The following is a 429,890-nucleotide window of genomic DNA, read 5'->3' as shown; positions in this document are numbered from 1 at the left end:
AAGTCATTTCTAGAACTCTGGACTCACTTGTTGGGAATGACTACATAATTATCCTGGAGTCTTGTGTTTCTGCTTTTGGCCACCATATTCTCTGTGCCCTGAGTTCCACTGTGCTTTCTTGTCCATCGATTATTTTCTGTGTCTTATAATGAAAACACAGTGAAGACAAATGTGCTATTTATAATTTTCTTCCTGGAGCCATTTCAATTAAAAGTTAATTGTCTTCACATCATAATTTTTTTTTTTTTTAAGATTTTTTATTTATTTATTTGACAGAGAAAGACACAGTGAGAGAGGGAACACAAACGGGGAGTGGGAGAGGGAGAAGCAGGCCTCCCGCCGAACAGGGAGCCCGATGCGGGACTCGATCCAGGGACTCGAGGATCATGACCTGAGCTGAAGGCAGTCGCTTAACCAACTGAGCCACCCAGGCGCCCTGTCTTCACATCATAATTTTAAAGTATTCTTTCAGTAATAGAGAGACAGTGTGACAGCTGTAAGAATCCCCAAGTCTAAAATAAACTTATGCAAATAACTTTTCAAAATGCCACCGTATGTGTAGACTGCATTACTTAAACATGATTAGTACTTTCATGTCTTTATTAATTTTATTAATTAAAGTATTAAAAGAGTGAGCCTATGATTAGGGGTATTCAGTTAAGGCATTCTTGAAGTGTTGGATTATAGCATGGGAGTGGGCTGCTGACCCTTCTGTATCTATCTTTTCTTTAGAGCCATGGTTCTCACATTCTTGTGGCTATAGGGAAACACCTAAAGAACTAATAAAGAACACAAAGCCCTGGGCTCATTGGAGTAGGGCCTGGGCTTTTTATATTTTTATTAAGTTTTCCGTATGTTTCTGATACCCACCGAAGTGTGAGAGCCACTGCTTAGAGTATTAAGCTGCTTTAGTAGCTTCAGGTTGATTCTGGACATGATAAACTAGGAGGCAAATCTATTGTGCACTGCTTTAGGTGTGATACTTTACTTCCTGCATTCCATGGCTGTGATTAAAATCAGCAGGGGCCTCAAAAACTTCATGCCTAGGAACACCTCATGTACCCTTTCCTTTGAAGTTAACTTACGGAATCCTGGAGTTCCATTAATAAGACTGCAAATGTGTGGATTTGCAGGCTATATATTGGCTTGTGCCAAAGCAATTCTCTCATTTCCCTGCCAAATGTATTTCCGGCTGTGGCAGGTCCCAAGTCTGTTTTTCTTTTTCTTTTTTTTTAAAGATTTTATTTATTTGACAGAGAGAGACACAGCAAGAAAGGGAACACAAGCAGGGGGAGTGGGAGAGGGAGAAGCAGGTTTCCCGCCGAGCAGGGAGCCTGATGCGGGGCTCGATCCCAGGACCCTGGGATCATGACCTGAGCCGAAGGCAGACGCTTAACGACTGAGCCACCCAGGCGCCCCCCCAAGTCTGTTTTTCTGTCAAGGACCAGTGGTGGCTGTAGGTGGGAGGACCTGTGTAGACCAACTAGGGATGGAGTCTTCTCAAACCAAAGGCAGCTAGCGTTGTTAATCTCTATAGTCAGGAAGGATGGGGTTTCTGCAGGGTTTGAGACTTTTAGGTCCACATCTTATTTCTACTGTGGGAGAGAAAGATACTCTTGGTTTTCCCAGTAATAGTAACTAGTAATGAGTGCTAAGCACTGTTTTAAGTGCTTTATATGTAGTAATTAAGCCTCATAAATCCTACTGAGAGTTTATTATCCTCATATTACAGAAAGGGAAATGGAGATACAGAGAACTTGTCCATGGCCACCCCAGCTACTTGTGGGGACTAAGATTCAACCCAGATTGTCTGGCTGCAGAGTTTATCATTTTAGCTATTATGCTGTGCTGTCTCCTAATCTATTGGGATTTATGCTTCCACCCTTCTATTATGCTGGCCTAGGAATCATAAATGGGGGTGACACAGAGATAAGATACTTCAGAGGAAGCCCTGAATAGAATTGAGGAGTCTAGTGGCAGGCAAAACAACAGGGATCTCCTAGGAGACTTTCCTCACCTGACGAACCAGGGCTGGGGGCAGATGGGGTGGTGGTGGGGGTATGCAGGGTGGCATGCAATGGAAAGGCTGAAATTTCTCCTTTCAGGCAGCATCCATTCTGACTGGGCAGTGCCATGGCATACCTGTCATTGAGTGTTTTAAATATTGCTCCTGGATGTATATACCTCCCCTGGAGAGCTATAGCTGCCTTGGTGACAGGCCCCTGAATGATCATGGACCATCTTCTTAGGCCAGGAGAAGGAGAGAGCCAATTGTTTAATGAGGCTGTTCAGTTGCTGCTGACAAGTAGCAAACTGTAGGCCACTGGGAAGCCCCTGGATTACCAGGAGGGAATGGGCAGAAGGCAGGGGAGGTATAGTGATTAGGATAGAAACCATGATCCAGGGCAGGATTTCTAAAACTTGAATAACATAAGAATTTCTTTTCAGGGAAAAATATTACAGTTTATTTCTAGTGTTAAGTGAAATTAAACATAGTATGGTATTACTTATATATGTTTAAACAGAAAACTAGTTATGTATTACTCACATTTTTAGTTGTACAGCTATAAAACCTAAACAGTTTGGTAAAACCAAGTAGAAACAAAATTACAGTAACAATAATATTCCAGTTAGTGGCACTGATTTAATGTGATAGATGCTGTTTTGCTGAAACAACCACAACTTATTGCATGTATGTGGCATTGACACTACAGGTTTTTTTGGACATTGTGACCTCTTCTTCATGTGTCAGTTATCCATCATCCTGCCATGTATGTCTAGGGGAACAACCAGCAGGCCTTTGTTTGTATAGGGGCCTTGATGTCCTTTGGCCTCCACTGGGTGCAAAAATGTTGGTCTGTGCACAACTCCCTGGTGTTAAAGTGATCACAAAACCAAGCTTGGGTACCAACGTTGTGTGGCACTTCTTGGTGATAAAGGGATTTATTATACAGATGTTAAAATATATATTTATTTTGATTTTTTGATTGATATTGATTTCTCATTGCTTTCTAGGGGAATGAGAGCAGAGGGTTTGTTTTGTACTGTGCTGTATTCTTGGTGCTAAGCATTGTGCCAAGAATGGCTCTGTCCAATAGAAATACAATATAACCCACAAATATGAGCCACATATGTAATTTAATATTTCTGGTACCCACATTTTAAAAAAAACTGAAAATGAACAGGTGAAACTAACTTTAATAATATATTTTATTTGACCCAATATATTCAAAATATTTCAACATGTAATCAACATAAAAATTATTAATGTGAGATTTTACACTTTTCTTTTTGTGCTATGTCTTCTGGGTGTATTTTACATTTAAACACATCTCAATTCAGACTAGCCTCATTTCAAATGCTCAATAGTCACATGTAGTTAGTGGCTACTGTGTTGGGCAGTGTGGGTATAGAAAATAATAGGCACTCAATAAACATGTTTTAGAAAGAAGATTGCTGGATGACTTAAAGAGCTTTTAAACCATCAGGATACTGTTTGGGGGGAAGCAGCAGCAGAAGAGGATCTAAGCTGCTCACCTCTCACTTGAATGAATATAGCATCTTCCTACCTGGTCTCCCTGTGTCCAACCTTGCTCCTGTAATTATTCGCGCTAGGACAGCGTAGAGTGCTTTTTCCTAAAATGCAGAGCGAATCAAGTCATCCCCTTACTTAAAAATCGCTCTGGTAGCTCCTCTTCAGCATTAAAAAAGAGTCCAAGTTCCTTGGCATGGATTATAGGCCCTTGGCCCTAGCCTTTCCCTTCAGGGTATTCTCTCCCACTGTCCTTGAACTCTCTGCCCTAGCCACATTGGGCTTGTTTTTATCCTTCCACATAGCGATCTGCCTTTGCATTTGTATCTTTGCACAGGCCACTTCCTATGACTGTAACAGTCCTTTCTCCACTCTCCATCCCCTCCTCATTTCCTGGCTCCTACATATCCATCCACTTCCTTAAGGAAGCTCTCCCTTGAACCCCCTGCACCGTTTGGCTGTCTGATTCCTTTTTGCTGTGCACTGCTCTTGTTGAATATTTTTTACTCTCATCTCTCATGCCAGGTCCCCCTTTTCAGGAGCTATGCCCCTTGCCTTTTGAGACCTAGGACAACTTATGGAAGAAAAAGACCAATTTAGATCACAGAAGCTTGGGAGATTTTATCGTCACAAAGTGTGGCCAAGAGTCTTAGGAGAAAAGGAACAGACATTTCGTACCTGATCTTAAAATGTGTATTATGGACAAGGCTTAAATAAATTGCAGAAATCCTATACCTCATGGCAACATCTGATAATCCCTTTCCATCACTTCCATCAAGGACCCTTCTATCAGGGATCAGGGGATTATTCTAGTTGGGGTCAGATAGCCACTGTGTCCTTTCCTCAATTGGGAGATGTTGGTTATTGGAAAACTTGTGACTTGTCTGTCCTTGAATACTGAGAGTTTTTCCCAGGCCCTTCCCCTCTTCAATTAAAATGACTCACATAGTAATTATATTTAGTGTATATATCAATTAGAGCAGTGGTTCTGAACCAGAGGAGCATCTCAGAATCATTGGGGAGTTTTCCTAAAGTACACTTGTCCAATATCCATCCTCCCCCAATTCACCTACAGACCTATGAATCAGAATCTCTTGGGATGGGGCCATTGGGTATTGTGAACAAGCTTCTCAGCCAACTCTGATATTTCATCTGTGGTGAAGAATCACTGGGCTAGGATAAGGGAAAGGCAAAATAATCTAAAACCAAAGCAGTTTATGATGGGTGCTTCTTTAATGAGGCACTGCAGGGTGACTTAGGGTGTTGATATTTCTGACTCCCAGAGCACAATCTGGAAGAACTACTAACCAGGGCAGAAATGGGCAGCCAGTATGAAAGGCAAGAGAATTTTAAATCTGAATGATCAGGCTTTATTTGTTCCTGTGCAGCTCATAATCATAACTTTTTATTATTACACAGCTGCCAGTTTGATTTTACAATGCAAATAAAAGTCTGATATGTTATGACACTTTGCATTTATTGTTCACCGTATCTATTAAGAAATGGAACAGTTTATTAAAAATTGTTCTTAAACCACATTTAAATGCCTGTTGAATAGCAAGTTGACATAGTAAAATCTGATATTTTATCTTTCATTGGCCATGGGGCTGTAGAGCTGAGGATAAAAAGTAATGTCTGTATATTTGGGGGCAGGGGTTGGGGGAGACACACAGTGCTGGCTATTAGAGTATTTTATATTCATTCAATAGGTACTTATTGAGGGTCAGTGATGTGCCAGGTCCCATTTCTAGCACTGAAAAAAAAAAAATGAACCCCTGCCCTATGGAGTGTACATTTTAGTGGAAGAGACAAAAATAAGCAAAATAAATAGTTACATAAATTATATAGTACCATAGATGTTGTAATTGCTATGGGGAAAAATAAAGCATTATTGTGTTGGGAGTGGTGATGGGCAGGGGTGGTAGGGACATTTGAGCACAGACCTGAAGGGAAAAAAGGGATGAACCATTCAGGTATCTGAGAGCAAAGTGTTCCATATTAAACAGTAAGTGTAAAGGCCCAGAGGCAGGCAGGAACACATTTGAAGTGTCTGCAGAATCACCAACCAGTGAGGGTAGCATGGAGAGAAGGAAAGCATGGTAGAATGAGGTCAGGGCGGTAACAAGGGGCCTGAGAGAGCATGAGCGGTCACAGCAAGGAGTTTGCTTTTTCCTCTGAGTGAGACAAGAATTGTTGACTTTTGAGCTGAGGTATAGGAGACACAACTTAATTTCAAGAAGATCATCTTGGTGGTAAATGGAAGCTACACTCCCCAGGAACAAAAGTGAACCAAGGAGACCCTTAGGAGGCTGTTGCAGTATTCCAAGTGAGTGATAGAAGTGGCTTGGATCAGGGTGGCAGAAGCAGAGGTTGTAAGAAGGGATCAGGTTCTTTTTTTTTTTTTTTTTTTAAAGATTTTATTTATTTATTTGAGAGAGAATGAGAGACAGAGAGCATGAGAGGGAGGAGGGTCAGAGAGAGAAGCAGACTCCCTGCCGAGCAGGGAGCCAGATGTGGGACTCGATCCCGGGACTCCAAGATCATGACCTGACCCGAAGGCAGTCGCTTAACCAACTGAGCCACCCAGGCACCCAAGGGATCAGGTTCTTAAAATATTTTAGAGGTAGAGTAAACAAGGTTTGCCAAGTATGGGGTATCTGAGGGAAAGAGAAGAGCCAAGGATAAGGCAAGTTTCTGACCTGAGCTACTGGAGAGAGAGAATGGCAGTTAACTGGGATGGGGAAGATCTTGAGGGAAGCAGGGCGGTGCCAGAAGTGCAGGAATTTGGTTTAGATCAGTTTATAAAAGCACATTTTGGTTCCATTGCAGCACTGATATTGCTACTGCACAGGGTTGCTGATTCTAAAGTCTTAATGCTTCTTGTCACCTCACCAGCTTAGGTCACATGACAGCCTTTGTTGGTCATCTTTCTGTGGGAAAATAGTTAAGATTCTCCAAAATTTTATTTCATGATCTACTCTTATTCCTTAAAAAGAAAACTCCTGTTTGTAACATTTTCCCTAAACCTTGTGTGATTAATTTCTTAGCCCCTAATTTAGCACTTTTCTTTGTGTCTAATTAAATAATGCATCTTCCTTTTCAAAATTTCTGCTTCCAAGGAAGTGAAGTAAATTCTCTCTTAAGGCATTGCTATTTAGAGTGGTCCTACATGGCTTCCTAAGTTGCAAGAAACAGATCTACTCCTACTTACACTTAGTGATGAGAACTTCATTGTAAGGATTTTGTAGGATCACCTCTGGGGAGAGGGATTGGGGTGGGATTTTTTTTAACACTCTACTTACTTCTATATTTTTGCATATGTATATCATAAAAAGAATGACCATCAGACTGCGGTTCAATAAATACACAAAATATAAACAAATCTATGGGCTCACAGTGACACTAAAAATGAAATAAAAAAATAGAACTCATTGGTCACCATGGAAGGTTCCTAGGGCACCAACTCATTCTGAAAACAATAAAATGATAAGGAAAAGGACTCAAATATTTATTCTGCCTTCCTTATATACACTGTATTTGAAATTAACCACATGTTAAGGATGGATAGTTCCTTATAGAAGAATTTCAGCTAAAATGAAGAAGGAATTATATAATCACAAATAGATGGATCTAGGCCATGTGTATCAATGTGTGGTAAAAACAATGACTGAAAGGCAGGTGTAGAGCTTCATGATGTATAGATCAGGCTGACAAGACCTGAACCCACTGATTAGTCCATCTGAGCATTGCTCAAGGTCTAATGCTAGGTGATAGGTGGTAGTGGTGGGGAGGTTCAGTGTATTTTTATGATGTTTGACACTTCTCATAATATGTTTTTATTTTTTTAAAGATGCTTTTAAAAGACAAAAATGTTTACAAATACACAAATATATACATATTTTTATTATTTAAAGATTTTTATTTGTTTGACAGAGAGCACAAGTAGGCAGAATGGCAGGCAGAGGGAGAGGGAGAAGCAGGCTCTCCGCCGAGCAGGGAGCTGGACGTGGGGCTCGATCCCAGGACCCCAGGATCATGACCTGAGCTGAAGGCAGCCACTTAACTGACTGAGCCACCCAGGTGCCCCAACAAAAATATTTTATTTTTAACTGCAAATAGGCGTATACTCTAAATACTGCTCTGCATTTTACTTTTATACATTGAATTGATTTTTGTGGGTTCAGTATTGCTTGACTTACTGGCTTCTAGACTTTCATAAAGGTGGCTTTGCTGAAGGTTTTTATTTATCAAGACTGGCAGTGAGTATAGGAGATCAAAAGATCAGGGACAGACAAGCACATTTCTTACCAGATAGGCTTGCAAAGTATACTCCAGCAAGGACCTCTTGAGTCCTAAGAGGTAAAAAGGAACCTTGAGCAGTGTCAGGGGAACAAAAATATTTGAAGTTTTTTCTTTAGCAGAGAAGGGATTCACAGACTGTTCATGATGCCATTTGGTCCATGTAACCTTGGGAGCAGCTGGACAAAGGAGGGCTGCTCCCTAGCTTTGGGTCTGAAGCCCTCTCCTCCTTAACTCTAGCTGTGCTGGAAGCCAATCAGTTTAAACCCGTTTTCCTTGGATTCCATCTCCATCCTTACCAGCTCTTCCCAGAGAGTTTGAATCTTTAGGTCTGGAGTCTGACATCCCAGAGGTTATCAATGTGGCCAGATACAAGAGGCGAGGGCAGTAGATGGAAATCTAAAGAAGCAGCTCTGTTGGAAGATGTCCTGACAGATAAATGGGGAGAGCAGACTGTTATGTGTGGGAAGACCGTGAACTTCGGAGTCAGGCCTGGGTTTGAAGCTTTGTGTGTCTGTGGGCAAATCGTTTAATCACTCTGTGCTTCTGTTTTCCTCTTCTGTAAAATACTGACAAAAAACCCCCTCCTTCCTATGGCTGTGGTAGGACTCCATAATGCCGTATAAACAAAAGTCCATGACATTGCCTAGTTGCAATGGACAGGGCTGCTAGGTGTATCAGAAACCACGCTACATGAGATTGGAGCTGAAGGGATGAAAGTCAAGGATAATGGTTTGGTTACTGAGTGATTGGACTATGTGGACTGAAATCTGGTTTCCAAAAGACACTTGATCCAGAGCAAGGCTTCTCAGAGCTGAGGATGCTATTTCAGGGAAGTTCAGCATTTACCAGCATTTGCTGTATTGCTAGCTTAGTTGTGTCCAGCTGTCATAGCCAGGAAGCTCCAAAAAGGTAGGGGCCTGGGTATCTCTTACTCGCATGGTACCCACAGGGACTTAATACTTATCTGTACATGAGTGAATTAGTTTTCATGGTAGAAATTCTAGCAAATACAAATTTCAAAAAAGAAAAATCATCCCTAACCTTATCACCTATCCTTTCAGTCCTTTCTGTATGTTAAATGATAAAGTACACTTATAATTTATAAAACTGTGATCATTTTGTTTTAAAATCTGCTTTGTGAAAATATATTGTGAACATTTTTCCAAGTTGTATGTTTTCCTATAAAATCTTTTTAGTGGCTGCATAGTATTTTTTGTATACACATGCCATAGTTTTTTTATAATGAACTAATAATCCCTTGCCTTTAGACATTTAAATAGTTTGTGCAGTATTTTGATGATATAAGCAGCATTGTGAGGAACTTCCTTGTAGCTAAATCCTTGATCAAATAACTGATCAGCCTTCTCTATTTGAATACCAATTTTCTTTTCCTCTTTTTTTTTTTTGAGATAATTTTTTTGGTAGATTTGCATGCAGTTGTAAGAAATAATAAAGGGAGATCCCTCATACCCTTCAGCAGTATCCCTCAATGGTCAGATAACATAGTGCATCCCTGTGGGACAATGTCATAATCTGGAAATTGACATTGATACAACCCCTCAATGCCTATTTTTAGTTTTTTAGTTTGCTTTGGCCAGACAGATGTTGTAGACATGCTACTGGGAAGGTCTAGTTTTGCATTTTCAAGCACATTTCTCTCTTTGATCAACACCCTCCTCTGCTTTTCCTTTTCCTCAGCTGAGCTGGGTCTCCTAGTTAGCCTGCCTGGTTGGCAGTATTCCAGTTGTCTTTGCACAGGTGTGTGAGTTCTAGATTCTCAGAATTCTAAGCACTGATGTTCTTCGGAGTCCCTGTGAGATAAGGTCAGAGAGTGTTTCTTCTGCTATGAAATTGTAGCCATCTGTTGGTTTCTACTCTTTAATACCAATGCAGATAACACCCAGGGTATCAGAGCCAGCAGGCATAATAGATAAAGGCTGCTGCTGATCAGATTCACTAACTAAAGCTGTGAGACAGACGGTAAGGTTACATTTCCTTTGTTCTTCAGTTTGTATAGTCATATTTTATGTGCATATGAAAGTGTGTCTATGAAATATTAACAAAATTTCACCTTATGCACAAATGAAAAAATGCAAATATTTCAAAGAAAAATATAAGAATTGTGTAATTTCAAAGCAGCTTGAGTGAAATGGTAGCTGTGTTTAACTTGCTTCACAGGGGCCCCATTTACTTCTGCCCTGTAAATGCACAAACCCACCATGGTTTGTCAGAAAAGGAACTTCTACAGGTGATGTCGGTTGCTGGTGTGCCTTTATTTAAATATTCACTATTAGTATAATTGAGTCTTTTTTTTTTTGTAATCATGAAATAATGTCATACATGTTTTCATTAAGGGTGGTACTGGTGTTGGTGCTAGTTCTAAAAATATGCCTGAAAATCAGTAACTGGAAAGGAAGATAGATGTGATAAAATACCGTTAAGACAAACACATGCTTAAATACACTGTGCTCTTAATGTCAGAGGGAGTACTTTATGAAATGGTATAGACAGTGCTAAGGAAATACAAGACTGCTTTACAGCAAAATATTGCTACAGTGATTGTAGATTAATGTGCCAGCATCCTTATACTTTGTATTTATTCCAATAGGAAAATTGGTTGTGAATTATGCAACTTTTCATTTATGCAAGGTCTTCAGTAATTTATCCCTTACATAAAATACATCCCCCTGTACTGGATTTACTTTGTACTTTGCCCATGATTCAAGTTGTGTGCACATTTAAGATGCACATTTAGGATGGAAGTTTAAAACCTAGTCCTAATGAAATTTCTTTTTTATTTTTAAAGAATACATTTCTCAAAGGAATAGTTAATAAGAGGAACTCATATTTGTTGATTACTTACTATATATGTGTCAGTGCTTTACATATTAGTTTTATTTTAATTTAGTCCTTTCAACAACTCTGGGGTCTGTAGAAGAGATTTGTAGAAGAGACTTCCCAGAATCAGAGACGCGAAGTCCAAGACCCTATGCCAAAGATGGGAGAGCCAAGATTTAGATATATGTCTGTTTCCAAAACCTGTGTTTCGTCTGGGAGCTCATGGACTCCTGGGAAGTTAAGAGATGGGCTTGGGTTCACCATCCCTAAAATTATAGGCAGAGTTTTATTGGCCTGTGTATTCATTGTTATGAGCAGAACGTCCATGGCTTTCATCTAACATTCAAGGGGCTTGTTGATCCTTCCTATTGTTATATGCCAAAACCACACAGAAATCCCTTCTACATGGCCCACACAGCCCTACTAAATCCTAACCACATATCAACCATAGCAGTCAGCTAAGTTAGGTGTTATTAAGCATTGATGTCTATGTGAAAACATTTGACAGCATGCAGCACCTTTGGAAATAGGGTTTCTTTCTGTCCTACACTTCCTCTCAGCAAGTTGAAGGGTAGGGTAAAATCCATTAGCTACAGATTGAAACTCATGATGTCCCTTGCAGCTGTTTTGCTCCTTGGGTTTCTAAGGAATCTCAGACATTGTGCTCGCCTCAACATTGTGCTGGGCATCCATTTAAATGTGTAAGACTACTCAAACAAAAATCCATCTGATTTCTTGGAGCACCTGGGTGGCTCAGTTGATTAGGCGTCTGTCTTCAGCTCAGGTCATGATCCCAGGGTCCTGGGATCGAGTCCTGCATCAGGCTCCCTGCACAGGGAGCCTGCTTGTCCCTCTGCTTCTGCCTCTCTGTCTCTGTCTCTCATGAATAAATAAATAAAATCTTGAAAAAAATCCATCTGATTTCCTATAACTCTTCATTTGTTTCTCTTCTGTGGCATTTTTTCACATGCCATGTTGCCTTGAAATGATTATGTTCATGCCTCATCTCCCCATTCAAATTAGAGGGATTCTGAAAGCAGGGGCCATGTTTTGTTTATCTTAGGGTTTCCCGAATGCCCAGGATCATGCGTGACAGGGAGAAAAAAACAAAACAAAACACTGAAGTATCAGATTCAGTCTTTCTCGCCAGGTCCTACTTAATGTGGACTCCTCTTTGCTTGCTGCTGTGGCTCCTGGCCTTTGTGGTGTAGATGTGGTAATGGGTAGGAGGTGCAGAATAGCAATGGTGGGATAGCAGATCAGCTTCAACCACCTGTGGAAAAAGGGAGACAACTAGGGACCTGGAAGAAAGGGGCAGGGCAAGAAGAAATGTAGCAGTGAGTCAGTGCAGCGGGAGGTTTGAAAGGAGAGTGTGGAGATGGGAGGTTCTCTGACAAGTGGGCTCTGGGGAAAGAGATAGCAAAGAGACTTGTACATCCTCCCATCTCCCACTCCCATGCTTCTGTCCAACTTTCAGAATTTCATTGATTTTCAAGGCTTTTGGGACTAGGTTTCCTATTACATTTAAATGTGTAGCTAGGCTCATTATGATGGGGGACATGAAGATTTAAGTTAATTACACATAATTTAATAGACTAAATATTGAATGAGCATATTAATTGGGTTGGATTTTAGTGTGTTTGTATTTTTTTAATTTAAAATTCTTAGTTATAGAACATGGTATTTTCATACAATTTAAGCAGTGATGAGTATGTAAAATAAAAAGTAAAACTTTTTCTTCCTATTCCAGATAACTTCTACAAAAAATGGGGATTTTTCTCATCAAGCCTCTTTGTACAGCATTTGTCTTTCTATGGACAAAGCCCTACAGAGTTTGGAGAAGAAAAAAAAAATCTGTTCTTGGGGAGTATGAAGTCTGAATAGTGACAGCCATAGAATTTCTTCACCCAGTTTGACCAGAAAATATAATTGCTTCTTCTGTCACACTTGAAAGACCACTTGTATCTCACTTGCAGGAAATCATCTGTGTGAGTAGGTCTGGAGTTTGGAGGATGTGAACTCAGAGCATCGTATAAGGAAATCCCTTAAGTCTTTGTTGCCCTCTCCTGACCACACAGAAATTGCTTTTCCCCACTGTCATTCATTTGGTTAAGCTACAGCTGCTCTTTTGGCCGTTTTTTCTTTCTTCCTTTTTTTTTTGTTTGACAGTGTCCTCTCAGTCAAAACGTCTTAGCAAATGCTTTCTTTGCTAAACTCCCAAGGCCGTGTCAAATAGAGCATCAGGAACATCTGGAAAAAAAAAAAAAACAGCATCCGTCACGGTGTTGATGCTGGCTGTAAATCAGCGCATTGGCGAGGTTTACAAACCATGGCTGACACTTGTCAGGGGCTGCCCACATACTAGGGTGCAGACTTCTTTATGCTGATTCTGTACATTTTATAGATTCCTAGCACTGTTCCTGAGGCCTTTATGGAAGCTCATGTTTGGCTTATCTGTGCTCTTGTCTTCTTTCAACTCATTGCCTACATCCTTGTGGGGTCTTATGGTGGGGTCTGTGTTCTTGCCTTAGGTCCTTTGAACCCGCTGTGTCTTCGCTGGAATGCTTTTATCCTGCTCTCCTTATCCCCTACTTGCATGCCCTTTTACAGGGCCCAGCTTAATGTAATTTCCTCAGGTTCCCCAAATCCTGAGGTTAGCTGCATTTCTTGCTCCTCCTCCCCTTATAGTATTTTGTACTTCATCTAACACTCTTCACACTTGGAGTTTCTTGGTCAATGTCTCTTTTCCTTGTTAGGTGGCAACCTTCATAAGGGTAGGGATGGTGTCTATATCCGTCTGCTATGTCCCCACCATCTTTCCTAAAACTTGGCACAGAGGATATGCTTAATAAATAATTTGTCAACTAATGGAATGAAGTGAGAAGAGAGTTTCCCAAACTTGCTTAATCAGAATCACCTTGAGAAGCTTGGTTGAAATATAAACGTTGGGCTCCTGCACCCTGGAGATTCTGATAGCAAGTCTCAGAAATGTGTTTTTTTAATAAGAACTTGTTCTAATCTTTGTGGTCAAACTAACTTTAGAGACTACTGGGAGACCCTTGAGAAGGAGCAGAGAGAGCAGAAGGAGCATTGGCCTGGGTGTCTGAATATCTGCTACTCACTGTCTTTGTTTGCTCTGGGCCTTGCAACAATCAACTTTCTCAGCCTTCCATCTCCTCATACGTAAACAGTGATGTGGATTGAATAACCTTTGAAGTTCTTTCCAGCTCTGACAGTCCCCATTTCTAAAACCTCTGATGGACCTTCCATAAACATGTATGTAAATATGTCTTCTCCAACTCCTACCCTCCTTTCCTTTGGGTCAAAGCAATGGGTATATAAATGTGAGGTGGGACTTAAAGATACGAGGCACCTAATAGCTTACATTATTCACTAGGTTGTGGTATGATCATTGTTCTGGGAGAAAGGAGCATGATAATGACTTACAGTGGTCTATTACAGACAAATATTAAGTTGACCCTCATGATCTCTGCTTCTTGGTGTTCATGCCCTTGTATAATCGTCTCTTTGTAAATATGGCTTGCTTCTAACCAACAGACTATGCAAAGACGATGGGATGTCACTCCTGTGATGAGGTTACATTAAAATACTTAAATGGCTATTTATTTATTTATAATAGGCTCCATATCCACAACCCTGAGATTGAGACCTGAGCTGAGATCAAGAGTCAGATGCTTAACTGACTGAGCCACCCAGGTGCCTCTAAAATACTTAATTGGCTTTTAAACCATTTGTTGTAAGATTACATCTTGTTAGCCGACTTGCTCTAGAGTCTTTTTCTTCCTGTTGCTAGCTTTGGAAAAGTAATCTACAATGAATCCTATAGCCATAACAATATAAATTCTGGGAATGAGCTGAGGGAGTTTGGAAATAGCTCTGATGAGAACCCAGCCTTGTTTGACACCTTAATTACAGCCTTGTAGGACTCTAAGCTAAGAACCCATCTAAGTCATGTTTAAATTTCTGATCCACAGAAACTGAAATAATAAATATGTTTTGTTTTAGGCACTAACTTTATAATAACTTCTTACGCAGCATAGTCAGCAATTGAAACAGAGCACAGAGCCCAGCTCAGGGTTTGATCTCATGACCCTGAGATCATGACTCTGAGCCAAAACCAAGAGTCAGATGCTTAACCTACCACATCACCCAGGCACCCCTTGACCTGGATAATTCTTAAAAGCTAATGAAGCCAACTAACAATTTTTAAGTAAGTTGTGAAGTCTTTTAGACAAAGAATAATAGAATATTCAGTGGTGGGTATGGCATGAAAGTTCAGCTATCCAAATCCCATTATTTTTTGGCAAGAACCAGGGCCTTTGGCCAGATCATGAAAGTCCTGGATGGTCATATTCAGAAGTTTAGATTCTAATCTGAGGGCAGTGGGGAGTCACTGTGGTTTTAAGAGGAGATCAGCGTGATCAAATGAGCGTTCTGGATAGATCTAAATGGATGTGCAGCAGTGATCTGTGAGAAGCTGTTGTTCTGCTCAGAAGTCCTGTTGGCTTAGACAAGAGGTAATGGTGGTGGGAAATGAGAGGAGATGATAGATTCTAGAGATAATCAAACATTAGAGCTTGGTGACTTTTGGATAGGGATGTGAAGTCCCTGCCTGCTTGAGGTGTTTTGGGCTCTATTTAAAAATAAGAAGCCCAGTCCAGAAATGAGATAATAAAACTAAAGCTTTGCCTGGTACATAGTAAGCACTAAACAAATGTGCTATTTTAATGATAATGTAATATACCTTTATTACTAAATTATATACTTTTCAGTACTTGGCACATAAAAATGCTTCATACAGAGTTATTGAGTAAAGAGCCAAAGGCTGAGGGGAGAAGAGAAAGAGGAAGGAGGAATAGATACTCTTATAACCGGCCCATTTTAGAGCTGGTGGTTTATTGCTTCCACAGATGCTATAAATCTCAGGGCAGCCAAATTCAAGGATACAAGAGACAACTCCTTTCCTCTCATTTTCTGATGATTAACAGTCACAAAGACAGAAGAGTTTGCATCTTAAGGACACTTTCTATTTATTTAAAGCCTACCAAGTTCTATGTATTTCACATACAAATACGTCATTCAGTCTTCATGAATGCCCTGGAAGGTAGATATTTTTATTACCATTTCACTGGAGTTTATGTAACCTGCCCACGCCACCTCTCTTCATAAGTAATGACGGATTTGAACTTGGGACTTTCTGACTCCACTTACAATGTTCCCTCTGGTCTTGAACTTAGATGGGCTCCCAGAGAGTATGTGCTTTAGATGTGCAAGGGATCAGACCGCAGAGAACATGGCTGGGGTGTCCCACATCTCAGGTTCTTTCCTTTATTTGTAAATTTATCAGATATGTCGGAGTGTGTGCTGGGGGAAGAACTGGGAACTTGTACCCTGAAGCAGCTATGTAAGAATCTCTGTGTCCTGTGATATGAACTCCTCTAATGGCTCCAGGCAAACACAATACAAGAAAAACAACATGGTATATATTGGAGGCAATGTTCTAATTCTGCTGTGGCTTGTGCAGCTATGCAAAAGAGCTCTGTAGTCTTGAGTCATCTCAGATTCAAAGCAAATTCCATGAACAATTTAGAAATAGAGATGAATACTGTATATAGTTTGTACTTCTGATCTTCAAGTTTCCTTCACAATTGGATTTATAAAACACCTTCATAATTCTGGTGGTCTGATGAAAATACTGTTTGCCTACTCTCCAAAAAAATTGACTTCAAGAAAGGTTAATTCTGGGCTATAAAATGACTAAATCTTTTCTTTAACAAGCTTATTTCCTGCCTAACAAATATAATGAGCTAATTAATAAAGATGAACTCAATTTGGCCACTCTTCTGAAGCCAGGCAGAGTTTTACTTCTGAGAGTTACAAAAGGACAAGGAGAGCTTCATTACTAAGTGCTAAGTGGAGTCACCGTCCTTTGTGCCTGGTTCCTTGTAACTGTTTCTCTTATTTAAAGGCCAGAAGCTCAGATCTGACATCTGGGAAGTTGAGAACTTGGCGACAATACCGAAAGGAAAAACGGATACTTAATTACTTTTTTGCACCTATCAGTTCCACAAGGAAGGCAGGCCCCAAGATAATGACATCGACACCCTGAAAATGGTGTCTTTGTGCTTCTCTCTGATAGCTGTAAAATGCACTGACATGTTTCACTGCAAATTACTTCTTAAACCATTAACCATAACCTAATAAAGAGACATTTTGACAGAATAAAATGGGAGAGGTTATTTTTGTATAATGAAAAAACATTTATGAGTTGATATAAAAATACAGTTTAAGTGACATACTTTGTCTGCTTCAGCATCCAGCATATATATAAAGCAGGCTCCTCCTTAGAATGGATTCAGTATTTTCAAATCTTTTGTAACCTGACCTAGGATGAGCCATACATTTGTTTTAGCATAGGAGTTTTTTCAAAGACCCAAGTAGTAGGATGGCTCAAGATATAGGTACTGAGGTGATAATGGAAACTTCCCACTTCAGAGCTGCAAAGGACAGTAGGCCTTAAAAATTGGATCTTAGGATGAGTACATGACTCAGTAAGGCTCTCAGTGGGTGGACTTTATTTCAGAATGGTTGGGCCTTCTGGCCTCTGAAAGGCAGAGACATCAGATCAGCCACTTTTTTAAAAAAAGATTTATTTATTTATTTGAGAGAGCGAGAGAGCACAGTGGGGAGGGGCAAAGGGAGAGGGAGAGTCTTAAGCAGACTCCATGCTGAATGCAGAGCCAATGTGGGGCTTAATCTCATGACCCTGAGATCATGACCTGAGCCAAAACCAAGAGTCAGACACTTAACCAGCTGCGCCACCTAGGCACCCCCAGATCTACCACTTTGACAGCCATTCTGCAGAAAGTAGGGCCATGCCAGGATGTATGGAACCCTGGGCATAAATATTTTGCAGGGCCCTTACTATATAAACAAGTCTAGTTAAAGTGTCTTACAAAATTCATGGGCCCATGTGAGCTAAGTGACTTATCAATGAAGATTTAGATTAATGGGTAGGCATTATGGACTTAGGTATTGGTTTATTGTATAGTCTGTACCAGTGAAGACCCTTTGTGGTGTCCAGGCACCATCTCTTCCTGTTCACATCTGGAAACCATCTCTTTGTGTTCTTTATTGTTAAATGTACTCTTCCTGGCTAATTTCATATCTCCCACAGTCAGGAAAAGGTAGCAATGCTATTATTGTTCACACTGCCATGGCTCATCATAATCTGTCTATATCCTCTCAGTGGAAGGATAAGGGAAGGGCCTATGGGCAGAGTGAGAAGAGGGGCCCATGTGAGTAAGGAATATCCATTCCTCATCTGGCACAGCTTAGCATCAAGTCACTATGTCAGTGGGGTTAAGTAAGGACATGGATCAGAAGACCCCTGCTGCCACCCTGCCACTCGTGTGACATAGATGGGAGGTGGCACCCTGGTCAGAGCACAAGCAAGAACTGTAGCAGAGACCCACACTTACAGCTCAGGCTTACAGGATTGCTGTGACCCATCATAGGTGATGTGTCCAACATAAGTGAGGATCTCTCCAAATCAGTATGTTAGCACTTTTCATAGGCCAAACTTATGTTATCCCATGAAGAAACACTCCTCTGGCCACATCACTCCCTTGGAACTGGGAGCTTCTCCAAGACAACTGGAACTCTGGAGCTCTTTGAAGCGTGTGGGGGTTTCCACATGCAAGGGCTGGGATAAGTGATCCAAGAGTTCCTTGACGGGGAGGAATGGGAACTGGGCCCAGGTGGTCCTGGTTCAAATACAGAGAATGGTACAGCTGTCCCTGGCATGTCCCAGGTAGCAGAGGGATGCTTCTCCTGACTGGTATCCAAGTAGGACCCGGTCTAGACCAAGGGTGCTTCTCTGGAACATCACTGCCAAAAACATGGGGGAAGCCTGAGGCCCAGGTCTAAGATGTGGTTGTATAGGGAGCAAAGGGTACAAATGAACTTAGCAGCAAGGAGACTGAGCACTGGGTCTGTTGGTGAAGCCTGGGAAGGACAGGGCCAGGAATGGATGACATTTCAGTCTGGATCCTCTTTGATTCACAGGCTCCCTTGCCAAGCCCCAGGCCACTTTGATGCTTGCATTATTCCCCTCCAGGGTATCTTTGACTCTGTGCTCGTTTCTGTATATTTGCTTTTGGCTTTCTTCTTCAGTGGTAACTAAAAAGATTTGTTTTTGTTTCCCCCATTCACGTATTCTTATTCTCGTAATTGCATCTCCATTTTCCTTTAAGTAACTGATTGTCTCCTTCAACAATTGGTCCACATTGCTGGAGCAGGGTTCAGCAAACTTATTCTGTAAAGGGCCAGATAATAGTTTTGGCTTTGTGGGTTGTATGGTTTCTGTTGCAATACTCAACTCTGTCATCGGGTGGTAGAAGCAGCTATAGACAATACATAAACAAATGGCTGTGGCTGTCTTCCAATAATATTTATTTACAAAGACAGGTCAGATTTGCTCTTTCAACATAGTTTGCTGACTCTTGCCCTAGAATCTAATGAAATGGCTTTCAAATTATTTTGAACGTGACTCACAGAAAATACATACTTTACCTCACTAGCTAGTATACGCACATACATAATTGAAATAAAATTTTATGAAACTATCTTTCTCCTTTTGATAAACTCTAATCTAGTCTCTTCTGTTCCTTTTCCATTTAGTCCCATTCCATTCCATTCCATTCCATTCCATTCCATTCCATCCCATTCCATTCCATTCCATTCCATTCCATTCCATTCCATTCCATTCCATTCCATTCCATTCCCTCTCATATTTAAAACATGTAATCCTAGGGCTTTAACATTATGAATTTTGGGGGGACACAATTCAACCCATAAAAGAACTTAAACCAGCTTGTCTTTCTCCTGACCTGCCAAAATGGTGAAACATATCTCCATAACACTTAGAATAGTAACCCCAAGTAGGGCTGTGGTATTGGTTGCATGCCCAACAGTTACTTCCAATCCCCCTTTTCTTGCTCACTTCCCACTAGAGACTGGGAAAATCAGATATCCGAATTCCCTTGCAGTTATTGGTAACTGTGTGATCTAGTTCTGGCTAATGACATATAAGGGGATGTCAGTTGATGACTCTGGGAAAAGATTCTCTTCCCAGGTGAAAGGAGAGAGAGGCCAGTGGGGAGAGATTTTTTTTTTTTTTGCTCTTGGAATGTTGCTCTGTGAAACTGTGATGCTTGATGCTGCTCTAGTTTTCTGCCACCATGAGAGAAAGGTCAACAGAATCACAGAGCTTCACACCTAGCACTGTGACCTCCCTGAGCCCTTGGACCAAATAAGGAAAACCTTCCTCTGCACATCGTGATATATGAGCTTTTTAAATGTTTGTATTGTTTAAGACATTGTTGGTTAGGTATTGCCATTCATAGCCAACAGCATCCCAACTTCTATAGAAGTTATATAAAAAATGGTTAAATACAGGCGCCTGGGTGGCTCAGTCGTTAAGCGTCTGCCTTCGGCTCAGGTCATGATCCTAGGGTCCTGGGATCAAGCCCCGCATTGGGCTCCCTGCTCCGCGGGAAGCCTGCTTCTCCCTCTCCCACTCCCCCTGCTTGTGTTCCCTCTCTCTGTCAAATAAATAAATAAAATCTTTAAAAAAAATGGTTAAATAGATTGGGGAAATGTTGAATATTACCATTTCTCTTAAAGCATTATAGTTCATAAAAGCAACTCAGAGGCTTTAAAAAAGTTCTGTTAACCCCAGTGTTTCCTAAATTTTTTTTTTTTTTAGAGAAAGCGAGTAAGAGAGCGTCAGCAAGCATGGGGGGTGGGTAGAGGGCAGAGGGAGAGGGAAAGAGAGAATCTTAAGCAGGCTCCACATCCAACACAGAGCCTGATCTCATAACCCTGAGATCATGACCTGAGCTGAAACCAAGAGTCAGAGGCTAACCTGACTGAGCCACCCAGGTACCCCTCAAATATTTTTAACCATGAAGGCTTCTCTCTCTTCATCTCCTTCCTTCCCCCATCCCCATCACCTCCTATGGCATCTATGTCTTTTTTAGTATAACATCTCTTGGTGAAACTCATTTTGGAAAACATTAAAAGTATGGTATCAGAAATACTCAACTCTTTGCTGTGGCTAAAGTTTCTGACTTTTTTTTTTTTTTTTTAAGATTTTATTTATTCATTTGACAGAGAGCGCGAGAGAGCACAAGCAGGTAGAGGGAGAGGGAGAAGCAGGCTCCCCGCCAAGCAGGAAGCCTGATGCAGGGCTTGATCCCAGGACCCTGGGATCACGACCTGAGCCGAAGGCAGATGCTTAACCATCTGAGCCACCCAGGCGCCCCCAAAGTTTCTGACTTTTTACTGCCACCCAAACCACCCCTATAAATTACCACCTCCAGCACATCTTTCTTCCAAGAACAGGCACCTCACTGCCTTGCATGCCACTGTTCCTGCACACGTTGGCCCCTAACTTTGGGAAGATGGCTGACTCCACTGTGGGGCTCCTCGTGCCCCTTGAGTGATCTTCCTAGATGAAGCAGTGACCTCTCAACAACTCCTTTACCACCTCACTGTGCTTCTCTCAGAGACAAACAGAAAAATGTTGAGCCAGAGGCTTTGCTTAAACTGTCAGCTCCAGAAGAGCCATTGTCTCCCTGGAGCTAGCAGAGACTAAATTCAGGGAGAATGTATGTGCTCCCTCTCCGGGAGACAGAATGGAGCAGATGGCCTATTAGCCAGAAAGGAGTTTCATTAGCATCAGCTAAAACAACTACAAAGAAGCAGCTTTGGTAAAAACCACTTGCAGCTTCTAGGGGGACTTAGTTGCTTATGCACAACCCTCCCCCGCTCTAGCCCCCTGCAATTTCCTATCTTATGTTTTATCATTTCTGACCTGGCAAGATGGAGAGTGAAGCTAGCTTATGCTGCATTATATTTGTTTTACATTCCATGTATATGAAGTTATTTTCACCTGTTCCTCATGAGGAGTTCTCTTTGCTATTCCCTCATTATGAAGAGGAAAATTTATCTTTTTTCATCCCTTCAGCCCACCAAGATTAGAATTTGCATCTTGTGAGTTGCTTAGTTCATTGAAAGAGACACCTTTATAAAGCCATGTATCTCAACAACCTCAGAATGAAGTTTTCATTGAACACAATGAGACTAGACTGCATAATGGATAGTGATTCTCAATTTGGAATTAGACCAACCAGGCATGAATGCTGGGCCTCCAATATGTAGTTTTTAAATTTTATTTTAATTCTAGTATAGTAAACATAAAGTGTTATATTAGTTTCGGGTGTACAATATAGTAATTCAACAATTCTATACATTACTCAGTGCTCATCATGGTAAGTGTTCTCTTAATCCCCATCACATATTTCACCACCCCATACCCACCTCCCCTTTGGTAACCATCAATTTGTTCTCTGTAGTTAAGAGCTGGAGTGGAGGGGGGTGGGAGGGATGGGGTGGCTGGGTGATGGACATTGGGGAGGGTATGTGCTATGGTGAGCACTGTGAGTTGTGTAAGACTGAGGAATCACAGACCTGTATCCCTGAAACAAATAATACATTATATGTTAATAAAAAAATTAAAAAAAAATAAAAATAAAAAATTCTATTACCTTCCAAAAAAAAAAGTCTGTTTTTTGGTTTGTCTCTTTTTTCTTTGTTCATTTGTTTTGTTTTTTAAATTCCACATATGAGTGAAATCGTATTGTATTTGTCTTTCTCTGACTGACTTATTTTGCTTAGCATTATAGTGTCTAGATCCATGCACGTTGTTGCAAAAAGCAAGATTTCATTCATTTTCATGACTATATTCCACTGTGTGTGTGTGTGTGTGTGTGTATCTTTATCCATTCATTATCAGTGGACACTTGGGCTGCTTCCATAATCTGGCTATTGTAAATAATGCTACAATAACCATGGGGGTACATATATCTTTTCAAATTAGTGTTTTTGTATATTTTTTTTGGTAAATACCCAGTAGAAGAATTACTGAATCATGGTAATTCTATTTTTAACTTTTTGAGGAACCTCCATACTGCTTTTCTACAGCAGCTGCACCAGTTTGCATTCCCAACAATGGTACACAAGGATTTGGTTTTCTCCACATGCTCAGCACTTGTTTCTTGTGTTTTTTATTTTAGCTATTCTGACAGGGGTGAGGTGATATCTCATTGTGGTTTTGATTTGCATTTCCCTGATGATGAATGATGTTAAGCATCTTTTCATGTGACTGTTTGCCAGCTGTATAACTTCTTTGGAGAAATGTCTGTTCATGTCTTCTGCCCATTTTTCAGTTGGATTATTTGTTTTTTGGTGTTGAGTTGTATAAGTTCTTTGTATATTTTGGATAATAACCCTTTATTGGATATGTCATTTGCAAATATCTTTTCCTATTCAGTAGGTTGTCTTTTAGTTTTGTTGATTGTTTCCTTTTCTGTGCAGAAGATTTTTATTTTGGTATAGTCCCAATAGTTTATTTTTGCTTTTGTTTCCCTTGCCTCAGGAGACGTATTGAGAAAGTTTTGCTATGGTCAATGTCAGAGAAATTACGGCCTGTGCTCTCTTCTAGGATTTTTATGGTTTCAGGTCTCACAGTTAGATCTTTAATCCATTTTGAATTTATTTTTGTGTATGGTATAAGAAAGTGGTCCATTTTCATTCCTTTGCATGTAGCTGTCCAGTTTCCCCAACACCATTTGCTGAAGAGACTTTTTCCCATTGCATATTCATTCCTCCTTTGTTGAAGATTAATTGACCATGTAATTGTGGGTTTATCTCTGGGTTTACTATTCTGTTCTGTTGATTTATGTGTCAGTTTTTGTGCTAGTACCACACTGTTTTGATTATCACAACTTTGTAGTAAATCTTGAAATGTAGGATTGTGAACCTCCAGTTTTGCTCTTCTTTTTTAAGATTGCTTTTTTTTTTTTTTTGTGGCTATTCAGCAGTGAGAGTGGACATCCTTGTCTTGTTCCTGATCTTAGAGGAAAAGTTCTCAGTTTTTCCCCATTAAGTATGATGTTAGCTGTGGATTTTCCATATATGGCCTTTATTATGTTGAGGCATGGTCTCTCTAAACCTACTTTGTTGAGGGTTTTTTTCATGAATGGATATTGTGCTTTGTCAGATGCTTTTTCTGCATCTTTTGAAATGGTCGTATGGTTTTTATCCTTTCTCTTGTTGATGTGATATATCACGTTGATTGATTTGTAAATATTGAACCACCCTTGCATCCCAGGAATAAATCCCAATTGATTGTAGTGAATGACTTTTTTATTTTTATTTTTATTTTTTTTAATTTTTTAATTTTTTTTTTTTTATTCATGAAAGTCAGAGAGAGAGAGAGAGGCAGAGGCAGAGGGAGAGAAGCAGGCTCCCCGCCCAGCAGGGAGCCCGATGCGGGACTCGATCCCAGGACCCCGGGATCATGGCCTGAGCCGAAGGCAGACGCTTAACCATCTGAGCCACCCAGGCGCCCCGTGAATGACTTTTTTAAATGTATTCTTGGATTCAGTTTGCTAGTATTTTGTTAAAGATTTTTTATATCTATGTTCATCATAGATATTGGCCTGTAGTTCTGTTTTTTAGTGGTGTCTTTATCTGGTTTTGGTATCAGGGTAATGCTGGCCTCATAGAGTAAATTTGGAAGTTTTCCTTCCTCTTCTATTTTTTGGAAATGTTTGAGAAGAATAGGTATTATTAACTCTTCTTTAAATGTTTGGTAGAATTCACCTGTGAAACCATCTGGTCCTGGACTTCTGTTTGTTGGGAGTTTTTGATTACTGATTTAATTTTATTGCTGGTACTCAGTCTGTTCAAATTTTCTAATTCTTCTTGATTCAGTTTTGGGGTGTTATATGTTTCTAGGAATTTATCTATTTCTTCTAGGTTATCTAGCTTGTTGGCATATAGGTTTTCATAATATTCTCTTATAATTCTTTGTATTTCTGTGGTGTCGGTTGTAATTTCTCCTCTTTCATTTCTCATTTTGAGTTTTTTTCCACCCTCTCTGTCTTTTTTAATGCGTCTGGCTAAAAGTTTATCAACTTTGTTGATCTTTTAAAAAAAACTCAGCTCTTATTTTCATTGATCTGTTCTATTGTTTTTTCAGTTTCTATTTCATTTATTTCTGCTCTAATCTTTATTATTTCCTTCCTTCTCTTGGTTTGGGGTTTTGTTTGTTCTTCTTTCTCTAGTTCCTTGAGGTGTAAGGTAAGGTTATTTGAGATTTTTCTTGCTTCTTGAGGTAGGTCTGTAATGCTATAAACTTCCCTCTTAGAGTAGTTTTTGCTATATCCCAAAGATTTTGGACTGTTGTATTTTCATTTTCATTTGTCTCCATGTATTTCTTTTTTTTTTTTTTTTTAAGATTTTATTTATTTATTTGACAGAGAGAGACACAGTGAGAGAGGGAACACAAGCAGGGGGAGTGAGAGAGGGAGAAGCAGGCTTCCTGTGGAGCAGGGAGCCCGATGCGGGGCTCGATCCCAGGACCCTGGGATCATGACCTGAGCCAAAGGCAGACGCTTAATCGACTGAGCCACCCAGGCACCCCTCTATGTATTTCTTGATTACTTGTTTGATTTCTTTTCACTTTCATTTGCATGATAAATGCTTTTCCTTCCCTTCACTTTCAGTCTGCATGTGTCTCTAGTTCTGAAATGGTCTTTTATAGGCAGCAAATAGATGGGTCTTGCTTTTTTATCCATTTCCTCACCCTATGTCTTTTTTGTTTTCTCTATCTTTGTTAAGATCAGGGTCTCACCAAGGTCCTCCACTCTTTTTTCAAGTCCTGCGAGTATCTTTATGACTATTACTTTAAATTTTCTATCTGTCATGTTACTTACCTCTGTTTCATTTAGCTCTCTTGCTGTGATTTTGTCCTATTCTTTCATTTGGTACATATTCCTCTGTCTCCTTTTTTTGTCTAACTCTCTGTGTCTGTTTCTATGTATTAAGAAAGTCACTGATGTCTCCTGCTTTTGAAAGTAGTGGCCTTATGAAGAAGAGGTTCTGTAGTGTCCTGTAGTTATGGATGGGCTCTGGCCAAGGAAGGGCATATTGGAAGGAGAAGGTCTACATGAGAATGCGGGGATTGGGCTTGAGGTGTTAGCAAGGCTTGTGCAGTTCTTCTCTGGAAGGGGACCTGAAGTCACTTTAGAAAACTCCTGCTGCAGGGCTGGAGGGAGTGAGTCCATAGGAGAGTGCAAGGACATCACCTTTGGTATAAGTAAAATTTGGAGTTCTGCTGTGGGGGTAGACCTGGAGCTGAGGCCTGGCTCAAGGGGATATGTCTACAGGAGAATGCAGGGGGCAGGGCGTGCTGTTAGCAAGTTAAATGAAGAGTGTTGGCACTGCGCTGGTTCTTGCAGATATTTGTGTGTCTAGGCTAGGGAGCAGGGGAGGGAAATGGCACTTGCCAACTCCTTTGTCCCTGGAGAAGTTTCCTAAAGATCCCTGCCCCTCTAGCACACATTCTGAGATTAGTAAATAAATCTCCTTCCTGTTTACCCTGGGCATTTTTCTAACTACTGCTTCTATGTTGTTTCTCAGTGGGGCTGTTTGTTGTGCTGTCTCTTTAAGCTTGGGGACTCAGTTTCCTCTCACCCTCTAGGCTCTTCCAGAGGTGAGCCCACTGATCTTTAAAGTTCCAGGTGTTAAGCCTCACTGATTTTAAGAAATCTCAAAATTCAGCCCCTCTGATTTTCAAAGTCACATGTTACAGGGATTTGTCTTCCCCGTGCGGGTTCCCCGTGCCTGGGGTGCTTGATATGAGGGTTTGTTTCTCTCTATTCTTTGGGCCCAGGGCATCCCTTCCTCCCATGGACAGTCCCATTTTTTTTTTTTTTTTTTTTTTAGCTCCTGACTGGGTCTCTGTCCTTCCTACCCTCTTTGAGGTGGCTTCTTCTCAACATTTAGCTGTGCAGAGTCTATTCTGCCAGTCTTTGGGTCTTTTTCTGGATTATGTACACTGATGGGGGTGTTATCTAGTTGTATCTGTGAGATGAAGTGAACTTAGTATCTTCCTACTCTGCCATCTTTTCCAGAAGTTGGCTTACATGTGATTTTTAAGGTAGTGAGACTTGAGTTTTCTAAACCCTGGTATCTCATTTGTAAAGTGGGAATGATAATATCTGCCTTGACCACTCCATAGCATTGCTGTATGGATTCCATTGAGAAAGTTATCTTCAACATTTGGCTTGTTCCCTGTCATGTAAACAATATTCAATAAATGAATGTTGAATGAAAGAATGAATCAACAATTGAGGGTTACTGTTTCCCACCATGCTTGTAAATGTTATTCCTAACATGTATAGAAGTTTGCTGTTATAGATCTAGTTGTTTGGTTTGTGAAATTATTTAATATTTTGATTTGACATTTGCTTAACTATAAAATCACATGCAAATATAATATTATTTTTAACACAAATTATCTAGAATCTTGATAAAAATGGAAGTTAAAAGATTCTAGATTCCTCCTCCCATGTTTTAGTTAGGTGTTTGTCATAATACTAATTCATGACTTCTTCTCATATTGCACTCTCTGTTTTGTGTTTGCTATTCAATATATGAAAGTTACAGGGTATATAAAAGCTTCCCAATGTTAGATCTAGAAGATAGTAGGAATAACAGAGTAACTTTTAGGATACATTTGGGTAGTCATGGGAAGAAAGGAGTGGCAATATTTCTTATTGACATGAAGATGAAAGTTCTTGTTGTTTATATATTAAGAAATACACTGAGCACCTTCTATACTAGGTACTATGCTAGGTACTGGGATGATAAAGATGGATGACACAGACACTCTTGCCTCCCAAAGTATAGAATCTACTTCTGAACAGCAATTTAAAAAACTCTATGGAAATAGAACTCACTTTTTGCAAAAAAAACAAACCAAAACTGAAAACATAGAGTCTAGAGGGAGGATAAATATTAAACACATATTTGCACAAATAAGTGTATACATATAAATTATATGTATTATATGATATAGGCATTATATTATATCCAGTATACATATAGTACACATATGCTAGGAGGGAAATTTAAACAGTGAAATTAAACATTATAATGGAGGGGTGCCTGGGTGGCTAAAGTCTGTTAAGTGTCTGACTCTTGGTTTCAATTCAGATCATGATCTCTTGGGTCATACAATCAAGTCCTACGTTGGGAAGTCTGCTTAAAGGTTCTCTCCCCCTGCTCCTCCCCCACTCTCTCATTCTCAAATAAATAAATAAATAAATAAATCTTTAAAAAAACTATAATGGAAATAGATTTAGATTAGGGGACAGAGAGTGCTTGAGGACTTCTGTGAGAGAGTAGAATAAGCTCAGGCTTAAAGGATCAGTAGATTAGCTAGGTGAAAAGGAAGGATAAGAGCATTCCAGATAGAGGGAAACTGCAAAAGCCCCAAGGGGCCAAGAGACCTACAGCATGGAGAGCAGGTGTTAGGTGGTAGTCGTAAGTCTGGAGAAGTATGCAGGACCAGGTGATTCAGAGTATTGTAGGCAAAATAAAGGACTTAAGGTGTTTTTTAAACAAATTTCCCCAGCTTTATTGACATAAAATTGGCATATAACATTGTTTAAAGTCTACAAGATTATGATTTGATACATGGATACATTACAAAATTATTACTACAATAAGGTTAGCTAACATATCCATAATTATCTTTTGTGTGTGTATGCTGAGAACATTTAAAAATCTACTCTCTTAGCAACTTTTAAGTATATAATACAGTATTCTTAATTATAGTCCCAATGCTATACATTAGAGACCTAGAACTTATCTGTCTTATATCTGGAATTTTGTATACTTTGACCAACATCTCCCCATTTTCCCCATTCCCCAGAACCTGGTAACCACCATCCTACTCTCTGTTTCTGTGAGTTTGGCTTTTTTCGATTCTGTGTGTAAGTGAGATCTTAAAGTGTTTGTCTTTCTCTTTCTGACTTATTTCACTTAGTATACTGCCCTCATGGTCCATCCATGCTGTCACAAATGGCAGAACTTCCTTCTTTTTTTTATGTTTGAGTAGTATTCCATTGTATATATACATACCACATTTTCTTTATCCATTTATCTGTTGATGGACACAGGTTGTTTCCATGTCTTGGCTACTGTGAATAATGCTGCAGTGAACATGGGAGTGCAGAAATCTCTTTGAAATACTGATTTTATTTATTTTGGATATGTCAAGAAGTGGATTGATGGGTTGTATGATAGTTACATTTTTAAGTTTTTGAAGAACCTCCTTACTGTTTCCCATAGTGGCTGCACCAATTTACATTCCCACCAGCAGTGCTCAAGGGTTCCCTTTTCTTCATATCCTCACCAACACTTGTTATTTCTTGTCTTTTTGATAGTAGCCACTCTAACAGGCGTAAGGTGATCGTTTATTGTGACTTTACATTAACTGCAATTGAGAAGCTATTGAATAGCTTTCGACAGGGAGTAAAATTTACATTTTTCAAAGATTGTGTTGATCAATGTGTGGATAATGAATTGGCATCAAATAAGAGGAACCAATTAAGAGGCCATTGCTATAAATTAGACAAGAAATGATGGTGTTTTGGATGAGACAGGTGAGGGTAGGGAAAAATGAAGGAATTCAAAATGTATTTTGGAGGAAGTCTCTCTAAGACTGGTTGAGGTATTGGGCATTTGGGTATTGGAGGAGATGGTGTATCATGGAAAACTGCAGAATTTGGGCCTTAGAAATTGGTTGGATCCAGGATCTATTTACTGAAATGGAGACCATTGGAAGAGAAGCAATTTGATGGGAAGATTTAGAAATATGAACTCAGGATATTTTTTCTTTCTTTTATTTTTTTAACTAAGACTTTATTATTTTTAAGAGAAATTTTAGGTTTTCAGTAGAATTGAGGGGAAGGTATAGAGATTCTCATAGAACCTCGTCATCACACATACATAGCCTCCTCCATTCTCAACATTCCCCACCAAAGGGATACATTTTTTTGCAATTGGTGGATTTACATTGCCATATCATCATCACCCAGTGCATACTTTACATTAGTGTTCACTCTTGGTGTTATACATGCTATGGGTTTGGACAAATGTATAATGACATGCATCCATCATTAGCATACAGAGTATTTTTATTGCCCTAAAAATCCTCTGTATTCTACCTATTTATTCTTGTCCCTCATCTCCTATCAACCCTTGACAACCACTGATCTTTTTATTGTCTCCATAGTTTGTCTTAAGAATGTAATATAGTTGGAATCATACAGTATATAGCTTTTCAGATTTTTTTTCACTTAGTAATGTGCATTTAAGATTCCTCTGTGTTTTTTCATGAATTGATGGCTCTTTTTATTTATCTTAATTTTTATTTATTTATTTTATTTATTTTATTATGTTATGTTAATCACCATACATTACATCATTAGTTTTTGATGTATTGTTCCATGATTCATTGTTTGCGTATAACACCCAGTGCTCCATTCAGTATGTGCCCTCTTTAATACCCATCTTTTTAATTTTTAAAAAAGATTTGCTTATTTATTTTAGAGAGAGTGCAGTGCGGAGGGGCAGAGGGGGAGAGAGTCTTAAGCAGATTCTGCACTGAACATGGAGCCCGATGTGCGCCTCAATCTCACGATCCTGAGATCATGACCTGAGCCGAAACCAAGAGTTAGACCCTTAACTGACTACGCCACCGGGGCACCCCTTATTTCTCTTTAGCACTGAATAGTGTTCCATTGTCTATGTATCACTGTTTGTTTATACATTCATCTACTGAAGGATATCTTGGTTACCTCTAGGCTTTGACAATTATGAATGAAGCTGCTATAAACATTTGTGTGTAGTTTTTTTGTATAGACATGTTTTCAACTTCTTTGGATAAATACCAAGGAGCATGATTGCTGGATCATATGATAAAAGTATGTTTAATTTTGTAGGAAAGCACCAAACTGTCTTCCAAATTGGCTATAGCTTTTTATATTCCTACCAGCAATGAATGAGAGTTTCTGTTGCTCCCATGCTTGTCAGCATTTGGTGTTGTCAGTGTTGTAGATTTTTATCATTCCAATAGGTGTGTTATGGTCTCTCATTTTTTAATTTGCATTTCTCTGATGATATATGATGTGGAACATCCCTTTATATGCTTATTTGCCATCTGTATGTCTTCTTTGGAGAGGTGTCTTTTATAGTCTTTGACCAAATTTTTAATTAGGTAGTTTGTTTTCTTATTGTGGAGTTTTAAGAGTTCTTTGTGTATTTTGCATAACAGTCCTTTATGAGATAGGTATCTCACAAATATATTCTCCTGGTCTGTGGCCTGTCTTCTCATCATCTTGAAATTGTCATTTGCAGAAGTTTTTACTTTTAATGAAATACAGCTTATCAGTTATTTATTTCATGGATTTTATCTTTGTTGTTGTATCTAAAAAGTTTCAACACATTCAAGATCATCTAGGTTTTCTCCTTTTTTAAGGAGTTTTGTAGTTTTGCATTTTACATTTAGGCCTGTGATCCTTTTTGATTTGTGAAGGATATAAGGTCTATGTCTAGATTAATTTTTTTGCATGTGGATCTCTCACTGTTTCAGCACCATTTGTTTAAAAGACTGTCTTTGCTCCATTGTATTGTTTCTGCTCCTTTGTCAAAGATCTGTTGATTATATTTATGTTGATCTATATCTGGGCTCTCTATTCTGTTCCATTTTTCTATTTGTCTATTCTTTATAAATTCCACACTGTTGTGATTACTTTATAGTGAATCTTAAAGTCAGGTAGTGTCAGTCTTCTGTATTTGTTCTTCTCCTTCAATATTGTGTTGGCTATTTTGGATCTTTTGCTTCACCATGTAAACTTTAGAGTCAGTTTGTCAGTATTCACAAAATAACTTTCTGGGAGTTTGATTGGAATTGTATTGAATCTATAGATCAAGTTGGGAAGGAATGACAGCTTGACAATGTTGAGTCTTCCTATTTTTTGAGCAGAGAAGGATATCCTTTCTTTATTTTATTTTAAATTTTAAATTTTTAAAAAATTTTATTTTATTATGTTAGTCACCATACAATACATCATTAGTTTTTGATGTAGTGATCCACACTTCATTGTTTTTGTATAACACCCAGTGCTCTATGCAATACGTGCCCTCCTTAATACCGATCACCAGGCTAACCTATCCCCCCCGCAACACCCTCAGTTTGTTTCTCAGAGTCCATAGTCTCTCATGGTTCATCTCTCCCTCTGATTTTCCCCCCTTCATTTTTCCCTTCCTTCTCCTAATGTCCTCCATGCTATTCCTTATGTTCCACAAATAAGTGAAACCATATGATAATTGACTTTCTCTGCTTGACTTATTTCACTTAGCATAATCTCCTCCAGTCCCATCCATGTTGATGTAAAAGTTGGGTATTCATCCTTTCTGATAGCTGAGTAATATTCCATTGTATATATGGACCACATCTTCTTTATCCATTCATCTGTCGCAGGGCATCTCGGCTCTTTCCACAGTTTGGCTATTGCGGACATTGCTGCTATGAACGTTGGGGTGCATATGGCCCTTTTTTTCACTACATCTGTGTCTTTGGGGTAAATACGCAGTAGTGCAATTGCTGGGTCATAGGGTAGCTCTATTTTTAATTTTCTGAGGCACCTCCACACTGTTTTCCAAAGTGGCTGTACCAACTTGCATTCCCACCAATAGTGTAAGAGGGTTCCCCTTTCTCCACAACCTCTCCAACATTTGTTGTTTCTTGCCTTGTCAATTTTTGCCATTATAACTGGTGTAAAGTGGTATCTCAATGTGGTTTTGATTTGAATTTCCCTGATGGCTAATGATGATGAACATTTTTTCATGTGTCTGTTAGCCATTTGTATGTCTTCTTTGGAGAAGTGTCTGTTCATGTCTTCTGCCCATTTTTTGACTTGATTATTTGTTTTTTGGGTGTTGAGTTTGAGAAGTTCTTTATAGATCTTGGATACCAGCTCTTTATCTGTAGTGTCATTTGCAAATATCTTCTCCCATTCTGTGGGTTGCCTCTTTGTTTTGTTGACTGTTTCCTTTGCTGTGCAGAAGCTTTTCAGTGCTGTGCAGAAGCTCTTCAATGCCATCCCAATCAAAATTCCAATGACATTTTTCAAAGTGCTGGAACAAACAATCCTAAAATTTGTATGGAATCAGAAAAGACCCCAAATCGTCAAGGAAATGTTGAAAAAGAAAAACAAAGCTGGGGGCATCATGTTGCCCGATTTCAAGCTATATTACAAAGCTGTGATCACCAAGACAGCATGGTAGTGGCACAAAAACAGACATATAGACCAACGGAACAGAATAGAGAGCCGAGATATGGACCCTCAACTCTGTGGCCAAATAATCTTTGACAAAGCAGGAAAAAACATGCAATGGAAAAAAGACAGTCTCTTCAATAAATGGTGCTGGGAAAATTGGACAGCTGTATACAGAAGAATGAAACTCGACCATTCTCTTACACCATACACAAAGATAAACTCAAAATGGATGAAAGACCTCAATGTGAGACAGGAATCCATCAAAATCCTAGAGGAGAACATAGGCAATAACCTCTGACATCGGCCACAGCAACTTCTTTCAAGATTCATCTCCAAAGGCTAGTGAAACAAGAGCAAAAATGAACTTTTGGGACTTCATACTTTCTTTAATATTTAGAAATATATCTGGATTTTTTTTTAGATTCAACTTTCCATATTTTCAGAACAGCTGCAGAATATATTTATTGAGAAGGGAAATGAAATTTACATTTATAATCCTCACATTTTGCTTTTTAAAAACAAACTTGTCATTGGTGAAATTTCTTAGTACCTTTGATGCAGATCTTTAGGCAGATAGGAATATATTAATCACCACACATTCATTCTGTTGAGCTGTGTCAAGAGAAGTGGGAAATCAGTTACACTTCATAATGAGAGAAAGTCTGCTTGGTATTATATGACAGGGATGTTGGTTAGATTTCTCAGATTATAGGATATAAAGGTCAATTAAAGTGAAAATTTTTACTTAACTCTTCAGAATATAAGGAAGATTATTAAGAGTCAATCATATTGGGATATATTTCACAGTCAAAGGAAAGGTTGAAGGTATTTTAAGTGTTCAAACCTGCCAGTTTTTTTTTTTTTTTTAAGGTCTCTCTTGAGATTTCACCAGAATCTTTCCATACTTGGCAGCATTAGGCAAATGGCAATGGGTTCCATTCATATAAGGAACTATTCTTTAGCCTTGAAAGGGCTGTGAGCCCCTTTTACTTCCCACTAAAATGTTTACTTTGATGAATGGTTTATTTTTTTAAAGATTTATTTATTTGACAGAGAGAGACACAGCGAGAGAGGGAACACAAGCAGGGGGAGTGGGAGAGGGAGAAGCAGGCTTCCTGCTGAGCAGGGAGCCCGATGCGGTGCTCGATCCCAGGCCCCTGAGATCATGACCTGAGCCAAAGGCAGACACTTAATGACTGAGCCACCCAGGTGCCCCTACTTTAATTCTTAGGCTTATAGATCAGTGCTTATTTACATGGTAGAGATAAAATACATATTCTTACATTTCACATAAAAATTTAAAAGATTTTTCTTGAACAAAACCCATATTTACAGTTGTGGGCAAAGTGGTAGATTCAAAGGATATCTTAATAAGAATCATGTAACTTCATTTATTTGCTCTAACTGATAATCTGTATCAAATGACATTGAAACACATCTAGTCATACCCTGAAATGTCAGAATTGTATACAAATCACCAGAAATTCCAGTGTCAACATATTTTTGATCATTTAATATAGTCCAGGTTTCCTGTTTATGGATTATACATCAAAACACGTAGCTCAAAAATACCAAACTTAAGATCTACTCTCCACCTATTATTTATGTAATGTAAAAGTTAAATCATTGTTAAAAATATTACATTAACTTGGTATCCAGTTGAAAATGCCATGCACATTTAAAATGTCTTAAAGTATTTAACGTACGAAAATCCATCTGTATCACTGTTTATGTAAAAAAGCTTTTCCTAGTTCCTTGGCAGTGTTAAGCTTTATTTTCTATGTCAAAGCTTAATAATCACAAAATTTGGGGCATATACTCAATAAATTACTTCTTACTGAGTCCTCCTTGATCAACTAATTATCTTTGAAAACCTTCTTTAGAAATTTCAGATTTCTGAAAGGCCACTTAAGAAATAATAACGTTAGAACAGAGGGGAAGAGAGTGTAGTTGTAGGACATAAGCCGAGGTAAAAAATAATTTTGCAATTAATCAGTCCCTTATTGAGAGTAAGCAGAGGTGATTGTACTCAGAAATGATAGACAATATTTATTTTATTTATTATCGTTACCTGTATGTATTAGTTTCTTGGGGTTACTGTAACAAAGCACCAGAAACCTGCATCTCTTAAAACTATAGAAATTTATTCTTTCACAGTTTTGGAGGCCAGAAGTACTAAATCAAGTGTTGACAGGGTTGGTTCTTTCCTAAATACTCTAGGGGAGGATTTTTCCTTGCCTCTTCCACCTTCTGGTTGATTCAGGTGTTCCTTGGCTTGTGACAATGAAATTCAATCTCTTCCTCTGTATATGCTTTCTCCCTTGTTTCTCTTCATCTGCCTGTGTCATCTTTTTTTTTTTTTTTAAGATTTTATTTATTTAGTTGACAGAGAGAGGGAGAGAGAGCGAGAGAAAGCACAAGCAGTGGGAACAGCAGAGGGAGAGGGAGAAGCAGGCTCCCCAGCAGGGAGCCTTATGTGGGGCGGATCCTAGGACCCCAAGATCATGATCTGAGCCGAAGGTAGATGTTTAACTGATTGAGCCACCCAGGTGCCCCTCTGTGTTATCTTTTCTTGTAGAACACTTGTCATTGAATTTAGAGTCTACCTTGCTAATCTAAGATGATCTCATCTTGAGATCCTTAATTATAGCTGGAAAGACTACTTTAAAAAAAAATAAGGTTACATTCACATATGCTGAGGCTTCAGACTTGGAGATACCTTTTTGGGGCCACAACTTAACCCACTTCAGTTAAGAGCATTGTGTAAATGTTAATATTCTGGTTTTGATAGGTGTACTATGATTGTCTAAGATGTTAATATTAGGAAATCTGGGTGTATTATTTTCACTTTTCAGTAAGTCTAAAATTATTTAAAAATGAAAAGTAAAAAGGAAGAAGGAAGGAAGGAAGGAAGAAAAAGAAAGCTCTTTGAACCTCATTTCAGACTTGCTGAATCCAAATGTCCAGGGGAGGGGATGGGCAAATTTAATATTTATCAGGGCTCCAAAACTCCCTATGTAGAATCAGAAATTATAATTCCCCTTTTAGAGAAAAGAAATATAGCATAAAAGAAGTGTATTTTTTTTTTTGGTCCAGCATTAGTTATAGGAGAATTATAGGTCACAATTAACTATATGACTTTTACAGATAAAAGTGGATGATGCCCCACCAGTTTGTGTGGTGGCCCTGGATTTCAAGAGGCTGCTTAAGACTAAAATGTCAATGCTGCAACATATTTGAGATTAACTCCTTGTAAGTTTTTATTATTTTGACAGTGCTAGAATTTACTTCATAATCTCTCATACAAAGACTTACCTTTACTTATTTTATGTCATGTCCATTGACTGATTGCTTTTGAGGTAGAGTTTCAACCATTACAGAGAGAAGGGTAATTCTAACTTCAGTCCAGTTCCCAAATGATAAGTTTTTCGGCTTAAGTGCTTTGCATTGCAGCCTGTCTGGTACTTAGTTCTTTCATTAACCTGATATACTATATTTGTAATGACTGCCCTGCAAAGTTCCTATTGGAAAGTGAAAGAATTTAAAATTAAACTAGCTGTTTTGTGGACTTGACACCAACATGGTAGGTTAACTGAAGTTTTCATTTGAATAACTGAATTTCTTCAGTATTTGTTTTTTGTGACAATTGGCTGGTAGTTCTGATATCTACAAATTAAGCTTTAGCCTACTCCAAAGATGTGCACCATTTAAGTCCATTGCCTCTTTACAATTGCTTTAAGAAGACCTTGTCCAGAAGAACATGTAGCACATATTCATGGTCACTCAGTGAAGCCCTTCCCAAATCTGGGAGGAGCCTCTGCATCTGTATGAACTGATGTGGGAAAATTGACCAGAGAAAGTATATAAATATTAATATGCTTCCATTACCACATCAAGGGATAAAGTGAAAGGAGAGAATAAAGGAATTTTGCCTATGTAGGGATGTGTGGATGCATTTTCTTCTTGGAACATGAATTTAGTTCACAGCTCATCTTGTAAGTGGGGAGAATATGTGAAGTTAGAAGAGTAAAGATGAAAGGGGGTTTGGTATAAAGGAGATGGAGTAGAGAATTGAGGGTGAAAGAAAGCAAGGAGGAGATGAACCTTCTGAGTTGGCCTGAGTAGTCTTGCTGTGAGATAAATTCAAGATCTTCAGCTGTATAAATCTTTGAACCCTGCTTTTAAATTTCAGCCATAGGCTCATTACTTACCTATATATTTGATTTATTTCATCACTCCAATATCACAGCTTGATGTGTTAGTTGTTTTGAATCGCCAGATAACAAAGTTCAATCCTGTGCTTGAAGAAAATCAGTAGAAGGCTTTATAATTCTCCTTCTGGAACTTAAATTCTAATTATGAATTCTGCATCCAACACAGATTACAAGTAACAGAGTATTTTACTCATACATAATATGCTGATGTTGAGCACTTCTTCCCTCAGTGTTTATGAGCCCAGAGTTGGTGGTTGTCAAAGTCTTTTTCTACAACACACAGACTAGAATACTATTGGCAGGATTTATGGGGATATCTGTTGAAAAGTTAATTTTTTAGTGCCCATTATAAAGTGATGATGTGTACTAATGGTTGAAATTAAATTATGTTAACATGTTAACATTTTGGCTATGAATGTTGGCTCCTATAAAAATGATAACTTTCATATTTTGGATCACCCCACATTGAATGTAATTTTTTAATTTATCCATTACTATAGAACCTCTCCCCTCTTCTGTACCTGTGTCCATAACTTGGACATAGTAGGTGCTCAACAAATAAATGTTTACTTAAAAAAGTAATAATGGAGAAAACTTTTCAAAACTTTTACCTACTACCATAAGAGACTCTTAATCTCAGGAAACAAACTGAGGATTGCTGGAGTGGAGGGGGCTGGGAGGGATGGGGTGGTTGGGTGATGGACACTGGGGAGGGTATGTGCTATGGTGAGTGCTGTGAATTGTGTAAGACGGATGAATCACAGACCTGTACCCCTGAAACAAATAAGACATTATGTGTTAATAAAAAAAAAACAAAAAACTTTTACCTACTGCAAATATACAAGGCATATTTTTAGGGGAAAAGCCAGCAGTTTTCTTTTAGGTATTCATTGAACTAACATTTACTATAAATTTATTACATTACAGATATTCCTGGGAAATCAATGATGAATTGGACATGGGCCTTGAGTTTATAGTCAAGTTAGGGAGATAGATAGTTGGCTATCACCAACTATGATCCCTAGTTTGCTCAGTAAGTGCACTTTCTCCACTCCTTAGGATAAATATGGGTTTCCCCCATCACTGAGTGTTCAGGAACCCCTGCCCCTATGGATTTATGGATTTCCTGGAGTGTGGGGAGGTTTGATAGGATAAGAACCAAGTAATATCTGCTGGTGTGGGATGTATTGGCAGTTGAGAATGAGTATACTCAGAAGAGAGGTGAGGGAATGAGGGTAGGGAAAAGGGGCATCCTCTTTGGTACAGAAGAGGGATCAAATGGCATAGGCCCTGGGTGCAGAGGATGGGAGGCTCTCCATGAAGATGAAAGCTGAGCTGTCTGTGTGCAAGGACTCAGTTTCAACATGGCTTCCATTTGTTCTCAGGCCTCAGGAACCCTATCATTTTCCATCTCCTTCCCTGCACTCACTTCCCTTTTCCCTTAGTCCTCTTGAGTCCCATGTTTCCCTCTGTATTCTGCATAAATTTTCCTCCATTCTCTTCTCTCATAATAGAACTTTTTGGAAGGACATTTCCTAATGTTTCTGGAGGCCAGGAATAAAATCTTCTAATGTCTGCAGATAGTGAGGGGTTGTATTTCCTTTCATTCTATAATTGCAGCAAAAGAGGGGAAGAAAAAAACATTTCCACTTACATATTAAAACAGGTTAGCATATTAATATTTACACCCACATCAATAGCCTCATGAGCTTCAATAGAGGCATATAGAAAGTCTCTAAGATCAAAGAGGAGGGAGAAGGAGGTGAGTGCAGCTTTCTCTGAGGAAATGATGTTGGAACTGAGCCTTGGAAGATTTGTGGGATATCTGAGGGAGAATTTCAGGTGGAAAAAAGGAGTGCATGGAGCCACAGAGGTAAAAATTTGGGGCAGATTGGGGTAGATTTGGTAGGGGAATGCTGGTCACTATGTTAGGGAGGCTAGGAAGGAGCCAGATTGTGATCAGCTGTCTAAGATATGCTAACGAGTTAGGTCTTGACCTTCCCGGCAGTGGAAACTCACAAAGGCACCTCTTCCTATCCTTCCTCTAAATCAGTGTAGATGTTAATAGCATTCCTCAGCCTCACAATGAATATGGGGTCGTCCTGCCAACTTGGTCTCTCACCGAGAAGCTAGTGAGCAACTGTCATCTAGTAAATGAACCACATGTTTAAGCAGGAAAGGCTCTTCCTCCCATCGTGTCTAGTTAATCAATACTTGTATATCAACAGAGAGCTGAAAAAAAGAAAGGAAGATAAATGATAAGTTGTTCAGTAAGACAGAGCCTTCAGATTCATGGAGGCCTTCCAGGGAAAAGGAAGGTCTAATCCGCATTTCTTATCTTCCTGGCTTAGACTCAGGTGATGAATGAAAATGGATTGATGGACACAAGTGACAAAGCCTAATGCTCCCAGAGTGATGAACCCTTTCCATGTTTGTCCACTCACTTTCCTGGAAAATGAGGAGTTGCCTTCACTTTTTCCTTTGTTTTCTTCTTGCTGTCTGTCAAATAATAAAAAAAAAAATCATTAAAAAAAATGAAGTAAATAGTTACCACTTGTCATGCTGTGGTAGTCAAAAGAGTAAGTTTAAATCCAAAAGTGGTGTTAGGATTTAAGTAATCCATTTAGAAGTAAAGCCAAAAAGATTAAAATTTTTCAGGAAAGACATATAAACCTTCAAGTTTTACTCTTTTGGATATCACCTGGGGGCATATTTATCCTTTCAGGTCTCCACTTTATCTACAGTTTTTGTCTTGAAACTGTCCTGGAACCTCGCAGTGCTGACCTGGTATATTTACTCTCATGAAACTTCTGTAAATCTCTTCTGATGATAGGTACAGACAGCAATGGCCTGGGTGAATTATGTATGTGAGAGTGAAAATTAACTGCCTACTTGAAGGGCACAAATGTTGGAAGTTACCTGAGGACATTTTGAGAATGGCAAGTGTCTGTAACTGATTTCAAAAAGGACATCTCATCTAATTAAAAGCAGTAGGCATTACATTAAAGTTGCAAATCATATGCTTGGAGTTGCATTTAGAATTCTGCTTGAAATTTCATTTACCTGGACATTTGAATCAGGGTGAGGTGAGAGATGCCTCTGGACTCTATTTTTAAGGGCAGAAATCCATCCACTCCCATTGTATTAACTTCTAAACTTCTCCCCAGCCTACCCTCTCCTGCTGATTTCTTTTCTCAGTGACTAGAGGACTGATGCTATTACCCTTAGGATGCAGATAGACCGGTAATTGGCTAATTGCCATCATTGATGGTGGTGGTTGTGAAGTCTAGGGGTAAAGAAAGAGGTATTGCTATTTCTTTTTTCTTTTACTTCCCTTCCTTTCTCTTCCTTCTTTTTTCTGTCCTGCTTCACTTCAGGAATAATATTCATCAAACTGAGTAAACAGAGGCCTGATTTGTAATTCATGTAAATTAATGATGGTTTTGGGCTTGGGAAGCCAAGGTTCATAGACTGCATGGATTTATTCCTAAACAGGATAGGAAGTTGCCTATGGGTCATTGCAGGAACTGCACCTAGAGTCCTAGCATCTCACATGCCTGGACTCATACTTAAGATTTGGATTCAGTAATTTTGAGTGGGAAAGCCCAGAAATCTGATTTTTAAATACTCCAGGTGATTTTTAAAAATGAAATGTTATTTATTAAGAGAATTTTAAGTAGCCATAAAAATGGATAAAATTGAAGAATGAACTTCTGTGCACCCATCATCTAGTTCCATCAATTATCAATATTTTTCATTTCATCCATGTCTCCGTAAAAATTTTTTTCCTATATATTTTAAAGTAAATTCAGCCATCCGGTTATTTCATGAGTAAATATTTAAGTATGCATCTCCAATAACTTTTTTGTTTTTGCATACCTCTATGGCATGTCACACCCAAGAAAATTAATAATTCTACATATCAATTAATATTCAATTCATTGTTAAATTTCCCTGATTATATCAAAGATGCCTTCCTATGATTTGTTTGTTTAAATCTATTCAAACAAGGGTCATACACTGCAGTTGGATGCTCTCTGTTATAAATCTCTTTTTTTAAAAGATTTTATTTATTATTTTTTATTATTTATTTGACAGAGAGAGACACAGCAAGAGAGGGAACACAAGCAAAAGGAGTGGGAAAGGGAGAAGCAGGCTTCCCACTGAGCAGGGAGCCCGATGCGGGGCTTGATCCCAGGACTTTGGGATCATGACCTGAGCCAAAGGCAGACGCTTAATGACTGAGCCACCCAGGTGCCCATGTTATAAATCTCTTTATTCTGTACTGATCCCCATTTCCTTTAAGATACTGATTTGTAGGGGTGCCTGGGTGGCTCAGTTGGTTAAGCGACTGCCTTTGGCTCAGGTCATGATCCTGAAGTTCCGGGATTGAGTCCCACATCGGCTCCCTGCTTAGTAGGGAGTCTGCTTCTCCCTCTGACCCTACCTTCTCTTGTGCTCTCTCAGTCTCTCTCTCTCTCAATTAAATAAAATCTTAAAAAAAAAAGATACTGATTTGTAGAGAAGACCAGACTTTCTCTAACTTTTTTTTTTTTAAAGATTTTATTTATTTGAGAGAGAGAGAGTGAGAGAGAAAAAGCACGAGATGGGGGAGGGTTAGAGGGAAAAGCAGACTTCCCACTGAGCAGGGAGCCTGATGTGACTTGATCCTGGGACTCTGATCCTGGGACTCTGGGATCATTACCTGAGCTGAAGGCAGATGCTTAACCAACTGAGCCATCCAGGCGCCCTCTAACTTTAATGTACGTATGAATCACATTATATGAATCGGTTTTAGGGTATTTTCATCACCTCAAACAGAAACTCTGTACACTTTAGTTATTATCCCCTTATCTCCCTCTTTTCCCGGGACCCAGCAATCACTAAGCTTTCTGTTTCTGTAGATTTTCCTTGTTTTAGATATTTCATATGGCTGAAATTGTATAATATGTGGTCTTTTGTGTTGGCTTCTTTCACTTAGCATACTGTTTTCAAGATTTATCTGTTTTGTAGCATGTGTCAATACTTCATTCATTTCTATGGCTGCTTACTATTCCAATATAGCGCATTTATATAATGTATTTTGTTTTTCTATTCATCATCAGTTGATGGATATTTGGGTTTTCATCTTCTGGCTGTTATGAGTAACATTGCTAAAAACATTCTTGTGCAAGTTTTTTTGTGGATATATGTTTTCATTTATCTTAGGTATATATCTAAGAGTAGAATTCCTAGTAACTCATATGGTAACTCTATGTTTAATCATTTGAAGAATTGTCACACTATTTTCTAGAATGGCTGCACTATTTTTCATTCCCACCAGTAGTGTATGAGGATTCTGATTTCTCTACATCCTTGCCAAATTTTAATTTCCAGTAAATTTTTTTATTATAGCTATCTGAGTGGATGTGAAATGGTTTCTCATTGTGGTTTTTTCTTTTTTAAAAAAGCAATATTATTTATTATTGAAGTATCATTGATATACAGTGTTACATTAGTTTCATGTGTACAACATATTGATTTGACAATTCTATATTTTACTCAGTGCTCACCATAAGTATAGTCAAGATCTGTTACCATGTAACATTATTACAATATTATTGACTATATTCCCTATGCTGCTTTTCATCTCTGTGATTTATTTATTTTATGACTGGAAGTTCATACTTCTAAATCTCCTTTATCTATTTCACCCATCTTCCCACCCACTTCTTCCCTGGCAACCATCAGTTTGTTCTCTGTATTTAAGAGTATGTTTGTTTTTTTTATTTTTATTTTTTTAATTTAATTTAATTTTATTATGTTATGTTAGTCACCATACAATACATCATTAGTTTTTGATGTAGTGACACATGCTTCATTGTTTTCGTATAACACCCAGTGCTCCATGCAGTATGTGCCCTCCTTAATACCCATCACCTGGCTAACCCATCCCCCCACCGCCTCCCCTCTAAAACCCTCAGTTTGTTTCTCAGAGTACATAGTCTCTCACGGTTCATCTCTCCCTCTGATTCCCCCCCCCTTCATTTTTCCCAGTGTCCTCCATTCTATTCCTTATATTCCACAAATAAGTGAAACCATATGATAATTGACTTTCTCTGCCTGACTTATTTCACTTAGCATAATCTCCTCCGGTCCCATCCATGTTGATGTAAAAGTTGGGTGTTCATCCTTTCTGATGGCTGACTAATATTCCATTGTATATATGGACCACATCTTCTTTATCCATTCATCTGTTAAAGGGCATCTCAGCTCTTTCCCCAAAGAGTATGTTTATTTTTTGTTTATTTTTATTTTTTTTAGATTCCACATATAAGTGAAATCATATGGTATTTGTCTTTCTCTGTCTGACTTATTTCACATAGCATAATACCCACTAGGTCCATTCATGTTATTGCAAAGGCAAGATTTTTTTTTTTTAAAGATATTATTTGTTTATTTGACAGAGAGAGAAAGAGAGCTGCAGCAGAGGGAAAGGGAGAAGCAAGCTCCCCGCTGAGCAGGGAGCCCAATGTGGAACTCAATCCCAGGACCCCGGGATCATGACTTGAGCCAAAGACAGACACTTAATCAACTGAGCCACCCAGGCGTCCCTAGATCTTCTTCTTTTTTTATGGCTGTCTAAGTAATATTATAATGCACATACATACCACATGTTCTTTATCCATTCATTTATCAGTGAACAGTTGGGCTGCTTTCATATCATAGCTATTGTAAATAATGCTGCAGTAAACATAAGGGTGCATACTTTTTGAATTAATGTTCTCTCTTTTTTTTTTTTAAATTTTATTATGTTGTGTTAGTCACCAAACAGTACATCATTACTTTTTGATATGGTGATCCACGATCCATTGTTTTCGTATAACACGCAGTGCTCCATGCAGTACATGCCCTCCTTAATACCCATCACCGGGCTAACCAATCCCCCCTCCCCCCTCCCCTCTAAAACCTTGTTTGTTTCTCAGAGTCCATAGTCTCTCATGGTTCATCTCTCCCTCCGATTTCTGCCCCCTTCATTTTTCCCTTCCTTCTCCTAATGTCCTCCATGCTATTCCTTATGTTCCACAAATAAGTGAAACCATATGATAACTGACTTTCTCTGTTTGACTTATTTCACTTAGCATAATCTCCTCCAGTCTCATCCATGTTGATGTAAAAGTTGGGTATTCATCCTTTCTGATGGCTGAGAAATACTCCATTGTATATATGAACCACATCTTTTTTATCCATTCATCTGTTGCAGGGCATCTCGGCTCTTTCCACAGTTTGTCTTTTGCAGACATTGCTGCTATAAACGTTGGGGTGCATATGGCCCTTCTTTTCACTACATCTGTGTCTTTGGGGTAAATACCCAGGAGTGCAGTTGCTGGGTCATAGGGTAGCTCTATTTTTAAATTTTTGAGGCACCTCCACACTGTTTTCCAAAGTGGCTGTACCAACTTGCATTCCCACCAACAGTGTAAGAGGGTTCCCCTTTCTCCACAACTTCTCCAACATTTGTTGTTTCTTTCCCTGTCCATTTTTGCCATTCTAACTGGTGTAAGGTGGTATCTCAATGTGGTTTTGATTTGAATTTCCCTGATGGCTTATGATGATGAACTTCAAATCAAAACCACATTGAGTATTCTCTTTTTCTTTGGTTAAATACCCAGTAGTAGAATTACTGGATTATATGGTAGTTATATTTTTAACTTTTTGAGGAATCTCCATACTGTTTTCCACAGTGGCTGCACCAGTTTGTATTCCCACTAAGAGTGCACAAGGGTTCCCTTTTCTTTCCATCTTTCTTAACACTTGTTTCTTGTATTTTTTATTTTAGCCTTCTGACAGGTGTGAGGTGATAACTCACTGTGGTTTTGATTTGCATTTCCCTGATGATTAATGATGTTGCACCTCTTTTCATGTATCTATTGGTCATCTGTATGTCTTCTTTAGAAAATTATCTATTCATGTTTTCTGCCCATTTTTAAATAGGATTGTTTGTTTTTTTGGTGTCGAGTTTTAAAAGTTCTTTATATATTTTGGGTATTAACCCCTTATTGGATATATCATTTGCAAATATCTTCTCTCATTTAGTAGGTTGCCTTTTTGTTTTGTTGATGGTTTCCTTCCCTGTACAAAAGTGTTTTGTTTTGGCATAGTCCCAATAGTTTATTTTTGCTTTTGTTTTTCTTCCCTGAGGAGACACATCCATAAATATATCTAAGGCCTATATGTTACTATATGTTGATGTCCAAGAGATTACTGCCTATGTTTTCTAATTTTTTTTGTTTTCTTTTTTTTAAATACATAATGTATTATTTGTCTCAGGGATACAGGTCTGTGATTCATCAGTCTTACATAATTCACAGTGTTCACCGTAGCACATATCCTCCCCAATGTCCATCACCCAGCCACCCCATCCCTCTCACCCCCATCCACTCCAGCAACCCTCAGTTTGTTTCCTGAGATTGAGAGTCTCTTATGGTTTGTCACCCTTTCTGGTTTCATCTTGTTTCATTTTTCTCTCCCTTCCCCTATGATCCTCTGTCTTTTTTCTCAAGTTCCTCATAACAATGAGATCATATGATACGTGTCTTTCTCTGATTGACTTATTTTCCTTAGCATAATACACTCTAGTTACATCCACGTTGTCGCAAATGGTAAGATTTCGTTTTTTGATGGCTGCATAATATTCCATTGTGTGTGTGTGTGTGTGTGTGTGTGTGTGTGTGTGTATAAAACATCTTTATCCATTCACCTGTTGATGGACATCTAGGTTCTTTCCATAGTTTAGCTATTGTGGACATTGCTGCTATAAACATTGAGATGCACCTGCCCCTTCAGATCACTACATTTGTATCTTTGCGGTAGACACCCAGTAGTGCAATTGCTGGGTCATAGGCTAGCTCTGTTTTCAACTTTTTGAGGAACCTCTATACTCTTTTCCAGAGTGGCTGCACCAGCTTGCATTCCCACCAACAGTGTAGGAGGGTTCCTCTTTCTCCACATCGTCACCAACATCTGTCATTTCCTGACTTGTTAATTTTAGCCATTCTCACTGGTGTGAGGTGGTATCTCATTGAGGTTTTGATTTGGATTTTCTCTGATGCCAACTGATGTTGAGCACTTTTTCACGTGTCTGTTGGCCATTTGGATGTCTTCTTTGCAGAAATGTCTATTCATGTTTTCTGCCCATTGCTTGATTGGATTATTTGTTCTTCGGGTGTTGAGTTTGATAAGTTCTTTATAGATTTTGGATACTAGCCCTTTATCTGATATGTCATTTGCAGATATCTTCTGCCATTCTGTCGGTTGTCTTTTGGTTTTGTCCACTGTTTCCTTTGCTGGGCAAAAGCTTTTTATCTTGATGAAGTCCCAATAGTTCATTTTTGCCCTTACTTCCCTTGCCTTTGGCGATGTTTCTAGGAAGAAGTTGCTGCGGCTAAGGTCGAAGAGGCTTCTGCCTGTGTTCTCCTCAATGATTTTGATGGATTCCTGTCCATTTTCAGTTTATCTTTGTGTATGATGTAAGAAAATGGCCCAGTTTCATTCTTCTACATGTGACTGTCCAATTTTCCCAACAGCATTTGTTGAAGAGACTGTCTTTTTTTCCATTGGACATTCTTTCCTGCTTTGTCCATTTCTGGGCTCTCTACTCTGTTCCTTTGATGTATGTGTCTGTTTCTTTGCCAGTACCATACTGTCTTGATGATTACAGTTTTATAATAGAGCTTGAATTGTGATGCCACCAGCTTTGCTTTACTTTTTCAGTATTCCTCTGGCTGTTTGGGGTCTTTTCTGGTTCCATACAAATTTTAGGTTTATTTATTCCATTTCTTTGAAAAAAGTGGATGGTATTTTGATAGGGATTGCATTAAATGTGTAGATTGCTCTAGGTAGCATAGACATTTTCACAATATTTGTTCTTCTAATCCATGAGCATGGAACGTTTTTCCATTTCTTTGTGTCTTCCTCAATTTCTTTCATGACTATTCTATAGTTTTCTGAGTACAGATCCCTTGCCTCTTTGGTTAGATTTATTCCTAGGTATCTTATGGTTTTGGATGCAATTGTAAATGGGATTGACTCTTGATTTCTCTTTCTTCTGTCTTGTTGGTGTATAGAAATGCCACTGATTTCTGTGGATTTATTTTATATGCTGTCATTTTACTGAATTCCTGTATGAGTTCTAGCAGTTTTGGGGTGGATCTTTTGGGTTTTCCCCATAAAGTATATCATCTACAAAGAGTGAGAGTTTAAATTCTTCTTTGCTGATTCAGATGCCTTTTATTTCTTTTTGACTGCTGAGGCTAAGACTTCTAGTACTATGTTGAATAGCAGTGGTGATAGTGGACATCCCTGCCGTGTTCCTGACCTTAGGGGAAAAGCTCTCAGTTTTTCCCCATTGAGTGTGATATTATCTGTGGGTTTTTCATAGATGGCTTTTATGATATTGAGGTATGTACCCTCTATCCCTACACTCTGAAGAGTTTTAATCAAGAAAGGATGATGTACTTTGTCAAATGCTTTTTCTGCATCTATTGAGAGTATCATATGGTTCTTTTTCTTTGTTTTATCAATGTATTTTATCACATTGATTATTTGCAGATATTGAAGCAACCTTGCAGCCCAGGAATAAATCCCACTTGGTTGTGGTGAATGATCCTTTTAATGTACTGTTGGATCCTATTGGCTAGTATTTTTGTGAGAATTTTGCATCCATGTTCATCAGGAATATTGGTCTGTAATTCTCCTTTTTGATGGGGTCTTTGTCCGGTTTTGGGATCAAGGTAATGCTGGCCTCATAAAATGAGTTTGGAATCTTTCCTTCCATTTCTATTTTTTTGAACAGTTTCAGAAGAATAGGTATTAATTCTTCTTTAAATGTTTGGTAGAATTCCCCTGGGAAGCCATCTGGCCCTGGGTTTTTGTGTTTTTGTTTGTTGGGAGATTTTTGATGACTGCTTCAATTTCCTTAGTGGTTATAGGTCTGTTCAGGTTTTCTATTTCTTCCTGGTTCAGTTTTGGTAGTTTATACTTCTCTAGGAATGCATAGGGATTGCATTAAATGTGTAGATTGCTCTAGGTAGCATAGACATTTTCACATATTTTGTTCTTCCAATCCATGAGCATGGAACGTTTTTCCATTTCTTTGTGTCTTCCTCAATTTCTTTCATGACTATTCTATAGTTTTCTGAGTCCAATCTGATTCCCTATGTCTTTTGATTGGGGCATTTAGCCCATTTACATTCAGGGTAACTATTGAAAGATAGGAATTTAGTGCCATTGTATTGCCTGTAAGGTGACTGTTACTGTATATTGTCTCTATTCCTTTGTGGTGTATGTTGCTTTTGGGCTCTCTCTTTGCTTAGAGGACCCCTTTCAAGATTTCTTGTAGGGCTGGTTTTGTGTTTGCAAATTCCTTTAGTTTTTGCTTGTCCTGGAAGTTTTTTATCTCTCCTTCTATTTTCAATGACAGCCTAGCTGGATATAGTATTCTTGGCTGCATATTTTTCTCATTAATGCTCTGAATGTATCATGCCAGTCCTTTCTGGCCTGCCAGGTCTCTGTGGATAGAGAGACCTCTATCTCATGTTTGTACTATTGTAGGTTACAGACCTCTTGTCCCGAGCTGCTTTCAGGATTTTCTGTTTGTCTCTGAGATTTGTAAGTTTTACTATTAGATGTCGGGGTGTTGACCTATTTTTGTTGATTTTGAGGGGCATTCTCTGTGCCTCCTGGATTTTGATGCCTGTTTCCTTCCCCAAATTAGGGAAGTTCTTTGCTATAATTTGCCCCTATGTATCTTCTGCCCCTCTGTCTCTTCTTCTTCTGGGATCCCAATTATTCTAATATTGTTTCGTCTTATGGTATTACTTATCTCTCGATTTCTGCGTTTGTGATCCAGTAGTTGTTTATCTCTCTTTTTCCCAGCTTCTTTATTTTCCATCATTTGGTCTTGTATATCACGAATTCTCTCTTCCGCCTCATTTATCCTAGCAGTTAGAGCCTCCATTTTTGATTGCATCTCATAATAGCCTTTTTGATTTTGACTTGGTTAGATTTTAGTTCTTTTATTTCTCCAGGAAGAGATTCTCTAGTATCTTCCATCCTTCTTTCAAACCCAGCTAGTATCTTTAAAATTGTCATTTTGAACTCTAGTTCAGACATCTTTCTAGTGTCTGTATTAATTAGGTCCCTGGCAGTTGGTACTGTCTCTTGTTCTATTTTTTGAGGTGATTTTTTCCATCTTGTCATTTTGTCCAGAGGAGAATAGATGAATGAGAGAACAAAATGCTAACAGGGTAACGACTCCAGAAAAATAGACACTAAACAAATCAGAAGAGACCTGAAACCGGTGGGAAAAGAAAGTGAAAGAAAAAAAAGAAAGAAAAAAAAAGAATATGATTAAATATGATCAGACTGGTGAATAGATCAGTGCCACACACTAGATTTTGGGCATATTTTGGTCTGTTAGAAGAAACTACCTCCTAAAATTTTAAGGAAAGAAAAACTTATATATGTACAAAAATAAGGTTAAATAGATGAAGGGATGGAATATGAAGGGATTGTAAAATGAAAATTATAAAAGATTTTATAAAAGGAATTGATAAGATAAGTTGGTTGAATAAAAGAAGAGAAATTTAAAAATTACAAAAGAAAACGGGGGGGTGGAGAGAATGTGATCAGGCAGGCTACTAGAACAAAGCCATACACTAGAGACTTAGGGTATATTTTGGTCTGTTAGAAGAAACTGTATCCCAAAATTTTAAAGAGACAAAAACAGATGTATGCAAAAATAAAGTTAACTACAATGAAGGGATAGAATATGACTCTAAAAATTAAAAATAAGAAAGATTAAAAAAAAGAATTGATAAGATGTTGGTTAAACAATGGAAGAATAAAAATAAAAAAATAGAAAAAGTCAAAAATAAAGAAAATTAAAAAAATTAACTTTGAAAGACTAAAACATCATGGGGAAAAAAAGCCATGAATTGTATGTGCTGTTTTTCCCTAGCACTGGTATTTTGCTGTTGTCATTGATTGGTAAACTTGATCTTGGATGGATGTTCTTGCTGATCATCTGGGGGAGGTGCCTGTTGCAGTAATTCTCAAATGTCTTTGCCTGAGGTGGAATTGCCCCACCCTTGCCAGGGGCCAGGCTCAGTAATCTGCTCAGGTTTGCCCTCCATAGCTTTTGTTCTCTGAAATCTTTCTGTACAGCTTTGGAGGGCGAGAATGAAAATGGCAGCCTCCCCATCTGTGGTCCCAGAGGAGCCGAGAGCTGGGGCCCCACTCCTCAGTGAGCCCAATAGAAAAGCAGTCAATCACTCCTGTCTCTCTGGTCTCTGGCCACAGTCTGTGCTCACCTGGCCTGTGACCAAGTGTTTCCATCTCTGGCACATGACCCTGTTTGGAGTCTCCAAACCCAGCAGATTCCTGTGGTGCGCTCCCGTGCCTCTCCTCCTGGGGGAGGAAGGGGAGTCTCCTTGGATCTGCCCCTTGTTGGGTCCCTGCTTAAAGAGCAGTGGCCCAACCGTGTTGTGGATCAGTTTATGGCAACCCCGAGCTGAGAGTCTGCTCCTTGGCTCTGTCTTTGCAGCTGGCTTCCCCGCTCTGATACCTGGGAGTTCTGCCACACTCAGGAACCCCTGATCTTTCTGTGACCCCGAGGGTCCTGAGACCACACGGTCCCAGTGAGTTTTCCACCCCCTGCTTAGCCACTGGAGCGACGTTCCTAAGTGGAGCAGACTTCTAAAAGTTCTGATTTTTTGCTTTGCTGCTCTATCACTTGCCAGTAGTCGGCTGATGTAGGCTCCCTCCCCCACCATCTGTCTTCGGAAATATCACCCCGGATTTACTTCTCCACATGTCCTACCTTCCAGAAAGTGGTTGCTTTTCTGTTCATAGAATTGCTGCTATTCTTTTCTTCGACCTCCTCTTGAGTTCGTAGGTGTTCAGAATTGTTTGATACCTATCTACCTGAATTCCTGGGACTAGACAAAATTTAGGTCTCCTACTCCTCCACCATCTTGTTCCTCCCTCCTATATTTTCTTTTAGAAGTTTTATGGTTTCAGGTCTGACATTTAGGTCTTTAATCCATTTTGAGTTTATTTTTGTCTGTGGTGTTAAAAAGTGGTCCAGTTAGGCTGTCCAGTTAGAACTTCTAGTGCTATGTTGAATAAGGGGGTGAGAGTGGGCATCCTTGTCTTGTTCCTTAGATGAAAAGATTTCAGTTTTTTATCAATATGATTTTAGCTGTGGGTTTTTCATATATGGCTTTTTATTATGAGGTATGTTCCCTCTACGCCAACTTAGTTGACAATTTTTATCATGCATGGATGTTGTATTTTGTCAAATGGTTTTTCTGCATCTGTTGAGATGATCATATGGTTTTTATCCTTTCTCTTGTTAATGTGATATATCATATTGACTTATTTGTGAATATTGAACCACACTTGTGTTCCTGGAATAAACCCCACCTGATTGTGGTGAATGATCCTTTTAATGTATTTGTTGGATTTGGTTTGCTAATATTTGTTAGAGATTTTTGCATCTATGTTCATCAGAGATATTGGTATATAGTTTTCTTTTTTCTTTCTTTGTTTTTTTTTTTTTTTTGTAGTGTGTTTGGTTTTGTTTTCAGGGTAATGCTGGCCTTATAGAGTGAATTTAAAAGTTCTCCTTCCTTTTCTATTTTTTGGAACAGTTGGAGAAGAATTCTGTTTTAAATGTTTAGTAAAATTACCTGTGAATCCATCTGGTCCTGGACTTCGCTTTGTTGGGTGTTTTTTGATTACCCATTCAATTTTGTTACTAGTAATTTTTCAAATTTTCTATATCTTACTGATTCAGATTTGGAAGATTCTATGTTTCTAGGAATTTATCTATTTTTTCTAGGTTGTCTAATAATTTTTCATAATATTCTCTTATAATGCTTTGTATTTCTCTTGTGTTGTTATTTGTCCTGCTTCATTTCTGATTTTATTTATGTGAATCCTCTTTTTTTTTTCATGAGTCTTGCTAAAGGTTTAGGAATTTTGTTTATCTTTTCAAAGAACCAGGTCTTGGTTTCACTGATCTTTTCTTCTCTTTCTTGCTTGCTTGCTTGCTTGCTTGCTTGCTTGCTTGCTTGCTTTTTTTTTTGGTCTCTATTTCATATATTTCTACTGTAATCCTTATTATTTCCTTCCCTCTACTAGCTTTGGGTTTTGTTTATTCTTTTTCTATCTCCTTTAGGTGTAAAGTCAGTTTGTTTATTTGAGATTTTTCTTTTTTCTTGAGATGGGCCTGTATCACTATAAATTTGCCTCTTAGAACTCTTTTTGTTGTGTTCCAAAGATTTTGGACCGTTGTGTTTTCATTTTCATTTGTCTCCATGTATTTTTGATAATTTCCTTTTCATTTATTTATTGACCCATTGGATTTTTAGTAGCATGTTGTTTAGCCTGCATGTGTTTTGTTTTTTTCCAATTTTTTCCCTTGTAATTGATTTCTAATTTCATATCATTGTGGTTGGGAAAGATGATTGATGATTTCAGTCTTTTTAAATTCACTGACACTTGTTTTGTGGCCTAACGTGTTCTGACCTTGAGAATGTTCCGTTTTCACTAGAAAAGAATGTGTGTTCTGCTCTTTTTGGATGGAATGTTCTGTATATATCTCTTAGGTTCTTCTGGTCCAATGTGTCATTCAGAGTCACTGTTTCCTTGTTGACTTTCTGTTTGGATGATCTACCACTGATGTAAGTAGGGGTGCTACATTTCCCTACTATTATTGTTTTACTGTTGATTTCTTTCTTTATGTCTGTCAATATTTGCTTTACACATTTAGGTGCTCATGTGTTGGGTACTTAGATACTTAAAATTATTATCTCCCCTTGTTGGATTGATTCCTTTCTCATTAATGCCATTCTTTGTCTTGCTATGGTCTTTGGATTTTGATTAATATAAGTTTGCTACCCTGGCCTTTTTTTTCCTGCTTCCATTTGAATTCCATGTGCTTTTCCATCCCTTAACTTTCAGTCTATATGTGTCATTAGAGCTGAATTGAGTTTCTTTTTTTTTTTTTTTTTTAAGATTTTATTTATTTATTTGACAGAGAGAGACACAGCGAGAGAGGGAACACAAGCAGGGGGAGTGGGAGAGGGAGAAGCAGGCTTCCTGCTGAGCAGGGAGCCCGATGTGGGACTAGATCCCAGGACCCTGGGATCATGACCTGAGCCGAAGGCAGTCACTCAACCGACTGAGCCACCCAGGCGCCCTGAATTGAGTTTCTTGTAGGCAGCATATAGATGGGTCTTTTTTTTTTTTTTTAATCCATTCACTCACCCTGTGTCTTTTGGTTAGAGCATTTAGTTCATTTACATTTAATTATTGATAAGTGTGTACTTCTTGTTGTATGTTCATTGTTTTCAGGTTGTTTTGTATTTCTTCTTTGTTCCTTTCTTCTTTTCTTGTTCTCTTCCTTTGTGGTTTGATGGCTTTCTTTAGTATTGTACTTGTATTCCTTTTTCTTTATTTTTTGTGTATCTCTTATAGGTTTTTGATTTGTGGTTACTATTGTGTTCATATAGAACATCCTCTGTACAGCAGTCTATACTAAGGTGATGGTCACTTAAGTTTGAACACATCCTAAAAGCACTAAATTTTTACTCTCCCCTCCACATTTTATGTATATGATATTATATTTTACATGTTTTTATTTTGTGTATCCCTTGACTAATTTTTGTAGATATAATTGATTCTACTACTTTTGTGTGTTTAATCTCCACACTGGCTTTATAAGTGATTAACCTATTACCTTTGCTCTATATTTACTTTTACCTGTGAATTTTTTTCTTTTCAGAATTTTCTTACTTCTAGTTATGGCCTTTTCTTTCCACTTACAGAATTCCCTTTAATACTTTTAGTAAGACCAGTGTACCGGTGATGAACTTCCTTAACTTTTGTTTATCTGGGAAAGCCTTTATCTCTTTTCTCTTCTGAATGATAACCTTGCAGGGTAGAGTATTCTTGGTTGTAGGCTTTTTCCTTTCAGCATTTTGAATATACCATACTGCTGCCTTCTGGCCTGCAAAGTTCCTGCTGAACATCAGCTGATAGCCTTATGGGGTTTCCCTTGTATATAACTTTTTTTTTCCTCTTACTGCTTTTAAAATTCTCCCTTTGGCTTTACTTTTTTGTCATTTTATTTATTATGTCTTGGTGCAGACCTCTTTAGGTTCATTTTGTTAGGGCTCTCTGTACTTCCTGGACCTGAATATCTGTTTCCTTCCCCAGATTAAGGAAGTTTCAGCTATTATTTCTTTTCCTTCTTTTTTTTAAGCTATTACTTCTTCAGGTAAGTTTTTTGCCCTTTTCTCTTTCTTTTCTCATTCTGGGATCCCTGTAATGCAAATGTTATTAAACTTGATGATGTAGTTTAGTTCCCTTAACCTATTCTCATTTTTTATTATTCTTTATTCTTTCTGCTGTTCAGCTTGGCTGCTTTTCATTACCCTGTTTTCCAGATTGCTGATCCATTCTTCTACATTCTTTAATCTACTGTTGATTCCCTGTGGTGTATTTTTCATTTCAGTTACTGAACTCTTGAGCTCTCTTTCTTTTTTATGTTTTCCATTTCTTTTTTGGTGTTTCACTGAGTTCATCCACTCTTTTCTCAAGTCTAATAAGTATCTTTATGACCACTACTTTGAACTCTTTATCAGGCATATTGCTTATTTGTTTCATTTAGCTCTTCCTGTTGTTTTGTCTTGTTCTTTCATTTTGGACATATTTCTCTGTCTCCTCACTTTGTCTAACTTTTTCTGTTGTTTTTATGTATTAGATAGGTCACATATGTCTCCTGGTCTTCAAAGTGTTGGCCTTGTGTAGAAGAAGTCCTTTGGTGCCCTATAGTACCATCTCCCCAGGTCACCAGAACCAGGTACTCTGCGGATATCACCATTGTGGTCTCTAGAGGTCTTCTCCTATTGTGGCTGAGCTGCTGTTGCCTTGGGCACACTGGTGGGTTGGAATGGCCTTCAGCCCAACTGGCAACAATTACCCACTTTGCCTTCTGTGGTGCACTGGGCAGGGTTTGCTTTCATGCTGTTGAGAGGCTTAGTTGCAGCTCATGGGCTTGCTGGTAGGCGGGGTAGTACTCAGAGTGGCTGTCTGTAAGTAGCCTCTTTGCCTCAGCTGCAGACACACTGAAGGGCAGGACTTGCTCCATGTGCAGTCAGCTGAGAGGCCCAGCTGCGGTAACTGTGGTGCACTGGTGTGTGGGATTATGTCCCTTACTCCCAGAGCATTAGTCACTTTGGAATGGTGCCACTCCTGGCTGGGGTTGCTTGCCAGGTGTGATGGGGCAGAAGCTGCTTTGGCAGGGTGCTTGCTGAAGCCTTGGATTCAGTGTGGTAGGTCCAAAGGGGAATGTCTGGGTGGGGCATGCAGTGCTAGAAAGGTAGGTTGAAGAGTGTTAGAACTGGCTCCCTCAAGTGTCAGGCTATCTAGACTGGGGACGGGGAAGAAAAATGGCACCTGTCAGTACTTTTGTTCCTGGAGAAGTCTCCTGTAGATCACTGTCCCTCCAGCACATGTTCTAAGATTAATCAATAAATCTCCTTCACATATTCCCCATGTGCTTTTCAAACTGCTGCTTCTGTGCCATATCTTGGACCAAGTATTTAATATGCTGGCCCTTTAAGCACAGAGACTTGGATTTTTATGGCCCTCTAGCTCTTCTGGAATTAAGCCCTGCTGGTTTTCAAAGCCAGACGCTATAGGGACTCATCTTCTCAGCATGGGTCTCCAATGCTTGTAGGCAGCATATATATGGGTCTTTTTTTTTTTTTAATCCATTCACTCACCCTGTGTCTTTTGGTTGGAGCATTTAGTTCATTTACATTTAATTATTTTTAAGTGTGTACTTCTTGTTATATATTCATTGTTTTCAGGTTGTTTTGTATTTCTTCTTTGTTCCTTTCTTCTTTTCTTGTTCTCTTCCTTTGTGGTTTGATGGCTTTCTTTAGTATTGTACTTGTAGTACTTGTACTTGTATTATACCAGACCCCCTGGTATGGGGTCTGAGTCTCTTGCTTTTTGTGCTTGTGATGCCTGTCCCATTTATAGTTAGCTATGCCAAGGGTTTGGTTCCCAACTGCATCTATGGCCCTCCTGCCCTTTTATATGTGGCCTTCTCTCTATGACTAGCTGTGGATGATCTGTTCTGCCAGTCTTCAAATCAGTTTTCAGAGTTTGTTGCATAGATATAGCTGTTGCCTGGTATATTCATGGGATGAGGTGAGCTCAGGATCCTCCTACTCTTCCATTTTCCAGACTGTCATTGTGGTTTTGATTAGCATTTCCCTAATGACTAATGAGATCAGGTATATTTTCATATGCTTATTGGTCATTTCTATACCTTCCTTGTGGTTTTTTATTTTTAATATTTTGTTCTTCTTAAGCCTCATCTGTAAGAGGAGGTTATAATGCTGATTGATGATTCTGATTATTGTCATTACTCGCAACATCTTCTCTGAACCTTTGTTTCTTCATCTCCATTGTTCTGAAGTTCTGAGTTTTTTTTCGTACTATACCACAGTTACAAAAGTAATCACTAGTATTTAATATTAAATCATGTTCTGTGCTATATCCTGATGAATAGAATTATTTGATTCCTGCCAACTATGATCTTGATATCTGAGATTGACCCTTCCCAACCTGAAGCATTAATGAGAGTGAAATGGAGGATATCCTGTGAATTCATTTGGAGGCAGAGTGTGTAAACATCAGATTCCACTGGGTATAAGAATGGTGGTAAAGGCCTGTGACTGGTACGTCACACCAAGAAAGCTCAAGAGTTAAGTAGAACAAAATCCATAGTCATAGTTATGGATGAAAAAGCAGTGCCTAGCTCAGCTAACTCTTGTAATAATAAGAACAGTCACTTGCACAGCACTTACTATGTGCTGTGCCTTGTTATAAGCTTTCTGTACATATACTTATTTAATCTTCACACAAAATGTTTGTGGAATAAATGAAATGAACAAGTACTTGTTGAGTGTGTACCATGTTCCAGGTCCTGTGCTACATGCTGGCGAGCCAAGTGGTGAGCCAAAAGGGTAAAGTTTCTATCTTCAGGGCCTACAATGTAGAGAGGGAAGTGACATTACTCAAATAATCCCACCAATGAATGTAAATTACACTGAGATAGAATCCATGGGGGGATGGACATGGTGCCATACAAATGTATGCTGGAGGGGAATTGCTTTTCTGGGGAAGTAATAACTGAACTGAAAGGTGAAAGGAGTGCCTTGGTTGAGGTAGAGGAGTGAGTCAGAGGGATGAGCATGAGCCAATGTCCTGTGACAGGAGGAAGCAAGGGGGAGGTTGAGAAAGTGAAAGATCAGAGTGGCTGGAAGATAGCAAGGGGGGAATGCAGTGAGGTGGGCAAGAGCCCTATAAGTCTCAAAAAGGATTTTGGTCTTTATTTTGAGAGCAATAGAAAATTATTAAAAGATTATAATTATGGGGATAACATGGCCAGATTTTTGTTACTGTGGCTGCAGTTTGGGAAACAAAAGGGAAGGAGCCTGAAGGGATTGGGGGCACCAGTATAGACAAAGAATTAAGTGAGCAAGTTGGAGAGGTCTAAGTTAAGGTGGATGATTCTGCTGGCATGAGTCATTTTTGTAAGTCTTGGATATTTGTCTTCCCAGTCATTCTGCAGGCTGTCTTCCAGGTGCCAGCCAGCATCTGACAGGAAAAATCAATTTTCCAAACACATATTTGTTTGGAAATACTGAGCCCATCTTAGATGCTATTCTGTTATAAATCTTAGAATGCCTGAAATACAGCTCCTCTCTCAGTTCCATGTTAGTCCTAGGCATCCTGTAGGACCTAATGTTAAGTCTATCTCTTCCTTGATTTCTTTTCCTAGCACTTCTCTGAACTCCTCTTGGGTTTTGTAATCTCTTTCTAGTTTGGGCTTTGCAAGGTCAGAGTTTAGCATCTTTTTTTTTTTTTTATTCTTATGTTAATCCCCATACATTACATCATTAGTTTTAGATGAAGTGTTCCATGATTCATTGTTTGTGCATAACACCCAGTGCTCCATGCAGAATGTGCACTCCTCAATACCCACCACCAGGCTAACCCATCCTCCCACCCCCCTCCCCTCTAGAACCCTCAGTTTGTTTTTCAGAGTCCATCGTCTCTCATGGTTTGTCTACCTCTCCGATTTCTCCCGCTTCATTCTTCCCCTCCCGCTACCTTCTTCTTCTTCTTCTTCTTTTTAGAGTTTAGCATCTTTACTGTGGTTGGACCTTCTGCTGTCCCCAGATGAATATACCTTCTTATGATCTTATGTTTCCAACAGCTGGGTTCTCCACAGGGAAAGTTAACAGCAAAGGGTAGCAGCATCCATTTCCCCTAAATGATACCCAAGAACAACAGGCATTGGAATGACTTTTTTTTTTTTTAAAGATTTTATTTATTTATTTAACAGAGAGAGAGACAGAGAGAGCAGGAACACCAGCAGGGGGAGTGGGAGAGGGAGAAGCAGGCTTCCTGCTGAGCAGGGAGCCCGATGTGGGACTCGATCCCAGGACCCTGGGATCATGACCTGAGCCGAAGGCAGACGCTTAATGACTGAGCCACCCAGGCACCCCGGAATGACTTTTATTAGAATCACTGAACATATATATTAGCTTCTATGAATAATCATTGAATTTAAATAAGCAATTATCACTACCATTGAGATAGATGCTTTTTTTTTTGTCTGTTCTTAGTGCTATAATCCAAATACCTAGAAAGTACTTAACATACAGTAGTTGCTCAGTCGATGTTTATTGAATGATTAAATGGATGAATGGATGAATAAATGAATGGAAAACTTTCTACATGTCAATCACTGTTCTAGGTGCTTAACTTGGATAATTTCACTTAATCCTTACAGTAATCCTCGAAGTTATTATCTCTGTAAAGCAAGCACTGTCCAACAGAAATATAATATGAACCATGTATGAAATTTCAAATTTTATGGTAGTTACATTAAAAAAGGTAAAAAAAAAAACAGGTAAAATTAATTTTATAGTATATTTTATTTAACTTAATATATGTAAAATATTATAATTTTAACATATAATCAATATAAAATATTAGTAAGATATTTAACTTCTTTTGTACTAAATCTTTGAAACCCAGTGTGTATTTCATGTTTACAGAACATCTCCACTCAGAATAGCCACATTTCTACTGCTCAGTAGCCACATGTAGCTGTTGGCTACCGTATTCGCCAACAGAGCTCGTTCTAGAACTTAGAATGGCTAATATGCCCAGAGTCTTGAGTTAGCAAGTGGCAGACTTGGAATTTGAATCTGGGCCACTTAGTTCTAGAACTGTGGTCTTAATCACATGCATGCTGTCTTTTAATAAGGTACAATTTAGGGAATATTAAAGAAACACCTAGATATAATTAGGTAGCGTATTATCCTTAATTATTATGTTTTAGTCAATATAACCCTGTAATTCTCTGAGGCATGAATAGAAGATATTTTCTGCTGAATTTCTTCTTGGAGTCAGCCTCTTTGGGGCTTGCTGCATGATCCAGACTTCAGGCCAGCTTGTTGTTAAAGTCCTTCTAAGGGGATGCCTCAGGCATAGTTTCTTTCTGTGATAGGTACAAATGGTAAAAATGGTCTGTTCACGTTGCTTAGACTGTTAGAAGAAAAGGAAAACATGGCCTTCGTCCTGCCTGGTCCTGACCACTGGGTCCCTCCTGGGTTCTTCTTGGCTCCCTGGCTATTTCCTGTATATTATGATCAAACTGGAAAGAGAAGAAAACTACATAGTTGCCCCAATGAGTGCCTTTTCCATCAGAAAGAAGTCGTTTCCTATCACTTTGAATTTAGAGTTGTATCATTTCTCTATTTAAACTGAATAATTCTTTTTCAACTACTACAACCCTGGATACAATACTTTAGTTTTTGTAAAGGCTGCTTTTGAAAAGGGGGAATTTTATCTTTTTATTTATTTATTTTTGTCTGTTACAAATTAGTGATTATATTTGCAGATACAAGAAATATTTCACCGTTTCTACCATTTATAGCTTGGTCATTGTTCAGCTTTCTATTGCTGTGAAACAACACCAGACTTTAGAGGCTTAAAACATTGGTTTTATTTAGTTCATGATTTTGTGGGTATCATGGAATTTGGAAGGGCTTAAGTGGCCATTTCATCTCATGATTGGGGAAGATCTTCCAGGACAGCTTCTTCACCCACATGTCTAGTACTTCCTAGCTTCTTTTTCTTTCCACATGGCATCTCGTCCTCTAAGGTCTCTCCAGTATAGCTTAGGCTTCACAGAAGGGTGGTTTTGTGGTGATTGCTATTCTTAGATGGTGACTGACTTCTAAAAGGTAGGAAGCAGAAGATGCCAGGAAATTAAGGGTTATGCTTGGAACTGTCATAGTATTATTTCTGCCATATTCTTTGGTCAAAGTAGTCACCAGGCCCAACCAGATTTAAGGCTGTGGAGAAATATATTCCACCTCTTGATGAGGATATGTTAAGGTCATATTGTATAAGACCATGTGGGATGGGATATATTGTTACAGTTGTTTTAAAAAATACAGTCTACTACATATATGCCATTTTTGATAGTGTCCATTTGTCTCCTGTCTTTTCTGTCATTGAGAGTCTTATACATCTTCTTATACCCTCTTCTCTCTTGTTTTCTATAGAGGCCAACAACCCCATAATAAACACTTACTAATTAATGTTAATTTGCTGATAGAGCATTCCCAAATAAACTGATAGTTGCAATTTTAGGGAAAAAAATAAATACCTATTTACCTTAAATGGAAACTAGTTTTAGCCAAATGCTTTACTTAGTTGCCCAGATATGTTTTGTGTTTTGTCCTTACTGTGCCTGTTCTTCTCATTACTTCCCACCTTTCTTCAAGACTCCTATTATAGCCATCTCCTCCCTGAGATCTTCTTTAGTTAAGTTAGCCTGCTGTGTTCTATCCATTGTCTCTAGCCATTTGTGCTGATTATGAAGATATTTTCTCTCAGCTCCCCTTCTATATCCTGCTCTGTGATACTGAGGCTGGCCTCCTACAAACTAGATTTCTCTTTTATAGCTGATCTTCTTATCAGGTTAAACCAATAGGACACAATAGAGGGAGACAGGAAGATAAGAGTGGGATTGTATGGACTTGCTTCTTTCTGTTTGCTTGCTGTAACCTGCCTGGTCCTCAACAATGGTTGTTCACCCTGACAGCAGTGGCTAGTGCTAGTTTCCAGCTCAGGTACCTATACTGTGGCCCTTCAGAGGACCAGTTGCATTTGGACAGTGTCTTCTCCTTGGGAATCTGTATCCTAGCTCCCCCAGGCCATCCCTCTAAGTTCCTGTTACCAGTACTAGCAGATAGTGCCACCACCCCCTCCAGAGATCTGGGTCTCAGATCCATAGGTCCTCTCCTCCAAGTTTCTAGGTCTGATATCTGATATCCCAACTGCTTCCTTTTGTTCCCCAGTCCTAGGGATGGTAGCTGCTTCCTGCAGTTACTACCTCTGTGTTGCATCAGTGATCCCTTTTTGTTTTAAACCATCCTCCAACACCAATCTCTTATATTAAATTCTCTCTGTTGAAATACCTAGAGTGTTCTCTGTGTCTCTGACTGGTATACCATACATAATCCTGATTTGATAATTGTTTACTGTTTTGTGACATATTTTATTGCTGCCCTGAGCTGTTGCTTACATTTTTAAAAAAGATTTATTTTTTTATTTTAGAGACACAGAGAGAGCATGGGGGGAGGGGCAGAGGGAGAGGGAGAAGCAGACTCTCCACTGAGCATGGAGTCTGATGTGGCGCTTGATCCCAGGATCCTGAGATCATGACCTGAGTCAAAGGCAGACGTTTAACCCACTGAGCCACCCAGGTGCCCCTGTTGCTTACATTTTTAGTTATTATTTTCCAATATTATTCTTGCTTCTCCACTTTATATTTTAAACAAATTCAAGACAAGAGACCATGCTTCTTTATGTTTTACATGACATTTTATGTGGTGTTTTGTACTTATTGTTCTTGGAGTAATAGTTTATCAAATTTTATTGTGGATTTGGCGATCAAGGATAGCAGATATGGAATTCAAATCTTTCCTGAATGGTCAGGACAACAATTGATTGCTCATGGGAATAGAGATGTTTTCCTCCTGAGCTGTCATTAATTATGAGCTGATGGTGGATGGTACACAGTTATAGGATGCTTACCCCAGGGTTAGTTTGGGAGGTCACAATCTGTGTCAGCTGAAATCCTTTAAAGCAATATTTGAAAATTTGAAGTAATTTTCCCTTCAAGTTGAGGCAATTCTGGTTGATGGACTCCTTGGTACTGAAGTCCCATGTTTTATTTTTTCAGGTTAATTTTGAAAGTAGCTTGTTTTGAGCACACACCTTATTTAGGTTGTGAAATGTGAACTTTTTTAAGTAAATTAAGCTATTTAAAGGTGGACTACTAAAGTGGATGTGGAATGATTTTTATTTTGACATTTGTGACATTGTCCTTATATGAACTTAAAGATTTAGGGAAAAAACTCTTTACAGTTGTATTTAGTGGCCTTCTTTTAAGACAGCATGTGATTGTTTATGCTTCAGCATTTTATGGTAAAGTGGAAATTACTTTATTAAACTATGTGACTGGTTTCCATCTTTTCACCCAGGCAACTCAAAGCTTCCGTTTGGTCAGAGTTTATTTTCTCTATAATATTGCTTTCCTATGCTGAAGTTTCAAAGTCTGGTTTCTTCAGTTTCTCCTAGGCTCTCACGTATTTAATGGAGTTGCTGAACAGGTAAGTCTTACCTGATTCTTAGCTTTGTTCACCTGAATGTGAGTTCTGGTTAAAAAAAAATCAAGTATTTAGTCTCAGGTGTCAGTACATGGACAATGGAGATTTCCATGATATCTTTTACTTTCCTTTTGGTCAAACAAACATGTTGATTAATCTGACTTTTGGTTACAAGATAGAAGCCATGAGAATGAACTTCTCTCTCTTTTTTTCTTTTTTTTAATTCTTAATGGGTTCCTATCTGGACATATGTGTCATTTGGAGAAGGATTAATGACCATAGTAGCATCAACACTAATTGTAAGCCAGACACCTGATGAGGAGCTTCTCTTCTGAGTATCAGAATAAGCAGATAAAACTAAAAGGTATAAATGTAATCATCCCTTTCTTGGTATTATAATTACAAATTTAATCATCCATTTCTTTAATTTGGCGCTATTAAGGATCATGTTTTGTTTGTTTCATTTTGTTTTAATTACATTTTAACTGGAGGAACTATGTCCATGAAATGAAGTTGATTACCAATTGTCATTATCCAATTTTATTCAGTTGACTACAAACCATCCCAGCACCTCTTCTGTTTGCCTGGAAAACTGATTCATTTTTTTGTGTTCATAGATAATTTCTGTGCTTTAATAATGTTTGGTGCTTCTGGTTTTAGAGTGTGATTTAAAATCTAATTTTTTAAAAATTTAGGGTGCTTGCACAGTTGTTTGTGAATCAAGAATTAGTGTTTCCATGGAGGGATAAATCAAGGCATGGAAGGAAAGCCCATGGGCTATTTTAAAGTTAAGAAGAGATGCCTTTATAGCTTTCAAAACTGTTTGAAAATTAAATACTTGATTTATAAGGGCTATGTACACACAGGGCTCAAATTATTCATGTATCATTGGAAAATGTAAAATGCTTAATGTTCAGACCATTATGTGATAATTGCTATTCTAATATATAGTGTCTACTAAATCTTTTTGGGAGCCGGTGAGGGTGGCATTGATATACAGGAGCACATGCTTCATGTGCTAGTAAATCATTCTTCCATTGAATTAAGGCCAAGGAGGGAGCGTAGAGTAGAACTTAAAGTGATATTACAGTATCTGCTGCTGTTCTAATCAAGAAGTATGTAGCAGTGCTAGTGAAAAATGGTCAGAAACACACAAAAATCCACTAAAGAGAAAATGCAATCAGAAATTTATCAGTGATGCTTTCGGCAAAGTTTCCAAGAATCATGGTCATCACTAGGTAGAATTGCTTTTCAAGGTTGATGCCATCTTAATTCTATCTTTTGCATTGGTACTCCACTGAAAATATGCATTAGAATCTGCTCTTTGTGGGTGCTTATTAATTAATGAGTTATATCCCTCTGGTTCTGTTACTAGCCAGGTAGGTGAACTTAGACAAGGGGATTTACTCTCTAAGCTTCTGTTTCCATAATAGTCATAGCTACCTCATAGAATCAAGATCAGTAAATGAGATAATTCATGTGAAGCATCTGGCATGGGGCTTGGCATAAAGTAATCACTTGATATTGTTGCTATCACTATTCACCTTCTGCAGATACCTGCCCACAATTATTTTAACAAAAAGTGAAAAGATACATTGTAAAAGAGATTAGGGAAAGAATTATGGAGGGACTACAGAATTGGTGACTTTATCCTTATAATGCTGGTATATGCAAATGTAACTCTCCAAGTAAGCATGAGGATGTAAGAGGCCTAAACTGAATGTATGTAGGAACTTGTCAGCTAACTATAATTCTTCTTTCCAAGTTACAGACAGGAGCTCCAGGTGCACATTTTTTACTCTGGCCTATATCAGGGAACTCAATTTCTGCCCTTGACAGTTCAGAGCTCAGTACACAGGAGAAGGGGAGGTCCCCCTTAGCTATAATTACTCTCTTTTCTTTGTAAATCAGAAGTCAGGGAGTGAGGCAGTACATCCCAGTTGAGGAAAGTGATATATAGATATGTATTGGGGGGGTGCAGGGGTGAAGAGAAAGGGGACAAATTAGGCTAGGTACTTTATGTCAACATTAGGATGGTGAATTCATTAAACATCTTCAAGAGTCAACCCTATTGTTGCTGGTGGGAGGTGGGAGGGTTGGGGTGGCTGGGTGATAGACATTGGGGAGGGTATGTGCTATGGTGAGCACTGTGAATTGTGTAAGACTGATGAATCACAGACCTGTACCTCTGAAATAATTAATACATTATATGTTAAAAAAAAAAAAGAAGATAGTAGGAAGGGAAAAATGAAGCAGGGGAATTGGAGGGGGAGATGAACCATGAGAGACCATGAGAGACTATGGAATCTGAAGGTTTTAGAGGGGAGGGGGTGGGGGGATGGGTTAGCCTGCTGATGGGTATTAAGGAGGGCACGTATGGAATGGAGCACTGGGTGTTATATGCAAACAGTGAATCATGGAACGCTACATCAAAAACCAATGATGTAATGAATGGTGAATAACAAAACATAATAAAATAAAATTTAAAAAAACTGATATGAATAAACACAGCAATGAAAATTTAAAAAAAAAGAGTCAACCTTATGAAGAGAGTTTATCAATCACCAATATAGGAGAAAATATAAAGATAGGAAAAAATCATGGATCCCTTTTCTTGTGGATCTTACCACCTAATGGTTGGAGGTTTTCAGGGGTTCCAGAAGTGAGAACATCTCTCTCTCTCTCTTTCCTTTTCTCTTTCTCTCCCTCCCTCCCCCTGCTCCCACACACATACACACGCACATACAGATGAAATGACCTATCTATGTATGGGGAAGGTTGTGACACTATTCATATCCCCCTGGATTTCTTTGTGCTCCTTGCCCTTTCCTTGTGCTTTGGTATCAGGATTGTTGAAGCCCTGACTTGTTGGTCTAGGCTAGTGCTGGAGGGAGAGAGAGAGAGAGAGACCTCAGACTCCAGTGGAGCTAAGGTTAGTAGCAGATCTTCTGAAACAGTGGTTCTCAAACGTTTTATCCTTAGGACGCATTTACACTCTTAAAAATTATTGAGGGCCCCAAAGAGCTTTTGTTTATGTGTTGTATCTATTTAGATTTACCATCTTAGAAATTATTTATTAATTCACTTAAAATAACACAAATAAATTCATTACTTATTACATAAATAAATTTTTAACAAAAAATAATCACATTTTTCAAAACCAAATGAGAAGAGTAGCATTGTTCTACTTTTTTATTTTTCTTCAAATCTCTTTAATGTCTGGCTTAATAGAGGGCAGCTGGATTCTCAGATTGGCTTCTAAACTCCGATTGCAATCTCACATGTTAAGTTGGCTGTAGAAAGCTCTACTGTACACTTGTGAGAGAATGTGAGTACAAAAGACAAATAACATCTTAGTATTGATTTAAAAATAGTTTTGACCCTACAGACCCCTGTGATGAAGGCTGAAAACACACTCCTTAAGGTGATTTTAAAGGAAGGAATTTGGGGACCATCAGAAAGCTGGCAGGCAGTGTCAGGGACTGGAAGTAGGGCCATGGTTCTACAATTAGAGCCCTAATTCTACTACTTACTAGCTGTGCAACCTTGGAAAGGTTATTTATGCCTCAATTTTTCCATCTTTAAAATGGAGTTCTTAATAGGATCTGCCTCTAATGGCTGTTGTGAAGCTTAGTGAGATAATGCAAGCAAAGTGTTTAGCTAATAAGTGTTCAATATTAGCTTTGTTTCTTTGGTTTTTATTACTGTTAAACTGCCAATCCATTATGAACCTGTTTCCTCATCTGCCAAATGAGACCTATCTGGATGGTCTCTGAAGGTCTTATCCAGCTTTAACATTCTGTGATTTTGCTCCAAAGTCTTCTTTTCCTACATTAGAGATGGGTAGTAGGGGCAAAGGTATATATAATTTTAAGCACTTAATTTTCTGTTGTTTTTGGTAATTAACCACTCTCCCATCCCCACTTTATAAATCTATTAAAAACTTTCAAGGGCTTTAAGAATAAAACTTTGTGAAAAAATTGTTATTTCCTTGAGAAAAATTAAATTTAACCCTTTCAATTGGAGCCAGGAGAGATACCAGAGCAAAAAGAAATTTAAAAGTTTGTTTCCAGGTCCCATGGTGGTTTCAGGTCAAAGTCATAATAAGGTTTATCTCATGTCTAAATTTAATTGAAAGGTAAATGAAACTATGTTGAGAGATATTGCTGACTCCTCAGTTTACGAAATACACAGACTAGGTAATAGCCTTTTACATGGAAAAAGAAAGGAAGGATCCCAGATTCATAGAGCAGGGATAGAGGAGAAAAAACAGGGATGAAAAAGCATATTGAAAAGCAAACATTAGACTTGCAGTTTTTGATTGAGGACCCAGAGCAAAAGAAATCAATAAAAATGCTTTGGTTTATTTTTTTTCTCCATTTTCACTTAAGTAGTGGTCTCTAATACAATGAAAAGCAGGCACAAAGCATATTAGAAAGGAAATAAGACAAATGATCTCAGAAGTAATAGGAAGTGCAACATGTGTTGTGTGCTGCTTAGTTTAAATTTACTGGAGCCTGGTTATAAGAGTCCTGTGGGAAGGTATGAGGATTTGCATATAAGGACTGTATAGCAAGGGGATTCTTTGAGGAAATCTTGAGAACACCATAGCTAAAGCACTGTTGCTTGTCATGACTCTCAAGGAAGTACAATAGCAAGGCTTGACTTTGGTGTGAAAATGTGCTGGGATCCAGATCACAGAAACTTATACTGATAGCAAGAAGTAATATCATGATGACAAATATAATAGAATAATGCTAAAATCATATGCTTAGAAATGACTATCAGGATAGCAACTTTAGAGGTTATAGATAGAATCGGTAACCTGATATGAAATCCTATTGGTAATTTTGATACTACTGACATTACTAGAGTGGTGCTTAATGTGGACTTTTCCATCAAAATCCGTTTGATACCATAATGGAAAGCATGAGGTCTTGCAGGGTAGGGAATGAGCTCAGATTGAACGAGCAAACCACCTCTGACAAGGAGGGATGTGTTTGTGCTCAGAAGAAAAGGATGATAGATTAAGAACTCTTTTACTTGTAATCACTGAAAAAATGAATAATATTTTTCATCTTTTTAAAAAATATGTAAATATGAAGGAGCCAAATCTGATTTGTTGCCCTTTGCAACCTGCAATTATCTCTTGACCTTATCCTATATGGAACTAGAAGTCAGCCACTTGTAATTTGTTTCCTTAATCAAAGCTGTTATCTGCCTAAGTCTCTCATCTATCCCAGAAAGTATATGAAAAGAGTGCTGACATGGCAGAGGGTCACAGATGCGCCCTATGGGTCCTTCTTTTTGTGCTGAGCAAAGATGTTCCAAATTCTGGCCCCACATAGCTCTCCTGAACTGGAGACACTCAATTCTGGCTGATACTTTTCAAAGAACTGGGAAGTGGTTGTGTGGCTACATGATGCTATGGCGGGTATGTATACTGATAGCTGTGTCTGGGAGCAGGCATCCAGACAAGGGCCCATCAAAATGGCAAGGGGAAATGAATAGCAAGAGAAGCAGAAACACCTTTTCTCCCCAAAGGACTGGGTGAGTTGACCTGTGGGCAGACAGACCTCTATTGATGCAATTAGAAGGTGCCTGGCATCCTTTTGGGCACACTTTTGGTACTTGAGCATCCTTTTGGTGATGCTCAAGTTTGATTGAAGTCCTTAGACAGTACAACTGAGCGGGACACATACATGTAATATGTTTCTTTGATGATTAATTCAGAGAAAAGGCTTCAAACTGGTTTCTTTTCTCTATTTATACAGTAGGCAATCTGCTTCAGGAAGTATGACATTTAAATTCCAGTACTGTCTGTGCTTTGTGATAACTGGCACTTTAACAAAACTCTGCTGAACTAGGAAGGGTTGTAAGTGTGTTCATCTCCTTAAAACTGCTGGAGAGAATTTAGAGACGTGAGTTCCCAATATTGACTTTGGTATAGATTTGTGAAAATATTTTAACTTCTCTGTTACTCACTTCGCATCTTTCAAAATTAGATGCTTTCCTGTGGGAGATATTTTCCAATTCTCAGCTCACCCATATCTAGTTCTTTTCACCTTTTGGGTGTGTGAAAGGTTTCTATTTCCCAACTTGTTTTGCATTCAGTAGGGCCATGAGACCAATATTGGCCAATGAGTCATGGGTAGAAGTAATGTGTGTCATTTCCAATCAGAGCATTTCATTGCTAGTGGAAGACCTCCAGCATTCTTTTGCCTGTGTTCCTGCAACCAGAAATGTTCCAGATGGAGCTTCCATAAGCCTGAGTACTAGTGAGAAGCTATGGAGCAGAGCTCCCTCCCCACCTTCACCTGCATCACCATCATTGCCAGCTGGACTTATAATGTGAGCAAAGAATAAAGTTTTGTTTCAAGTTTCTAGGATATAAATGTCAGTTGTCACCACAGCGTAACTTATTCTGATTGATACATGCCCATTGCTTGATTCTTCAACTAAAAGATTATTTCGTTAGTTTTTAATCCTTTTTCAACACACAGGCCCTTCGTTCTCAGGCTTTAGAATGTATCAGAATCACATCCTGTTTGTTTGATTTACAGATTCCTGGGTCTTACTTCCAGAGGGTCAGACCTGGTATGTCTTCTGTGAATTCCAAGAACCTGCTTTTAAAACAAAACAAACAAAACAAAACAAAACACACCAAACAAAACACCAAACAAAAAAACATAGAGTTTTTTAAATGATTCTGATTCAGGAGGAAGGACCACACTTCAGGAAATGTTGTAAATTTGTATCATGCTATTAAGACTTTGGTATTATTTCTCAAGTTCTCTTAGTCAGATATGTTCAGATATTAGTAAAAGGTTAAAGGCATTTAGGGCAGGAGTAAGTGTAATGAATATAAAGTTCACCAGCTCTCTTTCAAGGTTGCATGAAGCAAAGATAAAGTGAAGACACAGAAGTAGTGATTAATAGACACAACCACTTTCTAAATGAGAATTCTAAAGATTGTAAATCATTTGAAAATTGAGGTGATGACCTGGAAAACAAGTCATAATTAAGAAATATCAAGTAAGAAATGGATTTGAAGAAGGGAAAGTAGAAAACGTTGAGATAATTCCCTTATAGTTGATTTGGGAGGGAGGTGGAGAGCAGGAGCCAGAGGGACGTTATACTTTATGTGAAAGGGCCAGAGGAGGAGGAACTTGTGTTTAACTCCACTTGTGGGGTTTGTTTTGTATCTAGAATTCTGAGGTTGATTCATGGTCTTGATATAGTACTGCCATTTACAAAGGGTGTGGTTTTCTGTGGATCTAAGGAAGTGTTTTTGGGCCCTCTGGAAGTGAGTTTTACAGAAGGAATTCTGTGAGTTCACAGAAGGAATTTGCCCCTCTAAATTTCAAAATAAAAGATATTTTTGATATCCACCCCCAGCTATCTATCATTTCCCATACCTACTATAGAGCTTGTTTGTAGATGTGTAAATTTTAGTAGCATTGCATCAATTCCATAAGTTCTGCTTTTGGTGGGATAGAATCATATAGGGATTCTTCCTTTTGCTATTTATCATGGATAGTGGGGGACTACATGTATGTAACTACTAAAAGCAGCAGTGAAGTCAGCAGCAGCATGGTGCCTTCAGGGGGTAAGTCCATTTGAACCTGTGTGGTCTACTTACTTCAGAAATACGTGTATAGAAAAGAACCAACCACCCACAGCAGAGCCATCCATAAGAAATGGAGAGGGAGGGGCATATTAGGGTTAGTGTAAAGGGAAGCAGGGGGCAATACCCATCTGGGGCTTTAAACCAAGGAGACGGCCTAGCAAAAATGGAGGTGGTTCTGCTAGCTAATATTTGAGGTGTTCCTGAAATCATGGTCTTATACATTGAGCTGTTAATTTTCCCATCCCTTGCTATCTTCAAGGCGCAAATCACATAAGGTTCTACCTGCACCCACCATTACTAATACGCTGCTTAGTCTGTCCTTGAGTGATTTCTTTTCCCCTGCAAGGTTGCCTTGCTGTCCCTTGTAAAGATACGTTATTTGTATAAACATCTGAGGAAAGGGAGCAGAAGCAGTGGGCTGCATGATTTTCTTGGGTTCCTTACTGAATGTTGGCCTGGCTCCTTCACTCTACGTCCCCTCTAACCTGAAGGAGTTCAGAGTATGTCAACCCAAAATATGCCATTCTGGCATAGGATTATTTTGAGCTGAAGGCAGTTGAGAAAAAGCCACCCAGGATGAACTCTCTGCCTTCCCCTGTCTGCCTTGAAGCAGAACATAAGTTCCCCCTGTGAAGGTGTCAGCCCCACCTCCACTTCCCATACCAGAAAGGGGATAATAGCCTTATCACTGGAGATGAGATGACATTAAAAAAAAAAAAATCAACATAAACCTTACTAACTGGCTCTTATCTTCCACCAGTTTCCCCATATATTTGCCTTTCCATACTTTGCTACTCCAGACGCTCAAAGTTTTCTTTGCCTTGTCACTTCTCTAAAAAATTATTTTCCTTTGCTAAGATGCTTTATAAGTCCAAGTTCTAACTACCCCTTTGAGTTACTCATCACTGAGTGCTCTTGTGTAAATGCACAGTGCACATGTTAATAGACTTTTGTTCCTTCTTGTTAATGTATCTTTTGCCAGTCTAACTTACAGGGCCCTAGCTGGAGAACCTAAGATGGGTTTTTTCCTTCCCCTGAAACCGTATGTCCTACTTTTCATGCCATAATTTTAATGATTTATTTATTTATTTATTTATTTGAGAGAGAGAGAGAGAGAGAGAGAGAGAGAGACTTCACACCAGCAGGAGGAGGGGCAGAGGGAGAAGCAGACTCCCCGTTGAGCAGGGAGCCTGATGAGGGACTCAGTCCCAGGACCCTGGGATCATGACCTGAGCCGAAGGCAGACACTTAACTGACTGAGCCACCCAGGTGCCCCTTTAATTTTAATGATTTTTAACTCATATACTTTAGAAAGAAAATTTTTATTGCAAGAGAGAGAAAGCTAAGTTGGCCTAACATATGCAGAAAAAAAAGTATGATTGCACAAATATGTTGTGTGTACATGTATGTCTAAATGTCATATACTTGAAAAGTCCAGGGATATCTGAGTTCAGGTATGACTAGAGTGACACACTCAAAACGGTGTTGAAGAATCTGTTTTCCTCAGTCCTGCTTTTTTCTCAGTTGTTTTTCTCCATTAGATTCTCCTTAAGAGATGGTAAATATTCTCTTAACTTGCATTCTTCTAGATTAGCAAAATCGGTGGGAGGAGAGTACCAATTTCTCTGGAATTTTAGCAGAAAGTCTTGGGCTGATGGCTGTTAGCTCTGACTGGCCTGTCTTGAGTCCTATTCCATCCTTGAATCAGTTACTGTGAACGTTCAGGTGGACTGTGCTAATTGGTCAGGTCTTGGCTATGTACCCACCCCTGAATATTGAAGTTAGGGTAAATTTCACCTGAACCATATGAAAAGAGATTAGGGAAGGGAGTAGTTCCCCAAAGGAAAATCAGAATATTCTTACCAGAAAAGGGAGAACTAGCTGCTAGAAGACAAAACTCCAAACTGTCCACAACAGAAGGTATATTAAAATCTCCTGTTTAAAAGTGAAATTTGAAGTTTTTAGGTTTTAATAAATAGCCAAGAGAGGATGAGAATTGGATTTACTTCTTTCTCATTCACTTTATCAACCAGTCAGTATAGGAAGTGAAAAAAATCCAGTTCTCAGGAGAAACATCCTTTATTTGACCTGATTTAGGAATCAGGAGAGAATTTGCATAATAGGATTAACATTGCTTCTTATTAGTGCCAGATAGGCTGAAGCTCTTCAGGATTTCTATTATAAACTTCTACTTTACTCTAATATCTATAGGGAAGAAAAACTTTTTTGCTTCCTCCCTGCTAGGTTCTTTGGTTGATCTAATAATTAAATTGACATGAGACAGATTAACAGGAGAAAATTTAATTTTGAATGTGTGAGAGTTCATAAAAATGAGATTCAAATAAGTGGCCAGGGAAAGAAACTTTTATACCTTTTAAAGAAACAATTATTTGTGAAGAATTGACAAAGAAATTTGGACTTGGAATAGCAAATTTATTAATAAAGAAGTAACAAGATTTGTTCATGCAGCCTTCTTGGCCCTGAATTCCCTATCTTTAGCAGTAAGGATGCCCTCTATCCTCCAGGTGCAGGGACAGTACCCTTCACATAGGGAATTTATTTCCTGCTTTTGGGAGGCAAAGGATGGCCAGAATGTCCTTCTTGCACCAGCTGTTTAAGTAATTTTAATTCAGAATGATCAGCGTGTCAAAGTGGCATATTTTGGGGTGGCATATTTTGCTTCTTCTTGTATCCAAACTTGTCATTTTTGTCAATGAGATCTATCTTGTCATATGCACAATTCATCATGTATTTCATTATTTTATGTCAGGAGCAAGAGTCTTCACTGCTTTTTATAATGAAAAGCAACTAGTTATTGTTTTTAAAGATGTGAAGCAAAGTTTACCTTTTATTAAGGAAATTTCACTGAAAATAAAAACTCTACAGAATTTTTCTGTAACAGAATCTTTTACATTCTTTTTTTTTTTTTTTAAAGATTTTTATTTGTTTAACTGACAGAGACACAGAGAGAGAGGGAACACAAGCAGGGGGAGCAACAGGCAGAGGGAGAAGCAGGCTCCCCACTGAGCAGGGAGTCCCATGCGGGGCTCGATCCCAGCACCCTGGGATCATGACCTGAGCCCAAGGCAGAGCTTAACCACTGAGCCACCCAGGAACCCCAGAATCTTTTACATTCTTAAGTGTGTATTAATGAAGTGGGCTCTGGTCAAACCCCAGCCCTGCACTGAATGAGCTGGGTGACTTGGGTAAGTTACTTTGCCTCAAGTGTAAAATGGTATAAGATGAGAAACTTTCTGCTAGTGTTGCATGAGGATTAAATAAGTGAATGCATGTAAAAACCTTGGAACAGTGACACATTGTTAGGATTCAATAGATATTAACTATTCTAACCTTTTAGATATAGATGACCTGAATTGTTAATTCCTTTCATACAGTTCTTTGTTTGATAATTTTATGTGCAGGAACTGCTGGTTTGAGATTTGCAGCCTAAATATTTCTTACCCCAGTCTTTATAAAAAATTCCACACTGGGATGAAGTTTTAAGTGAAGCAAATTCTAACTTCTAAATGGTTATAGTTACCACGAAAAAGAGAAAAATAAAGTAACCAGAAAAATTATTTTTAAAAAAGCAATCAGTTTTTTTTTTTTTATGGCTGAGTATATATATATATACCACCTCTTCTTTATCCATGGATCAAAAAAAAAAAAAAAGTGAAATCTTGCCATTTGCAGTGACATGGATGGAGATAGAGTGTATTATGCTAAGTGATGTGGAATTCAAGAAACAAAACAAATGAATATAGGGGAAAGAAAAAAAAATAGAGGGAGGCAAACCATAAGAGACTCTTAACTATAGAAAACAAACAGGGTTGATGGAGGGGGGTGGGTGGGGAATGGGCTAAAATGGGTGATGGTAATTAAGGAGGCACTTGTGATGAGCTCTGGGTGTTATATGTAAGTGATGAATCACTAAATTCTATTCCTGAAGCTAATATTACAATTATGTTAAATAACTAGAATTTAAATAAAAATTTGAAACATTAAAAAAAATAAAATAAAAAAGCAGTCAGTTCTTCATTATTGACAAAAATAAAAACCTAGGCATTTAAACACATAAGCAGTTGGAGAAACTGATTAATAAATGTACTTAAGATACAAAACATTCAGAAGTGCCTGGGTGGTACAGTTGGTACAGTGCCAGACTCTTAGTTTTGGGTGGGGTGGTGATTGCTGGATCCTGGGATCCAGCCTGCAAGCAAGAATAGATGACGATTGAAGCCCATTACATTAGATAGTTCTTTAACTATCCTGCATCGAGCTCCACACTCAGCTTGGGGTCTGCTTGAGTTTCTCTGTCCCTCTGCCCCCCAAACCTGTGTGTGCTCTCTCTCAAATGAATAAATAAGTCTTTTTTTTTTTTTTAAATATAAAACATTCAAAGGTATACATATTGTAAACTCATATAAATAATCACTCTCAAGGGGGAGGAGATGGAGGAGGAAAAAAGGGGAGGAGAGACTAGTATGCCAGTTTGGGGCCTGGTTAAATCTATGCTGCTTTCTTTTCTTCATCCCAGATTCTACTCTCTGATGTTTCTGATCCCAATTTTGTGATTTGACGACTTCTTCATATCTCCCTTTTTTAGCTTCATGATGCTGAACTGCTTCTGAGTCTGATTTACTCTCACATAACACCTCAGGCATGTACTCCAAAGTGGATGTTTCAATGTAGGATCCAGTCCTGGTGAAACAAGGGGCACATTTGGTGAGTTCAGAGGAGGAAAAAATTCTTTTCTAGTTGTTTAACTAAATTGAGCTTTCAATCTAAGAGAATGGTAGGCCTGATATTTCTTAGGAAATAATTTCAATAGACCAGTGAAGATATTGCAATTTAAAAATTCATCTGATAACAGCACAGCATCACAATTAATAAGACCATCCTTCAGTTGGTTAGTTTAGTCAAAACATCAATTGTACTGAGTGTTTAACTGAATTGGCCCAGGTGGTATTTGCTTTTATCTTTTTTCCTCTAAGGTTTTATGTTGAAATTTGTGGATTTTACCCAGAAGGAATATTTGATATCTTGGCATTAATGACCAAGTTACTACCAGATCTGTATAAAAATAGAGCACAACCCAAATAATTTGTTAAAATAAAACAAAATTATCAGTGGGTCTCTAATTTTTTATGTGGAAAAGTGACTCATTAATGTAGGGCAAAATTTAAAGAACTATCTAATGTAATGGGCTTCAATCGTCGTCTATTCTTGCTTACTTTACCCTGATTTCCCCAAATTGGCTTTAAAAAGAAAGCTTTTGAAATTCATTTTTAAGTTTTTTTTTTAATTATAAAAGTGATAAATGTGGAACACTATGAAGCTATTAGAAGCAACAGACAAGATTTGCACATACTATAGATAGATCTTAATGTACTTCTGAATGAAAAGCAGTAATCGTGAAAGAAATATCACAATACCATTTATGCAATTAAAAATACACATATCAAAGCAACAATACATTTTACTGCACAGGACCATGGTTTCCTATGGGAAAGGAATGGGAGTAAAAGATTAAAAAACAAGAGAGACAAGAGAGAGGTCTTGTAAGAACAAATAATGGCAATGTATATGCTCCTAAGACCAATAAAAAAAATTAAGTATAATAAATACTTACTATAAAAGGTAAATAAAAACATATTCATTAATTTGGTCCTACAAAATAATCACCATTGACATTTTTATCTATTCATTTACAGCCTTTTCCTTTTTCTTTTTTTTAGAGAAACATTTTTAAGGCTTTCTGTATGGTTTTCTGAGGACAAAAAGATATACAGTTGTTCATAGCAATTTGAAATTTGTGCTTCATTCTCTTACCTGTTTTCGGGTACACATACAAGCTGCTTTACTTTATTACCTGTTTTCCCCTTCCTAATTTACCATTTCCCCCCTTCTTTCTGTCTTCCTGCAGAAAATCTGAGTTGAAATGTTCAGGGGTGGTTGGAAATATGGTCCAGATCTCAAGGGAACAGCCTGGGTGATGATAATGATGTGAGTGGTATCAGCTTCTAAATGCCATTCATTTAAGTCAGACAGAGAAAGACAAATACCATATGACTTCACTCATGTGGAATTTAAGAAACAAAATAAAAGAAACCAAGGAAAACAAGACAAACAGAAAAAAAACCAAACCAGACTCTTAAATACAGATGATGGTTGCCAGAGGGGAGGTAGGTTGAGGGATGGATGAAATAGATAAAAGTGATTAAAAGGTACAGACTTTCAGTTATAAGATAAATAAGTCATGGAGATGGAAAGTACAGCATATGGAATATAGTCAATAAGATGATAATAATGTGTTTGGTGACAGATGGTGACTACACTTATCCTGGTGAACAATGGCTAATGTATAGAAAGATTTTTTTTTTTTTTTAGTATAGTTGACATTAGTTTCAGGTATATAACATAGCGATTGGACAAGTTTATACATTATGCTAAGTTCACTGTAAGTGTAGCTAGTATCTGTTACCATACATCGATATTACAGTATCACTGACTATATTCCTTATGCTGTGCTTTTTATTCCCATGAATTGTTCATTTCATAACTGGAAGCCTGTATATCCTACTCCTTCTCATCCATTTTGTGTGTGCACACACACACACACACAAACACACACACCACTTCTTCCTTATTCATTCATCTGTTGATGGACACTGACTTAGGTTGCTTTCGTATCTTGGCTATTGAAAAATAATGCTGCAGTAAACATAGGAGTGCATATTTCCTTTTGAATTAATGTCTTCATTTTCTTTGGGTAAATACCCAGTAGTGAAATTACTGGATCATATGGTAGTTCTATTTTTAATTTTTTGAGGAAACTCCATACTGTTTTTCACAGCAGCTGTGCCAATTTACATTGCCACCAACAGTGCATGAGGGTTCCTTTCTCTCCACATCCTCACCAAAACTTGTTATTTCTTGTGTTTTTTATTTTAGCCATCTGACAGGTGATATCTCATTGTGGTATTTTTGTTTTGTTTTTTGTTTTTTGGAATTGAGCCAGAGATTTTATTTTTTAAGTTTAAATTAGCCATATAGTACATCATTAGTTTCTGATGTAGTGTTCTGTGATTCATCAGTTGCATATAACATCCAGTGCTCATCACATCATGTGCCCTCCTTAATGCCCATCACCCAGTTACCCCATCCCCCCACTTACCTCCTCTTCCGCAATCCTCAGTTTATTTCCTGGAATCAAGAGTCTCTCATGTGATTTTTTTCCCCTTCAGTTTTCCCTTCCTTCCTCTATGATCCCCTGTGTTATTTCTTATATTCCACATATGAATGAAACCGTATGATAATTGTCTTTCTCTGATTGATTTATTTCACTTAGCATAATACTCTCCAGTTCCATCCATATCAATGTAAATGGTAGGTATTCATCCTTTCTGATGGCTGAGTAATATTCCATTGTATATATGAGCCACATATTCTTTATCCATCCGTTGAAGGACATCTCCACTCCTTCCACAGTTTGGCTATTGTGGACATTGCTGCTATGAACGTTGGGGTGCATGTGCCCCTTCTTTTCACTATATCCGTATCTTTGGGGTAAATACCCAGTAGTGCAATCGCTGGGTCATAGGGTAGCTCTATTTTTAACTTCTTGAGGAACCTCCATACTGTTTTCCACAGTGGCTGTACCAACTTGCATTCCCACCAACAGTGTAAAAGGGTTCCCCTTTCTCCACATCTTCACCATAATTTGTTGTTCCCTGTCTTGTTAATTTTAGCCATTCTAAGTGGTGTGTGATTTGTGTGATTTGTGTGATTTGTATTTCCCTGGTGGCAAGTGATGTGGAGCATTTTTTCATGTGTCTGTTGGCCATTTGTATGTTTTCTTTGGAGAAATATCTATTCATGTCTTCTGCCCATTTCTTGACTGGATTATTTGGTTTTTGGGTGTTGAGTTTGAGAAGTTCTTTATAGATTTTGGTTACTAGCCCTTTATCTGATAATGTCATTTGCAAATATCTTCTCACATTCTGTAGGTTTCCTTTTAGTTTTGTTGACTGTTTCCTTTGCTGTGCAGAAGCTTTCTATCTTGATGAAGTCCCAATAGTTCATTTTTGCCTTTGTTTCCCTTGCCTTTGGAGATGTGTCTAGCAAGAATTTGCTGCAGATGACGTCAAAGAGGTTGCTGTCTGTGTTCTCCTTTAGGATTTTGATGGATTCCTGTCTTACATTGAGGTCTTTCATCCATTTTCAATTTATCTTTGTGTATGATGTAAGAAAATGGCCCAGTTTTATTCCTCTACATGGGGCTGTCCAATTTTCCCAGCACCATTTATTGAAGAGACTGTCTTTTTTCCATTGGAGGTTTGTTCATGCTTTGTCGAAGATTAGTTGACCATAGAGTTGAGGGTCCATTTCTGGGCTCTCTCTTCTGTTCCATTGATCTATGTGTCTGTTTTTGTGCCAGTACCATGCTGTTTTGATCACAGCTTTGTGATATAGCTTGAAGTCAGGCATTATGATACCCTCAGCTTTGGTTTTCTTTTTCAACATTCCCCTGGCGATTTGGGGTCTTTTCTGGTTCCATACAAATTTTAGGATTGTTTGTTCCAGCTCTGTGAAAAATGTCAATGGTATTTTGATAGGGATTGCATTGAATGTGTAGATTGCTCTGGACTGCATAGACATTTTCACAATGTTTATTCTTCCAATCCATGAGCATGGAATGTTTTTCCATCTCTTTGTGTCTTCCTCAATTTCTTTCATAAGCGTTCTGTTGTTTATAGAGTACAGATCCTTTACCTCTTTGGTTAGGTTTATTTGTAGGTATCTTATGGTTTTTGGTGCAATTGTAGGTGGGATCGATTCCTTAATTTTTTTCCTTAGTCACATTGTTATATAGAAATGCAACTGATTTCTGTGCATTGGTTTTGTATCCTGCCACATTGCTGAATTACTGTATGAGTTCTAGCAATTTTGGGTTGGAGTCTTTTGGCTTTCCCACATAAAGTATCATGTCATTTGTGAAGAGTGAGAGTTTGACTTCTTTGAATTTGAATACATTTTATTTCTTTTTGTTGTCTGATTGCCGAGGCTAGGACTTCTAGTACTATGTTGACTAATAGTGGTGAGAGTGGGCATCCCTGTTGTGTTCCTGATCTTAAGAGAAAAGCTCTTAGTTTTCCCCATTGAGAATGATATTCGCTGTGGGTTTTTCATAGATGGCTTTTATGATATTGAGGTATGTTCCTTCTATCCCTATACTTTGAAGAGTTTTAATCAAGAAAGGATGCTGTATTTTGTCAGATGCTTTTTCTGTATCAATTGAGAGGATCACATGGATCTTGTCTTTTATTAATGTGACCTATCACGTTGATTGATTTGTGAATTTTGAGCCACCCTTGCATCCCAGGAATAAATCCCACTCAAAAACCTCCCAAAAAACAAGATTCCAGGGCCAGATGGCTTCCCAGGGGGATTCTACCAAACATTTAAAGAAGAAATAATACCTGGGCGCCTGGGTGGCTCAGTTGGTTAAGCGACTGCCTTCGGCTCAGGTCATGATCCTGGAGTCCCTGGATCGAGTCCCGCATCGGGCTCCCTGCTCGGCAGGGAGTCTGCTTCTCCCTCTGACCCTCCTCCCTCTCATGCTCTCTGTCTCTCATTTTCTCTGTCTCAAATAAATGAATAAAATCTTAAAAAAAAAAAAAAAAAAAGAAGAAATAATACCTATTCTCCTGAAGCTGTTTCAAAAAGTAGAAATGGAAGGAAAACTTCCAAACTTGTTCTATGAGGCCAGCATTACCTTAATCCCCAAACCAGACAAAGACTCCATCAAAAGAGAGAATTACAAACCAATATCCCTGATGGACATGGATGCCAAAATACTCACCAAGATACTAGCCAATAGGATCCAACAGTACATTAAAAGGATTATTAATTGTGGTTTTGATTTGCATTTCCCTGATGATGAGTGATGTTCAGCATCTTTTCATGTGTCTGTTGGCCATCTATATGTCTTCTTTGGAAAAATGTCTATTCAGGTCCTCTGCCCATTTTTATTTGGATTTTTTTTTATGTTGGGTTGTGTTAACCCCTTATTAGATATGTTATTTGCAAATATCTTCTCCTAGTCAGTAGATTACATTTCACATTTTTGTTTTGTTGATGGTTTCCTTCCCTGTGCAAAAGCTTTTCATTTTGGTGTAGCCCCAACAGTTTATTTTTGCTTTGGTTTCTCTTGCCTTAGGAGACATATCTAGAAAAATGTTGCTACAGCTGATGTCAGAGAGATTACTACCTGTGTTCTCTTGGAATTTTATCGTTTCTCTTCTCATATTTAAGTATTTAATCCATTTTTAGTTTATTTTTGTGTATGGTGTTAAAAAGTGGTCCAGTTTCATTCTTTTACATGTAGCTGTCCAATTATCCCAGCACCATTTATTGAAGAGACCATTCTTCCTCCATTGTATATTCTTATCTCCTTTGCCATAGATTAATTGACCATATAATTGTATTTCTGGGCTCTCTATTCTGTTCCATTGATTTATGTGTCTTTTTGTGCCTGTAATATACTGTTTTGAATTACTTCATTTTGTAGTTTATCTTGAAATCTGGGATTGTAATACCTCCAGTTTTCTTTCTCATGATTGCTTTGGCTATTTTTGGTCTTTTGTGGTCCCATACAAATTTTAGGATCATTTGTTGTAGTTTGGTGAAAAATGCTGTTGGTATTTTGATAGGGATTGCATTAAATCTGTAGATTGCTTTGGGTAATATGGACATTTTAACTATATTAACAATACTAATTCTTCCAGTCCATGAGCTGGAATATTTGTTTGTGTCATCTTCAGTTACTTCCATCAGTGTTCTGTAGTTGTCAGAGTACTGGTCTTTTACCTCTTTGGTTGAGTTTATTTCTAGGTACTTTATTCTTTTTGGTGCAACTTTAAGTGATGTTTTTAAATTATTCTGCTACTTCATTATTACTGTATAGTAATGCTACTGATTTCTGGCATAGTTTTTTATCCTTCCACTTTACTGAATTCATTTATTACTTCTGGTAGATTTTTGGTGGAGCTTTTAGTGTTTTTTATGTATATTATCATGCCATCTGCAATTAGTGACCGCTTAACTTCTTTATCAATATGGATGCCTCTTCTTTCTCTTGTCTGCTGTGGCTGGGACTTCTAATACTGTGTTGAATAAAAGTGGTGAGAGGGGAATCCCTTGTGTTGTTCTTGATCTTACAGGAAAAGCTCTGTTGAGTAAGACTTAGCCGGGTTTTTCATATATGGCCTTTATTATGTTAAGGTATGTTCCCTCAAACCCTAGTTTGTTGAGAGTTTTTATCATGAGTAGTTGCTGAATTTTGTCAAATGTTTTTTCTCCATATTGAGATATGATTTTTATTCTTACTTTTTGTTGATGTATGACGTTGTTTGATTTGCAAATATTGAACCATCCTTGCATTTCTGGAATGAATCCCACTTGATCATGGAGAAGGAAGGACCCTTTTAACATATTGTTGAATGTGGTTTGTTAATATTTTGTTGATGATTTTTACATCTGTGTTCATCAGGGATATTGGCCTGTAGTTTTCTTTTTTTGTGGTGTTTGAGTATGGTTTTGGCATTAGGGTAATGCTGGCCTCATAGAAGGTATTTGGAAGCTTTTCTTCTATTTTTTTGGAATAGTTTGAGGAGTATAGGTATTAACTCTTCTTTCAGTGTTTGGTAGAATTCACTTGTGAATTCATCTGGTCTTGGACTGTAATTTTTTGGTAGTTTTTTGATTACCACTTCAATTTTAATACTTGCAATCTGTTCAGATTTTCTATTTTTTCCTGATAAAGTTTTGGAAGATTGTATGTTTCTAGGAATTTATCCATTTCTCTTAGGTTGCCCAATTTGTTGGCATATAATTTTTCATCATGTTATTTTATAATCCTTTGTATTTCTGTGGTGTCAGTTGTTATTTCTCTCTCATTTCTGATTTTGAGTTTTTTCTTTTTTTTTTTTCTTGATGAGTAAGCTATAGATTTAGAAATTTAGCTTATCTTTTCAACGAATGAGCTCTTGGTGTCATTGATCTTTTTTTTTTTTGTCTTTATGTCATTTATTTCTTTTCTGGAACTAATTATTCCTTCTTTCTATTCATCTTGGGCTTTGTATGTTTTTCTTTTTCTAGTTCTTTTAGGTGTAAGTTTAGAGTGTTTATCTGAGCTTTTTATTGTTTCTTGGGGTAAGGCTGTATTGCTACATATTTCCCTCTAGAACTGCTTTTGCTGCATCCCAAGTATTGTGGACCATTGTGTTTTCATTTTCTTTTGTCTCTGTGTACTTTTTGATTTCTTTTTTGATTGCTTCATTGATTCAGTGGTTGTTTAGTATCATTTGTTTAGCCTCCACATGTTTGTGTTTTTTTCCAGTTTTTTTCTTGTGACTTATTTTTAGTTTTTTACCATTGTAATCAGAAAAGATGCATGGTAGATTTCAGTATTCTTAAATCTATTGAGGCTTGTTTTGTGACCTAATGTGATCTATTCTGGAGAATGTTCCATGTGTACTTGAAAAGAATATGTATCCTGTTGTTTTTGGATGGAGTATTCTATATATGTGTTAGATCTATCTGGTTTAGTGTGTCATTCAAAGACACAGTGTTCAAAGAGACTGTTGATTTTCTGCCTGGATGATCTATCCATTGATGTAAGTGGGATGTTAAAGTCCCCTACTATTACTTATTGCCATTTTGTTGTTTGTTTTCTAGTTGTCTTTGTAGTTCTTTTCTTTTCCTTTCTTCCTTGCTCTTTCTTTGTGATTGATGGGTTTCTGTTGTGTTATGTTTGACTTTCTTTCTCTTTATTTTTTTGTGTATCTATTACAGGTTTTGTGTTTGTAGTTACCATGAGGTACACATATAACATTCTAAATAAATAGTAGTCTATATTAATTTGATGGTCATTTAAGTTCAAACACATTCTAAAGAGAAAAAGAAAAATTAAAAATAAGTTATTTAAGTTATTCTTTTTTACTTCCTCCTCCATGTTTTATGTGTATGTTGTCATATTTTACATCTTTTTACTTCATAATTTTCTTATGTCTATTTGTGGCCATTTCTTTTCTACTTAAAGAAGTCCTTTAACAATATTTGTAAAGCTGGTTTGGTGGTGATAAATTCCTTTATCTTTTGTATTTCTGGGAAACTCTTTATCTCTCTTTCAAATCTGAGTAATAGCCTTGGTGAGTAGAATATTCTTGGTTCTATGTTTTTTCCTTTCAGCACTGTGAACATATCATGCCACTCTCTTCTGGCCTGCAAAGGTTCTGCTGAAAAATCAGCTCATAGCCTTATAGTTTTCTACTTGTGGTAACTTTTGCTTCTCTCTTGCTGCTCTTAAAATTATCTTTTTATATTTAACCTTTGACATTTTAATTATTATGTATATTTGTGTGGACCTCCTTGGGTTCATCTTTTTAGGAACTCTTTGTGCTTCTTGGACATGTATTTCTATCCCTCGGTTAGGGAAGTTTTCAGCTATTATTTCTTTAAATATGTTTTCTACCCCTTTCTTTCTTCTTCTTATGGGATCCCTATAATTCAAATGTTTGTTTGCTTGATATTGTCCAAGAGATCCCTTAATCTATTCTCATTTTTAAAATTCTTTTCTCTTTTTGCTGTTCAGCTTGGGTGATTTCCATTACCCTGTCTTCCAGATCATTGATTTGTTCTCTTGCATCCTCTGTTTTGTTGGTTTCCTCTAGTGTGTTATTTATTTCAGTTACTGTATTCTTTAATTTTTTTTTGTTCTTTTTTAATGTTTTCTATCTTTTTATTGAAGGTCTCACTGAGTTCTTTACTCTTCTCTCCAGCCTGGTGAATATCTCTATGATCATTGTTTTAAATTCTTTATCAGACATATTGCTTATCTCCATTTCAATTAATTCTTTTTTTCTGATGTTTTTTCATTTCTTTTGGAGTATATACCTCTGTCTCCCCATTTTGCTTGCCTTTCTGTGTTTGTATGGATTAGGCAGAACAGCTATTCCTTCTAACTTTGAAGGAATGGTCTTGTGTATGGTCGTTCCGTATGTAGACTAGGTAGTTGGTGACTTTTGGTGGCTGGCTGGAGCTGTGGCTGATGTGGGCTGGTGGTCCTGGGGCTTTCCATGTAGTGGTGCCTGTCAGTACAGCTAAAGCTGAAGTGGGTGCAGGCTCGGGTGTCCTGGGGTTCTATGTGCTGAGGGTACCCTTGCAGGACAGCTAAAGCTGAAATAGATGCAAATTGGAGTGTCCTAGGGCACTCTGTGCAAGGAGACCTTGATGGGGAAGCTGGAACTGATGTGTTGTGTGGGCTGGGAGGGCCCTGAGCTTTATATGCAGAGTGTATCCTGGCAGGTGGCTAAAACTAAAGTGTGTGTATGCCAGCAGATACTGGGGCTCTATACACAGAGACCACCTTGCCAGAATAGCTGAAGTTGAAGTGTATGTAAACCAGGGTATTTCAGGACTCTCCACATAGAGGTTGCCTTGAAGGGGCAGGTGTCATTGAGGTGGGATTCAGGATGGGAGGTCTTGGGGTGCTCTGGGTAGGAGGCTCCCTGGCAGGACAGCTGAAGCTGAAGTGGTTGTAAGCTGGGTTGTCCTGGGGTTCTCCACAGGGAGAACAGCTGGTGGAACAGCTGAAGCTGAATTGGATGCAAGCTGTGGTGTCCCAAGGTGTTCAGTACAGGGGGTTCCCTGGTTGGATGACTAGAGCCTAGGTTAGTGCTCATGGGAGTGTTCTGGAATGTTCCACACAGGTGGTGCCCTGCTGTTGTGTCTGAAACCGATGTAGGCATGGGTTTGGGGTTCTTGGTGTGCTCTACACAGGGGGCACCCTGGCAGGGTGGCTGGATCTGAAGTAGGGAGCCAAGAGGTTCTGGAGCACTTTGCACTGTAGGTGCCCTATCAAGCTGTCTGAAGCCAAAGTAGTGTGGTCCTGGAGTGTTCTGGGGTGCTTTGCACCTATGTCACCTTGGCATGAAGGCTGGGCTGTAGTGAGCACTGACTAGGGGTATCCTGGTATGCACCACCCTCTGGTGCCCTTGGTGTGGTGGCTGGGGCTGGTATGGGTTATGGGCCCAGGGCTCACTGCGGCAGCAGGCCAAATAAAGCACCCAGAATATAGATTGTTCTCTGCTTTCAAGGTCAAGGGGGAGTGTAGACAATGTCTGTCAGCCCCTACCACCCTGAGAGTGTTCCAACAGCTCCCCTTACTGTTTGGTGGGATTCTAGCGCTCTTTTATATGCTAGTTGCTCTTTTAAACTGTGGCTTTTTGAAGAAAAAAAGGAAAAGAAGAAAGAAAAAAATGAAAACAGAAAAGAAGGAAAAAAAAGAAAGGAAAAAGAAGAAGAGAGGAAAAACAGGAAGAAAGAAGAGAAAAGAAAAAAACTCTAAGGCTTATTTTCTGTGCCTTAGAGTGACTAGGGCAGGTATGGGCCTTGGGAACCTTGGGCTTGCTAAGACAGCAAGCTGGTTATAGGGACCCAGCCCTGCTCCCATCTGTGCTTTTAAGGTATAGAGAAAACCATGTCACTTTTTTTTTTTTAAGATTTATTTCTTTGAGAGAAAGAGAGAGAGAGATGGGGAGAGGGGCAGAAGGAGGGGGAGAGAGAGAATCTCAAGCAGATTCCCTGCTGAGCATGGAGCCAGATGTCGGGCTGGATCCCCTAACCCTAAAATCATGACATGAGCTGAAATTCAAGCATTGGATGCTTAACCGACTGAGCCACCCAGTGGCCCTGTCACTCTTTAATACCTCTGGCCCAAAGTGCATTCTTGTAGCTCTTTGGCCCTTTTAAACCCTGTCTTTCTGTACCTCAGTGCTGCCAGGGGTGGTGTGGGTCTGTGGACCCAGGGTTTGCTGAGGCATCAAGCCAGTTATGATGTCCAAACCCTGCTCCAGTCTGGGCTTTTAAGGTGTAGGGGGAATGTAAACTGGGCTCTCCAGTCCCTCTGACCTCAGAGGGTTCTGCTGTTCTTCCTGCTACTGTTGTTTGGTGGAATTCTAGTGTTGTCTCTTTTATATGCTAGTTGCTCTTTAAACTGTGATGAGGACAGAAGAATCTGTTTCTGGTCCCTTAGTACTGTCCTTCCCCACTGTAGTTTGCAGCACTGAGGGGTGGGAGTTCCCTTTGTTACCATGTCTTTGTCTCTCTTGCTGTTCTCTTATGCCAGTCTTTCTGTCTTTTGTTGTACAGGAGCTGTTCAGCCAGCCCTCAATTCTTCTTCAGGAGGAATTGTTCTATATATAGGTGTAATTTGGTATGTTCCATCAAGGGAGTTCAGGGTCTTTCTACATTACCACCTTGGACCAGAAACAAATGTATAGAATTGTTGAATCATGTTATACACCTGAAACTAATATAACAGTGTATGGTAATTATACTTTAATTAAAAAAAAAAAGATCTTTCCTAATTCCATATATGAAAAAAATAAAGGTCATTCATTTAGCACATAGTTATTAAGCACTGAATTTATTAATTGAAACAATTAATTCTGTATTTAGTTATTGAGAGCCAACTATGTGCCAAGCACTGACCTACTAGAGGGAATTAGGAGAGGATTAACAATCCTGTAATTGGTTAATTCTTTCTAAGTATTTACTGTGTGATTGCCAGGTGTATAGCCCCCTAACTTGCAATTTTTAAGGTAACTTGCAATTTTTAAAGATAAACTAAAAGTGTGTATGAGTAAGTGAATATGAAACAAGCCAGGTGGGAGTCTTTCCTGGTGGAGAAACTACCTTCTGAACTCTAAAACACTTCAGTCTACAGGTGGGCCATGAGAATTCCCTTAAGAAGACTATGTAGACTTTTAGCTTTGCTTAAATTATGAAGAAAGAATTAGATAAGAAAAAATTAACCTGTATGCAAGATTGTGAGGGAATGTTTAAAACTACTCAAGGCATTTTTGTGTGTCCTTTTATTATTATTTTTTACTGTGTGAAAATATACATAACATAAAAATTATCATTTTAACCATTTTCAGTGTACAGTTCAGTAGCATTAAGTACATTGTCATTGTTGACCATTCATGACCATCATGACCATCCTCCATCTCTAGAACTTTTTCATCTTCCCAAATAAATTTCATATTCATTAAACAAAATCTTCTCATTCCTCCCTTTCTCCAACCCCTGGCAATTATCATGCTACTTTTTGTTTTTATGAATTTGACTATCTTCATGCTATAGGCTGAAATTTTTGTCACCCCAAAGTTCATATATTGAAACCTAGTCCCCAGTGTGATGGTATTGGGAAGTAGGGCCTTTGGGAGGTGAATTAGATCAAGAAGGTGGAGCCCTCATGAGTGGGATTAGTGCCCTTATAAAAGAGACCCCAGAGAAGGAGCCCTGTGAAGACATGGTAAAAAGACAGCTGTCCATGAACCAGGAAGTGGGATCTCATCAGCTACCAGATCTGCTAGTATGTTGATCTTGGATTTTCCAGCTTTCACAGCTGTGAAAAATAAACATTTGTTTTTTATAGTCTATGGTATTTAAAAAAAAAATTTATTATGTTAGTCACCATACAGTACATCATTAGTTTTTTTTAAGATTTTATTTATTTATTTTAGAGAGAGAGAATGAGAGAGAGCACATGAGAGGGGAGAGGGTCAGAGGGAGAAGCAGACTCCCTGCCGAGCAGGGAGCCTGATGTGGGACTCGATCCAGGGACTCCAGGATCATGACCTGAGCCGAAGGCAGTCGCTTAACTAACTGAGTCACCCAGGCGCCCCATCATTAGTTTTTGATGTAGTGTTCCATGATTCATTATTTGCATATAACACCCAGTGCTCATTACAACACATGCCCTCCTTAATACCCATCACTGGGCTACCTCATCCCCCTGCCCCCTCCCCTCTGAAACCCTCAGATTGTTTCCCAGAGTCCATAGTCTCTCATGGTTCATCTCCCCCTCTGATTTCCCCCCGTTCAGTTTTCCCTTCCTTCCCCTAATGTCCTCCATGCCATTCCTTGTGTTCCACATATGAGTGAAACCATATGATAATTGTCTTTCTCTGCTTGACTTATTTCACTTAGCATAATCTCCTCCAGTTCCATCCATGTCGATGCAAATAGTGGGTATTCATCCTTTCTGATGGCTGAGTAATATTCCATTGTATATATGGACCACATCTTCTTAATCCATTCATCTGTTGAAGGGCATCTCGGCTCCTTCTACAGTTTGGCTATTGTGGACATTGCTGCTATGAACACTGGGGTGCATGTGCCTCTTCTTTTCACTATATCTGTATCTTTGGGGTAATATGGTATTTTGTTATAGTAGCCTGAACTGACTAAGATATCTAGGCACTTCATATAAATGGGATCATACAATATATGTCTTTTTGTGACTGGCTTATTTCACTTAGCATAATGTCTTCAAGGTTCATTCATGTTGTAGCATGTGTTAGAATTTCCTTTCTTTTTAGGGCTGGATAACATTTCATTGTATGTATATACATTTTATTTATGCATTTGACATTTAGTTGCTTCTACCTTTTGGCTATTGTGAATAATATTCATGTGAACATGGGTGTTCAAATACCTGTTTGGGGCCCTGCTTTCTGTTCTTTTGGGTAAATACCCAGAAGTGGAATTGCTGGATTGTATTGTAATTCTGTGTTTAATTTTTTGCGTAACCACCATACCGTTTTTCATAGCGTCTGTGTCATTTTACTTTCCCATCAGCAATGCACAAGGATTCTAACTTCTCCTTGCCAACATTTGTTATTATTTTTATTTATTTATTTATTTATTTATTTATTTATTTATTTATTTATTTATTTATTTTGCATTTTCTTTTTTTTAAATTAATATATAATGTATTATTTGTTTCAGGGGTACAGGTCTGTGATTCATCATTCTTACACAATTCACAGCGCTCACCATAGTACATACCCTCCCCAGTGTCCATCACCCAGCCACCCCATCCCTTCCACCTCCCTCCCCTCCAGCAACCCTCAGTTTGTTTCCTGAGATTAAGAGTCTCTTATGATTTGTCTCCCTCTCTGGTTTTGTCTTGCATTTTTCCCTCCCTTCCCCTATGGTCCTGTGTCTTGTTTCTCAAATTCCTCATATCAGTGAGATCATATGATACTTATCTTTCTGATTGACTTATTTCGCTTAGTTTAATACCCTCTAGTTCCATCCACGTTGTTGCAAATGGCAAGATTTCATTTTTTGATGGCTGCATATTCCTGTGTGTGCGTGTGTGTGTGTGTGTATACACACACCACATCTTCTTTATCCATTCATCTGTTCTGCAAAGAAGACATCCAAATGGCCAACAGACACATGAAAAAGTGCTCAACATTACTCTCCATCAGGGATATATTTTTTGTTATTTTTGATAATAGCCATTTTAATGTGTGTACAGTGGTGTCTTATTTTGGTTTTGATTTGTATTTTCCAAATGATTAGTGATATTGAACATCTTTTCATCTGCTTATTGGCCATTTGTATATTTTTTTTGCAGAAACTCTATTCAAGTCCTTTTTTCACTTTTAAATCAGGTTGTTTGGTTTTTTGTTATTGAGTTATAGAAGTGTTTTATTTATTCTAGATATGAATCCCTTATCAGATATGATTTAAAAATATTTTCTCCCATTCTGTGGGTTGCCATTTCATTTGCACATCTTTCAAGCATCTTTAATATGGCTTAGAAGCATGTATTTACATGGAAGTATCCAACATTCATTGAGGCACAGAGGCAGGAGAAAAGAAGCTTTGCCTTGCACATTCTCATAATCAAGTTGGGAGAGGAGACTAACAAACGTAATTAGAAAACAGTGTAATAGGGAACACCAAGGGCTAAAAGAGCACAAAGAACAATGATGCATTAAGTGTGAAGTGTTTATATCTATTCACTAAAGATGTTCCCGGAAAAACCTCCACTAGATTTCTCATTCAGGGTATCAACAAATGCCTGTATATGGATGACCTGTTAGGAAGGTGAGAACCCAGTTTCCATTTCTAGACTGAACATCTTTCCCTAGATGTCTTGCAGGTATGTCATAATCTTGTTCTGGCCAGTCTGTATATTTAAAAATAAAATGTGTGAATTTTATTTTATCAAAAAGTGTAATAATTCATCGAATTCTGATTGAATTTATTTTCTTTCTTTTTTTTTTTTAAAGATTTTATTTACTTATTTGACAGAGGGAGAGACAGTGAGAGAGGGAACACAAGCAGGGGGAGTGGGAGAGGGAGAAGCAGGCTTCCTGCGGAGGCTTGATTCCAGGACCCCGGGATCATGACCTGAGCCGAAGGCAGAAGGCAGACGCTTAACGACTGAGTCACCCAGGCGCCCCTGATTAAATTTATTTTTTTTAAAAAAATCACTGAACTTTCACTTGCAAGGTCATTTTTGTACTTAGATGATGCTTAGATAATACAGAATAAAGAAAGAAGTAATTTTGAGTTCATTATGTCACTGTCATATTTTTAAAGTTTGATTGAATATGAAACATTATTCATACATGATATTTAGAATTTCAGCAAAAAGGTTAGTATGAATTACCTACAACTTCGAGTGATCGCTTTTAATATTCTAGGAAGATTTTGATATCGAGTAAATATTTCACTATTTTAAAAGCTGGCAAGAGCTGTTGATTGTACAGAAAACAATATATGTTCTCCATCATTCTGAAGCTAGACTAAATTTTTAATCTTATCTTTAATTTATTTTAGTCATTGAACATTCATTTTGCTCATCCACTTAATAATTGATTTTGGATAGCATTATTCTTCCAAGGAGACCAAAACAGAGCAGGTAAGTCAGATTTTTCCAGTGCATAAGTGCTTTCCTATGAATATATTAGATGTTCGGAATCTATACAAATACCTTCTGTAAGGCTGCTTAGTATTCATAGATGATGATAAAAATGATGACTAACAGTTATGTTTTGTATAGTTTATAAAGCACTTTTGCATATATTATCTCATTTTATCCTCATAGAAGATTTGTGAAATGGGTGTTATTGTCATCATTTCTACATTATAAATGAGGAAATAAACACAGGGAGAGTTTAAGGAACTTGCTCAAGGTTACTGGGCAAGAGCTTGGCTCTAACCTAAGCCTGCTAACTAGAGATTGTGTTCCCTTTCCATCAACTGCCATATCTCCTCTCATCTCTTTTGGTACATGAGTTTACTTTTCTTCAAAGTTTTCTGGAGCCATTACTGATCTGAACAAAATCACTTGTGAGAGCCTTCAAAGGTGTCTCACATGAAGAAGTTGAGCCATGTGATTGACAGGACAAATTTGCTTATTATTGTAGAAGGAATGAATTCTTAATCTGTCAGACGAATTACTTAGTTTTGAGTTTGTAGTCCCATGTTGCCAAATGTTTTCAATGGGAAAGCTCAATAAATCAGGATAATATATTCCTTTATTTTCTCATTCAATTCAAGATTTTCTTACACCATCATCTTTCTTATGAAGGCTGCTTCTAAATTCCCAGAGACTTCCCAGAGACTTTTCAGGGTCGGGCATCTAGGGCAAGTGAGGGAAGCATTAGGTAGGTGGGTTTCGTTTGTCCAGGCTGGCATCTGCTGAACAGTGTATTGGCCCATCTGGTCCCTGAACATCATCTCTTTCTGCCAGCATCTGCTGAGATGTCTGAGCTCCCAGCTGGCTTCTGGTAATCAGCCTCCTTTGGCATCTGCTGTGGTGTCCTTGTTCTTACTATAAGGCTCTTCAGATCTGCTTGCCTTCGATGCCATACCTTCCTGGCTCTTGGCCACAAGGGGCACAGATCTCTAACTTCAGTTTTGCTCAGAAACTATGAACCCCTGGGTGCTCTCCGTAGACGTTGCTATGCTACTGTTCACCAGCCATGCAGTGCATGGGAGCTTCCAGGGCAGCTGGAAAAGGTGTTGCCTTACCTATTATTTCCTCCCCTCTCTCCACTATAGGCTGTGTCTGGGGGTGGGCAGTGTGCAAGGGTTTTTCTAAAGAACACTCACCACTGGCCATCTGTCTTGCTTCCCCAAGACTCTCTATTCAATTCTCCAGTCCAAGGATTTAATTTTTAATATATGATTTCCTTGAATATTTGACTCAATTTAATTGTTTCTTAAGTATTAATTACTAATTACTTATTTACTAAATTACTAATGGATAATTTTCTTTTATCCCCATGCCCTATTCCTTCTTTCTCCTCCTTATATATGGACAACCATTTCAACCTATTTAATGTATAAATTTTTGTTTGTATATCTTCTTAAAAATGCAGTTGTTTTAAGTGCATTCACTTAATTTACATGAATTACTGTTCTTTGTATAATAATACATAGTAATAACAATAACATTATAATTAATATTATTAAGATATTACCCTTTATCTATTTTGTCCTCATAGTAGGTAGGTACTGATCGGGAATTGGTACAAGAAGCAGACTGTTTCAATTCTTTTGTGAACATTGGAAAAGTTTTTGCTTATTTGGATAATTGACTCATCTTTAAACAGATGTTGAGGGCTTTGCATTAGCTGGACAATGGTGGAAAAACAAATGCACCCAACTTTCAGCAGTTTCTAGTCGTGAGAGTCATGTTGAACCTCTGAGAAAAGCTTCATGGCCTGCCTCAAATCTCATTTCCAGAGGTGAAAGAGAAGACAGGAAAGTGTTAGTTAGGTTGAGATGAGATGCATCACTGCAGTATCTGCAGAACTCTCACTGCAGAGCCCCTGTGAGTTAGTTGGTATCAGAGCTGCTGCTACTGCCAGGTAAGGAAACCAGCTAGTCCTGGAGTGACTTAATCCTGGCTTATGTGAAAGAAAAATATTCCAGGAATCAGCAAGAAATTAAAAAGGCATATTGTAGATCAAAATTTTTCATCACACTCAAGCTTTATTAATACTAAGCTCCGAACTTGAAATCCTTGCACTTCTGGGTTGAGTGTATTCTCTTTCTGCTGCTGTGAATGACACTCCAAGGCCAGAAGTGAGTGTGGGGCTATTTAAGTGTTATGATGATTAACCATTTTAGCCTAATTTTCTCTCTGCCAATACCATGGGGGTCAACATATGGCTTTTCTGTCTCTGTTAACGTTAACCTTCAGCACAAGGATGGCTAGGCCAGAGGGCCAGAGAGGAAAAATGCCTTTAAAATCCAAACATGTACATACTCACAGCCTCATAAGACAGAGAGATGGGATTGGAAGAGTGTCCATATGGGATCGGGTAATGAAGAGGTGGCGAAGAGAGGCAAGAATTGCTATTGCTTCATCTGAAGCCAGTCTAGCTTCAGTCCTCATATCTTGGAAGAAATGTTTTTTTCATTCTTTCTTATCCTTGCTTCCTGGGTACTCCCATGCCACCTGACCCTCTGTGCCCCTCCCAGAATTTTGTGTGCCTAAATTCAGAAAGCATTCAAAAACATGTGTAGACCATGCCTAATAAAAAATCGTATTATTCCTTCTCTCCTTCTAGGAGGTTTTACATTGTTATCTTAGGAAATGGGGATACAGAGGGCTTGGTCGGTGGTGATTTGATTTGCATAAAACTCAATCACTTAGACATTTCTGAGATAGTATGCTCTGGTAAAAAAATATAGTCTGGTTGGGAGTGCAGGGTGGTTCCTGTAATATGTTTCTGAATTTCTTTAGAAATTCAATTGCAAGGCCATCTGGTTCAGGGGTTTATGTCCTTGTCTTGAGATAATTGCATTATCTATACATCAGCAGTGATATCCTCCTTAGCTAACTGAGTCATCTCACAATTTCTGAAAATATTTTGATTTGATCTTTACTTTTGATTAAAAGACTAGAGCAATGGAACCCTATAAAAGGATGTTCACAAAAAAGATTGAATATAGTGGTTTTTTTTTTTTTTTTGCTTAACTTTTTAAAGTAGAGCTCAGGTGGGATTTCTTTTGTTTTTGTTGTTTCTTCCCTTCCCCAGTTAAATCCTGTAGAAAATTTTATTAGAACATAGCAGAAATGCGAACTGGTAAATATTGACTATAAATAAGATGCTAATTAAAGAAATTATGGATGAGGGATGCCTGGGTGGCTCAGTCGGGTAAGCATCTGCCTTCAGCTCAGGTCATGAGCCCAGGGTCCCAGGGTCCTGGGATCGAGTCCCACATTGGGCTCCTTGCTCAGTGGGAAGCCTGCTTCTCCCTCTGCCTCTGCTGCTCCCCCTGCTTGTGCTCTCTCTCTCTCACAAATAAATAAAATAAAATAAATTCTAGATGAATGTAGTGATAGGAAAAGGCTAGAAGAACGTAAGGGGGTTTGCAGCTCAGGCGTTCAATGAATTGTGACTAAAAGAAAGACTATGTATGCATGTATGCTGGGGTAACAGAATGAATCACAGTGGACAGACCTGGATAAAGGAGAAAAAGTAACAGACATAGGTGAATGAGGAAAAGACCATTAGGGAGCGGAGTGAAAATGAGGAGAGGTTAATATGAGAAGCTTGAGCCTAAAACATAAGGGAAAAACACCTTCAGATTATAATATAATGAAAATTTCAATTCAGTGTTTGTAATTAAAAACATTAATGTAACAAAAAGGGATGAAAAAGGAATGAATTTGAGAAGGAAATCAACTAGAATAAGTCATCATAGTGATAGGCCTAGTTATTATTTATTTTTTATTGGAAACATTGCTATGGGCCTAGTTGATGTGAAAACCAGTAACCCAGAGTCTAATGCCATTGTATCCAATTAGCAGTTTTTTAGTCATCTTAAAGAAAGAAAACCTGAAGTGCAAATGAACATGATCCAGAATAGGCTGGAACTATGAACTGAATTGGAAACCGAGAAATCTGAACGGTTGAAATGAAAAAGCGGGTTCCTCATCTGTTTTTCTCAAGAAGTTTCAAATTTGTCATGAGAAATGTGGGTAGTGTTTGGATAAGTTGTTTTTGTAATGTTTTTGAGTTCTGTTCTCCCATAGTTTCAGAGTTTTATTTCTCCTCCTCCGCTACCCATCCATTTTGACTTTTAAGTTTTGCAAACGTTTTCCATAAATATAAAATTTTTAGCAATTCCTTTTCTAGGATTTTATGTTACTGACAAATTAGCACATGTAGGCAAACATGTTTGTCTAACCTTGCAGCATTATCTGTAATAGGAAAAGAAAGAAACATGTAAATGTCCATCCATCTGAGTAAAAGGGTAATATTTAGAAAATTATTACTGTTTTTCTCTTTCTTCTTTTTGAACCCATGAGCATCTGCAGTTAGTTTGAGAAGCTCATCAGCCTGGGAAGGGAGAATAATCAGTTTCTGACATGCAAAGTAGGATCGTGCAGCAAGGTGATAGCCTGGAAAGTCAGGCAATTGTCTGAAGAGGATTTTGCAAATATCACTATTTCTCTCCTTTGACATAGGAAGCAACCAGAGATGATCCTCCTGCCTATGACAGCAAAGTGATAGGGCTTTTCCCCGTATCTTTAATGGTAGAGGAGCAAGGGAAATCAGAGAAAAGCCTGACCATTTTCTACCCTGGGAGATTTAGGGAAGAAGAGAGAGGGGAAGGAAGTCAGTGGAATAAAAGATACGTATTCCAGTGTTCCCCCTTCCTGATTTTTGCAGATGGGGAGTGGAACATTCTGTAAGGGAGTTTAACGCTGAGGTGAAAGGGTGCTCTGCTTCTGCATCCCAGGTAGGATCTAGAGAGACCTCCTGTGGGCCATGCCCTCATGCACCTGGGTGAGGCCACATTACTTTGATAGCACATCTTCAGATTCTACATGGTTCCAGCAAACAGGGCCAAAAGAATTGAAGTTTTGTTTTGTTTTTTAAAGAATCCTTTAGTGAAAGCAAACAGGGTTTGGTGCTGTTATTCTTATCTAAAAGCATTGTGCCCTGTGGCAATGAAGCTGAACTTGGGTAACTGAGCACTGATGTGAAATTTCAGAAAGAAACAGCAACTCTCCAATCCTTCTTAGTGACTGCCAAGGCCTTTTACTTATAATTAAAAGGATTATCAAAGAGATATAAATAAAGTACCTTCCTTTATCATTTGGGATGAGGTGGGGTGGGGTGTACAGTAGTGATTCCAAAACATTTGGACTGTTAATCCTTTTCTCAGCTTTGGTTTGTCCTGAAGACAGCTGCCCTTAGCTAGCACTCCTCCCCACTCCAGCAGGCTGCACTGACATTGTTCTATGTCAGGGGAATGAAGATAAGTCACCACTTAGAACATTCCAGCTATTTAGAGCATCACCATTCTGAGTAACTAAAAGGTTTACACTTAGAAATAAATGGTGGTTTATCTTCGTTTTTTTCTGCTGTGGGATGGTACCGGCACGCAGGCCCAACAGCAGCTGCTCTCCAAATGCATGTACCCAGGAGTCTTTGAGAGCTGGGCTCAGTGCCCAAAAAAGTACAAGCATGAAAAATGAAAATACACACTGAAGAACGTTGGGCAGAAAACAACCCTGGCTTGGAATTAATGAGCCCCAGAAAATCCCTTTCTTAACAGAAAAAATTCATGTCTACTGTGTCTAGAGGTCAATTTTGTTTTAAAATAAAATTCTGATTCATTTTAAGGAGGGCTTAGAGATATTTATGAAATGCATGATACTTCTCAGTCTGGTGGCAAATTCTGATTCCTTATTCCTTCTCTTTTTTTCTTATTTTTAATCAAGTTCTGGAAATAGAGGAAAAGCACCTCTCTCTCCTTTCACCCTGAGTTAAAATAGAAGTTTAAATGTATATACATACATATATATATGTAAAACATATATATATGTTTTGAAGTAAGCACTTCATTGACAAATAGATGGAGATTCTTTTGCAGATTTCCCATTATCTAGTTCTGTGACCTTGAGCAAGCCACTTAATCTCTATGGCCTTCAGTTGCCTCACCTGAGAAGTGGGCATGGGTTTCGATGAATTTACTCCAAGGTTCCTTCTAGCCCTAAGAACCTCTGGATCTGGGCACATGCCCCGCATCCCCTTTCTATGACCTTCTCCACCCTCTGAGGTGTCATCTTATCTTTCCAGACATTCAGTAATCTTAGGCTTGGAGCCTGCCCAGACTCCTACCTTTCTACTTCCATAGTTTTTTATGTTCCCTGTCCCCTCCTTTCCCACCTGATCTCTGAAGAAGCCAGAAAGCATCGTAGTGTGCAAGACTCCTGATAGCATTAACACAGAACTATTTCACTTTCCTCCATTGCAGATTTTGCCATGGTCACCAGCTATAATCCTCAGTTTTTGTGGCTATGTACTTGATTAATGCCTCCTTCCTTCATAGATAGTAAGCCTCATGTGGGCAGACAGCATGTGTCTTTAGCTTGCCCTGGCCCTGCATCCCTAGTGCCCAGCACAGTGTCTGGTACACAGTTGTTTTCCAGTATATATTTGTTTGAATAAATGAATGGGTCCTGTTCAGGCAGCACATCTTAAATCACATTTAGCAGGCAGCATAAGGGTGGACCTTATTGGAATCCTTGTTTGTTTATATAGGTCAATCCTGAACTGCTGTCTAAAGTAGCTACCAGCTTCTCTCCCTCCCATCCACCTCCATCAGCCTACCCTCCATCAACCTACCCAACCCACCAATGGACTTTTCCCCATTCTTTTATCCTACCTTATTTCATTTCCATCACTTAATACTACCTGAATTTATTTATTCCTGGCTTTATTATCTGTCTCTTCTACTATAATATAAGATTTGTAAGGGCCAGGAACCGTCTTCACCTTATTCAAGGTTGTATCTTTAACATCTTAAGAATAGCACCAGCACATAGTAGGCTTTTAAAAAATTTAATTTTTTTTTTTTTTTTTTTTGCTAAATGAATGAAAAATAACTTACTGTTTGTAGCTCATTCAAATGACATGGGCAGATTAGTTCACTATCCATTAGAAACCTCTGCCTTGCAGTGTCCCTGGCTGTTACCAGGTACTGTTCTTCTCCCTGCTGTCAAGAGCATATTGGCTTGTCATATTATTGCCATGTCCCCTACAAGGCCCAGAGCAGAAGCCATGTTCTTGCATGACAGTTCAGAATAGAGCATCTTAACTTGCTTTACCCTCTTTGCCTTTATTTTAAATTTTCCACAACTCTGAAAAGAAAGAGAACAAGAGTATACTAATTTGTGTACAAGAGTGTACTAACTTGAACAGAGTGTACTAACTCCTCAATCTAATAATGTTTCCTTCACTAGGCAGGCAGGCATGCATGGTACCCAGGTCTCTCTGGTGAATGAGAAACATCTGCTCTAACTAAGCCTGATGTCTTGCAAAACACTCAAGGCTTCTAGTGGGCTTTTAGCACAGTACCCAGGGTACCTTCCCTGCCTGCTGTTACTGCTGCCTATTTGGTGGTTGCTTTTTTCTTTCTTTGTGCCTTTGGGTGTGTTTTTTGTTGTTATCTACAGAACCTCTGAGCTTTATTGTAAAAGCCAAAAGAGGAATTGGAATAACAGATGTTTTTGTTTTGCTGTATAGAGGAGAATTAATGACTTCCTTGTTCAATAAAGGTCATTTTCATACTGTTAAATATCTTGCTTAATTATGTTTAAAATCGAAAGTGTATGTGTTGAGAGGAGGGCAGAGGCACTGGGGATGGGGCAGGGCCAGTGGAACATTTGAAATCTTTTCTAAAGGAAAGACTTCCTGGCTTCTAAAGGTATCATAAACACATTTCTTCATGCTTCTTATAAATTCTCATGTTTGTCTGTGTAGCAGGCACAAATGAATTTAAATTTAGCCCAAAGTGGCTAAGTAGTTGACCCATGCTGCTCCCTAAAGTTGGAAAAAAAGTCCTAAATGTTGGGCAAATAAGAGAATAGATTAGGAAAAAGAAAATGCTTATGTTGTAAACTGTTTCTCTACAAATTCTCTGATGAGTTTGATAGAATTAGAAGTCATGTAGCACTGACTGCTTTTCTTATTATGTTGGCTGTAGTGCTGGCTTTCTAGAGTTAAAGGAAGCTTTAGTTTGGAAAAACATTCCATTTATAAAGTACAGTTAATTTTTATGAATGCTTAACTTTTTAAAAAGTGGGTTATTTTTCTTAACAATAAAGTGAATATTGGAAACAGTTTCTCACTAATTTGATGTGGATTTCATGAAAAAGGCATTGTTTCTGTATACAATGTACTAACTCCTTAAAGAAAAAAAAATCTATTGTTTACATGTTTGCTCACTTGTGCTGTATTGGAATAATACCATATAAATTATTCCTACCAAAGATGTGCTGTTTTATATGACTTCATTGTTAACCTTCTCCTTCAGATTTCTTCTATAGCTAGTTTAGCAAAACTGCATTTAAATCAGTCCCCAATTTTTGCTTTTAATAGACACACTAGTCTTCCTACATGGTAAGATTTCATAAATGGCTTCTTATTCTTTTCTTGGGAGATAGCTATTATATATCACTCAGTGCATTTCTGGCCTTACCTTAGGGAATTTGCAGGGGTTGTCATTGCTTTGGCTTCAGCTGAAACACAAGATGTTTTAAATTAGATCTTGTATTTGTGTTCAGGATTGATAAAACTCTTCTTGTACATTTTAACAAGAGTTCTGTAAAGGTTATGTTGGCTAAGCTAATTTGAATAACCAAATATTACTTTAATATTTAGTTATTTGAAGGTTGCATTATCCCCACTCCCAGTAAGGAGACTACTGGCAGGATTATTTACATATTGGCATTGGGGCATAAAAGCTATGGGAAGCCATGAGTTGGTTATTATCCTGCTAGGTGAGAAGCTATGGTAGATTTTTAAACATTACACAGTGTAATTCATGTTTATATTAGAAATACAGATAATACAAATTAATAAAAATGAGAAAAAAGATCATTCATAATCGTTCCATCCAGAAATAACTACTGTTAAAATTTTGTGTATATGCTTTTTATGCTTTTTAAAAATGTTTGTCTTTTTTTTAAAACACAAAAATGGAATCCTCTGATTAGTTAGTAAAGGGTGCTCAATTAAAAATATCTATCCTTTATCTATTACTTAATAAATAACCCTTGCCTTGTGCCACATAACACATAGTGTTTACAAAGAGAAAATAATGTGGACACCACCCTAAGTCACTAGCTCCCCAAGTGACTGGTTTGAGATGGATTAGAAGAGCACATGGAAGCCCCACAGGGCCTTCAGAAAAGAGCAATATCACGTGAAAGCTGCCTCAGTGAAGCCTTTAGTTCAAATGAAAACAAAAAATCCCAATTATGCATGTTCAGTTAGTCACAAAACAGAACTGGAACATTTGCATGAAGACTCATACACAAAGTGGGGGAATAGACATTACATCTTGCCATTTGTCAGGAACTAGAAAGGGTCTGATATTTGATCCTATTTGCAAGCTAATAAGTTAGCCTACTGCAGCTTCATGGATGTTGCCAGAAGACACAGGTTGCCCAGATCAGAAGCAAAGGACTTTATTACTCATGGCACAACGAGAGAAGCATGAGCTTCATGTTCATGTCAGTTTCCCTTGTCCCTGCAGTCTCATGACATGACACAGAGAGGCCCAGGTGGGTGTCACCTATAAATATCAGGCACCTTTTTTGGTTTGTACACAGTGGTGTCTCATAAAATTATGCTTCAGTCCCTTTCTCTATACATCTTCACACACATGTTCCCTCCTAGTAGTATTATCCCTACCCTAATAAAATTTTCTGCATTAGTAGAGTTTTCCCTAAAAAAATGTTTTAAAATGCAGTTGCTACTTTTCAAAACAGCCACCAGTTTTGAAGGACAGCTTACCTAAACATCAGTGAAGGCAAACAAAACTGGGCAAGTTCTTTCCCTGTTAAAAAAGAATGTGCTATGTATCTGGGCCTCCTGCTGAGTTTAGGGGCCTATTTCAGGCCTCACTTGGGGGGAGAATCAGTGATTAGGTTACTACTTAACAGGATACCAGATCATTAAGTCTCAGAGGAGACCTGGGTATTTTACATTTTAGGCTAACTGCTCCTTTTATGACTTCAGATGACATCTAATTTGGAGAATAAACACCTTTGTAATTAGCTTAGAGACATGGAAAGGTATTTGAGGTTTGCACCTTTGTTATCAGGATTGGCTCTGCCAGCCACAATAAGTTTTAAAACCCTGAAGGTAAAGCCGGTATATATTTAGAAAACTCCATTTAGGGCATCCAGTAATTAGGATTAATTTCTATCTTGGTATTCAATTAATATAATTAATATGGTATATTGTGACTTGGTCTGAGGATATGAATTGAAGTGTTTCTCATTTCACAATATGAATTTGGGGGTTGAGGTGGGTTTGGGTACGGCTTGGGATGTATGATTTTAGGCCTGGGGATATCCATGAGTTTAAAGGGATTCCACTTGCCTCGTTGGTGAGGGAATCTTTAAGCTCCAGTCCTAACCTTATTTCTCAACCTTATTGTTCATTATTTCCAATGGAAGGATTTGCTCAGCCAGGTTGACTTCTCTCTGGCAACAGAGAGTTAGTCAGTCATTCCCACCTTGACAGCTTTGCCTGTAACTTCTTGTTCTCCTTCAGGGAGGTAATTCCTAATAAACCCCAGTGAAGTCCTGATACTTCATAAACCTTTCTCTATTCATGCTCCCTCCTCTTAGATCCAAAAGCATCTGCTGTCTTTACTACTTTATTCACTCATTCATTCATTCCACAAATATTTTGAATCTTCTGTATCCAGGGAACAAGACAGATGCTAGTTTTATTTCTGTTCTTATATTCTAGTGGGAAAGATGGACTCTAAAAAAATAATTACACAATTAATTATTTAATTATTATTGCCATAACTCTGAAAAGGAAAAAAACTGGACATAAGAAGATCCTACTCATTTGGCTTGTTTGATACTAACTTTAGGGAAAGAAGATAGGCACTAGGCACATATTATCTCATTCCAACCCTCCAACAGCCTTATGCATGAGATAATGTTACCATTTTTCAGAAGAGGAGCCAGGGGCTAGCCAAAGTAAAGGAATGTCATCTTGCTAATAAGTAGTGGAAATGAAATTCAACGATTGCCTTTCAGAGCCTATGTACCTATTTGTTATTCTTGTAGGTGAGATTCTTAACTCCCTCAGTTAGAGTGTATGAAGTTTGAAGATAGGAACTTCACCTTGTATCTTGCTTAACATGCTGCCTTACTAATAAGATCTCAGTGGCCAATTGGCTACCTGACTAAATTAAATTATTAAATGAAATAATAGTTGTATGGTAGCTTGAGGGATATAGGGGCCAATCTAGGAAAAAGATATGACCACAGAAGGAATTTAGGGGCTGATCTAGGAAAAGATAGGACACAAGCTTTATTGGTGCTTGGACAGTGTTGCAGGAGAAGGAAAGTCCTCATATCCAGAGGTTTATGGTGAGAGGAGGAGGGCATCTAGAAGGGGAGGAGGACAAGTGAATTCTCGGGGAGAGGGTAATTAGAAAGAGGGCTTGAACATCTATATGACGTCCGTAAGCAGCACAGTTCGGGGCATCTTTGGGTCTGAGAGCTTTTTAGACCAGAGAGCAGTTGTTTGTAGCCTAGCTACAAGGCCCTGTCCTATTACTAGGTAACATCTATTGGGTCACATTTTATGGGGTATGCAAAGCAGACAGGCTCTGAATGGCTAAAAATTTGCTCGTTTGGGCTAATTTTAAAATAATTGAAAGTGTTAAGATTTGAGTTTGGCACTGGTGGACTTTTGAGCTAATGGATCTCAGTCTGCAGGGAAGAAATAAACAACCTAGTAGCCAAAGCACAGAGACCATCTTAAGCTCATTTATATAACATAGTAAAATGTGGCCTACATATTCTCCTGAAACTCAGACTTAGGCTAATTTGGTGGATACTTTTGTGAGAGGAGTTACTCATTCCTGCTGTTGGTTGCCAACAGCACCAAAAATTGTATTTTTATAAACGTACTTACCTAAGGAAAGGCTTTGGCAGTTATGAGCTCGGCTGGTTCCTGGCCTTGCCATCTTTTATGATTATTCACTGGAGACTAAATGAAGGAGGAAGTGAAATAATTGTGGGCACTGAAGGAAACTCTTGAGGTATGAGTGGTAGAGTACTGGAAGATTTGGTTGTAAAAGATTAATCTTCAAGTTGTTATCTATTTTATTTCTTGGCTTCTGCACACTTTTCTCTGTTTCAGGACCTTTAGTAGGACAATGCACTTGGCTTTAAAACTATAACCTTCTACCCTTTCAAACTATTCTTTCTCAGTCTTCCTTCTAGAAGGTTAAGGTATTCTGGCTTTGATAACTGAGTGTTACTCCATCATGTTATTGATGTTGCATTAAGAAATCTTCCCAATCTTTATCTTGTGTTTCTTCTGAGAGACATTAGAACTCAAGAAAGACAATAGTGAAGCATTAATAGCTATCCCTCTGTGTTGAAATAGTCATTGGTTCTATAAACAAAAGCATTACCTGAGTGCTGATCATTTCAGTCTTCTTCCTCACTCCTCTAAGAATTCCTAAGGGTCCCTACCCACCCCTCAAAAAAAGTTAGATGGAAGAATTTAATTTGTATGAACTTGCTAAACTGCTGATAAACAAAGATTTCTTCATATTAAAGGCAGTGGACGTAATTGTATTGCTGAATGAAAACTACAGTGTTCATCATCTGGATGTTAGTTAATTCTTTATGTCATTAGTATTTAGAATACTCCATAGTCTTTACTTATGAGCATTTTCTAGTAAATAAAAATGGTATCTATTGGGCATCACTTAATACACTATTCATTTTGGAAATAGGACTAGACTAGTTCCTTGGAAAGGATTTGAGATGATGTGGTATGGCTTAGCCATGTGGCTTGAGTAGGCAAAGAGGTCTTTTCTCTCAAATTCATCATCTTATACTCATTAATTATGTTTCATTTTCTTCCTGTTCAGCCCAAAACTTTCTCTTCATTTTCCTTCTCCTCCCTTTCTCTCCTTTTCATATTAACTTCCTTCCTCCTAGTCATCTTCTGTGCTGAAATTCACATACCTAATCTCAAAGTTAGTGGTTCAACATCTAAAAGAAGAGAATGTCAGTCCTTATCCTTTTTTTTTTCTAAGATTTTATTTATTTATTTTTTGGCAGAGAGAGACAGTGAGAGAGGGAGCACAAGCAGGGGGAATGGGAGAGGGAGGAGCAGGCTTCCTGCTGAGCAGGGAGCCCAAGACCCTGGGATCATGACCTGAGCCGAAGGCAGGTGCTTAACGACAGAGCCACCCAGGCGCCCCAGTCCTTATCCTTTCAATATATTAAAGTGACAAGGGTGGTGGCTACTGGGGGATGGGAGTGAGGAATGGGAATGGAGGGCATGGGGAGGATTAAGAGCTACCTGTATTTTTCCTTTTCCAAACAAGGCCTATTGTGATAGATTATAGAAAAATCAAAATACCAGGGTTTCTTTTTCATTACATGACAAGTAGATTCTCATAGACTTCTACATGGGAGCAGGGTGAGATCACCAAGGACAAGAGTGAGATTGAGAAAGGAACAAAGCATAGTAGGCTGGACCTTTAAAGACTGCCAATAACTAACTGAGATAAGTAGAGCAGAGAGAGTCATAGAAGGAAACCTCGGAGATGCAGACCAGGAAAGCATGAGGTCATGGAAACAAGGGAAGGGAGTACTAGCAGGGGTCAACAAAGGGTCAAGGGCTGCTGAGCCATCAAGCATTCTAAGCTTAGAAATGCCTTCATTCCATTAGCTACATGGAAGTCCTTGGTGATTTTGCTGAGAAAGTTCAGAGATATAATGATCAGAAGACTGATTGGAGTGTTTTGAGACAGAGACAGCTGATGTGGTCATTTACACTCATTTCTTTCATTCTAAGATCCACTTTCCCCCCCTTCCTCTCCAACACTTAGATATTTCAGGAGATATCTTATAATGGCTCTCAAAGATGCCTGCCAGCATCCAGGGGGAGTAATGGGTTTGGAAAACTTGTTAAGGCCTTGGGCATGTGTAGATACAGCCTGGGCAGAACCTTTTCAACCATTTATGACCTCAGCTGAACTCTGGGATCTGATAGCACCACAGTCTACTGATTTTTGAGTTAAATTCCTATATTTAGTTGTGGATTAAAATGTCTTTGAAAAGGATGAGAGGATGAGAGGATGTGAGGCAGCATTGAATTCAAGCATTATTAGATACCAGAAGTTGCTTATGCTGACAGTGACATTGAAGGCTGTGGAAATGGTCAAATCCCCAATTTTAGGTTGCAGATTTTCAAAGCTAGGAGTTTGGAGAGATGATTTGTGCTCTTGAACACCTATCTGTTAAACACATCTGGCTAACTTTCAAGGGAAGCTATTTAGTACTACATTAAATATACTTTTTAAAATGAAATTAAAATAACATACCTTATTCATATAATGGCACTCTTATTTTGAGCCTAAGTTTTCCCATCTAGAGATTCTGAATTACTTTTAGCCATTTTCTAACAGTTTTAGCCTCAGGAAGACATGCTAATTTTTGTAAGCTAAGCCTAAGACTTTGATTTCTTCATCACATATAAGGTTTAGCATATAGTTTTTTCATAGAGTAGTCTTTTCTATACAACGATGAACTTTACAGGCTAATATTTGTTAAAGATTTTTAAAAATTTACTTTTTAATTTAGGTATAACTTACATATAGCAAAGGACACAAATCTTATATGTATAGCTGATAATTTATACATATGCATATACATGTGTAACCACACTCAGATCAAGATGTAGAACATTTTTAGCACCCCAGAAGTCTCCCTACAAAGTAATTGCTATTCTGATGTTTTACCACCATAGATTAATTGTGGCTATGTAAATTTAGGGATACTGTGGTTTCCGTTTTGCATGTAAGAAGCTTAGAAGTTGCTACTCCATCCTAACACTATATAAAAAGCTGAGCAGGCTGAAAAATAACAATTCTTGTAGGATCTGTAAGAGAAGTGAGGTCAGAGGGGCCAACTTTTGCCTTATGACTGGGGAAATGGACAGAGGAATACAAGAAATCATGGTTTATCAGAGCAGAGACTCATGAGTGGAGACTGCAGTGGGACTAGTGCTGGGGTAGAAAAACCTAAACTGTAAGGGACAAATTGTTGGACGCTCAGTGTGGACAATTCAGAGCTAAAAATCCCAGGGGACCAGATATAGGGGGCATTCACAATATTCTGAGTTTTATCTCCAGCTCCATTGGGTTCTTATTGTGAATATCAGAGAAAAATCCCTTTATGCTTCTAGCAAGGGAGGGGAAGAGGAACTATTTTGAAATATTTCAGAGCATCCTATTCTTTTTTTTTCTTAAAGATTTTATCTTTATTTGAGACAGACAGAGAGAGAGAGAGACAGAACACAGGCAGAGGGAGAAGCAGGCTCCTCACTGAGCAAGGAGCCCAATGTGGGACTTGATCCCAGGACCTCAGGATCATGACCCAAGCCAAAGTCAGACGCTTAACCGACTGAGCCACCCAGGTATCCCCAGAGCATCCTATTCTTAACAAGACCTGACCTTAAGAGAAACTGTTTTACTGGGGCCTAACCTTCTGGATAGTTATCAGAGCCTAAATGACCTGGGAGCAGGGAAATACTGAACTTTAGCCCATTATAGTTATCCTGTTCCACCTAAGGGGAACAAAGAAATCTGAACATTCGTGAAGTTCACAGTCCAGAGGTATAGGCTCCCTAAGAGACTGAGACCTAATCATACAGCTATAGAAAACTTCTCCCTTAACACCTCACCACCACATTACTAAAGTCTATTTATAGTGGTTCCTTTTGCCCAGTACATCTTGTCTGGCTATTAAGAAGAGAATTACAAGGCATACCAAAAGGCAAAAACACAATTTGAAGAGACAGAACAAGCATCAGAACCAGACATTGTAGGAATGTTGGGATTATCAGACCGGGAATTTAAAACAACTATGATTAATATGCTAGGGCTCTAATGGAACATATAAGAACAGACAGGCAATGTAAGCAGAGAGAAGGAAATCTTAGGAAAGAACCAAAAAGAAATGCTATAGATAAAAAACACTGTAACAGAAATGAAAAATACCTTTGATGGAATTATTAGCCAACTGGATACAGTTGAGAAAAAAATCTCTGAGCTTGAGGGTATATCAGAAGAAACCTCCAAAACTGAAAAACAAAAATAATAAGGACAGCAACAACAACAAAACAAACAAGCCAAAAAAAAAAAAAAAAAGAAAAAAAGAACTAGAACAGAATATTCAAGGACTGTGGGACAACTTCAAAAGGTATAACATATTGGGCGCCTGGGTGGCTCAGATGGTTTAGCGTCTGCCTTCGGATCAGGTCATGATCTCAGGGTCCTGGGATCGAGTCCCGCATCGGGCTCTCTGCTCCTTGGGAGCCTGCTTCTCCCTCTGCCTCTCTCTCTCTGTCTCTAATGAATAAATAAAATTAAAAAAAAAAAATTAAAAAAAAAAAGTATAACATATTAACACATGCATAATGGGAATATCAGAAGGAGAAGAAAGAGAAAAAGGAACAGAAGAAATATTTGAAACAATTATGACTGAGAATTTCTCCAAATAAATGTCAAACACCAAACCACAGATTCAGGAAGCTAAGAGAGCACCAAGCAGTATACTTTCCCCAAAAAACTATACCTAAGCATATCATTTTCAAACTACAGAAAATTAAAGATAAAAAATCCTGAAAGAAGCCAGAAGGGGGAAAAATCCCTTACCTATAGAGGAAAAAAGATAAGAATTATATCCAACTTCTCAGAAAACAGGTAAGCAAGAAGAGAATGAGTGAAATATTTAAAATGTTAAGAGAAAAAAAATCACCAATCTAGAACTCTGTGACACAAAAATTGAGATTTATTGCCACTAGATCTGCCTTGTAAGATATATTAAAAGAAATTCTTCAGAGGGGAGGAAAATGATAAAGGTTAGAAACTCTGATCTACATGAAGAAAAGAAAGAACATCGAAGAAGGAATAACTGAAGGTAAATTAAAAAAATTATTTTTCTTATTTTTTTTTAATTTTATTTTTTTCCATTATGTTAGTCATCATACATTACATCATTAGTTTTTGATGTAGTGTTCCATGATTCATTGTTTGCATATAACACCCAGTGCTCCATTCAATACGTGCGCTCCTTAATACCCATCACGGGGCTAACCCATCCCCTTATCCCCCTCCCCTCTAAAACCCTCAGTTTGTTTCTCAGGGACCATAGTCTCTCATGGTTCGTCTCCTGCTCTGATTTCCCCACCTTCATTTTTCCCTTCCTACTAGCTTCTATTTTTTTTGTCTTCATCTTTCTTTTTTTAATTTAATTTTATTATGTTATGTTAGTCACCATACAATACATCATTAGTTTTTGTTGTAGTGATCCATGATTAATTGTTTTCATGTAACAACCAGTGCTCCATGCAGTATGTGCCCTCCTTAATACCCATCACTGGCCTAATCCATCCCCATTCCCCCTTCCCCTCTAAAACCCTCAGTTTGTTTCCCAGAGTCCATAGTCTCTCATGGTTCATCTCTCCCTCCGATTTCCCCCCCTTCATTTTTCCCTTCTTTCTCCTAATGTCCTCCATGCTATTCCTTATGTTCCACAAATAAGTGAAACCATACAATTGACTTTCTCTGCTTGACGTACTTCACTAGCATTCCTCCAGTCCCATGCATGCTGATGTAAAAGTTGGGTATTCATCTTTTCTGATGGCTGAGAAATATTCCATTGTATATATGGACCACATCTTCTTTATCCATTCATCTGTTGCAGGGCATCTCAGCTCTTTCCACAGTTTGGCTATTGCGGACATTGCTGCTATGAACGTTGGGGTGCATATGGCCCTTCTTTTCACTACATCTGTGTCTTTGGGGTAAATACCCAGTAGTGCAATTGCTGGGTCATAGGGTAGCTCTATTTTTAAATTTTTGAGGAACCTCCACACTGTTTTCCAAAGTGGCTGTACCAACTTGCATTCCCACCAACAGTGTAAGAGGGTTCCCCTTTCTCCACAACTTCTCCAACATTTGTTGTTTCTTGCCTTGTCAGTTTTTTCCATTCTAACTGGTGTAATGTATCTCAATGTGGTTTTGATTGGAATTTTCCTGATGGCTAATGATGATGCACATTTTTTCATGTCTGTTAGCCATTTGTATGTCTTCTTTGGATAAGTGTCTGTTCATGTCTTCTGCCCATTTTTTGACTTGATTATTTGTTTTTTGGGTGAGTTTGAGAAGTTCTTTATAGATCTTGGATACCAGCCCTTTATCTGTAGTGTCATTTGCAAATATCTTCTCCCATTCTGTGGGTTGCCTCTTTGTTTTGTTGACTGTTTCGTTTGTTGTGCAGAAGCTTTTTTATCTTGATGAAGTCCCAAAAGTTCATTTTTGCTTTTGTTTCACTAGCTTTTGGAGATGTATCTTGAAAGAAGTTGATGTGGCTGATGTCAAAGAGGTTACTGCCTATGTTCTCCTATAGGATTTGGATGGATTCCTGTCTCACATTGAGGTCTTTCATACACTTTATCTTTGTAAATGGTGTTAGAGAATGGTCGTTTCATTCTTCTGCACGTGGCTGTCCAATTTTCCCAGCACTATTTATTGAAGAGACTTTTTTCTATTGCATATTTTTTCCTGCTTTGTCGAAGATTATTTGACCATAGAGTTGAGGGTCCATATCTCGGCTCTCTATTCTGTTCCATTGGTCTATATGTCTGCTTTTGTGCCAGTACCATGCTGTCTTGGTGGTCACTGCTTTGTAATATAGCTTGAAATCTGGCAACATGATGCCCCCAGCTTTGTTTTTTTCCACATTTCCTTGGCGATTCAGGGTCTTTTCTGGTTCCATACAAATTTTAGGATTGTTTGTTTCAGCACTTTGAAAAATGTCATTGGAATTTTGATCGGGATGGCATTGAAGGTATAGATTGCTCTGGGTAGCATAGACATTTTAACAATGTTTATTCTTCGGATCCATGAGCATGGAATGTTTTTCCGTCTTTCTGTGTCTTCTTCAATTTCTTTCATGAGTGTTCTGTCGTTCCTAGAGTATAGATCCTTTACTTCTTTGGTTAGGTTTATTCCAAGGTATCTTATGGTTTTTGGTGCTATTGTAAATGGAATCATCGCTCTAATTTCTCTTTCTACAGTTGAATTGTTAGTTATAAGAAAGCAACTGATTTCTGTGCATTGATTTTGTATCCTACCACATTACTGAATTGCTGTATGAGTTCTACTAATTTGGGGGTGGAGTCTTTTGGGTTTCCCACATAAAGTATCACGTCATCTGCCAAAACAGAGTTTGACTTCTTCTTTGCCAATCTGAATACCTTTTTTTTCTTTTTGTTGTCTGATTGCTGTTGCTAGGAATTCCAGTACTATGTTGAACAAAAGTGGTGAGGGTGGGCGTCCTTGACATGTTCCTGATCTCAAGGGAAAGGCTCTCAGCTTTTCCCCATTGAGGATGGTATTCGGTGTGGGTTTTTCATAGATGGATTTTATGAACTTGAGGATGTTCCCTTTATCCCTATACTCTGGAGAGTTTTAATCAGGAAAGGATGCTGTATTTTGTCAAATGCTTTTTCTGCATCAATTGAGAGGACCATATGGTTCTTCTCTCTCCTCTTATTAATGTGTTCTATCACATTGATTGATTTGCGAATGTTGAACCACGCTTGCATCCCGGGGATAAATTCCCCTTGGTCCTGGTGGATGATCCTTTTAATGTATTGTTGGATCCTATTAGCTAGGATTTTGTTGAGGATTTTGGAATCCATATTCATCAGGGATATTGGTCTGAAATTCTCCTTTTTGTTGGGGTCTTGCCTGCTTTGGGGATTAAGGCAATGCTGGCTTCATAGAATGAGTCTGGAAGCTTTCTTTCTATTTCTATTTTTTGAAAGAGCTTCAGGAGAATAGGTATTATTTCTTCTTTGAATGGTAGAATTCCCCAGGGAATCCATCAGGCTCTAGACTCTTGTTTTTTGGAAGATTTTTGATCACTGCTTCAATCTTGTTACTGGTTATTGGCCTATTCAGGTTGTCAGTTTCTTCCTGTTTCAGTCTTTGGAGTTTATAGGTTTCCAGGAAGGCCTCCATTTAATCCAGATTGCTCAGTTTATTGGCATATAGTTGTTGATAATAATTTCTAATACTTGTTTCTATTTCCTTGGTGTTAGTCGTGATCTCTCCCCTTTCATTCATATTTTTATTAATTTGGGTCCTTTCTCTTTTCTTTTGGATAATTCTGGCAGTAGTTTATTGATCTTATGAATTCTTTCAAAGAACCAACTTCTAGTTTTGTTGATTTGATCTACTGTGTTTCTAGTTTCTAATTCATTGATCTCTGCTCTAATCTTAATTATTTCTTTTCTAATGCGTGGCCTAAGTATCGTTTGTTGCTTTTTCTGTAGTTCTTTAAGGTGTAGAGTTAGTTGGTGAATTCGGGATTTTTCTATTTTTTTGAATGAGGCTTGGATGGCTATGTATTTCCCCCTTAGGATTGCCTTTGCAGTGTCCCATAGGTTTTGGACCGATGTGTTTTCGTTCTCATTGATTTCCATGAATTGTTTAAGTTCTTCTTTGATTTCCTGGTTGACCCAAACATTCTTGAGCAGAGTGGTCTTTAGCTTCCAAGTGTTTGAATTTCTGCCAAATTTTTTTCTTGTGATTGAGTTCCAGTTTTAAAGCATTATGATCTGAGAATATGCAGGGAATAATCTCAATCTTTTGGTATCGGTTGAGACCTGATTTGTGACCCAGTATGTTGTCTATTCTGGAGAAAGTTCCATGTGCGCTCGAGAAGAATGAGTATTCTGTTGTTTTAGGGTGGAATGTTCTGTATATATCTATGAGGTCCATCTGGTCCAGTGTATCATTCAGAGCTCTTATTTCTTTGTTGATTTGCTGCTTAGATGATCTGTCCATTACTGAGAGTATTGAGGTCTCCTACAATTAATGTATTGTTATCAATATGACTCTTTATTTTGGTTAACAGTTGGCTTATGTAGATGGCTACTCCCATGTCGGGGGCATAGATATTTACAACTGTTAGATCTTCTTGTTGGATAGACCCTTTAAGAATGATATAGTGTCCTTCTGTGTCTCTAACTACAGTCTTTAGTTTAAAATCTAATTTGTGTGATATAAGAATTGCTACCCCAGCTTTCTTTTGAGGTCCGCTGGCATGGAAGATGGATCTCCATCCCTTCATTTTCAGTCTGGATGTATCTTTAGGTTCAGAATGAGTCTCTTGTAGATCGCATATGGATGGGTCCTGTCTTTTTATCCAGTCTGCAACCCTGTGCCATTTTATGGGAGCATTTAGGCCATTCACGTTGAGAGTGATTATTGAAAGATATGAATTAAGTGTCATCATGTTGCCTGTGAAGACGTTGTTTTTATACATTGTCCCTGTAAATTTCTGTTGTAGATCACTCTTGGGGTCTTTCTCCTTTTATAGAACCCCCACCCCTTAATATTTCTTGCAGGGCCGGCTTAGTGGTCACATATTCTTTCAGTTTCTGATGGTCGTGGAAGACCTGCATCTCTCCATCCATTCTAAATGAAAGCTTTGCTGGATAAAGTATTCTTGGCTGCATGATCTTCTCATTTAGTACCCTGAATATGTCTTGCCAGGCCTTTCTGGCTTGCCAGGTCTCTGTGGATAGGTCTGACGTTATTCTGATGTTCCTCCCTCTGTACGTAAGGAATCTCTTCCCCCTAACTGCCCTTAAGATGGTTTCCTTGGTTCTAAGATTTGTGAATTTTACTATTACATGCCGGGGTGTTGGCCTGTTTTCCTTGATCTTGGGAGGGGTCCTCTCAGCCTCTAGGACACTAATGTTTGTTTCATTCCCCAGATTAGGGAAGTTCTCAGCTACAATTTGCTCAAATATATCTTCTAGTCCTCTCTCTCTCTCCTCCCTCTCAGGGATTCCCATAATTCTGACACTGGAACATTTCATGGTGTATCTTATTTCTCTGATTCTATTTTCATGGATTCTGAGTTGTTTTTCCCTGGCCTCCTCTTTTCCCTTTTTATCTATTAAATGGTCTTCCAGGTCACTAATTCGTTCTTCTGCCTCGCTTACCTTAGCTGTTAGATTATCTAGATTAGATTGGATCTCACTGATAGCAATTTTAGGTTCTGCCAATTCAGCTTTCATTTCTGCCCTTAGAGACTCTATGTTGCCATTAATTGATTTCTCCTTTCTAGCCATTGTCTTCACAATTGCAGCCTGAATTCCATCTCCGGCATCTTGGTGATATCTGAATCCATTTGTAAATCTGTGGCATAAGTCATAATCTCTGAGTCTTTCATATTTTGGGGTTCCTCCTCCTAGACATTCTGTTGTTGGGTGGTTGAGGGAATATATAGAGTCCAAATTATTGACCAGAACCCAAGCCAGATGCACCTGTTTTCTAGGGACCTTAGGGTTGCTGGCCTCTTGTTTTCCCAGCTTGTTTTCTGGGAGAGGGTCCTGCCGCATTGTTACTCAGGCAACTGTGTTTGGGCAGAGTTGCCCTGCCCCCTGTGGCAGGGGATGGGCTCAGTGAAAACCATTGTTTGGGGGATTTTGTTCTCTGTCAGCTTTCCCTGGTGGTTCTCCACGTCTCTTCCAAGAGAGCAGAAGAGACTGTTTGCAACCCTCTGCCTCAGAGCAGAGAGATCACAGTCTGTTCTTCAGTGAGCTCTCTAGGCCACAGTATCTCCGTTTCTGTCTGTGCTGCTATAAACTGCAGTGTCCTGGGTTGTGCGTCCCTCAGCAGCGCTCCCAGTCCTCACCTCCAGGTCGGGGCATGTCTCTGTCCTTTGTGCTTCTAAAACTGCCAGCCACCCCCAGTTCACATACACGGCCCTGCCGCTCCAGTTTCACTCTGGGGGGCTGCCGTAAAGTCCTTTCCCTGCTGCTACCGATCTGTGAGTCTGTGCCCCATCCCGAATGGGGGAGGCTATCACTCATCGGTGGTGTAGGTTCCTGACGGCTCCCTCCCACTGCCATTCATCCTCCGATATCTGCCCGCGGAATCACGGCTCCCTGATTCGTACATTGAAACCAACCGCCTGCAATATTCTGTTTGTAGAGATCCAGATCTGTCTTCTTACATCTCAGCCTCATTTCATGGGTGTTCAGAGTGGTCTGCTAGATATCCAGCTCAATTCTGGGGACCGGTTGGAATAGGGTCCCCTACTCCTCCACCATCTTTTTCTATCTCCTGTTTTTTTTTTTTCCCCTTAGCATACAATGTATTATTTGTTTCAGAGGTACAGGTCTGTGATTCATCAGTCTTAGACATTTCACAGTGCTCACCATAGCACATACCTTCCCCAGTGTTCATCACCAAGCCATCCCATCCCTCCCACCCACAACCACTCCAGCAACCCTCAGTTTGTTTCTTGAGATTAAGAATTCCTCATATCAATGAGATCATATGATACTTGTCTTTCTCTGATTGACTTATTTCGCTTAGCATAATACCCTCCAGTTCCATCCATGTTGTTGCAAATGGCAAGGTTTTGTTTTTTTTTTTGTTTTTTTTTTGATGGCGGCATAATATTCCATTGTATATATATACCACATCTTCTTTATCCATTCATCTGTTGATGGACATCTTGGCTATTTCCATAGTTTGGCTATTGTGGACATTGCTGCTATAAACATTGGGCTGCAGGTGCTCCTTCGGATCACTACATTTTGTATCTTTGGGGTATATACCCAGTAGTGCAATTGCTGGGTCGTAGGGTAGCTCTATTTTCAACTTTTTGAGGAACTTCCATACTGTTTTCCAGAGTGGCTGCACCAGCTATAATTCCCACCAACAGATTAGATTGGATCTCACTGAATTCCTTCTCCGGCATCTTTCCCCTTTCTCTGCATCCCCGCCAACATCTCTCATTTCCTGACTTGTTAATTTTAGCCATTCTGACTGGTGTGAGGTGGTATCTCATTGAAGTTTTGATTTGGGTTTCCTTCATGTTGAGTGAGGTTGAGCACTTTTTCATGTGTCTGTTGGCCATTTGGATGTAACTTTGGAAAAATGTCTGTTCATGTCTTCTGCCCATTTCTTGATTGGATCATTTGTTCTTTGGGTGTTGAGTTTGATAAGTTCTTTATAGTTTTTTGATACTAGCCCTTTATCTGATGTGTCATTTGCAAATATCTTCTCCCATTTTGTTGGTTGTCTTTTGGTTTTGTTGACTGCTTCCTTTGGTGTGCAAAAGCCTTTTTTCTTGATGAAGTCCCAATAGTTCATTTTTGCCCTTATTTCCCTTGCCTTTCGTGATGTTTCTAGGAAGAAGTTGTTGTGGCTGAGGTCGAAGAGGTTGCTGTCTGTGTCCTCCTCTAGGAATTTGAATGGATTTCTGTCTCACATTGAGGTCTTTCATACATTTTGAATCTATTTTTGTGTGTGGTGTAAGGAAGTGGTCCAGTTTCATTCTTCTGCATGTGGCTGTCCACAATTTTCCCAACATCCTTTGTTGAAGAGACTGTCTTTTTTCCATTAGACATTCTTTCCTGCTTTGTCGAAGATTAGTTGACCATAGAGTTGAGGGTCCATTTCTTGGCTCTCTATTCTGTTTCGTTGATCTATGTGTCTGTTTTTGTGCCAGTACCATACTGTCTTGATGATGACAGCTTTGTAATAGAGCTGGAAGTCCGGAATTGTGATGCCACCAGCTTTGCTTTTCTTTATCAACATTCCTCTGGCTATTCGGGGTCTTTTCTTGTTCCATACAAATTTTAGGATTATTTGCTCCATTTGTTTGAAAACAATGGATGGTATTTTGATAGGGATTGCATTAAATGTGTAGATTGCTCTAGGTAGCATTGACATCTTCACAATATTTGTTCTTCCAATCCATGAGCATGGAACGTTTTTCCATTTCTTTGTGTCTTCCTCAATTTCTTTCATGAGTGTTCTATAGTTTTCTGAATGCAGATTCTTTGCCTCTTTGCTTAGATTTATTCCTAGGTATCTTATGGTTTTGGGTGTAGTTGTAAATTCAATCAACTCCTTAATTTCTCTTTCTTCTGTTTTGTTGTTGGTGTATAGAAATGCCACTGATTTCTGTGGATTGATTTTATATCCTGCCACTTTACTGAATTCCTGAGTTCTAGCAGTTTTGGGGTGGGGTGATCATCTGGGGGAGGTGCCTGTTGCAGTAATTCTCAAATGTCTTTGTCTGAGGTGGAATTGCCCCACCCTTGCCAGGGGCCAGGCTCATTAATCTGCTCAGGTTTGCCCTCCATAGCTTTTGTTCTCTGAAATCTTTCTGTACAGCTTTGGAGGGCGAGAATGAAAATGGCAGCCTCCCCATCTGTGGTTCCAGAGGAGCCGAGACCTGGGGCCCCACTCCTCAGTGAGCCCTCATAGAAAAGCAGTCAATCACTCCTGTTTCCCTGGTCTCTGGCCGCAGTCTGTGCTCACCTGGCCTGTGACCGAGTGTTTCCATCTCTGGCACACGACCCTGTTTGGAGTCTCCAAACCCAGCAGATTCCTGTGGTGCGCTCCCGCGCCTCTCCTCCCCGGGGAGGAAGGGGAGTCTCCTTGGATCTGCCCCTTGTTGGGTCCCTGCTTAAAGAGCAGTGGCCCAACCGTGTCGTGGATCAGTTTATGGCAACCCCCAGCTGAGAGCCTGCTCCTTGGCTCTGTCTTTGCAGCTGGCTTCCCCGCTCTGATAGCTGGGAGCTCTGCCAAACTCAGGCACCCCCATCTTTTGGTGACCCCGAGGGTCCTGAGACCACACGGTTCTAGGGCATGTTCCACCCCCTGCTTAGGCATAGTGGAGTGACAACCCTCAGCAGAGCAGACTTCTAAAAGTTCCGATTTTGTGCTCCAGTGCTCTGTCATTTGCCGGTAGCCGGCTCCCTCCCCCATGGTTTGTCTTCCCAAATATCGTCTCAGATTCACTTCTCTGCACGTCCTACCTTCCAGAAAGTGGTCGCTTTTTTGTTCAGAGAGTTGCTGCTATTCTTTTTTTTTTATCCTCTGTTGAGTTTGTAGGTGTTCAGAATGGTTTGATACCTATCTAGCTGAATTCCTGGGACCAGAAGATTTAGGTCGCCTCCTCCTCCTCCTCCATCTTGCTCCTCCCTCTATTTTTCTTATTCTTAATTCATCTAACAGATAACAAGGTAACAGTTGGGAATAATAATAACAACAATCTATTTGATTATGTATTCTTATGTATATATCTTATTTATCTATAAATGCATATGTATGCTTATATGTAAGTTAAATGAATGACAGTGATGAAACCGAAAGGGAGGGAGGAATTAAGATTATTTTTTTATTATAGTGTATACTACTTGTGAAATGGTACAGTGTTACTTGTGCTTGGATTAGTTATAAATGTATATTGCAAACTCTAGGACAACTGCTAAAAAAATTAAAAGGGAAGTATACCTGATATTTTAAAAAAGGAGAGAAAATGAAATCATATAAAATTCTCAGAGAGACAAACCATAAGACACTCCTAACTATAGGGAACAAACTGGGAGTTGCTGGAGGTTCGGTGGGTGAAGGGATAGGGTAATTTGGTGATAGGCATTAAGGAAGGCACTTAATGTAATAAGCACTGGGTGTTATATGCAACTGATGAATCACTAAACTCTACCTCTGAAACTAAAAAAAGAAAATTCTCATTTGAAAAAATTTTAAAAACAACTAAGTACTGCAACTACTGAGAAATTAGCTCAGAAAAGAAATAATTCTTGTTTGTTCCTATATACAGAATGTCTCATTCCAAGGAAGGAAGAAAAAGGGTAGAGCACATATTTCTATATGGACATCAACCTCTAACCTGACCAGGAGCTGATAGCTTATGCCCTAATACCAGGGGAGCCCTTGGTAGCCTGGGCTTGATATCCCTCTCCAGAAAAAAAAACAACAAAAAAAAACAGAGCAGAGACACCAGCTACCAACTGAGTTATTTTCATAAGAACAAATAAATGGCACCCTCATGTTTGTGTTTTAAAAATAAAAATTAAATAAAACCACAAATAGCAGAAAAATAGTAGAAGACGAAAATAGAAACAAAGAGCAAAGGCAATCAATTGGAAAAAGTAACAAACATAGTAGATATCAATCCACCTATTCAATAGTCACTTTGAACGTCAGTGGTCTAAATGTACCAATTAAAAGAGATTGTCAGAGTGGATCAAAAAATGAGACTCAACTATATGTTGCCTACAAAACCCCACTTTAAATATAAGACACATATAGATTAAAAGTAAATGGATACATATACCATGCAAACTCTAATTTAAAGAAACCAGGAGTAGCTATATTAATGTCAGACAAAGCAGAGTTGAAAGCAAGGGAAGTTATTAGGAATAAAGATGGGCATTACATAATGATAAAGGAGTTGACTCACTGAAAAGACTAACAATCCTTACTGTGTATGCACCTAACAGCATCAAACTACATGAGGCAAAAACTGATAGTACTACAGGGAGAAATAGATAAATCCACAATTATAGTTGGAGACTTCAATACCCCTCTACTAGAAATGGAAAGATCCATCAGAACAGATCCAGATGATCAGTAAGGACATAGTTGAACTCAAGAGCACCATCAATCAACTGTATATATTTGACATCAATGGAGTACTTCATTCAGCAATGGCAGAATACAGAATCTTCTCAATTTCATATGGAACATTCACCAAGATAGACCACATTCTGGGCCATAAAACACATCTTAATACATTTAAAAGAACAGAAGTAATACAATGTCTGCTCTCAAACCACAATGGAATTATACTAGAAATCAATAACAGAAAGATAACTAGAAAATCCCCCACATAGGTGGAGATTAAACAACACATTTCTAAATAACACATGGGTCAGAGAAGAAATTTCAAGAAAAATTAAATAACATTTTGAACTAAATGAAAATGAAAATACAATTCATCAAAATGTGTGGGATGCAGCAAAAGCAGTGCTTAGAGGGAATTTTATAGCATTCAGTGCATATATTAGAAAAGTAGAAAGATCTAAAATCAATAATCTAAGTTTCGTTAGGAATTTTGGGAAAGTAGAAAAAGCAGAGTAAAATAAATCTAAAGTAAGTAAAAAACAGCAAAGGAAACAATCGACAAAACTAAAAAGCAACCTACAGAATGGGAGAAAAATATTTGCAAATGACATATCTGATAAGGGTTAGTATCCAAAATATATAAAGAACTTATCAAACTCAATACCCAAAAATCAAATAATCCAATTATAATGGGCAGAAGACATGAATAAACATTTTTGTTTCCAAAGAAGACATACACATGGCCAACAGACACGTGAAAAGATGCTCAACATCACTCATTATCAGGGAAATACAGATCAAAACTACAATGAGATACCATCTCACACCTGTCAGAATGGCTTAAATCAACAACACAAGAAACAATAGTTGTTGGCAGGGATGTAGAGAAAGGAGAACCTTCTTGCACCGTTGGTAGGAATGCAAACTGATGCAGCCTCTGTAGAAAACAGTATGAAGTTTCTTCAAAAAGTTAAAAATAGAACTACCTTATGATCCAGTAATTTCACTCCTAGGTATTTACCCAAAGAATACAAAAAAAATACTAAATCAAAGGGATACATGCTGCATAGATTCTACAACAGCCAAATTATGGAAACATTCCAAGTGTCCATTGACTGATGAATAGATAAAGAAGTAGTATAAATATACAATGGAATAAAACTCAGCCATAAAAAGAATGAAATCTTGCTATTTGCCACGATGTGTTTGGAGCTAGAGAATATTATGCTAAGCAAAATAAGTCAGTTAGAGAAAGACAAATACCGTATTATTTCACTTATGTGGAATTTAAGAAACAAAATAAACAAAGGGGGGAAAATAGGACAGAGGCGAACCAAGAAAGAGACTTTTATCTATAGAGAATAAACTGGTGGTCACCAGAGGGGAGGTGGGTGGGGTATAGGTTAAATAGGTGATGGAGATTAAGGAGCACAATTGGTGTGATGAGCGCTGGGTGTTGTATGGAAGTGCTGAATCACTGTATTGTACACCTGAAACTAATATTATACTGTATGTTAACTAAATGGAATTTAAATAAAAGTTAAAACAAAAAACAGAAAACAAAAAACCAAAGTAAGCAAAAGAAAAGAAATAAAGAAAGCTGAAACCAGTTGAATTGAAAACAGGAAATTAATACAGAAAAATCCACAAAACCAAAAACTGGTTCTTTGAAAAGAGTAATAAGCCTCTAGCCAGAGTAACAAAGGAAAAAGAGGACACAGATTTCTAGATTTAAGGATACCAAATAAAAAATAATACCAAAAAATACCAAGTTTCCGTGTATTCCTTGGTTGACTACTTCATAGTTTCACTTCTTTAAGATGTCCATGTTATAGCTTCTGTTTCCATCCCTACTTCCCCTGCTCACTCATCACTTCTAGCTGGAAGGCAAAGGCAGGAGGGGTTTATGTTTAGAGAGTCTAGGGGGTTGCTTCAGCAGTGGCGTTTGCCTCCCTTTAATTCTTTGATGCCTGATATCACTGCAATGAAGTGTCCTTTCAATTGAATGCGTTGTGGCTGGAGAGCAGCAGTATCAGGTTATTAGTATAAAGCAGGCTCTTCGGATTCTCTCTTGTAGAGCAGCCAGGTAACAGGCTTTGATAGGGAAGAAGTGAGGGAAAATTGGGTGTTTAGCAAGGGGAAGCAGACTCTCCCCGGGGCAGGGAGCCCAATGTGGGACTCGATCCCAGGACCCTGAGATCATGACCTGAGCTGAAGGCAGACATCTAACCAACTGCACCACCCAGGCACCCCATAGTAGTCTTATTCTAAAGAATCAGAATAGGAAGGGTTTAGACATGGACTATAGAGTCAAAGTAGGTAGGTAGGTAGGGCCTCCTCAGAATGCTAAGGTCTGAATAATGAAAAAGGGGCAGCTATGCACGGATACAGGGGGAGAGCATCCTAAATGGAAGACCATAGCAAGTGCAGAGGTTGTGAATGAGCACGTTATATTTGAGAAAGAAAAAAATATGGAGTGGAACTGGATCACAGTGAATGGGGGAGAGTAGATGGATAAGCAGGTGGAGACAGCTTGGATATGGCCTTGTAGGCTAGGTTAGGGAATTTGGATTTGGATTTTACTCTAAATGCAATAAAAATTTCCTGGAGAGTTTTAAGCAAGGAACAGTTGTAATTTGATTTGGGTGTTTTAAAAAAGATCACTCTGGCTACTGTATGGTAAATGGATTAGGGATGAATAAGATGAGAAGCAGGAAGACCAGTTAAAACCCATTGTAATAGTCTAAGATAAGAGAAGAGGGTGTCTTGGACCAGAGTGGTGAGGTGGGGATGGAGTGAAGTGGAACAGTTTGGATATATTTTGGATGTGGGTCCACAGGGTTGTTCATAGATTGAATGTGGGAGAATATAGAGAAGGAGGATCAATGAAAACTCTTAACATTTGGGCTTGAGCAACAACTGGGTGGGTGCTAGTTAAGATAGAGAAAACAAAATTTGGGGGGGAGAGGAGATTATAGGTACAGTGTATGGAAATAAAGAGTTCTGCTTTAGTAATAACTGTGTGACATTAGACATTAAACATCTATGTGGAAATGTCACATAGGCAGTTGGGTATAGGATTTGGGACTCAGCGAAGATATGATGATAGATATTTGGGAGTCATTGGTAGGCAGGTGGCATTTACAGCCTCAGGAATGGATGTGATCTTGCAGAAAGTGGGTATAGAGGAAGAAGAAAAGAGGGCTGAGATCTGAGCTCCAGCAATTTAGAGGTCAAGCAAAAGAGAAGAAAACTGAGAGCACTCAGCCAAAGAGGTAAATAAAGTACTTATTCCAGAGCTTGGCACATAGTAATGGTAGGTACTATTTCAACCACTACTATTTCCACTGTTTTTATAGAGCTAAAATATATAAAATCTTTAATTTCACTTTCCTTGTAGACATTATCTTTGATTATACAGTGCCAGCATTTCATGCATGTTCTTTAATTTTCTTATTTGCCTTCACAGTTGAAGACACAGACAACTGGCTTGAGTCCAGTGAGCTTCCAATTGAGTCTAAAGAGTCACTGTTTTCAGCACACCTAGTGATTTCCAAGTTTGTACCAATTATATTAAGTTTATGAGAATTATACTTCTATCACTAGTATCAGCACTTTCATTTCTACATTTTCCACTCATTTTATAAACCAAAAAAGACAAAATGCAATAAAATATTCGTGTAATTGCATGAATTGCTATATAAAGATGGTGACTGCCAAAATGAAAGTGGTTGCAAGCAGGCAGTGCCATAGTGTGATAGATTGAAATATTTACTACTCAGTTGAGGTATGAAAATATGCATATGAAGGCAGTTTTGTGGGGGCCTATATGTTATCCACAAATGCATTTTTCTTCCAGAAGTCACATATATAAAAGACAAGACACACTTGTATTTATTTGTTCACCACAAGGTGGACCAACTTTCTTTCATACACCTCATTAGCCCCTTTCTTCACAGAATACAAGGATCAAGAACTTTGGCTCCATATGTAGCACTGATGCTTGACTCAGTAATCAATAGCTCAAAATATCATTTGGTTGAATAGTCTTCTTGTTTAATAAGGAGTTAGAGATTGGCTAACAGAAGACATCACAGATGGTAAGCAACAGACTTAAAGGGAGCCATGCCAGCCACTAATTACTAAGACATACTTGGAGAGCATTGGTACTTGTCTTAACCCACAAGTGAGAACTTCTACTGCTTCAGACTTCCATTTCCGACAGTGTTTAAAACATGGTTTAAAGTCAAATGCTTTAGCAATTGGCTTGGCTTTCCAAATGTCAGGCCCATTTTAATTTTAAAAAAAGAATCTTATTCCACAAGAGATTAAAGAATTTTAATTTCTTTAAGAATAGTCCTCCCTCGCCCCCAACCCCGCAGTACATATCCCCAAGCAGTGGCTACTTACTGATTTTAATCAATGCATATTTTCTTTTGGACTCTTTACGTTGGTTAAAAAAAAAAAAAGCCCCCAACTTTACCTTTGTTACCCATTTCTGAAGGCTGATCTTTGATAAGGATTATCCCATTTTACAAAATTTGCTGGATATTGCAATATTTATTTACATCTGGAGTGAAGAGATATCTTAACACCTCAAAAACTCTTTTAAAAATATGTATCACATATGTACATTTAAAGCATAATAATAAAGTGAACATTCATAGACCCATTCCTGTTTAAGAAGGGGAACTTCACCAATGCTGTTGATGTTTCCACATACTCTTCCCCCTTTCCTTCTAGCTGTGTCACCTTTACATTGTCAGAGCATACAGCACTTTCATGCTATTTTTTTGCCCTATCATCATCTTTTTTTTCTAAAGATTTATTTATTTGATAGAGTGAGAGAGCGTGCATGCAGGTTGGGGGAGGGGCAGGGGAAGAGGGCGAGAGAATCCCAAGCAGACTTCCCACTGAGCAGGGAGCCTGATGCAGGGCTCAGTTTCATGATCCTGAGATCATGACCTGAGCCAAAACCAAGAGTTGGTCACTCAACCAGCTCAGCCACCCAGGCACCCCTGCCCTATCATCATCTTTTAACCTTAATTCTATAAATATGTTCAATGCTCAGTCCAGTTTTTATATGCTAAAGCTTACTCAATAATTTATTTGAAGCTCATTTTCTAGTAGAATACTCAGGAAAAACTTATGGAATCAATATCTCTGAGTACTTGCATGTTCATAATTGTTTGTTGAAGAATTCATTTTTAAAGATGGATATAAAATCCTTGGCTTATAGTTTCTTTCTCAGAATATCTCTTAAAATATTGTTCCATTGTTCTCACCAGAAAATTTTGCTTGTGAGAAGTCTGATGTCAGTTTTATTTTCTGCTCCTCATATGTAACCTGGTCTTTTGTTTGGATGTCCAAATAATTTTTTCCTTTTCTTTAAAGTCTAGTAGTTTTACTAGAATATATCTTGGTGTTAACTATTGTGGGATAATTTCTTTGGGTACATAGTATGTCTTTTTTTGAATAAAGATTTAAGTCTTTTTTATTTCAGGCATGTCTTCTTAAATTATTTGAAAATTTTTTTGTTTTATTTGCTTTAGTTTTCTTTTGGGGGACTCAAATTATATGCATATTTGAGCATTTTTTGCCCATCATTTCTTTCTCTTGGATCTTTGTTATTGCTTTCTGTATTTTCATCCATATTTTTATGTGATATTCCTTTTTATTATATATTTGGCTCCCCAAATTTCCATGGGGTTTTTCTGAGAAAAAGATTCATAATAGGCGTGTTTCAGTTTTGAAGAGGAAAGAAAACTTTATTATTATTATAGAAACCTAATAGAAACAGAAGAGGAAAGGAATCTACACATAGATGAAGGTAATAGTATGCAATAAAGGAGAATAAGGCAAAGTTACATCAAATTGGTATGGTGACTAACAACATAATAAAATAAAATTAAATTAAATTTTAAAAAATTTAAATTTAAAAAAAACATCCAACCTCATTAGCTGGAGAAGCCTCATGGAAACAGCCAGGCAGGAGTCCCAGTTGAGAGGCCTGGGCAGAGTGTCCTCCCCTCAGGTGAGACTTTCAATTGACCATCCCCATTAGGGCCATGTTTATAGGAAAAATAACAGGGTTTGAAATTAAACATTTGTTTGCTTATGTGCAGTTTGGAGCAAGCTGCATTTCTATGTTATCATGTTTTTATATTTTCAAAGAGCCTGGGCTACATGTGTCTGCCTCTCCTTCCAGATTCCATTTCAGGGGGCCTGGAGCCAGGAAGGGTGGGACATAAGATTTGTAGCTCTTGGCGTCCAGAACAGAAGGGCCAATTCTGACCTGGAGGCAGATAATGTATTTTAAATAACCAGGCTCCCAAGGTTATTTACATAGCATGAATTCACAGACAACATTTCCTAGCTTGCTTGTGTATATGCAAGTTCAGGGGGTCAATTATGCAGGACAAATCACAGAAACATCTATCCATATAGAACAGAGGTCTATCTCCTCTTGTGTTCCTTTTGATCATTTTTTTTCTATCTGATTTTTTTACATTCCTAATAATAAACACTCTTGAATTTTGTATTTCTTTTTATGTAATGTTATTGTCTTCAATAAAGAGAATTTGTCAATTGTACAACAAAATGTAATCTGATTTTTTGTTTTTTTGTAAGTATTTTTTCATGTAAGCTACAAATTAGGAAAAATTTTATTGGATCATCTATTCTGTTGGTAGGGTTGGTAGACAAGGCAAAGGTTAGATGACCAGTGGAAATTTAATTTTTACATCACCTTTTGTTAAGCTATGCTAGAGAGATTCTTCTTTTTCTTCTTCATTGTCTTCCTCTTCTTCTCCTCCTCCTTCTTCCATTTCTACCTTCCCTCCCCTCTCCTCCTTCTTCTTCATCTTCTTTTGTTTTGTTCCCTCTACCCCTAAGATCTTGGGTACAATATAGAATCCATAAAGAATCTGGGTAATTCAGCCAGGGAAATGTGACTTATGTCTATGAAACTGGATAAAATTTGCCAAACTATTTCTTTCCAAAGAGATAGATTAAAAAAAAAAAAAAAGCATAGGATATTCCTAACCTATTTTTTTTTTAACCTTTTGACCACCCCCTTCACGCATTATTTCTCCTGCTTCAACCCCTTGCCTATAACAACCACCATTCTTTTTCTGTATCTGTGAGCTTGGTTTTGAGATCTCTTTCTCTATGTGTGTATGTGTGTATATAAATATATACATACTTAGATACCACATATAAGAGATTATATGATTGTCTCTGTCTCACTTATTTCACTTAGCATAATGCCCTCAAGGTCCATCCATGTTGTCACAAATGCAAGATTTCATTCTTTTTTTAAAATTTTCATTCTTTTTTATGACTGAATAATATTCCATTGTATATGTGTACCAAAATTTTTTTTATCTCTTTGTCCACCAATGGACACTTGTTTCCATATCTTATCTCTGTAAATGTACTTTAAGGGGTGCAGTTATCTTTTTGAGTTAGTGTTTTTGTTTTTGGATAAACTCCCAGAAATGGAATTGCTGGATCATATGGTAGTTCTGTTTTTAATTTTTTGAGGAACCTCCATACTAGAGGTTTTCCATAGTGACGGAATGACTTTACATTCCTACCAGCAGTGTGTAGGGTTCCCTTCTCTCTACATCCTTGCCAACACTTATTTCTTATCTTTTTGATGCTAACCATTTTGACAGGTATGAGTTGATATTTCATTGTGGTTTTGATTAGCACTTTCCTGATGATTAATGATGTTGAGCATCTTTTCATGTACTGTTGGCCATCTGTATGTCTTCTGTGGAAAGATATCTATTCAGAGCTTCTGCCCATTTTTTAATGGGATTGTTTGTGTTTTTGCTATTGAGTTGTGAGTTCTTCATGTATTTTGGACAATAACTATCAGATTTATGATTTGCAAATATTTTCTCCCATGCAATAGGTTGCCTTTTCATTTTGTCAATGGTTTCTTTTGCTGTGTCGAAGCTTTTTAGTTTGTTATAGTTCCCCTTGTTTATTTTGCTTTTGTTGCTTTTACTCTTGCTGTTAGATTAAAAAAATCATTGGCAAGACCTATGTCAAGGAGCTCACCATCTACATCTTCTTCTAGGAATTTTATGGTTTCAGGTCTTCTGTTCAAATCTTTAATCCATTTTGAGTTGATACTTGCATATGATGTAAGATAGTGATCCAGTTTCATTCTTTAGTATGTGGCTGTCCAGTTTTACCAATACCGCTTACTAAAGAGACTATCGTTTTCCTATTGTGTATTCTTGCCTACTATGTCGTAAATTAATTGATCATATATGTATGGGTTTGTTCCTAGACTCTCTGTTCTGTTCCATTGATCTGTGTATCTGTTTTTCTGCCAATACCATACTGTTTTTTTTTAAGATTTTATTTATTTGACAGAGAGAGCGAGCAAGCTCAAGCAGGGGAGCGACAGGCAGAGGGAGAGGGAGAAGCAGGCTTCTGCTGAGCAGGAAGCCCGATGTGGGGCTCGATCCTAGGACCCCAGGATCATGACCTGAGCCGAAGGCAGCCGCTTAACTGACTGAGCTACCCACATGCCCCAACTGTTTTAATTACTGTACCTTTGTAATTGAGCTTCAAATCAGAGAATGTGATGCATCCAGCTTTATTCTTCTTTGTCAAGATTACTTTGGCTATTCGGTGTCTTTCGTGGTTCCATACAAATTTTAGGATTGCTGGTTGTACTTCTGTGAGAAATGCCATTGGAATTTTGATAGGGATTACATTCAATCTGTAGATTGCTTTGGATATTATGGATATTTTAATAATACTAATTCTTCCAATCCATGAGCACAGAATATCTTCCCATTTATTTTTGTATTCTTCAATTTTTTTCCTTAATGTCTTGTAGTTTTTAGCATATAGGTCTTTCACCTGCTTGGTTAAATTTATTCTTAGATATTTTATTATTTTTGATGAAATTGTTTTGTTTAGATTTTATTTATTTGAGAGAGTGTGTGTATGCAAGCAGGGTAGAAGAGCAGAGGGGGAGGGAAAAAGAGAGGGAGAGAATCTCCAGCAGACTCCATGCTGAGCTCAGAGCCCGACTTGGGGCTTGATCTCAAAACCCTGAGATCATGACCTTAGCTGAAACCAAGAGTCCGACGCTTAACTGACTGAACCACCCAGGTGCCCCTATTTTTGATGTAATTATAAATGGAAATGTTTTTCTTACTTTCTCTTTCTTTTTAAAAATATTTTACTTATTTGAGAGAGAGAGAGAAAAAAGCATGAGTGGGGGGAGGGGCAGAGGGACAAGCAGACTCCCTGCTGAATATGGGGCCTGATGCGGTGCTCAATCCCAGGACCCCCAAGATCATGACCTGAGCTGAAGTCAGATGCTCAACCTACTGAGCCACCCAGGCGCCCCTTAATTTCTCTTTCTGATAGTTTGTTATTAGTGTAGAAAAGCAGCAGATTTTTGTGTATTGGCTTTGTATCCTGCAACATTTCTGTTCTGATTTCTGATGATTTTCACATTTTATTCTCTTCTTTTCTAGCCATTTTATTTCTGATATGTGCTGTATTTTTAGAAACTATGTTTTCTTGATTTAGCTCATTTGGATGTATTAAGATTATGGTTTTCATCTGTTTGAGTCTACATTTTTCTGGTTTGTTGTTGTTGGGATATTTTATAGTTCATTTTTTTCTCTTTTTTTTTTTTTTTTGGGCAATCATTTAGTATGGAATTAGAGAGTATATTCCTTTCATATTTCAGTGAGATGAGTTTTCTTGGGCTACAAGGACAAGGTTTCAGAGTGATGTGGGAATTGTCCAAAGTAGCTTTCAGAACTTTATAGCTTAAAGGCTTTTCTATTCTATTGTTACTAGAAGAGACTTAAGTATGGCTTTTTCTGCACAGCTATTTCAGGACAGAATCTGGTTCAGGAAGGTTTTCTGCCCCTAGCCCTGTTTGTCCTAGAGCTTTAAAGACCTTGTCTTCAAAAGAAGTGTTCTTACCTTTAGATGTAGTATTTTTGCTGTTCACTATTACTTGAGTTCTGCTTCCTCTGGACTTCCTCAATATATTGTATTTAAAATTTCTTTCTCCATGGCCTTCAGGGTCCTGCCTTGCTCAACTTTTTTTTTTTTTTTTAATTTCCAACAATTTTTTTCTTAGGTGAGGCTCTTTCTAGAAGAGAATTTGCTATATAATACCTTTTGTCTTTAAATTCACTCTTTTTTAAAACTGATATTAATATAGCTACCCCAGCTTTCTCTTGGTTAGTATTTGCACGATATACCTTATTCTATACAGTATTCCTCCTTCTATTTTATTTATTTTTTTAACATTTATTTATTTATTTTAGAAAGAGTGGGGGAGAGAGTGTATTTATAGGTATAAGTGGGGTGAGGGGTAGAGAGAGAGAATCCTCAAGCAGACTCCCTGTTGAGCACAGAACCCCCTGCAGTGCTTGATACAGGGCTCCGTGTGGGGCTCAATCCCAAGACCCCTGAGGTCATGACCTGAGCTGAAACCAAGAGTTGGATGCTGAACTGACTGAGCCACCCAGGCACCCCCTATATGTGTATCCCTCCTTATCCACAAGGGATATATTCCAAAAATCCCACTGGATTCTTGAAACCATGGATAGACCTGAACCCTATCTGTATTATGTTTTTTCATGTATATATATTATATATAATATATATATGTATATTCCTAAATATATATATACCTATGATAAAGTTTAACTTATAAATTAAGCACAGTAAGATATTAACAACTAATAATAAAAACTATAACAATATATTGTGATAAAGTTTATGTGAAGGTAGTCTATTTTAGAATACCTTCTTGTATTGTATTTACCCTTCTTGTGATGACATGAGATGATAAAATGCCTCTGTGATGAGATGAAGCAAAGTGAATGACATAGGCATTGTGATATAACATTAGGCTACTATTGGCCCTCTGATGGTATATCAGGAGGCTCATCTGCATGTGGACCCTAGTTGACCAGGGGTAACTGAAACCTAAAAAGTGAAATGGGATAAGAGGAGGACTACTGTCCTTTTATTTCAACCTTTCTGTCGCCTTCTCTTTTATGTATCTTGTAAACAGGATGTAGTTTTTTTTTTTTTCCAATTAAACAACTTATTTTTGTAACTGCCAAATTAATTTTATTCACATTATTTTATTACTGATAATATCTGGAACTGTTTCAATCATCTTAGAGTTTATATATGTACCATTTTTACTTTGTCTATGCTGTTTGTCCCCTCCTGCCTCTTACTGATTTTCCTTTTACAAATTTTCCCCTTCGACAGGTTTGAATTTCTGTACTATGTTCTTTTAGTGGTTTTTCTTCTTTTTGTTGGAAATCTTACCTTACATACTTACCAGTCCAACAAAGTCTGAAGTTCCTTAGTATGTCAAGCCCCCTCCCAAAGGAAAAAAAAACACATATGCACAAAGATGGCCATCAGTTATGGGAATTCTCAACTATTATTTCTTTAAAAATTTATTTTACATTCTCTATATTCTCTTTCTTTGGGCCCACAATTAAACATATCTTATATAATCTGTCCATATGTCTGCTTTATATTTTTTACCATTGTATATTCAAGCTATATTCTGTACTGTCTACTGATCAATTATAATTCTTTCTCTTCAGCTGTATCTTATCTACTATATAACTCATGTATTGAGTTTTTAATTTCAAAGGTATATTATTTATTACTCAAAATTTTTGTTTTTGTATTTTTCAAATTTCCTTGGTCATTTTGGTAGTCTCCTATTCTGTGCTCACTTTTAATTCTGAATTTTAAAGCATTTCTATTCAGGTCTTTATTTTATATATGGTATCTAATAATTTCAACTTCAGATATTCTTGGAGGCCTGTTTTTTTCAGTCTCTTGACTCTTACTGATGAAGGCTTGTTTCCTTGTGTGTTTGGTTGGTTTTGATTGTAAACTCATATATTATTGAACTTATCCTGTGGAAATTTTGAGGGACTAAATTTTAGTTGTTTTTCTGTGGAAAAGATTTCCAGTTGCATCCACTGACGTCTAGGAGGTATTGCCAACTTGGAAAGCTTTAGCGCCTTTTAAGAGTCCTTGTTTAATGTGGGAGTTCAGGTTCAGCTCTTTCACACTGTGAAAGGCAAGATTCCCTGCTATCTTATAATCATTGGCTCTAGGAAAATCCTATGACTTTGCTTCTTCATCAGTGTTAACTGAGTGGCATTGTGCAAGATTCAGCTCTTCATTTTTCTTTCTTTCCTCTTGGTTCTTGAGGATATTTACTAAACCTCAAAATGCTTTATAAAATATATTTAAGTTAATCTATGCTTTTGTTTTATTTCTTCAGAGTATCAAGTTCTGGTCCATCATACTCCTGGAAGTGGATGTCAGGATCATTGGTCACTCACTTTTCTCCAAAGCAAATAATTTCTCTTGTATGTAGTACTTTAAGTATGTAAAACTTAGAGGGCAAAGATATGATCTTTTCTATTAATAAACCAAGACCTTTTTTATGTTAGGTCTTCCAAAGAAACCCCACAAAATCAGGTGATAACTTTATTTGTTTCTCTCTTCCAGCATTCCTCCAAGATGCTAATAATTATAATATATAAGTATATAAAAATACATAATTTTAAATTAACTATAATTTAAATTATAGCTTCTGTGTATTTATTAAGTAAGCTTTTTTCTTTTGGTGTTACATCTAGCCATGGTTCTATAAAAACATCTATTTTCTAAATTCTTTTTGAAAGTATATTTTTAAATTCATCAAAGCAATAAAACACAACAGAAAATTTGGGGGAAACCACTCCAGCTCTGCCTCCTTCACTGAGCTGAGACACCTAGAAAGCACAGGTAGAGATGATTCCCCTGATCACATATCAGTCTGCTGGGGCAAATGTATGAGAGAATCCATAAAGCCTGGCAGAAGACAGACCCAGAAGGGAGCAGAGAAAAATCTTTCTCTTGACCCATGGACGAAGAATGTCAGAATGTCCATTCTTTTTTTTTTTATTATTAGTTATGTTAATCACCAACATTACATCATTAGTTTTTGATGTAGTGTTCCATGATTCATTCTTTGTGTATAACACCCAGTGCTCCATGCAGAACGTGCCCTCCTTAATACCCATCATCAGGCTAACCCATCCCCCCACCCCTCCCCTCTAGAACCCTCAGTTTATTTTTCAGAATCCATAGTCTCTCATGGTTTGTCTCTCCCTCCGATTTACCCCCTTCATTCTTCCCCTCCTGCTATCTTCCTCTTCTTCTTCTTTTTTTTTTTTTTCTAGAATGTCCATTCTTGAATCCTGTCCAGACCCCACCAATCAGGTTATGACTTTTTGACAAACTCTTGGAGTGACAAGTTGCTTACAGTGAAGTTTTAGAATTGGCCTAAGGCTTCCCACTAATTTTTTAGCAAGAAGAAATTAGATGTTGACGTCAGACTCCTGAGTGCTCTTGGTGGTTCTAACTATCTGTGCTCAAATAAATATGGGGTAGACATTATATAGTTCTCATTTCAGATTATGGGTTTAGTCATCCTTAAAAACATTGCTTGATCCATTATTAAGTGTTATAATTTTCATATAACTGTCATTTTTAATTACAATATATTTTAACAAGGGAAATAAAAATTTTCCTTTGTTGTACATTTAAGCCATTTCCAACTTTTGGCTTTAATATATAATATTGTAATAAAACTTAGTGTGCATAGACTTTTTTAAAGCATTATTTCTTTGCACTTAGATACTTAGATTAGGAATTACTGGAAATAAAGACATTAACACACTTAAGACTTTTGGTGAGGATTGCCAAATTGCTTTCCAAAAGGTTATACCAATTCTAACTGCTGCCAGCTATGTAAGAATATATTTCAGGGCACTGTGGCCAGCTTTGGACATTATCATTTATCTATTAGGCAATTAGTGTTCTTATGATTTTTAATTTTTGGATGTTGGAGTCTACAGAGTCTATTTAATGAGTCTTCAGAAAGGGCTAGGCTGAGCAAATAGTGAAGAGATGTAGGGTAAAAGGACATCCCAGTTGTTTGGACATTCATTATAGAATCTAACCAGATCTGTTTCCTCTTGGTCTAGCAAAATTCAGGTTACTTCTCTTCTTTCAACCTCTGTTTTTTCATTCAGGAAATGAAGAAGTAGAGCCAGCTGCCCTCAGGATCCCATTTGGGTTCAAGATTCTGATCCACCTCTCAGTGTGGACTTCACATTTCAAATTTGTGCAGATTTCTCTGGTTGTCTTATCAATAGGTACAGGGATCTATCTGTCCACCATTGCATATTATTTTCTTTTCTTTGGTGTCTTCAGTAGAATGTATTTTAAATTTTGTTCCTCCTCTGCTTCCCCTTCTACTTTTGAAAATTCCAATTTAAAAAAAAGAATGCAAATATGGTATATAAATATTTAAAATGTGATTTGCATGTAACGAATTACACATGATCACATAATTCCCAATGTGATTTTGCATCAGGGAAGAAGTGAGAATATGTATTTTATATTAAATGAATAGCATTTAAATACTTTAATACAAACAAACTGCATTTGAATATTAATCTCTCCAAAAAAGACCTTGCCAGGCACATTAAATATTTAAAACTTCCTTGATACAAAGTTCTCAAACCCCTTGAACACTTTCATTTTTCTCCATTATTTGTATGCATTTATTGTCAATTTTGAATCTCTACTTGTGATGTTTTTACTCTACAAGGAAAAGGTGAATTAACAGGCCAAGAATCCTTCAGGGTAGAGAGTGTTTCCTATTATGCTAAATGTAGCAGTGAGGAGAGCTGAATATGTGGTAAGGGGAAGGAAATTGTCTGATAATAAGATGTTCTGCTTAAGAATGATAGAAACATTGATTCTTAATATCGGAAATGACCTCAGAAGTCATAGAGCTGAATCATCTACCTAATGATGAATCCAGGTACCACATCTCCAGGTGGTTTGTCAGCCAGTTACTTCTTGAATACCTTCAGTGTTTGGGAGCTCACCACCTCACAAGCCAGCCCTGTGACATTAGACAGTGTTTGGGAAAGTTCTTATTATTTTGAGTTTAATTTTACCTCTAAATGAGCCACTAATTTTAGTTTATTTTCTTGGAGCAATTACATGTGATTAGGTAATTCTCAAAGTGATTTTGTATAAAGTAATATTCTTTTTTTTTCTTTTTTCTTTCTTTATTTGAGAGAGAGAGAGTGAGAAACAACATGAGAGAGGAGAGGGTCAGAGGGAGAAGCAGGCTCCCCGCTGAACAGGGAGCCTGATGCGGGGCTCGATCCCACGACTCCGGGATCATGACCTGAGCTGAAGGCAGTCACTTAACCAGCCGAGCCACCCAGGTGCCCATGTATAAAATAATATTCTGCAGGCATGTTCAGTGTTCTCAATAATGATTAAAAATAAGTTTCACAAAAAGGAATATTTGTCAAGTATTCACTAAGGGACTTGAACTCAAGAACAAATTAGGTGATTTTTTTTTTTTTTTGATTTTACACCCAAAGCAAAGACAACAAAAGCTAAATTAACAAGTGGGACTACAATAAACTTAAAACCTTGTGAATAGCAAAGGAAACCCTCAACAAAATAAAAAGGCAACCTACTGAATGGGAGAAAATATTTGCAAATCATATATTATAAAAAAGACAAGTGTTAACAAGTGTTGGAAAGGAGGTGGAGAGGGAATCCTTATGCACTGCTGTTGGGAATGTGAATTCGTGCTGCGACCACTGTGGAAAACAATATGGAGCTTCCTCAAAGAATTAAATATATAACTACCATATGACCCAGCAATTCTACTTCTGGGTATATATCCAAAGGAAATGAAATTATATCTTGAAGAGTTATCTGTATTCCAATGTTCACATCAGCATTATTTACAATAGCCAAGACATGGGCACAACCTAAGTGTCCATCAGTGGATGAATGGATAAAGAAAATGTGGTATATATACACAATGGAATATTGTTCAGACTTACAAAGAAGGAAACCTTGACATTTACAACAACATGGATGGACATTGAGGGCATTATGCTAAGTGAAATAAGTCAGAGAAAGGCAAGTATTTTCTAATCTCATTTATATGTGGAATCTAAAAAACAGAACTCATAGAACAGATTTGTGGTTGTCAGAGGCAGAGGGGTGTAGGAGTATGGGGGAAATGGACAAAGGTGGTGGTCAAAAGATACAAACTTCCGATTATAAATAAATTTTAGGGATGTAATGGTGACTAGTTAGTAATAATGTGTTGTGTATATGAAAGTTGCTAAGAGAGTAGATCTTAAAAGTTTTCATTACAAGAAAAAATTTTATAACTGAGGTGATGGATATTAACTAAATTTATTATAATCATTTTACAATATAAGCAATATCTAATCACTGTGTTGTATGCTTTAAACTAATATAATGTTATATGTCAATTATATTTCAGTATCAGTGGAAAAAAAAGATCAGAAGTCAATAAAGAGACTTTAAATCAGTGATTGCAACATACTAATAACCACCAGTAGATTGTTAGCTGTTTATAAGCACAGTACTTTCTCATCAATAAATACTTAATTGGTTTAGTTTTTTTAAAAAACAACTAGTTAAGAGTTAATAATAATGACGATAACAACAACAACAACAAATATCTAGCATGTAGTGTTTCCTCTGTGCCAGGCAATGCTCTAAGTATTTTATATATACGGATTCATTTAATCTTTACAATCACCTATGAAGTATGTACTGTTACCCCATTTTATAGGGATAGAAGCTGAGACACAAGTTAAATTTCCCAAGTTATAAATGGCAGTGATTGGTTTTAACCACTTTGATTCAGAGTTTGTGTTCTTATCTATTATGCTATACTTAAGAGTGACTACATAATTTATCATTCAAACCAAGACACTTTTGAGAGTGGAAGAGGGCACTAATTATAAGTACTCCCAGACAGCACCACAGCTATACTGCTTCTCAAGTGACAGGCTAAGAACGTACTGAAAGCTCTCAATATCACCATGAGGGGCAGATCCACGTTTTCTGGGGCCTGGATGTTATGAATTTTGAGGGCCCTCCTTCAGAAAAAGAACATGGTAGCTATGAATACATTAAATATCAAAATGAATTTTTTTATGAGAAAGAGATCACAATAAATTAGTGGAATCTTAGGTATTCACATCTCTTTCTTCTGAGATCTATTTGGGAATATTACCATAAACCCTTGGTTGCAACTTGGCTTCCCTCCCTGCACTGAACATTCTACAACTTCCAGATTTCACAGGGGTGGTGCAAACCAGAGCTCTACATTAGTTTCATGGTAGGTCTGTTTCTGCTCACCATTTTCAGGTTACTTAGAAAATAAGTTGAGCACCTAGAATGTTTGTGGTGCTTACTACTTGATAAGATAACACAGCATTTTAAAATACATGTCCAAGGATGACCACAGACACTTCAGAGTGGCCACTTTATAGTTCCCTGAGCCCAGTAAGGCACCATTTATATCCTCTGGAACAGTTCCTGTCTAGGCAGATGGTGGGGGTGACTTTCTGTGAATGGGTTGAGCTACTGGTTTAAAGTTTTTCGTGTGGGTTCAGCACCAGCCAGTGTGTTATGTTGACATAACCCCCATCTCCCTCTCCTTGTTGACCTCTTTGACCCTCTCTCCTAGCTCAGAGATGACTTCATAATCTTGAATTTCCAGCCTTAGAATACCTGCTTTGTAAAAAAATATTAGTGATTCTGCAAGGTCCGATGCCCCTTACATTTAGGAATCTCATAGTGCCATATGCATTAGCAACATTAAATTATCCCTAATAAAGGATAAGAAAGGCAAGTGCTCACTTTTTTGTAGTCCTGTATAGATTTGAATGCTCTCAGAGATATAAATTAAATTCTTATTACTGTTCTCCTACTATGTGGTGTGGTGCCAACTCCATTCTCATTCTTTTCCTCTTCTCCTCCCTTACCTGTTTTCTCCCCACTACCCCTTAATCTTCTAAGATAGTGCAGGAATTTGGGTTAAGAAAGGGTGAAAACCTATTTTGTTTTTTTTTTCTTTTTTTGTGGTGAGGAGATGCATAACGGCTGTCCTGTCTTACATAAATTTTTTTGTGTGATCACCCCCATTGCTTCCTTGCAAAAACAAGTATTAGAAATAGGAATTAGAAAGGTTCCTTCTTACTGTCCTAGTAAAGGACAGGAAGCCTGAAATCTGAAGCTAGCTACTGTCTGTCAGGCTAAGTTGTTCATTATATTCTTGTTTGTCTTGTTTAGATTATACATCCCCTGGGGAAGAGGCTGGGTGGTTTTATTACAGTACCCATCGGTCTGTCAACACCATCGAAATTAAAGCAAACACTCTTCTCAAATGGCACTTTTTGATCATGTCTCCCTATGTCCAGACTGCTTAGGACTGAGAGCTTTGAGTTAGCCATGACACCATTAAAATGGCCTGAACCCAAAATGACTGGGATGTTCTTGAGAAAATTCATTTTCTCATCCTGACATGGACTGCAGAAGACACACTGAAGCTGCAAAACACAGCTTGGAAATGACTAGATTAATTTTAGAACCCGTTTACACAGCTGCTCCACTGAAAAGCTGAATTTCATTGTAATTCTTGCTCTGGAAGGGCTTGCCTTTTATTTAATTAAAAATGATCGGCAAGGCAGGCTTTTGCTATAGTAATGTCCATAGTAAAACTGCAAAGTGAGTGTGATTGCAGTAGCTCTCTGACATTCTGCTTTATTAGATGTCAGTTTATAATTAAAAGTTTGAGTGGCAGAACTCTGAGTACCCAGAAAAATGGTTTTGAGGATCTTAATTATTTCCAGCCATCTTCCTAGCAAATATATGAGACTGTGAGATTTGACATGGAGGGACACATTTGGCATTCCCCAAACATTCCCTTTGAAAAATGCAAAAATAGGAAATGTTCTAGGGTTTAGAACCCAGGAGAGGGAAATTCATGTTCCGAAATGCAATTGAAATCATCCCCTGCTAGGTGAAAAAGTTACATGTTTGAAGCCATAGATATTAGAAGCAAAACAAAGGGAGTCAAATACCCTAGGGAAAGACATCAGTCTTGGTTATGCAGTTAATTAGAAAAATAAAAGTGCTTTTCCCTTCTAGTTATGCGTGTTATTACTTATGCCATGATATTCATTTTATGGAATGCTTTTTAGAAATACCTAAATTTTATTGAAAAAATGTTTTGAGATTTTTTTCCATTTATGCAAACTAATAAAACAAACAATACACGAAACTTTGGGATTCATCAAATGCTCTTTTATTTTGTGACACCTAGGTGCCTAGAACTGAATTAATCACAATCATCAAATGCTTTTCTCCTAAGGGCTATTTATATATCTGAAACTTCACACTTTGAAAGTGAGCCAGTTAGGAATTTCTGGGGAACCAACCAACTTAATTGTTAATCTTATTAGCAAATTACATAATATAATAGTCACATGTACTTTATATTAATAGACTCAAGACCTAGTATTGTTTAATAAAGGGACTGATTAATTGATAAAGCAGAAGCAATGTAAAGAGAGATGTCCCAAATGACTGTAGATCTGTTTGATGGTGTGGAGTCTTTGCATCCTTATTTTCTAGAAGGAAATAGTAGCAAGCAAAGAGAAAATAGCCGTTTTCTTTCTTTCTTTTTTTTTTTTTAAGATTTTATTTATTTATTTGACAGAGAGAGAGACAGCGAGAGAGGGAACACAAGCAGGGGGAGTGGGAGAGGAAGAAGCAGCTTCCTGCGAAGCAGGGAGCCTGATGCGGGGCTCCATCCCAGGACCCTGGGACCATGACCTGAGCCGAAGACAGATGCCCAATGACTGAGCCACCCAGGCGCCGCCCAAAATAGCCGTTTTCTATTGCCATCACATTAACAAGTGGCTGAAATTTCTGCAAACTAAATTTTAAAGCTAAGTTCAGAAAATATTAAGCCATATTAGTTTCCAACAATCCCAAATTGGCAGATTTTTACAACTGTCTGCTAATTTAAATGTGAGAGGTGAATTACAGATTTAAATGAAGTACATGTGGTGTTTGGAGATGACTTTTTTAGCATGCACGTTCTCCACTAATTAGCTCCCAGGAGGTGAATGAGAGTTTTTGTTGTTCTTCTAGGTTCAGCTAACTTTGAACCAGCAAAGTTAGCTAGCCACAGGCATTCAAAGTATTGTTTAAAATACCACCCCCACCCCCTGCAAAAAGAGAGAATGTTATATGGGAGATAAACTAACTTTGGTTTACAAAATTTACTTTAAAAATATTGTGTTTATTATAGCATCTTCTTACCATCATCATGTCAGTTTCAGAATCATATTTTAAAAAGCCTGATGTGGCCTTTCAAAATACTTTCAGTTGGGGGTAAGTTCAAGTTGCACCATATTTTGGGAAAAAAGTTGTGTGAGTCTGAGGTGGAGGCATTATGAAAGCTGAAGAGGCTATTAAACATGTCGATAGAGAACCTCTTAGCTAGCTGTTGGAAAACAACGTCCCACATCAAGTCCTTATCCAAATTCTGTAATGTCCTAGCCAGTTTGGCTAAGTCCCTCTCCTCAGGTTAATTAGTAATGTTGGGAAAAATAAAGGACTATTGAAGAAATTATTTATCTTCTACAGTGTGTGTATGAAAGACCAGATTGGGCTTTAAAATTCTTAGCACATATCAATAACGTTCTGTGCAATCCCCCGCTCTTCCTTTATCATTTCTTTTCTTGATGCACAGTGTGTGTTTTAAAGTTTCCTTCAGTTCCATAAAAATAACACCCAAACCATATTGAGGTGAGTTAATAAACCTTTTCCTTCTTCTAATTTTAATGACTACATGTGTTAGTATATCCTTTCAAGTAGTTGGGCTATATATGGATGAGAATCATTGTAGTAGCATTGGTCTGTTAATGAATTCATTCAAGGACAGTTTATTAAGGTCCAACTGTGTGTTATGGATTGTTCAAGGTTCTGGAAGTAAGAGTGAATAATGCCTAGTCCCTGCCTTTTAAGGGAACAGAGAGTCTCAGGGCTAGACCTGCAGGTAGATGAAGATAATCCATTGTAGTAGTGCTACAGATGACAGACGATATAGGACATGTGTTATGCTGAAGGGACTCCTATAGACACTTACACGTATTAATGTTAATATAGTCCCCAGAGAAACAGTGAATTAGGTACTATTATTAACCCCATTTTATAGCTGAGGAAACTGAAGCAAAAGAGGTTAAGCAACTTTGTCCAATGTCACACAATCAGCAAGTAGCTGACCCAGGAAGGCTGACACATGAATTACTTTTTTCTGCTCGGGAGGACAATACCTCCATTTTGAACCCCATAATTTTTTCTGCCTCAACTCTCTCCCTACTCCCCATTCTTACATATGCAACAAGCCATTACTCTCCAAGGCCCACAGGACTGTGTAGTTCCTGTACTTTCATGACTTTCCTTGTCTGGCCTGGCTTTTGGATGACCCCATCCCTTTTTCCTTTCTCCTGATTTTGTACCACAAGAACTGGGTTGGCAGATTAGAAGTATGGACATCCACCTTCCTATACCTTCTCTATTGGACAAAGATAGACAATGCATGCCAGTAATATCACTTTGAGATACAGGTTTGAGCTTTCAAATGGTGTTGTTTTGGAAGAACTTGAGATCTGAGACAGTGCTTGAAATGATTTACGTTTCTGACATTCCCAAGAGTATATAAACTATCAACAGGGAAATAATATCGTTAAGCTGATTTAGGTGTGGCTTTAAATTTAAGGTCTCTTTAGGTCTAGAAAGATCCTTATATAAGCAAAGGAAGAATCCATTTATTCATTCAATATGCATTAATGAGGTACATATGTTGCTTTTCTTGGTTTTATTATCTCTTTTGGGGAAACAAGACATGTATACATTAATTCAGTAATAGAACAATTCCGTGGTACCTGGGTGGCTCATTCGGTTAAGTGTCTGACTCTTGATTGCAGCTCAGGTCGTGATCTCAGGGTTGTGAGCTTGATCCCCACATCGGGCTCTGTGCTGGGTGAGGAGCCTGTTTAGGATTCTCTCTCTCCCTGTCTTTCTGCCCCTCCCCATCTCTAAAAAAATAATAATAGAACAATTCCAAGAGTTATCTTAGCAACTAAATGGAATAGACAGTGTTTCAAAATTTGCCTTGATAGTGAAGGCCAGGTTTCTGATCATTGGCTTATAGTTAGAATGGGAAAAGATCCTAGAAATAATTTAACCTACCATTTCTCAATTCTATATAATTATCACCTATATATTATTTAGTTAATATTTTTGTCCTAAATCAATTTCCTGTTTTTATTTAAATAAATTACAGTATACTGTAGGTGAAACCAGTTTTATATGCCGTAAATAGAAAAATATATAATTTAATACAATAAAGATAAAACAACATTTTAATTCTAGCTAAAGACTTTGCCTTTGGAAGACTCTAAATTTAAGGTGTGCCCTCTGTTAAAAAAAGATTTGCTGGCATTAGGAAGGTGTCAAAGCTATACTAGCACCAAGCTGAGACTTCTCCTTGACCTTCTTAGAAAGTTTAAAAAGAGAATTGAAAAGGAAATAACTTTTTTACTTAGAGATTCAATATTATTTAATACTTTTAACCAACTCATCTGTTACTTCCACTAATATAGATCCCAAACTTTGGGACATATTAACTTAATTGCATCTCCTTAGTTTTCAAACTAGAAAACCTAGATTCACAAAGATAAATTATTGGGCAAGTCAGCATTGGAACCTGGGTCTCCTGATCTGCGATCTTTCCCTGCTCCCTCTCCCTGCAATTAAAAAAACACAGAAGTGGGATGCTATTTAGAGGTAACCTGTCAACTTAGGGTGTGGCCCATCCAAACTCTCTTGTAACTAGCTACGTTTAGTGCTTTTTTTTTTTTTTTTTTTAAGATTTTATTTATTTGACAGAGAGAGACACAGCAAGAGAGGGAACACAAGCATGGCAAGTGGGAGAGGGAGAAGCAGGCTTCCCATGGAGCAGGGAGCCCGATGTAGGGCTCGATCCCAGGACCCTGGGATCATGACCTGAGCCAAAGACAGATGCTTAACGACTGAGCCACCCAGCACCTATGTTTGGTGCTTTTAGTAATGAAGTGATCATTTCTTTCCTGCCTTCTTTAAACAGATTTACTATTCCCTTTACATATCTGCTTGCTTATTTGTATATACTTATTTATATTTAAATGCAGTATATGTGAAATTTGAATTTTGGAGTTTCTCAAAATTAAAAGACTGAATTAAATTCAATCTCAGCAAGATCTCATCCTCCCCTGGTACTCTACTACATTGCCTTTGATGAAGTTTTGCTATTACCCTGGGAACAGTTTATTTTGACCTTGTCACAGTCTACCTGTTCTCTATTCCTAGTATAGTACCTCTTCTGTTCAGAGAATTTGAAGCAAGTATTATGTTATGCTCTTTAAAATTGAAGCTAAAGTAGGGCTTAGGACTACACCAAAGCAATACAATTGGGGGTAGGGGTGATAAGGCACTTTTTTTTCTCTAAGACATATTTCATCACATTTTTCTTAATATATTTTACACTTTACACTTCACTGTGAAAGAAAATGAGCTACTAAGCTGTTCAAAGAGGGCAGATTTAAAATCACATAAATTTTTTTTTTCTCTGAAAATATTATGCTATTTGGGTCTTCTTGTTATTGTTACTTTTATTGTTCTTGGTTTGGGTTCACTTGTTTTATTGATGCTGCAACTAATTTTTAACAGCGTACATTTTGTTTCCTTCTTTTTTAGTGAATTTGAGGTTAATATCAAATAAATAGTAGCCTGTAGGCTTTTTAAACGTTTGGCCTTTGTATATTGGTATATTGCTGCTATTAAAAGTTACCACACTAGAACCCTCGTGGTAACTTTTAATAGCAACAATATACCAATATTCTGCATGGAGCACTGGGTGTTATATGCAAACAGTGAATCATGGAACACTACATCAAAAACTAATGATGTAATGTATGGTGATTAACATAATAATAATAAAAAAAAGTTACCACAATCTTAATGTGTTCAAACAACATAAATTTATTATCTTACATTTCTGGAGGCCAGAAGTCTGATACAGGTCTCACTGGCTAAAGTGAAGATGTCAGCAGAGCTGCATTTCTTTTTGAAGCTGTAGAGAAGAATCCATTTCCTTGTTTTTTATAGCTTCTAGAGACTGCCTGCATTCCTTGGCTCATAGACCTCCTTCTCCGTCTTCAAAGCCAGCTGTGGCTGACAGAGTCTTTCTCGAATTGTGTCGTGTTGACACTAATCCTTCTTCATCCATCTTCTACTTTAAGGGGCTTTGTGATTACATTGGACCCACTTGGATAATCCAGGAAACTCTCCATCTCTTAAGGTCAGTTGACTAGCAAATTTAATTTCATCTGAGCCTTAAATCCCCTTTGTCATTTAGTTACATTTTCAAGGATGTAGACATCTTTGGGGGACCATTCATTATTCTGCCTACTGCAGTCTTTTCTTCAAAGTTATCTCTTTATAATTTTTTTATATCTTAAAAAAAGATTTTATTGTATTTTATATCTTAAAAAAAGATTTTATTTTATTTTATATCTTAAAAAAAAGATTTTATTTTATTTATTTGAGAGAGAGAGAGAGAACCTGAGCACAAGAGTGAGGGTGGGTGGCGGGGAGGAGCAGAAGGAGAGGGAGAAGCAGACTCTCTGATGAGCAGGGAGCCTGACACAGGGCTCTGATCCCAGGACCCCAAGATCATGACCTGAGTCTAAGGCAGATGCTTAACTGACTGAGCCACCCAGAAGCCCATATCTTTAGACTTCTAAAAATAAAAATATATCGGGCAAAATATGAATCTATTATAAGGTGATTATCAATTAAATTCATTTTAAAATCAAATATACCTCATTATGTAGATTAACATTTCCTGGAGACATGTATTTTATTTTATTTATTTATTTATTTATTTAAAGATTTTATTTATTTATTTGGCCGAGAGAGACACAGCGAGCGAGGGAACACAGGCAGGGGGAGTGGGAGAGGGAGAAGCAGGCTCCCCGCCGGGAGCCCGATGCGGGGCTCGATCCCAGGATCCCGGGATCGTGACCTGAGCTGAAGGCAGACGCTTAATGACTGAGCCACCCAGGCGCCCCTGGAGACATGTATTTTAAATATTTAAATTCATTATTAAATCTTTTTTTTTTTTTTTTAAGTATTTTTGGTGGGGAGATGATCATTTGCCATGTTTTAATGGAGCGGGGCTCAGCAAACTTTCCTGGTAAGGGGTCGCATAGGAAATATTTCAAATTTTTCAGGCTATACAATCACAAAACTCTACAACTCTGTTGTGGTAGCATGAAAACAGCCATAGATGTTATGTAAACAAGTGATTGTGGCTGTGTACCAATAAAACTTTATTTACAAAAAAAAAATCTTTGTTTTTTTTTATAATTAGGATGGTATGATTAAAAGTCTTTCCCACTGACCATTCAGTCTTAATCTTTAAATGTTTTTGGTATTTGGATGTGAAGTTTACAGAGATATTAATCAACTCTTTGGTAGGTGGATTTTATGAAGTTTGGTTGTGATGTGCTTTTCAGTCCACTGATGTTCCCTTCTCTCCATATCATCCCTGTGTTTCCTCTACTCAAAGCTTTTCCTATAATTACTGATAAAAAATCAACCTCAGCACTTCCAATAGAGGCTTCAAATCCTCAGGTATAGAGAGAAGACTATATTCCATCATGGATTTACTTTTAATTTGTTCTGGCCTAATCTAAAAAAGATTCAAAGATTCTGAATTCATTCGTAACATCAACAGATATTATAATTTGGCACCTACAAAAGTGTGCAAAGTGCTTTCAAAAAAGTCAAAACATGTATGTTTCTGTTCTCAGAGTCTCAAGAATTTCTTCGCAAGAAGAAATTAAGCTAGTATAAGAATAATGTATTAATACAGATTGACAAGAAATGTCATAGGGAGCACATACATGATCAATGATTATTTGGCAAATCAGTGGAACAGGAAGTAAATATAATGAGTTCTGAGTAAGGATAATTATCTTTGTATTGTGTGTACTCCATGCCCATATATTACCCATTACCACTTAACTACATCAAGCATGCCTCAGAAGCCACAGTAATTCTCCATATCATCATTAACTTATCCTTGTAAAAAGAAAAGTCTTAAGTACTAGATGCAAGTAAAGTAGTAAAGCTCATACTCAGATGTGGAGAAATTATGACTATTTTCAGATAATCTTATTTGCGGGAGGTGTTCAGCATAAAGTACTCATGGTGAAGGCTCAGCAAATATTTATTAAAATATATTGATATGAATCGGCTCTTACTATTTTTTCATGTTGATAGACAGTTTCCTAAATTTTTGTTATGTATTATTTTAATCTTTTCATGACTTTCATTTAGTATTTACTGTGGGAGGATTTTTCAGTTGTTATGTGCATTACTCAATTAACAATCCATGGTGGATTTAATTTACACAGTGTTTTCTGGTCATTAATGAGTATTAGATACAATCCAGCCTAATATCATTTTAAGTAATATTTTCTGTCAAAGGACCACTTTCATTCATCTCAAACCTTGAGATATTATCCACGTTATATTTATCCATGTACTGATATTATTGCAGATAACTGTATGGTATGGGTTCATTTGACTTTACTTGTATAATTTTAGCCCTATCTTAAGAAATTCAAAGCTGCAGAAGACTATTTTTTAAAAAGGCATTTGCCTTGTTAATTCAAGACAAAAGTATAGAGTTTTCACACCATAGATTTTGTTCATTAGTGATTATTTACATACTGACTTATTCTCTGGTAATCATGATTTCCTCAGATGGGTATTACTTTTGGAAGTTTTAATTGGACTGTTTTTGGTATTGAAAAAGACTTTCTACAGAGTACTCCAATTCTACTGTATGACTCTAATTTCTTGCCTCCCTAACACTGATATTTTCATTCCATTACTTGTAATTGCATTTTATTAAAAAGAGAGAGAGGAAGAGAGGCATGACAAGGATGTGGATACAGAGAAAGGTGAAGTATTGGAGCCAGTAATTTAGTCTATCACAACTGCTATGGATTATACTACTAGATATAGCCCTGACAGGTGTGTATATCAACAGTGTGTCCAACTTAAACAATTAACTTCAATAAATTAATAGCATTATGTTCTAAATATCTACCCAGCGTACATTGAAAATACCTCTATCTAGTTATCTAATTGCATTTTATAACAACAATACCTAAATTTTATTCTTGCTTATATAATCTTCAAGTGATCCTCACAACAGTCCTACTGATGTGAGATGCTGGAGTAAGAAAATTCAGCTGGTTGCTGACTTACAGCTGGATCTTGTGAACCAGTGGAGGCAAATGAAGTGGGGTTATGATACGATTTTCTGTCTATGCAATCTTCCTTCCTCATCACAACATATCTCTCTGCTTGATCCTTCAATCCATTATAAGTATCTTTCTTTCTCTTGTATTCCCATCTCAGGAAGAATGTGTTTTAGCTGGCAGCAGATAACTAGGAATTCTTCTATCTCCTGTCTTATATTATTATTAGTGCCAACTATGACTAAGATAAAGACCACTTTATAGAGAGCATTATTTTCATGCATGCATATGCAAAGGAAGAAAGCACAGGGTTAGGAGGAAGGTGCCTTGGCCTGGTAGAGCCTAGCTAGCTGCTCACCAAATCCCTTGTCCTCATATTCCTGCTGGATTACATTTCCCATTCTCCTGTGTAGTAGGTGGTAATCAAGAGATTAAATGATAGTGAGTATGGCAAAAATGGACAGGGAAAGAAACAACAAATGTTGGAGAGGTTGTGGAGAAAGGGGAACCCTCTTATACTGTTGGTGGTAATGCAAGTTGGTACAGCCACTTTGGAAAACAGTGTGGAGGTGCCTCAAAAAGTTAAAAATAGAGCTACCCTATGACCCAGCAATTGCACTACTGGGTATTTACCCCAAAGACACAGATGTAGTGAAAAGAAGGGCCACATGCACCCCAATGTTCATAGCAGCAATGTCCGCAATAGCCAAACTGTGGAAAGAGCCGAGATGCCCTTCAACAGATGAATGGGTAAAGAAGATGTGGTCCATATATACAATGGAATATTACTCAGCCATCAGAAAGGATGAATACCCAACTTTTACATCAACATGGATGGGACCAGAGGAGATTATGCTAAGTGAAATAAGTCAAGCAGAGAAAGTCAATTATCATATGGTTTCACTTATTTGTGGAACATAAGGAATAGCATGGAGGACATTAGGAGAAGGAAGGGAAAAATGGGTGTAGGGAATTGGAGGGAGAGATGAACCATGAGAGACTATGGACTCTGAGAAACAAACAGGGTTTTAGAGGGGAGGGGGGAGGAGGGATTGGTTAGCCCAGTGATGGGTATTAAGGAGGGCACATACTGCATGGAGCACTGGGTATTATACGAAAACAATGGATCATGGATCACCACATCAAAAACCAATGATGTATTGTATGGTGACTAACATAACATAATAATAAAATTTAAAAAATAGAATAAAATGCTAGAAATAATAAAAAAAAATGATAGTGAGTGTGAGCAGAATTCATGTGTGCCACTTCCAGGCTTGGCCTGTTATAAACCTCTTATATGTGATCCTCCATAATCTCTCCCTATCAGACATTGGGATCTGACACTTGAATTGAGCCCAGAAGCCCTGTTTTGAAGATGACAAAGGTACAATATGAAAGGAGCCTGGGTCCCTGGAGGAGAGTACCTGCTACTCTGGGACACTGGTATTGTAAGCAAGGCATATACTTCTCGAGTTTGAGTTTATGTTTATTTTGTTACAGCAACTAAAATTAACTAAATTGATATACTTGGGTCTGCCAAAGTTATTTTTCAAGGCCTCAACTTCCTCTTTTATAAAATGAAGGTATTTGCTATACTGGCCTCCTTACTCTTCCGCAGACACACAGAATATTTGGGACTTCAGCACTTGCTGTTTCCTCTGCCTGAAAATTCTTCTCAGAAACTCACACTGCTTGCACTCTCAATCTTCAGTTCAGCCTAAATGTGACCTTATCAGTGAGGACCTCCCTGGCTACGCTAAGTATAATAACATTTCCCCTTCTCCATCACTCTTTTCTCCTCTTATCTTGCTCTAGTTTTCCTTATAATACAATCACCAAACAACTTATATATTTATTTATTTATTTATTTGGTACTCAGTAAAATATTTGTTGAAGAAATGTGTGAATGAAGTGCTCTTCAAGGTGCTAAGTAGCTATAAGAGATTATTTTTCTAAATTCAAGAATTTATAATCTTAGGGGAAAAATAAAACAGATTTAAAAATCAATTTTAAATACACAAAAGGCATATACACTTTGTCGACATTTCATTGCCAAATATATAAGGAAAGATGGAGATTCTAATAATTATTAGGTACTTATTAAGTATTATATACTAAAATTTTCAAAACATTATTTCATTTGATGACTAATGCAAAATTAGCATTATTTAACCATTTTATAGATGAGGAAACAGGTTAAGAGGGCTGGAATGGGAGCTTCGTAAGAGTAGGATCACATCTGTCATATTCTCTGGCATCTAGCAAAGCTTCCAACAGTTGGCAAGAAATAATTTTTTTAATAGAAAATGGGTTAAATAACTTGTCCATGGTGGGTCAGTTGAGATTAGAACACATATTTGCCTGAATACAAAGTCCATGTTTTTTTGTTTGTTTTTTTTTTTTTTAACACTCCTAGGATGGCAAATATGTTTCACTCTGATCTAATTCCTGACTGGGCTGTAGCTTTTTCTGTTTCCTCTCATGAAAGGCTGTTCCCTTAGTAACCACTTGTCTGAGTTGTTTCCATTTTGTCAGGCCTCAGCCCAGCAATCACCTCAGTGGAGAGGCTTTTCAGGCCCCACCCAGGCCTATTATACCAGAACTTGCATTGTAACAAGATCCCCAGTTGATTCCTGTGCATATCAAAGTATGAGAAACATGACTCTAGGAATATAGATAATATCAATGAGTTAGCCTTGGCAAATAAGAAGAACCCTCTTCACCATCTCTGTGTGCTTCTCTGTTATACTCATCTAGATTCAGAGCCCTAACTTTGGCATTATTATATATTATCTAGAGTGATTAGGACTGAGTGGAGTTAATTGGAAGTATTTTGAAAAGATGATCTTCAAGTGTTTAAAAACAAAAAAAGTATTTGGTTTGCTAAAAAGCAGGGAGAGATGAATTCTGGGTCAAAGGAAATTGAACAAGTGCATTTGGGCATATACATGGCAGTAGATGAATATTTTGTGCAGAGTTGGAAGGATACTTGGTCCAGAGCAGTACTTAACCTTTAACGAATGGATATAGAATGAAAGGAAGTTAAAGTAGTGGCAGAAGAAACAGATGAAAGTAGCATTAAAGGGGCACAAGGACAGAAAAAGGCTACATAGGGTGTAGGTGAAGAACGATCTTAAAATTTAAAAGCAGGAGGGGGAAAAATGCTGGGGGAATTAAATTTGGTAAGAAGAAAATTATGAGTGTTCCTAGAGAAAATAATTATACTAGGTAGTAAGGACACAGACTACAATGTGACAAGTTGCAAAATCAAAGGCTAACAAAAAAAGGCTGATGAAAAAATGAACCTTGCATATAGATCATTTATTCATGAACTTTACCATTAAAGGAATCACAGAAAGAAGACAGTTTAGATAGAAGGGCCATGGGTTCAAGAATTACCTTCTGAGATCTGGGTACCCAGGGTCCCTGTGCTGAGCCCTGCATCTTAGAGGCCTTGGCTTGTGTCCTTCTCTAGCCATGCCCTTTCCTATTAGCTCAAGGGTTAAGGAACCCAGGAACCTGCTCACCTGGAGTCTCTGGCCCCCATTTTAGAGCATGGTCTCATAAACTAGACTTCAGAAGTCCCTACCTAAATGACCCCAAAGTCATTTCCAGGACCCTTGAAGACATCTTTCTCTGGTCTAAAATCTTGAGGGCAGGTCTGCATAATTAGTGTGTACATATCTAAGCTCAAGGGGTGTGCAGTGGGGGTGTTCATGGCCATGGGTTGAGAGTGATCTGAACAGAGCTTGCACTTGTCTGGGTTTCCCCATTACATGCCTGTGAGGCCCCACATATTGCTTGATGGAGGTGGAGATGTGAAGAGAAAGGGGCTAGGCCAAGGAGGGGCGGGGGGTAGGTTCCAACTGCATTACTACCCCAGGCTGGTATTGGATTCGAGTGAGGTGGTCACTCAGTTCTATACTCCATGAATCCTTTTTTCCCTTTAGGAGAAAAGATGTCTTCATAATTTAGGAATTTAATTAATTTTGCTTGAATCATCAATTAAGGAAGTTGAATGATACACAGCTGAATGCAGTTATATTTACTGATTCTTCAGACATTCAGAAGGCATCAATATGCTATCTTAAATAAATATTTGTACTCAGTGCAGATGTGGGACTAATCAGAGTGCGATAGGGGGAAATATATAGATTAGACTCAGCCCCTATTTGTAATGTACTTCCACTTTTAGAAAAGATCTTTTATCATGAGAGCCATTCCTACTATACTAAAATTAACTACCATGTGATTGTAGCATTTACTGTAACATCATGCTTGTGTCTGGCATCTGTGTTTGTCTCCCTGTTAATTCCTCAACCTTTCCATTTATTTTTCGTGTTCACAAAGGTTAATTGACATCGACTACTGTCTATATCAGGAATTCCTTGGTGAGTCTTAGTGGTGGCCACTTTGTAAGGTTTCAGTTCAGTTGAGCAAGAATTTTGATAGTCAATCTACAAGGCTCTCTGGAAGCCTAGCACTTAATTGAAGTGCATTACCCCTGACTGGGCTGGATTTTTAGGCATGAGGGGTGGGAGTTTGATTTTCTTGTCTCTCTCTTTCTTATGGCTTAATCCTCCATACACTGACTCCCTCTTAGGGTTTTTATAGGCACTTTCTCCCTTTGCTAAGACATTATGTGGATAGAACAGTAGTGATTTACTAGTGATACTCTGACACCTTGGGCTGAAGTAGGGCAGTAATATCACAATACATTTGTATGCTATGTTTGGATTGATATACAAATTGGTATACATGTTGTTGTTTTCCATACATCACCACTATAAAGTGGTCCGGGCAGACATAATCCCTACCACACTGATGGGTGATCTGAGCCTAAGGTCACAGTGTTAGGTGATAGAGCAGCAACTGAGACCCTGGATCTTCTGACACCTGGTCCAGTGCTTGTTCCCTATACCACATGACACATGGGTCCATTTCCTTTGAAGTGAGGATCAATTGGGCTTATTGTGGAAGCACTTCATGCTCTGTACACTTTGAGAAACAGTGCATGGATGTCAATTCTTAATTGGAGTTGACAATTGACTCCTAGTCACTTGCTTTCCATACTTTGGATTTCTGTGGGTGGTGCTTGCACACTGTTCTCATTTTCTTCCATTGACTAGCCTTTCAGGGCTTGAAAGATTCTCACTTGCTGTTGTCACTTAAAGAATACAATATATTTGTTTTATAGCAAAATATATAACAATAAATATAGAATTGTGTGTGTGTGTATTATAGTCTCTTGTGATTTTATATCTACTATCACCAGATGGAATCAATGTAAAAAACTTGGTTGGGGTAATTTAGCCTAAACATTGTTGCTTTACCAGAGGGGGGCATCATATCAATTTTCCCTCAGGTAAATTAGTTTTTAGGGTTGAGATGTCTGTCTAGCATGGCAATGTCTATTTTCCTTCAAAAAAATCACTTCCTTATCCTTCGTCATTTAGATCCAGAGAAATAACACCCATAATGTCAGGGAAAAGGGGTTAATATCACCACCCCAGCTTCCTGTTCCAGGTCCACAGGCCCAGTAATGGCACCCAGCCAGCAACTTGTCTGACGCTTCCCACAGACCCATGGCTGTCTGCGTCTCAGTTGTCTGTGCAGGGCGCCATCTGTGGTTGCTGGCCCCATGGCAGTGCCATGCCTCTGGGATGGGTAGACACCAGAGGCTTCCAAACTTCCAGCCCTTCTGCCTGAGATGGTCTTCCAGCTCCTAACAAGTCTTCCACTAATGCTTCAATTTTGTAGTATCTGTGGACCCAAAATGGACATGGGTGCACTGTTGCCTGCACTGGTATGCGTATAGGCTTTCAGGTTCATGGAGGAAGCTGGGTGGTTTTGAAGCTCATTTTCTTTAGCTTCTGACTAGCTTGATGTGTGGGAATTATCAGGGATTTTCCAAGCAGTAGCATGAATTTACAAAAATAGAACTCATAGGTAAAATAATTTTGCCAGACTCTCATCTATGATACTGGGGCTTTGTTTTATTTTAAATTCCTTTACCTATGAGTATGAGTGGCATGGAATTGCAGTATCCCACATGGTCTCACTCTGCATTAGGGATATGGTAGACTTCTGCCAACCAGCACTTGCAGAAGTTGAATTCTTACCTAGTGCTGTTTGCATGGAGTCTTGTAGCCAAAGCCTTTTAAATCAAAGGAAATCAGGGAGAACAAAAGGTAATCTTCTGCCTTTAAGAGACAGGCCCTTATATTGTTCCATTAACTGTGTTTGCCTTAAATATCTGAATGGTTTAAGTAACTAGAGTGCATTTGTCTCCCTGACTCTGTGCGCATTAGGCAGGATGAGCATTAAACACACACGTGTGTGCATACATGCACATGTGTACACACATAAACCCTGTGGTCAGATTCTTATGATGGTACAGTCCATGTCGCTATTTATTACTCATCAAAATATATGAGATCTCTGTTACGAAATGTTCTGTCTCCAAAAACATATTTCTTCTCTTTTAGAAAAATATCTTTGGCTGGATCCCTGGTACTTTAATTAAAATCCTGGTTGCTCTTTAAAAAAATGTTATTGCATTTCAGACAGCTTGGATATAAAACAGTAAGTCCAAGAACCAGAACTTTTTTTTAAATTATGTTATGTTAATCACCATACATTACATCATTAGCTTTTGATGAAATAACATCAACTTTTTTCAAAGAAATGGAACAAATAATCCTAAAATTTGTATGGAACCAGAAAAGACCCTGAATAGCCAGAGGATGTTGAAAAAGAAAAGCAAAGCTGGTGGCATCACAATTCTGGACTTCAAGCTCTATTACAAAGCTGTAATCATTAAGACAGTATGGTATTGGCACAAAATACATGAAAGGAACAGAATAGAGCCCAGAAACGGACCCTCAAATCTATGGTCAACTAATCTTCGACAATGCTCAAAAAAACTTATGGAATGGGTATGGAGGCACATGGCATACTAGGTAGGAGGAATATGAAAATGACTAAAACATAGTCCCTGTCTTTACAGGGTAATGGTGTATTGAAGACAATTGGATACTTTTGATTATTAAAACATGAGTTACTATCTCTTAGGTAACTTATGATGCCTCAGGAACTTTACATATTTTAACTTTCAGAATAACTTGATAAGGAGGGTATTTTTTCTTTTATAGAGGAGGAAGCAGGTTGAGGGAATTTAAATGGCTTACTCAAAGACACAGAGCCCCTAGGTAGAGAATCCTGTCTTCAAATTCAGGTCTGTGTGTCTTTAATATCTCTGCAATGCTACCATCTTTGGAAATTTGTGCTTTTCCTTCTCTTAGTGCTTCAAGGTCAGGCTTTTCTGATTTTCTTAACTGAGAACTAGAGGAGATAGAAAACATTTATTTTTTTTAATAGAATTGCTGCATGAAGAGGTTTATATTTTAGTTGGTCACATGAGTTTTGTCTTAAAAATATCTGCTAAGGTTGGTTTCTTTTTGAGTGAATGAAGGTGGTGCTGAACACAGGACACAGCACAGAGGGAAGGAGGCTGAATGAGTCCTCTCTGAGCTATTTTTATTGTCACATTGGGTGGGCTTGTGGGACATAGAGTGAGCTGTGATGAAAGTCAAAGGGGGCAGGCAGACTGGCCTCTGAGGATGTCATGGCTATGTTCTCCTTATACCTCTGAGGAGTAGCATGGGATACTTCTCCACCGCCACAGATTAGAAGTAGAGCCTGGAGGAGCTGTTCTCATAAGCCCCCAAACCCACCTTCTTAGGCCCTCACACTTAGTTGAATGGGATTGGCCATAGGGGAAGGGGGTCAGGTGGTAGCCTGGTTTCTGGCTCTGTGACCATTCTGCTTGAAGGTTCCAGAATCTGTCATTCACCAGGGGGTCCTCCAGGCTGGAGCTGAGGCAGTTGCTGAAGCAAAGGGTGGAGTTGGCAGATAATATGCTTGTTTTCACGCTCTGAATTCCTCTGTCGTCCCCCTCCAATGGGAAAATGGAGAAGGAGAAGCCTATGGTGCTGGGGCCCTAGATTCTCAGGCTGAAGGTTCACCCTCATGAGATTTGATTTGCTGACTAGGTACATTAAGCAGTAAGATAGCAGAAGTCGGGAATTCTAAGTTTTAACCTCAGGTGTGCTCTTGTGTAAGTGTCAACGTGGCATAGAACTGTCTTTCTCAAAGAAGGTGCTCATACATTTTGGCAAAGAAATTATAGACTCAAAGCCAGTCCTAACCTCTCATTTTATAGATAAGGAAACAGGCCCAGAAAAGTTATATGAATGAACCAAAAGATTTGGACTCCCCCCGCCCCCCCGCCTGCCCCCATCAGCTTTGGCTTCCAAATCCATTTAGAACCTTGCAGACTCAGGCTCTGGGTCACATTAATTAAATATGGGCCTTCCCCATGGTAGAGAGATGAGCAAAGACACAGAAGTACAGGTCAGCTTGAGTAGTTGTGTAGTTTGAGTCTATATGCAGCAGTGGATGGGATACCCTTCCTCTCAGTTACTGGAGGGCTGATAATAATCATCTTAAATTGCTGTTAGTACTATGGAGTAGAGGAGGGGATTTAAATCAGAATCATCTGGGGAGATTTTCAGGACATGTGTACAAACTCTGCTTGCCTCATCCCACCAAAAATGAATCCAAAATAGAGGAGACAGAAGTGAGCATGGGTATTTGTAAGTAATTCCGATTTGCCTATCCCTTACTGGGACCTATTGTGGTACCATCTGACAATGGTAAGCTCCTTGAGGGATGATCTTGTCTTAAGTGTCTCTGTGTTCTCCACCAAGTGGAGTGTCTAATTCACTAGATATTTGCTGAGTAAATGGATGAAGCAGATGGCAGTGGAGAGATAAGAAAAAATATCCTAGACAAAAAAGACTGGGCATTGGAATGTGAGGAAGCCCAGAGGCTGCTCAGTCAATACATGTTTATTGAGCGTGATTAAAGGTGAGCCCAGCCATCTTCAGCCGTCTTGCCATCGACCTTCTATCAATAAACATAAACACTGTTTTGCCCTTGACCTCAACAGCTAAAATAATAAATACCTTAATTGGTCATTATTAATTCCACTTTGAATTTATTATAGATAAATGTGGCCTTGAAAAGAGAGTCACTCCTACATTCAGCCCATGCGTTTTATCCTCGAGCCTCCCAAAGGTGCATGTGTAGTAAAACAAATAAAATTGGCCTCCCACCTCCGCCCTCCCATCAATAGATAGCACATTTGCTATTGAGTCCAGGCAAATAGCCATTTGCAAGGTTGGATGAGTAGTTAAGCCACACAGGCACAATGTAATATGACAACATTCTTCATGGTAATATTGTCCTTCTCCTCATTACATTTGAATATAGATTGCTAGTGTGTGATATTTCCAACCTCACTCTCTATTCGTGAGCTGTGGAATTTTTCAGACAAGGTGAAGTCCGCATGTGCTCCCCAGACATTATTGACTTATTTGTAAGCCTAAACAAAATCACAGCTATTGTCTCTAAGAAGTTAATTTGCCAAAGCTCTTTTCTTCCTACCCTTAATTATGTATATATTTATAGACTTGAGCCACCTGCCTGCTCAATGCTCGTGTATAACCGTATCTCTTATGTACCACTTAATGGTTCAGGGCTCTTCCTTTATACCCTCTTTGCTTCAAACTCAACATTTAAATATCTGTACTCACCTTACCTTCTCAGTATTAAAACATTTTTTTCTTTACTTCCTTGAAAAGCTGCAAACAAGCCTTTTTTTTTTTTTTTTTTTTTTTTTTTTTTTTTTTTAGATTTTATTTATTTGAGAGCGAGAATGAGAGACAGCATGAGAGGGAGGAGGGTCAGAGGGAGAAGCAGACTCCCTGCCGAGCAGGGAGCCCGATGCGGGACTCGATCCCGGGACTCCAGGATCACGACCTGAGCCGGAGGCAGTCGCTTAACCAACTGAGCCACCCAGGCGCCCCAAACAAGCCTTTTAACATTTTATCTGGACCAAACAGTAGTGGTTTTACACAAGAAACGAGAACTCTGTAAGTAAATCTGTGTATTTATATGACTAAAGTGCATTATAAAAAGCAGTAAATCCAGTTTTCTACATAAAAGGAATTAGATTTTCCAGTTTACCTTTGCACTGGGATTAATAAAATGTGCAACAAATAGCTGATGGAATGATCCATTTGAAGTTTGTAAAGGCATCTTGGGAAGCTGGCTGGAGTAGCCTTTTTATTTTTTCAAAAAAGGATGCCTGCTAATTTTTTGATTCAGTCTTGTTCTTGAATGACTGTTTTAAAATGAGCTGAGAGACTGTTACCTGCCCATTTCTGCATGGCTGAGCAAATTCACCCGTAAATCCAAGTTTCTCTTCATTTCCATCACTATACGTCTCCAAATTACAGAGCATTCGTTCCTGAGCTGGAGAGGTGCCAGAAGTTTCTCATCTAGCTGTCTGTGGGCTGCCTTTTTCTTTCCCCTCTTTGAGGCTTTCTGATGCTTAGAGTGAGCTCAACTCAAAGGTTTCCAGCCTCACACTCGCCTTACATTCCCCCACAGTCACACCAAGCTCTGTGATTCTGAGGAAAACCGTGTGCCAGCATCCGATTCACAGTCTCCTTTTACCTGCAGGTGTTCCAGAAACTTCAAAATGCGTCTGGTAATGTATTTGCTTCTCTAAACATGCCACTTTGGCATGCATTATATGCAGCTGCTTATTATTTTTTTAAAAAATCTGTCTTTTGAATAACATGCATGCTAAGAAATGTCAAAGGGGGCTTGTAGAACTGTGTAAGCTTAATTAGTGGTCTAGGTGTTCATGTGTGTGTCCTTGTTAATGTAGGCATGTTTGCATAAATATGTATGATTTATGTACACATATGTCTGCACAGGCAGATTTCACTAAAGGAATCTTAATGGAAGCACTACTTTTTATGTACATGCAGGTTTTCTAATCAGATCTGTAAACATCTTACACAGCAGCAAGTAGAGGAAAAATACATTTTTCATCCCCTTGCAAATGGCATGTTTTTGGTACCTATTTGAAAAACCCTCCTTTCTTTCTTAAAAAAAAGGGGGGGTGATTGTGTGTGTGTATTTTGGGTGTGGGGGTGTTGGTTTTTGAGAATTTGGAGAGAAGAGTTATCTTCCTGCTGCATGAGAATGTCTACCTCATGTTACCTGCCTTCTTAAAACTCACTAATCACTGAGGAGAAGAGATGTGGTTCCGCTTAGAAGTAACCCCAGGGGACATTGAGCCGCAGTGTTCAGCAGGCATTTTAGGTATTCTAAATACTACTGCTTGAATAATAAGTAGATGGGGTAGATTTGCTATCGCCGAGTCCTGCTATGTTTCCTGGCTTGTAGAAATCACAATCACACGTACATTTAGGGTGTGCATGTGTTTTTTGAACTCTAGTAAAGCAGCATGAGAGTCTGGGCTCATATATCACATTATTTATTTGCCAGTGTTGGGTAGTAGATTCTAAAATTAAGAAATTACTTAGCAATTAATAATACATTCAGCATCCCTTATCTCATTGGGTGAGATTTACATCCTTGGGACTTGCTCTTCTAGTTATAGAGACGAATGATTTAAGGTTCAGACTTAATTGCTATTTCAAATCTTTAAGCTAGAAAGGTGCTTGGAATACTTTATTTAAACATCTTATTTTGAAAAATGTGTATGTATATTTCTAACTGTGGTGGTGAGCCAGTTACGACTATAATGTGCTATATGTTTAAGAAATACAACTTGATTATTATTCACTTGAATAATAGACATTTTCTTTCTTGTCTTCATATTATAATAATTCTTTCACTTTGTATGATGTTCATGCTTTTGAGAGATCAATAATTATTGTTGTAAAGATGAGACTAATGTAGCAACTCAGAATTCAAAGAAAAGTAGGTTGAAATAGCAGTTTTCTGAGAAATTAAATAATAATAGATTTTCCCAAGTAGGTTTTCTAAATGTACAGTGGGTTTGATATTTGAAAATGGAAACATCTTAAATGTAAACTTGTTAAGTGGAACAGACTGGGATAATATTAATGCCTTCTTGTTACTGTTCCTCACTACATTTAAAATGAGGTAGTACATTGGCTATTAATTGCCTTTGCTTCATGATAATTGATTATAAAACCAATGATTGTTTTTTTATTGGCTTTGAATTGGATCACTGTAAACTTTGGTAAAATAGTTTACTGAATTGTAACAATAAAAACACATGGTCTTAAAAATCAGTGTGAAAACTACTTTTTTTAGCATTCAAGATCTAATATTTTATCACTTATAGAGCTGTGTACTTACAGAAGATTGTGTATATTTCAAGAAAATTATCTAACTTTTAATGCTGATTTTGTCAACCATGTCTAATTCACAATTACTCAAACTAACACAGTAAAAATGCATTTCAATATGTATCAATGGTTCCTTGAAAGGGCATATTATATTAGGAGCCATTAAAAACCCATGTAAGCTATTAATGTTATACTCATGTATTGCTCTGTGTGTAAAGGATTTTTATTTTAGGTACCATTCATTTCCAGTATTTAAATACACCTACGATTGTGACCTATTTGATATAGGAACCTTGTCTTGATGAGGGTTTCAAATTGAATGTATAGGATGGTTGGAGATTTAGTAGCACTTTTTAAATATGTATTGCAATATGCATTAATGCATACATACAAATATTGGGCTATGTAAAAACATTCCTAGCTTTCAGCCAACCTTTGAAGTTGGTTATTTTGTTTGAAATCAGTTTCATAGGCATAAAAAGAGGTTTTATTTTTCTGAACCTGTATGGCACTGTGTAGTAGTAGGAAAACATCCAGTGCCATTTTGTAGGGAATATCGCAGGAACTATTTAGTGAGAGGAAAAATGCCTTGTTTCTGTTTCTAATTATGATTTCCTACTGCCTTTTAGATGTATGGTAGACCAGGTCTTTATTGTATAAAAGCAGATTTGTATTATCTACAATACCTGAAATGATTGTAAAATACTTCCTTCATACATTAGTTTTCCTGTTATATGACTGAGATTGCTTTATGAAACATTTCATTTTTTAAGGCTGACATATAGAAAGAGGATATAGAAATATAATTTGTAGACTGACCAATCACCAACAACTGAAAACATCCTTAAAGTAAGCATTTATTGAGCATAGCTTTGCCAAGCCATCTTCTATCCTTGGGCAAAAGAGTGGGTGGAGGAGGAGGGTTCTTACCTAAAGAGACAGGAGATGCTTTTCCTGCTATTTCATCATTAACAGTTATTTATGGAGGCACACACACCTTCAACATAGCCTGAGAATTATACATATATATATATATATATATATATATATATATATATATATATATATATGTGGTGTGTTTGTGTGTATATATAGTTTGTTCTTAGTTTCAAAATGATACCATTCTAAGGTTTGCCCATAGAGAGGAATGATCACAGTTGGGGTGGGTAGAGCAGGCAGGCTGGTGAAGGAAACTTTGGGGAAGGTGAGTTCTCAACCAAGTTTTGGAGGAGATTATTAGCAGGAACTGATGGAAAGGGCAGGAATAGGCATTTGGGTGAATGGGAAAGAAAGATGTTAACAGGAGACAACAAGGTAATAACATTGCATGGAGAAGAGGCACCATATTGGCAGTGATAAGAAGTGAAATTGAAAAAAAATCACAGGGTTGAGTTTGAAATATTTGAAGATAGAATAATTTGAAGATTAATCTTCATTAGCTCTATCATATCCTGTGGAAAATTTTGTGAAAGTAAACATTTCTTCTATTTTATCATAATCGATAACCTCTGTAAACAGCATTTCAAAGTCTATTCAGTAACATAACTTAACATTTCATGAGCATTTACTATGGGCCAGGCATGGTGCTAAATACTTTCAATGCATTATCTTGTATAGTCCTCACTTACTATTAAAATCCTTATACTACAAATGAAGAAACTGAGGTACTGAAAAGTCCTATAACTTGTCTAAGGTTGTATAAAGTCAGAAGTGGCTGAGCTGGGATTTGAACCCAGATTCTGGAGCCCAGACTTTGAACCTTTCTGATTCCCATATACCAGCCTCCTGTCACCCAATTCAAACTTTTAAGTCCCCTCTGAGTCCCCTCTTCCTCATCCCCCTCCCTTTAATCAGTCCTGAAATCCTATTCACACATCATATTTTCTTATATCTTTTTCTTTCTTTACACACCTGGCTCAAGATCTCATTTCCTCTTACCTGTAACAGCAAAACAGCCTTCCAGCTGATCTCCCTGACTCCTGACTGCTCTCCATTTGGTGCAGCCTCTACATCGTGACCATATTCACCTTCACACAAGACCATTTTGATTATGTCACTCCTCTGCTCCAAAACCTTCAGATGAAAACTTACACAGTCCACAGCTACATTCCTTTGATCAGTTCTCATTTACTTTTCCAGGCATATTTCTATTAACCTCCTATATATTTTCCAAATTCCATACAAACTGCCCATTCCCTCTAATCTCTCCCAAATTACTTCATTCTGCTTCCTTCACGTGGAATACCTTCTTCTCAACTCTACAAATTCCTGCCTATCCTTCAACTCCAAAATTAAATATAACTTATGCTACATATAAAAATAAGCACTTAGCTGTAGAATTAAAATTCCTCCACCCCTGGGTCCAGATTTTCATACCATCAGATCATGCAGGGTCTTTCTATGCCCATAGAAAGAAGCTTGGTATTTATTCTCTAGGATATAGGGAAAACAATGAAGAGTATTAAGCATTGAAATTATAAATCAGAGTTGCTTTTAACTCAGATGACGCTGTAGCAGTGGAGACTGAATTAGAAAGGAGCAAGATCCATTGGAAAGACCCATTAAGCAACTATTGCATCTGCCTGAGGGAAGACTGAAAGGGCTGTGTTAGGGGGAGGAAAATGATGAACAAAATTCTAAGTGTTTTGAATTTGAGATCCTGAGGATTAGGGTGAGGCAGGCAAAATACCTATGGTGCAAAATTAACTTCCCAAGTGCCCACTCAGCACTTAGGGCAGTGTGAATGCCTCCTTAAATTCTTCACCCTAGGTGCCTACCTTGCCTCACCTTGAGTTCTTATAGATTTTGTAGAGATATCGCCTTGGCACCTAAGGAGGTACACCACTCAGTTCTCCTTTCAAGAAAGAACTTGCCATTTAGCTGCAAAAATTGCAGTTAGCTGAGAGCCTCCAGTTGCAGAACATTCAGGATAGGATCTGTCTTAGCTTTTGAATCAGAGCCATACCCTTCCCAGGAACCCCTAGTCAGAGACTGGATAGGTTAGGGGTACTCAGCCTGTCAATTACTGTCCAAGGTGGGGCTACTTTAACAGGGAATCTTCCTTCTGAAGTTCACCATTGAGTTGGATGAGACTGAAGTCATATCTGAAGGCTTTCTCTGTCCAGTTCTGCTTCCTCCCCTTTTATCTTTATACCATCCCCCCAATAAACTACTTGCTCAATAATTCTCTCTCAGCATCTGTTCTCAGAGGACCTAAATGACACATATAATAAGCAACTGATCACATCAATCTGGACCTGGACCTAGAGATGAAGAGATAAACTTTAGTGATCTCATTTCCTCTTACCTATAATAAAAAAACAGCCTTCCAACTGATTTCCCTGACTCCTGACTGCTCTCCATTCAGTGCAGCCTCTATACTGCACTGCAGTGGTTCATCTGCAGACATCTCTTGGACTCTTGTTATCTTCCCTCAAAAGAGTCTCTTCCTGTCCCTTTCTGATTCCCACACACACGAGTCCAAAAGATGTCTGCAGATGAACCATCTCATTTATTTCTTCAAATGAACGACATACAGATCTTTCATTTTTTCTCTCACCTCAGGCACTGCCTATTCAACTCCTAGTTTTCCTGATTTTAACTCACTGTCCTAATCACTTGAACAAAATGTTAAGGCATAGAAGACAAAAATTGTGTTTATAGACACCAGCTATTCTGACAGAGCTTAGGTTCTTTTTTCTAAATTCAACTTTTTTTGGATCACACAATTTCTTACTGCCAGTTTGAGTAAATTGTTGTTGTTGTTGTTGTTGTTGTTGTTGTTATCATTATTACTATTAATAATTTTCAAGAAGATATTTTGCCATTTGCACACTCTGACCTTCAGAATAGGAAACTATCACAAGAAGATTAGAAATCTCCTTCCTAATCCCAGACCTATATATAGGACAGTATGTTTTCCTGATTGTATTAAAACAAAAGCAATAAGACACTGAAATATGAAAGCGAAGGGTCTTTGTGGACTTGGGTGATTCAGTGCTTCACCCTCAACCTTCAGGGATCTGATCTGTACTAGACAATATTTAATCTTCATGATAGACTAATGTTTTTGATACTATTGATTATTACTAATTTTACAGATGAGGAAACTGGCTAGAGAGGTTTAGTAACTTGCCCAAGGTCACACAGTAGATAAGTAGCAGAACAAATTTGAACCCAGAGCCTGAAAAACTCTCATATGTAGTTCTGGACACTGGGTGTAAGCAGAGCAGTAAGAGGGCTTTTCTAACTAGAAGCCTCTTGTGTGGTGCCCTCCTTCCTCTCACTGCTCTTATCTTCTTGCGTCCTAGCTCTTTTCTGTACACAATAAGGAAAAATTGTTGTAAACTCAGGAACCAGCACCAAAGCTGTTTTTTTGAAGGACTGATAATCATTTGCTTGCTGAGATTAAAAATATGTTGCTACCCTATTCTTGTGATGCGTATCTCTGCAGTGTGGGAGTGTACCTGCTCATCCTCACCCCACTATGTCACTCTTCTTAAAAGGGATTTGTTGATGCTTAGAATTAGGAGACTATAATTCTTCTTCAGTTTTGGTCACTTTGGACAATTTGAACTCACACTTTATGGTAGGGAGCAAATTGCCACTATATGCTACTATATAACCACATGCCTTTGAATAAAAGTACATAAACATTCTAACTTTATAGAACTCCGAAAAAGGAAGAATTAGGTATGATACAGCCCCTGGTAATCTCTGTTTGTTGACAGGGACAACTCCTGTTTTGCCTCCTTATACACCTCATTCTGAAGACTTGATTTCCTTAACTGTAAAATGGGTATTACGACAATTAGCTTCTCTAAAGAAGTATGGCACAGTAGAATAATTAGAAGCTTCAGAATTAGACATGCCTGCTTATTAATTCGCCCTCTGTCACTTTGGCAAGCCACTTTAATATCTGAGGAATAGGGATAATACATTGTTGTGAGGATAAGATGGTTCATGTGTTATTTCAGGCACAGAACAGGCATTTAATAAATATGTTTAGCACATCAGTAGGTGCACAGAGGCAGATAGATGTGTAAGTGGTTAAAAGCACCCAACTCCGGACTTAGACTTCTAAGGTTCAAATCTGAACTGTGTCACTTATCACCTGAGTGATGTTGAGAAATTTACTTAACTTCTTTGTGCTTAGTTTTCTTGTATGTAAAAATGGGGGAATGATAAAATTACCTTCCTTTTAGGATTGGCAGGGGGAATACATGACATAATGCAAGTAAAGCACTAGGAATAGTGCCTGGCACATGGTAAGCATGAGTGTTAAGCCCCTCTTTATGAGATTGAGTTCACTGTAATCTTGTTTCTTTTCAGAATGAGGAGCCTGATAATTCACAGTATACCTAAAGGCAGGAATTTACAGTTTCTTGGCATCCAGTGTCCACTGAATCATTAATGTTATATATACCTCAGCTAACAGTTTCTTGTACAGTCTGTACTATTGTTGGTGCAAGTCAGGCTCTTGTGTACCAATTGTAAGGAAAGAGTAAATTGGTACAACCACCTTTAAATGGCAGTTTGCAATATCTATCACCATTTTATCTTATTTTAGTATTTTTCAGTTTGCAATATCTATCACCATTTTATCTTATTTTAGTATTTTTAATTCCAATATAGTTAAAATACAGTGTTACATTAGTTTTAGGTGTACAATATAGTGATTCAACAATTCTGTATATTACTCAGTGCTCATCAAGATAAATGCATATTTATTTATTTATTTATTTATTTATTTATTTATTTATTTATTTATTTAAGAGAGAGAATGAGAGACAGAGAGCATGAGAGGGAGGAGGGTCAGAGGGAGAAGCAGACTCCCTGCTGAGCAGGGAGCCCGATGCGGGGCTCAATCCTGGGACTCGAGGATCATGACCTGAGCCGAAGGCAGTGGCTTAACCAATTGAGCCACCCAGGCACCCCAAGATAAATGCATTCTTAATCCTTTTCATCTATTTCACCCCCCACCCCCCACCCAACTCCCCTATGGCTTGTTCTCCATAGTTAAGAATCTGTCTTTCGATATTTCTTTTTTTCCTTTTGTTTGTTTAATTTCCCAAATTCCACATATAAGTGACATATCTAGAAAAATGTTGCTATGGCCAATGCATGTGCTCTCTTCTAGCATTTTTATGGTTTCAGGTTTCACATTTAGGTCCTTAATCCATTTTGAGTTTATTTTTGTATATGGTGAAAGAAAGTGGTCCAGTTTTATTCTTTTGCATGTTGCTCTCCAGTTTTCCAAGCACCATTTGTTGAAGAGACTTTTTCCCATTGCATATTCTCGCCTCCTTTGTTGAAGATTGACTATGTAATTGTGGATTTATATGTGGATTTTGTATTCTGTTCTGTTGATCTGTGTGTCTCTTTCTGTGCCAGTACCATACTGTTTTGATTACTATAGCTTTGTAGTATATCTTGAAATCTGGGTTTGTGATAATTCCAGCTTTGTTTTTCTTTTTCAAGATTACTTTGGCTATTTGGGATCTTTTGTGATTCCATATAAATTTTAGGATTGTTTGTTAAAGTTCTGTGAAAAATGCTGTTAGTATATCTGTCACCATTTTAAATGCACATCTCTTTTGACCAATCAATTTTACTTCTAAGAATTTTCCTAGAGATGTACTCACATGATTGAGTAAAAATGTGGTGGAGTTGTTGCTTGCAAAATTATTTATGATGTTAGAAATCTATTAACAACTAAATGTATATGCAGAGAAAAATATTTAAATAATTTATCTATATCCATGCAATAGAATACTACAGAGGAGATTTAAAAACTGTTAGAGCCATAGAAATAGATATGAAAAACTGTACAAATGTACTTTTAGGAGAAAAAAAAAAACCATTTTTTTAGAGCAGTCTCTATAGAATGAGTGATACTGTTTTTGTTAAAAAATAGATATATTTATATCCATTTGCTTAGTTAAGCATAGAAAAACTTTCAAAATATATATGAGAAACTGTCAGTAGTGTTTACTAAGGAGAAGTGGAAATGTGCATTGAGTGGACACTTTTACCTTCCCCTGTACATGTGCTATTTGAATTGTTTAAGATGGACATGTATTGCTTTTACAATTTAAAAAGTGGTCAAGAAAAATCCCTTTATATCCCCTACTCCCAGATATTAGTTTTTTAAAAAATTATTCCATCATGCAAGTATAATCCTAAGCCTTGGTGTAATATTTTTGAATTATTGAGCCAAGTGTTATCCTAAGTTAGAACAGAATGTGTAGCAACTCAGAGCCAAAGCTCTAATTTGCTCCCAGAGAGCAGAAACCAGAATGACTAAGGAGATTTCCTAACATCAAGTCACAGGAGAGTCTTAAGTCCTGTGGCAAAAATTCCTGTTGTTCAGAAGTTCATGCACTTAGAGAGGAAACATTAAGTCAAACAGCACCAATGGGGCAAGGTAACATATATTCAGTGACTTTTCCTCAGGACTTAATTGAGTGCTAAACACAGGAAAACATTACACATGGGATTTTTTTACATTGTTCCTCTGTATTTCTAAAGCCCCTCACTCAGTCCTTTGCAAAATGCTATATAAAAGTTACATTGCTTTGGGTTTTGAGGGCAGAAGTAATTTGCATGGAGAGGTTAATCAAGATTTTGCCCTTTGTACTTCTAAAAGTGCTTACACATACATTATTTCATTTGATACTCACAAATGAGGATTAAAAGAAGTATTATAAAGCTCATTTTCCACATAAGGACCTGAGGTTTGGAGAGGTTAAGTGACAAGCTTAAGCAAGTCCGTGTGGAGCTGAACACACAAGGACTCTTGGTTATCCTGATTATGTCTTGGCTGTCCTTGGCACTGGTAGCCAAGGGCATGGCTGTGTAGCAGAGTCATTTCTATGGTTGTAATGTTGATCTAATATTTTCTTGAAATCACTTTTATTCTGGTTTAGGAAGAGCCAGGCACGACCAATTGAACTTTCTCCCCAGTGTGAATTATAAACATACTCATTTAATGGTTAAGGGACAACTAATAAAATTGAGGTAGATCCAGGTTCTCATTTTGACTCTACTTACTAGCTATGTAATCTTGCGTAAATTGTTCTCTCATCTATAAAATGGGAATAAGGATAGCATTAATCTTCCTGGGATGCTTTTAAGAGTTTAAACAAAATAATGTATGAACAGTGCTTGATAGAATGTGTGGAACATAGAGCAAGGGTCAATAAACACCAGCTACAATAATAATTGTTAATAGTATTATAAATAAATAAGAGTCCAGGTGGGTACAATAGGCATGGCTCTAGTAGAGACCAGAGCGTTTGTGCACTTGGAGATGGCATCCAAGAGTTGCATCCCAGCGTGGACACCAATCAGTTTCTTTCTTTTTGGAGAAAGCTACCCTGGAACCAGAAAGCGCTAACTAAACAGGTAGAAAAGTTGCTTAAAACTTCACTGAGCCTCATTGCAGGAGTTTGGGAATCTTTGACTTAAGAGACCACCCCCAGCTAGAAATAGAGCTCACCAGTTTTCCAGTTTGTGATCAACAGTAAGATGAGGTAGGTAAGTCTCTTAAATTTTAACTTCTTAAATTAGATTTTGGGGGAAATCTGAGAAACGAGAGCTCAGAATCCATGTAATGAATAGTGAAGGGATTTATTTGCTATTTAGCTTCAAAGTAACCTTACTAATTCTTTTGAGCTTTTTAAAACTTAATTTTCTTTACTATATAATTAATTTTTACATACTGCCAAAAATACATAGACCCCAAACAGAAGAAATAAAAGTTTTTAGAAAGAAGCATCATTCGCATTTATTTTGGTATACATTTTTGATGCTTTTATGAATGAATATTTTTTAAAACAAAACTGTAAAGCACTCTGTATATAGTTTATGGCCTTTCAAATCCTAGCAATATATCATGCACATCTTTCCATGTCAATAAATGCTTTTTTAGAATTTCATTTTAATGATTGTATAGTATTCCTTTGGATGGGCATTTCCTAATTTAACAGTCTTCTAATGTTGAATGGTTAGGTTGTTTTCTTCCAGCAAGAAAAATTCTTCTTGAAAAATCATTGTACAATCACTTAATTCTTTTCTTTAAAATAAATTCCTAGAAGTGGAGTTCTAGGTCAAAATATAAATGTATTTTTAAGGATTTTGGTGTCAAATTGTCTTCCAGGTAAATTTTACCAATTTTATCCTAATTATTAATAGTGCACAAGTGTAACTAGATCATTGAATATTTAAGTAAACAAACTTGTGTTCATTTATTGTAAAAGGTGAATACTTTTATAATAGCCTGAATTGCTATGCCAAGAATAAAGAGTATTTCTTTTTAATGCCAACTTCTATTTTTGTTTTCGTACTCCAAACACAATATATCCATAAAATAGTGTGTTCATTTTTCTGGGGAGTTTGGTAATGATATCAATATAATATGATTAGCTTTTGATGAAATGTAACAAAATTTGGAAATAATTTGGAGGAAAAGTTGCTACAAGCACACTTCCACTGCAGCCCATTAATTCCACTCACATACCTTTTTAAGGTGTGAGAATAAAACAATCAAGGACATATAAACCTTCCACTATGGTTATCGTCACATCAATTTTATCTAGAGTTGAAAATAACCCTGCCTGATCCTTTCTGCACCACACTACGTTTCACAGTGGAAATGTTAAGATTGGAACCTTTTCAGTAGAAATTACTCTTGATGACACCAGCTTTGCTGTCAGAGTAACTCCTGCTGGAAAGAAAGTGTCTGAATTAAGGGTCTAATAAACTGAGTTAGTGTTTCATTTTGGCAAAGGATTAATTAGGGGAAAAGAAACTAACACTTATTTGGGCCCTTTATTATTACATGATTGCATTTAATACTCCCTATAAACCTATGAGGTAGGTATTACTGTGGGCATAATGAAGCAACTAAATAAATTGTCTTGCCTAAGGCCACACAGCTGGTGCGCTGCAAATGTGGGATTTGAACCTGGGTTCCCTGCTTCTGGAGGCTGTGCTCTTTATAATGCTCTTTCTTACCAGTTATACAGCAAATCTGACTGTTTTTCTTTTAGAATATTCATTTTAAGTATGAACACACTGTTAGCCAACTAAACTATAGGTTCTCTCGTAAAAATCAGCATGTCAGGCAGGCTTAGAGACTGGATCCACTTACAAATGCTGTTTCAGTTAGAATACTTTTGTGGGGCCCAAACAGAAAACCCACTATCTTGCTGAGCAAGATCTCCTGAGACAGAGGGGTTTTGGGTATTTGCAGAGGTTTGGTGATTTCATTAGGGACCTACTTTCTTTTCATCTTACTGCTCTGCTATGTTCCGTGCTGGCTCATATTTGCCTTTTATAGTTGTATGGTAATTTCAGGAGCTCTGAGTACATCTTTATAAAACAATGTTCAGAGACAGAAAAATGGAATGGTTCCTCCCCACCCCCCACCTTTTTCTAAGAGCAAGACAAACTGCTCAGTAGATTCTCTCTTGTGCCTCATAACCCAGAACTGTGTCATGGGCCCCTTCCTAAACCAAACGCTGGCATGGAGGATGGCTTAGGCCAATCAAATACACCCTCAGAGCTGGAAAGAGTGAACCCTGAAACTAGGGCCAGGTGGCAGGAAGAAGCAACTGAAAATGCTACCAACACTGTTTTGGGGAGGTTTGGGGATTTGTTTTTCCTAAATAATTGTGTATATACTTTGAGGTTCTTCAATGGGAGAAAAGTATATTGTTGCTTTTCTGGAGTTTTACTGCCGTCTGCAAATGAGCATGTCATTCTTTCCGTGTAGTCTGTCTACCAAAACCTTCCAATTACCATCACATTTCTCTAGCAGAGAACTAGGTAAAGGGTATGTAAGAGCTCTATGTATCATTTCTAACAAGTGCATGCAAATCTATAATTATCTAAAAATAAAAAGTAAAAAAAAATTGTGAGGAAAAAATGAGTATACCAGAGAATATTTGTTTAGAAATGTTGAGTTTGGGGAGCTAAAGAAGCCTAATAGCATGTTTCTAGGACAGTTCTAGAGTTTAAGGACAATGTTAGGGATGAGGAGAGTTAATAAATCTGGAGGTTGTTTGCATGAAAGTGGTTAGGGAAGTCTTTGGTGAGAGTTCCTGGGAGTGAGAATAAAGCCATAATAATAATAGGAGCTCATATAATTGATGCATTACTAAGTGCCAGATGTTGTGCAACTCCTTTAGATCCATAATGTACCTATTATTAATATATCCAATTCCAGATGAGGAAACTAAGGCTTAGAAGGGTTAAGTAACTTTGCCAGGGTCACACAGCTGGTAACCAGAGGAACTATCTGTGTGATTCCAGAGGTTACACTGCCTCCAGCAGTAGAGAAGAGCCCTGGGTAAAAGCATAAGGAGCATGATCACTGCAAGTCTTGGCAGGAAAAGAGAAGCTCATGAAAGTGACAGAGATGGTAACTCCATTTCACCCAGTTTTGTATCTTGAGCTTTAATGAGATTTTATTCTAGTACTGTCCTTCAGCTTTCAGAAAATCCCAGTGTGTTACCAAGGGGGAATGGATAAACTTTGTGTGCATGAGGTTGGTAAATAGGCAGGTTGGTTCTTATAAGCATGCGGTCCACAGAGCTGGTAGGTGGGGCTTCTACTGAGTCTCTTACTGGAGTCAGTGGATCAAGGACCAAGGGAGGGAAGTAAGAGCAGTAATCAGGAGACTTGGCCCACGCTGAAAACTGGGAAGCATGCAGTGGCTATATCATAATGGAGGGACTGGGAAGAAAGGAATGAGAGGAAGTAAAGGTCAGCTGTGAGGATACCAATGTGCAAGTGGATGAAATGAGATGGTTCTGGAGCTCTGTCCAGGGCTGCAGAGAGCCTGCAGTGACTTTCCTTTCTACAAGATCTGAGATAGTAAGGGCCCCTCCCTTGAAGAGGCAGACCTGGGTCCAATAGAACCCATTTGTCTGACTTAGTCTCAGGCTTCCTACCTTTTGTTTTCATTAAATTGGCCAATTGGAAAGAATCAGTCAGATTGATCATTTGTCTGGTTTCATGTGGGCATAACATAAAGCCTCACCAGCTTTTAGGAGAAAGAAATGTCTTTTATTTTTTCGTTTATTTTTTTAAAAATTTTTTTGTTACGTTAATCACCATACATTACATCATTAGTTTTTGATGTAGTGTTCCATGATTCATTGTTTGTGCATAACACCCAGTGCTCCATGCAGAACTTGCCCTCTTTAATACCCATCACCAGGCTTACCCATCCTCCAACCCCCCTCCCCTCTAGAACCCTCAGTTTGTTTTTCAGAGTTCATCGTTTCTCATGGTTCATCTCCCCCTCCAATTTCCCCCCCTTCATTCTTCCCCTCCTGCTATCTTCTTCTTTTTTTTTTTCTTAACATATATTGCATTGTTTCAGAGGTACAGATCTATGATTCAACAGTCTTGCACAATTCACAGTGCTCACCATAGCACATACCCTCCCCAATGTCTATCACCCAGCCACCCCATCCCTCCCACCCCCCACCACTCCAGCAACCCTCAGTTTGTTTCCTGAGATTAAGAATTCCTCATACCAGTGAGGTCATATGATTCATGTCTTTCTCTGATTGACTTATTTCACTCAGCATAATACCCTCCAGTTCCATCCACGGCATTGCAAATGGCAAGATCTCATTCCTTTTGATGGCTGCATAATATTCCATTGTATATATATACCACATCTTCTCGATCCATTCATCTGTCGATGGAGATCTTGGCTCTTTCCACAGTTTGGCTATTGTGGACATTGCTGCTATAAACATCAGGGTGCATGTACCCCTTCAGATCCCTACATTTGTATCTTTGGGGTAAATACCCAGTAGTGCAATTGCTGGATCGTATGGCAGCTCTATTTTCAACTTTTTGAGGAACCTTCATACTGTTTTCCAGAGTGGCTGCGCCAGCTATAATTCCCACCAACGGTGTAGGAGGGTTCTCCTTTCTCCACATCCCTGCCAACATCTGTCGTTTCCTGATGTGTTAATTTTAGCCATTCTGACTGGTGTGAGGTGGTATCTCATTGAGGTTTTGATTTGGATTTCCCTGATGCTGAGCGATATTGAGCACTTTTTCATGTGTCTGTTGGCCATTTGGATGTCTTCTTTGGAAAAATGTCTGTTCATGTCTTCTGCCCATTTCTTGATTGGATTCTATGTTCTTTGGGTGTTGAGTTTGATAAGTTCTTTATAGATTTTGGATACTAGCCCTTTATCTGATATGTCATTTGCAGATATCTTCTCCCATTCTGTCATTTGTCTTTTGGTTTTGTTGACTGTTTCTTTCACTGTGCAAAGCTTTTTATCTTGATGAGGTCCCAATAGTTCATTTTTGCCCTTGCTTCCCTTGCCTTTGGCGATGTTTCTAGGAAGAAGTTGCTTCGGCTGAGGTCCAAGAGGTTGCTGCCTGTGTTCTCCTTTAGGATTTTGATGGACTCCTATCTCACATTTAGGTCTTTGAACCATTTGGAGTCTTTTTTTGTGTGTGGTGTAAGGAAGTGGTCCAGTTTCATTCTTCTGCATGTGGCTGTCCACAATTTTCCCAACATCCTTTGTTGAAGAGACTGTCTTTTTTCCATTAGACATTCTTTCCTGCTTTGTCGAAGATTAGTTGACCATAGAGTTGAGGGTCCATTTCTGGGCTCTCTATTCTGTTCCATTGATCTATGTGTCTGTTTTTGTGCCAGTACCATACTGTTTTGATGATGACAGCTTTGTAATAGAGCTGGAAGTCCGGAATTGTGATGCCACCAGCTTTGCTTTTCTTTATCAACATTCCTCTGGCTATTCTGGGTCTTTTCTGGTTCCATACAGATTTTAGGATTATTTGTTCCATTTCTTTGAAAAAAGTGGATGGTATTTTGATGAGGATTGCATTGAAGGTGTAGATTGCTCTAGGTAGCATTGACATCTTCACAATTTGTTCTTCCAATCCATGAGCATGGAATGTTTTTCCATTTCTTTGTGTCTTCCTCAATTTCTTTCATGAGTATTTTATAGTTTTCTGAGTACAGATCCTTTGCCTCTTTGGTTAGACTTGTTCCTAGGTATCTTATGGTTTTGGGTGCAATTGTAAATGGGATCAACTCCTTAATTTCTTTTTCTTCTGTCTTGTTGTTGGTGTATAGGAATGCCACTGATTTTTGTGCATTGATTTTCTATCCTGCCACTTTACTGAATTCCTGTATGAGTTCTAGCAGTTTTGGGGTGGAGTCTTTTGGGTTTTCCACAGAAAGTATCATATCATCTGCAAAGAGTGAGAGGTTGACTTCTTCTTTGCCAATTTGGATGCCTTTTATTTCTTTTTGTTCTCTGACTGCTGAGGCTAGGACTTCTAATACCATGTTGAATAGCAGTGGTGATAGTGGACATCCCTGCCGTGTTTCTGACCTTAGGGGGAAAGCTTTCAGTTTTTCCCCATTGAGAATGGTATTCGCTGTGGGTTTTTCATAGGTTGCTTTTATGATATTGAGGTACGTACCCTCGATCCCTATACTCTGAAGAGTTTTGATCAAGAAAGGATGCTGTACTTTGTCAAATGCTTTTTCTGCATCTATTGAGAGGATCATATGATTCTTGTTCTTTCTTTTGTTTATGTATTGTATCACATTGATGGATTTGCGGATGTTGAACCAACCTTGCAGCCCAGGATAAATCCCACTTGGTCGTGGTGAATAATCCTTTTAATGTACTGTTGGATCCTATTGGCTAGTATTTTGGTGAGAATTTTTGCATCCATGTTCATCAGGGATATTGGTCTGTAATTCTCCTTTTTGATGGGGTCTTTGTCTGGTTTGGGCATCAAGGTAATGCTGGCCTCATAAAACGAATTTGGAAGTTTTCCTTCCATTTCTATTTTTTGGAACAGTTTCAGAAGAATAGGTATTAATTCTTCTTTAAAAGTTTGGTAGAATTCCCCTGGGAAGCCATCTGGCCCTGGGCTTTTGTTTGTTGGGAGATTTTTAATGACTGCTTCAATTTCCTTAGTGGTTATAGGTCTGTTCAGGTTTTCTATTTCTTCCTGTTCAGTTTTGGTAGTTGATACATCTCTAGGAATGCATCCATTTCTTCCAGATTATCTAATTTGCTGGCATAGAGTTGCTTATAATATGTTCTTATAATTGTTTGTATTTCTTTGGTGGTGTTTGTGATCTCTCCTCTTTCATTCATGATTTTATTTATTTGGGTCATTTTTCTTTTTGATAAGTCTGGCCAGGGGTTTATCAATCTTGTTAATTCTTTCAAAGAAGCAGCTCCTAGTTTTGTTGATCTGTTCTACTGTTCTTTTAGTTTCTATTTCATTTCTATTCATTGATTTCTGCTCTGATCTTTATTATTTCTCTTCTCCTGCTCGGTTTAGGCTTTCTTTGCTGATTGTGACCTAGGATGTGATCTATTCTGGAGAATGTTCCATGGGCACTAGAGAAGAATGTGTATTCTGTTGCTTTGGAATGGAATGTTCTGAATATGTCTGTGAAGTCCATTTGGTCCAGTGTGTCATTTAAGGTCTTTATTTCCTTGTTGATCTTTTGTTTAGATGATCTGTCCATTTCAGTGAGGGGGGTGTTAAAGTCCCCCACTATTATTGTATTGTTGTCGATGTGTTTCTTTGCCTTTGTTATTAATTGCCTTATATAATTGGGTGCTCCCATGTTAGGGGCATAGATATCTCTTGTTCTTTTTGTTGAGGTGATTTTTTCCGTCTTGTCTTTTTGTCCAGAGGAGAACAGATTAATGAGAGAACAAAATGCTAACAGGGTAACAATGTCCTCAGAAAATATACTCTAAGCAAATCAGAAAAGACCTGAAGCCGGGGGAAAAGAAAGGGAAAGAAAGAAAAAAGAAAAAGATAAAAAGAAACAAAAACAGAGCAAAACAAAAAAAAAAACAGAATATGATCAAATATCAGGCTGGTGCATGGATCAGTGCCACACACTAGATTTTGGGTGTATTTTGGTCTGTTAGAAGAAAGTGCCTCCCAAAATTTTAAAGAAAGAAAAACTTATATATGTACAAAAATAAGGCTTGATATGATGTAGGGATGGAATATGACTGTAAAGATGAAAATAATAAACAATTTTATAAAAGGAATTGATAAGAAGTTGGTTGAAAAAAGAAAGAAGAGGATTTAAAAAAAAAGAAAAAAAAAGGGAGAGAATGTGATCAGGCAGGACAGTAGAACAAAACCATACACTAGAGATTTAGGGTATATTTTGATCTGTTAGAAGAAACTATCTCAAAATTTTAAAGAGAGAACAACTTATATATACATGCCAAAAATAAGGGTAACTACTATGAAGGGATAGAATATGAGTCTAAAAATGAAAAATAAAAATGTTTTTTAAAAAAGGGATTGATAAGATGTTGGTTGAAAAAGGGAAAAAGAAAAATTAAGAAAAAAAGGCAATTAAAAAAGAATTAACTTTGAAAGACTAAAGAATCATGGTAAAAAACCCATGGATTCTATGTGCATTATTCCCCTAGCGCTGGAGTTCTGCCGTTCTCATTGATCGGTAAACTTGGTCTTGGCTGGCTGTTCTCGCTGATCTTCTGGGGGAGGGGCCTGTTGCCGTGGTTCCCAAATGTCTTTGCCGGAGGCGGAATTGCCCCGCCCTTGCTGGGTCAGGGCTAAGTAATCTGCTCGGGTTTGCTCTCAGGAGCTTTTGTTCCCTGCAAGCTTTCCATACAGCTTTGGAGGATGAGAGTGAAAATGGCGGCCTCCCAATCTCCACCCCGGAGGAGCCGAGAACTCGGGGCCGGCTCCTCAGTGCGCCCCCAGAGAAAAGCAGTCAGTCACTCCTGTCTCCCCGGTCTCTGGCCGCACTCTGTGCTCACCCGGCCTGTGACCGAGCATTTCTATCTCTGGCACCTGACTCGGTGTGGAGTCTCTAAACCCAGCAGATCCCTGCGGTGCACTCCCGCACTGCTCCTCCCGGGGGAGGAAGGTGAGTCTCCCCGGATCTGCCTCTTGTTGGGTCCCTGCTGGAGGAGGAGTGGCCCGACTGTGCCGCGGATCATGGTTTATGGCAACCCCGAGCTAAGAGCCCGCACCTCGGCTCCGTCTCTGCAGCCGCTTCCCCGCTCCGATACCTGGGAGCTCTGCTGCACTCAGGCACCCCCGGACTTTCTGTGACTCCGGGGATCCTGAGACCACACTGTCCCACGAGGGTTTCACCCCCCGCTTAGTCACTGGAGCGGCGTCCCTCAGCGGAGTAGACTTTTAAAAGTTCCGATTTTGTGCTAGGCAGCTTTATCACTTGGCGGAAGCGGCCGAGGAAGCCCCCTCCCCCGCTGTCTATCCTCCCGAATATCGCCTCGGATTCACTTCTCCGTATGTCCTACCTTCCAGAAAGGGGTCGCTTTTCTGTTCAGAGAGTTGTTGCTATTCTTTTCTTTTATCTCCTGTTGAGTTTGTAGGTGTTCAGAATGGTTTGATCCCTATCCAGCTGAATTCTTGAGACCAGACGAAATCCAGGTCTCCTACTCCTCTGCCATCTTGCTCCACCTTATTTTTTTAATTTAAATTTTATTTAGTTAACATACAGTACAATATTGGTTTCTGAAGTAGAATTCAGTGATTCATGACTTACATACAACACCCAGTGCTCATCACAACAGAGGTCGTCCTTAATACCCTTCACCCATCTAGCTTTTAGTTTCTTGAGTGCTGATTTCACCTGTTGATTTGTATCTTAATTTCTAAAGATGTAGCTAAAAAAACAAAATCCCTAGAGTATACTGAAAAGAACCAATTGGGAACTTTCAAAATTATATTAATAATTAATATTGACACACAGTAACCCTAATTTGATTTTTTCTTAGTGTATTTCTGAGCACTTCAGCACTGTTATTTTTATAGTTCATCAGTTTTTACTACAATAACATTGCTTAAATAGAATACCCTTAGGATAAATGGATGATTATAGGTGTAGAGCAGAGAAATACAGGTGAGTCTATAGTGCCAGAAATCAAGGCAGTTCTCTTCCTGATTTCAAACTGTATTACAAAGTTATAGTAATGAAAACAGTATGATTTTGGTGTAAAAACAGACATATAGATCAGTTGAACAGAATAGAGAACTCAGAAACAAACCCAGGCATTTAAGGTCAGTTAATTTTCAACAAAGACACCAAGAATTCACAATGGGGAAAGGATAATGTCTTCCATAAGTGGTGTTGGGAAACTAGATATGCACATGCAAAAGAATGAAATTGAACCCCTATCTTACAGTATTTGCAAAAATCTATTTAAAGTGCATTAAAGACTTAAATGTAAGAATTAAACCTATAAAACTCCTAGAAGAAAACAGTAAAAAGCTCCTTGACATTGGTCTTCGCAGTGTTTTTTTTTGGATTTGACACTGATACCAAAAACAAAGGTGAAAAAGCAAAAATAAGCACATGGGACTACATCAAACTAAATCTGCACAATAAAAGAAACAACAAAATGAAAAGGCTACTTGTGGATTGGGAGAAAATATTTGCAAACCATATATCCAACAAAGGGTTAATATTCATATAAAATTATGTTATTTAATAATATCATTATTCTATTCCATTCTACTTTATTCTATTATATATGTGGAACTCCTACAACTCGGTAGCAAAAATACCAAATAACTCAACTGAAAAATGGGCAAAAGACCCAAATAGAAATTTTTCCAAAGAAGACATATAAATGGCCAATAAGTATAAGTATATGAGAAATTGCTCAACATCACTAATAATCAGGGAAATGCAAATCAAAACCACAGTGAGATATCACTTCATGCCTGTTAGGATGTCTATTATCAAAAAGACGAGATAAACATAGGTGAGGGTATATGGAACAGGGAACCCTTGTATACTGTTGGTAGGAATGTAAATTGGTACAGTCATTATGAAAAACAGTATGGAAGTTCTTTAAAAAATTAAAAATAGAACTATAAATCCAGCAATCCCACTATTAGGTTTATGTCTAAAGGAAATAAAATCACTATCTCAAAGAGTTATCTGTACCTTCCATGTTTCAATCAGGATTATTCACAATAGTCAAGATATAGAAACAACCTAAGTGACTACTGATTGATGAATGGATAAAGGAAATGTGGTGTATATATATATATAATGGAATATTATTCTGTCTTTAAAGAGAAAGAAATTCTGCCCTTTATGACAATATGGATGAACCAATAAGATATGGTAAGCCAGACACAGGACAAATACAGTATGGTATCACTTATATGTGAAATCATAGAAATGAAGAACAGAATGGTGGTTGCCAGGGGCTGGGGGTGTGTGTGTGGGTGGATGGGGGGGAGGTAAAATGGAGAGAGATTGATCAAAGGGCACACATTTTTAGTTATAAGATGAATAAGTTCTGAGGAGCTAATGGACAGCATGGTTAGTATAATTAATAATACTGTATTATATATTTGAAATTTGCTAAGAGAGGAGATGTTAACATTCTTACCAAAAAAAAAAAAAAAAAAGTGTGTGAGGTGATGAATGTGTTAACTTGATTGTGGGAGTCATTTCACAATGTATGTATATATCAAATCAACAAGATATATTACAGTTTTGTTTGCCAATTATACTCAGTTAAGCTGGAAAAAAGAAATCAAGGAAGTTCTGAAAACCTCAAAGTGTCATTAAACACACACACACACACACACACACAAGATGACATGAAGGAGCTCCCTTTGGCAAATTTCAGGACAATTTGAACATCAAAATAATAATAACATTAAAGGATTATAACTCATTAAATAAAATTTTCAGAAGTCCATGAGTTGATAGTGATACTAAAAAGAAAGAGAAAGGATCAATGTAAGAAAAGCTGTTCTTCATAAAATGCCAGCTAATCAGTGAAGAAAAAATGATGGAATGAGACAACTACTATTTTCAAATTTCTAATAAAGTAGTCAAAGATTATCAGTGGATTTTGAAAGTCATTTTGAGGATTCAGGGCATTCTCATAATCTTAACATATCACCCCTCAGATGTTGTAAATTTTTACCAAGGGGGAAATGTGCTTTTGTAGTGGAGAGATTCAGAGGACACCACCTTACCCAAATTAGCATTGCTGAGAGTGGGACAAACTGATATTATCTATTTCCTCGTGTAGGAATATAGTATCACCTACATAGTACTCTTGATAAAAATGTTAAATCTGTATATAATCATAGAAATAATCTGACAAGTCCAGAATCCATTTTATTTTTTTTATTTTTTTTTAAGATTTTATTTATTTATTTGACAGAGACAGAGACAGCGAGAGCAGGAACACAAGCAGGAGGGAGAGGGAGAAGCAGGCCTCCCCCTGAGGAGGGAGCCCGATGTGGGACTCGATCCCAGGACCCTGGGATCATGACCTGAGCCGAAGGCAGACGCTCAATGACTGAGCCACTCAGGTGCCCCCAGAATCCATTTTATAAGACAAGTAGCTGGTATCATTTAAAAAAAATCCAGTATAGTTAACATACAGTGTTATATTAGTGTCAGGTATACAAAAAGTGATTCAATATTTCTGTACATTACTCAGTGCTCATCAAGATAAGTGTACTCTTAATCCCTTTCAACTATTTCACCACCCTGTCCCACCCACCTCTGCTCTGGTACCGATGTTTGTTCACATCGGTACCAGTGTTTGTTCACTATAGTTAAGAGTCTGTTTTTTGGTTTCTCTCTCTCTTTTTTTAATGTTTTGTTTCTAAAATTGCACATATGAGTGAAATCATATGGTATTCTTTCTCTGACTGACTTATTTTGCTTAGCATGATACTCTCTATGTCCATCTGTGTTGCTGTAAATGGTAAGATTTCATTATGTCTTATGACTGAGTAGAATTCCATTGTATATGTATACCACATCTTCTTTATCCATTCATCTATCTTTGGACACTTGGGCTGCTTCCATAATTTGGCTATTGTAAATAATGCTGCAGTAAACATAGAGGTGCATATATCCTTTCCAATAAGTGGTTTTTTTTTTTTTTTAATTCTTTGGGTAAATACCCAGTAGTGTGATAACTGGATCATATGGTAGTTCTTTTTTTAATTTTTGAGGAACCTCCATACTGTTTTCCATAGTAGCTGCACCAGTTTGCATTTCCACCAACAGCACATGAGGTTTCCTTTTTCTCCAATCCTCTCCAACACTTGTTGTTTCTTACGTTTTTGATTTTAGCCATTTTCACAGGTGTGAGGTGATATCTCATTGGGGTTTTGATTTGCATTTCCCTGATGGTCAGTGATGTTGAACATCTTTTCATATATCTGTTTGCCATCTGGATGTCTTCTTTGGAGAAATGTCTGTTCATGTCTTGTGCCCACTTTTTAATTGGATTATTTGGGGTTTTTTGGTGTTGAGTCATGTAAGTTCTTTATATATCTTGGATACTAATCCCTTATGAGATGTGTCATTTGCAAATATCTTCTATTCAGTAGGTTGTCTTTTAGTTTTATTGTTTCCTTTGCTGTGCAGGAGCCTTTTATTTTGATGTAGTTTCAATAGTTTATTTTTGCTTTTGTTTCCCTTGCCTCAGGACACATCTAGGAACATGTTACTACTATGAGTGATATTAGAGAAATTGCTAACTGTGCTCTCTTCTAGGATTTTTAGGGTTTCAGGTCTCACATTTAGGTCCTTAATCCATTTTGAGGTTATTTTTTTATGTATGATAAAAGAAAGTGGTCTAGTTTTATTCTTTTCATGTAGCTCTCCAGTTTTCTCAACACCATTTGTTGAAGAGACTTTTTCCCATTGCATATTCTTGCCTCCTTTGTCAAAGATTAATTGACTATGTAATTGTGAGTTTATATGTGGACTTTCTATTCTATTCTGTTGATATATGTGTCTATTTCTGTGCCAGTACCATGCTGTTTTGATTACTATAGCTTTGTAGTATATCTTGAAATCTGGGACTTTTATACCTCCAGTATGGTTCTTTTTCAAAATTGCTTTGGCTATTTGGAGTCTTTTGTGATTCCATACAAATTTAGGATTGTTTGTTTGAGTTCTGTGAAAAATGGTGCTGGTATTTTGATAGGGATTGCATTAAATCTTTAGATTGCTTTGGGTAGTGTAGGACATTTTAACAATATTTGTTCTTCCAGTGTATGAGCTGGAATCTTTTCCATTTGTGTCTTTCAGTTTCTTTCATCTGTGTTTTATAGTTTTTAGAGTACAGGTCTTTCACCTCCTTGGTTAAGTTTATTCCTAGATATTTTATTATTTTTGGTGCAATTTTCAATGGGATTATTTTCTTAATTTCTCTTTCTGCTACCTCATTATTAGTGTAGAGAAGTGCAATGGATTTCTGTTTATTGATTTTGTATTCTTCACCCTTTCTGAATTCATTTATCAGTTCCAGTAGTTTTTGGTGGAGTCTTTAGGGTTTTCTATATATATAGTATCATGTCATCTGCAAAAAGTGATAAAGTCTCACTTCTTCCTTACCAATTTGTATGCCATTTATTTCTTTTTTCTTGCCTGATTGCTGTGGCAGGTCTTTTAGTACCATGTTGAAAAAAGTGGTGAGAATGGACCTCCTTGTCTTGTTCCTGATCTTGGGGAAAAGCTCTCAGTTTTTCACCATTGAATCTGATGTTAGCTGTGGGTTTTTCATACATGGCCTTCATTATGTTGAGGAATGTTCCCTGTAAACTTACTTTGTTGAGGGTTTTTTTTTATCATGAATGAATATTGTACTTTGTCAAATGTGTTTTCTGCATCTATTGAAATGATTATATGGTTTTTATTCTTTCTTTTATTAATGTGATACATCACATTGATTAATATGTGAGTATTGAACCATTTTTTTTTTTAAAGATTTTTATTTATTTGAGATAGAGAGCATGAGAGGGGGGAGGGTCAGAGGGAGAAGCAGACTCCCTGCTGAGCAGGGAGCCCAATGCGGGATTCGATCCCAGGACTCCAGGATCATGACCTGAGCCGAAGGCAGTTGCTTAACCAACTGAGCCACCCAGGCGCCCGGGTATTGAACCATTCTTGCATTCCAGGAATAAATTTCACTTGATCATGGTGAATAATTTTTTAATGTATTGTTGGATTCAGCTTGCTAATATTTTGTTGAGGATTTTTACATTTATATTTGTCAGAGATATTGGTCTGTACTTCTCTCTTTTTGTAGTGTGTTTATCTGGTTTGGTATCTGGTTTGGTATCAGGGTAATGCTGGCCTCATAGAATAAATTTGGAAGCTTTCCTTCCTATTCTATTTTTTGGAATAGTTTGAGAAACCTCTTTAAATGTTTGGTCGGATTCACCTGTGAAGCCTTCTGGTCCTGGACTTTTGTTTGTTGGAAGTTTTTGATTATTGATTCAATTTCATTGCTGGTAATTGGTCTGTTCACATTTTCTGTTTTTTCCTGATTCAGTTATGGGAGGTTATGTTCCTAGGAATTTGTCCATTTCTTCTAGGTTGACCAATTGGCATATTTTTTTATAATATTCTCTTAAAATCCTTTGTATTTCTGTGGTGTCAGTTATTTCTTCTCTTTCATTTCTGATTTTCTTTATTTGAGTTCCCTATTTTTTTATGAGTCTGACTAAAAATTTATCAATTTTGTTGACTTTTTCAAATAACCAGCTCCTGTTTTGTTGATCTGTTCTATAGTGTTTTTTTTTTTTTTTCGGTTTCTATTTTATTTATTTCTGCTCTAATCTTTATTATTTCTGTCTACTGGTTTTGGGTTTTGTTTTTCTTTTTTCTAGCTCCACTAGGTGTAAGGTGAACTGTTCTGTTGTTTTTTTTCAGTTTCTATTTTATTTCTGCTCTAATCTTTATTGTTTCTGTCTACTGGTTTTGGGTTTTGTTTGTTTTATTTTTTTCTAGCTCCACTAGGTGTAAGGTGAGCTTCTTTATTTGAAACTTTTCTTACTTCTGAGATAGGCCTATATTGCTATAATCTTCCCTTGTAGAACAGCTTTGGTTCTATTCCAAAGATTTTGGACTGTTGTGCTTTCATTTTCATTTGCCTCCATGTAGTTATTTCTTCTTTGATTTCTTGCTTGATACCTTCATTGTTTGGTAGTTTGTTATTTACCCTCCATGCATTTGTGTTCTTTCCAGATTTTTTCTTGTGATTGATTTCTAGTTTTCATAGTGTTGGGTTGAACAAGGTTTGTGGCATGACTTCAGTCTTTTTAAATTTGTTCAGACTTATTTTGTGGCCTAATATGTGATCTATCTGGAGAATGTGTCATGTGTACTTTAAGAGAGTGTGTATGCCATTGTTTTAGTATGGAATGTTCTGAGTATATCTGTTAGATCCATCTGGTCCAATGTTTCATTCAAAGACATTGTTTTCTTGTTGATTTTCTGTTTGGACGATCTATTCATTGATGCCCCCTGTTCACCAGAACTTGGCACATCAGAGTCATTTTTCCTATGTGTGTTGTGTATGCCCTAATGTGGCTGAGCCACTTTTGCCTTCAGTCCAGTCATCTGCAATGGCTGTCTTTGCCTTCTGTGGACATGGTTTTCTTCCTGTGTTGTTAGTGGACCGGTTTGGGTCTACCTTGGGCTTAAGTTTTCAGACCAGGCATTTGCCAGAGATGAGGTAGCACCAAACTTCACGGCACTTTCCCTGTGTTTTCCCGAGAAGCGTTTGTTGGTGGGTGGGGCTGGCATTCAATCTAGATGTCTGCCTTCAGCCTACTACTGAGGCCACAGTTGAATGGGTGTGTGGGGATCTTCCTTCCTGCAGCAGGAGTTACTTTGGTATGGTACTGGCCCCTGTGTTCGCTACTTGCACATTGTCAGGCTTGTGGCACCACTTTAGATGGGCTCTAGCCAAGGGCATATTTGAGGGGACAGGTCTGCAGGAGAACATGGGGTGGGGTGTGCTGTGCCAACAAGGTCTGCACTGGTCTGCTGCAGGAGGGGACCTGTATCCAGTGTCGTCAGAGGCAGGCTGTGTTGGAAGGGGTGGATCTGCAGAAGTACATGGGGATAGGACAAGGTGTTCGCAAGGTTTGTGAGTGTCTGCAGTGGGAAGGAAATAAGGTCTGGCTGGAGTGGGTGTGTCAGCAGGAGAACAAGGGGGCGGGGTTTGCTGTTAGCAAGTTAGGTAGCATTGTTGGTGCTATGCTAGTTCCTGCAGGTGTCTGTGTGTCTAGGCTGGGGGGTGCAGGAGGGAAATTGCTCCACCAGCTTATTTGTTCCTGGAGAAGTCTCCCAAAGTTCCCTGCTTCTCCAGCACATACTCTGAGAGAGGTAAACAAATCTTCTTGTATACCCCAGGCTTTTTTCAGACTGCTGCTTCTATGCAGTATTTCCCACTCCCACTTTGTGCAAAGGCTGTAGATGACATTTTAGAGAAAATAAGGGAAATTTAAACAGGGACTGAATATAAGATAATATTGAATTAATGTAATTTTTCTTAGCTGGGATATTGTATTGAAGTCATGTAAGAGAATACTGTTAATCTTAGAAGAGATATGCTGAAATATTTAGGGATGAAGTATCATGATCTTTAATATCATATCATACCTAACAAGATCTACTTTCAAATAACTAAATTTTTTATGGACTTACAATCTGATGCAATTGGTTTAGATCTTTAATTTATTGGTTATTAATTTGGACTTTTCTCATTTCTCAAAGTTATAACAGTTCATTTAAAGTCCCTCTATGGTAGTTTGAACTCTGTCTCCTCTTTCATCAGCTTTTTGGTTTCTTTTCACCTTCATATTTTCTCAGCAATGATAAAGCAAATGCCTGGATTTGTATTAACCTCCTGTGTCCTTTAGAATCACATCTTGGTCAGTAGGTATACATTGGCATAATAAGCCTGCATGGTCCTTACCATTTTATTAGATTCCTACAAAAACTTTGCAAAAGGCATTTAGGTCTTTTCCTTGTTTCCAGCTAACCTTTGCTTGAAAATGAATATAACTCATTAGTTTCCTAGATAACAATCATTTAGAGAAAAGTCAGGTCTTTTATATTACCACTTCCAAAGCTTTTTGTTAACTAATTATTTGATAATAAAAGATATATATGAAAATTTTATATATTTTCAAACTCAAGATTTGCCTCCCCCATTTTCCATAAAATGGCAGCTACAGTTAACTGCATCACATACTGCCTTCCTTTTTTTTTTTTAATATTTTATTTATTTGAGAGAGAGAAAGAGAGCACAAGAGGGGGAGCGTCAGGCAGAGGGAGAAGCAGGCTCCCCGCTGAGCAGGGAGCCCAGTGCGGGACTCAATCCCAGGGCCCTGGGATCATCACCTGAGCTGAAGGCAGATGCTTAACTGACTGAGCCACCCAATGGACTTTCATTAGGCTGGAGGAACAGGGGCCACCCTCCTTCTTTTCATGACAGGGAGATAGAAGCTAGAAATGAGCTGTGCCACACAGGTAATTCATGGGTGAATGATAGGAACAGGGTCTGAGCCTCCTGGTACTCTAACTGAGGCTTCTTCTTTATACACTTCTCAGCAATTTCCTGATCCTGTGCTTCTAGCCATTCCTGCAATGGTATTTCCTTCAGTCACAATTGTTGACTGAGAATCTGCTGTATGTCCATGCCAAGACTGGACATCAGGGACAAAGACAAATACTTTATTGTCTCTGGCCTCAAAATGCTATTGTGTGTTGAAAAGAACTAGACATTAGCTATACCATATAGAAATCAGATGTTATATTAGATATAAATTAGGTATTGTAAAAAAGAGGGTGGAGAAGTTGCTTAAAGTCACCTACCTCTGTGGTCTTTAGGATCTTATTTTTGTAAGTCTCTGGAGTTTTCTAGAGAGAATCTACTGTTTCTTTGAACACTGGATGTTTCTGTTCATTATTGGGAATTGTGGCTAAACATGCATTTCTGATGATTCCTTTGATTCTAGAATCAAGCCCAGGCCTGGAGAAGTGTCAAAAGAACAGATTTCATACCACACCTCACACTATCACTTTCTTCACTGTTATCTTTCTTTGCACATCTATAAAATGGAGAGAGCCAAATGTGTCCCCACTGGATGGGTTCATGGAGGAGCAAAGAGTGACAGAGGAGCCTCTTTTGAACCGTTAGAATGAGAGGGTGAAATTAATGTTGTTAAAAGATATCTGATAGTTATCCAGTTCTAAGTTTCTGGAGTTGTGTTTTAGGAGATATGATTTGATCTTGGATGGATCAAATCATGAATGATACCTTAAAGACATTTTCCTTGTTTTCAACTGTTTGTTGATGTAAATCATTTTTATTATAACCAGGCTGGTATTTATCTAGTAAGCACCTGTACAGCAGGGCCAATATTGTTACAATATTGACATACTTCCAATCACTTGGTAATAACCATTGCTCTATATAACCATTTCTCTGTGAGATCCCTCATCTCTACTCTCCTAGCACGTTCTACCATCTCCACCTCCAAAATTCATCAACCAAAGAATGAATTCTTGACATAGCAAGGAAACTAGTTGGTATATATTTTGAATATCTTCCTTTTTCTACTAATTGTAGTTTCTAATTTCATGCCAATCAGTCATTCAATTCTTCCTCTAAAATATTTTCTCAGTTTAGAACTGGGAGAACTTTTTATTTTATTTGACAGAGGGAGAGATACAGCGAGAGAGGGAACACAAGCAGGGGGAGTAGGAGAAGGAGAAGCAGGCCCCCCACTGAGCAGGGAGCCCAATGTGGGGCTCGATCCCAAGACCCTGGGATTATGACTTGAGCTGAAGGCAGACGCTTGACGACTGAGCCACCCAGGCGTCCCTAGAACTGGGAGAACTTTTAAAACTATTTCAAAATCATGACATTAAGTGGAAAAGAGAAAACTCAGTAGTTTTCTAATTAAAATAGTAAAATTAAATATGTATAGATACTACTACTGAATGCTTGTTAGAGAAGATGTCTCTTTTTGAAGTATAGAGAACATTAGTCAAGAGGAAGATTAAGATGGAACCAAGCACAATGTACTTTGCATACTGGAGGTATTCCATGCACGTTGGTAGATCATCCTGTAGGGAATGAGGCTGTTCAGTGTGGAAGAGAGAACTGGTCAGTAGATATCAGCTATCTTATCAATGTGTTTTGCTTTAAAGGCAGCCTTCCCCAGTTATTGATTTTCTCTTTATTCCATCTTTGGCCACAGAACTCCTGATAGTGACCTCTAGGAGTTGGCTTTAGCTATCCCCCATGATGCTTTCTCTTGGACCATGGTCTTAAACCCATTTAATGTCTTCCAGACCTGGACTCTTTTTGTCTTGTGGTTTCACCAGACACAGCTCAAATCTTTCTGGGATCAACACGTTCCTAATGCCAGTACCTCTGTCCCTAGCTCGTGTTCACTTAAACATTTTTTTTTAAGATGTCAGAAAAGCTAAACTCATTAACTTATTTTATAGTTCAAGTGAAAATATTTCTATCCAAATCTCCATGAAAGTATGTTTCTGTATACAATTTCATTTATCTACTATTTATACATAGCAGCTGCACATACTTAGTTACTGGGATGTTAGATTGCTTTTCAGATTCAGAAAAAAGTAATCACAGCTGGCATGAGATCTGTAGAATGGCTATCTTTGACTATATTTTCCCTAGCTCTTTCTCTATGATGAATGTCATACTCATAGCCAGTTAAAATCATGTTTACCTGAAATGATTCTTTCCCAAACAAGAAACATGACTTTGAGTGCTGTACATCAGTTGCCAAGCTAATAAGATAATCCTCTTTTCATTTCAAAGTCTATGCTCTAATCTTAAAACAGAAGTCTTTTCTCTTTGCAACAGTCGCTGGATAAAGATTCTGTTATCGTAATCCTATTAAAATGTATTCACTTTTGCAATACACTTTGATAATAGTATTTATTCCTCTAAGCACCTTGGAAGAAGAGTGATAAGACAAATCTATTCAAAATTTCAGGGAAAAATAGTTGCAGAGGGAGGGCAGGTATGTTAAAAGCTTAAAAATGAATAATAACTAATATCCGTTGCAGGAAGAACAATCATTAATTTATGAATTAGCTTCTAGCCTCTAATTAGGAAAGATAGTAATTTTCCAGATGAAATGCCCTATACTGATCATATGTATCCACACAGGCAAATGTTAGATAAACTGAATTTCCTGAGTACTGAACTAGACACCAGTCCTCACCTGTGGCGGCTCTAATACCTCACCCTTTAATTGGCCCTGATGGCTTTAAAGTTGCTAACATTATTTCAAAAAATAAACAAATGATTAGCTTTGACAGGAGATGTGTAAACAATGCTATAATTAGTGAATTGGTTCTACTAAGACATTAGCTGGTACTGTCTCTTTAGTCGGTATAGATATTGTGCTTTCTTTTCTTGATTTTGTATGGGAGCACTTAAAATTCCTGGTGACTTCTGACATTTTGCTTTGAGTGAGGGGATCTCTCTCTCTCTCTTACTCTTTCTCTTTCTTTTTAAAGAAGAACCAATAGTAGTAAGGTTTAGTTCTCTATTCCTGATATGATCATCCTGTATCGATCCAACTTCATTTATGTAAAAACTGCATAAAATGATTTGCCATTTCCATAGGTTTTTCTCTAAATTTTTTGTTTCAAATCAAAGTGCATTTCTACACATCAGTGTACCTTATATCTAGCACTAGGCTTTTCATTTATTTTTATAGCAGAGTTTAGGCTATTTTGTATTAGTGGTATATTTCAGATATGTTTGTGGTTCAGATCACTGAGAAAATATCCACTTTTGTTCATAAAGTTTCTGTGTGAAAGTTACTCTTAAATCAGTATAAACTTAATGTTTAATATTATTAAATGTCTTCTCAGTTGCAAAATGTGTACATAATTATAAATTCGCAGAAAATGTCCATAATATATATATATATATATATTTAAATATATAAAGAGTTTATTTATTTATTTGAGAGAGAGAGAGAGAGCATGAGCAGGGGAGGGGGAAAAGCAGACTCTCTGCTGAGCAAGGAGCCCGATGTGGGACTCAATCCCAGGACTGAGATCATGACCTGAGCCGGAGGCAGTCGCTTAACAACTGAGCCACCCAGGCACCCTCCATTTTATATTTTTAAAACCTGGAGAAATACTTCTTTTCTTTTTAAGATTTCATTTATTTATTTGACAGAGAGAGATAGCACAAGTAGGCAGAACAGCAGGCAGAGGGAGAGGGAGAGATAGAGAGCACAAGTAGGCAGAGCAGCAGGCAGAGGGAGAGGGAGAAGCCCTGATGCGGGGCTCGATCCCAGGATCCTGGTATCATGACCTGAACCAAAAGCAGCTGTCCCACTGACTGAGCCACCCAGGCGACCCTGATAATTACTTCTTTTGTAGGTGTATTGACTTGACTTGTGCTTTCCACTGTTAGGCACTGACCTATGATTTAACAGACATTTATAAAGCTTCCTGAAATATGTCATGTTCTATTCTTGAGGTGTTTGGTGACTAAATTAAAGAAAAATGGAGTCATAATAGCTTATGGATTGATTTAAGGGTGTTTTAAGATCTACATTCTCCTCGACTAAGAAGCAAACACATAAAGCCACTATTATCAGACGTTAAGGAAGAAATTGACAGTAATACAATAATAGTAGGGGACTTTAACACCCCACTTACATCAATGGCTAGATAACCCAGACAGAAAATCAACAATTAAACAGTGGCTTTGAATGACACACTGGACAGGTGGACCTAACAGATACATTCAGAACATTCCATCACCAAAGAGCAGAATACACTGTCTTTTCAAGTGTACATGGAGATTGTACGATAGATCACGTTAGGACACAAAAAAAGTCTCAATAAATTTAAGTAGATTGAAATTATATCATGCATCTTTTCTAACCACAATGCTATGAAACTAGAAATCAATCACAAGAAAAAATCTGGAAAGAACACAAATACATGGAAGCTAACTAAATAACATGCTACTAAAAATTGAATTGGTCAACCAAGAAATCAAAGGAAATAAAAAAAATACATGGGACAAATGAGAATGAAAGCACAATGGTACAAAATCTTTGGGATACAGCAAAACTGTTCTAAGAGAGAAGATTATATCAGTACAGGTTTCCCTCAAGAAGAAAAATCTCAAACAACCTACACTTACACCTAAAGGAGCTAGAAAAGAAGAAAAAACAAAGCCCAAAATGAGGAGAAGAAAGGAAATAATAAAGATTAGAGCAGAAATAAATGAAATAAAGGCTAAAAAAAAAATCAGTACAACAGATTGTTGAAGACAGGAGCTGGTTCTTTGAAAAGATCAACAAAATTAATAAACCTTTAGTCAGACTCATCAAAAAAAGAAGGGAGAAGACTCAAAACTAGAAATGAAAGAGGAGAAATAACAACCTGTATCACAGAAATACAAAGAACTGTAAGAGAATATTATGAAAAATTATTTGCCAACAAATTGGACAACATAGAAGAAATGGATAAATTCCTAGAAACATATCACCTTCCAAAATTAATCAGGAAGATATAGAAAATTTGAACAGATCAATTACTAGCAAATAAATTCAATCAGTAATCAAAAAACTCCCAACAAACGAATGGCCAGGACCAGAAGTCTTCACAGGTGAATTCTACCAAACATTTAGAGAAGTTAATACCTATTCTTCTCAAACTATTCCAGAAAATAAATGGGGAAGGAAAGTTTCTAAATTCATTCTACAAGGCTAGCATTACCATGATACCAAAACCAGAAAAGACACTATGAAAAAAAAAAAAAAAGAACCACAGACTGGTAAGTCTGATTAACATAGAAACAAAAATCCTCAACAAAGTGTTAGCAAACGGAATCCAACAATACACTAAATACATTATTCACCATGATCGAGTGGGATGCAAGTCTCAGGAATATTTGCCAGTCAATCAACATGATACATCACATCAACAAGAGAAAGAATAAAAAGCATATGATCATTCCAATAGATGCAGAAAACACATTTGACAAAGTACAACATCCATTCATGATAAAAACTGTCAGCAAAGTAGGTTTAGAGTGAACATATCTTAATATAATAAAGGCCATATGTGGAAAACCCACAGCTAACATCATACTGAATAGTGAAAAACTGAGAACTTTTCCTCTAAGATCAGGAACAAGGCAAGGATGTCCACTCTCAGTGCTTTTATTCAACATAGTACTGGAAGGCCTACCCACAGCAATTAGACAAGATAAAAAAAAGGTATCGAAACTGACAAGGAAGAACTAAACCTTTCATTACTTGCAGATGATATGATACTTTATAAAGAAAACCCTAAAGACTGCATTTAAAAATTACCAGAACTGATAAATGAATTCAGTAAAGTGACTGAACACAAAATTAATATACCCTAATATACAGAATTACTATACACTAATAATGAGGTAGCAGAAAGAAAATTTAAGAAAACAATCCCATTGACAATTGCACCAAAAATAATAAAATATCTAGGAATAAACTTAACCAGGAGGGGACAAATCTGTATGCCCAAAACTATAAAACACTGATGAAAGAAAGATAACACAAATAAATGGAAAGATACTCCATGCTCATGGATTGGAAGAAACAATATTGTTAAAATGTTGATACAGCCCAAAGAATCTATGGATTTAATGCAATCCCTATTAATTACCAAAAACGTTTTTCCCAGAACTAAAACAAATAATCCTAAAATTTGTATGGAACCACAAAAAACCCTGTATAGCCAAAGCAATCTTCAGGAAAAAAAAAAAAAAAGCTGGAGGTTTCACAATGCCATGTTTCAACATATACTACAAAGCTGTAGTAATCAAAACAGTATGGCACTGGCAGAAAAATAAACACATAGATCAATAGAACAGAATAGAGAGTCCAGAAATAAATCCACACTTTTATGGTCAATTAATCTTCAAAAGGAAGGCAAGAATATGCAGTGGAGAAAACATAGTCTTTTCAACAAATGGCGTTGGGAAAATTGGACAGGTATATGCAAAGGAGTGAAACTGGACTACTTTCTTACACCATACACTAAAATAAACTCAAAAAGAATTAAAGACCTAAATGTAAAACCTGGAACCATAAAGCTCCTAGAAGGAAGCATAGGCAGTAATTTCTTTGACATCAGCCATAGAAACATTTTTCTAGATAGGTCTCCTGAGGCAAAATTGAACTATTGGGACTACACCAAAATAAGAAGCTCTTGTACAACAGAGGAAATCATCATTAACAACAAAAAGATAACTTACTGAATAGAAGAAGATATTTGCAAATAATATATTCGGTAAAGGGTTAATAACCAAAATTCATGAAGAACTTAAACTACTCTGCACCAAAAACCCAAACAACCCAATTAAAAAATGGGCAGAAGAAAAGACAGTCTCTTCAATAAATGGTGCTGGGAAAATTGGACAGCTATATACAGAAGAATGAAACTTGACCATTCTCTTACACCATACACAAAGATAAACTCAAAATGGATGAAAGACCTCAATGTGAGACAGGAATCCATCAAAATCCTAGAGGAGAACATAGGCAGTAACCTCTTCAACATCGGCCATGGCAACTTCTTTCAAGACACGTCTCCAAAGCAAGGGAAACAAAAGCAAAATGAACTTTTGGGACTTCATCAAGATAAAAAGCTTCTGCACAGCAAAGGAAACAGTCAACAAAACAAAGAGGCAACCGACAGAATGGGAGAAGATATTTGCAAATGACACTACAGACAAAGAGCTGATATCCAAGATCTATAAAGAACTTCTCAAACTCAACACCCAAGAAACAAATAAGTCAAAAAATGGGAAGAAGACATGAACAGACACTTCTCAAAAGAAGGTATACAAATGGCTAACAGACACATGAAAAAATGTTCAGCATCATTAGCCATAGGGAAATTCAAATCAAAACCACATTGAGATACCACTTTACACCAGTTAGAATGGCAAAAATGGACAAGGCAAGAAAACAAATGTTGGAGAGGTTGTGGAGAAAGGGGAACCCTCTTACACTGTTGGTGGGAATGCAAGTTGGTACAGCCACTTTGGAAAACAGTGTGGAGGTTCATTAAAAAATTAAAAATAGAGCCACCCTATGACCCAGCAATTGTAGTACTGGTTTATTTACCCCAAAGATACAGATGTAGTGAGAAGAAGGGCCACATGCACCCCAATGTTCATAGTAGCAATGTCCACAATAGCTAAACTGTGAAAAGAGCTGAGATGCCCTTCAACAGATGAATGGATAAAGAAGATGTGGTCCATATATACAATGGAATATTACTCAGCCATCAGAAAGGATGAATACCCAACTTTTGCATCAACATGGGTGGAACTGGAGGAGATTATGCTAAGTGAAATAAGTCCATTATCATATGGTTTCACTTATTTGTGGAACATAAGGAATAGCAGGGAGGACATTAGGAGAAGGAAGGGAAAAATGAAGGGGGGGAAATCGGAGGAGGAGATGAACCATGAGAGGTTATGGACTCTGAGAAAAAAACTGAGGGTTCTAGAGGGGAGGGGGGTGGGAGGATGGGTTAGCCTGGTGATGGGTATTAAAGAGGGAACTTATTGCATGGAGCACTGGGTGTTATACGCAAACAATGAATCATGGAACATACATCAAAAACTAATTATTGTATGGTGACTAACATAATAAAATGCGTGGAAGACATGAATAGATGTTTTTTCAAGGAAGACATACAGATGGCCAACAAACACTTGAAGAGATACTGTCATAGGGAAATGCAAATTAAAATAACAATGAGATATCACTATACACTTGTGATGATGGCTAAAATAAAAAACACAAGAAATAACAAGTGTTGGTGAAAATGTGGAAAAGAAGGAACCCTCATACATTGTTGGTGGGTGTACAAACTAGTATAGCCACTGTGGAAAACAGTATGGCGTTGCTTTAAAAAAATTAAAAATAGGATTGCCATATGATCCAGAAATTCTACTACTGGCTATTTATCCAAAGAAAATGAAAACACTAATCCCAAAAGCTATATGCACCCCTATATTTATTGCAACATTATTTACAAGAGTGAAATTATGGAAGCATCCCAAGTGTCCATAGATAGATGATGGATAAAGAAGATGTGGTACACACACACAAACACACACACACACACACACTCACACGGGAATATTACTCAACCATAAAAAAGAATGAAATCTTGCCATTTGCAACAACATGGATGGACCCAGAGGGTATAATGCAAGTGAAATATGTCATATGTGGAATTTAAGAAACAAAACAGATGAACATAAGCAAAAGAAAAAAAAAAGGGAGGCAAACCATAAAAGATCCTCTGAAACAAATAATACATTATATGTTATAAAAAAGAAGATAGTAGGAAGGGTAAAATGAAGGGGGGGGAAATCGGAGGGGGAGACGAACCATGAGAGACTATGGACTCTGAGAAACAAACTGAGGGTTCTAGAGGGGAGGGGGGTGGGGGGATGGGTTAGTCTGGTGATGGGTATTAAAGAGGGCACGTATTGAATGGAGCACTGGGTGTTATATGCAAACAATGAATCATGGAACCCTATGTCGAAAACTAATGATGTAATGTATGGTGATTAACATACCATAATAAAATTAAAAAAAAAAAGAAAGATAATTGAAGCTCAAAAAAAAAAAAAGAGGCTCTTAAGTATAAAGAACAAATTGAGGGTTGTTGGAGGGGATGTGAGCAGGGAGATGGGCTAAATGTAAATGGGTGATGGGTATTAAGGAGGGCATTTGTGATGAGCACCTGATGTTATATATAAGTGATGAATCACTAAATTCTACTCCTGAAACTAATATAACACTATATGTTCACTAACTAGAATTTAAATAGGAACTTGAAACAAGAGCAAAAATGTAAAATAAAAAAGAGAGGCAAAAAACCAGACTCTTAAATACAAAGAAAACACTGGTGGTTGCCAGAGGGGAAGTGGGTGAGGTGACGTGTGAAATAGGTAAAGGGTATTAAAAGTACACTTATCTTAACGAGCCCTGAGAAATGTGTAGAACTGGTGAATCATTATATTGTCCCCTGAAACTAATGTAACACTGTACATTTATTACACTTGAATAAAAAAATAAAAAGAAGAGCAAATATGTTTTATAGAGTAATTTGGGGCAAAAAGTCCAATCTAAAACTTGCAATTTTGAAATAAAATATTTATGAAACATGTTTTGTGTTTTCCTTTTTTTGGGCTAAATCTAAAATTCCATAATGCTGGTATTTCTTATAGAAGTTTGTGAAGGATCTTCCCAGAGTTGACATTTAATCACCCACTTGTCTGCAGTATTTTATATCTAAGTTGGTGATTTCCTGGGACAGATACATCCCTCATTTCTCTTTACACCAGACAGGGACACTTTAAATTCCTAGTAACTGCTGGGGCTGAAATGTGAAATAATTTTTTTTTTTGAGGAGGAATAATTCTGGGTAGTTTTAGTTTCCCATTTTTGTAATGGAAACCCTGCAGTGATTTAATTCCACATATATTAAATTTGCACACACCTATATGGGTTTCTTTGCTAATGAGACAGAGAGAACCTCTGTCCAGTCTCTGTGCTTCTTGGCCCGAGGCCTCAACAGGGCTAGTTAGTGGGGAGTTGACAGTTTAGAAATGAGCAAAGCAAATGTCTGTGATCTCAGGAGGATATCAAGCCACATAGGACCATTTGCTCTTCCCCAAATGTGCCTTAAGTGTTCTCTCCTTGGTCTCCTTGTGATCTAGTTTCTGGCCTTCTCCCACTACCCGCCTCCTTTTGTTCCTTCTCTTTGGACTTAGATTCAGAATTGAGTTAATCCCACTTTTCAGTTCATTGGACACTCATTAGCAGGTCATGCAAGGTCCCTTTCTTGTTTTATGAATTTATTTTCCTCTTAATCTCTGATCACCACACTCATTCTCCCTTTCCAAGACATTCACTCAAATGTGTTTGATGTGTGATTCCTTTTAAAATATGCAGTGTTGGTGTGTATTTAAATTCATGTAAGTGTTATTGTGTTATAGCTCTCCTTCTTTCTTACCTTTCCCTTAATACATTTTGCGTATCTATTCATGCGCATACAGCTAGTTCACTCCTTCTAATTCTGCATAGGTTTTTATGTTATACATTTACCATATTTTACTTATCTCTTCTCCTAGAGCTCCTGCTCACCGCAGTGGCCTCCCATCATTTCTCCATGTCCTGAAGTTTAGTCAGATTGACTTCTTTACATTCCTCTAAAGTAGCAGAAGTCTTTGCATTCCTGTTTGGCCGCCATGCTTACCACCTAGATAATACCTATTACTATACATTCTTTATGTTTCTCCTTAAATGTAATTTAATTCAAGAAATCTTTCCTGATCTCCTCTCCAGAGTATGCTTAAGCTCCCATTCCATGTTAATTGTATTTCCTTTATTGAAACAAAAATAGTACTTTATTATAATGCTGTACTAGCCAGTAAGCTCCCAAGGGGCTGGATCATGTCTGCTGTGCTCACTGTTGGATGGTTAACTTCTCAGTAACTAATTCAGTGTCTAGAACATATTAGATACTCTATAAAAATGTTGATTTAATGGACAAATGCATGATTGAAATTGAGACATGACCACTGAATCCAAGAACTCTTAATGTTCCTAATGACACAGCCAGTTAGTAATAGTATCCCCATTTTATTGGAAACTGAAGCTCCGGAAGATTAAATAAGTTGTTAAAGTTATATAGAGATGAATCATGGAGATGAGATTCAAACACATATATCTTTGTGTGTGGTAGTATTTTAGATTCAGAAGCTTTTGGGGGCTAGGCTAAGCCTTTTTATTACTGATGATATTGTTACAATGAATCATCTCCTAGCTGCAGATACCTAATCCATTCTTCTGGAGCTATAGGCTGAAGGGGAGGGTAGTAGATTAATTCATCAGGACATCTCTATTGAGCTCCTACTATATTCCAGTCACTGTCCTAGGAGCTGAGAATACAGTGGTAGAGTAACAAGCAAAATATCTATTGCATTCAAGTTTGTATTCTCATGAGAGAGACAATGAATAAGTAAACATATAGTTTCAGGTAGTATTAAGGGGCTTGAGAAAGACTTGTGGTGGTAGTAAATAATTAAAATTCATTGGTCAAGACCAATGGGAATTAATGGGAATGAGAAGAGTCTAGTCACAGAAAAATCCAGACCAAGAATGTTCCAGGCAGAAGGAAAAGGAGGTTTGAAAGCTGGGAGGGGAGAACAAACTTGGTGATTTGAGGAACAAGTAGGAGACCCCTGAGGCTGCAGCTTAGTGAACAAGTGGAGATGGTGTCTTAGTCCATTCAGGCTGCTATAACAAAATACCATAGACTGGGTGGTATATAAACAGCAGAAATTTGTTGCTCACAGTTGTGGATGCTGGAAATCAAGGTCAGGGTGCCAGCATTGTTGGGTTGTGGTAAGGACCCTCTTGGGTTGCCAACTGCCAACTTCTCATTTTATCCTCACATGAATAGGTGAAAGAATTTTTTTAGGCCTCTTTTTTTTTAATTAATTAATTAATTTTTTATTATGTTATGTTAATCACCATACATTACATCATTAGTTTTTGATGTAGTGTTCCATGATTCATTGTTTGCGTGTAACACCCAATGCTCCATGCAGTACATGCCCTCTTTAATACCCATCACCAGGCTAACCCATTCCCCCACCCCCCTCCCCTCTAGAACCTTCAGTTTGTTTCTCAGAGTCCATACTCTCTCATGGTAGGACCCTTTTATAAGGACACAAATTACATTCATGAAGGTAAAGCCCTCTTGACATAATCACCTCAAAGGTTTCATTTTTTAATATCATCATTTTAGGGGTTAGGATTTCACCATATTAGGTGGGGGAAGGACACAAACATTCAAACTATAGCAGATTTTTAGGCAGGTGATACTTCACAAGGTTTTATAGGCCATGATGGTGGGCATTGTGTCAGGAAGCCATTGTAAGATTTTAAGCCAGGGAATTATGTGATCTGACTTACATTTTAAAAAGATCACTTTGAGTGATTATAGGGGCAAAAAAAATGAAAGGTGAGGTACCAGTTAGGAGACTGCTACTGTAGTCCAAGGTTGTAGCTGTAGGAATGTTAAGTAGTGCTCAGATCTGAAATACATTTCAAAATATTGCAAATAAGATTTGATAATTCATTGAATGTGTGTATGGAAGAAGGGGCATGATTGGGTGATGGATATGAGGGAAATGAAGGAACCAAAGTGGGTTGACTATAGGGAATGATGTAGCCAGACTGAGTTGGGAAACACTTAAGATGGAGCAGACTTCAGGTGGAAAGCCAGGAGCTCTGTCTTAGACATGCTTGGTTTGATATATCTATTAGACATCTAGGGACCTTATCAAGTAGAGATACAGCCCAGAGCTTGGTGGAAAGTTTAGGCCTTGGGATACAAACGTGAAAGCTATCTATGTATAGATAGTTTTAAAGCCAGTCTCCGGGGAGTAAAGGAAGAAAAGAGGGTGAAGGATTGTAGCTGTAGAGTACCTCAACACTTGGAAGTCAGGATGAGGAGGAGTGCCCCGCAAAACAGACCGAGAAAGGGTAGCCATTGAGGTAGAAGGGAAGAGAGAGAGGGAAAGTGGAGAAAATGTTCAGGAAGGAGAATGGTCAGCTATATGATATGCAGTTGAAAAGACACTGGTCACTGGAATTGGCAAAAAGCAGACTCATGAATGACTTTCCCAAGGCCCACTTCCAGTAGTGTGGCTGAAAAGCTAATGTAGATCCTCTTTGTTTGTTGTTTATATTTTTATAAATCAAGTTTTGCTTTATAGGCACCAAAAAATCCTATTACCAAGATGACTTTATGGAAGGGAGTCTTTTTGTGAAGTTAGCTATTCTGTTATACTGCAAATTATCACCCCCCCCAATTTTTCTAATGTGATTCATGTAGAGATGTCTTTCTTTTTTTTTCTTAAAACTCTCATTACTTTACCTGATCTACCTAACTGCTTGAAATCCTTAAAGTCTTTATACTTATTTTCTGAAAAATGACCATCTACCAGCTAATGAAGCTTCTTTCCAGTTTATTTAAGGACAGTGCTGTTGAGTCCGATAGTAATATGAATAAGCTGATAAGTAATAATAGTAATATGTCTGAAAATAATATTAATAATAATTTATTAAGCATTTACCATATGCCAGGCATTATTCTAAGTGCTTTCTATTCATTTACTTTTTTAATTCTCACAACAATCTAAGTACTGTTATTACTTTCTTTTATGGAAAGAGAGCACAGAGAGGGTAAGCAAATTGCCAAAGGTCAGGCATTTAGTAAGTGGAGGTACTAAGTACCCAAAGCCTAAGCTTTCTAACCATCAAGACAGATTGTCTTCATGTATTCACTCTTTCATTGGGTGCTCTCTAGGTTTTGGGTACTCGTGACAGGGATAAAGGTATCTACACCCTAAGAACTCTCTGTCATCCTCAACTCCTGCTTACCCAGGTTGTCCCAAAATAGCTGTGTGAACTGAGCATGTGCATGTTACATCTGTGGTTTTTTAAAAAAAAATTTTAGAAAACAACTTTAATATTGTTTTATGGGTGTGAAAAGAACTTTAATATTGGGTTGGTGGGTGTGAAAAAAACTTTAATATTGGGTTGGTGAAGATGACAATAATCTCTAGTTCAAGTAAGTGAATTGAAAATTTGCATAATGTAAGTGCCTGCCAGGAGCCCTGAGAAGTTACCATTGTGATTGCTGTTTTATTTAGACATTATAAATATTGACAAATCGAGGTTAAATTTCCCATCTCCCCTTTTCTGTCAGCAGTAAGGACACTGAAGATCTGGTTAAAATTAATTACTTGATTTACATGCATTTTGTTAATCACTCATTGCCTACAAACCTGATACTTTCTCATCTTGTAGAATAAAATAAAAAAATTTTAAAGATGGCAACAAGACTAGAAGAGATAGAAACTTAATTTTATAATAATGTTTCCTGATTCAAAAGTAAAGGCAATTCTTTGGCCTCTTAGTTGTTTAATTTTTGGGGTCAGAGAGGAATGTGTTCTCCCTTACATAAAATAGGTGATGAAGAAAGATAACAACAAAGAGGGTTTTTTGGGGCGGGGGCAGATTTGTTTGCAAAAATACCTTATATTCTCTTTGCTTACTTACATTGAGTCTTTCCAAAAAAAAAGACTCTCAAACAGTGATATACATAGCTGTGAAACTGTTCTGCAATAATTTATTGGTGAATTTCATGCCCCAAAATGGGGCTCAGCAGTAAATCCCCATCATCTTGATACCTTCTCACACCTACCACTTAGGCACAGGAGCAACTATTTGAAGTCACAAAAGCATCAAACGATTATGTTATAAACTCCTTCTATTTTATTGCTTTTTTTTTGTCTTCAGATTTCTAAGAAACTACTATAATGAAAAATGGTGTTATTTGGAAGTCTCCACCAGACTGTAGAGAGAGAATGGAATTTGTATGGGAGTGGGGATGGGATCAACCTATATTGGATACCTCTTGGGTCCCAGGACTGCTAGACACTTTGAACACATTATCTAATTTAAACCTCCCAACAACCCTGTGAGGTGGGTATAATTGCTCTTGATTTGTCAATGATAAGCACTGAGCTCAACCAGAAGTCTTTATACGTGGGCATTTCTGCCTATCTCTAGTCTTAAGGCAGCCTTGAACTGGGTAGACACTGGGTAAAATGAATCTAGCACCTGGCATTTACTTAGTAGGTTGCTGGAAAATTGTTTTCATGCCTGCTGTTTTTGTTATGATTTTCCCTTTTTGTTGGGTAGAAGGGACTAGGTCCCCTACAAGGCCTTTCTCCAACTGTGGTAATTTAAATACATAAATCCACCCTTCTTGTCAGGCTCACTTGATGAGAACAGGACAGTTAAGGTTAACCCACAACTGTTAACTCTTGGTTTACTTAGGAGCCTATGTTAATGATATTTACTTACTCTCAACTATAGAGAAAACTGCACTTTAACTCTCAAATAGCCAAATTAAAAAAAAAAAAAACCAGCAAATACAGTTTCTTAAAGGCTGTGAGCACATAATACCATAGACTTTTTAATTATATTAGCCGAAAAACATGCCAGTTGTTATAATTTTGTGTTGTTTGCCAATTAAAAGCTCTACCTTTTCAGTAACAAATAATCATATTCCCTGTTATTTTACTGGTTTCTAGAGACAGCCTCAGGTTCTATATTTGGTGTGGCTGGTGTGTATCTGTGTTGATTTCCAAACATGGAATTGGGACATGTGGACTAATAAAGGATTTTGTCTAGTTTATGATTTATTTACACATGACTAACTTATGAAGATGTTCATCATATCCACTTAAGTATTAAAAATAAGAAGTAAACAAACAAAAATTCACCTTTCCTGAGAAGAACGATATTGGAAATTATATAACTAAGATCTCTAATACATTATAAACATTAATAATAGTTTGTATATGAAGCATCGCTCCTAACTTTTGCAACAACATTTGAGAGGGATTTACAATATTTTATGCTCATACATATAAATGCTGATAGAAATGTAATATTCTAGCAATCAGATATGGTTATTTTTTGTCGGCCTTCTAATTCGGGCTTTAGCAATATCAGACTATTTATAGCTTTCTGAACAGTAGAGCAGAGAGGTAGAAAATGTAGGCTGTGAAGACCTTGTGCCAGTTTTGACCTGAACTTTGCCCGTTATTAGCTGTAGGCTCTTTGGCAGATGAATCTCTCTAAGGCTCAAATTTTCATCAATAGAATGGAGCTAAATCTGTTATGACGATTAAATGAAATAGTGCACCTGAAGTGTTTAACATGGTGCCTGGTGCACAGAGCCACTCAGTGAAGGCTAGCTCTATGATTATCGTCATTGTCATCAGATTATACTGTTTTATCCTTATGTGCCTTTGCATCTGTGTTTCCTCTGCATCTTCTCCTATTTGTTCTTTCTTGTGAACTCCTTTTTATTTCTTCAAAGCCTGGCTAGAAAGTCATTTCTTCTAGGAACGCTTTCCTTACCTCCCGCCCAGGCACAATGATTTGTTCCTCTTCAGTGCCCCTTCCTCACCTTGTACTTGTTTCTCCTGTAACATTAGATGCCCTGCCATGATGGTTATTGACTGAGTCAATGTCCTCTCCTTGTGTAGATTGTGACCATTACAAGCAACTGTTCCCTCTTATTCATTGTGTATTACCAGGATCCAGTGTAGTACCTGGCAGACAATGGGCACCCCATGGATGATTCCTCAGTTGAATTTCTAACAGATTACAGGCTGTGCTGCAAGAGTTTAATGACTGTGAATCTGAGAAATAAGGGTGTTTAACAATAAATAGTCTTTCCACCTGTGGCATCAAGTTGAAATCTGTTTTCATACTCAATAGTATCCAATCTGAAATTGTGGTTAAAGAAATTATAGCGCAACATCGTACACAATGAAGCTTAAAAGAAAATGACATGCATAAGAAAATGACTAGGTCCTTTATGATAATAGAAGAAGCTTACAGCAAACCTTATTGATGTCGTTTTGCAAATCATAGTTTTAAATGCTTACCCTGGGCCTCACTGCTCTTGCTGTAGGCCTCTATACTGCCGGTATTCCTACCTTGTGGTTTAGCTTTACTAGGGATTTGTATGTAACTGCTGCATAGTTTTGATTTACATTTATGATTTTCATATTCCCAGTAAGCTGTAAGACAGACCTTTGTGAATATAGAGAGTGTCCTCTAATCTCTTGCTAGAAAATTGGTGAAGTGCATTCATGGTAGTGGATAGAGTTCAAGTATTAAATGATGTTCTAACTTGAAATTATATAAAACCATCTAATAAAAACTCTTCTGTCTTAATCACATCATACTGAAAATATTTCTCTTGAGCCAGCTTTCTAGTCTAGGATTTTAAGTGGAAAACAATGAAAAAATAACTTCAAATAATAAATTGATCAGTATCTTTCAGAGTAGTCCGAGACTATATTCTTGAGGCTACAGTGCATGTTCTATGACAATTTTTAAAATTAGAGCTTTTGTTTTGATAATAGTTTAAAAATGAGGCTAAGCATCTTCTGGACCATCCTGTAACTGAACACTGGGCTTGCATACATGCCAGTGTTGGTGCCAAATGATCCCAACTTCCTGTGGCTCGGGAAGAAGACCAGAAGCTGGCCAAATGACATCCCTTGTACACAGTGAAATGGGCCTGCTCAGCCCAAATGAACTTGTGCTTTAGCAGTCAGCACCAAGTGCATATTCCCAAAGGTGATTTGGTTTTAGCAAAAGCACATAAATTTGTCACGTTAAAATAATGCTTTTAATTGGGTTGTATTGGTTTTGTAGTTCTATTTGCATTTAATTTTCAAATTTGTTCTGGTTTGATAGTTGCTTAAAAGAACAATAAGCATAAGGGATTTAGTTTTACATTTATACATATTTAAATAACATTTTAATTTTTTAGTGTAATGCAATATTGTGTCTTGAGTTTTTTGTTCTTCGAGTTCTTTGAAGGCAAACCATATAATTAATCCATTTTGAGAAATGCTATAATGGGTCCTACTTATGTTGCTGATTTTTTGGGAAGAATTTGTCAGTACCCTAAGAGCCCCTTATTATATACTGCTGCCATAGGTGCTCAACAGTCCCTGATTACCTGAGGAGAGCCCTGGGTTCTTGCCCTCATTCTGCCACCTGCTTTGTGTGAGCAAGTTGCAGACTCGGTTTCCTTATCTAACTGAGTTGGTGCTTGGATTTAAGGATCTTTTAACTCTTTCCATCTCTAAAATTTGAGCCTACTCCACAGATTTCTTCCATTTGTTTACTTTTCCACCCCATCACCCAACCTGACCTATAAAATTGGATTTTTTTTCAACTTCTTAGACATCACTGACAATACTGACATGTTTGAGTTCATTCAATCAGTTTTCTTGAAATATGAACTCACCTTTCTTATTGGAAGTTATAAAGTCTTTTTTTTTTTTTACTTGAAAGAAAACAAATATAAAAGGAAAGTGCTTAACCCAGACCTTTGGACATATAGAACCAATATATCCCCTTTGAAAGACTTTAATATCTCTGACAAAGGCTGCTGGACAGAATGCTGGAGAATGTTAACTCTTCCTTCCCCTCCCTCTGATCCTGGGCCATCAGTTCTCTTAATTGGTGTGAAATATCTCCAGAACTATGATATACATGGAACCTGATCCATAGTCCTGCTCACTGTTATGTTGGGGCTATGAAGGAGCTAGAACAACTCAGCTATGGGCAGCACAGTTGTGGTGCTTTGGATAGACCTTGTGCTTAATGAACGGGTGAGCTTGTTTGAGCAGTCTTAATGCAGACCCAGATTATTAGCTTCTTTGGGGGTAGGACCTGCAGAGCTGGAGAGAAAATAAGGAGAAAGAGGAAGTGCTTTCCCAATGGAGTAGGTGGAGTAGAGTGGGCCCTCCTCCAAAAAGGTCACCTAGCCCCAGCTAGAGGTCTAAATCAACCTCAGAATTTCCTGAAGAAATGGCCCATTTAAGAAAATTCATCTCTAATATGTGATTAATTCCCGGTATTGTGTGTGGAGTGGCAGATTGGAATAGGGGAATGTAATCTTATAATAACTTTTTGGTTGATGGGCTGTAGGTGAAGTCAGGTTTGTTTTTTGAAGCAAAAAACCATGCCATGAAGAAAAATGTTTATAGTTGCCGTTTGGTTTAAGGAGACCTGGGGCTCCCATCTTTATTATGAAATATAGTCTTAGAACAAAAATACTTAGCAGCGCTTCTGTAAATTAAAATCTAGTTTCTCCTTAGGCTTATGATTTGAAGTCTAGTTTCTGACTGAAGTGAGATAATTAAAAGGAAAACAAAGAAAGAGGATGATAGATGTGGCCCACAGCCTTGGCATACAGAAATACCCCAGCTATTTTTCTTCAGCTCAGCGTAGACTGTAGATTTATCATGAGGACAGCAAACATATTCAAGGGAAGGAAAAGAAAGAGAAGTTACGTATAAGCTTTGTGACAGCATCTGTCACAAAGAAGCAAATGAATATTCTTATAGGGACATTCCATTTAAAGCATTGCTTTTTATTGTTCTCTGAGTTGCTCTATGTTCATTTAATAAGCAACACTGAGTTCAAAGATAGCTCTGCCCTTACAACACTGATGATATGAATATCCTTGGCACCTCGATACAGTAGGCTGAGATAGTAATTACATCATCGGTACCTGTCAGAAGCTGGGCACCCAAGTGGAGGCACTGGCTGGGGAAAGCACTTAGGGATGGAAGACCTGCAACTCTAATTAACTACTGCTTACTCCGTGATCTCTGACATATAAATTGTATAGACTCGGTGGAGCCTGAAGTAGTATATAAGATGGGTAGTGCCATAATAGGGGGGAAAGTCGAAAAACATGTTTTTTATACATTCAAAAATTATTAGACAGTGATAGCTTAAAAACAGATGTAAATATTTGGCAGCATAAGCTTGCTAGAGACAATAGAAAGTCAAATAACTGTTCTATTTGATTATTCCTTTCAGTCCGTACTTAGCTGCCGAGGGTAATTTTGTTATTATTTCCTTTCCTTCTCTCCACCCTAAAGAAAAAGAAGAAATTAGTCAGAGGTTTGTATACTTCAGATTGACACTTGTTAATTTGCTGGCCTCATTTTTATGAATTAGAGAGTGATTGAAACAGGCTCCAGGGAGCCTGGGTGGTTCAGTCAGTTAAGCATCTCCCTTCAGCTCAGGTCATGATCTCAGGGTCCTGGGATCGAATCCCACATTGGGCTCCCTGCTCAGTGGGGAGTCTGGTCCTCCTTCTCCCTCTTCCCCTCTCCCCCACCCCCGCACCACCCGCTCGTGCTCAAATAAATAAATAAATAAGTAAATAAGAAACAGGCTCCAAGTTTCCTGAGTGCATTTGGGTTTCTGGATAATCTTGCCATAGTAACAGTATACTGTATTTTCTGGGTTTCTTTGTTGTGTGAATAATTCTTTTATATTTCACACTTATCTGTAACAGAGGTTTAATTTCACACAAGACTTCTTGTTTCTATATGGTTTTAAGTAGTTTCTTTGGGTTAAATTCTGAGCTCCTTTGCGCCCTTAATCTAATGAAAGAGGACCTGGGATATGGGGCTTGGCCTCTGCTTGGCCCTTTCATGCATCTGCAGGTAGAAGCCAGAGATGTTAAGGCAGCTGCTGGTTTCTCAAGCTGCCTGAGAAACACTATCCCCTTTTCTTAGCTTTGCCATTTCCTCTCTTTTTTTTCCATCCTCCTGCTCTATTCCTACAGTTTAGATGAAGATGAAGAAATTTCACAACAGAATCAAACAAAGCTAAGTGGTCAGGTCTCCCAACCCCCTTCACCCAGTAGTAAGAGCCAATATATAAATGACCAATTCAAACCAATTCAAACCAATTCAAACCAAGAGATATATGTCACCTATAAGGATCTTTAGAATGTTCCATAGATTCTATATAGCATGATTGCTTTAAAAAATTAAGCAATGCCATCCTCTTTTTTTTTTTAAAGATTTTATTTATTTATTTGAGAGAGAGAATGAGAGAGAACACATGAGAGGGGATAGGATCAGAGGTCAAAGCAGACTCCCTGCCGAGCAGGGAGCCCGATACGGGACTCGATCCAGGGACTCCAGGATCATGACCTAAGCCGAAGGCAGTCACTTAACCAACTGAGCCACCCAGGCACCCCTGTCATCCTCTTTCTAATCAAAGTCTTGTGTAAAACCTCAATACTGAGACTTCTACTCTTTCGTTGATATAGCTTCATTTTTTCTGGGGTGGGGTTGAGAGGGATGGGGTTTGGGGTTTCCACCCTCATTAATCACAGCAGCGGTGCCATCACCCGTTTTCTCTAACAGCTTCACAAGGAAGTTCTCATTTGAAGAGTGAGTTTTGTGTCTTAAAAGTGCTTTAAAACTAGTTCTCTTGAACAATGACATTCATGATTTTTTAGAATTGTGCATCCCATTTAGTAAAAAACTTTCTTGAGCATACTTTCAATATATTTATATAGCACTTTACCGACATATCATGCACATTTAAAAATGGCCTCAAATTGGCTAATTAAAAAAGTAGTTGTAATATTTTTACCCTTTACCCCAGCAGATCATCCTGCATACTCCCTACAGTGCTTGCCCTCCACTTTGGAGACCGTTCCTAGAGTTATATTCATAGTAGGCTGACTTCTGTAACAGCAACCTCAAAATCTTAGTGACTTAACACAATCAATGTTTTCTTTGTGTGTGTCTCTGTCCAGCTTCTGCAAGTGCAGGGGTCTGCCCTCTGGGTCAGGGACCTAGGCCTCTTTGTTTGGCTCTCTCATTTTCCAGAGCTCTTCCTCCTGTATATTCCGTTGGAGTGTGGGAATAAAGCTAGCATGGTAAATAGCAAAGGAAGGTTTTAATGCATCAAATCCGCAAATGGCATACATTACTCCCTTCCCTGTTTCACTGGGCAGAATGCAGACGCATGGCCACATCTGGGGAAAGCTGTGAAATGTGCTCAGCTATGGGACCAAGAGGAAAACAGGATTTGGTGAACACCTGCAATGCCTCTGCTACCAGAATGAATGCTATCCTGAAGGTGAGATTTACTCTCTTCTGCCCATTCTCCCTGGACTTGAAGTCTCAATTTTACTTTTGGTTTGTTGAATGAGGCATTTAGAGAAGGGGGTATGTGCCTATTTTTCAGTTAGGGATTACGTTCTGCTGAGTGTAACAAAAACCCATCTACAGTGACTAACTAAAAAAGATTTTATTTTTCTTATGTCAGAAGAATTGCGGGGGTAAGCAGTCCAGAGCTGGTGGAGTTGCTTGAGGGAGTTGTCAAGTACCCAAGCTCTTTCCAGCTCCCTTTTCAGTGTTCTCATTTCTGGTTTTTATACTTGTCCCCAGATGGCTGGTCTTACTCCAGATATCTTGTTTGTTTTCTAACAAGATGAAGGATGGAGAGGGAAAAGAGCACAAGTGTGAATTGAGTTTGTCCTATTTAGCAAGTTCCCTACAGGCCCTTCTGGTAGACTTTGCTCATTTCTCCTTGGCCATAACTGTGTCCCAAGACCAGCATATCAAGCCATTGCTGCAAGGGAATGGAAACTGATTATTTTAAGCTGGGTATATTGCTAATCTGAACAAATTAGAGGTTCTGTTACTTAGAAAGAAGAGAAAAACTACTATCTACGGCCATTTGATAATTCGAAAATCTCAGTTTTTGCATAAGTCTATTGTGGTGAAAGGAGGCTGGTATGCTACCAAGCTGGACATACACCAAGGCATAATTTACGCTTTTACAGTTTTTTGTCTGGGTTCAATTTGGCTGCTGAGATCACTTATAAATGGCGTTATAAATTAAGCCATATTTTCTTTGAGGTTGAAATTCTTTACATGTGCATTTCCTTTTAGCTAACTATAATATAAACCTTTTGAAACACATTTTCTAGTTAACAGGAGCTCCAGCATTTAAAGCTCAGCATTGTATTGGTTACAAATGCTCCTGGGGCAACTGATGTGTGACAGAGAGCATCAGAGACAAACCAGTTCTCTATATTCTGGGTTCTATAATGTTGAGCCCTGCAACGATCCTGTTCTTCAGGAAGCATATGTTCGGCATTAGATTATTCTCCACAAACACGTCTTCTTGGTACACATTTAGATTATATGCAGGACATGCAATAATGAAATGAAGAAATATTTGTGGCCCTTAACATTGCTACATGGAGGCACTGTTTGATATGACTTTGGTGGCAGGGGAAGTGTGTCTCTTTTAAAGAACTGAGAATATGCTCCTTTCAAGCTCTGAGAGATATATAAGCCTCCTCAGTTTTTTTTTTTTTTTCTTTACCTTGGCTGCTAGGAAACTCAGAGCTAATTTAGTACTCATGAATAATGTCTTATTTCAGATTCCTGATAAAATTAGCCCATTTTTCTCTAAACAGCTTCTGATATCTTTTTCTTAACTCCACTTTTAGCTATCTGCTGTTGTGTATGGATTTTTATCATAAACTGCCTTTTGAAATATAGAGTAGAAGTGAAAACTAAAGTAAAAATAAATGAGGAAAATCCAGATTGTTTATTAATGTCTTATTCCATCAAAACCATTTCCTTTGGTAGGGAGTAATTTAGGCTGTCAGATTTGTCTTAAAGTCTTTGGAGTGTAGAATGGCACTTTCACTTTGGATATAAATAAATAAGCTACATTCTTCAATCTGTTCATCTTTCTGCATTTTAACTAGAGTTTAAATCTTGAGGGGGGTTGGCATGAATGGGTAATTACCACCAAGATGAATGGTTATGATGTTTATTATTATGATGGTTTTTCTTTTATTTGAACTTTCAGAGGGAAGCAGCATTTATTTCAGTCAGTCATTGAGTTTGGGACGGTAGGGGCATTAAATTTTCCATTATTTCAAGATAGTAAATTTTAAATGTGACAGGCAGTAAGTTATACTCAAAGCAATACAACAGTGTATTGATGTTAATGGGGTATGTAAAACAAGCACCAGGTGGGAGAAGAATTCACAGCGCCCACATGGAATGTATGTCCCTATTATAGACCTCACTGTAGATGTCCAGGACCCTGGACACTCCTGCCCAATTGGCTTCTGGAATCTGCATGGGGGTGGCCAAGGGACAGCTGCTTTTCCCAGGGGTTGCAATGGGTAATGGTTTAGAGCTTGAATGAGTGGGCTGGATTGTCCATAGACTTGCACTTGAGGTCCTTCATGGCACAGGGTAGGTTAGAGGGTGGAAACAAAGGGGCAGGCAGGCCAGGGACTGGGGACCAAGAGCTAAGGGCTGACTTTCCCCACATCTCTACATTCAAGTACCAAACTCCAGGGAGTCTGGGAAGTCTAAATTTTAACCTTCCAGCCTCAGGTTCTTTTAAAGAACCTAAAAGGGCAATGCTGTTAGGGGTAAGGGGTTAGGGACCCCTTGAGGGTAGAGGTTACCTGTTTTTGAGTTGTGAGGAAAAGTTTTAGAACATACGGAATTACGAACACCATCTAGACTCTTTCCCTGGGCCACGAAAATGTTAGGGGCAGGCCTGCCTAAAATATTTCTATCTTTCCTCTGTTCTAATATACAGTGTCCAGACTCCTTCAGGTGATTTTCAGGGTCCTTACTCCACCTGGCCCCCAATCTCTTTTACACCCTTGCATCATCCTTTCATGCACCCTATGTTTCATACCTGTCTTCTTTCAGTGTGTCACTTTCCTTAAATATCACTACCTGCCATCTAATTCCCCAAACAGAAAAGTAAAGTCATGCTTCATAGTTCTGACTCCCTCACTCTCATTGCTAGTCTGTGTCCCACTCTGGAGTCCTTCTGCTTCTCATTTCTTTGTAACCATTTGTCTGGTGTGAGTTATCATCATTATCACATGGATTACTCCAGAAGCTTGGCCTCCCCACATCTACTCTGATCTCATCCAATCCTGGCTCCACTCTGTGACTAGAGTAATCTCTTTGATATTTGATATCGAATCAGGTCACTCTTTGCTTCAAAATCCACAAAGGCTACTATGGATAAATACCCAAAGTGTGGTCCACAGGCTCCATCTGGTCTGGCTCTGCCTACCTGTCTAGCCTCCTATCATACTACTCTCCTCCTCCTTCTCTTTACCCTGCTCATACTGCTCTTCTCACAGTTGCTTCCTTAGTCATGTGTACCCCCACGGCTCCATCTTTCAGCTGCCTGCTCAACTGTCACTTCAGAGAAGAAATAAGTAGGTTCCCCTGGAATATGCCCTGATAGAACCACATGATTTTTTTCATCATTGTACTTCTCATTATTTGGAAGTATATATTCATTTGTGTGATTACTTCATTAATCTCTCTCTCTTGATAGATTGTACTATATTCTATAGGTAAGGGCTGTATTTGTTTTTGCTCATTGTAACCTTAGGGTTAGGACAGTGCCTGACATATAATAGATGCTCAAAACATGTTTATCAAATCGATGAATGAATAAATGTATGACTAACTATCTCAATGTGCTTTTCCACGGAAGCTGGTGTAAAAGGAAAATAACAATAGAGTTTTAATATTTGTGGTTTATTCAATGCCAGGGGCTGTTCTAAATGTTTTACATTTATTAACTCAATATACACAACATATCTACAAAATATGTTCTATTACTAGCTCAATATTATATCTGAGGAAACTGAGGCACAGAAAGGCAAAGGGCCTATTCTTTCAGTGTGGGCTGCATGTAGTGACTTTCTTCCAAAGACTACAGTATGGAGAAGGAGGAAAAAGAGTACTTTTACAGTGGAGAAGCCTGACAGACACTACCTCACCCAGGTGATCAAGCTCAATAGTCATCAACATCAATAAATCATATTGGTAATATGTTTCCTTGATATGATGTGATGAAAATGGTGCTTTACCTCTGTGATCTTCCTGTTCAAAACACAAAACTAATCATGAAAAAAACATCAGACAAATCCCAACTGAAGGACATTCTACAAAATACCTGATTAGTCCTCCTCAAATCTGTCCAGGTCATTAAAAACAAGAAAAGTCTGAGCAACTGGAACAGCTAAGAGGAGGCTAAGTAGACATAAAGACTAAATGTATTATGGCATGCTGGATAGGAACCTGGAACAGAAATAGAATATTAGTTAGAAACTAAGACAATCTGAATATGAATAAAATATGCACTTTGGTTAATAAGAATGTATCAATATGTTTATTAACTGCAACAAATGAGCCATATTATGTAAGATGTTAATAATAAGGATGGGGGGAATAAGGGAACTCTCTGTTATATCTTTGCTTTTTTTTTTTTTTTTTTTGCTAGACCTAAAACTATTCTAAAGGCTAAAGTTTATTTTTTAAAAACAAGCAGGGTCTGGGGTGCCTGGGTGGCTCAGTCAGTTAAGTGGCTGCCTTCGGCTCAGGTCATGATCCCAGGGTCCTGGGATTGAGCCCCACATCGGGCTCCCTGCTTGGTGGGAAGCCTGCATCTCCCTCTCCCGCTCCCCCTGCTTGTGTTCCTGCTCTCGCTATCTCTCTCTCTGTCAAATAAATAAATAAGATCTTTAAAAAAATAAAAATAAAAAATAAAAACAGGCAGGGTCATAAAGCTATTAATGGATGTAGCCAAAATTCAGTCCCCTGTTAACTGACCATATTCCCTGCTCTTAACCTCTCCATTCCAAATTCAGTGTTCAAATTTGGCCCACTCAGTACAAATCTGGATGTGATTTGTGGCAGTCTTGATACCCACAGGGTACCAGTCTGGGGGACTTCCAGTTGTAGCAGGGACATAAGTGTGCTACAGGGACAATATTTTAACCAGGTTAAAGCAGGATTGTAGGCAGTGATTTGGGGAGTGGAGATATTCCCTACACTCACACTAGGTTTGTGGCAGGCTGCAAGTAAGGTAATTTCCCCAGCAACTTACGCTGAGAGAAGAGATGGGCTCATTGCTGATGTCTTGATGGCACTTTCCTCAATCTCCTGTTGAAATCCTGAATATAATCTCCAATACCCCTGTCATCCATGAAGCTACTCTGATCCTCTCATAAAAAATTAATCCTGGCAGTTTGAAGTCAGCAGTGAAAGAGCATGAACTTTAGAATGGATGGGTGGGCATCCTGGCTCTGCTGGTCATGGTCATGTGACCCTAGGCCAGGTATTCAACTGTTTAGAGGCTCAATTTGTTTCTCTAAAAATAGGGATAGAAATTCTACTACTTAGGGTTATTGTGAAGAATAGAAGGAAGGGGGAATATGAAAGTACCTAGCTCAGTGCCTGGCATGTAATAAATTCTAGGTAGGAGTTAATTCCTTTATTTCCTTCCCATTGTCCTCTTCATGGGGTCATACCACAGTTCTGATGTCATTATTAAGCCCTGGTTTTAATCTCTCCTATTAGTTATAAATATGACTGTGTCACCACAAGACCACAAACTCCTTGAAGGGCAGAATCATGTTTAATTTTTTTTTATGTTTCAAGTTTTTGTTTAAATTCCAGTTAGTTAACATATAATGCAATACTAGTTTCAGTAGTAGAAGTTAGTGATTCGTCACTTATATATAACACACAGTGCTCATCACAAGTGCCCTCCTTAATCTCCATCACCCATTTAGCCCATCTCCCCCATCACTTCCCCTCTATCAACTCTCAGTTTGTTTTCTATACTTAAAGAGTTTCTTTTATGGTTTCCCTCCCTCTCCCTTTCTTTTTTCTTTCCCCTGTGTTCATCTGTTTTGTTTCATCCACATATGAGTGAAATCATATGATACTTGTTTTTCTCTGACTTATTTTGCTTAGAATAATACATTCTAGCTACATCCACGTCATTGCAAATGGCAAGATTTCATTCTTTTGGTGGCTGAGTAATATTCTATAATTGCTTTATCCATTCATCAGTCGATGGACATTTGGGCTCTTTCCATAATTTGGCTATTATTGATAATGCTGCTATAAACATTGGGGTGCATGTGCCCCTTTGAATCAGTATTTTTGTATCTTTTGGATAAATACCTAGTAGTGCAATTGCTGGGTCATAGGGTAGTTCTAGTTTTAGCTTTTTGAGGAACCTCCATTTCCAGAGTGGCTGTACCAGTTTGCATTCCCACCAGTGGTGAAAGAGGGTTCCCCTTTTTCCACATCCTTGCCAACTGTTTTTTGTTTCCTGTGTTGTTCATTTTAGCCATTCTGACAGGTATAAGGTGGTATCTCACTGTAGTTTTGATTTGTATTTCCCTGGTGCTAAGTGATGTTGAGCATCTTTTCATGTGTCTGTTGACCATCTGTATGTCTTCTTTGGAAAAATGTCTATTCATATCTTCTGGCCATTTCTTAACTGGATTATTTGTTTTTTGGGTGTTGAGTTTCATAAGTTCTTTATATATTTTGGATACTAATCCTTAAGAAGATTTGCAAATCTTCCATTCCAGACGTTGCCTTTCAGTTTTGTTGACTGTTTCCTCTGCTGTGCAGAAGCTTTTTATCTTGATGAAGTCCCAATAGTTCATTTTCGCTTTTGTTTCCCTTGCCTTCAGAGACATGTCTATTAAGAAGTTGCTATGGCCAATGTCAAAGAGGTTGCTGCCTGCGTTCTTCTCTAGGATTTTGATGGATTCCTGTCTCACATTGAGGTTTTTCATCCATTTTGATTTATTTTTGTGTATGGTGTAAAAAAAATGGTCTGTTTCATTCTTCTGCATGTTGCTGTCCAGTTTTCCCAGCACCATTTGTTGAAGAGACTATCTTTTTTTTCCATTGGATATTCTTTCCTGCTTTGTTGAAGATTAGTTGACCATAGAGTTATGGGTCCATTTCTGGGTTTTCTATTCTATTCCACTGATTATATGACTGTTTTTGTGCCAGTACCATACTGTCTTGATGATTACAGCTTTGTAATATAGCTTGAAGTCCCAGAATTGTGATGCCTCCAGCTTTGCTTTTCTTTTTCAAAATTCCTTTGGCTATTCGGGGTCTTTTGTGATTCCATACAAATTTTAGTATTGTTTGTTCTAGCTCTGTGAAAAACGCTGGTGGTATTTTGATGGGGGTTGTATTAAATGTATAGATTGCTTTGGGTAGTATAGACATTTTAACAATATTTATTCTACCAATCCATGAGCATGGAATGTTTTTCCATTTCTTTGTGTCTTCCTAAATTTCTTTCATAAGTGTTCTACAGTTTTCAGAGTACAAATCTTTCACCTCCTTGGTTAGGTTTATTCTTGGGTAACAGAGTTTTTGGTGAAATTGTAAATGGGATCAATTCCTTGATTTCACTTTCTGCTTCTTCATTGTTGGTGTATAGAAACGCAATACATTTCTGTACATTGATTTTGTATCCTGCAAATTTACTGAATTCATGTATTAGTTCTAGCAATTTTTTGGTGGAGTCTTTAAGTTTTCTACATAGAGTATCATGTCATCTGTGACTAGTGAAAGTTTGACTTCTTCCTTGCCAATTTGGATGCCTTTTATTTCTTTTTGTTGTCTGATTGCTGAGGCTAGGACTTCCAGTACTATGTTAAATAACAATGGTGAGAATGGACATCCCTGTCTTGTTCCTGACCATAGAGGAAAAGCTCTGTTTTTCCTCATTGAGGATGATACTAGCTGTGGGTCTTTCGTATATGGCCTTTATGATGTTGAAGTATGTTCCCTCTATCCCTACTTTCTTGAGGATTTTTATTAAGAATGAATGCTGTGCTTTGTCAAATGCTTTTTCTGCATCTACTGAGAGGATCATATGGTTCTTGTCCTTTCTTTTATTAATGTGGCATATCACATTGATTGATTTGCAAATATTGAACCACACTGGCATCCCAGGAATAAATCCCACTTGATCATGGTGAATGATTCTTTTAATGTACTCTTAGATTTGATTTGCTAGTATTTTGTTGAGAATGTTTGCATCCATGTTCATCAGGGATATTGGCCTGTAGTTCTCCTTTTCAGTGGGTTCTTTATCTGGTTTTGGGATCAAGGTAATGCTGGCCTCATACAATGAGATTGAAAGTTGTCCTTTTATTTCTATTTTTTGTTTGAAAATTGGTGTTAACTCTTCTTTAAATGTTTAGTAGAATTCCCCTGGGAAGACATCTGATCCTGCACTTCTGTTTGTTGGGAAATTTTTGATTAGTGATTAAATTTCTTTGTTGGCTATCAGTCTTCAAATTTTCTATTTCTTCCTATTTCAGTTTTGGTAGTTTATATGTTTCTAGTAATTTATCCATTTCTTCCAGATTACCCAATTAATTGACATTTTTCATAATATTCTCTCATAATTGTTTGTATTTCTGTGGTGTTGGCTATGATCTCTCCTGTCTCATTCATGATTTTATTTATTTGGGTCCTTTCTCTTTTCTTTTTGATAAGTCTGCGTGTAGGGGTTTATCAATTTTAGGAATTCTTTCTAAGAACCTGCTCCTAGTTTCATTGATCTGTTCTACTGTTTTGTTGTTGTTGTTATTGTTTCTATATCATTTCTTTCTACTCTAATCTTCATTATTTGCCTTCTCCTGGCTTTTGGCTTCATTTGTTGTTCTTTTTCTAGCTCCTTTAGGTGTAAGATTAGGTTGTGTACTTGAAACTTTTCTTGCTTCTTGAGAAAGGCCTGTTTGATATATACTTCCCTCCTCTGACTACTTTTGCTGTGTCCCAAATGTTTTGGGCCATCATGTTTTCATTTTCATTTGTTTCCATGTATTTTTAAAAATTTCTTCTTTAATTTCCTGGTTAACTCATTCATTGTCCAGTATGATGTTCTTTAACATCCATGTATTTGTGGTCTTTCCAAATTTTTTTTGTGGTTGACTTTAAGTTTATAGTATTGTGGTCTGAAAATATGCATGGTATGATCTCAATCTTTTTGTACTTGTTGAGGCCTGATTTGTGACTCAGTGTGTGATCTCTTCTGGAGAATGTCCCATGTGCACCCAAAAAGAATGTGTATTCTGCTGCTTTAGGATGAAATGCTCTGAATATATCTGTTAAGTCCATCTGGTCCAGTGTGTCCTTAAAAGCCATTGTTTCCTTGTTTGTTTTCTGTGTAAATGACCTGTCCATTGCTGTAAGTAGGGTGTTAAATTGCCCTATTATTATTGTTATATTATCAGTGAATTCCTTTATGTTTTATTAATTGTTTTATATATATATGTGTGTGTGTGTGTGCTCCCAAGTTGGGGGCATAAATATCTACAATTGTTAGATCTTCATGATAGATAGACCCCTTTATTATGATATAGTATCCTTCTTCATCTCTTGTTACACAATCTTTCATTTAAAATTTAGTTTGTCTGATGTACGTATGGCAACTCTGGCTTTCTTTTGATGCCCATTAACATGATAAATGGTTTTTTACTCCCTCACTTTCAATCTGCAGGTGTCTTTATGTCTAAACTGAGTCTCTTGTAGGCATCATAGAAATGGGTCTTGTTTTTTTGTCCATTCAGATACCCTATGTCTTTTGATTGGAGCATTTAGTCCATTTACATTCAGAGTAATTATTGAGTGATACGAACTCAGTGCCATTGTATTACCTGTAAAGTTGCTGTTGCTGTAGATTGTCTCTGTTCCTTTCTGGTCTTTGTTAATTTTGGTCTCTCTCTCTGCTCAAAGTGTCCCCTTTAATATTTCTTGCAGGGCTGGTTTAGTGTTCATGGAATCCTTTAGTTTTTGTTTGTCCTGGGAACTCTATCTCTCCTTCTATTCTGAGTGATAGCCTTGCTAGATAAAGTATTCTTGGCTGCATATTTTTTCCATTTAGCACATTGAATATATCACGTGAGTCCTTTCTGGCCTGCCAGGTTTCTGTGGAGAAATCTGCTGTGAACCTTATTTGTCTTACCTTGTAGGTTAAGGACTTTTTTTTACCTTGCTGCTTTCAGGATTCTTTCTTTATCTGTGTATTTTGTAAATTTTACTATGATATATCTTGGTGTTGGTTTTGATTTTGATGTGAGTTCTCTGTGCCTCCTGGATTTGGATGTCTGTTTCCTTCCCCAGATTAGGGAAGTTTTCAGGTATAATTTGTTCTGATAAACCTTCTGCCCCATTTTCCCTCTCTTCTTCTTCTGGGATTCCTATGATAGGAATGTATTATGCTTCATGGAGTCGCTGAGTTCCCTAAGTCTACATTCATGATCCTGTATTTTTCTTTCCCTCTTCTTTTCAGCTTCATTATTTTCCATAAAGTTATCTTTTATATCACCTTATATATCTTATATATTTGTTTCTCTGCTTCTTCCATCCTGTGGTCATTACATCCAGTCAGTTTTGCATCTCAGTTATAGCCTTTTTTATTTTGGCCTGACTAGTTTTCAGGTCTTTTATCTCTGCAATAAGGGACTCCTTGGTATCTTCTATGCTTTTCTCAAACCCAGCTAGTATCCTTATGATTGTTGTTTTAAATTCTGGATCAGACATATTACTTATATCTGTTTTGATTAGATCCCTGTCTGTGATCTTTTCTTGTTCTTTCTTTTGGGATGAATTTCTCCATCTTGGCATTTTGTCTAGTTCTCTGTCTTCTGTGTGTTAGGAAAGCCTACTATCTTTCCTGCTCCTGAGAGTAATAGCTTTATGAAGAGGTCATATACTGTCCAGGCCTTGTTCTTCAGGAGTTGTTTCTATTGTGCTGTGTGCACTCTGCTACTGTGTTTTGCTGCTCTTTCCCTCAGGTCAATCCTCTGCAGATTTTCTCCTTGCCTGCTGTGGAGAGTGTTTGGACCTTGTCCAGAAAGTGGTGAGTATTAACTAGGTGTGTTCTGGTCTGATTGTTAAAAGAAGCCTGATGCTATTTCCACTAGAGCTGAAACTTTGCAGCATTCTGTGGTCAATAGACTTGTCGTGTGTGGGGTGTTTGTGCTGGCTTTCTTGGGGAGGATCCCCTTCCTCTGGTTCTCAGGCACACTTGACCTAGTAGAGAAGCACCTGCAGAGTGCAGGGGGCAGGGCTTGGTGTAAGCTTCCCAGGCCTCCACTGTTGGCACTGTGCTGCTTACTAAAGTCAGTCTGGCTGATGGGCAGGGGGAAAAAAAATGATGCCAGCCCTCTCCCTTGTCCCCAGAGAGGGGAGTTCGTGTCTGCTGCTGTCTGGGAAGCCCTCACAGAAGAGCAAACAATCTCTCTCCTGTGTGCCCGGCATCCCTTAGATCCTTACCCTTCACCCGGTCTCGGTCTGGGCTTTCTGCTTGCCCAGCAGCACAGTGCATCTGTGTTTTATCTTAGATATGCCAGTTGAGTTTCAAAATTCCATACTTAAGACACCCAGTGTGGCATGGACCCATGTTGATCCTCTGGGGCATAGTCTCCTGTGCTGGGGCTGGTGCCAGTTTGTCCCAGAAGGGCAGGAGCTTGAGTCTAGAGTAAAGTGCAGCAAAAGCCTGGGTCCGGGTTAGCTGCCTTCAGCAGATGTCTGTGCCCCTATGCTTAAGTCACAGGGGAACTGTGATGGCACCTGCCAGCTCTTTTGTCCCCTGAGAGGCAATGCCACCTGTCCCAGAGGCACTCCAACAAGGGGGAACTGTCTCTCCCAGTGAGTCCCAGGGGATCCTTAGATCACCTATCCATTCCTGGGCCTCTGTCCTTTTCTCCACAGTAGCACTGCAGCACCTGTCAGGCTCAATACCAGCCACAATGCTTACTTCTAAAACTCCATTCTTTGAGCTCCACGGGTTGTAACAACTCACAATAATCAGCCCCTCTCATTTTCCCAGTCAGTGGTTTTGGGGAAGCATTTTCCTTGTGCAGTCCCCTGTGTGCTGCTCTCTCTCCTGCTTCCCCCCTTGCCTCTGTCTCCATGATCAGGGCCCCCTCCCCTCTGCAGCAACCATGATCCTCTTCACCCCCAAATCGTGTTTCTGCACCTCCCACTTTCCACAATATGGTCTCTTCTCTCCCTCTAGTTGTACAGTTTGTTCAGTCAGTCCTCAGATGGATTTCTTGGGTGTTCAGAATGATTTGATATTTATCTAGTTGGGAGGCAAGCATAGGGTCCTCCTACTACTCTGCTATCTTAACTCTCTGCCAGAATCATGTTTAATTTATATTTGTATTTCCAATGCCTGAAACAGAGCAGTATAAGTTCTGAACAAATGATCAATTTAACTAAACTGAATTGAATTGAATTAAGCTGATTGAAAAGTCTGGGTGTTTTTCAAGTGATTCTTACTGTTAGGGAATTAGATTATAGTTGACAAGCCCACCTGATCACCCCTGGGAGCTACCTAAGGCTTTCTTTCAACCTAGGTAGAGGTTGTCTTAGCCAACATACTGACATTTATTTTCATTGTTTGACAAAGGACTTTGATCATCAACTGTTAATAAAATTCTTCTAAGTTAACAGAAATGAGTTCGCCACTGCCTTAATGCACTTGTTTCAGCCTGGGCTGATCCTACTTGGCGGACAGAAAACTAAGGAAAGCCAGATACCAATGATTAACACATGAGGGTCAGCCAGTGGTTGACGACCCCTAACTGGAAGCCCTGGGCAGATTCACTTGGCCACTAGCCACTCTGGGCACTGGTGCTGTGTTTTTGGTTGCTGTATGGCACAGATTAGGGGGCACTGAGGTGAGGCAAATGGGCATGATGCTGACATGCTTCTGTTAATTTGGCAACAAGGAATTCCATGTAGTTAATAAGCATGTTTTGAGTGCCTGTTGTTGGCAGAACATCATCACAGACAAGTGAATGTGATATTATCCAAGCCATGGTTCATCTGGAACCAATTACTGTGTTCTTCATTTATATAATAAGTAGACAAAATTTCTACCCTACAGAAGGAGTTGGTGGGCTGTGGTAAGGGCACAGGCTTTTAGGATTTGTGTTCCACTGACCAGCTGTGGGAACTTGGACCAGGTAGCTAATCCCTCTGACTGTCTATGACTCTGTATATTATATTGATTTTTATTTACAGTGAGCCCTCATGACAATGGTTATACAGGCTCCTAGCACAGTGCCTGGTACAAAAGAAGCACTTAGGAAACGGTAGATGTTTTAAGTCTTGGCAATATGTATTCCTTTAATCATAAAGTAATCTGTGTTTCAAGATTGAACTTCCCAGTTGTATGTTATTCTCATAGTGAACATCAATTTCACATAGTTTGCATTTATTAAGGCTCTAGAAATGGAAAGACTGATTGTTCTTGGACACAGAAGGCATAATAAATCTAGTTGTGTTAGTTGAGAAGAGGGTGGCAATTAGAGAATTTTATCAAATCTATTATCAGTAATTACAAAATATAGCTTGAACTATTATTATCAAAACTTTAAAGGAAAGTCACATTATTGATAGCATGCTTATTAACTCAGTGGGAATGACACTTAATTAAAAACCAGTGGGGGGTTGCCTTTGGGTTTTCTGAACACTATGTACCAAAGATTTTGCTGCAATGCAGAAGTATAATAAATGCTTCTCATTTAATCTGGGAGTTCTCTGACTCCACAGTGCTTATTTATGTGATAAATGGTTATCATTGATCTCTCATAAGTTATTACTGCTGTCTATTTAAAAAGAGACCTCGGTCACTTTTATTATAGTGTATTTGAAAGGCTGTAGAGTGAAATATTGGAAATCATTGCTTCCAGGTTACCATCTCCATAAACTTGTAAAGCAACTCAGATTTTTTCTTCATTTCATTTTAGCTGAATAAACCATAGTCTAGTAAGATGGTTCTGTTTTATTATCAGGCAAAGGTACATGTTAAAATCCATGGGATAATAAGTTGAGATTACCAGAGAATACATTCATAAGAAAAAATTTGGAGGCTGTGAATTTGAAGTACATTCTAGGACTGAAAATTAGTAATAACTGAGATTAGAATTGGTTGTGGCTATATCTATATATGAGCCAGAGAAGTGGATAGAAATCTAGACATCAAGAATTAATTTCAGCGCGCCTGGGTGGCTCAGTTGGTTAAGTGACTGCCTTCGGCTCAGGTCATGATCCTGGAGTCCCTGGATCGAGTCCCACATCGGGCTCCCTGCTCGACAGGGAGTCTGCTTCTCCCTCTGACCCTCCCCCCTCTCATGTGCTCTCTCTCATTCTCTCTCTCTCAAATAAATAAATAAAATCTTTAAAAAAAAAGAATTAATTTCAGACTGCCTATGTCATTTCACCTAGAACAGACAAGAATATTCTTATCCATCTGATAATGGAATGGATGTTAGAAATATGTTTTTTTTCTCTTATTATCTGAGAATACACAGAGTTCACAAATATTTTTCTAGTAATTCCCATTGGAATTTCCCTTCCCAAGTGTGAGTTTCATCTGCACATCCCATGTTCTTTGCTGTGTTGGCATGTTGGTCCCTTGTTTCTAGACTTACCTCCCTCCTTGTTATGTCTTGCCTAGACTCTGGCAGGAGAGATCTTTCACTGCCTTTCTCATATTCCAGTCCACAAACATTTTAGTCCATTCTGTGTGGTCAAATTAGTTTCCCCAAAACTCCACTCTGAACATGTCGCTCTCTTTTCTCTCCAAATACACAGAACACTTCTTCCCACAATGCCTTAAGAATGGATTTCTTCCTCTTCATGATATAGACTGATTCACCGTTTTCTCCCTACCTCTCACACAAATCTTACATATTCCCCTGTGTTCTATCCAAATGGGGTTCACCTTGTTTCCTGAACATATGTGCCCTTTGCTTTCTTGCCTTTGTGCCTTTTTTTTCTTCTGGTCCATCAGTCCTGAAATTAGTGCCACCACCTTACTTATCCCTATCTTCATCTGCTTTTGTCCTATCCATTGGTAAAAATAACTGGAAGTGCCAACTCATGACATATTCAACAACAACACATTTTTTTACTTTAATTAGAAAAATCACTAAAACAACATTATGCTAATTTTGGAAAACAGAGAAGAAAAGATTACAATAAAGTCTATGATGTAATTATTAATATTTCCATTTTAAAATTTGAGGTAATAGATTCTCATGCAGTTCTAAAAAATAGTGAGATCCTATATATTCTTCCCACAGTTTCCCCCAATGGTAACGTCTCACATAGCTATAGTTCAATACTACAATCAGGAAATTGGTGTTGCTACAACCCACTGACCTTATTTGGGTTTTACATGCCCTCATTTGACTGTGTGTATCTGCATGCACATGTGTGCTTTGTGTGGGTGCACATGTGTGTATTTAGTTTTATGCAATGCTTTCACATGTGTAGATTAGTGTGACCACTGCAGCAGTCAAGACCCAGGAGAGTTCCATCATAAAGATCCCTGGTGTTGTCTTTCTATAGCCACAGCCACCTCCCTTCCCTACCCCTTGCTAACCTCTGGAAACCACTAACTTGGTTTTCAGCTCTGTAATTGTTATTTCAAGAGTGTTTTATAAGTGTAATCACATAGTAAACAGAAACCTTTGATAGGACTTTTTCAGTTGTTTGCTGGGAAGTTTTGTTATATAAGCACCTCCTCCATTTTCCTTCTGTCCTCTCCAGGACAGTCCGTGCTGCGCACTGTTGCCTTTACAGCTGAGGCCATGCAGAGACAGTATGTGGTGGAATGCCACTTCCTGGGAATTGGCAGAAGTTTTAGGGAGAGTTTTGAGTTTCAAAGACCACAGATTTGGTGGATCTTTGAGCCCCTCATACCTGGGTCTCTGAGGGGCCAGAAGGGCATAGATGGTATCGCATTAGGCAATATTTGACACGGAGTGCATTTTGGTCATAGAACTTGCTAGCTGTGTAAGATCAGCTTCCTCATTTGTAAAGTGGGGGTGATAATAATGTCAACCTCATAGGGTTGAGATGAGGATGAACTATATACATTGCATACCTTTTCTGGCACATAGGGTTTGAAACATAATAGTTCCTCGGGTTGTTATAGAATATCTGCTATATGCCAGGAAGTGCCAGGGTCAGATAAAATGGTGAGCAAGGCTAGATGGACCTTTATAGAATATCCACTTTTAGTTAACTGGAGTGTGTTTTCAGATGACATATGGAAGCAGGACTAGAGCATAATCTAGTCTGATCTACTTTTCTACAAAAGTAGAGGTTTTAAGTAGAATCATACTTATCTTGGTTAAGGTCTTTTTTATAAATTAAAAATATCCTTCCCTTGTTACCATTTAACAATCCCTTCCATGTTGTTAATTAACAAAGATTGCAATCCCTTGCTCGTAAGATGCTAGAGAATTAGAAATAGTTTTGTATCACACCTTTAGCATTATGTAGTCTACAGCTTTACTGGGTGATCTTTTTTTAGAAGGTATGCCATTCAAATAGCAGCACTCAGCTAGATGTTAATTCTTATCTTTGTTTATGAATTCTTAGGGAAAAATAAAATTTAGACTAGTGATGAAAGACATGCAAACTGAATAAGAATTATCATAACAAATACCTGTTAGTGCCTTTCTCAGTTTAAATTTCACATATTATCAGTCAGTGCTTACTCTTTTGTATTTTGCTAACTTATGTACCAGGAAGCCCCCACGCTCTATTGCTTATTCTCTTCTTCGATCAAAGACATTAATTATCACCTACTTTTTAGAAGAAGAGTGTTAATTGCTTCTTTGATCCTTAGCTCCTTCATCTGTAAAATATCATTAAAATCTAACTTTCTTACCCCTCAGGATTATTTTAGGGAACAGGTATGGTAAAATATGTAAAAGAATTGGTAAATAGCAAAGGGCTTGCAAATGTGAAGTGTCATGAGAGTAGCAAAAAGGAATGAGCACATACTTGGAACCAGACAGTTCTGTGTCCAAACCCCAGCACTGCCATCTTATGCTGGTTGTGTAACTTGGAACAAGTAACTTAACTGCTCTGAATCTCAGTTTCCTAACATGTCAAACAGGAATGCCATTACATATATATGTCTTATGGTTGTGTCTGGTTACTTTCCGTGCCCTCTTCCTCACTGCCCCAATCTTTTTTTCTGCTTTTCTCAATGCCCTGAGCATCTGATACCTGTAAATGAATCATGCAGGCTCACTTGTCAGTTGGCTGCCAGTTAAGGTTGGCTAGTGGGAGGCACTGGCAGATCAGATGGTGATAGGAAAGAGAGGCTGGGCAATTCTTTGCTCTCTTCAGGTTCAGTGCCTAGTCTCTGGCAAGGATTATATCCCTCCTTGGACTCAGCACCCTGGACAGCCCCTCCTCAACAGTTCCAGTTCTCTCTTTGCTCTAGGAACACTATCTTTTCCTGGGGGGTGGTGATGGCTTCCTAGTGTTAGTCTCTGGGTACCTTGACACTCATTATTGGTTCTATGAACCCCATCTGTATCCTTGTACCCTTCATTAAGGTCTGTTCCCTTGGATCAGCTGTGCTGATTATTATTCCTGTTGAAATCCCAACCTGTATATGTGGGAAGGTATTGAATTTAAGCATAAAAGAACATTATTTAGCCTTAGATCTAGCACATAATAATAAACATGGGTTCTTGGGCTCTCATTTGCTACATTGTTTTGCTTCATTTTTGTGCAGAGAGTAACTTCTTTTTTACTTCTCATGGCTTACATCAAATCTTTTTTACACTAAACACATAAAATAAAGTGAACCTAATTTTTCTTTTTTCTTTTTTTTAAAGATTTATTTGTTCGTTATTTGAGGGAGGCAGGGAGAGGCAGAGAGAGAGGGAGAGATAGAATCTCAAGTAGATACCTGCTGGGGGCCTGATCTCATGACCCTGAGATCATGACCTGAGCCGAAATCAAGAGTCAGACACTTAACCAACCACCCAGGCGCCCTGAAACTTGATTTTTCATATAGATTATGCTTTCATGCGTTCTCTTCTACCAGCCCTTCCTGTGAATTCCTAGACCCTCATCCCCATCCTAGTTAGTAAACTGTAATTTTTCTTGTACTAAGTGGTTAAGATCATGTGCTAGTTAACCTAGGTTCTTCTGGAGTTTTTATAGCTTGTATTTTGATTGAGAAAATTTTGTTGTTGTTGTTGCTTTAAAGATTTAGGCTCAGAATTGGAAGCTACCTGGGGGTCTTCTCCTTCAGCTTCCCTTCTAAACACAGTCTCAACAACACTCGTGGCAGATGGGTACCCAGTCCTTTCAAGCTCTAGGTAATTAAGGAATATGATATGGAGAAAAAATTCTTAAAAACTCTTATCACTTCCCCCATGATATCTAGGCATGGATTAAGATGATGCCATTTGAAGATTTCTGGTTAGATTTTTCTTCTTTCTCTAAATGATTAAGTGAGCACAATTAATTTTACAAATCTCTTTAAGTACTTGCAAGTGATTTTTTTTTTTAAATTATAGGATTTCTAGGATGAAAAAGATTCACAAATAATGAAGTTGCATGACAGAGACAAAGAATATGATTGCCAGTATTCAGGGTCTAATTCAAGTCTGTTTCCTGCCTTTGGATGCTTAGATTCCTGAGATTTTAGAGATGGAAGGAGGCTTACTGATCACGAGTCAGTTCCTCCTTCTTACAGAAAAGGCTACTGAGGTTTAAAGTTAGGAACTGACTTGATCATTTGGAAAGACATTGTTTCTAGTTTTTTAGGGATAGTGAATTCAAAAGTGTAATCTGAGTGTTCCTATTGACCTCAGGACCTTGAGGATGGAGTAATGTTCCCGTTTCCACTGACTCTTTTGGAAAGAAATGTGAGAATGCTGACACACTATGAAGAAGAAAATCCGGATGCACGTGTGTATGGTGTGTGTGTGCTTCTGTGTGCATGTTTGCTTTCTGTTTTTGTTTTTTCTCTAACAATCTCTAAGAACTATAATCTTTGGTTCCAATTTTTCTGGCATTTCTATGTATGCATTCTTTCATTACTTTCTTTTGATAGCATTGTTTTTGATGTACCCATGGCATTTGCTTGTGTGAAAATTTATAAATTTAATAAAAAAGAAAGTATGCAAGCAAAGCACTTTTAGTCATCATATATTACTGGCACAAAGTCCATGTCACGGTTCTCAGGGAACAATGAAACAGATTGAGGCCTGAACAAGAAATATTTGACTCTAAAATTCTTAAAGAACCCTTCAAAAATGAAAATAATAAATATTTAATTAAACATCTTCTAAAATAACATTGTCAACTTCATTAAGTGTTCAATTTAGTATGTATAAAAATTTCATTATATTGTAAAACATTTGAAGGTGAAATGTTCTTCTTTCACAGGTTCCCAAGTATGCATGATAATTGCCAATAAATCATTGACATGCTAAATTAAATGAGTTTTTGAGCTAAATAATTTTCAAGGTAAAATTGCAAATTAAAAATTTTCATGTTCATTTTCATTTTCCTACAGAGAAAATTATATTTAATGTGTGATTTGGGTGCATTATATTTATGTCATGTGGACTGTGGCCTCCAAGAGTATCAAGATACATGGGACCTTTAAGGGACTTAAAATGTGGCCAGGGGATAACAAGTGGGAGAAACATTTTATGGTTTGTTAGAATGGGATTCTCTAGCAGTGTCCTGCTAAGGCAACATTAACAGAGTAGAAGGGAGTTGTGGTCACTGTTTCTGTTAATAGACTGTGTTAGTTATCTCTTGCTGTGCAACAATAAATTGCCACACACTTAGCACCTTAAAACAACACATTAATTATCTCACAATTTTTGTGAGTCAAGACTCAAGGCATCACTTGAATGGGTCCCTCCTTAGGGTCTTGCGGGCAGTAGTCAAAATGTCAACCAGGTTATATTCTCATCTAGAGCCTTGACTGGGATAAAATCTGCTTCTGAGCTCATTCAGGTTGTTGGTAGAATTCATTTCCTTGTGGTTGGACAGGATGGAGGGCCCACCTTCTTGCTAGATGTCAGCTGGAGGCTGCCCACCATTCCTAGAGATTGCCTGCTGTTCCTTGCCATGCTGGTTTTCCCAACACAGCTGTTTACTTTATTAAAGTCAGCAAAGAGAGTCTCTAGAGTAAGTCCGATATGATAGCATGACAGTCTTATATACCATAATGTAATTATAAGAATGGCATCCCATTACCTTTGTCATTAGAAGCAAGTCATAATTCCCTTCTACACTCAAGGGGAGATGTTTATACAAAAGTGTGAACACCTTCTACAGGCTTCCAGTTATGGAATGAGTAAGTCACAGGGATTAAAGGTATAGCATAGGGAATATAGTCAGTGGAATTGTAATAGCACTGAATGGTGACAGATGGTAGCTACACTTGTGGTGAACATTGCATAATGTATAGAGCTGTTGATTCACTATGTTGTACACCTGAAACTAATGTAACATTGCATGTCAACTGTACTTCAATTAAAAAAAAAGTGTGAACACCAGGAGGTGGGGATCATGGGGCAGCCACCTTAAAGGCTATCCAACAAAGAATACTAAGAATCTATTCATTTGCATGAATTCATTCAGCCTTTTTGATTAGACATTTAGAACAGTTCTACTTGTGGAGAGAGAGTCATAGAACAAACTCAAGAGTGACCAGAACCACACTTCTACAAAAAGCTTATGCATCCCCCTTTCAGGTGTGGCCTTTTCCCTCCTTCCTGGAACCCTTGCAGAGGGCTTGCTACCCAGATGGTTTAACATTTCCCCCAAAAGTAGAATACCCAAACTTGCCTTTCTCAGCAGCAGTCCATGCAGAAGATGAGCCCCTCCCTCAGCAAAAATTACCCATACCTCGTTCCATTCCCTTAGGTCCCTATTAGCAACTGGGAAACTGCTCTTATAAAGCTACAAAACTCAAGTATTCAGAGTTGATAATGACCTTATTTGTTACCCAACAGAGATTGTGTTTTCATGCTAATAGGGGACAATACTGTATCAGTCCAGCGTTGTAAGAATTACAAGGATTTTAGTCACTGAGGCAAGCCCACCTGGGAAGATATTTGGGCACATTATGACAAATGTAGGCTTAGGAAATTACACTTCTAGGACAGTTGGCTTGTGCTCATGGAAACAGGAACTCTGAAAAAAAAAAGAAGAGGAGAGAGAAAAGAGAAAAGTGAAAAGGGAAGGGGTGGGAAAAGAGAAAAAAGAAAAGAGAAAAGGGGAGGGGAGGGGAGGGGAAGGGAGGACAGGAGAGATGACTGTCTTCTAAGGAATTATCTGAAACCAATTGGACCAGTGCTTGTTCTTATTCCTTCGGCAGTTTTGCTGACTACAGCCATCTTTCAGCTCATATTTTCTCTTAGATTTTTGTGATTATTCTTTGCATCTGACATTTCTTGCAAGTTTTATATGGTATCTGTTTCTACCTGTCTCCCTATAACTCTGTTTTCCTTTCTAGATGAGGTTTTTCTGTATCACCCATACTTGGCATCTGATCTCAGCCCAACCCCAGTTTTGACCCAGCCATCCCCTCTAGGCATTGAAAGTTATAATGACTTTACCCCAATATACAGCCCCATGCAGGAAATATTGGACTGTGTGATTAGGATGGCATTGCTAGCTCCTGAAACAAAATCTCAGGAGCATAATACAATAAGAATTTATTTCTTAGGGACACAACCAGATAATGCAGGCATTCCTGGTCAGGCAACTCTCCCACAGATACAATGATGCTGGGACCCAGGCTCCTTTCATCTTGTGGCTCTACCATCTTTAACACACCTTCCCCCATTACTATGTTTATCTGCATTAAGCCATGGAAAGGAAAGGATTATGGGAGGTTGTGCCTAGAAGAATTTCTGGGCCAAGATTGCAGTAGTGCTAATTACTTCTCACTTTCACTGGCTACACACAATGCAAGGGAGTCTGGGAAATGTGATCTTTGTGGCCAAGAAGAAGGGGATATTTAGCTAGCAGTTTCTGTCACATGGATTGTTTTGGCAGCCATGAACCTATGCCCATATGCATGTTGGGAAAACTTAGTGGGCAGCACCTTTGAGGAAAAGGATAGTAACCAATGGTTTATTTATGGAACATTTATGCAGAACTTAGTATGTTTCGCATACTGCTCTAAGTATTTTTTAAATAATAACTAATTTAATTCTTATACAACCCTATGAAGTAGGTCCTATTATTATCCTCATTAAATGGGGATGGGAAGACTAGGGCTAGAGTAGTCTGGTAGATTGCTCAAGGTAATAGCACCAATAAGTAGCAGGAATGAGGATTTGAACCCAAGTATCCTGGCTTCAGAGTCTATGTTTTACCATTATGCTACATGGACTCTCCAACTTCATCAGTACTATGACTTTCGTCAACAGCCCCCTGATGAAAGGCAGTATTATTCCCATTATATAGGTAATGCAGTGTAGTCCACAAAAATTGAGAAACCTCCCCAGATCTCACAGAAAGTAAATTACCATGTCTCTGTGGGAAGAATTCTACTTAGGTATTAAGGAGGGCACATGTTGGGATGAGCACTGGGTATTATACACAACTAATGAATCCGTTGATCACTACAACAAAAACTTATGATGTGCTATATGCTTGCTAACTGAACATAATAAAAATAAATAAATAAATTTGACATTTCTCATGGCCACATCTGGTTTTTGTTGATGCGACTTTTGAGAGTGCTCCCTTCAGAAAGCATTTTGGTGCTACTATTATAGGCAAAAATACAAATGTTTCACCTGAGGTAAAAGACTCACTTAATCCAAGAAGGGCAGGGCAAGGGCAGGAGTATGAATTAACTTCAGATGTTGCCACCTTCAAGCTGTCATGAGGTCTTCAGCATGATAGGAATTAACAGCACAAATATCAAGAATGTTTCTGTGTCAGGTGATGCCAGAAACCATGTATTAAGGACTTCAGTAAGCTTTAGAAAATCCTTTGCATGACTCAAGTTTACTTATTGTTGAAAAATAATGCATAGAGCTATTGATGTGATCTTCGTGCTTCTTTATGAGTGAAGGTTACGAAGAGTATTAAAGAATATTCCACAGCCAGTGATCTGACCTTTACACTTCATATAGCAGTCTATGAATAATATCTAAGGATTTGTCTTTTAAACATTTTTCCTTGAATTTTCAGATTTTTATCAAATTCACCATAGGAAAATAATGCCTTTAAAACATAAAACAAACAAACAAAAAGAAGATAGTAGGAAGGGAAAAATGAAGGGGGGGAATCAGAGGGGGAGACGAACCATGAGAAACTATAGACTCTGAGAAACAAACTGAGGGTTTTAGAGGAGAGAAGGGTGGGGGGATGGGTTAGCCCGGTGCTGGGTATTAAGCAGGACACGTATTGCATGGAGCACTGAGTGTTATATGCAAACAATGAATCATGGAACGCTACATCAAAAATTAATGATGTAATGTATGGTGACTAACATAACAATACAATTTAAAAAAATTGGGACAGTATCTCTAATTTGTCATTTTAAGTACATTTTTGAAATAATTCTATAATTTTAGCTGCTCTTTATTTTTGACTTACTGTCTTAGTCCATTCAGGCTTCTGTAATAAAATACTACAGCTTATCAACAATAGACATTTATTACTTACAAATCTGGGGGCTGGGAAATCCAAAATCATGGTGCTGGCAGATTCCATGTCTGGTGGTGATTTGATTCTTTATTGATGGCTATCTTTCTTCTGTGTCTTTCCATGGTGGAAGGGGCAAGGGAGCTCTCTCAGACCTCCTTCATAAGGGCACTAATCCGATTCATGAGCACTCTACCCTCATAAACTAATCACCTCCCAAAGACCCCACCTCTTAATACCATCATATTGGAGGTTAGGTTTCAAAATTTTGGATGGACACAACATTCAGACTTTTTTTTTTTTTAAGATTTTATCTATTTATTTGAGACAAAGAGAGAGAGAACACAAGCAGGAAGGAGGGTCAGAGGGAGAGGGAGAAGCAGACTCCTCACTGAGGAGGGAGCCCAATGCAGGGCTCGATTCCAGGACCCTGGGATCACGACCTGAGCCAAAGGCAGATGCTTAACTGACTGAGGCACCCAGGTGCCCCAACATTCAGACTTTTAAATTTTAAGTTTCAAGACCACATACCTGATCTCTTTGGATTAAGTTATGAGCTTATTAGTTGCCTGTTTTATAAATGACATGATTCTAACATCAATAACAAATGACTGCTTTAGGAAGTCTATTTTTTATCTCTAATGTTGTCAATATAAAAAGTATAATGAATCTCTTTAAAAAAACAAAGTTTTGTTAACCTTAACAATATTTTTAAAAGCAAACTTTAAAAACAAAACAGATGGGCATAGGATTTTTATCATTTCAACTTAACCCCTTATATTTTTATGGATCTCTCTTTTGTCTTTATACCAAAAATCACAATATTTTCAGAGTACTTTGAAGTTGGGAGATTAATTTTATAAAACCACTCATTCAATATAGTCATCACAGTTGGGGAAGTAAATATAATTATAGTCCTCAGTTTACACATAAAGAGACAGAGGCCTGAGATGCTGGGGACTTGTAGTGTTGCACAAACACAACAGGCAACTTGAGGCCCCGTTTCTTCACAAGGACTCAGGATCTGGATTTTCCTGCCTCCTTCTGTGGGCAGAGGATTAATGTGAGTATTTTCATGGAAATGCCAGTAGTTGGAGTCAAGCCAGGAGTTAAGGGCCTTCTGCGTGTTCCCAGAAATCTGCCAGGCATTCAGCCTTCCTCTTAAAGAAATTTCATCCTCATAATAGCGCTTTGGAGTCAATGTTACTGTTTTGTTTTGTTTTGTTTAAGATGAAAACCCCTAAAATATAGAAAATGTACTTGATTTATTCAAGTGTTCATGGTTAATAACAGCACAATCAGAATTCAAGCCTCTGTTTATCTGGATTGAAATATTCCGTGCTTTACCTGTATTTCTTCCAAAATAAGACTTTTGTTCTGATATTCTGTGTGTGCTTAGACTTACCTGTATTGAGTTTAGCAGCAAATTAGATAACAAGGCTCTGGTACTGGCTTGAGTCTAAACCAATACTTAATTGAGAAGTTGGTCATTAGCATAGGGGCCCTATGTCAGAGTTGTATGTGTGCATTATTTGATTATGTTATGTTCACATATATTCCTTCACACCTAGGATCTAAATTTACCTGGTGGGTGTGTTCCAGTGCTTTTAGATGAGACTATTCCCTTTTACGTTTGGGATTGATACTGTAGACCTTATATTTCATATTTGATTTTGTATCTATATTTATTGGTAGTGCTCTTTAATAAGAAGTAATTTGGGAATTTATTCATAAAACAGCTATTGATTCTTATATGAAAATCAGTTGTTTGCTTTCAAGAATGGTATCCTGAAAACAAGACCTAGGATCTGTTTTTCCCTTGGCCTAAAATCAAACAATTATCTTTTCTCCAATGCCTTGAAACAATGCCTTTCTTTCCTTAAGAAGCCAAACTAATATTTAAGTAAATCTATCCATTTGCATTCATATCTTAGAAAATGGGTTTTCCTGAATAAGGAAAGGATATGAAATCAAGGAACATTTTTTTTTCCTTGAGCTCTGCATAGTAAGCATGTTGGATTTTTATTTATATCTTTGCACTGGCATTGGCATATTGAAAAAGTGAGTCTTAATCTGTCAACACTTGGGCCCTGAAGTAACAAAATTAAAAAATAAATCAGTTAGCTATTTTTTGTGTTTATTTCCTTTTTATAGAACTATATTTGAAAATACTTTATTTGGAAAAATACATCTTATGTGATAGTATATTGTTAACCCTTTTATTGTGAGACTGTGACTTGGATACATCCCAAATTCTCACAACTGTGTCATGGAAAGTTTCTTTTTCCTGGTATTATTTACACATATCTTTACTGTCAGACTGATAAATGACCCCCTTCCATGAGGTCTGGTTCCACCATTCTTCCCTGAAGGCTGAAGTCTACTTACCAAAGTCCTGCTTGGTTGACTGACCCTGCTCAGTAGCTAGGGATAACAGATTGGCAACTGTTGAAGCAATTGCTATGGAGACCATCAGGGGAAATGCCTATGTACTTGCTAAGGAGCCCAGGAGCCCAGCAGCAGTGGGCAGGGACACTCACTAGGGGGCAACTCAACAGAAAGATCCTCCTCACACACTTACCTCCACTTGAAGCAACCGCTAATGAGGCAGGCCTTGAACAAATCTTTATGGAGAACTTACAGTCTCTATGTGGACTTGCACTCAGTGCTTTCCTGTAGCTGTATTGCAGATCATGTGAGGATTAGATTTAGGATGCCGTATTATGGCCATCTTACTAATGAAGTTATATCAATCATATATCATATCATATCCTAGACATGTTGCCTAAAGTTTCACATCCAGTGATGAGCAGGGCTAAGATACAAACCAAGGTCTTCTGATGAGCACCCAAAAGCCATGTTTTTTGAAAATGGTAGAATAAAATTAAACATTTTATAAATAAGCTTTAGGCAGTTTTAGGTTCATAACAAAATTGAACAGAGAGTATAGTTTCCTCTTCCTCTGTCTAAACACATACAGCCTCATCCTTTATGAACATCCCCCACCAGAGTGGTACTTTTGTTACAATTAATGAACCTACATTGACATATCATTATCACCCAGAGTACATGGTTTACATTAGAGTTCACACTTGGTGTTGTACATTCTATAGGTTTTGACAAATGTACTATGACATGCATCCCTTATTATTGTATAATACAGAATAGTTTCACAAATTTTTAAAAGGGCAACAAAAAATATATTCTGACTCCCATTCTAGTGACTTTCCCATTGACAAACAATCCCAGGAGTAGGAAGGGGAAGGCCTGGAGATGGACAGTTGTGGCTGGACTGCCATAGAGACTGTACAAAGGTCTGTGGGTTATATGCTGGGCTTGTTACAAATCTCTAGCATCTTTAGTTTTTGAGTAGTACTATACTTTTAAAATTTTGGCACATGTCCATAGTGCTGAATCATTAGATAGTTTCTATAGAGATGCCTAAAAGCAAAGCATGAAATGTGAAAGAAAGTTCAACACAGGGGCAGGAATATATAGGGGTTCCAAGTTCAGACTCTGGAATCAAAGTACTTGATCTTCTCTCTTGACTATGCCACACGCTAACTGTGAAACATTAGGCATGTTGTCTACTGCCCTGGGCCTCAGTTTTCTCATCTGTAAAGTGAGAATTATGGTGCCTATCTCTGTCAGTTCCCCAGGATTGCTATAACAAAATACTACAAACTAGGTGGCTTAAAACAACAGAAATTTATTACCTCACAGTTCTGGAGGCTACAAGTCTGAAATCAAGTTGTTGGTAGGACTGTGCTCCATTTCAAACTTGTAAGAGAGAATCCTTCCTTTCTCTTCCCAGTTTCTTGTGGTTTGCTCGCAGTTCTTGGCATTTCTCCCCTATGATAGACCCTGCTAGAAGTCCTTAAAGACATCCCATATACTCAGGCTTTAATTATATTAAATCATGAATGTATCTACTTTTATGGAATAAATTACTTATGATGACATATTAGAACATGTCCCATTGCCCTTTGATTACTTTGAGTGTGTACAATTTAATCAGTTCTAGTCGTACCTCTTTGTTATTGCTTAAAAAAATAAGGATTAGTGTCCTCCTTTAGAGTGTTTGTTCTTCAGTTGGTTTGAGTAACTTGAAGTACCGAGTAATCACTTACCTTGCATTTTGCAGAGTCCTTACTAGTCCTGCCTCTCTAGAATCTAACTACATTATTATTGTTTCCTCCATTTGAACAACTGGTTGTCACAGTTCCTTGAAATGGAGGATAAATATTTGATTCAATTTTGTTTTTTAATTTGTAGTCCAGTAAAAAGCCTATGACTTTCAATTGAACTGATCATGGTTCAGTCTATTTTCTAAAGGTTCCTAAGGATTGTTCAGAGGTGACAACTGCTTGTTGTTAGCACACCAAGAGATCTTGTGTTCTTCACAGTAGGTATCCAAGGCCCCAAGGGCAATCAGTGAGAAAGTTGTATTGTTTAGATATTGATGATGGTAAATGCTAAGCAGGAAGCTGTCACTGAGAGGCCATGCACTGAGGGGGCGGGACTTATATTTTGTTTTATTTTTGGAATGTAGTGCCAAATGATGGCCCCAAATCTGTGATACTGGCTTTCTCTCATCCCATTGAGTCTTTTTATAGTCTTAGTAATTTGATGATTACAACTGATTTCTTAAGGTTTAGGTACATAGCCTTAGGGGGTACTACAGTTGTTATATATAAGCCTTTGATATATATTTCTATAATTGATACATATAAAGTTTTGGTAGTTTAAGTGGCCATGTGTTTGTCATCATTTTGCCCAAAATGATTTCCATGAAAATACAAGATACAATCACCTTTGGACAACTGTTTTGGATATGTTATTGCATATTAACCATTAGACTTATGCAGCATACCCACACATCAGCTCTTGAGAAAGGAACTTTATGTTTTTGGAACAAAACACTGAAGTCACCATCTCAATGTCACATAGCCAATGGTGAGGTTTGAGAAGTCACTCATAGTATTTGGTATGCAATGCTTATAAAGCTGTGGCTCAGGTGGTCAAGAGCAGGGCTACATTTAAAGAATCAGGGCCTAAAAATGTTCTTTATTTGTATTTCTCCCATTTAAACACAGATTCTTAGTGTTATTTCTCCTATTCAGTAGCCTGAACCTTCTTTTTTTTTTATTCTTATGTTAATCCCCATACATTACATCATTAGTTTTAGATGAAGTGTTCCATGATTCATTGTTTGTGCATAACACCCAGTGCTCCATGCAGAATGTGCCCTCCTCAATACCCACCACCAGGCTAACCCATCCTCCCACCCCCCTCCCCTCTAGAACCCTCAGTTTGTTTTTCAGAGTCCATCGTCTCTCATGGTTCGTCTACCCCTCCGATTCCCCCCATTTCATTCTTCCCCTCCTGCTACCTTCTTCTTCTTCTTTTTTTTTTCTTAACATATATTGCATTATTTGTTTCAGAGGTAAAGATCTGAGATTCAACAGTCTTGCACAATTCACAGCGCTTACCTCTTATGTGTAAATAATTATCTCTAAAATAAGCAAGAAAAAGCATTTTCTTCAAAATTCTAACCAGTTCTTACTGTGCTCTTTAGGAAAAGTGGAGGCAGGAAGTATACTAGACATCAGGGAAGAAATTGATGCTGTCATAGGTGAGGTGGCCCACATAGTTTTGTGCATTTATTCACTTGCAGATCCAAGACTAGAATCCAAGCCTCTTGATAATTTACTTTTACTATGATTATGCAAACTAGTTGTCTGGAGTTTTCAATGATGTGCAAGCATTCTAGACTTGAAGGTTTTGTGTATGCAAATATAGAATAGCCAGCAAACCTTAGGCATGATTAAGGAATCATAAGGATCTCTGATACTGGTTATAGGTAGAACAGTGTTATGGTGGACAAATCCTTTCATGCACATTATCTCACCAGTCCTCACAACAACCCTATAAGCTGACTGATAGTATTAGTCTTATTCACTGATGAAACATTGGGGATCAGAGAGGTAAACGACTTCTTCCTGGTTACATTGCTGGGTAAGTGATTGAGCCACAACTAATTCCTAGATCTATTGACTTCTGGTCTATTTTCAGCCTTTCTGTTAAATTCTATGTATAGGGACACCTGGGTGTCTCAGTTTGTTGGGTGCCTGCCTTTGGGTCAGGTCATGATCCCAGGGTCCTGGAATTGAGTCCCAGATCTGCTTCTTGCTCAGTGGGAAACCTGCTTCTCCCTCAGCCTGCCACCCCCTGGCTTGTGCTCTCTCTCTTTCTGACAAATAAATAAATAAAATCTTTAAAATAAATAAATAAATTCTATGTATAGACACACACACACACACACACTTAAACACAGACACACACACACTTCCTGTTGTAAAATGGGTAGAACTTTGCAGGATTTTGGTATCTTCTTCAGGCAGAAAAGATAACCTTACTACCCATAAGAGGAAATACATCAACAACTCTTATCATTAAAAGAAATGTCTTTATCCTTAAGGAATTGGATATGAAGAAATGAATGGCCTCATATCAAATAAGGAAAATCTTCATCCTCTTTTAATTTTCTTAAATGGTTTCCACCTTTTCTTATAGCATTGCTCACAGATGATCAAAAGTCTCTGCAGAAGGAAATCTGAGTGATCATATTCTTTTTCTTCTTTCTTGATTTTTTTCTTCCTTACCCTCTCCAACCCTTCCTTACTCTCTCCCTCCTTCCCCCCTCCCCCTCCTTTCTCTCTTTCTCTCTTTCTTTCCAGCTGTCTTACTCTGAGCTTGAAGCAATTAGATCACCTTCTGGTTCCTTTCATTGGTGTTATTCAAGTTAGTAGAAAAGTCTGCCTCCTTCATCTGTCAAGATCTTCAGTCTTTTGCTTTCTTTGAAATCTGACCTCTGAACAAGGCTGTAACATCCAGAAAATAGTATCTGAATTGAATTATTTCTGATTGTTGCTCTGGTGATTCCCTACCAATATAGAAAGTGAAGAAAGGAAAAGAATGTGTTGAAGAGAGTGATGGAGAAGCTGGTCAGACTGAGGAAAAGGCATGCAGGGCTGAGGAGGGTATTTTTGGTTCATCTACTCATGGATAGAGTCATGTCTTCTGAGTTTACTGTTAATTCATCCACGTAATCACAAACAACCAATTTGCATTTGAGAAGCAGTGAAGTGTTTTTGTTACATGTGTAGGAAAAGGCATCATAAGTAACCTTAAAAGTCCCCAGATATTTTTTTTTTCTCTAGGAATAGGAATAGTGAATATACATTGTAAAAAATTTTTGTGACGGGAGACATTTTGATTCTTGAAATAGTTCTCAAGGTTATGCTTTATTAAAGAGTTTTTTGAAATGATAGGAGAAAGACTTATCTGGAGAAAAAGTAGATTAGTCAATCCATTTTTATGCATTTATTCATTCATTTCTCCAACTTTCCATTTTTCATTCAACAAATATCTATTTTTTTACCAGACTCCAGATATATTAATAAGTTCAATAAATATTAATAAATTCAACATATATTTATTAGGTATTAACTACACACAAGACAACATACAGGTTGATGTGGGATGCACAGATGGGTGAAGTCTGTCTTCAAAGTGATTATAAACTGGGATAGGGTAAATAGTTTAGACCCACAATCCTTGCAATGAAGAGTATAATCATCAGAGCCATTGAGCTTTTTCTGCCTCAAGGAAGGCTACATGAAGGAGATATTTGGGAGAAAAATAAGGACAAGAAGGATCTTGAAAGGTACATGGAGGTGGGATAAAGGGAAGAAGAATGTGAGGGAAATGTATACAATTGTGATTAAAAAGAGTTGATTAGGGGCGCCTGGGTGGCTCAGTCGTTAAGCGTCTGCCTTCGGCTCAGGTCGTGATCCCAGGGTCCTGGGATTGAGCCCCGCATCGGGCTCCCTGCTCAGCGGGGAGTCTGCTTCTCCCTCTCCCTCTCCCCCTGCTTGTGTTCCCTCTTTCGCTGTGTCTCTCTCTGTCAAATAAATAAATAAAAATCTTTAAAAAATAAAAAAAAGAGTTGATTACATTGGCCTCTTTCAGCCTTAGAGATTGATACCATTTGTAGAAATGCTCTTCACTTTTCACTTACATTATTGGCCTTTGGAAGGCAGGAGCTCAACTTAACATGGCTTGAAGATATGGCAAATTAGTATCTGGGTTTGGGTGTAGGTGATATTGGGAAGGCTTTGGAAATAAACGTTTGTAGCTGCTCAAAATCAGAGTGTAAAAAAAAAAAGGAGGGAGCGTAAATGCGATAGAATGTAATACCAAGCAGGGTACAGTCACTCCTTTTACACCCCAGACTCTTATTTTCTGGGCCTCCTGCCCTGTGGTGACTCTTGAAGGTTTAGATTTCAGTCATATGAAAGAATGAAGAGAGGTGAGTTCTACTCTTCATAATATAGCTTTCCTTTAACTCTGCTCCCACACAGGATTGGTGCCAAAGACAGTGAGGGGTGAGAGTCAAGAGTATGTTTTGAGCCTGGCTCTGATACCTACAACTGTGTTTAACATTGGACAAGTCATTTAACTTCCTGGGATTTCTCATATGTCAGGACAAAACAACCTCTCAGCCAAGTAGTTCATAAGAGCATAATATTAGAATCAGAAAGGGCTATAGTGGTTTAAAATACATTTTCAACCGTATAAATAAAAACCTCGGACATAAAGGAAATATATTCTTACTTCATTAATTCATAAACTGTGTAATTCTCCTAAGAACTTTGTGATTCCATCACATCTTTCAGCTAAGATTAAATAGTCAAGGGCTGTCAGGTGGGCTCAACTTCCTAAGACTTCATTATTATTAAAAATATACTTTGAAGAATTATCATAAATAATTAAAATAAATGTCAGTTATTAAGATAAATGAACAAAGACTGTATCCCTGTTTTTCACACAGAGTTTTTCAGCGTCTATGAACGCTGAAAATTCTATTCATTTTTCAAGTTTGTATAATTTCCCTTTAATATGTCAATGTAGAATTTATGCTGATTTTTACTGGAGTGAAAAAAAAAGACAAGCTCTGCTTGTCTAAGCTTTCCAGGTGATTCAGATATAAGCTACAGTTTGAGAACCACTAATTTATAGCATTCTACATATTCTGTATGTTCATTTGTTGAACTAAGTTGAGTAGCGTCTGACTTTGGGAAAGTTAGATTACTTGGCTATATTCTTCATTTACTGTTCTTTTCCCCCATGGGTTCTGTGACTTTTATAACTAATCTTAAAACTAGTATTTCCTCTTAAAACTAATGTTTCCTCGGGCGCCTCGGTGGCTCAGTCTGTTAAACATCTGCCTTCGGCTCAGGATGGACTCAGGTCATGATCCCAGAGCCTGGGATTGAGTCCTCCATTGGGCTCCCTGCTCAGCTGGGAACCTGCTTCTCCCTCACCCTCTTCCTCTGTGTATGTGCTCTCTCTCTCAAATAAATAAATAAAATCTTAAAAAAAATTAATGTTTCCTCTTAAAACTAATGTTTCCTCTTTACTTTTGGCTGCTAGGAAGTTCAGAGCCAAATTTGAGGCTTTGTACAAGATCTCATGGCCTCCTTCCTAGTTCTCTTTTTATTTTCTAACCCTATCGTCCCTTTGTCCCAATTTCCCCACACAATTATGTTATGTGTTGAAAATTTTGAAAGATGATGTATTAAATAAGCAAACTTGTTAGTTGACATGAATATTAAATGGATATACCTGATACAATTCCCTGGTGTCAGTTCTCAGTGTGTTTGTTTTATGTACAAACTAAAAACTTCATTTGGGATATTCTTGAGAGAATCTGTAAGACATAAGATTAAATACTCAGACTCATTTTATCTGATAGCTCCCACATACTGACATCTTTCTAGTACAAAGTGATCCATTAACTTAAATACATTGAAACTGAGAAGTCCCATTTACCTCTCAGAGGCACTGTCTTCCTAATGGTAGTGAAATTTTTCATCAAGGATTCCCTTGCCATCAAAGTCATTCTTTTTGACATTGCAAAATCACCTCTACCTAATGGCTTTATTAACACATTGAGAGCCAAAATTTGATTGTAAAAGAAGGATTTTTCTTATAAGTGCTTTTATTTAAGACGGGTAATGTCAAAGGTTTTGTAAAATGTCAACTTTTAGGGACATTCAAACACACAATACCCACTCCTTCGGATGTCTCTGACACATTTTGGCAGCAATGCTGTAATTAATAAAGTCAGAATAGAGCCTGATGTCAGCCATATGATCTGGGTCACCAAAGCCCTGTTTTATTTAACTTATGGATGACACCTCTAACAGTTCTTAATTGTGTTAGATCTGTGCAGCAAACAACAAATATTTAGGGGAAGATTCATCCTTCTGTATATTTTGTAATGAAGCTTGTGAACCCACTGAATAATTAAAATAAAACAAATGAAGACTAATTTGCTTACTTTTAATTTTTACCCATCCACATTAGTTAATAATTTACAAGGTAAAATGAATAGAAGATCAGAATGACTTCCCTTCCGGCTCCCATGTTGGTGTGATGGTGGAGAGATTCTGCCTTATTGACTGCCCATTTGTAATAGAATAACCCCAGAGAAAACAGTGTTCAGTGTGAACCAGGCTTTAATAAAAGGAGCAGCAGACTCTGGAGGTTTTTTTCTATTTCCATATAATCCCAGGATCATCTGTCTGGAGCTGTTTTTGAATTATTCATACCAACGGTAGCTCTTTCAGATATCGGATGTGAACAGTTTCTATGGTACAGTTTCACAGGCAGCGTCTTTTTTGCTGGAGTTTTAAAAATAGAACTTTTTTTTTCTATAGCAGATTGCTCTTGGGTGCTTCCGGGTGGGCTTATATTAGCAAAACATTAAACATTAAGAGGCGTTTGGGGCCTAATTCTAAGACTTCTCCAAGTAAAAGAGGAGAGAACAGAGAACTATAATGAGAATATGATATTCCTGAGAAAGTGGACTGGGCTTTTGAAAATCCTAGCACAGTCCTGTTGTAAATGTTGTTCAGGAGAGTAGAGTTAACATTTATTCTCATTCACTGCAATCTTAAGTAAATTGGATGGAAGGGATTTATTTTGCTGATCCTATTGTTCTTATGCCCCATTTGACACTAAGCTTTGAGTATGTGTTTGCAGCCTTGAGGAGAAAAGCAAGGCTCTTTATGGAGGCCTCACAGGGCAGGGAGATGGAGCTCCTCCTACTTCTCCTAAGTCACCTCTCCCCACCCTTCACTTAATACCCCAAAGTCCATCAAGTTCTCCACCCACCAAAAAGGTTCTTTTTGTCTCTTTTCTTTGCACTTGCTGTATTTGCCTAAAATGCCAGCATGTCTTACCCACTGACACCTCCATTCTCTCTACTGTTACCTATTTCCTCATCCTTTAAACTTAGGTTAGTGCTCATCTCCTCCTCAGAACTGCTTATTTATTGCCTGGAATAGAGAATTTCCCCAGAAATAAACTCGGAGCCAGCAGTTTGAGTGCAAGTAGTATTTTGGGAAGTGATTCCAAGAAGTACTGGTAGGGAAGTAGGTGAGAAGGAGTGAAGGAAGCCAATGGAAGGTATATTATAAGCAGTTTATGTGGGCAACTGAGGCTGGAATCTGCTGGGGCACTCTGGGAGCCAGTGCAGAATTAGGCTACACAGGAAGAAGCAAGCTGAATTACATCCTCTAGTTCCCATCTGTCATTGGCTGAGGACTGCTCCTGGAGGTGCTGAATCCTTGTCGATGCTGGTCTGCGCCAGGCTGTGAAAAGAAGGCTGGTGGAGAAGTGCAGGTGCATTCAGTAGAATGCATAGATAAGTACTGGAGCAGTGAGAACAAAGGCCATATGTATCCGGCACCAGAGCATCTACTGCATTGCCCCAGCTACACACACACACACACGCACACTCACCGGTGCTGTGCTTCTGTAATTTGTGCTTCTTATTCATCTCTGTGCCCTCCGTATCCTAGCATAGTGCCCAGCACACAGTAACTATGCAGTGAACATTGGTTGAAGCAGCCAGTGTGGAATGATTGAGTGGCCCTATTAGGCAGACCCACCCTGAGTTTTGATTTCTGATACCTCCCCATAAGCACACTCTACCAATCATTAAAGCACCTTCCTCTCCTTCCTTCCTTCTCATGGTTCAGAGAGAGTCACTCCATATGTCAGATGACTACCCTGGTGCTTTTATGTTTCTACTTTTAGAGGAATACTGTGGTCAGTTCCATCCTCTACTCTGAGATGTGCTCACTCTGTTAGGCCTTTTCAACTGAGGTAAAGCGGTAGGGGGCATGCTCTATGGGAAGGTGGTGGAGAGTGGAATTGGTGTCAGGGTTTTAGTTCCTGTGTTGCCTTCCACTTTCCTCCTCTAACACACCAAAATTTGGTGACAGACACTCCCAGAGCCCTGCTTTTTTTAAGGAGCAGAACTTCTCTTCCACCAGGAAGTCTGTTCAAATCCAGGGCAAAGAGCAGGGGCCCCTTTCCTGCAAACAATAATCTTAGCCTGGTGGTATGGGAAGCCCACACCCATCCTCTCTGTGTGTCCTCTTTGAATGCCAGTCTACCTTGTGTTTTGGGTTATTTAGATCCAGCCTACTCGGCCTACACCTTCTAGTTTGGTCTGACTGGCTTAACTCTGTCTGCAGAATTGCTGTAGCCACTCACTTGTGTTTTCTCAGAGCACTTTCTCCCACTGTGTTGTCCAGCCTATCTTTGTCTTCCCATCTTCCACCTGCTCTTCTGGCTGTTCCTCCACCTGCCTCCTTTCTCTATAGTCTGTCCTCTGTGGAGCTGCCTTTCTTGTGGTCATGGCCCTGAGTGAACTTGGTCCAGTCACTTACAAACAAATAAAACCAAAGGGGTCAGACTAAGTGATTTTTTAAAAAAGATTTTATTTATTTATTTGTGTGAGAGAGAGAGAGCAAGCACACAAGCAGGGGGAGCTGTAGGCAGACAGAGAACCTAGTCAGCTAGGAGCCTGACTCAGGACTCAATCCTAGGACCCCGGGATCATGACCTGAGCCAAAGGCCAATGCTTAATCAACTGAACCACCCAAGTGTCCCATGACTAAGTGACTTTTAAGACTCCTTCTAAGCCTCAGATTCAAATCCTATGACCTCAGATTTTTCCCACCACCTCGCCCTGCCACGGATGTATAATTTCTAGGTTAGCAATCTGTGCTCACTTTGGTGAGCTCTGAATGGTACAAAGCCCTCAGCTGGGTAGAGGGGTGAGTGAGGTGGACACAAAATGATTCCTGTCTCCAGGACCCACCATCTGGTTAGAGAAATGGTCACCAACTTGTCCCTCTGGCAAAGGAAAGTGAACTAATCCTGGAGGTTGTTCGGTCACGATGTCTGTGAAATCAGGTCACAATTGGCATTAGTGGGGCCTTGTGATAGGAACTAAGTGCTAAGCTGAAAAAGACTGTAAAATCTGACTACTTGAAGCCATGGTCCCCGCCTTCTCTGAAGATCCTAACCTCCACAGTTTGGTTCTCTTGGCTGACTGCTGTGGTATGAGCGAGGTTGTAGGTGGCTCTTTAGGACCTTCTAATGTATTTCTGTGTGTCTAGATGAGGGGAGACCACAGGTTATAAAGGCAGACAAAAAAAACTTTGGGTCAAATACTCTCTCAGCCATTGGCAAAATGGGTGATTCTCACCTCTTTGAACCTTGAATTCCTCACCTATAACATGGGGATAATACCTACTTTCCAGTATTATATAAGAACGGATTCTAGAAACAATTTTTGAGTACTTACTAAGACCCAATTATTGTGTTAAGCTTGGGGGGAGGAGTGCAAAGAAAAAATAGGCATAATCTTTTCCCCACCTCAATTTCTATTCTAGTAAGGAAGATTGAAATAGAAGCAAATAATTACATCATAGTCTGGTAAATCCAAAAATAGCTTCAGTGAATTAATAATTCGCTTGCAAACAGCATATGGAAATTTCAATAAGATTTCTTTATCTCCTACCTGGTAGAAAAGAATCTACTGCAAAGAGGTGAGATAAGGCAGTATGTTGCAGGTTACTCACTGTTGGAGAGTTGTGATGGCCATTTTGTGCAAAGGCACAAATGTAGGTAGTGAGGTAGAAGGAACAGCAAACTAGGAACACACAGGTCTGGGAGCTAGTTTTGGCTCTGCTAGTTTTTAGCTGTATAAGTATTGCAAGGCATTTGCACACAATGAGCCACATCAGTTGTAAAATAGGATGTGTATTCTTCCTTCTTCATAGGACTGTTGTGTAGGTCAGATACAATAATGATTTTATAGTTACTAAAATTATGTGGAATTGGATATAAACTTGAAGGAAAAGAAAATAAAAATCATACCTGCATCCTTACAATGCATACCTTAATGACAGTAAGAAAATTTTCTGTAGAATATCTCTTAACTTTTCTTTAATCAACTCCCCAAATAACTGAGACTCTCCACTCCCTCTATAAAATAATCTGACAGATGCCCACAGCACAGTGAAGGTTTAGCATATAATGACTATGCACGTCTGCTACAACCATTTGAGTTGTATGCTTGTCAGGAGTCCTGGTTACTATATCTGTTTATTCCAGTTCATTCTTTTATTCAACAAATATTTGTTGATTATCTGCTCCATGCTAGGTATTGCTTCAGGTACTAGGGATGTGGCAGTGACCAATGTCCATTGTATTCTAGTTGTATTTAGCATTATAATTATATAATTTAGTTAAAAATTTCACCAAGTAGTGAAAAATAAGTGTGAAAGAATTACTGATTTTTTTTGAAAATTAAGTTAAAAAGTTATAATGGGCATCTGTCCTACTACCCAAGATCTTTTAAATTCCTTCTGAAGTTTCCATTTCTCTTGTGACCTATGATGTTAAAGGATCAGATGCCCCTGTAATTAACGGACATGGGGTTGGGTATGAGGCATCTATTTTGTGTTGAGGTTACAGTGTCAGATGTGCTGACAGTTTCCTCAGATCAGTTCTGTAGTGTAATTCCTGAAAGTTTGGTTTGAGCCCACTTTGATTTTTTCCCCTTCCTCAAATTCTGTAGGTCTCCAAGTATTTCTTGATAGATTCCTTTTCTTAATGAACCAGTCATAATGAATCCTGTTGTTTGCAGCTAAGAACCCCAACCATTACAAATCCTTTGGAAAGACTTTTAACAATTAAGTTTCAACACACACACACACACACACACACTGTCAAGTTGTTTGTGGGCAAAACAATGTGCAACATTAAGGGGATGATAAAAATAATTAGAAAGATTTCATACTCAGATTGCTTCACAATTTTTTATTACTTTTGGTTATTAGTTTTACTTTAAAGAAACCTAAATTGGAAATCAGTGCTGTGGCATTGTGGGGCATGGTGCACATAGAGTGATGAGACACCAATCAGTGGACCCATGCTGAAAGAAAGGTCTTGACTCACCATCAAGAGGTAGAAGACAAATGTACATTGATAAGTTTTTATTTAAAATAAAATATTTAAATTATTCATGAATCACTTTTGATAATTTTCAGCTTTGATCACTTTGATCCACCAACCGTTTATCAACCTTGCCTTTTGTTAGGTACAGAGACTTCTATACAGTTTGAGGCATCTGAGCTTTGAAGTCATGTCCAAGGAGGAGCCTCCTCCTCACACCCCACCATTGGCTTCTTTCAGCCTCTGCCTCTCAGGCAGTTGTAAGGGCTTGGCCTATCTCTTTGAGCAAGACTTCCTTTCACTTCAAGATACCCCTTTAGGACTTATACCTCTGGTAGCTCCTTTGGTTGAAAATCTCTCTCTGAAGCTATTGTGAGTTCAGGTAATCTCTAGGCAGGGTGTCATTCAGCATTGTAGTCACAGCTGTCTGGTATCATAGCTGGAGCCAGTGGCCATGTTCAACATTTGCTGTCCTCTAATACATACGTAGATTTCTTATTTCCTCAGATCATTTCCTCCTATTGTTCTTTCCTTTCCTCTCTCTCCCCTCTCTCTTTTTCCTTTCTCTCTCTTTCATTTTACTTTCTCCTTCACATTTGTCTCCCTCACCCTCTTTTCAGCCTTTCCAGCCCTTCCCCTCCTTGTTTTCACACTTCCCTCTTCTAGGCCAGTGCAGCTGAAGTCCTGGTAAGAAATGTAGCAGAAATTCCCTTCATTGAACACAAAGGTGAAGTTTCTATGGTAATCTTTGCTAAATGATGTTTCTGACTGGTCTTCAATGAAGAACAGCAACTAATCTGTCTTTTCTTCTTGCCAAACACTTAGGTAACATAGATCCCACCTTCCAACCCCAAGAACTTTACAGAAGACCACATGTACTCCTAAAATATTAACACTGTCTTCATGTAGTTTTTATATGGTATTACAAAAGAAAAGATTTGAATACAGGCAATTTTTAAACAAGATAGTTTTTATCTCAACTTTTGACATGAGAAAATAAATATTCTTGATGAATTTCCAGTCCCTCGGGCTAATTTTAATGTGCTCATTTTAATTTGCCTTTATAAAGGATTATTGAAGAAACTGAATATCATAAGGCTTTAAAAATATACAAATCATTGGGGTGCCTGGGTGGCTCAGTCATTAAGCTTCTGCCTTTGGCTCAGGTCATGATCTCAAGGTCCTGGGATCGAGCCCCGCATTGGTCTCCCTGCTCAGCGGGAAGCTTGCTTCTTCCTCTCTCACTCCCCCTGCTTGTGTTCCCTCTCTCACTGTCTCTCTCTCTCTCTCTCTGTCAAATAAATAAGTAAAATCTTTTATATATATATATTTATATATATGTGTGCAAATCATTTAAAATTCTATAAAACAGCTAATATTTAGGTAAAATAAAATAATCACTAACTTATGGTTTTTTAAAGTAATATTATTACTCATTTAACCAAACTAACAACAGTACAGACACCAGACTGGTACCTAGTGAGCATCTACTAAGTGACTGTAGATCATCTCTGAGATAGTGAAATTTGGCTTTTCTGGCTAGTGTTAAAATTACCCAACCTATTTTGAAAATTGAACTGTAGCCATAACATCTCATTTCTAAATATACACATATTTAGCACGCTTTATGCATTTTAAGAGCCTCCTGATTTTATCTAATTCTCTACATGTTTTCATCAAATATTTCTTAAGCCCTGCTATGTGCTAGATCTTGGATTCTGTTTTAGAGGAGCTTCTAATTTTATTGGAAAGGTGGAATGTATTTATAAGAGATGATTAAAATGGCCAGTTCAAGTGAGTGTCCCCGAAGTGTAAAGAAGTAAGAGACAACTGGGAAGATTTCTTGAAAGAAGTGGGCATTGACCAGGGCCCTGGGCTGTGCTTAGAAGACATTGAAGGGTTCCAGTACTAAAGTAAAAGTGCAAAAACCAGTGCCACAGTCAGTGAGAAGACATTAAAGGATTTTGAGCCCATTTAGGGACTGGTAACTTATAAAGACTCACTGCCCAACCTGGCTACCAACTGGAAGCAAGCAAGTGGCTATTTTCCATTTTCCTAAGTCTAAACAATTTTTTTAAACTAATGGATAATTTTTACCAATGGACTAAGTGTTTCAAACTAGCAGATAATCCAAAAGTCAGTTAAAATATGGCTTTGTAATGTGCTGCCGGATCTTTGCAGGGGCAGATTTATCTTCCTAATTGTGTTTTGCTTAGTCCAGTGTTGAACTTAATTTGTATTCCCTGAGCACACAATGGCTGGACAGTTGGAGGGAGGGGAAGGAGATTGAGGAAAAGAAATGAAGGGAGGAGGGCTATTGTTCAGGGAAACTGGCTCAGGATTTGGAATTTGTCACGTATCATTCGCCCTGTGCACTGTCCTCTCACAGGTAATCACAATCAACTGTGGTCTGGTTAACTGACTGGAGTTGTTTTACAAGTTGCTGTATTCTACTCAAAATCAATGGGTTTATAAGTGGGTCCCTTCCAAATTCACAAGTACAAGTTGTACCTCTCTCGTCCCTGTCCTATATGCTTATTTCTGGTGATTGTCTTTATTTTTTTTTTTCAGTAAAAACAAACATTTAATAATGTTTCTGGTCAGAGAAAGCTTTAGGCAATATTGTTGTGTAAGCAGACATTTATCTTTATATAGTGTGAATAATGAAATCATTCCAGCCTATTGGTAGGTTTGAGGTAAAACCATGGAAGCATTCTCTGAAAGACTTTTTAAAATAGGTGTTACATCCATATAATCTTAGTTTAAATATATGTCTATGGGTATTTATATAGATGTAAATATGTATAAACGTAAAAGAGAACAATTCTGTCCTGTCCTTATCTACTAATCGTCATGATCCCTGTGGCCCCATATGCAGATAACCACTGTTACTAGGTTTTTGTGTATCCTTCTGATTCCAAACACTTAAAAGAAGTCTTGTGTGTTCAGAGTAGTGAAGCTTCCTAGTTATGTCATTAGTCTTTCCTTGGTGGTTGTCTATAAGGGAAGTTTTAGGAACTCTCAGAACCCAAATCTGACCTGAGTTTTATACTGATAATGAGTAAAAAAGACAGTATTTACAGGAGTTCTTACTTTAGGATCCACAGATCATAGAATTCAGGGTCTGTGAACTTAGATGGGAAATAGACATTTTTCTTTTTACTAACCTCTGTCTGAAATTAAACATTTTCTTTAATTGTGAATTTAGGCAAAACCATAGGAGAATTGACACCTGTGACTTTGTCACTGGAAGAAATCAGAGTTATATCCATGTCACATTATAGCCATTGCAAATATGCCAAAACATCATTTACACTCATCATTATATCAAAATGGTGAAGTTAATTAGATCCTCTGTTAGTGTTCTAAAATTTGTATCCAAGATTTATTTTAATTCAGTATGGTAAGACATGTGCACATAGAAATGGCTGTCATAAAGGAATATAGGAACTCACTAATCTCTAGAAATAGAAGGCATGCCACACCATGCAGGGCCACATGGGGAACACCTGGGTTGGTTGGGAGGCAGAAGGAAGAGAAGGAAGAGCATGGCCCAAAGCCTTTATTGGGGTTTTCAAGGGAAGGAATGGGTGAAGCAGGGGTAGATATGCTGAGTAAATTTAGGACTGGATAGTTTGAATAATTTTAGCAGGATCTGGGTTATAGTGGCAGTCTCTAGTTGTCTTGTACATGGCCTGGGGTGATTTGGGGTAGAGGAAATATTGGCTTGGTGTGTAATGGCTCCTTGATAAAGGAGATGGTTGAGGGTGTGGGCTTTGGATTGCTTGGTTTGTATATCAAAGGTGTGCTTTCAGGGGAGTCCTTTGTTATCTCTAGGAATTACCCAGCCCTGGAAGGGGCCATCTCTCCAGGATCAAGGCCCCAAATGCCAGAGCATTAAAAATACAGAAAATAATTATACTCAATACAGCTAGATATATATTATTTAATGTGTTAATAATGACACACAGGTACTACATAATCACAGTTGTACTTTTAAAAATATTTCAGTGATTATATTTCATTCTAATCAGCTCCCTTTGTAACTCTCTGTACTGTACTTTCTGTTTATGAACACTGTTCTGAGGAGACCATGGTCTTCACCAGATTGTCAAATGGTCCACAGCTCAAAGACATTAAGTTCCAAAGAGAGATTCAGTTTCTTACCTTACTAATTGTCCTGCTTGTTCCATTTTTCTTTCTTGTGGACTTAAGTTTATCTAAACTTAGGACTAGAACAAGTTATTACAAGAGATTCTGCCTTTGTCCCACCACCAACATCCATATCTTCATCTGTTTTAACCTTCCCTACCTGACCTTGTGCTAAATGGAGGAGATATTCATAATGTTGTGATTTATTGAATCCTTACCACATGTCCAACACAATTGTATACATTTTTTATGTATTATCTCATCTGCTTCTCATAGCCATTCTATGAACTAGATGTGGTTATCATTATCTTTTTACAGGTGAGGAAACCTGGGCATGGTGTGCATATAACCTGCCCAAAGTCACATATCAGTGACAGAGCCATATTGAAGTTGGGTACTTGGCTACAGTCCCCACATACTGAATACTACTACACTATGCTTCAGATACAAGCATGATTGGGATCCACACTCTGAATATGTGTACCAGAAAGAGAGCATTTTCTCTTACCAAGAATTCATAGTGATTAGTTGTCTGAACTTACACAAGCTTGGATACCAACCTGAGTGTAAATATGGGAGTAGTTAGTTGTTGGGTTCAGAAGGCTCTATGATAAATATTCGAGGTGATTTAGAAAAAGGAAATCTGGAAATGAATTCAAGGTGTGATTAAGCTATGTTTGTCACTGAATTAGTTGGCAAGTTAGATTCACCCTTTGAACCTCTTTGAAACTTACTCTATATTACTTATAAGGGCCCATAAAACTTCAAAGTAACTGAGTCACAGCAAAAACTTGTCCCAGATTGCTCTATCAGAGCCTTGATCACTACTGGCTTTTTTGCTACAATAAGAAAGAAGCCTCAGTCAGAGTTAGACTTCTTGCTTCCTCACTAACCTTGCCTTTTACAGTATTGGATTTGTATAAATCAGATTTTGTAAAGTAGAGAGTGTCTACTTATTCTTTGCTACTAAAGTTCAGAAACATCACTTTGTATTATTGTTTTGAAAGTATAAGGGGAAAGTATACTTATACCCTCTCAGTCAAGCTTTATCTTATTGTATCAGCCTACTATAATTAGGCTTAGCTTCAGCTGCATAAGACAGAAAACTCAAAATAATTGTGTGTTAAGCCCAATGGAGGCTTATTTTTCTCTAGTCATTCCAAAGAGGTTTGGGGATGTACACTGTGATTAGCTGTTTTCCAGATTTTGGTTCCACTATCCTTACATTTGGCCCTTGAACTTATGGTCTACTGTGGCTGCTAAAGCCCCAGGAGTGTCATCTTTCTTCCAGGGAGCTGGATGATGTAATGTATGGTGATTAACATAACATAATAAAATTTTTTAAAAAGAAGGAAAGAGAGCAACAAATGTCTGCCAGCAGTGTTTTAAATGAAGTCTATTGCCACAAAATACTGGTGCTTACATCTTTTGGGGCAAAATTAGGCTCAAGTTCACTTCTAGGCAAGGGAGACTGACAAATGTACCAAACAAAAAATAAAGTGTTCTACAGCTGTGGGAGAAGGGAAAAATGGATAGAGGCATGCAGTTAGCAGCCTTGTCATACATATTATTTGGATGCTTTCATTATAATTGAAGCTTCACTAGGACAGCATACCCTAAGCTCAGTAGCCTTATGAGGAAAATAAATCTTCTGGACATATATGTGCAAGCCCAAATATATAGTGTGACCATAGCACGTATCACAGGGTGTTAAGGTGTTATCCCTCCAGATAGCACATTGTGTTGACAGGGTCTTCTGAATATGAACTCTCAACTCAGAGACTGCCTTCAAGAGTGGTAACTCTAGGTTCTGTGTTTCAATGGGAGGTTTGGAGATGATAGGACTTCTTGGGTTATTTCTGTCTGAACATAAGCTGCTTCTGTATTTTCAGTTACAACAGCAACTATACTGAAACAACCTCATTTTTGGAAGAGTGGGCTATTGTTAAATTTTGTTAAAGTACATTTTGTAAAATATAACCTCTAGTTTTTTAAAAGTTAATGCATATGTGTCTTTGAAAGTCTTTGGAATCTTCCAAGTACTTCATGCATTCACTTAAGTCATTGGCTCATTTTCCCACTTTTCTGATTTGCAAAGAAATAATTTTATTGATGTTTTACTCCAGCAGGTGGAAATCATAACAGCATCATGCAATGCAGGAAGGCGTTGCTAAGCAACCATTTTCAGTATTTTAAAAAAATCCAAATAAACCTTCCTTTTAAATGTCTGCAACATGTGAAAAATTAGACAACTCTCTATCCAGCTTTAAATGAACTCACACCACTTCTAAAAATTACATCATCCTTTTCTGTTTCCTATGTTTGTAACTTTCATGAACAAAGCCACAATCTTCAAAGGTGCAGTTTTGGACCTGCGTCAAGCTAACCATGGAACATAGCAAATATTGTTAGAATTCCTCACTTATGGCTTTGCCGATCTGACATCCATCAGTACAAGGATTCTTGTAATCCATTTTTTATGTTCTTTGAGTTAAAATTATGTTAGCACAAGTCTTGGGTGCTTCTGAAAAGTGGATTCTTTGCTGGCACTGAATTGTAGTTAAACTTTAATGCTAGCTCCCTTACTTCCCAAAATAAATCAAGTGATCTGATATGAGAGAATTAGTTCAGGAATTTGGAAATACTACTTCTCTCAGCACCAAGTGCAACAACATAATTGCGGGCATTTATATATATTTATCAGTTCTGCTGCTGTGTGATGGCAGGTGGATGGTTTCTTAGGGTTCCAGGAACACATTATGCAAAGGGAGAGCTGAGTGACTCCATCTAACCAGTTTATGATTTTAAGACCTACAGAGGCCTAGAATTCTTCCTTGAGGAAAGATGGAAGAATATTTTGGTATTCAAGATGTACTCCGCTGGCATGGCTTTCTAGAGATCATTGGGAGTAACCTCTAGAAAGCTGGGGCAGATCCTGGTGCCAAGGAGCATGTGTCTACTACATTTGGAAATTATAGAAACTTACTCTTAACCATACCATATAATTAAATTCTGTAGGAGGCAACCAAGTATCTCCTAGTCACCAACTCTCCAAGTTGGTGGTCTTGCACATACAGGCTGCCTTTGATCAAACTGGGAAGTGGCAGAGTTTGTCTTTGACTCCTATTTATCTCCTCTGCTGTGCCAGGTGATAATTCTAGTTGCCTAAAATCTTAGTGCAGGTATCTCTTGCCATCTAAACATAAGAGTCCACTGGATTCAGCTAGTGAGAATTCTTGTATATCTATATATACAAGATATATATATAAAGATATATACAAGATATATATATAAAGACATATATATCTTTATAAAATGAGTTTTCACATTCCTTACATCATTTGCTTCCCACATCAATCCTATCAACAAGGCAAGGCAGGATACTTTCTTTACATTTTCCAATAAGGAAAATAGGTCATCTACTTGGTGGCTTGAATTGGAACCTAAAATTCCCCATGCTCAGTTTTGCCACAGAGCTGAATTCACAATTTTTCTATCTTGTGTCTCTTTCAGTGGGCTCTGCTAAGTGTTTGATTAATCAATACATTAAAATAAATACATTAGATTAATTAATACATTAAAGCTTATTTTTAAAATTGAGTTAAATTTTCATTGGGTTCTCTTAACTTAAAGCATTGTTCTTTACAGGGAACATTTGAGTCTCAATCTTGAATATAATGCCATGCTTTAAAAAAGCCAATAAAGGTGAGAATTTCAGGTGTCATGAATTCTTTAGAAGACAGAGGATGGTATTTTCAAGCAGAATTCTTGAACTAATTAATAAGTCAGTATTAACTAAGTTTCTACCATGTGAAAGGCCCTGGTATTACAATAGGAAACAAAACAAACATGATCCCTACTCTCATATATCTTATATCCCAGGCAGCTCATTTGTATTCACAAAATTAATATATTTTGTCTTTATCCAAAGCTACCTCTGATGTGAAGACCTGGGTAAGATTATCAGATCCTGATCATGACAGAGAAGAAGAGGAGAAAACATAAGAGATAAAACTTTATTGCACAGGGTTTCAAACTATTTGGGGGTCATTATTCTTTTCGGGGAAGTTTTGCATTACCTGGATAGGCTGGAGCAAACGGGAAGGATAAGGAAGACTAGTGGATGCTATCAATAAAATCCTTGGGCAGAGAAAATAGCCTTTTATTTTATTTTATTTTTTATTTTTTTCATTCTGGGAATGTGCATGGCCTTAGAGAGGAGGATGCAGTGCCCAAAGAAAGGATGTTGATGTTGTTGAAGGAACAGGCTGTGAGACCAACCAGTCCTGCTTGAGACCCATCTGTAGAAGAGGCCTCCTGTTTTGGATCCCTGCTTACTCATTTCCTTTCACTGTATACTGTGAGCTTGAGTGGGGAGACTTCAGAGAGGAAGACTAGAATGAGAAGGAACTTGAAGAATCTTCTTGAAGGAAGTCCTACTAAAACATGAACGAGCAAAGATCAGAGACTCCTACAGTATAGTCTCCTATATTATACATACTATGTAACTTGCAAGTGATTTACAAAATTAATAGTGATCAATGGTTTTAAAACCTTTGTTCATTATACTTGTAATGTAAATTTTTATAATAAAAACTCAGTGAAGTATAATTGTGGTTCCCCATCTACCACAATCATCAGTACAAAGTGATCTTAGAAATGATTTCATTGGTCATAGCTGCCTATACACTGGTTTTACAAAATCACCAAGTTTTGAGAAGACATATGAATGACTGACTTTTTCACAACCTCTAAGTGCATTTGTTATTTCATCACTGAGATTAGAAATAGAACACTCTGCACATCTACCTCTCATTGTTGCCTGAAACAGCTTATTTCTAATATTGAAGACAGGTACTGATTGAACTATTAGTTTGATTTGTCTTCATGGAATACTCCACAGGCTTTATTCCTGTTGGTTACTACCCTTAAAATATTTTGAAGCAATATGTTAAGAACAAATACCAAACACTTCTCCCCCCCGCCCCCCATTTAGTATAACAGAGTCAATGGATCCAAACAGCTGAAGTTACTCTTGCATGGGAATTGTTCTCAGTGCCAGGCTGGCCAAGCTCTCACAATGATACTGATGGTAATTATGATTTTCTTTAACACATACTTATATAACATATCTCAAGGACACTGTGGCACTGTACTGATCTCTTTTCATGCATTACTTTATTAAATCCTTACTTTGGCTCTATAGCAGAGATATGTTTGGTATCCTGTCTTATAGTTGAGGAACCCAGGCTCAGATGGCTAAAAAAACTTCTTGTTACTTGTCAAGGAACATAGCATATAAAAATAAATGTTGAACATGAGTGTAAATGGCCCTAAAGCCCATGTTCTTTATCATATCACAGCTCTAGCAAGTTGCCGGAATAAAGAGGAATTAAGAGAGGCATTGGGAGCTTTGGTTTTTTGTCCCATCCCCCTTCAGGGTCCTGACTCTAGCTTAGATTACTTGGGCCCAATTGTACTCCTTGAACTTGAGGGTAATTTGAGGGGGGGGGTTCAGATTTTGGGGGTATACAGAGGCAGTACTGAGAGAGGAGGGAATAGCCCCGAGGTGCTTAGCCATCTTCAAATGTCCTTCCTGAGTGGTTTAGGGAGGACGAGATGTGAAAATTCTGACCTGTTTGAGACCATCCAGTGTCAGGCCACCACATCTCAGCAGCTCACCATCTGGTTCAATACTTAAAAGTAGATTGTTTTCCACCATTTCTAGAACTGACCTCTTGAATATACTTTGGAGACTCAATTCTAGAAGGAAGTTTGCTTTATGGCAGCAAGTGGTTAACAGCCTTTCTTGGTGGCCAGATATCTTTGATCATCTGATACGTCCTGTGATCTCCCACCTAAGAAAAATATCTGTAACATGCTTAGACACAACTCATTACGATGTTAGGACATTCAGAGACTCTGTATAGCCTGTTCACACTTGCACTGAGAGGTCAAGGAACCCAAGTTAAGAAGAAATCTTCAGGTATATATGTTTAGTATCAAAGATGAATTTTTTTCAGTATATTTTTGAAGATTACTAGGTAAGTTAGAAAGAAAGGAAGAAAGAAAGGAAGGGACAGAGGAAGGGAGGATGGAAGCGGGGAGGAAGGAAGAAAGGAAAAGAGGGAGGGAAGGAAGGAAGGAAGGAAGGAAGGAAGGAAGGAAGGAAGGAAGGAAGGAAGGAAGGAAGGAAGGAAGGAAGGAAGGAAGGAAGGGGAGAACTCAAACAATATGATCCCTCTTTTTATTTATTTATTTTTTCTCCAGCTGGAGTGGTCATTTACGTAAATAACTTTGATGATTAGTCTAATTGGGGTGGTTCTAATGACCAGAAGGGACCATGAACAATTTTAGCCAGTTTGCTATTTTGAAATGAGACTATAGCCTGAACAATTTTAGCCAGTTTGCTATTTTGAAATGAGACTATAGACTATAGTGTTTTAATGGATTAAAAAAAATTTAATGAGTAACAGGAAGGTCTTCAGAAAATGAAAAGCCAGGCATCCTTCTTGATTCCTAGCCTAATGTTCTTTCACTCTTTCTTTCCTGTTTCTTCCCTTTCCCTTCCTGTTTTAACTTAAATGTCATGGTCTGAGTCAGAGATCATCCCAACTGGGATAAGGTGTTGTGACCCTTCTTGCCATCATGGACAAGAGAGGCAGTTAATTTGGATGTACTGTGCCTGGTGGTAGCTTGGCCCGAAAACCTTACCTCATCAGCCTTCTCTTAAAGCCCAAGTTTAAAAAAAAAGCAGTGACAGCATAGTCATCTGTCATTTTAGTATAATCTAATATTAGCTTTCCATTCTCAATTAATTAAGGTGCAATGTTTTCCTCATTCTCTTAGGCATGATTGTATTTAAATAACTTTTCTGATCTCTCCTTATGCTTATGGAAAGTTTTGCCTCCTTTTTCTTTATAAGCTAGTCATTTAGTAATCAGCTAATTTTTTTTTTTTTTAAGTAGGCCCTCCAGTGCAGGGCTTGAACTCATGATCCTGAGATCAAGATCTGAGCTGATATCTTAAGAGTTTTTCACTTAACCAACTGAGCCACCCAGGCACCCCAGTAATCAGCAATTCTTAAAAAAAAAAAGATTCTATAGATCAAAACATCCCAACTTCATATTTAAAGTCATTATTCTTAGGAATCAGTAGGTGAACAAATATGAACCATGATTAGTCTCACTAAAGAAATATGATAAAACCAGCAATGAGGTACCATTCAACATCTCCCACCACCATGAAATTAGCCAACACTAAATTTTTTTCAAGTTTTTAAAAAAAATTTTAATTGAAATTCAATTTAGTTAACATATAGCATATTATTAGTTTTAGGGGTAGAATTTAGTGCTTCATCAGTTGCATATAATACCCAGTGCTCATTACCTCAAGTGCCCTCCTTAATGCCCATCACCCAGTTACCCCATGCCCCCCCCCCCACGTCCTCTCCAGCAATCCTGTTTCTTTCCTAGAGTTCAGTCTCATGGTTTGCCTCCCTCTCTGTTTTTATCTTATTTTATTTTTCCCTCCTTTCCCCTACATTCATCTGTTTTGTTTCTTAAATTCCACATATGAGTGAAATCATTTGGTACTTATTTTTCTCTGACTGACTTATTTCACTTAGTATAATAACCTACTAGTTCTATCCCCGTCATTGCAAATGGCAAGATTTCATCCTTTTGATGGCTGTTTGGTATCCTGCACTGGGGTGCATGTTTCCCTTCGAATGACTATTTTTGTTTCCTTTGGATAAATACCTGGTAGTGCAATTGCTGGGTCATAGGATAGTTCTATTTTTAGCTTTTTGAGGAACCTCCATAATGTTTTCCAGAGTGGCTGTACCACTTTGCATTCCCACCAACAGTGTCAGAAGGTTCCCCTTTCTCTGCATCCTTGCCAACATCTGTTGTTCCCTGTCTTGTTAATTTTAGCCATTTTAACTGGTGTGAGGTGGTAACTCATTGTGGTTTTGATTTGTATTTCCCTGATGCCGAGTGACATTGAGCATTTTTTCATGGGTTTGTTGGCCATTTCTATGTCTTCTTTGGAGAAATGTCTGTTCATGTCTTCTGCCCATTTCTTGACTGGATTTTTTGTTTTTTAGGTGTTGAGTTTGAGAAGTTCTTTATAGATTTTGGATACCAGCCCTTTATCTGATAAGACATATGCAAATATCTTCTTCCATTCCAAAGGTTGCCCTTTAGTTTTGTTGATTTTGCTGTGCGAAAGCTTTTTGTCCTGATGAAGTTCCCAAAGTTCATTTTTGCTTTTGTTTCCCTTGCCTTTAGAGATGTGTCTAGCAAGAAGTTGCTGCGGCCAAGATCAAAGAGGTTGCTGCCTGTGTTCTTCTCTAGGATTTTGATGGATTCCTGTCTCACATTGAGGTCTTTCATTCATTTTGAGTTTATCTTTGTGTATGGTATAAGGAAATGGTCCAGTTTCATTCTTCTGCCTGTGACTGTCCAATTTTCCTAACACCATTTGTTGAAAAGACTTTTTTTGCATTGGATATTATTTCCTGATTTGTCAAAGATTAGTTGACCATGGAGTTGGGGGTCCATTTCTGGGTTCTCTATTCTGTTCCATTGATCTATATGTCTGTTTTTGTGCCAGTACCATACCATCTTGATGATTATAGCTTTGTAATACAGCTTGAAGTCCGGAATTGTGATGCCACCAGCTTTGGTTTTCGTTTTCAACATTCCTCTGGCTATTTGGGGTCTTTTCTGGTTCCATCCAAATTTTAGAATTGTTTTTTCCAGCTCTGTGAAAAATGCTGGTGTTATTTTTTTTTTTAAGATTTTATTTATTTATTTGAGAGAGAGAGACTGAGAGAGAGAGCACATGAGAGGGGGGAGGGTTGGGAGGGTCAGAGGGAGAAGCAGACTCCCTGCCGAGCAGGGAGCCCGATGCGGGACTCGATCCAGAGACTCCAGGATCATGACCTGAGCCGAAGGCAGTCACCTAACCAACTGAGCCACCCAGGCGCCCCAATGCTGGTGTTATTTTGATAGGGATTGTATTGAAAGTGTAGATTGCTCTGGGCAGCACAGACATTTTCACGATGTTTATTCTTCCAATCCATGAGCATGGGATGTTTTTCCATCTCTTTGCATCTTCCTCAATTTCTTTCATAAGTGTTCTGAAGTTTTCAGAGTACAGATCCTTTACCTCTTTCATTAGGTTTATTCCTAGGTATCTTATGGTTTTTGGTGCAATTGTGAATGGGATTGATTCCTTCTTCTGTCTCATGGTTAGTGTATAGAAATGCAACTGATTTCTGTGCATTGATTTTATATCCTGCAACTTTGCTGAATTCCTGTATGAGATCTAGCAATTTTTTGGTGGAGTCTTTGGGTTTTCTACATAAAGTATCATGTCATCTTCAAAGAGAGAGAGTTTGACTTCTTCTTTACTGATTTGGATGCCTTTTATTTCCTTTTCTTGTCTGATTGCTGAGGCTAGGACTTCCAGTACTATAGCAGTGGTGAGAGTGGACATCCTGTGTTGTTCCTGATCTTAGGGGAAAAGCTCTCCGTTTTTCCCCACTGAGGATGATATTTGCTGTGGGTCTTTCATATATGGCTTTTATGATGTTGAGGTATGTTTCCTCTATCCCTACATTGTGGAGGGTTTTTATCAGGAAAGGAGGCTATATTTTGTCAAATGCATTTTTTTGCATCATTTGAGAGGATCATATGGTTCTTGTCCTTTCTTTTATTAATGGTGTATCATGTTGATTGATTTGCACATATTGAACCTCCCTTGAAGCCCAAGAATAAATCTCACTTGGACAAGGTGAATAATCTTTTTAATGTGGTGTTGGATCCTATTAGCTAGTATCTTGTTGAGAATTTTTACATCCATGTTCATCAGGGAAATTGGCCTGTAATTCTCCTTTTTAGTGGGTTCTTTGTCTGTTTTGTTGATCAAGGTAATGCTGGCCTCATAGAATGAGTTTCAAAGTTGTCCTTCCATTTCTACTTTTTGGAACAGCTTCAGAGGAATAGGTATTAATTCTTCTTTAAATGTTTGGTAGAATTCCCCTGGGAAGCCATCTGGCCCTGTACTCCTGTTGGGAGATTTTTGATTACTGATTCAATTTCTTTACTGGTTATGGGTCTGTTCAGGTATTTTATTTCTTTCTGTTTTAGTTTTGGTAGTTTATATGTTTCTAGGAATTTATCCATTTCTTGGAGATTGCCTAATTTGTTGGCATATAATTGCTCATAATATTCTCTTATAATTTTTTGTATTTCTTCAGTGTTGGTTGTGATCTCTCCTCTTCCATTCATTATTTTATTTATTTGGGTTCTTTCTCTTTTTGATAATTTTCTTTTGATAAGTCTTTATCAATCTTGTTAATTCTTTCAAAGAACCAGCTCCTACTTTCATTGATCTGTTCTATTGGGTTTTTTAAAATTTCTATATCATTGATTTCTGCTCTAATCTTTATTATTTCTATTCTCCTGCTGGAGTTAGGCTTTATTTGCTGCTTTTTCTGGCTCCTTTAGGTGTAAGGTTAGTTTGTGTATTTGAGATTTTTCTTGCTTCTTGAGGAAGGCCTGTATTGCTATATACTTCCCTGTTAGGACCGCCTTTGCTGCATCCAAAGGTTCTTAACTGTTGTGTTTTCATTTTCATTTGCTTCCACACATTTTTAAATTATTCTTTAATTTCCTTTAGTAGAATATCCTTTAACCTCCATGTATTCGTGGTCCTTCCAAATTTTGTCTTGTCATTGACTTCAAGTTTCATAGCATTGTTGTCTGAAAATATGCATAGTATGATCTCAACCTTTTCATACTGGTTGAGTCCTGATTTATGACCCAGTATGTGATCTATTCTGGAGAATGTCCCATGTGCACTCAAAAAGAATGTGTATTCTGCTGCTTTAGGATGAAATGCTCTGAATATATCTGTTTAGTCCATCTGGTCCAGTATGTCATTCAAAGCCATTGTTTCCTTTTTGATCTTCTGCTTAGATGATGTGTCCATTGCTGTGAGTGAGGTGGTAAAGTCCTCTACTGTTATTTTATTATTATCAATGAGTTTCTTTTTAATTTTGTTATTAATTGATTTATATATTTGGCTGCTCCCAAGTTAGGGGCATAAATATTTACAATTGTTAAATCTTCTTGTTGGATAGACCCCTTTATTATGATATAGTGTCCTTCTTCATCTCTTATTACTGTGTGTGGTTTAAAAATCTAGTTTGTCTGATATAAGAATGGCTACTCTGATTCTTTTGGCATCCATTAGCATGACAAATGGTTCTCCACCCCATCACTTCCAATCTGCAGGTGTCTTTAGGTCTAAACTGAGTCTCTTGTAGGCAGAATATTGATGGGTCTTGTTTTTTTATCCATTTGGATACCTCATGTCTTTTCATTGGAGCATTTATTCCATTTACATTCAGAGTAATTATTGAAAGATATGAATTTAGTGCCATTGTGTTTCCTGTAAAGTTGCTGTTGCTGTAGATTGTCTCTGTTCCTTTCTGGTCTTTGTTAATTTTGGTCTCTCTCTCTGCTCAAAGGGTCCCCTTTAATATTTCTTGCAGGGCTGGTTTAGTGTTCATGGAATCCTTTAGTTTTTGTTTGTCCTGGGAACTCTATCTTTCCTTCTATTCTCAATGAGAGCCTTGCTGGATAAAATATTCTTGGCTGCATATTTTTTCCAACATTGAATATATCATGCAAGTCCTTTCTGGTCTGCCAGGTCTCTGTGAACATGTCTGCTCCAGCCTTTTGTGTCTACCCTTGTAGGTTAAGGACCTCTTCTCCCTAGTTGCTCTCAGAATTTTCCCTATCTTTGCAATTTGCGAGTTTCACTATAATGTGTCAGGGTGTTGACTTATTTTTGTTGATTCTGAGGCGAGTTCTTTGTACCTCTTGGACTTGAATGTCTGTTTCCTTTCCCAGATTATGGAAGTTCTCAGCTATAATTTGTTCAAATAAACAAATTATAAACAAATTTGTTCTGCCCCCCTTTCCCACTCTTCTTCTTCTGGGACTCCTATAATATGGATATTATTTCATTTTATGGAATCACTGAATTCCCTTAAGTCTACCTTTGCGATCTAAGAGTTTTCTTTCCAGGGCACCTGGGTGGCTCAGTTGTTAAGCATCTGTCTTCGGCTCAGGTCATGATCCCAGGGTTCTGGAATTGAGCCCTGCATCGGGCTCCCTGCTCAGCAGGAAGCCTGCTCCCCCCTCTCCCACTCCCCCTGCTTGTGTTCCCTCTCTCACTGTCTCTGTCTGTCAAATAAATAAATAAAATCTTTAAAAAAAAAAATAAGAGTTTTCTTTCCTTCTTCTTTTCAGATTCATTATTTTTCAAATTTTATCTTTTATATCACTGGTTTACTCTTCTGTTTCATTCATCCTTGTTTTTATGGCCTCCACATGGACACCATCTCAATTATATCATTTTTAATTTCAGCCTGGATAGATTTTAATTCTTTTATCTCTACAGTAAGGGATTCTCTAATGTCTTCTATGCTTTTGTCAAGTATAGCTAGTATCTTTATAACCATTGTTTTAAATTCTAGTTCAGACATCTTATTTATATCCATATTGTTTAAATCCTTGGTTGAGTCTACCTCCTGTTCTTTCTTTTGGATTGAATTTCTCCATCTCATCATTGTGTCCAGGAAAGAAAAGAAGAAAGAAAAAGAAAAAAGACAACAATAACAACAACTAAAACCACAGGAAGTATTTCTGGTGTATGCTGTGTACACTCTGCTGTTGCATTTTGGCTGCTCTTTCCCACTTGTTCATCCTCTACAGAGTTCTTCCTTGCTTGTAGTGAGGAGTGTTTGGACCTTTAACTAGGTGTGCTTTGATTTGTTTGTTAAGATAAGCCTGGAAAAGAAAAAAAAAAAAGCCTGATTCAAGACAAGAGAAAAGAAAAAGGAACAAAAATGCAAACACACAAACAAAAAAAAAACCTATAAGTCTGAGTCCAAAGAATAAGAAAGAAAGAAGGAAAAAAGAGTAAGGAAAGAAGAAAAGAAAAAAGATAAAAAGCCTGATCTGAAAAATAAGAGAAGGAAACAAACCAACAAACCAACAAATGAACAAAAGATTATAAGCCTGATACCAAACAAAACAAAACAAAAAAAAAGAGAATACACACACACATTACACATAACAAAATATATATATTATATTACATATATATTATATATATTATATATAACAAAAGAGAATATATATAATACAAGATAAATAAAAAATGGAAAAATTAAAAATTTTAAAAATTAAGAAAAAAAAAAAGAAGCAAGCCTGGTCCTATTTCCATCAGAAGCTGACATTTTGGAGCAGTCTTTAATCAGTAGACTTGGTACATGTTGAGGGTCTTTGTTGGTCTTCTGAGGGAGCGGCCTACTGGGCTAGCTCACAAACCAACTTGCCGGGTAAAGATGCCCTCGCCAGGTGCAGGAGGTTGGGTTTAGTGTAGGGGCCTCCAGTGTCCACTGGAGCCACTGTGTTTCTCTCTGAAGTCCGACTGTGCTGATGGGTGGAGGTAGGGAGGGGTGGTAGAGGAGGAAGAATATGGTGTCACTGCACCCTTGTGTACCTGGGGAGGGGAACTCCTGGTCACCACTGTTCAGGAGACCCTCTCAGAAAAGTGAACAATCTCCTGTGTCCTGGGCTTTCTTCAGTTCCCTGCCTTTAACCTGTCTCTTCTCTACCCCTTGGCACACGCAGTGCTACAGATGTGCTGTATTTTATCTCTGGCCCTTGGCTGGGATTCAAAACTCCAAATTTTGAAGGGCATGGCAAGGTGTGGACCCACTCCCCTCCTCTGGAGGAGAGGCCTGCAGTGCGCCCAGCATGGTCTTATCCCAGCAAAGCAGTTGCATAGTGTGCACAGGGATGCTGGAGTTTATTGTGATGCACAGCAAAAAGCTGCAACTAGATTATCTGCTGTTTGTGTGTGACTCAGTCCCCTACTCCATGCTGTCCCAGAAAAACAGTCACACAGAGGCTTGAATCTATTGTGGTAGAGAGCGAAAAGCAGTGGCCAGGTTATCTGCTGTCTGCCCGTGTCTGCTTTCTGCTCAGTTCTCTCCCAGAAAAGCAGCCACTTGGCGTACACAGGGTGGTTAAGTCTACTGTGGCTCACAGCAAAAAGCTGCCATAAGGTTATCTGCCCTCTGTGTACACCTCTGTCCCTGCTGGCCTTTTGTCCTTGGAAAGGCAAAATACACTCTTCCAAATATACTCCAGGAAGGGGAGCGATCTCTCCCAATGCGACCCAGGGGATCTCCTCACTGTGGCTTGTGTGATCCCTACCCACTGTGCTCTCTCCCTCTCGTTCCCTCTCCCTGACTTTGCTTCACAAAAAGGGTTCCCTCCCCTTCGAGGTCCGTGGCTTTCATCTCCCCCGTTTCATGGCTCCGAACCTCACATCTGCCATGTTCTCTCCCTCTAACTGTGCAGATTATTTTCTTAATCTTCAGATCATATTCCCAGTTGTTCAAAATAGTTGCATGTTAATCTAGCTGTGTTTGAGAGATGAGGAAAGCTATCTAGTTGTGTTTGAGGGATGAGGCAAGCTGGCAAGCTCAAGGTACCCCTATTACTACTCCATCTTAACTCCTCTCTCTGAAGTTTTTACTTAAATTCTAGTTAGTTAACATATAGTTAATATTGGTTTCAGGAATCTAGCCAACACTTCTATCTCTGTCTTAATCTCTGTGCATATCCTTGTATTTATATACTTTCTCGTTTGATTACATACACGAATGTACCTATATATGTGTGTATATGTATAAAAATGTGTATGTATATGTAATATACATATGTATATTTATATATCTCCAAGAGCAGGTGATTGATTTAATAAATTAATGGTACATCTTCATAATGGTATAGTCATTAAAAACAATAGTTGTGGAAAGTGGCAACATGGAAAAGTGTTGTGATTTAAATCCAAATAGAAAATGTATAAATGCTATGATTCCAGCCATGAACATATATTTGCACATGCACACATAGTTGTATAGGCATTTGTGCACCAGAGCCACTGGACACTTCTTTTCCAAACAGACCATTAGACAAGTGGTTCTTAAACTTTAACGTCTATTAGCATCACCTAGAGGGCTTATTAAACACAGACTCCTGGACCCCATCCCAAAGGATTCTGGGGTAGGGTCTGTTGATTTGTATGTATGTATGTATATATGTATGTATGTATATCAGACAAATAAATCAGAACTTCTGGGAATGTGTCCCAGGCTTCAGTAGGTTTTATAAGCTCCATAGGTGATTCTTACGTTCAGCTGAAGGTGAAGGCCAATGCTTTTAATCCAGTGATTCTCAGAGTTGGGTGTGCATCAGAGTTGCCTGGAGGGCTTTTTGAAGCAGATTGTTGGACCCCATTTCCAGAGTTTCTGATTCAGTATGTCTGTGGCTGGCCAGGGAACCTGCATTTCTAACAAATTCCCAGGTGATGCTCATGTTGCTAGTCCATGGACCATCCATTGAGAGACATTGCTTCAAAGTTTAGACCCTCATGATCTATGCTGGCCAACTGAACCATAACACTTCCACTAGTGTCACTGAAAATTACAGCATTTTTGGAAAGTATTGTAGCAATATGTATTAAGAATCAAACACCTTCATCCCTGTTGGTCTGGTAATTCCACTTTGGGGAAATCTATCCTAAGAAAATAGACTAGATATGGAAAATGGCTATAAGCTTGATGTTCACAGAACTGCTTTTTATAATATAATTTATAAAATATTATATAGCTAAAAATGTCCAAAAGTATATGGTATATTCCCATAATGGAATAGTCATTAAAAATGATAGGTGTGAAAGTTGGCAACATGGAAAAGTGTCATGATTTAAATCCCCATAAAAATGTATACATGCTTATGATTACAGCCATGAAAAAGTAAGATAGGAAGAAGGATATAAACCAAACAGTAGATGTCATGTCAAGATGATTGGATTTTTTTCTTTCCTTCATTTCCAAATTTTCTATGACTGTGTTTATCAATTTTATAACTATAGTTATAACTACATTATACATACATGCATTTTTATATTTGGCATCAAATTACTCATTACCACTTCATGATAACGTGGTTTTATCCTGGTTTGAAGTAAAATTTCTAAGAATTTCACATTTGCCTGCAGATCCTAATTGCAACTTTTCCTAAGTGATAGCACATGCTCTGTTTCCTACAGCTCCTGTTCAGATATTCTCTGAGTGATGTTAATTACCTCAGAGGTGACACAGAAAACTGAAATGTTCCTATTAGGCAGAGAGCAGCCAAAGAAAGAGGCAGGGGGCATGTTGATGTTTCCTTTTTATGATAATTAATAAGGCATTCAAATGAAACTCATCTCTATTCATTATGCCTGTAATATCTAAAGGATTTGTAAGAAACTCCAATTATGCTCTTTGGTACTATGCTGGTTCACCAGAGGAGTTGAGAGTTATTTTTCTAAGTCACCGTATAAGACAGTGTATAACATGTCAAATCTTATGACTGGGAATATAATTTCAGGAGATTGCTCACTATAATTAAGATAGGGCTCAGATGTACATGTCTTAGGGCAATCTTGCTTTGCAGATCTTATTAATACTAGATCACCAGCCATAAACACCCCTCCTATCTTTAGAACTAGACTATGGATAGCCCTTAGGATAGCACACAGAACTCAAATTGGCAAAAATTATTGTATTCCATGTTTGGTCTTTAAGTATTTCTTAATGCTAAGTTTTTCTTTTTAAATTATACTTGTTTTTTAATAGTTTCTTTTCTAAGCTATTGACATTAACAGTGTTCAGAAGTGAGGTATCCTTGGAACACAGGGTGATTTTTATATGTTTAACCCAAGGGTTTTCTGTATCCTTTTTTGGAAGGTACATTTTCTATTATATTATTATTTATAATAGAAACATATTTCAATCTGTAAACAAATTTTATCAACATTTTTGCTGATTGTTGTCCCTTTTATTTCACTCTGACATTCCAGGATAATTTCTCTTCTTGTTCAACTACATCCCTTCTTTCAGATATCTGTGTGTAATAATTCTTATACAGCTGAAAATATCAGTATTTCCAGTCTCAAATTAATTAGGGTAAGGAATTCTAAACTTTCCTACCATACTTTGGAGATACTCTCCATTGTCTTTTGCCTCTTTTGTTGCTGATGAACTCTCAGCAACCTGGGCAACCTTTCTTCTCTGTTCATAGCTCTTTTTCCTTGATATTTTTCCATTTTACTACAGTACATGTGGATGCGAATTTAAACTGTATCTATTCTGCTTGTGTATTATGTGATCTTTTCCATCTAACAACTCATGTTTTTCTGTAGTACTGGAAGATTCTTAGCAATTACCTCCTTCTGAAAATTCTATTAGACATACCTTAAAACTTCTCAGTGAATCCTCCACATCTCTTAATTCTCTTTCATAATTTTCATTCCTTTCATAAAATTTATCCCTTTCATAAATTTCAACCCCCAAGCTGCATTATCTGGGGTTTCCTCAGTTCTAACTTCCAATTCATTAAATCTCTTTGAACTGAATTTTTAATTTAATTTTATTTAATTTTATTTTTACTATTTTGGTTTTTATTGTTTATTTCATTTAAAAATTTTTTTCTTTAAAAATTTGGTATTGACATATACATTTTAGAAGAATACTGATATAGAATGAATGAGTTTTTAAAAGTTAATATTTAATTAGTAAATATCTAACTATCTTACAACACTTAATAATTGCATATATTTATTTAAAAGTAATGCTAGATATTGAAATGCCTTATGTTTGTTGAAAATGTGACTAAATTTTAACTCTCTTTAGCAATAGCAATAGTTCTGTATTCTATAGCAGTGTTGCCCAACAGAAATGTAAGGCAAGCCACATATGTAATTACATATGTAATTTAAATTTCCCAAGTAACTACATTAACAAATGAGAAGAAAAGGCGATCCACATATGAGTGAAACCATATGATAATTGTCTTTCTCTGTTTGACTTATTTCACTTAGCATAATCCCCTGCAGTTCCATCCATGTCGATGCAAATGGTAGGTATTCATTCTTTCTGATGGCTGAATAATATTCTATTGTATATATGAACCATATCTTTTTTATCCATTCGCCTGTTGAAGGACATCTCAGCTCCTTCCACAGTTTGGCTATTGTGGACATTGCTGCTATAAACATTGAGGTGCATGTACCCCTTATATTCACTACATCTGTATCTAGTAGTGCAATTGCTGGGTCATAAGGTAGATCTATTTTTAACTTATTGAGGAACCTCCATACTGTTTTCCAGAGTGGCTGTATTCTCACCAACAGTGTAAGAGGGTTTCCCTTTTCCCACATCCTTGCCAACATTTGTTGTTCCCGGTCTTGTTAATTTTTGCCATTCTAACTGGTGTAAGGTGGTATCTCAAGGTTTTGATTTGTATTTCCCTGGTGGCAAGTGATGTTGAGCATTTTTTCATGTGTCTGTTGGTCATTTCTCTGCTTCTTTTTTTTTTTTAAAGATTTTATTTATTTATTTGAGACAGAGAGAATGAGAGACAGAGAGCATGAGAGGGAGGAGGGTCAGAGGGAGAAGCAGACTCCCCGCCGAGCAGAGAGCCCGATGCGGGACTCGATCCCGGGACTCCAGGATCATGACCTGAGCCGAAGGCAGTCGCTTAACCAACTGAGCCACCCAGCACCCCCATTTCTCTGCTTCTTTGGAGAAATGTCTGTTCATGTCTTCTGCACATTTCTTGACTGGTTTTTGTTTGTTTGTTTGTTTTTTGGGTGTTGAGTTTGAGAAGTTCTTTATAGATTTTGGATACTAGCCGTTTATCTGATAAGACATATGCAAATATCTTCTCCCATTCCAAAGGTTGCCTTTAGTTTTGTTGATTGTTTTCTTTGCTGTGCGAAAGCTTTTTGTCCTGATGAAGTCCCGGGAGTTCATTTTTGCTTTTGTTTCTCTTGCCTTTGGAGATGTGTCTAGCAAGAAGTTGCTGCGGCTGAGGTCAAAGAGGATGCCGCCTGTGTTCTTCTCTAGGATTTTGATGGATTTCTGTCTCACATTGAGGTCTTTCATCCATTTTGAGTTTATCTTTGTGTATGGTATAAAGAGATGGTCCAGTTTCATTCTTTTGCATATGGCTGTCTAATTTTCCCAACACCATTGTTGAAGAGACTTTTTTCCATTTGATATTTTTTCCTGCTTTGTCCAAGATTAGTTGGCCATGAAGTTGAAGGTTCATTTCTGGGCTCTCTGTTCTGTTCCATTGATCTATGTGTCTGTTTTTATGTCAGTACCATACGGTCTTGATGATTACAGCTTTTTTTTTTTTTTTAGATTTTATTTATTATTTATTTGAGAGAGAGAGACTGAGAGAGAGAGCACATGAGAAGGGGGAGGGTCAGAGGGAGAAGCAGACTCCCCGCTGAGCAGGGAGCCCGATGCGGGACTCGATCCAGGGACTCCAGGATCATGACCTGAGCCAAAGGCAGTTGCTTAACCAACTGAGCCACCCAGGCGCCCTACAGCTTTGTAATATAGCTTTAAGTCTGGAATTATGATGCCACCAGCCTTGGTTTTCTTTTTCAACATTCCTCTGGCTCTTTGGGGCCTTTTCTGGTTCCATACAAATTTTAGAATTATTTGTTTCAGCACTGTTAAAAACATCGATGTTATTTTGATAGGGAGTGTACTGAATGTATAGATTGCTCTGGGTAGCATTGACATTTTAACAATATTTATTCTTCCAATCCATGAGCATGGAATATTTTTCCATCTCTTTGCATCTTCCTCAATTTCTTTCTTTTTTTTTTTTTTAAGATTTTATTTATTTATTTGACAGAGAGAGAGACAACGAGAGAGAGAACAAAAGCAGTGGGAGTGGGAGAGGGAGAAGCAGGCTTCCTGCAGAGCAGGGAGCCCAATGTGGGACTCGATCCCAGGACTGTGGGATCATGACCTGAGCCGAAGGCAGACGCTTAACGACTGAGCCACCCAGGTGCCCCCCTCAATTTCTTTCATAAGTGTTCTGTAGTTTTCAGAATACATATCCTTTACCTCTTTGGTTAGGTTTTATTCCTAGGTATCTTAATGGTTTTTGGTGTAATTGTGAATGGGATTGATTCCTTAATTTCTCTTTCTTCTGTCTCATTGTTAGTGTATAGAAATGCAACTGACTTCTGTGCACTGATTTTATATACTGCAACTTTCCTAATTTTCCTATATGAGATCTAGCAATTTTTTGGTGGAGTCTTTTCAGTTTTCCACATAAGTATCATGTCATCTTCAAAGAGAGAGAGTTTGACTTTTTCTTTGCCAATTTGGATGCCTTTTGTTTCTTTTTGTTGTCTGATTGCTGAGACTAGAACTTCTAGTACTATGTTGAACAACAGTGGTGAGAGTGGACATCCCTGTCTTGTTCCTGACCTTAGGAGAAAAGTTCTCAGTTTTTCCCCATTGAGAATGATATTTGCTGTGGGCTTTTTGTATATGGCTTTTATGATATTGAGTTAAGTTCCCTCTATCCCTACACTGTGGAGAGTTTTAATCAGGAAAGGATGCTATATTTTGTCAGATGCTTTTTCTGCATCTACTGAGAGGATCATATGGTTCTTGTCCTTACTTTTATTAATGTGGTGTATCATGTTGATTGATTTGTGGATATTGAACCACCCTTGCAGCCCAGGAATGAATCCCACTTGATCCTGGTGAATAACCCTTTTAATGTACTGTTGGATGCTATTGGTTAGTTTCTTGTTGAGAATTTTTGCATCCATGTTCGTCGGGGATGTTGGTTTGTAATTGTCCTTTTTGGAGATCTTTTGTTTTGGGTTCAAGTAGAGCGCTTTAATTTTTTTAAATCCTCAAAACCGTGCTATATGGTAAATAAAGGTGATATTATTATTTCAGTTGTAGGAAGAAACAGGAGTATAGAGGGGTTGTAAGTTGTCCAAGTTGCCCAACAAGAATGGGATAGAATCAATTCTCAGTTTTGAATCTTCTGATCCCTAGTCCAGTGCACTTTCACCTCTATCATGATACCTTGTTACTAATTGTGCTGACTTTTGGTCTAAGTAGCTATGAATGGTGACATAATTTTGTTTCATTTTAAATTATATTCCTGAGTACAGTATACAGATCCCACATGCCCAAATCATCTCGAGCAAAATGCCCATGAATATGAGTTATACAGAACCAGTGTTAAATGAAGGAATATGTCTATTTCCTTCTTTGATCCAAATACTATATAACAATTTCCTTTGTGTCACTTGATTTGTTAATATACAGTTCAGATGGAATAGGACATAGAACCAAGGGCCACCCAGGTGGCCCCCTCAATTTCTTTCATAAGTGATCTGCATTTAAGTGGCTGTGTTGGGTGGAGGGGCAGAGAAAGAGAGAATCTTAAGCAGAGTCCACACTGAGTGCAGAGCTGATGCAGTGCTTGATCCCCCCATTCTGAGATCATGACCTGAGATGAAACCAAGGGTCAGACACAACCAACTGCACCACCCAGGCACCCCTGAACTGTTTTTACACGGTCTGAGTTTCCTACATAAGTCTCTACTTCCAACAGCTGTGACCCTAGAAGTTTTATGTCCACTCAGATTTTTCCTGCTTTCAAACACCTTTCAAAGAATCTATCAAGCTGGTAACTAGTTGGTAGGCTTGTACAAATACTGATTTTAACCAATGTAAGTGATAGTTACCATGATGCAGTTATTTGAGGGAAAACGGAAAGGCTCTTGTAGGCCTGAACTATCATGTCACTGGAATATATACCTGTTGTTAAAATTCTCACATTTTTTCTTCTTGGCTTAAAGTACCTGCTGTAGGTGTGGAGGAAAAAATGTAAGATATTCGGCCAGTGTCATCTACTAATAAGTTAGTATTTATTAAGCAAGTATTTAGTTTATACTTCTATGAAAAGAGACTATGAAATTGCTATAAAAATAGCTACCCCTTATTAATTATTTAATAAAGATGAACCTTTAATTCATTATTTCCTTTACTTCCACAACAACCTTATGAGGAAATTTTGAATGAGGGACCGAGACTTAGAGATTAAATAATATGTTTAACTAAAAAATGGTAGAGCCAGAATTCCAATCCAGATTTACCTTTGCTGTGATTTTGTGGGCAAGACACAGCCCTTGTACTCAAGTAGATTCAAATGTATAAGGGATCCTCATAAAAGATAAGCAAGTGGAGAAATAATAGTTCATGGCAGATATGATGGGATCTGTAGGAGGACAATGAGCAAATATGTCTTGAGATTTGACAAGAGGCATAACTCTTACCTAGGCTAAAAACAGAAGAGGCTTCATGGAGGATGTGGAATCAGAGGTGGGCTTGGAAGGAAAGTTAAGACTATTGCGGCATATAGGGATGTTTATCTGTAGACTGTAAATATGCTTAAATAGAAATGTTGATTCTGCATTATCAGCAGAGAACAAAACATGAAAATTCTGGCTCCTGAAGTTTGATTGGAATCCTTTATTCACCCATGGGTCAAAACTGAAAGCTAGCACTCTCACATATGCTCTCTCTCTGTCTCTCTCTCTCTGTCTCTCTGTCAAACACACACACACACATGCATGCATGCATGCACTCACAGATAATCCTAGTGATTGTGTGCCTACATATACACATAGTATAATTAGTATGATTTAAAAAATTATCCTCTTCAAAATGTCCTTGTTCTCAGGAGGAGTACTTAAAGGCAAAGGAACATGGTGTCTGCCACTTAAAAATGATCTAATAAAAAAGAGTGTGTATATGTATATATAACATATATACATATATATAACATGTATATATGTTATATATGGACCATTCTTAAGAAAGAATAAAGTAGAGTGTATGGATGTATGTATGAATGGATAGTTAGAAAAATGGATAGAGGGGGGCGACTGGGTGGCTCAGTCATTAAGTGTCTGCCTTCGGCTCAGGTCATGATCCCGGGGTCCTAGGATCGACTCCTGCATCGGGCTCCCTGCTCTGTGGGAAGTCTGCTTCTCCCTCTCCCACTCCCTCTGCTTGTGTTCCCTCTCTCGCTGTCTCTCTCTCTGTCAAATAAATAAATAAAACCTTAAAAAAAAGAGAAAAAGAAAAATGGTGGGGGGACAGAAGGAAGGAGAGAGAGAGGGAGAGAGACAGAGACAGATATAGAAAGACAGAGAAAGAGAATAACATGTGAAACATATTAACAGTTAGTACATATGGGTTCCAAGTGAAGCATATGTGAGTGTTCCTTATTCTATAACTCTTCTTTCATATTTTCCATTAAAATTTGTGAGAAAACATGGACGATATAAAAATGGCAAAAGAGGTAAATAAAAACCACCCATAAGCCCCCAGTCTGATATAGCCACACTAACATATTATAACATTTGAATGAATTCTCTTCCAGTCTTTTTTTCTAGATATGTGGATCCTTTTGCCTAATTTTGTCATAAAATTGTATGTACATCTTTATAACATGCTGTTTTTCATTTAGCATTGTACCCCAAGCATTTTGTCACATCAGTACAATTCCTAAGTCCAGTCCATTCCTAAGAGGAAGGGAATTAGGTTCTACCTTTGAAGAGAAAAGTAACATAGAATTTGTGGACATATATAAAAACCACCACAGTTACCTTTACCCATCAAAGGTTCAGAGAGCAAGGGGATTGTCAGGATGGGAATTCATTCTGTAGTAAATGTTGATACAAAATAGATCTGAGGAATCTAGGTCAGCCTAAGTAATTACATATCTCTAGCCCCTTGCACCATGTAAACACTACAATACATGGTAAACGCTATGTATGTTGAATGGTAAGGATGGAAAGATTGATTGAATCTGGGTAGATAATGGCTGGATGAATAGATGTCAACTTTTAGGATCCCAAACCGTAATTAAACTAATCCTTCAAATATGGTGATTCAGTGACCAATCTGGTTGTATTTGGTTCTGAATTACTTCTTTAACAATAAGACAACTCATTTCAAAACAGTTCACAAAACTCAAACATTGTGGAAAGCCAGGTTGAAACTCTCATGTATATGCTGTTCAGGATTTGTAACCAGCAAGTAGAACCTTTAGTCAGGAGCAAGTCAAAGGCCTACATGCTCTAGATATTATTAGGAGACAGCCTTTGCTTTTGAGCAGCAGAAAATGTTCTCACCCTCCAGGCTCAGCAAATTCATATGGGAGGAAAGGTGACTGTTACTGTTATATCTTCCTTTCCTTTTTCACCAGCTTGAATCACTTGCTATTTTTGAAAAGTACTTCCTGTCTAGCAAGATGCAGTTAATGGCAGAGCAGCAAATTTCTCACTCATCAATCTGAACTAGCAGGTCTAAACCAGCATAGCACTTTTGAGAGAGCTGGTGAGAATGTCATCAGATTGGACGTCTTTGAAAGTTTTTTTTTTTTTTTTGCAGCACATGGCTAGTTTTCTGAAGAGTGAAAAACAAGCCTTGGGGTGACAGCATTCTGTTGCTTGGGTGAAGAGTTCTGAGAAATCCATTGAGCTTCCCTTTAATGGGGATATTGAGCAAGTCTTGGAACTTGCCTCAAAGTTTCTGTTCTGAAGACACTGGATTAGACAGGCTGTTAGAATATATTTTTAATCTAAAGAAATTATTCCACAGTTAAATAAAGGCAATTTTCAGCAATTTATTTTATTTATCATATATTTAAGGCACTCTTACTAGACACTTGCTGGTGTGCTAAGCCCTAGGGATACAGGGTGAATAAGAGAGAAATAGCGTCTGCCTCCATAGACATTAAGGTCCAGGTTTTTATTCCTGACTGAAAACTCAGTATCAAACTCAAAAAAAGGCCTTTCCTTTTGAGCTTTTCTTGGTCTTGCCCAGAAATGGAGGAGAACTTGATTGTGATGGATTTTTTGCTACACTTGATCTGAGGGAAATTAGCTATCATGTTATAAGGAAAATTCAAGGAGCTCTATGGAGAAGCCCACATGGTTAGGAACCTCCAGCTAGACTCAAACTCAGCAAAAACTATAAAGTTGAGACTAAGTATACCCCTTCAGATGAACTTGGCTCTGCCACAGGCCCAGTGACTTCAGCATAAAGGAACTTCTAGAGAGAAGGGGTGTACCCTTTTCTGCTTAGTCAGGTGGCCGCCGTGTTAACACTGTGAACTGTATACAGCCATAAATTTAGATAGAATTTTTCATATTGCAAAAGGTAGAAGCCCAAACATTGTGTTGTCCTTAGGAGCAGTCATAGGGAAGCTCAAATAATGGCACCAGGCCAAGTTTCTCAGCTTTGCTTCCTTTGGATATGAGCTATCTCATAGCATCCCTTGGTTTCATTCTCTTCATGGTAACGAGATAGCTGCATCCTCAGCAGCATCATATTCTCACACCCTGATCCAGAGGAAGAGTAGAAGCTTTTCTTTCCAAAAGCCTCAGCAAGCAGCTCCTGGAATCCTACTGCTCTGATTGGTTTACATGCCTATTTTTGAACCAGTCATGGTGGGTGGGATATGCTAACTGGTTTAAAACCAGTCAGAACTCTTCACTGAAGCTGGATGGGACCAATCCCACCCAAGCTACCCACTGAGGTTAAGGGACAGGTGATTTTTTAAAGGAAATTCAGGCACTAAGAGGAAAAGGAAAGACTATGCATGCCTTTGCTGCGGTGTTTGTTGTGTTTGGCGTTCTCAGCCTTCTTTTAATTTCTTTTTTAAAATAGATTTTATATTTTTAGAACAGTTTTAGACATACAGAAAAATTGTAAGCTGGCACAGAGGGTTCCCAATATACTGTACACCCAGTTTCCCTTATTATTAGCATTTTACATTAGATGGTAATAAACCAATATTTGATACCTTATTATTAAGTAAGGTCCATAATTCATTCAGATTTTCTTATTTTTCATCTAATGTCCTTCTTCTATTCCTAAATCCCATTCTGGATATAGCATTGTAGTTAGCTATCATGTCTTCTTAGGCTCCTCTTGGCTGTGCAGTTTCTCAGACTTCCCTTGGTATCCTACTCCTTCACCTTGTAACTTAAATCAAGTGTTACCTTTATCAGATCAATGTGTCCAGCTCATAGTAGGAATTGAAGAAATTACTTGTTGGATAGTTGAATTAAGAAAAGCTGACTTTTATAGTCCCAGGTCCTTTTATGGCTTTAGAATTTTCCCTCTAGGGGGATTTGCATCTTAAACTGGAATTTAATTTAAATCCGAGTAGATGATGCTATAAGCATGAAATTACAGGTTCAGTTGGGGGAGGTGGTGGTGATGGGATTGGAGAAGGAATGTTTTTTAGCCATTGGGGATTTCATGGCACATTTGAATTCATACTATAGAGACAGGCTTATGTAAAGTCTCATGTCGTGGGTAAAACTTTGACATAATAGAAGATAGTATTCAGAATATAGCAACTGTGTGGGATTTGGGGAGGGAAAATTATTAAAGAAATAACAGCTACTACAGGTAACTTGCCTTATCCTATCTAAGAAAAGGTAAATTTGGAGAGGAACTGGGGCTCTTGGAGATGATAAGTGGTGAGTATTAATTAATTATTAATTAATACATCTTTCTTAGACCCTGGGGCTGGGGAGAAGTACTGATAATTTCTTAAGCCTGGTTTATCTGTCTGTAATTAACAAATTAATGTTTAGCCCTTCACAAGTTTACTAACTGCCAGCTATAACCTTTAGCTCTGGGACATCTAAGTCCAGGATGGTTCTAGCAAATTACGGCTCGTTTCATCATTTTATGCTGCCCATAGTCATCCTCTGGCACTAGAGGGAGATAGTGACAGGCAATTCCTGAAACTAACAGAGAACCTGAGTGAAGCTCTAAAAATGAATTGCATGGAATTTGCTGCCCTAGGGCAGTTAGTGTTTAGTTTTGGTGAAGGGTAGCAGTCTTAAAGAAGACTCAGGTTGGGGTAAGTCAGGGAGGCTGTCAGTGGCTTCCCCCTTCCATAAACAGGTATAGAATCTTTTAAGGGGCCGATATCAGGCTCAGACTAGACCCTGAGTACCCCTGTGAAGCAGGAAAAACTGGTGTTCCATGTCCCAGTTGTTCTTTTCCCAGCTCCTTCCTTATTGCTGATTCTGATCCCACCCTCCTCAAGCTGTAGGGCCTTTATGCTAAGGTTTTCACACACTCTTGTTTCCCTTTCAAAACCTACTCTTAGGAAAAGGTCTAACAAACCCATTTATATCAGAATATGAATATCTGCAAATGCTCGACCTTTGTCAAGAAATGAACCTCTAGTTGTAGAATTTCAGACATCATGCAGTATGACTAGGGTGTGGAGGGTGGGTACAGTTTTAGGTAGGATCCCTCCTATCCCAGTGCTCCTGAAATGTGGCCTTAAGTACCCAAATCCCACCTTGTATATGACCAGAGCTGAGAAGGGAGGTCAGGATTAGTACCCTGCTCAGCTACAGTGAATTGGAGAAAGCCTCTTCTTTCCCAAGTGAGACTTTTCTATTTCTTCCAGCATATTATTGAAGAAAACAGCCACTTGTCTCACTGCTTTGTATTTCAGGTGCATGTGTTTAGTTCAGTGAGCATTTTCTGAGCACCTGCTTCTTCCAGGTGATGTGTGAAGCTCTGAGCTAGGTAAGGTAGCCCTGATTTCCCAGGCTTATGGTCTCATTTGGGATGCCTACACAGGAACAAGTCATTCTGCCAGGAGACCCAGGGAGTTCATTCTTCTCTGGCTACAGAAGAAGTGAAGGACAAAGTGAAGCTGGGAGATGAGGGGTGAATCGTGACTGGGAAGGACTGCTACAGAAGCAGCTGGAAGTTTAGCAGTGCCTTGTTGGATTAGACAGGAAAAGATGGAGAAAAGAAAAATAATTCCCAGCACAAAATCTAGTCATGTGTTGCATGACCTGGTGAGGTTATAGTCTGAGAAGCACAGAAAGGAAGGAAAGGGAGAGAATTACCAGCAAATTCTTGGGGCTGGTAAGGATCGAGCACTGAACTCAGATAGCCCTGGGTCCCAGGTTTGGTTTCATTGTTTGCCAGCATTATAACCTTGGACATTTTGTTAAATTTTCTGTTTTTCATTTTCTTATCTGTAAAAATGGGGATAATAGTAGTAGCTAACTTATAAGCTTGATGTCAGGATTAAAAGAGATATCTAGGATATATTCTTGGAAGTTTATGACACATGGCAATGGCTCAAAAAGTATTCTTGTATAGTTAGGGTACCAGTAGACATTGTATCAAATAAACCTACAAATTTCAGTTCTTAACAGAGGTCTATTTTTCACTCATATAATGGTCCTGTGAGGATGCTCCTGTTCTCAAGGGTTCTTCAATTCAGTGACTTCACCATCCTCTGGGATCTCAGAGCCTGTGGCATTTAGTCAGCATATGGAGGTGGGAAAAACACAACTCTTCTTAATCTTTACTCAGGCCTGAAGGCAATACATATAACTTAATGAGAACAGATCCCATGGCCCTGCCTGGCTGGCAGCTGCTTCACAGAACAATTCTTTGCCCAGGAGGAGGAGCATGGGTTTTGGTGTACAATTAGCTGCCCTGCCTCTGTTAGTTAGAAATACGATGAAGAAGAGGAGGGAGAGGAGGTTGACGTCTGATCTTTGAGTATCTTGGCTCTAGATTGAGAATCAAGATTTTGCCCAAACACATCATGATTTGGAGGGAGCAGCAGTGATACCCCTATCATACATCTGAAATTCATTGCTCAGTTTCTCATGTTCCCCTAGATGGGAGTCTGACACTTTCTGAGGCCCAGGGAGCAAGTGGTCATCTTGTTTTCCCTGTCATCACCGAAATGAAGTGGGTGATGGGATTTATAGCTTATATAAGGCTTTTGAGTTGGTTTATTAGAGTGAGTTCATGCAGAGGGTTAGCCAAATAGCCCTCCAAGTTGAAAAATAATAACACTGCAGCTTTATCTCTGCTTTTATCTGAGGAGCTACAAAGCACTTTACAAGGCCTGAGAGGATCCCCCTGAGGTAACTAATATTATAGCTATTTTAACAGGGAGATTTTATCTCTATTACAAGTTGGTATAAAGCTGTTCTGAAAACACTCTGGCCAAGGTTAAAAATTCTATTCAGGAAAAAGAAGCAGTTGGACACAAGCTCTGTTTTCCATTCTTCCCATTAGGGACTATATAGAGGTCTGTATTTTATCATTATGATGATTTTCTTGCCTGTATCTCTAGTACATTTCTTCATACAAGAGACCAATGGTACCACTGGAACGCTTTCAGACATTTTAGGAGAAAATTATTTCCCTTAAGAAGCTAAAATTTTCTCCCTAGAGGAGTAACACTGTCCTTTGAGTCCAGAGGGGTGAGAGCAAAATCTTCCCTCTTAACCAAGCTCACACGTGAATTTATGCTGAAAGTATTAGAGGGACTTTGCTGTTTAAGGTATCTTGGTAGATGATCATGTTTGGGAAGATCAGAATTTTGGCTCCTAAAGGCATACTCTCCCTGGGATATCTCTGTAGTTTATTTTTATTAATAATAATTACATCCTTTGGAGACAAACATCCTTTAGAATCCTGGCATTGCCATTCTCATCAAGGGCAAATTTGGGGTGAAGAGAGTTTCTCTTTTATCCCTTAAGTACAAAACCTTTATTCTGGTGCTATAGATGCACTCCTCAGACTTTGAGATGGATAGTTGCATGTCAGACATTTACAGGAGAGTACTCTCATGAATCACTCATATGAGGGAGTGAAGGAAGGAAGATTGGGCACAGGGAGAAGCTGAACTGTGCAGCAATTGTAACAAGGCCTCAGCTAGTACCACTGTGAACTTGGGAACTAGAATACCTCATCAGAGTTGTCCAGAGTTGAGGTCAAAGGGCCTAGCTTTTATATCCTTGCATTGACCAGTCATTGGATATGGACTGCCTGTGGGAGGCAGTGTAAATTTGAGCAAGGAAGCCCTCTAAGCCATGAGTAATTCCTGGGAGGAATTCTGCTGTGCACCACCACTGGCCAACACTCTTCACATCTAGGGGAATGTATGTCTTGTTTCTGAAGGGCAACCTGGGCAGTACACCATAGTATCTACTATAATTCACCTCTTGTATGCTCAAATCCACTGTCTTCAAATATTAAGTTCATTCCATTTGGGAACAGGTGCTCAAGAATTCGGGCTAGCCTCTTTCCAGGGAAAACTTTTAAGAGGAAGGTTAGAAGATAAGCCTCAGCCCCTATACTGCAGTTGGTCTCAGGGCCCCACTGATACTCATCATTTCCCTTCTCTACTACCCACCACTCACCCTCAAAACTCTTTCAGTCAAAGTAGCTTATCTTGTGTGGCAACCCAGACCCTCATCCCTGAAGGGTCTGAATCCCTGGGCACCGTGCCCTTCAATGTCCATGACTGCGACACTTGACCTTCAAAATTGGGCAGGAGAGTATCAAGAGATGCCCCGGTAGGTACCTTGTCAGAGGGAAATATTATCTCTCTGCAAGCCAGGATCTGTAGACCTAAAGAGCCTAGAGCTGTGAAGATGGTACAACTTCCCCAAGTAGGTCACTAGGAGTAATGATAGTGAGGCCACTCCTACTTCCACCCTTTTGTTCCAGATCCATGCATTTTAACTATTGGTAGCATACTGCCCTTGAAGGGTGTCATCTCCAAACTCATAGCCCAGTGAGCCTCCCAAATGTCAGCTGAGTCTAGAAACTTGTGAGTTGTACAACATGTGATTAGGAGAGCGGGATGTGGTACTCATATGCTCACCACTCTACTTCTTTGCTTTAAAGTGTGTTCCTTGGTTCAATGTGATGTTATGTGTGATTCTATACTGGTGGATCAAACATTCTGTAAACCCTTGAATAGTAATGCAGGCTGAGACCCTGTGGATGGACAAAGCAAGTCCATATCCAGAATACATGTCAATTCCAGATCAATCATTATCCTTTTAAGCAGAATGGATTTAATGTAATCAACTTGCTATCAAGAAGATATTTCTCAATCTTCTTGAGAATCTTCTCAATAAATAGTGTCATATGGAGGTCATTGGTCTTTTTTATTGGAAGAGGGGACATTTGTCAGCAGTGAAAGCTAGGTAAGACTTGGTGTGAAGGATCCCATGCTGTTAGGCCCATGTATAACTTCCATTCCTGCCATCAGGCTACTTTGTTCATACGGTCATTGTGCCCAAACTGGCACAAACTGGTTGTCATCAAGTGCCTAAGTCATTTTGTCTACTTAGTTGTAAAGGGTTGTCAATGTCCAGAGTCTTCCAAATGTGTTGATTTTTCTCTTTCCTCCATGTATGGCTGCCTGAGTAAATGGTTACAGATCCCATTGGGGAGGACTGAGGAAATATTACCATATGCAATTGCCATGGTGTTTCAGGATCTTTTCTCCTGGTTATTCAGCCTCTCCTACAGCCAATGGGCTATAGGTCTGAAAACTTGCTCAGATATGAAAATTGTATAAAGAATTAAAAAAATTTATTGAAGAATTATCCTGGACCTCCTGATAATCCATCCTTAATTTGATTATATACCTATGCAATACCCTGATGGGCTTCCCAACTATCTTGCCCCAGAGATGGTATGTCCTGTTAACCATTTCCATAGCTCTCTGTGGGTTAAATGCCTTTGGAATCCACTCTGACTTTCCATTTACTGGAATAATTGTACCTACTTTGTTCCTGATGGTTAAGTATCACCACTTGGCCTCTATTACTTTGGGAACTGTCAAGTCTGTTGCTATAAAGGAGCCCAATTCTATAACAACATCTCCTGCCAATAGCCCTGGACTACAAAAGATGTCCACTTCTGAGCTTCTCACTGATGCTGATATCCCTATCAGCAGCACATTCCTTGTCATTATTGACACTCAAAGTGACATTTGAGCTCTCTGAGTTCACTGAACATAATTGACTGAAGGGTTTTCTAGTTTTATATAGTACACCCATTCTAGCATGCCACTATCCTGAGCCTTTTGATCTTTCCTTCCATCTTCTGTCATAACAATTATGACATGACTTAGGATGAGCCATGCAAGCTTCCTTCAGTCATTCTATCAGCATGCTGGCACCATCTCTGAAAGTACTTGGCAGAGTTTTAAATCTTATATCACTGGATTGTGTGCTTATATAAAATCTATAAACTCTTTCATATCCAGTTTAATTTTCCACTCCTTGAGCCAGCATCCTTAAGACCCAGTCCTGTGCATCTTCTCCTGAATCCTGTTGGGTATATTGCTAGATCCTGTATCTTCTTCAGAGTATAGTGCCTTTCCTCCCTCAGCTGGTTAGGTTATAGCTTATATCCTAGTTATTTGTCAGGTGGCCAGCAGGGGAGATACCCGTAGACTCTGAGGAAGCATGTGTTGTCTTTCAAGTCAAAGTTCTTTGTAGTATCATCATCAGGCAATGGGGGAGTGATAACTTTGAACAGGGAGGGGTGGGCCTCTTCCGTAAGCCCAAATGGTTCTATGGGATCAGGTTTTTCAAGATTTTTAAGTATGTCAAACCAGATGTCCCTAGCCCAAGTCTCAGGGCCCCATTCTTCCTCAAACAGGGCCTTAAACTTTCTTAGCAGACTTTCTAGGGTAGTGAATTCAGCCTTCTCTGGAACTCTGCTACCATTGTGATTACGTACCCAGCCTGAATAAGTCTCAGCTTATTCTGACTTCCCTCCTGCTCCCCACTCCCAATCACCCTGGAGAGGAAATCTTTATATTTTGCCCAGGAGGGCCTCTGAAGTTTTTTTCAAGAATTTTTATTCATTTAAGAGAGAGAGAAAGGAGGGAGGGCAGAAGGAGAGGGAGAGAGAAGCAAACTCCCTGCTGAGCACAAAGCCCGACCCAGTGCTTGATTCCACAACCCTGAGATCATGACCTGAACCAAAATCTAGAGAGGGATGCTTAACTGACTGAGCCACCCAGATGCCTCAGCCCTCTGAATTTTATACTTCTCCTTAAATTAGTAGTCAGTCACCCTTGGTCTTTCTTTTCACTGTCTTAGCTCAGACTCCCTAGGAAACAACTCTGAGATGGAGATTCTTGTATACAAAATGTATCTGGGTATGTTTCCAGGGACAATGCCCATAAAGGAATCATGAAAGAAGGGAGAGGGGGAACAGTGAAAAAAAAATGGTAGAGATTCTTCAGCTGATCTCAGTGAGAACTTTGGAGTGCTGATGTACCATCAGAGGTGTCTTAAATTGATACAAAGGAATTAGGCCTTTGTATTCCTACATTGATCAGTCATTGGATGTGGATGGCCCCAAAAGGATGTGTGATCTTGGTGAAAGCAGTTCCTCTTGCCAAGCACATTCCTAACTGTGAGCCAGCACTTCCAGCACCAGGAAAATTAGTTCTTTGGTCCTAAAAGAACATCCCAGGAATATACTACGGCATCCAGCATACCTGGTATAAAGCTTCCTAGTTGGGCTGGAGACACAAAAGTTGTCACTTCCACACTGAAAATAAGCACAAGACTCATAACTCAAAGGTCTATCAGATTATGTCTCAAGAAGAAAAGAGAAAATTAATCTTTATTTTTGTTGACAGGCCCTCAGTGGTAGAAAGACAAGACACCAACTAATATCTCTGTACTTCACCCTGTTACTTATAAAGTTCACAGTACAGTCCCTAGCAGAGGATAAGCACTCAATAATGCCAATAAAAATAACAATAGCAACTTTTATTAAATGGTTACTCTGTGCCAGGCACTGCTCTAAGTTCTTTTCACATAATAATGCGTTCACCCCACAAATAACTCTATGTGATCATGATATAATACTTATTTTACAGATGAGGAATTAAAACACAAAAAGATAAGTATCTTTCTTATATTCACACAGCTATTTGGATGGTAGAGCTGTGATTTGAATCAAGGTCTAATTTCAGAGCCCATACTCATAATCAGTACCTTCTTTTACTCTAATTGCTAGTAAATGGTAGCTATTATTTTTTTATATCTTTACAAGTCATGGACATATAGTAATGTTATAAGAAAGGAATTTTTGGAATTTACATTTAAATCTACATTTTGATGGCTGTGGTCCATTTTTAAATGAGAAATCCTACATCTTCCTATAGGGACGTGGTTCTCAAAATTGGCTGGACATTAGAATCACCTGGGTAAAAATATTAAAACTGCCAGCACTCAGGTCACATGCCAGAACAATTCAATCAGCATCTCTGGTGGTGAGACCCAGACATCTGTATTTTTTTTGGAAGTGCTCCAGGAATTACAATATGCAGCCACATTTGAGAACTGCTGTCCTAGGGCTCCATCTGCCTCTCTGCCTCCCAGCAGGGCTCCCATATGTCTTTCTTCCCTCTCCATTGTCTTCCCAAAGAAGCACATTCATTGTCCATGCCTGTAATGGCTCAGTGTCTCTTTCTGAGGTCCCAAACTCACTCCTGTACTACCATTATGAAGTAGGCATGATTGTTAATTCCCCTTTTTCAGAAGAAATCAAGGCGTTGAGAAGTTAAGTAACTTACTTACCCAATGTCACACAGGTAGGAAGTAGTACAGGATCCAAACCCAGGCATTCTGCTTCTAGAGTCCATGTGATTGACTATTATACTATATCACTAGACATCTCTATTCATTGTTTGAATCTTACCTGCCAAACTAAACTCTTTAACATCCCCCACCTCCAGCCTTCTCCCATGCCCCACCCTTCAAAAAAGAAAACTAACATTGCCCACTCTCTTGCACGGTTTGTCTTCATTAAAAGCACCTAAAATTTAAGTTTAAACTTGGATGCCTCCATTTCCTTTGGCCCTTATATGTAAGAAACTTATTAGAATATTAACCAGAAATTAGAAGATGACCAGTAGAATCTGACTGAAGTGAGGAGTGTGGGTGTGGGAAATTTAGTCAGATCCATGGAGGAGGTGAAGGGTAAATAAATACTAAAATCCAGTTGATTGTTAGCTATTGATTCTGCCTCCCCCAAATCTTCCACATCTGGTACTTCTCCACTGCTGTAGTTCAATCCACCATTTCCTCTCTTCTAAACCATTGCCTTTGTTTTATAACTCTTTTCTCCCCACTCGAATCCATCTTTGATCCAGATAAACCTGACTGAAACACAGGTTTGGTCATGGCATCTGAACCCACCCTGGATCAGCTGGTAAGAGGTATATTCTCAAATGTGGGAATGATTTTCATAGAATATTAGAACACTGAGAAAATAATATGACTTTACCCAACAGATTTTCTCCTGAAGTAATAGGAACTATGAAAGTAAAAAGTATAGTTATGCCTTGTAGGCCATAGGATTCAGAAAAAGTCACAAAGTGATTTGCCTACAGGACCCAGCAGAGAATATAGGTAAGCATGTGGGTGGGGAAATGGGGAGCCGAGGCAAACAAGACTTTCTGCCTTGTGCAAAGGGAGTGGCTACTCTCAACTGAGCACATCTTTACCTTGGGTAAAGGTAGGCCTGGTGTGGCCAGGTTTTCCCAGTTCTCTCCATAAGGCAGAAATTCAAATTTAATATGATATCTCCTGGCTTTTAAATGTTGGAAACCAAATCAAATTTTTGACTACCATAGTACAGAGAAACAAACCATGCCCATGGGCTGCTAATGTGTTCTGTGGCCTCTAGTTTGCAACTAGTGGTCTAGGGAAAGTTGTTTTCTCCTCCATCTACTCTGACTCTCTGGTTGAATTGTAAATACCCTAAGGCCTTAAATTTTAAAAAGTAGGTCTTGTAAATACTAATGAAAAGTGCTCTCCAGCAATCTCTGAAATGAGCTTTATCCTATTAAACAAAGAATGTGTGGCAGAAATGGAGACATTTCCTCAATGGTTATAGGGTAACTAGATGGACTGTGAAATTTTAATCAAGTAGAAAAGCATGTGTACTTCACTGCACCAACATTTCCTCACAGAAACAGGTTTCCCTGATTCTAAACAAATGGAAAATGGAAATAAAAAAAATGGAATCTAACATTACTGAGTATCTACAATATACAAAGCATACTGCTAGGTATAATAACTATGGTGTCAGTTGTCCATATAACCTTAGAAATATAGCTGGATGAACACTTGCTTTCCCTGGGCACATTCTAAGTAATAGTTGACATTATGTTAAAACAATGATGAAAAGCTATTAGCTTTGCCAGTAAGATATCAGTGGTTAGACTGTGAGATACATGGAAAAGATAATCACAGGTAAAATTTTCTTTTCTTTCTTTCTTTTTTTTTTTTTTTTGGAAAAAGCGGGGTTGGGATGCCTGGGTGTCTCAGTCATTAAGCGTCTGCCTTTGGCGCAGGTCATGATCCTAGGGTCCTGGGATTGAGTCCCACTGAGCAAGGAGCCTGTTTCTTCCTCTGCCCGCTGCTCCCCTGCTTGTGTGCACTCGCTCTCTCTCTGACAAATAAATAAGTAAAATCTTTAAAAAAGGGGGGGGTAGTTCAAAGAAAAAGAGTAACTCACCAGAGATTAAATAGCCGGTAAGGGAATAAACCCAGGATTCAAACACAACACTATTTAGTGCAAAAATCTATGTTCCCTCCATTGAACTCCACCATTTCTCCACTTTGACTAAAAGGAGTCTTGGGGGCGCCTGGGTGGCTCAGTCGTTAGGCGGCTTGTGGCTCAGGTCATGGTCCCAGGGTCCTGGGATCGATCCCCGCATCAGGTTCCCTGCTCAGCGGGAGGCCTGCCTCTCCCTCTCCTACTCTCCCTGCTTGTGTTCGCTCTCTCACTATCTCTCTCTCTCTCTCCCCATCAAAATAAATAAATAAAATGTTAAAAAAAAAAAAGGAGTCTTAAGGTTGGGTGGTACTATTCTGAAATCAGTGATCTGAAGAATATCATAAATGGAAAATCATGGGATCTTAATCTATGAAAAGAGACATAGGCTCCCAGGCACTTTCTACTACCTTCTAATACAGACTAGAGCAAATAGGGCAGTTGCTCCAGTACTCACTCTCACTTTGGTGAGCCGATAAGCCAACCAAAATGAATATTCTCATCTTTCGGAAAACAGAAGTAAACTACCTTTCCTAGCCTCTCTTACAGATCAGTATGGAAATATGACTAGGTTATTTTTTTTATTAATATATAATGTACTATTTGTTTCAGGGGTACAGGTCTGTGATTCATCAGTCTTACACAACACACAGTGCTCACCACAACACATACCCTCCCCGATGTCCATCACCCAGCCCCCCCATCCCTCCCACCCCCCTCCACTCCAGCAACCCTCAGTTTGTTTCCTAAGATTAAGAGTCTCTTATGATTTGTCTCCCTCTCTGGTTTCATCTTGTTTCATTTTTCCCTCCCTTCCCCTATTATCCTCTGTCTTGTTTCTCAAATTCCTCATATCAGTGATATCATATGATACTTGTCTTTCTCTGATTGACTTATTTCGCTTAGCATAATACCCTCTAGTTCCATCCACGTCGTTGCAAATGGCAAGATTTCGGTTTTTGATGGCTGCATAATATTCCATTGTATATATATATACCACATCTTCTATATTCATTCATCTGTTGATGGACATCTTGGCTCTTTCCATAGTTTGGCTATCATGGACATTGCTGCTATAAACATTGGGGTGCACGTGCCCCTTTGGATCACTACATTTGTATCTTTGGGGTAAATACCCAGTAGTGCAATTGCTGGGTCATAGGGTAGCTCTATTTTCAACTTTTTGAGGAACCTCAATATGACTAGGTTTTAACCAATAGAAATTGGGCTGAAGAGGAATATATCCATTTCTGGGCCAAAAAACTTAAAAGATGTGTCTGTTGTTCTTACATGCCCCCCCCCCGGCCCACTTTGTGTGAGATAGATATAAATTGATGACAACTAGGACCCCGGAAATGATGACAGGGCCACAAGATGAAAAGAACCCAGGCCACTGAATTATCTCATGACAGAAAACCACTCACCAACCTGGAATACTCACATTGGTCTATGTCAGCAAGAAATTAACTTCAATTGCGTAGGAGACCTCATACCCTTTGACATCTATTTGTCAACAATTTATATTACCCTAATATAGAAATTGATACCAGGAAGTAAGGACTGCTATATGAAAACCTAAAATATGTGGTTCTTAATTTGCAGTCAAGCAGTAAGGAAATAGATATTTCAGGCTGAGAAGTTGAAAGCCCAGTGGCAGAACTTTTGGTAATGGTTTTTCTTGCTTCATTAGGTAAGATATTCAAGTAAAAATTGGCTAGTTTGAGATTAAAAATGGAAGGGAATATGGAGAATCCAGAAATTTAGGGCTTCACTGGGCTTGAAAAGGCAACTGCTTCTGAATTTAAGCAATAAAAGATAGACTAAAGAATGCATTGAACAATTAAAAACTCATGCAATTTTTGTAGTTAATCAGAGGGAGTCCCAACTCGTGATTTTCCCTTCTTCTGGGTGTCTTCCATGTTTCTGCCACAGTCAGAGGAAGAATTAGCCCCCTTTAATAAATATCTGTTTAAAATAGTCCAAGAGGGGCACCTGGGTGGCTCAGTTGGTTAAGCGACTGCCTTCGGCTCAGGTCATGATCCTGGAGTCCCGGGATCGAGTCCCGCATCGGGCTCCCTGCTCAGCAGGGAGTCTGCTTCTCCTCTGACCCTCCTCCCTCTCATGCTCTCTGTCTCTCATTCTCTCTCTCAAATAAATAAATAAAATCTTAAAAAAATAAAAATAAAAAAAAGTAAAATAGTCCAAGAAATACAGAATTCCCTTCATTGTTTCTGGACTTAGGTATCTACAGTATTTTCCATTGTTGTAGTAGGTTTAGCTGTTGTGTATTCAGGCTGTGTGGTAGCCATAATAATGGCCCCCAAAGTTTTCCACATCTTAGTCTCTGGAACCTGTGAATATGATATTTTACTTGGCAAAAGAGACTTTAAAGATATGATTAAGAACCTTGGGATCAGGAGATTATCCAGGTTGGCCTTATATATAATAAAAAGGGGCCTTAAAAGAGTCAGAGGACGTGATAACCAAAGCAAAGCATCATATTCAGAGAAAGATTTGAAGATGCCTTGCTCTTGGCTTTGAAGTTGGAGGAAGGGGTCATGAGCCAAGAAATGCAGGAAGCCTCTATAAGAAGTTTAAAACAATCACATGTAGAGCAGTCCTGGATCCATCATACTGGGTCACAATGGTCTACAATTGGAGTATATATCTTTTGCAAGCGGAAACTAAGTATGCTCAAAGTAGTCCAATTACAACTGAGAGAAAAAGATACCAAGACCCAAAAAGACAGCAGAGTGTAGTAGCTAGGAGTACATATCCTTCAGATTTTCTGGGTTCAAGCTACTTTATATCTGTGTGACCTTGAGCAATATATTTAACCTTTCCATGACTTATTTTCCATCTGAAAAAGGGGATAACTGTAGTATTTTTCTAAGATTATTGTGATGAGTAAATGATTATATATCTAAAGCACTTAGAACAATTCCTGGCACACAGTAAGTGCTCAATGAGTATAAGCACTACTACCTGCTACCTAGAGGATGAATAAATATCACTGAGACTCATAGTTGGTTATTGGCACAGTCAGGCTCAGTATTCCAGATGTCTTGGCCTCTTGGTTCAGGGATTTTTTTCCCATTAGACAGAGTGACCTTTTGAAAAAACTCATAGAAGAGAAGTGTTATCTTCTAGTGGTATGATGTGGCTGTGGCATTGGAGAGGAAGTGAAGTGGTCTGGTTTAGCCTGCTCCCTGGATTTATTTATGAATCAATGAAGGTTCTTTGGTTGCAACCACAGAAACTGCTTGGCTGGCTTAGGTGAAAGGGAGCTGATTGGCAGGATTGGTAGTGGTTGGGGTGCTCTCAGGATTGATGGGAAAGCTGTAGAGCCCAAATGCACGAGCCTAACCATGAACCTCTAGCAGGAAGACCCAGGTTAGGGTGGGATCACTAAATGAGTCTGATTCTTTTGTCCTTGTGTCTGTTGCTCAAGGTTTCAAGTCCTGGAAGAGAACATCTAAGTTATTAAGTTCTAGCTACATGCTCTTCCCCTAGTTATGCTGTGGCAAAGAGGAAAATGATCTGACTTCTGGTCTCTCCATCATATCAAGACTATATACAGGACTACACCACATCTTTTCTGACTTGTAAAAAGCCTCATGGACAGATGAGGAGAAAGCTAGAAGAGAGGATCCTATCAGGCTAATTTGGGTGATATAGAAGTATGCTATGGGAGAGATGGTTAAAGAAGCAAGTGTAGGGAGTTCTCTGTTCTGACAAGGAGCTGCCATGGTTTAATGGCAATGTGGAATCTGAGAGTGAAGAGAAAGATAAGTATAAGAAAGAGGTGAAGAAGGAAATAAAATAAAAGTTAAGAGAGATTCTTCAGTAAATCATAAGGAGGTCTTGAAAAAGGCCTGGTTGGATCATTAGGAAGTAAAAGAGGTGGAGCACATATATTTTTGCAAGAAGAGAAGGCATTAGTATAGAAACTGAAGAGTAACTGGCTGATTACATTTCATAATTAAATGAGGAATTGTGCTTATTATGTATATATACACATACAAGTTTAATTATAACCTGATTTAGTAATTCTACAGAGACCACTCTGTTATTCTTTTGAAAAGTGAAGCTTTGGATTTTATATAGTAGTATGAACTACAAAAACCTAACCAAAGGTATTTTGTGAATAATTAAGCATGCCAGTGGGGGGAAAATGTGACCTAGAATAAACAACATCATTAAAATATGATTCTATGATATATTTAATGCCAGTGCATTTATGTAAGCATGCCTGGATAGTTCTTCATGGATGTGTGTACATGTGTGAAAAATCATTTATTTTGGAACAAGTCAAATAGAGGACCAAATCTGCCAAGAGTTGCAAGTATAAAATGCCATTTTTAAAGACAAAACTGTTGACAGTGGTTCTAAATGATTTTTTTTTTTTTTTTTTTTTTACTTTTTTCCATCAGTGAGTGAATGAGTCAGTTATGGTCTAGGTTGGGAAGCAGAACCACCATGGTCCTTGCCCTCATGGGACTTAGAGTATGATTGACTCAGTTGGAAGACTGTTCTTCCAATCCATAGAATGTTAGGAGCATGAAATATACTGCACTGGAAGCTGGGAGATGTGGGTTCTATACCAGTTCCTTTTAGCTACTGTGTGACCTTGGGAAAGTCACTTCACTTCTAAGACTTCCTATTCACTCATAGATTTCCTGAAATTTTATATAAAATTTGTGTGTAAGTTCATGTTCATATTTTCTGGGGGAGAATGTCTGTAGCTTCATTAGCTTCTCAAAGATCCATTTGCAACTTGAAAGACCCTTTAAGATTCTAGTGGTTAAAACTTACTCTCATCTATAAACCCTAATTTTCCTTTTAGAATGTTCCAAACCAAGAATATTTCCCAGTCTGAGAACTAGAAGGGAAGGGAGAGAACATCATTTGAAGGATCAACCTCATTTTCTAAACATGAAAACTAAGGGCTAGATGGTTTATCAGAACAGAAGCAAATTGGGTGCCTGGGTGGCTCAGTTGGTTAAGCGACTGCCTTCGGCTCAGGTCATGATCCTGGAGTCCCTGGATCGAGTCCCGCATCGGGCTCCCCGCTCAGCGGGGGGTCTGCTTCTCCCTCTGACCCTCTTCCCTCTTGTGCTGTCTCTCATTCTCTCTCTCAAATAAATAAAATCTTTAAAAAAAAAAAAACAGAAGCAAATCAAAATATAAAGATTTGATTTAACAGCAGGTTTCTCAGTTTATGTTCCCTGAGGTATTTCCATTCACTTGACTTTATTTCCTGGATGCCTCCTGCAGATCCCTTCACAGTCTTTCTGACAAGTCTAACTTGATTTTGTCTTGAAACAGATAAGGATAAAACAGTGGCTGTTCTTTCATGGTTTTTTGGGGGTTTTTTGTTTTTGTTTTTTTAATCCTGTTGGCTCTCCCCAGTGTGCACCCCAACTGCCAAAGCATAGGGAGGCTGTATGGTGGCGAGCTAAGCAAATTGTAAATGCCCAATCACCACGCTTGTTCTGGGGCTGTCTAAGCAGCAGTAGAGTATAATTGTGCAGATTGCTGTGTGTGCCATTTGGAGAGGGAGGGAGCTGCCTCAGTCAGCTTTCTTTTTAGCTCAATAATCACAGCTGAGCTCACAGACAAGTAACACAGATTCTTTTTGATAAGGTACAATGGGTTTTTAATTGACTCTTACATTTCTAACTGCTTTTTGACCCATACCTGATAGTTGTTAGTGGGTCTAGGATTCTAGGAGATGTATCATTAAATAAATCCCTTTCTGCTGGCTGTTTATTCTTACCCAGAAATTGAATAACTTATGACGACTTTCCCTCCTTTGTTCAAGATGTAAACTCCCAGCATCACTAAGTGAGTTGAAGAGGGTGTTCTGCTTCATTTTCACTGGTCATTTAGTATAGGGTTGTTACTGAAGGGACACGAGACACTAGATTAAGCATGTCAACAACCTTTATGGAGGGTACAGTCTGTGGAGTGATTTTGCCCACTTTAGTTATAAAGAAAGTGCACCTCTGTGAGGTAAGGCCACTTGTCAAGTTCACAGGGACAAAGAGTGGACATTCTAGGTCTTGAGTTTTCTGGTTCAGTGTGTGCTCCTTTTGTTACAGTATGACCCCAGACATCACTTTCAACCCTGACTTGTTTGCCCAGCAATCTAACCCATCACCACTCTGTCCTCCTGTGGGGTCTGAATGTCTGTCATTAGAAGTGACTTATACATCAGACTCCAAAGGTCACATCATGGTCTCTATAGGCCATTGTTAAGTGCTAGTTGTAGCTGAAGAGAGAAAGACAGTGTAATAGGGGGCAGCTGGATCCTTGTGTGTGTGTGCATGAGGTAGGGGTGGGTGGAAACGGGGGGAGGGAGGGAGGGAAAAACTGAATAATCTTGTTTGAGAGAGAGAAAGAGGTATCTCTGAGCATGGAAGGCAGACCATCAAAATGAGCACCACTCTCCAAGTGGGCATAAGAGGGTGGTCTTCCAGGTGTGTGAGAACTCAGCCCCCAGGTGGGAGAGGAGTCAATCATTGGTGTGTGTTAATTATGGTTTTTTGTGGGTGTAAGAAGGTTGCATCCCTGTGTATGAAAGATCTCTGTCCCTCTGTGGTGAGAGGATAAGTACCCTAGGTGGGAGAGGATTGAATTCTTGTACATATAACAGGGTTGGTTCTCTGTGGCTGTGAGATGGTCACAGCTCTGCATATGAGAGAGAACCAGGCTCCATTAGGCATGAGAAGGCAGAGACTCGTGTATGAAAGACTGGGCCTCATTTGTGAAGGAGTGTTATTGTTATCTATTATTGTATAACAAACTTCCTAAAACTTAGTGTCATAAAACAATGACCCTTTTATTATATCCCACAGATTTGTGGGTCAGAAATCTTCACAGGACGTATCAGGGATGGTTCGTCTCTTCTCCTGCATGACTTTGGCCTCAGCTGGGATGGCTCAAGTGACTAGATGATAGAATGGCTTTACAGGGTCATATGTCCGCCGTCTCAGTTTTGTTGCTTCTTTATATTGCATCTGCTGATGCTGGAATATTTAAGAGGGCTTCACTGTCATGTTTGGCACCTGGGCTCAGCTGGCTAGAACAGTTGAGGCTGCCCAGTCATCTTTCCAAGTGGTTAGCTTGAGCTTCTTATGGGGGACTGGCTTCCCCCAGAGCTAGTGCTCTAAAAGATAAGAAGTTGAAGCTGTATTTCTCAAGGCCTGAGTCCCAGAATGGCAGTGTCACTTCTGCCATGTTCTTTTGATTAAAGCAGTCCTACAGCCTGCCCAGATTCAAAGGGATGGAACATTCCATCTTTCATTGGGAGAAATGTCAGAAAATTTATGGCCATTTCAATCTGCTGTAATGATGGATGAGTCTGTGTGTGTGTAACAGGGCTGGGTCCTTGGGTATGTGAGAGGTCAGGATCTTTGTGTGTTGGAGAGGTGATTTCTGTTGGGTGGACTGCAGAGACAAGTGACCAATGTGAGTGTGTGGAGGTAGGAGAATCTAACAGAACAAGGAGGTTTCTGAAAAGGACTGAAGGAATGCCATGCCTCTGCATTCTGCACATTATAGGCTGCACCTGTCACTTCTGGTGCCCTTGGGTGGCAAACTGATGTTGTAAAGGGTGGCTTGTCAGGCAGGTCCTGCTGTGGATCTCAAACTGAGAATCGCCAGGTGGCAGGTCTTCTTTAACTTCCACTCTGATCCTGCTCCCCTGGTCTCATATGTTTGTTTCCCTGTTGACAAGCAGGAAGCACTTTTACAACATGCAATGTGCCTCTGTGAGGAGTTTTGCCAACCCCCAGTTTCAATAGTTTGCTAGAAGGACTCACAGAACTCACTGAAACCTCTTATACTCATGGTTGTATTTTATCACAGGGAAGGCATACAGGTTAAAAATCAACCAAGGGAAGATGCACACAGGGCAGAGACAGGAAAGTGTCAAATACAGAGCTTCTACTGTTTTCTCCCCATGTTGTTCAGGCCATGTTATGTTCCTATCACCAATGTGTGACAATACGCAGGAAGTATTTTCAACTAAGCTCATCTAAACCTTGGAGTTCAGAGTTTTTATTGGGACTCTCTTATGTTGGCTTGACTGATTAATTTTCTGTGTCGTTAATCTTTTTTTTATTATTATGTTATATTAGTCACCATACAGTACATCATTAGTTTTTGATGTAGTGTTCCATGATTCATTGTTTTCATATAACACCCAGTGCTCCATGCAGTACGTGCCCGCCTTAATATCCATCACCGGGCTAACCCATCCTCCCACCCTCCCTTCCCTCTGAAACCTTCAGTTTGTTTTCCATAGTCCATAGTCTCTCATGGTTCCTTTCCCCCTCTGATTCCCCCCCTTCATTTTTCCCTTCCTTCTAATGTCCTCCATAAGTGAAACCATATGATAATTGACTTTCTCTGCTTGACTTATTTCACTTAGCATAATCTCCTCCAGTCCCATACATGTTGATGCAAAAGTTGGGTATTCATCCTTTCTGATGGCTGAGTAATATTCCATTGTATATATGGACCACGTCTTCTTTATCCATTTGTCTGTTGAAGGGCATCTCAGCTCCTTCCACAGTTTGGCTATTGTGGACATTGCTGTAATGAACACTGGGGTGCATGTGGCCCTTCTTTTCACTACATCTGTGTCTTTGGGGTAAATACCCAGTAGTGCAATTGCTGGGTCATAGGGTAGCTCTATTTTTAACTTTTTGAGGCATCTCCACACTGTTTTCCAAAGTGGCTGTACCAACTTGCATTCCCACCAACAGTGTAAGAGGTTCCCCTTTCTCCACATCCTCTCCAACATTTGTTGTTTCTTGCCTTGTCAAGGTTTCCTTTTCTTTCTTTCCCCAGTGTTCTCTGCTGCCCCTCCTAACCTTGGGTACCGTCTTTTATTTGTTAGAAACATTAAGGAAATGAACTGGGTGGGCAGTGTCTCAACTTATCTCTGCCAGAAGATTTTCCTCCTTCCCTTTTCTTCTTTGTTCCCTCCTCCCTAATTCAGAGATGGGAGTGTTGGCCTGGGCCAGTCCCTCCACCCTTGAGAGTTTATCCCCTACCTACTCCTCTGGATACTCAGTTTCAGTTATTACCTGTTTTCAGTTTCAGTTTCTCCCACTTCAGTGGTGTGCTTAAATCCACCAATTTCCTCTAGCCACCATTTTCTATATTTTGGTAACTTCCAGTTTAAATTTCCAATTTAAGCTATTTCCTCCTTTTTTTTTTTTCCTAATTCTCTCCAGTGGTAAGATCATAATGATTGCACCTGGCATTTATGTTGTGCTATGTAGTTTACCAAACACTGTTGCATACCATGGTAGGATCACTTGTTTTTGTGTACCTAGCTAGCTATTTCCCTTTTGTCAGGTAATAACACCCCAGTTTTGCAGAGTTATGTCTTCTCCATCAAGGGCTAGAAATCCACTAGGATTATCAATCAAAATACCCTCCCTATTCTTGCTAAGGAGTTGTGTGATGCTGGCCAGTAACTCAGGTGCTCTCCCCTGCAACAGGAATCTTATCTGAGCGGTACAAGATTGAAAGTGGTTAGCATACGTTCATCCCTGAAACTGATGGAACATGCAGAACATTAGATTCTGCTGCCTGCATCCTCTAACCTTGCATTGGTTGATGTATTTTCCCAAGACCTAGTTCTTCAGCTTTTCTTTTAATTCTGTTATCCTTTTGATAAATTATTCCTTTTCCCCTAAGTTAGCCTGTCAGTTTCTGCTGCTAGCAACCAAAGAATCCTGATGGCACATTTTGATTCTCCATTAATCTTGTAAAGTACAGGGGAGGAGGAGAGCTAATATGTACTGAACAAATTTTCTAGTTTAGCTAATTTCAGTAAATTTATTTATTTTAATTTTTTTTAAATTTGAGTATAACTGCCACACAATGTTACATTAGTTTGAGTATATAACATAATGATAATTTACGTAAGTTTAAATTAGGAAAGGTTATATACCTTGTCACAAGTCCCATATACTTTTAGGGGTGCCTGGGTGGCTCAGTTGGCTAAGCATCCGACTCTTGATTTTGGCTCCAGTCATGATCTCAGGGTGGTGAGATCGAGCCCCACGTCAGGCTCCACGCTCAGCGCCAAGTCAGCTTGTCCTTCTCCCTCCCTCTGCTTGTGTTCTCTCTCTCTCTCTCAAATAAATAAATAAATAAATAAATAAATAAATAAATAAATAAATAAAATCCTAAAAAAAAGTCCCATGAAGTTCTATCACTCGCAAATTTCTTGAGGCATCTGTACTTGCTACTTCACTATCTACTCCCCTCTCAATTCTTGAGCCCTAATAATTTGGTTTCTCTATCTTGCTCTCCTATAAGATCCCAAGATATTATTACCCAATAGCCAACATCATAATAGACTTTTATAACTGTATAATTACAAAGCCTTTGAGCCCAGCAACTGTGTTCTACATGCAGTACTACAAGACATGTTTATACACAGTCTATTTAAATGCCCTATTTTGTAACTCCTTTTGCTTTCATGCCATCAACCTAAACAGTTAAGTTCATAGTTAATATTCTGTGTTTTCTTCTTGTTTCAGAACCTTACTTTAAAACCCAAGTGGTTATAGCATTCAACTCGGCATAGTCATGAAAAACAGTAAAGGCTTTATTTTATTTTCTGTCAACTTTTTTCCTTATTAATAAAATATGAGAGTTAAAAGCTGTGGTGTTTCAAAATGAAGAGCTATGGGGAAATTCAAGATATTGTAAAATGATCAAAGAGAAAAATAAATGTCCAGTACACTATTTTTGAAAAATAAAAAGATGACTTTGAAAATCACTGTTGCATTGATGGGTTTCAGAACTATTGCTGCTCTGGTGTCATGGGGGTAAGCAGGCCTAAAGGAGTCATATTCTCACTCACAGAAGTTGTAAATAAGATTTCTGATCATTCATCAAAAGTTGGTAAGAAAGGAAGTTCAGCATTTGGGGAATATAACAAACAAAGCCAGGAAGTTGTTTTTGAAAATATGTATCTTTTTGGGAAAATTTGTGGTAGTTATTAGAAATCTAGCTCTATTTGGTTAGTGTTGGGAGGGGTAATAACTAACTTCATCTTGAACCTTTGGGGCACTTGGAAATTGCACTGATTCTTCCAGTATACATCCCCAGCTGAACAAGCTGACAAACAAATGCAGCCAGATCTTCTGACTTCATTTGTACATGTGCTAAGAAAGCAAGCATACAGTAGTTTGGAGGCAATTAGGGCTGTGGTGCAGAGCAGCATTATTTTAAAATTTACCCTTTAGCACAGTTGTGACAAGATAATGAATGTGCATTTGCTATTGTGGGAGTGGAGTAACTTAGAAAGAAGGAAAAATGAGCTCATTGAGTGTTCATGGACCATCAAGTCCAGAGACCTTTCAGTGTGAAAGAGCCCTTTGTGAGTGCTTCTGGGGAGCTTCTGACAGATGACAGAAAAGGGCCCAGACTATCCTTCAAGGAAAAGCCATCCCCAGAGTAACCATGCCATGTTCAGCCTTTGTTCCCAACTTTACCTTGCCCAGCTACTCATACTGAATACGTTATAGTTTCCACGCTGCTCTACGCACTTCCCTCATAAGAGGGACCGGGTCAGCAGTCACCTGCCCCTGCATGCACAGCAAGGGCCACAAATTGTCCTGTCCACACTCTGCCCATGCATAGTATTCTCTGTGATACTTTCGGCTCTCATTACTCTCCCCTGTGGGGACACCAAACACAAACCTAAGCCTCTTTTTCTTGGCCTCTTGAGTTCTGGGTACTTTTCAGTCTCTTTCCAAGGCACTTGGCCCCAGGACAGAATTCTTGGCCAGTGGGCTGAAATCTACTCAATTTTTAACAGTCCTCATTTTACAAAGGAGACTTCTCTTTTGTCCAACTTCTTATTTGTGGGAGGTTCTTAGGTTGCCAACACTGTCACTGCCTGTAGTAGGTTGAATAGTGGCCCCCCCAAAAGATTATGTTCATGTCCTAGCCCTGAGAACCAGTGAATGTAACCTTATTTGGAAGAGGAGTCTTTATAGATGTAATTAAGGATCTGGAGATCTCTTGAGATGAGGCCATCCTGGATTAGGGAGTGCCCTAAGTCAATGACAGAGGTCCTTATAAGAAAAGACACAGATATGAGGAAGAGAAATACAGAAAGAAGACCATGTGTAGACAGAGAAAGAGACTGGAGTTAGCAAATGCAGGCCAAGGAATGCCTGGAGCCATCAGAAGCTGGAAGAAGCAAGCAAGGACAAGGATTCTCCACTAGAGCATATGAAGGGAGTATGGCCTTGCCGGCACCTTGATTTTTTATTTATGACCTCCAGAGCTCTGAAAGAATAAATTTCTGTTGTTTTAAGCCACGAAGTTTGTGATTATTCATACGGCAGCCCTAGGAAACTAATACATTCTCTGCTTCACCCAGGGATGGGCTTAGATGAAGCTGCTCAATACTAACTTGAATTTATACAGTAATAGCTGGGATGGGCCTTAGTGGTGAGGATAAAACAAATTAAACAAGTGAAGACTAGTGAATTCCCACTTTGAGGTTGAGAGGGATGAATCTGCCTCCTCCTTGGGAGTTTATCTTCTAGGTTTCAGCACACGCTTTAAAAAAAAAAAAATGTGATGTTATTACCTTGTGAGTTATCTTAATTGTAAAGACAGACACAAGGCACACCAAAATAAACTGACAAACCTAAGGAAAAGTGGGCCAAAGCTCAGAGGAAGGAGCAGTTGGACGGACTGAAAGGGCTTCCATGGTCTTATGGAAGGAGTGCCTGGCCAGTGGGAGTGGTCTGTCCATTGTAGACAATGAGTACATAGTCTGTATGGAACTAAAATATAATATAAAACCAACTAAAAGTCAGTCTGCTTTTTATTATCACCATGGTCCAACAATTAGAAATCTTGTCAGTGAGACAGTACTGCTCCCCACAAATCTTTCATTGGTATAAGTTTTTTTTTTTTTTTTTTAAAGATTTTGTTTATTTGATAGAGAGAGAGCACAAGCAGGGGAGCAGCAGAGAGAGAGAGAGAAACAGGCTTCCCACTGAGCAGGGAGCCTGACATGGGGCTCGATCCCAGGACCCTGGGGTCATGACCCAAGCCGAAGGCAGACGCTTAACTGACTGAGCCACCTAGGTGCCCCTCATTGGTATAAGTTTTAAACAATTGCTGCAGTATTGATCTTAATATTATATACATATGTTTCAAAGTAGCACATTTTTATTACTTGACCTTTAACAAATATTGTATTTTACATTGAATTTAATTCAAGTTATGCAGTTGACCCCTGACTTACATGGTCAACTACATGTACTTGTTTTGAGAGTCAGTGTATACAGTGAGGAATTATTTGAGGTCACTTTGGGCACAGTTCATGTCTCCAACCCCTGACTACATATTCTTGTGTGTAAGTAGTAAATTCATAAGAAGCAATGATAGCACATGGATTCTAAAGACAAAACAACTTCAGTTACTTCAATTCTGTTACTCTATGCAACACTTTGAATTTTTATTTGTGATTGAATTTAAAACAGTGAAATTGTAAGGTGTACTACTTTTGTTTGGTAAGCGCAAATTGTATTTCATACATGAAATATTTTACTGAATTTGAATATTTTTAAAATTGAAATGAATTATTTTTAAATTATTGTTTAAAAGCCAAAGAGTAAATCCAGAAAATATGGTTATTATTCATTATTAAATGGTTATTTCTGAAAATAAATATTATTCGTAAGGTGTTGAAAAATGATGCATTCTGGGTGTCAGATAGGTAAGGTTCATCATTGTGTGAATGAGGAAGGGCAGATGTAGAACTTGAGGAATGGTGGGTTTTAAGTCATTCCTCCAAATTTAAATCTGTTGCTTAAAATTATCCTGGTTAATTTGAACATTATTTTAATAAATATTTTACAGCAAAGGAGGAAGTTATGTAAATAATTAAGGTGACCATATGTCCTGGTTTGTGTAGGACACCTTTAGTTTAAGCCTGTTACCCAGCATCATAGTTAATGGAGCTTTTTTCCTCTCTCCAAGGGGTCCCTGTTGGTTATCCCTTAGATGAGGGGCAAGCTGTGCTCACACAGCACAAAGTGTAGAATTGGGAGTATTGTTTGTAGTTCTAAATAAATGGGCACTAAGAACCATCTATTAATAAGAGTGGCAATTGGGGTGCCTGGCTGGCTCAGTCAGAAGAGTGTGAGGCTCTTGATCTCTGGGTCATGAGTTCGAGCCCCATGCTGGGTGTAGATAATAATAACAATAACAACAACAACAATAATAATGATAATAAAATAAACTTTAAAAGTACCCTCATTAAAAAAAGAATGGCAATTGACAGCTTTACTGTCAATTGTGAGTTATAAATATTGAATAACCAGTGAAGAATGAAGGGAGATTATGAATCCATTTAAACGGCAATAAATTCCAACTCTTTTCATTGGTTAGACTTTCAGAAGTACTGGTGTGTGTCATCAATTTTCTGTTTCTTTGGAAGAATGCCATAGTGGTGACACACAATCTAGACAGAAGAGAAGTTTTAGAGTGAAATTTGAAAATTGTCAGAACTGGAGTCAAATCAGGTAGAATGGAAGGGAAGACAATGGAAAGTGACAAAGGAGACAAAGATGTTCCTATGATGGACCATGTAGGTAAAGGTAGCTGGAGTTAAGTAGAAGAGTGTCTGACTATCCAGAGAATAAATCTACAAACCAAATTTAAAATAAAAGGTATAATCTGAGTTAGATAGCAGGTAAGATGGGGATGACCTAAACCATGAGAGAATTTTTATTTCCAGGGTAGTTGTAAATGAAACCTAGCATAACTGCATGTTCCTCCACGTTTCTTTGTTTTAGTGCATGCCCTTTCTTGGATTAGGAACAATCGTTCCCATCTCAGCCACTGAACAAATTCCAAGCTGTCTTTTATTTTATTTTTTTAAATTATTATGTTATGTTAATCACGATACATTACATCATTAGTTTTTGATGTAGTGCTCCATGATTCATTGTTTGCATATAAGAATTCCTCATATCAGTGAGGTCATATGATACATAACTGTCTTTTAAAAACAGTGGAGAATAGTGGTCTTAAGCACTAATTTTGCAAGCACAGTTCCTGCGTTCAAATCCCAGCATTATCACTTTCTAGCTGTGTGTTCCTAGGCAAATCAATCCCTGGACTTCCTTCTCATCTGGAAAATGTGGGTTAGTGGGGGTGTGAAGGTGAAATGAGTTAAATATGTAGTATCTGGAATGGAAGCTGGCTCCTAATAAGTGCTTCATAAAGTAACTATAATTATTTAAAACTCAGTTCATGAGATCAACTCCTCTTGGGAGTGCTTCCTGATTCTGCTTCTAGGCTATCATAGGGCATCTTACCATAAGGCCCTATGCACAGCCTGTCCTGTGCTGTAACTATTTATTTTATTTGCCTACTCATTTTAAACTCCTACTGTTAAAGATTTGGATATTATAGATTCTTACATCCCACTGCCTAGCAGAGTTCTTCTCAGTAGTGCGTGCATGGGGCACCTGGGTGGCTCAGTGGGTTAAGCCTCTGCCTTCAGCTCAGGTCATGATCCCAGGGTCCTGGGATGTGGGGTCATGGGATTGAGCCCTGCATAGGGCTCCCTGCTCAGCGGGGAGCCTGCTTCTCCCTCTCCCTCTGCTTGCTGCTCCCCCTGCTGTGCTTTCACACACTCTCTCTCTGTGTCAAATAAATAAATAAAATCTTTAAAAAAAATAGTGCATGCTTGATAAATATTTATTGAATGGACGAATGAATGAGTGCTGGCAATTCACTTCTCCAAGTCCTCATCTTGGAAAGGGATGATGCTGTTAGGAAGACACTAAGCCAACTTCAGCAGCAGAGAGCTCTGGAAAGAGGAATTTACTCCTTAACCACTGAAATCTGGCTTTTCCCCTTAATACTTGACTAGACCACAGAAGTGAAACTTACTGCCACCACAAACAACCTCCTACTTGTCATGACCAGTAGATAGCTTTCAGTTATAATCTTCTTAATCATTGGTGGCCTCTTATTGGAAACTCCTAACTTTTACGATCTTATTTTTTCTTCCTACTTAACTGTCTGCTGATTTTCAATCTACTCTGTGGACTTCCCTTCATCAGCTCATCCCTTAAATGTTCATGTCCCTCAGAGCTATCTTTCTTTCTCATTTATTCTTACTTGGCACACTTTCCCTGGGAAATCCCATTCTTCCTATTACTACCTGTTGATACCCAAATTTCTTTCTTTATCCTGGACCATCCCCTGAGTTGCAGACCTGCATTCTGGACATATCCACAGACCTTAAATGGAACAAACACAGAACTGGACCTATAATCACCTCTATCCCCACCCCAACCTGTTTTTTCACTCTCTCTATCCATTCTTATTAATGATATCTCTTCCAGGAGCCAAAACCTTAGGAATTATTATAGACAACCCCCTCTTTCCCTGATTCTATCAAGGGCTAGTCCTAGTTGTTTGGCCTCCTAAAGATCTCTTGGCTCCATCCTATCTTCTCTAGATCCTCACTGCAATTGCCCAAGTTTCAACAATCTTGCTTGGACTATTCCCAAATCTTTCCATTAGGGTCCTTACCAGATTCACTGGTTCTGCATGGGTTTTAAGCTTAGTTTCTTGGCTTGAGGTTTCTAATCAAAATGAATGCTTCAAATTCAGGCCTCTCATCTACTAGTATAAGCGTTAGGTCCTTACCTGTTCATGATGATTCAATTTTTCCATGCGGCCAAGGGCAGGCTGCTGGCAATGATTTCCCCCCACCCATATACATATATCACAACTTCTTTCTGGTTTCTTTTTTTTTTTTTTAATTTTTTAAAAGATTTTATTTATTTATTTGACAGAAAGAGGGAACACAAGCAAGGGGAGTGGGAGAGGGAGAAGCAGGCTTCCCGCTGAGCTGGGAGCCCAATACGGGGCTCGATTCCAGGACCCTGGGATCATAACCTGAACCGAAGGCAGACGCTTAACGACTGAGAGCCACACAGGCGCCCCTTCTTTCTGGTTTCTAGCGCAATGGAAAAGACCCTTTCTACCTTATCATCAGGTACTGGGGATGCACAAACATAAAAACCTATCTGTGAGGTATACACTAACCCAGTGTCTCTGTGAGTTGCAGGATTTCAGCTCTGGCTCATAGCTGTGGCTGTTGGTGGCTTCTTTATTTCTGGCAGCTGGAGATTTACCTTTCTTAGTTTTGAGCTTGGCTCTGTATCTACAATTGTTTTTAAAAAGTTTATCTAGCAAGTCCATATGTTTGGAGACAGGGGATATTGCTATCCATTCTCAGTCTGCCACACTGAAGGGAAATCTACTGTTAAAAAATAATTTCAAGAGTATAAAATCACAACTCTCATATAGAGCTACAAATAGACATGTTAAAGATTTTATTTAACTCATCAATGAGAAAACCAGCAAAGATGTTATACCAAATCAAAGAAGAAATTGAAAACCATACACATTTATAGATCAGGAATATTGAAAGGAAGGTACAAACGGAGGTAAAACTAACCCCTTACTTAGTGAAGAGAGAGGTCAGTTGAACCTCCATTGGACAGGACAGAGTTTAGCTGTCTGTAGGCAAGGATTATTTTGCATTGTTACTTGTTGTCTACAATTTACAGAGTTGTAAAATACCTGAAAGGCAGTAAAAAGCTAGACCAGATAATGTGGAGTATATGCTAGATTTAGATAATGCATAGTTTTCCACTGAAGCACAGTTTCCTCCTATACTATGCTGTAATTATTTGTTTCATGTCTGTTTCAAGTTTTTCTCAGGAATAGGGGTTGTGTTCAAGTCATTGCTACATACTCAGTGCCTAGGACAACTTATTTTACTTGGAAATCTCTCACTAACTGCAGATGGAATGAATTAAAGCTGTGTCCCCTGTAGAAACTGGAGGATTTTCTTCCCTCCCTTAAAGAGGGAGAATTGGGGGGAAAGAAAGAGGGAAAAAAAATATGTGTGTGTATATATATATATACATGTATATGTATATACATATACATGCGCGTGTGCGCGCACGCACACACGCACGCACACATACATGACTTAGAAGAGGAACTGAGATGCTTTTGTCCTCCACTTTTCTCTCCTGCTAACTCCAGGCATTGGCTAGACTTGCTACTAATTGCACAGTGTCACTGCATCATTGATACATCACATTTTTTTTTTAAAGATTTTATTTATTTATTTGAGAGAGAGAGAATGAGAGACAGAGCATGAGAAGGAGGAAGGTCAGAGGGAGAAGCAGACTCCTTGCCGAGCAGGGAGCCCGATGCGGGACTCGATCCCGGGACTCCAGGATCATGACCTGAGCCGAAGGCAGTCGCTTAACCAACTGAGCCACCCAGGCGCCCGATACATCACATTATTGTAGGTGAACTCCAAATAGAAGATCCTTCTTTTTAAATTGTCTGTCATCGGGTCTAATTTCTTAAGGCATATTTGTGAAGTATCTTTCTTTTGATAAATAATGCCAGCTCTTCTCCTTCAGTATATGTAAATAAAATTCTTAATTTTCTTTTCAGATGCTTCTGCATCTAAATTGCTTGATGGCTGCTGCCTCTTAGGTCCTGCCTTATCAGGGAGATCTTAGGGGCCTTGCCAGCAACACCATTAGTCAGGTAATTTACATGAATAGTTCTTTAATAAACATCCAGCCCCCTTATCACTGTTCCCTGCAGGATCCTCATTAGTCAGTAACCTAATTCAAGCTTGAAAGATTTCCATTATGGTGCCCTTTGTTTCCTGCCCATTGCCTAATTTTCTGTTCAGCAGGACATTTTTTTTCTGCAGCTTGTGACTTGTTTCTTGACTGACATACATGTATTTTTTTCTTCAAAATAAATGAGTGCATAAATGCACACAGTCCATTTCCCATTAATGGTGTGTTCAGTTTGGCAATACAATAAAATGTCAGAGGGGTATTATCAAAACAATCCCTAATGTTATCTTTAAAAACAAAATAAAGTGATAGAAAAATAGAAGTCAATAACTTGACTGTGAATATAGATGAAAGTAGAGACAATCCAAACCACAAAATCAATTTAATCATTAAAATAATAGCTCCCATTTTACCAATTTAAGAACTCAGTCATCTCTACCCTTTTTGTCCATCAAATTTGGGTTGAAACAGTAATCTAAATTGGAATATATCACTTAATAGAAAAGTTTAGAGTATTTCAAAACTCTTTAAAATCTTACAGATAGAGCTAAGTCGGTATCCCTGGCTGCACATTATCATCACTTAGGAAAGTTTTAAAACCTGCCAATGAACTGGTCCCATCCATAGATGTTCTGTTTCAATTGGTTTGAGATGAGGCCTAGGAAAAGGCAATTTTCAAAATCTCCCTAGGTAATTCTAATGTCTAACCATGGTTGCAAAACTCTAGATATTTATCTCTATAGAATTCTTATAAATAACATTAAGTTGTGATTTTCTTATTATTGGATGACTGAGTTGTCATCTAGATTTCAAGGTGGTCCGTCAAGACATTTTTCTTCAGAAAAATAAAATGATATCTTTTGTATTGGCTGAGCATGTATGATGTGCTTGGCTAGATTTAATCATGGTGGCCTAAAAGTTTGTGACTATGTATAATTCCTGTCATATAGGAATCAGAAGCATGGATTCCCACTCAATCTCTATTACATGGGAACAATAATCAGAATTTGCATATTGTACTGAAAACAGGCTTCAATTTGCAGTGTTCCAATAAATCAATATCTAACCCAAGATACTGTCCTTCCTGCACATCCTGTCCATCCTGTAGGGAACATCTTTCTACTTAACTCCCACTGCCCAGAATCTCCTTTGTTCTTTTCCCTTTTATGGCTGTTTCACATCACAGTGTCTTCCCCTAATTCTTCTATTTACCTAGCCAACTCCTTTTTTTTTTATTATGTTATGTTAATCACCATACATTACATCATTAGTTTTTGATGTAGTGTTCCATGATTCATTCATTGTTTGCATATAACACCCAGTGCTCCAACTCCTTTTGTTTTCCAGGTCTCAGCTGAGGAATTACTCTCCTTAAGTGGCCTTACCTACCTGTACCCACCCCTGGGGTTCTGCATCCCCCTATGTGCTCCCAGAGCCTGTCCATTGACACATCCACCCTGCATCATCACACTGACCTCTTTGCTTACCTGACTCTCCCACTAGAAAGCTCCTTTACAACAGGGCCTGTGTTGTCTTCACTATTAGAGCACTGGTGGCAGTCGCTGTTCCAACTACTTTGTATGATCTCTCCTTATAAGCCTCATAAACAACTTTTTCTGACAGTTATTGCTGTTATTCCATTTAAACATGATGAAATGAGGCAAAATAAAAAAGGTATTTAACTTGAATATTCAAATTCACACAACTTAAGAAGAAGTTGGTAGGATTTAAACCTGGGCAGTCTGGCTCCAGAGTCTGAGTTCAATAAATATACTGAATGAACAAGTATATGTGAGTGAGTATAGAGTCACGGGGGCCTAGGGACATGGTGTGTGTAGCTCCCACTTAGGTGTGTCCTAAGGGATTATGCTGAAAGATTGGGACAGTGATAAACATATTTTCCCAAAAGAGAAATGTGTGTGTGTGTGTGTGTATTGGGGGGTGGCAGAGAGAAAGAGAGAGAACATCTTGTCAAAAGTTCAAACACACAAGAAAGATGCAGGATTATGACAAGTCAGTCAATGACATGTCTGGATAGGCCCAGGGGTCAAGTCAAAAACATAAAAATGTAGTACTGTATCAAAGCTTTTTGAACAAGTTTGTCTTTTATATAAGAAGAGAGAGCAAGAAGTGTCATAATCTATCTGTGGCTTAATTGGACCATTTGAAAGTCCCTAGGTGACCTGGCAGGAAAAAAAGGATTTGAAAGTTAGTAAGTCTCAGAATGGTTTATAATGTCAGTGGGGTAAATATATAGCAGGCAGAATTCTCTATTTTATTTTTATTTTTTCTGCCCTCCTTAATCCCCATCATCGAAATAACCCACCCCTCCCCCACCTCCCTTTGGGTAACCATCAGTTGGTTCTCTATAGTTAAAGAGTCTGTTTCTTGGTTTGCCTCTCTCCACCCCCCCATTTTCAATTTGTTTTGTTTCTTAAATTCCACATTTGAGTGAAATCATATGGTGTTTGTCTTTCTCGGACTGACTTATTTCACTTGGCTTATTACTCCCTAGCTACATCCACGTCATTGCAAATGGCAAGATTTCATTCATTACTCAGTCATAAAAAAAGATGTCTCTATTTTAAACCCTATTTGGAGGCTGTATGGATCAAACCTTTCTATTAGTTTTCTGTTGCTGCTGTAATAGGTTTTAATTTAGTGGCTTAAAACAACATAAATTTATTATCTTACAGACCTAATGGTCAGAAGTCTGAAATGGATTTCAGTGGGCTGAAATTAAGTATATGGAAGGCTGCATTTCTTCCAAAACTTTAGGGGAGAATCTACTTCCACCTTCTAGAGGCTACCCGCATTCCTTGGCTCCTGGCCTTTTACTCCATCTTCAAAGTCAGCAGCATAGCATCATCAGATCTCTCTCTACTCTCATTGTCCTGTCTCCCTCTTATAAGTACCCTTGTGATTACATTAAGCCCACCTGGATAATCTAAAATAATCTCCCCATCTCAAGATCCTTAACTTAATAACATTTGCAATATCACTTTTGCCATGTAAGGGAACATATTCATGGGTTTCAGGAACATCTTTGGAGGCAGGAGGCATTATTCTGTCTATTATAAATCATTAATAATCTCTAAGAAAAACATGTCTAGAAGCTTTTTATCTTGATGAAGTCCCAAAAGTTCATTTTCCCTTTTGTTTAACTTGCCTTTGGAGATGTATCTTGAAAGAAGTTGCTGTGGCCGATGTCAAAGAGGTTACTGCCTATGTTCTCCTCTAGGATTTGGATGGATTCCTGTCTCACATTGAGGTCTTTCATCCATTTTGAGTTTATCTTTGTGTATGGTGTTAGAGAGTGGTCGAGTTTCATTCTTCTGCATGTGGCTGTCCAATTTTCCCAGCACCATTTATTGAAGAGACTGTCTTTTTTCCATTGCATATTTTTTCCTGCTTTGTCAAAGATTATTTGACCATACAGTTGAGGGTCCATATCTCGGCTCTCTATTCTGTTCCATTGGTCTATATGTCTGTTTTTGTGCCAGTACCATGCTGTCTTGGTGGTCACTGCTTTGTAATATAGCTTGAAATCTGGCAACATGATGCCCCCAGCTTTGTTTTTCTTTTTCAGCATTTCCTTGGTGATTTGGAGTCTTTCCTGATTCCATACAAATTTTAGGATTGCTTGTTCCAGCACTTTGAAAAATGTCATTGGAATTTTGATCGGGATGACATTGAAGGTATAGATTGCTCTGGGCAGCATAGACATTTTAACAATGTTTACTCTTCCGATCCATGAGCATGTAATGTTTTTCTATCTTTTTGTGTCTTCTTCAATTTCTTTTATGAGTGTTCTATAGTTCCTAGAGTATAGATCCTTTACCTCTTTGGTTAGGTTTATTCCAAGGTATCTTATGGTTTTTGGTGCTATTGTAAATGGAATCGTTTCTCTAATTTCTCTTTCTACAGATGCATTGTTAGTGTATAAGAAAGCAGCTGATTTCTGTGCATTGATTTTGTATCCTGCCACATTACTGAATTGCTGGATGAGTTCTAGTAATTTGGGGGTGGAGTCTTTTGGATTTTCCACATAAAGATAAAAAGCTTCTGCACAGCAAAGGAAACAGTCAACAAAATAAAGAGGCAACCCGCAGAATGGGAGAAGATACTTGCAAATGACACTACAGACAAAGGGCTGATATCCAAATTCTATAAAGAACTTCTCAAACTCAACACCCAAAAAACAAATAATCAAGTCAAAAAATGGGCAAAAGACATGAACATTAACATAACATAATAAAAAAAATAAATTAGTTAAAAAAAAAGAATACATGAACAGACACTTCTCAAAAAAAGACATACAAATGGTTAACAGACACATGAAAGAATGTTCATCATCATTAGCCATCAGGGAAATTCAAATCAAAACCACATTGAGATACCACCTTACACCAGTTAGAATGGCAAAAATTGACAAGGCAAGAAACAACAAATGTTGGAGAGGTTGTGGAGAAAGGGGAACCCTCTTACACTGTTGGTGGGAATGCAAGTTGGTACAGCCACTTTAGAAAACAATGTGGAGGTTCCTCAAAAATTTAAAAATAGAGCTACCCTATGACCCAGCAATTGCACTACTGGGTATTTACTCCAAAGACACAGATGTAGTGAAAAGAAGGGCCACATGCACCCCAATGTTCATAGCAGCAATGTCTGCAATAGCCAAACTGTGGAAAGAGCCGAGATGCCCTGCAACAGATGAATGGATAAAAAAGATGTGGTCCATATATACAATGGAATATTACTCAGCCATCAGAAAGGATGAATACCCAACTTTTACATCAACATGGATGGGACCAGAGGAGATTATGCTAAGTGAAATAAGTCAAGCAGAGAAAGTCAATTATCATATGGTTTCACTTATTTGTGGAACATAAGGAATAGCATGGAGGACATTAGGAGAAGGAAGGGAAAAATGAAGAGGGGGAAATCAGAGAGGGAGACAAACCATGAGAGACTATGGACTCTGAGAAACAAACTGAGGGTTTTAGAAGGGAGGGGGTTGGGGGGATGGGTTAGCCCAGTGATGGGTATTAAGGAGGGCACGTATTGCATGGAGCTGTGGGTATTACATACAAACAATGAATCATGGAACACTACGTCCAAAACCAATAATGTATTGTATGGTGACTAACATAACATAACATAATAAAATTAAATTAAATTAAAAAAAAAAGAAAAATATGTCTAGCCAAAGGACACCCCCTCCATATGTTACATCTGTTTGAAAATATTGTAGAAAATAAAACCAAAGATTCAGAATTTTTTTCAGTTTTATAATTTAAAAGTAAACTGCTCTTTATAAGAATTTAGTTGCAGGAGGGATGGATGGGAGTATTCCTCAGCCAGAAGCTTGGAATGACCACATCTCAGTTCTGTACATATTAAAATGACTGGCTTTCTTTTATACATGACTGTAGTGTAGGAACCCGACCCCCACCCCTGCCATAGTGTTCTGTGGACAGAAGGGAGGATGACCTCTTGATACTGCAGAGACACATGACCATTTGATGCTTGGCACAGGAGGTGAATGTATATTTTGTAGTCATAAAATAGCAAACTTCAAAGAGGTTATTTGAAAAAAATGCCAATTCCAGATCTTTCAAAAGAATCACAGTATTTTCCCAGTAAAACATTAAAGATTTTTCCTTTACTAGAGATTTTAATGTTTTCTTTTTAAGTGTATTGACTTGTATCTATGCCTTAATATAGAGGGGCTAGTCTCATTAGGAGATACATGTAAACTGGCTCATTTTTCTATATTTGAGAAATGACTTCTGGTCCAGGCTAAAAAGACTTCTTCATAATTTCCACTTCATATTGCATTTCCACTGCAATATTCTCCTGTTATCCATCCCACCAGATGAGGCCCTCAGTGAGTGAAGGAGAAAGCCTAGTTAAATGGGATGCTTTCCTCTGCACTTAACAGTGTCTCTGGAGAAGTTTGACAGTTTTCTCTCTCCTCTTTATGTTTTTGAAATTTTTCTCTGTTGAGGCCTGAATAAAACCTAATGGAGAAGGAATGAGTCTACAATGGGTGTGTTTCTCTTCTTCCCAGATCTCAGGTTTCCATGACATGTGCTCCTTGATAATTCCTTTTTCATTCTCACATTGTTGGCCTTTTGATGGCAGTCTCAGCAGCAGCTTAAAAATGGGAGTAAGGTTACTGAATTTTGCCCCCTCCAAAAAAAATTCATATATTGAAGCCCTAACCCCGAAAGTGACTGCATTTGGAGATAGGACTTCTAAAGAGGTGATTGGGGTTAAAAGAGATCATGGGGTAGGGGCCCTAATCCAATAAAATTAGTGTCCTTATAAGAAGAGGCAGAGACACCAGGAAAGTATGTACACAGAGGAAAGGCCATGTGGGGACACAGCAAGAATGCAGTCATCTGTAGGCCAAGGGGAGAAGTTTCAGGAGAAACCACTCCTGCCAATACCTTGATCTTAGACTTCCAGTCTTCAGAAATGTTTATTGGTTAAGCCACTCAGTCTGTGTTATTATGTTATGGCAGCCCTTGAAAACTAATACAATCTCTTCTTTGTAGTCATGGGGATTGGAAACACTTCAGATGGTGGCTGCTTCATTGGCCAGAGGCCCCACATCAACACAGTAAAGATACAGCACCCCAACAGTGGATCTGTGATCAACATGGAAGATGAGCAAACATTAACTTTGTAGTTTTAGAACACTAAGATTTGGGGGCTGCATATCCTGGGTGCTGACTATGATTGTTGTTATTTTCATCTTAAATATTAGAAAACAATGTTGATAGTTCAAGATGATTTGACCAAGGTTTCTGTCCCCTAAACACAAGCCTCCATTACTGTGCCATGCTGTTTACATACCAGTTGTCATTTACATGTTTTGTTTGTGGGGGAGGGAAAAATATTTTGTTTCTGTTCATTTTAAGTTCTCAGGCTGGGGCCCTGTATATTAGCCTGACAAAAGAAAGATTAACAAGAGAAAAACAAACAGAAGTTGACTAACATGTACATTGTATGTACACATGGGAGTAGTCAGTGATGAGTAACTCAAGGGGGTGGTTAGAACTTGGCCTTATATAACATCTTAACAAAAGAGCAATACGTTTTTAGAGAAATGATAAGACAGTGGAAAAGAACTTTGAGTTTCTAGGGCAGCAAATTGTGGGAAGGTAAATATATGGGGAAACTAATGGTAAAGAAGGCTTAGTTTTAGTAAGATGGGTTAAGTAGATTCCTTTGGTGGTCACTGGAGTGATAAGGGTCTAAAATTTCTGTCCTTTCTGGTAGAGAAGGGAGAGGAGGCACCTTTGTAAGTTTGTCTTGCTTTTAGGCAAATATGGGAAGGACAGAGAGCTTTTCTTATACCTGCTTCATCTCAACTGCCTTCAGCTCAAATAATCAATATACCAAAGCAGCATATTTTTGGATGGCATGTTCTGCTACCCTTCAAGTTCTTTCAGAATCTTGAGAAGCTTAATGATATGAAGGAAAAATCTGTTATGGATAGAATAATTCAGGTTGCCAGCATTTGAAAGATAACTTAGAATAAAACAGCAGAAAGAAGGTAAATTAAGAAGTCGGCGGGGGGAGCCAAAATTTGGTTTTGTTTTTGCTTCTTTTTCAAATTTCAAACAGAAGGTAACATTATTTATGGTCCTGGAGTCAGAACAAGCCTGTATTCAAATGCCCACTCTTCTGTGTAATACTAGACAAGTACTTAAACTCTCAGTTTTTAGTTTCCTCCTCTTTAAAATGGTAATGATTAAAATAGTCTCATAAACTTCTGGGGGAGAATTTAATTGTATAATAAATGTAAGGTGCCTGATGCAGAGTAGATGCTCTATCATTTCCAATCCCCTTCCCTAACACCATAGATGCTTAACAAGAGACATTCAAGGGTTAATTAATGCTTTTCTGAAAAGTTGTTCTTAAAATGGTCTCTGCTGCAGTCCTAGAATTCTGGAGGAAAGGGCCTGAAGGTAATTGTCCTTGAGTGTTTTCCTGCAGAGAATGAAGTCATTATAAATTACGACAATTTTCTCTAAGTAGAGGAAACACTGTGGCTTTAAAAGGCACATAATGTCCTGCTCAACATCTCAAAGATTTCATGGAGATTTGACTATGGAATGCCTGTCAGCTTTTTGCTTAGTCTAAATTCTTCCAAGTAGCAAAAGCCCCTGCTGTCTCAGTCCCTTAAGCCAGACCAAACTAGCTTTTAAAAGAAGTTTCAACTCCATTCACTCTTCCAATCTGGTGGGCTTATCCTCAAGCCAGCCTCTCTGCTGGGGAGGTGACAGAAGCCAGCAAAGAATTAAGAATGAAAGAAAGAAAGAGCTTTAGAATTGAACACTAAAGTAGAAGACATATAAGAGTGAGTAAGCACACAGTGCCTTAAGAGAAGTAAAAGGTGAAAAGGAGGAAAAAGCTTAAAATCAATAAGAAATGAAGGAATAGAAAAAAAGAGATTTGAGAAGGAAATATGACAGATACTATAGACGTGCAAGGAATATTCAACATATTCAGTCCCTAAAGAAGAAAATGAAAGCAAGGGAACCAGATAATATGATTATAATTCATCAGGAAAACCTGATCTGAAACTACATATTGAAGGAGGACCCTGTATACCCGAGACTAATCAACCCAGAATGACAAATACCAAGACATATTCTAGTAACTTATTCAATTAAAAAGAAAAAGAAAAACAGCCATTGGATATTTAGGCAAGAAGAACATGTGATAAGGGCAAAAAGTTATATTATCTTCAGATTTTTCATTAGATACAAAGAAAATGGAGTAACATATTTAAAATACTCAAGGAAAGAAAATGTAAACCAAAGATGTTATATACTTGAAAGCAAAACTTCCAAGTATAAATAGAACTGTAAGGGAGGAAAGACTTTACTGTCCTAGGTTTGATACCTGCGTTATGAAATAAACTGACATCAGGTAGGTTAATGAGAAAATTAATATAATAAATAAAAATTTACTACATTTTTAATATTACATGCACAGGGGCATTATAGGGGGCAAAGGAATAGCCAAGAAGGCTGTGCGATTTGAAAGTTTATATATCATTATAATAGGGGAGGGAGAGAGAAAATGTAGGCAATTTATGGGAGAGCAAATGATTTTTAGGAAAGATGAATGAGCCCTTAGAATAATAGATGGGAAATATGATAGTTTATGAAACAGTTTTTCTGGGTGTGGTATGGACCTCTAGTCTTCTCTCCTATAGTACGAGTCTATCTTCCTTGGTTGATGAAACTCCCAGGGGAGGGGACTTATGGGTTCCTTTGGAATATCTGTACATAAGAGGAGCTCAGAGAAGGCCTATCCCTGCATTTGCTGTTTTTCAAGTGTCTTCAGCCCGAAAGAATCAATATACCAAAGCATCATGTTTTGGGGTGGCATGTCCTGAACTCTTTGAATACAAACTCTTATAGACATACAAGAATTTAGGGAATTTTGCTTCTAAGACGAATTTACTAGAGAATAAGCTTCAGACAACCAAACTGACTAGAGACACATGAGCTGATGGAGTGGTGGTAGGGGTTAAATATATACTTACTGAAAAATTAAGATTAACTAAGGGTCAAAAGAGAGATAATATAGTATATAATAGCCATATGCAACAATGTAGATATAATGAAACTGTTAAAAGAAGTGAGGGATTAAATTATATTCTGGATATAGTTTATAACTTTGATTATACAGATTGCAAATAAATTTTCCTACTCTAAAAAAAAAGTGAGGGATAAAAAGTGAGAATAACATATGTAAAAAATTTAACTATTTTGAGCAATCACAATGAGTGGTAGTAGCATTAGTAATGTTACATGTGTGTTCTTATGTATATAATGTAATTATGGAGTGAACAATTACACGATATTCTAATTCTGTTACCTCCTGTGTCCTTGAGAACTAGGACTTTAGTGTGGAAATGGAAATATAGACATATTATAAAAGAGGTTAAGTTAAAACTCTGCAGTCCTGAAATTGAATTGGCAATCTCAGTAAGATCCCATGATGTATTTTATTTTATATCCTAACTCTGTCACTGAGAAGTCTTAGAAACAATGACCAATGCAGTGATAATGAGCATTCCTTTTGCCCAGATTATGATATTAAAATACCATTGCCCACTAAAAGAAACCAGGGCTTCTTAAAATAATGACTGATTCCTGGTTTCTGCCAGAAAATGTCTAAGTTTGGATTATTTTGTCAGAGCAAATAGCCAGGAAGTTTTCAGAGACTATTGGGATTGTATCAAAAGGACTCAGGAGCCAAATTAAAGAGGTTCTCACAGCCCCAAAATGGGTTAGAGTTTTAATGATAAGAAAAATCATAATTAGAAATACCTAGTATTTAATAACAAGGAAAAAACAATCAAATTTGTTTATATTCATAAATTCTTTAGTGATGTTAAAAAAAAATTGGCCACCTTTGCAGCATGACAGAGAACTACTTCATCTAGTAAACTCATCAAAGAAAATAATCAAGATTTATCTTGCCTCTTTTAGATGAATGTACTAGTGAGTAAGCCAATAGTAAATAAATTTTCTTTATAAAATTATTTCATATAATAAATACAATAAAATTATATAATTAGCACATAACCATTTGTAGCCCCCTTACCCATTAATGGATGTAAGCACTGAGCTTCAGTGACTCTATCATCAGAGATACAGAGACCACCAGACCATATGAGTCTCCTGATAAAAGAACATGCCTCCTAAGGCCTTGCCAAAGGAGTCAAACTAAAATCTGATCAAGCTTTTGGGTCCAGCTAGAGAACTTGAGCATGAACTTCCCCATGAACATATAAATCAGTAAAATCCAGACTGGGAAACTCTATAGGTCAACTTGTCTGGGTTTTTCAACAAACGTATTTTAAGGAAAAGAAAAAGATGGAGGGGGAATCTTTAAATTAAAAGAAACTTAATTTATCAAAATTGTGAAAAATGGGAAACACAGAATACTAGAAAGGTTGCAGAGAAATAGGCTAACTCATGTATTACAGGTGGTAATGTAAAATGGTATAGTCACTCTGGAAAATAGTTTAACAATTTCTTCTAAAATTAAAAATTCACTAACCATATGACCCAGAAATTACATTCTTTGGCATTCACCCCAAAGAAATAAAAAGTTATGTTTATACAATCATCTGTACACAAATGTTCATAGCAGCTTTATTCATAATAGCCACAAACTGGAAGCAACCTAAATGTTTTTTTGTTTTGTTTTGTTTAAATAAACTGATATATCCATAAGTGAAATACTACTCAACAATAAAAAGGAATGTTACTATTATTACAGACAGCAATGTCAATGGACCTCAAAGAAATTATGTTTTGTGAAAAATACATCATGTGTGGATCCATTCTGGAATATTCTTCAAAGAAATCATAGAGATGGAAAATAGGTTAATAGTTGTCAGCATTGGAACTTAGGAGAGGAGGAGAAGATTGTGGCTATAAGGAGGTAACATAGGGGAGCCTTACAGTGATGTAACAGTTCTGCATCTTGATTGTGGTGGTGGTTACACGAAGGTACACATGTGATAAAATTGCATTGCACTATAAACACATACACACAAATAAGTGAGTATATAATTGATGAAATTCCAATAAGCTCTGTGAAATGTGTCAATTGCAATTTCATGGAGCTCATAGTGTACAGTAGTTATGCAAAATGCTAATATTGGGGGATAAGGAGTGAAGGGTGAGTGGGACCATCCTGGGCATTTTCCATAACTTTCTGTGAATCTATAATTATTTCAGAAAAAAACGTTTAAAAATGGGCAAGGCTGGGGCACCTCGGTGGCTCATTTTGGTTAAGTGTCTGCCTTCAGCTCAGGTCATGATCCCAGAGTTCTGGGATTGAGTTCCCCCGTTGGGCTCCCTGCTCAGCAGGGAGTTTTCTTCTCCCTCTGCCCCACCCTACCACTCTTGTGTGCTTGCTCTCTCTTTCAAAAAAATAAATAAATAGAATCTTTTTTAAAAAATGGGCAAGGTTGAACAATAGTAGTTAAGAATGCACATTTGGGGGGTGCCTGGGTGGCTCAGTCGTTAAGCGGCTGCCGTCTGCTCAGGTCATGATCCCAGGGTCCTGGGATCAAGTCCCGCATCCGGCTACCCGCTCTGCGGGAAGCCTGCTTCTCCCTCTCCCATTCCCCCTGCTTGTGTTCCCTCTCTCGCTGTGTCTCTCTATGTCAAATAAATAAATAAATAAATAAAATCTTTTAAAAAAATGCACATTTGGGTGAGAATACTATAGTGAAGTGTAAGGGAGTGGTTACTATATAAGTTGTAATAATGGTGGTTAGTTCTGGAGGGAGGAAGGGAGAGAGTTATAATCAGGACAGGGCATGTGAAGGGGCTTCTGACATGTTTGGTGAAGTTCTATCTCTTGATTTAGGAAATGGTTATAGGAGTTTACCTTATAATAATTCACCAAACTATTCTTCTTTTTGTGCAAGTGTTATATGTTGTGTATGTACATGTATGTATACTTTCTCTAGATTTGCTTTTGTTTGTGGAGCAGAGGAAAAGGTGAATAGGGGCCATTTAAGCACATACAGTAGATTGCTTTCAGCTAATACTAGACAGCTGCTGAAATTGGGAGGTTTAATGAACTGGTGCAATGCTCTTAGGTTTATGTCTTTCATTAGCAGGGAAAATCCCCAAATGATCCAGGTTTAAGTAATGGAATGCATTCTGAATTGTTAAAATTAGACTATTTTGGTAGCAATGAACATAGACAACGCCATGCTTCACTTTGAGAATGCATGTTTTTAAAGATGCCAGGAAATCTATAGGTTTGGCTGTGGTGAATTATAATCTAATGAATTTGTCATTATCATAAATTATTAAGCTACCACAAAATTGTAGCTAATTGGATTCCAAGATCTATTAAAGCTTATAGCCACTTATATTGATATTTTCAAGACCCTCTTAAAGTGAGCATCTTTATTATTTTGTGTGTGGGCTGCTGGGAGGATGAAATATCAGGACTCTTTTCTTTAAGGAAATGTCCCAGAATGCATTTGGTCTTCTCGCTCAACTTGCATCTGGGTAAATGCTGGGTTATATTACAATGACCTTTAAATGTGGCATTGTGGATTTGATGGCTGTCTCCCCACCTTAGCACTTCAAAGCTCCTGGTGGCAGAAAATGGCCAGGTTCAGAGTGGACTCTAAACAAATGCTAACTCGATGGAGCCTATTGTGTGCATCAGGTTTTTCTCAAAGATTATTTTCTCGAAGATTATCTCGAAGATATTTTCCTGTAGCATTATTCAAAGAGCATTCTGCCAGATTTCCACATAGCAAAGGAGAAGCATTTACCCAAAGAATATGGTGTAAATGTTTTATCAAAGAAGGAATGCATTTTCATAAGAGCTTTCCAATCAATATAGGTGAGAACATGGATGTTACAGAGCAGGCGTAAGAATACAGTTTAAGAATACAGTCATTGGAGGGCGCCTGGGTGGCTCAGTTGGTTAAGCGACTGCCTTCGGCTCAGGTCATGATCCTGGAGTCCCGGGATCGAGTCCCGCATCGGGCTCCCTGCTCGGCGGGGAGCCTGCTTCTCCCTCTGACCCCCCCCCCATGTGCTCTCTCTCTCTCATTCTCTCTGTCTCAAATAAATAAATAAAATCAAAAAAAAAAAAAAGAATACAGTCATTGGAGAATTCAGGATGAGATCCTCAATTTGAAGATTTTACAGATATTGAGAGTGACAATTTCATGTTGAATACAAGGGTAAGTGTAGTTGGTAGGGCAATTTGATGTGAATAGGGAGAAAAGAGAAGAGTAGTCTTAGTAGTCTAGTCACCAGACTGGGAATGGGAACTTCATTGAGCAGAGCACAGGGGAGTTGGTAGCATTCATGAATTTAGCAATCCTAAATAATAGAGAATGCCATTCTTTGTTTTGTTCCAATCATTTTTTATTCTCCCCTTCCTCTCCCCTCATCCTCTACCTATAGAAAACCACCTATTTTCCCCCTATATATTTACACTTGGTTTTTAGATAACACTTGTGTCACTATATCTTGAGTACATAGAGATTGCATGTCTAAAAGATATAATAGTTGTTTTAATAACAGCTCAACTGAGGTTTAATTTCCTCTTTGGCACTTCAATGTTCTTTCTGAATATTCTGCCATAGCTGTCTGAGGGAACAATATCAATTTTAACATGCCTTGGTTTAGAATAAAGTACTTCCTATCAAGATTGTTCACTTACTTGTTATGAAGCAATTTGGGCAATCACTAAAATCATGAAATCTAATGATACAAATCTAATGGGGAATTTCACATAGAGGCAGAATAAAGTCATCTCAATGGGAATTTCTTGTTGGTTTAGAAAAGTGATGCTCTGTTTATATAAACCTAATATTTTCCCTTCCATATGGGTTTCTCTATTCATGAAAATTAACTCTTGGTTTAGAATAGATAAATCTATAGGAGAAATTCTTACTCTTCTGCATGATTTGCCTTTGGTGTTACTAGACACATATGGTACTCAATTTTTAATAGATTATAATATGCAGGGGGTAAATAGGCATTCTTATTTGTAATGATGTCATGGCTCATCACATGACAAAGCAGATGTGGACATGCTGTCTTTTGCTCTCATCTGTCTGCCTGCTTTGTCTCTTCTTCCTCAATAAATGCCATTCTTATTGAATAAACCTCTAATCCATGCTTTGGAATTTTGCATTTCAATTTTCATGGCATTTCCATCACCCTTTTCATGTTCTGTACACAGGCACAGCATTCTAGTCAATTCTAGCAATTGTCCCACCAGGAGCACATGGATTAATAAATCTTCTTTTCTTGGCCCTTTCTAGAATATCGTCTTTCAAACTCTGTTGTTACACATATACACCCAGGAGTCAGGCTTATTTGACTGATCTGCATTCTGTCCTGAATGGCAAAATGTTTAAACCAGTTTTTTGAATAAAAACAGTCATTGATAACTCTTTGGCTACTTAAAACTCATCTTGGGGCACCTGGGTGGCTCAATCACTTAGGCGTCTGACTCTTGGTTTTGGCTCAGGTCATGGTCTCCCAGTTGTGGGAGTGAGCCCCGTATTGGGTTCCACACTCAGTGCAGAGTCTGCTTCAGATTCTTTCTCCCTCCTCCTCTGCCCCTCCCTGCTCCTACTCTCTCTCTCTCAAATAAGTAAATAAAATCTTTTTTTTTTTCAAGATTTTATTTATTTATTTGACAGAGAGAGAGACAGCGAGAGCAGGAACACAAGCAGGGGGAGTGGGAGAGGGAGAAGCAGGCTTCCTGCCGAGCAGGGAGCCCGATGTGGGACTCGATCCCAGGACCCTGGGATCATGACCTGAGCCGAAGGCAGACGCTCAACGACTGAGCCACCCAGGCGCCCAAGTAAATAAAATCTTAAAAACAAAAACCAAAAACTCTTATCTTTCCTCCTCTGCTTATATTGAGCTTTTGAAGCTGCAGGAGGACAGGGCTATACCTGCTTGTCTTCTCCCCTGTCCCCATTATATACTCATGTCTAGCACAGTCCCTAACATATGTGACTATACGTTTGTTAAAGAATGAATGGAACAATGAATAATGATGAAAGGAAAGTTTGCTGACTTGCAGCACTTTTTTTTTCTTGTTCTCTCTCAAATTCTGCTTTCAAGTTTATGCTTTCTGTTTTGTAGACTCCATTCAACCTCTTAAATGTCTCTTTCTTCCGTTAATGAATTTTGTTGAATATTCCTCTTAACACCCAAGTTATTGCTGTGTGCCCAGAATTATGCTGGATGCTAAAATTTATCATACTTGATGTGCCCTTGAGATCATAATCCAAGCTCAGAAAGCTCAGCATCCACTGAGTCTGGTATGCAATCAGATGTAGAAGTGAGTATTCCTGGTTTTATATGATTGTGTTTGGAAAATACATGTGGTATGATTTCAGTCTTCTTAAATTTTTAATATTTGTTATATCTCTATGTGATTTAACCAGGGGATTCTTCTCTGTGTACTTAAGAAAATGTGCATTCTGTTTTTCTTGGATGGCACGTTTTATATATATCTTTTAGAAGCATGTATTCTGAAGTATGCTTCAAGTAAATAATGTTCTTGTTGAGAAAAAAAAATTTTAACTGAGAGTATTTGTCTAAAATAAAGCATGTCGGAGGAGAGATGGGGGATGGGTGAAATAGGTGAAGGGGATTAAGAGTACACTTACCATGATGAGTATGAGTAATGATGTATAGAATTGTTGAATCACTATATTGTACATCTGAAACTAATATAATATTGTAAATTAACTATTCTGGAATTAAAAGAAAAAGCTTAATAAAAAAAGAAGTGGGTTTTCCCTTCTGTAAGTATAGTAATGTCTACTTTGTTTGCTGTTATATGGATGGACATACATGGATTCTACCTTCTCCCTCCACAACCAATGAGTCCCATAAAAGAAATAGAAATAAAGTCCTGTGGCATTAAAAAAAAGAATGCTACCCTTACAACTACAAAATGTCTTTTGCTTTATGCAGTGTTGACAGAAAAAGTACCATTACATACTTCCCAGCAATCTTAACTTTAAAAATACCTGATATTTACTTTCCATCCTGACTAGGGTAGTGCTTATCAATTCTCCACCCAGAAATCTTGAAGGCAGAGAATAGCATGAGTATTATTGTTGGAGGGATATGGGAAGAAATAGCCATATGCAAACCTAAAACTTTATTTGACACCTCTTTCACTTTAAAATTGATGGGACTGGAGGAGATTATGCTAAGTGAAATAAATCAAGCAGAGAAAGTCAACTATCATATGGTTTCACTTATTTGTGGAACATAAGGAATAGCATGGAGGACATTAGGAGAAGGAAGGGAAAAATGAAGGGGGGAGGAAATTGGAGGGAGAGATGAACCATGAGAGACTATGGACTCTGAGAAACAAACTGAGGGTTTTAGAGGGGAGGGGGATGGGGGATGGGTTAGCCCAGTGATGGGTATTAAGGAGGGCACGTACTTCATGGAGCATTGGGTGTTGTACGAAAACAATGAATCTTGGATCACTACATCAAAAACTAATGATGTACTGTATGGTGACTAACATAGCATAATAAAATAAAATTAAAAAAAAATAAAATGCAAACTTTGAACTCCATCTTAAAACCATGCATTTGCTATTCATGGAGTAAAATTGAAATCCTGGGTATATTTGCCCTGATCTAAAGCTCCACATACCCCTAGCCTATTGCTGGCACACCCCAGTTTGTGAAGTCCGGAAATAGGGTTTGCAAGTTTGAAAGATACTTAAGCTAATGAAAAAAGAAATCTACCCCTAAACACTTGGGCTACAACTTAAGGGCTATTCTTAGCATAGACACGTACAGCTGTAAGATTTAAGAGAAGCAAATTTTACTTCAAAAGGGGGGGAACTTCCCGGAAGTTTTCAAGAGGAAGCAACATTCCAGGCAGTTAAGAATCTTCCTTCATGTGTTCAATGAAAATACAGATTAGGATCTACTTTTTAGTTTTCTGTTTCCTCCTACCACACCTAGTCTGTGATCACCTCACCTCACATCTTTTGATAATCTCATCTTTAATGAATTATTTTATTTGCTACAAGTCAGGAAACAAAATTAAGCTTGTTTAATAATTGTTTTATAAAGAAGGCTCTAAATGAAGACTTTCGGGTAAAATGGGTGAGTTTAGGGGCTGTGTGAGATTTGGGATGCAGAAAACCAAATACCCAGGTATGGAGACATGTTCCAATGTATAGTTTTCTGAGAGACCACTGTTCAGATAATTGAAGTAATGCTGTGTTTATTATTTAATGATAGCATGTACACTATAATGTATTATTACTCTTGTGTTTATGTTTTAAAAGACTTCTCTTTATCATTGTTTTATTTCAACTCACACATGGACCAACTCATTTCAAGTATTTGAGCACCTGATCTTAACTCAGGGTTTTAATGACATGTTGATGTTCCAAGAGGATTAAGTGGAGTGGGGGTGGGTCTGTTAGGAAAGGAACTGGAGGGACAGAGTGGGAGGTTACACAGAACCATCATATGAGGTCCTGCTAGACCTGTAGACTTAGGTTCTAACAGCTAGGTGATGGGAAGCAAGAAGGGTTTCAAACAAGTGACTGAACTAATGATGAGGTTGGCATTTTAGGTTGCTCACTCTGGCAGGCAATTAATCCTTAACTAAGGACAGTGCAAATAGGGAGGGCATGCTCTGGAGATAATTAGAAAATAGAATTGACAGAACTGAGTGACTAATGGAAATGAGTTGAGTGAGCCAGGAGAAGTTGTCTAGGTGTACATCCATGTTTTGGAGGGGCTAGAGAGATATGATAATAAAAATTTAAGAATAATGAAAATAACATTATTTAGCATCTTCTATGTGCCTGGTGCAAGACTGAATGCTTTACATGAATTTTAATCAAGCAGCATGGCAGTCCTTGGAATTTGTTATAATTAGTGTCTACATCTTAAAGATGATGAAACTAGGGCTCAAAGGGGTTTCCCAGCCCAAGATTACACAGCTAGAATGACGCCAGAGATGGGCGCCGTAGGAATAGCAAGTGAGACAGGATTGCTGTCCTCAGTAAGACAGGCACTTAAGGAATCTCCTCATGGATGGCCAGTACTCTATTGTAAAAGAATGCTTAAATATGTTATTTTAGTTGATCCTCACATAACACTGTGGAGTAAGAATGGTCATCATCATTTACAAATGTTGAAACTGAGACCTAGGAAGAGTGAGTTTGTTGTCTAAGATGACACAGCAAGTAGATGACAAGTCTGGTTCAGGTAAGAAATCTGAGTACTTTGCAGAACACTACAGCTTCTTTATAGGCCTCATTGGTGAGTTACTGCCACTGCTCACATTGTTGCATGTTCCATGTCATTCATGGGAAAGAGTGGAAAGGATAAAGTTTAGATTCTGGAATCAGACTGCTTAGGTTGGCATGCTATTTTTCCTGTAAGACCTCGGTCAAGTTATATAATCTTTCTGAGTCTGTTTTCTTATCCAGGTAATGGGAATAATAATTTCATCTCTTGCTATTTTTATGGGGCTGCAGTCATAATTTTTAAAATATAATTTATACAAAGTGCCTGGGACCTAGTAAAATTCAATAAATGTTAGTAGTGATAACAGTAGTTCAAAGAAATGACATGACATTAACTATGGAAGGAAATATTAAAATTTATAAAATTGCATTTGAAGTGAACTTTAAGGGATTTCAGAGGGTATAGAAGGAGCAATACTGCAGTTATGGGATTAAGAATATTTTTAATCCTGGATATTATTTTTGTTTAGAGTTTATGAGTAGGAGAGTAAATTATTGGAATTGTACTTAAAGAAAAGCAAAAAATGTAATAGTTCTGGTGAGAGTCCTTTAGGTCCTGACCATGGGTGAAGTGGAAGGAACAGAAAAAGGACAGGTCTGAGGTACTGAGATACTGCAGAGCATGTTAGGAGAGTTCTTCCCAACATGGATTTGGGTTGTTTCCCTACAACATCACTTGGTTAAAAATAAGAAATGCAAATTTATTTTCCATTTGGACTAGGAAAAAAATCTAATCTGGACAGCATTTGCTACACTATAATGAAACACATTCCAGAATCAGGTATAAATGATTTGGGAGTTACATGATGTTCTGATTGCCTGTACTTTGTTTTTGTCCTTTGGCACAGGAAAACTGGAGTTGGTGTATGGATTCACTAATCCACCTTTGCTATTGTCTGCATTCCAAGAGGTGTTTATCTGATGGCTTGTATGCTTGTGTGCATGTGAGTTTTCCGCTTGAAGCATGGAATCTAGGATTTTTTTTCCCCCTAGAATACAGAAATATATAAGATGTAAAAATACCTATCCCCTAGTGGTTGTACTTAGTATTTTAGTCTCAGTTGAGTTTTCATGGTTGTCTAGCTGTTAAGCTGAATTAACTTTGAGTAGAGTGATTACTTTAAAATTATTACTAATAGTGTTTTAATTTCTCACATCCTAGATTGAATAGGAGTGGTTAGACTTTTTGTAATGAGTTGAGTATTTTATTTTATAATGATAACTTTAGAATGTCTAAAACTAGCAAAAGTTCTTGAGACCATGCATAATCTTAGGGAAAGGAGATAAAGGGGACATTTAAGCCTAAGTGGTATTTTTCAACATAAATACCTGTCTGACAATCCTGGATCCACTGGGGCCATCCAGTGCAGCTGCATGAAGTTGTAGGTGCTTATTCACATTAGGGCAATGGGCTGACGTGGATGGTCTGGTTGTAGGTATACCCTTCCAGATGAGTATCCTCCTCACATCTACTCCATGAGAATCTCAAGGTCTGAAATCAGCTCAGATCTAAGGTGACTAATGACATATATGGTTTTTGCTTAGTATGTTTCTCTTTGGCATCTGTTCAAATGAGTTCAGGTGTTTGGCCCTCTCAGAATTGGGAGTCAAAGGCTTTTTTATGTACTAATGCCTATGAACATAGCTTGGTTGGTCAAACAGGAATAAAGAACGAGCTATTACAACAATTCACATCGTCATATCTTATGTTGGTAAATTTGTACGTTTTACTATGTATGAGGTAGCAAATAACTGAGAACTGGCATAGCGAGGCCTAGAACTACCTCACTCAGTGATTGTCACTATAAAATCACAGCTCCTCTGCATCTCGTTGGACATTCAAAATGTCCTTAAAGTGCTAGAAACAGGCAAATCTCTTTTTAAGTCTACTACCTCATATATGCCTCATGTGCCCATAACTTACCTGAATGAATCCTTTAAATGAGCTGTTGATGTCCTATTAGCTGCTTTTTCCTCCCACAGAAATCCATGTTCAGCTGCAAGATAACTTCCTGTGTGAAATTTACAGGTCTGTCAGCCATAAAAAACATTAATGCATAATACATAAACAAAACGTATGCTCTTTTTGCAAAAAAATGGCAAAAGAAAAAAAAAGGAATTTAGTCTCTGCTTTCCAAGGGAGAAAACATGAATCTTGCATTTTTATTTTTGATGCCGTTTTGCCTTTAAATATATGAGATGACTATTAATGCCCATATTCACAGCAGGAGTAGAAGGGAAATGACAGTAAATTGTAAAGCACATTTACATTATAACAAGGCCCATGGAAGCATTGTAATTCACACAGTTATTTCAACAGAGGTTGGACTCCCTCCAATTTAATTTTCTGAAGTTGGGCTGTGCAGCTGGGTCATTCCTGGTCTAATCTGGGAAATGTATCTCTTAAGGCTGTGGATCAGAATGCCAGCCTCCCAGCTGTCACCAAGGAGCATCATTTACAGCCACTGAGGTCTGAGGGCAAAGCATCAGAATCACTTTATGTGGACAGAGCAGCCTAGCTAGCTTCATAAATTCTGCTGCAAAGAGCAATAATCAATATTTCATGTTTAATGATGCAGAGCTAAAATTAGTATAGATTTTATGTCTTCTACTTTTCCAAATTATGCAAACATTAGTAACCTCTTTTTTAGTGCCCTTATCACATTTCCATTAAAAAAAGGCCAATGAGGGGGTGGGCAGTGAGGAAGATTGGTGATGTTTAATTGAATGATTGAATAGTCAAAAGTGTCAAAAGTAATCTTGGCTCTTAACTTCTGTTAAATAGTTACCTTTAGGTTAACATGAAATTATTTCCAATACAAAAAATGATGTATGTAAGTGGCCAGGCTTTGTCACCCATAGCTACACAATGAAGTAAATTGCAGATTGTTTCCATGTTTTAAGTTACTTTAAATGTTCTGGGATATGCTGGAAATAAAATGGCCAAGGCATAAGTCAGAAAAGTTAAAGGTTGGTATTTAAATATAAGTGCACTTTAGAGAAAAAATAATTTTGAGTGGATTTCTTATTTTAAACTTGTTCAAAGAACATATCCTGCTTGTTTAGACAGTAGAAGTGGCAAGTACAGAAAAAGAAAAAAAGAACAATATTTTATTATTGGGCAGATTAAGGGGGCTGACCAAGTAGCCACAGAGATGAGCTGATCTAACCTTTTAGCCATATTCTCCTGTCTGTGACAGGAGAAAAACCAGCAGGAGTAAGGTAGGAGGGACAGCCAGACACAAAAGAACAAAATCCAGCATCTGCCATCTAGTCTAGCAGTTCACACACAAGTCACTTCAGAACAACTCTTATGATAGTGGGAAGCATAGACTTTGGCAAATAATCAATCAATTATGTCCCCTAACAGTACAGCCCGCAATTCACAGCCTTCTGTAAGTTTTATTTGGGAAAATAGGATTAAGGATATGGAAAACTATATGTCTGGGTTGTGCTTGAATAATTCAAGCAAAAGCAAATTTAGGATCCTCAGGGCATGTCAGTCGAGTCCAGTAAGAAGACATATGACTCATTTAAAAGGGTGATTGAAAGAGTTAATGGAGTGGATACATAGATATGGGCTTGGTGTAGGGAAAATCACAAGGGATGGTGCTGCATTTGGTCTATCGATAGCTAGAAAAGGCAATAATAAGGAAGGGAAAGGAAGAAAAGGAAAGAAAGGCCTTGAAGGGGCAAGAAATGGGAGCAGTTATGGGATTACGGTAAGAAACACCTGTGGGAGAGGTCAGCCCATGGGAGCTGTGGCCTCTTAAGTAACACCAGTCTGTGTTTCATAAGAGACAGGAGAAAAGAGAATAAATACTCCAACTTCTGTCTTCTGCTAACCTCTGATATTATGCAGTGCCTCCCACTACTCAAATCCTATCCAAGACCACAGGACAAAGGGGCCTGATTGATAAAGCCCAAAATTTTGACCTCCCAGAACTCAGAGGAGAGTGGGGATGAGCAAGGGTATGAATAGGGAGATGTTGGTCAAGGAGAACAAAGTTTCAGTTATGCGAGATAAGTAACTTTTAGAGATCTAATGAACAACAGTATACAGTTAACAATACTGTAGTGTATACTTGAAATTTGCTAAGAGGGTAGATCTTAAGTGTTTTTACTACACCAAAAAAAAAAGAAAGGAGAGGGGAAGGGGAGGGAAGGGGAAGGAAGGAAGGAAGGAAGGAAGGAAGGAAGGAAGGAAGGAAGGGAAAGAAAGAAATGGTAACTATGTAATGTGATGGATATGTTAATTAGCTTGATTATGGTGATTATTTCACAGTGTTTACATATATCAAATCATCAAGTAGTACACTTTAAATATATATAATTTTAAATTGTCAATTATACCTCAGTAAAGCTGGAAAAATATAATGTTAAATAAAAAGAGAAAGTTACCAAATGATTTAAAAAAAAGTTTATTGGGAGAGGGGAGAAGAATCAGCAGAGGACATACGATTTCTTGGGATTTGGGAGGCCATTAAGCTACTAAGATTTCTTTTCACTTCAGTTTGAATAGTGCATTCAATTCATTTATCATTTATTTATTCAACAGATATTTATTAAGCACCTCCTAAATGCCTCACTGGGGAATAGGCATCTCAGTGTGAGCAAGTCACCATCTCTGACTTCAAGGATCTTAGTGGTGGGGTGGCACTGTGCATCAGGTAGAGAGGTAATGCTAAAATAGGGATCACCATGGTTTGCTAAGGAAGCAAGGCAAGGTATTTTACCCTCCTGTTGAGTTCCGAAAGCTTCTATGGAGAAGAATAATGTTGGGGGCTTCCTGAAGGAAGAGTGGGAGTGGGCAAGTAGAATAATTGGGGACACACTGTTATTGAATGTCCAGTAAGAGAGGATGTGAGTTCCAGGATTATGTGAAGTTTCCTATTACCAGACTTAGGGAGGGAGTGTGTAGGCAGGGTACATGAGGTGGAGTGGGGAGAGACAGCTGGGCCCTGTTGCACCAGACCTTGGCTGAGGAATTTGGAATCTATCCTCAAATCACTGGGAAGCTACTGGTGGTTTCTAGTAGGGAAATGTCATTGCCAGATATGAAATCAGAGACAAAAAGGACTAATGGAGAAACCAGTGATGGGAAAGACCAGTTTGTACATGATTTTAATGGTAAATTGAAACAAAACTTACTCAAAAAGTGAAACTCCAAGTGAAGATCTGTTGAGCAAGCAACTTCCTCATCCATTTCCAAGAAAATGAGGACATGTTTTGGAACTTCCAGGCCAATTGAATTGAAGTGTTTTTGTATAGTTAGCTTAAATAACCAAATGATGAAATCAATCCTCCAAATTGTCAGCAGAACAGCTGTTCAGAAAGCTCTTGTTAGTCATTGACCTTATGTTTAATATGATCTCCTAGAACGTGGATAGTCAGATTGAATGAAGTACTGCATCAAAGCCCTCCCCACACAGCAAGCTTTCTGCAATGAAAGAACCAGGGAAAGGAGAGTGGCTGGCACAGAGTGCAAAAGCCCTTTATTTCCTGCCCCCCAGGTCCCCAGGGAAAAAGAAAAGAAGAAAGCACGCCACAGGCACATCTTAGAGAAGAAGTACTGGGACTACTAACCTAACTTACCTCCTAATCATAATCCAGGGGGTAAAAAAGAATACGTTCATGACCTAAAAATCCTCCTTTGGTTTTCAAGAATAACTATGGATTCTTATTCAATCTATTTCCTGTCTGTATAACAGCTGCGTCATCTATTGCTTATGTCACTGGAGGTGGGATAGGATATGATGAAGGATTAGGTGGGAGGGTTGGAGGTTTGGGGTAAAATAGAGGATAAATGTGGAGACTTTTTCTTAGAATAAGAAACCAGCGTCTGTAGTGCTGAAGAGTTGGTTTTACCTTGAAAATAAAAAGCCATATGTAAGAGTGAAAAGGATGCTTGCTCTATCTACCTACTTACCTACCTATTAATCATCTTTATCTTCTTATCCATTTATCATATATATATACTCTGCTGATCCTGTACTGGCTTCCACTTACTGTGAAAAGCACACATGTAAAAGAATTAAAATAAAAATAAGGAATTGCCTGGGTGGCTCAGTTGGTTAAGCGACTGCCTTCGGCTCAGGTCATGATCCTGGAGTCCCAGGATCGAGTCCCGCATTGGGCTCCCTGCTTGGCAGGGAGTCTGCTTCTCCCTCTGACCCTCCCCCTTCTCATATGCTCTCTCTCTCTCATTCTCTCTCTCTCAAGTGAATAAATAAAATCTTTAAAAAAATAAAAATAAGGAATTTCACACACCATATAGTGAAAGAAGGGTGTATAATTGTACTAACAGCATGGAAAAAGTAGTTCTGACAACTGAGTAATTTAGCGTAAGCTTCAAGGCAAAATAAACAACCTCTGTAAGACTTATAAATTGTTATTGTTGATGAAAAGAAGTGCACTATTGTATCAGAATGGGAAAATATCCCCTCATAGTAAATCCTAAAATTTTATTCTTTTATATGAGAGAACCTGTAGCAAAATGTACAGTGTCTTATAGAGCAGTTTTACAGAAGATGCAGAAATGTTCATCATCTGAAATTTGTTATGCCGATATTGGATATAAAAGCAGCAGTATTTAATAAAAAGGAACTGAAGACCATGACCTGCTTCATCTATTATTCTTCTGAATGACACATTTTTTAAGACACTGACAAAACAAAACTGCCCAGTTCTGAACTTCTATAGTTCCATGCCTCATCTAAGTTAGGGTTTTGTATATAGTAGTAGCCCTCGGTTATGGCTCACTTCTGAGTTTGGATTCTTTCATCTGAAAGAAAATAGAAATCTTAAGCAAAAGTGCCTTAAGCAAATAAGAGAATCTATTGGATCATGAAACTGAAAAATCCATCAATATGCTGGTTTCAAGCTCCAGTTTGACCCAGAGGTTCACAGCATCACTAGGGCATTGGTTCCTTAGCTGTTTTCCTTGACATCCATCCTCTCTGCTATGTTATCTTTTTCTTCCAGTTAGTAGCTCTTACCATAGCAAACACTTACATTTGTTCCAGGGTTCTTCACACTTCAAAATTCTTATACTCTAGAATTCAGAGAAAAAAATGAAAATTCTCTAGATACCAAAGTGAAGTTTAAACAGTTAACATTGGTTGAGCAACTAATTTCAAAATATAATGCTGAGTGAATTAAACCAGACACAAAAGAATAGGTAATTTTATATGAAGTTCTAGAATAAGCCAAATTAATCTATGATGATAGAAATCAGAACAGGAGAGGGGAATTGAGAGAGAAGAATTGGAAAGGAACTTTCTAGAGAGAGAAATGTTCTTTATTTCATTTTTGGGTGGTGGTTCTGCCAGTGTATGCCTTTGTCAAAAGTTGTATGTTTACAATATGTGCATTTCACACACTTCAGAATGAAAGCCTAGGTACTAAAAGATCATGCTGGCTGATGTAAGGAGAATTGACTGAAGTGGGCCAATATGGGAAACAGAGATAGGACACTCACTGTTGGCTTAGACCACACTGAGAAGCAGAGGTCAGTTCTGGATATGTTTTGAAGTTGAATCAACAAGATTAGCTGATTGTGTGCTGTGAGAGAAACAAAGGCATGAAGGCTGACTCCTAGGTTTTAGCTCTGCATATCTAGGTGAATAGTGATGCCACTTGCTAAAATGAGGAAGAAGTGGTGAAGAAGAAGTTTTGCAAATAATACATTATATGTTAAAAAAAAAAAAAGAAGATAGTAGGAAGGGAAAAATGAAGGGGGGGTGGAATCAGAGGGGGAGATGAACCATGAGAGACTTTGGACTCTGAGAAACAAACTGAGGGTTTTAGAGGGGAGGGGGGGTGGCGGGATGGGTTAGCCCGGTGATGGGTATTAAAGAGGGCACATATTGAATGGAGCACTGGGTGTTATATGCAAACAATGAATCATGGAACACTACATCAAAAACTAATGATGTAATGTATGGTGACTAACATAACATAATAAAATAAAATTTAAAAAAAAAGGTTTTGGGTGGGAGGGTGGAGGCAAGGAAATCTAGACTTTGGTTTTGAACTTGAGATGCCCATTGGACATGCATCTGGAGCTGTTAAGTAAGAAAGTGGTGTAGAGGGAGGAGTTTAGAGGAGAGGTCAGGTGCAAATATAAATTTGGGGGATGACCTAGGAGAATTGGATGTCTGATAGTTTAGAAGCATGTTGAGACTAGTCCTGATGGTCTTGTAGGCACAAATGTGTAATTAATTCTAATTGGGGCTTCCTCTTGGCACTTTAGCAGTTTTTGTGAAGAAGCAAGTAGTGGCTTCTGTCATATCCCTGAGCAAATCACTGTGGCCTGAAGAATGGGATTACAGAAACTGTGGATGCCTGAAATGCAGGGAAGGTGTGTGTGTGTGTGTGTGTGTGTGTCTTGTGAATGGGATTACAGAAACTATGGATGCCTGAAATGCAGGGAAGGTGTGTGTGTGTGTGTGTCTGTGTGTGTGTGTGTCTTGTGCATTTCTGAGCGCTGTGACTCAGGGACGAGATTACCTAGAGTTACCAAGAGATTGGAGAGGATGATTGCTGAATGGCCAAACCCAGCACATGCTCATTAGAGCCCTTCACCCAGCAACCAGCAAACATAATACTGTTGACAGAGAAAATCTGGGAAGAGCACGAGTGGATCCATATAAACACATCCCCACTCTGGGAAAATAATAGGAAGTATTATCTTTAGTGGCATAAAAAGAAATCACACAATTTGAGAGGCAGTATTGTATTCTAATTTGATCAAGGATCAAATTTTATTGTATGTTTAAGCACTTATCCATTGCAAAGTCCAGAACTCTCAACAGTGTGTTACCTCAATTTTGCAAACAACAAATACTCAAATATTATTACCCACAAGTACATGGGGTCAATTTGTAAGATACTTCTTTTCTTTTTCACAGGAAGAAATGAAAAGATTGCAGAATCCTTTAGAACAAGTTAATGATGGAAAATATTTACTTGAAAAGTAAGTAAAAAATACCAAAGGAAATTAAATTATGTTTGAGGTTAAAAAGCTTGCAAGAAAAAAAAAACAAAACCTGGCAAGGTAAATGAATATTTACTTTGAAATGAAAAATGAATAAGTAAATTCCACAGTTTCCTACGCTATCATTGTAGTCAGGACCCAGAAATACGGCTCATTTGAGATACAGTTAGATAGATTTAAGGCTAGTTGAGCTATGACACACAAGCTGTCCTGATTAACAGAATAATATGATGCATGGAGATGTGTGCTGTGTCTGAGGGCTTAAAACTTAACAACCCTGCCCTGTTTTTGGCTTTTAATCAATGACGTGTATAGAAGACAGTCATAAAATTTGCAAAAAGCATAAATGTAACACTAAGACCAAAGAATGAACATTTAAAATAATACTACAGAATGGAACAAAACTGCGCTGAAAAAAAGGCAAGAAAGAAAGAGATGAAATTTAACAGGATACAAGTAAAGTTTTCATTTCAATTTTTAAAAAATTGTGCAATTAGAGCATGTGAGAGATATATTCTGATTTCAATTTGTGAATAGATGCTTAGAGGTTTTATCTGATATTAACACGAGACCATGATTTTATATGGCTTCTAAAAATATTACAATATTAGACTAATCAATAGCCATGCATTGTCAAGATAAAAGAAAAAATGAACTATCATTTACTGAGCATTTACAATATCCTCCATATTAGTGAATGCTTACAGATGTTTCCTCATAGAATTCTGATTACAGCCTTTGACATAGGTACTATTTCCATTTTATCAACAGGGAAAGAGGCTTAGAAATGTTCAGCACTTGTCTAAGTATATTTAAGAGTAGTGAGGGTAAGAACTTGGATGCCACCAGAGCTCCTGCTCTCAACCACTGGCTAAGTCCCAATGTAAAGACCATGTGGATGTCACCAGTGGCTCTGGTCATCACATTTAAAAAGCACATAGAGGGGCACCTGGGTGGCTTAGTCTGTTAAGCGTCCAACTCTTGATTTTGGCTCAGGTCTTGATCTCAGGTCAAGCCCCTCTGTGGGCTCCACCCCACTCACCACCATGGGGCCTGCTTAGGATTCTCTCTCTCCTTCTCCCTTGCTGGCCCCCTCTCACTTGCTCTCTCTCTCTCTTTCTAAAATAAAATAAAATAAAATAAAATAAAATAAAATAAAATAAAATAAAATAAAAACCGCATAGACCTTCCCAAAAGCATCAGAGGAGGTCAATTAAAATTGTGAGGGTACTGAGATCATGTGAAACTATTACAAAGAGCTGAGTATGTGTAGTTAGAGAAAAGAAATCTCAGGGGGAACATAATGGCTTTCCTTAAACATTTGAAGGAATTTTCCTATTAAGAAGGGGCTAAATTGCTCTTCTTGCTCTAGAGAGTATAACAAGAATCTGTGAGCAGGATTTATGGAGAGACAGCTTCGTGACTCAGAAAAAAAATAATTTCTGTAAAAATGCTGCCTGCCCAACAGAATGGACTTCTTTGTTACGGAGTGAGATGACAGATATTAGAGGTGCCCAAGAAGAGTGAAATGGCCATCCATCTGAAGTGCTATGGAAAGCATTCCTGAAAATGGGAAATCTTGTATGTGATTCCTCTTTCTGATTTTATCCTAGGTTTGTGACAATTATTTAACCCCCCTGAACCCAGCTTCCTCATCTTTAAAAATGAAGATAGTAACACTGATTGACAGTCTTAGTGAGAGCGTTAAATAAGACATGCACAATAGCACAGTGCCAGTCAGCTCCTTCTCTTTCTGTCCCGGTGGCTATTTGGACTAGACACTTTCAGGTTCATTCTATCTCCATGATTCTAAGAATTTGCCATGTCATCGCTTGAAGGACAGTTTCAGCCCTTTGATTAAATGAAGTTTCTGGGTTATCTTCAGATTTAATTTATTCTTATCATGTCTAGTCTCATTAATATGAATAACTAAGAATAAATTAGTTCAGTTCTCACCACCCCCACCATCATCACTAGCAATATGTAAACAATAATAATTAAATGTTTTTGGTTGTGTAAGTAGAAAGATTTTCCTCTATGGAGATTAGGGTGGTAATGACATGAGATCAGTGGTTCTTCATCCTGGATGCCCTTAGAATCACCTGGTTAATAAAAATGGTATAAGCCTTGGCATAACCTCTGCCCTAGACAAACTGAATCTGGATCACTGGGGATGAAGTCCTTAAATTAGTATATCTTCAAAGCTGACTTCATGTGATTTGAGTGAGGAACTAGGGATGAGAACCAGTGGTCTAGGTGCATTTTAGATTCCTTTTGGTTATTCAGTAATCTCATGTAGCTTAATTCTCTTAGGACACACTTTCTGTGACTTTCAGCCCTTTCGACATGGGGCCACTGAGCAAACGGTCAAGAAAGAATTCTTGATACATTTTTGGTGCAAAAAGGTGTTTTTATTAAAGCATGGGGACAGGACCAGTGAGCATAAAGAGCTGCACTGGGGTCATAAGGAGGGATTGATTATATACTTTTAGGCTGTGGGGGGAGGGTAGAGATAAAGAAAGTCTCTAAATGGATTTCCGTATGCTAAAGAAGACTTATGGATCCTGGAGGTCTGGCTGGTCTCAAACTAAGGTTGCCTTTAGTCTCTAGCAAAACATCAACATTATTAAGGCAGCCAGGAGTTCCTTGAGGAATGTCACACTCTGCATGTCTCAGGTATTTGTCAATAGGCTGCAAGTTGTAAGGAAATTTAATTTTATCTACATTTCTCCTGCCTTTGTTCTCCTCATCACTTTTATCTATTAAATTTGGTTATGCTGGTATTTCATTATTGATTTTAATGTAAGAAGTGAACTCCAGAAGTTTTTTTCCTTGCTAATTGACCACAGCTTTGTATTAAACTTCTCACTAATACCAGCATGTATCTTTCCCAGCTCTCTGCTCTCAGGAAGATTTGTGAAGATTAATGGCAGATATGTGGACTTCTGCCTCCTCCTTCCTCCCCTATTCTTTCCTTGTTATCCAGAAGCCTGGGGAAGCTAAAAGCTTTTGGAAATGGCCAATCTGCTTTGCATGCGTATTTTTCCTTATCATGATTGAGGAATTTCAGATATGGGAATTAAAGTCTCCCCTCAAAGCACACAGGCCTGTGGGGTAAGCTTTCCTTTCATGTTTGTCCAGGGCAGAGAGAAAACAGCGGCTGCCAGCCCTAACAACCTATACCCCTTTGCCTTGAATTCTAGAGATTTTCCTGGTTGGCTTTCGGGCAGGGCTGTGACCTTGAAAGTTGTCAAATTTGATTGAAAAATTGGTGTACTTTGAGTGAGTAGTTAGGCATTTCAGTATAGCTGTAGCTGACTTAGGTGCTGATGTAACTCATCTCAGCTACTTGCAATGACCATAAGTTAGGTGATAGGGGTGTCATAGCAGTTGATCAGTTATTCCGTCTTGGAACATTACATTTATTCTGAATGCTCAACAGGCTTTTGTGGTAGACAGTCAGTGTGAAGGGAGGGCAAGCTGCAACTTTATTCTACTTGAGACTTAATGCAGGGCCAATCCAATGCATTTGTATACACATACATGCACATACTCAATAAAGCTTTCTATGTGCCCATAAACAGAAGAGTAATTAGTAAGGCCATTAATTAAGAGCCTGCTTATGACTGTATTGTTTTTGATAATCATTTATTAACTTAAATAAGACCTTAGGGTGACTGCTATTTGTTGTAAATATTGAATCAGACTGGGTTTCTGGTGGGAAATGTGTGATTGCTAGTCACACATTCACCTCACATATCATCATTTTATTACCCACAGATAATTACTGATGGAATGAGCTAAAGCTATTCAATTAAACCTACAGGTATTCATAGTTTATAGTTTGTTGAGTTTGTATAAATTATAACCCCAAATTAGCAAATTTATTAATACTGTAATTTTTTTTCTTTTTATGAAAACTTGAGCTTTGTCTTTGGTTGCTGCATAATTACAGTTCCCACAACACCTCACATGTATCTCTATTGCCCAGTTTGCTAATATGTTATTAAGGGGTTTAATTAACAAAATCTTAAAGTATCTGTTGTCCCTACAAGATCATAGACTTGTAAAAACAAGACTTTTCATGCCCATCAACTCTGGATTAGGTCCCTCTGTGTTTCCCCTTTAATAGCATACATCACACTTGTAATTATTTGTTTAATAGCCATCATCTAGATTGTAAAACCGTACGACAGGGACCATGTCTAGTTTTCACCATTGTACCATTTGTGTTCTGCATCATTTCTGACACATAGGAGACATACAATATATTTATGAATAAGTAAGGATGAATTAATAATGGGCCCAGAATACAAATGGCGCAGAGCAAACAAGAGTGGTTTTTTCCCTTACCTCTCAACATCCCAGCGGGGCAACCACAAAGCTATATTGTGCTGATGGCTCCATCTACTGGCCGCATAGGAATTTATGTAATCTACGTGTTTCCAAACTTCTTGGTTATTCCTTTCAAAAGAGGAGAAAATCCTAGATACCATCAGCACAATTTTTTTTAAATCTTTTTCTTTTCTTTCCTAAAAACACAATCCTGGTCCTTATTATCAGACCAATTTGAATACCTTCCTAAATATTTTTCATCATTCCCTTTGCTCACTCCTACCAAAAACTGCCCTTAAACATTCCATTCAAGTTTCCCCACTCCAAATGCTTTATGTTTCCTTGCAGCAATGTTTTTCACACTGTAGATAACAATCCACTGATGGTTTGTTAAATCAATTTGATGGGACACCAGTAAAATATAACTTAAAAAATCTGAAATATAATAAAAGAAATCAACATACATTACATGTAGTTGGGGAAATAATGTTCCCTGAAATTTTTGTTTCAGTTTTAAACACACATGCACACACACGTACACACACACACCCTTAGCACATGCATGTAATGGATTGGGTTGCCAAATATTTGACCTATGAAAACCACAGTCAGTATGATTAAGTTTAATAAGTATTATATTAAAATCCTTCAAGCAGTATTTTGTGGTTGTGAGACTTGAGTTTTAATGTGGCTTCTGCTGTATAGTGACTCAAACATAATCTCTTTCTTTTTTTTATTATGTTATGTTAATCACCATACATTACATCATTAGTTTTTGATGTAGTGTTCCATGATTCGTTGTTTGTGCATAACACCCAGTGCTCCATGCAGAACGAGCCCTCTTTAATACCCATCACCAGGCTAACCCATCCCCCCAACCCCCTCCCCTCTAAAACCCTCAGTTTGTTTCTCAGCGTCCATAGTCTCTCATGGTTCATCTCCCCCTCCGATTTCCCCCCTTTCATTCTTCCCCTCCTGCTATCTTCTTCTTCTTCTTTTTTTTTTTTTTTTTTAACATATAATGTATTATTTGTTTCAGAGGTACAGGTCTGTGATTCAACAGTCTTACACAATTCACAGCACTCACCATAGCACATACCCTTCCCAATGTCTATCACCCAGCCACCCCATCCCTCCCACCCTCACGATTCCAGCAACCCTCAGTTTGTTTCCTGAGATTAAGAATTCCTCATATCAGTGAGGTCATATGATACATGTCTTTCTCTGATTGACTTATTTCACTCAGCATAATACCCTCCAGATCCAACCACGTCATTGCAAATGGCAAGATTTCATTCCCTTTGATCCTGCATAATATTCCATTGTGTATGTATACCACATCTTCTCGATCTGTCGATGGACATCTTGGCTCTTTCCACAGTTTGGCTATTGTGGACATTGCTGCTATAAACATCGGGGTGCATGTACCCCTTCAGATCCCTACATTTGTATCTTTGGGGTAAATACCCAGTAGTGCAATTGCTGGATTGTAGGGTAGCTCTATTTTCAACTTTTTGAGGAATCTCCATACTATTTTCCAGAGTGGCTGCACCAGCTATAATTCCCACCAACGGTGTAGGAGGGTTCCCCTTTCTCCGCATCCCCGCCAACATCTGTTGTTTCCGGACTTGTTAATTTTAGCCATTCTGACTGGTGTGAGGTGATATCTCATTGAGGTTTTGACTTGGATTTCCCTGATGCCGAGTGATGTTGAGCACTTTTTCATGTGTCTGTTGGCCATTAGGATGTCTTCTTTGGAAAAATGTTTGTTCATGTCTTCTGCCCATTTCTTGATTGGATCATTTGTTCTTTGGGTTTGAGTTTGATAAGTTCTTTATAGATTCTGGATACTAGCCCTTTCTCTGATATGTCTTTTACGAATATCTTCTCCCATTCTGTCATTTGTCTTTTGGTTTTGTTGACTGTTTCTTTTGCTGTGCAAAAGCTTTTTATCTTGATGGGGTCCCAATAGTTCATTTTTGCCCTTGCTTCCCTTGCCTTCAGCGATGTTTCTAGGAAGAAGTTGCTGCAGCTGCGGTCGAAGAGGTTACTGCCTGTGTTCTCCTTTAGGATTTTGATGGACTCCTGTCTCTTGGTTATTCCTTTCAAAAGAGGAGAAATAACCAAGAGTCTCCTAGACTCCTTTGGAGTCTATTTTTGTATGTGGTGTAAGGAAATGGTCCAGTTTCATTCTTCTGCATGTGGCTGTCCAATTTTCCCAACACATTTTGTTGAAGAGATTGTCTTTTTTCCACTGGACATTCTTTCCTGCTTTGTCGAAGATTAGTTGACCATAGAGTTGAGGGTCCATTTCTGGGCTCTCTATTCTGTTCCATTGATCTATGTGTCTGTTTTTGTGCTAGTACCATACTGTCTTGATGATGACAGCTTTGTAATAGAGCTTGACGTCCGGAATTGTGATGCCGCCAGCTTTGCTTTTCTTTTACAACATTCCTCTGGCTCTTTGGGGTCTTTTCTGGTTCCATACAAATTTTAGGATTATTTGTTCCATTTCTTTGAAAAAAGTGGATGGTATTTTGATAGGGATTGCATTGAATGTGTAGATTGCTCTAGGTAGTATTGACATCTTCACAATATTTATTCTTCCAATCCATGAGCATGGAACGTTTTTCCATTTGTGTCTTCCTCAATTTCTTTTATGAATATTTTATAGTCTTCTGAGTCCAGATCCTTTGCCTCTTTGGTTAGATTTATTCCTAGGTATCTTATGGTTTTGGGTGCAATTGTAAATGGGATCAACTCCTTAATTTCTTTTTCTTCTGTCTTGTTGTTGGTGTATAGGAATGCCACTGATTTCTGTGCATTGATTTTCTATCCTGCCACTTTACTGAATTCCTGTATGAGTTCTAGCAATTTTGGGGTGGAGTCTTTTGGGTTTTCCACATAAAGTTTCATATCATCTGCAAAGAGTGAGAGTTTGACTTCTCCTTTGCCGATTTGGATGCCTTTTATTTCTTTTTGTTGTCTGATTGCTGTGGCTAGGACTTCTAGTACTATGTTGAATAGCAGTGGTGATAGTGGACATCCCTGCCGTGTTCCTGACCTTAGGGGGAAAGCTCTCAGTTTTTCCCCATTGAGAATGATATTTGCTGTAGGTTTTTCATAGATGGCTTTTATGATATTGAGGTATGTACCCTCGATCCCTATACTCTGGAGAGTTTTGATCAAGAAAGGATGCTGTATTTGTCAAATGCTTTTTCTGCATCTGTTGAGAGGATCATATGGTTCTTGTTCTTTGTTTTATCAATGTATTGTGTCACATTGATTGATTTGTGGATGTTGAATCAACCTTGCAGCCCAGGGATAAATCCCACTTGGTCATGATGAATAATCCTTTTAATGTACTGTTGGATCCTATTGGCTAGTATTTTGGTGAGAATTTTTGCATCCATGTTCATCAAGGGTATTGGTCTGTAATTCTCCTTTTTGATGGGGTCTTTGTCTGGTTTGGGGATCAAGGTAATGGTGGCCTCATAAAACGAGCTTGGAAGTTTTCCTTCTATTTCTATTTTTTGGAACAGTTTCAGAAGAATAGGTATTAATTCTTCTTTAAATGTTTGGTAGAATTTCCCTGGGAAGCCATCTGGCCCTGGGCTTTTTGTTTGTTGGGAGATTTTTGATGACTGCTTCAATTTCCTTAGTGGTTATAGGTCTGTTCAGGTTTTCTATTTCTTCCTGGTTCAGTTTTGGTAGTTGATACATCTCTAGGAATGCATCCGTTTCTTCCAGATTATCTAATTTGCTGACATATAGGTGCTCATAATATGTTCTTATAATTGTTTGTATTTCTTTGGTGTTGGTTGTGATCTCTCCTCTTTCATTCATGATTTTATTTATTTGGGTCATTTCTCTTTTCTTTTTGATAAGTCTGGCCAGGGGTTTATCAATCTTGTTAATTCTTTCAAAGAACCAGCTCCTAGTTTCATTGATCTGTTCTACTGTTCTTTTGGTTTCTATTTCATTGATTTCTGCTCTGATCTATGTTACTTCTCTTCTCCTGCTGGGTTTAGGCTTTATTTGCTGTTCTTTCTCCAGCTCCTTTAGGTGTAGGGTTAGGTTGTGTATTTGAGACCTTTCTTGTTTCTTGAGAAAGGTTTGTATTGCTATATACTTTCCTCTTAGGACTGCCTTTGCTGCATCCCAAAGATTTGGAACAGTGGTATTTTCATTTTCATTTGTTTCCATGAATTTTTTAAATTCTTCTTTAATTTCCTGGTTGACCCATTCATTCTTTAGTATGATGCTCTTTAGCCTCCATGTATTTGAGTTCTTTCCGACTTTCCTCTTGTGATTGAGTTCTAGTTTCAAAGCACTGTGGTCTGAAAATATGCAAGGAATGATCCCAATCTTTTGGTACCGGTTGAGACCTGATTTGTGACCTAGGATGTGATCTATTTTGGAGAATGTTCCATGGGCACTAGAGAAGAATGTGTATTCTGTTGCTTTGGGATGGAATGTTCTGAATATATCTGTGAAGTCCATTTGGTCCAATGTGTCATTTAAAGCCTTTATTTCCTTGTTGATCTTTTGCTTAGATGATCTGTCCATTCAGTGAGGGGGGTGTTAAAGTCCCCCACTATTATTGTATTGTTGTCAATGTGTTTCTTTGCTTTTGTTATTAATTGTCTTATATAATTGGCTGCTCCCATGTTAGGGGCATAGATATTGACAATTGTTAGTTCTTCTTGTTGGATAGACCCTTTAAGTAGGATATAGTGTCCTTCCTCATCTCTTATTACAGTCTTTGGTTTAAAATCTAATTTGTCTCATATAAGGATTGCCACCCCAGCTTTCTTTTGGTGTCCATTAGCATGGTGTAAATGGTTTTCCACCCCCTCAGTTTCAATCTGGGGGTGTCTTTGGGTCTAAAATGAGTCTCTTGCAGACAGCATATCGATGGGTCTTGTTTTTTTATCCAATCTGATAGCCTGTGTCTTGTGGTTGGGGCATTTAGCCCATTTACATTCAGGGTAACTATTGAAAGATATGAATTTAGTGCCATTGTATTGCCTGTGAGGTGACTGTTACTGTATATTGTCTGTGTTCCTTTCTGGCCTATGTTACTTTTAGGCTCTCTCTTTGCTTAGAGGACCCCTTTCAATATTTCTTGTAGGCCTGGTTTTGTGTTTGCAAATTCCTTTAGTTTTTGTTTGTCTGGAAGTTTTTTTATCTCTCCTTCTATTTTCAATGACAGCCTAGCTGGATATAGTATTCTTGGCTGTATATTTTTCTTATTTAGTGCTCTGAATATATCATGCCAGTCCTTTCTGGCCTGCCAGGTCTCTGTGGATAGGTCTGTTGCCAGTCTAATGTTTCTACCATTGTAGGTTACAGTTCTCTTCTCCTGAGCTGCTTTCAGGATTTTCTGTTTGTCTCTGAGACTTGTAAGTTTTGCTCTTAGATGGCGGGGTGTTGACCTGTTTTTACTGATTTTGAGAGGGGTTCTCTGTGTTTCCTGGATTTTGATGCCTGTTTCCTTCCCCAAATTAGGGAAGTTCTCTGCTATAATTTGCTCCAATATACCTTCTGCCCCTCTCTCTCTTTCTTTCTCTTCTGGGATCCCAATTATTCTAATATTGTTTCGTCTTATTGTATTACTTATCTCTTGAATTCTGCCCTTGTGATCCAGTAGTTGTTTATCTCTCTTTCTCTCAGCTTCTTTATTTTCCATCATTTGGTCTTCTATATCACTAATTCTCTCTTCTGCCTCATTTATCGTAGCAGTTAGTGCCTCCATTTTTTATTGCACCTCATTAATAGCCTTTTTGATTTTGACTTGGTTAGATTTTAGTTCTTTTATTTCTCCAGAAAGGGTTTCTCTAATAACTTCCATGCTTTTTTCAAGCCCAGCTAGTATCTTTAAAATCATCATTCTGAACTCTAGTTCCGACATCTTACTAACGTCTGTATTGATTAGGTCCCTGGCAGTCGGTACTGTCTCTTGTTCTTTTTTTTGAGGTGATTTTTTCCATCTTGTCATTTTGTCCAGAGGAGAATAGAAGAATGGGAGAACAAAATGCTAACAGGGTAACAACATCCCCAGGAAATATACACTAAACAAATCAGAAAAGACCTGAAACCGGGGGAAAAGAAAGGGAAAGAAAAAAAAGAAAAAGATAAAAACAAGCAAAAACAAAACAAAACAAAGAAAACAGAATATGATCAAATATGATCAGCCTGGTGCATGGATCAGTGCCATACACTAGATTTTGGGTGTATTTTGGTCTGTTAGAAGAAAGTGCCTCCCAAAATTTTAAAGAAAGAAAAACTTATATACGTACAAAAATAAGGGTTAATACGATGAATGGATGGAATATGACTGTAAAGATGAAAATTATAAAAGATTTTATAAAAGGAATTGATAAGATAAGAAGTTGGTTGAAAAAAGAAAGAAGAGGATTTAAAAAAAAAGGGGGAGAGAATGTGATCAGGCAGAAGACTAGAACAAAGCCATACACTAGAGATTTAGGGTATATTTTGATCTGTTAGAAGAAACTGTACCACAAAATTTTAAAGAGAGAACAACTTATATGTATACCAAAGATAAGGGTAACTACTAGGAAGGGCTATAATACGACTCTAAAAATGAAAAATAAAAAACATATTTTAAAAAAAGGGATTGATAAGATGTTGGTTGAAAAAGGGAAAATGAAAAATAAAAAAAAAATACAGTTAAAAAAAATTTAACTTTGAAAGACTAAAGAATCATGGGAAAAAAAGCCATGAATTCTCTGTGCAGTATTCCCGTAGCGCTGGCGTTCTGCCGTTCTCATTGATCGGCAGACTTGGTCTTGGCTGGCTGTTCTTGCTGATCTTCTGGGGGAGGGGCCTGTTGCCATGGTTCCCAAATGTCTTTGCTGGAGGCAGAATTGCCCTGCCCTTGCCGGTCCAGGCTAAGTAATCTGCTCCGGTTTGCTCTCGGTAGCTTTTGTTCCCTGCAAGCTTTCCATACAGCTTTGGAGGACAAGAGTGAAAATGGTGGCCTCCCAATCTCTGCCCCGAAGGAGCTGAGAACTTGGGGCCCCACTCCTCAGTGTGCCCCCAGAGAAAAGCAGTCAGTCACTCCCATCTCCCCGGTCACCGGCTGCACTCCAAGCTCACCCGGCCTGTGACCGAGCATTTCTATCTCTGGCACCTGACCTCGTGTGTAGTCTCCAAACCCAGCAGATCCCCACGGTACACTCCCGTGCCACTCCTCCCAGGGGTGGAAGGAGAGTCTCCCCGGATCTGTCGCTTGTTGGGTCCCTGCTGGAAGAGCAGTGGCCCCACTGCGCAGTGGGTCATGGTTTATGGCAACCCCGAGCTGAGAGCCCACTCCTCGGCTCCGTCTCTGCAGCTGGCTTCCCCGCTCCGATACCTGGGAGCTCTGCTGCACTCAGACACCCCCAGTCTTTCTGTGACCCCGAGGGTCCTGAGACCACACTGTCCCACGAGGGTTCCATCCCCTGCTTAGCCACTGGAGCGACGTCCCTCAGAGGAGTAGACTTCTAAAAAATTCCAATTTTGTGCTCCGCTGCTCTGTCACTTGCCAGAAGCGGCCTTTGGAGGCCCTCTCCCCCGCTGTCTATCCTCCCGAATATCGCCTTGGATTCACTTCTTCGCATGTCCTACCTTCCAGAAAGTGGTCGCTTTTCTGTTCAGAGAGTTGTTGCTATTTTTTTCTTCGATCTCCTGTTGAGTTCTTAGGTGTTCAGAATGGTTTGATCCCTATGTAGCTGAATTCCTGTGACTAGATGAAATCCAGGTCTCCTACTCCTCCACTATCTTGCTCTTCCCTGCTCAAACACAATCTCTTTGAGCTTCAGATTTCTCAGCTGTACAATGGGGAAAATACTTAATTGGTAGAGGCTACTGTGAGAATTGAATAAGATAATACATGTAAAATATCTATGACTGTTTTATATACAATTTGTGGCCAATGACTACTAGTTTTCTGCTTATCCAAACATATTTCCTACTTTTATCCTCCATTTTCACCAAATTGCTCTTTCTGAAAATAGCCTGAAATTTTTCACCTCTAATCCTTTGTTTTAATCTCTCTCTCATATGTATTACCTTTCACATCTCAACTTACCTAATTCCTGTCCATTCTTCAAAACCCACATCAATTACCACCATCTCCATGAAATCTTCCTTGATCATTGTAGCACCCAGTGATTGCCTAATAAGCCCATAGGAGCAGTGATCATATATCTATAGACCCCTGCCAGGAGTTTTCCAGGGTGGGGATTCATGCTTTGTTCATAGCGGGAGCTCTGCAAAAGCTTACAGAATGAAAGGAGGAGAGGTTCAATGGCAGTGGCAACATTGGGGTGAGAATGAATGAGATCCTCTCTACAACTTAGACAATGCCATGGGATTTATAATACTCTCCTTATGTTTTTTTCTCCCCTTGAAATGGCCCAATATTTTGTTTTCTTCTTTGCTTAAAGGAAATGACTTTCATGCCTTAAATATGAATGTTGAGCTAAGGAGTAAAAATCAAAAGAACAGAAAAGGTAAAAGCCAAAACAATATTTTCTTTTTATAGTATGGTTATTTATCCATTATCCATCAATAGCAACCTTTAAGCCTCTGTGGATTAATTAAAATGAACAAAATTGGATGTATATCAGCTTTTTCAAATAAATATAAATTAGCAGTTTTATTGCTATAAAGGTTGTCTAGGTTCAGCTATCTTGAGCCATTATTTCTGTTTCTAGTCACCAGATGGCCATGGATATGGAGAATAATATTGAAAAATATCACCTCAATCTACAGCCCCTGGAATCAAAGGTGAAAATGTAAGTTATTTCAAAGTTTACATTAAAGCATTAGTTTTACAGTTCTTGTTTTATGAACTTCTAGACTACTCTGGAATTTGGGAGTACAAGAATTAAGCATTTATTTATTTCACATCTATATGTTGAACATTATTTCCTCTTTGTTCTGAGCAGCAACAAAACTGTTTTGGGCAAACAGCACCATCTGCTGGATAGTTTTGGGGATTATTTTACTGTCACTATGTCCTCATTTCTTGGTTTTTCCCTTTTTAGGCAGAGTGCAGCTCTTCAGCATCCACTAGCATTTTCCACTGTCTTTCATCTCAGTTATGTCGTTGATTCCACCTTAGAATAACTTGGCTATTTTTACATTGGGCCATTTCCTTATTATATACACACACACACACACTTTCAGTCCTCTTCCTCCTATTTCCATTCCACCTCTCTTCCATATATTTTGGAAAAATATCTCTTCTTTTTCTCTTCATGTCCTGTCATTTTCCTTTTTATTCTCTCTTAATAAGGCCAAATGTGAGTCCCCTTCCCCACTACAAATGACTGTTACATAAAGAGGGTGCTAAGAAGGGACGCCTGTATGGCTCAGTTAGTTAAGCATCTGACTCTTGATTTCAGCTCAGGTCATGATCTCAGGGTCTTGAAATCAAGCTCTGCCTCAGTCCTGGGTCAGGGCCCCCACCTCAGGGGCCCCTCACAGAGTCTGCTTGGGATTACCTTTCTCCTTCTCCCTCTGCCCCGTCCCCTGCTCACATCCTCTCTTTCTCAAATAAATAAATAAATCTTTTATTAAAAAAGATACTGCTAAGAACACCTTAATATTAACAAAAATGAAACAGGCAACTTCCAAAGTGAGACAGGCTATATTCTAGAACAAAATAGCAACTTTCTAAGACCATATTTAAGTAAAGAAGGGACCTATCATAATCACCTTAGAAGCAATTTTAAACTATGCTTGCTTTCTGTGATCCTTTCCCATTCTGATTTTCCCTCAGGAGTGCATATAAGAATTTTCAGTGAGATCCTATGTAATATTACATGCACACACACACACACACACAGCTTAACACTCTGAGAGGCATGTATCCGAGAATTTAAACATGTCTGAGCTTGGCTAGGACCACTGATTATTTGCAGAAAAGCCCAAAGAGAAATCTTTTAGAAAATAAGTCACCCTGAAGAAGGGAGCCTTGAGGTGTACAACTTTGAAGAACAATAAGCCATGGATTTAGGAACAAAAATGATGCAGATATATAATATCCTGCTGGATAAAAGCAAATATTAACATAAACCCTTGCCAATTTACATTAACCCTGGTTATCAATAAAAAGCTTGTCTCTGAGTGAGAACATAGAGATACCGTCAAGATAAAATTCAAAGATGGCTTCTGAATCTGTTAGGTCCCTCACTAGGAAACTCTGTGTCATGCTTACTAAATGAATAATAAATCAGGCTACCACATTTTATGCAACCTCTTAAATGAAAAAGTGCTAGAATGGAAAGTTGTTTGTGTGAAAAATTAGAGTGTTTGTTTTGAATGCTGAAATGAAGCTAGGAAACCTCTCCACTCTTTTTTGGTTTTCATCATCCCTAAGATGTAGGCAGAGGGGCAGGTGCCAGGAGAAGGAGCAGGCAAGAAAAAAAAACCTCTCTGGCTGAGATTCCAGCCAGCTCAGAGAGTCTGGGACTTTCCCTGTAGCTGGCTTGATGGAGGAGTCTCAGCTCAGTAAGGTGAAAACAGAATGTTTTTATCTCTTCTAATAACTCTGAACCCCATTTCCACTCACTGGAGGAGGATGAGGGAGAGAAAACTTAATCTTGTCCAATAATGGAATTTGAGTCCCATCAGGGACTCCAGTTCAGTGACACTTGTCTAATCTGGCTTTTAAATTCTTAACACTCATGACAGGTTGAACATCTCCCCTCTAAACACATTAGATCTTTCCTACAGCTGTGCAGCTTGCTCTTCTCTGTATTCTCTCCTCTTCCTAGTTGCCCTTTCTCCTTGGTATTACCTCTCCCACCCCTTATGTGCCCCAGGATTCCCATTAATGCGAAACACTTAGCTCCTAGGCATTGATTCCTTAAAAATAGCTCTAAGGGTTGGGGCTCTGTGAGAAGGGTCATTTGGTCTCCCCTAAGTCCCCACCGATGGTGTAGGCTGTGCCTTTCATTGTGTCCCTTGCTCTGCTGGGACTGTCTCCCTCAAACTGACCTTGGCATCCTCAAAAGGGTGGATCTTGGCAAACCCTCATTCCCACTTCCCAAGGGATTTTCTTTAGACCTGCAGAGCACTGGCTATGAAAGATGGGGCTTTGTCCCAGGTTCCAGAGTCACTGTCAGACTTCACAGGCTTCCTTTCAGGGTCTTCTGGCTTTTGTTGGTGGGAACCTGCTGAACATTGAGAGAAGTGAGGGAAGTGAGGATTTACTATGCTATAAAATCTGCTTTCCTGGAAACTTTCCTTTCCCTTCCCTGACAAGGAGGAGAGGGTTAGTAGGTTCCAATGAAGGTTTTTCTGGACAGTCCAACCTCTGCAAGCCCTGAGGTGGGATGCACCTTGGCAGGCCAATCTGTGAACATAAAAGACAATAAGGAAGATGAGAACTGTTCTCAAGTGTGGGCCTCCTCCATCATATACCTGCACTAGTGAGAACTTGAGGTCAGGGTTAGATGGGGCAGGAAAGACTCTTAGTTGTTTCCTCACACTCAGGCCAACTAAAAAAAAAAAAACAATTTGATAAGAAAGCCTCAACCTCTATGTGGAGTGCAAAGTATCAGTGGAAAGAAGTAGAGACCTGCAGGGAAAGAACACATGTGAGTGTGGGGGTGGAATTTAGAGGAAATGTCAGGAAGGGTACATTACCTGGTTCATGAATGCAACCGTTAACGGGTAATTTTGAGTTTTAGACTTGAAGGATTAAAGGACTGTGTCAAAAGGGAAGAAGCAATCAAGGTTGCACAGCTATTAATAAAAAGTCATTTGGGGGAGGTGAAAGGCAGGTTTTCTGAAGATCAAGCAAAGGCAAGCCTCTCAAGTCAGAAGATTTAGTGAAAGCAAAAGTAATAGTGAAAGCACCACAGTAAAGGCTCTCAACGCAACTCTAAGACTAAAGACAAATGTATTCTTAAGAGGCAAGGCTGGAATGAGGGCCTGGGGATGAAGGCACACATCAAAGGAACACAGGCTCTAGCACAGCAGCCTGACTGAAAGGAAGGAAACAGACTCTCCAAATCCGATAAAACTGCTACCCTTCACATGGGGGGGTCACATGTTATATGTTGTAGTAAGATCTAAAACGCATCTTCTGAATACAAACCATCACTTAACAGTTGTTCATTAACTGTGTGCAATCCCTCTCCTGATGTTTTAGCAAAATATTTATTTTGTTATGGACAACATAGGCATCTATTGACTACAAGTCATTTTTTGAACATCTACTTGTTAAATGTGTCCAATTTCTCTCATTTTTTATTAATGTATTTGATGATCTAGTGATGAAACAACATTTAGATTCTATATAAGAGAGAGAGACACACATACACAGACAGACAGACAGTGTAGACAGTGTCTACACTGGAAGAAAAAGACAATTCCCAGAAGAATTTCAAACATATTTCTTGATAAAGCCTTGTTAAATGTCATTTGTTTGAGAGTAATGCCTATCAACTGTGGTCAAAAGTTTAATTTAAAGAAGACATGAGGAAAGAATGGTTGAGAGCATAGACCTTGGAGTTAGAGCAAATAGGAGAAATCCCAGCTCTGCTCTTTACCCACTGTGTGACCTTGGGAACACTGCTTACCTATCTGGGCCACAGTTGCATTCCTCTATAAAATGGTAACACTAACCATGTCAAAAAGGATTGTAATGAGCTTTCAATGAGAAAATTAAAAAAAAAAAAGACCTAATGTATCTTTTCCATGGAGTTATACTGTTTCCAATCATGTTTTTATGCCAAATTGGGCTAATAAAATATTGCCCTTAAGGATCCTTAGGAACCCCGCATATCATATCAATGTATATGATTAGCACAGGTTTGAGGCTGACTTAGATTCCTTACAAGAATTGCACAGAGGTTATTGTTATTACTATTTTGTGGGTAAGCACAATGTAGGCCAGTAATGTTAGTATTCTGCCCAAAGAGCACAACTAATGAGAAGTAAACTGAGCAAAACTTGTATCTCTGTAAACACACTTAGTTTCTGGGGAGTTCAGTTCAAGATGGCTAATGCAGGAGATCCTGAATTCACCTCCTCCCACAGACATACTGAATTTACAGCTACATATGGAACAATATCCCTTGGAAAAAAAACAAACCTAAAAACTGGCAGAGCAACCCCTTTATATCGGGCAAACGAGAGGGAAACCACATCAAAACAGGTAGGAAAGGCTGGGACATAATCTTTCAGTAAACCCCAACCCCAGTATAGTGACTCACAGTCAGGAGGGAACTCAAAATACAGAAGTTCCTCCTGAGGAATGAAGGATTGTACTGTACATCAGGCACCCCAAATACTAAGACCAGCACCTGAAAGACAAGCGTGCAAAACATTTGGCTTCGAAGATCAGAGGGGTTCCAATGCCCATGAGACCTGCAGGGCTATGGCCACCTGAGGCAGGGCTCTTAAAGGGCCTGTGTGCAGACTCACCTGTCCCAGGACCCCATGCAGAAGTAGCCCTTTGAAAAGTGCCCAGACTTTATGTGAAAAAGACTGGTCTCCTAATTTTGAAGTATGGGTCTGAGAGCCAGAGGCCTGCTGGGATTTTCTCTCGGGTCAGAGAATGGTGGGAGCCATCTTCCTGCTCTCTGCCTTGCTAAAGCTAGTGGGCACCATCTTTTTAAATTTTTTCTTTTTATTTCTTGACTTTTTTTCTCTTTCTTTTCTTTCTCCCTCTCCCTCTCCCTCTCCTCCCTCTCTGAGAAAGAGGTCCTGTATCCCACGGGACTATGGCAATTAGAGATAGTTCTTGGCAGACCACCACTCCCAGGGCACTGCACAGACAGCAGACTGAAACACACATCCACCTTTCTGAGAAAGAGGTCTATTTGCTGGTCCAGGAGCTTTGGCCTGAGTGACAGTCTTCTGGTTTTAAACATATCTGGGAGCCTACAGAGCGGGTCTCAGGGAATGGAGGCCAGTGGATGCTATCTTTGTGCTGTCCCTCTGCCTTGCTCCAGCTCACTGGAATCTTAGAGAAAGGAGCTAATAGTTTTGTCTGGGGCCCTGATTTTTGCTGCTGCTGCCAGGGGATGTCTCTCTACCGCCTGGCTCTGGTGGCACTAGCCGTCCCCATAGGGCTGTAACCAACAGAGGAAGAGTCTTAAACAGCTACCGCCCCAGGGGCACAGCAAGAGGCAACAGACCCAGGAGCTCAGTATTGATGTGAAAGAGGCCTATTAGCTTATCATCATAGCTGCAACCTGAAGGGCAGACTTTTAATTAAACACACATTGAAGGACTGCCTGTCAACCTTTTCTAAGTCCGCAGAGGGCAGGCACTGTCCTTGAACTGTCCCTCTGCCACACTCCGGAGCCCTAATGTGTCTTGGAAGGGAGCTCTTATACATGTCTGGTGTCCCGGCCTTTACATCTGGTGCCCTGGGTTTTGCGGCTGACCAGGGGAAACCTCTTGGTCACTTGGCCCTGGTGGCCAGGGGGCTTGCATTCCTGGGTCCTGTGGGACTGTAACAGCTGGAAAGACAATTCTTGGCAGGCTACCGCCCTAGGGCCCTGAATAGACAGCAGATGAAACACACCCTTAGCCTCTCTGTGGAAGAGGTCTATTTGCTTGACCTGGAGCTTGGGCCTTAGGGGCAGACTTCAGATTTGGCACACATCTATAGGCTACAGAGATGCTCCCAGGGAATATAGGCCTGGGGATGCCATCTTTGTGCTCTCTCTACACCTCACTGCAGCTCACCCAAATCTCCCAGAAAGGAGATAATACACTCGTCTAGAGCCCCAAATTTTGCTATTGCCACCCAGGAGACATCTCCAGATCACCTGGCTCTGGAAGCCAACAGAGTTTACAACTGTAGCCCCACAGGAATGTATATATTTGCATACTTTAAAAGCTGCTGCCTGAGGGCTTGGCTTCCAATCAGCCTGAATTCAGGTTCTGATTATAAGCCTCCCCCTTAGGACACTTTCTGGTCTTGGCACACCTTCTGCTACAGGGAGCTATTAGAAATAAAATGGGCTGTTTGGATGTCACAAAGGTTGAGAGACAGCCAACTGCTAGGGCAGGGTTCATCTGCTGCACAAAGCCAGCCATTTAAGACTCAGAGAGGTGGCTGTTTCATCTCACACACAGAAACCAGTAGGGAGTATCAAGCAAAATGAAGAAACAGAGGAACATGTTCCAAATGAAAGAACAAGATAAAGCTTCAGGAAAAAAAACAAAACCAACAAAAAAGAAAACTTTAATGAAACAGAGATAAGTAATTTATATAATAAAGAATTTAATGCTCATGAAAGTACTCATTGAACTTGGGAGGAGAATGGGTGAGCACAGTGAGAACTTCAGTAAAGAGATGGAAAATAAAAGAAAGTTCCAAACAGAGGTCACAGAGCTGAGGAATATAATAAACACGTTTAGTTTCTAAGCACACTTCCTCATGAGGTAAAACTTTTTCTTCTTTGAGGATTTATTGAGTTATTTCTGGACTACAATATTAGGAGAATATATTTGTTGATCACCTACTAACCATATTTCTAGAACTGTGGCAATATGATGGACACTGCCCTCAAGGGATTCACAGTCTAGTGGAGGAAGAAGACTTCTTGGAAAAGAGTTACCTGGATTAGCCTAATCTGACACTCTTTTTGCATGGTTAATATCTCAGAGAGCCACTGGTCTCTTCCACAGACTAAGTAGCTTCTGTGTGCCTTATTTCTAAAGTGCTTTCTCAATCTTCAGAAAGAGTGTTCTAGAGAAAAGGCCTAAGTTGCCCAAATTCCATCTGTGAGGGATTTGGGAGTTCCTGACCATCAAGGTGGTCATAGGTGTTGGTGAAGGAACCTGCAGAAAGATCCAGAAGGGCATAAGTCCATGATGCTTAGGAAGTACCAACAATCAAATGAAGTCAGGAGTTACAAACTAGGCAGAAACTGGAATGGAGTGGAAGCAGGCTTAGAGATACAGGCAAATGCTACGGAAAACCTGCCTGTTGCATGCAGTGGCCCTTCGCTGGCCTTTGGGCAGGTTTGTGACAGGATACAGGGTTGAGGCAGACACCAAATAATGAAAACATGGCTTATCTGTTAGGGTAGCTTTTAGTCACACATAGAAAATTAAACAGGCTTAAACAAATAGGGGTTCTGTTTATCTACTCAAAGTCAGTATGTGACACGCCAAATCCATCACCTTGATTTCCTCTCCCTTTCTGCCTTTTGCTGAACCATGAGGGGGGAGCACAATGTAATGGAAAGACAGGGGATCCGGTCCAAATGTCGGGTCTGTCAGCTAGCTCCCATCTTGTTTCCTGAAACTTGTCGAGGACTCCTGGTTGTGAGTGAAAGAAACTCAGCTCAAACTAACTTATGTATTAGAAAGAGATTGTATTGGATCACCTAACAGAAACATCCGGGGGCTAATGTGCTTCAAGCATATATAGACCCAGGTATTCAAGCATCATCAGACATCTCTGTCCTCCTTCTTCTGTAAGCTCTGCTCCATTCTCGTGTGGGCTCTCCCAACATTGTGGCCATGGGCTGGTGGGCCCCCAGTGAAAGGTGAGTGCTGGAACAAAGTGAAAGAAAAATTAATGTTAGGCAGGCAAAAACTACCATTATGATGGTAATAGTGCCTTCCTCACACTCCACTTGTGGTAAGGATTGAATGGGAGAATACACATAAAAAGAGCTATATGTAACTAGATGTTACCTCCCAAGAGACTCAGACTTCTGTCTTCTTTGATGGTATCCTTTTTTCCCATCCCCAGATTTAGCCTACTTGGGTAATAATGTATTTTGAAGTTGTAAAAATTATTTGGTAACATTTAAAAACTAGTAGCTTTCAAATAAGAACCAGATTTCTGACTGTTCTTGATAAGTAGTAAGATCTGGCAACAGTCAACTGTGCCAAGATGGGGTTCCTCCTCCCAAGGGGCAGGTACTGCCCAGTCTGCCCCCAGCCTCGCCCTTGGAGACACCTGGGATGCTTCTCCAGTCTTCACAGCCTCATGCCCTACCACTTTCCTCTGGGAACCTCCTGCCTTCTGCCTGGTACCCTCACCTCCGAGGCTTTGCCCAAAGGCCTTTCCTCCTCCTTCTTATCAATCTAAATCCCCTCCATCCTTCAAGGCTACTTAAAGCACCAGGACTCCCTGGAACCTCCTCTAAGCATCACAGCTCGCAGAGTTCTGTCTTCTAGGCAAGGATACCTTGTAGGTAAGGACAGCCAGTGACAACCAGGACTGCACCAGCTGTAAGTTCCCAAGTGGCTGTGAGTGCAGGAGGGAGCCACTGGCACTGTGAAACAAATGGGGATGTATAGAGAGATGGCAGAGGCAGGCGATGACACCATCCCTGATATGGAAGACAAACAGGAGCTGGACAAGCAAAAAAATTATTGAAAAATGTATTTCTCATCTACTTTGAAATAAGCCTCTATATTTATAATTCAAAATATAGGAACACACACAATGTGTTCCTTTACTGCAACCAGCCTTTAAAGAATTGTATTGATAGCAAGGCTTAGTTTTAGAAATAAAAATGTCAAGGTAGTTGGTGTTCAGGACTTACCCTGCAGCCTTAAAGGAGACTTGTGAGTAGGAATTGTGGTACAGCTGGGATAAGAAGGCTGAAAAGTGATTTTCCATGACTGAGGGATGAGGTGCTTCTACATTTTGTTTTAATTCCCTCTTTCGGTAAAATAGTATTTGGAGATTGTATTCAGAGAGCTAATTATAGAACAATTTAATCTACAAAGTGGTCAAATGGGAGTAAGCAGTGTGTGATGTAAATAGTTTCCTATGATTCAGAAAGTACTAATAGCATGATTCCACCGTTTAAAAAATATCCAATGTAGCAATTTAGATAATAGTGAAGTGACTGGCCTCTCATTTTTAACTTCTGAGTTAAAAAAGAATAAAATATAGTATAATATGCTTTCAACTAAGTAAAATTGTTTCCACATATGTGGACAAGGATAGTAAGGTAAGTATTCAAAAATTAAAATAGCTTTTGTATTAAGGAGGGAGGAGGCTTATAGGTGATTTTAATACACATTTTAAAGGTATTTAATTTTGTCGCATTCTCTGTCAACTAAAAGAGGATATCCACCCACCTGGAAGAAAGGAATGTTGCCTTCTTAGTCTCTGACTTAAGAAAACTGATAAGTCACTTTCCAGGCACCATAGAACCAGGAAGGGGAAGGGGATGCTTTACGTGAAAATTCACCTTTGTTGATCTCACTCCAGTTTTGCCTGGCATTATTTGTTTGGTTCTTTAAAGGTGTCACACTGCCCCCTGGTGTTCAATAAACTAAAATGTAAACTCTCAAACGGCTACTACATTTTCTTTCTATATTTTCTGAATAATCAAGACTATGAGCAAGCAAGAGAGAGAGAGAGAGAGAGAAAGAGAGAGAGAGGAACACATCAGTATAAACGTGTGGGTATTCCATGCCTTGTTACTGTTTTATATTTTTTAAATAGCCTTTACAATGTCACTTTTTTTTAAGCCCTTGATGGGCAGGTTTACAGCCTTTAGGTGCCCTCCAGTGGCAGAACTTGTTAGCAGGACTGTGGAAGACCCTAAGCACTTCAGATGATGTAGAAATTATTCACAATTTCCAAAAGTCTGCTACTCCCTAATAAAATGGGTCCCTGAAGAAGCAACAAGACTAACAAACTCTTACAGAACCTTCTTTGAGATTCCGTTTAAAATCTTTAAACCAAATAAAAGTAAATGAATAAGGATATCTTTTGGAGCAAGCCTTGTATAATAAAACAGTGACCACATATAATCCAAAGCAGGGCCACATCCTGCCTTAATAGGGTCTGAAGTGTATATATAATTTGGAGCCCTCTTAAAAAAAAAACCCTAGAAGGTCTCTACTTTTGCAATTTTATACAAACCATGAAGAGCCGCTCATAGGATCTTAGAAGAAACTCCTGGCCTATAAGGGCCCCTGAAGCTTATGTTTCATAGCTTCAGGGGAAATTGGCCTCTTACCCAAAGGTATTGTTTAACTGCAGCTTTTGGACTTTACCTTGAGCATTATAATTCAGAGCCTTAATAAATTAGGGGACACGTATAAATTTAGTAACATGGTAGCATTTTTGTGGCCTTTCTATCCTCTGACTACTGAAATTAATCGTCTTTGAACCATTCTAGCCAAGTGAAAATAAATAAGTTTGTTTATAGAGAAACAACTTTAATTGCCTTAATTGTGTGTGGGAAGAATTATAGAAGATCAGATACTTCCAGGACTCTAGAAGAGATAGTAATGGAATTAATGCAACTATTTAAAACTATTTTAAAAGGCTGATTCTTAAAAATTGGTCTTCATGTTTGGTTAATTTCCAGGTTCACTGATCACTGTGAAAAACTAGACGTTAATCTCAAAGATTAGAAACCAGTCCGGGTGGAAAAAAATTACTTAGCTTTCACAAAGAAGAGCTTTCTATTATTCGAAGCAGATGACTTTGTTTTGATACTAATCACAGGAAATAAAAAAGCTTCCTTGGGTAAAATTTCAAATAGTCACCTAATCTAATGTGTTATTTTAGTTTTTTGAATAGTTTATATAACTTTCAGATATTCTGTCCTCTCTGTCCATTCCTTTATTTACTTATCATATATTATCCATTTCCTTCCACAGTATGTAAAAATTCATGACCACAGGGCTCTTGACTGTCTTGTCCCCAGAGCAGGGCCACTGTGTTTGGCCAAGTAGACTACACTATAGAGCATCATGGGATTTTCTTGGCCTTAAGGTCTGTGCATATAGCACCCTCTAGAGCTGCGTTGCAGTCACTGTCCAGCACCTAAGGCTGACCTTGGCTCAGAAGAGTCCCTCAACAAGGCTATATTAGTGCATGAATAAGTGATATGTCAACCTGTTTATTATTTTCATTTGAAATATAGGATGAGAAATTGAAAGATTTTACCTCCCATAAATCAAAGTACATTTACATGTGCAAGCCAGTTTCACTTTGATGACTTTTTCTGACTAAGATGATTTGGCTTAGTCTGTGACTGTCAAATCAGTAAAACAGAGAACCGGTACAGGTCTTCTGATTTCCTGTGTCACATTCTATGTGCTACATTTTCCCTGTCTCCAAAGCCAATTTCTTCAGACTCCTTGTGCTTTTCTGAGTCTGTGGGCTGTGACCAGGTAGTGACAGTGCACGTGCTGTTTTGTTTTGTTTTTCCAGCATTCAGAGAGCGTGGCGTGAGTACCTGCAGAGGCAGGACCCCCTGGAGAAGAGGAGCCCATCCCCACCCTCTGTGTCCTCGGAGAAGCTGAGCAGTTCTGTCAGCATGAACACCTTCTCAGACAGCAGCACACCCGTGAGTGCCATGTTCCCTCTTTGTGGCCTGATGGGCCGCTCATTTGATCACCAGGTCTTGGGTTCCAAGAAGGAAATGTTGAGATGTGAGCAGGTGGTTTGTTGTTAGGTGCATCTACATTGCTTACTGCTATATTTGAACCCATGGTGAGTGTTTTGTCATCTGAGAATGAAGACATGATTCATAAGCATAAAGTGTACTTCATCAAGTCTGAGAGAATCGATTGTATTTGACCTCAACCTAAACTACTCATTTGTGTGTTTGCATTCCTCTATTACTAAGAATATCCTTTTCCTTTTATTTATAACAGTGTGTTCCCTTTAGTCTGTGCCTCTGATAGAGTTTTGTTGTGCTAATGTGATAGAAGATTAGTTTGGTTATAGGATTATAAAGAGAACTTTTACAGGAAGACTTTGAAGGGGTCACAAACTCAGGAGTTGCAACTCAAATGCCTACAGGGGCCAGGTAAGAAACCGTTGTGGCTGATGTGGGCTAAGCTGTGACTGGCTACTGAAGAACACAGGCCTTACCTAAAGGGGTAGCCCCACTTGCATCCCAGATATGTTGCTATGCAGGGATGCTGGACAGACAGACACTGCCAAATGTTGTTTCTTCTCTTAAGGGATGCCAGAAATTCAGATTTTTAAATGTTGGCAGCTAGTAAGAAAATTTAAAATGCAACTAGACCATGCCTGCAGATCACAATTATCCCAGAGGCCACCTGTTTAAGAACCCTGGTACACAGTGAAGGAATGGGAACATCTGCTGAAAGTCTTTATTTAAACAACAACAACAACAACAAAAACAACATATACCAAATGTGGTAGGAAATAAGTGATCGGGTAACTGTAATACAGAGTGTTGTGAATATGGCCATTGTGATCATGTATGATAGTCACTGGAATACACAGAAAGAAGTTAGGAAGAGAAATGAAGTAACTATACAAGTGTTATTATTTTCAAAAAAACATGTTTCTTGACTCCTTTGTAATCATTTTTATTCAGTGGTTAAAGGGCTCCCCAGCAGCCAAAATAATGTATTCACATTGGGATCAAACAAAGGTTGCTTTGACATATTTTCACATGATTGCATTGCATGTTCTTTAATAAACAGTTTTATCTGTTATGGATTCTAAAGAGAGAGCAGTAACTTGAGAGCAAATAACAATGGCAGAAGATCTATTTTTAGCGAACAGCAGAAATTGAATACTCAGTGAATCTGTGTGCCTTTTTAAAACAATTTTTTTTGCGGGGGAAATGACTTGTCTGAACTGGCCTTATGATCACTAGAGGGTGCTGATGAGCCATATTGGAAAAGGTCTGTTGCTTAAGTGTGTATTTATCTCATGATTTGCAAGTCAAAAATAATATGAAAATTAAGTGTTTAGGATGCCTTTGCCGTGAATGACAATAGAATTAATTTAATAGAAATTAAGTGACTGAATATTTTATTTGAATGATGGAAACTGAGTCTCAGAAATCATTCCGCCCATGAGTTAAAAGTTTGGATTTACTGTCTTTGTATTTTCTCATAGCCCCAGTTCCTGACAGTATCAACCATTGCTGTGTCCAGTGACATATGATGGTTTTAGTGTTGCTTTAGGGTGGTTAACCTTTTGACTGTATTGAAATTCTGGAATAATCTATCTTTGTTTTATATTTACCTTGCCATACCACTTAGATTCTAGCACCTTAAGTATTTTTGTGCATAAATGCACGTTCTTCCCCCATGGATCATCATATAAATGTGATGTGCAATACCTTTTGCACAGTTTTGCTAACAGTTCTACTTTATTTAATTTAGCCCGGCCTCCAGGTCCCCTGATGTTTCTTAGTAGAACAGATCTCCTCTCTCAAATGTCCCCAGCAATTTGGTTTCCTATAAGGTGTCTCAGAATGAATTGGGAGTGGCATCCTGCTCCACCACTGTATCATCATGCCTTATCTCTGTGCTCATGGGACCAGGATAACTCTTTTCATTGTGTGGAAGTCTGGCTCATTCCTGATTGCCTATAAACAGTGAGAGTCAAAACATTTTCAAAAAACATTATTGGAATTAGCTTCAGAAAGCAAGCAGACCCTGCCCAGAAATCTAGTAGAGGTTATTAATTATAACAACAACTTTGGCATTGATGGTGGCAGTAACATGACACTAAATATGTAAAATAAAATATGAAAATATAAGTTGCTGAAACATCCCCAAGTCTCTAGTTTGTCAGGCGGGTAAAATATACAATTCATAATTTTTAGAAACTTTATGCTTTGTTGTTTGGAGCTGGTATATCTAGTTAAGGCTGTTCTATTTCCCATGATCATCACTTTGTTTGGGACCTCTTTCAGAAGATTCATTCTTACATCTTTTGGTGGTCACAGCCCCATGAAAGGAAAATGACTCTGCTCTACTTTGATCAGCCTACCAGACCCACTGGGTTCATACATATTCTCAGGGAGTTCCAAATAGGAAGACTTAGTGTTACTACTCTCTGACAAATAGACCTCAGGTTTATGGAGGGGATAAGGATGAGCCCTGGCCCACCTTGGCTAAGTCCCTGTGCTGAGCTGAGAATGATGCTCTTGCATGCTTTTGCTCTCTTTTGGCTAAGCATAATGGTTAATATAGTTCTGAGAATATTCGTGCTCTAAAATATATAAGAACAGTAATGTTTCAGTATGAGATCTCATAATCATTATCTTAATAAGAGCTGAGTACTTGTTATGTGACAGGCATCTTGCTAATGGCTTTCCGTGGATTATTTCACTAAATCCTCTCACTGACCATATGTAAGAGGTATATTATTATCTCCATTTTACAGATAATGAAAATGAGACCTAAAGAGATAACTAACTTGCCTTGAGTTACTCATTGAGCTGGAGCCATCATGCTGCACTATTCTACTATATTATACCACTTGAAAATAAGCCTGCATTTAGACATAGTCAAGCAGAGGAAGAAATAATGTATGCATCAATGCATTTCTAAGACTGTTTCACAATTTAGTAGGTATAAACAGTGAATGAAATAATTGAAAAAAGAATCCTCATTTGATCTTATAAATTGCCTCGTTCAATGCTCTGATTAAAACTTCAGACCTCAGCTGCTCAGTGCCAAATTAAAGAGCAACAGGAGGGAAAATATATATGAAATTATGTTAGCAATTTGCATATTAACTGTCCTTATACCACAATGTATCATGAGATAACAGAAAAATCTATTTTAGAAATAGCAATTTTGAGTAGCAAGTTATTGTGACATGGAGCTTGTGGGTATCAAAGTGAGAAAAAAGAACTTTTTTGTCATAAAAATATTAGTTATTGCATGGAGGACAATAGTGGAAAATGATTTGTGTATTGTTTATTAATCAATTTCATATGACCAAGTACTTGTTCTTTTAGTTCCCAGCTCTGAAGAATCTGTAATTTGTCTAATAGAATATCACTATAAAATGGTACATTCTAAATGACTTGGTACCCTTTTCACAAATCATTAGCATACCCTTCAGATAAATTCAGAAAAATCTTTGGATTGTCTGGAGACTTTTTCAATCCCATTTGTCTCTAACTGGTTCTATCTTCCTGGCCATGCCTACTTATTCCCACGGGTTCCCATATTATTATGGTGTGGCCTGTAGGGGGCTCCGTGGCTCATGGAATGAAGCCCTGGTTTAGTAAAGAGGACATGACTTAATAGTAGCTCTGCCACATTTTTTGTGAGTCTAAGATGTACCACTTGAGAGACCATACTTCATCTGCAAACTGGAAGTAACACGCACCTTAGAGATGGATTGATATTGCTGTGAAGGTTAAATGGCACTACCTATGTAAAACGTAGCACGGAGTGTGGGACCCTGAAGGCTCTCAATAAATGTTAGTGGATTCTGTATCTGCTCTTGAAAATACTCCATGTGTTCAAAACACTCTGCAAAGCTTGTGAAGAGCAGAAATGGAATTTTTAACTCTCTTCCTATTGAGGGGCACACTGTCTGCTTCTGATTCATGAATCCATGAGAACCAAATCGTGTCTTAGAATATATATATCCAGAATATATGTATGTCTGTTCTGAGATTGGAGCTGTACATTACAAAGTAATACATCAAGTATTTGTTTTAGTGTTGCTTCTTTTAAAGACTAATTTTCAAGGTCCAAGGGTAAAAACAGGTGAAAGTATTTTTGCTTCTCAGTGACTAGGCCTCTTCTGAGAGACCATACCCATATACACAGTAAAAGCAATCTTAGGTCACTCTGCTCCCTTCAGATTTGGGAAAAAAAGAAATGGGGGGATCTGCAGCATGTTGGGGTGAACAGAGTTATGTGGCCTCACCTTCAGGCAGGTCAATGCAAAAGCACCCTTCCAACAGTTGCACAACTCCAGCCACAAGGCCTTACTTCACAACTGGTCAGGAAGAATTTCAGTTCTGAGCAGGTTCAAAGATCAGTGGTCTGGGCCAGCTAAAGACCCCATTACTTCAGTTGTCCTGGAGAGAAGTCCATGGAGCTCTTATATGGTTGGGGCTGCTTGGGTTGCCCTAGCTTTTAGCAAGGGTTACTGGATAGTTAGCAACAGGCAGCCAGGTGACCCACCACACCTTCCCAATATGCTACCAAAAGCCAGTACCGCTTCTGTCTGCCAAACACGACATGTACACCTACATTCAAACTACTTTCTTACCCTCAAGTTTTATTGCCCATTTTGAGATTTGCAACTTCCAGGCTTTAAATACATCACGAAAAATCTTGGGACTAAAAGGATAAAGGCTTCTTACAAAGTCACACTTGTTTTGGAGGGGGTACTCAGACCCTCAAAGAAGATTTCCTGGGACTTTTCCCAGTGCAGTCTTAAAAGCTGTGAAATTTTAGAGAGTAAGCCTTGTGCTACTTAGTAATTTAATAACCTAGATTTTCCAGGTCAGGGACAAGTTACAGTATTATGCCCAGCTGTTGTTATAAACTTAGGTCCCATGAATTTTAATGTTCAGTGCCCAAACTCTATCTTCCATCCTGCTTCTCAGACCCCTAAATAGCACAAATTGTCAGTCTATTCATCCCAAACTTTGGTTCAGAGACTGTAGTAATCACATGTAAAAAGAGAAGACTTCTTGGTATTTACATAAAAGTAGATGTAATTCTCTTTTCTTCAAACTAGAGTCTTAGAGAACAAATTTTTCCCCAAAGTTTTAGAAATTACATTATATGATATATAATCATATATGACAGTTTGAATTAATATATTCTTATATAAAATATTTGGTATCTTTCTGCCAAAACACTCCTTTTTATATCTTTGAATATTGGTTGATATTACAGATTCTTTTTCCAAATGGTCCTTTTAACTTAAGGATTTGAGGACATTTTTCTCAATAGGTTTAAAAATAAGTATGTTGTTTCAGTTTGGGGATTAAAATTTTTTTTTGAGGACTGCTAATACTGATCATTTTCTGGGTTCAGAATGATAATGCAAAATTTACAATTCATTGTTTGATAACAGACTCACTCAACCATACTAATATCAATCCTCTTTAGCAGTCTCAAAGTTATTGACCTTTAGGTGTAGATGCAAAAACCTAGGCATTAAGCATCTCACTTTTGATAAACAGAGTTGAGAAGGAACTTGTTTGCCTTCTATTTTACCTCAAGTCCATTCTCAGCATTTGTCCTCATGTAGATGCTGTCCTTATTCTGCAGCTCTGGTGAGCTAGAGTGTCAAATCCCCTTGTTGAGACTCAAAGTGCATCCTCTGTTATAAAATCCAGTTTCAGAATTACAAATCAGTATTTCACTCATTGGGTGAGTATGAAAGATGCTTTAGGATCCAAGGAGAAGTTGGATGTGGTAGCCCTGGAGTAAGATCTACTATTGTATTCCTTTTATTCTAGAACCTCATTGGCCTAAGGCTCTTTGGGACTTTCTTTCTTTTTGTAAATAAGACATCACTGGGGAGGGGGTAGTTATTCACATCCCTAGATTAGGTCTGCATCATCTGTTCACTCATTCAACACTACTGTGTGCTGGCCTTTGCCAAGCACTGGTGATATGATCACCCAAATACACTCAACCTCTGCCCTTGCAGAATTTACATAATTCCCCAGTCATGGTTGGCAATTCTTGTCCCAGATGCACTGGTAACTTATAGGAGATAATAACATTTTATTGATTAGTTGTATAGAAGGTTTTAGATATTATTTTTAATAAAAATCTGACTGCTGAAATATCTTCCAGAGCAGAATTTCCCATATTGTGGTACCTGGAATTTTAGTTTCATTGGATATTGATGGATGTTAATTGGGGGAAGGGTGAAATAAGCCAAATTATTTATATCAGGACCTCTTAGAGCCTTCCTAACCTAATACACATTTTGAATTTGTGGGGGAGGGCAGTACTATTTTTCATGTTTTCCAAACTTCTTTGACCATGAATCCCAATAAGAGTCACATCTTATTGGACTATTAATCCATGCAACACTTCAGGAAATGCTGTTCTAGAATTAGTACTTACTGAAGAAAAATTCCAAGAGCTGGAATTTCTAAGTGGCTCAATAATAAAATTAATAGGAGTTGAACAATGCATTTTGAAAACTTCCAATGAAATTTTTACACTCCTTTTTATAGGCCTTTAATATAGAACTGTATTATGCAAATACAAATATTATTAAGTTACTTCACATGTAAAACCTGTTACAGTAGCTGGCTGGTAGAGTTTAAATAAAAAGGACAAGCCTAGTTAACAATGTAACAGTGTTGGAGATGTAGTTTTAGGAAGCCAATAAATAACTCCTTTTCCCCATCTTGATTTAGGAACTTATTTTGAAAGGCAAGAGATTTAGGAAGAGTGATAACAAAATCTCATCTTTATTTACTGTCAAAGCTGGATTTGAGGGTGTAACTCTGACTTGTGGCACCACTGAGCTCCCTACTACTGACCTTTGTAGGGAAACCTACCAATCCTGGGGAGCACTGAAAACTGCCAGCTTCACCCACAGAACTTGTGCAGGGAGATGGATCCCATAGAAAGATGCAGAGAGAATGATACTGGGCTGCCCAGTCCCTTTGCCGAATCCTCCAATCAGGGTTACTTATTCCACCTTCATGGAGAGGATTGAAGTGTGGGAGTATTTAGGAAAGTTCTTCCTCATGGAAGCCTGAGGACATGAGAAGAAGGGAGCCCTCAACATTGGCTGCTTCATGTAGCAACAACTTGGCCTTTTATTTTTTTACATATTTTGATTTTTATAAGGTTGTATACATTGTACTATATTAATTATTGCAATGTTTTCCAAATAAGAATTACTTTGGGAATTTTAAAATATATATATAGATTTCAGGACCACAGCAGATCTATTGCATCAGAATATCTGAGAAGAGGCCTGAGATTCTGTATTTTAAAAAATTTTTTTAAATGTAATCCTCATCATTATAGTATAAAAAGCACTGTTATAGGAATTGCAAAAAAGTAATAAATTTTATTTAGTAAACTTACAATAACAGAGCACACAGGTGATCAATATTTCTTCCAATTTTTATTTCAGTGTTTTAGCATGGCATAGATACACCTTGGGGAGGTGCTGAAGCAAATGTTTCCTGATTTGATACCAAAACAATCACTATTGTTTTAATGGAATTTCCCCAGTGGCACTGGTTGTGTAGAAAATTCCATTTTCTCTTCTCCAGACTTACGGTTCTTTCTCAAAAATGTGACAATATATACTATGCTCTTCCAGAAAGGTTTCTGTTGTTTGATCCAGTTTGTTTTTTATTAAAGGGGGATACATTCAATAAACTCTGATTAGTTTTAAATTATTCTTCACTTTGGTTGTGAAGATTATTTAGTTGGCATGAAAGGGTATTGATTATTTAACTATTAGCTGACGGGAATGTCAACTCTGACTAAAAATCCTCAAGTGTGATGTGTGACTACATAGTTGAGAAAGAGAAAAGAAATACATTACACAGAATGGAAATGGGCATTTCTCATTATTATACATTCTTTAAAATAGTATCTATGTTTACTAACACCAGTTACATATACAGATGAGGTATAGTTAAAATTTTAATTGTTGCTTTACTCAGAGCTGAAAAATATCTAAAAGTAGTAAGTTAAAGTTTTCTACCAACATTTGAAAACATACTCAGATCCTTCCAGTACGATTTTTTTATGTCTTTGAAACATTTAAAAAATTTCATTGCATAGGGACGCTTGGGTGGCTCAGTCGGTTAAGTGTCTGCCTTCAGCTCAGGTCATGATCCCGGGATCCTAGGATCGAGCCTCACATCAGGCTCCCTGCTCAGCAGGGAGTCTGCTTCTCCCTCTACCCCCCCACCTTGTGCTCTCTCTTGCTCGCTCTGCTCTCTCTCTCTCTCAAATAAATAAATAAAATCTTAAAAAATTTTTCATTGCATAAAATGTTGTTAGAAGTTGAAGACAGTTGCCTTAATTTTTATTTTGCAATTTTCATGGATTGATTTTAAAAAGAATAAGTTTTTTTTTTAGCTTGCTAAAAATTCTGTAAAGATTTTTTAGGAGTAGATTCTATGTCTCTACAGTTCCTCTAGTTCTCATAACAGCTCCTTCTTCACTATATACACTGAGTTAATTACAATTATTCATTTCCAAAACAGCACCAGAAGCTGATTTTAAGTTAAACAGACACGCTGCTTCACATGTGAGCAATAAATTGATTTTCTCTTCATGGCAGTATTTTGATAGGGTTAAGTATATTGATAGAAGACCATGCTATTTAATGCAAGTAGATTTTCAAGAAAATCACTATGCCAAACACTTCACTAGAAGGACTTCATCTATATACAGCAGCAACTGTGACCTGCTTTAGAGATGACATCATTGGGTGTCATGTGGCTCTTTATACGTTTCAGCTTCAGAAGGAGATAATCTGTGAAAGCCACAAGAGCCTGATTTCTTCTGTGATAATCTTCAGCAGACAGAGTCTAAAGCTACAGTAAGGCATACCTGTTTACATAGTGTGTGCAGTGCCTTGTTGAATTCTGAGCTTCATTTCATTTTACTATTTTTATCAAAAAAGTAGATGCAATGATAGGATGAAGTGAATTGGATGCTTTGGAGTAATGGGAGCTTGTTTTCTGCATTAAGATCAAGAACTTTTATGGAATCCTCTGTTGTCTGGATAGCCTTGTATTGTGTGTGTGTGTGTGTGTGTGTATTTTCAATCTGAAGAACACCGAAGAAAATCAGCAAACTTCATTTCCCAAAGAACTCTCTCTCTTTTTTGTCAATACTTGAAGATTTCTGCTCCAAAATCTTCTTTGAGCCATCTGAGCATTGTGGTTGATAACTGAAGGGCAAAGCATCTCCTTTGTAGTATGTGTTACAGAAATTCTTCAGATAACTTTACTTGCTAACACAGGCAACTCTTTATGGATTTCTTTCAAAGCCAGTTCGAATAAATAACTCTTTCCTCTCAAATGGGCAAGGGTAGCTCTTCAGCACCATGGAGAGGTCTGGGCAATGTGGGACGACGATGTGGGACTGTGACCAGAGCAAGCAATCTGAAAGTGTAAGTTTTCCAAATGTCTGTTATCTTTTTTACGTGTATCATATTTTTGCATACATGGAAAGGAAACTCTGACGTCTAGCCGAGCTATGCTAAATTTAGCTATAAAAAGTGATGGCTTTCATTGCATTTCAAATTCAGTATTAATCACTTAAAGATACTATATTAGGAAGTGTTAATATATTAATTTGAAAAATTACTTTCTCATTGCAACAGTTGGTATGTGAATGTTTGGTGCTATGAATTTTGAGAATCTAAGTTTTTGTTTTAATTCGCCATAAATTAATTGCATTGCAGTTGGACAAAACAATTACTTTGGAAATAGCATTTTTATCTACACAATTATAATTCCAACCGTGCAATTTGTTGTCATTTGTAAAAACTCTTCTTGAAAAATAGTTTCTGATTTGTGTTCAGAAGGACAGTTTTAAATTTTTCAATTGCAGGTTATACTTTCATTTATCAAAAAGAGCAAATGTCTAAATATTCTAATGTTGGGACATATAGGGGATATTTGATAACATGAAAATTTTAAATTTACTGGTATAAAATATATACAGTAAAAACCTATAGTAAGTGGAAAGGACAAATCCTTTTATAAAATGACTAGATAATAGGGCACTAAAGACATACTTTTGGCATCACTGAAAATATTTTATTAGTTTCAAAATAGTCCCATTTAATTGTTCAAACCAGAAATTAAAGAAATGGTTTATTCAAAAAATGTCTTTTAGTACCCTTCTTAAGACTGTCAAAGGTGTAATTCTATGATATTATATCACATAACCAATGAAGAAAAGAAACTTCAAATTGCTACCAAAATGACCCCAATAGATATTTTGATTAACTATTCAAATTTGTCTAAGAGAACATAGTGTCATAAAAAAGTAATATAACAAATAATTATCTTTTCTCAGGTCAGTTAAGTGAGGTTTGGAACATTTTTTTTACAATGAACCATTTATTTTAAAGTCTAATAAAACTATCTTTTTATATTATTGTAATACGGAATTTATTTCCCTCAATGGTTCTTCTCATATGTAAAAAATAGTAGTGAATATAATTTACTTAGCTAAACCCCTAATTCAAATATAACTAATTCTTTTTGTTATAAATAATTTCCAAGTGAATTTGCTATTGCTTCTTAACTCTTTAGTAATTTGGCATTTGATTTTTAGATAAATGGCATTTACATTTTGACAGTGTATGAAGTGCAAGATTTTGGAGGATGCAACTTAATTTTATATTAAGGAGGTCTTGTTAATACATTTTGACTGCTTAGTTTAGTAGATCCACTGATGATTTTTTTAATTGGTGTCAATATTTAAAAGAAATCAGTTTTTGAAAGAATGAAAGGTAGATTTATGATTCTAGTTCTTTTAGTTTCATTTCCCCGAATTTTGTAATCCTGCTTTGATTGTTACAGATGTAGAGTAGTGCCTTTTGTACACTCTTGAAATAACTATTGTGTATACTTCTGTGATTTTAAAACTATGATTATTTCTTTATGATAAACTGCATTCATTTTCTGCTGGTAGTGGACTTTGGACAAATCATTCCGGTTGATTAAACTGTAACATTTTAATTTAGAGTATTTGAGGCTCATGTCATAAAATTCATCTGCTTTATGTCCTGAAATGGGGAGAAATATACCTGATTCAGAAATTTATTCTCTGGCAATCTTTCTCTCTGTGTTTCTCTCTCAAGGATATGATTCACTTATGATATTGTCAGAAGTGTAACATTTTATATTTTTTTGCACACATTTTAGTGATGTATTTGTAATAACAGCTATCTAGCACATACATTTTGTAGTTGAGATATGGTTGTCTGTGTATTTATTTAACCAAAAATTGTTCCTATATGACAAACTATAAACATGTTTTGGCTTCTGCTTTGATAGCCTTTCAATCATTGTTGAAATAGCATAGGTCATCTGAACAATAGAAATATATTTGGAGCTATTTAGACTGAACCATTCACATTTCTTTCTTCTTCTTCTTCTTTTTTTTTTTTTTGTTTATAACATTCTGGTGGTAGCAGATGTGTGTGAACAATCTTAAATTTAGTTGAGTGACATTTTGCTTTTCTTGCCAATGTAAAAATATGCTCATGGATCTCTTTTTCATGGTCCACCCATCCTTGCAAAGGCTTGACAACCTTTGAGTACAAAGGATTTAAGGGCATATTTACTTAGTTGAAAACCACCCTAGTTAGGATGCTTTGCAGGGTGGCTGAATATAGAGGGAGCTGATTGGCAGGTGAGGTTCTTACAGCTATTTTCAACCCATTTTTGGCACTAAGAAGGTTAAGTTGTTTTTGGAAATTGTTTTTATATCCCAGGTACTCACTCACAGACTCATTTCTGTTGCACCAATCTCCATCACAGCTTCCAATCGAAAGCAGCTCTTGTAGCTAGCATCCCAACAGGACCAGTCTCAGTAGGGGAGAGCCTGAAAGTGGAACATGTTGTAGGAAAATCCCAAAGGGTAGTTTCTTAGAGGGGAAATAGGGATTCTTGAGATTATTTTAGTGAAGCAGGACCCTAATTCGTTCCAAATGGATTCTGGGTTTTAGTAAGTTTCTAGCATTATGGATAGAGTGACATCAGGTGCCCAAAGGGCTGTTCTTCAGCTTTTTAGAGAATCACCCCGGGTTGAGGCTTCTGAACAGAGATTTCCATCAAGTGATTTTTGTTTTTAGTGTCATATTTTACCATTAAATGTTCCTTCCTCTCCCAATTTTACCCACAAGATACATTCTTACTTTATAGTACATGTTGGGCCTAAGTAGATATGACCTAAATTTCACTGATGTGAAATTTATATTAAATATTACTAGAAACTATGGAGTAATCTGAACCACTTCAGAGAACTGAAAAGTGCTTAGAGACTTCCTAAGGAAGATATCCAAGTAAGCTGAAAGAACAGAAATATCTTCCGAAGAGAAATAAGTCTGAATACCATGCATTTCTCATTTTAACTAGTCTTTCAAATCCCAGTACCTCCAAATGAATCTGGCTCCCTCCCATAAGTAAACTCAAGCCAGAGCATATAAAACACAAGCACATACCCGGGCAGCCAGTTACTGGGATGAATTCAGGTCATTTCCATCTTTTCTAATTTGTTTTGTGCTCCTAATTTTCATCTTACTTGGATCTTTGACACCATCTCATTGGCACTTCTGCACTTGACACTCTACATTTCACAGTGCCTGACATCATTAATAAGACCCATCTTGGTGGAAAACCCATTTTGAATTCAACATTCTGCAGTGATATCAATAGCATATTTCTCCAGGATGTTTGATCTTTGACCCCTGTGCAACACAATGGCAGGAAAAAACATTTCTCCACCTGGGGTTTCAAGGTGGGTGTACTGGAACTGATGGACCTATACTGGGCAGGTCAGAGTTTTGGCATAGAAAGCAGATCTGTTGATAATCCATGATATCTATATGTTTTAGTAATTGTTCAAAGGTAGACTCAGCCTAACAATTTGAGGGTAGTTAGAAAAGAATATCAAACTTCAGTGCCTTAAAACAAGTCATACAAATTTATCCATTTTAAATTTTATTGGAATTATTAGGAATATTAATAAAGGCATTATATCTGGACTTCAGTATGACTTTGAAGTGTTTTTTCTGATATCTTTGAGAAGATAAAAAACTGTGGCTGAGGGCGCCTGGGTGGCTCCAGTTGGTTAAGCGACTGCCTTTGGCTCAGGTCATGATCCTGGAGTCCCGGGATCGAGTCCCGCATCGGGCTCCCTGCTCAGCAGGGGGTCTGCTTCTCCCTCTGCCCTCTTCCCTCTCGTGCTCTCTGTCTCTCATTCTCTCTCTTAAATAAATAAAATCTTTAAAAAAAACACTGTGGCTGAAATAATAATACAAATTGGCTCATTTTTGCTGGTTAAGTAGCCTTATCAAAATAGTGTTAACTAATTAATCAGAGTTAGCCTGGAGATAAATCTCTAGTGGTGTGTAATGGGTTTCTGTTATTTTTATCAATGATCTTAAATATAAGTTTTTTCCTACCTCTCATTTCATAGTTGAGGAAATTTCATTCACAGGAGAGGAGAAACAACTTGTCAAAGGTCAGATAGTAGGTCAGCTCTAAAGTCAGAGCTAGAAAGCAGGTTTTTTTAACCAGGCAAGGGAATTTCTACTGGGGTATGTGGTCTCCAAGGAACCGCAATGCTATCTGGGGAATCTATTTGGGAAGGGAAAACAAGGTTAAAGGGGAAAAAGTAGAATCAGAGTTAGAATTTATCTCATCATTATCTCTGGCATAGAGATACTTCAATGCATTAAAAAAAGATTTGAAATTTATTGATCTCTAATAAATTCTACAATTCTATTCAGGATTGTCAAATCTCTAATGAGTTTTTTTGCTTGCATCCTTTCAACCTGTATAGCTGTAGCTGCAAATCTACTGTTAAAGATTCTATCTCAACTGTCATCTGTTCTTTTCCTAATTGAGGGAAATTTCACCAATTCAAAGACTCAAAATTTACCTCTCATTTCAGAGGTAAATAAAAATAACAGCCTTTCTTCTGGTGCTGCTCTGAATTTGAAATTTTTTCTTGACCAACTAAGTTTTTACCATATGTAGTATATTTAGGCTATTGTGTAACAAATAGATCTCCAAAAGTATAATCGCTCAAATAGCTGAAGTTTATTTCTTGGTTAGGTATCAATACTGGACTGGTGAGTAGATCAGTGGGGCAGTCCTTCTTCATACAATCGTTTAGCAAATGCACGATGTTGGGGGCTCTGCCATCTTCAACAAGTGGCTTCCAAGGCTATCCTAAAGTCATCTACATTCCGGTAAATCAGAAAGGGAAAAGGAAATGGAGCAGCACATGTGGAAGGTTTTAGTGGGCCAGGTTTGAATGAGACACACATCACTCAACTCACGTTCTTTTTACTGAACTCAGTCAGATGACATACTTAACTGCAAGGGAGACTGGGAAACATAGTCCTATAGGATACATAAAAATAAGACGAGAATGGATTTTAGATCATTTAGTACTTTCTGCTATACCTGTGCTTCCTCCACCTGGAAGGAATTCTTCCTCCAAACCTATAGTTCCTGCTGCTACAAACTTGACATATGTTGCTGGATTTGCTTGATGTTAACTTCTCTACATCCTTTGCCACTGCCTATTTCAGTCTTCCAGGTTACAAATTACAGAACCTGACCCTAGTTAATTGCAGCTAAAAATGAATTTATTAGAATAATAAAAATGTATTTATTAGAAAAATTATTTTATTATCAGCTATCTCACTGGATCGACAGGAAGTCTAGAGAATCATGCTCAGAAGTAAAGGGGGAACTAAGGGAATGTGGTTGACCAGAACCTCAGACAAAGTCACACCTACAGGAAGACATTGTTCAAGTGCTGCTGGCCTCATGGGATGTGGATACAGTGGTCATAAGGAGCTCTAAAACGTCCCTTGCTTTGCTGGGACATTTCTTCCAGATTCAGAGTGCTGAATAGGGTCATACCCTTGACTGGTTTAGATCATGTGTTCAAAGCCAGATTGCTAGGATTCAGGGAAGGAAAGTTACTTTTGTAGTTGGTGGGGGGGGGGGGGGTTGGTTAGAATCCTATTTCTTGCTGTTACTTCCATAACAGTGGATTCTATAATTCAGATGTACTAAAAATAAATGACAGAAATCTACCATGCCTGCTGTTTTAAGATGCCCCTAATGCTGCATTAGATCTACTGATGGCCTTCACCAATTCTTACAGCTAATAAAGTGGCCTCATGCCTAGACTTTGCCTTATTGCTCTGCCTAGACTATGCCTTGTTATTCCTCCTGGGATGTGTTTCGGTCACTCTCACCAGTTTAGTACCTCAACCCACCTACTATCCTTTGTGAGACTTGCTCTAGCCTTTTTTGATGTTAGTTGAACTTTTCAGGTTCTTTCCTACAATACTTCGGCATTGTTTTGAGAACCAAATTCAGACCTGGGACCTATGTGATAAGTTTTCATGGCCAGGGCCCAGATATTAGACCCACCTCCTGTGGGATTTTATCATCTATAAAATGAATGAGTTGGTTCAATTCCCATTAGTCTCACAGGGACACCAAGAAGCTTAACAAGATGGTGCTTTGAGATATTTGGAACACAGGGTGGCATTATCACATTATTATTTTCACAAGCTGTTCACCTGAAGGGAGAAAATAAAGAGGGGAAATTTAATGCCAGAGAGGTTTTTGGCACTTTGTCAATTCGACATTAGCTTTGAGGGCTTTTGGAATTTTGCCTGAAATTTTCAGTACCAAGCAGCTAAAAGCTATGTTTTTCTGGGCTTGTGATATTTCTGTCCCCAGGGATGGCATTAAGCATTTGTGAGGGATGAACTGTGCCAGACCCATTTTCCAGTGTCCCACCAACAGACACAAAAAAAGCAACGCACACTCTGTAAATTGCTGCTCATACCCACTTTTCACACTTGGAACAGCACCTCTGACTTGTGCCAGTAGAAAAGGGGTGGGATATATGCATATGTTAAGGAAGCTCCCTGTCTGACGCATAGACTGTGGCTGGCTGGCTTCCATTTGAATGGTCAGATGGGCCCTACTGAAGGCCACAGAACCTTTTTTTAGACCTTTGAAAATCACCCCATCATCATCTTCTTTGAAAGAGAGCTATTGGTGATGCAAATATCACTTTTGCCAATTAAACCAAGTAGGCTAATTAGAAGATAGGGAGAAGTATGTACTTTTGGAACTTCTACTAATGATTTTGGAAGAAAGAGAAAGGCAGGAAAACTTGTTGGAATCCAGGGAAGAATTTATTTATGTGACTGAAATTTAAGCCATGTGATAATAATTATACAGAAAGGTTCTAAATGGTTTTCTTTATTTGGACCAGAATCATTTTCAAATACAAGGGCTTCTACATATGTACCTAAAATACATGTTTATGTATATTTTAAAAATAATAATATGCCATTTATATATTCAAGTAAAAAAGGTTAATAGGAATTATTCAGTGGCAAAAGCTAAAAGGTCCAGCTTCAAACCTGCTTACTCTTATGTAAATATGTTTTGCATTTTTATAAAGACTAACAAATCTGAGCTTTGTTAGGAAGAAGGGTGCAACTTGCATTTTAAAACAAAGTACAGGGCGCCTGGGTGGCTCAGTCAGTTAAGCATCTGCCTTTGGCTCAGGTCATAGATCTCAGGGTCCTGGAATGGAGCAAGGCAGTCTCAGGCTCCCACTCAGGGCGGAAGTCTGTTTCTCCCTCTTCCTCTGTCCCTCCCCTCCCTTGTGCACTCTCTCTTTCTGTCTCAAATAAATAAATAGAATCTTAAAAAACTAAAAAATAAAGTACAGTGACAACTAGTTTATCTAAAACTTAGGAAATGAGGCTTCTACTTAAGTGAAATCTACCAATAATGGCAGGTTATCTTTTTTTGTTTTTCATATTTTCAATGACAATGTTTGTAATTACATTATAAAATTCTCTGGCTTATTTTATAGTAATGCTTATTTATTTCTAATTATAATGTGTATCTATGCTCATTTTAGAAAATATAGACAGAGTTTAAAAATATATCTCACCCTTAATCCAATAAATGAAACTACCATTGTTAATATTTTGGTGAATTCCTTAGAATTATACATATACAGTAGAAATTTTATGTGTATGTATACCTTAAGAAATATTTCCAATATTTTGAGCTTTGCTTTTTAAACTCGGTGTTTTAATTTATATGTCATTAAAATTCTTCAAAGTCTGATGAATGTTTGTATAATATTAAATCATATAGATATATGAGCTATAATTCATTGAACCATGCCACTGTTGATATCAACAGCATCAATATTGGGGGTGTTTTTGTATTTTTACATTTCTGTTTCTTTACAAGAGATTACTATAAGTAGAATACAAATTTTTATAAGATTTTCTAAGGGTCTTGATATTAACACATCACATTTGTGGAACTCTTCTGCCAATATTATGAATCTGATAGATTGAAAATAGCATGTGTTTTAATCATATTTCTTTTTAAAATTTTTGTGGTTTAACATTTTCAGTATGTTTTGTGGGCATTTAACTTTATTTTATGAATTGTCTGGCTATGTTTTCCCCTATTGTTATATTGAGGTTTCATTTTTTTTCAATTATTTGTAAAAGATCCTTAAATATTATGTATATTAATCTTTTGCCTGCATATCTGTGGAAAATATTTTCTTAAATTGTATGTTCATTTTTGTTTGTACTGTTTCAATGTATAGAATTTTAAATAATTATTTTAATAAAATAAAATCTATTTAGTGTCTCTTTTTACCTACATATTTTTTTTAATGGTTTCATCTTTAACACTTGTCTTAAGTTCATTTGAAATTTTGATATATGGTGGGAGGAAAAGCAATAATATTATTTTACTCCAAGTAGTTTACCCATTACCTGAGCACCATTTACCAACTGTTCTTTTGTTCTCTACTGGCTTGTGACATGATCTTTGTCACATGTTAAAAATCTATTAGAATCTCTTTCTGAACCACTTTCCTGGTTACATCTGTCAATTTTAGCCCCTTTATCAGACTATTTTACATATTCCATCCTTATGAGATTTTAATATCAGGTAGAGAAATTATCCACTTCATTTCTTTTCATGTTCTTGGTTGGTCATATCAGTCCAGATAAACTTTAAAAGTTAGCTTCCAAAACACATCTTTGGCAACTTTAATTGTAATTGTACCAGATCTTTAAGCTGATATGATAAGAACTGATATCTTTACAAATTTGTTCTTGCTATCTAGGAATATAGTATATGTAGATAAGTAAAGATGTAGTTATAGATATCAGGAAAGATTTGAAATTTCACCATAAACATTTCCTACTTTTCTTATTTACAAATTGGTTCCTTTTTTCCTTTCTCTATCTCTAAATGATTATCACTAGAATATAGGAAGTAATAAGATTTTATGTGTTGATTTGTATCTGTTAATCTATTGAAATCTCTTATTAGCATTTAAGAGTTTTCAGTTGATTTTGGGGGGTTTTTAAGCATGCAGTCTTTTCATCTGCAGAAAATAATAAATGTGCCTCCTTTCTAATAGTCATATTGTATTGACTAAATAATCCAGCCTAAACAATGTAGGTTGTCTCATTATCTTTACTTGATATGATGAGTTATGTTTTGGAAATTAAACATTCTCGCATTATGTAATCATCACTGTTTGGTTTTAATGGGTAGTTTCTTCCTAAGTTGTTTTTTATTTCTATTTTCTGGTATGTTAAGTTTTCACAGCTCTTCTAATAAAGTAAAATTCACCTGTAGTTTGAGATATTTTTCTCAAGTTTTCAATTTTAGGGTTATACTGGCTTTGTAAAATGTATTGAGAAGCTTCCCAGGTTTTCCTTTGGCCTCTAATATTTCCTTGAAAGTTTTAAAAAAACTTCTTAATAAAACTTTCATACATAAAGTCTTTTCTTATAGGTTTTTAAAAATAAAATTTATATTTCTTCCAAAATTGTTGTATATTCAGGCTTTTTACATTGTAAGCTAATTCTGGTGCTTATTTTCCAAGATATATCAGTGACTACCTTGAGACTAATTAGCATATTATAAAGGTTATTTTTATTTTAGAAATTTCTCTCTCTATATTCTTTTATTAATTCTCATATTTCTAATTTCATTAATTTTTCTTGTAACAATCAGCAATTATATTAATCAATTCTTCTGTATTTTCTAATAATACATTTCATTGTTTAAATTTAATGTTTACTTTGCCTTTTAGCTTTGGGGATATTTTGTCCTTCTACTTATTATTTCTTCAGCTTAGTGCATAGATAACTTATTTATTTATTGGATTAATATTTTATATTAATTATATTAATAATATATAATATATAATTATATTAATATTTTAATATTTTAACAACAAAAGTTTTTGAGACAGGCAAGAAGATTATTTACTGGAATATTAGAGAACATCTTTTGTAGCTTTTATGCATGAATTCTAGTCTAACGTATTTCCAGTTTAAGATGATACCTCGCTGATATCCCCTCATGTAATTGCCTCTAATTTTCCACTAAAATACTTATGAAGTCCCAGTAAAAGATGAAAATGAACATCAACATTGAAAACTCAGACTGATTGACAGCTTTTTGCTGGAATCTTAGAGGAACCTGAACTAACAATAGAGTCAGTGAAGGTGGACAACCTTGAGGGCCGACACATGCTTCAACTCACAAACAAAGCAGCTTCAAAAAGTGAACTGTCAAGGAATAAAGAGAATGTTCTCTCTGTGGGAAGGGTGTTCTTACTTGGTAGTTGTTGCACTCTGCCCCTCACACATATACACACACCATACCATCTTTCTATAATCCTGTCACTAGCCTATTTCTCCCTCAGGTTTTCCCATTCCAGCAAATTGCCACTGAGACGGTCAGCAGAGAACTCTGGAAGACATCCTTGATTGCTTCCCTTCCTTACCATCACCTCATCTTTCCCATCCACATCTGATCTACCAGGTTTTGAGTCTATCTTCAAAAATATCTCTTAATCCACTCATCAGTCGATGGGCATTTGGGCTCTTTCCATAATTTGGCTATTGTAGATAACGCTGCTATAAGCATCGGGGTGCATGTATCTGTTTGAATTAGTATTTTTGTTTTCTTTGGGTAAATGCCTAGTAGTGCAATTGCTAGATCATAGGTATACAATGGAATATTACTGAACCATAAAAAGAATGAAATCTTGCCATTTGCAATGACATAGAACTAGAGAGTATTATGCTAAGTGAAATAAGTCAGTCAGATTTAAGAAACAAAAGAGATGAACATAGGGTAAAGGAAAAAAAAGAGAGGGAGGCAAACCATGAGAAACTTAACTCAGAGAACAAACTGAGGGTTGCCTGAGGGGAGGTGAGTGGGGGATGGGCTAAACAGATGAGGGGTATTAAGGAGAGCACTTGTTGTGATGAGCACTGGGCATTATATATAAGTGATGAATCACTAAATTCTACACCTGAAACTAACATTACACTATATGTTAACTAACTAGAATTTAAATAAAAACTTGAAACATAAAAAATAAAAAATGAAAGTGTCAAAATCTCAATAAAACCCCCAAAACAAACAAAAACAAAAGTGTCTGTTAAGTATGTAACTTTTCTTCATTAGCACTGCCAACACATTGGCCTAAACCACTATTATATGTCACTAAATCACCACCATAGCCTCCAGTGTTGAGTTCCCCTCCAGCTCTCACCCAGTCTCCACAAAGCAGCCACTACAAAATCTAAATTTATTAAAACCTAAATTGGATTACACCATCCCTTTACTTCAGTAGCATCCAATTATACATTAAATAAAATGCAAACTCCTTACCCTGATCTATAAGTCACAATTTTGTTTCTTGCTCTGGCTTTTACCTGTTTCCAGTCTATGGTCTGAAACTACACTGCAATTCTGAGAGGTCCTTGTTGACAATACTAAGTAGCAATCTGTCCGGAAGCATTATAAGTAAGGCGAAGAGCTGGTAGGTAATGCAAAAGAGATCTCAGACAAATAGGAGGCATGTGTCATTTCTCCCTCCATACTTCCTTTTCTCTGCTTGTTGTCCTGGATATCAGATTACCTGCCAAGCTTTCTTGAAAGCCTATTATTCTCAGGATGTCATTTAGACAATTTGACTCAATAGTTATTGAATGGAAAATAATACTTTCTCTATCTCTCTTTCTTACTCTGTGGGAGGGGGGAGGCAGGTGAGAGGGATATAGAGAGAATCTTCTTTCAGATAATTATTTTCTTTAGAGGAAAATCGCAGTAACACAGGGGGATTTCCAGGAACTAAGGGGCACAAAGATTAGGTAAGGTCAAAAACTACAAGGCAGTGATCTTGGGTTCATCCTAACTCCAAAGACTGTGCTGTGCAGGTGCCATGTCTTTGGAGCATTGTGATCATCCATTTGGAATGGATCCCCTGGTGCCAAACAATGTGGACAAGTTATATAACTACTCTTGGACTCAGTTTCCACATTTATACAATGAAGAGGTTGGATTAATTGCTCATTAAGATATTTGGGAAGTACACTCTGATGGCTTCATGTACTAGGGCAAGTAGCATGCTTCCAAAACCCACAAACATTTGCTTTAGCAGCATTTGATAAATGTGGATTAGTTTTATCTTACTACTAGCAGAATGTCTACGTAGTTTCATCTCTGCATCAACAGTAAGTGACAAATGCTGGTATTATCAATTCGATTTGGGATTTTCAATGAGCACTTATAAGCTGTAACAGCTAATGAGATGCTGTTAAAATATCCTCCTTTGTATTGTGAAACAACTTCGAAAATTTTAACTTGAGAATCTGTAAGTATTTATTTATAGCCTACCTTTTGGCTGAGATTTGAGATGACATTTTTTCTTTCAACAAAACTCTCAAGTGGCATGCCATGATTTATAATTTTATCTGGTTATTGTCTGCATCTGTTGCAGAAAGTTGAAAAATTATTCAAATCCTGCCAATAAGTATTTAGAGTTATTTTTTCTGCTACTGAAATGTCCACTTTCAAAACATTGTGAAGTCTTCATACAGAATTAAGGTTGGGCTTTTTAGAGGAAAAAAAAAGAAAAGGAGAGAATGAGAGAGCAAGTTTTTTCTTTACCCAGAGAAACCAGAAGTAGATTTTAGAGTCTTAAAATACAATAAAAAATCTAGAGTGGCAACAGATTTCTATTTTGCTGCTCGAACTCCCTGGTCTCCTAGGTATTTCATGCTTTTGTTCTGTTTGTCCATAAGAATTAGAAATGCTTTCTCTAAGCATCTTAGAATGGATCAGAACCAGACCACTGATGGAGGGAAAAGTAGTTTTCTCCTCCTTATCTTACTTTATCAGAGTATCTTTTTGCCACTTGACCCAAATTCAGGCTTTGGAGATAGAAATGGCGTGTTTCCTGTAGCATATTTCTATCACCCTAAATGATTCAAGATAGAAGTCACACCCTACATAAAAGGAGCATCCAATAAGGAAGTTTATAGCTGTCCCCAAATTATTCTTTTCATTCAATTTCATTTCTGATTTCAAAATGACGAAGAGTTGCCCATTTAAAAATATCATCTTCAGTACCTTCTACTCTCTTGCCCCCTTCTTTCCTTTGGTTCCCCCCAAATTTTACTTCTGCCTCTAACAGGGATCTTCTCCCTCCCATCTGGCAGAGAATCCTTCCTCTCATTAGACATGATCCACTTCCAGTTCTAACCTCTCATCCTCTGAGAAATAGCACTTTAACACCCCCTGCCCTTGTGGCACTTACTTTATAGATCTCTATTGTCATGTTGCTACTGCCCTTGTTAGAACTGTACATGCTTGTTTTTCCTTCTAGATGGCAGATGTGGTTGGCTTTGACCTTTGTATTTCTCTCAAGATATTTATACCTAAAGATATCCCATAAAATGTCTTGAATTGAATTCACTAGTATGTAATCTTTCTTAATATATAATTAATATTCTCATAAATGTCAATGATAGGGGAAAAACACTAAATAAAATGATGGTTAAATGGGAAAGGGTAGAAACTTCAGGGATTATCAATGTTTGCTTTTCATACTGGGTTGCACAGTTATGTTTCATTGCCCCAAACCTCAATTTCCAATAATAAATAATGTCTTCCCAGAGACAGGAGCTGGGGATGGGGAGGAAGGCAGGGACTGTTCTTGGTAGCCCCAAGATAGACATTATCGTTCTCACTTTTTAAAAGTTTTTATTTTAATTCCAGTTAGTTAACATACAATGTTATATTAATTTCAGGTGTACAATATAGTGATTCACCAATTCCATACATCACCCGGTGCTCATCATAAGTACACTTCTTAATCCTCATCACCTGTTTAACCCATCCCCCCCACCCCTCCTCCTTTCTGTTAGCCATCAGTTTGTTTTCTATAATTAAGAGTCTGTTTTTTGGTTTATCTCTCTCTTTCTGTCTCTTTTATTCCCCTTTTGCTCATTTGTTTTGTTTCTTAAATTCCACATATAAGTCAAATCATATGGTATTTGTCTTTCTCTGACTGACTTATTTCACTTAGCCTTATACTCTCTGTCCCATCCATGTTGTTGCAAATGGCAAGATTTCGTTCTTTTTTATTACCATTCTTTTTTTTTTTTACCATTCTTATTTGTTTTGTTTTGTTTTGTTTTTTTAAAGATTTTATTTATTTATTTGAGAGAGAGAGAATGAGAGAGAGCACATGAGAGGGGGGAGGGTCAGAGGGAGAAGCAGGCTCCCCGCGGAGCAGGGAGCCCGATGCGGGACTCCATCCCAGGACTCCAGGATCATGACCTGAGCCGAAGGCAGTCGCTTAACCAACTGAGCCACCCAGGCGCCCTACCATTCTTATTTGTAAGGGAGGTTAAGTCACTTGCTCAGCCCCTCACAGTCAGTAAGGGCTAGAACCAGAATCTGAACTCAGGGCTATCAGAAGCCAAAAGCCTCGCTCTCCCTTCTCACTTCCTAAACAATGATGCCTTTAAAATATTAATAATGAAAAGAAAAATGTGCAGACGCACCACTGTCAAAGAAAGCCCATCTTTCTTTTATAAGTTTGCTTCCATATTCCAGAGGCCACAAATTCACTGTAAATTTGAAAAGGGTGGGGATTAATTCCTGTCAACTTATTCTTACCATCAGTCCTTTCATGTTGTCAGAAAAACCTTTCTGATGACTCTATAAATTAGCAACCCCATCTCCGTCCACCAAACTCTATCCCCTACAGTGCTATATTTTTCCTCAGAGCATTCATCCCCAGCTGACACATTTGTTTCCTTATTTAGTGCCTATCTTCTGCACATTAGAACCTAAGCGCCATGAAAGTGGGGACTTTTTTCTGGTTTGTTCACTGATGTATCCCCAGCATCAAAGGGTGCCTGAGACACACACATGGTGGACTCCTGGTATATATTTCTTGAAAGGATGAACAAATACAGAAGAGAGGACTCTATAGTTCACCTAACTGATTCAAAATAGTGCTACTGACAGTTCCTCAAGACGGGAAAATCTGGGGTCTTTTTTTTTCTATTTACTTTCCTACAGTCTAAAAGATTTCTACCTCTGCTCGCCATCCTACTTCCCAAACTATCTTCTACAACACCTTTTCTCTTGTTTTTGCCATAGGCGACTTTAATCACAAGTCACCCATATAGATCTAGAGGTGTTAATACTTAACTGCAAAATTTCTTGCACCAAATCTTATCTGTTACCCAGGGGCTCCTCAGTGTCTTAATGATACTACTGCATACAATTCAGCATACACTCTAGAGATTAAAAAAACTTTAATTGCCAAGATTTCTCCCCATTTCTACTCCAATAACTTTATTACTCTAGTCGCTTATTCTGGGAACAATAATTAAGGGCCCTTTATGTTACGTACAGATAGAACAGTGAAAGGAATGGGCACTCCCTCATTGCTTGCAAGGTGGATCAGTCCTAATCCCGTGGACCAGGTCTGCACCTGAAGCCACTTGAACACATACTCAAAGCCAGGGGACTGCAGAAATCTCCATGGAGAACAACATGGAAGTGTTTGTAAAAGACCCATGACACTGAAAGGCAAGCCTGAAGGAAACTAAAAGCATAGGAAATAAAATCTAAAAATTAAGCTTCAGTCTGTTAAAATAAACCTGGTGGGCCTATGCCACATCTTTTCTGGAATTAAGCTAAATGGCCATTTTTATTAAAGTTAATTTTGGAGACTTTTTAATATTTACTGTCAGTTCATCTACTCTAGCCCTCATTGCATTTCAGCAAATGCCACCACCAGCATCTGCCAGATGCTTTAGCCAGAAACTCCAGTGTCTCTGCTTCTCTACATTACTTCCAATCACAAAATCTAACCGTTTTCATTTAAAAAATCTACTTGGCCAATACTCTAGGCAAAACCTAGACTACTGCAATGACCTCTAATTTGATCTTCTCCCATTGTTACAGGTTGAATTGTGTCCCCCCTGAAGATGTTGAAGTTCTAACCCCCAGTACCTGTGAATGTGAAGTTATTTGGAAATAAGGTCTTTGCAGAGGATCCAGTTCAGATGAGTTTATTAGGGCAAGTCTAATCCAATATGACTGATGTCCTTATAAAAAGGGGAGATTTGGACTCAGAAGAAAACACAACAGGGAGAACTCCATGTGAAGATGAAGTCAGAGATCAGGGTGCATCTACAAGCCAAAGGAATGCTATGGGTTGCTAGCAAACCACCGGAAGCTGGGAGAGAGACATGGAATATATCCTCCCTCACAGCCTCAGAAAGAACCCACCCTCCTGACACTTTGACCTCAGATTTCCAGTCTCCAGAATGGGGAGACAATAAATTTGTATTGTTTAAGCAACTCACTCTGCAGTATTTTGTTGTGGACACCTTAGGAAACTAAAACACCTATCTTCTCATTATCTCAAATTCTACTTAAATTTTTAAAAAGTTATACAAGTAATATATTCTCCTTATAAAAACCTCACATTTATTGAAAGCTTTCTTTATGTACCAGACACTAAGTGCTTTAAATGTTATTATATCATTTAGCCCTTATATCAGCCCTATTATCATCTTCATGTTACAGATAAAAACACTGAGGTACAGAGTAATTTGCCTGTGGTCACATGGCTGTTATATGAGCTGGGATTCAAAACCACATGGGGTGGCTCTGGAGGTTGAGTGCTCAAACACCATGGTATAGCCCCTTTGATTACCACGTGGTGCCTTTCCCAAACCCCTGAAAGTAACTGCCATTAGCTTTTGTCTGTAACGTGCTCCATTTACTGTATGTATGTGTACATGCACATGTGTATATGTGTGTCTCTATTAAAAAGTATGCAGCCTTAAACCCTAAAAGAATCACACATATCTTCTTGTAACTTGCTTTTTTTCCACTTAATTTATCTTTTTTTTTTCTTAAGATTTTATTTATTTATTTGACAGAGAGAGACACAGCGAGAGAGGGAACACAAGTAGGGGGAGTGGGAGAGGGAGAGCAGGCTCCCCACTGAGCAGGGAGCCCGATGCGGGACTCGATCCCAGGACCCTGGGATCATGACCTGAGCCGAAGGCAGACCCTTAACGACTGAGCCACCCAGGTGCCCTCCACTTAATTTATCTTAAAAACCCATTTTAGTGAGTGTATATATTCTTTCTGCTTAATAGTCCACTGTATTGTTTTATATCATGAGTATTTATATTTGTGTGCTAAGATGGGGGCAAGGCTTTTGATGTCCTTGGAATGCCTTCCAAGCAGTGGGAGGGGCAGGAAGATATGTCTGTAAGATGGTGGCTTTTGGAAGGGAGGGTAGGGAGAGGGTGCGGGGTGGCCCCAGACCCAGCTTGGGTGGTGCTGATTTCTTCAACATCAGTTTCTACTGAGAATTGACTTTGAGAAAAAGAATGTGGGCCTGGAAACCTCAATATTTGGGATTTATATTCAACTAGGCTTCATTGGTTGAGTCACTTATCTTGTCTAAGCTATATTTATTACTTATATTTAGAAAAGCAGAGGTGATCGTTCTTGTCCTTCACTGTCATAACATTTCTGTGAGGAAAAAATCAAATGAAATAAAATGGCTTCCAGACATAATTGTTTTATGATTATGGTTACCTTCATACTGTTTCCAGATACTAGATATCAGAAATATTGGTTTGTAGAGTCTTTGGAAAAGAAACCACTATTTGGAATAATTTTTATTGCTTTTATGAGATTGTTTTAAGAATTAAATGAAGTGATGTATATGAAAAGAGTTCAGGACTGTGTGTGGAACATGGCAGGCATTATGAAGTTTAAAGTTCCTCTCTTCTCTCTCCCTTTTTTCCCCCATACATTCAGTGCATGAGTGTCCTTACCGCTTAAATTTTTGTTGAAAGTTCTGGATCTACCTTTCCATGATACAAATTCTAAAATACGAATTGGAAAATTTTCAAGCCTTCTAACAGAGACAGCATTAAGTCATTAATTATAAAACACACAGTTTAGTGAATCCTTTATTGATTTTACAAAGAAGATTATTTGGCTGCTTACGTGTGTGTTTGTGTGTGTGTGTGTGTGTACTTTGCTCTCTCTAAACTGTCCAGTTATTTCCACAGGAAGACATACCCGTTATGTTTTGGTCCTTCAGATCTCCTTCATCTCTGATAGTCTGAGCTTCAGTAGGACTGTTTTTCTTTTTACCCACAGAAACATGAATAGGGAGCTTGTACAGGTGCTGCTTTGAGTAATAGAACTCACAATAGACCCAGCCTCTGTTATCTCAAATTGAGAAAAGGATACAGATCGTTCTTTGAATCCAACAAAAAATGAAGGCAAAAGAGTAAAGTTTGAAGAGACACCCATCAAACTACAGTGATAGCCTCCCATAGGCATTTTCTACACCAAGGAGGGAGGTTCTTTAGATTGATTACCAGAGCTTAAGAGAAATGTGTGTTTTTCATTTTCCTGGCTCTGCAGCTGATATCCTTGACATCTTTGTTAGGGTTGCTGTTGCCATTGCATTATTTTTCATATAGCATGCTGTGATCTGTGTAGTGTCACCCCTTTCGGGCCATCTAAGTGGGTCCCACCATAGGGTGAGTGTTCCTCACTGTGATCCCTGATTGTCTGCAGGCCACTCCTGATCTACCACAATATGTTTCTGATGAGTGAGAGTATAATTTCTTCTCTGATGTGCCTTGGTTACCCTTTTAGGGGAGTGAGCTCCCATATGTTCAGCCTCAAAGAAGGTTTAAACATACATTCAGGAGTTCAGGTGGTAATTACAAACCCACGGGGGAGGATAGGAGAGGTATAATTGATCTGGCTACCAAATCCTCTAGTACCTTGCAGTGAAGGAAGATCTTGGGAAGGTGAAGGTTAGAAGCAGGAACTTCAGAAGATGACTATGGGACTATTTTCTTCTTCCCTAAGCCAACTTCCTGCCTCATTTTTCTACAGCCATTTCACTTAATATCCTTCTCCTCTCCTAAGAAATCTGCATTTTTAACCAACACTATAGTAGATTGTAAGGTGTAGACTCTGAGGAGACACATACTTTGAGAAATGCCAGCCTACATAATAAAGCCCAGTTCCTTAGTGTGATGTTGGTGGATTTCCTGGCCTTTCCTCAGTCCCTTTGGCTCCCTTCTTCAGCTTCTCCTTCTGCTCTTCTCCTGTACCCCTTCACCCAACCCAACTCCATGCAATTGTCCTTTGGCCAAAACTGAACTCTTAACATTTTCCAAACACATGGAGTTACATGCAAATTCAGAGCTTTTGCACTGGCTTCAATGGCTTGTTCTCACCTTCAGGGCCACAGAGTTGTACTTTGAGCGAGCCAGTGAGGAGATATCTTGTCAGAAGATGCCCTCACAGTCCCCTTCCTGTCCCCTTGCACGCTCTCTGCCCTCTTCCTCCTCAAGTGGTAAAGCTTCATCTCTGCCTCTGCTCAGTCACTTTTGTACTTTGCTTATACTTTTCTTATTGTCCTTACCATGCTACTTAAAATCCAATTCACCTCCTCCTTAAAGTTTGCCCTGCTCTCCTGAGATAAGCTCTCTCTTTCTTAAATGTCCATTGAATGTCTTCTGAAACTGTCTATGTCACTTGTCACATTCAATCTTAAAATTAATAGCACACACATTTATAGCACTTGCTATGTGTCAGGCCCTATTCTAAGCATTTTATGTAAATTAGCTCACTTAAATCTCACATCTACCTTCAGAAGTATATGCTACTATTACCCCTTATTTCACTGATAAGGAAATGCAACACAGAGAGGATAAGTGACTTACGAAGTCTCCCACTACTAAATGGCTAGGCCATAGTTCAAATCTAGCCAGTCTGGCTTGGGATACCATGTTCTGAACCATTAGTGTGTAATCTGCTCTATCTACCTTATATTTCGTAGTTATTTGTGTAAATATCTTATGACTTTTTTTTCTTCCATCTCTGCATACCTGTGTCTCCTAGTACATGGTAGGCACTCTCCAGATGCTTGAATTATTGAATTACATGGGGATGATTTTTTCAGGAGGCACTTGAATTCTAAATTTTGGGAACCCCTAGGAAAAAACCTCCAATATATCTGATAATGGAATTTCCAGTGGTGGTAAAGGTCAAAGCAAAGATCCCTTTTGGCAGTTAGCATTTTCTTATGATTTTTGTTCTCCTACCTACCTTTCCAAGTAGCTTTCATTTTCATTTGTTTTACTTTATCTTATGATATGTTCACACTTATATTTTAAACGATGGAAAGAAAAAGATCACTTGCAAATGCCAACTGGGAAAGTGTTTATTTTAAACAATGCTGTTCCGGTGCACCAGCTGCCGTTGCTATGCTTGCATATTGGTTGCTAGGGGTAGTGAGGAGAGTTAAGCTTGTGATGTCAAAGTGACAAGTTGCTTCAACTGAACATTCTATTGGCTAGAATTTTTCTGAGATCAGGAACCCTCAATTCCAGGCAATTGGAAAGGTACTTGGTTTTAACTTGCAGAAATAACTTAAACCACAGAAAGAATTAATTATAATCTAGTCATTTTTTAAGTGTGGAAGGAAATCTGGCAGTTTATACAGTTTAGAATTTGGACAAGAGATTTAAAAGTTTACTTCTGGGCGCCTGGGCGGCTCAGTCGTTAGGCGTCTGCCTTCGGCTCAGGTCATGATCCCAGGGTCCTGGGATAGAGCCCCGCATCGGGCTTCCTGCTCTGCGGGAAGCCTGCTTCTCCCTCTCCCACTCCCCCTGCTTGTGTTCCTGCTCTCGCTATGTCTCTCTCTGTTAAATAAATAAAATCTTAAAAAAAAAAATTAAAAAAATAAATAAATAAAAATAAAAGTTTACTTCTCCCCAAAGGATGATGCAAATCATTACAGAAGACTAATAGTATTGTAAAATTAAAAAAGCAAAAGATACCTTTAATATCAGAACGCGTTGTCTGTCCAAAAAAGGATTTGTTTAAACATATTCGTTGTCATATAAACACAGGAAAAGAGACCTCACCATTTTAGAAATTGTCCCACTGTGAATGCAGATTTTTAGATTTATGTTTAACACAGGAAATATTTGTGTGTGCTCATCATCATTTTGCTTGTATTTTACATACAAACTCATTCAATAAGAAATCCTTAAGCACCTACTACATGTAAAACATCACCTTAGGCATCAAGGCAGAGTGACCAACCATCCCAATTTACCTGGGATTTTTTCCCAGTTTTAGCACTGAAAATCTCAAGTCTTGGGAAACCCCAAGTCCTGGGCAAACACAGAAATTTGATCACCGTTCAAGGAGGAAACAAAACAAGACTAAAATAGTTTCGAAAAACTTTCTTGTGGCTAGGAAAACAAGCTGAACAGCCAAATAGTCAAGGAACACAAGTAGTAAAAGCTTACATTTATTGAGTGCTTATAAGGTAAATTCTATCATTATCCCCATTTTAAAGATCAATAAACTGAGACACAGCAAGGGTAAATAACCTAGTTAGTGGAGGAGCCAAAATTTAAACCCAGGATGTTTGGCTTTAGAGCACATACTGTCATTAAGTCCCTGTATGGAAAAGTTCTCCAAGGGGAGGGATTGATAGAGGCAGGAACACTGGGGAAAGCATCACCAGAGGAGTGGATGACTACACCTTGACTCTAAAAAGTGAGCAGGATTAAGAGAGTTAGGAAGAAGAGAGGAAAACATCATTAAAAAAAAAAAGGAAATCACACAAGCCATGGTCTGGAGTGAAGAACAGGCCAAGCATTCTCTCTCCAGAGACATGAAGGAGTTAGCCTGGGAAAGAGGGTGGAGCCGTTGTCTGATACTGCAGACAATTAAATGCAAAGGCAGAGAGAGAGGAAGACGGAAAGAAAGTGATTTTCCCTGGAGAGATTTAGCCTCTCTTGTCAAAGGCAAGGTCACCTATTAGGTGAGGAGGTGGGATTGAAACTGGAAGCAGGGAGTGAAGATTTGTAAGCTCCTTTCTTGAGCTGTTTTAGGAAGTCTGCCGGTGTCCAACAAGAGGATTTCTGAAGAGTAGGAAGGAGTTGAAATAGAATATTAATAATTTTTTTAAGATTTTATTTATTTGAGAGAGAGAGAGAAAGTGAGCATGAGCAGGGGCGAAGGGCAGAGAGAGAGAGAGGGAGAAGAAGACTCCCCACAGAACAGGGAGCCAGACATGGGGCTCGATCCCAGGACCCTGAGATCATGACCTGAGCTGAAGGCAGATGCTTAACCAACTGAGCCACCCAGGTGCCACAATAATTTTTAATTTTAACATAGTCATATAAAAATCCTGGGAAATAGAAAAAAGACATTAAAAAAACCCACTATAATTTTAGGTCTTTGTCTTATGTTTGTTTCTTATACACTCAGAATCGTGGTGTACCTATATATCTGAATCCTGCATTTGATTTTACTTAATTTATTATCATAACAATTTCCCATGTTCTATAGTTCTTTATAACCATCATTTTAACAACCAGACAATATTCTATCAGAGGTATATTCTACAATTCCCTTAACCACTATGCTTTGTCGATATTCAAGTTTCCAATGTTTTCCTTTCATAAATGAAGCTAGAATGACATCTTCATGTTTATATTTTTTTCCCACGGTCTAACTAGTTCTCATGGGTTTTTTATGTTGTCTTTCTTTAGCTGCCATGAGGCTATGAAGCAACAAGATTTATTTTTCACACAAGCATACACATGGTAACATATCCACGTGCATGTTGTTTTCTTTAAAAAGCAAAAAAAATTTTTTTTGAGAAGTATTTTATTTCACTGGCATTTCTAATTACTTTAAACTTTTAGATTTGTTTTTTTCTTTGTAATTCCTTCAGAAAGAGCCTGAGTTGCCCCCCAAAATTAGTCTTGTATCTTATCTGTAGGTTCATATCTCATTTATAGCTTTATATTGTAAGATATGATATATTATAAGCTTTATAAGACATAATATAAGCCCAGCTTTAAAAGAGGACTTGGCTCTGAATGACACTGGGCTGGACCCAAACCCTTGTTACTACCCAGAAGAGTTAAGCTCAGAAATCCCTGCCTCTGCCTCACAGTTTCTGCTAACAGCCCATCTCCCATCCCACCTTCACCATGTCTCTTCCCTATTCCTATCCCTCTATGACCGTTGCTCTTTGAGCTCCGTTGAGGTCTCTGGTTCCTTGACGCATCCCCTTTCTTTAAGACTTTAAGCCAGCTCTTGACTTCCTCTCTGATACCCATCACTTCATCCTCTCTTGCAGCACCCTCCTCTCCTGCCTTATCTTTCTACTACCCCTGCCCTGCTGATTCTGATTCTTGGATCAGTCCAGCTGGGTGCCTCCTCCACTCCCACACCTGGTGCAAAGCCCTGCTGGGGTTGGGTAGAAGATGGTCACTTTACAATGTGGTCTTGCACCAAGCTGAGTCCTGAGGGCTGCTTGATACTCCTTCTCTTTCAGGGCCATGCCAGGTTCTTCTCTCCCTCAGTTATTAGCTCTTCAATAACTTTTCTTTAACAATACAGAGAAAACAGAGGCTTTCGGGTGTGAACTTCTTGACCTCCCCATCCCACACCTGAAAATTTGTCTTTATTTAAATCCTCTTTTCTCTCTGAGAGGAAGTATTGTTCCTCTTCCTGTCCAAAGCTAATCCTACACCTTGCACTGATACTATCCATTCCAGATTCCTCTGAGATCATGTCCCAACAATAATAAATTCTCTTTCATCTTTACTGGCTTCTTCTTTCAATACAGACATACGCTTAAGACTCTCCCTTTTTTTATATGTGTTTTTTAATTTAAATTCAATCAGCCAAGGTATAGTACATCATTGGTTTTTGATATAATGTTCAATGATTCATTAGTTCAGTATAATACCTAGTGCCCATCATATCACATGCCCTCTTTAATGCTCATCACCCAGTTACCCCATCCCCCCACCCACCTTCCTTTCCGCAACTCTCAGTTTGTTTGTTTGTTTTTTATGTTGTATTAATCACCATACATTACATCATTAGTTTTTGATGTAGTGTTCCATGATTCATTGTTTGCGTATAACACCCAGCGCTCCATGCAGAACGTGCCCTCTTTAATACCCATCACCAGGCTAATACATCCCCCCTCCCTCCTCCCCTCTAGAACCCTCAGTTTGTTTCTCAGAGTTCATAGTCTCTCATGGTTCATCTCCCCCTCCGATTTCCCCCCCTTCATTTTTCCCTTCCTGCTATCTTCTTTTTTTAAGCGTGAAAGCAAGACAGATTTGTATTAAGTGCCTACTGTATGTTGGTCACTGGAGAACATATTATCTCAATTAATTCTCATAACAATTTTATGAGTTATGTGTTATTATCCCCACTTTTTTAATTAAGAAATTAAAATTTATTTTTTTTAAATAAGAAAGCTAAGACTTAGGTTAACGAATGTTTTAAATTAGTAAACTGGCTTGGTCTGTGACAAAACCATGAATGCTACCTCCATTAGCCCACTCCAAGTTCCCTTTGCTTTTCCTTCACAAACATATTTGTTAATTAATAACAAATTATTCACTTAAATTCCACTTCAACATGGTTTATTGGTGAATTGTCTGTGTGGGAATTATTTAAAACATATCTACACATTGAATATGCAATCAGTAGCTTCTTAACCAACTTAGAACACACATTATCTAAAACATTACAGAAAAAACCTCACTGACCACTTGTTTCTTTAACTATCCACTTAACTTGTGGGTATTAATCACCATCTGCAGCAACTATTTCCAGAGGAAGATTAATACATACATGAATAATAGTCAGTGTTATGATGGTGAATGCTTAACAACTGCTCTCTGAATAAAAGTTGTTGATTAGTAGAGTTTGCCAATGTCTGTGACATAAATACTCCCACCATGAGGAATATTTAATAATGGCTGTGTTTAATAACTATCTTACAAAATTCCTAAAAATATAGCAATCACAAGCATATCTGAGCTGGTTCCAGCATGTTACTGAATTAGCTAACAGTTATTGAGTGCTTGCTAAGTGTTGTGCACCATTCTAAGTGCTCAGAGGTATTATCTCAGTAATCCTACAACACATTATTTCCATGTAGAAACTGAAAGATTAAGTAAATTGCCCAAGAACATGCCATTTAAGTATGGGGGCTGGAATTGTACTAGACACCAAAAAATGCTATCTTTCTTTATGAAAAAATACACAAATGTGTGACTATTTGAGCTTTCTTTATTTCTAATAACTTAGAAGAATCTGGTTTAAATTTTGTCATCATATGACTTATAAAGAAAATATATATTTAAAATAAATATGTAATTTCTTCCTTAGTAGACTTAAGTACCAGGAAGACAGGAATCCGATTTTCTGGCGTTTTTATATCTCTAATGTTTAGCTCAGTGCCCAGCATGTAGCAAAAACTCATAAGGAATATTGAAAAAATGTAATATAATAATTCTTAGCCCTTCATTAAAAGTTCTCTAAAATCTCTGTAAGGTATGTAAATGTATTTAAAATAATTAAATATTTTATGTTTATATCCCTTGACAAAAAATACCAGTCCTGGGAATTTATCCTTAGGAACTAATTCAAAAGGAGGAAGAAAAAAAAAAGCATTAAGCAACGAAATGTTCGTTGCAGTGCTGGTTATATAAGCAGAAAAATAAGACAAACATAAATATCCAAGAATAGGGGTGTCTGGTGGATCAGTTGGTTAAACATCTGCCTTCAGCTCAGGTCATGATCCCAGGGTTCTGGAATTGAGACTCACATCTGACTCTCTGCTCAGTGGGGAGCCTGCTTTTTCCTCTCCCTCTGCCTGCCGCTCCCTCTGCTTGTGCGCGCTCTCTCTCCGTGTCAAATAAATAAATAAATTCTTTAAAAAAATACCCAAGAATAGTGAAACAGTTAAAGTATGATACATTTCTTCAAATGAATTTTGTGCAGCCAATAAAAAAGATAAATTCATTTAACATAAAGTGGAAAAATAAAGCAGGAGACAAAAGTCCACACATGACTTGATCACATAATACAGCAGGCCATGCTACAGAGTGACTAAAAGTAGAGGCTTTGGATTTGAACTTACCAGAACTCAATTCTAGGATCTTTCAACTTGCCGCACAACATAGGGCAAGTTGCTTAACTTTCCTAAGTCTCAGTCGCCCCTGTGCAATGGGGATGATTCTCTTGAGTCACTGTGGGGATTAAATGAGCAAATACAGACAGTGCCCAGGACATGACCTGGCACACTGATATATTACCCACACATATGGCAAGGACTGGCAGGAAATATGGGCAAGGGAAAATTATTGATGCTTTTGGGTATGTATGTGGGGATTGTGGATCAATTTTTTTATTTTTTTAATTTTATGACATATATGCAATAAAGAGCAACCAATGGAAAAATACAATCACTTTTACAATATCCTACAAATTACATCTATCTCCAGTTTAGACAATCTTCAGTCCAAACAAGTGAATTGACTAAATCAATGCTCTAATACTCCTCTCAGGGACCTCAAAGACAGGACTTATGCTTCTACATTCCCTGCTGCTCATGGGTTGCTGAGACTCTGCTACCATTCCCTGGTTCACCCAATTTCCACCAAACAGATGTAGAATTAGACTCATTTTCATGCTACAAAGATATACATAGAGTCATGCTCATCTGATAATGATAATGCTGTGGCCTGGTCCTTTGGAATCCTGCTCACATGTGGAAGGTATCTTGTAGCCTTCCAGGTTATCAGATCACACACTACTATTTCTCTTCTTCCTCCTTGTTAATCTTCCTCTTATCAGGATGAAATTGGTAAAGATGAATTAAAGGTGCCTGCACTATCCCTCAACATTCCAAACAACTTGGAATGTTTCAACACCTAAACTTCAGTTGTAATAAATTGTATTTAGTTGAACACCTTGCCAGATCCACAGTACAGTATCTGGATTACAGTTATACTCAAAGCGAAATTTCTGGGTGCATAAAGATCTGAAGTCATTATGATAGAGTTCCATGTAACAAGAATCAAAATAATTATCTTGGCATAAATTATTTTCATATTTTAGGACCAAAAGATTCAGAGAAATTTTTAAAGAGATTAGTCTTCAGTGTCTTCAAATCAAACAAATAAAATCCAGAGTTCAGTATAAGCTCAAGGCTTGTCACCACCTGCTCAAATGTGAGAGTGGCACTTTAGGCATGCCCAAGTCTGCTTAGCTTATTCTTATTAGCAGGGGCATTTAATTAAACCAAGACAGTTTCTCTGCCTGACCAGGGCAACTACTGATGAGAATAAAATTGATGAGAGATGAACAGTTAACAGCAGGAGATACATGGGAACAAGAAATAAAAGAGCCATAGTCAAACTGAAGAATATTGCTGTAGTATATTATATTTGACATTTACTGCTGTGTCTAATAATGCATCTCTTACTTCTCTCCAGCAGCCATGTTACTTCATTATTTTAAATTTTGGGAGCTTTTGTTTTTGAAAAGTGACAAAAGTCTCACTTCTCCATTCCTCATTAGGGTGCATATTTAATTGTGTTCCTCTGTTCATTATATTTGAATATTGCCATTCAACCAGAAGATTGCTGGCAAAATCATGTAAATGGCTATGCCTGGCTTTTCCAAGGTATTTAAAATTCTATCGTTGTTTCCATAAGCCACAGACAGTGGGTTATTTTTCATGGACAGACAGTGCATTCTTCTCTTGGGGTTTTTATGGACAGACTGTATAAAATGATAACACAATGAATGGGGTACCAGCTCTACTATATCAAGGGCTTAAATCAGCTATTTCAGACAGAAATTCAATGTAGTAGAGCACGTTTCAAATAGGTTTGCAGGTACAGGCTATAACACAAAAATTTCAACATCTTTTGTGATTAATTCTCATGAAAGGTTAATGACATTTTTTACAATAAATTAGAGCTAAGGTGAGGGAGATTTCGGTAATGTACGTTCAGGTGGCAACCTGAATAAAATCGATTAAGATTTGCATGCCAGAATTAAAATAGAGATGTAATCTATCTTCAAAATGGCCAGGGTTTGGATTATTGTGGAAGATATAGCAAAGGTGAATCTTCTACTTGCCTGTTCATAATCCTTTCCAGGTCATGTGATAGTTTTTCTGATTTTGTAATACCATATTCACTATAGCTCACTTCATACTCTCCTTTCCTGAAAGCAAAGTTACTTCATTGTACTTGCTTAAAAAGAAACTATTTTTAATGTTAATTTCTAATTAACCCTAACTTAATCATAGTCATTAGGGCTTCCATTTTGTTGTTTCTTTTTTAAACCTGTTGTGGAAAATGGTCTAAAATAAAGTGATTTCTTAAAACTGTCTCTAAGGAGTGTGAAGAAATGTCTATTTTCAGTTAATGATCCAGAAAATCAAGAATTATCTCCAGTTTGCCAATGAAGAATATTTTTTATCATCTTGAAATTCTTTTTAATGGAAAAAATTCACATGGAATTAATTTTTAAACAAAGCCTTTAATGCAAACTTAAATTCCCAACTACCCAGGTGTGACATGTGATCCAGATCTCTTTTCTTGTTATATTTCTACTGAGAATCCTATGTTTATATGTAGATTCTCTTTATCCAAATTATTATGGCCACAGTTTTATAATTATTAGTATGTAATGAATGGATTTATTATTCAATAAATTATAATAATATCATGTAACAGACACAAAAATAGTTTGGTTTAAATCAGTGAAAGAATTCTAGCATTATATTCTACAGGCTTCCTACTTAATCTTTATCTAATTATTATGATTGATAAACTTTGTAAAGAGATGATGTTGTATGATACCCTGGAGACAAAGTATAATATTTTTGGCTATCTAAAAAAGAATAGGGGGAAATGCAACTGCAAATACTCATAAAATATAATGCTCTTCATGATAAATCGATTTTATTTACTTTTTTATTTTGTCTCTTTCATTCCCAAGAAGAAGATAAGGTGACTTTATCATTAGAGTGACCATATAATTTATCATCTAAACTTTCAAGAATGAGAGGGTTAAATATTAATCATCATACTGAGGCATAGACATAAACTAGTCCTATCCCAGGAATGTTGGAACATATAGTCACCCCAGTTACCACAAAGCTCAATACAATAAAACCATAGACTAGGCAAGACAAGACAAAAGGAAAAAGAAGGAATTAGAAGAAAGGGGTAGTAAAAAACCATTCAGGAATGTCTGCCTAACTTGGATGTATCTAGACAGAACATATATCACTTAGCAGGATGAAAGTTGGGAATCTCCCATGTCACTATTTACTAAATCGTAAGGAATACTGTATTGGTCGGGGTAGACTAACTGCTGGAATAAATCCAAAATCTTAGTGGCATAAGACAATAAATGTTTATTTTTCACTCACATTATTGTTCAGTATAGATTGATGAGGCAATGGTGATTTGTGGGCATGGTTCAGCAACCAAGGTAGACAGAGGCACCCTTCTCTTAACTTGGGACAAGCAAGATAGCCTTGGATATAAACACACAGGCAAGAGATGGGAGAAGAAAGAGTGTATTGGATTGAACATTTGTCATGTGCCAATTCTGAAAATGATATGCCTCACTTTCTCCTATATTCCATGGCCAAAACTCAATTGTATGACCTCACCTGGTTTCAAGAGAGACTGGGGAATGTGGTCTGGCTGTCCACTAGGAGGAAGTGAAAATGGGGTTTGGTGAACACATTACAATCTCTATCACTCTCCTCCATTCTGGTTACCAAGTATTCATTTCACTCTTCCTCTTATACACAGAATAAGGAAATCTCATATAGTTTCTGCATGGAGTTCAAACTTTAGAATCTCAATTCTCTTTATCAGCTTCTGATACGGCTCCTTATAACCTGCTGACCCATGAACTAGAAAGGCAAATTATCAGCTCCCCACCATCCTTCTCCATACATTCAGTAAACCATGGTGGAATAGGGATAAACATCATGGTTGACATTTTCTATAGGGAAAGATAATAACCAACTAAAAGACATTTTTCTTACCTTTGCTTTTATAGAACCTTGCATTATTCTTTAACTTCAATCACAAATGTCATCTTCTTTCCTTTTCACTGTTATTCCTCTTGAGAAATTACCCAAGTATTTGTATCATATTAAGAATACATTAAATCTGTTTGTTCTCTTGTAGCTCAGATTAGAAACTATGCAGCTACTAAGACCCTATACAGTCCTTATTCTTTAAAGTATATAATGGAGTTAATAAGAGAAAGAGCTTCTTTATCAGTGATTATAAGATTATGGAAGATTTATAAGCACTAAAAGAGTTGAGAAAATTACTTCTTAACCAAGATATATAGGAGAGAAGGAAATAGTATAAAAGCAAAGTTATTCGTTTCCTGACATTCAAATTATTGTTAACTGGCTTATATCTTTCTATGTCTCCCTAAACTTGGGCACTTTTTTTATTTTTTTGTTTTTATATTTAGTGCCTAGGAACCATAAAGATATCACTTCATTTTGTTGGCACAAACATACCACTGTAGAGAACTGCGAAAATAAGTGAAAGTCTAATAATATTTATTGAAGGTTTTGAATCCTGAAATAAAAATAAAAGAATAGCAAATAAACAGTTTAAAAAATGTTTTATTTCAAAATAGTTTTACACTTAAAGAAGAGTTGTAACCATAGTATGGAGAACTCCTGTATACCCTCCACCCAGTTTCTCCTAAAATTAACATCTAACATAACCATGGTACAATTTTCAAAAGTAAGAAATTAATTTGGTATAATACTGCTAACCAAACCACAGAATTTATTTGATCTCATCATCTTTTTCCACTAATGTCCTTTTCTGTACGAGTATCTGATCCAGGATCCCATGTTGCCTTTTATTGTCATGTCTCAGTCTCCTCCAATCTATGTTGATTATTCATTATTTCCATGTCTCCCATCACCTTAACTTTTGCAAAGAATATTTTCAGGTATTTTGTAGAATATTCAACACTTTTGATTTGCATACGTTTTTCTCAGGGTTAAATAAAGGTTATGGAATTTAGGGAAGAATGCCATAGAAGTAAAGTACCTGCTTTATTGTATCATTTACGGAGCCATATGGTATCAAACTGACTTATCATTAGTGATGTGAATATGTCCACATTTCCTTTCAATGTATGCCTAAGAATGAAATTCCTCAGTAATAAACTATGTCCATGTTCAGCTTTAAAAATAGATACAACCAAATATGTTTTAAAAGGCTGTATCAATTTAGCCTCTCACCAAAAAATTTCTGAGATTGTGTATGAGAATGGTTCAGTTTTATTCTGCATATGGCTGTCCAATTTTCCCAGCACCATTTATTGAAGAGACTTTTTTCCATTGGATATTCTTTCCTGATTTGTCAAAGACTGGTTGACCATAGAGTTGAGGGTCCATTTCTGGGGTCTCTATTCTGTTCCATTGATCTATGTGTCTGTTTTTGTGCCAATACCATGCTGTCTTGATGATCACAGCTTTGTAATATAGCTTGAAGTCAGGCATTGTGATGCCCCCAGCTTTGGTTTTCTTTTTCAACATTCCCCTGGTGATTCTGGGTCTTTTCTGGTTCCATAAAAATTTTAGGATTGTTTATTCCAGCTCTGTGAAAAATGTCGATGGTATTTTGATAGGGAACCCTCTTACACTGTTGGTGGGAAGGCAAGCTGGTACAGCCACTCTGGAAAACAGTATGGAGGTTCTTCAAGATGTTAAAAATAGAGCTACCCTATGACCCAGCAATTGCACTACTAGGTATTTACCCCAAAGATACAGATGTAGTGAAAAGAAGGGGCACGTGCACCCCAATGTTCATAGCAGCAATGTCCATAGTAGCCAAACTGTGGAAGGAGCCGAGATGTCCTTCAACAGATAAATGGAATATTACTCACCCATCAGAAAGGATGAATACCTACCATTTGCATCAACATGGATGGAACTGGAGGGAATTATGCTAAGTGGAATAAGTCACGCAAAGAAAGACAATTATCGTATGGTTTCATTCATATGTGGAACATAATAAGTAGTGCAGAGGACCATAGGGGAAGGGAAGGAAAACTGAATGAGAAGAAATCAGGGAGACAAACCATGAGAGACTCTGGACCCTGGGATACAAACTGAGGGTTAAGGAAGGGAGGGGGATGGGGTGATGGGGTAACCAGGAAATGGGTAATAAGGAGGGCACATGTTGTGATGAGCACTGGGTGTTATATGCAACTAATGAATCGTTGAATACTACATCAAAAACTAATGATTTACTATATGTTGGCTAATTGAACATAATAATAAAAAAAATTTGTGAGAGTTACAGTTGCTCCATATCCTTGCCAACACTTGGTATCATTAGACTTTTTATTTTATATATTAGACATTTTGATTCATGTGTATGCATAGTAGTATCACATTGTGACAAATTATATTTATATATGTATTAATGTTTATATTCATATTCATTATATATCAAATTCTTTATTATCATGAGTCATAGCCTAGATGCATATTGTTGAGAAACTACCAAAAAACAATTAATATTCATTTAACTAAAGGTCTTTATACTCTACTTGGAAGTAAGGTGGTGAAAAAGGAGTGATGTTAAGCTTACATGTACATTGTCCATTGAATAAGCTCTAGTCCACTTCTAAGGGTAGAGCTGTTTTGTAAAGTAGAATAGCAAGATAAAATAGAAGACTTCAGCTTATAACATGGGAGAAATGAAACATACAAATAGGAGAGACATAAAAAGGCATGATGCAAAGAAGGGCTTTCATCAAATCATTTACTCTTTTTGGACTCACTATAAAGTGAAGAAAAGAGGTAGATGGCTTCCATATTTTTCCCTCCATCTATGACATTCTATGGTTATTTATTTTCTCCTCAAGAATTTTATTTGTATTCTTTTTTTATCCAAATACTGGTTGTCATCCACACAAAACCCAAAGACCAGTTGTGGGGTCAGGAGGGCTCCCTGAGGCTCAAGTCATTGCCCATACCCCCTGGAGAACAGGTGCTCTGATGGAAGGATCTCTTTGATTCACATTTGAATATGGGCAGTGGTGAAATGGACACTTCTCTGGAGAAAAAGTGTCATTTTTCTCTACATGCTGAAACTTGGACTTGTAAGTAGTAGTAAAGTTTGTCTGCTCCAAAAGTTGGAGCATGAAAAGCCTTAGTTGTTGGTTTTGAGTGGAGAAAGCTAACCACAAGATAGACAAAACCCCTGGCAAGAGCTTATCTGCCTGTAGGTAACCTAAATGCCTGTTATGAATATCTATGCAGGTCTTTGTGTCTATTTAGGGTGTGCTTGTTTGCCCATGGATTGTGGTTGAGAACCGGCCAGATAATTTTTCCGGTGAATATGTTAAGGTTCTATTAAGGTGTCAGTAGGGACAACTTCTTGGGCAGTGATGTTAATATGTAAAATCTGCTTGTTTAAGCAGTTATCTTCTCTGACATTAATGCCTCATTTTCAATTTGCTTTGAAATCTATTGCTCTTTTTTTGAAAGCATCCATCCATGTGTTGGTTTCAAGTTTTCAAGTGTAATTAATGATAAATACATTACCTCCTCTTTTTATAATCATGGTTTACTCTTCATTTGAATCTGTCAGGCAATACTTAATGTTGGCCAGTTAAGTGTTTTAGCATGTCACAGGTTTGTTCTGTTGATGCTGTAATAGCATCCCCCTGTGGCACAGATAATGAGACATGGGTTTGCTTGGCAACCTGGTTCCAGTAGTTCACCTCTGACCATCAATCTTATGCAGGCTCAGAGCCTCTTGGCATTTTGTACTCAAGGGCCATTTATTTTGGACATATGATGGTAAGTCCTGGTTTTTCTTTAGAAATAGTATAATCTTGGTCATTCCTATTTGTGAAGTGCATTTTTTGTTTAAAGGATACTTTTTAATTTCTATAATTTTAAAAAATGTGCAGAGGGCATCATGGAATGATTGTACACCATGGAGTATCATAGATGTGGTTCCAATGCCAGCTTTTTCCTTAATGATGATTTTTTTTAAGTGATTGGTCCTTACACACACTATGCTAGAATAAATATCCTTTTACATACATGTTTGCACACTGTTGAAATAAAGACCAACCAAATGAGAAAAGCAAAACTATTTATTCAGTCTTGCTATAGCTAAGGGGCAGCCATTTTCACTTGCATTTTGGCAGAGACTCAAAGGCAGACAGAAGAGTGGGAAAGCTTCATAGTGGAAAAAAGGGAAAGCTGCAGGTGTGCCTTGATTGGAGATGGTTAGCATGGGGAGGCTGGAGGCGAGTTAAGGAGGGCATCCTACATAATTGGTTAGGGGAGCATATTTGTCTTTTTCTGATTGGTCTTAAGTTGGAAGTGGAGACAAATATTAGGGAGCCTATCAATTATTAATAAAATCCTAGACATTTTGAACTGATTATTACAGAAGCTATTGGTTAGCTTCCTAGATTGTTACTAGAGATAGCCAGTCTGGCTTCTTGCAAGTCTGACATATAGCAGGCTGTCTTCCTGGGCTGTTTATTACAGATAAGGAGTTGGTTTCCTGGGCAGGTTGCTTCAGGCTGTGGATCAAAGTTCTAATTATATATATGGTGCAACCATTGTTCATTTGCATATTCAGTCTCTCAACACATACGCAAATACATCTATATGATAAATTCCTAAAAGTGGAATTTCTGAGTCAAAGATATATGCCTTTTAATTTATATATATATTTATATATATATATATTTTGTCAAGTTTTCATGAATTTATAGTCCTTATAGCCTTATGGGGATATAATAGGGTGTATTACCAAACTCTTCATCTTTGCCAGTCTGATAGGTAAAAAAAAAAGGATCTCAGTGTAGCTTAATTTGTATGAGGTTGAGAATTTTTTTCATGTGTTAAATCATGTTTTTCTTTTTCTGTAAGTTGTCTATTCATGTCCATGGTATTAAAATATTTTTAAGGGCTCCCAGGCCAAGGAAGGTATTGGTAAGAGAGTAAGTCTCTGGAACTTGAAATTATCACCTTGAAAATTCAACCTAGAATCAGGACAGGACAAGAGATACACTCTCTTAGCAAATTTAAGTACATAATACAGTTTCATTAACTATCATCACCATGATATACATTAGATCTCCAGAACTTATTCATCTTATAATTCAGTTTTTACCCTTTGACCAACATCTTATTTTCCCCATCCCTTGCCATAGGCAACCACCAATCTACTCTGTTTTTATGAGTTTCACTTTTTTAGATTCCACATATAAGTGAGATCATACAGTATTTGGTTTTTTCTGTCTGACTTATCTCACTTAGCATAATGACTTTAAGTTTCATCCATGTTGTTGCAAATGTCAGGATTTCCTTCCTTTTTATGGCTGAAAAATATTCCATTATGTATATAGAAGATATTATATGGATATATATATATTCAGTATATATATATTCAGTATATATATATGTGTATGTATATATGTATATATATATTCAGTATACCCCATATTTTTTTTATCCATTCATCCATCAACAGATACTTAGGTTGTTTCCAAGTGCATGGGCTTTGGAGTTGGGCAACTGAAGCTGTATTCCCAACTCAGCCATTCATGGCCATAGGGGAAGTAGTAACCTTTCTCATCCTCCTCTTCCTCACTGGTTCAATGGAAATATTAATACCTATTCAGAAGTTCTTGGGGGGGCATAATTTTTAACACAGTGCCTGGAATGTTGTAAGCACCCAGCAACCAGTGTTATAAGCATCTTGTAAGCTCGGGTAACTCTTCTTGGGAATCTAGTGGACTTTCTAGCCACCTGGAAACCTAGGCAAAACTGAGATTATTGGCAAAAATTTCAAGTCAAGCCCTCATGAATATGAGCCACAGACCATAAAGCTTTCTAAGTTGGCAGGACTTCTTTAAAGAGTCCTAATAATACTGGGGTGGGGGAGAGGAGAGGGGATGGGAGCATGGTAGATGTGTGTGGTGTAATTTTGTTTCAAATGCAAATTAGTTTTCCTGTCATTTGTTAGCAAGCCCACTGTTTATAATAACTGTTCATAATGAATCAGGCTGATAGTTTGTTCATACATTTTCCCTTGAGGCTTTAATAACTCTGCTTCTGTGTTTTATGGTTACACATTGTGGAATGAGACTCTGGTGGAAATACAATCCTATTTTATAGCCTCTGTAGAAATGAGAGGCAGAAAAAAACAGAAAAGGAAGCAAATTAGTGGTCAGAAAGAGTTCCAAGAAAGAGAGCGGTGCTCCTCCAGCCAGGCCTAGAAAGTGTATGGGGAATCTGAAGGCTGGTCCAGAAAATCTCCATCAATAAGGTGGCTGAGCGGAATTAGAAAATATAACAAAGGCTCTTGGGCTTGGTTAGGTGGAAACCTTGGGTGACCTAAAATGAATGGCTGTACAATTCAGCAAATAGTTACTGATAACCTACTATTTCCCAGACCCTTCATAAGCTCTAAAGTTGCACTATCCAGTATGATAGCCATTAGTCCCATGTGCCTATTTGAATTTAAATTACTTTAAAATTAGGGACGCCTGGGTGGCTCAGTCAGTTAAGCAGCTGCCTTTGGCTCAGGTCATGATCCCAGGGTCCTGGAATCGAGTCCTGCATTGGGCTCCTTGCTCAGCGGGGAGACTGCTTCTCCCTTTCCCTTTGCCTGCCACTCCCCCTGCTTGTGCTCTCTCTGTCAAATAAATAAAATCTTTAAAAAAATAAATTACTTAAAATTAAATATTTAACTAATTAAAAATTCAGTTCCTCGTTTGCACAAACCACATTTCAAGTGATGGGGCTGTGATAGAAGAATGTCAACATACTGTTGTAGGGGTTGAGGCTAGGGTAAGGAGGCTTAAAAAGGATGGTGGCCAAATAAGAGGATGAAGGAAAAACAGCTCTTCAGAAAAGACTTCAGAGTGGATGGGGAAATGACCTGAGTCATAAAGGTGAGTGGGTATTCCCAGGTAGTCGAGGGGAGAGGAGAGCATTATAAGCAGAAGTAGATAAGGAAATCAAGGAAGTGTGAAGCAGTGTGGACTGTTCAGAAAAATGCCCATAGTTTAGTATGGCTGAAGTGTGCAGCCGGAATGGAGCTCAGGGAGGTGGATGGGGCCAGACTGGGAGGGTTTGGGCACTACACCAAGGGGTCGGGACTTTGTCTTTTGGGCAATGAAGAGACAATGAAGGGTTTTGAACAGGAGAGTGAATTATAGGGTCAGATTTATATGAATTGGAAAGGAATAAGCTTAGAGTTTGTTGTCAAAGCATCAATGTTTTAAATGCTGCACATTTCACTGTGTCTTTGGCCAAGTCATTTAATTTTTCTGAGTCTCAGTTTCCTCATGTATAAAATGAGGCTTATCTCCACCTCATAGGAATGATAAGAGGATAAAATAATATAATGTAGGTAAAATAGTCAGTATAGACCCTGGTACATAATACGTGTCCAACAAATCTTAAATCCTTTTCTTGGCCTATTGTTGCAAAGGAAGCAGAATGACAGATGTCCATCTGGGCCCTCAGAGATACATTGATATCTTAACTAACTAATGTCCCTTAATGTTGAGTGGGAGTGGGAATGTAGATGAGTAGGACAAGGACACAAATAACTATGGTAACACCCACCCCCCAAACACAATCTCTCCTACCCAAGGTGATAGTCTAAACTCTAAGGTGGTTTTAGCATCAGATAACCTGTGTGTGGGAGGGGGTGTTTGTTGAGGATTAGTTTTCAGTGAGGGATTGGGCATGCTTAAAAGCAGAAACTTGATTGAGCCAAGAAGATCATGTTGACATAAAGAAAGAAAATGAAGATGGTCCCTGGTTATGAGTTATGAGGTAGAAAGAGATGAAGTCTAGCAAAACACCTACTAAACTTCCTCCCCTAGAGACTGTCTTGGGGGCTCCTTACTGGAAGTTTGTGTGAAGGAAGGGCATGATGGGTTCTGTGTGAGGAGTACAAGTCTGGGATGTGGAACACTTGTCTGTGGAGTCAGTTGGATTTAATATTTATTTATATAAAAACTGTCTCCAATTTTACAACAAATCCTGCTTCTTTCTATGGCCATCATCTCGCTTCCATTTTCTTTCCAACATTTCCTGTTTTCTCTTAAGAGTTGAAAATTACATTTAGACAATACATTAGACTTTAGTCCTGGTTATAAATCTATAGCAGTGTTTCCCATTTGAAAACCCTCAACTCCCACATACCAGTGGGAGAAAAACTGAGGACACAAGGACCCTTAATAATTTTTTTAAAAACCCTTTGGCTAGAGTTCTATCAAGTCAGGGGTGATGGCTGTGGTTGTGTCCTATTGAGTGAAAGTTCTCAACTGATTGATTGAATAGATTTGCTTACCTCTGATTAACAAAACATGGGAAAATTAATTTTCAGAATGTGCCATTTAATGCATAAGATCTTTCAAAATACCTGGGGAGTTGAAATGAATTGTAGGAGGTGAACAGACCAGCAGTCACTGGCCCATAGCAGGCCTATTGTGGGGCATGGAAAGATAAAACCAGCTCCTCGTGTTTTCTTTAAGAATGCTGAAAGATGATCACAGTTTTATACATTTTTCTCCTGATTTTGGGGGTAGGCTATTATTAAAGTATGCATATATCAAGAATGCCTTTTTCTATTTCTAGGCATTATTTAGATATGTAATTAGAGAGATGGTATCCCATAAGATTGCACCCTAGTCTAGAAATTGTCATGAGAAATGTAGTAAGAATGGCAGATAATTCTAAGGTCCTTAAACATATGAGACCCTTGTAGTCCTAAAATTCCAGAGCTAAATTTCTTCAAGTCAAATTAGTAATTTGTTTCTGTTTCTTCTTTCAGTGTAGTTGAGGTATTTTAATAAATATTCAACTTAGAACATTCCACTTAAAAATTTTAATCTTTGTAGATTTATAGTATTTCAATTCCACTGTCAAAATGACAGATACTGATATGTATTTTAGGGTAATCTTATATGATTATTTTTCAGTGTACCATATCAATCAATGCCCTGACAGGTCATAAAATGTTACAGCTCATAAAGAACCAGTAAATACTCAATTTTCCAGGTACAGCAGAAGAACTATAAATTAAATGGATTACATAACTATAAAATAATTAGTCCAGTATTTCCAGCAACTTTGTTTGAGAACTTCTCTGCCACAGATCACTATTTGAAAATGAACTGGTACTTATTAATTCTATCTGGTTTCACACACTGTGTTTGAGGTTTTTTTCTTTTTTTCTTTTATGTCCCAATATCTCACCTCTACTCCCTTCCTCGAGATGAGTTCATTTCTTCTTCTGGCTTCAACAATTTTATTTATGCTGATCATTTCTAAATTTATATCTCCTACCCAGACATCTCTTTCATTATACAGATCCATATGCTCCAGTACCCACTAGGCATGGCTTGGATGGGATCTCTCGTTATAAACAGACCCTGAGACAGGAGTTTGAATGCAAGTAGTTAATTTAGGAGGATATCCCAGAAAGCTCCAGCAGGGGAGTGAAGGAATGATACAGGAATCAAGGGTTTATCATGAAGCAGAATACTGCTTGTGTGCAACTGAACCTCAGTCCTGATGGGGCACTCTGGGAGATAGTAGAGAAAGCATCTTAGATTTATCCTCCCCCAGAGGGAAGAGGGAACGGGGTTGGGTATGTATCCCTCAACTGCCTCTGTCATGGCCAGAAGGCAGCTTCAGAGGCTAACTCTCCATCATGTTGGTTTGGATATCCATGCACATGGGAGAGAGGAAACTCTTAGGTAAGAAGTCACAGGTTCACGCATAAAAGGTTATGGTCAGTGTACCACAGTGTCTGGGGCTGCCATTTTCCATGATAATGTCATACAGATCCATCAAGCTCTGGGCATCCAGACTTGGTTCCCCAAACTTGTTTTCCTCCACACCCTGAGGAATGTGCTACAGTTTACTCCTTGATCCAGACAGGGACTGATCCCACCATCTCCTTCTCAGGGACTGAATCTTATGTTACCTCAGTAGATTCTAACTGTCCTTTTTCCCCCCTCAACCCTGGCTACATTATTTTAGACCCTCATTATTTTCCCCACACTTTCCTATTTTAGTCTTCTAACCAGTCTCCCTACTGGGCATACCCATCTACCAGCCTTCTTCCTTCCGGATGTGAGAGTTCCAAAACAAGTAAGCCAGAATGAGTTCCAAAACATACATCTGACCGTATCTTTTCTCTGCTTAAAATTGTTAATGATATCCAGGGTGAAGTTTAAATTCCCTTGTACTCCTCGTGAGGCTGTTCATTCTATCACCATTTTCATCCCATGTCACTTTTCCACCTCACCATGCACCCAGGCCACACTGAGCAGCCACAGCTTTAGGATCTTTGCATAGACTCTGCCCAGTCCTGGTTCATCTGTGAGGTATCCTCTCCTGAGGGTGCCTTATCCTGACTCCTCACCAGCAGTGGCTGCAGTTACTCACATCCCTTAACACTAGTGTTATTGACTACTTATTTGTCCATCTCCTCAACTCAGCTCCAAGTGCCCCCAAAGCAGAGTTTCTCTATTAGTCTCAATCTCCAGTACCTAGCACAGTACCTGCTCATTATAGGTGCTCAATAAATAGTTGTTGAATTAATTATTTTGCCAAAATTATCTTCTTTACTCCTCAAAGGGATCCTATGAGATTGTATTATTATCTTTGCTTTACAGATAAAGATTTTGAGCTCAGGTAGATTAAACACCTTGCTCAAGATCACAGAGCTAAAAAATGATCAAATCAGGATTTGAATTCAAATCTGCCTCTAAAGCCCATTTCTTTCCATTAAATCAGTTTAATTTTTACCATTGCAAAGCACTAAACATTTTCTTTGTTTCACACTTTGTGAATTAAAAAAAAACCTGAATTTAAAAAAAATTTCTGGAAATGAATGTATTCACAGTTAGCTTCTTCTAGAAATGAAATATTCAACTACCAGGAATACAAATCCTGCAAGGTTTGGTATAGAGCTCACTGAGAGTAGCCTGTGACTTTGTAGTGGAACTTTTATTTTATGTATGGGGGTTAGATCATGGAAATGAATATCCATGGTTAAATTGTGATGCCTCTGAGCTTGTGGAATTTAGATAAGCATCAGTCAGTTTGACAGTCAAGAGGATATATGTGAGGGCCTGGGGGGTGGGCAGGGTGAGGAGATTTGGAAATATAAGCAGTAAATTTTCATACATCACTGATTGTGGGAGTGAAATGATTATCCATCAGTTACAAAGCAGTTAAATGGATATGTTTCTGGGTTTTTACCGCACTGTTTATGGATCCTAGTCTCTTGCAAGAGCTACTTATGCACCACAGCCCATGCTTGAAAGTCAGCATCAGTTTCAGTATGCTGGAAATACAGATTGCTCATTGGATTTAGAAATAAATAAGCAACAAAAGAGGAGATGGTACTGAAAGAATGTTACTTTTGAAGTAAAGCATGTACCTTGGAAATTATAAGGAAATAATTTTCCAAAGTAAATTTAGGTCAGCTTCACATGAGGGGTTTTTGTTTGTTTGTTTTTGCCTTCATAATGTGGAACGTAAAATACAAACTTATTTACAAAGGCGTTAAATTATCTGTAAATCCAAAGTTGCAGAAGTATGATTTTTTACATCCATTTAAACTCTGCATCATTTGGCTCCCTGGTGCAAAATATAACACATGGAAGATTAAAATATTGTATGAAAATTTATGAGAGAAACTAAATGAGAAAATGAATGTAAGACACTTAATATAGTACGTGGAATATAGTAAACAATCAATACATGTTTGCTATAATTATCATTAATATTATTATAAGAAAAGACAATTACTGAATAAAAACTTGTTCTTCTGTAATGCTGCTATTAGTCAATGCCTAGCTATTAGCAATTACCCTCTCTTACACACACACACACACACACACACTCCCCATTGACTCTTTCTATGAGACTGAAATTAAATTCGTGATTTATCAAGTACTCACAATTCAATCCTGAAAGGACACAGCAGACGTGAATGATTCATAGAAGATACTAAAAACTGTTCTTCTACATATAGACCTTATAATACCTGCTTTAAAGGTATTGATCTGAATTCAACCTTTAAGTTGAATTTTTATATTTGTCTGATATCATCAACATGAGTTAGGATCCCTTTTCCTTCCACTCTGTCTATAAAAAAATATATCATATTAAATTGGCAAGTACAGAAAGTACTAATATTTCATGGGATTTCTCAAGTAAACGTTGAAATTTAAGAAGTAATTAACAGGTCTTTAGTTGTGATAGGCAGGACTTATGGCCCAAAGGCTTAATTCTGAATTCCCAGAATGAATGACATCCTTCTGGTGAGCCAAAAAAAGATAATAAATATAAAAGAAAGCAAATATTAAAAACATACCTACCAGTTTTGAAACATGCACTCAATAGCTTACTCAAATACACTGCTGAAGATCATGTTCTATGGAGGAAAAACTCCAATACCTCATAAACTTGTAAAGCCATAAGAGATTATATCCTTCAAGGATCAACTTCATCATGTGCAAATATTGCTTGATAATATCTGCCCATTCTATATTGGCCTTCCAGATCATCTGAAGTGTATAAAGAAGTTGTGGGTGAGACTGTCTCACCAGTTTTTGCAATGGTCCAGGGGAGAGGCAAGTGAAGATAATCTATGAAGATCATTGATCTAAAAGAGACAACTGTATATTGGGTTTGATATGGCACCCGCTAGGCCTTCAGCCTTGCCCCAGGACCAGGGCTGACAAATCCTGCCTTATCTTTTTAAATTTAATTAATTAATTATTTAAATTCAAGTATAATTAACATAGAGTGTTATATTAGTTTAAAGTACAATACAATGATTCAACAATTCTATACATTGCTCAGTACTGTTAATTCCCTTCACCTATTTTTTTTTAAGATTTATTTATTTATTTATTTGACAGAGAGAGACAGCAAGAGAGGGAATACAAGCAGGGGGAGTGGGAGAGGGAGAAGCAGGCTTCCTGCTGAGCAGGGAGCCCAATGTGGGGCTCGATCCCAGGACCCTGGGATCATAACCTGAGCCGAAGGCAGATGCTTAACGACTGAGGCACCCAGGAGCCCCCCCTTCACTTATTTCACCCATCCTACTGCCCACCTCCCTTCTGGAAACTACCAGTTTTTTCTCTATAGTTAAGAGTCTGTTTTTTGATTTGTCTCTTTTTTTTTATTCATTGGTTTTGTTTCTTAGATTCCACTTATGAGTGAAATCATAAGGGTATTTGTCTTTCTTGGACTGACTTATTTTGCTTAGCATAATACTCCCTAGCTCCATCCACATCATTGCAAATGGCAGGATTTCATTCATTTTTATAGCTGAGCAACATTCCATTGTGTGTGTGTGAGCGCGCATGTGCGTGTGTGTGTGTATGTATGTGTGTGTGTATCACATCTTCTTTATCTATGGATGGACATTTGGGTTGCTTCCATATTTTGGCTATTGTAAATAATGTTTCAATAAACATAGGGATGCATATATCTTTTTGAATTAGTGTTTTCATTTTCTTTGGGTAGATATCCAGTAGTGGAATTACTGGGTTATATGGTATTGCTATTTTTAGGTTTTTTGAGGAAACTCTATACTGTTCTCCACTTATACTGTAAGTAGTTGCACCAATTTACATTCCCACCAACAGTGAATGAGGGTCCCCTTTTCTCCACATCTTTGCCAACATTTGTTGTTTCTTATGTTTTTAATTTTAACCATTCTGACAGGTGCGAGGTGATATCTCATTTTGGCTTTTATTTGCATTTCCCTGGTGATGAGTGATGTTGAGCATCTTTTCATGTGTCTGTTTGCCATCTGTATGTCTTCTTTGGAGAAATGTCTTTTCTTGTCTTGTGCTCATTTTTAATTGGATTATTTGTTTTTTGGGTGTTGAATTGTATAAGTTCTTTATATATTTTGGATACTAACCCTTTATTGGATATGTCATTTGCAAATATCTTCTCCCATTCTGTAGATTACCTTTTAGTTTTCTTGATTGTTTCCTTTGCTGTCCAGAAGCTTTTTATTTGATGTAGCCCCAGTAGTTTATTTTTACTTTTGTTTCCTTTGCTTCAGAGGACCTATCTAGAAAAAAATTGCTATTGGCAATGTCAAGAAGTTACTGCCTCTACTCTCTTCTAGGACTTTTATGGTTTGGGGTCTCACATTTAGGTCTGTAATCCATTTATTTTTGTGTAAGAAAGTGGTGTAGTCTTATGGTGTAAGAAAGTGGTCCAGTCTCATTCTTTTATATGTTGCTGTCCAGTTTTCCCAATGCCATTAATTGAAGAGACTATCTTTTTTCCATTGGGTATTCTTTCCTGCTTTGTGGAAGATTAATTGCATATAGTTGTGCATTCATTTCTGGGTTTTCTATTCTGTTCTATTGATCTATGGATCTATTTTTATGCCAGTGCCATACTGTTTGGATTACTACAGCTTTCTGATTTAACTTGAAGTCTGGAATTGTGATGCCTCCAGCTTTGCTCTTTATTTTTTTCAAGATTGCTTTGGTTATTCAGGGTCTTTTGTGGTTCCATACAAATTTTACGTTTGTTCTAGTTCTGTGAAAAATGGTGTTGCTATTTTGATAGGGATTGCATTAAATGTGTAGATTGTTTTGGGCAGTATATACATTTTAACAATATTTATTCTTCCAATCCAAGACTATGGAATGTCCTTTTGTTTCTTTGTGTCATTTTCAATTTCTTTCATCAGAATTTTATAATGCTCAGAGTACAGGTCTTTCATCTCTTTGGTTAGGTTTATTCCTAGGTATCATATTATTTTTGGTAAAAAATTTGTAAATGGGTATTAAAGAGGGCACATACTGAATGGAGCACTGGATGTTATATGCAAACAATGAAGCATGGAACACTACATCAAAAACTAATGATGTAATGTGTGGTGATTAACATAACATAATAAAAAATGGTTTAAAAAAATTTGTAAATGGGATCAATTCCTTGATTTCTCTTTCTACTGCTTCATTATTGGTGTATAGAAATGCAACAGATTCCCATACATTGATTTTGTATCCTGTGACTTTACTGAATTTGTTTATCAGTTCTAGCAGTTTTTTGGTGGGATGCTTTTGGTTTTCTATATGTAGTATCATGTCATTTGCAAATAGTGAAAATTTTACTTCTTTTTTATTGGTTTGGATTTCTTTCATTTCTTTTTCTTGTCTGATTGCTGTGGCTAGGACTTCCAGTACTATGATGAAAGAAGTGGTGAGAGTAGACATCCTTGTCTTGTTCCTGATCTTAGGGAAAAAGTTCTCAGTTTTTCCCCATTAAGGATGATACTAGCTGTGGGTTTTTCATATATGGCCTTTATGATGTTGAGGTATGTTCTCTCTAAACCTACTTTGTTGAAGTTTTTATCATGAATGGATGTTGTACTTTGTTAAATGCTTTTTCTGCATCTGTTGAAATGATCCTATGATTCTTATTGTTTATCTTATTGATATCATGTATCACAGTGATTGATTTACAAATATTAAACGACTCTTGCATCCCAGGAATAAATCCTACTTGAACATGGTGAATGATGTTTTTAATCTATCATTGGGTTCTGTTTGTTAATATTTTATTGAGTTTTTTTGCATGTGTGTTCATCAGACATATTGGCCTGTAGTCCTCTTTTTTTTTTGTGGTGTATTTATCTGGTTTGGGTATTGGCGTAATGCTGGTATCATAGAATGAATTTGGAAGTTTTCCTTCCTTTTCTATTTTTTGGAATAGTTTGAGAAGAATAGATATTAACTCTTCTTTAGTGTTTGGTAGAATTTTCCTGTGAAGCCATCTGGTCCTGGACTTTTGTTTTTTGGGAGTTTTTTGATTGTTGATTCAATTTCTTTGCTGGTAATTGGTCTGTTCAAATTTTCTATTTCTTCCTGTTTCAGTTTTGATAGGTTATATGTTTCTAGGAATTTATCTATTTCTTCTATGTTGTCCAATTTGTTGGCATATAGTTTTTCATAATATTCTCATATTGTATTTCTGTGGTGTTGCATTTCTCCTCTCCTATTTGCAATTTTATTTATTTGAGTCTTTCCTCTTTTTTTCCTAGTAAGTATGGCTAGAGGTTTATCAATTTTATTGATTTTTTTCAAAGAATCAGTCCCTGGTTTCATCAATCTGTTCTATTGTTTTTTTTAGTTTCTATATCATTTATTATTTCCTTCCTTCTCCTGGTTTTAGGTTTTGTTTGTTGTTCTTTTTCTAGCTCCTTTAGATGTAAGTTTAGATTGTTCATTTGAGATTTTTCTTGCTTCTTGAGGTAGGCCTGTATTGCTATAAACTTCCCTTTTAAAACCACTTTTGCTGTGTCCCAAAGGTTTTGAACCATTGTATTTTCATTTGTTTCCATGAGCTTTTTAAATTCTTCTTTGATTTCTTGGTTGACCCACTCATTGTTTAGTAGCACTATTCAACTTCTATGTATTTGTGGTCTTTCCATTTTTTTCTTGTGGTTGACTTCTACTTTCATGGTGTTGTGGTCAGAAAAGATGCATGGTATGACTTAGATCATTTTGAATTTGTTGAGGCTTGTTTTGTGGGCTAATATGTGATCGATTCTGGAGAATTTTCCATGTGCACTCGAAAAGAATGTGTATTCTGCTGTTTTAGGATGGAATGTTCTGAATATATCTTTTTTATTTATTTTTCTTTATTTTATTTTTTTTTAAAGATTTTTTTTAAATTTATTTATGTGACAGACACAGCGAGAGAGGGAACACAAGCAGGGGGAATGGGAGAGGGAGAAGCAGGCCTCCTGCGGAGCAGGGAGCCGGATGTGGGGCTCGATCCCAGGACCCTGGGATCATGACCTGAGCCGAAGGCAGACGCCCAACGACTGAGCCACCCAGGCGCCCCTGTTTTTTTTTTTAATATTTATTTTTTTATTGGAGAGCAAGAGCATGAGAGAGAGAGCACAGGCAGGTAGAATGGCAGGCAGAGGGAGAAGCAGACTCCCTTCTGGCTGAGCAGGGAGCCTGATGTGGGACTTGATCCCAGGACCCTGGGATCATGACCTGAGCTAAAGGCAGATGCTTAACCAACTGAGCCACCCATCCCTGAATATATCTGTTAAATCCATTTGTTCCAGTGTGTCATTCAAATCATTGTTTCCTTATTGATTTTTTGTTTAGACGATCTTTTCATTGACATAAGTGGGGTGTTAAAGTCCCCTATTATTGTATTATTGATTAGTTCCTTTATATTTGTTATTAACTGTTTTATGTATTTGAGTGGTCCCATTTGGGTGCGTAAATATTTACAATTGTTTGTCTTCTTGTTGGATTGTCCCCTTTATTATTATGTAGTGTCCTTCTTTGTCTCTTGTTATAGTCCTTGTTTTAATGTCTATTTTGTTTGATAGAAGTATTTCTGTTTGGGCTTTCTTTCAATATCCATTTGCATGATGAATGTTTCTCCATCCCCTCACTTCCAATTTTCAAGTTTCTTTAGTTCTAAAATGAGTCTCCTGTAAGCAGCATATAGATGGGTCTTTTTTTTTTGCATCCATTCTGTCACCCTATGTCTTTTCACTGGAGTATTTAGTCCATTTACATTCAAAGTAACAATTGATGGATGTGTATTTATTGCCATTTTTTACCTGTTTTGTCATTGTTCCTAAAGATTTTCTCTGATCCTTTCTTGTCTTTTTCTATTTCATGGCTTGCTGGTTTTCTTTAATTACATATTTGGATGTCTATCTCTTTAGTCTTTGCATATTTTAGTGGTTTTTGATCTGTGGTTACCATTAGGTTTGTATATAACACCTTCTGCATGTAGCAGTCTATATTAAGTTGTTGGTTATGTAAATTTGAACCCATTCTTTACCCCTCTCTTTCCCACATTTTAGGTATATGGTGTCATATTTTACATCCTTTAATTTTGTGAGTTATTTGCCTTGTATTTTACAAAAATATTTATTTTTACTGCTTTTGTGTTTCCTACCTTCATACTGTCACTTTTGGTCTTTCCTTTCTGCTCAGAGTCCCCTTTAATGTTTCTTGCAGGGCTGGTTTAGTGGTCATGAATTCCTTTAGTTTTTGTTTGTATGGGAAACTCTTTGTCTTTCCTTCTATTCTGAATTATAGCCTTGCTGGACTGAGCATTCTTGGCTGCATATTTTTCTCATCTAGCACTTTGAATATATCATGCCACTGTCCTCTGGCTTGAAAAGTTTCTGCTGAGAAATCCCCTGGTAGCCTTATGGGGTTTCTTCTGTATGTGACTGTCTTCTTTTATCTAGCTGTTTAAAAAATTTTTTTCTTTATCACTATATTTTTTAAAATTTTATTTATTTATGTGAGGGAAAGAGAGCGCAAGCACAAGCAGGGGGAGCAACAGAGAGAGAGGGAGAGATAAGCTTCCCACTGAGCAGGGAGCCAGACATGGGGCTCAATCCCAGGACCCTGGGATCATGACCTGAGCTGAGGGCAGACACTTAACCAACTGAGCCACCCAGGCACCTCTTTATCACTATATTTTGCCATTTTAATTATAATATGTCTTGGTGCAGATCTGCTTTTGTTGATTTTGTTGGGTGTTCTCTGTGCCTCTTGGATTTAGATATCTGTTTTCTTCCCCAGATTAGGGAAGTTTTCAGGTATTATCTCTTCAGATAAATTTTCTGCCCCTTTTACCACTTTTCTTCTTCTGGGACTCCTATAATGAGAATGCTATTACATTTGCTAGAGTCACTGAGTTCCCTAAATCTATTCTTGTTTTGCATAATTCTTTTTTCTCCTTTGTTCCACTTGATTACTTTCCATTACTTTGTCTTCTAGGTCATTAATTCATTCCTCTGCTTCTTCCAGCCTGCTGTTCATTCTATCAAGCATGTTTCTCATTTCATTTATTGAGACCTTTATCTCTGCTATGTTATTCCTTATCTGTTAAGGGTCTCACTGATGTCCACCACTCTTTTCTCAAGTCTACTGAGTATCCTTATAATCATTGCTTTAAGTTCTCCATCAGGCATGTTACTTACATCTGTTTCACTTAGATCTCTGGCCATGACCTTGTGCTGTTCTTTCATTTGGGACAAATTCCTCTGTCTTCTCATTTTTTCTAAGTCTTTGTGCATGTTTCTGGGTGTTAGGAAAGTCAGGTACTTCTGTTCTTGAGGTTAATGGCCTTATAAATGCCCTGCAGTGTAGTGTTCCCCTGTTCTCCAGGACCTGGCATTTCAGGGAGTGTCTCCAAAGTGTGCTGTGTATGCTCTGCTGTTGTGACCTGGCTGCTTTATCCTTCAGACTAGTTATCTGCAGAGACTCTTAATGCCTGTCATGGGCAGTATTTGGTTCCTGGCCTGAATGTGGCATGTTTTAACTAGGTGTGCTCTGGTCTGCTGTGGAATGAGACTTGTCACCACAACTGCCAGAACTCAGGCCCTGCAAAACTCTCAGGTTGGGAAACATGTGGTGGGCAGGGATTTTGGCCAGTCTTCTGGGAGAGGGGCTCCCTGTGCTGGGACTGAGGCAAGCATGACTGGGAAGGGTGGTTCCACAGGAGGGTGGGGGGCAGGGCTTGGTGTAAGCAAATTAGGTAGTGAGTGTCAGCACTGTGCTAGTTCCTGCAAGTGGCTCTGTGTTTATCCTAAGGGGTTGGGGGAGGGAAACGGCACCTGGCATTCCCTTTGTTCCAGGAGGGGTTTTTCTGTGAATTCTTTCAGGGACATGCTCTGAGATGAGCAAATAACCTCCCCATCATGAGCCCCAGGTGCTCTTTAGGTCATTGTTTCTACACTGTATGTTCATGGACTGTTTGCCTGCCTTCTCTCCAAGAGCAGCCCCAATGTCTCTAGGCTCTCTCTGAGCCAAGCCTCTGACCTTTAGAACTCCAGAACTTAAGCCCCATTGGTTGCAAGAACTCATGAAATTCGCCTCTCTTGCTTTCCAGCTAACTGCAATGGGGATTTGTTTTCTGCATGTTCTTCCCTGTGTGTTAGTCTGTTTCTTGCCCTTGTCTCTGACCACAGCTCCTTCCCCACCCCAGCGACCACAATCCGTTTCAAGAGGATATTTCTAAACCAATTTCAATCTATCGCATATTGCTTATGCAATGCTATGGGTAGAATGCTTTCCTTTGTTATTATCAACATTGCATTGCATTATTATCAATCTATGCAGTGAAGGTGTATATATATCACAGGTCCTATGTAGAATAGAAATTGAAGTATATAATAAATTATTAAGTGGAGTTTCTGTTTTATGGATAAAATTTAAATGTTTTTTATCAATTCTTTAATTTTTAAATAAAAGATCTGCTGCTATTTGGAAAATAACTCTAATAAGCCTTTAACATTATTTTTTTAAAGATTTTATTTATTTATTTGAGAGAGAGAAAGAGCAGAGCAAGAGAGAGAGCAGGAGTAGGGGAGAGGGGCAGAGGGAGAGGGAGAAACAGGCTCCCCACTGATCAGGGAGCCCGATGTGGGGCTTGATCCCAAGACCTTGGGATCATGACCGAAGCCGAAGGCTTAACTGACTAATCCACACAGATGCTTCAATGCTTTAAAATTATTTTTAAGCAAGGTGAGTTATGTAAAAACATATATATACATAAATAAAAATTGAGTTTCATCTTGGTTTCCAATAAAGGAGAAAAAAGATGGGGGGGTCAGAGGGAGGAGTAACTTTATAGTGGAGAAACCTGAGAAACACTACTTCAACCAGGTGGTCAAGATTAACATCATTATAGGTCTTGGAATATCCCAGATCACTTAAGAGGAAGCTGACTAAGAACACTTGAGAAATTTTCTGAAACCACTGATGATACAGAGTGAATGAAAAACACTATTAGTTTTGTCAAAAAATGAGGGATAAACACCCTTTCAATGTTTTCTTTAAGAAATAAAATAGTCAAGAAAAGATTTGGTTGGATTTTGATAAAGCTGAAATGGCTTCTAGTAGCAACTCTCTCTCCCTCTCTCTCTAACTTCTCTCCTCCTATATTTTACAGTTTCTCTTGAGAGAAACCATGACATACCATTTCTGGTTCATATGTTTTAAAAAAAAATGAAAGCATATTGTCAGTCATGTAATTGATATACAGTGCTTCTTGACATGTCTATTTTTAATTAAAACACATTTTAATTAAAAAAGGAGAGAGCAATTTTAAGACGAGAAGTTCTCTGCCAGATGGTGATTCCTAATTTACCTCAAATGTGTTGGAAGCCACATGATTCATTTTTGATTAGCTTGAGTTTGTGAGTTGTAGAGAATAGCAATTTTATTATAAAAAATAACTGCCCACAGCACTCCTTTCTAAGTGAGGTAAGTAGGTGTATAGGGGCATAGTCATTGGCATTAGTGAATGTGTCATACAGATATTCACCCAGAAATTCTAATGGGTTGAGTAAGATTTTTGTGTAAAACTTTAATGCATGTACTAGTGCTTTTGTTAATAAATATAACCCCTGCAATATCAGATTTAATTTTGCAAATGCAGGATCACATTTGAGTGCTAGGCCTCAGAGCCAAGAAATACTGCTGGACAGGGTTTCACTTACAGGGCTTCCAGTAAAGGAGGATGGGAGGAATACTACTGTTCCTCCCTTACTTTTTTCCAAAGCCTTATACCTCACTGGCTTCATGACCAAATCTGAATTCCTCACAAGCTCTGTCCTCCACAAATACAAAAATTTCACGTGTTCCACATGTACTTACTGTAGTAAGTATATATATATATATATTAGTAAGTATATATATTACCATATGATAGTACTGTGTTTAGTATACTATACTAGACTATAATAAGTATGTCCTATCTGTATAGACTATACTGAGAGAAAACAAGGTAGACCAGAGGATAGTAGTTGTTCCAAAGAATTTCTCCCTGGTTAGAGTGGCAGAATGAAATTAACGCTGAGCATTCTAATTCACAATTGCAGCATGTACTTAAGCCAAGCCTAAATTATCAAAGTTTAAGTATCAGAAGAAACCAGCAGTAGCATTCCCTGGATGTGTGACTTGGGTGAGCCAGTTAACCTCTAGGAGTCTATTTCCCTAACTGAAAACACATAATAGTACCCACCTCCTATATTAATTGTAAAGAATGAATGGAATAATGACAATTAAGACAGTTTGTAATGGTCAAATAGCATAATATATTTTATTAATAGTGAATTCAACAAAAATTGCTTTTCTTGGATTTGATATTCTACTGTGCAAAAAAACCCCCATGGCGTTGATGTTGTTTGTTTTTTAATATCCTCTGTGAGACTGAGGAGGAATGAAGCAAAAGAGAAAATGGTCCAGGTATTTTGGGATCTTAAATGAACCTAAATAGTTATTTTAACCATTTATAATTTTAATTATTCATGAGACACTCACAGTTTCCTTTTTCTTGCCCAGATTCAGTTCCTGAGTCATGTTCAAAATAGCTCTAAAAATGAGAATATAAATTGAAGGCATTGTCAAAAACAACCATAACTTTCAAAACAAGATGTTATTTTATTTAAAATCCTGTGATGGAATATATCCCAATTTGAAAAGAGAAAATTGTTTAATAGAGTCAATGAGAAAATTATTCTTTCTAGTGTCTTTTAAAGAATGTTTTGGTATTTAAACACTGAGCTTCTGACCACAATTTTAAGAAACGACAAGGTTAAGATATTGCATTGATTCTTACAAGGTTTTATAACATAGTGAGATAAAATTGATTGACAAGTAATAGAAACTTAACAAATTTCAGACTTAAAGATTTTCAATAATAATAAAAATTTAATCCCCTTATAACTCAAATTCATTTGTGACACATGCCTTAAATTTTCTATTGAATTTTGGATGCAGCAAAGATACCACATACCCCACATCACAGAATTTATCAATGATGAAAATAGTGTGAGAAGGGGGAGTAGGAAAGTTAAGTATCTTTAAGTGTACCTTTTAGATTAGAAGTTAGATATTTGACAGATGTCACATATATCTTGAGGTTAGTTAACATTAATCTTGACAAAACACAGTTTTACTTCTAAATATTAAAGTGTATTTACACAAAGGCTATAAAGACATGGCTCATTACTTTTACCAAAATGCAGTTGATATGACACTGCTGTAATTTATCTATCTAACTCCTACTTTTTATATTAGTTTACTTTGCATTGGCATGATTTCTAAAGTGTTCAGATCTTTTAAATTTGCATTTCAAAGTAGCTATAAAAAATGTATTCCATTGCAAAACATTAGCATAAAGCGATTCAGTATTATATATTCTGTCGAAAATGCCAGGAAGAATTCCACAACTATTGCATTTCCATCTGGCAGCATTTCCATCTTCCTACACTGAATATTTGCATAAATATTTCAGCAATAAAGTAAAATTATGAAACATAAACTCTTTAGGTTCTATTCCAAATTGATAACCTCTTCAAAATTTAATAAGCAAAGGAACTATGCAATTGCAAGGAAATTACTACGGTGCTTTCCCCCTATTTTGAATTGTCCTGGGGAAATAGTTCCTTCCTCAATACATATTTCATTCATATCTTACTCTTTTTGTCCATAAGGAATGAGTGCTCAGTGGTTGAAAAAATGAATTCATACCCAATATAGGTATGAATGTTTAAGTAGTCTGGCTGCCTTTTCCAGAACATTATTCAGCCTGAATGAAAGAGTTATGTGCTGAGTTAATGACAGGTGACTGTCGTGGAATTGGGATATTATAGAGCAAGAGCCTTCTATTTTATTTAAATGAATTTTTTTACTGCAAAGATAACATTCATCCTTGGAGCTATATTTTTCAAGATTGGCGATGATTGGTGTGTTAACCAAATTTCCAGAAGCTCATTTATTTTTCACCAGTGGTAACAGATAGCACCTATGTTTTCACCCATATTGTGGAGGGTATGTTCACATTTTTAAGTGTAAGTGAAGATAGAGATAGGGAAGGTGTTTTATACTTACTTTAATAATCTAACTCTGCAAGTATTATTCTGCATTAGGAGGTGGCCAAGAGTCCCTCAGTGGAGTCAGACAGAACTGGGTATCAATTTGGCTCTGCTTTTTATTGATTCTGTGACCTTGGGTAAGTTCTTTAAAATCCTTCTGCTCATCTTGAAAAAAGTAGTAACTATAATGCCAATCAGTGGGGCTGTTCTATGAACGAAGGGAGATAATGTATGTCACGTGCCCACTCCAGTGCCTGGCATGGATAAAGGTTGAGAAAATGTGAGGTATTACTATTAAAACTGTTCTTGCTTTTATTAACATTGAGTTATTACCTATATGCCCTTACTTTACTATCACAGACAACTATGTACGATTTATTTAATTTTTTAAAAGATTATTTATTTATTTATTTGAGAGAGAGAGAAAGTGTGCACATACGAGCAGGTGGAGCAGCAGAGGGAGAGGGAGAAGCAGGCTCCCCATTGAGCAGGGAGCCTGACACGGGGCTCTATCCCAGGACCCTGGGATCATGACCTGAACGGAAGGCAGACACTTAACCAACTGAGCCACCCAGGTGCCCCAATTATGTGTGATTTAATAGAAAAAGCAAAAGCGTGAGAGTCAAGGCACCTGGGCTCCAGTCTCGGGGCCACTACCTATTGGGGTGTTTAGGTCAATAATTTACATCTCTAAACCTCATCTTCCTAATACTTAAACAGAGGGTTAGGCTTGAAGATGATAGGCAAGGAAGGGTTCAATTCTTTCTAGAAAACTGATTCTTACAGAATTAAGCAGTGTAATTGGAAACTTGACCTGTTAAACTTTACCAACACATCCTAGCCACCTTTCCTCTGACTCTGTGAGCCCTGATCCTAATTTTGACAGTGTATAAATGATTCCATGGAATAGCACTTAGCCTGCAAATTAAGGAGGTTTTCGCATTGTCCAAAAAAAAAAAAAAAAAATGCTGGGTAAGGCTGCCTCTCCATGCCACACTGGTTTTACTAAACTTTTTGTTTTTTAATGTGAATCAGCAAAACAATAGAATCTGTGGATAGAATGTTGAACAGCCAGTTTGCCTGAATATTTTTGTTTTTATATGTGTGATTTTAACATCACATAGACATCAAGAGAGGACTATTTTCCTGAAGAATGTTTTAGACGTCCAAGTTTATGTATTGAAAAAGCTGAATGACTTCACTGTCCTTTGCCAGGACATACATGAATGTAATACTTGTCACTGTTTATGAAGGGTCCACCATAGTCTAAAGCTCACATGTCCTACAAAAGGGACATTTTCTGTGTTTAGAATGAAGAGAGTTGGGTCTAGTGGACTGGAACCCTATAATATTTACTTACTTATTTTCTTGCTTGTTTGTTATTTTAGATTGCCTGATCATAGAGTAAACACAGAATTGTAATGTTACATGCACATACATAAGGTATTGTCATCCCCGTCCTCTATTAAGTATTTGCAGGGTTTTGTTTTGTTTTGTTTTTTTGACAAATATTTTTCCCATTTTTGTCAACCCTGGAAATCTGAATACCACTATCAAACTATATTACTAGCTATTATTTAATGATCACTACATGGCTATCACTGTGCTACACCCATCGCATTACCCAGCAACCCCACTCCTAGGATTTACTTAATAGAAATTCATGTGTATGTGCAGCAAAAGACATATATGAGAATGTTTGTAGCAGCACTTTTTGTGACTATCCAAATGCCATCTACAGTAGAGTAGATAAATCATACTAAGGTCACACTAGACATAAAATTCATAGGAGATGTGCTTTATATGCTATTATTACTTAATAATCTTCAAAACTCTGCAAGTACTACTATTCTGTTTTAAATAAAGCAAGTGGAAGTTTTGAAAGCTAAACTGATTTGTCTAAAAGTATTCACCCATTAAGTATTGCATCCAAATAAAGCTCCTCAGAATTCCAAAATCCAGACTCTCAATTGCACCCCATGCTAACTTAGTAGCTGCCATTCATTAAGCACTTTGTACTTGGCTCTTAGGTGCTTTACATATATCACTGCATTTAATATCATCTCATTTTAATCTCATAATAACTCTACAAAGTTAGGAAATTGAAACTCAGAGAAACAAGAAAGTGGGGAAGTTGAGATTAAAACCCAGCTCCTTTCCATCTCAAAGCTTATATTTGTTCTGCCATGACACAATATCTCATATAGTTTAAGCTACCTTTGTTTTTCTTTAAATAAATTTATGAAGCTAATGGTGGAAATATTTCATGTGTAAAATCAGAGATTGGTGTAGTAAAAAGTTTTGATTGTATTGTAATTATTTATCCAAAATGTAAAATTAGGTCTACTAAACTTGACAATCTGTTTTGATTTTTTTCCCCTCACTTTTAATTAAAAATGGTGATGTTGAAAAAAATAACTGGGGAAAATTATTATTTTCCTTACAATGAACTTAATATTTTAAATGTTTATTTTCAAAATAAGACTACCTGATGTTTTTATCTGGAATTTGTTGGAAAAAAATTGATGAATATTTTCAAGGTTATTTTTATTTTATTTTTTAAAAAATCCATACATTGATTAAGAGAAAGTATCTTATATAAAGATATAAAAAATTTTAAAACATATCTGTACAATATTTCAAAATTAGATCTAGGTGAGAAAAACATCATATCAGCTCTTTAGAGATCCAAGGACTCTCAGAAAACCACTGGAAGAATTGATGTATCCACTGTGAACAGTTCCTGAGACTTTCCTGCACTTACAGCTCTACAGAGCTGAGCATATACAGATTTTAATTTACTGATACAAAGTTAAAAAAAGAGAGAGATCTTAAGTACAGATATTTTAGCATTTACTTCATCAAGGCAGTCTTTGTAGTAAATGAGAATAGATTCTCCACCCAAAATGTATTTTATTTATCTTCTGTCTAGTAAACTAAAACCAAATGGGGAATCTGAAGTAAATTTTGATTCAGAAGAAATGCAACATCAATTCCATTAAATACACCTTCTACTCTGCTGTACACAAAGTAGGTATTCAATAAATATTTGTTGGATACTTCATTGATTTAATTTAGGATAACTTTTACTAGTTTAACAATGAATCTAAAAGTTACAAATTGTTTCATTTCCCAGTGAATTACATTTTATGAGAACCAACTGTTAGCACTAAATTTATTTTAAATTTTTATTTGTTTTAATTTCCCATGAACTTCTAAACAACAGCAAAATTGAATGAAAAACTCTGCTACTCACTGACTTACAACACTAAAAACAAATCTGTTATTTCAACTAGATTCAGTCCATAATTTCATTACTTTCTAAAAAAAAATAAATTTAGTCAGCTTTTACTGAAAATACACAATGGCAATGAGTTAATGTTACAGTTAGTATAACCTTTAATACAAGTTATTCTAATTTTGACTCTTAATATAAGATAATTTTATGTTTGAGAATCTTGCTGCATCCTAATTAGAAATATCATGCTACTATATATCTAGAGGCTATATCTGCAGTATTTATCACTGCATTAATTCGTAAGAGTTTCCCCCTGAATACTATGAAGAGAGACAGTGCATATTGTCTTTCAGAAAGATGTTTCTGAAATTTCTCAATGGTTATTTCAGGAAAGAAGAAAGCTTCATTTCATGCTTTAAATTTTTTTAAATTTTACTTTATTATGTTAATCACCATACATTACATCATTAGTTTTTGATGTAGTGTTCCATGATTCATTGTTTGCATATAACACCCAGTGCTCCATTCAATATGTGTCCGCTTTAATACCCATCACCAAGCTGGGGCGCCTGGGTGGCTCAGTCGTTAAGCGTCTGCCTTCAGCTCAGGTCATGATCCCAGGGTCCTGGGATCGAGTCCTGCATCAGGCTCCCTGCTCAGCGGGAAGCCTGCCTCTTCCTCTCCTCCTGCTTGTGTTCCCTCTCTCGCTGTCTCCCTCTCTGTCAAATAAATAAATAAAATCTTAAAAAAAAAATACCCATCACCAGGCTAACCCATCCCCCCAACCCCTCCCCTCTAGAACCCTCGGTTTGTTTCTCAGAGTCCATAGTCTCTCATGGTCATGCTTTAAATTTTATAAACTAGACTTCTATGACATTCTTCTCATTAAAAGTTTGTAAAGTGTTTTTCTCCTGAGGAAAGAGCACATGTGAAAATAGCTTAACAGTGATTTAAAATTAAATTGAAGAAATAATATTGAGGCCAGGGTACCCTCGCTTTCAAGTCTGGTGGGGGAAAATGGGAAAACTATACTAAAAGAACTACGAGGGCTAGCATTTTAAAACTTTATGCATGCTAAACACAATAGCTATTTATAAGAAATTAACTTGCAGCATTTATTTCACGTCTAGTACTAGAACTATGTTAGGTAGGAAAATAAGACTGTTTTGATTCTTCAGGGCAATATTTAAAGAAAGGAACCACAGAGAGAAATGGATTCTATTGGAAGAACTTCTTGCCTTTTCTGTCCTGATAACATGCTAATTGTAAACAGATTGGCAAGACTGAATCCATTGCTTCCTAAGGGTCAATTGTGCTTTTGTCTGTGTTTATTGATAAAACCTTTGCCAAATCTGCTAGATCTGCTACAATTGTACCCAGCTTACAGGGGAAGGGAGGCTTTGGGTCACATCATCAGCTCTCTGGAGTTGTCCTGCCCTGTAGACATTGCAACAATCCAGGCTGGACAGTATGGATTAGATGCATTTATACATACACACAGGCATACAAGCTCACACATACACTTCCTGAATTTACTGGGGAAGTATTTAAAGAAACTGAACAAGTCCTCGAAAAGGATGAAAAGGGACCTCATAATTTACTCCCTGGAAGTCTGTCAGAGGGCATAAATCAATGACACTCTTTCCAATATAATGTCTCTCTTGCATTGAACCCCCCCAAATCATTACTGTTTCAGATCAAAAACAAGGAAATGACTAGATCAAAACAGCCAGGGCTGGGGACATCTATCTTAGTCATTAGTGCACGAGAAGGTGATGCTGTATAAGATCAGATAGCTGCGTGCTCAGAAATCTGAAAATCAATTTCCTCAGATTCATGAAATAGAAATTTGATAAACATCTATTGTGCTTCTGGTACTCAGTATTTATCCTGCCTTCAAAATTATATGTAGTTTCTTGGAGAAAGAATTTCTCCATCCCCTACTCTTTTTTTTTTAATTTATTTTAATTTTATTATGTTATGTTAGTCACCATACAATACATCATTAGTTTTTGATGTGGTGATCCACAATTCATTGTTTTTGTATAGCACCCAGTGCTCCATGCAGTACGTGCCCTCCTTAATACCCATCACTGGGCTAACCCATCCCCCACCCCCACCCCCCTTTAAAACCCTCAGTTTGTTTCTTGGAGTCCATAGTCTCTCATGGTTCGTCTCCCCCTCCGATTCCCCCCCTTCATTTTTCCCTTCCTTCTCCTATGTCCTCCGTGCTATTTCTTATGTTCCACAAATAAGTGAAAACATACGATAATTGACTTTCTCTGCTTGACTTATTTCACTTAGCATAATCCCCTCCAGTCCCATCCATGTTTCTCCATCCCCTAGTCTTAATAATTCCTGGCCCCTCTTCTGTGCAACCCTCCAACCTACCCACCAACACCCTTCCCCCCACCCTCCCATGTTTCCAAATCTCTGCCATTTCCCACCTTACTATATTTTTGCTGATGAGGATAAATTTGACCTGGACAATTTAAATTAGAATTTCTTTAGGGAGATTACAAACCTTGTGACAGTACTACTCTTTTTACTACTGCTTCACGAAGTCATTTTTTTCACTGCTTATTTTAGAAACTGAGAGTAGTTTAATTCAGAATTCTTTAGTGAAGGCCAGTCTGTTCTTCAAAAAAATTCCTCTTACAGTTGAGTACTTTATTGTTTAGTCCTATGCTACCCCTGGAATATGTTTTTGTAGGCAATGAAAGAATCTCAACATACTCACTGAAACATGTCCTTCTTGGCCATGCCAGTCTGCCTTCTCTTTTATAATGAAACCAATTAATTCCTTCAGACTGGTAGGTCAATGTTCAGGCTTTGGTGGGGATTCTTTGTTTTGTTTTGGAGGGTACTGGTTGCTATTTAGCAAGTCCCTATTGCTACTTCTATCTTGAGAGTAGTAGACAGAGAAACCTGACAAAATTTTTGATTTTGTCGCTAGAGTTTGAATTAGGCATTTTAATATGGAAAAAATTAGACTAAAGAGATTGTGAACTTACCTACCCCTCGTTAGCTAATTAGACAACTTTGACAATAGAATCAAGTTTCTTGAGTGATTAGCAACTTTAACAGAAAATGTGTCTTAGGGTCTGAAAGAGTTAAGCATCCAAAGATGCCCAATTTACTCCCTAGGAGTAGTTTAGGCCCTGAGAGCATTTTGACTCATAGTTTTTAACTTTCTGTCTGAAGGAGCAATTCACATAGAGGCAAACAGAACAGAGCCCTCATTATAGTAGAAGCATGCATTGTGAGCCCCCTTTATGTCTTGCAGAGACCATGCAAAAGAGAGAGCAGTTCTAAATTATACTTCTCACAATGCTTCCCAAAGAGAACATGGCAAATGAATTCAATTCTTTTAAAGCAAATTGAATATCTAAAGGAAAATAAATCCAGACAACCAACCCAGTTTTTTGTGTTCCTTTCCCATAATTTCACTGCATTCCCATTATTTGAATTGGGTTAGATCAAATTTAAGATAAAACACCTTAACACATATTTGTTGAATGAGTTTTTTAAAAAGAGAGAGAGAGAGACTTGTTTTAGGATGGAGAGACAGCTTTCCTATAATTGAATATCACTTGCATTCATAATGTTTCACTGTCTCACAATGGTGGTTTATGTTATTAAAATAAAGCTAAGAAAATATATGTCACGAAAGAGACCCCACAGAACCTGCTAAGAGATTATCAGATGTCCACATGTAAAAACACAGAATAGACTGAGGATAAAGTTCTCTTTTCTTACATGTGTCAAGATTGCTGATAATAACTGAAATTTTAGGGAAATATGTATTGTTCAAATAATGGGTTTGGCACAATACACACACACACACACACATACATGTGACATATACACAAACACAGACTAACTGGATAAGCAGTCAAGATAGACTCAGGTGAGTTTTATCAAAGAGAGGACAGGAACTATTGCCCTTTGGAACAGATTGTTTCAAGGGAAAAATTACTGTGTAGACTAGGGTGGCTCAAGTATCTAACCAAAGGTTACGAATGAATTCTGATAGGGAATTTTCTGGAACCAAAGTGTTCCATTCATCCTGTTTTTGGAGTCAGCATTTTTACTTCATTGGAGTTTTTTGTTTTTAGTTTTTAGTTTGTCTATTACGTCAATATGCATAAAACCCTCTTAAGAAGTAGTAAAATAGTATTTATTTATTTACTGAAGCAAGACACATTTATTGAGAATTTGCTAAGCACCAGGTACTGTCCTGGATATATAGAGAAAACACAGGTAAATACAACACAGCTCCTACCCTTAGAATCTCACCTTCCAGCAGGGTTACAAGCTACAATGAACTAAGGACTGAGGTAAGAGTGCTATGAAGGCTCATGTGCAGATGTTCACAGGAGACAGAGTAAGAACGACTGATTTTGCTCCCCGCCAGGGGATAGACAGAAGGGGGCTTCTGCTGGGATGGGAGGGTGGGAGTGGTGGTATTTGAACCAACTTTGAAGGATTAAAGTTGGTATCTGGGAAATGTTCATGTTTGAATAACAGCCAAAGAACAGAGTTAGAAGGGGCTTGATTTAGTACAAAAGCAGGATCCAAAAAATGCTGTCATGGCAGCAAACACAGAGCCCAGGGAGAGGGAGTTTAGAGGGTAAGGGCAGTCAGATTAGAAATTTTTGTTGGACATGCTTGGGTGCTCCAATGACTGTCATTATACATAGCACTTGGTATAGTACTTCCCACCTCTGCAGACCCCCATAAAAGTAAATGGAGGTATTCTTTATAGATCTTGGATACCAGCCCTTTGTCTGTAATGTCATTTGCAAATATCTTCTCCCATTCTGTGGGTTGCCTCTTTGTTTTGTTGACTAGCAGAAGACATGAACAGACACTTCTCCAAAGAAGACATGAATTGTAACAGACACATGAATAAATGTTCAACATCATTAGCCATCAGGGAAATTCAAATCAAAACCACATTGAGATACCACCTCACACCAGTCAGAATGGCTAAAATTAACAAGGCAGGAAACAACAAGTGTTGGAGAGGATGTGGAGAAAGGGGAACCCTCTTACTCTGTTGGTAGGAATGCAAGTTGGTGCAGCCACTCTGGAGAACAGTATGGAGGTTCCTCAAAAAGGTAAAAATAGAGCTACCCTATGACCCAACAATTGCACTACTGGGTATTTACCCCAAAGATACAGATGTAGTGAAAAGAAGGGCCACATGCACCCCAATATTCACAGCAGCAATGTCCACAATAGCCAAACTGTAGAAGGAGCCAAGATGCCCTTCAACAGATGAATGGATAAAGAAGATGTGGTCCATATATACAATGGAATATTACTCAGCCATCAGAAAGGATGAATAGCCATCATTTGCATCGACATGGATGGAACTGGAGGGGATTATGCTAAGTGAAATGAGTCAAGCAGAGAAAGTCAATTATCATATGGTTTCACTTATATGTGGAACATAAGGAATATCATGGAGGACATTAGGAGAAGGAAGGGAAAAATAAATGGGGGGAATCGGAGGGGGAGATAAACCATGAGAGACTATGGACTCTGAGAAAGAGACTGAGGGTTTCAGAGAGGAGG

General features: G+C 38.1%; 1 protein-coding gene across 8 annotated transcripts; it reads left to right on the top strand.

Moving 5' to 3' along the window:
- Positions 1 to 143,025: 143,025 nt before the first annotated feature.
- Positions 143,026 to 384,015, top strand: IQCJ (IQ motif containing J). 8 transcript variants are annotated; one of them, XM_064585821.1, is made up of 9 exons: positions 152,817 to 153,007; positions 153,108 to 153,384; positions 156,181 to 156,420; positions 156,941 to 157,040; positions 332,903 to 332,967; positions 346,047 to 346,127; positions 357,509 to 357,644; positions 367,086 to 367,168; positions 383,127 to 384,015. In XM_064585821.1, exons 3-9 carry the CDS (start codon positions 156,272 to 156,274, stop codon positions 383,200 to 383,202), a joined length of 690 nt encoding a protein of 229 aa, XP_064441891.1. In that variant the 5' UTR covers positions 152,817 to 153,007; positions 153,108 to 153,384; positions 156,181 to 156,271; the 3' UTR covers positions 383,203 to 384,015. The 8 variants fall into 8 exon arrangements, with proteins under 8 accessions (XP_064441889.1, XP_064441891.1, XP_064441896.1 ...); XM_064585823.1 differs by lacking the exons at positions 152,817 to 153,007; positions 153,108 to 153,384 and adding exons at positions 200,002 to 200,187; positions 335,883 to 336,102 and having other exon boundaries at positions 156,384 to 156,420; XM_064585819.1 differs by lacking the exons at positions 152,817 to 153,007; positions 153,108 to 153,384 and adding an exon at positions 143,026 to 143,442.
- Positions 384,016 to 429,890: the final 45,875 nt, after the last annotated feature.

This window comes from Mirounga angustirostris, unplaced genomic scaffold (genome assembly GCF_029215605.1).
Source record: "Mirounga angustirostris isolate CCGP_5_RB_7025 unplaced genomic scaffold, mMirAng1.0.hap1 SCAF_1, whole genome shotgun sequence".
NCBI classification, from domain to species: Eukaryota; Metazoa; Chordata; class Mammalia; order Carnivora; family Phocidae; genus Mirounga; species Mirounga angustirostris.
The sequence above is the reverse complement of the archived record's forward strand: the minus strand, read 5'-3'. Positions and strand labels throughout refer to the sequence as shown.

Coding starts and splice junctions, on each gene's coding strand:
- IQCJ (XM_064585819.1), top strand. CDS start 156,272: ATGCGGGACTCGATCCCGGGACTCCAGGATCACGACCTGAGCCGGAGG. Junction 157,041..332,902: donor GAAACTTCAAAATGCGTCTG/GTAATGTATTTG, acceptor TCTTTTTCACAG/GAAGAAATGAAAAGATTGCA. Junction 332,968..346,046: donor GGAAAATATTTACTTGAAAA/GTAAGTAAAAAA, acceptor TTCTGTTTCTAG/TCACCAGATGGCCATGGATA.